General features: G+C 38.8%; 1 protein-coding gene and 3 long non-coding RNA genes across 8 annotated transcripts; 2 read left to right on the forward strand and 2 right to left on the reverse strand.

Annotated features, from left to right (window-relative positions):
- The first annotated feature begins 74,012 nt into the window (after nucleotides 1-74,012).
- On the forward strand, nucleotides 74,013-129,618 carry LOC110216546 (uncharacterized). Its single transcript, XR_013486130.1, has 3 exons — nucleotides 74,013-74,434; nucleotides 75,439-75,524; nucleotides 129,605-129,618. It is a non-coding gene; the product is annotated as an uncharacterized LOC110216546 (long non-coding RNA).
- A 77,815-nt stretch (nucleotides 129,619-207,433) lies between these two features.
- ARHGEF28 (Rho guanine nucleotide exchange factor 28) lies at nucleotides 207,434-457,345 on the forward strand. Of its 5 annotated transcripts, XM_020998382.2 has the most exons (35): nucleotides 207,434-207,546; nucleotides 212,050-212,344; nucleotides 242,519-242,702; nucleotides 254,938-255,118; nucleotides 263,823-263,895; nucleotides 282,569-282,621; nucleotides 283,213-283,264; nucleotides 332,027-332,154; nucleotides 335,407-335,687; nucleotides 340,376-340,583; nucleotides 345,167-345,278; nucleotides 348,467-348,547; nucleotides 349,198-349,240; nucleotides 354,468-354,591; nucleotides 354,972-355,104; nucleotides 361,545-361,600; nucleotides 362,289-362,340; nucleotides 363,637-363,784; nucleotides 363,888-364,015; nucleotides 368,390-368,530; nucleotides 369,948-370,195; nucleotides 375,150-375,272; nucleotides 377,012-377,129; nucleotides 380,463-380,717; nucleotides 381,735-381,811; nucleotides 393,250-393,428; nucleotides 397,121-397,212; nucleotides 398,903-399,085; nucleotides 400,733-400,864; nucleotides 403,967-404,067; nucleotides 407,990-408,028; nucleotides 408,142-408,189; nucleotides 414,796-415,275; nucleotides 418,610-418,910; nucleotides 456,190-457,345. In XM_020998382.2, exons 1-35 carry the CDS (start codon nucleotides 207,523-207,525, stop codon nucleotides 456,348-456,350), a joined length of 5,034 nt encoding a protein of 1,677 aa, XP_020854041.1. In that variant the 5' UTR covers nucleotides 207,434-207,522; the 3' UTR covers nucleotides 456,351-457,345. The 5 variants fall into 5 exon arrangements, with proteins under 5 accessions (XP_020854041.1, XP_078009283.1, XP_020854042.1 ...); XM_078153157.1 differs by lacking the exon at nucleotides 348,467-348,547; XM_020998383.2 differs by lacking the exons at nucleotides 407,990-408,028; nucleotides 408,142-408,189.
- On the reverse strand, nucleotides 282,476-302,546 carry LOC110216543 (uncharacterized). The gene is made up of 3 exons (XR_002326806.2): nucleotides 302,399-302,546; nucleotides 284,014-284,101; nucleotides 282,476-282,601 (listed from the first exon to the last, which is right to left on the reverse strand). It is a non-coding gene; the product is annotated as an uncharacterized LOC110216543 (long non-coding RNA).
- A 76,259-nt stretch (nucleotides 457,346-533,604) lies between the features above and the next one.
- On the reverse strand, nucleotides 533,605-548,967 carry LOC110216626 (uncharacterized). The gene is made up of 3 exons (XR_002326825.2): nucleotides 548,648-548,967; nucleotides 538,714-538,889; nucleotides 533,605-534,273 (listed from the first exon to the last, which is right to left on the reverse strand). It is a non-coding gene; the product is annotated as an uncharacterized LOC110216626 (long non-coding RNA).
- Between the last annotated feature and the right edge of the window lie 27,749 nt (nucleotides 548,968-576,716).

Consider the following 576,716-nt stretch of genomic DNA (forward strand, 5'->3'; position numbering starts at 1 on the left):
TATGTTCTATTTCCTTCTCTGAGCATAAATCAGTGACTAGTGATCCAGAAAAATTGACATTTCCAGCCTTGGTGGTTACCTCATAAATCAAAGACTTTGTGAATTCAAGAGCTGGACATCGTTTGGCCAGAGGAAGAAGATTTCACTAACAGCTTACCTCTCATGGATAGAGCACCAGCCCTGGAGTCAGGAGGACCTGAGTTCAAATCTGGCCTCAGATACTTGACACTTATTAGCTGTGTGACCCTGGGCAATTCACTTAACCCCATTGCCTAGCAAAAAAAAAAAAAGACAGTTTGCCTCTCAAAGGAGAAGCCAACTACTAAAGAAAGCCATCCCCTTGACGTCCTGGAGATCTGGAATTGGATAATGCCTACCATTTCTTTGCTGGAACAAAAGTGATATAGAAGTGTGAGGCTTCTGTATTTGACCCCTCTCATTCCTTCTTCCTCACCCATATTTTCCCTGACCAGGCCAAGTTTGAGTAGAGGAGGCAGCTTGCTTTAGTAGATAGAGGACTGACCTTCAAGTCAGGAAAACTTGGAGGCAAGTTTTGTCTTTGATACATACTAGGCATGTGACTGTGGGCAAATCATTTCTCAGTGCTCTAGGCGATTCTGTAGGACTGTAAGTTCCAGACTAGTTGTTGACATTTAGTGGAGAGAGTTTCTGCATTGGGAATTCCCTGTCCCAGCAAAATCCAGGTCTGAGACTCCCTTCCCCTCCTCCCAAGAATATATCTGAAACACTAAAAACATTCTTTCAAGTTTGAGGATATTGGGATGTGAAGCCAAAAAAGATCTTAAGAGATGATCTAGTGCAGTTTTTGAGGAGTTGAAAGGACAGAGAGGATAAGTGATTTCTCCAAGGTTACACAGCAGCATAGCTAGAACTAGAATCCATCTCTTTGGGTTCCAAATCTAGGGCCCTCTGCACGTTATCATGTCTCCCTCTCTCAAATTTCAGGGTCATCTATAATCAGTATCATTTTGCAGTATATACCTGGGTCTATTTTACTTTCAGAGATCTTGTTTTCAATTTAGACTGATCTGGCCTTTAAAGGAAGCCTGTTATTGTACTTTTCCCCCCCTAGTTTATGTTTTGTAAATTCACAATTTGTAAATCTCTGAAAATGGTACCTATATTTCAGTAAAGGTCTTTCATCATATATATTATGGCTCATACTATATAATAGGTTTGTTTATGGGGTATATGGGGCAGCTAGGTGGTGCAGTGGATAGAGCACTAGCCCTGAAATCAGGAGGAACTGAGTTCAAATCTGGCCTCAGAAACTTGACACTAGCTGTGTGACCCTAGGCAAGTCACTTAACCCCAACTGCTTCACAAAACAACAACAACAAAAACAAAAACCATCTGATTGTTATATGAGAAGTGGCAGGAACATCCCTGGGAAAGGTTGCTGGTAGAGAATACATGATGATGCTTCCAAGGGTATAGAATTAACAGATGCTTCAAATTTTTGTTGTTATTTGGTCATTTCAATCATGTCTCTTTGTGACCCCCCTTTGGGGTTTTCTTGGCAAAAATACGGGAGTGGTTTGCTATTCATTTCTCCAGCTTATTTTGCAGATGAGGATACTGAGGCAAACGGGGTTAAGGGACTTGCCCAGGGCCACGTGGCTAGTAAGTGTCTGAGGCTAGATTTGAACTGGAGTTCTTCCTGACTCCTGGACTAACGCTCCATTCACTGCACCATGTAGCTGCCCCTAAGTTTCAAGTTAAGGGATGTCTTTTTTTTTCTTTTTGGTATTGGACCTGTGATTATGTTGCTATAGTTTACTCCCAGTGAGGAAATTCTCTCCACCAAAGCAGATCGACATCTGGTCTGCTACTTAGTCATAGAAAATTGCCTGAGGGCACTGAGAGGGTAGGGGATTGCATTACCAGAATGTGTCAAAGTCAGGACTTGCTCAGGTCTTCCAGACTTGAGGCTAAATTCCCAGCCACTGTGCTCTTTCTTAGGGAGTGTTATTTCAAATCATTAGTGTTTATCCAAATCATTTTCCGTTTGACCTAAAATATTTTTGTGTTCTCTTAACTGTATTAAGAGCTATTAATTTGTCATAGCAGTAAAAATATGAAGTTGAATGTTTTGTCTAAAAGCACAGGTAGGATTTTGAGTGTAACTTTTGTGTTGATCAAAGATTTTTCCCTCCTCTAAAGGGAGAACATTTTCTTTTCACAGCAGCATGTTTTCTAGAACCTGAGAGCCTGAGTGTACAAATTTAACTGTCTGTCTCAGCAGCAGCCAACTGTAATGGGGACTGTCTGCTGAATAAACACCGAAAACTAGAGGAAATTCCAGCAGCGTCAGGAAAGATTTTGCTCATTAAAACAGTAGTTTCAAACCATCTGATTCATCTTTTTGTATGTGTGAGGCTTGGGTAATTTCTAAGCAATCTGAATGTACAAAAGGAAACAACTACATAAAAACAGAATTCCTCCAACAATGTGAGGTGAATTCCAAGTCTGCTGGGCAAAATATCTATTCTCTTGACAATTGAATGGAATTTCTCCTACATGTTTAACAGGAAGACATTGAAACATGGAGAAACAGGAAAAAAAAAGTTTGTGTATGTTGTTATCTTGTTACCTTTTTAGGTTACATACAACAACTTAGACATAACAATCATCCTCTCTTTCTGAATAGGTTCATTCCTTGGTCAATGGGATAAAATTAATTTTCTAATGTTTTGAAAAGTTTGTATCACTTAATAGCTTTAATTTGAAAATTGGTAAAAAAAATAAGATAATTCTTTGGAATAGTCTGGTGGTGAATATATGAAGTTTAGAAAAGATATCACCTAAAAGATGAAGAATATTCAAAGTAAGGTGGGTAATGGTCTTGGAGTCTGGAAAGGTCTGGGTGCCATATTTTAGGAAGTGTAAGGGTCATCTGGATGACCTAGGGTCTGAATCCATCTACTCTCCTGGTCTCTAATGCTTTAATAGCTAGCATTTATACAGAATCTGGAAATAGGAAAACCCACATAACCTGGCACATGCATTTCCGTTAGATATGGATTAAGTTACCAAGGAACTTAGACAGAACCATAAAACCTTCATGTTCCTAATATTGACAGATCAGGGTCTAACTGTGGCAGCAGGATATGGGTTACAGCTGTCCCTTGGGCAAGTTATTTTATAGTGGTATTCTCCGCTGTCTTAGTGGGCCATGGGGATCTGTCTCAGTCCTGGTGTCTCTTTATTCTTCAGCCCAGGATGACACACAGATCCTTGAATGTGATATCAAAGTTGATGGAGGGCTAGGGGGTGTTGGCCTACACTGCCTTTATTGATGCAGTAAGAGAGTGTGTCCCAGTGGGTCGTTTGGTCTTAAAGGGGGGCATACTCTAAGGTAATAACCTGCCCTCTCTGGGAAAGGGGACTCTAGCAGCTTATCTGTCTAGGCAGGTATGAGGAGACCCTGTCTTCCTCTGGATACTCCTGGAGTGTCCTCTAATCCTCCATAACTGTAGGCCAGTTCTTCTAAGGCAAGGGTTCTTAACCTGGAGTTCATGACCTTGTGCATTTTAAAAAACATGTATTTTGATAACTGTATTTTTTTTTTTTGGTGAGGCAATTGGGATTAAGTGACTTGCCCAGAGTCACACAGCTAGTGTTTTGTGGATTTGAACTCAGGTTCTCCTGACTCCAGGGACTATGCTCTATCCACTGCGCTGCCTAGCTGCCCCGATAACTGTGTTTTGAAAGACTTGATTTACGCTCTTAGGTATTTCATTTTATGCACTTAAAAGCATTATTTTGAGAAGAGGTTCCTAGATTTCCCCAGACTGCCAGAAGGGCCCATAAAACACCCAAAAAAGTGTTCTTTTTTCTGTTCTAGGGGCCCCTCAGAGTAAAGGTGGGAAGTCAAGGTACTGTCGTGCATACCTGAGTTCCCAGAAAAGCCAAACTCCAAGGAGCAGGGGAGGAAGAAATTGGAGGTTTGTCTAAGGTTGTTCATGGCTTACTCATTTCCTTAGCACAGTGTCTGTCTAAATCAACTTGTTAACATTTTTTTTTCCTGAAAGACTTGTTAGCCTAAATGAGGCAGACACCTTCTTCCCACCCCTCTTTCCTTACTCTCCACTTCTCCCCTTAAACATAATTCACCATCTTAGGTTCACCCTCAGATTGAGTGGTTTTTCTCAGCCTCTTTCGGGGCTCCTATGCTATCCCTGCTTGCCTTACAGGTGGGGGAGCAGAGTATAGCCAATTGCCCCAGCTGCAAAGGAGCAAATAAGTGCAAGAGGGGTAACCGGGAATGTGGGGTGATGGGAAGGTGGTAGGACTAAGTAGACTAGACTGTAAGCCATATACTGAAATCTAGGTACAGAGTGGCTGGTTACAGGGGGCACATAACCTTAGCTCAGGAAGGCTAAAACCCAAACACAGATGTTTGGTTAACAAGAGTCAGAATTTAGGCACAGGAGCAAGATTGTTGGCAATGTCATTGTTTTAGAAGACACAAGGGGGTTTTTTTGGTTTTGTTTTGTTTTGTTTTTAACATTGCCAGTCTGGAGCCCAAGTTAGGGTATACATGGGCATGAGCCCATAGGACAAGCTAGCAGGTGCACTTGTCTTGAGATGAAAAGCCAGGCAGATTCTTTGTGTCAGAAACAGGTGTTCTAGGGAGGGGTAGCATAGAAAGAGTACAGAACTTGGAAGTCCGAGGACCTGGCTTCGAGTGTCTGTCTCCAACATTAACTACAGTGGCTCTGTAAAGGACTTTGCTATTTCTTTACTGGCTCTTATCCAGGCCAGCTACAGCTTATCTACACCCATGCCCACACCAGCTATAACTTTGATTTTAGAAAGACCTAGATTCAAATCTCACCTCTGACACATACTGGCTATATTTCCCTGGGCAAGTAAGTTAGGCTGCTAGGTGTCTCAGTCAGTAGAGAACTAGACTTGGAATAAGGAGGATCTGAGTTAGAATTCTGCCTCATACTTATAGCTGTGAGATCCTGGGCTAAGTCATCCTCTGCCTCAGTTTCCTCATCTGTAAAATGGGGAGAATAATAGCACCTACCTTGTGGGATTGTTGTGAGGATCCCTACTAAAGCTTATTATTATTATTATTATTATTATTATTAATTATTATTATTGTAACCTCAACTTAGGCAACCAAGTACTCAAGATAACTCTCAGACGAAGCTGAAGAGAAAGTGCTGACCTACATTGATAGAGTTCCCTGTACCATTATAATCACAGGATCAGTCTCTAACCCCATCCTACCCTTCATCTGGCCCACTTAGCTTCTTCCCTTTGGCAATGCTCTCCTACTCATTTCTCTCCTTTCTGAGCCTGAATACAAGTTAGGCCCCTCTATTCCCCTCTCTTCCCTCCCCCACCCCCACCCCTTTCTCTCTTGTTTAAGACCTTGATCTTGGAGATCCAGAGCCCATTCTCAATGTGTTCATTTCCTTCCTTGCCAATCATGGTCTTGCACATCATTAAATGTCATCTATTTGCAAGTCTCATTTGATTAAAAAGACTACACTCATGCCTGCTCCATTTCTGTGGTTCACGGTGGCTGTAGTATGGGTATTTGCTTATCAATCACAGTCATCTGCTCACAGTGCAGAGAAATTGGAGGGGATGTTGCTTGAGACATCCCATATAATCTATATGTATCTTGTATATAGTTATTTACTAGTTATTTACATCTAGTTTTTATTCATGTCTAGTTATTTATATCTTGTCTCCTTTATTAGAATGTGAACTCTTTGAGGGCAAAGGCCATTTTTGCCTTTCTTTGTATCCCCAGCCCTCAGCACAGTGCTGAGATCATAGTAATGAATGCTTGATATATCACATTCGTTTCTACCCTTGTCTAGGCTCCGTTGTTGTGCAGTCATTTTTCAGTCATGTGTGACTCTTCCTTACCCCATTTGGGGTTTCCTTGACAGAGACACTGGCATCATCTTTGCTCATTTTGCAGTTGAGGAAACTGAAGCAAACAGGATTAAGTGATTTTCCCAGGGTCACACAGTCAGTAAGTGTCTGAGGCTAAATTTGAACTCCATGCCCGGTATTTTATCCACTGTGCCACCTAGCTGCTCCACTGAGCTCCAAAATTACTTCTTGGGAGAGGAGCTCCAAGCATTTTTGTCATCTTCACAACCCTATTAGCCTATTTAGATGATTCACTTCCTCACCTAGTAATTTATATAAATAAGGTGCAGTTATTTCCTACCTATTCTCTTTGCCTCTAGTCTCTCTTCTGACCCATCCTTTACTGTACTGTTTGGCTAATCTTTCTTAAAACATCGTTGTGTAACACCTTCACTCCACCCCAAGACTTTAACGGGCTCCCTGTTGCCCTCCAACATCCAGACTCTAGCTTGACATTCAATGCTTCTATCATCTGTGACCTATTGGCATTTTTAGTCAAGAAATTCCACTTACTTCCCATTAGGTACAACACTGTAGCCAGACTGCCCTTTTTTGGACACTTAGCCCATGCTTTCCCACCTCTGTATCTTAAGGTTCCATTTGTTTTCTCCTGGTATGTATTTACCTCCTCAACTCTGCCTATTAAAATCCTACTCATTGGTTAGGACCCAGTTAGTGGCAAGTGGAAGGAATTCTGGGGCTGGAGTCAGGAAGACCTTTGTTCAAATCTGGCTTCAGATACTAGCTGTGTGACCCTGGGCAATACTGTTTGCCTCAGTTTCCTCATCTGTAAAATGGAGGTAACAATTGCCCCCACCTCCCAGGGTTGTTGTGAAGATCAAATGAGATAATATTTATAAAGTGCTTAGCACAATGCCTAGCAAATAGTAGGTTCTGGCTATTACTCTTACCCCAAATGCTACCTCCTCCATCAAGTCTTCCCTGAAAACCCCAGCTAGAAAAAAATTCTCCCTCCTTTGAATTCTTTCTTATTATACTTTGTTTCTGTCTTCATGTCACTAATCCTGCCTTAGGCGATGGGATTTACTGAGTTTTGTGTGCATCTTTAATGTCTCCTACTAGATGAAAAACTCCTTGAGGGTGAGACCAATGCCACTGTCCTCCAATCTGCAATCAAAAAATTACCCTCTACACACAGTGGGTACAATTAGGTTGTAAATTCCTCTATTGAATGGTCACTTCTCAGGAATGTTTTAGAGGGGATGCTAATTCAGGTGTGGGTTAAGACTAAATGACTTTTGAGATCCTCTTCCCGTCCTGAGATCCCCTAGATTGATTGAAGACAAAAACAATTGATTATTCACCTTGTTTCTCCAGGACCTACCTCAGAGCCCTGAGCATACATCGAAGGTGCTTAATAAATATTTGCAGAATTGAACTAATAAATGGTTATTTATTGAATAAATGGTTAATTGACATGTGAGCTGCAGTTCGTTGCCATGCATAAGATAAATTATGCAGCTCAAGCAGAAAATGTTCCCCAATGCTAGACAAACTGCCTTTTATGAATTACAGTTGAAATAGAAATTCACATGGCCAACCAGAAAACCTCACTTTAATAACAAACTTTGTAAGACTATCACCACAAGGTGGCAGTATATTCACAAGATCCAAAGCCCTTTTCCTGCATTCTTTCCCTAGTTCTAATTAGTATTCCCTAGTAGCACTGAGAGCTTTGTTAGAAGCGATCTCTGTATTCGTTCATTCATTTAATCAATGAACATTTATTGGACCACCACCTTGTGGAAGAAGGCTTGTGCTAGGCACTGAGCGTGTGTGCGAAAGGTCTTGTTACTATAGAATAAGTGAACAACGTGAAAGCTAAATATTTTAGGAAAGATCTTACTTACAAGATACTCTATCACCTGCAGAGACATGCTAAGGCTTCTTTCAGGGAAAGGAGATTGTTGTTGTTGTTGTTGTTGAGTCATTTCAGTCGTGTCTGACTCTCCAGGAGCCCATTTGGGGTTTTCTGGAGTGGTTTGCCATTTCCTTCTCCAGCTCATTTTACAAATGAGGAAACTGAGGCAAACAGGGTGAGGTGACTGGCCCAAGGTAACACAGTTAGTAAGTGTCTGAGGTCACATTTGAACTCGGGTCTTTCTGACTCCAGGGCTGGCTCTATCCACTGTGCAAAAGGTCCAATCTCATTGGGAATTCAAAGTAAATAAACACATAAGTAAAAGAGTTTGGAGATACAATACTTGCCATAAAGGAGGATCAGAAGGGGGTGACCTATGTAAGAAAAAGAGGTAGTAAAATAAAAAGAACTTAAGTAATTTTATTTTGTTTTTCTCAGACTCTAAAAATTCTCCCCAAAAAGGAGCTGCTTAGCACTGCTCAAAGGTTACAAAATACCTGGACTATACTTTAGGGAATTTAAGAGACTTGCCCATAATAAACCTCACCCACTAATTTACCATTGGTTATCCCTTCAGGATAGACTGAGTCAAAATTTACCTTCCCAATAATTTTTCTTCAGGTCTAGACCTGCAGTTTCATGGTTCTTCTGATGTGAAAACTTCTTCCAATCATCCTCTAGGATCTATCCAACATGGCATCTTGCCATCTATTTCCACCCTCTTTTCAGCTTTTGCTCTTGGAACAATAATCAAATTAATATTACTAAATTTTGCTATAGACAAAACTAGAAGAAAGATGGGAGGATGACCCACGGGTATTGCTTGAAGAGGCAAAGAAAGGAGTTGACAGAATATATTTTGGCATATACTCAGAGTCATTCAGTCAATAAGAAACATTACTTAATGGGATATTTGGTCATCATATATTGCAGTACTAATGATAAAGTAATTAGCTCACATAAGGCAAGCACTCACACGGTGGTCAGAAGAAGCAATTCAAGGACACTCTTAAAGTCTTTCTGAAGAGCTTTGGAATCGATTGTGAGACATGGGAGACACTGCCACAGGCCCACCCAGCATGGCGCACCCACATCAAAGAAGGTGCTGTGCTCTATGAGCAAAGCAGAATTGCAGTAGCACAAGAGAAATGTGAGATGTGCACATTCAGAGACATCTCCACTCCAAATGTTCATGTGGACTATTTGTGCCATATCTGTAGTAGAGCCTTCCAAGCTTGTATCAGTGTGATCAACCATAATTGGACACATTGTAACGTTGGCCTCGACATGGTGATGTCATTTTGATCCTCTTTGAGTAGGAAATACAACTTACTAATGACAACTATTTGCAAAAGGGCTACTATGAAAATAATTACAGTTCATGTACCAACAGCAAGTACTAAAGATGAAGTGGCAGAGAAATTCTGTGATTGATAAGACCAAATTAAATCAACATATATTCTGGTACTTGGTGACTTCAATGCAAACATGGGCAAAGGTGAGTATGGAGAGAAATATATGGGAAAGTATGGTTTAGCAAGAAGGAATGAAGCCAAAGACCTGTAGGTTGCACAGAAGCTTCATGTCTCTAAATCATAAACATTTGAGAAAAGTATTGGTAGAAGCTGGGCATGGGGAGCGCCAAAAAGAACAAAATGTATTATTACATTTTAAAAGACAGAAAATGTTATTGATGTGGGAGTAATTCCTGAGTCAGCTGTCTGTACAGTCAGACCACCAACTTGTTAGAGCTAAGATTTGAATTAGTGAAAAGTAAACATTTTAATGAGAAAAACACAGGGCTTATAATTGAAACACCTTAATTATCTAGTATCTTAACAATTAATTGACAATCAAAATGGGAAATGGACAACAGAAATGACAGCAATTGACAGCAATTATTACAGTTTTATCTGGTAGTTTAGCCAATGTAAACTAATTGCCACAACAAGGAGACCAAAAGTGCCCAGAAAGAGCCTTAGTCAGCAAATATTTGACTGGCGAAATAAGAGAGAGAGGTGCCAAAGACAACAGTGGGTTCATGTAAACTTGTCTACAAAGTATCATGAAGAGAGATGGACAATAGAGCAGCAGCATCTCATAAGGCACTGAGAAGCAGCAGGATGGTGAAACCAGTTTATAGAAAATTTAGCAAGACATCCAAGTGATCAAGCCATCCCAAAGGCGTTCAAGGAGGAAAATGTAAGGAGAATAATAAACAGAAGAAGAGTGGAAGAGATTTGTAAATCTATTTTAACAGTGTTTTCTCTAACAAGGACAGAGGCATCACCATCCTCTAACATCACGGTCTTGTATGTGTTTATATACAAGGTGGAGATGGCACTGAAGAGGACAAAGATGGGAAAATCAGCCAGATTGGACTTTGTGGAGGTTAGTGCTGAAAATAATACAATTGTGAAGAAATTGAGAGACATTCAGATAGAAGATGTCGAAAGGAAGGAAAGATGTCAATGTTGTGGAAAAGATATCAGACCTTATTAAAACCCCTAAAAGGGGACTGACAGTACCAATAAATACCCACATTTATGCTTCCTTTCCTGTATATTTTGCTGGGTCATTTCAGTTATGTCCGATTCTTTGTGACCTCATTTGGGGTTTTCTTGGCAAAGATACTGGAGTAGTTTGCCATTTCCTTCTCCAGTTCATTTTACAGATGAGAAAACTATGGCAAACTAAGTGACTTGTCCAGGGTTACAAAGCTAGTAAGTGTCTGAGGCCAGATATGAATTCAGGAAGATGAGTCTTCCTGACGCCATGCCTGGGCATTCTGTTCACTATGGTGCCCCCTAACCACCCCTTCCTGTACATATATATACAGGTATATATCTGTGTATGTATATGCATATATATATATATGTGTATACACACATACACAATCTTTATGAGAGTCACATATACATAAATCTAGGGCCTCCTCAATGAGGGCATTAGTAGGAAAAGAAGTAGGCTCTGGCAAGTGATATTCAACAACGGACCACATTTTTACCATCTCATAATTGACTGAAAGACGTAGAGAATATAAGATCCCAGTGTGCTTGTTATTTATTAATTGTGAAAAAGCATTTGATTTGTAGAGGAGGAAGTATTTGAGCTGAGTTTTTAAAAAAGTGACTATGTCAAGACAACCCTGAAGTTTCACTTCATACGCAGAAGTTTGGCAGTGTCCTCCCTGAAATTCATCTCAGCAGGTCCATCCAATTTGAGGGAACCTCCCTCACTTTCTCAATATACATTGCCTTATATGCCCTTTCTCAATAAGGCATCTCCCATCCATATAGCAAAATCATTCCGGATTCCTTAGGAGATGTAACAACAGAAATAGCTCTGTTCCATGACCCTCTAATAATAAAAATCAGCAAAAGGCATATGATAGGGAGATGTATGCTTGCCAAAAAACATCTTCTGTTGTGATGGAAGAGATTCGGCAGAGGGTCTTGCATGAAGAAGGTTTCCCTGTGGATAATGAACATTGCAGAACCTCTAGAAGAGATGTTTAATCACTCAAAGGAGTTTTGCCTGATCACCCACATGGGAGAGTCCAAGCCATGAGGAATGACTATTGTCTAGGTTTCACCATGCATTTAGATGGACAGCATATAGAGTGCTCCAACAGTATGTATATCTGAGACAGACAGTTCAGATGGACAATTTGGGCCCAGATTTAACAGAAGGAGAACAAGCTGAATTGCTTTCAGGTAGTTGCAAAACTTCTTTGCTGACTTCATGCTTCCCATGAAAGCAGAGGCCCATTTAAAAAAATCCTAACATTTCACCAGATATTAGTATACAGCAACAAGACATTATACAACTAACTACCTCTGAAAACTAAAAATAAATACCACCCAGAGTGTACTGGAGAGGCATGTGGTGGGTTATGAGCAGATTATAACATATAACCAATGAGGAGCTCTGAAGAAAAGGGGGAAACCATATCTCAAAGATTAATATCAGAGGAAAATAAGCTGGGCTGGCCATGTAGCAAGAATTAGGAATGACAGCGGGATAGCCGAGGTACCACTGGTACCTTGAAACAGCAAGAGAAAGTGAGGGAGGTTCTCCCAAATCGGATGGACCTGATGGGATGAATTTAGGGGAGGACACTGCCAAACTGCTGTGTATGAAGTGAAGCTTCAGAGTTGTCTTCACATGTTCATTTTTAAAAACTCAGCTCAAATGCCTCCTCCTCCTCCAGAAAGCCTTCCCTGATCCCTAAATCCATGCCCCCATCAGGAATGATCTTTCCCTTCTCAAACCTGGAATAATGCTTGTGTACCTTTTATTTACTAATTGACTGACTAATGCTGTGTTCTGTATAGTAGGTATCAAAAAGATGAATGAAAGTACTGAGAAGTCTGGTTGGGGAGCCATACTCCAGCAGAACTAAATTTCATTTTTTTATGGTAAGATAAATCACGTCTCATTTGTCTACCTTGTGGCTTGGTCCTGTGGAAATTGCTTGATTTTCAAAAACCCTGAAAATAATCAGTTAAGGCTCCCAAAGGTCCATATTCTTCCTATCTTCCAGTTTAATTTTTTTAAACCAGTGACCACTGAGGACCTAGGAATAAGGTATCAATAATTAAAACCTACTGCTTCTTCTGGCACCCCTAAGAAGTCTGCAAACAAGCCCCACCCAGTAACTCCTCTGGAATGCCTACAAAGGGGATACGCTTTGATAATCTGACTTCTTGCCCTGCTCTTAAGCTCAAAGACTCAGACCGCTGGTAGCAGGTGGCTCTAGCCACAACCAGCCATCCACAGCTCCTCACACCTGAATACAACTGGTTAAGCCTGACTCCCCACCCCACCACCTTGTGATTTGGGGGTTATTGCTGCTGTTTCAAGACTGCTCAAGTTTATTGCGGCTGCCTGCCAACACTGTCCTAGAGACAGTCTGGGACTAAGTGAGTTTAGCACACAACTGTCCAACACTTGCTTGTCTACATTTACTGTCCATGTTGAAAAACAGCCTTTTAGTCATCACACAAGCTAAACCAGCTGTCAGCAGCAGGGTTTGCTCACTGGCCATTTCACTGGAGTTATAAGAAAGGCAGGAATATTGTCACTGCAACACTAACAACTGAGAATTAGCTCTTTCACTTTTCTACTTGCATTCAACAAATAGGCACCTACTATATACAGAGCACAGCATCTCAGTAAATGAGAGATGCACAAGTGCTATTACACCCCTGAGAAAGGAAAAATTATTCCTGACACAGTTTGATCAGAGGAGGCTAACTGGAAGAAAACAACATTTGATCTGTTTTCAAAGATGGATGGGTCAAAATTACCCAGAGGTTTCACCTCATACCAAGCAGTTTGGCCAAGATGACCAAAGATGGGCATAGTCAATATTTGAGGGGTTGTGGACCGACAAGGCCCAGGATATGCCATTGGTGGAGCTGTGAATTGATCAACCCTTCTGGGAAATTGTTTGTGCTGAGAAAATCTCAAAAATTTCCATACGCTTTGACCCAGAGGTCCTCATACACTGAGGAGGTCAAAGGTAGAAAGTTAAGAAAATGTAACAGGAATTGATTTATTAAATAGGTCAATACTATTGTTTCTGTATATCTCATATGTTTATACCAAGGAGGCATAAGGAAGTGAAGGCTGAATTGTCACTGAAAACCAGTCACAGACATACATTAGAGAAGAATATTCTCAGAATTCAGACATCAGCCCAAATGTAGAGATGATATTAACACATAATTATGAAAAGATACTTGGGGACTCATTTTCTTTCAAAATAAAGTCCCAAACCCAACATATCTATGAAGTTCACAGGCAAGTGATCATCATCCTCATTTTGCAAACGGAGAACTGAAATCATCAATAACAAAGGGGAATTAGAATGCTGATCTCCTGACTCTTTGATAGATTCTGGGTTGTTTTTGATTTTTACAGTTTTATATTGCCTAGGAAAGGCAGCATTATATAATGGAAACCAGCCTTGGAGTCAACAAGACATGGCTTAATAGCCAGTTCCTGTCACATACTAGCTGTGTGACCAGGGACAAGTTAGTTAATTGCTCAGTGCCCCAGGCACTTGTCATCTAAGATTAATCACAGAGGAGTAGCCAATAGGCAACAAAAGAGGAAGTATCCATACCCGGAGTTCCTCATCTAGGTGAACTAATAGGATTATCCCCAAATATACTGTAAATATGTGTATTAAAGTATATTTTGGGCTTCCTTCACTGTTGCCAGAATGTTGGGCTTTGTACTTTATTTTACATATATATGGTATATGTAATAAAGCCCCAAACTTACATATTATATATATTGTATATTATATATTATGTATTTATATATGCATCTATACATGTATGTGTATGTACAACATGCATACATACACATATGTGCACATACACATACATATACACTCGTGTATATATAAAATAAAGTCCAAAGCCCAACATTCTGGCTACAGTGGAAGAAGCCCAAAATATACTATAAGTGCAATGCTTTCTCTCTCTCTCTCTCTCCTATATATGTATGTGTGTGTGTATATGTGTGTGTGTGTATTATGTAGTATACATATGTGTGTGTATATATTCTCCCTCTCTTTCTCTGTGTATATATATGTATTCTCTTCTAGGATGTTATATTTAGAGTTAAAGGGGACCTTATAAGGTCATCTAGCCCTTGGTTAGTTTGCTTCTATTGAAAATGCACTATTATTTGGTGCAGGGGTTTTAAAGCAAAACTAGTCTAATAATTTCTGGTCTTTGAAAGACTTCAGGAGTTTTGCAATTCAAGTGCCTCCAATGATCCGATGGCAGATTGTACCTGCAAGTGAAATACTGATTCTGCTGGACCTTTGTTGGTATAAATGCTATAGCAACTCTCATTGTTTAAACATGGGGCCATCAACCACTGTTCATGTTTGGCGAACATTAAAATACATTACAGGCTCTCTTGCTGCCTTGCTCAGAAAAAAGGCCTACTGGTTATTTGCTAGTTAGAATAAGGGTAATTTGATACTCACTTCAACCAATGTAGATTTTTCTGTTTGTAATCAGGTCATAAGGTCCCAAGGTTGTTTTGAACAAACACTGGTTACTTAGCTGGTGACTCAGGGTCTTGGCAATATATAATGTCAATGTCTGAGTCACCCAAGTTCATCCTGGAGCATGATGATTGAAGACAATATATTTTTAAAAAACCGTGTCTAGTTTAAAAAAATACACTTAGACCTTTTAGAATAGGTTAATAAGTTCATAGAATTAGAATTAGAACTGAAAGAGACTTTAGAGGTTATCTAATTTAACCCCTTCACTTTATAGATAAGGAAACTAAGGCTGCAAAAGGTTAGATAATTTGCCCATGGTCACACAGAGAGCAAATGGCAGAGGTAGGATTCAAATCCAGGCCATGTTGCTCCAAATTCAGTGGTCTTTCCATAGTAGCACACTATCTGGGTTTGGGGTCTACTTAGAAAGGAGTCAAGATTAGATCTGGGGTCTCTAATTTTCATATTTTTTAGAAAACATTGAGTGACTTGGGAAGGGAGTACAGAGGATTCTTATAATGACTATGATGCCTAGCCTATCACAACACAGCCCAGAATGGCTGCAGATTAAACCAGAGCTACTTTACTGAGGATTTAAGAGTGGGAGTGGCTCTTAGAGGTGACTTGTTCCCATCCTTTCATTTTACAGATTAGGAAATTGAGGCACAGAGGAGTTAAGTCAATAGCCTGAGGTCACACAAGGTAGCAAAATCAGAGATGGAATTCAGATCTAGTTCTTCTGGCTCCCAGTTCAGTGTTCTTTCCCCTACCCCAGGCTGACTCCTTAACTCCTGCTTTTAGGGAATGATGGAATTATCAAAAGGCACAGAGCTCAACAGGCCTTGAGTTCTTAATTGAAAAAAAAATCCTCTCCAATGATACTGTATATGGTTGCTGACCAAAACTAGATTGTGGTACAGTGGAAAGAGCATTGGAGCCAAAGGATCTGGGTTGAATCTTATCATTTGGTTGAGTCATTGAGCTCATTTGTAAAGATATCTTGGATCTCATCTGTTAAAGGAGAGTGTTGACATTCTGGAGAACAATTTGGAACTATGCCCAAAGGGCTATAAAACTGTGTATACCCTTTGATCCAGCAATACCACTACTAGGTCTGTATACCAAAGATATCATAAAAAAGGGAAAAGGACCCACATGTACAAAAATATTTATAACAGGTCTTTTTGTGGTGGCAAAGAGTTGGAGATTGAGGGGATGCCCATCAGTTGGAGAATGGCTGAATAGGTTATGGTACATGAATGTAATAGAATACTATTGTGCTATAAGAAATGCTGAGCAGTCAGATTTCAAAAAAACCTAGAATGACTTAGATGAACTGATGGTTAGCGAAGTGAGCAGAACCAGGAGAACATTGTACATAGTAACAGCAACATTGTGCAATGATCAACTTTGATAGACTTAGTTCTTCTCAGCAATACAATAATCCAAGACAATTCAAAAAGACTCATGATGGAAAATGCTCTCCACCCTCCCAAGAAAGAACTAGGGAGTCTGAATGCAGATCAAAGCATTCTATTTTCACATTTTTGGTTTTTTCTTTCTCATGGTTTTTCCCTTTTGTTCTGATTCTTCTTTCATAACATGACTAATGTGTAAATATGTTTAATATGATTATACATGTATAACCTATAACCAGATGGCTTACCATCTTGAGGAGGGTAGAGGGAAGGGAGGGAGGGAGAAAAAAATTTGGACCTCAAAATCTTATAAAAGTTTGGAACTCAAATCTTATAAAAGTAAATGTTAAAAACTATCTTTACATGTAACTGGAAAAAATAAAATACTAGTAAATGGGAAAAAAATAAAGGAGAGGGTTGAACTAGATAGCCTACAGAGTACTTTAGAGCAGTGGTATCAAACCCAATAGAAATGGGGGCCACTAATCCTTTTCAGGAAGCACATTGATTTAGTTTTAAAAGGTAATGTTATCTATGCTTTATTGAATTTTTATTTATTTTGTTAAATATTTCACAATTACATTTTAATCTGGTTCTTACCACACTCGAGTGTTTTGGGTCCCTTGGGAGTGGGATGTTTGACACCTCTGCCCCTCTCAATCAATTGATAAACATTTATTAAGTGCTTACTATGTGCCAGGCACTATGCTAAGTGCTGAGGATTCAAAAAAAAAGAGGCAAAAGACAGTTCTACCCTCAAGGAGCTTACAACCTAATTAATTCTATGATTCTACAAAATCCTCCGGGAAGGTCCAAGTATTTCCATTGCTTTTCTGTGTGTGAGAAAACAAACTTTTGCTGGGTCTCTGTTGGGGTAAACTAGGTGGATTGAGCTGTGAGAAGACCAAAACTTTAGCATATGGTCAAAAATAGAAGAGATTGTCTACAAACTGATTTTTTGGGTAAGCATGCATTTATTGATCACATACAAGCATGCCCATCTAGTAGGCGGCTTTAATAATCCAGGTAATAGTTGTTGACAGAACAGAGTTTGCCATTGTCTTTCTGGGTTGTACCTATTTGTGCAAACAGGTGACTCTAGGGATATTCAGGATTATCACCATGAACTAACATTTATTGAGTACCTACTATATGTACTCTCACTCGCTTCCCCTTTCCCCTCCATCTGTCCAATTAATTACCAAGTCTTGTTGATTCTACTGCAAAGATACCTCTTACTACTTAGTTAAAGACATTATTACCTCTATCTGGCAGCTAAGTAGCACAATGGATAGAGTGCAGGGCTGGGAGTCAGGAAGACTCATCTCCCTAAGTTCAAATCCGGCTTCAGACACTTCCTAGCTGTGTGACCCTGGGTAAGTCACTTTAACCCTGTTGGCCTCAGTTTCCTCATCTGTAAAATGATCTGGAGAAGGAAATGGCAAACCACTCCAGTATCCTTGCTAAGAAAACCCCAAATGGGGTCACGAAGAGTTGAATAAGACTGAAAATGACTGAAAGACAACAACCCCTACCTGTACTATTGCAGTACTATTTGCTTCCAGTCTTTCCTTTCTCTAATTCAACATTCATACAGAAGTTCTTGCCAAATGTGTGGATCCTAAATCTTAAAGCTTGAGTCTGACGGGCTCACTCCTTTTCTTAAGAAGCTTCAGGGGCTCCCTACTGGCCATAAGATAGAATTCAGATTCTGCTGTCAGGCACATAAAGCCCTTGTCTTTTCAGATCAATTTCACGTTCCTCTCACTCACAAACTCAAGCCAAACTACCCTGCTCACTGTTTTCTGCACGGTACAATCCGTCTCTTGCCATATGTGTTTGCCTAGGATGTCCCTGATACCTGGAATACTCTCCCCATCTCACGTTCACTTCCGCAAATCCCTAGCTCCCTTCAAGGCTCAGCTCCCATACCACCTCCTACAAGAGACCTTTCCTGATTCATCCCCTGGTTGTTAATGCTTCCCACCAAAAATGATTTTCTAGTTGTTGAGCGTATGTATGTTTTCTACATATAAGCCAGGTTCTCCTTGTAGCGTGGAAGCTATCTGAGAGCAGGCATCACTCCATTTTTTTGTCTTTGTATTCTTTACACCTAGTGCAGTGGGCCTGGTACAAAGTAGGAACTTAGTAAATATTTGTTGAATTAAATTAGGGTTCCTGTGCAGAATACTAGAAATATAAACAGGGATTATTTGAGACATTGTCTTTCTCAAAGGGTTTTTAGGTGTAATTGTGAGAGACAGGCTGGCTGGTGGTTAGGCTCATTTACAAAAACAATGATTGACATCTGAATCCCAATTGTAAAATGTTATTGGCCTGTGATTTGGGGTCTTCCTTTAACAAAAAAAGGATAGGATGCTAAAGCATAAGCAAATGAAAGTGACTTTTGAATAAAGATGACAGATGATTCCAACAACAATTGAATAGTCAACAAAGCTATCTGCTACACAGAAAACGCAAATGATTTGGATCTCTTCTATTTAAAAAGCTACATTCTAATAGAAAAAATGAATAAACATGAACCATACTTTTTCCCCTAGACTAGTGAGTGGTTATATGTAGAGATACACACATATGTATCTCTCTCTCTCTCTCCCTCTCTGTCTCTGTCTCTCTCCCCCCATATTACCCATATATTTATGTGAGTAGTTGTGTGACAGTGGTTAGAAGGTCAACCTTGGAGTCAGGAAGACAAGTCCAAGTCTGACACATAATGTACTAGCTGTATAAATATTTCATTTGACCTTTTAGCACTTGTGCAACTCTTAAATTTCCACACTGGAAGTTCCTTATGCTGAAAAAATCAAAGGTCTAGACCAATATGATAATAATAACAATAACTAGCATTTATGAGATGCTTTAAAGTTTGCAAAGTACTTTACAAATATTATCTCATTTTATCTTTATATTAACTCTGGGAGATAGTGTGCTGTTATTATCCTAATTTTATAGATGGGAAAACTAAGATAGACAGAGATTAAAGTAACTGGCTCAGAGTCATGCAACTAGAGTCTGAAGCCAGATTTGAATTTAGGTCTTCCTTATTCCAGGTCCAGAATTCTATCCACTGCACCCACCTAGCTGCCTCAAAGAACACCACCACCACCAACAACAATGGTGTCTCATTGTACCACAGAGGTGACTCTGGGTTCATCAAAGCTATGCCAGTGGAATGTACAAGTTGAGGGGTGGCATAATATACTAGAAAAAAACAAACAATTCACAAGACCTGGTTTCAAATCCCGGCTCTGCCATTTATTATCTGTGTGACTTTGGACAAGTCACTGAACCTCTCTGGGCCTCAGTTTCTTCATCTGTGAAAGGAATGGAGATGGATTAGATGGTCTTTGATTCTCACTTCTAATTCTAGATTGATGATTCTGATTCTGGAAGAGCCTACTAAGTTGGGAAGGCTTCTAGGAAGGACATAGTGATGGATGGATGGATGTTTATTAAGAGTAACTGCAGCATAGGAAGAATAGTAATAGACAAATCCAGTGATTCTTGACACCCAAAGAAGAGTGAATGGCTGTTAGCAAGAGGATGTCAACCTAGAAACCTTTAATAGAATGTCCTTGGCCCTGACTGATGAACTAACACCTTTTATCAATGATTTGGATGAAGGCATGGATGGCATGCTTGTCAAATTTGCAACCAACACAAAACTGGCAGGAATCACTTAACATATTGGATGGCAGAGTCAAGATCCAAATGGCCCCATCAGGCTACAGCATTGGGCCAAATCTAATAAGATGAAATTTAGTAGGGCTAAATGTCAAATTCTACACTGGGGTTCCAAAAATCAGCTTTAGAAGTATGAGGTGGGTGAAGTGTGGCTGGATAGCATCAACCTTTCTTTTTATTTTTTTAATAGTATTTTATTTTTTTCCCCAGTTGCATGTCAAGAAATCTTTTAGCATTCATTTTTGCAAGATTCTGAATTCCAAATTTTTCTCCCCTCCCTTTTTCTGAAAATGGAAGGCAGTTTGATATAGTTTATACACGTGCTATCATGTAAAAATATTTCCATATTAGTCACAGCTGTGAAAGAAGAAACAGACCAAAAGAAAAAAAAACATGAGAAAGAATAAAGTGAAAAAATATGCTTTGATCTGCATTTAAAGCCCATCAGTTGTTTATCTGGATATGAATAACGTTTTCCTTCGGGAGTCCTTTGTACTTCTCTTGCATTGTTGTGTTGCTGAGAAGAGCTGAGTCATTCGGAGCTGATCATCACACAATGTCGCTGATACTGTGTACAATGTTTTCCTGGTTCTGCTCATTTTACTTTCATCAGTTTGTACAAGTCTTTCCAGCCTTTTCTGAAATCTGGTTGTTCATCACAGCAATCTTTCTAAATGGAGATCAGGGGTTCTTAGTGGACTCCAGGGTATAACGTGACAGCCATAAAAGTTAATACAACCTTAAGCTTCATTAAGAAAAGCCAGGACTAGGGAAGTGATAGTCCCTCTGTTCTCTTCTCTGATCAGACCATACCAGGAAGAACAGGCTCAGTTCTTGGTGTCATTTGTTAAAAAGGACATTGACAAGGTAAAAAAGTATCTAGAAAGAGGCATAAAGGATGATAAATGAACATGCCATTTAAATGAATAAAAAAGTATTTGTTAAATGCTTAAGTACAATGATGGGGAATGATGGAAAGAACTAGTTATGATTAGTTGGAGAAGAGGTGATCACTGTCTTCAAATAGCTGAAGGATTGTCCTGTGAAACAGGGATAGGACTTGTTCTGCATGGCCCCAGAGTATAGAACTAGGAGTAAGGGGTAAAGATTAGTATGTGGAAAACATCATCATCGTCGTCATCATTGTCACCATCGTTGTCATCGTCTTCATCATCATCATCATCATCATCATCATCATCATCAAAATCATCATCATCATCATAATCGTGATCATCATCATCATAATCACCACCATCATCATTATCATCATCATCCTTAACATTTTTATGAGGCCTACTGTGTTCCAGGCTAGGTTCTTTATAAACATGATCCCCTTGGATCATCACAATAACCCAGAGAGATAGGTGCTGTTATTATCCCCCATTTTACAGACAAAGAAACTGAAGCAGACAGGTTAAGTGACTTGCCAAGGTGGCACAACTAGCAAGTGTCTGAGGTCAGATTTGACTTCAGGCCTTACTGACTCCAGGCCCAGCCCTCCAGCCACCATGCCACAAAGCTACCCTAAGTACAAAAGGGTTGAATGAGATGCCTTGGGAGGTAGTGGGGTCTTCACTAGAGGTTTTAAGTGAAGCCTGGATGGTGGCTTCTTGAAGATCACAGAGCTAGAGCATAGAGGGACCCCAGAAGCCACAGAAACCTTTGTTAGGTTAGACTAGATGGATCCTGAAGTATTTTCTAATTCTGGAATACTGGGATACTTTGGCTTGAGAACAGCCTAAATTTGAGGAGGCACCTCTTAGGTTACCCACCAAGTGACAAGTTCTTCAGCCATGGAAGCCTTGAAAGACCCTCTCCTTAGTCCTAGAGGTGTCACAGTCTGTATGGGTGGAGAAACCACCCAGGCTGACGAAATCCAAGATTCTTGAGGTGAGGAAGTCTATTAAATCCATCTTAAGATTGTTCCTTTTTATGCGCACTTGAAATATTCCACTCAAACATTTTGGCTTGGAAAAAATATCACTTTCATCTGACAGATGAAAACCAGCAACCTGCCTTTTATGTTGTGGAATAAAACTGATTGGATCCATTTGACCAGCATTGTACCACAGGTTATGCTTACCTTATGGAAGAATAATGAAGTTTGGCTGCCAAGGGAAAAGCAAATATGTGTTTGGGCTGATAAATGTTACTTTCTGCCTGGGTGCTTTCATCAAGCACCACGGGATTTGCTTATAGTTTGCACAATTTGTCATGCAGTTAGTATCAAAGGCAAAGCTCAGACCTCAGCTTGTCCAATCTGCTACAAAACCCTCCCTTCTTTCTTTAATCCATTTGCTACTGCCTCCTTTTCTCACTATAAGTTCTATTTTTTGTGTAAGAAAATGACCCCATTTCTGAAAGTTTTCTACAAAGGGCTGTTTCAAAGACATTAACCCCAGGGCCGGGGTGAGAGGAGGGAATGGAAAGGCATTTTCAACCCTCCCATTGATCATCTCAGTCATTTGAGTGACAGTACTAGATAATACTAAAAAGACTGCCTGGGCAAAAACAAATAGAAACTGGACCCCGTAACGAAGGTGTTTTTGTCTAAGAGATTTGATTGTAAAATATTCAGTGACATCTTGAGTGCTAGGTTTGATTCATGGGAATCATAAAGGAATATTTAGCTCTCACAATGCAGAAAACCGAGTATTCGGAAGGCATTGGAGGCAAATAATGATTTGTGTTTCATCTTGCTGGGCTTTTAGCCTCTTTGGTGCACCTAATGTTGATCGTAATCACATTAGGGAATTCTGACTGAAGAAGAAAGTTTGTATTTGCCTCCCTATTTTTCTTAGATTTGTCTTTTAAGCATGAAATAGTTTGGCTGTATCTGCAGGTGTACTCTGAGGACCTCAGATTTAATAGAGAGAGAGAGAAAAGAGTATTTGTGTGTAAAACTCTTGCATCACAGATTGTTGTTCAATCATTTTCAGTCATGTCCAACTCTTTGTGACCCCATCTGGGGTTTTCTTGGCGAAGATACTGGAGTGGTTTGCCATTTCCTTCTCCAGTTCATTTTATAGATGAGGAAATGGAGGCAAACAGGGTTAAGGGACCTGCCCAGGCTCACACAGCTGTCTGAGGCCAGATTTGAACTCAGGAAGCTAAATCTTCCTGATCCCAGGCCCTGCACTCTATCTGTTATGTCTATCTGCCCAGGGCAAAAAGAACACAGGGAATCCCCATTTTAGAGTATCACACTTCTACTAGCAGTATTGCATCTCCCCTCACCACCAATCCCTAAAATGGAGGAAAATCTCACTGGACAGTCCATTGAGCTGGTACCAACTCCTTTGTTTTTAAACAAGCTGGCTGAACACATCCACTATGACATAATGGAGGGGCAACTCATTCCTAAGTTGTGTCATGTCATAGATTAACAGCTACAAGGAACCTCAGAGGCCTCCAGCATCATCAAGCTACCAGTCTTTTGACATCCTTGCCTATTCCATACCAGGTAACAAGTGTATGCCTGCTGCTCCCCACTGGGTGTCACATCTCTGCTATAGTTGGTGTTCAGCTATGTCGCTACCGACAGAGTCACCTATTTATTTATGTACCATCTGCTGGGGATTCTGTGGGTCCTCAGCCTCTACTGAGCCTAAGCTGACAGAGGTCAGTGAGGTCTTTCAGGAACTTCTACCATCTGTCTCAGAGTGCTGTGCTTAGGAAGCAGCTACCCTGCAGGGAAAGCCAAAGCCCTTCCAGCCTTCTCCTGAACCTTAGTTAGAACCTGCTTATCCCATTGACCATCCATTCTGGGGAGGGACTAGGAAAGTGGAAAGGGTATGTTGGGTCAAATAAACCTTTGTTGAGCAAGGAAGACCTAAAGGTCTTTCAGCTAGCTCTTTTAGCCAGGACTGATGAAGCTTTTCCCTTTAGCCAGGCTACTCATACCTGATCCTTTTCTATCTCCTCCAACCTCCTCAGTTCAATCTGCTTCTCACTTATGTGGTACCTCAGAGTTGTTTTGATTTGCATTTCTCTAATCAATAATGATTTAGAGCATTTTTTCATATGACTATAGATGACTTTAATTTCTTCATCTGAGAACTGCCTGTTCATATCCTTTGACCACTTAGCAATTGGGGAATGATTTGTATTCTTATAAATTTGACTTAATTCTCTATATATTTTAGAAATGAGGCTCTTATCAGAGAGACTGGTTGTAAAATTCTTTCCCAATTTTCTACTTTTCTTCTAATCTTGGTTGCATTGGCTTTGTGCAAAAACTTTTCAATTTAATGTAATCAAAGTTACCCATTTTGTATTTTGTAATATTCTCTATCTCCTGTTTGGTCATGAATTCTTCTGCTCTCCATAAATCTGATAGGTAAACTGCTCTTTGCTCTCCCAGTTTGTTTACATTATCAGCCTTTATATATAAATCATGAACCCATTTTGACTTTATTTTGGTCCTCTTCTCACTTATGGTCAGAAATCTATCCTCTTATCAGAGTTCTAGGCTTTTCAACTTACTCCCTACCTATCTAGTCTTCTTACACTTCCTTCCTTCTTCACCATTCTATAAGCCAGCCACACTGGCCAAATTGCTGTTTTTTGAATGGGACACTCCCTCTCCAGTCCCTTTGAATGAGCTGTCTTCTATGCCTGGAATGGTGTCCCTCCTCATTTCCACTTCCTCGTTTTCTTGCTTTCCTGTAGACTTAGCTCAGATCCCACCTTCTATGGGAATCCTCTCCCAGTCCCAGCTGCTAATGCTTTCCCCTGAGATTACTGTCCCAGATGGGGCAAGTAAACTCACTGCTTCCTCAAATGGAAAAGCAATGGAATGAAACTATGTTCACAGTGGATAGCACACTCGCCCCAGAGTCAGGAGGACCTGACCTCAGACACTTGACACATACTAGCTGTATGACCCTGGGCAAGTCACTTAACTCCAGTTGCTTAAAAAATGACACTATGATGAGGAGACTTTTTTAGCTTTCCCCCAAGTCAGTGATTAGATTTTTTTCAGTCTTTTTTCTTACACTTAGATATTTCAGTTGACTGGTGATGTCCTCAGAAAGTGGGCATTAATGTGATCTGTTCTCATCCTATGTGATTCTTGTCCAGCTGGGTTTTTCTGTTAATCCTCTGTGGACTAATTTACTAGATAACTTATTCTGGGTTTGTTTAATGTTTCATGGATGCTGTGTTGTGTTGTCCTTGATCTGTTCATTGGCCATCCCTCACCTTTGCTCCGTGACTTCCCTGCCTCTCTTTCTGATCGTATGTGTTTCTTAATAACGTTTTTTAAACTACTTCTTAGTAAGGTGTTTGGCACATATAGTAAGTGCTTAGTCAATGTTTGTTCATTGACTGACTGACTTCTCACCCACATACCATTCTTGGCAATGTATTACCATCTATTTGTGCCCACTACACCTTCCCCAATGGCCCTAGAGATCACTTGCAATGCTTTTCTTCTACCTTCCCTGCCTCTAATCCCTTTCTCTTCAGTTGTTTCTTCACACAACTTCCAAGTTAATTTTGCTACTGGGTCCTCCACCATCTGGCTCCAATTGACCTTTTCAGCCTTGTTTTATTCTCTTATTTCTTATTTATTACTTCTCTTCATGCATTCTACTAGCTATTCTCTGAACTCAACATGCTCTCTTCCGCTTTTGACCATTACAGCAGAGAAGCCCCCAGGCCTGGAATGCACTTCTTCCTCCTCAGCTTTGCCTCTCAGAATCCCTCCTCCAAGGCTCAGCTCAGGTGGCACCTTCTCCAGGTAGCCTCTCCTTGTCTCCCCTAGCTTTTCAAAAGAACCTCGTTAGGTGGCTGGAGTGGTATCACGTGGATAGAGTGTGGGACTTGGTATCAGCAAGACCTGATTTCAGATCTGTCCTTAGATACTAGCTATGGGACTCTGGGGAAAGTCACTTGACCTCTTTCTGCCCCAGTTTCTTCAGCGGTAAAATGTGAGTTAATAATAGCACCTATTTCACAGGATTGTTGTGAGAATTAAGCAAGATAACCTCTGTAAAGTGCTTTGCAAATTTTAAAGCACCATATAAATGTTTCTTCTTCTTCCTCTTCCTCCTCCTCCTCTTCCTCCTCTTTCTCCACATCCTTTTCCTCTTCCCCTTCCTTCCTTCTTCCTTCTTCCTCCTTCTCCTCCTTTTCTTCTCTTCCTCTTTCTCCTCCTCCTCTTCTCCCTCCTTCTCTTTCTCCTTTTCCATCTCCTCTCCTTTTGCTCCATCACATCATATCTTATACTTATCTATGCACATAATGTACCCTCCTCTAGTAGAAGGTATTCTCCTTGAAGGTATAGTTATTCTTTCATTTTTCATCTTTGTTTATCTAGGGCTTAGAGCAAGGACCTTGCACAGAGTAGGTGGTACAATGAATATAGCACTCAGCCCAACATCAGGAGGAACTGAGTTCAAATCTGCCCTCAAATACTTAGTAGCTCTGTGACCCTGGGCAAATCACTTAACCTCTGTTTGCCTGTTTCCTCATCTGTAAAATGGGGATAATAAAGGTATCTATCTCCCAGGATCAAATGAGAATAATAATTCTAAATTATTAGAATTTAGAAAATTAGAATCTAAAATTAGAATCTAAGTAATTCTAAAGCATTTAGCATAGTGTATAGCACACAGTAAGTACAATATAAATGTTAACCATTATTAATAGTATTAGTGGTGGTAGTAGTTATAGTGGTGATGAAGGCAGTAGAAGTTCATCCTTGATTTTCTTTTTCTTTTCTGTTTTTTTGGGCTAGGCAGTGGGGTTAAGTGACTTGCCTAGGGTAAGTGTTATGTGTCTGAGGCCAGATTTGAACTCAGGTCCTCCTGAATCCAGGGCCAGTGCACTATCCACTGTGCCACCTAGCTGCCCCTATCATCCTTCATTTTCAAAGATGACCAGTGACATCATAGATTGATGACTTGTATGTGAACTGGATTTAAGTGAGGCAGAGTTGCACAAAGTCAGCAGCCTCATTTTGTCTTCTGGAATCATCAAAGTCCTGTGGCAAGACAAAAGTCAAGTGGACCAACATAGGATGCAGTGGATGATGTTGGTGTCTTCGATGTCTGACCAGGCTGTAAGTGCTCCATGGCACTTACTTCAACCACCTTCATGGCCGTTGGAACAAATAGTCCTCATCCACCCATTCCACCAGGGGAAGTGTTCACTTACTTAGGGTGGACATTCCCTAACTCGATTGACAGATTTGAGGCCTGTTGGTTACCTTCAACCTGATTTAGCCCATCTGCCAAAAGACAGTTCTACTGGTGTATGGCCTCTGCACATGCTACAGCTTCTTGGAGCCACGGGTGAGAGCTAGGTGAAGGTGGACACCAAAGGTGGATGAGCAGCCCTGTAAAGGGCTCAGCAAGCCAGTAGTAGTAAGTACTTGATACAATTATGTACTTGATAAAAAAAAAAGCACTCGATAAATTATGCTAAAAGTTTGTTCAGTTGAATTGAGTCATAGTGTTCCATGTTTTACAAAGTAATACTAAACTCTTCATTTTAGAGTCTACACACCTGGTTACTCCTAGCTCCAACCTAACCAGAATCCTGTCAAGTATATGTCATTCATAAGAAGAGTGGATATTTCAAACTTTGCCACAGGCATTTCTACATTATGCAATACATGTGAACTGGATAGCAAAAATTGCCACGGAAAATCCTTCCAAGAAATCTGTGATATTTCTGTAATTTTAAGTCAAAAGCCATTTTATTCCAGCAAGCACTGATTAAGTGCGAGCTATTTGCAAGGTACTGGGGATACAAAGAAAAAATGAAAACCAGTTACTGGAAGTTATGGGGATGCCCATCAGTTGGGGAATGGTTAACTAGTTGTGGCATATGATTGTGACAGAGTACTTCTATGCTATAAAAAATGATTTTCAATGGATAGACCTGCATGAAATAATGAAGAGTGAAATGAGCAGGACCAAGAGAATATTGTATATAGTAATAGCAATATTGTTTTAAGAACAACTCTGAGTGACTAAGTAATTTTGACTATTATACATACCCAAATTAACTACAAAGGACATATGAAGGAAGATGCTATCTACATCCAAAGAAAGAACTGATAAATAGAAGTGTGTATAAAATAGTTTTACACACACACACACATATATATATATATATATACACACACACACACACACACATATTTGTGTTTAATGGTAGCCATTTCTAGGGCAGAATGGGAGGAGGGGAAAAAAGAAAGTTGCATGATAATTTTATTATATATTTAAAGGGAATAGCAAATTGTACATAATAGATTTGCAGTTTCATGTGCAATCATCTTTTTAAAAAAATTCCATGTTATGGAAATGCTTGTTTTAGTTCTTAAATTCATGCTAAAAAAATATTTTAAAAAAAATACCAGTCTCTGCCCTATTCTGCTGTGATAGAAACAATATGTGACAGAAGAGAATACTTTGGATAAGGAGATAAGGAAAGACTTCTTGTAGGAAGTGATATATAAGTTAAACCTTAAATGAAGCTAGTAATTCTAACAAGTTGAGGTAAGAAGGGAGTGGGCTTCAGGCTTGGAAGAGGTACACGGCACAGGGAAAGGTGCAGAGGCAGGAGACAGAAGGTCAAGTTTGGAGAAGAGGAAGAAGATGGGTTTGGCTCTAAGGCAAATGCATGAAGAGGAATAATTTGCACTGAGCCTAGAAAGGTAGGCAAGAGCCAGATTGTGAAGAGTATTAAATAACAAGATAAGGAGGCACAGAAAAATGTTGGTCAAGAGAGTGACAATATCAGACATGTACTTTAAGAAGATTATTTTGGCAGCTGTGTGGAGGATAGGTTGGATAGGGAAAAGAAAGGAAGCAGAGAGATCAACTACGTGGACATTTCAAGAGTCCAAGTGAGAAATGATGATGTGGTGACTAGGCTGGTGCCATGGGAGCAGAGAGAACATGAGAGATGTTATGGACATAAAACTGACAAGACTTTGCCATTGTTTGGTTGTGGGTCAAGGGAGAGGGAAGTGCATTAAAAGGTTTTAAAACAGAGAATTAAGTGAGACACAAAGGAGAAAGTTGCTACCACTAGTGAGGATCAAAGATGGCTTCATGGAGGAGGTAGAATTTTGTTTGAGTTTTGCCAACGTAATTAATACATAAATGCATTAAAAAGTGAGAACAAAGTGATACCTCTGCCAACAGATGATTAGCGGTGCCTCATTAAGGTAGCATCAGAAATAAGACTTAAGAAGCTATAGAACTGTCTATAATGAAGAATACTGGCCTGTTCCAACAATATGGGAAGACCCATATTGTCAGGCAAAGATAGCTAAGGGGAAGATCTGGAATTAGTTACTCAAAGGATGGTCATATCTCAGAGGATGCAGGTCTGAAGATATGAGAATACAGGCAGCAAAGGGCAGAAAGGATGGAAGTATTATTAGACAAAGGTTTACAGTGTGTCCAAGATCCAGAATGTTTATTCAACTAGGGGTTGAAGGTGGAGAGGTCCTTTGTTCTACCTCATCTCTTCATGAACTGTTATGTCCCTATCGTACTGCCCTACCAGATTGTAAGCTACGTGAGGGCAGAGACATTTCTTAATAAAGACTTTGTATCACCCACAGTGCCTGGATCAGTGTTTTGTACATAGTAGGTGCTTAATAAATGTTTATTAAATGAATGAATGATCTATTCATTTGATCAGGGAGTGAAACAGTTTCAGCAGAACTGAACCCTATTCTCAAGCCCCAAACTCTGCCCTCATTCCATCATTTCTCAGCAGATGATTGTACTCCCTACTTCATTGAGATGACTGAGGTCACACATATGTGGACTCTCTCATCTCCCTTTACACCCCAAAATCTGTTTCATCTTCTATCCTCTTCTCTTTCCCTGTGGTCCTCATAACCTGTCAACTTTCCAGTCTTCTTATACCATACACTGCCTCCCCCCCAACCCAACTGAGATCCAGTGACACTGGCCTCCTTGTTTCTTTTTTAATTCAATTTTATTTTATGCTCCAAATTTTCTCCCTTCTGTCTCCTCATCTCTCCTCCATTGAGAAGGCAAGAAAAACAAAACCTATTACATACGAATTCCTGCATTAGCCAAATCTGAAAGAAAGAAAAAGGAAGAAAGGAAGAAAAGAAGGATGGAAGGATGGAAGAAAGAAAAGAAAATATGTTTCAATTTGCACCCTGAGTCCACTGGCTTTCTATTTGGAGGTGGATAACATGTTTTATCATTAGGCCTTTATACTTGTGGATATTCATTGTGTAGATCAGAGTTTTCAAAATTTATTATCTTTACAATATTGTTACAGTATAAATTGTTTTCCTGGTTCTGCTTGCTTCATTTTATACCAGTTTATAGAAGTCTTCCCAGGTTTCTCTGAAACTGCCCCCTTCATCATTTCTCAGAGCACAGTAGTATTCCATCACATTCATATAACATGAACTTGTTCAGCCGTTTCCCAATTTACGAGCATCTCCTCAATTTCTAATTCTTTGCTAAAACAAAAAAGAGCAGCCATAAATATTTTTCTAAATATTGGTCATTTTCCTCTTTTCTTGATCTCTTTAGGTTATAGACCTTGTAGCAGTACTGCTGGGTCAAGAAAGTGACCATATCAGATCTGTGCTTTAAGAAGGTTATTTTGGCAGCTGTATAGAGGATAGATTGGATAGGGAAGAGAAAGGAAGCAGGGAGACCAACTAGTGGAAAATTGCTTTTCGGGATTGTTGCACCAGTTCACAATTCCACCAACAGTACATTAAACTACCTATTTTGGGACAGTGATGCAGTGGATAGAACACTGGCCCTGAGATCAGGAGGATCTGAATTCAAATCTGACCTCAGAGACTAGCTGTGTGACCTTGGGCAAGTCACTTAATCCCAATTGCCCCACTAAAAATAAACAAAAAAACCTGTTTGCCCCTCCAGCATTTGTCATCTTCCTTTTTTGGTCAGCTTAGCCAATCTGTGCCTCTTTACTGTTTCTTGACCAAGACACTCCATCTCCCAACTTTGGATATTTTCACTCGCTGTTCCCTCTACCTGGAATTCTCTCCTTCTCCATCCCTACCTACTGGCTTCCCTGGCTGCTTTCAAGTCCCAGCTAAAATCCCACCTTCTACAGGAAACCTTTCCTGATTCTCTTTAATTCTAGTATCTTCCCTCTGATGATTATCTCCTGTTTATCCTGTATACAGCTGGTTAGTACACAGTTGGTTGAATATTCTCTCCCCCATTATACTATGAATTCCTTTTGCCTTTGTTTGTATCTCCAGTGCTTATCGTATTGCCTGGCACATTGTAGGTGCTTGAAAATGTTTACTGACTGTCCTCAGCGGATGACTTGCCCATCTTCTTTGCCAATGATAACTTGAGCCTTCCATCCCATCTCTTCCTGTCACTTCTATGACATTACTTTATTAAGTATTCACAGAATCTCAAAATTAGAAGGGATCCCAGATGTCTGGTCCAAGTCAAACCTAAACAGGATTCTTAAAAGAGTTGTTAGTCAGACTCAAAAAGTGGTTATCTAGTCTTTGCTTAAAAAAACTCCCATGAGGGAGAATTCATTTGTTGTAATATCTGGAGAACAAGTATTATCCCTATTTCATGTGATAATTATTCAGATACTTAAATCCAGCTGTCATATCCTCCCCCAATCCTTCCCTACCTCCTGAAAAGTATCCTACAGGCTAAATATCCCCAATTCCTTTAATCAGTTCTCATGGTACATAATCCTGAGGTTCATCATCCTTGCCATCTTCTTGACATTCCAGCTTTTCCATATTCTTTCTAAAACGTGACACCTAGAACTTAATAAGACTCCAGATATTGTTTGACCAGGGCAGAGTATAGTGGGTCTACCACCTCACTAGTCCTGGACACCAGGCTTTTCTTAGTACAATCTAAAATTTCATCCTCTTTTTTGGATTAAATATGACACGATCGCATTTCCAACTTCAAACCAAAACATCCCTTGCTTGCTACCTAGTATCCCCTACATATGTTACCTTCCCCATTAGAATATAAGCCCTTTGAGGGTAGGGCTATTTTGCTTTTGTATTTGAATCACCAGTGCTTTGCATAGTACTTGGAACATAGTAAACATTTCATAATGCTTTCATTCATATTCATTCATTAACTCGTTCATTCACTTAACTAGATTTCTTTTCAGACATTATTATCTAGCTATATATTTTCTATCTTTAAACATTGAGTAGGTATAGAAAACTTTTTAAAGAAATTTGGCAGTGAGGGAGAGATGTATGGGATAGCTGTTGGATGGAGTAGGAAAGTGAAGGGAAGGCATTTTATGATTGAAGAGAGCTGAGCATATTTGTAGGCACATGGGAGGAAGCCAATGGAGAGGGGAAAATTGAAGACTTTTCTAGAACAATGTTCTTTAGGAAATGGGAGGAGATGATATCAGAGGCAGAGGTAGACAGAGTCTTTGTCAGGAGTGGAGTAACCTCTACGTTTGAGACAAGAGGAAAGGGAAAGAGAGTGAGTGATGACGTTGAGAAGCTTGGAGAAATGAAGAAGGAATGGTGAAGGAGTCCTTGGCAGAGGGCATTAATTTTCTTGCAGTATTTTTTTCCTTGACCTGGAAGCTCTAGAATTTGGCAGACATTCTTGGGTGGTTCCAGTTTGGAATTTCTTTCAAAAGAATTCCTATTTTCACTTTGCTCTCCGGTTCTAATAGAATGGATAGTTTTCTTTTATGATTTTTTGAAATATGGCATCCAAGTTTTTTGTGAAGTCATAGTTCTTAAAGAGGTTGATAATTTATAAATGATCTTTCCTTGCCATGTTTTTTAGATGTGTTGTTTTTGATAGTAGATGCCTTGCATGTTTCTTCTAATTTTTCAGTCTTTTACTTTATTCTAATATTTCTCATTGTCTTATAGGTTTATTGAGACCTGATTACTCCATTCTGTTTTGGGTGGAGAGGGATATTTGGGTAAGGTTTTCCGCTATCTCCTAAGTGATTTATTCTCCTTCCAATCTTTTCCTCAAGAACTCGAATTTCATTTTTTATTCCAATCACTCTTGTAGTCCTTCTGTCAAATCTATTCTTTTGTATGAGCCTCTCCTTGTATGTATTGTAAATTTACTGTTTTCTTCTAGGTTTATCTTTTGGGCTTCTCTTAATCCATGGCATTTCTTTATTGGGTTTAGAGTCCTTTTAGTTATATCTTTAGCCTTCGTTCCTAGATTTGGACTTTGCACTAGGGCCCTTTTTTGCCAAGGACTTTTGCATCTTTGAGGGGTGAGCGATCATTGGTCCTTTATGTTCTCTCTGCGGTCTGGATGCTGCTGCCACTGTAGTTTGAGATGGGGTGGCTAAGAACAGACTCTGCCCTTTGTTGTAGTTCTTGACCTCTGCCTTCATCTCTGGTGTTGCAGCATGGATGCTCGTCTTGACCATGTCTCCAACTCCTCCTTTCACAATCTCTTATGGGAGTTGGCTCTGTTCCCTGGCTGTTACCCTGACAGGCACCAAAGAGTTAAATTTCACATTCATATTCACAACGAATGTAACAATCCTTACTTGCAGTGAGCTTACATTCTAATAAAGGAGATAATAAACACATAAAAATCTATAGCATTGTAATAAAAATGAATATGTACATATATATCAGATATATCAGAGGGATATTGTTAAACACCTTGCTAAAATGGAAATATATCATTTCTACAGAATTTCCCTGATAAATCAGTCTATTAGCCCTGTCCAAATAGGACATAGTTCACATAGGGTAGGGAACCAGTTGCCAGGGAAATGAAGTGCCTGGGTTATCTCTCTGCCTAGGAGTGGGGTTGGTCCTGGTGTCTTTGAAAAGTCAAACCTGAAGAGTGAAATGAGCAGAACCAAGAGAACGTCGTACACAGTAACAGCAATGTTGTTCTAAGAACAACTTTGAATGACTAAGTCATTTTGAGCGTTACAAATACTCAGATCAACTACAAAGGACCTATGAAGGAAGACGCTATCCACCTCCAGAGAAAAACTGATAAATAGAAGTATGTATAGTTTGATTTTCTTACATACATATTTATGTCTAATGGCAGCCTTCTCTAGGGTGGAGTGAGAAGGAGGAAGAAAAAAATTAAAAGTGCCCAGCAGAGAATAAAAGAGAACTTAGATGAAAGAACAAAAAAAAACAAGGTAGTTTTGAAAACAATGTGCAGTATTTATTACACAGTTCAAAAAAACCTAACAGTGTGAAATGGAAATTCATGGTTTTACGTTGAATCTTCTTTTTGTGTTGTGTTATGTCTGGAAATGTTCTCTCTTTTTGTCTTTTTGTATTTAAGTTCAAAATGAATAAAAAAAATTTTTAAAGGCATAAACCAAAACTAAAGTGGAAAAACAAAGAGTCAAACTTGAACGTGGTATCTAAGTGGCCACGGCGAGAAGGGATAGAAATTCTGCAGGGCAAGAGGGACAGAGAAGTCTACAGATAGAGACATGGAGCTCAGAGAGAATTAAAACGTCATCCAGTCCAATGTTATCATTTTACAAATGAGGGAACGGAGACCAGGGAGTTGAAGTGAGTGGTCCAAGGTCACATAGCAGATGTGGTGTGGGGACTCAAACCCACTTCTAGAGCTAGGGTTTAGACCAGGTCACATGTGGCCCTCTAGGTCCTCAAAAGTGGCCCTTTGACTGAATTCAAACTTCACAGAACAAATCCCCTTCATAAAAGGATTTTTTTTTCCTGTAAAACTTGGACACAGTCAAAGGTCCACACCCAAGAACCTAGAAGGCCATATGTCAGTGGTGTAGGTCAGAAGCATCAAATATGGTGCCCTCAATACTTCATGAATGCTGCCTGAACCAGATTCAAATGTAACTAGGAAATACTTAACAAAATGAATAAAAATTGCAAAAGAACATAGATAATACTAATATGTAGCCTGGACATCCTTATGTACAGTTTAGTGGTCCCAGTTTCTTTCTGAGTCTGATACCACTGGAGTAGGGAACTCCTGATGAAAGTCTTTCTGTCAATGCTGATTAAAGCATCTACCCCCAACATAAAAACTGGGGGAGTTAGATGGTTGGGCCATGAGGAGATTAAATGACTTGCCTAAGGTCACACAGCCAGTATGAGTCAGAGATGGGATTTGAACCCAGGTCTTCCTAACTTTGAGTCTGACTCTCTGTTCTTTATGCCACAAGGGAAGACCACATGGTTTACCCATGGCACCAAAGGGAACAAGAAGCAAGGGAGACAAAAGAGGAATGCCAAGGCAGCCTGATTAGCCCTCTGGGGTGGGAGCAGGCTGACATGTATAATAAGGAGGAGCCATCGATGGCCCTCAGCCTAGGACCAGAAGTTGAGACTGACGTTTCCCAAGTAGAACTGAGAAGGTCAAGGAAGGGGTATCACCGAGGATGTTTCCTTGGATCCTTGGGCACTATGATCCTCAGGCCAAGGCGAGAAGTGGGAGTCTACAACACTATGGGCTCCTGGGTATGTACTTCAGGGTAGCTCAGGAAGCTTGAGACTCATAGGAGTTCTTTCAGCTGAAGGATTGTGGAAGCTCCTGGGAGTCATAGCAACGTATAGCAGCTAAGCACAGCAGGTCCTGTGTTAGACTTGGGATCAGGAAGATCTGAGTTTGAATCCACTTTCAGACATTTACCAGTTGTGCAACCCTGGACAAGTTACTTAGCCTCAGTTTCTCATCTTCCATTTCCTCATCTGTTAAATGGGGAGAGTGATTGTACCTATATTACAGGGATGTTGGAAGGATCAAATGAGATAATGCATGTAAAAGGGAAGATCCTGCTGAGGTCAGTCTGAAGGGTTTCCTACCTCTGAGGTCACAGGCAAGGAGGCACCAATCAGTTAAGAAATGGCACATGTGTAAAGCTCAGACACTTACTAGCTGTGTGACCCTGGGCTTGTCTCAGTTTCCTCATCTGTCAAATGAGCTGGAGAAGAAAATGGCAAACCACTCCAGTATCTCTGCCAGCACCACTTAATAGTTATTTTTTGGGCCTCAATGGCTCAGAGTGAGTACGAAATAGTAATTGTTTGTTTTTCGGACAGCAGCCTGAGGGTCTTCCCCTCCCAGTTCAATTTTTTTTTTTTATGAAGGGGCCATCCCTTGACTCACTTCTTAAACAGGCCTATCACCGAATGGGCATTGTCTCAGTCAAACTGAGACCTGTTAAAGACCTTAGGCCAAGGTCTCCCTTGCATCCTGGGTCATCTCCAGTCATCCTGATCTGTATCTGGTCACTGGACCCAGATGGCTCCGGAGGAGAAAGTGAGGCTGGTGACTCTGCACAGCCCTGCCTCACTTAAATCCAATTCACTTGCATGTCATGGCATCACCTCCCTGATGTCACGGTCCTCTTCGAGAATGAAGGACAAACCACAGCAACGCAACAAGAAGACCCCAAATAGAGCCCCAAAGAGATGGACACGACTGGAATGACTGAACAGCAACAGCAGCAGCCTTGAATCATCCAGGCTTAGTAGCTTCTCAGTGGGGTTTGAGAGACGGAGCCGGGCAGGAGCAGGGGAGCAGACACCAGGTAGGAGGCAAATCCATCATCAGGGAATAAGCCTGCTGAGCAGGGAAGGCGTAGGGGAAAACTGAGCTCTCTATGCCACAGCATGGGATGATGATATGAAGGAAGGATCCACACAGATGAGAGCTTTGGTATATTGGAGCATCAAAACATTTTTGTGTCAATATTTATTAATGATACTAGTTTATACTTTTCCTTCTCAATTTTTCATTCATTTAGGGTTAAAACTCATATCTTTAAAGGAATTGAGTGGCCAATTAGCTTTATGTTTTGAAATAGTCCATGTAATATAAGAATTATTTGTTTTTAAAGGATTTGCAGTATTAACTTATAAATCCGTTTGGGCTCAGTGTCTTATTGTAAGCAACTCCTTAATGGTCTATATGATTTCTCTGAGACTGATATATTTGGGCATACAATCTAAATTTTATTTTTGTGAATCTTTTTCAGATTCTCACATTTTTTAGTATAGATAGCTCTGTGGGATCATCTATTTCAATTTTCTCATTTTCTTCTGTCACTATGCTCTTCCTGTTCTCATTTTAATGGTTTGGATTTGTCCCTCTTTCTTTTCTTATTAGATTGATTTTTAAAAATCAAATTAACTTGTCATTTAAAAATAAGCTCTTAGATTTACTTATTTCAATTCTTTTCTTTGTTACTAGACATTCAAAGTCCTTTTGCATAAGACTCTCCTCATTAGTGGGGACTGATTACTCAATGTTTCATGCCTACATAGTTGGCAGGGCTGAGGAAAGGAGAGATCTTGGGTCTTCTGGCTTCAATATCTGAGAGGGAAGATACATGGTTCCAGATTTCTTCCGGGAAAGATCCCTGAAGGGAGAGAAAGACTGTGGGAAGAAGTTAACATTTTATTTTCAGTTATACAAATTTCTGCTATGACAATGGTTATTTCTCTTTTCCTGTTATTCCTTTCATAGCGTTTTAAACTATGGGCTACTGTCATTAAGTTTCCCACTTACTGGTATAGTCATTTAGTAGTATACATTTTCTTCTGAATATTGCTTTGACTGATTTTCATAGGTTGATATATATCTATGTTATATTTTTCTTTAATGTAATCTATTGGCCTTTTAATTTCTTCTTTCATCTAGATGGTGTTTAAAAATAATATAAAAAATTTCTCCTTCACAAACCTCTGTCTTTTACTCATTGTATCATTATTTACTCTAGTTTCATTGCATGACCATGAATAAATGTAGTATATAAAACCTATTTTTCCATATTTTCTTTGTGACCCTTCCTGTGACCACTTTTGTGTAAGCTCCATGTTTGAAAAGAATATGTATTCTTTGCTTTGAATTTTTGACATTTATCTGTTACAGTAATACTCTGTTTAGTTGCACAATTTATTTATATTTTTGTGATAAAGAGTGTGAGAAAGTATCTGAGATTGACTGAAAACATGTGTGAGCAACATGAGTCCATTTATGAGGAAAAGTGACTGGAGAGGAGGACGTGGCCACAGGGAACCCAGGGGACTTCCTGGAGAAACGGGGCTTTGGAAGTGTTCGGGGAGTGTAAGGATCAGGACAGGCTCTGGAGAGAGGCTTTGCCCCAGGTAATGCTAAATTTATAGGATATTGAACCACCATTGAAGGGAAGGGGGGAGCGGTAAAATCTTCATTCTGGGGAGAGTAATGTCAGCAGGTCAGTGCCAACACTTCCCATCCCACCAGCCCAGACAGCTTTTTTTCTTAGCTTCTCTAAATCTTGGGAAAGTTCTAGGCAGGCATTTTCTTCTTTCCAGAGGAAAAAAATGAAAATGCTACAGGCATTTTCATTGCTAGGGGCTCATGCCTGGTATTCTCTCCCTCTTCATCTCTGCCTCCTATCTTCCCTGGCTTCCTTCATGTCCCGGCTAAAATCCACCTTCTACAAGAAGCCTTTCCCAGTTCTTCTTAATTCTAGGGCCTTTCCTCTACTGATTATTTCCTTTTTGTCCTCTATACAGCTTGTTTATAAGTTGTCTCCTCCATGAGATTGTGAGCTGCTTAAACAGGGACTGTTTCGTTGTCTCCTCAGTGCTTAGCACCATGTAGAAGCTCCATAAATTGACTCAAAAAAAAAAAAGCTCCAAAATATTGACTGACTGAGGACCACCGAGGATTAAACACCGTGGGTACTACTCATCTAAGCCAAGCCCAGGATGAGGATGGGGAAATAGGAATGGCCTATCTTTAACATTCTCTATAGGGGATGAGCTGAGAATTGCAAACAGGAGTGGGAGAGCACGGGGTTACTCTTGTCTCCAAGCTGCAGGGTTAGCAATCTTTGTGACACTGCCCCACCTTACAATAGCCTATGGGAAATGCAAAAATGGCAGTGTTCTGGGACTGGAGGATCCCTAGATCAGTGACATTTCTGTTATCACTGGGAGGGAGGGGTATGCCACCCTCTCCTACCCCTCAAGAATTCCTACCCTTTCTCCTTAAACAGAAGAAATGGATTATTGCATTGGGAAGAGTGGGCAGAGAGAGGTAGGGCCTGTATCTAGCCAAGATGTGTTCCTTTGTATGTCTCTCCTTCACTCCCCACCCCTAAATCCAACTTCCCATTATTTCCCCAAACATATAATGTGGCTAAACTTCAGCTTTGAAAAGACTGCTTGGGCTGGGTGCATGGTGGTTGTAAGTAGAAAGAAAGGAATGGTTGCAAGTATGTGTGTGTGTTTGCATGTATATGTGTGCGTGTATTAGTAGTAGTAGTTATTAGTAGTATAGTAGTGGTATTAGTAGACTAATAGTCATATAGCAGTAGTATAGTAATGAGCATAGTGGTATATAGTAGCAGTAGTAGCAGCAGCAGCAGCAACAACAGCATTGACAAGAATTAGTAGTTGTTTGAATGTGAAGGATGAGACAGAAGGAAGAGTTTAGGATGACTTTGAGGTTATAAACCTGGATAATTAGAAGGATGATGGTGCCCTCCACAGAAATAAGAAAGTGGGGAAGCTGTAGTGAGAAGTGGGAGAGAGGAAGAGGTAATGAGTTTTGTTTTGGACTTGCTGAATTTGATATACCTGCAGGAATGCAAATGGAAAAGAACAACAGGTTCTTTTAGTGATGAGCTAAAGTTCAAGAGAAATACTGTCATCTTCATAAACATGATAATTAAACCTATAGACATTAAGGAGATCAATAAGAGAGCAGAGGGGGAAATTGAGAGTCCTCTGGATGTAGCCTTGGGGTCTTGATGTTCACTTCTAACAGTTGTGTCCATGTATTCATAACCTTATTTGAGATTTCCTTGGATACTGGATACTTGAGTACTAGAGTGGTTTGCCATTTCCTTCTCCAGCTCATTTTACAGATAAGGAAACTGAGGCAAACAGAGTTATTAAGTGACTTGCCTAGGGTCACACAGCTGGTGAGTGTCTAAGGCTGGATTTGAACTCAGGTCTTCCTGACTCCAGGCCCAGTGCTCTATTCACTGCACCATGTAGCTGCCCAGCCTTGAGATATCCCTGCACTTAGGAGGATGGGATAAGCATGATCATCTAATGAAGGAGACTGAGAACTAGAAGGGGCCAGACATGGAGGAAGAGAATGAAGAAGAAGCATGATAATCAAAACATAGAGTAGAGAGTTTTGAGGAAGAAGGGAGTGGTCAAGAACATCAAATGTGACAGAGAGGGCAAGAAGGATAAAAGACTGAAAACAGATCGGACAATTAGGAGATCATTGGGAACCCTGGAGAGAGAGCATTTTCAGCTGAATGATAGGGCAAGAAGCCAGCTTGCAAGGGGATGAGAAGGGAGTGGGAGGCAAAACTTTGTATAGACAGCTTTTTTCCAGGATTTTGACTGAAAGGGAGGAGAGATAGAAGATGAGAGCTGGGGGGAAGTTGTAGAATACTCTCAGAATGACTGGTACAGCAGAAACCCTTTAGTCCAGTATGAGATTGGAAATCCAATTCAATATGTGGGTTTTAGTGTAAGAACAACAACAAAAAAAATTATTGTAACTCTTGCATTACCCACATAGGCTCTTTGACCTTTTAAAATTTTTGGCCCAATCTCTTTGATAATGTTCCAAGCTCTTCAAATAATGTATCTAAAAGGGGAGCTCAATCAACAGCATTTATTAAATGCTTACTATGTGCCAGGCACTGTGCTAATATCTGGAAATATAAAGAAAGGCAAAAAAAAATGGTCCCTGTTGTTAAGAAGCTCACATCTAATGAAGACCAATTTTCAGTGTTAAAGTGTGCTTTGTACTTGACCCTAGAAGTAGGCTGTGTGTGTGTGTGTGTGTGTGTGTGTGTGTGTGTGTGTGTGAGAGAGAGAGAGAGAGAGAGAGAGAGAGAGAGAGAGAGAGAGAACAGTTCCATGCCCATGCCTTTTTCAGTATTCTCTCCAACCTCTCCTAATTTGTCTCTGATCTATACTTTGAGTAGGTTATAATTAATGACCATATCCATCAGCTAAATCAGCATCTGCCACCCTAAATCTCTCAGCTGCCACCCAACTCCCCCGTTATGAAATATCCACATCTCTCCCTTCTGCTCCTTCCTCTCCACTGGTATCACCTCCTGTACTTCAAGCCCCCATCACTTCTCAGTTGGACTATTGCAATAGGCACCTAATTGGCCTCTCTGCCTCGTGTCCTTCTTCAGGCTACCTTCTATCTGGCTGTCAAACTGATTTTCTGTAAGTTCAGGTCTAAATGTTGCTCCCTATTCAAACTGTTATTGTTGTTCAGTTGTTCTAATTGTGTCTGACTATCCATGACCCACTTGGGGCTTTCTCGGCAAAGATACTGGAGTGGTTTGCCATTTCCTTCTCCAGCTTATTTAGAGAGGAGGAAACTGAGGCAAACAGGGTGAAGTGACTTGCCCAGGGTCACACAGCTAGGAAGTGTCTGAGGCCAGATTTGAACTCAGAGAGATGAGTCTTCCTGACTCCAGGCTCAGCAATCTATCTACTGTGCCACCTAGCTGCCCTGTTCAAATTCCAATAGCTTCCTGTGGCCTCTAGGATCTAATATAAACTCCTCAGCTTGGAATTAAAGCCCTTCATAAACTGGCCCTAACTTAACCTTTCTGGCCCTATGATACATTTCTTCTCCTTAATGCTTACCATGACACTCTTGCCGTTCCTCACACATGGCCCCCTATTCACAACTCAGTTTCTTTACATCAGCTGTCCCCTCAAGCCAAGAATGCTGTCCGTCCTCTCTTCTGCATCTTAGAAACCCTGGTTTCTTTCACATCTGAGCTCGTGCCGCTTTTGTGTATACATAAAGCCTTACTGATTCCCCTGTGTGCCCACAGCCTCCACCCAAGTCACCCTGTATCTATTTTGTATGGAAGTACATATGTGCATGTTGTCTCCCCTGGTAGGACTTAAGCCTCTTGAAGGCAGGCTATAATTCACTTTTATCTTTGTATCTCTAGTGCCTAGCATATAAGAGGTGCCTAATAAATGCTTGACAACTAGTGGTGAAGTACATAGGGTGCTGGGCCTGGAGTCAGGAAGACTCATCTCCCTGAGTTCAAATCTGGCCTCAGATACTTCCTAGCTGTGTGACCCTGGGCAAGTCACTTAACCCTGTTTTCCTCAGTTTCTTCATCTCTAAAATGAGCTAGAGAAGAAAATGGCAAACCATTCCAGTATCTCTGTCCAGCAAACCCCAAATGGGGTCGTGAAAAGTCACACACAACTGAACAACAATAACGATAATAAATACTAGTTGGTCAAAGACAAAAGTGTGCCTAAAAAGTACATTATAAACCATTTGTTAGAACAGATGATACTGCCCCTCAGTATGACAATGTTGAATCTCACGTATTATGTTCTCAGGATATAGCACTACACTTTTTTTCAAAAAAACAGAGATTCTCCATTGTTTCATACCAAAGACTATAATGAAAAATTTGTTTGCATCCTTTGAACTCTACTTGTTATGAGGTGCCAGGCTTGTTTGCCATATTCCTGTGAATGTTTCATGTTCTACTGATTTTTTAGGTTAGCTAAACATAGCCTGTGGTGTGGGAGTGACCTGCACCTGTAAAGGGAGCTTTGGGATGGATTTGCAAACAAGCCTCATGGCTTTTCTTGAAGAATTAGATTTCAGATTTGTTAATTATATTTGACAGCAAGAGAGAACATGTCATCAGATGCTAGATATATCAGAAAAGTGTTTCTCTGAAATGAGAATATTTCTGTCTCCTAACTTGCCTTTCTTTTTATTCCCAGTGCTTAATGCAGTACCTGGCACATAGTAGGTGCTTAATAAATGCTTGCTGAGTGATTAATGAGTCCTTCTGTATACTAACTAACCAACCATTTCCGGTCTTTTCTTTGCCCAACACAGTGTCTGGCACTCGAATGATAGATGCTTAATAAGTACTTGTTGGTTCATTGAGTCTCCCTTCTCCCCAGCGGTCTGGTGCCAGGAGCCCTAAATTTGGGGACAAGATCTCAATGTGCATTCTGTTGTCACTTTCTACTTGTGTGACTTTGTTGTGGTCCATAAAAACATCTAGGTCTTTTTGGGTCTGATCTTTCTCTACCCAGCACTTTGTTTATGCCTGATCTCTGTCCCCTTCTCCTACCTAGTAGTAACCTTTCCCTTCTGTCTGGTCCCTTCTTTGGTTCCTACCTTCTCTTGCCCATCCACCTCCCATCTCTGGATCTTACAGGCAAAAAACTTCTGGTTTCTAAGCTGATTGAGACTTTGCTGCCAGTGACCCATAATAATAATAATAATAATAATAATAATATAATAATAATAATAATAATAATAATATAGCTAGGATTTATATAGTGCTGTAAGCACTTTACAAATATTATTTCACTTTATCCTCACAACAATCCTGGGAAGTAGAGTCTATAATTATTCCCATTTTACAGATGAGGAAACTGAGGCTGGGAGAGGTTAAATGATTTGCCTACCAGGACACACAGCTAGTACCAGTCTCAGGCTGGATTTGAACTAAGGTTTTTCTAACTCCAGGTCCAAGATATTATGTAGCTGGCTAAAAGGATTGAAACCAATGAGAGCTGTTAGCTCAGAGGTTCAATTTATGTCTCTAAAACATCTAAGCTTCTTGGCACCCTAAGCTGCCTTAACCTGGGAGGTGCATGAGCTATGTAGGAAGCACCGCTCCAGGACCCTGTGTAGCAATGTGTTAAGTCTTAAGGGAGGCCTCTAGCAAGACCCTTTAGGGGAGCCTTCTCCTTCCAATGCCCTACCTTTTTGGTGCTGCTTTGGGGATTTCAGTTCTAGCCTCAGTGTGCGTATGTGTAGGGTAGGAATGGTTGGTAGGTTGTTCTAAGTCCCAAACCCATTGTGGCAGATGGCACACTGTCTTAGCCTGGAAATGTCAGCTATTATCTCAGTCTGGGGGATGGATGCTGTGTTAGGACCTTTCCTTTACTGTCCTTGATTTGGGGCTAAGGCCTTCCTTAAGAAAAAAAAAACAGTTTTCAGCATAGAAAGAAAGAGAAAGGAAGGAAGGAAGGAGGAAGGAAGGAAGGAAGGAAGGAAGGAAGGAAGGAAGGAAGGAAGGAAGGAAGGAAGGAAGGAAGGAAGGAAGAAGGAAGGAAGAAGAGCTGTGTTGCCCAGCTGGCCAGGTCCAGTTGGGTGCCCAGTGGGGCAGCTCCTATTTCTAGTCACAGAGGTTGTTGTTTGTCTTTCCTTCTTCAAGAAGGGAGGTGATGCCATGATAGGCAAGTGAATGGATTTAAATGGGGGAAGGCTGTGCAGAGTCACTAGCCTCACTTTCTCCTGGTCATTGTTTGCCACCTCTCCCCCCCCATGGCTCCGAGTGAATGTAAATGGCAATTGTTCCTGTTTTGGCCAGAAACCCTGGGGGTCTTCCCCTCCCAGATTGATTTTTTAAAAAACTAGGTAAAGAGGCCCTCTCTGCCTCATTTCTTACCTAGCCTTAATCACTGAATGGGTGTTGCCTCAGTCACTGAGACCTGTTAAACACCTTAGCTTAAAAAGGCCAAGGTCTCCCATGCATCCAGGGCCATCTCCAGTCATCCTGATCTATATCTGGCCACTGGACCCAGATGCCTCTGGAGGAGAAAGTGAGGCTGGTGACTCTGCACAGCCCTCCCTCACTTAAATCCAATTCATGTGCAAGTCATGACATCATCATCCTGATGTCAAGGTCCTCTTCAAGAATGAAGGACAAACAAGAACTACAAGATCACCTCCATTTTATTGTATCTGTCTTCATACTCTGTGACCAGATTTGCTCCTCTTCCTTCCTAATATCCTAACCCCCCCCCAAATTACTCTAAACTTATTTTTTGGAGGAACCGTTCTAGATAGCATCCATCACAGTTTTCCATTTGTCTATGCATATAATTCATTTATTTGTGTTACTCTAGGAAATAGTAGAGACTGACATTTTCTGTATGAAATAGGTGGCATATTTTTGCTTATTCATGTACATGTAACTGCATAAATTAGGTATCTTTCTACTATTTATCTATATTTAAAATTAAATGATTACTAATGCCACCTCAAATTGATTTCTTGACATATGTATTTTTTTATTCCTTTCCACATATGTATTCTTTCATATAGATTGGAACAGTTTCTTAAATCTTTATTTCTTATTATATGAAGTCATAATGTTTGGCTTTAGGAACCTTAAGCCTTAAAATTAAAACACATGTCTGACAATGTTTCTCCCCTACTAAAAATTCTTTAGTGGCTTCCTGTTAACTCTAGGATAATGGAACATAGCAATTTTAGTTGCTGCTAGGAAGTAGGGTAAAGGTTTTCATATCCACATAGACCTTTTCAAGTCTTGTCCTGAACTGATTTCCTAAGAATTGAGGAGATGAGGATAGGATTAAATTCCCTCACCACATCTAAATCCAGAAACTCTACACTTTTGCTAAGTGGAGTCCCTGTGACAATTGAAAATGACCCAAAGGTATTACAATAGCTAAAAGGAATTTTAGGATCTTAAATCAGGTAAGAGTTTGCTCTTCAAGTCTGATCAGCAGTGGAGGAAAAAAACAGTTCAAAGATATAAATGCTTAACAACTTTTATAGCTAGCTGACTAGGTGTAGTTGGCTGGAGATTGCATCTCAAAAGAACTAAACTATCACAAGGTTACCAGTTTCCTTGAACTGAGATGTTAGTAGATACTAGAGCAGTTAATAAAGAACTTATCCCAGGAAAGGCCAACAGATAGAAACAGAAAGCAATACAAGTGCTTGGAAAAGAAAAATGTGATAACTTCACCAGAGGATATAGATGGTATCATAGTGTCAGAGGTATGAGCTGCTCTGTCCATGCAGGTTACCTATTTGTGTTCCTTTTCCATATACATTCCATGGCCACATACATTTCCAACGTGTATCCTATTTCCCATTGGCATTGTGGTAAATCATGGAAGGAAATCATGGAAATTATATGCATATAATTTATATGCATATATACAATTTATATGTACATATATCATGGAAATTATACACATAATTTATATGCAAATAATACATATGCAGGGGATTTTTCTTGTTAGTTATTTTGCTATTCTGTTTGATTAAATCTCTTGTAGTATAATATGTAGAAATTAGGCCTGGACAAACATGATACAGCTGGCAACTGACATCAGCTTATGGGGAACTGCCCCAAGGTGGATGATCTGGGGCACAGATATGGGCTTCATGTGGATAGGCATTCAGAGAAGAGTGTTCTCTCTGAGCAATACAAAGGAGCTGCCTGTCTTCCCCTCAGTGAGCTCCTGAGACCCAGTAGAACAACTCTGAGGGCTACTTTTACCCTATTTAACCACTCTGAGGGCTACTTTTACCCTGTTTTTCTTTTTAGGGTTTTTTTTTTAGGCAATTGGGGTTAAAGTGACTTGACCAGGGTCACATAGCTAGTGTCAAGTCTTCGGTCTGAGGTCGGATTTGAACTCAGGCCCTTATGACTTCAAGGCCAGTGCTCTATCCACTGTGCCACCTAGCTGTCCCTCTTTTTAGGGTTTTGAAGTGGGCTTTGGAAGGCTGAAGGAAGCCATGCTTAATAAAATAATTGCCTTAGTCAAGTGCTGGGACCATTTGTGTTTTAACTCACCAGATCAGAAAGAGTCAATACCCACATACAACAAGGACTGATTGACTTGGTAAAAGAAAGCACTTTGGTTGGGGCTCATGGCATGTGGTTTTGAGTTGATGTTGATCCACAGAGGTCTGGGAAACTCAGATAGTTTTTTTGGGATTCATATGTGAGAGAGATCTGAGCTGCTAAAAACACAAAATCTTCTACCTGGCATTTGAAGCCTTCCACAATCTTGTCCACATCTACTTTTCTAATCATATTACTCCACTCTAGACATTTTCCATTCCAGTTAAGTTGGACTACTACCTATTTCTCCTATATAATGTTCTATTGCCTATCTTTGTACCTTTGCACAAGTGGTCCTTCCATTCCTGAAATGTACCTTCTCTAACCTGGAGTTAATCCCCCATTTTCAGCCCTTTTGTTATTGTTTAGTTGTGTTCATCATCTCATTTGGGGTTTTCTTGGTAAAGATATTGGTGTGGTTTGCTATTTCCTTCTCCAGCTCATTTTAGAGATGAGGAAACCGAGGCAAACAGAATTAAATGACTTGCCCAGGGTCACACAGCTACTAAGTGTCTGAGGCCAGATTTGAACTCAGGAAGATGAGTCTTCCTGACTCCAGGTCTAGCACTTTACCTACTATTTATGATCAGGTGCCATAGCTAAGTCACCCACTGCAAGCTCTCTGGAGTCTGACATGGCTGGTCACTCCTATACTATCCCAAATATTGAATCAAGAACTCACAAAAGATGTATTGGCTTGACAATTGCATACCAGCCACAAACTCACAATTAAATCCTTGTAAACAATACTTACTTCTTCAAGGGTAGGTACAATTATTTCTCTGCCCCTGCGCCTGATTATAAATAGTCAGTATGGTGGCCTCACTAGGCAGCTACTCTTCCCACTTTGATGCAAAAACAAAGGCTTTGGGCTGGGGGTACAGGAGAGGAGTCAGATATAGTGGAAAAGGGTAGTCAAGATTAGGGTGAGAGGACCACACAGGCACATGAAAGCAATGTGAGGACAGTCCCTGTTGCCTGAGCTGGCTAGTCCACTAACCATGCTTCTAGATCAGAGGTTCCCTCCAGCAACGTGACAACCCTCCTCAGTTCCATTTTGCATCATGTTCCAACCCTGTGTGCCCATGAATGAATCAAATCCCTAATTCCAGAGTTCCTGCATCCATACTCAATGACCAATCCTTTAGGAAGTGTGACTCAAGCATCCTGAGGAAACTGGTTACATTCTTTTGTCTGCTCAAAGGAAGACTCAGGCTGTATATAGCCTAGGACGCCTATGTCCCCACTATTCTGCATCGGGGGGTAGGGGGTACTTCTATGGTCTAGAAGAGCAGTAAGCTCATAGCTGTTTCTTAGATGTTTATTTCCTTTATTATACACTGTTTCCTAATTATTAAGTACTACTTATTTCTTATTAATTTTATGCTGAAAAAAAAATGGTATGCAACATACTTGCATGTGTGTCTGCTTCCATAGGGAAACAACTCTATTATACCATTGGGACATTGTAACTAGCATGTTGAAAAAAGAGATGGATTTAGCCCATATATGGGAGCTTACAATTAATTTTGATGGGGTGGGGCTATAAATTCACACGTCTATCATAGCAAATGGGTTGCCTTGCCTATAGAAAGAGGTAGAACTAAGTGATAGAAGGTTGTTGGCTTCCTGGTAATCAGAGAGATTATAGCACTGACTCAATCCTTCTGCTACAGGCATGCAAAGGACCAGGGTGACCATGGGACTCCCTAGAGAGTGGCTATCAGTGCCATCAGATGTCTACCAGCAGGCTGACTATCAGATTTCCAGTTTACTAGCTTAAAGTATGAGTCAGAGAAGCAGGTAGTGGTAAAGCAGAAAGGGCCCTGGATTTTGGATCAGAAGAGCTGGGTTAGAATCATGGTTACTTCCTACTCATGTGACGTTGGGCTGGCCACTTAAACTCTCAGGTCCTCAGTTTCCTCTTCTTTCAAATGAGGAGCTGAACTACAAGGCCTTAAGTTCCTTCCAGCTCCAAAATCTACAATCCTATGGATTTACTTTCTTCTCTTTTTTGAAAATGAGAACAGTGTTTGTACGTCTCCAATTACTTCTACGATTTCTCTCCCATTTGTGATTCTTTAAATGTCACTGGTGGTACTTCATTTATCACACAGAATTATCTGCAGGTTCTTTCACTGCTCTGAAATATGATTTGTTTCATTAACTCATTGAGAGCTACTGAGCATTCTCTAAACACTCCCTTCCTTGTCTTGTGTTTATATCCGTCTAATAATAATTTTTTTGTTCTCCCATCTTTTGACAAAAATTATCATTATAATTAATTTTGTTAACATGAATGACAGTAACAAAAGTTTTCATTTTCATAACAGTATAACATAGTGGCAAGAACATTGGTTTTGGGCTCAGAAGACCCAGGTTCTGTTCTAGCTCTAATATTTCCTAGATGTCACACAGTGACCTGTGACAGGTCACTTTCCTGATCATCAGTTTTCTCATCTGTAATATGGGATGAAATAAAAATATATTTTATTAATATGGGAATAATAATTCCCATGTATTTCCATGTAATATGGGAACAACAAATAACATAAAAATATAATAATAAAATAAAATAATAATAAAAAAGGTTATTGTGGGAAAGCTTCTGTAAATTTTAAGCTTAAATTATTATTACAACACCTCGCTTGATCTTCACAACAAAACTGTGAGTTAGGGAGTGTACCAAGTGTACAAGTTATCCCGATTTTGCAGATGGAGAATCTAAAACTCAAAGAGGATTAAATGATTTGCCCAAGATTTCACAGCTGGTACTTGGAAGAAATGGGACTCAAGCACCCAATCCTGTGTTGTTTCTACTACTCCACAGCTGCAGTAAAATAGGAATTAAGTGGTTCTGCTTTTTTCTTGGTCATCTGCTCACCCCATCTTCCCTAAGTAGTGAGCCCTTCCCATTATTCTTCTTGCTTTGGACACAGCTAAAAAAAGCCCCTTTCTCATCTTTTAACTTTTTTTTTTTGCAAGCCTTAGTAAATTCTGGGTTTTAGCTTTCTTGACACTCCTTACAAGTCTGGACTACAATGCTGTATTCATCTTCACTTGTGTGTGCCTGCTTCCCTCTCTCATGAATGACTTTTAAGAGCTGAGCTCATCAGAAAGCCCAGGCCCAGATCACAATCAGTGACAGCTCCAGGACTGTTGAAAGTTCCAGTCCTCATTACACTACACCATCCATTTTCAAGATTGTCCAAAAAAGTATTCAGGTGATCTTCCACTTCTGTTTTTACCTGTTTCTGCACTCAAACTTCCAAGTGTGAGGACACTTCTGCTTGCCCATGCCTGACTTTTGACATCAAGAACATCGGTGAAATCCTTTACTCTCTTCTGACTAATATGCCTGACAATTTTTTATGGACTTGAAAAAAATGGCAGGGGCTCCTAAAAGGATTTTCTAATCCCGTTGTTGGTATTCCCTGACAACAACAACAACAACAACAAAAGTCTCATGACCTATTGTGCTCCATACAATGTTGGTGCAGCTATTCTGGGTTTAACAACAACAAAAAAAAGAGTGAGGAGGAAACTGAGGCCTCAGGGGAATTGAGCAGGCTACTTAATACAACCCTGTTTGGCAGACCAGAGGGATTTCGTTCAGTTTTCCCTATGAAGTAATCTGACACTCTCCTCTGCTTTTCCTTCTTCCTTGGATTTTTTTGGCTTGATGAGAAGGAAGAAGTGGCAACAACAGCATATTAAGATGATTTATACTTCAAATTGAGGAGTACAGCACTGAACCACATTCAGGAAACACTCTAGCCTATTTCTCAAATTTGTTGGTTTTGGCAAGACTCAACATACCTTCAGTTTTCACTTATTCTTTTAAAGTACATCTGTAATAGACACAATGGAATGAATACAACTCTACTGTTCTGGGCTCCTTTAAACTGTTTATAGAGAATGTCTTTATTGCAGGGATAATCTTACAGTTCAATAAATTCCACTGGATCAGAGCTCTAAAAAGGACCTCAAAGACCATTAGACCAACCCCTTTATTTCATAGATGAGGAAATAGAAGAGAAAATAACTTACTCAAGAGCACACAAGCAGAAGTCATCAGAAGTAGAATTTGACTCCATAGGCACGTTCTTTTCTCTGGACTATTCTGTCTTCCTACTTCTACAGCTTTGATAGTTATAGCTACCTAACTATATTCATTTAACTTTTCACAAACTTTTTGTGTGTTTTCTATCCCCAGCTGTCCCTAAGTTGAAAGTTGTCACAAGATAAATTAACTGGTACAGATTTTAAATTTAATTTCTTCTGCTACAATTCAAAGACATTTGTTCTTGCTTGGGCATTTCTTGGACATTTTCTACTTTATTTTTATATTTGAATAGTCTCTTCCTAATTAACTATAAAACACATGCCAACAATATGATATATGTTAATCCTTTGGAGTAGTTCAATGCAACAATTCACTGATCTTCATGATATTTCAGTAAACAAAGTAAGACTTAGCCTGTTATTCTCCAGATTTAATAGAATCAGAAACTGTGGCAGAGGTCATCTGAGTGGCTTGCCTAACTGTGAACATTTCGAAGTGTTTGAAAAAGGAGTTATATTTTAATTAAATATATTAGGTAGTCCTGAATATTATCATTGGTTAATATTATCAAAACAGAAAGCTGAATTCACAAACTGTTTTCCACATTTATATTAATTAAGCTGAGCTCTGGTTTGCTGTATGTTATTGCCATTTTCAATTCAATAAACATTAATTAAGTACGTGCACATACCATTCTGGGAAATGAGGATACAAAGATAAAATACAATGTAATTCTTGCCTTCAAAGAGCTTTCTATTTGAGGGTAGAAAGTTTAAATGGCTAAGGAGAAGTGCAGAAAAAGCCTACGGAACTCTAACTAAGGTGAAGACAATCAGGGGTTTGTCCCAAGGCACTGAAATTATAATGTAAACTCCTTGAGGGTAGGAACTATCTTTCCTTTTTTGAATTTCCAGTGCTTAGCAAGTGCCAGCCACTTATCCAGTTTAGTTGTTTTTCAGTAGTGTCTGACTCTTCATGACCCCATTAGAGGTTTTCTTGGTAAAGATACTGGAGTGGTTTGCTGTTTCCTTTTCTAGCTCATTTTACAGATGAGGACACTGAGGCAACCAGGGTTAATTTACTTGCCTAGGGTCACACATTTAATAAGTGTATGAGGCTGGATTTAAACTCACGAAGATGAGTCTTTGTGGCTCCAGACCTGGCATTCTACCCAGTGCACCACCTAGCTGTCCCGTAAAAGGCACTTAATAAATATTTATTGTCTTTGACTAAATTTAGAGGGCAAAAACATCTCAGTACTTTCAGTCTTTTAGCATGCTAGTTACCTAGTTAGCAAAGATATTTAGTTTAAACTAGGAAGCTATAAAATGCCATGGTTCTTCCTCTCCCTCTGCTTTTCCACCTTTGCCACACACCAGGTGCACTCCTCCTCAGCTTAGCTCTATTCTACTCTTCTCCTTCAGTGGTCTCCCCGATAACAACCTTGTATTTTCCCAGGTACTCTGGAAATGGGTGGCAGCCCAAGGTCTCACTACCTGTTTAACTGAATTTTGCTTTCTTGCTTATGCTCTGGCCTTTCTCTGTCTAGGCACCCTGAGGGGTTGGACTGTCTTTTATCTACTTGCCATCAGCTTGAACCCCACCCTGGCCAGTTCTCCACCTTGTTTGGGGCCAGTGACTAGCACACCCAATTCAATTTAAACACTTAACATCAGATGAGCTTTCACAAAAGGATATATACACATTTCTACCAGTACCTCAGGGGCATAGTTCTTCCCATGCCACTTCAGTCTCCGAGGGGAATTAGATTCAAAAATTAGCTCAACTCCTACATAGCACTGGTCCCACCTCTTTCATGTCCAAGTGTAGTATGCTGCCAGAGTGAGCCCGTGTCTCAGCTACAGCTGGGCTAGATTCCTGAAGGTCACTCCTAAAAGTTGCTCCTTATTCTTCAGGGCATCAAGGCTGTCCTGGATGTGAAACTTAGATGCTAAAATGACAGGACAGGCTCTACGCCAGGGGTGGGGAACCTGAGGCCACATGTGACCCTATAGATCCTCAAGTGCAGCCCTTTGACTGAATCCAAACCTCACAGAACATATGCCCTTAATAAAAGGATTTGTTCTGTAAAACTTGGACTCAGTCAAAAGCTGCACCCAAGGACCCAAAAGGCCACATTGGTCTCCTAGGTGCCATTCTTTTTAGGGCACTGATACTTCATTGGCTGCAGACATGAACTCTGAAGTGATGGGATGCTAAGCATCTCTCCAGACATTTTGAATTCATAGGGACAAAGATTCCATTCCCTTCACTGGCTCTCCCAAAAGTGATGAGGCAAAGAAGAGGGGGCTGATGCCAAATGGCCTTTTTGAATGACTCTGAAGTCAATCAAAGAGCTGCTTCTCAAGCATGTGGCTAGTGATTGGAACCAGTTACAGAATGTCCAGTCTTTCTCTCCAAGGTGCTTCCCTTCTGTGTCATCATGATTCTCCTGGAAACAACTCCCTAACATCCTCCACATGGAAACATCATCTGAGCCACTCTGGGCATGAACCAGACCCCCCCCCATCACACTTGTATTATTTTTAAATCATAAATTATAAAATAGATTTGAGAGTGTGTTCAGTCCTGTTGCACTGAGAGTCGAAATTTCTGGGTTTGCCGCTGAAAGGCTATAAGAAAATTTGAGGAGGAAATGATCACTTTCAAAGTTTTCCCACTGATGTTCTAAAGATCTTGCAGGAAAATAGGAGAACATGTACCAAGATTCATTGATTCACTTGTTATTTCTATCCTGGCTGGTCCTTTGTGGCCTTAGCTGCTATTTCCCACACACATTTGTCCAACCCCTTTAAAATAAAGGAAATCATGCCACACAGCTTGATGAGGAAATGGCCCTGGGGACTTGCCTGAAAGCACCCACTTCCTGCCTCTGCCTAACTCTCACTACCCAGACCTAGAGCTGAACCTGACAAAGACACGGAAAGTTGTAGAGGAGACCAGCTATTCTCCAATACTCTATCAAAGATTTGAGTAAGTCCCCACATGAAATAAGGATACCAAAAAAATGAAACAAAAAAGCAAAAAAAAAAAAAGCCTCCATCCGAATGCAGAACTGCAGAAAGGAAGGGAAAAACAAAACAAAAAACAGATAGCCAAAAGCCAGTGGTAGCTAGGAGAGGGGATACAGCAGGGAAGCCAACCCAAACTCCAGAAAATTGACTTGAAGGATTCAAGCTAGGGGCAAAGGGCTGCAGTAAGAGAAATAAGTACATGGAGAAAAATGCCAAACACATTTAAGGAATACTGTGGGATACGAGAAACCCAAGAGGTAAACTTTAGAGACAAAGAGAGTAACTCCAGAACAAAAACCAGTAGAGCCAGAGGGAAAAAGTACTTTGGTCCTGAGGACCTTCAAAAAAATGAAGCAAGTGATAAACAAAAATGAAATTGGAATTAAAATAAGAGCTAGGGGAGGGAGAGGGAGAGAGCAAATGGAAGGGGAATAAATGACTTAGAACAAACAGTAGAAAACCTTACTCAAGTGATGAATTCCCTGAAAAAATCAAATGAAACAACCTTCATGAAACAAGACTTCAGTGTAACTGTGAAACAAGAAATTGTCAAAGTCAAAAGATTGGAAAAAATACTAAAAAATATAAATTATTTATTATTTTAAAAAAACTGACCTAGAAAACAAAGCTAGGAGAGAGTTTAAGCATCACTAGACTCCCTAAAAACTATTACCAAACAAAAACTCTGGGCATCATATTTCAAGAAATTATAAAATAAAATTGCCCAAATCTATTAGATATAGAGGGCAAAGTGAAAATAGAAAGAATATGCTGATCAACTCCTGAAAGAAACCCAACACTGGAAAACTTAGGAATATTGTAACCAAAATGCAGAGTTAAATACTCTGGGCAGCTAGAAAGAATTTAACAAGAAATCACAATTAGGATTATACAAGATTATATGGCAACTACCTTAGAGAAGAAAAATATTGTAGTAGAATATTCCAAAGAAAAAAAAAGAAGTGATTTCAATAAAGAATAATTTGTTCTGAAAATGCAATATAATTCCATAGGGGGAAAAAGAGATTTTTAAAAGAATAGAGAACTTTTAAACATTCCTTTTGAAAACAGCAGAGCTAAGCAGAAAGTTTAAGATGAAGACTTAGGGATCAAGAAAAACCTAGAAAGGTAAATACATATGAACAATTGGAAAGGGGTTAAATGGTGTTAGAGTGCTTATATTTGTAATGGGAGGAGTAATCAATGAAGGAAGATGGAACAATAAGTGCTCTGGGGATCCAATCTGACATTGCAGGGGGAGGGGTTAGGAGTGTGGGCCCAGAGCTTATGTGTGCTACATATTCTAATGGAGAAAGAAAGCCAAATGTCACTAATCTCATCATCTCCAAGGGACACCGGGGGATTTAGAAAATATACAAACACAGGTATTTGATGTAGTTTCATTTTATTTTGTTCATTTTAAGACAAGAAAGAAAAGGGAAGAGAAGGGCAAAGGGTAGAGATGAGGATGGTAGAGGAATTTGTTATTACCCATAATCAGTGTGCACGAGAAGAGTATATATACATGAATAAGGGGTTGGGGAGTGGGTATCTCAGGAACCTCATCTGTATTTGAATTTGTCAAAGAAGAGTAGGATACACACAACAACACAAATGCAGAGTTCAGTATAGAAATCCACTAAACTCAACAGAGAAACAAACAGAGAAAGGGGAAAGTTTAAGGGAAGGGCATTAGCTAAGAATGAGGGAGGGAATAGTCACTAGCCAAAAAACGTGTCAATTTTGGAGGGTTGAACACAATAAGGAATCAAAAAGAGAAAGAAAGTATAAGAACCAGAGATGAGAGTTTGGATTTAGTGAAGAGAAGAATAGCAGAAGAGTAATAATAGATGATTTCAATTATAGATTAACATTCAACAGATTCTTTTTCTTTCTTCACTTCCTCATTTGCAAAGAGTGATTACATGGTTACAGAGAGGAAAATATGTAAGAGGATATGATGGAGGGAAATACACAATTAATAATCATAACTGTGAATGTTAATGAGTTCACTCATAACACTTAGGAGTATAACAAGATGGAATAAAAAACAGAATCCAACAATCCAACAAGAAACACAATTGAAATATAAATCTTTACACAGCATCACAACACAAAGTTTGGAGCACAATTTATCATGCTTCAGGCAGATTAAAAAAAGAGGGGGTAGCAATTATGGTCTCAGACCAGGTAATAGGAATAATAATGTATGTGCACCCCCCCCACACACACATAGACATACATACATACATACATACATATATACATACATATATCTAAAGAAATAAACATGGAAACTATATTATGACTAAGGGGACCATAGATAATGGAATAATAGCAATACTTAACATATATTCTCCAAATGGCATAGCTTATAAATATTTAAAGGAAAAGTTAATCCAATTACAGGATGTAAAGGGAAGACAATGATAACATTTGAGGACTTCAATGTGAGGACGTCTTTATCCTTTTGAATCTAGAAAAGTCCAATAAAAAGATAGACAAGAAAGAAATCATGGACCTGGGTAGAATTTTTGAAAAGTTTGATATGATAGATCTCTTGCAATTATTGAATGGGAATAGGAAAGAATAAAGTATTTCTCAAGTATTCGTGGCACTTTAACAAAAATTGACCACGTGTATGGCACAAAAATTCTATACACAAATATAGAAAAGCAGCAATGTTAAACGTACCCTTTATTGACCATGACACAATAAAGGTTATGATCAATAAAAAGTATTTGAACAAAAAAATTCAAATTTAAATGGCACCCAAATAAATTAGTCCTGAAGAAGTGGTAAGTCAAAGGATAAATCACATAAATACAGAGAGTTCTGGTTTTATGTAAATTCATATTACATGTGTTTGACTTTACATAAAGAATTCTAAAAGAAATCCACATTCCAAAAAATCTTTCCTGTACAATACTATGTTTTCTCCTCCCTCCCCGCCCTGCACCCTCCCCTCCCGTCCCTCCATTCAGTGCTCCATGGCCTCCCACCACCCCCACCAAAAAAACTCTTAAAAAAAACCTCTCCAAGTGAAAGCAGAACCCTCCTGAAGCCCCATCAGGGCTTGGCTTGAGACATCAGATCCAAGAGAGGAGGCCTTTGCCCTTCTTTGCCCACTCAGCTTCCTGTCCAGCCCCCATGTGTCTATCTTCTGTCAGCACTCAGTACTGGTACTGAATGTCTGTCCCTAGGCATGTGTCACCAGTCCTCTCCTATCTGTGTTCATATCTGCCCCCACCATGTTCTTCCTCTAGGTTCTGCCAGCCCCCACACATCTGGCCTCCATGTTCTCTTGCCTCTCTGTCCCTGGGGCCCAAGTGATCCTGTACTGTGTGTTGGCCTCCTTCCTTCAAGGATGGACAGGCAATCCCCTTTTTCTTTCCCTTTCTCCCTCACCTCCTTCCCCATGTCAGCAGGCAAATTCATATTATGTAAAAATCACTTTAAGTTGAAGTCTATAGAATGGTCCACTTATGTAAAGTGAGAACTATCTGTAATAGATAATTTCAACAACAACAGAAAAATGATAACAATTAAACAACAAATGAAGGGATGCCGCCAAAGCAGTCCTTGGGAGACAATGTATATCATTAAACACTTTAATCAACAAAAAAGAAAGAGAACAACTCAGTAGACATGAAATTTTTAAAAAACCTAGAAAAGTAGTAAATAAAAACCCCAATTAAACATAAAACCAGAAATTCTGAAAATCAAGATAGATATAAACAAAATTAAAAATAAAGAACCACTGAACTGATAAATAAAGCTATTGGGCTTTTTAAAGGAATAATAGAAACACCATTGGCTATTCTAACAAAAAAAAAGAGAGAAAGGTAAACCAAACTATCAAAATAAAATGTGAAAAGAACTCCTAACATATGAAGAGGAAGTAAATTATTAGAAACTATTTTGCTCAATTAGATGCCACTAAAACTCATAATTTAAATTAAATGGATAAATATTTACAAAAATAACAGTATAAAAAATAGAGAATTTAAATAACCCAGTCTCAGAAAAAGAAATTGGCAAAACCACATGGGAACTTCCAAAGGTAGGGAAAAACCTATGGATGGATGGATTTTCAGGTGAATTCTACCAAATCTGCAAAAAGCACTTAATTCCAATATTATGTAATTTGTTTATAAAAATACAGAAAGTGTCTTACCAAACTCCCTTGAAGAGACCAATAAAATTCTGATGTACATTAGAGAGATAAAGAAAACTATCAAACAATATTTCCAAGGAATATCAGTGCAAAAAAAATGAATAAAATATCAAGTGCAGACAACCTAACAACATATAATGATATTATATACTATCACCAGGAATTCCAGGAATATAGCTGATTCAATGTCAGGAAAAAATGTAAACATAACAGACCATAGTAATAATAAAAACAACAAAAACTACAAGATTATATCAATAGAGGCTGAAGCAGCTTTTAACAAAATACAATACCTATTTATGTTAAAAATGTTAAAAAGTGTAAAAATGAGCATACCATTCTTTTTTTTTTTTAATCACAAACAGTATCTCTCTAAAACAAAAAGCAAGTAGTATTTGTAAGGGAGAAACATTAAAGACCTTTCCCATAAGATCAGGGATAAAGCAAGGATATACATTCTCACCATTATTATTTGATAAAGTACCAGAAATGTTAATTATGTCAACAAAACACAATAAAGAAATTGAGGGAACAAACATAAACAATAGCAAAGAGGAAATAATTTTTTTTTGCAAATGATTTGATAATTTATTCAGAGAACATTAAAGCATCAAATAAAATGACTTGAAATGAAATAAGATAACCTAGTGAAACTTCAACAAAAGCTAGAGGACTGAAGGGACCAAAAGATAGAGACATTGAAATGTAAAGAGGAACCCTTTCAGGTGCAAAATAGACATTTTCCTCCTTAGAGAGGAGCTGAGGCTTGAATGGGTCAATTGCGCATGAAATAAATAAACCAAAAACACAGAAAGCATTTATTAAACAGTTACTATGTGTGAGACACTGTGCTAAGTTCTGAGGATAGGAGAAAGATAGTCTATGCCCTCAAGGAGCTTACATTCTAATGAAGGATGACAACACATAAAAGGGAGTTAAAAAGGTGGAAGCAGTCCCAGAAGGTGTATATGTATGGTTGTGAAGCTTGAGAAGGAGGCATGGCTGGTTTGGATCCTTCTTCAAAATGGAGCTCCCTGGAGCAACCCTCTAATGGGAGAAGGGGGCTTCAGGGGCTGAGGGAATGAACTTGCCTCTAGGGCATAGACTAACTTCATACCTTTGATCCTGGTTATTCATTTGCATGAAGTCCCAAAAGGAGGCTGGGAAGTTTAACTGACTGAATTGGGGTGGATGGCTCTAAGGCAAAGTAGAATGCCTTAATAAGGAATGGGCTGTGAACCAGGGAGGATTGCCAAAACGGAGGCAAGATCTCCCCTACATCTTACCTGGAGATGGTAAACTTCAGAGCTGAGACTGTGAGGGAATCAGATAAGTGGTTTTTACCTATCATAGGCTAATGTTCTGTGCTCTGTCTAAAAAGGCACACTAGCATTTCAGCTTTAAGAATGAAAAAAAAAGACACTATAACAAAAGAGCTGAAGAAAGTTCAGTATTATCCGGTTGACCCAGTGACTAATGGAAGACTGAAACTGCCTATCAACGAGCATGTCCAGAGGGTCTAGTGGATCAACCTCTCCAACCAAGATACCACATCCTGAGAAGGACCCAGGGGTCAAGCTAACTGCTCAGCCCAGCCCAGCCTTAATAGCCCTGTGGCAGAGAGGCCTGTCTGACATTATTTGGAAGCAACTGTTCAGCAGCAAAGTAGGCTGCCAGGTCCTGTCTGGAAGCTATGGTCTAGCAGCCAAGTGACCTGCCAGGCCAAATCCAACAGAAGCCACTTAGCAGCTGAGTGACCTTCGTGGTCCAGTCCAGCAGCCATACAGAGGTTGAATACCCTGTACAGACTAGCCTGGAAGTGGCTAAGTCCAATGCCAAAGAATGAAATTAGCCTGATAGTTAGCCAGAAGCACTCTGGTGGAAGCTCATGAGCTAGCACAAAGGAGATAGCTGCTCACAGAATTATCTAGAGATCCTGGTAGCAGCGGTAGTAGTTACCCCTCTGGGAACCCAACCTGCTGGGTGCTACTGCAAGTTGGAGGAGTAAGGCATGTTGCAGAAACAATGAATAACTTTATTAAAGTGGCAGATTATAAGCTCAAACCACAAAAAGCATCAGCCTTTCTGGATATTGCCAATGAAATATAGCAGGAAGTAATAGCAAAAGAAATTCCATTGCAAAAAACTACAGAATTATAAAGTACCTGGAAATCTACCTAGCAAAACATACACAAGAAATATATGAATTTAATTACAAAAATTATTTATAGAAATAAAGTCAGAATGGCATAATAAGATATTCATATTAATACTAATTAATGTTAACCCACAATAATATTATAGCATATACTATCATAATTTATAACAATAATATAATACTTTTTCCTAGTCAGGCCATACCAACAAAATAATGATGACGATATTATCTAAATTAGTTTATAGATTAAAGAGTTATTTCACAGATGGGGATAGGACTTGTAATTTCACTGGTATAAGGAATTCTCAAATGAGGAAACTTCAACTACCAATGCAGGTAGCCAATTTCCTTGCAATTTATAATCCTAGAGAGTTGTCTATAATCTTAGTGAGAGTTTATGTGATTTACCCAGAATCACACAAATAGAATGCATCAAAGGTGGGATTTGAACCCCGATCTTTCCCATTCCAAAGCTGGCTCTTTATTCCTTATATAATAATGTTTCTCTATTTTAGTCTACTTCATAGAACAACAATGAAAAATCATGATCTGGTGGAACAGAAGATCAAGAATCTGAATGGAAATGATGAAAGAAGTGAGAAGGAAAAAGGTCTACCGATAAAAGATCTTAAATTTTACTACAAAATAGTAATCATCAAAAGTGTCTGATAATGGTCAAAAAATAAAGAAATTTACTAGTGGAAAAGATTGAGTACCAAAGAAACAAAGGCAATCAAACATAACAGCACAGTGTTCAGTAGACCCAACGACTTCAAATACTTGGGTAAGGACTTTGTTGTTGTTGTTCAGTCATGTCCGACTCTTCACAACCCCACAGACTATGCTGCCCATGGAGTTTTCTTGGTAAAGATACTAGACTGGTTTGTCATTTCCTTTTGCAGTGGAGTAAGGCAAACAAGGGTTAAGTGACTTGCCTAGGGTCACGCAGCTGGTAAGTGTCTGAGGCTAGATTTGAACTTAGGTCTTCCTTATTGCAGACCCAGCTCTCTATCCACTGAGCCACCTAGTTGGCTCCTTACTATTTGACAAAAATTGCTGGAAGAATTTGAATGCAATCTGGTAGATAAGAAGTTTAGACCAACATCTCATACCATATATCACAATAACTCCAAATGTAATACAGGGCTTAGACATAAAGAATGTCATTAACAAACTAGAAGAGTAGGAAAGGGAATCACTTTCTCAACGATGACTAACTGAAAAGTTCTGAAATAAATATGGAATAAAGACTCTCACAGATATGAAATGAACAATTTTGATTCTATAGAATTTGAAAAGGTTTGCATGAACAAAACCAATGCATTGGGAATTAGAAGAAAAATAATTAACTGGGGAAATATTTGTAGCAAGTTTCTCTGATAAAGGCATGATATCTAAGATATATAAAGATTTGATACAAATATATAATTACAAAAGCCATTCCCCAAGAGTTATAGCGTTATTAAGGATATGAATAGGAGTTGCTCAAAAGAAGAAAGGTAAGTTATAAACAACCGTATGGGAAAAAACAATGCTGCAAATTACTAGTTACCAGAAAAAGACAAATTTAAATACCTCATACCCATCAGACTGTCAGAGGTTTAAAAAAAAAAAGGAAAATGGTGGTGTTGGAAGGGCCATGAATCATGTTGGTAGACTTGCAAAGTTGTTTCACCATTTGAGAAAGCAATTTGGAATTGTACCATGAGTCATTAAACTTAACATACCTTTTGTCCCAGATACATCACTAGCAGGCATGTACCTCCAAAGGGATTAAAAACAGAAAGACCCACATTTCAGGAAAAAAAAAATTCGGAACAACGAGGAAACAATGGAAGGAATGGCTGAACAAATTGTAGTATATTAATGTAACGGAAAATTATTTTGCCACAGGAAACAATAAAACGGATGAATTCTGAGGAATCTGAAAGGGCTTGTATAAACTGATGCAGAATGAAAAGAGCAAAGTTAGAAGGAAAAATCTTTTTACAATGATGACAACATTGCAAATGAAAACAACTGTGAAGGAATTAAGGACTGTGATCCACACAATGACCAACCAACCGCTACTTCAAAAAAGCAACAACAATGCATGTTCCTTACCTCTTGATGGAGACGTAATGGACTAAAGCTGAAGAATGAGATATGGTTTCAGACATGCACATCTTGTGGATTTGCCTTGACAATTCTTATTGGAATGCAGGGAGGGATTTTATTTTATTTTGGGGAAATATATGATAGTAACATTTAAAAAAAAAAGAAAGGAGCATTAATGAAATGTTAAAAATACACAAAAGAGAACAGAAGGAGGTTCTCAGACCTCCTGAGGGGACACAGAAAAGCAATGTTGTAAATATTGTGTTAAATTTAGCACACGCTTTTAAAAGGCTGTCTGAATAGAGATTCAGGATGTACTATTCAATCTCCTTTTTCTTATGGAAATTTTTTTTTTTTGCTGGTGCTTGTCAAGTGTAGAACAAAAATAAAAGAAAAATTTTAAAACAAGGAATAGAAGGAATAAACTTCAGTCATATTTCTTGATACATATTATGATTATGAATTCCTCAGAGTAAAAATGCTAAGGAAGCCTAAAGCATAGTTATTATTTTATTTATCTGGATTAGTGATTTTCTAATTCTCTTTGAAGTTTTGGAGTACGTTTGCATTACTTTTCACATCCAGGATTATAACTCTTGTGCAGTCGGGGTACAGAACTTATACCACATTAAATGTATCCATCATGACCACATCATCTCTGAAGAAAATTCCAGAGAAACCCTGAGCTTCTCTACTGCAAAATTAGGGAGAAAAATGTATACACCTATTGAAATGAAAAGCATTATTTATACTTGTGCAATGTATATAAAAGATCTTACTCATATAGCTTTTGAAGTGGTATATTTTACTAAAAAAAATTCATAGAGATTGGGACTAGACCTATGATCTCATTTGTTAAAGGGAACTCCCCTTGAGGAAACTCCCTCTACCAATGCATATCAACACTTGATTTGCAATGTATAATCGCAGAGAGTAGCCAAAGCACTGAGAGGTTAAGTAGTTGACCAGGGTCACACATCCAGGAAGAACTTAAGCTGAAGTTTTCTTAGCTTCAGTGACTGCTCTCTACTACATGATGCTGTCTCTTTGAAAAACTGTATATATTCTTCTTAATGGATAGGGGCAGGAGTGGGAAGAGAGGGTGAGAATTTGAAACTGAAAATAAAAATAAAATTGAAAAAATTGAAAAAAAGAAAATATATAACATATACATATACTCAAGAAAATAAAATGAAATTATTCTTTATTAGATTTATTTCTAAGATATGCACATTGGAGAAGGACTAAGCCCAGTGGAAAGGCTACCGTATTTAGACATCAGAAGACTTGGATTTGAGTTCATGATCTATTATTCATTTATATGCTATCTGACTGTGTGTAAATCTATTATTCACTCTCAGTTGCCTCTTATTTAAAATGGGAATAATATTTACTGTTATACTTAACTCAGGGTTGTTGAGAGGAAAACCAAGCTATTGCTTCCATATATAAGAGTATGTCAGATTTTATGTTTGAGATGACAGTTCTTAAATTACGTCCTTTATAACAAGAGGCTTACATACTTCATCTAACATCATCTAATGCTAGCTCTTTTGATAATTATGATCTTGGTATAAACATCAGATGGCTTTATGTGCCCTTTGGTTGAATGCCACTGTTGCCTGTGGTTGGATGCCAGTCCTGAGTACCTTTTTTAGGAAAAAGAATGAAAACGTGCTATTTAAGATATCTCTAAATACTACAATTTTTTAAATACCTTGGGTACTTCTTAATTCTCTTCATTTTTCTTTTTCTGCATCTGAATATCATTGTCTCAGTAAGTATAACTATTTTCCCTTTTAGGAAATTTAGAAAGTTAGGAATTTTAGGAAAACTTGAGTATTTTTTCTTCACTTTAATGTTTCTTAGGTAATGATAGAATTATTGATACTCCCTTAATTCAGTATCCATTAGATTGTAAATTCCTTGAGGGCAGGGACTGTTTTTCCCTCTTTTTTTTTTTAATCCCCAGAATTAAGCAAGTACTTGGCCCATAGTAGGTATGGCTGAGGTTATTTGATCCTTTGGGTTTGGTAGTTCTGAGCTGAAATAGAACTAAAACCAATTAGATATTCAGAGTAAGTCCAAGTCTTATGTGCGAATGGAGGGCCACTAGATTGTCAGAGGAGGGATGAGTTGACCTAGGTCAGAAATGGAGCAGGTTAAAGATTTTAGACTAAAGAGCATTGAGATCAGCCTATGACTGCATTTCCAATAAGACTCAGTAACAAAGAAAAAAAAATGACGAAAAGAAAGAAAAGAAAAAGAAAAGGGAAATGATGAGAAGGGAAGGGAAAAAATATGGATCTTTCCCCCTCTTGATCTCTCTCTCTCTCTTTGATCTCTTTGGGGTATATGTGTGTTGTTTTATCAAAGAGCATGTACAGTTTGGATATTTTAAGTATAGCTCGATATTGCTTTCTGGAATGGTTGAACCATTTCACGAGTCTAGGCAGTGTTCGTTAATGCACCCACTTCCCATTGTCACACTAACTACTGTCTTTTCTGTTTTTACCATCTTTGCTAATCTAGTGGGTGTGGGGTAGAATTTCAGAGCTATTAATTAACTTTTCTTTTATCATTAGTGATTTAAAGCATTTTTTCACACAGTCATTGACAATCTGAAGTTAAAAAAAATTTATAATTATTCCTGGCTCTTTATCCCTCAACCCTCAACCCCCAACCCCACATCAAATTATTTGAAGCTTAGGCTTTGCTAATATTTAAGGTTAATATCTAAGGTCTTTCGGTCTAATGTCTATTCTCTGAGAGTAGAAAGGTACTCAGTGTATAGACAAATCGGGTATAGAAAGTTATTTATTATATCCTCTATGGAAGAGAAATGCTTAACACAAGAGACACAGAAGCACAAATTGACAAAGATTTAGACAAGCAGCAGCAGTAACTTATAACTACTGTTAGACCCTGCTGAGAGTCATCAGAACATGAAGTGTTTTTGTGGGACTGCTGAATCAGCATTTCACCTTTACCTCAGCTCTGTACTATCCAAAAAAATTCCTTCAAGGTACATGCCTTTGGCAAGCCAGTCCAAGTCTTGGGTTCGACCTTTTGGTATTCACTTTCTCCCTGGAGAAACAATGCAGTGGATATAAGGAGCTCCTGGTGAAGTACAACCAGCTTCAATTAGGAATCCCAGAACTTCCAAACTCTTCTTTGATCTGAAAACTCTAAATTTTGACTATTATATTACTAAGAGCTTTTATTTTGAGATTTCTTTCAGGAGGTGAATAGTGAATTTTTTTTTTCACTTTGCCCTCTGGTTCTAAAAGATGGGAATTAAAAAAAAATTTCTTGAAATATGATACTCATGCTATTTGTTTTGGTTGTGGCTTTCAGATATTCTGGTGATTCTTAAATTATTTCTTCTTGATATGTTTTTTAGGCCAGTTTTTTAAATATAAGATATATTATATTTTCTTCTATTTTTTCAGTCATTTGACTATTTTAACATTTATCATTGTCTTATGGAGTCATTAATTTCTGCTTTTTTATGTTCTATTTTAACAGAGTTTGTTACATGAGTAAAGTATTATATCTCTTTGTCTGATTATTCTAATTTGTCTAATACTTTACTCCCAAACTCTTATTTCCTTTCCACTTCTTTACTCTGTTGTCCTAATTTCATTTAAGATATCATTTTAACTCTTTGAAGAAAAATCTCTTGCTTTATTTCTTCTAGGAATTGTAGTTGGCCTGTATGACCAAGCTGTGTTTTCTTTTGAGGCTTTGTTTGTATATGTTTTGGGGTTATTCTCTTGTGTTTATGTTTTGGATATTACCAGTACTATAAGAGCTATTTATGGTGGGATTCTATTTTTGTTTACTCATTCTTCCAGCCTTACTTGGCAAATTGGAATTTTGTGTTAGGGCCAGGCTCTGTGTACTTTTGGAGGGAATATAGGGGCCTTTTATGATCTTTGTATTATCTCAGGTTCTGCTTCGACATTCTCTTAGGACTGAGTGTTGTACTCTTCAAGGTTCAGGGAGCTAAAAACTTTTAGTAGGCCTTAATCAGTGTAATTGCTGCTCTTCTAGACTGAAAAGTCTAGAAGAGTTTGTTTGGGTAGGCAACACAACTGCAGTCTTGCCCTAGGGAAGAGCACCAATGTTGTTAACCGCAGTCCCTGTCATCTAGTTTGAAGTCTCTGCAGGTTTAGAGTGACCCTTAGCCAATCCCTGGTCTTATCTCCAGGGGTTAAATCTGAGATCCCACTCTAGTGTCAGAACTTTTGTGCCTGGCACATAGTAGGTGCTTAAGAAATATTTATTAATTGATTATTGATTGAGGACAACAGAGCTGTAAGCCTATTCCACAGTTCCTGTCCTGGTCACTTGTCTTTGTGATCTTGGGCTAGAAAAATATTCCATTGTGGTTTCTTCTTAGATTTTTTTTAACCACTATTCAGTCTGCTCTTCTTCTTAAATATTTTTTAGAATAGCTGTGGGAAAGCTGGACTGACCCATTTTATCTACGCCACCATCTTTGCTGGTCCTTAAATTCCCAACTTCTTGAACTTGCAACATTGCCTATAAGGCTAGAAATATCCATCTCAATATTGCTGTGTGGTCACCTATCCTCAGAGAAAGAAAAAACAAGCTGAAGAGGAAACCAGGGGCCCAGGATCAACCTTGTCTAGGTCAAAACATGTGCAGGATGTCATATGTAAGCAGAACAGTTTGCCATTCTGCTGGAGTGTGGAGAAGGGTGCTCACCTCTTCCCCAGGCATCATGGAAAATCCAGGAAGAAGGAAATACTTGCCACACATTCCGGAGACAAGAAGGAAGAGAGAGCAAGAGAGGAAAGTTTCCTCTTTTATGGTCTGCTGAGTAGGTTTCCCCTTTTATGGCCTACTGTGTGGCTAATTCTTCTTGCCTAAGTGATTGATCTTAATGAGAGACTCCTTGCCAATATCACAGGACCAAGGTACCTATAAGGGGATTGCTCTCTCATCTCAAAGCACTCAAGTCCTTCAGCAATGAGCCTTATTTGGATTGATCAAAGTATCAGCGCAGCTCAGTGCATGGCCCATGGGATGTACTCAATTCCACTGATTCTCAGAGTGAGGTCTGAGGACCTCTCCAGTTCTCTAAGATCCTTTCAGGGGGTCTGAGAGGTCAAAACCATTTTCCTAATAGTACTAAGGCATTATTTACCTATTAAAATAATCTTCCCTCCTTCCTTTTCCATCTATACATTGTATATGTGTAGGGCCAGATAATTTTCATATTCTTCAACCAAAAAAAATAAAAATAAAAACAGATTGACTACGGAAGCAGATATGAGAATTCAGCTGTCTTCTATCAAATCAGACATTAAAAAGACTTTCAAAACTATGTAAAACAATGCCACTCCTCATTAATTTTTTAATTTTTGAAAATGTTCTTTTTCACAAAATTTCTTATATCAACATGTTATTGTTGTGGTTGTTGTTATTATCGTTAGTCAAATAGTCATGTCCAATTCTCCATGACCCCATTTGGGGTTTTCTTGGCAGAGATACTGTAGTGATTTGCCATTTCCTACTCCAGCTCATTTTATAGATGAAAAAAAAACTGAGGCAAACAAGGTTAAGTGACTTGCCCAGGGTCACACAGGTAGTAAGTATCTGAGGCCATGCTTGACCTCAAGTCCTCCTGATGCCAGGCCACAGACTCTATCCTCTTCATACCTAGTTGTCCTTTGTTATTGTTACTATTCTATTATTATATAATTGTACATTATATGCATAATTCATTATGATGTTATTATAACATGATTATTATTGTTATTTTAAAGTAAATAAATAAATATTTTAAAATATCATCCATTTTTAATTGCTAATATAGTATTAGTAGATATAACCTACATAAACAAAAACTCTTTGGGGTCTTCAACCATTGTTAAGAGTATAAAGGGATCCTGAAACCAAAAAGTTTGAGAACCATTGCTCTAATACAACCTCTGTTGCATTTGTAGTTTTTTGGGAACAGCGTGATATCATCAAGGGAAAAAATAGATCCAACTTTACATAACATCTAGCACTTAAATATACTGAGGTTCCTGGCATCAGATTCAGAAATTCTGGCATATATTGGTTATAACAGTGTCATGTGATAGATTCTCATTTACTACAATCTCACAGCCACTCACTAGACATATAGTCTTTACCTCTTTGAGCCTCAGTTTCCTCATCCCTAAAATGGCAATAATAATAATTGCATTATCTACTTCACATAATTGCCTTTAGGAAAGCATTGTGAATGGTAAAGCTTTATCTCAATGTAAGCAACTATTATCATTATTTTAAAATCTTATGCCCTTTGAATACAAAAATCTCAAAGAAGCCCAGAGCTTTGATTTCGTTTGGTAAGCAAGCAAAACAGTTACCATGGTATATTAAAAAAAAAAGTTAGGATGAAAGTATTTTTTATATACATTTTTATTATGGGATTTTTGCCTGTCTTCTTCCTCCATTCCGCCCCTCTACCCCCTTGCCAGGTACACTCCACCCCTTGCAAAACGAAACAAGTTCCCTCTATGCACAAGTGCACAAGGGTATACATGCTTTTGAAAACTTCCCAGTGACATCATATACAGAACACTGAGACTCCATTCTCACCATTTGTCATTTCATCGGAAGCCCTGAATATAATTACAGTCTGTAATTCACCTCCCTCAACACTATTCCTTGTGAGTATTATCGGTGACAGCTCCACACCACCCTAACTAAAATTGTGTCAGTATCTCCATCATAAACTCTGCTTTTCAGGGCTTTTCTAATCTGACTGTGAAAACTTGTCCAGAGGTGGTGCGGAAGAATTTAGCCCTAGCTAAGGAGCTGTGACTATTTAACAGGTGTTCAGTGAATTGGTGGTATGCTGGATATGGATGCACGGTACCCAACGTCAGAACACTCTGGGTGGTTGTTTTGGAAAAGAAGATTGAATAATGAAAGACTCAAATTTGTTTTTGTGTGCCATCCAGCTGGCCTGCCTCACAAGAGTTGTGCCCTAGGGATCAAAAATGGGGCCTTTGAGCTAGCTTAAGTGCCAGGTAGTTGGCTACAGTCAGAGGGCACCTGTAGCCATTTTGGAAAGGAGCTGAGTAATTGACTAAGCGGATAGGTAAACATATCCTAAGATGAATGCTATTCTTGATCTTTTGGGGGAAAACCTCCCTAACTGCAATTCTTTGGGTGGATCAAGGTTAGGATATTGGCTTGCTAACAAGTGGTAGTCATAAAGATCTGTTTTCCCCAAGGGCAGGGTGGCATTGGCAGGCAAAGTTGGTTTGCTAGAAATTTTGGTATGGGGAAGTTTAGAAAATAAATAAACCTGTAGCAACTGGTTGGCCTTACAGTAGAGTTGGCTGAAGTTTTGGTGCATGGGATGAGATGAATCCCAACAAAAATTGGCACTCAAAGAGCCTGTGTGTTGGAGGGGCTTGAGTTGGGGTAGGGATGGACAATGGAAGAATGACAATTCAATATAATTAAATTAAATAAATACTAACTAAATACCTACGAGATGCAAGATGTTCTGCTAGATGTTGAGTATTCAGAGATGAAAAACTTCAATAGTTTCTGATCTCAAGGATCTGAGATCTCTTAACTGGAGATACGGCTAATGAAAGGTGATTTTTTTTTTAGTTGGGCACCAGTTTGTAGCCCCTCTCTAGCTGAAACCCAAAACATGTATTTTCAAAAGAATAGACTTTTTCCACTGTGGAAAGTTCATTGAATTGGGTTAAAATCCTGTCCCTGATGCTTACTTCCTGTGTGATTTTAGGCAAGTCACAACCACTCTTGGACTAAGTTTCCTCATGTGTAAAATAAGGGGTTCAGACTTAATGACCTCTAAGATCACTTCAAGCTTTAGAGAAACTTCTATGGTCCCTTCCCTTAGGAAGTAAACTGAGGATTCTGAGCAAGTCCTAGAGAGACAATACATTAGTTACAAGGGACTTTCAGTAGCCTTAGATTCTTTTCTAGTAAATTTCATTTTGAAGCTAATTTAGTGCACTCTGGTCACAGAAAATCGTGATGCTTATTCCTACATTGTGAATTCTTTTCATCATAGAGCTGCTCAAGTAAATTTGAGGGAGGTTCACCACAAATTGGAATTGGAGAAACTAACTTTAGTATTTATAAACCTGAAACCACTACTACCTTTTGAAGTGTTTTGTTTTCTTAAAATGAAAGTAGTTCACGTGTGATGATCATTGTGCAACTTGGAGTTTGGGTACAATGCCTTCCAGTACTGTTGTGAGCAAAGTCCTTTGCAAACCTTAAAATATTGTCTTGATGTGAGCAGTTATTTTTGTTATTATTGTCACTATTTTATTATATAATGGAACCTTTCTAACTAGTTTTCAGAGATGCCACAGCCATGTTTGCAATGGCTTCCGTAAGTAAAGGTTTCAAATATTTAGCCTACAGGTCAAAGAACTGAATAAAAGGGACTACTTTTGTAATTTCACTTAAACATTTTCTCAAAGCACAGCTGTAATGCTTACCTAAGTTTACATGTAACGTGTTTCAACAAATTCAATTAAATTCTATTTTGGTGTTACAATGAAGATGGTCAGTTGGTTGGAATAAGTCAGGAATCTGAGGTTCCCTGCCAAGAAATGTCTCTGATCTGATGTCTCTGACCTTTGGTAAAATTTGTCTCTGGAAACAGGTGGGTATAGAAGAAATGGTCATTGCAAATCTTGCTTTTGACACTATTAGTGTCTTCTTGGAGGAATAGCAAAGAGGCCAGTGTTGCTGGAAGGCAAAATACGTGGAGAGCAGCTGAAACATATTTTATAAGCCTCAATATTGTTATAGCCATACTTTTATTTTCCTTTTCTCTATTCAATATTAGAATATTTAAGTGTGCCCTGAAAGTTCTCCCAGTCATTTTTCATTCTGAAACTTGCGAATTCATAGGTTCAAAAGTAAGATTTACAATTGCTCATTTTTGGTGGAGGGAAATAAGAAGAGGAGGGCAGGAATCAGTGAGATGATACAATTGGGTGCACACATAAAACCTCCTTCCTACAGCTGTGATCATTTGTTTCAACAAAGCCTTAGAGAAAGACTGATCTAAACAATAGTAGGCAAGAAAACTGTAAAGACCCAGTTTCTACCCTTGAAGAACTGATCATCTTATTTTAAGTTAACAAGATTTATGCTTTTAAGAAAACAACACTTGACTGTGTCTCTTCAGTTGCTAAATTCCAAGGCATAGCTAACACTTCCAGTGGAAGTTCCTAGGAGATAGCAAACTGACCTGGAATGGTTGGTGAAGGTTTATAAATGAGTCAGGGAGGGAAGCTGGGCTTTGGAGGATCATGGGTAAGATCTGGGCAGCTGTGGATATACAGTGCTTTCCAAAGTGGTGCTAGAGTTTGTTTATTATGAAGAAGGAATTTCCCTCAACTGAATTACTTGATTTTCTTCTGATTAACCTTCAGATGTTCCTCTGCTGTGAATGAACAATCCTGGTTTGAATATGAAACAAAAATCTACCACTCAATACTAGTATAAACTCACTGTTATTAGTAATAGCCTTAATCTGAAGTTTTGAAGCCAATGGAGGGTAATTATCGCCACAATATTATCCCTCTTCAAGCTTCTGGCTCTATATTTTCCCTTGGTTTCTTTGAAGGGCCCCCAAGTACACTTTGGATCTGGAGATGGGGAGCGATTGAAGCCAAGTTCTTTTTCAAATAACAATCAAGTTCAACACAAGTTTAGAGCAGCGTGAAGGTTGGGAGAAGGTAAATCACTAACTTTCTGGGGTGTAGCAGTTTCTCATTTTTAGGTGATTTTGCCCCCCTCCCTCCTCTCAGAATTCATTTTAATTCACCACATGCATATTGAATGTTATTATGTACGAGATAATATTGCTCAATGAGTCACTTAGATAGGACTTTCCCTTAGAACCCTCTTCCACTCCTTTCCTGTTCTTTATTTACCAACCTAACAGATACAGTGAGAGAAAAAGAACCCCAAAAGGTGGCTTTGTGCTTTGATAAGTTATTCAACTCAACAAATATTTGTTATTTGGAAGTGGTGAATAAAGATGAAGACCTTTAATATCCCTGGCTTTTTATTTCTGTAGGCTGACCTGATCCCAGCTGTCTTTGGGGAATTGGAAGTAAATTTTTGTTTTAAAAACTCTTAAGCTGAACAGCTTTCTTGTAGCCCTTGAAAGTTTATGCTAAAGAGGATGCCTGGGGCTACATATTAAAATAGAGTATTATTCTCTCTGAAGTACTGCTTTAGTCACCTAGAGTTGGGCAGGATCAGAGCATAAAGGTTCAAAGTAACAAGGAGGCCTATGTCTGGGCTTCATCAAAACTATTATCTTAGGGTTGGCTCTGGGTACTGGTCACAATTAGAGAGGCAATGCTGAGTAAGGAGACCTGAAAAGGGCTTTGGATCTGGAGACCTGAGTTTGAATTGTGGTTTTGATGCTTCAAAGCCACATGTCTGACCCTCAGATGGCTCACCTGTAAAATAGAGGCATTAACCCTTGCAATATCTGTCTCATAGGGCTGTAAGGTTAAAACTTTTACAAATCTTGATGGGATATGTACAACTGAGTTGTTACAGTTTTTTCCTTCCCCCCTTTCATTTCCTGTCTCTTTACAACACCTGGTGGCTGGCAGTCCCCCCCCCCCCCCATATCTATGGGATGGGCCAAAGAAGTTAGTGGGGGTTAATAAAATGATGAGGCAGGTGGTGACAGGAGTAGCATTAACTGCGGCCCTCTCAGTCTACCTGTCGGCAGCTCTGGTAGTTGCCACACCCATGGCCCAGTTCTGGGAACAGGCACCACATAGAGGCCAGGTCTCAGATAATAAAACAAAAGAGAACATTGGTGACCACACGCTAAAGTAAAGCAGGGCCTTTTGCCGGAAATAGCGGGATTATTGCCTCTGTTCTTTTGTCATGGAAAAGACCGGATTTAAAGAGAGATTCCTGCAGTTAGGCATGTGGTTGACACTTTGAGCCTGGGATTAGCTCTCATCTCATTCACTCTACCTGATAGCTAGAACAAGGTTTTAAAGTTTTCATAGAAGTTAAGTATTGATGACTGTCTCAGTACAGCCACTTCTGTGCAGAAGGGAAAGAAAAAGACTCACAGGTTACATAGGAGAGAAAACCTAAACCAGGAGGGAATAGATTATCTACATAGCCTAAAACGGTAATCTGCGGGTTAAATTTTTAACACCTCTCTTAAATGGTGTAGAATGTGGTTTAAATGGAACCAAACACAACTTTTTGTTTGTGTAAGATTACGTTTAAACTGGCAAATATTCGACTAGGATTTACAGCGGAACGAACGCTGGAGTAGGAGTCAGACAACTTGGATGCCAATCTCAGCTCTGTCACTGCTACCTGTTTGACCTTGGACAAGTTACCAGCCTTTCTGCATCTGTTTCCTCATCTTTAAAACTGGATTAGATGGTGTCTAAGGTCCTGTGCAGCTCCCTCTGATCCTATGACCCTTATTTTGGAGGGGGAGTGATGTCAAAGTTGTGGGTCTAAAGAGAGAACGAAGGTGCTTTGGCTTTGCGCCACGCGACGCCAGAAGGGCTCCTGGCTTCTTGCCATCTCCCCCCCCCCATGCCAAACTTCCCAAGACCTGAAATAACTTTCACTAGGAAGGAGATGCTCCAGTCTTTTGGTTCTGGCTGCCTGCGGGGGGTGGGGGAGGGTCCGGGTCTCCCGGGCTGCAGCTGAACCCCTCCCTCCCCCCAGCTGCTGGGGGCTTCTCCTCCCTTCAGCAGCAGGCCTGGGAGCTTGGCCTCAGGCGTCCACCCTCCTCCCCCAGCGGTCGCAGCTGGAACAGTGGCTCCGCAGCTCCCTCCGTTGGGGGCAGGTTCAGGTTTCATTTTGGAGCGGGTGCCGGGAGGGAGCGAGCCAGCGAGGGCAGGCCAGGCCGGGCCATGTGATGCCGCGGCTGGCAAGCCGCGGTGCTGGAGGTGGAGAGAGTCTCCCGGGGATCCCGGGCCCGGGGGAGCGGGGAGTGCGGGGGGAGCGGGGCTGGGGGCGGCACCAGTTTCATGAGCAGCTGGCGGCGCGGCTCGGGCGCTGCCTGCCTGGGCTGCGGGGCTCTCGGCTCCTCCCTCTGATGCCCCTGCCGCCGCCGGGCGCTGTCAGCTCCCGGGAGAGCCTGTTTGCTCCGGGCGGCCCCAGCGCGACCCAGCCTCCGGTCCCGGCGCCCTCCCGGCTGGCTTAGGGAGGGACAAAGGGACTGAGCGAGCGGGACCCCGACCTTTCGCAGGTAAAGTGCTGACTTTTCGGGCAGCATCTCTGTCTTCTGGTTCTTGGAGAGGGCTGCGAGAGTTACTCTGTTCGTTTCCTGGGCTAGAAAAAGTTTCTTAACCTGAATTTCCAGCCGTGGGGCCATTGGCTCGGTTGTTTCCTGGAGGGTGATGGAGTGGGAGAAGGAAAGTGGTCGAGGAGCAAGTTCAAGGCACTGGGAAATTGGCTCGCTCTCCTTTCTGGCTTTTTCTCCAGCCCCCTACCCCGATCCGATTCCCCTGGAGAGCAACAAGTGTACTGGGCTGCAGCAGCTGCAGAGCGGGAGCGGGCGCAGGGGTGGGCAGGCTGCTCCCCTCCGCTGGGAGCTGGCCACTGCTCCTGCCGCCTCTCGCCTTGCAGCTCGCTCTCCGATGGGGGATGGGATGGGATGGGGCTGCTGGGGTGGGTAACTGCCCGACCAAGCCCTCTTTCGCGTGGTAGGGAAGCCACACACCTGGTGGGCAGCCTCCTAGCTCCCCTTGTCCTTTGGGAGAGGAGGAAGCTCTGGGTATCCCTCTTCTCCCCAGGAGCCCCCTCCCCTCTATAACTCTTGGGAGCCGGGGTTCCTGTGCTGAAGGTTAGAGCGGGAGTGGAAGGAGCCCTCAGCTGTCAAGTGCCTGTTAGTAGGTCTAATACTGGTCCGGGGGCTCCCTGGAAACCGGGCGCTGGACTTTGCAGCCAGCAATTGAATTTCCGTGCCGAGAATCCGTCTGGCTCCCTAGTCCACCCCGCTACCGGCTCCAAGTGGGGTGGGGCGGAGGGAAGAGTGGCAGTCTCAGCGTCTTTGCTCTTCTCCCTCTTGCTATGCTTTAGTCCCTGCCCCTAAGAGAGTCAGGTCTTCAAAGATTTTCAACACCTGGGGGAAAATCTTGACTAGGTGAAAGACACTGAAAAAGAGTAGATTTCTGGGTGAGGGGAGATGAGGGAAGGTGGGTGTCTGAACAGGCCCATATTTGCTTATGCCCTTTTATCTTGTTCTTCTAGGTTCCCACGTCGTATACCAGCTTTAGATTAAGACGGTCCTCTAATACTGAGCATTCGTTTCAGGGGAGTCACTTTGGCTGCATTTGGTAAGTGAAATGTAGTATTCACAGCAAACACAAAGAAAGTAAAAGGCTAATTCTTGCTAGATTCAGTATCTTGAGCCACTAGGGACAGTTCCAGGAAAAATGATGCCAGCTAAAAGACAAGCTTGGGTTTTGAAGTTATGTTCGAATACGTGTTATGAACTCACACAGGTTTACATTCTCCCTGACCTCTGGCAAAATTCATTCCCAGAAGTGGGGAGGAGAGAAAATCCTAACACCTGTAAAAGCAAAGGATTGTTTAAACCAATTCAACATTTCAGTTAATGTTAACCAGTAGGATTCATAAGTGATTATTATGGAGCTCATTTATTTAGTGACTCCTGTCAAGGAAAGCTTTAAACTGGCATTGTGCCCTTAATCTGGTGGATAAAGAAACTGAGGCACAGTGCTGTTAAGTGAATTTCTGAAATAAGTGAGCTAATGACAGAACCAGGAACAGAGCCTGGAATTCCTAAGGGGTTCTGCCATGTTTTGGGGTCATTTTTCTTTCTCATAAACACTATACACTATCCATCCTAGGATAGATTATGTAACAGGTGTTTTCTTTGACATCTTGTGAGTCTTGGTGCTTTAAACAGTTTAGATAATGATAGAGAAAAAGAAGGAAATGATGATGGGTACCTGAACCTCTTAACCAAGTAAAATGTGAAACTTGTAACAGGCTTTTCACCTGTATTCTTGCCCATTGTTCCTGAGTTTTAGTGTTGTTGCTGAGTTGTTTCAGTGGAGTCCAATTCTTTGTAACTCCATTTGAGGTTTTCTCTGGCAAAGATCCTGAAGTGGTTTGCCATTTCCTTCTCCAGCTAATTTTCCAGATGAGGAAACTGAGTCAAACAAGGTTAAGTGACTTGCCCAGAGTCGAATAGCTAGTAAGTATCTGAGGTCAGATTTGAACTCGGCTCTTCCTGACTCCAGGCCCAGTGCTTATCTACTGAGTCATCTTGTAAGAGACAACTTTGTGTGGCTGGAACTGAGCAGAACTTTTATATGATTTCAAAAGAATCTGTTATCTATGACCAGGTAAGAAAAGAGTGGAGGAATGTAATCTGCTTGAATGAAGAGGGTTAGATACTTGTGGTTCTTTGAAAAATCCTGTGTACAAATATGTCATTAAGAATTCATAAACCTTGATAAACAGACCATAGATTTAGACCTGGGAGGGACCTCAAAGGTCATCTAGTTGAACTTCCTTATTTTATAGATGAAGAAACTGGAAAAAAAAAAGAAAAAGAAAACCTACCTCAGACTATTTAAGTGACTTTCCCAACAGTTACTACCTGTAACTGTTGGAGGTACGATTTCAACCCAGGTCTTCCTTTGGACTCTTACCCCATCCCTCTTTTCACCCTTCTGCACCAGGTAGATTTTTTGTTTTTAAAGGAGATAATAACAATGCTACTCTCTCAGTACTTATGCTACAACTTTAATCCATGCCAAATGTTTATGTTCAGGTAATGAAACCCTGGACATAGATTTATGTTGGGAATTTTGAAAGAGCCTCTGCTACCATGGCACTGTTAGTAATGACAACGCACTGAACTCTAGTTACTCAAAAACTTCCAGGCTTACTGTCACTTTTATTGTGATGCTTTATTTCACTGATCAGACATGACAGATCTCCTGGCTTATGTAAGGACTGTCTAATTACAGTTGTGTTTATGTTGCTTTCAGCATAGCAGAAAAGGCTTCAGAAAACTTTGTGTGTGTGTGTGTGTATGTATGTGTTCGTATGTCAAGTCAAATTTTTTATGAAAGGGATGAGTCCAGCTGGGCAGCTCCAATTGAGAATACTGAATTAAAAACAGCATTGAATTTGAAAAGCACCAAGCTCAGGGAATTTCGCCATATTCAACTTGTGCTGTAAATATTGTACCTCTTTCAAGGACCGGATTTGAGATTCCTTACTTAGACAAAGCTGGGTTTTTAAGATGTTTTTCTCATATAAGTTGGGCAGTCTGGATCCCATGTTAGAGAATATGTTCTTTTGTAGTAATCAGCTGTCTTCTGTCCTCTTGCTGAATCTTCAGAGCCTTTGGCTCATGTGTTCTCATCCAGCAATAGCAACAGGGTATACTTAAACATCCAAATCAGCATTGTTCTGCTGCTGTAAATATTATTTACCCCTCAAAAACAGAATCTTTTCCTTTCTGTGCTTTAATTCCAGTGCTCTAGTTGATTTAAGAAGCATCTCTTTACTTCTGGATTTTCCAGTATCTATTATTATTTTTAGTGTGACTTACAATATACACGTCATACTCCTCAATAAATCACATCAGCAAGCATTTTGGGCACTTAGTAGGTGCCAAGGCACTGTGCCAATTGGATTATGAAGAAAAGTAATAATAGTCCCTGCTCTCAAGAAGTTCACAGTCTAATGGGGGAGACAACATGCAAACAACAATGTGCAAACAACACACACACACATACACACACGCATTTATATGGCAGAGTCGTAGAGGGAAGGTGCTAACATTAAGGGGACCTGGGAAAGGCTTCTTGCAGAAGGTGGGATTTTAGCTGAGACTTGAAAGAAGACGGTGAAACCATTTAGGGATTTGGCTGCTACAATAAAAAGTTGTGTGTGTATGTGTGTGTGCATGCACTTATATTAGTATGTCTCTGACGATTCTTTTTTTTTTTGGTTTCTTGTTTTTGCTTCTGGATATCCAAAATAATATTTAATATCTTTTTGTTATGAAAGGAATATGTAAAAATTCTTTGGAATGAATGAATTAGAGTTAATATTTGGTGTCTAGAAAACTTGTTAAAGCTAGGTGGCTACATGGTTTTTGGTTATTTTTGTCATAAGCAAATGATATTTTTGTAAGTATTTACTTTTACAGGAATATTCACATTCCTAGGATCATAGATCTAGAACTGAAAGAGACCTTTTTGGCCACCTAGTCTACTTCATCATTTTACCTAGGAAACATCTGAGTCCCGGTAAAGTTAAATTACATTCCTAGGGTCACATGGGGATAAGAGGTAAGATTTGAAACGAGGTCTTTTGGTGCCAGAACTCTTTCCACACTATTACCACCATATTCTTCATCCCACCCTCCTTTTCGGTCCAAAATTCTGATCTAGTTGATGTGGACAACTTTCAGTGAGGAGATCCCTTCTACAATTGCTGTCCAGCACCTGATACTTAGAGAACTGCATAGAAGCACTGAGAGATTAAATGATTTTCAGAGGGTCACTCAGCTAGTATGTGTTAGAAGTAGAGCTTGACAACTGGGTCTTCTTGAAATCAAGTCTGGGTCTATCCATAATGCCGTGATGCCTCTCCTGTCTTCCACCTTTGTGTGTATGTATGTGTTATGGGCATAGGGGGTTGAAGGGCAGGTTCAGATCTGTTTAGGGAACCCCTTTCAGTAAACTCCCTCTACCAGTGCAGATCAATCATGGAGCTATAATCTATGGTTTTCTAAAGTTCCCTCTTAAGTATGAGAAATTAGGATAAGCCATAAGTTTTAGTTCTTAATGATAATATACTAGAAATAGAACGCCTCAGTGGATGTTATTATTACTGTGACACATTTGGAGGAGAGTTTGACCCTCATATTAAGTGATAGCTCTGAGACATACTAGCTCTGTGATTGTGGGCAAGGGCTCTTGAGCTCTCAGTTTCCCTGAATGTAAAATGGAGATAATTATACTTACATTACTTACCTCATCAGGTTGTCTTAAGGAAGGTGTTTTGTAAACTTTGAAGCACTATGGAAATGTGAATTATTATTGTCTTTAGTGCAGACTGGCTTGGATATAGACTGCCAACAATCCTTACCTTTGTAGTAAGTTGTTCTGAGCCAGCCTTCTAAGAACAAATCTACAATACTCTATGTAAACAGTGCTTTGTCTGGTTTCTGAGACAAATTCTATCTTTTGAAAACATGTTTTTTTTTAAAGCAGCAAATTCTTTGTGTCCCCTCTTCATTTCAGAGCTGTAGATTTTCCTGATTTGAGAAGGAAGTGAAAATGCTGTGTTTCAGAAATAGGGAGAGAGTAACATTTGTCAACATCTCTTCTGGTCAGGTTCTATCTCCTCCAATTTCAGCCATTAGTCTCTGCCTTTACACTGCCAGCAAGCTGAATTGGTCAAGATTGCTATGATATAGAGGCTATATATATATGGCCAGTATAAAACCAATAGCAGGTGTTTGGATATTCAAATAAATTAATAATATTAACTTGTTTTCCATTGAATACCAGCTATGAGCTCAAAATAATGTTGGTGAATTACTTCTATGCATTTGATCCTAAGAGATTTCATAGAAATGAAAGTCTTTGGATTCCTCATATGTTCATTGCATGGTTACCTTTTATTACAAACTATTGAGAGATTCCCAGGCTTAGAAACAATTAGAGAATAGAAAAATGGCAACTAGTTTTTTTTTATTTAGAAAAGGATTCTTTATTGTGTTTGTGTGTATGTGTGTGTGTGTGTGTGTGTGTGTGTTAGACTCCTCTGACAGTGTAGTAAAGCCTACAGAGTCCTTCTCAGAATAATAATAAATGCATAAAATAAAATATATAGACTTATGAAGGAAATCAATTACACTAAAATACAATTATCAAAATATGTAGTAAAATCAAATTCATGGACCCAAGGTTAAGTGCTCCTGTATTTGCAGCAAGAACATTTTATATGTAGGCAAGGAAGCTTCAGAAAGGGTTGAGTGTAAGCAGGGAACAAGAGGAAACTTCCATTTGGATAGATGGTTTGGGATGGATGATGCTGACAAAGTCCCTCGGGGGCAATTTTCTACTTTTTGATTTTAGATTATATTTCTGTATAGTGTCTGTCTTGTTATTAGGATCATGAGGGCTATCAACTCAGGTATTCCCCAGTTCTTCCTTCCTACCCCAGGCCTTAGCATTTTAGAATATAGTGTACTCAATTGTTGTGGTTTTCATTGAACCTCTAAGACAATTCTTGCACTTCAAAAACAAACAAACAAACAAACAAACAACAACTGAGCTTCCTAAATGAATTTTCAAGTCTCTACCCTTACCCTCCAATTGTCTGGCACTTCTCTTTCTAAAATATACCATAAATGGACAGCTCCAGTTGTTCCCACTTTATAGTACTAGTTCTACCACGAAGGTAGTGTTCATTACCCGATATTCTACACACACTATTCTACACACACCCTTTGTTCTAACCAAACTGGTCTGTTCACTGTTTGCTAAATATGCTTTGTGCCTTCCTGCTTCTATGATTTCATGTTCACTGTTTTCCCTGTCTAGGATTCTACCTTCCCTCCCCCATCCAAATCCTGTTTTTAAGACCCAACTCAAATCATACCTCTTCCATGACAGGTTTTATCCCAACTGTAAGATTTCTGTCTTTTGAATTAGATCACTTATAATTCAAACTACTCATTTGATCCCTTTTTCTTGCTTTGTAAATCTTCTCAACTAGATTATAAACTCTGTATTTTCTACAATGTCCAAATCATAGTAGGTGTTTGATAAATGTTGGTTGGTTGACTTGGTGGTCCCTTTCTCATAAGTAATTAAAAAAAACCCCTCCCTTTCTCTATCTCAGAGCATGATTGCAAGGAATAGTGGAGGATATCCATGAGGAAGTGTGCTGCTCCAGAGAAAAGTGGGAGTGGGGGCTGGGTGAGAAGAATGCTTGTCTCTCTTCTGGGTCTAGAAGGGCACATAGTTAGCATCCTACCAGATGTGAAAAGGAAAATCCATAGAACTCCTTAGAGATACTGTGACATTTACTTCTATACTATTCTTTGAGTGAATGCCTTTTAGGGAATTTGCCGTAGCATAACAGAAAGGTCAGGAAACTGGATCTGGGAAAGTTCATGGAGTTCTGGGTTAAAATGTAAATACAGTTTTTTTGGGAGAATTATAGGGACTTCCTCAGGATCTGGATTTTTCAGTTCTATGGAAGTGTATCTATAAGCCTTTATTATTTGAAACAATAAGATGTTACCAGTTAAGTTTAAAAAATACTCATCTAAGTATCATTTAAAGCTATTATCCTCCTACTGTCCAACTGAGTCACTTCCCCCCTCCCCAGCCATTCTTCATATATGGGGAGAAGATAGAAAATTTATTCTTATTAATTAATTTACTAGTTTTGAAATAGTAGCAACCAAGGAAATAGTGATTGTGAGAATTGATATGCATAGTGTATAGAGAATATCACCAATACAAATGCTCCAACCCACAATGAACTTCATGGGGACTCTGAAGAAATACAATCTTTTCTACATATATACCTCATTACCATACTTTTAAGTTCATTCCCACTCTTCCTCCCTAACCTCAGATTCTGTGTGTTTATAGGACAATGTACCTCAAGGTTTGGGTTTTTTTTTTTTCTGACACTGTAACTATCATTCTCCCTGCTATTTCTAAAAATTAATTGAGTCTACTGACTGATTGTTAAGGGGAAGTATACAGTGAGGGCTTGAGACCTATAGTGTCAGAGTAGCTGTACTCAGGGTTATCCCTAGAACTCAAGGTAGCTCAAGGTCACCCTTCTGGGAACCCAACTTGCTAATTCGTATTGGGGGATGATCTCAAAGAAAGGCCTGCTGATATAAATTGGTTTCTTAGAACAGCTTTTAGGAAGAATTTTTTAGTCCCCTTTAGTGGAAATGAGAGGAAAAAGGAAAGTAAAAAGAGTTAAATATTTCAGAGGTCTCTGCAGATGAACTAAGTGTGTTCTGGGTGATGCTGAAAATATTAAATGAATATAAATGATTAGACCTAAAGTGCTTAAGTCTCGTTTTCCTCAACCCTTACACAGGGGAAATGTCACTTTGAAACAATCAAGGGAAAATTCTGTTTTTGAAACGTTTTCTGGATATAACCTGGATTTCAGTTTATCTGGAAGTTTTTTTTTGCCTTTTGAGCTTATGGAACAAGTACTGAATGTTTTTTTGGACTTTCATCTGTTGAAAGAAAGCCTTGCATTCTACTTGCCAGCCAATCATCCTTTGGTGATACTAACTCCTCAAAGTGTCCTTGCCAGCAAAGGAGTACAAGATATTGTTGGGGGTGGGGTAGATAATAGTTTTTTGTCTATTTTTTACATGAATTAAAAAAAAACCTTGCCCTTTGAAGTTCTAAGTGTTTTTCTTTATGTGACCTTCAGAGATTTATTGGTAGAGGTCATTGATTTGTAGGGACTGTTTTTTATATTTCTCTTACATATCCCTGAAAACTTGACCTGTGATGTGCTCTCCGCAGCAGGCATACAATAAATGATTGGTTGATAATGTACCAATTGTTAAGGAAGTTGGCATAATTGATGGTACTTAAGTGTTTCATCTTTATAAGGAGAAAGTGATTTTATCAGTTATTTAGAATATAGACTCCTTGAGGTCAGAGACTATAGTTAGCTTATTTTGTCTTTGTAGCCTCAGTCCCTTGAATAAAGGTACTTAAGTGCTTGTTGGATTGGATTGGATTGGATACCAGGTAATTGAAGATTACCAAGTCTAGGCAGTTAATTTTATTGTTCTCTACATATTTCATTTGCGTTAAAGTAGAAGAAGCTGATAATAATCCAGTAATTATTTTCAATTGCATTTCAAGATAATGGAAAATTAGTATTAATCTCATTTTAGCAGAGGAAAGCTAATGCACCAGACTACTTATGTACTGAGATAAGAATATTAGCTATAATGTAGCATCTTTGATAAATGTCAAATTTTAAGCTAAAATAAGGATTTCATTTCTGAGGTTGTTTAAAAATCAATTTAGGAATTTTTATTACATATGATTTGGTAGTTTTCTTTTATCAAAAGGTAGAGTGTGTGTGTGTATGTGAGGAGGAAGAGTATGGTATATAATGCTGTTAGATCGTAATGGTAGTGGATGCCTTTAGGAAATTATCCTATTTGGATAATTTACAGTAACTTTGCTTGAAGTCCCTATGGCTTAGTGGCTGGGGTACTCTGTGTTGCATTTGGCCTCAGTAAATCCAAGTGCTTCTTTCATATTTGTATATTTACGATCACTGGACTGTAAGGTCTGTTGCTATTGTGAAATTAAATTCAGAGTGTTTTTTAACCTCTCATTATGTCTCTGTTTTGTTTGGTTTTGGCCCGAGGTGCTTTCTATGTAAATTAATATATATGTACTTAGTGATAACATTCTATTAATTTTTGCAACACTCTAACAAACTGAGTTTCAGAAACAGTAGGGACAATGTTGGGATAACATATTTAGTTTCAGTTCACACATGTGATTGGAGGTGACCTGTATGAATCTTTGCCTCAAACAAAGGCAAACTGTTTTACTTGATTTAAGTAAATCACATTTACTGTGTTTACTCTTGATTTAAAATGTCATATTTCTTTCCTGGGTTTGGTATAAAAAAATTACAGCTCACCTTGTAAAATCAGGTTAAAAAATATTTGTAATATTATCATGGCCTCCAGGAACCTGGATATTTTCAAATAGAAAAGATTTTTATTCCAGTTGCCAGTTGACTCATAATAACCGCATGTCCTGACTTTGTAAGAGGAAAGCGAAGTCAAATGAACTATGCTATGGTTGTCTTCACTGCCAATTGGAAATTGAAGCAATTTTTCTGATAATTCTGGCAGTAGTTGATTATAGCTTTTATTTTCTGCTTCACTTGTCAATGGAAACCTCAACTTGGTTTTATCTCAGAAGGGAAGGACATACAACTCTGCAGTGCTCTATCAGGCACTAGGTGTGTGATCCCTGATTTTGAAGGACTCCTGCTGTTCATTTGTCAGTAGATTTTTCAATGATGTCTACAGTGTTCTTTGGGACTAACCCGGGTTTGTGGCAAATACACACACACACACACACACACACACACACACATCTACACACATATATTGTAAGTGTATAAATATGTTTATTCAGATATATATTGACCACATACTATGTGCAAAGTACTGTGCCAATTGTTGGGAATGCAAAGATGGTTAAGTTAAAGACATGCCACTTTGAACTAAAAATAGGATGGGGAAGATGGATTGTAGTAGAGACATATCTCATATGAGGTTGCCCCAGCAAAAATCACTTCATTCTAATCCTGTTATTACAGTATAAAAAAAATACCATAAGGTCTGGGAAACCCCATTGGAACATCATTTAGTTATTCATCCTTTTGTTCCTGTGGAGTTTCACAGGAACTGTGTATGTTTAATTTTTCACGTACCACTTTTTTTTGTAGGCCCAATTAAGGAGTTGAGGTGGGATCTACCTGTATATAATCTCGCTTATCATATTGTGCAAATATCAGAGGCAATGAAAGCATGCTAGATGGCACTGTATTTGTTGCTGGACGTGGTATAATTTGAATAGTGTAATGAGATGTTTTAAAAATATTCTGCTGTGTCTTAAAATCTAACATCTAGCTTAGGATATTTAAGGCTACTCACAATTTAGGAGATACTAGTTTTACGAACTAGCTCGAGTTGTTATGACAGGAAATGTATCACGTCTCAATAATTTCCTTGAAGGATTTTTTTCCTGCCAGGTGCATGTTTTCTTCTAGCTGTTAATTTGTTCCCTTAGAATTCCAAATATGTTGTTGATTTCCTGCCCTTACACACTTCTTCATCTAACCTTGCAAATATTCTTAAAATGTAATTTTCTCTCCCTAATCTCCCCCACCTCCTCAAAATCCTAGTAGCCACTGTGTTTTCAGTTGTTCATTTGAATTTGAATAAACATTTTAGTTTCTATGAAAAGATTGATTAGCTCATAATCAGCTCATTAAGGTCAGAAAAAGTGTAATATTATTTTTGAGACCCCTGCTCTTCCTTTCTTAGTGGATTTATCAATGGTGCTTCAAGTGTTCTGAGTTTGTTACCTAACTAGGGCTCGTGGCAAATTTACATATCTGTTTGTCCATTCAGATATGTATGTACTATGTGCAAGGGCGGCTAGGTGGTGAAGTGGCTACAGCACTGGGCCCAGGAGTCAGGAAGACTCCTCTTCCTGAGTTCAAATCCAGCCTCAGATACTGATTAGCTGTGTGACCTAGGACAATTCACTTAATCCTGTTTGCTTCAGTTTCCTTATCTGTAAAGTGAACTGGAGAAGGAAATGGCAAACTACTCCAGTTTTTTTGGCAAGAAAACCTCAAATGGGGCTACAAAGAGTCTGAAATGACTAAACAGCAACAATTCATGCAAGGTTGTGTGCCAATTGTTTTTAATACAAAGGCATATGAAAAACAGCCATCATGGTTAAGGAACCAGCAGAATGTAGTAGTACAATAGCTTCTAATCATTATTTAGTGACTCTTTTATTAGATATGGGTATTAAAATCTGTGTGAAAATTAAAAGATTACTTGGATAGGCATTTATGATTAGTTCAGTGAACTGTGGGGGGCTGTTGGTTTCAAAACTGGGCATATTTTCGGCTTGTTTAGTTCAGAACAGAAAATTTTTTTGAGAGCTTCATCATTTTTATTTAATGTTTCTATGACAACACAAAAGTCTGCAAAAGTCTTATCAACAAAATCAGAAGACAAAGGAAAACTGTAGCTAAATGGAAGGGTGGCTCAAGGAGAGGCCAATAAATGGCTTGGTTTTATTATATGTCTTAGAGACATCACTTCATGGGACATCTGGTTATCTTGTGTAACAGCGCTTAGGATTAATATTTGCAAAAATATCACCATGACGATAATTACAGCATATGAGCCAACATCTGTTGCAGAGGATGAAGAGGAATAGAAATTCTATGAATAACTTGATAAGAACCTCTAAATTAAGTACACATTTAGTGTTACTTAAATATGTGGTGACTTAAATGCAACAATGAGCATGCAATGGATGGCAGAAAGTATATTGTAAAATATGGCCTGGAGTGAGAAACAAAAGAGGCCTAAGGATACACGGAAACTTCACTCCTATGTATCACGGTTTCTTTGAGAAGAGGGTTGGAACTACTATACATAATAAAGAACAAATAATGTCATAAAATGAAGTTGATTATATTTTTGCATACAGAATACACCTGAAATTTGCAATGTGAGAGTTATTTCTGAATCACATGTACAGGTAGACCATTGAACTAGAAGAACAATGATAGAATTCATTCCTAGACTTAAAGGGATAAAAAAATGAGAAGAATTCATGGTGCACAATTGAGAAAACTCAGCCTATTTTAACAAACCTATTTTAGCAAATGGATACAAGAACAGACATAGACACCAACTATGACCATATCCTAAGCAAGTTTAACTAGAATAAAAAAATCACTATGATGGAGAGCTCAGATACACAGCCCCCCAAACCTTGAAAGATATGGCAGCCAAACTCAAAACGGGTATATTATTAACTTGTTTTATGAAATCTTATGAAAGATGATGGTAAAATATTATGAGCAGTAGTATAGTATAAAACAGTGAGAAGCAATGGAGAGAAAACAATAGTTTATAGATAGTTTGGCCAGAGACTCAGTTAATTTATAATCCCGAGAGCACTTAACATTGAAATTGGATGGTGGACAACAAACAGATGGAAAATGAAAGACCTCTGTTACTATTTCCATAACCACCTTTTTTCATCATCATTGACAGCAGAGCCACCAAATTTGGACTGCTAATATTCCCCATCTCTGATATTCTGCATGAGTAAATAAAGAAGGCACTAAGGAAAACAAATAGGAGAAAAGATACTGGACTGAATGAAGTACAAACTCAGTCTTCACTGGTGGTGATGCAATTTTGAGTGTCTTGAGGGATCAGCTGTGAAGATATCTGAGATAGATGAGGATTCAAAATGCTTGGGGGAAAAAATCCCAGATGTTATCACTACATGAAACAGTGATGGAGAAAACATTAATAGCTGCTGGCTTATATGCTTTTTTTTAACCATGTCTATAAAATCTTGATAGAAATATTCTACATGTGTAGAGAGTCTCCTTGATGGGAAGGGAATAGGCAGACTTTCACAAACAGTATTCTATGACAATCATGCCAACACTTGAAGGGTATAGAAAGCACAAGAAACCTCTGTGTCTATTGTTTGTTGACTATCAAAAAATGTTTTATTTCAGGAAACAGTGCCACCTTGAAGGTTTTCCCTCTAATAAGGTGTCTCCCATACATAAGTTAAAACCATACAATACTTTGACAGATGCAGTAATAGAGAAAACTTTATTTGACCCTCTGATTATAAATATCAAACAAGGTCTAAAGCAGGGAAGAATATGCTCACCAAAGATGTTGCCATTTTCACGGAGACTCTTTAGTGCAGAATGTAAAGGAGGAGGGATTCTCTAGACTCAAGATTTTAAAGTTTTCCAGGTGATCATGTTTGTGGATGAGATATGGTGCTAATCTAGAATGACTTAAACTTTGGTGTGACTTTCCAAGCAGGAAAAACCAAAAGGATGAAGGTTAATTGATAATCTAGAGTAAGATAAGTTGTTGGATAGTGCAAAGACCTAGTTGGTCCATCAGTACATATATGGTGGAAAGACACTGCAAATAGACATTAAACTGGGCCCAGAATTAATTAGAAAGAAGAAATCAGGCTAGTTTACAAGTGGGAAGATTGAAAAGGCTTTTAATGACTCCAAGTACTTCCCTGAAACAAAGAGCTATCTTAAAAAAGAATGGATGCTTTTTAAAAATTTTTGTATCATGTTCTTTTTCAGTATGTCCCATCCTGCTGAACCCTTCTTTGTGACAAAGGAAAACCTTTTTTCAAAACTGACATAAAGACCACATCTGACAGTACCTATAGTCCCCTGCCTCAATTGATTTCATCACGTGTTTTTTAGGCCCAAGATTCATCATTAAAATAACAGTATTCTCCTCGTGATGCCATGTGGCCGAAGTCATGAAATGCCACAGTGTCTGAAGAATTAATTGTAGGTGACTTGGAGGGCAATAGTGAGGGCATCACTGGCACATATAACAAGAAAAGGAGGTGGCTGATCATGAAGGAGAGCAAGGAATAACAGGGACAATGTGTGCATGCACCATTGGTGCCCACATTATGTTAAGAGATCTAGTGGAATGCCCCGAGCTCATCGTGTAGGCTTCTTGGAGAAAGGATGAGAGCCACCACGGATGAAGTATTGGAGGGATCAGCTGTGATTTGTCCTCTTGCAGAGGGTGCTCACACCAACAAGACCATAGATCCATTGAGGGATTGAAGTGTTATTTAGTACTTAGCAAACACTTTGAAATATTTATATGGTGCTTAACAAACATTTTCATTGTTTGATTTTAGACATTTTTTCCCTAATATTTTTCCTCCTATAAACTTTTAGAGATTTGCTATATGAAATTTAGCACATAACTATGGAGGATCAAGTAGGTGGTTCAGTGGCTAGAGTTCTGGACCTGGACTCGGGAAAACTCATCTTCCTGAGTTCAAATCTGGCCTCAGAAAGTAGCTGGGTGATCCTGAGCAAGTCACTTAACTGTTTGCCTTAGTTTCCTCATCTGTAAAGTGATCTGGAGAAGGAAATGGTAAACTGCTCCAGTGTCTTTGCCAAAAAAATTCAAACGAGGTTACAAAGAGTTGGACATGGCTGAAACAACAAAGTTCAATTAAATGAAACGTACACAAAGGTCATTTCCATTCCAAGTGGAGAATACTTGCCACCTTCTTGGGGTCCTCAGGTCTGAACCCTTGTTCTGATGCAATGTTGTCTATTCAGATAGAGACTGGGACCACTAATTAGTAGGTATATAAGCATTCCCATGGACTTATTGACTTAGTTTTAAAGTATAATATCTATGTTATTTTGTATTTTTATTTATTTTGTTAAATATTTCCTAATTACATTTTACTTTGGTTTGGGCAGCATTTGAGAGTGGTGTTGGTTGCATGTGGTCTGGCATGCACTAAAGTTCCTCAGTTCTAAAGTTCCCTGTAAGATTCAGGCTTTTTTGATCCTAATAAGATTATTTATCCAAAAATAATCTGTTAAACACTTTCAAAGAGAAAATCTGATTCAGAAAGCAATCTGATGAGTTAAAAACTAGTTGTTTTTTTTCTTGATTCTATCACCATTGTTTGCTTTGATCTTCTTAACCATGGAATTGAATGACAGAAGTAGTCACTAATGTCAGAGATCCATTTCTTTGGGTCTTGAAGGCTTCTCTCCTACCCCCATTTGAGAAAAAAAACCTTCCTTTTAAATCATTTCATAGAGTATTTGCAGAGTAAACATTTAATAAATATTCATTGTTGTTGGTTGAATATTAAATCTTGAATTTTGAAAAATAGAAGAAAAATTCTTTTAAGGCACAGAAACAAATCATGAGAAGATTCAGTTTGCAGCACCAAGATAAGCTTTGGGAGAGATGTTTTTCAGCAGGCCAGACTTCCCACTGCTTGTCAGATTATATCAGAGCCTATTCTATTCTACCTACTTAGAAAACTGGCCTTTTTGTCTGGCTTTGCCTTACTGGTGCATGCATATATGAAATACCTTACTGAGAGAGTAACCTCTCTAGCAAAATAGATTATTAGCTACAGAACTCCAGGTGAAATCTAATTTTCAACTGTAATTTTTCAAACTGGGGGGGAGAGGGTAGCAATCAGTATAATATGGTTGGACGTAACAATGCAATCCTACCCAGATGGCTTCAGCTTTCCTATATTGCTGCAAATAAGGATCTTATTATCAGAATGATAAGACCTCTAAGGGTAGTGGGAAAAGTTCTTGATTTGGAAGTAGAAGACCAGGCTTCAAATCTTGTCTCAGCTACTTAATAGCTGTGTGGCTTTGGGCAAGTGGCTTCTATTCTCTGGGCTTCAGCATCTTCTGGTAGTGAGGGGGTGGTACTAGATGGACTTTAAGGTACCTTCCTGTTCTAGATCTTATGATCCTAGCTATGTAATAGGTTTCTTGGAATTGGTGAAATATTCAACATATACAGTAGAATGCTTTTAGGAAGAAAAAAGTTTCACTTCAGGACCTTTGAGTTCTTTCTTCTTTCAAGTACTCACTAAAATCTAGAAAGAGGCTTTCCTGATTCCCCCTTAATACAGTGACATCTTTCTGTGAATCTTTCCAGTTTATCCTTTCTGTATCTTCTTTGTGCATAGTTCTTCACATGTTCTCCCAGATTAGATGGTGAGCTCCTTGAGAGCAGGGACTGTCTTTAGTCTTTATTTTTCCCCTCTTACCTAACACAGTGCCTAGCACATTTGTTTTTAAGTCAATTAGTTGTGTCCAATTCTTTGTGACCCCATTGTGGAAGTAGTTTGCCATTTCTTTCTCCAGCTCATTTTACAGATAAAGAAACTGAGGCAAATGAGGTTAAATGACTTGCCTAGGATCACACAGATAGTGTCTGAGGTTAGATTTGAACTCAGGAAGAGGAGGAGTTTTCTTGATTCAAAGTCTAGTGCTGCTATCCATTGTGCCACTTAGCTGCCTGGCACATAGTAGGCACTTAAATGTTTCTTGTCTCACACACATTAGGAACTCAGAAGGCACTTAAAACTTTCCTCTTATACCCTTCTGTATGCATGGAAACTAAAACTAATTAAATTCCTGCTTTTTGGAATGGAGAAGATTCCTGTGTAAGTAGTAATATTGTATAATCATATAAACAACTAGCTAAAAACCTTAAGTAGGTAAAAACAGGCTTTGTTAAGTAGTTTAAACATTCCCTTTTCTCTCTGTATCCCCACCCCCTCACACCTTCCCTTGTTTTGGAGAAGCTATTGACTTGCTTAGCAAGCTCTATGTTTATGGGTAGTAGTACAGAAATAAAGCTTAATTTAACGCCGAAGTGGAGTCTGAATTAGTGAGGCTTCCTTAGAAAAAAGGAGAAACTGGAAATGATATTGAGAGAAGACAGGATTAATAGAAGGCTCTCTGCTGGTTGGCCTAGGCTTTGCAAATAGGCAACTTTTTTATCTGTAAGTCAAAGTGGTTGTATATTTAGTCTGAAAATAAATTTAAGATTGGGGCTGCAGACCCACTAAGTAAACGTCAAGTGAATTTGCAAGACTCTCTGTGAGACAGAGCAAGTCACCTAAATGGTCCATGTCCTAGTTTCCTTATCTGTAAAATGGAGGAAATAATACCTGCTCTGTCTTCTTGAAAAGATTGGGAGGATCAAATGGGACAATAGACATGAAACCCTTTGGGAAGGTCCAAGTGCTATAGAAATACACAGAATCATTGCCCAGATGCTTCCTTGCCTGTCTGGTCAGGTGGTTGGGAGAAAATCACTTTGAAAACCTTAAATGCCCCCTGAATGGGAGGAATCATCAAAATTAGAAACAGAAGGAAAACAGTTTGCTAAAAATAATGGTTGTTGTTGTTACTTGTCCTTCGTTCTCAAAGAGGACCCTGACGTCAAGGAGATGATGCCATGACCTGCAGGTGAATTGGATTTAAGTGAGGGAGAACTGTGCAAAGTCACCTTAGGAAGGTCTTATTGACTGTGTCTTGTGTTCATTCTGATAATTGATTATATATAATTTATAATAACAGCACATAGCTATTAATAAGCTAACTTGTTATTTGGCACTTTGGGTGTTAGTAACTTATGCATGATAAAAGTGAAACAAATTCACATTCACTGGAAAAAGAAGTCAGTGTAAAGACAGCTGTTGTGTAAGAAAAGATGAGGGATGGGGATGGGGAATGGATCTGTGATTTCATTATTATAGGGAACTCCCAGGTGAGGAAACTCCATCTTCTAATGTAGGTCAGTACCATCTTTGAAACTTATGATGTGAATTGTTTGTCACGTTGACAGGGTAAGTGAATTGCTTAGGGCTGCACAGCCAGCAGGTATCAGAGATGGTACTTGAACCCAGGTCTTCCTAGCTTTGGGGTCAGCTTGCTGTCCTCTATTTGATTCTGTCTTTAAGAAAAAATGAAGCAAGACTCAAATTCCTACTTGAAATTCCTTATTAGAACAGGAAATAGATGGGCAAGGGGACATAGGTTTTGCCCCCAGAAATTTAGAGTGTGCCTTCAGCAGCCGAGCTTAGGACCGAAGTAGAAAGAATAATTCATTAAAATGGGAAGCTACCAGTTTGCTTAGTTTGTTCCCTTTACTGGCAGTAGTTTTCTTATGGGTCTTCTATTTGCTCCTGGGTCCCTGGGGCCCCTAGCTTTTGCTCCACAACCAGATGAATTTCTAAGTTAATTTTAAGGCATGTTTCCTACCCACCTGCCCTTGCTCCTGACCACATTTTGTGAAGCTTGCTCCATCCATTAAAATGACCAGTTCTGGCACTGCTGATTTTGTTTTCATATTCTCAAAAATAAGGTTATTTTGTCTGTAGTCTTGGTTCAGAATCTGAGCTACATGAGGAAAGGCTTTAATGAGATAGTTTATTGACCAGAAAACAGCCCTTTGAAGTGACTTAAGTGTAACATTAATGGAGCTTTTGTGTATAGTTCCTGGAAACTGATGGGTCTATGCAAATTTAAAAGATTTGTAAACACAAGCTTCACTTTCTTTCCTTCAAAAACCAGAACAGATTAATTCCCTTCAAGCACTGACCACTCTTGGCTAGTAATCTTGTTTACCAGCTCCTCAGGGGAAATAGATTTTGCCCCTAACTTGTATGGAAATGACAAAAACTTGGAATAGTAGCTGTTCAGAGAAATCAGCAGTTTGTTGGCAGAGGGATTAGATTATTAGAAAATTAAGTGAAGTGCGTCCCCTGTGGTGTTGAGGAGCCCCAGGCTTCTTGATGACTGGGTCAGGAAAGCTCAAGTTTTGTGAGGTCCTACCAAGCTGTATGGAAAGGCTTCTTTTTAGAGCTGTTCTGCTCCTCCCCCCAGTTTTCTTTATTATTATTATTATTAAGTAACATGTGGCAACAACCGTATTCATTTTCATATACCAAGGACAGAAAAAGAGAATTATATATGAAACCACAAATCTCAATTAGGTACATCTTTTTAAGTATATAATAAATTCGGTATGGTAGTTCCAAAGCTATCCTACTTGTCTCTGTCTCCTTTTGAACTCCTTTTGCTCTCCACTATCCATTTAAAAAAAGTTATGTTGATGCTCTTTTCCTTCTTTTCTTCATTTTTTAGGGAGAGGGGCATAACGATCCCCTCTCTATATTTTCCCCTTCAAATAAAAGCTCTCTTGTAATAAATGGGTGCCTAGGTGGCACAGTGGATAGAGTGCTGGGCCTGAAGTCAGGAAGACTCATCTTTCTAAGTTCAAATCCAGCCTCAGATGCCTTACTAGTTATGTGACCCTGAACAAGTCACTTAACCCCATTTGCCTCAGTTTCCTCAAATGACCTGGAGAAAGCAGTGGCAAGCCCCTCCAGTATCTCTTCCAAGAAAACCCCAAGTGGTGTCACTAAGAGTCGGACACAACTGAAAAATGACTAAACAACAACTTGTAACAAATAAGCATAGTCTAGCAAAAGAAATCCACACATTAGCCAGATCTGAAAACAAGTCTCATTGTGCACCACCTCTATTTTATTGCCATTCTTACTCATGTGAGAAACATGCATGATTTATCATTTGTCTTTTGGGGTTATTGGTTACTATGTTGATCAGATTTTTTAAATCTTCTGAATGCCTTTTCTTTATTGTAGTCATTACCTTAAAAATTCTCTTGGTTCTGTTTGTTTTGTATCAGTTTGTACAAGTCTTCCAGGGTATCTCTGAATCCATCTCTTTCTTTTTTTCTTATGGTTCAAATGAAAGGCTTCAAACCTAGGCTGACAATGCACATGTCTTTTGTTTAAATATCCTTGGTCCTCTTGGACAACAAAAAATCAACAACAGCATCTTTTTGTTTAAGGACCAGCCTCATCCAGCTCTGAGAGCTTATTAATAGAAGTTGGCTGCCAGGTGATCATTTTTACTTTTGGCAATAGTTTAAAAGACTGTAAGCTAAAGCAGAGTAAAACTCTGATACTCAACCAGAGGGAGGACCCAAACAAAGAAGACCCTAGAAGCACTGATGAGGAGCAATATTACAGGTTTCAATTTTAACCGTAAGAAAGAGCATGCGTCACCAGGGCCTGTGTTTGTGACTTCATGTCTAAACTTGTGATGGGTATTTGTGAGTTTATCTTGTCTTCCTTGGATTCTCCTATAAAAAATGGAGCTCTTCAACATTCCTTTGCAGCACTCATGGGGTATTCCACTGCAATCCAAAAAACATGTATTAAGTGCCTACTGTGTGTAATGTCTAATTATGTTAGACATGGGGAATCAAAATGAACAACGGGCTTCGTAACAAGGAGTTTACATTTGACTAGGATGGGAGCGGGGATAAAGCATGTAGTCCCATAAAGATATAGGTGATTATTTGTAGAAGAAGAGAGGTTGTAAGAATTGGAGGGTGTTGGATCTGAAAAAGATTCTTGTAGCCAGTGCTACAAGTAGCTAAGTGTTGAAGCATGTCTGAGATTGTAAGAGGCAGGGGGGAGTGTGGTCCAGGTGCCTGGGTCAGCCTGGGCAAGGGTATGGTGAAAGGAGGTGGAATGATGAATTTGGGAAGGTAAGCTGGTGTGACTTGAGTCTAGAATGTGTGCAGGGGAATTATGGGAAGAAATCCTAAAGAGATAGGTGAAGGGCTTTAAATGGCTTTAAATGACTTTGCATTTTATCCTAGAAGAAATAGGGAGTCGCTAAAGGATCTTATAGGGTGTGTTAGATTTGTGTCCTGGGAAGTTTTTTTGTTGTTCAGTCATTTTTCAGTCATGTCTTGACTCTTTGTGACCCATTTGCGGTTCTCTTGGCAGAGATACTGGAGTGTTTTGCCATTTGTTTCTCCAGCTCATTTTATAGATGAGGAAACTGAGGCAAACAGGGTGAAGTGACTTGCCCAGGGTCACACAACTAGTAAGTTTCTGAGGCTAGATTTGAACTCAGGTCTTCCTGGCTTCAGGCCTGGCACTCATCCACTCTGCCACCTAGCTACCCTGGGAAGTATATACCTCGATTTTCTTTATACAAGAAATATGAACTGTGTATATAGAAATATACACCATAGTTTTCTTGAAAGAAGTTGGGAAATTTTTCCATTCTTTGAGTTAGGTTTGGGTGTAAACAGTCTGGGACTATAGATGGAGCAATTGGTGGGGCAAGTCCTTTGATTTGTAGAAGATGCTCAAAATACGTACCTTACTGGGGCAGCTAAGTGGCGAAGTGAATAGAACACTGGCTCTGAAGTCAGAAGGTCCAAAGTTCAAATCTAGCCTCAGATACTTACTTGCTGTGTGACCCTGGGCAAGTCACTTCACCCTGATTGCCTCCAAAAAACCCCAAAAAACTGTGCCTGCCTCTCTCTCTCTCTCTCTCTCTCTCTCTCTCTCTCTCTCTCTCTCTCTCTCTCTCTCTCTCTCTCTCTCTCTCTCTCTCTCTCTCTCTCTCTCTCTCCCTCTCCCCTGTCCAAGGGAGCTTGCTGAAGACATTTCTGAATCCACTGGGCTAGAGAAAAATTACCTTGCTAAATTTTGTTGGAGGGTCTAGAGTTTAAACTTAGATTTCAGCATAGGCTTAGAAGAGATATCCATTTATTTTCAAATTCATCCATTTTATGCTAGTATCTGGAAGCACCATTCTATCTAAGGAACCCCAAAGGTATTAGAATCTCACTCTAAATTCTATTGTTTTCTCTTTGGTTGGGGGGCAATTTGGTAATAATGTCATTGACCAGCCTCAAAGCATCTCAATGTAATTATCCTTCACGTTTAGGAAATTTTTCTTTATATTGCATTTAAATCCCTTATTTCCCCCCTTTAAATATGTTTAGTCTTGTTCTTTCCTTGGGTCATTTATATGTTTAAAAACCTGATTTTAAGTTGTCCCTGTCCCTCAGTTTCTCCATGCTGAATAATACTAATTTCTTTACGTTTCTCTTGTAGGCCTTATTTGCCAGGCTTTCAGTCATTTTAACCTCCTGTTTGCAGTCACAGAGCTCAGAAGACAACCTAGCATCTAGTACTCTGACCTCATGATTGCTACATTTTGCACTCTCATTCATTCATTCCAGAACGTACTCCCAAACCTTCATTGTTCTGCTCCTCATTCAGTTCGTTTTCCACCATGACCCCTTTGTCCTTCCATAGTGTTTACTTCCTCTCACTGTAAGTGTCCTGCTCCACACGTCACCTTACCGACATTCATTCTGTTTGTCTCTAATCACTTCTCAAACTTGCCAAGGTGACCTTTAATTCTTATCCTGCTTCCTCTCCAGGTTCGATATTATCGACAAATTCAGTATGCATCCAGCTTTATAGATAAAACTTTTGAACACCAAATCCAGGGCTAACTCTTGTCCCTTGCGTTCATGTTACCATTCTTGCCCCAGCTATCTATTGTCGTCTTCCTATGCACAAAGCACTGGGAGGTGCTGGGAAGATACAAAGATATCTTAGGAAAAGGGAAAGTAAGAAACCAAGGTTATGAACCTGGCATACTGGAAAGATGGTGGTGCCCTTGACCTAAATAGTAAAGTTTAATGGAAGTATAGGTTTTGGGGAATTATAGGGAGTTTGGTTTTAGAGATGTTGAATTTGAGATGCCTGTGGAATATGGTATATCCAATTTGTTGCTGTTTATTTATTATCATTTGTGTCTGACTCTTCGTGACCTCTTTTGGGGTTTTCTTGGAAGAGATACTAGAGTGGTTTGCCATTTCCTCTCCAGCTCATTTTGCAGATGAGGAAACTGAGGCAAATAGGGTTAAATGACTTGCCCAGGGTCACACAGCTGGTAAGAGTCTGAGAGCAGATTTGAACTCAGGTCTTCCTGATCCCTTGAACTGAGGTCTTCCTGACTCGAGGTGAGGTACTTTCTGGATCCATGACACCTAGCTGTGCCATGAAATATCCAATAGACAATTGGTAACGTGAGACTGGAGTGCAGGAGAGGGACTAGGGTTGGAGATATGGAGATCTCTCTCTCTCTCTCTCTCTCTCTCTCTCTCTCTCTCTCTCTCTCTCTCTCTCTCTCTTTCTGTCTGTCTGTCTGTCTTCTCATCTGATCTGTCTCTATGTCCATAGCCATATCTATACTCAAGATATCCATGTAGCTATATCTATACCTCTATCTCTCTGAATCATCTTAACAGAGATGAGAATTAAACCCATGGGAGCTGATGAGGTCACTAAGTGAGAGAGTATAGAGAGAAAAAGAAATTATTTATGCATGAAAAATGCATATTATGCATAGCAGCTTTTTGGTATAAAAACAGGCTTACTTTCCTCTAATTTAATGCCAAATTTCCATGATGATTACTTTAACATTAGTAGTATTCTATGCTCTTAGATAAGTATTCATGGGTAGCAATCTGTTATAATGAAAATAATGTTGGACTTGGAGTCAGGAAAGATTTGAGTTCGAGTTCCATCTCCAACACTTTGGTGCTGTGCGATCATGGGCAAGTCCTTGTACTTCTCTGGGCTTCAGTTTCCCTATCTGTAAAATGGGAATAATACGTGTTTATTTCTCTCAGAAGGTTATTATGAAGGGAAAAGTGAGGTGATGTAGGTGCTTTATAAGCCTTAAAGTGCTATATAAAATGTCAGCTGCTACTACTACTACTACTACTGCCACCACCGCCACCTCCTCCGCCGCTGCTACTACTACTACTACTTTTATATTTCAAAGCAGGAAACAGAGGATAGCAGTGTGTGCTCTGAAGTAGGGAGGGAGAAGTCTCCTCAGTCATGCATTTCCAGAAGCAGTCTCACCCAGCCTCCTTGTGGATTGGCATCAGTCAGGCATATTGTTCATTCTTATAAGAACTGGGTTCACATTTGCCAGTTCCCCTCATAGCATGAGTTATAGAAGTAACTATTGCTTCCTAAGGGTTATATATCATGAAGAATAGTTGGTTACAGATAACAAAGCACTTTGAACATATAAATCCTTAGGAAAGCCAATACCCTCTCATAACTCAGAACAATGAAAGGAAAATTAGGAATCTTGAATTTTCCTCTTGCTACAATCAGTCATGTTTTTCATCCTCAGACTGTGTCTCTCAAAAATGTAAAATAGAGATATTCTAGTATTTACCCTCCTCCTTCTTCCTCTGGATGTGGTAATGGAGGAAAAATATGTTTTTAATTTTGAAGCAGTTAGCTCACAGTAGGGCCTTAATAAATGCCCATTGACTGACTTTTTGTAAAGCATTTTGATCTCTTTGAGATTCTTGGAAGCACTATCAAAATTGAATGTGAAGGCTCCACCTTTAGGGAAAAAAGTTCATTCATTTATTTATTTATTATTATTATTTTTTGCAATGCCTTAGACAGTTAAAAAAATATTCCCCATTTGCCCCCAACAACAGCCTTTTTATTTCCTGTTTCCCTTCCTGGTTTCCTGAGAGTGGAGCCAGATGAAGTATCAGGAAGTGTGTGTTGCTCCTATAGCATAATCCCCCTCCCCACCCCATCCATGGTTCAGTGAAATTCAGCCCAACTAGATTAAGTACCTTCTGTTCATCACCCAGTAAATACAAAGTTTAGATGAGACACTAACCTTATCTTTATGGAGCTTTGCACCCCAACAGATAACATATCATTTAACTTTTGGATGTGGGGAAAGTTTCCCAGGGAATCAACAGGGATTTCTCAAAACAATTTTCTAACATGCTTAGCCAAATAGAGGCATCAGACAGGATCATCAATACTGTTCTTTCCTTCAAATAAGTTTTTATTTCATTAATACATGATAAATTGGTTGCTATTATCAGCCCGCCTCAGAACTTGGCTTTCTCAAGCTGATCTAATAGTGGTTTCTTTAGCCTTTCTAGAATAATTTTCTCTTTCTCTTGAAATTGTTGTATCTGACTTAACTGTGTAGAATTCAGAATTGTGAATTCCTGCCCTCCCCCCCAAAATAACAGTAAACTCTTGTTATCTTAGAACAGACTTTAAATAACAAAAAAAGGCACAGAGTTATTTATTTAGAACACTTGCATTTAATGTTGATGTTAACAAGTTCCTTTGTGGGAGGGAGCAAAAGAGATGGATGGAAATGTTTCATTCCCAGGAAATATTGCTATAAATTTGTTGCTGTCTGAAGACTGGAGTAAAGGAAAACATTCCTACATATGAAAAGCAGTATTGCCAGAAGCCCGTCAGGCTCACTGTTTGGACATTTGCACATGGTTGTGCTTATGTATATTTCCTAGAATTATGCTGAACACGAATGTGGCTATTTGCTGAACAGACTGAGAGGTTTACTATGCAGTAAACAACTTCGATACTGGGATATGGTTCCTTAACCTTTTTTATGTCATAAACCCCTTTGGCAGTCTGGGGAAGCCTATGGACCATTCCTCAGAAGAATGTTGTTGTTGTTTTTAAATTCTTAGTAGAAGGAGATGCTACATTTCATGTAGAGGTTAGTGAAAATAAAGATATAATTTACGCCCATCCAAGTTCACAGAACTGAAATCTATCCATGGATTCCTTGGAGATCTGTGATGCCAGTTAAGAACCTCTGTGCTAGCAATTATAAGCCATCCCCAATTTTTGTTGTGGTTCTGTCATGTTCAACTCTTTCTTATTCCACTTGGGGTTTTCTTGGCAAAGACACTGGAGCGGTTTGCCATTGCCTTCTCCAACTCGTTTTACAGATGAGGAAACTGAGACAAACAGGGTTAAGTGACTTGTCCAGGGTCACACAACTAGGAGGCCAGATTTGAACTCAGGAAGATCAGTCTTCTTGACTCCAGGCCTGGCACTCTATTCACTGTGCCACCTAGCTACCAAACAGTTCCCTAGGTGGCTTCAATTCAACAAACATTTAAGTGATTAATCTTGACTTCAGGGCAATTCTGTGCAAGTCTCCAGAGGAGAATTAAAGATAAATAACACTTAGCCCTTCCTTAACTGGACTTTGCAACCTAGGAGGAGATAACACATGTACATAAATGATTGTGATATAAATCGAGCTCTGGGTGCATAATAGACGACAAAGAAAGTGCTGTGGGAGGTGTGAAGAGAGAAGCATTCTCAGTTTAAAGGATTAGGCAAAAGGGAGCATTTGATACTTAATGAAGGATAGGTGGTATTTCCAATGACAGAATTAGGGGAAGACATTCTAGACATAGAGGATGGACAGGGCAAAGGCACAGAGTCGAGGGAAGGCATGATATGTTTCATTTTGAAGTAGAAAATATGTGGAGGTTAATGAGGAAAGATAATGGCAGTTTATAGAGCACCCTAATTATCAGACTAAGGAGTATGAATTTTATTCACTAAGCAATAGGAAGCATTGAAGACTTTGGAGCGCAGGAATAACCTTATTTGATCTATACTTAATGATGGACTGGAGGGAGTAGGTGGACCATGGGGTTGGGTGATATTTTTTAGAGAAAAACAAACTGTAAAACTATGTGGTAATGACAGCCATGTCACTGTTTACAGAAGGGAAGAACCACCCTGGGATAGAATACTTGGACATGTCTTCTAGAGGATGTGAGACTTGAGTTTGGCTTTGAAGGACAGTTGGGATTGGTTCGGCAGAAGGATGTTGGGGAGAATGTTCTAGAGGGGAGAGAAGGGGATGTGCAGAGATTCATGGGAATGTGCCGGGCATGTTGTGGGATGTGACTAAAGCAGAACTTTTATTCTGGGATTTGTGGGAAATATTGGAGAGATTGAAACCAGGTTATGGAGGATCTCAAAAGCCAAGAGGGAGGCTTTGTAGGCTTTTTACTAAGTGAGTGAATGTGGTGGAAAGCAGTAGTTCATTCCCATAAAGACTTCTTAAGAGCTCATAAGATATAGAGTGCTTAAAAGTACCTCACAAGAAGCAGCAAGTAGATAGAAAGCCAGGTCTGGAGTTGGGAAAACGTTTCAGACATTTACTAGCTGTGTGACCCTGGGAAAGTCACTTCACTTCTGTCTGCTTCAGTTTCCTTATCTGAAAAATAGGGGTAATAACAGTACCCCCATCCCAAAGCTGTCATGAGGATAAGATGAGATAATTCTTGTAAAGTGTTTTTAGCACAGTGCCTGGCATGTAGTACGTATTTAATAAATGTTTATGCCCTTCCCTCGTAGGTACTTGGGGCTGGGAGGAACAAAGTTTAGAATGTAATACACATCTCAAGATGCTTATATTTGGTGACTTTGACAGGTGCCGCTTAGATCACTGTTTGTAGTCTCTACACTGTCTAATTGCCTTAGGAATGTGATGGGAGTAGCTCTGACTTTATTGCATTTATCTTTATGCATCATACCTTTATAAACGATCTTCCAGTGAGCTTTCCTGGAGCTTGTGATTTGAATGATGATAAAGATTTTCTCCAGAAGGAATTCTGTTTTAAGAATCTGAAAAATCTCAGGTATGACATTATAAAAAATATTTTTGAAGACACAGACAGGAAAAAATTTTCATTTTGAAATCTAATATCATCTATATGGATTTGAATGAAGTTAGCTGGTTGTTTTATTCATTTAGGTAGAATAAGTTAATAGATCTGGAGCTGGGAAGGCCCTTCAGTATCACCTAGTGGTTCCTAAAATGGACAATACTGCCCCTTGGGGGGCACTAGAATGATGAGGGGGCAGTAGTAGTGCTGGGTGCAATTGTACATTTAATCTGAGACTTCTTTCCTCATTTGTAAGATTTCCAGGGATGCTTTGAGTAATTTTTTCTTTTTTTGAAAAGAGGGTGGTAGGCCAGATAAGTTTGAGAACCTCTAATTGTCTAACCCTCTTAGCTCATAGTTGGTAAATTGAGGCCTGGAGAGGTTAAATAATTTATCCAAGGTCTTTCAGGTAGTAAAGCTCGATTTGAAACCAGATTGCAAATTCAGCATGTAGTATCTGGATCTATATGCTCTGATTGCATGTGGTCCTTCATAATGTTAGTGTTGAGCCAAAGAAATGATCCAGGAAATAAGATGATCAGAGCTGGAACTAGCAGTGTGGCCTGAAGTGGTCAGGGCAGAATTATAGAAAAATCAGCACTTGACTTGGGATAGGGTTCAGGTAAGGGTGGGATAGCCTGTGTAAAGTGAATGCAGATATGTTGAGGCCTATATACTGCCCGGTATCTTTGGGGAAGCATGACTAGTTCAGTCTGGCTGGAATTGAGATTTTGTGAGAAGAGTGGAAAATGAGGTTTGATTGGCTCTACAGTAGCAGAATAAGGACTTTAGGCAGTAGACAGGTATTGGAAGCATCTGAATGAAGTATGTCAGGACAAGGAGAGCATGATCAAAATCGTGTATTAGGAAGATTAATATAGTTGTGTAGGTGTGGCAAGATTGGAGATGGGAGAAACCAGTTTGGACTGATGTGATTTGGGTAAGTACAGAACTGGGAATAAGGAGTTTAACACTTGTCCTTAGAGCAGGGGATTAGAGGTCAGTGACCTAGGTTGTTGTTTGTCCTTCATTCTCAAAGAGAACCATGGCATCAGGGAGATGATGCCATGACTTGCAAGTGAATTGGATTTAAATTGAATTTAAACTCAAGTCAGTGAATGTCTCTGTGTTTCAGGCATCTGTTCACAAAGGAGCCAATCACTCTGGCCTACCTACTTCATGGGGCCATTGTGAAGGTTAGCTTATTAAAATCATTGGAAATTATTTTGTTTCATAATAACTTCTGTGTTTTAGTTTCATGACATGACTAATTCTGCTCCTTGCTGCCAAACTCTGTGTCTTCCCAGCTTTCCAACCTCCACATAATTTATCTGGAGTGAAAAGACCGTCTGTGTACAGCCTGATGGTCCTGGTAATCGGAACCCGCCTTTGCTTTGTTAGGTGAAAGATTTCAGTTCTAGATTGTGAGTTCATCTTGTCTTTGGCACCCCCCAGTAGTGGCAGGATTTAGACAAAGTAAAAAGAAGCTTGAATATTGAGGTAAAAACAAATTGGGCACGGGAAACTCTTTATTTGGATTGTGAAAGGAATCTGTACACTAGCCTATTCACTTAAATGTTAATTGTGACCATTTCAGTGAAGCTTGAAGAGCATTAAAAAACAGAGAGAAAATGTCCTCAACAAAGCTCTTTTCATGATTCCTTCTTACAATGGGCTCGATTCTATGGCCCTCAGTTAGACAGAGCTCCATGTTTATTCCCTGGGGCTCTATATCTACTATGTTACCAGCCTGGGCAACCATAGACAGATTTGCCTAAGTAGGGTCTGCGGAACTAAGCCATATAACTAATCTCAAGCAATGTTTCCAGTGCTTCCCTTGTCTTTTCTGATCTCGGCACACATATATAATCCCTTCCTTTCCCCTTAAACAAACAAACATGTTTAATGACCAGTCAAGACAAAAAAAAATGGGAAAAAATGAGCATTTTTGAAAAGATTGAAATATATTTTATGCTACCTTAGGAACATGAGGAAAAATGTTATTTTATGGCTCAAAATAATTGTGAAATGCTGGGGAAAATACAAATAACTAAGTTTCAAGTGTGCATTATTAAACTTGGACTTTAGGGCTAACTTTTGGTTGCTAGGGGAGATAAACATTTCCGTAACAAGGTAAAGGGGAGGAGAATCTATCATCCGTGCTTATTGGGACATTTCTGTCCTTTATTCAGCAAATTTGTAGTTTTTGACTTTCCAATAGTATACAAACACCTTAATGCCAGGGATTAGTTGTGCTTTTCTTTATAATCCAGTCCCGAGTATGGGTCCTTGCATATTGGTTGTTGTTCAGTCATTTTTCAGTCATGTCCAACTCTTTATGACCCCATTTAGAGTGGTTTTTTTTTTTTGGCTAGGCAATGGGGTTAAGTAACTTGCCCAGGGTTACACAGCTAGTAAGTGTGTTATGTGTCTGAGGCTGGATTTGAACTCAGGTCCTCCTGAATCCAGGGCTGGTGCTCTATCCACTGCACCACCTAGCTGCCCCTCATTTGGAGTTTTCTTGGCAGAGATACTAGAGTGGTTTGTCATTTCTTTCTCCAGCTCGTTTTTTTTTACAGATGAGAAAACTGAGGCAAACAGGGTGAAGTGACTTGCTCAGGATCACACAGCTAGTAAGTGTCTGAGGAAGATGACTCTTCCTGACTCCAGGCTTGGCACTCTATCCATGGTGCCACTTAGCTGCACTAACACTAATAATAATAGCGAGCTGCCCCCTCCTTACGCATGGCAAGTACTAAATGAAGGTTTTTCTGAGTTGAATTGAATACTGAATAAAGTCTGAACTCCTGAGTGTGTCATTCAAGGCTTCTCATAAACTGGAACACTACCTTTTCAGCCTTACTTTCTGTTCTAGCCAAATCTCAATTTTACCACTTAACAGCTATGTTACTAGGGACAAATTATTTAATGATTCTGACTTATCCACCAAATGGGGATAATGGTACTATTGTTACCTGATTCATAGGTAGGTGGTTGGGAAGGAAGCACTTTGTAATCCATAAGACTAAGGTGAGTTGTTCTGTAGTGGAAAGACTGTGAATGAGATTGGACTGACAGGACCTAGAAAGTCACCATCTCTCTGAGCCTCAGTTTCCTTATCTGTAAAATGAGGCATTTGGACATTATCATCATCAGTAGCTCGCTAGCATTATATAATGCTTTAGGGTTTGCAAAGCACTTTTACATGTAGGATCTCATTTGATCCTCACAATAACCCTGGGAAGTAGGTGCTAGTCTAATCCTCATTTTACAGATGAAGAAATCAAGGCAAATAGAAATTAAGTAATTTTCTCAAAGTCACACAGCTGGAAAGTGTCTGATGCAGATTTGAATTCAGTTCTTCCAGACTGAGACCAGTGTACCACTCCAATTTTGTATTTATGATCATATGATCCTATTATTCACTATCATCCTGTACTAACCTCAGGCTTTCTCTGTGTCTTTGCTCATGTCATTTCCTAAGTTCGGCCTGCCCTCTGCCCCTTCTGCATTTTGAAGCACTCTATTTTGAAGCCCAGCCCAAAGGCTATCTCCTCCTTGAAGCCTTTCCTGCTTATCCCAGGGAGGGATTTTAGAAACAGCACCGAGCCAGGAAGATCTTGCTTTTAATCCTGCTTTAAACACTTTGCAACAGTGTGAATAAGGACAAGTCATACAACCCCTCTGAGCCTCATTTTCCTCATCATAAAAAGGGGATAATATACCCATAGTACCTATACCACAGGACTGTGAGGATCCAGTGAAATAATATCTGAAAAATGCTTTAAAAACCTTAAAGCAGTATATAAATGTCAGCTATTATTATTAATTGCTGTTAATTATTATTAATAATAAACTCTATGAAATCAAGAACTCTATATTATCTCAACTTTTTTATTTTCTAGTCCCCACACAGTGATGTGCACATAGTAGGAACATAATGAATGATGATGATGATGATGAAGACAACTAGCATTTGTATGGCACTTAAAGGTTTGCCAAACACTTCGCATGTGTCATTTCATCTGATCTTCACTACAGCCCTTGGAGGTAGATGCCATTATCATCCCTATTTTACAGATGAGGAAACTGAAGCAAACAGAAGTTAAATGACTTGCCTGGAGTCACACAGCTAGTAAGTGTCTGAGGCAGGATTTGAACTCAGGTCTTCCTGCCTCTAACTCTAACACCCTATTCACTGCATCACCTACTTGCCTATGATTGTTGAATTATTGAATTAACAAATTTCTAGGTACAGATGCATATCACTGGTCTGCAGGTATGAAATAAGTTTTAATAGGGAGAGATCTTAACTCCCTTGGGCCCAGGCTGAGAGACCTTTGGTTCCTCAGAATTTCAATGGGATTTATAAGTAGGTCTAAAAGGGTGCAGGACAAAGTTGCATTGTGTTTTCACTTGACTGCAGTGTTTTATGACCATAAATTCATTAACACTCACAACAAGCTTGTGTGTAGGCAGTGGAAAATAGTCTCCCCCCTCCCCCCCCAACCCAGTATTTACACACTGAAAAATTCAGGCTTAGAAAGAAAAGACTAGTCTATTGACAGGCCACCAGTGATCCAACTTGGGTTTCTTAACTCCAGTCTAGTCCTCTTCCTCCTCTGGGGTGTTATGTTTCTTTTTGACTTTCAAAAACCTCAAATTATTTTCCTTAAAAAAAATCATGATCCTTAGACAACAGAACAAGACACCTCACACTCTTGGCCAAATTCTGCCTGGAGCCCTCAGCTTTAGAGGGGGAATCATTGTGGAGACCATGACCACAACAGGCGCTTCCTTGCCAGGTGGTCCATGTGGTTTCTTTTTTCGGTGCTGCTGCCCTGTAGTTTTCCTGTCATGGCCAGAGGGTAAGCATGGGGGCATGTATTTTTGTTTTTAAAAGTTAATTTTTTGGGTGTACCCATCTCTTCCTAGCTGCTGGGTATGGTTCCAAGTTCCAGTTCCAGAAGCAAGGCCAGCACCTGGCATTTCCAGCATTTGCAAGGAAGGGAGGGTGTGAATAACCCCTTCCTAGATCTCAGGACTTGGATATTGTGACGCTGCCTTTGGAGTCAGAGGATGTGGATTGAAATCCGGCTGCTGCCACTTACCTGTGTGACCCGACATTAGTCATGCTACCTTTCTGGGCCTTCGTTTCCCCATCTGTAAAATGAGAGTGTTGGCCTACATGTCTTCTGACTTGTAGCTCTAGACTTAATGCTACTATGATTCTAAGGGCAGGGGCAATTTCTTCTATGTTATCCCTTCCACTTTGTGACTTTTCCCATTGCAGTTTTGATAGACTGTGGGTTGGCAAAAGAAATTAAATGCGAATTTTTAAGGAGTTTTAATGGAAGCTGCCGATGACATATGAAGGCCAGCAGATGACACAGAAAAAGTTTAGAAACTCAGAAATGCATAAAGTATATGTACAGTATTGTATAATATCAACCCAAATTTTACAAGATATTGTAAACACCCCATAAAAGGAAAAGAAAAATTTCAGACTTCTTCTCTGGCATGAAGGGAGGGCCAAAATATTTTACATGGATTTTTCAGATCATGACGGCACCATACCCCCTAACCCCCGCAATGTGGAAGGGATAACTATTTTCTTTTTACTCCAAAACCCTTTAAGAAGCAAGTATAGCATTAAACAAAGAGCAGTCACTCAGGAAATACTGTTGACTAACAGTACGGTAGTGTACAATGTATTTACAATATTCACCTTACCGCCCCCTCCTTTCCTGATGAAGAATGATTTTGCCTAAACCTGCTCCCATAACTCAGTTCATGCATTAACTTCCTTATTTAATGACTTTGCATATATTTGTATTTATTCACTTTGCATTTGTACTATATAGATGTACATACATATGTATAGATGTACTTATAGATGTACTTGTCACCCCCCCCACGTTAGAATGTAAGCTCACTTTAAGAAGGGATTATTTCACTCTTTGTGCTTGTATTCCCAGGCCTGGCATGTAGTAGGTGCTTAATAAATACTTGTTGACTTATTGTTTATGGTCTTGGATGATACAAAAATAACATGAAAAAAAAACCTGCCCTAAAGTTTATAGTCTACCTGGGGAGACAAGACAATGAAACGCAGAAAAATACAAGACAGCAAATGACAGAGAACTAGGTTATGAGGTCAAGACAGTGTTGAAGGAGTGCTTCAGGAGAGAAGAGATTGGTCAGCATGAGCAGGAATACTTGGAGGAGGTAGGACCTGATATGGGCAGGATTTGGAGTAGGAGAGACAATAGGAAGAGCAGTGTCATGATCAGTAAGACTATATATAAGCATCACACGGATAGGAGAGAGTGTGGAGACCAGCCCCACTGGACTGAAGGGTTTGTGTCCTTCAGTAGGAGTTAGGGTAAGCAGGTTTGTGTTGAGTATTGAATGCCCACAGGAGAAGTTTGGCATTGGGAAGCCAGTGAGGATTTTTGAGGAGGGTAATGACACACAAAAAAGAATGTTTTAGGAAGATTGGTCTGGCACCTCTTTGTGCAGCTTACCAAATGCGATCCAACTTCATCTCCTTTTACCAATAGATTTAGGGACTACTATTAAAATGTGTGTGTCCGTGTGTGTGTAATTGGTTTCCCTTATAAATCCTGTGCATTTTATTTTATTCATTTAAAAATATTATTCTGAAAGGGCATCCGTAGGTTTCCCCAGAGGGTTCCGTGAAACAAAAAAATGGCTCTAGATTTTGCAACAAGTCAAAGCTGTACAAGAATAAAATAGTTTAGCATCCATCAAAAACTTTACTACAGAAGCTTGAGAAGTTCATAAATTAGAGAAGAGAGAAAACTCCTGAGGATAGCTGGTTGCCTGTATGGTTGCAAGAAGTCTAAATTAAAGAAAATGCAAGCTGGACTGAATATAAAACAACTTGTGTGCTTTTTTAAAATTTAAAACATTTTAATTTATAGAATAAAATAAGCACTGCCATAACATAGTACAATAAAAAGATGATTATACATGAAACTGCAAATCTGCCATGCGCTTCTTGCTATTCCTTTCAAATATACAACAAAATTATTGTGTAAATTTCTTTTTTTCCCTTTTTCTCCCTCCCTTCTCTACCCTCCAGAGATGGTTACCACTAAACGCAAATAGGTACATGTATGCAAAATTATTCTATACATATTTCTATTTATCAGTTCTTTCTCTGGATGTAGATAGCATCTTTCTTCATATATCCTTTATACTTAATTTGGGTATTTATAATAGACAAAATAACATTCTCTCAAAGTCATTCTTAAAACAATATTGCTGTTACTACAGACAACATTCTCTTGGTTCTGCTCACATTGCTTTTCATTATTTCATTGAAGTTTTTCCATGTTCTTGTAAAATCATTGAGCTTTTTTTTTTTTAGGCAGTTGGAGTTAAGTGACTCGCCCAGGGTCACACAGCTAGTAAGTGTCAAGTGTTTGGTCTGAGGCTGGATTTGAACTTAGGTTCTCTTGACTTCAGGGCCAGTGTTCTATGCACTGCACCACCTAGCTGCCTCAAACTCATCATTTTTTAGGGCAGGGTAGTATTCCATCACAATCATACACCACAAGTTGTTCAGCCATTCCCCAATCGATGGGCATCCCCTCAATCTCCAGTTCTTTGCCACCACAAAGAGGGCTACTATAAACATTTTAGACCATATAGATAGGTTCTTTTCCTTTTTCCCTAATCGTCTTTGGAAATAGACCAAGTATTGGTATTGCTGGGTCAAAGGGTATATATAACATTTTAATATAACGTAGTGGTTTATGTCAAGGGAGGTAGTAAACTTTAGTTTCCTTGCAAAAATAGAAAGTAGTAAAACCAGAAAAGATCCATTGGTTCAAATGCTTAACAGTCGTACATGAATGACTAATAATGCACCATACTAACTTCCTGGCAGACTCAAGCATGATCTCACCTTTCTTAGCAGAAGGCATCATGTATAGACTATCAAAAGACGGGAATACTGATGACTCTCCACATATAGGCCAATTATGTGTTTATGTACCTTACATTCACATTTATGTACTTTGCTTTCACAACTTGTAGGCTATAAACATTTACGAGGAAGCAATAAATTGTCTGAAGAACAAGAAAGATTTGCCGGAAAGTTCAGGGATATATAGAACAATTTATTATTGCTTTGGTAATTAGTGGACAACCTTCCTGAATGTGTCATGACATTTAGACTACCTCAAATCCTTTTGCACAGTTTTACACTCATGGCTTATTCATTTATTACAAATATGTAAAAATATTCCCAAGTAATAACAAGAATGCTAGATATTTGATGTCCACATGAAAAGCCTTTTTTTTTCAAGCTTCTGCTAACACAGTAATATCAAGAGTAATTCGTATTGAATGTGGCGACTTCCAGAGTGGGTTTAAATTCCTTGTGGTGCTGCCTAGCCTTAAACCTATTACCATTCCTCCTAAATAAAACTAAATATGTCTTCCAAATTATGGGGAATTTCGTCTTTGGAGGGGCATTGGTGGGGACGTATCTTCCAACTTGTTGAGAGTTGTATTAAGTTAATATTTACTTTTTGTTATTCTGTGCTTGATAAAAACCAATATCACCTATTAAGTTAATAAATCCTCTCTTGTGTCAAATAAAAATATTCAAGCAAGCAAATCCACACATTAGTCATGTCTGAAAATCTACATAATTTTACGTTTTGAGTCCGTTGTGCCTCTGTCAGGAGGTAGGAAACTTGCTTCATTTTTGGCTCTGATAACTTCATATAAATCTTCTCATGTTTCTGTGAATCCATCCCTTCATAATTTCTTACAGCATGTAATATTATATTGCAATACAGTGTGCTAAAATATTACAATATACTAGAATATATATTATTATAGTTATATTATAATTTGTTCAGTCATTCCCAAATTGATAGGCACTACCTTATTTTCTAGTTCTTTGTTGTTACAAAAGTGTTAGTACACATGGGTTCTTTCTTTTTGATCTCTTTGGGGTATATGCTAAGTAATGGTGTCATTTGGTAAAAGGATATGCATAGTTTAGTGACTTTTTGAGTATACTTCCAAACTGTTTTCCAGAATAGCTAGACTAATTCAGAGCTCTACCAATAGTGCATTAGTGTGTCTAGCTTTTCCTATAACCCTCCCAATAATTGTCATTCTCCATTTTTGTCATCTTTGCCAATCTCGTGGGAATAAGATGGAACCCCAGAGTTGTTACAATTGTTTTTAGTAATATGGAGCATTTGTTTTAATATGGTTTTTGATAGCTTGTCTTTCTTCTTTTCAGAAATTCCTTTTTTTTTTTTAGGCAATTGGAGTTAAGTGACTTGCCCAGGGTCACACAGCTAGTAAGTATCAAGTGTTTGGTCTGAGTCCAGATTTGAACTCAGGTCCTCCTGACTTCAGGGCCAGTGCTGTATCCACTGTGCCACCTAGTTGTCCCATTGTCTTTCTTCTTTTGAGAACTGTTAATATGCTTCAACACATCTATCTGTTGGGGATTACCTCCCGTTCTTATATGTTTATTTGCACCAATTCCCTATATATCTTGGATACCAGACCTTATTAGGAAAACTTGCTGTAAATATTTTTCCAAATTAATTGGTTCCCTTCTAATTTCAGCTGTTTGGAATGTATTTGTGGTTTGTTTGGTTTTTTTTTTGGGGGGGGTGAGGCAATCAGGATTAAGTGACTTGCCCAGGGTCACACAGCTAGTGAGTATCATGTGTCTGAGGCCAGATTTGAACTCAGGTCCTCCTGACTCCAGGGCCAATGCTCTATCCACTGTGCCACTTAGCTGCCCCTTTGAAATGTATTTGTGCAAAAACTTTTCAATTTTTTGTATTCAAAATTATACATTTTATTTCTTGTAATTTCTAGCTCTTACTAGGTTATGAAGTATTCTCTTCTCCATAGTTGTGAGAGGTATCTTCTTTCCTGATCTTGTAATTTCTTTATGATGTGACCTTTTCTATCATGTTATGTATCCATTTTTAATTTATTGAGACATATGGTATGAGATGTTGGCCTAAACCTGACATTTGCCAGACTGCTTTCCAATTGTCCCAGTAGTTTTTGTTGAATAGTGAATCCTTACCCCAGTAGTTGGGGTCCTGGATATTATGAAGTGCTATTTATCCTAACTCTATCTTGTATTAGTTTGTTCCACTGATCAACTTTTCTACTTTTTTTAACCAGTAACGATTTTTAAATAATTACAACTTTGAATCATAGTTTGAGACCTGGCCCTGGTATTGTTCTTTTCTTGCCACTTTTTTTTTCATTATTTCTCTTGAGATTTGTGAATTTTTGTTTCTCCAGATGAATTTTGTTATTTTTTCTAGCTCTATAAAGTAATTCATTTGTAATTTGATAGTTATGTCACTAAATAAGTAAATTATTTTAGTTAATAGTGTGTTTTTATTAATTTGTCATGTCCTGGTTATCAAGAGCTAATATTTACCCAATTATTTAGGTCTGCCCTTATTTCTATAAATAGTGTTTTTAGCTGTATTCATATAGTTTTTCTTGGTAGTTTGTCTTGGTAGATAGGCTTAAAGATATTTTTTACATTCTTTGGTCATTTTGTCCTTTAAATAGATTTTTATTGATATATTTTATTCTTACAGTACATAAATTTCACCCTTTATCCTTTTCTTTCTTTCTTTCTTTCTTTCTTTCTTTCTTTCTTTCTTTCTTTCTTTCTTTCTTTCTTTCTCTTTCTTTCTTTTTCTTTCTTTCTTTCGTGAGGCAATCGGTGTTAAGTGACTTGCCCAGCATCACACAGCTAGTAAATGTCATGTGTCTGAGGCTGGATTTGAACTCAGGTCCTCCTTACTCCAAGGCTGGAGCTTATCCACTGCACTACCTAGCTGCCCCCCTTTATCCTTTTCTTATCCCTCTTCCAGAGAGCCAGCCATCAAAGAATTTTTAGAAAGAAGAAGAAAAGAACAAAAAATTCAGCAAAACCTATCATTGTACGAAAAAAATCTGATGCTATTATGAAATGTTCCATGCCCATCTATCCCCTGATGCTACAAAGGAGTCATGGAAGGCTTCTTTTCATGATTTGTCTTTGGGACCAAGTTATTTATATGAATCCCCTTTCACATATTTATTATGTGAAATAGGAAGTTTCACCCCCTTCCTGCTTTCTTTGCATATTCTTTCTCCTCTTAAGATCATCAAAACATAACAAAACCATCCCTGAGCCCTCTGACTATCTTATTTAATTTCTTCTATCACCTTTGAAGATATTAGAGTTTTGAGGGAGCAGTTGTTTCTTCTTTCCCTTTTAGAATGCAAACTCTTCTTCATCTTAGAGTTACTTCTTTAGTGTTCTCTAAACTCCTTTGAGAGTTCCCCCCCCACCCCATAATGCTTAGAAATCCTCTATTTCACCAAAATCCCAATATACTCAGTTTTTCCAGGCAAATTATTCTTGGTTAATAAGCTTTTATATTTTGCCTTTTGGAATGTTGTATTCCAAGCCTGCCTCTCCTTCATGGTATTAATTGACAATTCTTATGTGATCCTGACTGATTACTTGGTATTTGAACTCTTTATTTATGGCTACTCAATATTTTTATTTGATCTAGAAGCTCTTAATTTTGGCTACAGTATTCTTAGGAGTTTTTATTTGAGGATTTCTTTCAGGAGGTGACTAGTATAATCTATTTATACTTTCCCTCCACTTTCTATTTCTGCTTTCCTTCTGATTCTAGTAGATGTAGGCAGTTTTCATTTATGATTTCTTTTAAAAAAACATTCTTATTTATTTCATTAAATATTTCCCAATTACATGCAAAATTTTTTAGCATTCATTTCAAAAACTTTAAGTTCCAAATTATCTTCCCCTTTTCTGTTCCCCCACCACTTTGAGAAGGGAAGCAATTTGATATCAATTATACACATGAAGCCATGCAAAACATATTTCTGTATTAGCCCTGTTGCAAAAGAAAACACAGACAACAACAAAAAAGAAAAACAAAGTTAAAAAAAGTAAGTTTCAATCTGCATTCTGAGTTCATCTCTGGTAGTTCTCTCTCTGAAGGTGGATAATATTTTTTCATCATGGGTCCCTTTGGAATTGTCTTGTATCATTGTGTTGATCAGAGTAGCTAAGTCTTTCACAGTTGATCTTCCTTACAATATTGCTGTTACTGTGTACAGTATTTTCTTGGTTCTGCTTACTTCACTTTGCATCACTTGCAATAAATCGCCCCAGGTTTTTCTGAAACCATCCTGATCATCACTTTTTATAGCATGGTAGTATTCCATCACAGTAATATACGACAACTTGTTCAGCCACTTCCCAATTGATGGGCATCTTTTCCAATTATTTGCTACCACAAAAAGAGCTGCTATAAATATTTTTAAACATATAGGTACATTTCCTTTTTCTTTCATCTTTTTTGGAATGCAAACTTAGTTGTGATATTGCTGGGTCAAAGAGTATGCACAGTTTTATAGCCCTTTGGGCATGCTTCCATATTGTTCTCCAGAATGATTGAACTAGTTCACAACTCCATCAACAAACATCAGTGTCCCAATTATTCCACATTCTCTCCAGCATTTGTCATTTTCTTTTCTGTCATGTTAGGCAATCTGATACGTGTCAGGTAGTATCTAAGAATTGTTTTAATATGCATTTCTCAATTGATAAATGGTCAAAGGATACGAACAGGCAGTTTTCAGATGAAGAAATTAAAACTATCTATAGTTATATGGAAAAATGCTCTAAATCAGGGCTTGTTAAACTTTTTCCACTTATGACCCCTTTTTGAGTTTTGGCAGCATTCAATGGTGTTGCATGGCCTGAGGACATGTACAATGCAAAGTGCTCATGCTTTGTGTTCAGAACCAAGGTTGGAGTGATGTGCAATGCAACATGGGCAAGTGCTACCAGAAACGTCTTGGATTCATTACACATTTGATTTTTAATTAACTTTTTGGTTGCTTTGCATTCAGAAACCTTTTACTGTTGTGAAGTTGGAACCCACAGTTTAAGAAGCACTTCTTTAAATCACTATTGATTAGAGAAATGCAAATTAAAACAACTCTGAGGTACCACTTCACACCTATCAGATTAGCTAATATGACAAAAAAGGAATGGTAAGTGTTGGAGAAAATGTGGGAAAATTAAAATACTAATGCATTATTGGTGGAGCTGTGAACTGATCTAGTCATTCTGGAGAGCAATTTGGAACTATGCCCAAAGGGCTATAAAACTCCTTTCTCCAGCAATACCACTACTAGGTCTGTATCCCAAAGAGATCATAAAAAAGGAAAAAGGACCCACATGTACAAAAATATTTACAGCAGCTCTTTTTGTGGTGGCCAAGAATTGGAAATTGAGGGGATGCCTATCAATTGGGGAATGGCTAAACAAGTTGTTGTATATGAATGTAATGGAATACTATTGTGCTGTGAGAAATGATGCACAGGTGGATTTCAGAAAAACCTGGAAAGACTTGCATGAACTGATGGTCAGTGAAGCAATCAGAACCAGGAGAACATTGTACACAGTAACAGCAACATTGTGTGATGATCAGCTTGGATAGACTTAGTTCTTCTCAGCAATGCAATGATCTAAGACGATCCTAAAGGACCTATAAAGGAAAATGCTGTCCAAATCCATAGACAGAACTATGGAATCTGAGTGCAGATCAAAGCATACTATTCTTTTTCTCTCTCTTGTTTTTCTTTCTTGTGGTTTTTCCCTTTTGTTCTGATTCTTCTTTCACAACATGACTAATGTGGAAATATGTTTAATATGATTGTACATGTATAGCCTAAATCAGATTGCTTACCATCTTTGGGAGTGAGGAGGGAAAGGAGAGAAGGAGAAAAATATTTGGAACTCAAAATCTTATAAAAGTGAATGTTGAAAACTATCTTTGCATGTAATTGAAAAAAAAATTACTAAGTGGGAAAAGCAATATGTATTTCTCTAATTAGTAGTGATTCAGAACATTTTTTTCATGTGATTGTTGATAGCTTTGATTTCTCCTTCTGAAAACTACCTGTTCGTATCTTTTGACTATTTATTAACTGGGGAATGGCTCTTATTTTTACAAATTTGGTCAGTTCCCTATATATTTGAGAAAGGAGGCCTTTATCAGAGAAACCTGCTGTAAAAATTTCCCTCCATTTCCTGTTTTCCATCTAATTTTGGCTGCTAGTTTTGTTTGTGCAAAAGCTTTTTAATTTCACATAATCAAAACCATCCATTTTACTTCCCATGATTTTCTTTCTCTTTTGCTTGGTCACAAACTCTTCCATTATCCATAGATCTGACAGGCACATTTTTCCATGCTTCCCTAATTTACTTATGATATCAGCATTTATGTTCAAGTCATTTATCTATTTTGACCTCATCTTGGTATACAGTGTGACGTTATTTATGATTTCTTGAAACATGATATCTGGGGGGTATTTTTTGGCTGTGGTTTTCAGGCTGTCTTATTTTTAGAGCATCTCTCCTTGATCTTTTTTCTAAGTCAATTATTTTTGATAGGGTGGGGCTAATATTTTCTGAGGTTTCTTTTTTTTTTTTTAGTCTTTCAATTTAGATACAGTATTTCTTATTGTCTCATGGACTCATTGATTTCTGGCTTGAGAGGAGTTTTTTCCTTAGGTAAGGTTTTGCTCCATCTATACTAAGCAATTTATTCTATTTCTAATTCTATCCTCTAAAGTTCTCATTTAATTTACATTAAAATCTCTTTTTTTAAAAAATCTCTTGCTTCATTTCTTCCAAAAATTCTAGTAGCCCATATGACCAACTATACCTTTAGCTCAGTGTCTACCAATAATCACAGTAGAATTTCTCTTCCTCTAGGTTTGTGTCCTGAATATTCCTCAATCCACAAAAGTTTTTGTTTTTATCATTATCTGTTTATTTGTATTTTTAGGCTTATTCTAGAATTGGGATTTTTTGTTACTGGCAGGTCCAAGGCTCACATATAGCCACCAAGTACAGAGTGCTGAGCTCTTCAAGACTGTCAGGGGTGGCTATCCTTTAAACTTTTAGAGCCCTTACAGCATGCTAGACCGATGTTTAACTGTCCTGGATCGTCCTCACTGGAGTGTTCAGGTCTCTCCTTCACCCCTGCCTTTCACTATGGATACCTGGATAGCTGATATACTCTTGCTCTTGTTAGCACTCCAGGTGACTAACCACCTTGGGAATTTGCTTGTTGGGAGTCTGTAGCAGAGCTATGGTCCATGGTACAGATACTAGTGCCCTTCAGGATGGAAAATCTCTAAGCAATGTCTTCAACCTGGCATCTTTGGCTAAACCAAAAGTTTAGTGTTTGCAGGTTTCTGTGTATCTCCTTGTGTGGATCTGAGCTGGATGAAGTTACATAACTGTAGTTTCTTTTTGTATTTTTAATATGTATTTAGTCTGGTGCCTTTTTTTTTTTTTTTTGGTCTTTGCTGGTATAAATGTGGACTGGGCAGTCCTGTTTCCATCACTTTGCTGCCTTGACCAGAACTGATTACCAATGTATTTATCACTTGATGATAATATCAAGTTAAATGACTCTATTAAAAACACAATAAACTGTTTCTTCATTGCATGGAAGTTGTCTCCAATTATATAAAGATGTCATTTGGACTCTGTAAGTATAAAATTCTTAATTTAAGCCAAGAAAGTTAGATTAAAGACTTGAATTGAGTAGTTAAATTAAACCAAGGGATGATGACAGCAATACATACAAGTATCTTAGTCTCTTCCAGGCAAGGCTCACCAAGTATATAGCTATGAAGGAGAAACTTAGAGATTTGTTGTGTTAAGAGACTTGCTGGCATCCTAAAATCAAAGTTCAATGGAAAGAACATGTCTGAGTCAATCAACACCAAATCAAAACCAGTTTTAATGTAACACTTTTGGTAAAATGGTCCATGTCAGATGTGGAAAGTATCCTAACAAAAACCCATATAATATTGACAAAACACATCATCCTAAGGCATACCTCCTTGTCAGAAAAGAGGAAGGTGGTCAGAGGACATGCGTTCAAACATCTGCCAATGTTTGTGATGCTAGCTGTGTGATCTTGGACAAGTAACTTAAGGTCTCTGAGCTTTTTCTTCATCTGTAAAATAGGGGAGTTGGATAAGTGGTATTTCTAATATCCTTTCCAACTTTAAATCTGTGATTCTATGATTTTTTCATGTCATGAAAACACATGGAAAGCTAAAAACTTATAGAAATGCTTTTGGTACAAACGGACAATGGCTAGCAATGAGTAAAAAAAATGCTCCTGGATTTGTTGAATGTTACTCTAAGTAGTTACCTTTGGATGCAGCCTAAGAAATGGTTCTAGAGAAGAATCAAAAGGCCCTTTATGGGTAATATCTACATCAACACAACCAACAATGTGATGATAAAGAAGTGTCAATCAAATGTCTGAGCCATCCTGGTTTGTTTGTAGACAGAGGGGTTCATTATAGCAATTCAAAATGAGGTCCTTGCCATCAAAAATTATAGATGGATATTCTGTAAGCAATTCAGACTCATTGATCAGTGCAGTTTACACAAGGAAATGGTAGGAAATGTGCAACATATCACTGAAAGATAAATTTAGCACCTACAGAATATCTAGGGAGATAGAACTTGGTGACTAGAGAGATCCCAAAATACTTTTGAAAAATTCAACAGATAAATGATACCAGACCTGGAGCATTATCGCAGACAAAACTGTTAATCCATAATTGCCCAGATATATCAATGATCCATCAAAACTGAGAACAATGTTTTAAATATATGTCGCTATACTGGATATTCATGACCTCCTAGTTATGTATAATAAAAAGCTTTCAAAATACAAAGACCTTGCAGATAAAATGAAAATCATATGGGAACAAGATAAGAGAATGTTATTCTCATCGTTCTCTCTTTTATTGACATCTCAGAGAAGCCTTGTTTTCTATAGTAAGTCTACAGAAAATGAGTTTATATCTTAATACTTTAATTATCAAAAGGTGTTATTTTACCCACTTATGTAATAGTTTGCAGAACACTAAATGTGAAAGAATGATAGATGAGTATGAGATCATCATCATCATCATCATCATCATCAAGTGTTTTTGTTTTTTAAATCAGGCCTGTGATGTAATTTGTATAAGGAGCTTCTGGTAAGGATACCAATGCAGGTTGTACCTGCTGTACAATTTATAGTCCTAGAGAGCTGTCTGGAGTACTGAGATGTAGTAATGCATCCAAGATCCCATAGCCAGTATGTGTAAGAGGCAAGAAAATGAAACCAAGTCTTACCCGATTTGAGGCCAGCTCTTTTATCCACTATGCTGTGTTTGGTACTGTAATGATAAGTATTATACCCAATTTCATTTTAAAAGACAGCATGCTTGGCCATGAATATTTTTAATATAAAGTTATAAGCTACATACCCAAACAAATATGTGACATATACATACCTCTGTGCACACAAATGTATACACACAGGTCTGGTTGTTGCATGTGGAACAGTTAGTTTAGAATTAGCCGGACATTGAAGGTGCCAAGGTCATCTATTGCATCCTGGGTCATCACTGGTTGTCCTGGCTTTTGTCTTGCTACTGGACTTCATTGACTCTGGAAGAGAGAGTAAGGCTGATGACTTTGTGGAACTCTACCTCATTTAAATCCGATTCACCCATGAGTTAAGATATCACTCCATGATGTCATTGGTCCTCTTTGAGAATGAAAACAAAGGACAAACAACAACAACAAACCTGGTGTGATTAGGCTAATAGGCCTAAATGTCCCAGAGTGTCTTACCTCTCTCTACTATAATATCTAAAATTCCTATAATTAGATTCACTTAAGACTGTCTCTACAAAGTCCTTGTTTTAATGCACATACTTTAAGTCCATTCTTACTCATTATCATCATATTAATCCAAAATACTTTATCAGATTTGCTAGCTACTATCTATCAGAAATTTAGGGCTCTGAGGAAATTGGGAAGAAGACAGGTAAATTTTTCTTAAAAATTTTGAAGAGGCAAAAAAAGTTGGGGATGCAATATTTATGTGATTAACTTCTAATTAAAAACTGACCACATATTTAGCACATATACACCTGCCTATACTATTGCTGCTAATGTCATTCTACAGGTTGAATTTCTTTTCTAGACCAAGTAGAAAGTAGTTGTGACATGTAAAGATATACTTTAATTTGGCATTTGTTGCCTTAGGTTCTTCAATGGGTAAAATTTAGTTCTTTTGTAATAGTGTGTATGAACCTGTCAAAATATTGAGTTTTGTGTTGCTTTAGGAAGTGAGTCTGTAGGAGAAAGCCATTAAAAACATGAATTGATAAGAGGACTTTTTAGTTTTCATGAGGACCTGAGTATAAGTAAATACTGTGAAGAGGGGAAATGCCAAAGTAATATCTGACTAATGATATTTTGGAAAGGATTCAACTTGACTAGTACAACCACAGACCCATCTTAAGATTGCTTGGAAAGACAGACTAACTTTCTCTTAGTGCCTCTTGGTTAACTGTCAATGAGGAATTTATATGTAGTTAATCAGAATTATTCATCCCAACTGAATTTATGTGGATTCAGAGATTCCTCCCCCACCCCCAACCAAAGGTGATAATTTTAAAATAAGAAAAGAGGACTATTTCAAATCTGTAAATGAAACATGTTATTTAAAAATAATTGCTACTGAGTATTATGAAAAATTGATTGCTTATGTAGTTATTACAATTTTCCTCTTTAAAAAAAATGGATTCCATTATCTGGTAGGTAAAATATATTGAAACTTCAGAGCCTTACTTCATAGAATCAGAGAACCTAAATCAGTAAGGATCACAGAAGCCATTTATCTACTCTCTGCCAGAAAATGAATCCTTTCTACATCTATGATAAGTAATCTTTTGCATCTGTGGTCCAGCTTCTGCACTAAGACTTCGGGTAATAAGGAGCTCACTATCTTTTGCAGCAGTCTTTCCACTTTTCATGGTGCTCACTGTTAGATAATTATTACATGAAGCCAAATTTTGCCTTTCTATTCCTAGTTCACCCTTAGGGGCTAAGAAGATCGAGTTGAATTCTACTTCTACATGACAGCCGTGAAGACCTTTCCAGACAGCAGTCATGTTCAACTCCCTTTTCCTCCCTAGACATTTTTTTCTTTTTCAGACTAAATTTTCCCATTTCCTTCAATAGATCCTCATATGATATATTTTCCAGTTCTTTCACTATTCTGGTGGTTCTACTTTGAAAGTGCTCTAGTTAGTTAATGTCTTTCCTAAAATGTGATGATGAAAACAACACAAAACAGATCTGATTTGACCAGGACAGAGTATAATGGGACTCTCACCTCCCTTAATCTGGACATAGTTCAGATTAAAACTATTTTCATTTGTGGGCTGCCATGTCACATGGTTGAATTATATAGATTTTGTGGTCCACTAAAACCTCCAAGAGCTTTTTCATAAAAACTATTGTCTAATTATGTCTCTCCTATCTCTTCTTTCTCTCAACCACTGTGTTTGGTTAGTTGCCAAGTCTTGTAAATTTTATTTCTTTAATATCTCTGGTATCTGGCCCTACTTTTCTACCCAAATTGCTTCACTCTAATAATCATGCTAGTAATAATAACTCACATGTATAGTGTGCATTAAGATTTAGAACCCTCATATTATCATCTCCATTTTTGGTTAAATATTTTACTAGTATTTTTTTGTTTTTATATCATCTTCAATTCCTAATTTATCCTTCTGCCTAGGTTCATCCGGAGAACAATCCTTCATAACAAAGAATGAAAAAGAGAAGAAAAAAACTTTCAGCAAAACCAGCTAACACGTCACCCATGTCTGGCATAATGTTTAGCTTTCTCACCTCTTGGCTGGACTATCCTAATAGTCCCTAATTTGTCTGCCTCCTTCTAATCTCCTTTCTTACCCATTCATCCTTCATGCTAATGTCATATTAATTTTCCTAATGCACAGGTTTAATCATATCCTTCTGCTCAAAACCAGTTAGTAACTCTCCAGTGGCTAGAGAATAAAGTATTAAAACCCTGGTATTCAAGGCCCTATACTATTTCCAATCTACCTTTCCAGTCTTACTTCTCATCCTTCCCTTTCATGTACTGTATTTTTGAGTCAAAATGTATGACCTTATTCCGACCTCTCCCATCTTTGTATGTTAGTGTAGGTTGTACCCTCTCTCCACATCTTGGACTCTTGAAATTCTTTTCATTGTACTAAACCCAGCTCAGATGTCCCTACCTTCATATAATTTGCCCTGATTTCACAACTGGAAGTCATGTCTCCCTGCCTCAATCTCTCCTCTTATACACTTACTATGTACTAAGTTGTAGTTCATTGTATACATGCCTTATCCTCCCATGGTAACAATAACCCCACAATTCACATAGGGTTACCAAGTGCTTTCCTTAAAACAGGAATTCTTGGCCTTTTTTTGTAACACAGACCCTTTTGACAATCTGGGGAAGGCCATGGGCCTCTCCTCAAAATAATGTTTTCAATTGTGTAAAATAAAACAATGGGATTACTAAGGAGAAACCAATTCTATTGAAATATAGTTATCAAAATATTATTTAAAAAAGTATATGGATCCAGTTGAGAACACCTGCCTTAAAACAGCCTTGACAGATAAGTAGTGAAGGTATGATTCTAGTTTTAGAGATGAGGTAATTGGGAATAAGGGGTGAAGGGACTTGCCCACTATCATCCAGATAGAAAGTGGTGAAGCTGGGATTCCAACTTAGGTCTCTTGACTTTTTTCCATGACACCATTGCTGTTACTGGATTATAAACTCTTGGACAACAGATCTTGTTTTATTTTTGTCTACCCAGCCTCTCTCAAGAAGAGCATTTTTAATCACCATATACCAGGCACAGAGGAAGTCAGATACAAAGAAAGGCAAAAGCACAAAAGCTATCCCTGCCTCAAAGAGGTTACATACTCATGACAGAAGACAACATATCAATAAAAAGGAACATGATTCATATAGAGTGTGTCCTCTATGTGGTAGATGCTTAACAAATATTTGTTGACTTCAATATCTTAAAAAGAAATGACAGGAATTAGAATTTTTAAAATAATGAATGTAGCTATCCAGAGTCCTTCAGAAAACATAATTAATGTGCTTAGCATTCCCGTGAAGTGGGGTTAAAATCATAGAATCACAAACCAGGAAGATAGGTTTTCAAGACCTATTGACCTTGTTTCTCCCTCCAGGCCAGAATACATTTACCCTATTATTAGCATCATCAAAATGGTCTTACCTGTATTTTTAAAGGCCTCTCTGAAAGAAAATTATGTTCTCTCTGACATATTTAACCTTTCTTTTTCCTCCAAACATACACAGGGCTCTTTTAACTTAAAGGGAAAAAATGACAATGCCCTTTGTTTGACTCTACTGTCCTAACTCCTTCCTCAGCTATAGTCTTATATTTCTCCTTCATTGCCAACTTTCTTGAAGGCGTGGCCTATACTAATGGCCTCTATTCCTTTACCGCCATTCTTTCCTTAACTCCTTGGAATCTGGCCTCTGTCGCCTTAATTATATTGAAAGTGCTTTCTGGAAAATCACCAATGACTCTTCCTTGTCACTACTCTAATGACTATTTCTTAGAACTAATCCTTTATTATTTCTTTCCATATTTTCATATTGATGACCTCCTCTATCTGGGGATTCTTTTTCTTCCCCTGCCTTTTGGAAAACCACACAGTATTGGTTCCCATTTGTTGATTATAGGATAATAAACTCTTTTTTTAAATTTATTTTTTATTTTTTTATTTTTTCCATATGCTTTTGAGTTGAAAATTTTTCTCCCTTTTCCTCCCCCCCACCCTCCCCAAGACGGCGCACAATCTGATATAGGCTTTATATTTACATACCCATTAAACATATTTTCACATTAGTGAAGTTGTAAGTAAAAATTAAACCAATAGGAGGAACCATCAGAAAGATGAAACAAAACTCTACAGAAGGTAAAAATAAGTGATAGCGATTCGACTTCCATAGTTCTTTCTTTGGATGTGGACAGCATTTTCCAATCCCGAGGCCTCTGGAGATGTCTTAGATCCTTGTAATGCTGAGAAGGGTTCAGTTTAACAATCTTAGTCATTGCATAACGTGGCTGTTATTGTGTACAAAGTCCTCTTGGTTCTGCTCACTTCACTCAGCATCAGACCATATAAATCTTTCCAGGTTTTTCTGAAGTCAGCCTGTTCATCATTTCTTATAGCACAATAGTATTCCATTACATTCATATACCACAACTTGTTCAGCCATTCCCCAATTGATGGGCATCCTCTCAATTTCCAATTCTTGGCCACCACAAAAAGAGCTGCTATGAATATTTTTGTACATGTGGGGCCTTTTCCCAGATAATAAACTCTTTAGACCAGCATTCAAGGCTTCCTCTTATCTGGCCATGATATTATCTCACCCTAATTCTCTACAGCTCCCACCCTTCCATTCTAATTAGTTGACACATCAAACCCTGAATTTACCATGCTAATTCTCAAACCTCATACCATAATTTGTTTTTGTTCAAACTATTCCCAAGTGCTTTGAGTGTCCTTCCCTCTTTTATACCATTTGCTAATTAATCATAATAAAATGAGATGAAGGTTGGCCCAGCACTTTTTAAACTCTACAGCACTATGTAAATGTCAACTATTATTGGTAGAGGAAGTTTTCTTATCCAGGAATTCCCTATAGGAATGAAATTACGTAGTTAGTCCCTGTCCTCTAACTTTGTGAAGTTTCTCTTACATTGATGTCGAACTTTTTATATGTGTTTGTACATAGTATTAACTCAGAAAGTATTTGCTGATTGATTTCCATATTAACTCTGATGAAGGATTGTCAGTAGTATACCAGATTGCAGTGGGGGCGTATTTAACCCACCTACTTCAAGACCTTAATTTTTTTGGCACATCATTCCCTTATAAATAGGACTGATAATTACATATGACTTACTTATTTGTTGGGTTTGGCAGAAGGTTTTGTCAGCAATTTGTGATTCTGTGAACAAAGCATGGAGTTTCTGTTAAAATTTATGACCTCTAGTTTAGACCATGCACTAATTCCTCATGCCCAATTTGAATTAATGAGGTTTTATTGTACAATTGATTTTATTGCTTTTTTTCTAATCTTGAAGCATCTCCTCATAGCCTGAGTCATTAGATAGCTATCTCTTCAGTTTACCTTAAGCTGTGTACACCTGAATAGTTCAATAGCTCTAGGCAGAAGAATATTTCTGCAGACTGTTGGTTTTCCCAACAGCTTGTTAATTTATCAAAAATCTTTTGTCTTCTTTCATTCAACTTTGTTTAGGAAAGCCTAATTTTTATTTCTAAGCAAACTTTTGATCATTCTGCCTATTTTTTGGGGGGTGCTCTTTTTCTTTAGATAGTGTAAGTGAAAGAAATCCAAAATCCTTATTATTATGCTTATCTTAGATTGTTATTGGACCTGGGCAAGATAATATCTTTCTGGGTGTGTGAAATATAACTTCATCAGGATAACATTATTTCCTAGATTACTGAGAAGAAATGTCAAAGGATCCCCTAGTCTAACCCCACCATTGTATGAGGAACCTGAGATGGCTAAGGGGTGAACTTGCTTGTTCAGGGTCAAAGAGCTAGTAAGCAGCAGCACTGGAATGTGCATCCAGGGTTTGTTTTGTTTTGTTTTTTAACCTCAAATTTGCTGTTTTCCATAGGACCATGTTGTTAAGCAGAAAGAATGATTAGTACACACAAGGATCCACAAACTTGACAGCATATTTTTTTCCCCTTCTTAAACATCATCTGTTGCATTTCATTTGGATCTTGAAATGTGAGAAATCTTGTCTTTCAAAAAACAAAGAAATGGTTTGTTCTGACCAGTGTATGTCAGATCTCATTGGAGACAGCTAGGTGGTGCAGTGGATAGAGCCCTGGGTCTGAAATCAGAAGACCTGAGTTCAAATGTGTCCTGGGACACTTACTAGTGGTATGACCCTGGTGAAGTCACTTCAGTTCTGTCTGCCTCAATTTCCTCAACAGTAAAATGGGGATAAAAATAGAACCTATCTCTCATATGTGTGAGGATCAAATGAGATAATATTTTTAAAGTGCTTAGCCTAGTGCCTGGACATAGAAGGTACATAATTAATGCTTATTTCCTTCCTTCCTTCTTACTTTCTAGTTGTTATTTTATATCCCTACTTTTTGTTCTCATTGCCAAGCATGTTCTAATATTTCATTTTGTGTGTTATAACAACCAAAGAAATGAATGTTCAATATGACTGGTACTATAAACCAACAACATTGTATATTGTTGTACATCGTACCCTAGAATCTTTTTTAAGAATTTGGTTGTGGGAATGAAATTAAAAAAAACTAAAACAACACAAAACCAGAAATATGACTAAACCCAAAGTTTTTGTACTAGAAACTCTTCCCCAGGACTAGCCAGCCAACTTTTGGACAGACATTAACTCTTGTTTTCTCCTGAAACTGTTTAGGAAAATGTAAATTAAACTACAGTGTTATTTTTAAAAAATAATATACCAGCATGAAGCCTTTCTTCAGTATCCTAAATATTTTCAGTGTCACCTGCTATGTTAAAAAAATATATGTTTCATGGCATCTCAGTGGAAAATATATCATTAGAAAATAAAGTGAGGTGTAATGGGGCCTCTCTGCCTGGTATTTAGGGCACAGAGATAATGCATGAGGAGCAGCCAGTTGTAACTTGTCTAGCATATATAAAATTCTCTTTTATTCTTAAGCTTAAAGTAAAAGTTGCTTGGATTAGCGATTCAGTTCTACAAGTAAATACAGAACTTGTTGCCCTTTGCTGAGAAAGGGGAATTCGTTTGCAAAAAATAAAGGAAAAAATACAATTAGAGAAGCCAGGTGGGTTTAGAGTATCTATCATATTTTTTATCTCTTTAAATTTTCTCCACAACTCCTCCAGGGACAAGAAACTTATCTACATGGGTAAATTAGGGATTAATTCAGTTTTTCAGTGATAGGAAAAAAAAGAAAATCATTATTGTTTTGTAATGAGAAAGGGAGCTTGGTGTAATGGAGAAGGCCCTGGATTTGGAGACAGAAGAAATGAATTAAGAAACCACTTCAGCTTACTAGCTGTGTGACCCTGGGCAAGTGACTTACTTTACTTTTTTGTTTGTGCCTTAGTTTCCTCTCTCCAAAAGAAGTAGTTCTTTTCAGGAAATAGTGAATAGAGAATAGTCTTCTCATATCCCCAACATATATTGTCTTTTCTTCTACAGGTGGAGGGAAAGCATCAGAATTATGTGCCCTTAATCAGAGGATTAGAAATAGCATTTGGGTATCTTTCTCATTCACTGGAGAAGGAAATGGCAAACCACTCCAGTATCTTTGCTAAGAAAAACCCAGTGTACGGTATTGGCGTGCTATGGTCCGTGAGATCGTGAAGAGTGGGACACAACTGAACGACAGCATAACAACAACCACCTTTTTCCTTAGCAATGGACACACTGGCATCCTAAAGGAAACCTGGGGTAGTGTAGTTAAGGAGCAGAAACTTTCTGGCAAGGCGGAGATTTAAGTATTTTTTTCACACGCTGCTCACACTCCTGTCTTCTTCACTCTTTATTGAGAGCTTTGGGGGCCCTGCTGGATTCTGAGCTAGAGGTGGTCCTTGTTTCTGTGGGGGGGGAGTGAGAGCCCTCGGTGGCTGCACTGTCTCTGAGCTCTCCTCAGGCACTGTCACTCCTGATGTTCCTTCTCCAGGCTGAAGCCGTGGCCAAGCTCGACCCCAGTAACTGCTGGGCTCTCCTTGTTCTTTCTGCCAAGCTTCTGCAAGCTGCGACCCCCTGTAGGGGCACCGACGGGTTGCTGTAACTGACGATCAGTGTCAGGCAGTGGGCATACAAAGACAAAAATGAAAAAAAGTCCCTGCCTTCAAAGAGCTTAGAGTCTCTTTGGGGGTTCGTGTTGGTGAATTTAAATACCATGTCATTCATGTCAAGATTTAAAAATTTTATTTGATGGTTATCAACTTTCCTCATATGTTTTCTTTTTTTCTTTTACATTTGTTATAGAATGATTCACTTACAGTTGACGTAATTTTTGCGTTTTCTGAATGTAGTTTTTCTTGTACAACTTGTGATCTAAAAGTAAAGTAAAATGTATTGATGGCTCACTTTAAGATTACAATCTTCATAATACAAATAGAAATATTAAAATAATAGAAATAATAGAAATAATCACATTGTTTTCCACTTTCCCCAAAATATGATGGGGGCATTTTAGTAGATAATTTCCAACATATTATGGTGGTTTAAAAAAAATAAACAAAAATTACAAATTAGGAGGAATGCCCTATGACTTTTAGGACCAAAGCATCTTACTTACTTTTCCCAGGAAGATACTTTGGTGATTCTGAACAGCTTTCAGTCTGCTGAAGTAACATCCTTAAAGGGTTAGGTAGAGGGGCAGATCAAAGCTGTGCTTCCATATACTTAGCAGAGAGGTTTTACTTAAAGAAGCAGCATGGTTTATCCACCTAGCAACATGTGATTGACTAGCAACCTAGTCAATCAGTAAACATTTATTAAGTTCCTACTGTGTGCCAGGCATTGTGCTTGACTGACTGAGCTGTCATAGTGTTGGCCTTTGTAGAAAAGTAAAGCCTATGTTTTTGTTATTATGGTTATGGAATAATTTTCATGGAGAAGCAGTGTGGTATAGTGGATAGAGAGCTGGCTTCTCTGTTAGGGAGACCTGGGTCTAAGTCCTACTTTTTACATATGCTAGCTATGTGACTGTGGGTTAGTCACGGAATTTTTCAGAACTACAATCAGCTCCTACGATTATTAATTTTAGTGAAGATACAAATCTGCCTTTATCAAAGAAGTTCTTTCCCAGGAGTCTCTTACACCAATGAGATCTCAAGTCTGATAAAATTATTGTGATTATGATTATTATAATTCTGGACAATGTTGATTAATTTACTAAAATGTTTCAGTTATGCAAGAATGTTGTTGTAGCTTTATTTTTTCCCTCTTTGTGTTAACAACTAGGATGGAAGGGGATTAATTTAAGACCAGACTTTAAACAAGTGTTTATTTTTCTTAGTATTCTAAGAGATACTGAGAAGCAGCATGACACAGTGCACAGAAAGTTGGTCTCAGAATCAGAAATCCTGGATTCAAGTCCTGCCTTTAACATAATACTGACTGTATGATCCTGGGCAAGACCTTGCACCTCTCAGTGCCCCAGGTACCTAACTCTCTAAGACTGTCTCTTGCAGATTAGGGGCTGATCTTCATTGGTTGATGGGGGAGTCTCCATATTGGCTCTTCCCAGACCAGTGAAAAAATAAGACCAGATTTCCTCCCTACCTCCCAGGAAAACAAATGAATTAAACTTAAATCTTTCAGATTTATGTGATAGTTCATGGAAGCCATCAGTGGCTTAAGGAAGTGGGATTCTTTTATTAAAAAAGCTCCTGTGAAGAGACATTAAGGACATCCTAGAGGGCACATTGTATTCTCATTTATGGTATTTTTAAAATAAATTCCAACAATTAATAAATTATAATCTCTTTATAAATTCTTAATACATTTTAAAATAAACTCTCATTTACGTTTCTGCTGATTGCCTATTTAATGTATGTAGTCCTTTTTTTTTTTTACAACAGCCGTAACATTTGAAGGGAGTAAACTGAAAGAGACTTTGCTGACCTGTTATGTGGTACCTTGTTCAGTAACTTCTTTGACTTGTTTGTGTTGCAGATGCTGAAATAATAATGGAGTTGAGCTCCCGTGAAGCACCTCTTTATGTAAGTCTTCCAGCAGTAGGCTTCTGGCCGAAGGGGCCTTTTCTCTCTCCTAGCAGTCTATTCAAAATCTTGGTGAATGAAACAGGAAAAAAATTTTTTCTTTCTGTCTGTTGAGTTGAGGCCCTTAAAAAAAAAAACTAACTACTGAGCCGTTGTCAACCATCTAATTCAAATACTTACATAGGACCTTTTTAGTGTTTGATGCCTAGTATTAAGAGCTGAATTTTAACTATTTATCTCATCAGAGTAACTTTTAAGTCAATTAAAAAACATGATGTATATAAATTTCCTAAAAGTTTGCTTTAAGAAATACAAGATTGATGTTAGATTTAGCTTTAGGGATGCAATGCATTGCTAATAAGAGTAGTGTGTGTGTGTGTTTGTGTGTGTGTGTGTGTGTGTGTGTGTGTGTGTGTGTGTGTGTGGTGTGTGTATGTTTGGGGAAGGCTTACTGAAATTTCATTCAGTTATGAAACACTGAAAGAAAAGATGGAGTTTGATGAAACAGACAAAAAAAGTGGGGAATTAGGTAATTTAACATGTATAACTAGGCTTATTTTGATATACCTTCTTGAGGTAATTTGCAGATGTTGGAGATAGGCTAAATGTAAAGGTTTCTTAAGGCTTCAAGAAATATGAAAATATATTTAATTTAAAAGGCTTAATTGTTTTGCTAAGGGATAGGCTGTGGTTATTTGACAGCTGTTGGGAGGGAAGGGTATAGCCAATGAGCAGCTAGCTGCCTATCATAGCTGTGGGGCTAGCCAATGGAAGAAGTATTCCAGGACAGCACTTGATAGTTTGAGGGGAAACCACTAGGAAGAGCAGGCCCCTATCCATGCCCAAATCCAGAGCTTGTCATGGGATTTTTCTGTCTTCCTACCTTTTTTTTTTTTGCCATGGGATTTTTTTTTATCTTTCTACCTTTCCCATAAGTAATGCTTTAACATATTGCACATAAGTGTGGTTGTGTGTCCTTTTGACATACCCTAGTTTTTTAGAGGAAATCTCTTACGTAGAGTATAGGTGAAATTATCTTCTCGAAGCTGCAAATTAGCCCTCTAATTAATTTAAGATTGAAATGCCTGAAGCCATTAATTTGCTTTATAGCACATAAAATTAGGTTTAGACTTTATTCTCTGTGTAAAAAATATTTCTAATTGATGTGCATTTTGGGTGCCTTATAAGTTGCAAATTGCCACAACTGTTAGGATAAGAATAAGCAACAGAAGCTAGTATGTTAGGGTGTGGTTCTGAAGTATGCTAAAATAAATCTTAAGCAATTAGAGGCATTAAATATCTGAACAACATGTGGGAAATTCAGAAAACTTTCAATCTTCAATGGATAACCTGTCAAGAGATTCCCCTTTGGGATGACATATGTGCAAATGATGCATGAAGGCGTGGACTGAGCCTGGAATTTTAAAAGTATTTGATAGAGAACATTATGAAATGCAAAATGGATAATTTTAATTACATTAAATTAAAAAGTTTTTGCACAGACAAAGGCAATGCAACCAAGATTAGAAGGGAAGCAGAAAGCTGGGAAATAATTTGTATAGCCAGTGTCTCTGAGAAACACCTTATTTCTAAAATATATAAAGAACTGAGTCAAATTTATGAGAATACAAGTCATTCCCCAATTGATAAATGATCAAAGGCTATAAACAGTTTTCAAATGAAGAAATTAAAGCTATCAATAGTCCTATGAAAAAATGCTCCAAATCACTATTGATTAGAGAAATGCAAATTAAAACAACTTTGAGGTACTACATCACACCTATCAGACTGGCTAACATGACAAAAGAAGAAAATGATAAATGTTGGAGAAGATGGGGGAAAATTGGAATACTAATGCATTGTTGGTGGAGTTGTGAACTGATCCAACCATTCTGGAGAACAATTTGGAACTGTGCCCAAAGGATGATAAAACTGGGCATACCCTTTGATCCAGCAATACCACTACTAGGTCTGTATCCCAAAGAAATCATAAAAAAGGGGAAAGGACCCACATGTACAAGAATAGCAGCTTTTTTTGTGATAACCAAGAATTAGAAATTGAGGGAATTGAGCCCATCAATTGGGGAATGGCTGAAGAAGTTGTGGTATATGAATGTAATGGAATACTATTGTGTTTCATTGTATTACATATAAGAAATTGTATTGTATATTGTATTGTATTGTATTGTATATAAGAAAAGATAAGCAGGTGGATTTTAGAAAAACTTGGAAAGACTTATATGAACTGATGCTGAGTGAAATGATCAGATCCAGGAGAACATTGTACATAGTAACAGCAGCATTGTGTGATGACCAGCTTTGATAGGCTTAGCTCTTCTCAGCAATGCAAGGATCTAAGACAGGAGTGGTGATCTAAGACATGTGGCCTCGAGGCCACATGTGGCAGGTTCCCTACCCCTGAAAGAGAATTCCAAAAGATTCATGATGGAAAATGCTATCCCTATCCAGAAAATGAACTATGGAGTCTGAGTGCAGATTGAAGCATACTATTTTCTTTTTTTCTTCCTTTCTCGTGCTTTTCCCTTTTTGTTCTGATTCTCCTTTCACAACATGACTAATGTGGAAATATGTTTAATATGATTGTACATACATAGCCTATATCAGATTACATGCCATCTTGGGGAGAGGAGGAAGGGGAGAGAATTTGGAACTCAAAATCTTATAAAAGTGAATGTTGAAAACTAAAAATAAATAAATGAATTGAAAACAAAACAAAAAATATTTTATCAGGAATCATCAATAATCTTTGACTTAGTACAACTATACCAATATAATGGAAAACTAGAAAACATTAAAAAAACATAAAGAGATATAAGTAAAGGACAAATTCCTTGAAAATAAGGATCATATTACAGATACATCTTTATATCCCTCAGTGCCTGCCATGATGACTTATGTGCAGTTTACTGTCTTTGTACATTTGTTGAATGGACAGATTTCCTTTATATTTAAAAAAGGTCAGAATTAGGCAGTGAGGAAGAGCAGAAAGTTCTCCTGATATCAGAAAAAAAAATAGAATGACATGGATAAATCTAGAAAGTAGATACCTTGTTTATTTGTATAAACCCCCCCCCCACTTTGTCCCTTGTTATTTTCAATCTAAAATGGATGGAATAAGGATTAAGAATTATGTTAAGAGAAATTTGGTCCTGGTCTGCTGCCATATTATCAGTACCCAGAACATATTAGGAGCTTAATAAATGCATGCCCAATTAAATTCTTGGCAAACTTCATTTATCTTGGGGATTGTTGCCCCATTTACTAAAGGAAAAAAATAATTGGAATCTAGATCTTTTGAAATTTTCCTTTTTTTATTAGCAAGTCTGTATATTCCTGAAAAGTAAGTTGTAAAATAATAAACTACAAGAGGCTGCTGACTGCTCTGTATTTCTTGAGAAGACAGAAAGGACAATGAGGCTTGAGAGTGTTGGAAAGGATGGTTCTGTCCTATATTGTCTCTCCTCCCTTATCCTCTTCAGTACCATACCCTCCTTGTTCTCCTCCTTCCTCAGTGTCCTTCTCTGACATCTTTGCTGGTTCCTTTTCTTCTTAAACCCTTAAGGTAGATGTTAGTTGACATTTATATGGTGCTTCATGGTTTACAAATCATTTCTTCTAAGGTGTTGTCAGAGATTTCTTCATTTTCTTTTGTTCAATCCCTTATCAGTCTCATTCAGTTTCTTATCTTTAGCTATTGCCTCTATGTAGAATAGAGACAGTAGATCATTGTCATGTCTATTCTCTAGTATTTGACTTGCATCTCCATCCCCTCTCAGTATATCATCATCTTGATGTCCCATGGGCACCACAAATTCACCATGTCCAAAGTTGAATTTATGTTTTCTCCAAGCCTGTTTCTACTCATGGCTTCTCTATTTGGGCCAGAAATATCTAATCTCTCATGTTTGAAACCCTGGGGTTATTAGTCAACAAGGATTTATTAAGAATGTAGGCACCAGGTAGTATGTTCAGTGTCGAGGATGTAGAGTCAGAAAATGAAGTATTTCCTGTCCTGAGAAACTTATGGTCTATTAGGTGAAAATGAAAATAAATACAAAGTCATTTTGAAGGGTGATACATTAGCATCTGGGGTGGAGGTGGGGACAGGGAAAGGTTTCATCTAGGAGGCAGCATTGAATTTTGAATGAAACTAAGGATTCTAAAAGGTGGAGGTTGGGAGAGTGCATTCTAAACATGGGGGTTAGTCTAATACAAGAAATAGAATATCGTATATGAGGAATAATAATATAGCTAGTTTGGCCAGCCCATAGAGTACATGAAAGGGATAACTGTAAAATAAACCTGGAAAGGAGGTTGGGACCAGGTTGTGAAGAACTTTAAATACCGTGGAAATGTTTGAATTTGATTCTGGAGATAAGAAGGAGCCATTGGAGTTTACAGAGTGGAGAAGTGACAAGGTCAGACTTGTGCTTTAGAAATATCACTTTGACAGCTTGTGTGGAGGATAGATGGAAGAGGGAAGAGGCTTGAGGCAAGAGGGACTATTTGGGGGACGATTGCAATAGTCCATTGGAGAGGTGAAGAAGCCTCAACTAGGGTGGTGTCTGAGTGAGTGGAGAGAAGGCAATGGAAGTAGGAGATAAAGAGGAAATCAATAAGACCTGGTAATTGATTGGAGATATGGGAAGTTGGAAGAGGATTAGGTTACCTTTCATTTTGCGATATCACATGCAATTAATTACCAAGTCCTGTCAATACTTCCACAATTTCTTCTATATCTGGTCCCTTCTTTTTACTCTCACGGATACCATGCTAATACAGGGGCTGTGGCAATAACCTCCTAACTTATCTTCCTAATTTTATTCACTATCTCTCCCAAACCATCTGTCATACACCTATCAATTTTTATCAATTCTGTGCATAGTCTGCTCACAATAGGACTCTATGTTAAAAATAAAGCAAAACAAAATCTTCAATAGTTCTCTAAACTCCTTAGTCTTGTATACAGGCTTTCTATAATCTGTTACAACCCCACCTTTTTAGCCTTATGTCATGCTACACCCTTCTTCACACTCTATACTCTGGTAAAATTGGACTATTCACTGCCTTTCTCTGATCTTTAGTCTTTTCTAAGCCTTGAATATCTCTGATCCACCACCATCTTGAATGAATAAATGAGTGAATGAGAAGGCATTTATTAGTGCCAAGCACTGTGTTTAGCACTGAGAATACAGTCTCTGTAGGACAGTCTCTGGGGGACAGTTTCTTTTCTTAAGGGGCTCACATTCTAACAGGGGGTGGGGGAATATATAAAGGACAGATTAACTGCAAGACTGATGGAAAAGCCTGGTGATCCTTATGGTATAGTTGCAGTTGATGGCAAGACACAAAGAGCCTTAGGATGCAATTGTAGGGCACATGGTTAGGTCTGGTGCTCTACCATCTTACTGGAAGGCTTATAGTTGGTGACTCTCTGCCCATCCAAATGATATGCATAGCCCTGTCTGACCCAAAATCAAGAGGATGGAGGAGCCTGGGACACTAATATTGGGAAGTGATGAATGGGCCTGAGGTTTGTAGTGGAACAGGAACTCCAAATTCCCTCTCTTAAAAATGGGAAGAGTGTGTGTGTGTGTGTGTGTGTGTGTGTGTGTGTGTGTGTGTGCGTGCGCGTGCGTGCGTGTGCGCGAGTGTGTGCATGCATACACATGTTTAGGGGCTTCAAGACACAGGGAAGAACAAAAGGAAGGGGGCTTTTGCAAGAAGGTTCAGGAGGTGGAGAGAGGGCAGTGGCTTGTGAGATCTAGGCAAGGGGTGGTGTCAAGGAGGGATAATATCTCCATGATAGAAAAGCCTTCCATGATCTCCCTACTTGAGAATGACTTTTCCCCTTTATAAACCTTAGTGCTTCATTGGAATCCTTCATGTCTTTTGTAGCATGAATTGTATTGTACTTGTTTGTCTATGTATCATTCTCCAATAGATTCATTAAAGTAAGAACTAAACTTTGTATCTTCCTCAGTAACTATCATAGTGCTCTCCCCAGGAGCCACTTAAATGTTTGATGAAATGAATGTTTCTAGAATAAAAATGTCACATGGTTCTTGCTTTTAAATCATTTTATTTTAAAACCTCTCTCTTCTCTAGAGTTTTAAAATCTTATCCTGGAAATTATTAGATGACTTGAGTGGGAATCTTTGATTTTTTTTGTTTTTATTTTCAACATTTTATATTGGAAAGAAAAGGAAGAGAAAATGGCTCTTAAATACTAAAGGAGAGGTGTTAGTGGAAAAAAGTCTTAGAATCGAGAGACCTGGTCTTGAATTCCAGCACTAACAATTCACCAAATCACAGAAGAGTTAGAAGTGATCTCATAGTCCATCTAATTCAACATGGAATTAAGTAGGAATTCCTTCTACAACAGCTGTACCTCTGCTCAAAGCCCTCCAATGATGGGGAAATTCTTTTTTCTTGAGGTAGCCTATTCCACTTTGGGGCAGCTCTAATGAAAGACAACCATTTTACATGCAAGAAAACAAAAGCTCAGAGTGGTTGATTGATTTTTCCATGGTCACAGAGCTAGAAAGTGGTGAGAGTGTGATTTGAAGACCAGGTTTCTCCTGACTCCAAGCCTACTGCTCAGTTTTATTTCTACATGCTCAATTTCAAAGTGTAGAAAAAAGTGCTCCAAGATGTTGTAAGTTGATGATGCTTTTTTAAAAAATCCAGCCAAAATAATTTAGAGAGCTTAATTTAGTGCTGCTGGTTCTAATATCTTGTCCTCATAAGATCATAGCTTACAATTATGAGGAGAACTTGGAGATCATCTAGTGCTAGTCCCCTTATTTTACAGCAGCTCAGACGAATACCTGCATAAGGTCACACAGAGTAAAACCAAGAGCTGGAATTTGAGCCTCAGTATTTAGACTTTAGATCTAGAGCTTCTTCTATTGTACTATATTACTCTTCCATCCATGCTTCTGGTGACCACGCACATCTTCAGAACAGAGGGATCCTTGTAAAATTCTCCAGAAATGTGGTGAAGGTTTTTTTTTTTTTCCGGTAGAGTTCTTACCAAAACACGTTAATCTGAGATACATCTAACGGGCCATAATCATTTCCTTCTATGTAGGCTGTAACATCAGCCAATGTGGGAAGAGGGTTAGTTTCAATAACTTCCTGACAGTTGAGGCTGTCATCCCCCTCCCTCCTTTAAAATTACTTATTTCATTTATTTTCCCACTCTGAATAATGATGAACTCTTTTAAAGGCTGCTTTGTTTTATGCCAGGTATGTTGTAAGCTGTTGAGCTACTTAAAGGCCTTGCCTGAATACATTTTATTGTACTTTGTATTTTCTTTTCTTTTTTTTGCAATGAACTCATATTTAGGCAGCTGAATTGCTGGTGTTAACAAGAAGACAAGAAAATGCAGAGTTATAAAAGCAGAATTTTAAATTTAGAAAAAGTTTAGTAAAATCTGACTCTCCATCACCCCTTTTGAGGTTTTCTTGGCAAAAATACTGGAGTGGTTTGCCATTTACTTTTCCAGCTCATTTTACAGATGAGGAAACTGAGGCAAACAAGGTTAAGTGACTTGCCCAGGGTCACATAGCTAGTAAATGTCTAAGGCTGGATTTGAACTCATGAAGATGAGTCTTCCTGAGTCCAGGCCCAGTGCTCTATCCACTGTACCACCTAGCTGTCCCTAGATATATACAAAGTAGTTACATATAAAGTAGTTTGGGACTGAAGGCATTAGCAGCTGGGGACATGAGATAAGGTTTCATGCAGAATATAGTACACAGGTTGCATCTTAATGGAAGAGAAAGACTTTATGAGGCAGAGATAAAGAAGAAGTGCGCAGAAATAGGGGGACAGCCATAGGATAGCCTAAATATGGTCCAGTTACTGCCTCCATTTCCATTCAGAGAAACAGAAAGGTAGAAACTGTTTTCTTCACCTGTTCCTCCATATTCTCAATTCTATCAATGCTAGTCTTTCATTAAAAAGAGATCTGTATGGCCTGTGACTGGAACTCAGACCTTCTTCTTTCTGCTGAAAAGTTGCTCTTAGCCTGTCATGCCTAGATCTTGCAGTATCAGATGCTGGGTGTCAGCTGGAACTCAGAAATATGATAGTGGGGGAGGCCATCAGATGCAGGTAAAGGGCTAAATGTGGTGGTTTCAGGGACTGAATGACATACAAACTAGCAACTTTGTTGAGTTTTAGAGATATGAGCCACATTATAGAGCATGGGATGGAAGCTGTCTTTCATTAATGAAAATTTCTAACTGCCTAAAGAAAGTTACAGAATGTCCAGTGAAGCCTCAGTGAATAGAAAATATGTCAAACCCTTTCCAAATAGTGCATGATTCGGAGGATCAGGGATGTTGGATAAGCTGTACGGTATGAAGTTGGACTCGGTGACCTTGAATGTCCTCTCCAACTCTGAATTCTGTAATTAACCGCTGAAAGTAGAGACATCTTTCATGACACCCTTAGCACATGATTAATGTGTCTTGAGTTGCAGATGATTCTCAATGTCCACGTGAATGACTCGCCTGTTAGCGTTTGTCTTGAGTAAGCTCTGCTTTAGTCATATCATTGAAGGAAACATTTTGAGTCTTATCCTCAACTTTTAGTGCTGGTTTCATCTTTCTCTTCTCTTCTTTGTTTTTATCTTTTTGCCTTTTTTCCTACTTTCCTCCAGAACAGGCAAACAAATCTTGAGGCCATGTTCCTCTAAGCATAGGACAGAGGGAAACAAATAGGTGTTGAAGCCCTCTTGCCCAGGAGTAAAAAGGTTAACTTTTGTGAAAGCAGTTCCTCTACTCAGTTATCTACAAACATTTGTTAAGTGCATACTTTGTGCTAGGTACTGGGGATAGAGATACAGAAGTGAGATAGTTCCTATCTTCATGGAACTTATGTTCTATAAAAATTCATCCTGTAGCTGTGGTAGGTAGGGCAGCTAGGTGGTGCAGGGGAGAGAGTTCTGGTCCTGAAGTCAAGAAGGCTTCTTTTCCTGAGTTCAGATCTGGCCTCAGACACGTCCTAGCTGTGTGACCTGGGCAAGTCACTTAACCTTGTTTGCCTCAGTTTCCTCATCTATAAAATGAGCTGGAGAAGAAAATGGCAAACCACCCCGGTATCTTTGCCATGAAAACCTCAAAATGGGATCACGAAGAGTCAGACGTGACTGAATGATAAAGTTCTGGCAGGAGCAAAGAGAATGCATACAAACTTCATAAATCCTTTGCTAATACTATCTTTTGCCTAAGCTCTAAAGAAACAGTACATTATTTGCCGCTGCTACCAACGTTCGTCATTCTATTCCCACTATTCTTTCACCACCTGAACTAAAGATGTCTAGAAAGAGACCAGGAAAAGATATTTATAGCATCAGGGGATTTGGACAAGGAGAATAGTTTATCAAAACATCTGTCTTTGAATGTGTGAGGATTTATTGGAGATATATATATGTGCCTGTATATGTACATGTGTATATACATATACATACACACACACACATTGTATGTATATATATGCATGTACATATATTCTTCCAGTGAAATGAGTCTTCTCACTTCCTAACTCTGTGACAGTCAATTCAGTTTTGGATATTATGAAGTATCTTATTTTGGGATAGAATTTAATAATGACTGTTTTTTAATGTTTGACTAGAAATTTATTAAAGTGATGTTTTTCTGTTGAATATGTACAGTGCAAAAGGGGAAGGAGCTGTTTCTAAGCATTACCATCTGTGGAGGACAATTAGGGGAGAACAGACGCTGATGGGGAGCAGGCTTGGTTTGTGGCCCCCGTTGTGGGTCAGCTGGGCAGCAGTATGGGTATTCAGATCCCACGCTCCCCAAGAACCACTCAGGGCTCAAATTTATACAGAGTTTTTAGACAAAGAGCTGACGTGGCATGAATAGGGGACTACATGGTACCAATGAGGTAAGGCAGTGGGGCAGTCTCTGGACCAATAAAATGAAGGATTCTTCAAATCGCCCAATCAGGAATGAAGGGCAGGGAGACAGGAAACTGAACTCTGTCTGTGCCACAGTGTAAAAATGGCTGGAAGAGGGAGATGCCATGCCTCCTGGGTCAATTAAGCCTCAACATATATGCATGCGAGAATGGGGATGGGGCTGAACTGGTCAGATCATGCTTCACGGCTCCCGCTATTATTTCAAAGGTTTGTAATCTTAAACCTAGGATAGGAATTGGGCCTGGGATTTCAATGATATAAGGAACTTCTAGGTAAGGACACTGTTTCTACTAATGCAATTTCCCCCACTTACAGTCTTAGTTGCATGGCGTACTATAAGGGTCATGCAACCAGTAAGTGTCAGAGGTGGGATTTGAACTCAAGTCTTCCCGACTTCAAGGCTAGGTCTGCATTTACCATGCCACATTGCCTCTGATCTTAAGCATAAAGCATAATGCTGCGTGTGAGGCCAACTTTCTCTTCCCTACCCATCCTTCAGGGGGAACATACAATAGAATAATAAAATTTCAAGTGACAAAAATTAAATCTACTCTTCATGTCTCAGAAATATATCTATTAATCCTAGAATATACTATCAAAACAGTGGCTTCTGGGCACTTAGGGAAGAAGGAGATTCATTCAGACCCAGCACTAACTAGTTCATTAAGAACAGGTCATTCCAAAATAACTTGGTTTCCTTTTTTGACTGAAATACTGGACTAGTATTATGGTAGATAATTTTCACAGTACTTTACAAAACACTTTCCTCACAACCATACTGTGAGGTAAATAATACTTATTCAGTTTTTATAGTTGACAAAACTGAGACTCAGGAAGGGTTAAGTGACTTGTCTCTGATTGTATAGTCAGTAAGTGCTAGGCCCAGAACTCAGAGCTCAAACTTAGTTATTTGACTTCACTGGAGTCCACAAAGCATGGAACATAACATTTGCACAAATTTTAGGTCACGTAAATAATGATAATAACCAACATTTACAAAACACTGTGCATACATGATCCCTTCTGAGCTTCATAGACAACCTTGTGAGGTAGGTACTAAGGTAATATTACCCCCCTTTTATAGATGAGGAAACTGGCTGAGGTATTAAGTCACTATCATATGGTAACACAGATAAGTAACTATCAGAAGCATACTTTGAGCGCAAGTCTTCTTGACTCCAGCCCACTGCACCCCCATGTCTGTGAAGTTGGGAGAGATAGCTGACATTGGCTGACGGAACCAATATTTTCTTTTTTTGAGTCCACCTCTACCTGGAATGTCCTTTGTTGGCCTGTCAAATCCTTACCATATTTCAAGGCTCAGTTCAGATTCTACTCTCTCCTAGAAACCCTTAAATTTCACATATTTTGGTACTCGTATACACATATTCTTGTGTTCTCTGAGAGTTGCATGCGTAGAATGAGGTTTTGTTCCTGTGAAATCGTTCAGTTCATTTAGGTTAACCTTTTTCCTCTATTTCTCTTATATTCTCTATAGGATTTGTCAGAATTCTAGCAGGTAGGCATGTAGTAGATTCTTTTAAAAAAGGTTATCATTATGAAGACTATAGAATTGATAAAACTGAAAGCTGATTCTTTGAACAGACATTGACAGACCTTTAGCTTATATAACTAAAGAGGGGAAAAATAAAATTACTGAAAAGGAAATGTGTAAGGAAAATCTCTAATTGTGAAATGGTGCAACTATTTTGGAAAGCAATTTGGAATTATGCTAAGAAAGTAGCTAAAAAGGATATACTCTTTCATCTAGAAATCCTGTTTCTAAACATATACCCTAAAAGGTCAAAGACAGTCCAAGCAGCACCAAAATATTGATAGCAGCACTTTCTTTTTGAAAGTAGCCAAGAGCTGGGAAAAAAAGAAGATATCTATAAATTATAGCAGTGAACAACTTGGGAGCATTGAGCATACTGTAATATTTTCCACATATAGTCCAGCTTGATCTCTTTGACCTACTTTTGGTGTTCAGTTCATTATCTACTTGAAGTACTGGTCTGTTATTATTTTTAGATAAATTTGGTGGGTTTCTCCATTAAGCTACCTGTCATCATCTGGGCAATGTGTGTTTATTGTCCCAATATGGAAAGTAATCTCAAGTTACCTCAGTCTTTTGATTACTGTGGGTAAAACAATAGAGCATCTTGGAAGATGCCCTACATAAGGTCAAAACAAATGGATTTCCTATTGATTGCATGATTCTTCAAATGTTCCCATTGGCAGAAAATACCATGCTACTCATAGGCAGTCATAGAATACTCAAAAAGTCTTTAGCGACATGAAACAATGGAAAATGGAAAAATTATATTCTTCAATGAATATATGTTTATTTGATGGGCTTGTGGAAGGAATTCAGACAACTCTCCCTGTTCTTGGTCCCAACATTTTCTGCTTTGAGAAAATATTTCTGGGGCAGCTAGGTGGCTCAGTGGATAGAGCACCAGCCCTGGAGTCAGGAGGACCTGAGTTCAAATCCAGCCTCAGACCAAACACTTGACACTCACTAGCTGTGTGACCACGGGCAAGTCACTTAACCCCATTGCCTAGCCAAAAATAAAAAAAAAATATTTCTGACCTGTCTTTGGCAGATGTCTCTCCTTTCTAACAACCTACCCCTCCCTCTCCTTGACCTTTCTTTTTAATCTATATTATTATCTTGAATTTATTTAGGCCACAAATTTCATTACTTATCCTGCAGAGAAAGCTATTTTTTTTTCACATACAAGTTTTCCTAGGTATGGATGAAGATCTTCCATGTTCCTTTGAGAGGTGAGAATATTAGGGGGCAGCTAGATGGCATAGTGGATAGAGCTCTGGCCTTGGAGTCAGGAAGACCTGAGTTCAAATCCAGCTTCAGATGCTTGACACTTACTAGCTGTGTGACCCTGGGCAAGTCACTTAACCCTGATTGCCTCACCAAAAAAAAGAAAGAAAAAAGAAGGAAAAAAAAGAGATGAGAATATTAACCAGTTCTAGCAGTCTTTACTGCTTGAGTCTGCCTGCTTTAGTGGTCCAGTCTCTGAAATCATGGACACTGCATATTTATGGGTTCTGATCCACAAATCATGCCATGACTAATAAATATTCTGAATATGTGGGCTATAACCACATTATATAAAAATAAGCAAATGAGCATATCAGGACCCAGGCCTCCATTCCATGTCCTGTCTGTCTCTTATCCATGCCTCTCTATGGATCATTTCCCCATCTCCCATCTCTAGTGTCTATATGTTAGTGCCCCCTGTTATAATGTAAGGTCCTTGAGGTCAGGAACTGTCTTGCCTGTATTTTTATCCCCAGAGCTTAACACAGTGTTTGGCACATAGTAAGGGTTTAATAAATGCTCTCTGTCTCTCTCTCCCCCTTTGCCCTCCTTCCAGGATTGGTAGTGTAGAGCTGATTATTATTCTGTGACCTAGAGATGGAAAGCAAGGTGGTGGTGGTGGAGTAGGCAGGCAGCAACATGGCATGAAGATGGCCGTAGAGCAGGAAGGACGATGGGATCAGAACACCTCCCCTCTCACATCATGTCCTCATTTAGCCCTCCCTGGTGGGCCTCAGTATCCTCATCTGTAAAATAAAGGAGTTGGGCTGGATGGCCCTCTTAATCTGTGGACCTACAGTTCAGCTATGTTTTCCTGTGCCGTTTTACCAAAATCTTGCCTGCAGTTGAAGAACAGTTTATTGGGAGTAAGGATGAGGGATAGGCTGGCGGCAGTTACTCATTATTACAGTAGCTGAAACTGAGTGACAGAGGCAAGACATTTCAGCAGCCATCACAATCATTCTTTGTTCAAAGCAAGGCTCTAGATACCGAACCTGGGTTGTCAGAAAGGGAAAGCAGCCTTTCTTGTGGCTTCATGAGAACATACGTAAAAATTATACACAGAAAAGGATAGAGGAATTGCACCAGTATTTGCTCTCAGCAACAATCAGATTCCTTAATGAAGCTTCATTGTTAAAGCAATAATTCATTTAAATATTCTGGCCAGAAACTCTGAAGGTCTGTCCCTTCCAGACTGATTTCTTTTTTAAATGCAAATTAGGCCATGGTTTGCCTTAATTCTTACCTAGCCTTAAATCACAGACAAACTGAGACCTGGGAAAGACCTTAGCTTAAAAAGGCCAATGTCTCCCACTGCATTCTGGGCCATGGCGAGTCATCCTGACCTGTGTCTTGCCATTGGATGCCCGGGGTTATGGAGGAGAGGGTGAGGCTGATGACTTTGCACAGCTCTGCCTCACTTAAATCCAATTCAGTCAAGACATTACTGTTCTGTTGGGACTGGTCCTCTTCTAGAACGAAGGAACCACAATATTTAAACCTATTTGAAGATACTGTACCTCTTATTAGAGACATTTAGAGACTAAGTAGAAGTTAGGAAAGATGAATTATTTTAAATCTCCTTGAAGTTGTAATTTTTTTCCCAACTGGTTGACAGGGTTTAAAACATATGTATTCTATAGGCTAATGCAACAGAATATTAACTGAACCTCTCACTGCTTGGGATGTTGATATCCTGGCTTTGTTTTCATAATTCTGGATCTGTTGGCTTTTACTTGACTTCTATGTTGTCAGATTTCCAGAGTGCCACCCCTTTCTGCAGTAAATGTATTTCTGAAAAGCTGTGCGCTAATCTAATCATAAGATTGTTGGGGAACTCACTATTTAAAGGAATTGTCTTTTAAAGTGAGTCATCATTCCCTGACTAGCTTGTTTGGTAAATATGAATTTCCCTATGTCAATTTTGCTTAAAGTGGGGCTATTTCTGGATTTTTGTATGTTTTTCTGTCTTTCCCCTTTCCCTTTTGCCTCAAAGGTGTGCTTTTTTTACATGATTATTTTAAAATCCTTTTTACTGATGCCTTTTGTCTTTAAATCAAAGGCATTTCCTATCCCTCACCAGGCTGAATCCTCTCTTGTGACAAAGGAAAACAAACAGAATGTCAGACAGACACCATGTCAGAGTGTCGCTGGCCTCTCTGCCATTAGGGAAGAGATGTGTTTCATTTTCTCTTTCCTGGGACCTTCATCGGTTTTTCCATTACATGGAGTTAAACTTCCTCTTAGTGATTATTTCATTTACATTGTTGTAGTCGCTGTGTATATTGTTCTCTTGGTGCTGCTTATTTTATTCCCCAGCACTCCGTACAGAGCTCATTACATTTCTCTGAATCCCTCGTATTTGGCATTTCTTTCCATTGCATTAACACACTATAGTTTTGGGTTTTTTTTTAGCCATTCCCTAGTTTATGGGCACCCGCTTTGTTTCCAGTTCTTTGCTGACACAAAGAGTGCTGCTATGAATGTTTTGGCATATATTGGATCTTTTTTAATTTAATTTCCTTAGGGTTATTTGCCCAGTATTTGGGAATTGCTGGGTCATAGGTGTGTACTTTTCTTTCTTAATGTATTTAAAAAAAAGATTTTCAAGACTCACAAGTAATGTTTTTTGAACTTTTCATTGGTGGTTTAAGAATAAATAGGAAATTGGGTACATTGTATCAAAACCAATGCCTGAGTAGTGGAGAACATTTTCTCCCAATCAGAAAGGGGAGAGGGGAATCTGGGTTAGATCATAATAGTTACATAGGATGCATGAAGGTATTGTCAGGGAAATTTAGATGGGTCATTGCTGTTGTACTTGGAAAAGAGAAATGAATGGAAAAGTACACAAATAACATTATTATTATTATTATTATTATTTGAATCTCTGAGTGGTTTGTGGTGAGGACTCCTGGTACAGAAATTCCTTGTTCATCTATACCTTAAAGTCCTCAAAAGACGGGAGTTCAGAACAGTCAAGTGATTTGCCTGTAGTGAAACAGGCAGTAAGTATTCGAGGAATCTGAGCCCAGGCCTTGCAGACTCTCAGATGAACTGTCTATGTGCTATGCTAGGCTGCTTCTCAGAAGGGCTTTTTATAAAACCTATAAAATCTGGACGTTGAGGTAAGTATGACTCTTCAGAGACCTGCTGTATGAAAATCTGATCTAATAAGTCAGGAGCCTGTGATGCGTTTAATGCAATGAGGTTCCCCCTTGCCCCCTACTGAACTCCTGAAGTACTATAAGGGATTTGAGACTGGAGAATTGATCCTACATCTCATGATCCATGAATTCTGTTGGGCTACAGCTACCCATTCAGATCCTGGGGAACATCTGCTTTATTTATGTACCTGTGTGGCATCTGGGAAGTGGGTCCCTCTTCCTCGCCACCCTTTTCTCCTGATATCTGTCTGTTCCATTCAATGTCTATTTCCTTTCTTTTCCCGAAGGAAAGGGGGGACCTTGATGTCACCTCAGGAAAAATACTTCAGCCCTTGTTGCCTTTCAGAAATTCTGATGTATGTTGGACAGGCCATGCCCTGGGGATGCTGTGTCAGCTGAACAACTGAGACTAGATCATTTGTTGTTCAGTTGTTTTTCAGTTGTCTCTGACTCTTTGTGACCCCATTTGAGGTTTTCTTAGCAAAGATACTATAATAGTTCGCTATTTTCTTCTCCAGCTCCTTTGACAGATGAGGAAACTGAAGTAAAATAGGGTTAAGTGACCTGCCCATGGTCACACAACTAGTAAGTGTCTGAGGCCAGATTTGAATTCAGGCAGATGACTCCCGGCATGGTAAGTTATTCAGTGCACCACCTAGGGGCCCTTAGATTGGGTGAAGAATGACACTAACCTACTAAAATGGAAATTCCTTGATTTCCCTATTTACCATGTTATATAACTATCCTTCTGAATCATGCCTAAATATCAAAGTAAAATAAGCATTTGCAAAAAAGAGTTAAAACATGCATACAAATCCTAAGCAAAGCAAATAGTGGCCTGTTTTAGTGTTCATCATCAGTCCTCCATCTACCAAATCCACACTGCCTACTAGATAAACTTCAGTGGTGCCTTATTACCTCCAGCATGAAATACAAAATAATCTCTCTGGCATTTAAAGCCCTTTACAACCCAGCCCTTTTCTACCCTTCCAGTTTTCTTACACTTTGCTCCCGTCCACACATTCTGTGATCCAGCAACACAGGCTTTTTTTTAAAGGTGGTCCTTGGACACGATACTCCACACCTCAACTTCTTGCCTTTTTTCTGGCTGTCCCCCATGCCTGGAATGTTCTCCCTCTTTACCTCCTGGCTTCCCTAGCCTCCTTTAAAACTCAGCTCAAATTCCACAGTCTGCAAATGGCCTTTCCTAATCACCCTGGCTGCCCCTATCCACTGCCTTCCCTCAGACATCACCTTGCATTTACACTCTATGTGTCTTGTATATAAGAACTTCCTTGCAGTTGTCTCTTCTATTAGAATGTAAGCTCCTCAAGGGCAGGGATGTTCTTTTGCCTTTCTTTGTATCCATATCACATAATACAGTGACTGGACCTTAGTAAATGTTCTTCCAAAGTACAAGGGGCTGGGGTATGGTCCTCTGGTCTGATGGCAGTTTGCTTTCTGTTGGTTTCCCATGACTGCTGCTTCATGATGTTTGGAAGGTCTCGTTGGTTACTCAAAGGCAGTAATCCAAGCTCAAAAACAGTTTTGTGAAGTTTCTTCATCCTCCAGCTTCTGGCTGCAGCTGGGTCCTGGGGCTGAGGTGCGTCTCCATATTGAGAAGCAATAGTTTTGCCGTTTTTCCTTTAGCTTAAAGCCCTGAGGCTTTTTGTTTGTTTGTTTGTTTATTATAGTTCTTGTAGAAAGGTGGGTCTCTCAGCCGAGTAGGAGAACAAAGCCAACTGCTAGTGGCATTTCTTTTCATGAGGAGGATTTATCTGTTCTCATAGTCTTCACTAATAAAAGACATTTCTTCTCTGAAAGAAGCTTCTTTCTTTCCTTCCTCATCCCCGCCCCCCCAACCCAGGTGCCAGGTTCTTTGTAACACAGATCAGTTCCAGTTAATGAGTATATGAAGGCTTTCTCTCTCTCTCTCTCTCTCCCTCTCTCCCTCTCTCTCTCCCTCTCTCCCTCTCTCTCTCTCTCTCTCTCTCTCCCTCTCTCTCTCTCTCTCTCTCTCTCCCCCTCTCTCTCTCTCCCTCTCTCCCTCTCTCCCTCTCTCCCTCTCTCTCTCTCTCTCTCTCTCTCTCTCTCTCTCCCTCCCTCCCTCCCCCCTCCCTCCTCTCTCTCTCTCTCTCTCTCTCTCCCTCCCTCCCTCCCTCCCTCCTCCCTCCTCTCTCTCTCTCTCTCTCTCTCTCTCTCTCTCTCTCTCTCTCTCTCTCTCTTTCCTACTTGAGTAAGGGCAGGGAATCTATCATAAGTCTTTGTCTACCTAAAGTTCAGAAAATCTTTATAACTCCTAGTTTCATTTCCTTATGGAGAGTCTGCTCTCAAAGCCATTTCAAGGGGTCTCTTCCAAAGACATTCTCTGCAGAGCTGTGTGAGTGTGACCCACTACAACCTTATGGGCCTTTTTTTTTTGTACTGGAACTCTGATTTTAGTTGTATATGGAACTTCCATTGAAACTTCCTGAACCAATACTGATCAGCACCTACTCTGCAAAATTTATAGTCTCAGTGAGTTGCCGGGGACACTGAGAATTTAAATGATTTTCCTAAGGTCATACAAGGGCAGCTAGGTGGGACAGTGGACAGAGGGCCAGCCTTGAAGTCAGGAACTCATCTTCCTGATTTCAAATCTTTCTTTAGACACTTACTAGCTGTGTGACCCTGGGCAAGTCACTTCACCCTGTTTGCCTCAGTTTCCTCATCTGTCAAATGAGCTGGAGAAGGAAATGCCAAACCACTCCAGTATCTTTGCTGAGAAAAACCCAAATGGGGCCATGAAGAGTTGAACACAACTTAAAAATGACTAAACAACAATAAGGCCACACAGCCAGGATGTGTTAGAGATGGGATGGAATGTATGCCTTCATAACTGAGGGTAGCTCTCTATCCACTGGACCATGCTGTCTCTGGCAGTGTTTCTTAGAGCCCTAAAACGCTTTGGGGCTGCCACATAAATGAATCTGAGTTATCACAAAAGCTAAGTTCAGAGAGAGGTCAAGGTTATTGTCCTCCTGCCTAGTTACATTCCTACCTTTTTAATTTGTGCATCATATGTGGGCAGTAGCAAGCAAACAAAAAAGAAAGAAAGAAAGAAAAAAGAAAGGAAAGGAAGAAACAAAGATTCAACTATCCATCTACAGTAGGAACATCAACGGTAACATATCAGTCACACAGGGTCAGAAGTTTGTAGGGGAAAGGCTAGGGCAAGTTTGAAAAGGCAAAATGGCAGGCAGACATGAAAAAGAGTGGGATTCTGGAATTGTTCTGGAGGTTTGTGGTTAAGATGTGACCAAGAAGCCTGAAATCAGCTCAATCTCATAATAATAGCTAGTGCTTGTATAACATTGTGAGATTTGTAAAGGGCTTTCCATTTGTCCTCTATTTGATCCTTACAACAACCCTGGGATGTACGTGCTATTATTATGCTAATTTAACAGATGAGGAAACTGAGGCTGAGAAGTCAAGTGCCTTACCCAGGGTCCCAAAGCCAGATACTATCGATGGTAGAATTTGAACCCAGGATTTCCTGGCTTCAAATCCAGTACTTGATCCATTATGCCACCTTGGCTTGTTGCTTTAGCCAGCTTAGCTTCTTTGTCATAACCGTTTGTTTTGACCACCTGGGCAGCTGTGATGTGAGTCCTGCCTTTTTGGCCCCTAGTATGCACATGATAACCCATGTCCAATAAAGAATACAAGAGACGGTTGGAGGGAAGCTTAACTCTTGTTCTTAGATCATAGATGTAACCTTGTCCTGATGAGTGTATGGCCTAGCTCCCTTGCATTGTTCTACAGTTGCTATGGTCTTTCCTGTATTGAGTTTAAACTCTTAGCTGCTGACACTGGTCTGTCTACTTAGCCTTCATTTCTGATCCCTTTCCACTTAGCAAGGATATCCTGATCCAGGCCGCTGACTCCTTATTTATATTTTGATTTCTGGTGCCCCATTCCTGTTGCCATGAAATGCCTGGATTTGGAGAGGGGTCTCCTCACCTCTTGGATCTGCAGTATCTACATCTTTCCCTGGGCTTACTAACCTTTCGGCCTGAAATCCATTTCATGCTGTTTCTGTTATTCCATTAAGTTCCTCCATTGAATTAGACTCCTGATCCTAGCTACTCCTGTCTGGCCCTTTTTGGATAAGAGCTATGAGAGACTTTTAACAAGCATGGAGGGTGTACGGACACTAATAATTGGAGGCAGTTAGGAGGTTGGTAGCCCAGTTTAGAATTATGGAAAAATGAGGGATCAGGCAGATGGCAAAGGCCAAAATATTGAATCCTGGAAGTCATAATGGGCAAGGATCAAGAACTCAGGCAGGGAAACTAGGCAGTCAGAAACTGGTCAGGCCAGACTAGGCAGAAATCTGGGCAGGCATGGATGATAAAGATCATGTCAAGGTCAAAGGCCAGGGGTACAATTTAAAGTTAGGCAAATGCTGAATCAAACAGAGGCTCAAAGTGGGTAGTTGGGTATTCAGACAAGATAGTCAAAATGGCACCTTATATCAAGTACCACCAGACCTTGGCTTTTACTTCATCTATCCTGCTGCTCTGCCAGTTCCCCCCTTATTCTCCCTGCCCAGTAGCTCTGGCCTATAATCCCTGTGTTTTGCATATGGTAGATGCAATATTTCCACCAACTTTTTCAGTTCCTGTCTGATCATCATTTTTATTCTTTAAACTTTTCTCCCCAACGTTTTCCCTTCCTTTCAGATAAAAAGCATCTATGTGCACTTAATTCCTTTTGTTGTTGCACAGTCAGACTCTTCATGACCCCGTTTGGGGTTTCCTCGGCAAAGACACTAGAGTGATTTGCCATTTCCTTCTCTGGCTCATTTAACAGGTGAGGAAACTGAGTCACACAGCTAGTAAGCATCTGAGTTCAAATTTGAACTCAGGTCACCAAGGCTGGTGCTCTATCCACTGTGCCACCTAGCTTTCCCTCCTCTCTATTCCTTTATCTTCTCAGTTGGCCCTCCTCTGAAAGAAAAACTGAGCACGTATCCATGTTATTTTAAAAGTATGTTGCATTCACCTGAAGAGGTGGGGAGAGAAGGGAACAAGAGACTGGTCAATTGAGAGATAAATTTTCAAAAGACTCAGTGAGCTGGTAAAATAAACTCCTACCCACATCCTGCTGTTGGGCCCTCAGTTTCTGATTTCTAAATTTTTTTTTTTTTGCGTAGGCAACCAGGGTTAAGTGACTTGCCCAAGGTCACACAGCTAGTAAGTGTTAAGTATCTGAGGCTGGATTTGAACTCAGGTCCTCCTAACTCCAAGGGCAAAGCTCTATTCACTGTGCCACATAGCTGCCCCCTCTGATCTTTAGTTTAAGACATTTCTACCTCCTGACCATTTCTCTGTAGCCTCTAGAAGAATGGATTTTCTAACTTTCCTAGAAACCCAGGTGCTCAAATCCATCAATTACAATTATATAGATGACTTCTGGTAGAATGGAGCGATTTATTAATAGGTTAATGAGTAGACACAATTGATTATTGATAGACTGCTAAGGCTCCGAATTGCCAGGTGAGAGCCACGTGGAGCTGCTCACACTCTATCCAATTGTGGTTCAGCAAAAGGTCTCTGTAAGCAGCAAAGCTCTGAGAGGAGTTGAAGCTCTGTGTATCTGGTTCCTCTCAAATATACTCTGGTGAGCTACTAAGAAAGCAGAGGCCTTGATCAGGTCATAAAGTACCCAGGATAAAAAGCACGTGAATGTCATCACAGCAAAAAGGCGATTGAAATGACCCTCATCTTGATATCGTGGCTGTCTGTCAAACACACCATCGCAGTTCTCAAATGCTTAGACAGATCTGAGAGTCTCAGAAAGAAAAAGAGGCAAATTATTTTAAAAGAGGAAGAGTCTCTGCCAGCTCATGACATCACAAAATTAATATTGCCATCACCTTGATTGATACAAAGGTACATTAATAAGTTAGATGTCTTGTTTTGGGCACAGAGGACTTTGCACATAGAAAACTGGAGCTGTAAGCCCATCATAAAGTATGTTTTTACTAGAAGGAGAAATCCTTTTATAAAGTAGCTCATTATATAACTCACAAGATGTGAAAGCCAGAGGCAGAGAGGTTCTAGGCCTAGTCTGTTTTCTTAAAAAACATCTCTTGTTTGCTTTCCTTGCTCTCTCTCTCTCTCTCTCTCTCTGTTACATCTCCCCCATCCCCCATTCATACTCTAACACAGGCAGGGTTATGTGATATGCCACCTCAGCCTTGTTCAGCACTTTATTGAAAGGCTGGTTGTGTTAGGTAAGTCTAGCTCCTTTACAGCAATCAGCTGCTCTGACCACTGGGGCACAACCAAATCAGCTTTGCCTTGCTCTGGTTCCCAACAGAGATCTGCCCATCTCACACCCAGCCATGCCTAGAAGGCCATGGCAGTGTCCAGCTAGTTTCTGCCTGCAGATTGATTATCATCCCTAGCATTGGATGTCCTAATTCTGTTGTAGCCCTGCTTATCTGGCCTGGACTTCTAGTCATGAACTTTCTCCCTCCTCCAGCATCTCTCATTTGGCTGTCCTGATCCTTACTTGTCTACCTGTAACCTCCTTTCTCTTGGTTCCTTCCTGGTTGCATAGTACTCACATACCCACCCCTCTTTACAGTAACTCACTTTCTTTTTTCCTGCATTGTGCCTTCAGGTCTTGTATTTAACATAAAAGGATTTGTTCTGTAAAACTTGGACTCAGTCGAAGGGCTGCACTCGAGGACCTAGAGGGGCACATGTGGCCTTGAGACCTCGGGTTCCCCACCCCTGGCTTAGATCATCTCCGAGTGTCCTTCCAGTTCCAAATACTATGATCCTAAAAATGGTGCAACAGTTCTCAAACTTTTTGATCTCCGTGTCTTTACATTGTTAAAAATTATTGGTTGGTTGCTGTCCTTCATGCTCAAAGAAGACCAGAATGACATCACTATGTTGGGGTCAATGTACAGTGTGTCCGATTGTGGCTGATCAGACCAGTATGAGCTTGGAAGGCTCTACCCCAGGTTGGGCACAGATAGTCTGTATGAGCATGTAGAGCCGAGATGGCTCTAAATTTGCTCATCTCACATTACTTTTGAGCTACCACAATTCTGCTTTGCTCATAGAGCACAGCACCTTCTCTGATGAGAGCATACCACCCAGGGCAAGCCTGTGCCAGTGTCTCCCACATCTCACAATTGATTCCAAGGTTCTTCAGAGAGAAGAAGACCAACCCAAAGAGCTTTTATATATGTGAGTTGAGTAGAGTGATATTCACCATATTAGAAATAAAAACACCTTCATATTATAATGAAAAGAGTTTTGAGCTCTGGCATCCCTTGAAAGTATGTCAGGTACTCCCAGTGGCCATCAGACCACATTTTGAAAATTTCTGGTCTTGCCCACAGTTTTTTTCAACTTAGGAAGCACATGGAGTACAGTAACAGCTGTGGCCAACTTTTGGGTCTCCCAGGGCTGGTTTTTCCAGAATTACTAGATACAATGGACTGGCAGGAAGAGAGGATGAGGAGGAGATCGATGGGAAAGGGTTGCCAGATATGCATTGGGATAGGGGTAGCGCTAGAGGCCTGGAGTCATAATGAGTCAGATTAAGATTTAAAAGAGCAAAGAAATCGGGGTTTGGTTGGGCTGATAGATTCTCTGTGGAATAATTTAGCTGGGCCAGGGGCTGAGGGGGAGGTAGCTGGAGCTTGGGTGTCTAGGCTTTGCAGTTAGGCATTGTTAGTGGTGGGAGGGGCATCAGGGCTAAGGTAATAGAGATTTTTGTGAGAATTAAAAAGGTTAGAATAGTTTTTCCCTTCATTCTCCTCCCCTCATGTACCAGGCTTCCTCCTTTCTTAGCCTACATTTTGCTCTTACTCTTTCTATCCTCTGATTCCTCCCTTTCTCTAATAATCTTTTCTTTAACTGATCGTAACAGATCATTTAAAATTTGTAAATTTTTCTATTTATAGGAGTACTTATTGAATATAGTTTTGTTTACTTCTCTATTCTTAATTTTTATAAAAAGTGAATGAGATTTTTCTTTAATCCTCTCTTTAATTCTCCCCACCATTGTAAAAAAAATAAACTGAAGTGACCCTAAATAGAAAAAGAAATCATGCTTCTGCTATCTGCTTACTTGACTACACACATTATCATCTGGGGGAAACAGACACAGGGGTTCAAAATGAAAAGCAGTTTGCCCTTGTTTGGCAGGAAACCTTCTGTCCTACAGAAAGAAAGCCTTTGGAAAACCTAAGTTAATGAGGACTGTTGCAAGTAGCTGTGGGTTTACTTTGAATCAGACCTCTGATTTCATTGATATGGGGAATTCTTAAATAGAAAAGTCTTTCTACCAATACAGTTCAGCAACTATTCTGAAACTTCTAGTCTCAGAGAGTCGTCTGGGGGCACAGAAAAGTTAGGTGACTTGCCCAGAGTCACATAGCCAGGGTGTATCAGAAGTAAGACTTGAACCTAAGTCTTTCTGACTAGGCCTGGCTCTCTGTCCTCTGTTGCATGCTGTCTCAATAGTCATGCAACAGACTAAATGATAGTCACTGGGTTAAAAAAGTCATCACTCTGCCCTGTAGGCAAGGAGTTAAAGCACTTGGGGAGATGAGGCAACTAGGTGGCACAGTGAATAGAGTGCTGAATTTAGACTCAGGAAGTCCTGAGGTTGAATCCTGCCTTATGGATTCTTTTTCTGTTTAGGGTCATTAAAGTTTATTTTTTATTATTTTTTTTTACAATGGGGAGAGGATTAAATAGAAGATTAAAGAATAATTCCATTCATTCTTTGTAAAAATTAAGAATATAGAAGTAAACAGAATTGTATTCAGTAAATGCTAATCATTTACTATCTCTGGGCAAGTCACTTAAACCGCTATCAGCCCTAGTTAACTTTATTAGTAAAATGAGTATAATAATAGCACCTATCTTCCAGGGTTGTTTTGAGAATAAAATTAGATGGTATACTTAAAGTGCTTTGTAAATCTTCAAACGTTGTTATTATTAATTATTGTTTATATACTTCCAGAGAAGGAAGGTTCACTGAAATATTGTTTTATTATAGCCTAGTCTGCATCCTCTCATGCTGCAGGATAAACCCATTTCCTATTCTTTCCTCAGTGAAGTAGGATAACATGTGTGTGTGTGTGTGTGTGTGTGTGTGTGTGTGTGTAGATCAAATCCTGTCAAAACAACTTCCACTCAACCAAAATATTATAACTAGAAAATTTCCAAGTCTGAGTTAATGACGCTTCTCATTTCAGCACTATCCAATAGAAAACAAGTCTCGCACAATGAAAAATTTCTAAGCTCATTTGTTTTTGAAGAAACATGACCCATATTGACTATATACATCTGAAGAGTATTGTTCTGCCTTTTCTCTAAAAAAAAGTCTCCAAACTTTAACTTTTCCAATGTTTTCAGCATCCATATAACTTTTATTGAAACCATTGATTCTCAACTTTCATAATATCACATTTTTCCATTTAAACATAAATTCCTGAGACCCTTCCTTCCCTCCTTCCTTGGGGGCCTCTTTCCTCAGAATGTACCATGACGCACTTACTTTTCAGTTAAAACTTATTAAAATTTATTTTAATTAGAAAATTTGTGAATACCTTTTTGAGTGAGTTACCTGTGGTGTTGTAAGATCAAGTTTGGGAATTATTGCCTTAGAAATAGAGTTGTTTTCTTGGCCCTTCTTCTTCCAGCCTTTTTGCAGCTGGTAAAGGAGTTGAGTGTAAGAGGATTGCTTTTGCTTTGTGACCCTGAACAAGTCACTTAACCCTCTGTCTGCCTCAGTTTCCTCATCTATATACAGATAGAGATAATAATAGTTTTTACCTCACAGAGTGCTTGTGAGGATCAAGAGAGTAAACATGTAAAGTACTTTGTAAACCTTAAAGCACTCTGCAGAATTTGGCTGAAATAAAAATGGTAATAATAACAGCTATTATCATTATTATTGCTATTACTTCAGTTCAGAGCTATGTTTTTGAATGGGAGAACCGAGCAATATACTTTGGGATGCATGCTCTGTTTTTGGACATCTCTCAATACACAATTCTTCTCATCTTGTCTTTGTGAAGCCTCCTTATTTTCTGCTCAGGTGGGGATTGGTTGGCCTCATAAACCTGATGTCTGCTTTGTCATTGAGGTCATGGATGAAATCAGGACTATCCCTATCTACACAGAACTCTAGAAGACATACTCTCAATACAGTGGGTCAAACTCTTAGTAAGTCTGAGTGTGAACTTCCGACCCTTCTTTTCCCAATTCTAATAGCTCTTCAGTAGGCCACCTTTAAATTTTGTATGTTGAGTCAATCACGTAACTTAGAGCAACATAGAACTGAAGAGCAATATAGGAGGTCAAGAGCCGGAGGAGGCCTCAGAGACCATGTAGGCCAATTCTCTCATTTTACAGATGAGAAAACCGAGGACTAGGCAGGTTAAATGATTTGCCCAAAATCATACAGGGTAGTAAGAGTCAGAGATAGGATTTCAACCCAGGTCCTCCAACTCAAGAATCTCTATTCTTTTGGTGGTACCCCATGGCTCAATTTTTTAACTCCTAGAAGCAGTTAGGTGATACAGTGGTAGAGTACTGGATAAGCCTGGAGTCAGGAAGATCTGAGTTCAAATCCAACACTTAACCTCTGTCTGCCTCAGTTTCTTCAACTGTTAAACAACAGTAATAACAGCACCCACTTCTCAGGGTTGTTTTGAGAATCACATGAGATAATATTTGTAAAGTGCTTAGCACAGTGCCTGGCATACAGTAGGAGCTTAAATATTTGTTCTCTTCCCTTTCCCTTCCTTACCTCAAAGAGGTGTGATTCTATCAATATAGGTACTCTCTCCATGGACACATAATCCTTCTATGATGTAGAAGTTTATAAAAGCCATGGTACGGTAGAAAGAATGCTTTCTCTTGAGTCAGAGGACCTGGGTTCAAGCCTTACCTCTGACACTATCTATGTGATTTTGGAGAAGACACAACTTCTCTGGACCTCAGTAATCAATAAAAATAGATGGTTCTTTGAGGTTCTTTCAAGCTCTGTGTCTATGATCCTGTGATTCCAAGCCTCTGGGGATCTCAGTTCTCTCATCTGTAAAATGAAAGAGTTAGGTCTGATGGCTGATAATGTCTTTTCCAGCTCTGAATCTGCTATGACTCCAAAATTCATCCCTTGTGCAAAGCTAGTTCTTGGTCAGCAGGCACATGGAGGCTTGCCCATCCTGTCCCCTAAGCTTTGTTAGCTTGTCAGGAGCCAGAGGATGTGCCCTGGGGCATAGAGAACCCAAGATCTTTGAGAACCTAGGGTCTCCTCCACTCCAAAATGAGTTATCAAGGTAGGATTGCAGCAGAGGGATTACTTTAACATTACTCAAATAGTGTGGTTTTCATGAGATCCTTCTTATCAGAATGTAGCAAACCTTCCATGCTTAAAAAAAAAAGCTAACATTTACATAGCATCTTAAGGTTTGTCAGGCACTTTACCTATGTGGATCATTTCATCCTCACAACAAACCTGTGAAGTAGGTGTTATTAATATTCCTGTTGTACAGTTGAGGTTAAGTGATTTGACACAGCTAATAAGTGCCTGAAGCAGAATTTGAATTCAGGGCCTCCAGACTCCAAGTTCAACATTTTACCAACTGCAAAGAAATAGGACTGTGTAACTAAAAACGTGGAAAGCCTGTTTTTATATGCATGTGAAATGGGACTGAAGACAATGGTAGTGTATCACCAGCAGTCCTTTGCCCTGGAGAGTAACTTTGACTTTTCAGTGGCGAATAGCGGGTCAAGGCTTGGTGGGGGCTTGTTGGTGTTAACCATCCTGGCACTGCCTTATGTCAGAATGACAATTCTGCCAGTTTTTGCTTTGTGCTGGCATCATGCCAGTCTGCCCACATCCGGGATGGGAATGCATTGCTGCTGCCCAGGTTGCACAGTGACCCCAGAGAGTGGAATCTGAAAGGACCTGGCAAAGCAAATCCAATTTGCATTGAATTTTACACGCATGCTGGGGGCATGTTGTGAAGTGAGGAGCTAGCTTAAAACAAAAGTTGACAATGATGACAAAGTTCAGTGAACTTTTCCCTGGAAATAATCAGCATGCTTCTATTATATACAGAGAACAATGGATAGGCCCTCATTAAGCTCAGAGGACACAAGAAAATTCTCATGGCTTTGTTATCCAAACTCTTACCTTGCTTTGTGAAATGCCTTTTTTCAGTCTTCCTTGGCCATAAAAAGGAGAAAAAATAATTTGTAAAGAAATGCAAGAAACTATTATTTGTTTACTGTTACACTGAGTGTGACTTTTATGTAGAAACATAATGAGTTTTTTGATGGTTATTTACTCATTATTTCCTCTCATAGCTATAATTTCAGTTAGAAATGGAATAACCCCAAGGGAATGAAATGAAAATTCATAGAGATAAATGAATGCTTACAAAATTCTCATTAGAAAATTCTCCTCAACCTTTCCAAAAACGCCTTTTCACAATATTTTAAGAATATTTGTTGAATTAAATTAGACATGAAGGGTAGATCTAGCTTTTAGCACATTTGAATTAAGGTTCTATCATTCCTTCTGCTATTACATACCAAAGGATTTCCATGAGTCAGTCTGTACAAGTTGCCTGTTTCTGCAGCTTTACAGATTAGAACCTTTTAAAATCTGGGAACATTGGTTAATAAGTAAATACTGATGTACTTATAACTAAAGTGTTAGTAGCTGTTGCTAATTAAAAATAAAGGTAAAGGTTTTTTGTAATTAAAATATAAGGCGATGTCATATGATGATTCAATTTACAAAAACTGTTTATCCATTCATTTTTAGGAACACATCTTTAGATGTAAGCTAGACTTATATCAGAATAAACTAGATTATAACTGTACAACAAAGGTTTCACTTTCAACAAAGCAATTTTAATAGGTGTCTTAAGGCAATTCAGAATTAGCATTTGCCGTTAAAAAGCCACTATTTGCACACATTTAATTCATTAACCTTGAAGTAATATGTTTACCTCATTTTGTGTAATTGCTATACTCCTAAAAATTTTTGTGTAAGTCAAATTTTAAAAATTGAATATTTTAATAGTAACCCATATTTCTATAGTATTTTACCATTACAAAGCATTTAATTGGATCCTATGCTTAAGAGTTGTGGGTGAATCATGATATCCTAATGAGCTTTTTTCCCCCTTTTACTTCTGGATATTTAGAAATCAGTTTTTCATTAGCTTGGGCTTTGGCTGTTATATGCAAATCAGGGATAGGAGTCAGGGATACATGAGTATATTAAGAACTTTGGGATTGATTGTGTGACATGGGAGACGCTGGCACAGGTCCGCTTGGCATGGCATGCTCTCGTCAGAGAAGGTGCTGTGTTCTATGAGCAGAGCAGAACTGAAACAGCTCAAAAGAAAGGCGAGATGCACAGATTTAGAGAATCCATCCTGAATGCTCACATAGAGACATTATTTGTGCCTAACCTGTGGTGGAACGTTCCGTACTTGTATTGGTCTGATCAGCCACAGTTGGACACACTAAAACTTGACGGTCGTAGTGATGTCATTTGGGTCCTCTTCGAGAACAAAGGACAACAACCAACCTTCACCGCCTCTCTGGGATTTGATGGATGGTCTGGGAGAGTTTCTGTGGCCAAAGAACTCATCGTCCTGTAGCTGAGCTGGTGGTAGGACTCACTGGCTGGCCCTCAGAGGGGACATGCAGGGCTCATGTACTTGAAGTCTTTCCAACTTGAAAAGAGGATTTGCCCAACCTTGTGCTACTTACTCTAGGTGACCCTGGGTTGTCATCTCCAGGTTTTGGAGTAATATTCTAGAGAGGATGACAGGGAAATCTAATTGGTTGTTAAATCCCTGAACTGGAAACACGGTGCCATTCTTTCTTTCACTCATAGTATACTCACAGTTGTGGAAGCAGAACAGACCAGACCTTACCGCTCAGTTCTGCATCACCAATGGCCTCTTATTCCAAGGAGTCTACCTCATAACCAGGGAGCTAGGAGGGCAAATAGGTGATATAGAGTGGTGGGCCTGGAGTCAAGAAGACTCATTTTCTTGAGTTCAAATCTGGCCTCAGACACTTCCTAGAGGTGAAACCCTGGGCACGTCACTTAACCGTTTGCCTCAGTTTCCTCCTCTGTCAAATGAGCTGGAGAAGTGAATGGCCAACCACTCCAGTGTCTCTGCCAAGAAAACCCCAAATGAGGTCATGAAGAATCAGACATGACTAAAAATGACTAAGCAACAACCAAACCCTCCTAGTGTTCCTCCCTATCGGTGGCTCCTGTTCTTTGCTTATCAGTTTATAAGTTCAAGTCTAGGTTCCTATTGAGGAATAAGAGCCTTAAAATTTGCATAATTTTCTGTTTCTCAGTCTTCAACTATGTTCAAATTGGGGGCTGGACAAATTTTGATGATCCATATGCAGGTTATTCACTTGGTAGTGTTCGAAATTTGATCTACTATGTAACTGGGGAGATGGTTATGTCCAGATAAGAAACTGATTTAGAGCGATGTAACAAAGGGCGTGGCTAAATGAACATGTCTTCGGTGAAGTCCCTCAAGGTCAAGATTCTTAACCTTTTTTGTGTGTCATAGACTCCTTTCGTAGTCTACTGAAGCCCGTGAACCCCTTCTCAGAAATACTTTTAAACTGTTGTCATTGTTTAGTTGTTTTTCAGTTGTGTCCTAATCTTCACGACTCCATTTGGGTTTTTGGTTTTTTTTCACAAAGATCCTGGAGTGGTTTGCCATTTCCTTCTCCAGCTTATTTTATAGGTGAGGAAACTGAGGCAAACAGGGTGAAGTCACTTGTCCAGTTATTAAGTGTCTGAGGCCAGATTGGAACTCAGAAAGAGAAGGCAACATTCTATCCACTGTACCACCAATCTTAAAATGCGTAACATAAAATATGTAATATTACAAAAGAAAGCAATCATATTTAAATGTAGTTATCAAATTGTTTTTATTTCTAAATACAAGTGCATAAATCCCAGGTTAAGAACTCCTGCCCTAGAGGATGGTGTTGGGGGCAGTTTTATTTTCTAAGAATATGGGAACCAGAAGATGCTGGACCAACAACGATACAAGGCATGGGTAGAGATTGTCTAATATCGGATACATCATTAATTATGAGAAGGGAAGAGGTACAGAGTAGGAGCTGTGAATCGCATTTCTATAGAATACCTTCTCACAGACACTCACTGTTTCTATGAGTACAAACTGAACACAACTGAACAAGTAATGGCAAGAGAATGAAAAAATGTGGGGAAAACCCTGGGAAGGTGGGGAAGCCTGCCTGAGATAAAGTCTCAGTTCAGGATCACCCAGCGGCAGCGTCAATGGGTACAATGAAGAGATATGGGGCTTATAATCATGCAGTTAATCATGAGAGTTAATGAGGGAGAGAGTCCTGAGAATCTCTTTCAGGAAATAGGGGGAAAATATTCCAGTTGTCTGCAAAGATTGTACCACCTTTGTGTTTCTTCCAGGGAAAGTAACAAGTTTTCTTCTTCCTAGTTGGAAAAAAAAAGCCAAAAATGTTCTCTAGCTTTCTATTTTCCAGTTTGTCAGGGAGAATAAAGTGGTATGGAATTGGTAGTTGTCCTTTGTTCTGGAAGAGAACCAAAATGACATCCTTGTGCTGATGTCAAAGTACGGTGTGTCTGACTGTGGCTGATCACATCAGGATGAGCTTGGAAGGCTCTACCGCAGGTCAGGCACAAATGGTCCACATGAACATTTGGAATTAGTTGTCTTTAAATTTGCTCATCTTACGTTGCTTTTGAGCTGCCACAATTTCACCTTGCCCATAGAACACAGCACCTTCTTTGATGTGGGCATGCCGTGCCGGGCGGTCCTGTGCCAAGGTCTCCCATGTCTCACATTTGATTCCAAAGTTCTTGAGAATGTCCTTGTGTCGCTTCTTCTGACCATCATGTGAATGCCTGCCCAGTGTGAGTTCTCCATAAGATAGTCTTTTAGGCAAATGTACTTTTGGCATTTGAACACCATGGCCAGCCCATTGTAGTTGCGTCATTCCAGTTGAGATTTACAAGTGTGGAATAGCAGAAGAAACATTGAGTTTGGATCTGGAAAACTTGGGTCCAAATCGCTATTCAGCTGCCTACCTCCTGTGTGATGTTTGGCAAATTACTTACCTCTCAGGGCCTCAGTTTTCTTCATCTGTAAAATGAGGGATTTTGCTCAGATGAGACCTGGGCCTCAGTTTCCTAATGTATAAAATAAGAGATGACCTTTTCTAGCACTATATCTATATCTAGCAATATATATATATATATATATATATATATATTCCTTAAAAGAATAGAAAAGATCCTTCTAAAGGAGACCCGAGGGGAAACAGGACCTGAAATGAACACAGTTACAAGACAAAGTAATATAAAGCTCTTTACACTTTAAAGTGACACATAAATGACAGATATTATTATCATTATTATCAATAATAACATAGTTATGTTACTAGGCAAAGGATCTGTGATTCTTTCAGTGTGGGAACTCCCTCCATTGACACAGATTGCAACTTATCCATGATTTTGGTCAATTCTGGGATGTTGCCGAGTGCTGGTTAAGTGACGTGTTCAAGTCTCACACAGCTGCTAGGTGTCAGTGTGGACTTGAACTCAGGCTGCTCTGACTCCAAGTCTAAGACTCTATCTGCTAAGCAATACTGCCTCTATCATAACATAGTTATTTGCAAGTAATTACAATAGGAACATTTATAATAATATAGCACTAAGGAGTATATAGGGCAGGTAGGTACTGCAGTGGATATAGTGCCAGGCCTGGAGTTAGGAAGACACAAGTTCAGATCTGGTCTCACACACTTACTAGCTGTGTGACCCTGGGCAAGTCACTTCACCCGGTTTGCCTCCATTTCCTCATCTGTCAACTGACCTGGAGAAGGAAATGGCCCCAAATTGGGTCACGAAGAGTCAGATACAACTGAAAAACAACAGAGAGTATATATATTTGGGATGCACTGAGTGCCCCCTGAGATTTATCAAACCTAGTGACCGCTTTCAATTTCTGGTGATTCACTTGAAGGCAAAAGCTTAACTAGAGAGTATGATGTCCTGACCAAGAAACTGTTGACCTTGGAGATTGTCATCGCCGTTGTCAGTTGAAGCAAGAGGCAGATTTAGGTACTGAACAACAGATGAAGAAGATGGTATCTAAGAACAGGATTTGGATTTCTGGAGCAAAGAACAGGAATGACTGCCTCCTGGTAGCTAATAAGGGCTAGTAAAGTGTATTTGTCTTCATTCTTGCAAATAGGGCAGCTAGGTAGGACAGTGAATGGAGTGCTGGGCCTGGAGTCAGGAAGATCTGAGTTCAAATAGGGTCTCAGATGTTTATTAGCTATGTGACTCTGGGTGAGACTTAACCTCTGTTTGCCTCAGTTTCTTCATCTGTAAAACAGGGATAATAATAGCAAACTCCTCCCAGGGTTATTGTGAGGATCTTATGAGATAATCATTGAAAAGTGTTTAGCATAGCACCCGGCATATAGTAAGCACTATATACAGTTGGTCCTTAACATTCATGAATTTAACTTTTGTGGCTTCAAGCATTTGGGGGAATTTATTAGTAACCTCATTTTCACTTTCTAGTTGGCGACCATGCACATTCCTGGCTATGTGCAGTAGAGAAAAAAAATGAGAGGTGTCATGCCCTGGTACTTGAGCTGCAAGTGACTGTCAGGCCTCTTCCCTCTCCTCCCCTGTCCCCTACAGCTTCCCCAGAGGAGAGGGCTGAACCACTCTTGAGAGTTCTGAGCTTAGACAGGGGCGGGACTCATCTCAGGAGTATGCTTTTCATCAGGGAGCAGTCCAATTATGGAGCCAAAAGGGAGAATAGAGATGGCAGGTTGTCCCTTCCCCCCCTCCTTTTTTAACCTTAGGGTTCTTTTGACATCAACGCCCCTGTTCCATCCAGACCCTTTTGCTTCTCTTCTCCTTCTGCATTTTATGGGTTCTTTCATTGTTACTGTGTTAGGAAAAGTGAATATCATCAGATTTAGTATTTTGTTATAAAGACTTGTATGCAGAAAAGTGTATCTTCAGCAATCTTTAGTGAAAGATTACAATTTTTGGTGGTTACAGGAACCTAACCCACTATTTCACATAGGTTCAGTGTATCAACATTTGTGTTTTTGACTTTTGTGCTGTTTTCTAGGAATGCTGCCCCCTCAAAAATTGAGAATTGACTTAGCTATCATTATTATTATTATCTATTATTCATATCTACATATTACTATGTAGACTTTAAACTAGATGCACTAGAGGGAGAAAACCTCTGGTAAGCCAGGTAACACAAAAAGTAGCAGATGTGATGGTAGAAGAAGGACTTCAAAGGAGAGGTCCAGAACTTCACAGGAAGTAATGTCTATGAAGAAGGTCAGAAATAACACTAGAAGGCCTCAAGTGTATGAACAATGGCTAGAACGTGGTAAGGAAAGAGAATAGAGTTGCTCCCAGTGTGGAATGGCCAGGGCCTTTCTCCAGGTGCCAATACTGGGAGGAGAGGAGGACATACTTCTTCACCCTCCCCCCTCCCACCTCCTTCACTCTCATGCCATTGCCTGGGATAGCACAGCCACCCAATTAGCCGACTTTGCAGGATCCTGTGGCTGTTACATTGCACTCTCAGGGCCTGTATTCCCATTGGGATAGTGCAGTTCTCCTCCTCCCTCCCTCCCATGCACCACCTGGCCTGGTAACTTACCCTTTGGGGGATGTTCAGAACTAACACACAAATGGCAAATACTGGACACTAGCTAGTGCTATTACATTTCTCCCTCAAATAGTCCACGTAGTCAGTGGTTTCAGTTGTGTCTGACTTTTTGTGACCTCATTTGAGGTTTCTTGGTTGAGATACTGGAGTGGTTTACCATTTCTTTCTCCAGTTCATTTTATTTTGAGGAAATTTACAAATGAAGAAACTGAGGCAAATAGAGTGAAGTGACTTGCCCAGAGTCACATAGCTAGTAAGTGTCTGAGGCCAGATTTGAACTCAGGTTTTTCTGACTCCAGTGTTGGAGCTCTATCCCCTGTGCCACCTATTTCCCTCCTGTACTATATCCATAGCAAATTTAGACCCAACCCTCACAAGTACTTAACCTCCTCTGGAGACAGTGAGGCATCATCATCAAAAGTAGGCTGAATTTTGAGCCAGAGAAGCTAGATTCAAATCCTGACTCCTCTAATTAATGCCCGTGTGACCATAGTCAGCTCAACCTGGGCTCATTTTCTTCATCTGTAAAATGAGGTGTTTTTATTAGAACTCTTCTAAGGTCCCTTCCAGTTCTAAAGTAATGATCCTGTGTTCTCCTTGTGCCCTCTAGTACCTTCCTTTATTTTTAACTAACTGTCCTTCATTTTCAGTGGCCTCCTTTTACACAATAACTAGCATTTGTATAGAACTTTCAGGTTTGCAAAACCTGAAACATATGCTCTTTCCTTTGGTCCTCATAACCACCTAGTGAGGTGGGTGTTATTGTTAGGCCCATTGTACAGAAAAGGAAACTGAGGCTGAGAGAGGTTAAGTGATTTACTCAGGGTCACACAGCTAGTAAATGTCTGAGTCAGGATTCTCTCTCATATCTTCCTGATTCCAAGTTTATTGCTTCATCCACTGGACAGTTTAGCTGCCTTCTGTTTTCTGGTACTCACTGAAATTTAAATTTTTTCTCAGGTAGAGATCTTAATACAAGTAAAGTCAGTTTTGCTATAATGTAGCATATATAGTCCTAAAAATCACTGTACTATGCAAAATCATGCAATAAAAACAACAGGGCTTATGGGGAAAATGTGGTTAGGGATACAACACTTCTAGTCACAGATACTTATTTTTATTTTCATAGCATTGTTCTCTAATGGTCCATATTATGGATTCTTTTCTGCCTGTTGCTCGGGGAGATATCACATATTCTCTCATTTCATTCGAAACGTTTTATTATTTCAAGTTTCTCCTAAAGTCTTAAAGCTTTCCTTTTTTGTCCACTGCTTGTCATTTTTGAACCAGGATGCTTAGATGTGTTTGGGATCTTATTTTTTAAAAAATAGATAAAATGTCACAAATTTGAAAGAATAGCAAAACACAACCTTGTAGGATAACACACTCCGTGAACTGAGGGAGCCAGCAGATATTTGAAGTGTGTGCATGTATATGTTTTCCATCTTCCTACATGGCTTAGTTCCACTGAGTGCAGTTTTCTGTGATCACCTAGTGTTTCTTGTTGATGAAATCACATATAAGCAAAAGCAAAATTTGCTTTATCCTAAAAATTTTCCCTAATATATCAATTGTGTTGGAACAAATTCACATTTTCAAACCATGCATTATTGCAAAACTAACTGTAGATAATTTGATCTAATAAAGATCACTGAGCTTTGGTAGAGTCTGACACCTAACTGGGATATGGCAATGGGAGGGTATGTTTTGTTTCAAAGAAGTGATGAGATTAAAAAGTACAGTGGAGTCATGTTTGCATATTAAAAATATATAGGGGCAGCTAGGTGGCACAGTGGATAGAGCACCAGCTCTGGAGTCAGGAGGACCTGAGTTCAAATCTGGTCTAAGATCAGACACGATACTAGCTGTGTGACCCTGGGCAAGTCACTTAACCCTAATTGCCTTGCCCCCCGAAAAAAGTCTAAAAATATATATATATATAGTAGGGTAGAGGATAGAGAGCTTGGCTTCGGAGATAGGAAGACATGAATTCAAGTCCTTCCTCTGACACATACCGGATGTATATCTCTTAGCAAGTCACAACCTCTCAGTGCTCTAGGTAACTCTCTAAGACTCTCCTCGCTGCAGAGGAGGTACCAGCTTAAATTGATGGAGGGCATTTCCTCACTTGGGAGTATCCTATACCAATGAAATCCCAGGTCCAGCCTCATGTAAGCGTATTCATATGGCAGGTGGAGGGGTGGGGGAGGAAGGGAGAAAGAGTATGGTGAAGAGTGTTGGAATGAGGATCAATGGAAGAAGCAATGGAAATGAAATTGTGGTAGAAGTAAACCTAAACAGAAAAAAAGGAAAGGAATGATGAATTGGAAAAACATTGTAGATCTGACTTGTATGTGTGTATCTATATTTCTGGTCTATCTATATAACTAGTTGAGCTGATGTATCCCTCTCAATATATGTGTGTGTACATATGTACGTGTGTGTGTGTGTGTGTGTGTATGTGTGTATAAATCTATCTATTGAGAAAGACAGAAGAGGAGAGAGAGCAGTGATAAGGGCTTTGAACATCTCAATATCTCTTGAACTTCTTTCTGCTAAAAATAGAGCTGTTCATGCATTCTTGCCTTTTCTTGTTGATACTTTTCTTCTTTAAAAGGTGGAGGAAGAGTCAGGGAAACTCCTATCCTGGGCCTAATTCAGGCTAATAAGTAGGATCTGGTTGTAGAAATAGACAGGACAGACGCCTTGGGAACAATCATGCCTTTTGAGAGTTAATGATTGACTGATAAGGGCGGGAAAGCTGGGCACAGTCTGAAGGGTACCCAAGGGTTAGAGAGAGCAGATTTCAGAGAACTCAGTGAAACATAGGATTCCATGGCCTGTAATTTTAAAGGAGACATTTGCTCAAGAGGGGTAGTATCCTCTGAAGAATAAAAATTCTGTTGCTGCAAACACAAATGTTTCTGATGAGGAAGAAGAGGAAGTGGTACCTGGAAAGGCTGTTGTGAGTGCACAGAGGATTCATTAATTAGATTTTTTTGGAAAAAGATTTATAAAGATGGAAGCAAGGGGGCTGCAGTAGACAGAGCAGGGGGCCTGGACTCAGTAAATCTCGAGTTCAAATCTCAGACACTAACTAGCGGTGTAACTCTGGGAAACACTTAACTCTGTTTGCCTCAGTTTTTTTCAGTTGTTAAATGGGGATAATAATAGTGCTTACCTCTCAGGGGTGTTGTGAAGATGAAACGAGGTAATATTTATAAAGTGTTTAGCACAGTTTCTGGCACATAGTAGGTGCTTAATAATGCTTGTTCTCTCCCTGCCTTTCCTCCTTCCCTTTCCTTCCTCTATCTCTTCCTCCCTCCCTCCCTCCCTCCCTCCCTCCCTTTATTTCTCCCTCTCTTTCTTCCTTCCTTCCTTCCCTCCTTCATCCTTCCCTCTCTTCTGTAGTGTCCCATGGGAGAAATGATCAAAAGACTCAGATATATTTGAGCATGAAAAAGGGAGGACTTGGAGGCAGGGAGGAGAACATGATGGCTATCTTCAGGTATTAGAAAGGGTGCCATGTGAAAGAGGGAGAAGGATTGTTTTGTTTGGCCTCTGGGGCCAGAACGAAGAGCAATGAGTGGAAATTTTAGAGGAAGATTTTGGCTCTATATAAGGAAAAAAAAACGTTGCCTCCTGAATAAAGTTCAAACTTCTTATCTTGGCCTTCAAGCTTCTATTTCCTTTTCAGCCTTCTTTCAGGCTACTTCCCTTTACAAGAGCACCACAGTTTGGTCCGACTGGACCCTTCATCCCTGCTTCCCCATCAACCTGATCTCATTTTTTTCCTGCCACTGTGAATTAATTGCACATTGATTCCCATGCCTGGAATGAACTCCTCCTGCACACCTGCTTGTTATTTCAGTCTCTAGGAGGTTCCAGTGTGCTACTTGGCCTACTCATCCAATGCCTCTCAATCAATAAACATTTATTAAGTGCCTGCTGTATACCAGGCACTGTGATCAGCACACTTTCTTTTCTGGTCCCACACATCATTGATTGATACCATCATTGATGGTATCATTTCTCTCAGACATTAAACATAGCAATACTTAGTTTTAAAAAATCCCCCGGAAACCAAAATCCACAGGAACAAGGAAGGGGCTAGGAAGTTCTGATCTTCTCAGCACTGGCCCCATGGTGCTAGTGCTTGAGGAGGAGGCAGCAGTGGTGTTGTCTCAGGTACAGGTCTTTCAGAGGGGTAGGTGTTGCTAAGAGGTAGACGAGGCTCCTAGGACTTCTATGCCCCCATTGAATTGAGCTCTGTGGACACAGTCTTCTCTGAAGGAGAGGGCCTGGACGTAGAAAGTCTGGGAGCAATAGCACCTACTTTGCCTTCAGATGAGGAAGGAAAATGCTATGATGGAGGGATGGCCTTTTATTTTTCTTCTTTGAGTTCCTACTCTGCTGGTGAGTGGTAGTGTGCAAAGGAAGAACTCTGGTCTTAGATTCAGAGCACCTAGGTTCAAATTCTGACTCTACAGCCTTACCTATGTGACCTTGGGTAACTTCTCTGGGCCTCAGTTTCCCTGTCTCTGAAATAATGGGGCTGAACAAGATCATGTCTAGATTTCTTCAAACTCCAAATATATGATCCTGTGATCTCCAGAAATTTCTGACCAAGGAGTGTACTCTCTTGTTTAATAGAGGGCTCAGTACATGGCTAGATAAACCAGTCAATCACTAAGTACTCATAAAGTGCCTAAGGTGTCAGGCACTGTGTCAGGTGTTGGGGATTCAGATACAAAAATGAACAAGTTTCTGCTCTCAAGGAGCTTATGTTCTTTGTGAACTTTGCAACCTGTGTTCTCATTCAACTATTCCTTCTTTCCTTATCTTGTCTAGCATTGTCTATTTTCTCTTTTTTTATTGGTTTTTTTAAAAATTAATCTTTCTCCCTACCCCCACACACCATTTCAAAATAAAGAAAAACAAAGCTTTTATACCAAAAGTGTATTTTGTTGTTTAGTCATTTTTCAGTCATGTCCAACTGTTAGTTACCCCATTTGGGGTTTTCTTGGCAAAGATATTGGAATGATTTGCCATTTCTTTCTCCAGCTCATTTGATGGATGAGGAACTGAGCCAAACAGGGCTAAATGACCAAACTTGCCCAGGGTCACACAGCTGGTAAGTGTCTGAGGCTAGATTTGAACTCAGGAAGAAGAATCATCCTGACTCCAGGCTAGCACTCTATCCACTGTGCCATCTAGTCAAACAAAATAAATTCCCATATTGGCCATCTCTCTCTGTGTCTCTGCCTGTCTATCTCTCTGTTTGTCTGTCTATCTATCTGTCTTTCTCTCACACACACACATGCACACACATGAATATATATACCTGTATACGTCTCAGTTTGTGCTATGGGTCCATCTTTATGTCAGGATGTAGAAGCATGTTATATCTCTGAGATAGAGTTGATTATTGCATTGATCAGAATGCTTAAATCTTTCAAAATTATTTTTACAATATTGCTATTAATGTATAAATTATTCTTCTGGTTCTGTTCATTTCACTCTTCATCAGTTTTAATACACATCTTCCCAGGTTTCTCTGAAACTATCTCATTCATCATTTCTAACAGCATGATAAAATTCCATTATATTCATATACCATGACATATTCAATCATTCCCCAATTGATGGGCACCTCTTCAGTTTCCAGTTCTGTCCTACTACAAAAAGAGTTGCTATAAGTAGTTTTGTGCATATGAATCCTTTTCTTCTTTCTTTGACTTCTCGGGATATAGATCTGGTAGTGGTATTACTGAGCCAAAGAGCCGTAGTTTAATAATTTGAGGGGCATAATTCACAGTTGCTTTCCAGAATGGCTGAAACAATTGACAGTTCCAGGAAAAGTACATTAATGAACCTGTTTTACCACAGCCCCTCCAGCATTTGTCATTGTCCCTTTAAAAAAAAAAGACTTTACCAATCTAATTGTTATGATGTAGAACCTCAGAATTGTTTTAATTTGCATTTCTCTAATTATTATGATTTAGAGCATTTTTTCAATAAGGCTTTTGAGAGGTCGGATTCCTTCCTTTGAAAACTGCCTGTTCATATCCTTTGACCATTTATCAATTGGGGAATAACTCTAACTCTTAAAAATTTGAATCAGTTTTTTATATGTCTTAGAAATGAGACATTTATCAGAGAAACTTGCTATACAGATCCCCCCTCATTTCAGCCTCGTTCATTTTCAAAAGTTGTCCTTTATTGTGTACCTTGTGTATATTCAGATAATGCAAGTTGATTCATATTAGCCTAAGAAAAGAATTGGGCAAGGAATGTGTCTGTATTTGTATTTATATACTGTTGTATTGTGCCTTGTTTTCATTAGCTACAAACTGTTCCTTTCCATCTGGCAGTCAGGGACTCTCTCATTGGAATAGTATAAAGAAACCCTTGTGTGTTATTAATAAGAATACTTGAAAAAGGCTAGCAGTCTGTAGAGGCAATATAGTATAGTGAGTGGATAGAGAGCCAGCCTCTGAGTCAGGAAGACCTGGGTTCAAGTCTTGCCTCTGGCACATTATTGGCTGATACTAAACTTCTCTGTGCCACTCTCTTAAAGTTCTTAGGTTGCAAAGATGGTACCAAACCTACTTTGGTGGAGGGACTTTCCTCATCCTGGAGTTTCCTATACTATATTAATGATTATAATTTATGTACTATATTAATGATTATTAATATATAATTATAATATTATTATAATACTATTCCTAAAGGCAAATAAGAGCATGTTTACTATCTCACCAGAAAAGTTCATGTTCAAAAGATGATGATGATGATTTTTGCATGAGAGTATTTTTAAGGCAGAAAATAAAATTAAGTGAGATAACAGTAGGATTGTGATGTTTTCACTAACACATCTGTCAGTACTTTTGCATGTAAAATGAGTCATGATTCACTAGGTTTGTTGGCCACTTAACACATAGAAACATAGTAGCATAAAGTAGTTTTTTTTTCAATGTTGCCTTAGAGCCATTATCAGCTGTAAGAAATAATGTTGGTTGTTGACTGTTCAATATTTCCAGGTACACTTCTGTTTCATGCAAAAGATTTAATTCCCTCCAGTGACAGAGCACCCTGCCTTTCTCTGCTATCCTGTCTCATACTTAAAAGCCCAGTCAATTGGCCAAAGCCAGCTGCCTTGGTTTCATAAGCAAATACGTATTTTAAAAGCATAGTTCCAGTGATTACTTTCCACATAAATGTATTGACATTTCAAAGCAGGGTGACCTTGTCCCATAACCAAATTGCATTAACAAGATGTGTCAGTAAATTGTCTCTATTAATGTATTTATCAACGGCAGTGCTTAAATGCTTAAAAAAGGCTGATGCATTCAACTAAATTAGTACAAAGGAGGAAAGATAATAGCCTCCTCTCATTTGAGCTCCAGGCTGTTTTGGAACCCAGTCGGTCTGTATCTGAGCAATCTGCTTTTCAGAAGTCATAGGCCAGTGTCAAGAGATGGAGCAAATCCTTGCATTTACCCTCAAATTAATGATTTTGCAAATTATAATTCCCCAAACTCAAATCTTGCTGTGTTCTCATCTGGAGAGGGGACAGTAGTTTATGTAGATCGTAGGCAGTGCATCTGTCTGTCCATGCGCTGTAGTTTAAATGTGGAAAATTTTGATCAGATATCTGAAAATGGAGCTTACAAGAGACCCGAAAATCCAATCCCTCAGTTGATGCATAAGGAAACTGAGGTCCAGAGAACTGTAGTGACTTAAATGAGCTCCTATAGCTGGTCAAGTGTCAGAACCAGGACTTGTGATTCCTAAGTGCTATACTCTTCTCACCATAATATAAGTCTGTTTTGTATGTTAATGTTAGTTTTTGTAAAGACATTTCTGACAGACACTCTTTTCTGATAGTGGTTGTGTGAAAAAAGTCCTGGATTTTCATTCTCTCTGTCTCTCTTTGTCTCCCTTTCTCTCTGTCTCTGTCTTTCTCTGTCTCTCTGTCTGTCTGTCTCTCTCCTCTCTCTCCACACACACACACACACACACACACACACACACACACACACACACACGTTGGAGAGGAGGTGGCAGTCTTGTGTCAATCCCTGCTTGGTCTTGATAGATCCAGTTTCAAACCATTCACACCAAGTAGCATCATGTGTTTGGGGAGGAAAACATCAACAGGTGTTAACTGGACAGCTCTGGAACCAAGCAGAGCATTCCCCACACCTTGCAAACTTGGAGTGATTCTTCTGTTTGTTTCATTTGTGAGAGTTTGTTATGGAAACAGCACTAATCTCTTGTGTCTGGCCAAGCATTGTCAGTGACATTCTTTCCTCCCCTACCCAGCTCAGGTTATTCCTTACCTTTTAAAGTTTTTTTTCAAAGGACACCTTTTCAGAAGGTTCAATGTTTGTCTATAGTAACAGATAAGTTACTATAAGGGATTAAAAAGGTCATTTGAAAAGCTTTTTGCTGCCTGAAGAAAGCATTTTTTTCTGTACTTAAAATCATTCTCCTTGAAACAATTGTTTAACTGAATGAATTTGGCTTTAAAATCTTTTGCTAAAATGCTTCATATGATTTTTAGAGAACATTTGGTCATCATATATATAAATTTAAAAAAAAGATTTTGAAACTCAGACTACTGATGTTTATTGCTAAAACATTACTATTCTCTGTTCAAGTAACCTGGACTCTTCACTATAAAGGTATTTTATTTATATCAAATGTGATAACTGCATTTGACATAAAAGTTATTCTTTAATTAGATAATGAGTGAATTATTTGGTGAATAGGACATTTACTGACATGTAAGGACTGTGAAGAGATTTTTTTTTTTTGCTTATGAAATCAGGACCCTCGAAAATTTTAGCCAAGATGTATGCTTTTGTTACTGTTGAGTCATTTTTTTAAAGTAGGATCTGACTCTTTGTGCCTCAGTTTGGGTTTTTTTTGGCAAAGATACTACAGTGGTTTGCTATTTCCTTCTCCAGCTCATTTTACAGATGAGAAACAGATGAGGCAAACAGGGTGAAGTGACTTGCCCAGGGTCACACAACTAGTTAGTGTCTGAGGCCAGATTTGAACTCAGGAAGACTTTGTCTTCAGGCCCAGTGCTCTATCTGCTAAGCCACCTAGCTGCCCAAGATACATGCTGAGAATTCTATTTTGAGGATGGGACATCAAGATTGTTTTATTATATTTGAGTTGTGTTTTAATGAAGGCTCATACCTGGGATTATAAGAAAGAATAACTGGTAATGGAGTCAATTACTTGGTTTGTTTTCTAGCAGACCTCCCTCAAGACTTGTCCTCTCATTCTTCATTCTGTCAGTCGTATACTTTTGTCCATCCTCTCTTGCCTTTATCAGACTTCACTCTTCCTTCTCTCTTCATCCTTGCTTTCCACAATGTACAGATCACCCTTCCCATGCAAAGAGACTCTGGTTCAGGACCTGGACCAGAATTTTATCTTTATTCCCTTAAACCCCTTTGTCAATCTCTCTTCCTCATTGGCCACCGTCAGTACTAGAGACATCTCCCTTTAGGACCCCTCTCAGTCCTCTCATATACTCACAGCTTTCTTCCAACAGTAGCAGGACATAGCCACAGAACAAAACTAAAAACATCCCAACATGTTTTGGGTGTAAAATTACCAGAATATTTGGAGTTGGGCTGGGCCCCTATGGTCAATTGCCAGAAAAGCCAAGCCTTCATTATAGTGTGTAATTCTTACATGGACAAGTCTGATGTGAGAGTCTTATTTAGGAATTTTTAATGGCAAAGCCATTTTATTATCAACCATCTGTGGAGAAATAAAACTTTTGTTTTATGGGAAAATGTTATAGCAATGTTAATATATTATGATATATAATAAAAATCTAACATATAATTATATATGATATAATAAATTATAACATAATATATAATAAAATGTTATAATATTCATTAAATGGGATTCTACCTGTGTAGGTAAAATATTAATTTCCCTTCTTAAAAAGTTAGTCCTTTCTCTAGAGAACTGTGGACATATGAGGAAGGAAGCACTATGAGTATAACCATCTGTTTAGAAGCACAGTTGAGAGGGCAGCTAGGTGGTGCAGTGGATAGAGCACCAGCCCTGGATTCAAGAGGACCTGAGTTCAAATATGTCCTCAGACACATAATACACACTAGCTGTGTGTGACCCTGGGAAAGTCACTTAACCCCATTGCCTACCCCCACCTCCCAAAAAATAAATAGAAGCACAGTTGAATCAGATAAGGAGATCATTCTGGACAAAACCCCACCATGCAGTTAATCTCCATTGTCTTTTAGAACCAAAGATGCTACTGCCAAAGGCAGAATGTTGCATTTCTTGCTGTGCGGTTTAGTCATGTGAGTGGCTCTGTGAAGTGAGTAGTGGCAGGTTCTCCAGGGTTTTTTCCAAGTGTCAACAAGTACACACAAGCCATCTCCAAGCCACAAGGCTTTCTTAGAGACCATGTTATAAACCAGATAGGCAAAAAAGTGTATCATTTTAAAAGTAAGGCTGTATTTTTTCATCAAAAGAGTTTTATAATTGAGGGTTGCATTCCTAACCAAGAACTCAACATAAAATAAATCATATATTTGCCTAACGTGCCATCAAGGCAGACTTTTAATTATAAAACTGTATAATTATATAAGGTATTAAAATTATGCACCAAGCCTATCATAGAATTTTATTTTAATTTTTTTCTTAAGTTACATTTTGTTTTAATTTCCACTGCCAAATACAAGTATTGAAATACACAAACAGAACAAAAGAAAAAGAAAACCAACAAACAAGATGAAAAGTTGAATATGAATTATTGTACACGAAATTGTAAACTTACGTTACTTAGACTGTTTATTCAGTTCCACAAACGTTTTTAAAAGTGCCTATTCTGTGTCAGGCACTGGGCTGGGTGATGGTTTTCACCCTCAAAGAGTTTACATTTCGCTGTGAAGAGGTACGCTCTAAGTTGTACACTAAATAACATAGTATATATAAAGTTCTGCAAAATTATTTCAAGAGGGTGAGAGCAATGATTACATGGATCAATAAACCATGACATCCCTCCCCTCCCCCCAAACGTGTATATTAACTTTAACAAAGTTAGTAACAAAAGTAATCCTATTGGTTCCATCATCTGGCTGAACTCCTTTTCTGTGTATCTAATCAGGTTTTGTTGCTATTCTGGTTGTCTTTACATAGTTGTAATGAGTGTGTATATTGTTCTTTTAGTTCTCTTTTTTCAATCTGCATCACTTCAATTAACCTCATATATGTCATTTCTCATGGTGCAATAATATCAGTCATTTCCTCATTGTTGGATGGATCATTTGTTTCTATTTTTTTATTGCTAATAATGCTGCTCACAATGTTTTTGTATAAAAGGTCTCCTCTGGTTTACAAATAACTACCTATGCTCTGGGTAGTGGAATCACTATGGGTCTACGCATAACTACCTATGACCTTAGGAGTGGGATCACTTGGCATCAGCGTATTTGTAACTCCTGTTACAGAATTCCCAATCGCTTTCCAAGAAGGCTGACTGCGCAGCTCTACCAGCAATGCCATCCCTATTTTTACTACCCGCATCCCTTTCAATTCAACATTTGTTAAGGACTTATGTACAATCACTATGGGGCTACAAAGTCAAAAAGAAAACAGGCCATACATTTGAGGAACTTCTGTTTTACTGGCATTTAATTTTATTGTCTTTTGCTTTCTTTGCCAATATGGCCGGACTAGGGTCATTATCCAGTGGCTATCTAATTTATGCTTCCTTTACTCCATTACTGACCGTGTCACTCTCTTCCTTACCTAACTCTAGTGGTTCCTGTTGCCTGGAGGATAAAATGGAAGCTCCTTTCTATTGTCTGTAAAGCCCACCTTTCCAGCCTTTTATCCAACATTATTTCCACTCTTGCATTCTGAGATTCAGCCATCTCTCTGTCCTTCACATCCTACACTGTAGTCTGGCATTCTCAGCCTCATAGAATCTCTCGTTTTCAGCTCCAGTACCACCTTCCACATGAAGATTTTCCTGATCTCCGCCCCTCCAACTTCTAGTACCGTCCCTCCTTACTTTATATTTATTCGCATTTATTCTCTTTATATTTATGTTGTATATACTTATATATGTACTCATTGTCTCATCCATTAAATGTAAGCTTCTTAGTAGTAGGTGTTTCATTCCTTGTATTTCTGTCCCTACTATCTAACACACTGGGTGCTTAATAAATGCTTATTGATTCATTGGCTTGAATACTTTTTCCATGGATCTATTGATAATTTGTGGGCTTTTTTTTTCTTTCGAGAACTGTCTATTTGTGGCCTTCCTACAATGAACTATCTGAGTCATTGCCTTTACTTTTATAAAAGTAAATGTGTACCCTGAATGTAGTAGGCACTTGTTTATTGAATTGCATTCCTTATAGATTTTGGATATCAGACTTTCATAAAGAATATTTATTGAGATTCCCCTCTTCCCAGCTGCCATTTATTTCTTTCCTTCACGTTATTTTTTTTCTTTTTGTTGTGGAAAGGTATTTTTAAATAATTGAATCATCTACTTTATATCATAGTTTTTCCTACCTCCTCACAATTTCTTCTAAGACATAGACAGTTAAGAATGGTCTGCACTAGTACATTATCTTCTAGTTTTTCTCAATATTTTGTTTTTATATTGAAGCTGACAAATTCTTAACTTATTGTGGTATGAAATTATAGGCTTTACTCCCATTTGTCTCCAAACTGCTATCCTATTTATCCAATTTTTTTTATTGAGTATTTTATTTCTTTATAATTTTTGTGAGTTTTCTTCTACTGAACAACATATACATTTGGTTTTACATCATGCTTATTTAATGTTTTAGTTTAATCTATTTTTCTATTTTTAATCAGCATGAGATAAAAAAGATGTCAGATTTTTATAGTATAATTTGAGATCTAGTGGTACAAACCTTTCCCACTCCCTCCTTGCATAATTTTCCTTTATGTTCTCATGTTTTTTTTTCCTATAATGAATTTTCTTGTTATTTATCTGACTTTATGAAGCACCTAATTTGTATCTTGATTAATATCAGTCTATAGAGTAATTTGGAGAATAGTATGATCTTTACTGGGCAGCTAGGTGGCACAGTGGTTAGAGTGGTGGGCCTGGAGTCAGGACGACTCATCTTCTTGAGTTCAAATTCAGCCTCAGACACTAGCGGCGTGACCCTGGGCAAGTCATTTAACCCTGTTTGCCTCGGTTTCCCCATCTATAAAATGAGCTGGAGAAGGAAATGGCAAATCATTCCAGTATCTTTGCTAAGAGAACCTCAAAAGGGGTCATGAGGGGTCAGCCACGACTGAACAACAGCAGCAACAAAATGATGTTCATTATATTAGCTTTTTGTAATCATTAATACTGACTATCTTCCCAGTTATTTTGCTTCTTCTTTATTTATATAAAATTTTCTTATGTTTGTCTTTGTGTAGGTCCTATGTAGTCTTGGCAGATTAATTTCCATGTTTACTACTTTAATGTCATTGTTTTAAATTGCATTTCTTCCTATAAGTTTTTCTGAGTTTTATTAAGCAAATGCTAAATGATTTATGGATTTACCTTATATTAAATTATTTTGCAGAAGCTATTTAATATTTTTAATTTATTTTTGTTATTTTTTAAAAAATTTCTAAATAAACTGTAATATCACCCCAAAATAGAGATAACTTATTGTTATCAAATGCTTATTCATTTACTTACTTTCTTTTTGCCTTTTTGCTTACACACAGAATTTGTAGGACTCTGCTGAATAATAAGCTAGAAAATAAAATTTTATTTTGCAAACTTTTTCTTAGTGGGAAAGTTTTAATATTTCTAAATTTCATGTGATGTTGGATCTTAGATTCAGATGAATGCTTTTCATCTTGCTAATGAAAAAATACTTCCATTTTCATGAATTTTGCTGTTTTATCAAATGAACGTTGGATTTAATGAAATACTTTCTTTTCTTGTATCTCCTATTATAATAATACAATCCTATGGTTTCTCTCCCTCTCAAAGTGGTGAGATATGGTAGCTATAAGTGCACTGTTGGTTTTAAGTAAATCCTTACTTGTAAATTCTTAAAAGGAGCGTAGTGGAAGGTTAAGAACAGCTTCGCTTTATAAAACAGGGAGAAGGTAAACAACCATGCAAAAAGCTTTTGTGTTTACTGATGAAACTGGAATGATGATAACGAATAGATGAAAACTGTAAGAGATAAAAAAGAAAATTGGAAGAATTGTAAAGATTTTTATGCAAACACTCTTCTTTTGTAAGTTACACCAGATATGGGTTCTAATATCACAGTCCCTGATGTACTACATGAGGAAATAGAATGATTATGTAAAGATAAAAGGGTTTCTGTGCAACCAGAAGCAACTCCTCTAAGATTAAAAGAAAAGAAATAGATTGTGGAAATATACTTGAAGTAAATCTTTCAGATTACATTTTAACATACGTTATCTATTAGGAATTAGCACATACCTGTAAGATGAGACACATTCCCCAGTGGAGCAAAAGTCAAAGAACACGAACACTCCATTTGCAAAGGAGGAAGTGCAAACTGTTGTTAACCATGTGAAAAGATGGAACATTGGGATTTCAAGTCAGATCTCAGTTTGAATTCTAACTCTACCCTTTACTAGATATATGACCTTGAGCTTTAACCTCTCTAGGATTTAGTTTCCTCATCTGAAAAATGGAGGGGTTGGAGTAGGTAACTTTGAAAAACCCTTATAGTTCTAAATCTATTATAATATGATTCAAGAAACACCCTAATAATCAAAGAAATTCAAACTGAGACAATCTTAAGTTTCCAATTTAAATCTGTTTGGCAAATATCAATTCAGCTTTGCTAGGACTCGATTCCGAAAACATTATACAAAGGGGAAAGGGACATATTTTACTAAAATATTCATAGCTGCTGTATTTTTACAGGAAAAAGTGGAATACTGCCTTTCTATCCAATAATTAGAGAATGGCTACATAAAGCATAGCAGGCTAATGTGATGGTATATTGTGATGCCATTAGAAATTATACCTATCAAGTGTCTAAAGAAATATGAAAAGACGTATTGAGGTGATACAGAGGGAAGTAAGTAGAACCACAGGTGTATATGTATACACTGACCATACACACATATAGATATATGTATAGAAATGTGTGTATATGTTTGTATATAAACACATACATACATACAATATACATACATGTAACGTGTGTGTGTGTGTGTGTGTATGTAAATAGACCCAAAAGCGATGGACATTTGGGTGCTAGAAGACTAAAATCCTTTCTTTGGCATTCAAAGCCAGTAACCTAGCCAGTCTCCTTATGCATTACAGCCCTCTGCCCCCACATTTATGATCCAGGGATAACTCACCTCTTTGCTCTTTGAGCAAAATTGCTCTATCTTCTGCCCCTGGGCATTCTGGCTGGCTGTCTTCCATGCATGGGAAGCTCTCATTCCTTATCTTCTTCTACTGGTATCTCTGGCTTCATTCAAGTCCCAGATAAAATCTCACTTACAGGGACCCTTTCCCGATCTAGTGCCTTTCTTCTATTATTTCCAATTTGTCCCATACATAGCTTGTTTATATAGAGTTGTTTGTGTGTTTTTTATATGTCTTTGTATCTCTAGCACTTAGCATAGAACAGGCAGGAACTTAATTAAAATGTCTATTGACCGGCTGACAAGAAGACAAAGGGGGAAAAAACATTTTCCTTACTTATTTGTTGTTGATTAATTTATTTGGTTCTCCAGTGTTAAGATTTAAGGATATGGGGTAATGTTTTACTCCTTGTTTTGTGTTTATTTGAATGATTTGTTGATGGCTAAGTTTATAATAAAAATAATATTGATATATTTTATTATTACTATCATCTTTAAGTTTGAGTTTTTTAAATATTCGTCTCATTTAATGATTTCTGATTCAAATTTAGCATTTTTCTGACATTGTGACTTATTTATTTGGGTGAACTGAGGTATGGTAAATTTTATTTCAACTTCTTGTTTTAAATCTATATGTTTTTCTTTTTAAACATGCCTTTTACAAAAAGGACTTTGGAATCTATAGGGTTTTGTAAATGGGAATAATCATACCACTTTCTCCCAGGGTTGTTGTGAGGAGAAAATAAGGTAATATTTGTAAAACATGTTACAAAACTTAAAGTGGCATACAAATGTTCGTTACCTTCTAAGTGATGGATCACTGGGTAGAGGAAAAGGGATGTATTTAGAAAAGAAAGTGGCATGAAAGCAAGAGATCTTAATAAAAAGAGGATTCTTTGTCAAAAAAAAGAGAAAATCTCTTCTAGTAACACCGATTTCTGATAGTGAGCATTTACAGAGCTTTAAGGCTTGCAAAGCACTTCATAAATGTTATCTCATTTGATCTCACAACCCCAGGAAGTAGATGCTATCATTACCTGCAAATTATTTTGCACTTTACAGAGGAGGAAACAGAGTCAGGCAGACATGGAGGGACTTGTCCAGGGTCACACAGCTAGTAAGTGTCTGAAGCTACATTTGAACTCAGGTCTTCCTGATTCCAGGTTCAGCGTTCTATCTATTGCGCCATCTAGTGGCCTGCAACTATTGTCACTGTGAAGAAATTCTTCCTCTGTCTAACCCATTTCCTTCGTTCTGATGACATGAAGAACAAGTCAGAGATCACTGTCTTTTATGTGGTGAAAGGGACCATTCACTTGAGAAATAGACCTCTGTATCAAGCAATTTTTTACCCTATAAAAAACCAGTTTGCCCATCCCTGCTCTAACTACACCCTATTAAGCTCCTCACCAGGATCAGATAGTTTATTTATAAAGTCTGTCTGGTGGAAAACCTGTTCTTCCCTCAGTTGGAAGGGCTTGCTCTGCAAATCCAGTTAAGAGGCTCAGCCGCCCTAAATCTCCTCAACCAGCTCCAAGAAACATTTTTCTGGCGTCACAAAGGTGTGCAGGGCTTAAGCTCTAAATTGAGCAAATCAAATTGGCCTGGTGATTGCTCAGTCATGCAGTTAAGAGCTCTAGAAATGCATGCATATATGTGTGTGTGTGTGTGTGTGTGTGTGTGTGTGTGTGTGTGTGTGTATATGCATATATACATATATGTGTGTGTGTATGTGTTTTGCCCTTACTATCCTATAGGCACAAGGAAAATTACTCCCAGTAATGTCCAACTGCTACTTCTCCCCACCTGACAGTTTTCTCCTGGATTTAAGGTTTGGCCTGCCTCTTAGAGCAGCTTATTTGATAATTCTTCCGTGCTCTTCTCATGTCATGTGCTTTTGTCATATTCTCTTACTAGACTGTAAGTTCCTTGAGGTCAGGGACTGTCTTATTTCAACACTGGATCTTCTCTAGTCACTAGCATGTTGCTCTGTACACACATTAGCCATGGTATGTGAATGGGTGAGTTTTAGGTAGCCAATCTGAAAAACGAATCTAGATTACTGGATGCCTCTTCTATGTGGGACATATCAGCCTAGCCTCTAGTGATCCAGAACAGTCTGGTCACTGTTATTTAGTCATTTTTCAGTCGTGTCTGACTCTTTATGACCTTTTTTTGGGGGTTTCTTGGTAAATTACCAGAGTGGTTTGCCATTTCCTTTTCCAGCTCATTTTACAAATGAGGAAACTGAGGCAAACAAGGCAAATGACTTGTCCAGGGTCACACAGCCAGTAAGTGTCTGACTTACTAACTTACTAACTCAGGAGGATAAGCCTGACTCCAGGCCAGGTGCCCTATCCCCCTAGCTGCCCCCTCACTCTACTAAGTGTTAGGTAAATATTTAATTTATTGATTAACCTAAAGGAGTAAATTTAATGGTGGAAAATTTCAGGCCCTTGAAATGACAGACTGGTGAAAATGGGCTAGGAGTTCTTGTGACAACCTGAAGGTGGCCACCTACTTTACCTGCAGCAGGACTGACCTCGCCTGAGTTTACACATTTCTGAAATCTGGAAGCTAATGCATCCATGATTGACTTCTCTGAGTGTTTGAATATGCCCTTCAGGTTTGAGGCACTGTGGATGTAGTTGGGATTTTAGACCACTTAATCTGAATTAATTTTGTCCATTGGGAAAGTTGAATAGCTCTTAACTGCTACTCAAATAGCCCCTGCAAGGTAATTAGATCTTTTTCAGATACAAATTTATTAGCTGTATTTTTCTTTATTAAATATCCAGACAGTATCTACAAATCTCTTTTCCTTCTTTGTATGATTTTTTTTTTCTGAGTGGATACCCAACACTTGTATGATTGATCAGACAGTAAATAAGCATTTATTAATCACCTACTATGTGCCAGTACTTTGCTAAGCACTCGGGATACAAAGAAAGATAAAACACAGTCCACGATTTCAAGGCTACAGAGAGGTCAGGAAGGATTGGTTAAGTGAGTTCTCTTCTCTGAAGCTGCCAATAAGTTTGTTGTCTCTTGATAACACTGGAAAACTTATGGGAGCAGATAAATGAGCTCTCATAAATTTTTGGTTTCTCTCTTTTCCTTCATGTCAACCAACTTTAGTTTGGCCAGATTATATTTATTTAGAAGGAACATGTCTGAAGGGGATGAGAAAAAAAATTTCTTGACATAGCTATCCTTTGCAGGGGGAATGGGGAGGGAGTGACAGTCCTTCCTAATATATTCATAGTTTACCATTTTCCCACTTCAAGATCCTTGTGTTTAAAGTACAGATTGTTTCTTAATTATCAAAATACTGAATATAATTACCCTGAGAATCTGTTGGTAAGGGATAAGAAGAGTAATTGGATTTGTGGTAGAAGTGGATAAATTTCACTAGTGGGCCATTGTGTATGTATCCAGGCCAGTGGGCTTGGTAACAGGGGGACAGAACCCTCAAAATCTGTTGCTGAGTATTTTTAAAGTATTTCTATCTTAAAGTATATTTTTAAGGTATAAGGGAAGGGGTTCATCCCATAATCAAAGAGATAAATGAATTGCCATCATAGGAAGAAGTCTAAATCTGATTGTGAGGAACAAAGTACATTTCTTAGCACTCTTGTTTTCATGACTCTGGTTGGTAGAGGAGTTTTTGAAAATATCACTATATGAACTTCAGCTGCGGCTTTAAAACACATCCAAACACAGAGCTTTCAGACTTTTACGTGAATTGTTTTTAGTTCATGGTACTGGTTTTTCCTCCCTAGATAAGGCTTCCTCCATGAAGATTTTGCTTAGCCTTTCCAGTTAATGAGAAATAGGACATGTTCAAAGGGAAAAAGCGTGGATCAATAGTAGCAAGTTGATTTGGTGCAATAGGATATCAACAGAGTATGTGATCAAGTTACTAATAAACACTATGTAAGTACCCAGAAGAAAGCCAAGCAATGTTCTGGGCTCGCCAGTGTTCCCAGGCTGTTTTGTATTTGGGCAGTGTGTCCAGAGACAGAGAGAGGAGATCAGCATGTTTTATTGAGTTCGGTCTCTGGTACTTTTATAAAGAACAGGTACTTTTGACTCAGAATAGATTGAAAAGACTTTCCAGAAATGGAGTTAGCATTTTTAAACCGTAGTATAATTTGGGGGTATTTGCCCTTAGTTTTTGAGTATAAGTTGTTATATTTTTACATGTGGACTCTTAGCACAAACAGGCATAGGGAGGGGTAACTTGGAGGCAATAAAATGCCTCCCAACTTTTCTTTAGTTCTTAAAGCTGTAGCTGTTGCTGGCAGCCTCGTTCTATTTTAATTAGATTAATTTGTTGTTGTTGTTGTTAAAGGCAGCTAGGAAGAGCAGTGGATAGAATGCCAGGCCTGGAGTTAGAAAGACTTGAGTTCAAATCCAACTTCAGAGACTTACCCTCTGTGTGACCCTGGGCAAGTCACTTAACTTCTGTTTGCCTCAGTGTCCCCATCTGTAAAATAGGGATAACAATAGCATCTACTTCCTGAGGCTGTGTAAGGATCAAGTGAAATAATAATTGTAAAATGCTTAGCACAGTTCCTGGCATAGAGTAGGTACCATATAAATATTAGCTTTTATTGTTATTGTTGTTTAGTTGTGTTTGACTCTTCATGACCCAATCTATTAGAGTTTTCTTGGAAAAGATACTAAAGCAATTGGCTATTTCCTTCTTCTGCTCATTTTACAGATGACGAAACTGAGGCAGATAGGGTTAATTGAATTGCCCAGGGTCACACAGCTAGGAAGTGTCCGAGGCTGGATTTGAACTCATGAAGATAAGTCTTCCTGGCTTTTGGCTCAGTGCTCTATCCACTGTGTCACCTGTCTGCCCCAATCATTAGCTACTAGCTATCATTATGGAGCAGCTAGGTGGTTCAGTGGATAGAGCACTGGGCCTGGAATCAGAAGGAACTGAGTTCAAAAAGGCTAAGAACCCCTCGAATAGCTGCTTTTCCACCTGGCACCCAGTGTTTGGGCACATGGTGTGTATTAATAAATATTTATTAATTAGTCACTTAATTGACTCATGTAGATATTCATTGGGTTACACCAAGTGTAAGTCTTCCCAAGAGGGAAAATCTACTTGGGAAACCGAATCCAAAAAGTTGTTTGTTGAGGACAAAAGCAAAGCAAAGGATATTGGATAGTTTTCACTGATGCTCTCATTAAACTATTGTTCTGATGCACTGTAGCTTAGAAGGCATCTCCCTAAAGTGTAGGGAACATGTCTGCCAAGCAGATTGGGCTGCTCATGGCACCTTGACTGGACACCCTCTTCTCTGGATGAGGCCCGAAGTATAGGGACCAATTCTTACTTTCCCGGACTCTTTTTTCCAAGGTTTGTGCAGACCACTACTCTTTGGTGTGCGTTTACCATTATGATATTACTCTTTCATCTCCATACATTTAAAAAAACAGCCTTAATCCCCATGTTTACATTTTATTTTCCTATGATTTTATTTTTGGTAGATAGAGCAATTTAGATAGAGGGATTTCTTTAGAATCAGGAATATCTAGATTCAAGTCTTGTCCCTGACACATACTAACCATAACCTTGGGCAAGTGACTTAAATTTTCAGTGTCCAAGAGCATATATTCCATTCAAGTAGCTGATCTGCATTGGGAGAATGGAGGGAATCTACACACTAGGAGATCACCACCTGGATGAAATCGCATATGGGCTCATAGATGTAGAGTTGGAGTAACCCTTAGATGTCTTTAATGCAACCACTTCATTTGTAGATGAACACCTGAGAAGTTTAGAAGAGGTTCAGTGACCCACCTGGGGTAATGTAGGCAGTAAGTAACAGAGCTGGGATTTGAACCCTGTTCCTCTGATTCTAAATTTCCACTGTAATCTTTTGGTAATCTCATCTTCAGGGCATCTAGGTGACAGACTGCACAGAGTGGTGGGCCTAGAGTCAGGAAGACTCATCTTCCTGAGTTCAAATCCTGCCTCTGACACTTCCTAGCTGTTTGACCCTGGGCAATTCGATTAACCCTGTCTGCCTCAGTTTCATCATCTGTAAAATGAACTAGAGAATGAAATGGCAAGCCACTGCAATATCTTTGCCAAGAAAATCCCAAATGGGGTCGTGAAGAGTCAGACATGACTTAAAAATGACTGACAATCTCATCTTTCAAGTACCTTTAGATCAAAATAGAGGACACTTTTCTGTAGAAAGCTAATTTCCATCTATGATATGTTAACTCTTCTTTGTTTCAGTCTCATAGAGTGGTGATTTCTGATTTTGATCGCAGATTTGGGTATTCAGTCATATATCTACTGTTCTCCTTTACTTCTTTTCCTTTAAAATAGTGTGAGTTGCTTTGTATGTTAACCCCCTGAGGCTTTGACTCTAAAAATGCAAAGTAAAGCAAAGTCAGTTAATTGGTTCGGTCTGCTAAAATAGTATTCAAGCTCAGTATTTTTAAAGCAGTAAATGTCACCCAGGCAGAAGTAGAGGAGGTGCCAGTGTGGAACGTGCTTCTGCCTCCTGCTCACACCATGTGCTCGAGAGATGAAGGGAGAGCCTAGCCTGCCCTGGCTAGAAGAATGATTGACAGAGGTCCTACTCCATTGTGCCTGTATCCGAGGATTGCTAGGCCATAGGGGTGCTCTCAGGATCAAATCAAGGCACTGAAAATCTTTTCTCCAGAAAATTTATGTCAGTGGTTTGCGGTCCCAGTCCTTCCTTAGCTGAAATTATGGGACTTCAAGGCAGGTTTTGCAATAGAATTAGGCTGACTAGTAATGCATTAAGCAATAGGCCTTTATTATGGTGCATTTTTAACATATACAAGGAGAGGCTGAGGACATAAAACAAAAACACTTGGTTCTCAGAGAATGGAGGTGGGGGATGGGGAGAAGCATTTGGGGCAAAGGAGACTAGCTGGTCTCAAATGCTGAAGGGATTGGTTGCTGGAGTCCCTGGAGAAATAGTCTGTTAGGAGGAGGAAGATGGACTTAATGGTGCTTGAGAGAGGTGGTCCATTGACTGGGCAGACCCAACCGAGATAAGGTCATCCCTACTGTTTCATCTGGGCTTGCACTCACCTTCATACTAGGGCAGCTCACTAAGATGGCTGAAGGTCATGAGTTATATCAGAAGGAGACAGGTTCTGGTTCAGGGATACTTTCCTACCTCCCATCAGTCCGTCAATCAACATATATTTATTAAGCAACCACTCTTTGCTAGGTACAGTACTAGGAGCTGGGGATGCAGAAACAAAAAAGGAAATAATTCTGGACTTTTCAAAAGAAGCTCATAATCTAGCATGAATATATATGTATATATACACATATACACACATTTACATGTATACATACACACAATATATATGCACCATATGCACATGTTTGTACATATTATATTTATTTTAATATATACATATCTATATGTATACAAACACATATGTGAATATACAAATACATACATACATACAAAAGAGATACAAGATAATTTTGAAGAACAGGCACTAGGAGCTGGGTGCATTAGAACAGTTTCATGGAATAGGCATCTCTCGAGCTGATTCTGGAAAGAAACTAGGTGTTCTAAGATGTGAAGGTGAGGTATGTTCACCAGGGTAACCCCCATGACAGCCAATATAAAGGCACAGACAGGAGATAAGAGTGTCGTACCTGAAGCACAGCTAGAAAGCCAGCTTGGCTGGACCATAGCGTACACCTAGAGGAGCAGAGTGCCACAAAGCTGGAAGGGTAGGTTGGGGCTGGGTTGTAAAATGCTTTAAATGCTAAAAGAGGAATAAATGTTTGATCCCAGAGATAACAAGGAGCCATTGGAGTTTACTGAGTAGGGGAGTAAGATGATTAGACTTGTGCTTTAAGAAAATCACTTTGGCAGAGATGTGAATTGATAGAGAGGTGCCAAGGAGGATAATTAGGAGGTTTATTGCAGTGGTCCAAGAGAAAGGGGATTAAGGCAGGTCGGGGCTCAGTGAGAGGAGAAAATGTTATGTTGGAGAGGTGTCCTGGAGGTATGATATTTGGCAGCTGATTGGGTATACTTAGCCAAGGGGTGGGGAACCTGCAACCCTGAGGCCACAAGTGGCCCTCTAGGTCCTCAAGTGTGTCCCTTTGACTGAAAATTTGGAACTTTGGATTCAAAGGGCTGTACTTGAGGACCTAGAGGGCCACATGTGGCCTCAAGTTTGCAGGTTCCCCACCCTTGACTTAGCCCAATGCCTGTCACATACAAGGTGCTTAATTAAGCACTATGTTTGGAACCTTTCTCTTGATTGGTCATAGGCAACCAGTGTCTAGAAAAAGGCATCGGTATAATTGTGTGGTAGTTGCGATATTATATATTGACTTATTCCTTTTATGGATATGTGAGATCAGTAAAAGTATGATGCAGGTAAGGAGATAACCGGATATTGGTCAGGGAGGACTTTCTGAATCAAATAGGGAATATTTGTTGTTGTTTAGTCGTTTTTCAGTCAGGTCTGACTCCTTATGAACCCTTTTGGGGTTTTCTTAGCAAAAACACTGGAATGGTTTGCCATTTCCTTCTCCAGCTCATTTGACAGGTGAGGAAACTGAGGCAAACAGGATTAAGTGACTAGCTCAGGGTCACACAGCTTAGTAAGCATCTGAGCAATGGTCATGGAAGTTTACTGAAAAGGATAGGAAGATGTAATCAGAAAGGAATAGGTTAGAGGGGAGAGTGTCCAGTGCCCAGAGAAGAGGCAGCTTACTATGAATCCTGTATGTCTCCAGCCCATCAACTCCAGGTTTAGACAGCTGCCAAACAGGCATTAGCAATCTATATATTAATATACATGAAAAGGTCTGCTGTAAAAGGAATATTAAATCATAAACCCAAAACTTGATTCATTTGTTTGATGACGTCTAAATATTTTGAAATTTAAATCTGGAAGGGGTAAAAACTGTGCTTTGGAGGTTTAGTTTAGGTGGGATAGAGTTCATCTTAAAAATAAAGCATCCTATTACAAGCTTTTTTTCTCTTTGGTTCTCTAAGCTGTCTGTTGACATTGTTGGTTCCCCTCCTCATTTCTTTCTGAGAATCTGCTCCAACTGTAGTGACAAGTTTTGGATGTAACTGCCAAAGATCAATGTGTATTAAGTTTTCAAGACAGTGTGTGTCCTGTGAGCTAGACTATTGTTATTTGCTGGATCAATTTTAAATTTATTTCCAGGTTGTTTCTTTTGAGTTTTTTTCAGCTTAAACTATGTAAATCGTTTGTTCAGAATTGAGGAAGCCCTTGATGTTCTCTTTGGGAAAAATCCATTTTTAGAAACGGTCTGCTTGGCAAAGATTTACCCTTTGTACCATCATGGTGCCATGTGTCATAGTTTTCAGGGTTATTGTGAGAATGGTTCTGTTGACTTTGGGAGTGTTACATATGCTTTGATTATGTGGACAAAATTTTTTAAAGAGTGTGGAAAGATTTCAGATTCAACTAAAAGCAATTGCAAGTCTGTACTACTCATTTTAGAGTAGGAATTAGGATAGTTTAGCATTGTTGTTGTTGTTTTTGTCCTTAATTTAAGGGACCCAAGGCATCACTAAATTTAAAAGCATTCTTTTTGCTTGACCATTCAGTTCCATTCAGTAAGCTTTTATGAAGTACCTACAATGGTAATTCAAGGCATTGGGGATTGAAGGAAAACAAGAAAAAATAGTCCTTGGCCTTTAAGGGATTTTGTTTTGTTTTGGGAAAACGTAACATTTACGTAGATAAGTGACTTGGAGATGCAGTTACAGCCAGGGGTCCAGGTAAGACAGTCTTATGTAGTCTTGAAGGAAGCCAGGGACTCTCTATGGAAAAGTGAGAGAACGGTCTGCATTCTTTTGCCATCAGGGACAGTCTAAGGAGAAGCAAGAGATGGAATTCTGAGTTTCGAGAACAGCAAGTAGGCCTATTTGTCAGGAACCTAAGTTACTTAAAGGGGAGAAATGTAAGATAATTTGGTAAAAGGAAGAAGTTCGTTTTCCAATCCTAAATGCAACAGGAAGCCATTGAAGACTTTTGAGTAAGGGAGTGACATAGACTGCAGACAGTATAAAATATTTGGGAGTCTACTTGCCAAGACATACGCAGGAACTATATGTCCATAATTACAAAACACTTCACACAAATAAAGACAGGTCTATGCAATTAGAGAAATATTAATTGCTTATGGGTGAGCTGAGCCAATATAGTAAAAATGACTATTCTACCTAAATTATTTTACTTATTCGGTGCCATACCAATCAAACTACCAGAGAATTATTTTATAGATCTAGGAAAAATAATAACAAAACTCATCTGGAAGAGCAAAAGGTCAAAAATATCAAGGGAATCTATGAAAAAAAAAGTGAAAGAAGGCAGCCTAGCAGTACCAGATTTCAAACTCTTTTAAAAAGAGGTGATCATCAAAACAATTGGGTACTGGATAAGAAATAGAGTGGTTGGTTGGTGGAACAGATTAGGTACACAACACACAGAAGTAATGACCATAGTATTCTAGTGTTTGATAAATCCAAAGAGCCAAGCTTTTGGAACAATAACTCACTACATAACAAAAACTACTGAGAAAACTGGAAAGCAATCTGGCAGAAATTAGGCATAGACCAACATCTCACACTATACATATACCAAAATAAGGTCAAAGTGGGTACATGATTTAGACATAAATGGTGATATAAGCAAATTAAGGGAGCATAGAAAAAAAATTGCCTGTCAGATCTATGGATAAGGGAAGAGTTTATGACCAAACAAGGGATTAAAAAGGATCACAAGGAGTAAAATGGATACTTTTGATTACATGAAATTAAAAAGATTTTGCACAAACAAAACCAATGTAGCCAAAATTAGAAGGAAAATGGGAAATTGGGGAAACATTATAGCAAATTTCTTTGATAAAAGTCTCATTTCTCAAATATATAGGGAATTGAGCCAAATTTATAAAAATAAGAGCCATTCCCCAGTTGATAAATGGTCAAAGCATATGAACAAGCAGTTTTCATAAGCAAATATCAAAATCATATAAAAATATTCTAAATGACCAATAATCAAAGAAATGCAAGTTAAAACAACTCTGAGGTACCACCTCATACCTATCAAATTGGCTAATATTCCAGAAAAGGAAAATGACAAATGCTAGAGGGTATATGGAAAAATAGGTACGCTAATACACTATTGGTGGAGCTGTGAACTGGTCTAACCATTCTGCTGCATGAGGACATTTTTCATTCATTTCGTTTTCTTCAGCAAGATACTGAGTACCAAAAGCAAGTAGTGTCAAAATTGACTCCAATATTAAACTTTTAGAGGCTGGCATTCCTTTGGCACCAGTGGACAGTTTTAAGAAACAATCCATAATATTTTGAACTTTGAAATAACATTCTGAAAGCATCAAATAAACTACATGAACATCCACGCCAGAAAACATCTCTGACAAGCTGTTTAGGAGTTTCTTTTTGGCGACACTTGGCTGGGATGGTACTGTAGGAAGAGTTGTCAGCTCCTCACGATGAGCAGTATTGGATGCAACATCCTCAGTATTCAGAAACTTCCTAACAGGACTTCCACCAAGATTTTTCCTTTTTCTTGGCATTCTGCTTTCTAAAAATCAGTTCCTTTGTTATTCAAGTTGAATGATATTTAAGTCATATCTCAGAGGAAACAGGGAAAGTAACTTGCATAATCCAGCAGTAACAGGGCCCTTTGTACGTAACTGATATCACCCTGCTGAAACCAAGGCTGAGGCTTGATATCACTACAGTTGATGGTTTTACGAAGCATAGTGTCAATTCTCGCTGGTCTTCAGGGAGGACGCTGCATCCAACACCCATAACTCCAGCTAGTCAGGTGGGCGGGGGAGATGGGAAGCCTGTGGTCTAACCATTTTGAAGAACAATTTAGAACTATGCCCAAAGGGCTATAAAACTGCTCATCCTCTTTGACTCAGCAATATCACTAGGTCTGTATCCCAAAGAAATCAAAGCAAAAAGGAAAAGTGCTTATCTGTTTAAAAATATTTATATCAGTTCTTTTGATGATGACAAAAAATAGATGATTGAAGAAGTTGTGATATTTGATTGTGATGGAATACAATTTTGCCATAAGAAATGACAAATGGGGGCACAGCTAGGTGGATAGAGCACCACCCCTGAAGTCAGGAGGACCTGAATTCAAATCTGACCTCAGACCAAACACTGGACACTTAACCCTGGGCAAGTCACTTAACCCCAATTGCCTAAAAAAAAAAAAAAAGAAAAAAGAAAAAAAAAGAAATGACAAATGGGATAGTTTCAGAAAAACCTAGGAACACGTATATGAACTAATGCAAAATGAAGTGAGCAGAACCAGGAAACCATTATACTGAGTAATAGCGATATTATAATGATAATCAACTGTGAAAGACTTATACAACGATTAAAGAAAATTCCAAAGGACTCATGATGAAAAATACTATCTACCTCCAGAGAGAGAATTAATTAACTCTGAGTGCAGATTGAAGCATATTTTTTAAACTTATTTTTTCTTTTTTGAAATATGATTAATATGGAAATACATTTTGTATGACTTCAAATGTATGATGTATATTGCTTGCCTTCTCTTTGGGTCAGGGAGGGGCTGAAGGGTAAGAATTTGGAAATCCAGATTGAAAAATGAGTGTTAAAAGTAAACATTAAAAAAAAAAACTATGGAAGTGACTCTAGATTCTCAAAGGTTAGCTGAGTTTGCAGGCTTTGGGAGTCCCTCCCACTCTGGAAAGGTTTAAAAGTACAGACAACCCAGCTAGTATGATAGATTCCGTCTCTATTTTCTAAGGACCAGTCTAAGTTCAGTGATCTCTCCTGGTGAAGAAAGTATTTACATGGACAAGATCCCAGATCCTTAAAGCACTGAAATCAAAGTAGTCAGTGTGGATGCAGGGAGATGTATCTATTCTCTAATAAAAGATTAGCGTTTTTGACTAGAGGTTAACTAAATTGTTATTTTCTTAGGGAGTCATAGTTCATATAAAGTTGGTCATATTTAGCTTCTTCTGATGTCAAAAAGATCTTGTTTTATTTGACTACCAATATGTACTGATGGGGTTCCTTGGACAGACTTTTTTTAAAATAAAATTTTTATTGGCCTTTCTTGTGAATTGTCCCTTGTATCTCTTCCTTTACTCCCTCCCAGAAAGCCATCTCAGCAGGTTTTTGTTTTTGTTTTAATCACAGATCATGTTACCTCTACTACAGAGAAATGATCCTGCAGAGTTTCTCTATTTTGATATGGTGATCTACCATGGGGTTTTTTGTTTGTTTAGCTGTGTGTTTTTTTTTTAACTTTGCAGGTAAATATATTCATGGTTTCATCTTATCAGTGCTTTCGTGGGAATTATTCTTTCCTACTTGCTTCTTTGGGGGTCTGGAACATGTCATATATAATACTTGCATTTTCACATTTCTCATCTTGTACTGGTAGAGTCCTAGAATTTCAGAGTTGGAAAGATAGTAGATGGCCCTTTCATTATTTTTACAGAGGAGGAAACTAGTTCAGGACCTAGTTTTTTTTTTCCCCTAAAGCACTTGGTACCTCCCTTATACTATTTAGCTAGAGCATAAGGTGATTTTGGATGCATTTGGTCTCACTGAGGTTAGGAACCCTGTCTTAGTCATCTTTGTCTTTTGCAACATTTCTCAAACTTTTTGGTCTTAGCATCTCTTTATATTATTTAGAAATCACTGAGGACCCCAAAGAATTTTATGTGGGTTACATATATTGATGTTTACCATATAAGAAATTAAAATTATTTGATTTTAAAATATTAATTTAAAATAACAATAAAAACCCATTCTACGTTAACATGTCACATATTTTATGAAAACAATTTATTTTTTCAAAAAAAATTAATAAAACAAGTGGCAGTTCTACATTTTTTTTGCAAATCTTTTTAATGTTTGGCTTAATAAAAGACAGATGGATTCTCCTATCTGCTTCTGCATTCAATCTGTTGCAGTGTTGTTTTGGATGAAGTCTATGGAGAAAGTTCAGCTTCACACGGATGTGTAGCTAGAAAAAAGGAGGAGTATTTTATTAGACAAATAACATCTTAATATTAATATGAAAATAGTTTTGATCTAGTGGACTCCCTGAAATGCTCTTGGGGATCCCCCCCTCTTAGAAGTCTACTGACCACACTTAGAACTGTTGGTCTTAAGTTCTTGATAAGGAAAAAGAAGGGAAAAAGTCTGAATCTCTTTTATTCTAGTCTTTAGATGAGATTATTATCCTTCTACAGTCTGACACACATTTAAATGAGGGGAAAGCATGGAGTCAATTGTGAGCTTGAAAAAAAAAAACAACGTTAGACAGTGGTACAGACAGGTGTTGTTTTTCCCTGAGGCACATGGCATGATTTCCTCTCCAACCCTTTCCCCAAATAGATTTTTTCTCTTGGATGCACAGTTGAGGTAGAATAACATCCTGAAAGTGAGAGTTCTCTCTTTTAGCACTGGTGTAATTGAGCAGTAGAATAGGACCTTTGACTCCATCCTCTGCAGGGCTCTGGGGCACTGTTTGGGGAAACCTGCTCTTCTATAAAAAAGGCCTTTAATCTCCTGTGTGCTTTAGATTGTGCCTTAATTGGTCTAATTGAAGACTTCACTGTACAGTAGAGTTGGTCATCATTAAAAAAAATGAAAATGATCCTTTTTCCTGGGTACTTGATCCTGTCTTTAGTGTTCAGTTTGTGTTTTCCAAAGCCAGTTGGCCGTCTAGAGATGGCCTGAGGGTTGTTAATGGAGTTCAGATAAAGTGTCAACATGGACATGTAAGAACCACCTTCATTATTCTCCTTCCACAGGCACCAACCATGCTGAATTCCAATTCTTTTTCCATGACCTCTGGTTTCCCACCTTCCAAGAGAAGATGTCTATTCTTCTCAGCAATACTTCCAGAATCACAAAAGCTTTGATCTAAGGAAGGAAGAAAAAATGAAAACAAGAAGAAAATAGAAAAATCATAAAAATTCTTATTGCAGATACCTGGCATTCTCACCTAGAGTGCTCAGAATACTTCCATGTTTATCTTTAACAAGTCCCTTTGACATGGAGAGGTACATAACATTTCTTTTACATATCTTGGGGCTATACCATTTAGTCAATTGATCTTTACTCAGGACTCCCTGTTTTCATAGCAATCATAGGATTGTATAATCGTCTACCTAGAGTTGGAAGGGACATCAGAGCTCATGTAGTAAAATTCCCTCTTTTACATATGAGGGAATTGAGGTCTGAGGAGGTTTAATGACTTGACGTGCAAATAGTAAATGGCACAAACAGGATTTGAACCCAGTTCCCCTGATAATATAATACTCATTGTACAGAATAAGTGCTCACTAAGTTATGTGTTGATTGATTAACATGATACAGTACATGTGGCCCCTTTTAGAGTCATGTTAATCCCCAGTGGGATCCTGGGCAGCCTTTTTTTCTTTTTTAAGCTGAAGGCTCCCTTTTGTTTTTCTACATGGAATTGTCATCTAAGGAACAGAGAAAGAGCGTGCACTTATAACATTTATATTAAAGCAGTGCATTATGAACCTCCTGTATCATCTTTCAAGAATGTTTACGCAGATATAAAAAGATGCTCACTTTAGTACTCATTATAGCAGTATATGGTGTATTTTTCTTCTGTCTTGCAATTTTTTTTTATTAGTTTCACTGTGGAAAAAGATTGTTTGCCAGAAGAGTTTATGGCCATTAGAGACAGATACTTAACGCAGTTTCTGTGCCAAGAAAAGTTTCTTGAATATTATTATCAAACCCTGTGACCACTGGATTTGATCACTCGAATTTGTCATTTGTTGCAGAGCTAGATAAATATCACATTTGCTTTAAAAAAACCAATAAAGACAGTAAGGGCCTTACTTTATGACCCTCTGATTCTCTGTGTGCATTTATATGTGTGTCTGTGTGTGGGAGGGGAAGGTCCATTCTGAGGGAACTGTCTTGTCTTCCAGGCAAGAAAACAGGTCCCCAAGATATAATCTTATTGGAGAAAATAACCCATGTGAGCTTATGTAACCAATGAGTAACAGATTCGGGAGAAGGATCTGAGCCTCATGACTCCTACTTCAGTCCCCATTTTAGAGGAGAGGACATAAAATTGAAGATGAAGGGTCTGCTTCGCTCTAGAGAACAAAATACTCATTAGGCTTTCGGTCTTGGTTACCTCTGTTTGTTGCTACAAGCATTGTTCTGTGACCAGTTGGCTTTGTGCAGAACCAGGAAAGGGGAATGGACTAAAATTGGCTTTAGACCAAACAGTGCCCCTTAGGAAAGCCAAAAATTGGCACCTCTCTTGCGTCTTCCAGTTCCCATCTGGCCTTGGGCCCAAAACAGGATGTCCATGAGTCATTTGAATATACAGGGTGGGCCTTTGACAGAGGGGAGCAAAGGGCATTGTAAAAAAATTTGGGGGGCCTGAGAAGGTGCTAGAGAAAAATGCTCTTGTGCATCCTACTCTGAGAATAGTTCAGACTGAAGTGAGATGAAGAAGACAACGATTAAGAATGAGGAAGGGCTCTTCAGGGGAAAAGGGTAAGTACTCAATAATGTGGCCTCTTGAAGGCCCTTCAGTGTAACCAGTGCAGTGAGGAATGAAAAGTCCTTCACAGTATTGTATCTTTCATACCCCTCCTGTCCTTGATTCATTTTTCATTCTGTTTTCTCAATTTGTATAAAATATATTCTTTCTCTGGATCTGAATTCATACTGTTTTTTTTTCTAAATAGCAATCACAGTTTCTCGTCTGTTGGATCCCCCTCTTCCCTCTCTTGTTTTTCATTTTTGTATTTCAATCTGTTCTGTATTTTTCCTGTATTATTTTCCTGGGTTGGTTGGTATCGTGGGGTGAATGACTGTGAGCCAGGAGATCTGGGTTTGTTACCTACTAGCCATATGGCCTTGGGGAAATTATTTAAGTTCTCTGCACTTTAGTTTTCCTCATCTGTAAAATAAAATAATAGCACTTAACACCACAGGAGGGTTGTTTTGTAAACATTAAAACACCAAATAAAGATGAATTCTTCTTCTTCAGTTAACCACATATTGCTTTGTTTTGTGACTGGCTTCTCTTATCACTTCAGTCTAGTTACTTGGCCTTACGGCTGATTTCATGTACCTAACCTTCGTCACTGCTTCTGCCTCCTCTCCTCCATCTCTTATTCTCATCCCTATACCTCAATTCTTATTCACATCATGCTCTTCTAGTTTATCATTCTGCCTCTTGCCATGTGTCTGGGACTCATCCTTTAATGACAAAAACATGATCGTAGAATTTTAGAGCTAAAAAGGAAAGAATATCACCCCCTTATCTAGTCTAGCACCTTCTTTTTACACATAAGACAACAGGTCTACTAAGGTTATATGATTTACTTAAGGTCATATAACTAGAATGTAGTGATACCAGAAGGCAGCTAGGAGGCACAGTGCATAGAGGATCGATCCTGGAGTCAGGGAGACTCAACTTCCCGAGTTCAAATCTGGCCTCAGATACTTCCTAGCTATGTGACCCTGAGCAAGTCACTTAATCCTGTTTGCCTCAGTTTCCTCATCTGTGAAATGAGCTGGAGAGGGAAATGGCAAACCACTTCAGTATCTTTGCCGAGAAAACCTCAAATGAGGACATAGACAGCCAGACACAACTGAAAAACTATTGAATGGCAAAAGTAATACCAGAAATAGAAATCAAATCACTTTGTTCCAAACCATCACTGCTTTTCCAATCCTTTACTTTTTAACCTAGCTTAATGTTTTTCACCTACTGTCTCTCACGTGGGCAATGAGATTTTATTTTAAAAATGGTACCCTTGTATCGTAATGAATAGGTCTCCAGGATCTTAGGCTCACTTTTTTAGAAATGTTTCCCAGCCAGAAAATCGTTCTTCTTTTAGTACGGCTGCTGCTGCTTAACTGTGAGGACAGTTTGATGTCTGGGTGACAGGCACAAAAGGGACCATGCCCCCACACTTATTTGGCAGTAAAGGAGGTATATGGTGAGGGCAGGTATATGGAAGGACTGTGTTATTTGTTTTTAAGAACTAGAGCAAGCTGTTTTCAAACTCAGATCTTTGGCCAGTAGTGAGCAATACATTTTGAGGGTCCCTGCATTCCCCCTTTTTCCTTTTGGTTGAAGTTATTCACTTCACTGTCAGCTGTTCAACAGCTGGTCCAGAATAACAGCTACTTTTATATAATCGAATAGCCTCAAATGATAACCATTTACAGCACTACTGATCTGGATTAAATTTGAATAAGTGGCTTAAAGTTGAAAATTCCTTTGGCCCTTTTGATTCAATTGTTTAAATATTTTACTAGAGTATTATAAATATAAGACTTGTCTGGGACAAGAAATCTAAAATAGTTATGTGGAAAATTTTTCATGGACTAGACTATTATTAATTTTGGTAGGTGATAGAACTATACTGTTTTCATGAAGGATGCAAGCCTTAGTCTTAGACTATGTAATAAGCATGTGACATGGTCTTGGGGGCTATAGTCTTCTCAACTTATTACCAAATGATGTAGTTAACTCATTGACTCAGGCCTCATCCCGCTTCAGAAAACTCCTTCTTCCTAGATCCAGTTAGCCATTGGTTTAAACCAGTTAGACTTCCCATCATAATGGAAAACAACATAAGTAGATTATGAAAATTATGGCAAAAGTTTTATTCATAATTAGTATAAGATTGTCACCTTCTCAACACACCATCTTCTATCATATGGCCAACTTTTGGTCCCAGGCAATTATGATCAGAGATAGGGTATAAGACTTTCCATAGATGAACACAAAACGGGCTGTGTCCCAGTGTGTAGGTTGCTATGTTATTCTTCCTGGAATATGACCTCCTCTTCTTCTTCCTCCCAGTGTTCTTTTTGAAAACCCAAGGTTACATGCTTATCCATTCAGAATCTCTTCACCTCCCCCCTCCCCCCACTCCAGGCACTAAGCATCCTGGGAAGAAAGAACAAATGATGCTCCATTAAGGTATCAAAGCACTGCCCAAGAAGATGAAAAAAAGGTCTAGGGTCTTGGTTCCTTTTGTTGGAACCAGTCCAGAGAATCTTTGCCTTTGGCCAGAGGGCTATTGCCTTCTATTTTTTAAATCTCCTCTCATGGCCCAGAGACCCCTAGATTTCTGATTCCTTAAAACAACATGATTCCCTTGGTTTATAGCAAAGGTGGAAAAGACCTTAGAGACAGTCTATTCCAACTCCCTCTCATTACAAGGGAGAAAACGGAATCGCCTGGTTCTAGTGTCTACTTCCTTCTTTCCCTTATTATCTTAGCCCCTAAGAAACTTGAGACCAAAGGTTCTTCACTTTTTTGGTACCACGGACCCTTTTGGTAGTCTAGTCAAGCCTATGGACCACTGCTCATAATAATGTTCTTAAGTCCATAAAATAAAATACCTAGGATTACAAAAAGAATCAATCAGTTTTTATTAAGCACCTACTATGTGCCAAGTGCTGGGGATACAAAAAGAAGTAAAAGATAGTCTGTGCCCTCAAGGAGCTCACAATCTAATGGAAAAGCTAGTTTTTATATAGCGAATTGTATTTTACAAACATTATCTCATTTTATCCTCAAAATAACCCTGGGAGGTAGGTGCTATTATTATCCCCATTTTACAGATGAGGAAACTGAGATATATAAATATTAAGGGACTTGCCAAGTGTCAAATTTGAAATCAGGTCTTCCTGACTCAGGTCCAGAACTCTATCCACTGAGCCATTTTGTATGGAAATAAAATATGTCATAAAATCTATCCATGGACCACTTGAGGTGGGTCTATGGGCCCCAGGTTAAGAACACCTTCTTTAGAATAAAAGGGTATTTTCTAGGGTTTATTTACATAGATTTTTATACAAATTAAAAAATATATTGGGAGTAGGCAATTAAAATTGTGAATTCAAGAAACTACCTCATCCCAAAAGAGATGGTACTCAATTTCTAGACTTGTTTATGTGACTATGCCTTCCTAGGGTATATTGGAAATCTAGACCTGAATGTCTGTTCCCTGCTGCCGCAGATCACAATGCCAGACTGAACTGGGATTGGCCCATTCGCCTCTGCTTTGAACTCATTGGTGCTTTCCCTAATTTCAAGCTCACTCCAAGTAAATTATAAGACTCCAGGTGATTTAGCAGTTTTTTTTTTTCTGGCTCACATTACTATTGCAGTCATCTAACTTTCCTTCCTTCAGACCTGGGAAAATAAGGAAATGTAGGTAAAAACAAGGTTTCTGTTACCTCAAAATAGATTATAACACCCTTCCAAAAGTAAACAAAAACTATTTTTTCCCTCATAGTCTTATACGTGGTGTTCAGTCATTTTTTAGTTGTGTCTGACTCTTCATGAGCGCATTTAAGATTTTCTTGGCAAAGATACTGGAATGGTTTGCCATTTTCTTCTCCAGCTCATTTGACAGATGAGGAAACTGAGGCAAACAGGGTTAAGTGACTTGTTCAGGGACACACAGCTAGTAAGTATCTGAGGCTGGATTTGAACTCAGGAAGATCAGTCTTTCTTACTTCGGGCCTGGTGCTCTACCCACTTCGCCACCTAATTGCCCATAGTCTCATACACAAAACCACAAATAAAATTATAGAACATAAAATTTTAAAGACAGCAAGTATCTTGGAGATTATCTAGCCAATCCCAGTCTTTTTATAAACAGGAATTTGAGGCCCAGAGAAATTAAGTGGCTTCTTTGTCACAAATGAAGAGAGCAGTAAAGACAGGAATAAAATCTAGGTCATCAATGCCTTGTTCCCTGCCCTTTCCACTACACTATTGTGGCCAAAGTGTCAAAAGTGTTGTTTTCGGAGAGTCCTACAAATTCACAGAATCTCCAAATCAAGACAGTAGTCTAACCATAAGTTGAAAAGCCTTTTTTAACCTTGTTCCTGCTATTGTAAACAATCCTTTGTGATGTTTCATCATGCAGGCCAGTTGTGTAACAAAGATTTTGTCAGTGTTAATCACTCTACCAAACCTTAAAGTCACAGAGTATTTATGATGTGCACTTCTGCTATTTATTTGACAGCAAAAGTAGCTGGATGCTGAGGTTTGGATAGAAAGCATCTAAAATTAATGTTAAGATATGTGTCTTATTAACAACAATTTATTAATATGCAAGTTATTCCAAGGTTGCATTATCACAATAACTGGTACACAAATCCTCTATTGTAATTGATTTCTTTCCTTTAATGATATTTCGATCTTTTCCCTTGATGTATCACATAAGACAATGTATATAAAGATGACTGTTTTAACTTAAATTATCGTATCCATCGCTGTTTTGTGAATCTAGGGGGCTGGAAGTTTTACTTTTGAGTTTACAGAACACTGAGCTTGTCATGTAAAATTCAGATTTCAAAGATAATGCCTTAGGCTTATTAACATCTAGTTAACTGTGAAGATGCAAATTAAAGCAACCAAGAAACACAGGCTTATCTATTCTAGGCCAGGTATGCCATCATCTGTACTGTTTATTTTTCAGAAATAGTTCAGGTATACATAAAATGACCACTTATCAAATAATATACCAGTACTCTTGGGAATAAGGTATTTTGCCTGACAGAATATAATTACAATCTTTAAGAAGGTTAAGGGGGATAGCCTAACCTTGTGAGTTAAGCACTGGAAATAAGGCTTAGTCCCAATAACACCTGTTTTTTTCTTCATTTCTGAGTCTGTAATAAAACAATAACAGCACATATTCCATTCCCTTCTCGGAAATAGTGTAAGGTTCAATTAGATTCTATCTATACCTTATGCTTCCTAGAAGATAACTAGGAACTCCTTGCCTGTGTCTTTGTATCTTTAGAGCTTAGCACTGATGCTTTGTAAAGGACAGGCTCTAAATGTTTGTTGACTTGAAGTAAATTGGAAGAAGTCTTTGCATTGTAATATTCAAGATACTTTTTATAAATATTGGTTATATGATATGAGAAAGAAAATCACATGTGGCTGTTTTCTTAGAAGGCACCTTATTTATATTAACACCATGTAGTCAATGATACTTGCTAATATAACTTTATTACAGTGTTTAACATTTTTCTTCATTTGTAAAATGAATGAGTTGGATTAGATGAACTCTAAAATTCTATCCAGCTCTAAAATTGCAATCTATGATCTCAGGGCTTCTTGACTCAAAGGCTGACCCTCTAGTAACTATACCCTGCTGTTTCTCTCACTGTATTATATTGTGCTTTCATGAGCAAAGTTAAAAACAAATTTCAACTGCCTGCTTTTATATAGTTGTACTTTAGCTACTAAATGAAGCTTGTTAAATTGAAATGGCTTTTGAGCTTGTCGCAATCATACAGTAGTAGCAAGGTATAATTAAATACATAAAATTATGTAACTAAAAGACATCATATACCACAGAAATAAAATGTGGCTCGGCCAACAGAATTGCTGGAGGGATTAGATACCTCGGTTTCACTGATTACCTTTGATCAGCAGTAAAGTACAAATTGTTTTCATTTAAAATGTCAGTGGAAGGCAGGAGTAAGAGTTTACATAATCCATTGGTTCTTTGAGAAGGTCTAAATACTCTTAATAATTTCTCTGGCATTCAAAGCCCTTCATGATCTGACCTTAGCCTATTCCTCTAGACTCATTTCACATTATTCCCCCACAAGCATTTATTCCATTTGTCTCCCCTTCTGTTTGATGGGTTCTCCATCGTATCTCAGAAATTTTCCTCCCTTCTTGGAATCCCTGACTTGCTCTGGGGGTCAGTCTCTCCTGATCCTTCTGGTTGCTAGGGCTTTTCCTTTCCTCCAATTACTTTGTATTTATATTTATATTGACTGGGTACATATTGTGTTTCCCCAAGTGAATCTAAGCTCCTAGAGGGCAGGAAGTGCCTCATTTTTGTCTATATGTATCCCCAGGACCTAGCACAGTAGCTGGCACCTACTAAGTGCTTCATACATTTTTATTTAAATCAATTGAGCAGAATGAAGTAATATCTAAGAAAAGGACTCTGTTCTGGGGAATCTTAACTCAGCTTCACAGATAGAACTTCTCTTCAGTGGAGAACTCACCTAAGCCAGTTGATAGTAAAAATACTTTTTTGATTTATTATTTTTGCCTTTCCTACTATGTGTTTAATCAAAATTAATTTCCTCTTTCTTTTTTTCTTTTTTTAAATTATTTATTTGTAGGTAATACTTGGCCTTCTAGGAAGGTCGGCGGAGTATTTGTGAGTGTTTTCTATTTGGGAAATTACAGTTGAAGGGAAAAGGGACATTTATAAATAGGAAGATTTTGATACACATTCTAAAAGATTTTACTCAGGAAAGTTTTGAACTTTAGCAAAAGAGCCTCTTGGATCCATATGGGAATGTAGGCAGACTAAAATACTCAAAATTAGGATTCAACTAGAACATTAAAAAATTAACACCCTTTTATAAAAAAAAAGTAAGTGGGTTGGTGCAGTTTGGGCATTTGTTTGTAAGAATGATTCAGCTCTAGCAAGATTCTAGAGTCTAGATAGCAAATTCTGTAATTTTAAAAAGCAACAAATTATTGGGTTTTTTTTTCATTTCCTAGATGGATGGTAAAATAAGTTTATGATAAGAGAGGTGCAAGCTCCATTTAAGTTATCTGGGATTTTTTTTTTTTGAGAATTTTAACCTCAAATTTATGTATGTTTATTGAGCATTTAAGATGATGATGTGCTGGAAACAGCTTACTCTTAGACTGAAGATGAAGTTGTCTTATGAAATCATAGCATCTAGAACTGGAAGAGACCTCAGAGATTATCTTTATTTTTTCAGATAAGGAAACTGAGGCACAGAGCGATTAAAAGACTTACCCAGTGTCAAACAAGCCCTTGGACTCCAAGTCTAGAACTCTTTCCACTAGACTTTGCTAAATGATGCTAAATGATAGCTTTCCCTCTTTAGGATTAATTAATTAATTAGGATTAATGTTCTTTCTCTAAATGTCACAGGAGCTTTATTTGCTTTCAAATATGTAAGGTCTTTAGTATTTAAAGGCTTCATATCTGTACTAATGGAGTGGCTTAGCTGCCGTAATTTGAGACCTCTATTGTTCTAGGATGATTTGCAAGCAGCATATTGTTGATTCTTCTGTTCATGCTGGATCTTAGTTTTATGCAGACCTTCAGAAAAGATATTGACATTTTATGTGTGCTGCAATCATATATCTTGTGTTCATGATTAGTTGCTCTCCCCCTCACCTCCATTTCTCTTCTTTACTTACAACTTCTTTCTTAGATTGCTGGGATGGAAGGAGATAATAATCTTTCCCACTTTATGTGAAAGTCCATTTCTTTTTAAAAGCTATTTGGGGAGGAGGGAGGTCACTAAGTACTTTATAGTCATCCAGTTAATTTTGCTTTTCTACCCTCCCATTGTTGTTGATGCCATTTTGGATTTTACTTGACTTCTTAGCCATGACTGTGGAATAGTTGAAGCATTTTCTCTCTAGGGAACAAAGAGTTGGGGAGGATGGGGGAAAAGGGGAGTGGAAAAGGGAGAATAGACCTCTGATGCTTTTGACTGGAAGAAGCATTCTGACACCCTTGCCAATAGAATTTGGAAAGTGAAAAGTGCTGAACTGCTGGAGGCAATGTCTACAATTGAATCCAGATGAGGAATTAAATGGTCAAAAGAGAATTCTCTAAGTGGAAATTTGACTAGGACAGTAATAAGATTAGCATCCTTTGACCACAGTCATTAGGGGACTTCTTTTCTAAACAAAAATTGGGCACTTTTGACATTCTCATTCTACAGGATCCTTTTCCATGTTACATTTCCTTTATGGACTTCCTGTGAAGCTGTTTACTGTAGTTATTTTCCTGAATGATATTAGTTCTTACTTACAAAAATGTTTAATTTTCTGTTATTATGAACATTACAAACACCAACAAACATGAGCATTTCCACATACAAGGAACAGAAAAAGAGGATTTCATATAAAATTGTAAATCTGTCTTTATACAGCTTTTCATTTTTGAATATAGACTCAATTCTGCATAGTTCCAAAGCTGTTTTCCCTGTTTTCTCAAAGATGCTTATTCTTCTTCCTTTTAAACTTTTATCTGAACCATGATGGTACTTTTCAGAGTGAAGAAGCTCCCTCCCTCTTCCTCTCCTCTCAAAGGATCAGTTTTCTGCATATTTTTCAGGTGTCTTTTGCGATTTGCCAAATCAGGGACTATTGGTCATTGGTGAATATTATTTCTCTAATAATTATTCCTATTTGTTTGGATTTCTGGGCCTGCTTTTCAATGCCATCTTATGTTTCTAAAGAAGACTCTTTAGTACATCCAGTGTCTTCTTTTACTGGTGATTGTAAAGTGTGATAGGGCTTTTGAAAGAATCGAGTTGTAAGGTTGTGCTGTTGTATGTTATGTTTTTTTCAAAGGCTGTAATTAAACTCTATTGTAAGCCACAGTCCTTATTCACTTGAACAAGTAAAACAGTAATATGATAGGTGTTTTGAATAGATGCAGATTAATTATTCTTGTGGACTCCGAAAGACTGTGATCTTTTTATGCAATTTGTCTTCCATAAAAAATACAAAAGCATTCAGCGGCAGCTCAGGACAATTCTGCCTGTAGATAATTAATTCACTCAGCAACCAGGAGCTTCACTAAAGCAAGCTGTTCTTCTTTTTTTAGGAAATGGAATTCATTTAAATTTTCTCAGTCATGTTGGACTTTTTTTTCTTTTCAGGTCCTTTTCCTGTACTTTGTTTTGAAGCTATTGTATGGTAAATTTTTCTTGGCATGCTACAGCCTATTGATTTTATAGACATGTATACACATATATGTCGGCACATATCTATGTACATACATGTGTGCACATATGTGTGTATGAGAAAGCACACGTATATTTATATGTCAGAAACTAGGGTTTCTTTAGGTTACCACAACGAGAATTAAATTACTCTGATATATGGTGTTTTCAAAGCAAATAATTTTGAGTATAGCATTACAAAGCAAAATAGTACATGCCCGGTTTTTATGCTGGTGAAATGCTTTGTTTTAGAGGATTAAATAGCTGCATGTCTGTTGGAAAGAGAAGTCTTGAATCTAATTTTGTTTTTTCACCCTGTGGATTCAGTTATACTTGGCATAAAGTTTCATATCCTTTTGAATGGATCTATATATGCTGATATTAGTAAATTACAGTTAAAATAATAATGCCTACATCCTCCCCCTTTTGTTTTCTCCTCCCTCTTCCCCCTCCAAAAAAAAAAGTATTGAGGGATAAGGAAATCTCTCTGAATGCTAGTTTGTGCTTGGTTCAGGCAAGCATCCAAACAGATGCCTCGCTGAACTATAGACTAAGTTTTGGAGGCTCTCCAGAAACGTGTGACCCTTTCCACCTCCAGGTTTCCCTTTCCCTCACACTCCCATAGGCCTCCACAGTCTTCTCCCACTCTCTCAAGGCTCTACTTTGTATTGTGTTTTGTGTTCTTGGTTTAGGGAGTGTCCAGAAGACATGAAGTCTTTTAGTGTTACTTCTAGGGACCATTTGAAAGACTAATCTATTTCTTTCCTTTTTTTTTTTAAATGTATAGTTTAATTTTATTACTAGCCACTCTCTCTAAAAAAAGAAGAATTATCTTAATGACATTTTATTAGAAAAGAGAGAGGGTTTTTTTGCAGTCATTTCTAGAGTATCTATGAATTTTCCAGGATGGCAGCTTCTGTTCAAATGTTCTTCACCTTTTTTTGTGTTATGGACCCTTTTGGTGAAATATTGGACCTATTCTCATGATAATATTTTTAAATATATAGGATTACAAAGGAAATTAATTACATTGAAATCTAGTTATCAATTTTTTTTTTTAAACAAGTCTATAGGGCTCCAGGTTAAGAATCCTGAATGTTCTGTACTCATCAGGTCCAACAGTGGGGAAGGTACGAGGGAGCCTTTAGTAGTTCAAAGCAAGAGATCTTTTATGGTTGGTGTAGTTCTTGGCAATGATTTGGGAAACAAAAAGCATGGAAGGGAGTGATAATTCATTTGATGTCCTTGCAAGCACTTAAAATGTTTAGAAAGGTCCTGTTAGGCTCCAGTGTAGTACAAAAGTTTACCAGTGCCATGACCAAATATTAGTTATCAGGAACATTCATGCTCATCATAGTATTGGACCTATAGTATAAATAGTAGACAAAAAAATGTATTTGCCATCCAGAAAATTTCAGACTAAGGAATGGAAACAAAGTGCCATGCATCCATATAGATAGTTGCTGATGTGTGTATACACACGTTTATGAGTACATTTTGCCAATTTTAAGAAAATATTTTAAGAAGAGGGTATACTGCATGCACTTCAGGGCACACTACATGCAATTAATTATTTAATATAATATATAATATAATATATAATATATTGTTAATATATTATATGATATATTTTTGCTTGAGAACATTTTGTTTCTCCAAGTCAAAGGTTATGATTTGTTCACTTTTCAGGGGCAGATGATGGTGTATGCAAAGTTTGACAAAAATGTTTACCTCCCTGAAGATGCTGAATTTTATTTCATTTACAATGGATCTCATCAAAGGCATGTGACATTTGCACAGCGCATTGGAGATAATGTCCTCCAGTCTAGCATTCCAGGTAAGCATTTCCTTTTTAAATATCCAATAGGGAAATATATCTGTAGACTTTCTCATTGTTGTTGTTGTTGTTGTTATAAAACCTTTTAAACAAGAAACAAACTAGGAGAAAAAGAATACACATGTCCTGAGTGAGAGGCAGGGATAGCTTTGGGAAAGCCAGCTGGCTTTCAAGCACTATGGGAATTTTTCTGTTAGAGTTGCCATAGCATCTGAGATCAGACACTGCACCAGAATTAATTTTTTTGTAATAATGCCAAAATGGTGCAACAAAAGAAATGCTGTCTCTTCAGGGCCTTAAGCCAGAGATGACCTAAGACAAGACTATGAAACAGGTAATTTGTCTTTAGTGAGCTCTTATTTTTGCTTTTAGCAGCTCCTTTTCCCCCTACTCCATCAAATGCTGACCCTAGGTTGCCTAGGGCTTTCCACTGGGACACCTTAGTTGAGCTTACCCTCTCTGGGGCAGGGTAACATGCTTCAGACCTTTCTCTTCTCCCTGCTTTCCATTACATTATGTGTGGCCTGTGTCCCATTCTTCATAGCCCTGTTTTCCCCTTTTCAAGGTGACAGCTAGTTGTTAATCTGAAAATTTAATCCATTCTAATGTGCAAGTGGGTGCAAATGGCTTAAAGTATTATGCTTCTAAGGTGACATTTTTTGCATTTTAAGAGGATAATTATGGCATTTGTCCAAAGCAGTAATTCAGGTATAGGTTGGGGAAAAGGCAGATTTAGATTTGAGACAAGGAAAGGACTTCCTAAAAAACCTCAAACTTCCTACGTTGGGAGGTAGGGGAATGTCTACCCTAAACATAAAAAGACTTCCCCTGGAAGACAGAATGAGCAAATGAGAAAAGTTTGTTCCAATAGCCATAAGGGCAGCTGAAGCTGGTGCTGTGGAGTACTTAGAGTTTCGTCAGAGATCAAAGGGACCAAGGTCATCTGCTGCATCCTGGACCATCATCAGGTGTCCTGACTTTTGTCTTGGCATTGGGCTTTGATGACTCTGGAAAAGATATTGAGGCTGATGATTTTGCACAACTCTGCCTCGCTGAAATTGAATTTACATGCAAGTCAGGACATTTCCCGTAATGTTATTGGTCCTCTTTGCAAACTAAGGATGGACAACAGTCTTCCAGCCCTCACTTGTGAGGAATACTGTAGAGGACATTCTTGAATAGGGACAGGTTGGCAGAGGTCAGTCAGTCAACTAGGAATTGGTAAGCTCCTGCTATATGCCAGATGTGTGCCCTATGTGTACCTTTCTAACTTGGAGATTCAGTGATTCTGTGATCTTTTTGGACAGGGGGATCTTTCCTCAGCTCTTTAAATCACACTATATAGGTGGTCACTTTTTCAGTCTATAAACCAGACTGACTCACCTTCTGAAAACAAGTCCATTGCCAGATTTTTTGGCAACCTGTGGTTGCTGGGAGGAGAACAGAATATAAATATGGCATTGTACAGTGACTTTGACCATTGTGAAGAGATACATAGGAAGTTTACAACTCCATTGAAGTCTAGCCAGTGATCTGAAACTTGTTATCTGATTCCTTTAATAACTTAGGATTTTTTGTTGTTGTGGTTGTTGTAACTGCACATAACTCTTAACTCTTCCTTGCCTGGCTTCAGAGCTCCTTAAGAGAATGAAGAGCAACCAAATAGATAGGTGATTCCAAAATGATGCTTTCTCTGTATTCTGTCCTCTTCTGGCTTCTCCCCTTCCTTGCACCTCCTTTGTTAACTGCCTCCTCTCATCCTTCTCTCCCTTTTATCCATCCCACCCTACCCCCCAAACATCTTTAGTTTCATTTCTGCTCTACAATGTCTTAAGTCTCCTGATCATCTTTTATGAGAAAGAAAACAAAAACGTCAGCAAATTAGCCAAAATTCTGAATTGTGTTTCATTTTTATGATTGAGCTTTTCTCCCTCTTTCCCCCTCCTCCTCCCTCCCAGCTTTGTGCTTCAAGAGAGACATCATCCATTATGTTGCAAACTCTGTTGCAGAGACCATTTTCTTTGTCTTACTGTTGATCTCAAGTGTGTGATCAGTGGTTTCACATTTCTCAGATACAGGCTATTTGCTGTGTGCTGTACACCATACCTACTCTTTAGCAGGAACAACCTTCCCTAGAGACAATATAAGCAACTGTGTCATATCCTCTTCTAATGATTTCATGCAATACTGTTCTCTGGAGTCATTTGTTAGGGCTCTCAGGGTGTCAGTTGCTTACCTTTGGTGAGTAAACCCTGGATAGAGGTGGTGTTGAAGTTCTTCAGAATTCTTTTGTCCATTTGTCCAATGATTCTCACTTCTCCTTTGCAGAGGGAAGAATTCCTATAGAGGCCAAGTGATGAAGTTTATTTCTTACTCCTACCCTCATTCTGTCGATTTGTATAGTATAGTATATTATCAATTTCTAAAAATTCTGTTGTCTCTGAATGTTTTGCCAAATGGCTGAGAGTTAAGAAGAAAGGCAGCCTAGCATAGAGGAAGGAATACTGAATTTGGAATCATAGGATATAGATTTGAAGCCTATCTCAGCTATTTATTACTGATATTTTGAGCTTTAGCAAGTCACAGCCTCTCTGGCCTCCATTTCCTCATCTGTAAAATAAATGTTTTAACCAAGATATTCACAGAGGGCCTCTACAGCTCTTTATCCTACTGTCCTTTAAAAAATTACTGGACCTGCTGGGCAGATGCAGTTTTACCTTGGAGAAGTGACATGTAGGGGTGAATAAAGGTAGAGCTACGGAAGGAAAATATTCTCTGTAGGGATTCTACTATTACAAAAAGCAGAAAGGCCAAGATGAGAAAACTTGGAGGTGGGCTAGGAGAGACAAATTCTTTATTCAGTTATTTGAAGGGCTTTCATGTAGAAGCTGGTTTAGGCTTGTTTTTCTTGGCTCCAGAGGGTGGAAGTAAGAACAATGGATAGAAATGACAGAGACAGGTTTTAATATAAGGAAAAACTTCCTAACGATTAGAGCTATGGCAAAGTGAAATAGGTTCCTTAATGAGGTAGTGAGTCCTATCACTGGAAGTTTTCAAGCAAAAGCTGGATGAGCACGGTTTTTTTTTTTTAGTTTTATTTATTTTATTTTTAATTTATGGAATAAAACAAGCATTTCCATAACATAGTATAATAAAAAGATGATTGCACATGAAACTACAAATCTATTATGTACAACTTGGTATTCCTTTTAAATATATAATTATCATGTAAATTTTTTCCCCCCTCTTTTTACCTCCCCCTTCACCCTCCCCTGCCACCTTAGAGATGGCTACCACTAGACACAAATATGTTTGTGTCGTGTGTGTGTGTATGTGTGTGTGTGTGTGTAAAGCCATACTATACATACTTTCATGTATCAGTTCTTTCTCTGGATACAGGTAGTATCTTCCTTCATATATCCTTTGTAGTTAATTTGTGTCTTTATAATATTTATAATACTTAAGTGAGATGTTATAATAGGAGATGCCTATTCAGGCATAGACCAAGCTATCCTGCTCACTGAGGTACCATATAGATTGTCGATTCTATGACCTCGTGAAGATACTTTGAGATTACAAGTAGTATCAGTAATGTCAGAGAAATGACCGTGCCTACACATGCCTCCTTCCTCTTCTTTAACATTCAGCCTCAGTTTGGGTGAGAAAGGGGCAGTTAACAAAGAAATTCCATAGGGGGAAACCTAATTTATTTGTGACTTAAATTGCCATATAAAGATAATAAGAAAATGAATGTATGAAATAATAGTTGTATTCAGTAACATATGGCAGACAGGTAAATAGCAGAGGCCATTTATTTATTCTGATGGACATTTCTGATCAGAATCATGATGTGATAATGGTTGTATGTTTGTTTTTTAAACATTAATTAAATAAATTCCAAATATCTTTTTAAAATAGTGACACTGAAAGAGTAATATTAAATGAAGCCTTCACTTAAGTAGTGAAAAGCAATTGTATCAAACTCAAATAGAAATGGACCCCTATCGGCCACATGTTGACTTAGAAAACCACAAACAGATGAACATTATCTATGTTATATTGTATTTTTATGTATTTTGTTAAAGATTTCCCAATTACATTTTAGTCTTGTTCAGGTCATTCTCAGGAGGGTCCATGGACCAGGATGGTACATGACTCTTCCAAAAAAAGATAAATTTAAAAACCGGGAAGAACTCAAAGGAGGCGCCATTTTAAATTTGGCCTCGCTGGCTCTGCTAAATCTTGTTAACAATAGTTAGAAAGACAGCAAGCTAAGTTCCCAGCCCATCCTCCTTTATTTCTCTATAGTCCCCTAGAGCTGTTCTGAGGGCATTCTCTGCCTTTGTAACGAAGCTGGGTGCTCAGACCTGCTCACTGGAATTTTAGAAAGGTCATGTAACTTCAGATACATTCTTAAATAATAATCAAGTTTTCCTCATAGAGGAGGAAAATGTCTTTCATACAGTTTCTCAAAGGTACATTAATTCTTGTTTTGCATTTCAGGCCATGTATTTGAGGAAACTGTGTTCGGTGTCCACGTGTTTGTACTCAGAAGGTTACTCCCCAGTGACCATGGGCTGTTGTTCTATTATATACATGGACAATGTGGCTTGCAGGCTGTCCCGTTCTCTCGTTAGCCAAGTTGGCTCTTTCACTTGTAGCAGTCATCAGACTCTACTTGATCAATTTGGTCTCAAGGTGAAAGAGCTTCAGGCTTTGGATGAAGACCTTGTATTGGCTATGGCTCACTTGGAGTTACCACTTGGGTGGAATATCTTGGGAAATTCTTCAGGAGAAGGTAAGTTTTCACTAGAAGAATATTTGCCTGCCTCTGTAAGTACAGTTTAAGATAGGTCAAACCACAAATCACAGAATTTGAGAGCTGGAAAAGACCTCAGTGGCCATTTAGTCTAATACCAGCCCCAAAGAAATTAACATGATGGCATACCTGATTGGTGAGGTGGTACAGTGGATGAGGTACTGCACTTGGATAAAGTAGAAGCCTTCCCACTAAGATTATGTGTGAAACAAGGATACCCACTCTCACCAATATTATTCCAAATTGTACTGGAAATCCTAGCAATAGCAATAAGAGAAGAAAAAGAAATAGAAGGAATCAGAATAGGAAGACCTAAATCCAAATCCAGCCCCAGACACTTATTAGCTATGCAACCTTGGTCAAATCATTTAATCTCTGCATGTCTCAGTTTCCTGCTCTATAAAATGGAGATAATAAAAGCATCTACCTCCCAGGGTTGTTGTGAGTATGAAATGAGATAATATTTGTAAAAGTGCTTTGCAAACCTTAAAGCGCTATATAAATGCTAGCTATTATGATGATTATTAAATGGTCATTCTGACTGTGCTTAAAGAACTTCAGTGAAGGGTAACCTACTACCTCCCCAGTCAGCCCATTCCACTTTTGGATAGCTCTAATTGTTAGGAAGTTGTTTTTCTTATGTCAAGAATAAATTTGCCTTTGCAATTTCTATCCATTCCTGCTGATTCTGGGGTCAAACAAAATGAGTCATTCTAGTCCTTCCACATGACAGCCTTTCAAATATGTGAATACAATTGTTCCTGTATCCCCTAAGTCTTCTCAGGCTGAAGATACCCAGTTCATTCATCCTCATGGCATAGACTCCTGGCACTCACCATCCTGGTTGCCCTCTACTGTATGCTTTCCAGCTTCTCAATAGCTTTCTTAAACTATAGTACCCAGAGCTGAATGTAGTCCTCCAACTGTGGTCTGACTGGGGCAGAATAAAGAAGGAGTCTCACCTTCTTCTTCCTGGAAGCTCTCTCTTTCTTAATGCCATCTGTCATCTCCAGCATTTTTGACTGCCACATCACAGCGCTAGCTCATGTTGAGCCTGATGTCCATTAAAGGTATAGCTCTTTTTTTAAAAAATAAGTTTTATTGATGTCTTGTTTTTACATTACCCACATTTACAGATTAACCCCTCTTCATAAGAGGTCTCTTGGATCAAAATGAAACGTTAAGTAAAACTAATAATACGATGACCTCATCTGAAAGTGCATGGAGCATTTCACATCTGTAGCAATACCTCCACTTCTCTATTTAAATTTTTTTTTCAACAAACCTGTTTTCTCTCCTTTTCATTCCCCACCCCTTTGGGAAAAAAGAAAAGAAAAACACATTTCTTTTATCAAATATGGATTGTCAAGCAAAACCAATTCCCTCAGTTCTTTTATACAAATTAAAATCTTATTCTGCACCTTAAATCTGTTACATCACTATAATGGATAGTATATTTTATTGGAGCATCATGAATGATCATTGCATCAGCCTAGTTCTTATAGCTTTCATAGTTACTTGTTTTCACAGAGTTGTTATTGTGTTAATTATTCTCCTAGTTCTGCTAATTTCATTCTTTATCAGTTTATAAAGATCCTCAAAATTGTGGCTTTTATAACATTGATGTTAAAATGAAATTGTTCTGATTCTGCTTATTATATTCTGCATCAGTTCATATAAATCTTTTCATGTCTTTTTGAAAATATCTATTTCCTTAAAACAGTATTCCATCACATTTATATACCACAATTTATTTAGTGATTTCTCCATTGTTAGACATTTTCTTAGTTTCCAGTTTTGTTGCCACCACAAAAAGTTGCTATAAATATTTTTACACATAAAAGATCTTTTTCCTCTTTCTTTGATCTCTTTTGGGTATAAGGCTAATATTAGCATAACAGGGTCAAAGGGAATGCACTGTTTAGTAACCTTTTGTCTAAGAATGTGAACAGCGAGTTCTCAAGGAAAGAAACCCAGGCTATCTTTAGCCATTTGAAAAAAAAATACTCCAAATAACTACAAGAGCAATACACATTAGAGCAATTCTGAGATTCCATTTAATACCCATCAGAGTGGCAAAGATGACAAAAAAGGAAATTAATCAGTGATGGGAGGACTGTGGAAAAACAGACAATGTAGGTGGACTCATGAATAGGTACAACTGTCCTGGAAACCAATTTATTATTATGCACAAAAAGGTGTGATATATTAATGTGGCAGAATACTATTGTGAGTAAATAAATGATTTCAAAGAGATGTAGAAAGACTTATGTGAACTGGAAACCTTTTATCTTATGTATTATTTTGTATGTGCTGGAAGATAGTGATTGCTAGCCTTTTTCTTTTTAGTCTTTGGATACATTCAGTATATTTTCCTTTACAATAACATAGAGATGAAATTAGTCATCTCAGTTAGTAGAATTATACTTAACCAGCCCCTTTGCCTATATACATCTGTGATTTGTCTTGGCCATTATAATGTGTGCTCTAACTTTCCCACAGCTGTGAGCTATTCAGTGATTAAAAACAAAACAAAACATGGTCCCTGCCATAAAGGATTTTATAATTGAATAAGAGAAAGAAGGGCTATGCAAATAAGTGTAATTCCACACAGAATGTAATAAGTATCATACAAAAGAAACAAGCGAAAAACTATTTCAGAGTTGAAAATGAACTCTTATGTTCATCTACTACAACCACTAGCTGAAGGATGAATCTCTTCACCAGTATCCCACACAAGTGTCTGTCCAGACTCTGTTTGAACATTTCAAATAGTCAAGTCAACAGGCATTTATTAAGCACCTACTTTTTTGGGAGCAGTATGTATGGGGGGGGCAAGGAGAAAGACAATATGAAACAACTGTATACAAGCAACTATGTACAAGCAATATATAGTCAGGATGATTTGGAGATAATCTGAAGGAAGGTGCTAGTATAAAGGAAGACCAGGAAAGGTTTCTTGTAGAAGGCGGGATTTTAGATGGGATTTGAAGAAAGCAAATAGGTGGAAATGAGGAGGGAGCAAAAAGTCCAAGTATGGGAGCCAGTCAATGAAAATGCAAGGAGGGGGAAAATCGAGTGTCTTTTGTGAGGAATAGAAAGGAGGCTAATGTCATTGGATGTAAGATGTAAGAAGACTCCTTTAATGAGATGTGTATGTGGGAAGAGGCTATGAAAGGCTTTAAAAGCTGAGAGAATTTTGTATTTGATCTTGGAGACAATAAGGAGTCACTGTAATTTACTGAACTGGGGAATGACATGGTCAGACCTATCCTTTAGGAAACTCACTTTGATAAGTGATTGAAGGATGGACTGGAGTGGGGAGAGATTTGAGGCAGGGAGACCAACCAACAGGTCATCGAAGTGGTCCAGGCATGAGGTAATGAACACCTTTACCAGGGTGTTGGCAATGTCAGGGGAGAGAGGGACGTGTACATGATGGCTGAATTGGCAGGACTTGACAATACGTTGGATGTGGGGAATGTGGAAGTGAGTAATCAAGGATAACATGTAAATTGAATGGCTGGATCACTGTGAGGATTGTAGTGCCCTTGACAATAATTGGGAAGTTAGGAAAAGGAGAGGGCTTTTGGGGAAAGATAATAAATTTAATTTTGGTCAAGTTGACTTTAGGATGTCTATAGGACATCTAGTTCCATATGTCCTGTAGGTAGTAGTCAGTCTTCCTGAATCAGCTGTCAGTATACAATTAGACCATTGGCTTGTAAAAACAAACATCAAACAATACCAGATTAGATTATTCAAAATAGGAAAAACATGTGGCATGCAACTAAACAACTTTAACCTGACCTATTTTAATAAGTTACTGATGCTTAGAAATGGATAAAGGAGAAGGAATGGATATAGACCATCACCATTCTTATGAAAGTTTAGCTAATATAAGGTTGCCATAATAAGGAGGCCAGAAGACCCTACAGAATGCCTAAGCCAGCAAGTATATGATCTCCTTGTCGACTGGAGAAAGTTGACAGCCAAGAGCAAGGCTGGTTTAGAATACAAACTTACTTATAAAAATTTATGGAGGAGGATAGTGGTAGATTATAAATAGTGCTCCTAATAAAACAGTGAAAAGTGTTGGAGATAGAAAACAGTTTTCAGAAAGTTTGGCCCAGTTTGACCCAGTTAAACCAAATTACTCCAAGAACATTAAAGGAGGACAACAAAGATAAAAAATGGAAAAGGTGTGTTAACATTTCTAGAACAAATCTTCCATGTCATTGACAGTAAAACTATTACATTTGGAATCAGCACTGAAGTTTCTAATGTGCTATATGAGGAAGTAGAAAAGATAGTTAAAAAAAAAAAGAAATGGGAAAATCATTAAGACCAGACCTAGAGGAAGTCCATGGAGGATATGACACAGTTTTAAGTTTATTGAAGCTGATTCTCAAGATATTGGGAAGAATTGAAATTATCAAACACATAGAAGATATCACAGATATTAATACTTTTGATAAGTATGCTTGAGGGGACATCATTAACAATTGATTGATGAAACATTTATTAGCACTTATGGTGTGCCAGTAGGCCATGTGCTGAGCAGTGAGGATAAAAATACAAGAAAGCAAGACAATTATTCCTACCCTCAAGGAATTTACATTTTAATGAGGGAAGACAACTTATAAAGGGGAACTGAAAAGTTGGGGGACGGGGAAGGAAGGGAACCTACACAGGACCATTATGGACACCAGAGGGGAAGGAGTCCTGAGAAGGACTCCAGATGTAAGTGAGATGAAGCATAGCTAGGATCCTTCCAAAATGATTGTCTCAGGGAAGAAGTCACCAAAGGAGAGGAGGACTTCAGTGCAGAGGTTTATTCAAGGCAGCAATGCAGCTGGCAAAATTCTGAAACCTACAGTGACAGGCAACTTCTGGCTCTGAGTGTAGGTACACTGGGCTCCTTCTCATTCACCTTGCCCCTTCCTTGTCCTTTTCTACCATGCTGTCTTGCTCTCTCTCTCTCTCTCTTTCTCTCTCGTGTTCGTAAAAGCTTTATGAGAAGTCTACAAATATATTGAGGGCATCCTTGATGAAGGCATGAGAATTCAGTAGGATATTCTATACCAGACCACATCTTCACAGCTACACAGGTAAGAGATGAAGGGAATATAAGATCCTACTGTGCTTATTGTTTGCTGACTATTTAAAAAAAACATTAGTAGAGGAGGAAGCACCATTTAAGATTCTTCCCTAACATGTTCTTCTGCTGCTCTGCTGATTAATTGATTAATATCAGGCAAGGCATAACAGAAAGAGACATGCTTTTCCAAGGTATTTTCTGCTGTCATGGAAACTCTGTTCATCACAAAGTTAAAATGCATGAGGAATTCCTGTAAATTGCAAGGTGTCCATATTTTTAGATGACATTGTCCTATTTGCATCAAGCTCCAAAACATTTCAGAGCCTCCTGAATTGGAATAACAACCATTCAAAAATTCATCTTAACTATCTACACATAATCTACCAAATAGATGAAGCATGTCTATTGTTCAGACAATGCTATGCACTTGGATGGAATTTCTAAATAATCAGTTTCTAAATAGTCAAAATTATGGTCTCCCAGGGGTCAGTGGAAAGAGAGATTTACTGTAAGATGTGTGACCAGAAGAGGAGATGGGTTGGTCATGTAGTAGGAGCAAAGATAACATCTGGACAACCAGTATGGTACATAGGTGCCTATATAAATTATGAGACTTTTAAAAAGACCTACTGGATAGTGGGTGGACCCTGAGTTGAAGACTTATTGAAGGTCATGTATTTAAAAGTCAAACAAAAAGAGGAGATAGGAACAGGTTGTTATTTGCACATTGGAGAAAGTACCCGTCTTCATGAACTCAGAGGCTGAAATATAGAAGTATATATTTGCATGAGAAAAGTGCTGTACAGGTCTGCTTACACAGTGAGGTATTGAATTATGGGTAAGTGAATCTGTCTGTCTCTCTATCTATCCATCTATCCATCCATCCATCCATTCATCCATCCGTCCACCCATCCATCCATCTATCCATCCATCTGTCAACAGCAGAGTTATCCCAGTTGAACTGAATAGAAAGGTTGCATTTATAAAGACATGACATGGAAATCCTTGACAATGTCACTTTTGAGGGATAGGGCTAACATTGATACTGTGAGCTAGAAGCAGTCATCAAGTTTTTACCACACTTTCTTATTATTTTGGGGGGGATGTGATTTTGAACCACATCATATCCAGATCTGTATAATAATCTATTTCCTAGGATTTTATTGTATCTGTATGTTTTGGTCCAAATATGGAATACAGAAAATTTACAGATAGGCATGTCTTAATTTTAATTTATTTTTAATCCATCAAGACATCATTGATACCCATCTCAATCCATCAAGACATCGACATTATGTTTGAAAGCTCACGGGAAGCAGAATTAGATTAAACATGAAGAATAACTTTCTAATAGAGTTATTCCAAAGTATTAGACTTTTTGTTTTGGGAGTTGTGTTTCCCCTTTACCTAGACATCTTTAAGACTGAGTGATTGCACATTGGAAACATTATAGAAATAAGCCAAATCCTGGCTCAATTAATTTGTCTTAAAAATTAATTTGAGATTTCCCTTTGTACTACTTGCCCTGGTATCAGAATTGCTAGTTATGGTTCTGAGAGAATATTTTCTGGGTGACAGGAGAACCTGAGTTGTTTCCACTTTTGCTGCTAACTAGCTATGTGGCCTTGGCTATGTTATTTAATTTCTTTCCACTTCTTTTTCCTCATCTGTGGAATTAAGTGAAATGTCAAATTCTAAGGTTCCTTCCAACTCTAACAACCTATACTCCATTGTTTCAATATTATGTTATATTTATCTAGTTTTTTCTGTAAGAGAGCTTTCATTCCACGAAGTTAAAATGTTTTAGGTGCTCAATACATTTATTATCTAGTATTTATATTGAGGATTACATATCTTTGAGGCAGATAGACAACAAGAAACTACACATTAAAAACCAAGGCATGTAGAACCTGCCACAGAGGACCTGAGTTTGTCGGTGGTAGTACTCACAGATGAAAAACAGGCTGGGTACGGGGATGCACGCCCAGCTACTGAGATGCCTGAGACTGGTGCATCTCTTGAGCTTGGAAGTTCTGAGCTGCAAGGGGTTATGCGCTAAACTTGGTATTAGTATGATGAGCCCCCTGGAAGCACGTTGCCTGAGAAGAGGAGAACCTGCTCAGGTCAGAAACAGAGCAGGTCAAAGCTCCTGTGCCAATCATAGTAGGATTGGACTGTAAGTAGCCCGTGTACTTCCAGCCTGGTGAGACAGGGAGACCCAACCTTTAAAACCAACCAACCAACAAAAGACAAATGGAAATTAGGTGTCTGGCAGTGTAATTCAGTATTTCTCTGAATGTTATCCACTGTTTGAGAGTTCCTCCCTATTGTTCTTATCAGAAAAAATGACTACAACTTGTGTCAGTTTCTTTGCATGTCCTTTATATGTCTGTTGGTACTCAGTACATGGTAATAAGAATTAGTGAGAGGGGGCAGCTACGTGGTACAGTAGATAGAGCACCGGCCCTGGATTCAGGAGGATCTGAATTCAAATCCAGCCTCAGACACATAACACTCACTAGCTGTGTGACCCCGGGCAAATCATTTAACCCCATTGCCTAACAAAAAAACAAACAAAAAAAAATTAGTGAGAAATATTTCTGGGAAAAGAGAGATTTTTCCTAAGGACTTACTGCAAAACCTGAATATTGTTTCATTTGGTGTCATAATAAAATCCACATCTAGTCTTTTAATCAGTTTTATCCAGAAGGCATCAGATATTGGAGAGCTGCCAGAGACCCAGGGAAGATGGGGTTCTGCAGCATAAGGGAAAGCAGAGCCTTCTTCCCCGGGCTTCAGATAGAAGAGATCATTACTCACAAATGAAACTTAATTATAGATTGTAGGAAAGGAAATAACCCATGTCTTTATTTAATTTTGTTCCATAAGTAAAATTGGGTTTCTATTTCATAAAAATGACATTAATTTTCTGTCTGAAGCAGTTTTTGCAGTACAGCCCATCCCAGGAATCTAAAGCCACCAGATTTGGACTAGGCTTTTCAGCAACACTGTAATTATTTGAGGTGCTTTACGGTAAATATACCTTTGGCTTTCGAAGATTGAAAGTCTTCCTATTTTGCAATTCTGTATTCTTTTTATTTATTTAAAAGCTCAGGTAAAAAGTTCTAGTATGTTTTATTTTGATTATTCTAGTAGACTTTTTGATTTAAAAAAAATTCTCTTTTTCCTAAAGAACCCAAATCTGGGTTTTATTTTTGATTCTAGGGACTCTGAGAAGAGATTGTAGGTCGCAGACCTGTGTTATTAGACTCTTAATGAAAAAACTGAAATTTGAAACCTAGAATTATGGTACCAGTGGAGTGAGAATGCCTGGTGAGCGAGGCAAGCCCCAGATAGCTGATATAGCTGATAATGGGCAAACTGGGGTGTGAAGAGGGAAAGCGCTCTGAATTAAAAATCCAACAAACAAACAAACCACACCCCAATTAGTCAATTCCAAACACGATAAGATTTTTGCAGTTTTACACGTACCATTCTATAATATTAACTTAAGTATTCATTTTGGAGAGTTAGATTGTGTTTCTTGAGAGGCAAGGTTGTGTGTAATGCAGTAGTGTCAAACTCAAGTGGAAACAGGCTACTAATCTCTGCATAAGGATCTATGCTGCCACATATGTTGACTTAGTTTTAAAATATAACATTATCTCTGTTTTATTTTGTTAAATATTTTTATTTATTTATTTTGTTAAATATTTCCCAATTACATTTTGATCTGCTCTAGGCCACATAGGCTGTGGTTTGACACCTCTGCTTTAATTGGAGGGATGAGTTAGCTGCATTCAATTTCTAGTCCTGATATATCCCTGCTATGACCAAGGGATATGACCAATGTCTCGTAACATTTAGTGCCTCAGTCAACTCTCTAAGACCTAAAATTGCAGAGATGCTGTTGATCAGCATTGATAGAGGGAGTTTTCTCTCTGGAAGTGCCCTACACCAATGAAATCACAGACCCAAACAAACTATATATTTAATACTGAACAGTTTCATTCCTAAGATGCCATTAAGTCAAAAGTTCTTTCTCTGTGCATTAGGTATCTCATTGGTGGTGGTGGGTGTAGGGGTAGGGTTGTTTAAGGAAGGAAGAATATTTAACCTGAATTTGTAGGGTACACTGCATCTGACAGGGGACCCAGCCTGGCATATTAAATATTATTTAATTGCTTATTTGAATGATGGGATTGTGAACACACTCATTAAAATTTCAGATTACTATGTTGAATGTGCTTGTCAACACCCAGAACATAACTTGTGAAATTAGAGAAATCATCAAGAAAGTATGGGATAAAATTCAGCAGAGACAAGGGCAAAGAAGCATCCTAAGGGAGGAAAAATGAATGCTAGTTTAGTGATAGAAAAGGCAATATAGCTGACTTGCTAGAGTACTAGAGATGAGGTTCTTTGTGCTAAATGAGTTTGACATGTCAGGAATGGGACACTGCTGCTAGTAAGTCAAAGTTTGAATGGACCAGGTTCGGTCTTTGGAGGGATTTTCCTACAAGTCTTTCTCAGCTATGATTCTAGCCCCATGTCTTACTCAGCTTTTCGGTCTCTTTTTTTAAAAGTCAAGTTTAAGGGTTTAGCTCAGGTGTATTAGTAGCCTTGTTCAATCAGTTTATCCTTAATGTAGCATTAAAGGGGCAAAGAGATGTCCTGGGGCCTTTTAATCGCCTATCTTGTCAAAGGATTAGCACTTTGTTAAGGAGACAGAGGTTTTCAAGAGAGCCCTATCTGGTTCTTCCTGGATACACCCTTTATATATTATAATTATAGCACCTGAGGCAACAATTTACACACTGGGGCTCCAGGCATAAAGATCTACCTAGGTTTGAGGTATTGCACTTTGTGGATGAGTGCCCACTCAAAACCAGCCATCTTTATCTTTTACAGATGGTTTTACTTTTATCAGCCAGCCAGAAAACACATTAGTTCAAATGAAAAGATAATTATTCAAGCGTCTTATCAAATAAAATGACAAGAAAAGTTCCTCATGTGTATGTATTGGGCATAGGCTCTCATTCTATCATGTCATCAGTGGGGAAGGCCCTATCTTCAGAGAACATACATGACCAGGGAACATGCATGGAGGTCACATGTATGGCCAGTGTAACATGCTACTGGGTCATCTCCAGTTGTCCTGATCTATATCTGTTCACTGGATCCGGATGGTTCCAGAGGAGAAAGTGAGGCTGGTGACTGCACAGCCCTCCCTCACTTAAATCTAATTCATTTGCATGTCATGACATTGCCTCCCTGATGTCATGGTCCTCTTCTAGAATGAAGGATAAACAATAACAACCACAACATCATCTTATCTCTACTCTCAGCTGTACATCATGGTGTCTCTGTTGGGCATCAGATCCCCACTCTTTTTTACTTGTTATTTGTTGGACTTCTTTGTTGGTCTCATGGTCAGCAAGCTACTCTTTGCTACCATCTGCTGGACTTTACCTCTTAAAGGTCATTAGCTTCTCTGTTTACCAGTCTTCTGAAGCACAGTGTCTAGAAAGCCTCTCTCAGCCAAGGGAAGGCTGATATTCCTATAGCTATAGCCCAGGCTATGACCAGCACACCCAGCCAGGGAGGTAACAAAAACCAGAAGAATGCTTCAGCCTAAGATTAAATCTATTCTCTTGCATGCCTTTGTTTGGTATCGAATCAGAGATCCTGGGTCTGAGACAACTATGTGACTTGGGGTTAGGAAATTCTTTGTACCTCCCATTAAATTCTTGATTGTTAGCCTTTGTTTCTTAAACCCATTTCAGGAACTCTGTAGCCTTCCCCACCCTGCAATCCCATAGAGGCTGTGTTGGCTGGGCCCTAAGATTAGCCTTGTCTCTGTATCCTCTTTGAATAGCATGCAAATGAGGTTCAGTAAAGTTGGCAGGTTCTACTTTCCTGCCTGTTTAGGGCATATTTGCCACCTATAAGAGTCCTGACACAATAGTTACATATCTTCCTAGTCTCCCTACTTAACATTATGGTGAGTCATGATTGAGAAGAAACCCTCAGATTTTGTAAGGTCTCTTTAAGAGTATTTTTTTTTTCATCATCCTGTGTTCTACAGCTGAAGAGGGTGAAAATGAAGAAGACTCAAAGAAAAGTCACAAAAATGAAGGGGTTAGAAAGTGGGATTCATGAGAAAAGGTTAAAAGGAATAGGAGTTTTCCAGAAACTGTTAAGACCGTGTTCTGGTTGGGTAGAGTTCACTGACTAAATAGTAGTTGTATTATTACTTCTTAACTACTGTAAAGTTAGTTCAAGTGAGAATTGAAAGTCTGTTAGAAAAATTCAATATAAATTGCTGACTGCCTGTGACATTTTCATTTGTGCTTCAAGCCATAAACCCAGAACCATTACTTCCCTTCCTGGGAGCAGCAATTTTTGAGAGAGGAAAGTACCAGTTTATCTATCTTTGTCTTGAATGAAGTAGAGATATCACTTACAAGTAAGAAGTAAGATTTGCTTAACACCTAAAGTAGCATTGACCTGGCTCAGATTTTTATCACTTGAACAGACTGCTGGCTGTCGAATTGAAACAGAAGGTAAAAGAAGGCTTAACATGGCCTTCTGTGCACTTTCACTTCCTTATCTGTGTTCCAGGCCTTATTAGCCAGTGGACATATTAAATTATAATATTTACTGGCTATTCCACAGATTATGTTAAATGTCATCTTTGTTTTGTCTAACCTACTGCTTCATTTCTTCATTTAATCTAAATGCAGTCAGACACTTGCTAGACTGCAAGCTTGAAACCTCACCATCTGAAACACCACAGGGATAGGAATTTTACAGAAGACAGAAGAAGTTGGAACTGAATTAATGAATTATGGGAAAAGAATGACTCAGATTTTATGTGTTTCTGTTTGAAACCTTAACATTTTCCCAGCGGCTGTAGGCCTTTAAGTGACCATGCTCTAGAATTTTAAAAGCTGTGATACAATCTTACTGGACAAGACAATCCCTTTTCCCTCCCCCACCCACTTTACCTTGACATTGTAAACTGGTGTTATGTTCCTTCAGCTGCTAAGGTTGCAAATTGAAGGGGGGTAGGGCATTTCTGGACTTAACTCCTTTTTTATTGAGACCTATGAAGCCTAATTATTCTATTTTTCTCTGCCTTTTGGGGATTTAAAAAAAAGAAGGTTTTTTTTTTTTTTAGCATTTCTGTTCCTGTTATACCTTTGAGGCATCTAGGTGGCACAGGGGACAGACCTCTGGGCCTGGAGGCCAAAAGACCTGGGTTCAAATCTATAGCAATGCCAAATATTTCCACTTGGAAATTTTTTTTAAGGTTGAACTCTTGACTGCTTTATAGAATATTAAAATCTTTGGCTATTCTTTCTTTAGAAGTCATCTTAGTGATCATCATTTAGAAGTCATCATTCCACAAGTTTTGGAAGAGTTTCTAGGAAAGCAGTTTCAATGCATGTGAATTGGCTAACTAGAGGGAAGCAGCCGAAATTTCCATTAGTGAAAACTAATTATGAATTGGAATTTGGATGCTTATTGATTCAGTTTTCTGATAATTTGAATCTCTTCATCTTACTCATTTTCTATGTTACTTAATGATTGTGATAGTGGTAAAAGAATTATCATGCTGCTGCTAAGTTATTGTTCATAATAACATTAATATATTATAATAATATATAACTTCATATACCAGAATACTATTATAACATTATACACAATTGTAAATATTTGTAACATCATTTATGATATATTACTATAATAGAAATACTAATTTATCACATCTTCATCATTATTATTCATGTTTACATGGCATTTTAAGCTTTACAAAAGCATATATAACCTATAGCTTATTCCTACAAAGCTCACTATTCCCCAGTCCAGTGGCTGCAGGATAAAATTCTGGCTTCTAGCCCTTGGCCAACTCCTATTTAATGGACCCTATGGCTCACTGAGGCATTTTCTTGTTGTTCTTGAATTCACAATTCTTGCTTCAAAATGGAAAGAGTCATTTTTAAAAAAAAATTATTTTTTATTTTTTGGTTTTTTTATTTATTTTATTTATTTATTTTTAATTTTTTTTCCATATGCTTTTGAGTTGAAAATTTTTTCTCCCTTTTTCTCCCCCCCATCCGAAGACGGCTCACAATCTGACATAGGCTTTACATTTACATGCCCATTAAACATATTTTCACATTAGTGAAGTTATAAGTAAAAATTAAAACCAATAGGAGGAACCATCAGAAAGATGAAACAAAACTCAACTGAAGGTAAAAATAAGTGAGAGTGATTCGACTTCCATAGTTCTTTCTTTGGATGTGGACAGCATTTTCCATCCCGAGGCCTCTGGAGATGTCTTAGATCCTCATAATGCTGAGAAGGGTTCAGTTTAACATTCTTAGTCGTTGCATAACGTGGCTGCTATTGTATGCAAAGTCCTCTGGGTTCTGCTCACTTCACTAAGCATTAGACCATATAAGTCTTCCCAGGTTTTTCTGAAGTCAGCCTGTTCATCATTTCTTATAGCACAATAGTATTCCATTACATTCATATACCACAACTTGTTCAGCCATTCCCCAATTGATGGGCATCCTCTCAATTTCCAATTCTTTGCCACCACAAAAAGAGCTGCTATGGATATTTTTGTACATGCGCGGGTCCTTTTCCCATTTGTTTGTTCTCTTTCGGATATAGCCCTAGAAGTGCTATTGCTGGATCAAAGGGTATGCACATTTTTGTAGCCCTTTGGGCATAGTTCCAAATTGTTCTCCAAAATGGTTGGATCATTTCACAACTCCACCAACAATGTATTAGCATTCCAATTTTCCCACATCCTCTCCAACATTTATCATTTTCCTGTTTTGTCATGTTGGCCAATCTGATAGGTGTGATATGGTACCTCAGAGCTGTTTTGATTTGCATTTCTCTAATCAATAATGATTTAGAGCATTTTTTCATATGACTATACATGGCTTTAATTTCTTCATCTGAGAACTGCCTGCTCATATCCTTTGACCATTTATCAATTGGAATGGCTTGTGTTCTTATAAATTTGTCTTAATTCTCTATATATTTTAGAAATGAGGCCTTTATCAGAAAGACTGGTTGTAAAAATTCGGAAAGAGTCATTTTTTAGTAGCCAAGAAAACTTTTACGGCTTTTTTCTTGCTCAGCATAATAAAAACGGATGGTGTAGTACTAAGTATGCTTATGTCTCGCCAGTGAAAACGGTTCCTCCAGTATTATTTTGTAGGGGTAGGTAAAAATGGCAGCTTTATTCAGCTCACTTATTGCTATATTTGTTGTTATTGTTCAGTTATGTCCAACTCTTCATGACCCTATGCACCATAGCACGCCAGCACTGTCCATGGGGTTTTCTTGGCAAAGATACCGGAATGGTTTCCTATTTCCTTCTCCTGTGCATTAAGGCAAGTAGAGGTTAAGTGACTTGCTCAGGATCACACAACTAGTAAGTGTCTAAGGCCGAATTTGAACTCAGGTCCTCCTGACTCCAGGCTCAGCACTCTATTCACTAAACCACCTAGCTCCTGTTACTATGCTAGAAGGACAGGAAAAAAATTAGTCTTTGAAAATGTTAAAGTAAGACAAATAAACCTACATTTAACTTGGAAGGGGGACTGGTATGACTACTGGTATTATGGTATCATGATGTCTGGACTGCAGCTCAAATCAAAGGTCTCAGTCTGTGTTGTTTTAATTGGCACATCTGGCTTTTCCACACTGATTTAATTAAATGACAGTATTTACAATGCCTTGTAGGCAGGCAGCTAGAATGGTACTTTTAAATGGTTTAAATGTAGTAGACACCTATTTTAATATTTGTTGATGACATTCCAAATATTCAAAAAATCATGGAAGCATGAAGGACAGATTGATAACAAGTGAACTTGTGACCTTTACGTTTTTCAAAATTCTGTTTCAATTCATGAGCATTTATTTTCTCTCCCTCTCTCTGTTCTCCTTCCCCAGTTGGGTCAAGGGGGAGAAAGAAAGGAAAAACAAAACCCTTAAATCAAATATATGTAATCAAGAAAAACATTCCCACATTGGCCATATCCAAAACAATTATGATATATCTCATTATGCATCTTAAGATCATCACCTCTTTGTCAGGAGCTGGGTAGCATGGTTTATTGCCTCTGGAATTGTGATTGGTCATTGTATTAAGTGCTTTAGAGTTGTTTGTTTATTTATTTATTCATTGCTCATTCATTTATTTTTTAGGCAATTGGGGTTAAGTGACTTGCCCAGGGTCACACAGCTAGTAAGTGTCAAGTGTTTGGTCTGAGGCCGGATTTGAACTCAGGTCCTCCTAACTTCAGGGCTGGTGCTCTATCCACTGCGCCACCTCGCTGCCCCAAAGTAGTTTATTTTTATAAAGTTGTTATACTATAAATTGTTCTCCAGGTTTTGTTCACTTACTCTGTATCAATGCATAACACATCTTCTTGTGTCTTCTAAAGTCTGTCTTCTAAAACCATCCTTTTAATAAATTTTTTTTTTTGGCTAGGCAATGGGGTTAAGTGACTTGCCCACAATCACACAGCTAGTAAGTGTTATGTGTCTGAGGCCATATTTGAACTCAGGTCCTCCTGACTTCAGGGCCAGTGTTCTATCCACTACGCCACCTAGCTGCTACCCTTTTAATAATTTTTTAATGGCACAATATGATTCTTTTTCATTCTTATGCTATTTTTATCAATGGGCATCCCCTAAGTTTCCAGTTCTTTGTCAGAACAAAACTGTGGTCTTTAAATTGGAAGTATCAAGGCCGTGCTAGGACCCGGTATCATGCAACATCAACATGATACGTCAAAATGTCCTAGGATACAAAAAAGAGAAGTTGGGTTGTCATCTTTGAATATGGATCTATATTTTCCAATCTTTTCACAGCATGCTTATAAAAATGAGAATATTCCTTAAGGTATGAAAACAAATGACCGGTTTGAATCAAAAGAAGCTCCTTAATGTATGAGAACTTTTCTATCTAATTGAGAAATCCAAGATGATTTCTTCTCCTCCTCCTCCTCCTCCTGGCAATTGAGGTTAAGTGACTTGCCCAGGGTCATACAGCTAGTGAGCGCCTGAGGCCTTATTTGAACTTGGGTTCATCTGATTCCAGGGCTGGTGCTCTATCCACTGCACTTAGCTGCCCCTAAGATAATTTTTTTAGTTGTTTAGTTACATCATGAGAAACAAACAGCATAGAAGGATTTTCCCTGCAGAGAGGAGGTGTCAGGGCATAGAAGTACATATATATGGTTTTAGGGACCTTTTATTTTGACCAGAACCCTCTGACTCTGACACTCTGAGATAGCACTGAGACAGAAAATGAGCTGGTTGAGTGAGTCAGTTATACACCCCGACACACTATTCTGCTCCGGGATCCCGGATTCACATTTGTCTTGCTCCTGAATTATACCTTTTATTTCCCCTCTTCCAAAGCTCAGCTCAAATTTCATCTATGTGAGGTCCTTTCTGATCCCCTTAGCCACCAGTGTCCCCCTCTAGGAATCAATTGACTTTATCTATTTTGTATATACTTATATATTTGTATATTTCCTCCAAAGGAATGCAAGCTTCTTGAGGGTTTTGGTTGTTCAGTTGTTTCAGTCATGTCTTGATCTTTTCTCTCTGATGCAGAATATTTTAGTATGATAGGGTAGGCTTTCTATGGGAGAGTAAGAGACAACGTGAGTTGTATGTTATTGTGAAGGAGAGTCAGGGCGGTATGGTAGACAGGTTACTAGACTTGGAACCAAGAAGTTGTTCACTTGTGTCTGACTCTTCCTGACCCCATTTGGACTTTTCTTGGCAAAGATACTGGAGTGGTTTACCATTTCCTTTTCCAGCTTATTTTATAGATGAAGAAACTGAGGCAAACAGGGCTAAGTAACTTGCCCAGAGTCACACAGCTAGTAAGTATCTGAGGCTAGATTTGAACTTACGTAGATGAGTCTTCCTGTTTCCAAGCCCGCTGCACCACCTGGCTGCCCATTTCTTGTGGGGGGAGGGACTGTTTTCTTTTTATCTCCAGCACTTAGCACAGAACGTGGGGTATAGCAGGTGCTTAGTAAGTACTTGTTAGTTAATTAATTAACTGTGATATTCCATGATTTGCAGCTATGTATAGCATTGTCAAAAGATTATTGGTGTTAAAGAGAGTTCTATATTTTGGGGAATGGTTTGGAAAGTGCTTTGCAGTTTCCCAAATACAGTCTAGTATTCTAAACTTCTCATTCAGTTTTATACTGATCTCATTGTCCATCAATAGGGTGTTATGATATCTATATTATCTGTATCTATATACATATATACTTTTTTGTATGTTTGTTGGTGGACCACCTCTATGGTCATTCTATCCAATTTTTATATCATAGTTTGGACAGCAGGTTTTCTTCATTCATTTGATTTTTTTTAATGTGTGGAATATTAGAACTTTTCAGTGATTAGGGATCACATTTAGGAAACTCTATACTGTTCTGGGGCTTGAGGCAATCAAGACAAGTTTCGTGGGAAAACAACATTTGGGACATCTCATATACATACATACATACATATACATATGTATATGTATTTATATGTAATTTATATATATTCCTTCTATTTGTGTTGTATGTTATACCAAAATTAGCAGAGTCTTTGGCATAAAGTAATTAGCACTTAATGCTGATTCATTCAACCATTTGTGATAGCAGCAAACCTTTATGGCAAACATGTCTATCTCTTTTATGCCTTGCTTGATATTATAATCAGAGAGACAGCTCTCTTTTGTGTTGTGTCTTTTGTATAGTATTTTAGCGTGTTCATATGTGCATGGGAGACACTTTTGCTTCTTTAAGGCTAAATTTATATAACAATAAAATTTTTTGAAAAAAATCTATAGTAAGCACAGTGAGATCTTATATTTGTACCTTTTGTTATTGTTGTATCCAACTCTCCATGACCCCTTTTGGGGTATTCTTGGCAAAGATACTGGAGTGGTTTGCTATTTCCTTCACTAGCTCATTTTACAGATGAGAAAATTGAGGCAAACAGGGTTAAGTGACTTGCCCAGGGTCACATAGCCAGTAAGTGTCTAAGACTGCATTTGGACCCAGGTCAAGACGAGCCTTCCTGACTCTAGGCTGATGCTCTACTTCACCTCCTAGCTTCTCCTTTTTACCTTTTAGTTCATTGTATGATGATGGAGCTTAATCAAAAGGTATTTATCTAGTACCTCCTATGTTCCAATTACTATGTTAGGTTCTAGGGATATATAGACAAAAAAGTAGTTTGCTGAAGGATGTTCTTTGTAAAAAGCCTCCTTGTTTCCTCCTCATAGCTACGTCAAAAATGCCCTTGATATGTACATAAAATACTTTCACAAAGATTTTTATAGAGTTGAGGAAATAGGCTGAAATATTAATCATATTTGGTGTAATATTTTCTGTTACCCTCAGATAGATATCTCTCCTCTGCGTGACATAAATCTTTAATATCATCACTATCATGTCATCACGGTTAAGTGGCTCTCTCCAAACCAATAATCATTGGCATAGGTCAAATCTTAGGGAAGAGCAACTATCTCTCCACAATTGAATAGCCTAATTAGCTATTAAAACCACTACTCCATCACAATACAACACAGTGATTCAATGATATTAATAAATGAACAGCAACACTTCAATTATAACTTACAAATAATGGCCATAATAATTACAGTAAGACAATTACTCTTGTTAGGAAGACCTTCAGCAGAAAAAAGCCAAAAGAAAAACTTTTTTGTCTGTCAGTTACAGTCTAGAAAAAAATCTTCACTGGGTCTTAGGATTTCCAGAGGAATTTGCTTCCCAACACTCAACAAAGCTTTGGGATTTTTTTATGTAAAAAAAAAATTGTTAAAGGCAAACCAATGTCCTAAGATCAAACCCCATATGCAAATATCTTAATTTTGTTTCTGGGTATTTGTATCAGGTTTGGTTTATGTAGATTCTTTCTGTGAGACTCATTTTTCATTCTCTGAATCATTTCCTCCAGAAGGGCCAATTGTAATCACATGACATATATTATAGTAGCACAAAGAATGACGATTTACTTATTTGACCCCCTCTTTTTATACTTAGTCTAGTCAAGCTACTCTTCACATCTTTGTTTTCCGTAATGACCATTCTGTTTCCTCATATTACACATCAGGCACCGTTATGTTGGAAGCTAAATGTGGTGGTTCCATTGTTTTTGATGGAGAAAACAATTTGCTGCATAAATCTTGAGAGATCTTTAGGATTTTTGTCTGTTGTCTTCTGGCTTTAATAAGGTTTCTTTCATAACTTTTTCCTATTTTATGAGGAGACACTACTCATAGTTTTATTTCATAAAATTTAAAAAATGAGATTATATTTTGAACTGTTTATACTCTTGCCTTCCATATCTCTTCACTTGGTAAGGAGCAAATGTTTGCTGGCACTTTCTGGGTTATTTGGGTCTCTTTATTGTGGTAACTGCTTCATATCAGTTACATTTATATAGGAAATGGATAGTCCATGTCAGTGTCTGCTACTTTATCTGTTTCTCATTTTTTTTCTGTATCAAGTTTCTTTAGATAAATAGTTGGTTGGAGTTATTTGAATATTTTCATTTTTTCTATAAGAAGTCAATAGTCTAAATATACATTGACAACTGATTTGGCAGTGACTCCTACTTTGGAAAACAGTCATTTTCTGACCAGGTATACTCAGGGTTTTTTTTTTTTTTTGTGACATTATTTAATGAATACCATATTCCATGCCTTCCGGACTCTCTTTTTGAAGTATTTATGATATAAATACAAGACGCTTCTCCATAGTCTACAAATCTTCAACTTCTTTAATTTTTTTCATCTTGAACCACATTTTTCAACATATATATTCATTGTCTCTCCACCCTTCCCCCCATATATGTCTTTGCATTGAAGCTGATTAATATATGTCATTGAGTATATGCTGATTTGATATTTGGAGGGCCTTGTTGAATTAGTTCTTAGAATTTATCTACATTCTCATCTCTTGCAACAAATGTCAGCAGATTAAAAACGGTTATTTTCCTGGTAGTCTTTTTGATTATGGTCATCTTGAGTACCATGAGGCAGGATGACCTGGCCCAAGATGTGATATTTCTTGGTGCCTTTGGAAGCCAATAAAACCAATTATGACAACTTCTTTATTTACTTCTCTATGTAGAATCAGCAAGGCAGCCTTCCTTTTAGCTGCAATGTTCTTCTGTCTTTTAGTTTAATTTATACTGATAATATTCGTATTCCTGTGACTCATCACCACCGTTACTGTATTGACTGATTAGACATTGCACAAAGATCTCACATTTAGAGCAATAGTTTAACTAATTAATTAGAGATAGTTTAAATACTCTCTAATTCTTAGTACCCTAAGCTCCCTTTTCTGTCCCTCTGCCATCACTGACAAAGCAGAAAGAGTCTTCACAGGAATAAAGACCTCTTTATAATTTTTTTTTGTTTGTTTCATGGGTGGCTGTAGCCCCATCTCTCCACCAAAAAAATTATCACCCAGTGGGTGGCTTACTGATGGTAAGCTTATCCATACCTGAGATAACTCAGGTGGTCCTTGGAAAGCAGCTAAAGTCTATTTCTAGGACATTATTCAAAACCTTTCCATCATGGTAGAACCTGCCTGAGCTGCTGACCTATTTGTATGGTTTTGACAACCAAGAATCCCATATATCGCGCCAGTGGAGTATGCATTTTTTGCATTTCACTGATGATGAAGGTTTCAAATTAGCCTTAAAAATGAAGTTTTTGAAAACTTACTTTGTAGACCAGTTAGTATCTAATACTTTTTCTGTACATGTTATGCATGATAGTGTTAATAAATGACATTTCTGTAGTACTTTAAAACTTGCAAAGCATACAACATTATGTAATTTGAAAAATGTAGTATAAGCCTATGTCTACCCTTTACTAGATGATAGTTTCATTGGTTAGATATCCATTTTATTTATATTTTGCCTATCATAAGTTCATTTATATTTTACTTATATCTGCACATTTAGATGTGTAAGAATTTGTGTATGTAAGCTTGACAATGAGTGGTTGAGTGGACAAAATTCACTTAGATTCAGGAAGACCTGGGTTCAAGTGTAGTTTCTGACAAGCACTTGCTGTGTGACCATAGGCAAGTCATTAAACCACTCCCAGACAACTCTCAACTTGAGTTACTAATGACTCACTGATCTGCATGAGTAGAAGGAATTTCTTACTGAGATTTCCCTATACTAGGTGCAACAACCATTAAATCTGCTCTACAGAAACCTTGCCCCACCCCCCCAACTCCCAAAGGCTTGGAAAGTAGAGTAAAAGTCTTTTTATGAAATTGATTTAGCTGATTTTTAAAAAAATTCCAGGCAACATTGAAAAGCAAATGTGTGCTGGAGATCTCACTGGCTCAATCAATAAAAGAACATTTATGAAGTATCTGCTGTGTCCTAGGCACTGTGCTAAGCCTCGGTGATACAAAGAGAAGCAAAAGACAGTCCATGCCCTCAAGGAACTCACAATCTAATGGGAGAGACTGAATGCAAACAAATATACACTAACAAGCTATGGACTGGATAAATAGGAAATAGTTAACAAAAAGAAGGTACTAGAATTAAAAGGGGTCATGAAAGGCTTGCTGTAAAAGATGGAATTTTAGATGGAACTTAAAGGAAGCCGGGGAAGACAGTAGGCTGATTGTAGGCAGAACTGAGGAGGAAAAACATTGCCGGCATGGAGGAAAACTGAAGAGATTGCCTTGGAGCAGAGAGATGAAGTGTGTTGTATGCAGAATAGACAAGAGGCCACTGTCACTGGATCAAAGTGTATAGGTCCAGGAGTAATGTATAACAAAAGTGGAAAGGTAGGAGGGGCTAGGACTTGAAGGGCTTTGAATGCCAAACAAAAATTTTTATCTGATTTTGGAGGCTATAGGAAGCCACCCTGAAGTCATAATATCCTTACCAAAAAGAAGACAAATCTAAGATAATCATGGTTTTGGAGACAGGTTGCTATGTTTACTGGTCTTCTCAGTTTTTGGCTTTAGCATCTTGTTCAATTCTTTTTTTTTTTTAAGGCAATTGGGGTTAAGTGACTTGCTCAGGGTCACACAGCTAGTAAGTGTCTAGCGTTTGGTCTGAGACCAGATTCAAACTCAGATCCTCCTGACTTCAGGGCCAGTGTTCTATCCACTGTGCCACCTAGCTGCTTCATCTTCTTCAATTCTTAAAGGCATAGCCTTTCTATTACATTTCGAGGACAGTAAGGAGAAAACAAAATTACTGGTAAAAACTGCACGGAATATCAATTAGATTTCTTTGTTTTGTGCTTCATTACCAAAATATTTCATTTAATGCATGAAAAGGGATGGACTAGAATGATTGCTATGAATATGCCATTGGTAAGCCAATGTTAAACGTGTATGTTTGGGGATAGCTAGATAATGCAGTGGATAGAGCACAGGCTATAGAGTTAGGAGGATTTGAATTCAAATCCTCAGGCACTTGACACTTGCTGGCTTGTGTGACCTTGGACAAGACCCTGATTGCCTTGCCAAAAAACCCCCAAAAAACAAAACAAAAAAAACTGTATATTTGGCTACTTGGCATTTCATTCAGAAGTGTCATGTATTTTCAATTTAGATAGGATATAATGTCCCCAAAACTTAGATGAATTGGTGAGTAAAATGACTTGTCCTTAAATAAGGTACCATCTGATGAATTACTGCTTCCATGCCACCATATTGAGAGTTGAAGTGGCCTAAAATTTTGTAGTTTGTTGAAATGAACATTGCATTTTCCTGACCTGGACTTACTGTGCGGTCACGATGATGTTGATCATTTTTTGTAGATTCTTGAATGGGGCTTTAAACTAATAACTGTACCTTTCCTTTTTCAAATGAGGAAATTGAGCTGAGTGAGATTCACAGTGTTCCCAAGTTACAGCCTCTGAGTCACTTACTTATATAAATAATTTTATGACTGTAACAAATTGTTCAATCTTTTGATATTATGTCTGGGTGATCCTGACCAGGTCATACCTTCCCCCCCCCCCAGTCTTTAGAATAATTACTGGCAATTTTGTTTCAGTAAGAGGAGTTCTGAATGACTCTTAGCTGTAACCAAACAGGAAGAAGCATATTTAGTTGGTGAGAAAACATTTCATTTTGAAAGCATGACCAGCAGCAAATTGGATTTTTCTTCTTTTCCTTCCTCGCCCCCCACCATGGTAGGGACTTGAAATGCATTTAATAAGCAGAATTCTTTTTAGCAAACATCATACTATGACCTAGTTCAAGTTCACTTTGCTGAATTTTCACTTTGAAAGAAAAAGCTATGCCTCTCCTTGGGCTTTTAATTCCTTCAAACACCAGAATGTCCAATTTCTTCCTAACTCTCTGCCTTCTCCCACAAATAGATTCCCGCAGGAGAGTCATCAGAAAATCACTCAGTTCAATGAGTTTATTGTTCTCTTTCTTTGATCAAGGTGCTTGAGGGGGAGAATGGAGAGGATAAAGGAGGATAACAAAGATTTTAAGGTATATGAACTAGAACAGGCAAAGGAAGCTACCCTGGGAGAAGAAGGAACAGTGAGTGGGAGATGTAATAGACCTGGTGTAGTGAGAGCTTCCTATTCATTAGAATTCTCCCAAAGTGGAGTGGCCCCCTGGGAGGGGGGCCTCATCCTCCCCTCATCCGTGGTGGCTTTTAGGCAAAGACAAGATGGCCACTTATCAGATATATTATAGAGCACAGGTCAGCAGATCCCCATGTCTATGACCTTGGGGAGGAAAAAAAGTTATATCTTTATTTTCCCTAACCTTTGATTGCTTATATTATCTTGTATTTTATTTCATGCTTTTAAAAACATTATTCTACTATTGTGCTGTAAGAAATGATGAAGGGATGCTTTCAGAAAATTTGGAAAGACCATATGAACTGGTGCAGAGTGAAGTGAGCAGAACCAGGAGAACACTGTACACAGCAACAGCCATACCGTAAAGATAATCCACTATGAAAGATGTAGCTACTCTGATCAAGACAATGATCCAAGACAGTTCCAAAGGACCCAAGATGAAAAATGCTATCCACCTCTAGAGAGAGAACTGATGAGCTCTGAGAACAGATTGAAGCATATTTTTTCACTTTCCTTATTTTTCTTGCTTTATTTTTTCAAGTGTGGAAATATGTCTTGCATGACTTCACATGTACAATGGGCATCCTATTGCTTGCTTTCTTGATGCATAGGGGAAGAGCTGTGGGAAGAGAGAGAATTTGGAACTCAAAATAAAAAAAGAATGATAAAAATATATATTATTCTGAGAAAAAGTCCATAGGCTCACAAGACTGACAAAAGAGTCCATGATACACAAAAAAAAGTGAAACCCAGTTATAGATGGGATTTGCTTTCAGCTGTGGGTGATTCTACAGTTCTATGAAATGTGAATAAATAATGTTAAGAATCCTGCCCATAGTGAAAGCTGGATATGGTATAGCTTCCTTTTCTGCTGAGACAGCCACCAACAGTACAGTTTTCATTAAGCAGTGTACTAAGTTTAGTGCTAGGTAGCAAAAGATGAGGCTCATGAGAAGATCTATGGCTTCTAAGTAATTCCATTACCAAGTTAAATAACCAGCCTCAAAATGTGGGAATTATCCATAGTTTGTAACAACCATTCTTTGTTGTACCTAGTCTGTGTTATTTGGATATTGTATTGTCCAATGCTAATTGAATCCATAAAAGCCTCTTCTTGGAATGTTAGCAGTTGTCTATAACTAGACAAGTTTTGGGAATGATCTCAAATACCCTGTAGGAAGGTATGCAGAAAAGAATGTTCTCTAAATGAATCAACTAGAGGTTTTAAAACATCATAATTCCTTGTCAATGCTTCAACAGCTAAAACAGCTTTGGACCATGCTGGGAAGGTTAAGAAATTTGATATCTTAGTCAAACACTGAGTCGAAGCATCATTGTGTTTGATGTATGAATTGACTTTATGGAACACACACTAACCCAACCTGTATTCTTTAGAAACTTGGGAATTTGATTGTTTACTCTGAAGAGGTCTCCACTGTGACACACACGTGGTGTGTAATCATAAGCAGCTACGACAGAGGCCATGTAAGCACCATTCTGCTTATCCTCATGTAACAGTTGAGGAAGCACAGCTAGTAAGTTCTTACATGGTTGTATAGAAAATTCAACTTCAAAATTAACCTTATTGACCCAAAACTTTAAATAAAAGTTAGAGTTACTTTAAAAGACTTTAATTAAATTTTTTGGTATCCATATAGACAAGTACAATTTCCTGTTAAAAAGGCCATATAGACATCAAGGTGGCAAAGAATAAATAGAGCATTGGACCTTGAGCCAGGAAGACCTCAGAAACTTATTAGCTATATGACCTTGGGCCAGTCACTTCACCTCTGTCCAACTCAGTTTCCTCATCTGTGAAATGAGGATAATAATTGCGTCTACCTCCCAAAGTTCCTGTAAAGATCAAATGAAATTGTAAAATGTTGCAGACTTTAAAGTGTTATATAAATGTTTATATAATAATAATAATAATTAATAATAGCATCTACCTCTCAAGGTTCTTGTAAGGATCAAATGAGATTATGTCTGTAAAAATACTCTGAAAACCTTTAAGTGTTATATAAGTACTCACTATTAATATTTTTCTCCATTAGGGGGAAAACAAATTTTTTTTTCCTTTCTAGTACAGACTGGAATATCTATTTTCAAATATGTATGGCAGGAAGGTGGAGGTGGAAGAAGGAAGGTGGGTGGGTGGAAACCTACCTCTTCAGACCATTGCTCCTTTCAAGGCTCGCCTCAAGGACCAAGTCCTTCAAAAGACTTTCTTGATTTTCCCATTTGACATTCCTCCCTGTCCCCTACCCTCTATCACTTTGAATTTATTTTATGCATATATATATATGTATATATATATATGTGTATATATATGTATACACACATATATGTATATATAGTATAGATATGTACACATATGCACACACACCTATATATGTATATGTACACACACATATATATATCATATATGCACACACATATGTATATAAATATTTATTATTTATGTATTTATATATCTTTTCCAGTAGAATAGTAGAGTTTGTGTACCTATATCCTCCCAGTATGTCCCTTTGAGGCCCGGACTTTGGATCACCTTGGATTTGTATCTCCTATGCCTAGCACAGGGCCTGTCATATAGTAGGCACTTAATAAATACTTGTTGACTGACTGAACAAATACAAATTGATTATGTTACATCAAACTTTACTTGGAAATTAATCAGTTCCATAAGGAATTATGTCCTATTGTGATTTAGTTCACTGAAATTTCCATCTTTAATTTTTATTCTGTAGAGCAGTGGTACTATCTATCCTCCCATATGACCATGAGACCTTATATCTATATTACAATTGACAAATTGACTTCTTGGGACATTTTCATTAATAGTACCCTTTGTCACTTTGGGTCACTGCATGGTTAGATGTGTTCACCCTGAGAATTAATTGGTCTGTATCAAAACAATGCTCATTGTAACATAATTCTTTGGCATAGGCCATGAATGTTTTTGTTTTTTATAACTTTTTTGGTTTTTTATAACTATTTCCTTTGTAATACCGTGTCTTTTATTTTATTCACCAAAAACCGTTATTTTGAGAAGGGGTCTTTTGGTGTCCCCAGACTACCAGAAAAGTCCATGACATGAAACAGAGTAAGAACCCCCATGGTCTATGGTGTTGGGCCAATATGGGGAATGATATCGTTGTTGTGCAGCAAACTGAAGGGAAGGGCATCAAGCACAGAAGACAGATGGTTTTAGATATTTGGTAAAAGTCCAACTACAAACATTGTGATGTGTGTGTGTCTATAGCATACAGGAGCTGATAGCCTACCTTGACATCCAGCTTTAAGAATGGGTGAGGCCTTTTTGAGAAAAAGCCCCGGTCAGCTACATGGTGAAGGCAAAATTGTAAACAGTTCCTCAAATGGCAGCTTTAGGTGCAAACCAAAGAAGAACCTTCATGTGAATTCAGTGAACAATGTTGTTGTGAAGCATTGCCTATACCTACTCATGCAGCTTGCACTAGAGCCAGTAATATTTTTAAATGAATAACTGCATAATAATAATAGCTGACATTTATACTGTGCTTTAAGTTTTGCAAAACACTTTGTGTGTTATCTCACTTGATCTTCACAACAACCCTGTGAGTTGGATATATTAGTTTTCCATTTTAATAATTAGCTAACAGGTTTAAAGAGGTTAAATAGTGTGCTCAGGGTCACACAACCAGTGTGTGTCTGAGAGAAAACTTGAATACAGGCTTCCTTGACTCCAGGTCTCTCTCTACTATGCTAACTATTTGCTATAGATAATAAGTAACAATGTTATGAAATTATCTGTAATAAATAACAACATTGTTGAATTATATATAACAAATAATGGGATGTAATTTACAACAAAGTATATATAAATCACATATTATATGTAATTAACATTGTATATTTTATATTATATAACTGTAAATATATTATAATATATTATATTATCATAACATAATATATTATAATTATAAGTACATTACAACATATTATATTATAAATGTATAGTAATATATTTAAATGCAATATTATATAATTATATACTACATGTGTATATATATATATACATATATATATATATATATAATTCATATTATTATGTGGTAGATAACATAAATGAGTAAGTATGCATCTCTATGTCATTCTCCAGCTCCCAATCTAGAAAATGTCATCTCTGTAGGTTGGTATTTAAAGCCTGTACCAGTCTGATTCCATCCTACATCTCCAGGTTTATTTTATTTTAATTCTAAACTGAACACCAAAGAAGGAGCATATCTGTACACAGAGCAGAGCACCGAAAGAGGATTCTATATGAAACTGTGAATTCCCATTTCACAGTGCTTGCTTTTTATGAAAAGATGCTCACTGTTTTATTTAAAAAAATATATGTGTATATGTTGCACATTACTTTCAAAACTGTGTTGCTTGTTTATACTTCCTTCTGAATTTCCTTCTGTTCTCTTCTGTGCATTCAAAATATGTGTTAATCTCTTGTTTTCATCACCTTTGATACTTTTGTCCTTTTCCAGTCACTAATGGACAGAAGGGAGGGAGGAGCACTCCCTGTAACAAGCATAGTCAAGCAAAACGAATCCACATAGTTCACAGGTCTGAAAACTATGTCTCTGCCCCTTATGTCTATCATTTCTTGGTGGATGGGTAGAGGTTGTCTCTTGCTGCCTCAGGACATGTGTTCTGGCTGTCTGTGCTCCCATTTCATCTGGGCAGGGGCCCTTTCCTATTTCCCTTGGGCTGCTGGGTGACTTCTTATGCAGTTCTGGGATGGATAGAAGTCACTATAGTTTTTCAATCGACTTTTTTTTTTTTGGTGATTGGGGTTAAGTGACTTGCCCAGGGTCACACAGCTAGTAAGTGTCAAGTGTTTGGTCTGAGGCTGTATTTGAACTCAGGTCCTCCTGACTTCAGGGCTGCTGCTCTATCCACTGTGCCACCTAGCTGCCCCTGAAGTAAATTTTTTTTTTAATTTTGCTAGGCAGTGGGGTTAAGTGACTTGCCCAGGGACACAGACAGTGAGTATCAAGTGTCTGAGGCTGGATTTGAACTCAGGTCTTCCTGACTCCAGGGGAGATGCTTTATCCACTGCGCCACCTAGCTGCCTCTACACTATATGTTCTAACCAGATTTGTCTGCTTATTATTCCCCCAACTTGGCATTTACACAGACTTTCTCACATACCTGGGACATACTTCTTCCTCATTCCTTGTTTTCCTTTAAAGCTTAGTTCATATACTACTTTCTACATAGGTCTTTCCTGATCTCCCTGGTTGTTCATGTTCTTTCCCTTCTCAAAGAATCATGTAAACATGATTGTAATCTTGTCCTCCCTTCCTTGCCCCCACAAACCTCAGAATGTAAGCTCCTTTGTGACACACTTAATAGGTGCTATTAAATGCTTGTTTGGATTGGATTGCTGGGATGAATTTATGCATATATGTATACATTATAATATAATATGCATACGTGTGTGTATGTAATTTTACAAATGAAGATTTGATTACTGGAATATAGAATTGTACTCAGAGAAAATACCAAGGGGTAAACTCATATTCTCATGTTTAGGGTACTAAAATCAGGCTAGAAAGGCATACTGGATAGTGAGAAGGCCTTGAAATCAGGAAGACCTAGGTTCTAGTCACTCCTCTGATACATGCTGTCTCTGTGACTTTGACTTTAAGCAAGCCACTTAGTCTCTCAATGCTCCAGGCAACTCTTTAAAACTAGAAGTGACTATCCAGCAAAACTGAGTGTAATCGATGAGGGGAAAAATTTATATTCGATGATATAGAGGAATTTAATGCATTCTTGAGAAGCCTGAGCTAAATAGAAAAATTGACTTTCAAATACAAGACTCAGGAGAAGCATTAAAAGGTAAGCAGGAAAGAGAAATCATAAGAGACTTATTAAAGTTTGACATGTTTACATTCCTATATGGAAAGATGATATTTGTAACTCATGAGATCTTTCTCAGTATCCCTCCCTGTTGGAGGGAATATATATAGATAGAGGGCAACAGGTGAGTTGAAGATGAAGGGATGATATCTAAAAAAGAAAATTAAGGGGTGAGAAAGGAATGTACTGGGAGAAGAAGAAAAGGAGGGGTGGAATGGGGTAAATTATCTTCCATAAAACAGACAAGAAAAAGCTTTTACAATGGAGCGGAAAAGGGGGAAGGTGAGAAAGCATGAGTGAACTTTACTCTCATTGAATTTGGCTTAAGGAGGGAATAACATACACACCCAATTGGTGTGATGAGGGGGAAAATGCATTTTCTCTTACCTTTCCAAGGTATCTGACCATGTATTTGACCAATGTATGAGAGAAACTATTTCATTAAAATAACCAATATCTTATTTTTCTTTTTTTTTAGTGACTGCACATATGGAGTCTCTTCTTCACATCACAGTGAGATGGGGCTTGGTTAAATTTTCACAGTTCCTCTTGTGTCTCCCGGGGGGAAGACAGGCCCTAGCTTTGACTAATGAAGAGGGAGCTCTGCCATTAGACTTGGCTTTGAAGCTTGGGCACTCCAGACTGGTAGAAGTCATCAACAAGTGAGTGTCTGCTTAATATGATGCATTGCCTGTAGATATTAATTGATTATGGTACTTGACAAGTGAAATTCTTTTAATAATATCACAGTTTGGCTGTTAGTGGTAGCCAAAGAGCCAGAGCAAAAGTGTAGTTAGTATAATAGGAGAGCAACCAAAGATGCTATTTGATAAGAAGCATTTTGTGTTTCTGCTGCCCTTACCACTCTGGTTTCTACTTCTTGGTGATTCCATTAATTGATATTATAAAGGATCATGAGAAATTATTGAGTCCTTGTTGCAAGTAGTATTTGTGATGGCAGCCACTGTGGTAGAAAATGCAAAGAGAGGAGAGCAGGGCAGAGGAAGGAGCAAGAGGAAGACAGGGGAAAGAATACCTTCTCAATGTGGCAATGGTGGATAAAATCTTTCATGGTTTATGCTTTGAAAACACATTTTTTCCCCTCACTTACCTGTGATATGGTTTCCATTCTCTCCAACCCACTTATAATGATTCACAAAACCTTTCTTTGACTTTCATGACGCTATTTTCTTCTAATTCTCTTGTTTGATTTTTCTTTCTTATTCCTTCCCTATCTCTTCTTTCCACTGCTCTTTAACTATGTAGACTTTGATTTTTTACTATTCTCCACCTGACATTCCTTCTCTAGAGATTGTTTACTCCCTTATGTATTACAACAATTAGATACTCACATATGATTGCCAATTTCATACCTCCGGGCTTGCCCTTTCAGTTTCCTTCTAGTTCTTACTAATAGGTTACCTCTAGTGGCAAGTCCCACTTATAGGAAATTTCATGTCAAAAAAATTAATCCATCTCTGTCTTCCAAACCGCCATCCATTTCCAGTTTTTTCATTTCCTTCTCACCTCCACTTCATAGAATCTTTCTCTTCCTTCAAGACAAAGCTCAAGTCCCTTTCCTGATTCCCCAACTGCTATTACCCTCCTTCCAAACCACCTTGCATTTAAATACTTTGTGTTTAGTCTCTTCATATTTCTTCACTATATATCACTTGCTGTCTTTATTAAAACATATGATCATTTTGAGTATGGATTTTATATTGATTGTGTTTGGATCCCCAGTGACTAGCACAAAACTTGGCATATAGAAGACTGCTCTGTAAATGCTTGTTGGTTGATTACCATGAATAGTACCTTTGTTTTCATGGTTCTCAGGACTACAGAGCATGAAATCATCTTTGGTTCCCTCCCACCTTCACCCCCTATAGTCTATTATTAAGCCACATTAATTTCTCTCCAGTGTCCATAGAATCTGTCTCTTCCTATCTATTACCTCATTGACCATTACAATAATCTACTGACTCCTCTCCTTGTCTCTAATTTCATTCTAGTATTATTTATCCTACATATAGTTGCAGTCCTGGTCAGAAATCTACAATACTTTCTCTTATTTATCATACTAAGTCAGAATTTTTCAGCTTAGCTTTCTTTTGTTTTCTTTTTATTTATTAATTTTTATTTATTAATTTTCAACATTCACTTTTATAAGATTTTGAGTTCTAAAAATTTCCCCTTCCTCCCCTCTCTCCCCGCACTGAGAGGGCATGCAATCTGATATAGTCTATACATATATAATCATATTAAATACATTTCCACATTAGTATTATTGTGAAAGAAGAATCAAAACAAAAGGGAAAAACCATGGGAAAGAGAAAGCAAAAAAGAAAAAGAAAAAAGAAAAAAAATGTGCTTCAATCTAAATTCAGATTCCATAGTTCTTTCTCTGGATGTGGATAGCATTTTCCATCATGACACCTTTGGAATTGTCTTAGATCATTGTATTGCTGAGAAGAGCTAAGTCTATCATAGCTGATCCTTGCACAGTGTTCCTGTTACTGTGTACGATGTTCTCCTGGTTCTGCTCATTTCACTCAGCATCAGTTCAAGTAAGTTTTTCCAGGTTTTTCTGAAATCCATCTGTTCATCATTTCTTATAGAACAATAATATTCCATTACATTTAAATACCACCACTGTTTCAGCCATTCCCAATTGATGGGCATCCCCTCAATTTCCGATTCCTTGCCACCACAAAAAGAGCTGCTATAAATATTTTTGTATGTGTGGGTCCTTTTCCCTTTTCTTTGATCTGTTTGGGATACAGACCCAGTATGCTATTGCTAGATCAGAGGGTTTGCACAGTTTTGTAGCCCTTTGGGTATAATTCCAAATTGCTAGAATGTGGTTGGGTCAGTTCACAACTCCACCAGCCGTTCAGCTTAGCTTCCAATGCAGTTTACTATCATTTCATCCATCCATTGAATTAGTCATCAGCTTCTTCCTTCTGGCATAGTGGTCTGTGGCATGCTTCCACTATAACATCTCTTCTATTTTCCCCTCATTAATTCTTGTCCGAATACTCTCAACTATGCTTTTTCCTTAGTTGGTTCATGGACTTCCACACATTTGTGTATTTTATTGATAGGCTATATTATTTGTGTGGTTTAAAAAATCTAATATACTCCTTTTAAATATGGTGTATCTTTTCATGGCCATATTCTAGTTATGTGTCATACCCCCCCAATCTCAGTGGCACTCAATGATACTCATACCACATTGCATTTTGCTTATTATTCATATTCTATACATTGGTATATGAACACTAGAGATAATAAATAATGTTAATATCCTATTTCCTATCATTTGTTTCTCGTGATTTTGCATGCTGTTCTCTTCAACAGAAATGTGCATTTTTCTATTTTCTACCCATCAAAGTGAATCATCTTCTACCTCAAAGCTAAAATCATTAAGACATTTATTTTTGTTTGGCTAGGCAGTGGGGTTAAGTGACTTGCCCAGGGTCACACAGCTATCTAGTGTTATGTGTCTGAGGCCGGATTTAAACTCAGGTCCTCCTGACTCCAGGGCCGGTGCTCTATCCACTGCACCACCTAGCTGCCCTAACACATTTTTTTTCTCAGTCGCGTTTGTTTCAGATCAAAACCCAGTTCTGTATCTCACCTTAATACTTTTTACATTCAATATTCATTTATTTAAATTTATTGAAAATACCTACTATGAAGTATGTAGGAAGGAAGAAAACATTTATTAAGTGCCTACTAAGTGCCAGGCACTGTGCTAAGTAATTTACAATTATTATCTCATTTGATCTGCACAACAACCCTGTGAGGTAGGTGTTATTATTATTGCCATTTTACAGGAAACTGAGGCAAACAGAGGTGAAATGACTTGCCCAGGATCATACAATGTCTGAGATCAGATTAGAACTTAGATCTTCCTGATTGCAGACCAAGCAGTGTCACCTTCTGACCTGTAACTGGGGGATTACTGTTCTAGGCACTAGGTGGAAGGCAAACTGCATGCAAAATGAAATCCTTCCTACCAGGAGTTTATATGTCTCATGATGTCTTTGAGAAATAGCTGAATTTTATGCAAGGCAGATTAAAGTTGTACTGATATTTTTTAAATGAGCAAAAATATAGAGACCACTGAATTTGATGCCAGTTCTTTTGAAAAATTCAAGAATGGACTATTTACTAGTACTAGGCCCCTTTCTTTGTTGTTTGACTTAAGTGGGTTGAAGGAAGGAGAGAAAGGAACATAAATAATTCTCTTCCCTATACTCGACCAAGGGAGAGCCAGGGGGGTGTGGGGAAGGAAAGGAAGAAGCAAAGCAACGAGGAACAGTTCAGAGATAGTTAAGGAATGGTTTTCATTCATTTGTAAGCATTGGAATGAATTTAAAGCTCTTCAAAGAAAAGTGAGAACACTGTTTCACTGTTCCCTTGGTCATTGGACAGATGGTTTGTGAGCTCTTAGGGAGTATGGTCATCCCCAGAAGCTAGCACAAGTTTGCCAAGAACAATTCATACCCAATTAGCCTCATTTCATTTTTTGAAAGCTGTGGACATAGTGCCTGGACCTCAGCAAGGCATTTGACAAAGTTTTTCATGCCCCTCTTTTGGATAGAACAGAGAATTGTAAGCTGAGAAGATAATATACTTTGGTCCTTTTAATTTTGGTGAGAGAGTAGGAATTGATCTTCCATATGAAATGCAGCTGACCAAGATCCATTCTTATTTCTTCATGTCTGAAAGAGTCCTTTCTTATGCTGTCTAAAATACTATTTGAAACTGTAGCCATTAACTTTAAAAAATCCATTAAAGTGATTTTCTTAAAGCATAGGTCTGACAATGTCACCTCATCCCCATTTAATAAACTGTAATGTCTCCCTGTCTCCTCCAGTCTGATTCTCTCTCTGTCTGTCTCTCTGTCTGTCTGTCTCTCTCTCTCTCTCTCTCTCTCTCTCTCTCTCTTCTCTCTTCTCTCTCTCTTTTTTGGTGAGGCAATCGAGGTTGTGACTTGCCCAGGGTCACACAGCTAGTAAGTGTTATGTATCTGAGGCCAGATTGAACTCTGGCCTCCTGACTCCAGGCCCAGTACTCTATCCACTGTGCCACCTTGCTGTCCCTCTTCCAGTCTCAAATATAAAATTCTGTGTTTGGCATTCAAAGTCCTTCATAACCTTGCCCTACCTTTGAAGGCCTTTCTGTCTTATTATATCTCACCTCTCCCTTTCCTGTGTCTCATGAACTTGTCAATCCAGTGACATCTGTTCCTCAAATGAGTCAGCGCCTGCCTGGGCATTTTCATTGGCTGTCTCATGCTTGGAATGAGTGCCTTCCTCATCTCCATTCTTCTGTCTTCCTTGGCTTCCTTCAAATGCCAGCCAAAATCTCATCTTCTACGGGAAGCCTTTCCTAATCCCTCTTAATTCCAATGCCTTCCCTCCACTAACTACTTCCACTTTATCCCACATATAGCTTGTTTGCATGTTGTCTCCCCCATGTTGCGTGTTGTCTTGACATGAGAGTGAATTGGATGTGGGATGGGGCAGAGCTGTACAAAGTCATCAGCCTCACTCTTTCTCTAGAGTCATCAAAGTCCAGTGGCAAGACAAAGGTCAAGACAACTGGTGAGGGCCCAGGATGAGCTCTTTGAGTCTTTCTTTCTCTATTAGCTGGGCACATTGTAGATACTTAATAAATGCCTGTTGGCAGACTGTTGACTGAGGAAGGGTTCTAAGCTCAGGTCAGATCTAATAGACTTAGAGTAATGGACTTCAAAATAGTCCTGTTGCTTTCCGGCTCATGGTGAGTTAATCAGATAGACATTTCCAAGTAAACACTTAGACATGTTTATATGGTTGTCAAAGATCACATACAAAGCCTTTTAAGCTTTGGGACAAAAAAATCACATTACAGAGAATGTAGTCACATTTAACAGAAATGAACAACAACATTGGTCACGCAGGTAGTTTCTGCTAATGGCAGAGTACTGCTGGGAGATGAATGAAGTCTATAATGACAACCTCCAGAACACTCAGCTCTGGCAGATTTTTCTGAGGCAGGAAAGTGTTATTAAATGAAAATGCCAGGCTTGATTACAGGTTAAAAATTCACATTAGTTTGAAGCAACAATACATTTTGTCTCCTGGACAGCTTGCCAAATTTCCATCTTGTTTTTGCCCTTCTCTCTGTCTCTCTCTGTCTCTCTGTCTCTCTCTGTTTTTCTGTCTCTCTGTCTCTGTCTCTGTCTTTCTCTCTCTCTCTCTCCCCAAACTCATTTGGTCCTCTTATGTTTTGTTTACATTTCTGGTCTTCATGATTTTGTGTGGCCTCTTCACTCTCTCCTTTGTCATCTCCTTTCTGGATTATCTGGACTATTCTGGACTTTTTAATTTTTGTACTATTTTCTACTTTAGTCTTTCGGTTATAACTTATTTGTTCTCCCTTCTCCTCACCCTCCCAAATGTTTTAAAGAGAATTACTCCCTGGCTTTTCACTTTTTTATTTGGACCACTCTATAATGGTGAACATACCTGTCTCTGAGCCTTATCTTACATAGATTATTAGAGGATAGTCAAAAGTTATATATATATTTTTTACTTATGTAATGTATATTCTAGACAGATAGGCATTATTCATTCCTGTGTAGGACATTCCATGCCCCCCCTCCTTTGTACAAGCGGTCTCCCATTTTCTCTTTCTTTACCTTACACCTTTTAGAACCCCTAGCTTTCTTCAAGTTCACCCTAAGTGCTACTTCCTACAATAGGTTTTTCTTGATTCTCCCAGTTTGTTAATGCCCTCCTGAAATTTCTTGGTATTTATTTTGTCCTCTAATGTTATCTGTGTATGTATTCTATTCCCCCCTTTGGAGAATATAAATTATTTGAATATGGAGCTGTCACATTTTTGTTTTTGTATCCCCAGTTCTTAGCACATGGCAAATGCTTAACAAATGCTTATTGAATTGAGTTTTATTTATCATCAAGAAACGCTGTTTGGTCTTAATATATGCATGGGATAGGATTTGTTGGAGGAAAGACTTTAAAGGCTGTATCTTGCCATATCAAGTCAAATGATTTTTAAACTTGAGCAAAAAAGAAATACAGTAGGGATTTGTATTCTGTACATCTTTTATTCGTTGTGTGACTGTGAAGATGTGGTTTACTGTAGTGCAGGAAGAGCAATGATTTACGTGATAGCATCATTGCAGGCCAATGGTTCTCAACTCTACTCTATCCCTCCAGTTTTGCTAGTTTGCATAGATCCAGTGTTAGCAGCCATGGGCATAGTGGGAATTAAAATTAATTTTTTCACCTAATAATAAGAGCAGATAGACCTGAAGGAGTGCCAACAGGGAGGAAATAAAGGAGTTCCCAAATCAGACTCAATTTAAGGTTTTTGCTATTTATAGTTGTAGTCTGACTCACAAAAGAGCTAGGATAGCACTCAGGTTACAGGCTAGTTGTAGAAAAGGAACTGTGGCTACTTCCTCATGGGGAAGAGGCTAGACAGTAGCTGTAGTACAAAGAGGAAGCAGTAGCAGGCACCCCAACAAATAGCCCAGCAGAGGACACCAGCACTTTGTTGCTTAGTGAATGAAGTAACCAGCAGATGACATTGCCAGAATGACAAATGATATTGTTTCCCACCTGGCTGCTTTCCTGGACTTCATCACCTCCAGAAACTCATCAGTCTGCAAGTTGAAATCAACTCCAATCTCCTCAGATCATTTCCCACCCTGGCTATAGGACTTCCTTACATGGATGCACGGATGACCTCATTTCTCCCTCCTCTCACCCTTGCCCTCTTCTGGTTCTCTTTATGTGTTATCTTCCCCTATTAAACAGTGAGTTCCTTGAGGGCAGGGACGCTTTTATGCCTTTCTTTCTAACCCCAGTGTTTACTTAGCACGGTGCCCTGTATATAGTCGGCAATAATAAATAAATGACATCTTGTCTCTTAAAGACAGGGACTGTTTTGCTTTTGTCTTTGCATCTCCAGGGTGTAGCAAAGTGCTGGTCACGCAGTTGGTGCAATAATAAATGACATTTATATTATATACATATTTATGTATAGGATTACATATATATTTTTTATCATATACATTATTTACAAAAATAAGTCTATTGATAACTCTTATCTATAATTCTTTGTGGGGTAGGGGGAAAGGAAGCAGGAGGCAGTAGCTTCAGAAGTAGACTAGGTTTCCAGCTAGTTGTTGTTTAGTTGTTTCAGTCATGTCCAACTCTTTGTGACCCCATTTGGGGTTTTCTTGGCAGGGGTTCTGGACTGGTTTGTCATTTCCTTTTCCAGTTCATTTGACAGATGAGGAAACTGAGGCAAATATGACTTGCCCAGGGTCACACAGCTAGGAAGTATCTGAGGCCAGATTTGAACTTAGGAAGATGAGTCTTCCTGACTCCAGGCCTGGCGCTCTATCCATTGCACTACCCTAGGAATCTGAATTGCCACAGTTCTGCATATTAATTATGGGTATTCCCTTGCTGACAGGGGGTACGAGGAATTGTAGGAGAGTATGCCCCTGAACATAGGGAGCTTCCTTATTATATACCTGGTTATTCTATTTTAATGAAATGTCTTTTGCTTTGAATTTGTGTGTGCCCTGGTTTGATCTGATAAAAGGGAAAAATCAGTGGGAGCTCATGAACTATAGTTTTGAATGAATGGTGACCAAATCATGATTTTAACTTAGTATAGCTTTCATGGGATCACAATTAAGAAATAGATCTACACCAGAAAATCAGTTGTAACCATCTGTTTGTTTCTTTTTCCTTTTCATAAAGAATGACCTTGATATACTTATAGATCCTTCCTATGAAGATTTTATAGAAGTTAGAAAGGCATTTAGGATGGTAATTCCCTAGATTGTATTTCTTTTTTCTTTCTTCCTTTCAGATCTGATTAGATTGTAATCTCAGTGCCTTTCCTGGTCTCATATGTGATAATCTGATCTGTGATATTTTGAAAACTATGAAGTTATACAAATAGAAGACACCAACATTGTTGACAATAAAGTAGTGAAACCAATCTCTCTTGTGGGACTCATGGAGCAGGCCCATTACTTTTCAGTGATGGGCCTTACAAGACTGAGCCCTTTGAAGAGCCTGTTCTGGTCTGCTGAGCTGCCTTCAAAGATTGAGATGATGTAGACAAGATGAAGAGCCTTTCCTTTGCTGAATGTCTTTTTCTTTTGCCTTAACATAATCCTACCCCAGTAATTTTGAGGCAAATTTTGGCAAAAAAAGGCAGATTTTTATGACTTTTTTTCTTGTATGCCAGGAAGCTGGGGACTGAGTATATAGTTTATCTTTTTATGGTTCTGCATCTTTTTACAAAGTGGCCTCCACTTTGCAGTCAAATGCTTTTCCTAAAGCACAAGTCTGACCATGACCCATCCTGACTTAATAATCTCCAGTGGCTTCCAGGTATCATGACAATCAAATATAAACTCTCTTCTTTGTCTCTTAAAGCTCTTTACAAGCTGCTCTGATGGAAGGCATCATGGTCCAATGGAAAGAATGATAGCTTTAGAATCAGAGGACTTGGATCCAAATCCTGGCTCTGATGCTTAATTTCTTTAGACCACTTGCTTAAGCTCTCTATGATTCAGTTTCCTCCAATGAAAGAATCAGACTAGGTGATCTTGAAGGTCCTTGCCATCTTCAAGTCTGGCCTCAGATACTTAATAGCTACGTGGTACTAGGGGAGTCACTTAACCTCTGTTTGCCTCAGTTTTCTTATCTGTAACATGGGAATAATAACAGGACCTATGTCCCAGAGTTGTTGTAAGGGTCAAATGAGATAATAATTATAAAGCCTTCATCAAAGTGCCTATAGCATAGTAAGTGCCAAATAAATTATATTATATGTATAATATATAATTATATAATTATAGTTTTATTATAGTTATATTATTTTATATATTGTATAGCATTTGCATAAATTATATAGCATAATATTATTTCACAATAATTATTATTATTATTATTATTATTATTATTATTATTATCATCTTCAAATCTGTGAGCCTGCCTTTCTAGCCTGGTTATTCCTACTCCCCTTTGCACACTGTCTGATCTAGTCAAACTGGCCTTATTGTTATTCCTCATGAATCCCATCTCCCATCTCTGCCTCTGCTATGTCTGTCTGGAATACACTTTCTCCCAGCAGTATGTTGGTCAGTGTTTAAAAGCCCTCTCTCCAAGTGGAAACATGTGCCCATGGCACGTTTTAAAGATAAATTCGCATTATCAACATTTTCTCTATCACTTTCGTAAGTCCACACAATCTGTAAGACAATAAATCAAGCATTTGCTCGATTTGTAGCATTTGCTTATTTCCAAGGTATAGATGCTCACACTGGAAATTTAACAATTGACCCTTGTGACCTGGCTGTGGCAGGCCTCTGTGCCCCTCCTTGATTCTGCTTCTTGAAACCAATGGTTTCCTTCACATGTCACCTTCTCCATGCTGTCTCCCCATCCCTGGATGCTCATGCCTTCTGCCCAACCTTCGCCAGGTTAACCTGTATTTGTTTTCTCTGTACCTATTTACAAACATCTTGTCTCTTAAAGACAGGGACTGTTTTGCTTTTGTCTTTGTATGTCCAGGGTGTAGCAAAGTGCTGGTCACACAGTTGGTGCTTAATAAATGCTTGGTGATTGATATCATGATTTGGAGATTTTACAATTTTAATGGATGCATGAATTCAATTTCAATTTAATAAACGTTTATTAAACCTTTACTATATGTAACAGTAGTATCATGAAGACCCAGATTCAAATCCTGTCTCTGACACATTCTATTCATTTGACCATGGGCTACTTATTTATCCTCTTAGTACCTCAAGTACCTTTTTAAGACTTTTAGTCACAAATTGCTGAACAGCTTTGGTGCAAGGAGTTCCTCATACCATAGTCATATATAGTTCCATGGACATATAAAGTTGTAGGTCTCTAGCAAAACAAAACAAAGAATAAAAAAGAAGCCTTTTAAAAGTAGTCATAAGTACATTGGGATTGGGCACAAGTATAAATAAGATGTGTTACCTGTGGGTCAGGGTGACTGATTATATGTTTGGATCTGTATTACTTTTTTGTTTTTAAATGTGGTTTAGACCAGCTGGGTGGCTCAGGGGGTAGCACACTGGGCCTAAAGTCAGAAGACTTGAATTCAAATCCAACCTCAGACACTGGCTGTGTGACTCTGGGCAAGTCACTTAACCTTTTCCTCAGTTCCTTATCTGTAAAGTGAGCTGGAGAAGGAAATGGCAAACCATTCTGGTATCTTTGCCAAGAAAACCCCAAATGGGGCCACAAAGATTCTTAAATGACTGAACAACAAAAGATCAGTAGTTCAACTCAATACCTGATAGATGATGGATTTAGTATGGCATGATAGAATGAGTACTATTTGGAGTCAGAAGACCTGGGTTCAAATCCAGATTCCTATAGTTATTTCTGGGTGGCTATGGAACAAGTCATTTAATCTCTCTGGGCCTTACTTTCATAGTCTGTCAAATGAAGGAGTTGAACTGGATAAATGTTAATATCCCTTTCCAGTTCTTAACTGATGAATTATTGCATTAGACCAACTCTTTATATTAAAACAAACATTTATCTTACTTCTCTACATAAGAATTCTCAGAAAATTAACTTTATTTTTTTAAAATACAAACACTGATTAGCAAAATGAAGTTACAGGAGGGGTGGAGAAGAAATAGTGATTTTTCTTTTCTTTCTTTCTTTCTTTCTTTCTTTCTTTCTTTCTTTCTTTCTTTCTTTCTTTCTTTCTTTCTTTCTTTCTTTTTTAAGGCAATTGGGGTTAAGTGACTTGCCCAGGGTCACACAGCTAGTAAGTGACAAGTGTTTGGTCCACTGTGCCACCTAGCTGCCCCGATTTTTCTTTTCATCATTATTATCACCCTTCCCCACTCAGTGCAAAAGATTCAAGTGACCAACATATTGGCATGATTTGCTTAAAGGTGAGAAGTTCTGTGGACTCAAGAAGATACTCATGGGCTATCTCAGTGTGGCACTGTTAGCTGTGGTGGGATATCTCAGTAAGGCACTACTAGCTGTAGTGGGCTATCTCAGCATGCCCAATGTACATGGTTTAATAATTTATTATTGAACTCATCACCTTAATGTCCATTTTGTGACTGGGCAAATCTGCAATATTGCACTACTAATCATGGAGACTGTTTGGTTAATAAATGTATTTTTATTCTTCACCAAAACTGAATCCAAAATATACATTATATGCAAGAATTCAGTTATACTTTGGTTTGGGAATGTTCTTCTTTGTTTATGACGCTATAGAAGAATACCATTTTTGTCTACATTTGTGCATAACTTTAATTTGCATTAGAAAAGTGATTTCTAACTGTGGTACAGTGTGTTATGAATGTCTGACTTGTTTGTAACATCTAAACAGTGCAAGGCTCCCTTGAGGCAGTGTCTGTTTTCCACTGTAATCCGCTTAATAAACCTGTTAGCTGCCAGCTTGCTCATTCTACTATATATGGCCACGATAAAGTGAGAGGTTTCCATTTCACATTAAAAAGGAGAATGAGGCACTAAGCATTGAGGTAAAGCTTTACTCTTTAAAAGCTGTTATATTTCTAAACAAGTGGTAGGTTTGTATCTAGATATCTTCAAAATGCATTCCCCCCATCCCCACCCCACCCAGGAGAAAGGAGAAAGCCATCTTTATTAGCACTTACACTGGCATGATCATGCTTATTGTAGATCTCTTCTAAAACGATAATTTTGCCCTTGAATTATTTAGAAAATCTAAGGGCCAATGGGAACATAGGGCGCTTGGTGCTTTCTCTCTGTCTTTCCTCTAAGGCTGTCTATGGGTCTTGATTTGTGCTGTTTTCAGTTTTCAGGGCAGTCATTCGACGGACTTCTCCAGAGCGCAGATCAATGAACATGCCCTCTTACGATTTGTTCATTCATCAGGAACGCTGACCCTGACACTGAATCATACTGCAGAACACTTACTGGAGACCGACATTAAGCTCTTCAGGAAATACTTTTTGGATAGAGCCCTTCTGCACAAGGTTAGTGCCAGATGGTTCTAGCAAACAGTAGCACAGTATATGAAGAGATATGCATCAATTCTTCCGGGTTTTTGCAAAATGTAACCCCAGCGGGTTGGGGCATGGGGAGGGAGATTGGTACTTTTCTTCAGCTGAATCTGGGAGGGGCAGTTGAGTGGGAATTGCGTTAGCCCAGTAGACAAAGAATTGTTATTTTACCTGTAGAAAAATAGTAGTTTACCATAACACCTCTTTTATTGTTTCCTTTACTAGTTCCTGAGTTATTTCTTTAAAAAAAGAAAAAACTCTAGAATTACTATGTTGGATTTTTATTTCCCATTAACTCATTGTCTGTAGGCTATTCTATCTTTCCCACCTAAAACATGGTGTGTGTGTGTATGCATGCATACACTCACACATATACACACACATACGTATACACACACACACACACTCTATATGTATATATACACATACACAAACAAGTACATACTACTAACTTTCTGGTGACTCATGGTTTAGCAGTGGATAATAAATTATAAAATACATTCATCATAAGATAATGGAAAGAATGCTCAATTTGCAGTTAGAGGACCTAGCTGTGCTACTGAGTTTCTGTGTGATCTTATGTAAATGACTTAACCTCTCTGAATCCCTTTTTATTCATCTGTAAAATAAGGAGTCAGACTTAAATGATCTCTTAGGTCCTTTTTACCACTAAATCTATGATCCTAAAAACTCTGTTCAAACATGAATTAGACATTTATGCAACCAGCCTTTTTTCATAGTGATGTTTTTTTCGTAGTCAAACCAAATAAAAGTTTTGAATTTTATTTTACCTTGGCTGCACCCCAGCACTTAGCACACTGCCTGGTGCGTAGTAGGTGCTTGTTGACTTGATTATACGAAATACTTTCTTCTTAGTTTACCTTTCACAGAGAATCTGGAAGACTACGTGGGGGCAAGTATATTGGATTTTTTTTTCCATTCAATTCTTAACCAGAAATCTGATTTTGGTAAAGGGCAGATGAAGTAATAGTGATTGCAAGGCCCAGAGATTTACATGGATACCCCAACTTGGGCCTTGAATGTTTCCATTAATCTGTAGGGATCCCATTAAGGAAATCAGTGACCACAATGGCATTTACTGTTAAAAAACAGGGCTACATATAATTTGTTTCCAACTTCATCTTATTACTTATGGATGTAATGTGTACTTAAGTTTGATTTCATAAGCCAGTTGATTGTTCATATAAAAAAAGACATGTGTTTTTACCTTATTCCACATACAGCTTTTTTTAAAAAAAATTATTAAATCAATACCTACCCTTACCTTGTGTGGGATGTAGCAATCTGGCATATGATTTTCAAACAGTGAACGTCTTCCTATTTGACTTGGCCTTAATTGAGAATGTTTAATCTCATAAGGGACTTCGATGGTTCTCTGCTGTTCTTATTTCCTCCCCAAGTTTCTGTGAGTGGTTGGTTTGGAATGACAGGGTCTGGCTCACCAAGCAATGCTGATACATTTTCTGTCACTGTTGTTGATTATTTGCCGGTCCATTGAGACATAGCTCACCACCACAAGGTCCTTCAGAATGGGTGGGGGGACAGGACAGAACAACATACCATGAGAACATACTAAATTTAAAAAAAATCCTCGTTAAAAAGCCTTCCTTGTCAATGGTTACCGCATATTTATTGCTCTGATGAAAAATCATGTTGTTTCATTATGAAACACTCCACTTTATCACATACTTGTGACGTCTTCTACAGTGTTTAATAGAACATTGATGATTTATGTGCCTGAAATTCCATGAGAAAGCAATAACTCAACTTTGTAGAACACTAAGCTTTAGAAGACATTTTCCCAAAATGCTTCTTTGAGACTCAGGCGGGTTGAGACTTCTTCATGGTCCCAAAGCTAAGAGGTGTCAGAGCCAGGCACCCAATTCAGTACTTTTTATATTAGATCACTTTGCCTGTCTTTTAAACCAGGTTTGCCCAGTAATTCACTCATTGTGAATGTTGTAGAGTTTACTATGACAACAACAACAAAAACAACAACAACAAATGGAAATAGATTGCTTAAATGTTAGAACTTTGTACTTTAAAAAAAAAGAATGATGTCACCCTGAATTGAATATAAGAGGATTGTAGGAACAAAGATGTAGAACCACTGTGATTGTAATAGACTCTCCATGTTATGATGGATCTGAACCATCATTGATTACAATAGATCTCCACTTGTTTTACATGATAAATGATACCATTTTCATTCTTTCAGATAACTTAGGGAATGCTTTTTCATGAGTTCTGAAGTACTTGTTAATGCAAATTTTTTCCATATCATTATTGGAATTATACACACACATCCATATGTATATACACTTATTGTATATTGTATATATGTACAGTCATATCCTACAATGTTGCTGTGTATCCTTAGATACTACTTAAAAACAAGGTGGCAACAATTATAATTACTATTATGATCAGTAGGCATATGACTGCTCAAGATGACTATTCAATAAAAGGTAAAAAGTGTCTTGCCTGAGTGCGTGAATAGAGAATTTATCAGTCGGGGAGCTGTAAGGAGCTTCAAGTCTAGCGTCGTGACTCTTGTTCAAGTCAGTTCACCAGAGGGTGGAAATTAGAGAGCTGCTTGCACCTTTGATAATAGGGCCCAGTGCTTGTGCTTCTTCAAGTCTTTGTTGTTTCTACCTTTTGAAGTTTTATTATCTTCTTCTTTACTGTCAACAATTTTTTTTGTATGTCTGTGAAATATAAAGTTTTAAAAAGCCTGGTAGCTAAATTAAAAATAGGTAGCTTGACAGTGCAATATATAAGAACATTGAACTTGGAGCCAGGAAGACTTCAGTTCAAATCCTCCTTTACTCAGAACTAGTGGCGTGACCCTGAATAAGTCACTTAACTGTTATCTGCCTCAGTTTCCCCATCTGTAAAATGGAGATAATAATAGCACCTGTTTCCTGGAGTTGTTGTGAAGCTCAAATGAGATAATTTCTAGAAAGTGCTTTGCAAATCTTATTATATTTTATTGTATATTATATATTGCATATTAGATATAGTAAATTATATTGCATTGCATATGTATTATATACATGCTAGCTATTCTTTTTTTTCAAAAATCATTATTATTTACTCCATCTCTCTAATTTCACAAATAAGGAAACTGAGGACCAGAGAGGTGGTGAATATCAAATGAGATACTTATGTATTATAATGGTAGCCATTGTTGTCAGTATTTAAAATACATTTAATACTGAAATTTAAACTGAAAAGCTGTATCTGCCAGCATACAAGGAAAAGGAATTCAGATTTAGTACATGAGATAAGAGAAAGAAAGGGGCTGGTTCTAGGGCCTGAGCTGGTAGACATTGTAAAAGGAAAACTACTGGAAAGGGCTATATAGTGTCTTAAAAAACTTAATAGAACCAAAGTGCTTTTTAAAGAACAGTGTTGTTTCTGAGTCATTTCAATTGTGTCTGATTCTTTGTCACTTCATTTGGCATTTTCTTGGCAAAGATACTGGAGTTGTTTGCCATTTCCTTTTCCAGCTCATTTGAATTCAGCTCATGGAATCCAGATGAGGAAACTGAGGCAAACAGAATTAAGTGACTTGCTCAGGGTCACACGGCTAAGTAAGTGTCTTAGAATAGATCTGAACTCAGGGCTTCCTGATTCCAGGGCCAGCACTCTATCCACTGTGCCCCCTAGCTGCCCATCAAAGAAGAGTGATATGAAGCAAATCAGTATTTTACTTTTCTCATGTGCATTAGTCATGACATTTAAAATCATGAACATTATCTTTTAAGTCCTAACTTTTAAAATAGCACTTTTCTATTTATCTTTTAAAACAACAAATTTTCAATTTTTATTTTTTTAATCTGAGGAGAATCAGTGAAGCTGTGAGTTTTTCTCCCATTTCTAGGAGAATTGTTAGTGTCTAGGATCAGCCCCGAGAAAAATTACCTTCAAATCTTCCTTCTTCCTCCTTTTCTACATCTTCTTTTCTCCTTGGTGATGTGTCCCTCCCTTATATTCAAGTGTACAATTATCCTTTCTTTCTTCTTTATTAAAACCTGCTCCAACTAGCTATGTGACCCTGGGTAAGTCACTTAACCCAATTGCCTCACAAAAACAAACAAACAAATAAATAATAAAATAAATAAATAAGTAAACAACCTGCTCCAATTTCTCATTCACACTAAGGCATAAATGACTAATAGTAGCTTCTAGAGGTATAAGTACCTCTAGTAGAAGTAGCATTTTAACAGAGATCATGGCCTTAAAATAAAGGGATGAGGCTTGGAAGATGGAATCTGAGCCCTCAGCTCAAGGAAAGGAATTTTTTAGAGCATAGGACCTTCTAGGATTCCTGAAAACATACTGGGTCAAAGCTTGCCCACTCCAAGTGGCTCTAGTTATAATAATGAAGCCCCTTCTGGAGGCAATACAAAGTACAGGATAGTATTGGAAGGGACCTTAAGAATCCTTGAGTCCAACGTCTTTCATTTTACAGATGAGGAAACTGAGGCTCAGAGAGGTTAATGACTTGCCTCACATCACACACATGATAGGTCCTGGATTCCAGGTCCTCTGATTTCATAGCCAGTGTTCTTTTCATGACAATGCTGAGTGTAATACAGATGTTTTTCCTACATTTATAATCTTGCCCTTTCTCTGTTCTTCTAGGAAGATGGAACAAAGAATTCTAGCTCATTAAAATTAGGGCACTGGAAAAACTTCACGTATGAGAACAGTCTCTGAGACTATGCCATTTTCATTTGCTTGTGAATTGTGTAACTTCTTTTGCTTCTTGGCTCTTTGTTCTGAGATTGCTAAATAAGTGTCTCTAGACACAGTGGACACAAGGACAGAGTCTTTGTGGTTTTCAGTGCTTTTATTCTGTGAATGATGACCAATAAAACCATCCTGGTGACTTCGGGGTTATTTTCGGTTGGCAATCATGTAAGAAATGTGGGTGTTCTCCTTTCTTGTTGTATCTCCTCAGCACCAACGTAGTCTTCATTTGGTGTTCCTTTAGAGCCCAGCTCTTTCTGTTCCTTGAACCCGTTTCCATTAGAAGGTAGTGGGTCCTAAGACAGCCAGATGTCTCCCTGCCTTCAGTTCACAGCCCACAGCCAGGCTTAGGTCAAGGACCAGCCATCCAGTATTTTGTAATTTCAGAGAGTTTAGTGCTGCATGGGAAGGATCTTAGCAAGAACTTATTCCCACCACCTCATTTCATGTATTAGGAAAATGAGACCAGAGTGCTCACCTATTGTTCTTGATCCAGAACAGTTAAACAGTTTTTGTTTCAGCTTCATCCCAAGAAAGGGTTAGTGTTTAGAGAAAGCAAGGGGAAGGGCACGCAGGTGGTGCAGTAGAAAGAGCACCTGCCCTGGACTCAGCAGGACCTGGGTTCAAAACCGGCCTCAGACTAGCTGGGTGACCCCGGGCAAGTCACTTAACCCCGATTGTCTCTTCTCCATTGTCTCTTCTCCCCTCCCAAAAAAAGAGAGAAGCAAGGGGAAGTGATGTCTCAGCATATGTATAGGGCAGCAGTACATAGATATTTCCCTGAACTTGTCTCCTCAAGCACCTATGGTAGCCTGCTGTCCTAATGTACTTTGACTTGCCATTATTCCTGAGTGCCTGATTTTGTTTTAGCTGGTTGGCTTCTAAAGCTATGGGAAGGTCAAGGTCAGATGGTAGACTCAAAAGACTTCCTTCCAACTTCTACTATGCCTACTCTTGGATGCTCCTGACCAGGCCTGCACAACATGAGGCCTGCATGCAGTATGTTGTGCAGGCCTGTTTTACATCCTCTGCATTTTTTTGCGGGTTGCCCAAAATCCTTTGGCAGGCCATACGTTGTACAGGCCTGCTTCTGACCCTTTGTAAATAGATGCCTCTCGGGGATAAGAAATGGCCTCCACAGCTGAATCTGAAAGTCTCCTCCTTCCACCAAAAAAGGTTTTCTTTCTTCTCCTTTATCTCCCACCTGCTGCTGTTAGCTTACTGTGTGGGACCTGTCAGAAAAATCTGAAGATTTTTTTCCTTGCTATCTGAGACAGGTGTTATTAATCTCTACTTCCCTCAATACAGTAGAAACAGAATTAGGGTTTAAAAAGCTTTGCTATGGAATTAGGGGAGAACGTAAAGAAGGGGTAGATGTATAGAACTTGAATTATAAAGGTGTAGGAGTATTTTTTAGCTAAACTCAGCTGAGCTTGCCTCTGAAGCCTGATTCATAGGAACAGGATTTAGAGCTGGAAGAGCCTCGTCTCTTCATTGGAAGAGAGGTTTAGTGACCAGCCCGAAGTCACCCAACTGGAAAGTAGCAGGGCCATGATTTGAATCTCATCTTTTGACTCCATGTCTCAGGCTTTTTCTACTGTCCCATGTTATTTGGTGGTTTTTTTTAATTCTTCATAAATTTATTCAGTGTCTTCAACATTGTTCACTTTTACAATATTGAAGATATGGCATAAATTATTATTTTTAAAAATTATTTAGTATTTTATTTTTTCCCAATTTCATGTAAAAATAATTTTTAACATTTGTTTTTAAAATTTTGAGTTCCAGATTCTTTCCCTCCCTCTCTACCCCCCTCCTTTAAAAGACAAACAATTTGATATAGGTTATACATGTGTAGTCATGCAAAACATATTTCTATATTAGTCATGTTGTAAAAGAAAACACAGACCAAAAAATCTCAAGGAAAATGAAAGAAAGTAAAAAAATGTATTCTTTGATTTGTATTCAGACTCCATCAGTTCTTACTCTGGGGATGGATAGCATTTTTCATCATAACTCCATCAGAGTAGTCTTAGATCACTGTATTACTGAGAACAACTAAGTCATTCACAGTTTATCATTTTACAATATTACTGTTACTATGTACCAAGTTCTCTTGATTCTACTCATTTCACTTTGCATCAATTCACGTAAGTCTTTCCAGGTTTTTCTGCAGTCATCCTGCTTGTCATTTCTTAGAGCACAATAATATTCCATCACAATCATATACCATAACTTGTTCAGTCATGTTCCTAATGATGGTCATCACCTTAATTTCCAATTCTTTGCCACAAGGAAAAAAAGCTGCTATAAATATTTTTGTATATCTCATATGTATATATATCCCATGTTATCTGAATAATTTCTATTGAACACTCAGGCCAGCAGCCTAGCACATTTCTTAAGAGCAGAGAAAGCTGGTTTTCCCCTTACTTGAGACTTTGCCTCTAGTTAGTATCTCAGTCTAATCTGGGTACTATTTTAAAGCATTGGCACTTTCTTTTCTTATGGTTAAATTACCTTTTCCACACTCTGAACCTACTTAGAGTCCTGAGTTCTCTGGCGTTAAAATTAGTGGGCCGCCGCCCCCCCCCCCCGCAACTTCCCAACTAACATGTTTCATTGATGGGGCCTCTGGCTTCCAGCTCATTCAAAGAACTGAGATGGCAGGCACCCAGTGAATATTCTTGTTGTTCCCAGGATTCACCCAACTAGCTCCATTTGTCCATTTCCTTATGTTCTTTAAAAAAAATCAGTATTTCTTCCTAATGACTTTCCTACCCACCCCAACAGAACCCTCCCTTGTAACAGATAAGTACAGTAAAACAAAATAAATGACTGTTTGGCAGTAAATGAGTGCCTCATTCTACACCTGTGGTCCACCAGGTACCTACTCCTCTCTGAGCTCCTCCCTGCCAACTGCTCCTAGACGCCCATTTTCAATACTGTGGCTACAAAATCCTCTTTTTGGAATTCAAAGCCCTTCGTAACCTGGCCCCCTCCTATCTTTCCAGTCTTCTTACACCTTACTCCCCACTACATGCTCTTCGATCCAGTGACAGTGGCCTCCTGGCTGTTCCACAAACAAGACGCTCCATCTCGTGATTATGGGCATTTTCTCTGGCTGTCTCCCATGCTTGGAATGCTCTCCTATCTCTGTCTACTGGCTTCCCTGACTTTCCTTTAAGCCTAATTAAAATCTCATCTTTTGCTGGAAGCTTTTCCCAATTCCTCTTCATTGTACTGCCTTCCCACTGTTAATTATTTCCTATTTATCCTGCATATAGCTTGTTTGGGTATATTTATATGTTGTCTCACCCATTAGAATGTAAGCTCCTTGAGGGCAGGAACTGTCTTTTGCCTCTTTTTTTTTTATCCCTATCACTTAGCATGGTGCCTGGTACATAGTAGGTGTGAAATAAATGTTTATTGATTGATTGGTTGATTTAAGCATTTATTAATGATAACATAATAGTTTTCTATAAGAGAAGGGTCATTTCATTATACCCTATAACCTCCCAAATATCTAGTTATCCCCACTCTTCTTTCATTCTCAATAATGTAGCCTTTGATAGGGCAGCTCTAATTAATAAAACAAATTAATTAAGTGCTTATACCTACCAGCCATTGAGTTAAAATGCTGTTAATTTCTAATTTAGTAAAATCTTTAATTTAATAAACGTGATCTGTCCTCACTAATCAGTCAATAAGTATTTAAGTTTATTATGTGCCAAGTTCTGGAAACACAAACACAAAGAATGAAACCACCCCGACCTCAAGGGGCTTACATTTTAATTGAGGGCTTAGCTCCATATATGCTGTTAGTTGTAATTGTTATTCTCTGTTATATATTTGAGGCCTCAAAGAAGTTTCAATGATTTGGATTTTTCATTTTTAGACTCTTGATAGAAAAGAAGTCAGGACGGAGAAATGGCTACCAGTACCCTCCAGTGCAACAGGGAAGGGAGCAGGTAAGGATTTTCCTTACTTAGGAAATGTATAGGGCATCTACTTTTAAAGCCAGATACTACTCTATCATGTTATGAACGTTGTAAAAAGTCCGAGGATAACACAGGAAACTTTCTGTGCCTTCCAGTAGAGGGCAGCATTCAACCAAAATAGAACATTCAAATAATTCTTAAGAGTCATTTTTTCTGTAAGACCTGAGGAGAATAAATAGAACTAAACAAACTTGAGATAATAACCTTCATTTTTAGCAGGAAACAAGTATTGCCACTGGGATTCGTTAGAAGATCCTCATAGCAAAAGAACAGCCAAGGGGCATTGCTCAGGAGTATTTTAAGGGGATGGATGGGAGAGAGGGATGGGAAAACTTGGATCTAATTTTTATGTGCATCTGCTGTTGATTAAAATATAATTATAACTCTAGTCCTGCCAGTTGGTTTTGTTGTCTGTATTACAGTGTCAAAGACGTGGCTCCGTAGTACATGAAATAATTGGCATGTGTCCATGCTTCCACAATTTGATTTATATTCCTAATGTACTAGCAGGTCATCCCAAATGACTTAGATGGCTGAGGGAATGGTCTCCCTTTATGTACTTATAGACATAGTTAATTACTAACCTCTGTTTCTCCCACGAACATGCTCCCTCTCTTCCTGTCATTGATAGTTGTCTTCACCCTGTTCTCACCTCTTCCATCCTGACTTCTCCTTTCCCTTTCTCTAATACTTGTCCTACCTCCCTGCCCCCCTTTTCCAAACTGTTGTATGGACTTTCATTTGCCCTGGTCCATTTTTCATTCTGGCTCTCTTCTCATAGTCTATGTTTTTACCCTCTGGTTGACTTTCCCCTAATCCTCCTTTTCTCTCTCCATCACTCTCTTACCTCCTCCTTTTAATGTACGTATTTCTTCTTTTGACACATGTCCTGTATAATTTCCCCTGTAATTATTCTCATTGGCTGTATTTTTTTTTAAAAAGTAGACACTTGGAACTGATGGATAAATAGCAATCACAAAAGAAAGAGAGAAAAAAGGATGGAAGATTTATAATGGCTTTGTTTGTACTCAGAGCTTTCTTTCCTAGGAACAATTCATATGTGGCTTACGATGGTAAAGCTTTGGGGGAATTAGAATTGAAGACTGGTTATGAAAAAGACCATAAAAATTCAGGTATCTATTAAGTACCTACTTTGTGCCAAGGATTGTGCTAGGCATTGTGGGGGAAAGAAGAACTGTAGCACACAGTTTCTGCCTTCAAGGAGTCTACAAGCTGACTGGGGAGCATGCAAAAAACCGTTACAGAACGCTATAACACTTGTCAAGGTTTTATGAGTATTTAAGATGGAAGAGTTGAATTGCATCCCAATAAGCTGGTGACTATCAGTCTAGTTAATACCTATTCCATTAGCAATAAATAGATCTGATTAGTAGGCAACTGGCAAACTGCTCCACCCATAAAAAAATATTGCCTGTGAGTTTATTATTTCAGCCATAATTTAGAAAGCCAGACAGTATTTTTGCCACTTTGCCACTTGGACTTTTGCTTAGTAAGAAAGACTCCGTTTTTCATCGCTGCACACCAGATTGGTATGCCTGCCTCCTCCCTCACCCTCCTTACTTCTCCCCCCATTCAATACTCAGGACTACACTTGAATTGTTTCAGTGGGTTTCTTTTGACCACCCAGGTTAAAGTCATTCTATTTCAAGTCATAATGCAGCCAACTCAAATCCTTTGTGTAATTAGACAGGTTGTCGTTCAGTTGTTTCTCTCTTGTCTAACTCTTTGTGACTGCATTTGGAGTTTTCTTGGCAAAGATACTGGAGTGGTTTGCCATTTCCTTCTCCAGCTCATTTTACAGATGAGGAAACTGAGGCAAATAGGGTTAAGTGACTTGCCCAGGGTCACACAACTAGTAAGTGTCTGAGGCCGATTTGAACTCAGGTATTTCTGACTTCAGGCCCAGTGCTCTATCCATTGTGCCACCTAGGGAGGTTACAGAGTCTAGATAAATAAATACCTCTTTGTACAGCAGTTGAAGGAGTTTCCTGTCACTGGAAGCAGATGCTCACTAACCTCTTGTAGAAGACATCGTAAAGGAAATATATCAAGTAAAATCTAATGTCGTTTTCAACTATAAGATTTTCTGTGTCTAGCTATTGCAATGTCATATAATCCATTCTGTGTGTGTGTGTGTGTGTGTGTGTGTGTGTGTGTGTGAGAGAGAGAGAGAGAGAGAGAGAGAGAGAGAGAGAGAGAGAGAGAGAGAGAGAGAGAGGAAGGGAGACAGGGACAGGGAGAGGGACAGAGACAGGGACAGAGACAGACAGAGACTCACACAGAGAGAGACACACACAGACAGAGAAAGACAGAGACAGAGACACAGACTGAGAGAAATCCAGAGTAGTGTTACTTCAGTGCTGGTAGATGAATTATATGAAATCTTACCATTGAATTCTTCTACCAGCACCTGCTCTGCAACCTGAAAGATTGAGTGTGATGACCCAGCCTAAACCTTTTAAAAGTCTTTGGGAGTAATGTGCAACTAATCAACCAATAAGCATTTATTAAGCCTCTCTTATGTACCAAGCACTGGTGCTATGTACTGGAGCACGAAGACAAAAGTGAAACATCCCTGTTCTCCAGTAACATAGTAAGTAGGGAAATGGTATGTGCATATTTAAGCATAAGGAAGTTGGGATTTGGTCTCCCCTAAAGTTGATGTCACAGTAACCAAAGAGTAGATAATAGAGAAAATTAGGTGTTAATGTGTTAATAAGGTGTTAATACACAATGATTCGCTTATGAAAAGCAAACACCTTTTTCTGCTGGAGTGTAAGGGAGCAACTTCATTGGACAAATAAAAATTGGAAATGCCTGTGAAGACCCTTAAATATCTAAACCCTGGATGAGTCTAACAGTTCAGGGGAGTGCAGCCAAGAGCTGCCCAGGAGACCCCTCTCCTCCAGCAGAAACTCCTACTCTGTTTAGACACAGGCACAGATACAGAGGGGCAGTTGCTTGTGGAAACTGATTTTAGAAGTGGGACCTCTGGGAGCAGAGGCTGTGAGCTCCAAGAAAGCTAGCCCTGATAATCAAGAGTTGAATAACAAAGAGCAGCAGATCTGGGGAGCCTGCCTGAGCAACCCACCTAGCAGAGTTGCTATGCCCTTGTGTGTATTGTGGGCACATGCTCCTGAAATTTATGGGGGATTGTTTTGTAGTTACTGTTCTTACTGTGGCCTCTTAGCAAATGCCTTTGTTAAAAGTTAACTGTGGAGCATCTAGGTGGTACAGTGAATAGAGCACCAACCCTATAGTCAGGAGGACCTGAGTTCAAATGTGACCTGAGACACTTAGTAACTATGTGATCCTGGGTGAGTCACTTAACCCCAACTACCTCAAAATAGTGCCTACTGGCTGATTGTTAATGGGAAATATAATGGTGGAGGTTTGTGAACAATTGCATTAGAAAGACAGATCTACAGGGAACCAAACTTCATACTATTATCACGTCTAACCTAAGTGATTTTTTTTAGTACTTTGCTATCAGCTTGAATATTTCACGTTACCTATAACATTTCTCATGTATGCATTCTGAGCCAGTGCTTTGAAAAGGGAAATTTAATCAATCAATAAAACATTTATTAAGCATTTACTATGTGCTAGGCACTGTGCTAAGTGCTAGAGTTATAAAGAAAAAGCAAAAACAGTCTCTGTGCTCAAGAAAGTTGGGAGGAGACAGCGTGTATATAGAAATGGGTAGATAAAGAACACTGCTATACCCAGAGTAAATGGAGGGTGGCCTTTGAAGGACAAATGCTCTAACAATTGGAGTGGAGTGGGGTGAAGTGGAGTATGATATGTTGTGTGTTAGAATGATTCTCTTACTTTGAGAATGGGTGGTGAAATATTTGGTGAGAAGGCTCTTATATACATAGGTATCTTTATAGAATTTTCCCTTTAAATATAGGACTCCAGGGATTTTCAGATATTCAAGTCTATGTGGTTAATTTGATCTATACAAGCTGTTGTTCAGTTGTTTTTCATTCGTATGTGACTCTTCATGACCCCATTTGGGGTTTCTTGGCAAAGGTACCGGAATGGTTTGCTATTTCCTTCTCCATCTCATTTTACAGTTGAGAAAACTGAGGCAAGAAAGATAAAGTGACTTGCCCAAGGTCATACAGCTAGGACGTATTTGAAGCCAGATTTGAATTCAGAAAGATGAGTCTTCCTGACTCCAGCCAGGCCCAGTACTCTATCCACTGCGTCACCTAGCTGCCCCAATCTTTACAAGAGGCCCTTAGAATTGAAGTCCCCACTTCTCCAAATTATGATGATTTATGCTAGCAATTAAGAAGGACATTCTGCAGGGAAGATTACTCAGCTGGTAAGCATCCATATTTTAATAACAATGCAATTTGGTGGCATTAGCTAGATGTGATCTGGATTATCTGTTTAAAAATAGGCATTTGCTTTTGATTTTGTTTTTTTGGTGGGATGGAGTGCTGCAGTGCACTTTTGAACAGAGGGAATATTTTGTTCTCTTCATCTGAGAAGATAATTCAAACTTTTTTTTTTTTTGCACTTCTTTCAGATTGGCATTGTTGTTGAGAAGGAAGAAAAAAAACCAACCCTCAACAGTTTTCAGTTTAAAGAAACCAAAGAAAACAGAGGATTATAGAGCTGTGATTACTGTGTGTTGTTAAAGCCTTCTTCTGATTATGGAGATATTTTTCCACTTAATCAAGCAATAAGCATTTATTAAGCTCCTTCGTGTGCCAGGCGCTATGCTAGGTCCTAGGGCTACAAAGACAGAAGTCAGAGCTTACAGTGTAGAAAGTGGAGACAACATGCACGTACATAGGCATATATAAAGCAGGTACAAGATAGAGACAAAGTGATTTTTTTTTGCTTTTAGGCAATTGGGGTTAAGTGACTTGCCCAGGGTCACACAGCTAGTAAGTGTCAAGTGTTTGGTCTGAGACCGGAATTGAACTCAGGTCGTCCTGACTTCAGGGCCGGTGCTCTATCTACTGCACCACCTAGCTGCCCCTGAGACAAAGTGATTTTGAGAGGAAATCACTAGGAGTGCAGGTGGGCTGGATGGGAAACAGGAAAGGCTTCATTTAGCAGGTGGTGACTGAACTGAGATTGGAAAGAAACTAGCGATTCTAAAAAGCAGAGATGAGAAGGAAGTGAATTCCAGGCAGAGAGAGTTAGATGGGAGCCAATGGAGTTTATTGAGTTGATGAATGAAACAATCAAACCTGGGCTTTAGTAAAATCCCTTTAAGGGCTGTGTGGAGGATTGGTTTGAGAAAGGAAAGGCTTGAGGCAGGGAGACCACTAAGGAGGCTATGGGAATGGTCCGGGTGAGAGGTAGTGAGAGTCTGAACTAGGGTGGTAACCATGTGAGTGGAATGAAAGGAATATATATGAGATGATGAGATTTGTCCTCTAATTGGGCTATGTAGGATGAATGAAAATGAGGATTCAAAGGATGATTGAAAACTCAGACCTGCAGAGCCTTGGGCAAAGGGAACCTTGCTGGAATCCATCATGGGGTCGTTCTATGACTATGGGGTTAGCATTCTATATTCTCATTGGAAGGACCTACTTTTCTTTTAAATTTGTACCTCAAGGAAGTGCCATTGGTTATACCCATGACAAGATGAACTTCTCTTAAATGTTGTTCGTACTGTATTCTAGGCAGATAAGAATAGGTAGGCTGAAGAAAGCACCTCCTGCCCTGATAGTCCTGTGTCCTGATTGGTGGTTGCTTCTCTCACCCACCTTATCTTAGCTCAGACTCCAGGCAGATTTCACTTCCCTTCTTTCTTTAGACTTTTCCTCCACAGAGGGCATGTCACCACATGGAGGGCACCCTCTGTAGTTCTGCCATTCTTTTATAGTTCTTGAACCATAATCAACTTAACTCTCATTCCTAGAAACTGTGTCAATTCACTCTGCTATGGCTCTACTCACCATCTTCTTTTTTCCAAACAACTCTAAGACTTTTATTTTTTTTAAAAAAATTATGATATAAACTATAGAGCTTATTTATTTATTTTATTTGTTTTTAGTTTTCAACATTAACTTCTATAAGAGTTTGAGTTCTAAATTTTCTCCCCCCTCCTTCTGCCCCCTCCTCCCCAACAGCATGCAGTCTGATATAGGCTATACATGTACAGTCATATTAAACATATTTCCACATTAGTCATGTTGTAAAGAAGAATTAGAACCAAAGGGAAAAACCCTGAGAAAGAAGAAACTAAAAACTCCATTCACCAAATCCCTTTCTGGTCACCACTAACATATGTGTGTATACATACATATATGTACACATACACATATATTCTCCCTGATTAGAATGTAAGTTCCATTAGGATAGCCTTAGCTTTTGTATTTGTATTCTCAGCACTTAGCATAGTGCTTGGCACACATAGCAGTGTTTAGTATATTCTTTTTCATTCATTCATTCATCCACTCATTCATTCATATTTCTCTTAAATTGAAACTGTACCCTAAATTTTCTTTTTTTTGTAATTTTCAAAATTTATTTTAAACTTAAATATAAAATGAGAAAAAAATAAACATTATCATGTACGCAGTAGAACATGAGAGGATTCAATATAAAACAATAAATTTCCATTTCAAGAAAACCTACTACACATTGTTTTCAAAGCTGTCCAGCTTTTCTTTGCTTCCTTGTTGGTTTTCTTTCGTTCTGTGCTGTGGACTTTTTACTTTATTTTTTCCCTTCTCCACCCCCTCCCCCCAACAAGGCTACAATTAAGAGTAGATATATATACATTTTCACAGATATCTATAAACACACACATATATACATATATATATACTCATACACATATATGTAAGCCCATACTTTGCTTATTTCCTCCTATCATGTTTCTCTAAAGGTATATAGCTTGTTCCTTAAGTCCAAGTCTTTCTATGTTTTTCTAAATCAATCAGCTCATCATTTCCTACACCACAGCCATATTCCAACCCAATCACATCCTATCTGAGAGATTGTCTATGAAAGTTTTTTGAAAATTTTCTGCATTCCTTCTATTCTTGGCTATATAGGTTTTATTAATGCAAGAAAAAATTAATTATCTGTTTTTTACTTCAACGATGCTCTCACCTTATAATATAGTTTAAGGTCTGATACTACTGAATCTACTTCCATTACATCTTTTTTTTCCCCTGGTTACTTTGAAGTTCCTGACCTTTTGTTCTTCCAAATGAATTTATTATTATTGTTTCTAATGCAGTAAAATAATCTTTCTGTAATTTGATTGGGATGACATTGAATAAATAGATTAGTTAGGTAAAATTGTCATTTAAAACATTATATTGGCTTTATCTACCCATGAACAGTAAATATTACTTCGGTTATTTAGATCTGAGTTTATTTGTATAAGAAAAGTTTAATGTTTATATTCATAAAGTTCCTGTGTCTGTTCTGGCAGATATATGCTTAGATATTTAATACTGTCTGGTTATTTTAAATGGTCTAAAACAAGATTGAATAATACTGCTGACACATAGTGTAGTTTCTCTATTTTTCTCTTTTGATTAAATCTATTTTAACTTTAATTTTGTCTGAGATTATGATTATAATCCCTGCTTTTTTTACATAATGAATTCTACTCCTGCCCTTTATTTTATCTTTGCCCTTTTTAATCTTTTATTTTATTTCTTTTTTTTTATGTTTCCTGAAAGCAATATATTGTTGAATTCAAATTTTTATTCTGATATCTATTTCCATTTTATCGGTAAATTCATCCCATTCACATTTTAAACTATAATTACTTGTGTATTTTCTTCCTTCCTATTTTTCCTCACTATCCTCACCCTATTTACCCTATCCATTCTTACTCCTCCACTTTATTTCTACTTGCTACCTTGCCCTCCTACTCCTTAACTTCCCCACTTCTCTAAGGGTCCCACCTTTATCCTCTCCTCCAATCCTACCACCTTGCCCTCTTATTTTTTTTCTAAATGTAGAAGACTTTTATATCCTTCTAGATATATATGTTGTTCCCTCTTTAAACCATTCCCAATAAGAGTAAGATTCCAGCACTACCTGCTCTCCCCCCTACTAGCTTCTTCTGTATCAGTTTTTCCTTTTATTCCTCATTTGTATGAGATAAGTACTTCTTTTTATCTCTCTCTACAGTTTTTTTTAGAATCACCCCATCATACTCAGCTTAGCCCATCCATGCCTTTCTTTCAGACTACCCAAATAAAGATGACTATCATAAGAGTACTGCTAATATTTTCACATATAAGAAGTAAACAATTTGACCTTATTGAATCTCTTATAATTGGTCCTTAATGTTTACCTTATATTTCTACTAGATGTTATATGTCAAATTTTCCCTTAAGTTCTGAGGTTTTTGTCACAAAAACCTGAAAATCTTTCAGTTTGTTAAATCTACATTTTTTTTTTCAATTCAGGCTTATGTTTAACTTTGCTGGGTCGATTACCCTTGGTTGTAATCCTAGTTCTTTTGCTCTGTGGAATATAGTATTATACGATCTATGGTCCTTCAACATACTAGCTGTTAGGTCTTTTGTAATCCTTATTGTAGGCCCATGTTATTTAAATTATTTTTTTTCTTGTTGCTTCCAGTATTTTCTTCTTAACCTGGGAGCTCTGAAACTTGGCTGTCATATTCCTGTAATTTTTCCTCTTGGGATTTCTTTCAGGTGGTGACTGGTAGATTTTTTCTATTTCTGCTTTGCCTTCTTGTTCTACAACAGAGGTGGGGAACCTGCAGCCTCAAGACCACATGTGGCCTTCTAGGTCCTTGGGTGCAGCCTTTTGACTGAGTCCAAGTTTTACAGAACAAATCCTTTTATTAAGGGGATTTGTTCTGTGAGGTATGGATTCAGTCAAAGGGCCACACTTGAGGACCTAGAGGGCCACAGGTGGCCTCAAGGCTGCAGATTACCCACCCCTGTTCTTCAGGGCAATTTTCCTTGAAAATTTCTTGTAGTATTGTATCAAGATTCTTTTTTTTTTAATTGTAATTTTCAGGTAGTCCAACTATTCTTATATTATTTCTCCTTGATCTGTTCTCCAGATCAGTTGTTTTTCTGATAATATGTTTCACTTTCTCTTCTATTTTTTCATTCTTTTTGTTTTGCTTCATGATTTCTTGGTGTCTTAGGATGTCACTAGCTTTCCCTTGCCCAATTCTGGTTTTCAAAGAATTTTTTCTTCCTTAAGTTTTTGATTCTCTACTTCCAGTTGCTTGACTTTCTTTTCATAATTTTCTTAATTTTCTTGGATTGCTCTTTTTTTTTCTTCTAATTTTCCTTGATCTCTCTTATTTGTTTTTTATAGTACTTTTTAAGCTTTCTCAAGAACTTTTTTGTTTTTGGGACCATTTGACATTTCTCATTGAAAAAGGAGTGGCTTTTTTAAAGCTCCATTATCTTCCTCTGAATATGAACCCAGATCTTCTCCATCCCTATAGTAACTTTCTATGGTTAGGTTATTTCTCCTTTGCTTACTTATTTTTATTTATTTATTTTTTTGTTTTATTTTGCTTTTAGCATCTGTTAGTGTAATCAAGTTGTAGTCCTGAGGTATGGGGAATGATGCTCCAAGCCTCAGGTCTGAGGTTTTTGTCTCAGGGACCAACCTTGGGCTGTCCTCTCCACTCCTAAGCCACAGCTAAGGCCCCCAGCCACCCTGTCCCCAAATTATCTTGCTCCCTGTGGTTCCTCAGGTGGCTGCAAACGACAACTGAGCTCTCTGCCCTGAAACTGAAACCAGAGACTGTGTTCTCCCGCAAGTGCCTACAGCCACTGGAGCCTGGGATGCATCTGATCAGCACAGCTGTGTTTGGCATCTCTCCATTGTGGAAGGTCCTACAATCTTCTCCTCCTCAGCCATCAGACCCCCACAGTGTTGGTGAGGTGAAAGTTTCTAAGACTGAGGCTGCCTCCCAAGCCAGCTGCCCTCAGGGCTTGTTATTTGTTGATTCTGTAGAGTTGGCCTGGAGGTGTCTGAGATTCACTTAGGCTGAACCTCTGCCCCTGCAGGTTGGGTGTTTCCCAGGGTCTTCTCGAATTGCCTTAGGACAACTGCTTTACCCCAAGTTTATTTCTGCTGCTCTGAGGCGATGTTCTGTCTTTTTTTGTGGAGGAAATTTGGAAAGCCGAACGTTTTCTGACCTGCTCTGCCATCTTCCCAGAATCCTCCCTCCCTCCCTCCGTTCTCTGAGTATTTGAGGGAACAAGTTTCAAAGTCAAGTTCAGTGTATACAACATGAAGGCTAGGGGGTAACTGACATTTTTATAAATGCCCACAGTGAACTGAACACCATACACATCTTCCCATCCTCATCTCACACTGAGAAGATTTCAAGAAAACCCAAAACTATTTATTGAAATCTACTTGTTGAAGCCTTGAGTTAAGCAATGTGGATATACAAAGACTAAAAACATGAGTTATTGGCCCTCAACACCATACAATATAACAGAGAGAATGCATCATGTACACAGATAAGTAAAATAATACGAGGTGTTCTGTGATAACAGCAAAGATGAGTTGCCATTTCCTATTATTGTTTCTTTGTTTTAAAAGGGGGTTATTTGGGGACATTAAACAAAAAGTTAAAAGGAAACAATCCATTTTTAAAAGGACAGCTTGTTACTTCAATTCAAACTATATTTTATGGGGTAGGAGGTAAGAATAATGCTTGTGACTGAAGTAGGAACAGTATGGGATTGGGGCTCCATGGTTGAGCATTAAAGAAAAGCATACATTTTTTTTTTCTGAATAATTTGGGAAAGACCAGAGAAGGAGGTAACTTATACCTTAAAGAGTCACAGAATCATAGGATCACAGATTTAGAGATGGGAAGGACCTAGGATGGCCATAGGCGGCCAACACCCTCATTTTACTGGTGAGGAAACTGAGGCCCAGGAAGGTCTAATGATTTGCCCCAGATGGCACCCTAGAGGTAGAATTTGAACCCAAGTCCTCTGACTACAAAGCCAGTGATCTTTCCATTGTATCACATGGCCTAATACTTCAATATTTTAAGACTTTTAAAGTTTGGTGGCATGCTGAGTACTGATTAGTGCAAATAACAAATCCCCATGAAGTGGTTGCATTAATCAAATGTGCACTGCCTATTCCATTGGACTGGAGCTAATGACCATATTTTGTATGATTATAACTTCAGATAGTGTAAATTTGAATACATGCGAGCACTTAAGGGAATTCTTTATTTGTACTGTTCAGGGCCTTGCTGTATCCTCTTCCAATGAAACTGAAATCTGTGTCTCTGTGGTTTAGTAAATAATCTTCGAGCGTTGCCATCTCCTCCTTTCCCCTCAATCCACCAACAAATGGCCATGCTGTTGTTGAGTCTCTTCAAGCTTAGGGAGGCTGATGATTAGATAACAAATATGCTGTCTGTCCCTGGCCCTGCACTCAAGGCCATTCAGCAGTGGATTTTCAGAGCTTGTGTTCTCATTGGTATGACCTTGGCAATGCCCTAAACAACTCTATAAGATTGTGAGTTTCTCAGAAGTTTGCCAGCTACCCTGGTAGAGGCAGTTCCTTATACCAATATAATCACAGATCTAATCTCTTTCCCTATGCTAAAAGTAACACGTGTGATGACATTGTATGTATGTATGCATAAATAAAATGCACAGCTTGATGAGTTTGACTTAAATTTTGTATCAACAGATATTTAAATCTTTTTTTAAATTTAAGGGAGTCACTCTCTTAGACTTTGTGCGATGGGAATAAGTGGCCTATAACTATTGGTTTTCCAGTTGTACTTTTAAGGTGATATGGGAGTAAGGGTCCATGCTGCAGATTTTGACAGAGGCATGCAAGTGGGAATGTGGGCAAAAGTTGGAACTGAATATTGAGAATGAGACAGTTATGTATATCTCATGTGAGATAGCCCATTGGTTCGGCCTGCATGTTGTCTTTCATTCCATCAGAGCAACTGGAAAGCATAATCATGCAGAAATGAAAGGAAGTTGAGCATCATTGATCTTGGCTTAACTTTCTTTTTCCTTTTATTGACTGCTCGACTCCAGACTATGGACATCAGGTTTTCAAATCTGGAAAAGCCAAAATCCCCCACTTAGATTACCCCACTTGATATAATTCTTACTGATTTTAGATTTTGGGGTGCTGTATTTGCTGCTTTGTTGAGTCATTTCAGTCATGTCCAAATCTTCATGACCCCATTTGGCATTTTCTTGGCAAAGATACTTAGAGTGGTTTGCCATTTCCTTTTCCAGCTCATTTTACAGAGGAAAAGACTGAGGCAAACAGGGTGAAGTGACTTGCCCAGGGTCACACAGCTAGTAGTGTCTGAGGCTTTTGAAGGTGAGTCTTCTTGACTCTCAGCCCAGCACTCTATCCACTGTGCCACCTAGCTGCCAGTATTTATTAACATAAGTTGTTAAGGTGTGAGAGCACCCAGGTTATACAAAAAGATGTTCACCAGGCTTGAAATCTTGTTCCAGGGGAATTATCCTTTTTGCTGGGTGGTTCTTGACATCAAGACCAATGGTCCTTTAAAACAGAATAGCTCAGAGTGACTGATGTCGTTATCTCCAGAAGGTTGCTATAGCAATAAGTGGTTTGATTGCACTTTGCAATAGGTTGTGCCATGAATTGGTGTAAAAGGATCCTGCTAATTCAGTAGTCTCTCTGCTGGAGTAATTTAATTAAGCTCCAGTAGAAAGAGAGCCAGATTCTTTAGGGACCACCCATTCCCAAAGCTGTAAAATCAGGGGACCTTTTTGTTTTTTGGTTCAATTAATAACATATCGTTACTTTAAACCCAATCCCTTAAAAGTGTTTTTTTGAACTCAATTTAAAATAATTAATTTGTGCAGAGCTAAAGGTATATTTTAGGTTTTTGTGCTAATAGCTAGCATTTATGTAGCATTTTTATATACCTATCTTGTGAAAATTTGTTGACAAAAATTAAGTAGAATTGCATTTTTAAGTTGTTTGGTTTCTTTAAATGAAACCGTCACTGTTGTCAATAACATTTCATTTAGGAATAAAAGCAAATAAGGGCAAATGACAACACAGACTAGCTAAAGGATGATTTTTTGGGGGGAGAGGCTTAGAAATTCATCATATTTCCAAGAGTGAATGCCTATGTTGTTGTTTTTGACAGTATTTGCATATTAAATTAACATGGGAGATCTGTGTCATCAATAACCAAGAACATGCACCACTATAGAACACTGTCCTACCCATTATCTAGAATTGATTTTAAAAAAAGGTTCCACTAGTCCTAGAGGAATTCATCATTTAAAATGATGATTTTATTTTTGTGGTTATCAAATTCAAGTATTTTGAATTCTACATAACTCTTGCTGCAGAAATAGGCCCTGACTGTGTGTGTTAAAAGTGGAACTATTTAACCAGACTCTGATTTCTTCTCTTTTCCTTTCTTTTCTTTGAATTTTTCTCTAATTCCTACTCCACACTCCTTTCTTATTTTTAATGTGAAGTCTGCATCTAGTAAGAGGAAAGTTAAGTGTGTGTGTGTGTGTGTGTGTGTGTGTGTGTGTGTGTGTGTGCGCGTATTAGTCTGTCTGTCTGCCGGCTTGTCTGCCTGTCTGTCTCTCCAAGCTTCCTTCTCAGACTTTAGATTTTTTCATATGTGGCCATTACAGGCTGATGTTGACTCAGTTACCAACTCTAATCATTGGTGCTATTGGAGTTCATGCCACTCCTTTGGCGCCATCTGGAGGTACTCTATAGACTGTGCATTTATGGATGAATGTTGAATACTTGGCATATTCTTCTTCTTCCTGGTGACTAGTTTTGGAAAAACCAGAAGTTAGGACACTACATCTGTTAAGGTTAAGGTCAACAGGCAAGCACACATTAAGTAGAAGTGCAGTCCAGTTGCAATTGTTTTGTGTACTTGCTGTATATAACAACACACAATGTTCAAATAGACCTTTGATTTCTTTAATTTGGATATAATCCTCCAATAATACAAAATAAAATCCATTCATCCCTGCTCATGCTGTGTGACTGCTGTTCATGTTTACCCATCCACCAGGGTACTCAGTATTGGAAGCACCTTCTCCTTATGGACATTACAAGAATGCCAATGTAATGTTTGGGCTCTCCACCTGTCATCCCTCATCCTTGCCACTCAATCAGCCCATCTTCTTTTTCTATTATATAGTTCCCTAAATGATAAATTTTACTCATGTTCAGTAAAGTTCCTTATTGGTCATATATTATAGCCTGATTACACCTACCATGTTCTTCTATACTGCCCATTATGTGATATTCATTTTCGCTTCTTTGAAGACTAATGAGTTGAGTCTCACAACCATTTAACAATACGGGTAAAATATTGGTTGAAAAGATGGTCTTTTATTTCTGGGTGAAGTGTGTGATTCTGAGAGGCCCTTTGCAATTTCCTAAAAGCAATCCAAACTAGTTTCTTCATTCTATTTAAAACATTATCTACTTGTACTGTCTGTCAATGAAATAGATACTGATCGACATATCATAATCAGGCCAGTAGACAGTCTTCATCCACCTGATTTTTCCTGTATGGATGGTCAGGCCAAATTCTTGTGAGTGGTTGCAGAGCCTTTTCTTTTTTATCTTTTTTTGGTGATTTTAAAAATTAATTAATTTATTTTTAGTTTTCAATAATCACTTCCATAAGCTTTTGAGTTTTAGATTTTCTCCCTTTCCCTACCCAAGACAGCAGGCAATCTGATATAGGCTCTACATATATATTCCTACTAGACATATTTTCACATTAGTCATATTGTAAAGAAGTATTAGAACCAATAGGAGGAACCATAAGAAAGAAGAAACAAAACGGAGCAGAAGAAAAAAAAAACAAATAGTATGCTTCAATTGCAGATCCCTTTCTGAAGGCGCTGACAAGTTCTAGGGCTTGAAGCGTCCAATACAATGTTATCCATAAAGGACAGTGTCTGGAGCGGTGGTGCCAAACTCAGCTTGAAATGGGGAGTGCTAAATGATACAAAGTCCTCCTCCCCATTGGGTGCACATCGACTATATAATAACATTATTTATGTTTCATTGTATTTTTGTTTATTTTGTCAAATATTTCCCAAGTACATTTTAATCTGGTTCAGGCCGTACTTTGGAATGTTGCTGGCTGCGCATGAGTTTTACTTCTGATCTGGAAAGAATTCGCCACCCACAGGGAATCCCTTTTCAGCACGGACACTGTGCTGGAATTCCTCCATCACAGTGGCCAGTACTTTTGGAGGATTTGCATCCCCCTGTTTTATTCCTTGTCTGTTGTTTATAATAACAGAGCTATTGAAGATTATTTCTGGAAGGAAGGAAGGAAAGAAGCCTTTATTAAACACCTGTTTTGTTCCAGGCATTGTGCTAAGCACTTTACAAATATTATTTCATGTAGTCATCATAACAACTCTGGGAGGATGATTGTTATTCCCACTTTACAATTTAAGGCTTAAATGACTTGCCGAGTTCATACAGCAAGTAAGTATCTAAGCCAGATTTGAATTTAGGTCTTTCTGACTCCAGGCCCACTTAGCTGCCTCTAGGCCATATTCCTGTTATGTCTTTCAAAGAATCTTGAATAATTCTGATGTAATGAATTGGAGACACCTCCTGGGAGGAGAGCCTTTAGGGTAGTACATGAATACAGAATCACATGCTTTTTAATAGCAAACAGTAAGCAGAGGAGAGGGAAGCTGCATGGTAGAATAGAAAGAGCACTCCCTCTGGAGTCAGAAGTCTCTGATACTTACTACCTTTGGGACCACGAGAAAATCACTTAACCTCCCCATGCCTCAGTTTCCTCATTTGTAAAATGAGGATGTTAGATTCAATGGCTTCCAAGGTTCCCTTCCAAGACCAAATCAGTGATCCTATACTCTTGTGTTCTCTAGATATCTTTCAGTCAATTGTGTATTTGTAAAGAGATGGTTCATTTTAAAATATTGCTTATGAAAAAGCATGGTTGTTCCATATTAATAACCTCACTAAGCATGTTTTCAATGCATGTGTAAATAAATGTCATGTAGGTATATTTTACAAATGGGAAATTAGGCATATAGGTAGTTGTTGATGTTTTCTCAGTAGTCCTTTCTTGATATGATATTGGTATTGATAAGTTTTGAATTATATTTTTCCATGCCTTTGGTTTCTTTTCCTCCTTTAGATATCCCATGAATCAACCCTTACAGCTGTGTTGCCTGTAGTGTGGATCTCTTCTATGGGCACTTGGTCCAAACCAGTTATTTTTCTTGTTTGTTTTTTTTTGTTGTTGTTGCTATTTATCTTCTTCAATGCTGTCTGTACCCCCATCTTTTACTACATTTGCTACTTTGATGTTAAAGCCCAAGAGTGGTGACTCTACTGTCCTTTGATGGGGAAGATAGTTTGTTATAAAAATCTTTTCCGTTTTTCTTCTGTTTGTTGGGGTCCTTCCCTTTTCACCCGTCATTGCCTTTGGGATGACTGCCTAGATGGATATCATGCCAAATTTTCTTTGAAATGTTTTTATCTCCTATTCTTCTGTTTTGCTTTTTAAGGCAATCATCAACTTTCTTGGTTAGATTTTACAAAAGAATTTATAAGATAAATACATGTCATATTTGGCCACCATCTCCCTCTGTTCTGCAAGTAAATCAGGTGTTTTCTGATTATGGTGCTTATTTTGATCGCCTAGGTATGGTAATTGATTCACATTGGTTAAATTTCTGCATACAATTTTTATTTAGTGCCAATGTCATTTCTGCTAGCCATTGTCCATTTTTTTTGGGTAATCAATCACTTGCTTAATTCAGGATTGATTTATTTCAATTGTATGCCACACTCTTTTCTTATTATTCGTTAAGCATTTTTTTTACCTTTGCTCTGACAAACCATGGTCTGAGTGTACATAGACAGCTGATTCTCAGATGACTCCCACATCAATAATGAGTCTTGTTCTGTCTGTTAAAATATATTAAACTATTTTTTTTGGTGATTTTTTTGAGCTTGTCACATATATATAGTGCAACACTGATTTTTGTGAAGAAAGCATGCAAGACATAAAGGTGTGAGGTTTCTGTATAGTCTCTAGAAATCTTTGGTCTATCATATTCCTTCTTTCTTGACCCATGTTTTCCCATAGATTTCTCACTATTTTAATTTATTTTACCTTTGCATTCAAATTACCACATATCAAAGTGTGTTTAAATATACATGGAACATAGTACAGTGCAGAACCACTTTCATTAAAAAACCCTGAATCATGGCAGAGGAGAGGGACAAGTGAACAAAGTCACCTACTTGGATTTGGGGCACGAGTCAGTTAATGTTGACTGTGGTTGAGAAGTAAAATAGGCAATGCATGTTTGTTGTACTCAAGTTATTTTGATCAGTGGTTCTTTATACATAACATTGAGTTATTTCAACAACAGTCACATGCAGCAGCTGACTTTACAGATCAAGATTTAATAGAGAGAGAAATAATCATCATCCTAGGACTGTGGAGTAGGTAGGTGGTGCAGTGGTTACAGCACTGGGGTTAGAATGAGGAAGACTCATCTTTGTGAGTTCAAATGTGACCTCAGACACTTACTAGCTGTGTGACCCTGGGCAAGTCACTTCACCCTGTTTGCCTCAGTTTCCTCATCTGTAAGATGATCTGGAGAAGGAAATGTCAAACTATTCCAGTATCTCTGTCAAGAAAACTCCCAAATGTTGTTGGACATGACTGAAAACAATTGAACAACAAAAATAGTGCTGTAGAGCTGGAAGAAATCTTTAGAGGTAATCTCATCCAACTCCTTCATTTTACAAATGAGGAAACTGAGTCACTGGAGGAGGAAGTGATTAATCCTGGATACACAGGATTAATAGCAGATTTGAGGATTTGAACGAGGTCAAGTATGGAGCCAGGTAAGTCATAGGCTCAATGAGGAAAAAAAAGTCTACCTGTATATCCTAAATGACGAACAATTCAAGGAAAACTTGTACTCAGAAAGGAGATACTGAGTGTGTTCTCTTGCTTATTACTACCCAGAATTCTGTGTCTGTTCCAGGCTCTACTGGAACCTATCTGGTGTTTGAACATTAAGAGTAAGGCTAGATGTATTTTCCTTTTACCCTATGTCTTTGTTGCTGGTTCTGAGAAGATTACTATAAAGTAACTCACAGCTAGAACAAATCTCTATTTTATTTGAATGAATCATCTATCAGAGATATATATTTTTTAACATAGCATCTTTGGTGCCTGGGGAACTAGATATTTGGGATTTCCTTCTGTGGGCACTGAGTCATGTCTTTGATTCTGACTTATTTTGAAAATTGCTTTGTATGGCTTCTTTCTGAATCTAGTGCATTTATTTATTTAATGTGCATTTTTTCCCCAGGATATCCTGTGAAAGCTCCTGAGCTTGCTTACAAGTTGCCCAGTACTAACAGTGCAGCCGCTCCAGCCCTGTCTTTATCAGTCAGCTTTGTAGCTTGTTGGCTTGCAAGAGAATACAAATTAAGAACCTACTCAATGCCACATTTTTGGGGGAGGAAATTGATTTACATTCCCTTTTAGTTTCTTTTTCTCCCTGAGGACAATAAATCAGCAACTGCTTGTTATAATTTCTTCAGCAGACACTGATAAGAAATATCCATTTTACAGAGCCTGAGCATCTGGTGTCCGGCAGATCACCACCTGAAAGGGAAGATGTGAAGGTAACTATTTGTCCATTCTTTCCTGAATAGCTGATAGAAGAAAAAATGGCATTTGAGAAAATATTTTCAGGGTCATAATGAACAACTATCCAGAAACTTCTCTCAATTATATTAAAAAATAGTTTGAATTTTTTTTTTTATTGAAATGAGAATCTTGATCCTTCATAATCAAATCAAATTATCTTTCTGGGTTGTTTCCTGGGGAAGATAATGCAGAAAATTACCCCCAAATAAATTTGTCCCTTGAAGACAAGTGTTTGCCATTGAAAATGAGTCTAAATCATAAAAGTCCTTTCTGAGGAGGGAATAATCTGTGGGAAACTTTAGGATATCACCCTGTCCCCCAGAGTATCATCCCCTTTCTGCTTTCAGTTCTTAAATAGGAGTCCTTAAATTCAACCTGTCTAGATGTATCCCAGGCTGATTTTGTGTTTACACATGATGTTATGTTAGTAATCTGTTCTCTAATAACATTTTCTGAAGTGGTTTATCCAGGTTCCAAAATGTAGGAATAATTATAGTGCTAGTATTTTAATTTATAGTTTGTATGTAAATGGTATGGGGAAAAAAATCTGTCTGTTTTTTCCCCAGTGCTTCACAAATCCTGTGGTTCAGCCAACTGAAAATGAAGATTTGGACTTCGGTAGGTACTTAAATGTCACTTCCCATTGTTTTAATTAATGCTGGTATAAAGTTTTGGATTCTAAGAGTTCCACTTTTGTTGTTGTTGTTGTTATTGTTCAGTTGTCTTTCAGTTCTGTCTGAGTCTTTGTGATCCCATTTAGGGTTTTCTTGGCAGAGATACTGGAGGGGTTTGCCATTTCCTTCTCCAGCCCATTTTACAGATGAGGAAACTGAGGCCAACAGGGTGAAGTGACTTGTCCAGGGTCCAGAGAGTCAGATTAATGGAGGGTAGAGTAAATAGGGACTCCATATGGGGTATGTAGTCTTTTCTTTTGAACCCCACCCTGGTATATTTTTATGTCCAGCATCACTTATAATGGAATTTTGCCAGGGTTTTCCCCTTGGAGGCTTAGGGCTGCTTATTGACAGCAGAAGCAGCAGAAACATAAGCTCTCTGACCTTCATCAGAGAGCTCCGGAATAAGTTCTGGGATGTCTGCTCTGGATATTTGGAGCAAATGTGGGACTCCTTTATAAAGCAGGTGCCAGATGCCTAGAAGGTGGGACTGTGTCCCTGTTCAGACTTGGCCAAACTGTGGAGACTGTCATCTGCTCAGGAGAATCCTGTTTTAAACATTTCCCTTTCCTTGCTATCTCTTTCCTCAAGGTAGTTTCTATTTCTTCCCCCCACCCCTTCCCCTGATTTACCAGTGCCTGAATGGGGTCTGTGAAATTATCTAGGAAATTGGAGGCATGACTAATAACTTACCCCAATTGCTTGGGTACCAAAATGTGTGAACAGCACAGCTTTACAGCAGCAAACCCTGGAGGATATGGTTGGATATGACTGATGAATTCTGTAAACATATAAGCAAAAATATGATAAGCACTTGCTTTTTTATTCACTAAAAAAGCAGGGCACCAAAATCCAATCAATAAATTTCTTTGGACTAAATGAAGACCTGAATGACAGCAACAAAAGCCATCCTCCTCCAGTCCACTTCTAGTAACTGGGTAGGGGAGCTGAGAGTAGTGACCAGAGTGAGTCAGTAGCTAAGGTCAGAGGAACTTCCACTGATGAGACACTCAGAGTACTGCAAAACAAGGAGGTTCACTTCAAGCTACGTGAGTGCCTGAGGGCCCTTGGCGAATCTGGCAGATGTGTTGGTAAAAAATCAGTTTGGAAATCATAAAGTACAAAGCAGAACAGAAAGGAAGTACACACAGTGGTGGTGAACTCAGCTGCTAGTCCTTGGCTATCAGCCAGAAGCAGCTTGGATATTTCATTCTTCATAAGATACTGTAGTAATTAGAGCAGGAACTCAGATTAACACCAAAAGAAAAAAAAATGTGCATCTTAATATTTTTGCTCTTTGGGTTGAAAAGAATAATTTATTCATAGGGATGTACAGTGAAAACAGTAAGGAAAGCACATGGTCCAAACAGATATGCCTGTCGTGGGTCACTGGTCCTCGAAGCTTTGCTCTTACTCACACACACAGGATGTGTAATCTGTAAATTGCATCATGCTCCAAAGAATGTTGGTTTTGAAGAGTGTTTACCAAGACACATGAGGGAGGGCGATGTTTATTTGTGAAAAAATAAATGATTATTTTTTCATAACAGTGTCCATGTATTCAATAATAACTGACATAAACTTTAGAAACTAATTACTATGATGCATTCGACACAGCACAGTGATTGGTGCATTGTAAATGCCTACTAAAATGCTTTTTTTCTTCATACCTTGAGTGTTTGTCATCAGTAACAGCCTCTCAAAGATAGATCAAAATGACAGATTTAAGAGAGGTGATAAGGACCTGCAATATACATGTGTGACATTAATCCTTTGACTAATGAAGGAAGGAAGGAAAGGAAACAGGCACGTACCTACTATGTGCCAGGCACGGCACTAAGTGTTTTATACATATTAGTTCATTTGATTCTCACAACAGCTCTGGGAGGTAGGTGCTATTGTTAACCCCATTTTACAGTTAAGAAAACTGAGGCAGACAGCGGTTAAGTGATTTGCCCAGGATCACATAGCTCAGAAGTGTCTGAGGCTGGATTTAAATTCAAGTCTTCCTGCCTCCAGGAGGAGCGCCCTATCCTCTATGCCATCTACCTGCCTCTAATAAGAAAGGTGCAATATCTTCTTATGACGATGTCTTTGTTGGGTAGCAAATCTAAGCTGTTGATATTTGAGGAATCCCCCACCCCCGCCCCAAACTGGGAAAGAGGCAGCCTGGTATAATGAGTGAAAAAAATACATTGGTGGTAAGATAAAAATAAAAGATTAAGTCTCTCCCCGTCCCCCCACCCCCAAAAGCAAACAGGCATGTATGCTATAGGGAATTAACTGAAATATTCAGAAATTTTGTCGATTTGAGTTGAGTTCTAGTTGTAAACAAAGATGAGCATCCCATCTCTGAGATCAACAATCTCTATGGAGGAAGGTGTTCATTCCATCAATTCTTCTTCTGAAATATTAAGTCTAAAAAAAGCCAACTTAATGTTTGGTTTGAGGTTTAAAATAATAGAGATAAATGGAAGTACAATTTGTGATGGTTTTCTCCTCTTTGTTAACTAGTTTAATCATATGCCATCCCCCATCCTTGAATCCCTTGGCCTCTTACTCTATCACTGTTCATGCCTTGCTAAACCCCCAACCCTGAGTTAACCCTATTACCCACCTTTTCTCCTCTTACTCATAGATTGTTGAGGCCATTGGAGCAAGTCATACTGCTGGGCTGTAACTGGTCCATTACAAATTTGTCATCTCATCTTAATTGTGCCTTCACTACTGCAAGATAATTCTTACTTGTTGATTCTGTGTCTCCCTCTCCAAAGAAAGTTTTCCCAACCTTCTCTTTTTTCCTTAAGCCTCCTAAACTACCTCTTCCCTTTCAGTAGAAGAGGCACATATTTAACTGAAAATTAGAGACCTGTCCAAACTTCAAAACCCTAATATAGCATCCCCTAGCATTCCCTTCTTTGCTTTAGTCTGACAGAAAAGGGGAGGTCTTCTGTTGGCGAAGGCCACATCTTCTACGTGTATCCTTGACCCCATTTCCTCCCATGGCTTCTATGAGCTTGCCTCTTGGATTCTATTCTTTCTTCTCCTCCATCCTTAAAACCCCAACTTGAATCTCCTATGCTCTCAAGATCTCATCCCACTGCTCCCTGTTCACAGAAAATCCCTAAGAAAAACGGTGGACACTTGTTGATTCTCCTTCCTCACTCGCTTCTCAACCCAGGTGAAGCTGCTTTCTCTGAAGTTACCCACTAACTCTCTGTCTGAATCAGATGACTTTTTCCTCAGTCCTTTGACCCCAGTGCAGTTTTTGACAGTGTTCATTGACCTCTATTCTCCGATACTTTCTTTTCTTGTAGCCTTTGGGATACTACCCTCTCCCTTTCTCTTCCTATCTGAAAATTCCTTTGCCAAGTGATTATTCATGTACTATTCTGTATCAAGACATTCTCTTCTCCTCCTGCCTCAAGGCTCTGCCCTGGGCCCTTTTTTTTTCCTGCCTCTTTCTACCCTCTCTTATTGATCTTATCAGCTCCTATGGGGTCATTTATCACCCCTGTGCAGGTCACTCCCTAATTACATATTTCACCCCAATCCACCCCTGAACTTCTGAACTCTAGTCCTGTATCACTAATTATCTTACCTGCTGGATATCTCCATCTGAATAGCCAGTGCACTTCTCAAACTCAATGTCTAAAGTGGAGCTCATCCCTTCCTTTTGCCCCCCCCATCCTTCTTTCAAACTTTCCTGTATCTGTTAAAGACATGATCAACCTTCTAGTCATTCAGTTTACAAACTTGGAGTCATCTTTGACTCTTTGCTGTCCTTTACTTCTATACAATCAACCAATGAATTTTGTCATTTTTCCTTGCCAACATCTTTTGTGTTTGTCTTCTCTCTCTTATATACATCTGTCTTTTTCTCTCTTGTACAAGCACTATCTTAGTTCAGGTCCTCATCACCTCTTGCCTAAACTATTGTAAGGGTCTCCTAAGCTCCTTAAAGCACAATCCTGACCATGTCATTCCCCTGCTCAGGAGTCTTCCGTGGCTCCCAGTTGCCTCTAGGATAAAATCTATGCTCTGTTGAGAATTTTACAATCCTTTACAGTCTGACTCAAGTCTACCTTTCTAGACTAATTTTGCATTACCCCTTTATGTAGGTGCCACCTTACCAAACTGGCCTACTTTGTTCCATAGATTCATCATTCAATTTCTGGGCTCCATGCCTGGGAATGCTTAGCTTCCAGATCCAATTCAGGGGTCACCTTCTAAGAAAAACATTCCTGATCCTCTTCATTTTTAGGAAGGGAGGAAGGAACTAAGCATTTATTAAGTATCTACTATGTGTCAGGCACTATGCTAAGTGCTTTATAAATATTATCTCATTGGATCCTCACAATAACCTTGGGAGTCAATTGCTTTTATTATCTCTATGTCTTTATAGTTGATTAAACTGAAGCAGACAGAGCTTAAATGACTTGTCCAGAGTCATCTAACTATTGAACTCAGATCTTCCTAACTCCAGTCCCAGTACTCTATCTACCGTACCACCTAACAACCTCTTTTTGGTTCTCTCTATCATTCCTTAAATCGTGTTATAGCTATTCATTTGTTCAAATGTTTTTAGTCTCTTTCCCCCTAGAGAATGTAAGTGGGGCTTGGGACCCCCCCCCTTTTTTTTTGGCTTTTGTCTTTATATCACCAACACAGAGCCTGGCTCATAGTAGTTGATTAGTAAGCACTTGTTTAATTGAATAGAGGAGAGTAAATCGTCATTGAATTAAAGTTTATGTAATGTGGTTCTCATAGATAATCTTAGTATGTCAGTGTGAAGACATGCTATTCAGAGTGGGCAGGGGCAGGGCAAGGGGTAAGTACTGAACAGTTGACTTTAGTGAGCATCGACTAAAATTGTTCCTAACTGTAATTTGTCTGCTACAAATGTCTCGGCTAAAAAATGTTTTTAATTTACCCAGGCCTAGAAAATAGATACAGTAAGATGAGAGTTATTGCCTGGATGAATTTTGGTGGTTCATTGGTTTGTCCAACACACACTTTTGTTGTGTGTGACGTTGAAGATGGGGAAGAAGAATTAAGATCCATGATAACATGTAGTAGCCTAAAAAGAGGGAGAGCGGAAGAATCTCATTTGCATGTTTGACTTTTTTCCATTGGGGGAGCATAAGACCAATGCCAGGAGTGTGTAGTTAGACCACAAAAGAGAAAATGGCATGATTCATCAGCCTGGTATTAATAATAATAACAACATATTTATTGAATACTTGATGACTTACAAATACTTTCCTCATAACTCTGAGAGAAAGAGGTGGTTAATTATTGTCACCATTTTTAACAGATGAGGAAATTGAGGTTCGTAGAGGTTAGTGATTTTTCCAGGGTCACATAGCTAGTGTCTGAGACAAAATCTGAACCTCAAGGCTTCTGACTCCAAATCTCTCATTCTTTGATAGCTTAGGCCATCATGAATGAATATTCCTGTAGCATATAGAGTGCTGTCCCACATTGCCTTGTACCAGCTGAAGCTTTAAAGTTGTAAAAACATGATGCCATCCACAGAGGCTCACCGCAAGTATCTAACGTTAAAAAAAAACCCTTTTCATGATGTTTATATTGAGCAGATTTTATAGAGTGGTTTGGTTTATACATGTGGCTTGAATCAGACTGCACCAACTTCCTTTTTATTCCCTATGCCATTGAAACTTTGTGTAATTAATTATAGGTAATATGGAGGAGAAAACTTCTGTTAGTTGTTTGGGCTGGGAATAGGTTTTAGGGCACTAAGGAAAAAGATGAATATATAGCGAAAACTAGAGAGACAAAAACACCCTGAGTACATGTCAAGAAAAGCCATTAGACTGATACGGAAGAAAGGGAGACAGAAACACACAGCAGGATGTGATGCTGTTCAGATTGTATAACTTAGAAAACACAAACTTTTCTTTGTTTTAGGCAAAGCCAAGAGAAAAATATCCTCCAAACAGGAAGAATTTTTTTTTTAGTAAAGAGAAGCTTGTAGAAAACAATTGAAAGAAAAACCCCAGATGAAACAGCCATGTAATACAGAAGACCATGCAATAACAGTAGCAGAAGTAATAATAATGGCAATGATAATAATAAGAAACAGTTCAAGTTGTACATAATAAATTTGCAGTTTCATGTGCAATCTTTTTTTTTTAATCATACTATGTTGTGGACATGCTTATTTTATTTGATAAATTTTTAAAAAAACCAAATAATAAACAGCTCATATTTCTATAGTACTTTAATTTTATTTATAATCTTGTTAGAATCAGGTAAAATTGTTATCCCCAATTTTCAGGTGAGAAAACTGAGGCTCAGAGAACTTACTTCATTTGTGTAGGGTCACATGGTTAATCAATGTCAGAGTCAAGATTTGGCTCAGATTTCTCCTGACTCTGGGTCCGATGCTCCTCTACTCTCCCACACTGTCTGGAATGTTGGGTCTATATGAGAAAGTTTGAGCACATCATTTTCTACGTTTTTATGTATTTATCTGGCAGTTTGATATAAGGGCATAAACTTCAGAGAAGTCTGAGGAGTGGTGATAATTGAAAGCATTTACACTTTGGCATGTAATCAAGTAAACAAGCCTAATTAGGTCACAACATTTTTTTTCCTCTTGTATCAAAATAATGTTTGTAGAAGTGATGAAGATTATCAAGCTACAAAAGCGTCTAAAAGTCTTGTTCCCAATCTCCTGTGAAAATGAAGCTTTTGAAGAGTCTCACACTCATTGGTTTCCTTATTTCTCTAATCATGCTTCAGAACCCAAACTTTATTAAATCTTAAGCTCATATTGGTTTCCTTATTTTGCTAATCATGGTTCAGAACGCTAGGAGTTTATTCAATTTTAATCTATTGGACCTGGGACATCAGGCTTTAGTTTTTATCTAATGATTTCCCACAGAACCATCACTAGGAGCCTTTTCACTTGGGGTAAAAAAAAAAAGTCTTGGGGAAGGATGACAATATTTCAAGGTGAAGTCACCCACTCATTTATTTTGGTGTCCTGAGACAAAGCCCCATTCACCCTGTACAAGTTCTGGCTCTAGCTACTCGGGTTCCTAGACTGAAATCTAAAGAGTATTACTTAGCAGGTTTTTCTTCTTAAAGGCAAGGGTAAAACTCAACAAAACCCAAGTTCAATTCTTATTTTCCTGGAAGATAACAATATTTTCATGCTGAATTGTTCACAGATCTTTTCTTTGTGCCCCAGGCTATAGAAGCTTCCGTTGAGGTCTTAACTTCTTGGTTTCAGTCAGCCCTGCTTAGCAAACTAATATTTACCAAGGACTAGTTTTGAAGTTAAAAGAGGAGGGAAAATCCCCCATTAAAGACCACTGGAAATGCAGTGTAATATATATAAATGCTGGCTCAAATTTTCTTCCTTTTGTTCATTTTAAGTTGATTTTCTTATTGTGATTGGTGAGGATCTTAAAAAATATAATTTTTTTGGGTAGAAAACATACTGACTTACTGGAACCTTTTTGGGTGTTATGAAACATAATTTGGTTCTCTTATCATAAGTGTTCTGCCTTTTTCTATTTACTGTGGCTTCATTGTTTGGGGAAAATTTTTGTGAAATGAACATAAAACATCTTTGAACTAGATGCTTGGGATACATTGGAAAGCATTTACCAAATGAGTTGAAAGAATATCTAATGTAGATGAGTCAAATAAACAAAATGATCCTGAGTCAGGCTAGTTTGGGACTTCAGGCCTATACTGTGAGGTCGACTTCTCTCGGCTCATAACAAAGAATGTGTTACATTATAGGCATTGGGGCTAGAGCTGTGCCTGATGTTCTGATGGATGTAGAGCTTTGCCTTTTAGGCACTTGCCAATGTACTTCATCAATGAGCCTATTTTGAAACATTATTGATAAGTGGCTGACTTTAGAATTAGAATTTTGAAACTCAATTTGGTTCTTTTTTTAGTATCTGCTGTGTGTTGGGCGGTAAGGCAGCTCAGTGGATAGATCACTGGGCTTGGAGTTGGGAAGACCTGAGTTCAAAAATCTGGCCTCAGATACTTTCTAGCTGTGCAACCCTGGCCAAGTCACTTCACCCTGTTTGCCTCAGTTTTCTCATCTGTAAAATGAGCTGGAGAAGAAAATGACAAACCTTTTCAGTATCTTTGCCAAGAAAACCCCAAATGGGGTCATGAAGAGTCAGACATGACTGAACGACAAAGTGTTGGGCATTATGAGAGATGCAAAAATAGAAAGACAAAATCTACACAGTCCCTGTCCTCAAGTAGCTTACATTCTACTTGGGATGAAAGGATGTCTTGACCTCTGTTTATCAAAGGAGTAACCTATAAGGCATGTTTGAACACACACACACACACACCCACACCCCAACAAAGAAATGGAAAAAAAACCCTGTTGTGTTTTAATTCACTAGGAGTATAAATGTGCTTTGGTTTATGCAGCACGTGCAAGCTACAGACTAATGATGGGCCGTTGTTAAATAATTCCTTCATTTGCCTTTATTGAGTCTCCTGATAAGTATGAGAACAGAAAGAAAAGTTCCTAGTGAATTACCTTGATTTATTGTCACAGGAGATTTTTTTATAGGAAAAAATTGATTCTAATTTATTTTCATTAATAATGATGGCATGATAGAAATCTATTTCAACTCATTTCACCTAACTTAGACTATTGGTATCATTTCTCTCAACATGTTTGCTTGAGAGATATGGAGACTATGCCTGATTATTTTTAAAAAGGTTTTTTATTAAAAAACTCTTAACTATTGGGCCTTACTTGGATTAAAAGGTTAAAGAATATCCATAACAACAGAAAACAAAATCTCAGTACTAAATAACGACCTTTCTTTTTTTCTCTATTTTTGATCATTTTCCCCTTTTATTTATTTTATTAAACAGGATTTATCTAAGAAATCATAGATAGATTTCAGTCTGTATCAGTGGAGAGAATTTCCACCCCAGGAATTCACCTCACTGACAAAATTACAGCTCCTTTGTGGGTTCATGTATATATTTTTTCCTCATTAAAAATGAGGAGTCCACTAGATAGCTTTGCGTAGCTATCACATGCACTAGGCTGGGCTTCAGACATAGTTACATACAGAAACAGGGCAGCCAATGATAGAGCCCTGAGCAGAAAGTGATCAATTGTTTTCTTCTAACTTGTAAATGAGTAGAAAAAGAAAGCAAGGGAAAGAGTGACACTGAGGATACCTACAACTTGGAATGAGCTGTTGGGGCAAGTTCTCTGGGGTTTTAACAGTGATTAAAATATGTTCTTTAAATCAAAAATATGTCACAAAGTTGTCCTTGTCTCCTAATATGCCTCAGAGTCAGGGGGAAATAGATTTCACATCCTAACATCCACATGAATGTGGAAAGAAGTTTTTGATATCATCTAGTCAAATTCCCTCATTTTTCAGTTGAGGAAACTGAGGCCCAAAGGAGCAAGCAACTTGTTCAAGGTCACATAATCAGTATTAAACACCTACTAAGTGCTGGGTGCTTGATAGGTTCTGAGGAAACACTTAAGTAATAAGTGTCCAAGGCAAGATCTGAACCCAGGTCTGTTGACTCTACATCTAGCACTCTCACCACATTGCCATCATCTCATGTAATTGACATCACTGCTCAGAAAATTGTTATTGGTCACATAGCACATTTCATACCTGATTCAATCCACGGGGTAATTTTATCATCTTCTGTATCATCTTCCTTTCTCTCCTTCTTCTGACACATATATAGACTGACTCATGCTAAATGACTGATACAAGATTTCAGCTGGGCCCTTAAAACTTGCCTTCTCATGTAATGTTCACATACAATTCCCACCGCCAAAATAATTCCATTCATTCATTCCCCCATCTATTAAGCATCAACAATGTGGTAGACACTGTGTAAGTTGTTATGAATGCAGAGACAAAAAAATAAGATTGTCTCTGCCCTCAGGAAGATTATATTCTTTTGGCTTTTGTGAAATTAATACTCCTTTCCCTTAAAAAGGCTCTTTATTCTAACATTCAAATTAATTTTTAAAATTGATGTTAAACTTATCTAAAGAAAAATCTTAAGGTAACTGTGGCTATTAGAATGTGAAATGAGAGTTTGAGGTATGAAAAGAATTCCAGAAATCTTGTTCATGGAATTTGTGTTTAGAAACTTGGAATCTTATGAATAAACATAGTCATCTTCTAACCTTTGGTATATCACGGTCATTCCAGGACTTAATATTCTCATACATTTGTGTACATGCACGTGCAAGAATGATGTCTGTGGGATTGCTGGGCAGCAATTTAGTTGACTATATAAGCTTATTTGCATGAGTTCAGACTTGCTCATTATTGACTGCCTTGTGGCTGAGCTCCAGAAAAGGATAGGCTCAATTAAAACTCTGGTTAGCTTTCCTTACGAGGCAGCACAAGTGCTAACAATTCATTGGGATAATTTTTCTTTGTCCCCAGGAGTGCCAGATTTAGAAGAAAGTTGTATATTACACTGCTCATCTTTAGGCTTAGCAAAGAAATGAAAAAGACTATTCACTAGCTTTTAAGACTCCAGCAGAAGTATGGAAATATATTTTATGTGATTGTACGTATGTAACCTATTTAAATTTTTTTTACCTTTTAGAGAAGGGGGAAGGAGAAAATTTGGAACTCAAAATTTTTTTGAAATAAATATTAAAAATCATCTTAATGTATAACTGGAAAAAATAAAATACCATTTAAAAATACCCCAGTAGAGAGCTTTGTAGAGCTATCACATGCACTAGGCTGGGCTTCAGATGTAGCTACATACAGAACTAAGGTAGCCAATATTAGAGGCCTAAGTGGGAAACAATCTGTTGTTTTTTTAAAGCTCGTAAATGGGTAGAAAAAGAAAGAAAGGAAAGTAGTGAAAATGAGGATACCTACAATTGGGGATGAGCTGCTAGGGCAAGCTGTCTGGATTTTAGTACTATTTGAGTGATCACGTAGGTTGTTAACCACTGAGATTTCTCCTGATCTTTCTTTTGAAGTTAAGCCTTCCTTCCCTCTGACTATTATTTAAAGGTTTAATTGGCTCCTTTCCTCTTTTTGTCCCCTCCTTTCCTGTCCTTTCTTACTATTTTTTGATCTGTCTCTGCTTCTGCTACTGAACCCTTCCTTACAGTAAAGAAAAACAGATAACCATAATGGACCCGGAAAACAACTGTCTTGACTGTATAGAAATGAATGTCCAGCTTTCCATCTCTTTCACCTCTCTTACTGGAGGAGGGGAGTATTTTTTTTTATCATCTGTTGTCTGGAACTGAGATTTATCATTACAATTAATTTGATTTCCTTCCTCTCACTTCAGTGAGACCTTCTCAGTGGCAACAGCCCTGAGGATGTATGTTGTGAAGAACAGTCCAATTATCTTTACAAAGATGATAAAGTAATAAAATGGTTAAAGGTTTTCCTAGTTCCCTCAAGGTAACATGGAAACTTCATATAATTTATCATTTTTAAAAATTCAGTTGGGGTTGTAAACTGTATCTGAATTCTGACTATTCTATTTAATTGAAAAACACAATGTGTTTATTAAGTCCTTCCTCTGTGTAGAGTGCTGTGCTAAGTGCTACTGGAAGTTTAGTTAAAATAAGGCACTTCCCTTACCCTCATGATCCCTAAAGTCATTAGTAAGTCACATGCACAGAAAACTATCTAACTTGTAGGCTACCATCCTAAGCTTTGGACTTATGTGGACTGGTCCAATCTTGAAGGATCATAGGAAGGCTTCCATTTTGATCCACCCAGAGTTTACTTGAGGAAATCTCAAAAGATAGCTTATATCGAGGTTTTTGTAGATGGAGGAGGAGAGAGTGAAGTTGACGACTTTATACAGCTTTGCCTCACTTAAATCCAATTCATGCTCAAGTCAAGATGTCATTCTTGTGGTGTGATTGGTCTTCTTCAAGAATGAACGATGGGGGCAGCTAGATGGTGAGGTGGATAGAACACTGGCCTTTGAGTCAGGAGGACCTGAGTTCAAATCTGGAGTCAGACACATGACACTTATTAGCTGTGTGACCCTGGGCAAGTCACTGAACCTTGATTGCCTCACCAAAAAAGCAAAAAAAAAAAAAAGAGAGAGAGAGAATGAAGGATGAACAACAACAACAAGATGTAGGTAAAAGATTTGTTTTACAATAAATTAACTATTTTAAGTCATGAATCCCCTCAGGTAAACTCCCCTTTTATCTGTTTCAAACTGATCACCCCTCTTAACAAGTTCCACTGCTGGCCCTTTATCCCATCCAGTTGATTATCCTCTGTCTCTATGGTTCCAAGTTACTAGCTGTGAACTCCATTAGTCCTGCCTTCAGGGCAGTGATGGACCTCTTAAGAGTCATCTTAGGTTTTACAGAATCCCAGAATTCAACAGTTTCTACCTGCAAATAAAAGAGATCATTTCATCCTACATATAAGTCCGTTTAAAAAACCATTTTTTTGCATTAAAAACTCTATATGAAATTCATTTGTATCTATTTCAATTTTATTTTGACTTTTTGGTCATGAAATTATAAGGTCTACTAATGTATTTTGGCTCCATTCTGTGCTGTTTAAAACAGAAGCATATGTCTTATGCTTATTAAACTTTGAGTTTAGGATTAAGCGAGGATTGACTCCACAGTGAATAGAACAGTGCATAAAGTGCCAGGCCTGGAGTCAGAAGTCTCATCTTCTGGGTTAAAATTTGTCCTCAGACACTTACTAGCTATGTGACTAGGGGCAAGTCACTTAACCCTGTTTGCCTCAGTTCCTTATCTGTAAAATGGGCTGGAGAAGGAAAGGGCAAACCACTTCAGTATTTTTTCCAAGAAAACCCCAAATGGGGTTGCAAAGAATCACTTACAACTGAAACAATTAAACAACAATAACAAAGGATCTATTCTTTTAAACTCCATTTCTCTTTGAATTCAATTTTCAATTTTAGATCACTGATTTTTCCCCAAAAAATATTTCTTTGGAAAAACAAGAGGACAAAACAGTTAATTATCAAATGCACTTTCATAAAAAAGTAAATTACCAAATGCAACTGAATGAGATTCATTTTCAGCTTGGGATCATGGAGGAAGCATGGGAATGGAATGTCTGGATACCTCCTTTCTGTTGAATTTCTGCCAGCTGGGCAATTTTGAGGATAATTTCCTGGAGCCTCAGTTTCCTCATTTGTAAAATGAAAAGCTTGAAGGAAAAGTTGATAAAGGCCCTTTACACTTTCGTTTTTATTCCATTTTCCCCTCTTTGTTCTTTCACAAGGTTAAGAAATATGCCTAGAAGGAGATGAGAACCTGGCTACTTTTTAAGCACCCTCTGGATCTTTATCCTTTTAATTCACCTTTCTATCTTGTAAACATGTTCTGAAAATCACCAACTCATGTACAATATAGAATGTGCATAAATAGGAATGGATTGTGGCACATTCAGTTATAAGGGCACATGATTGTGAAAAGCTATTTAATGAACAGAGAGAACAGTTTATCACCATGTGGAATGAGCTAATCTCCCTTAATTAGACCATGACAAAGAAACTAGAAAAAGCTTGGACATAAGTGACATTCTCATTGTGGCCTAGAGAGCCAATATGACAGAGTATTTGAAAGAGCATTTAGAACAGGAGTCAGAAGACTAGATTCAAAGCCTCATTCTGCTACTTCTTAGGCATGTGGCCTTGGCCAAGTCATTTCAACCAACTTTATTCCATTCCAAACTCTACTATGTGCTAGTTGCTGATCATTGTTGTTGTTATTGTTGTTCAATCATGTCCTGCTCTTTGTGACCCCATGGACCATACTGCCCATGGGATTTTCTTGGCAAAGACACCGTAATGGTTTGCCATTTTCTTCTCCAGTAGATTAAGGGGAAAAGAGGGTAAGTGACTTGCCCAGGGTGACGTAGCTAGTAAATGTCTGAGGCCCAGATTTGAATTCAGATCTTCCAAATTCTAGGTCTAGCACTCTGTACTGAGCCACAAAGCAGCCTCCTAAACAAACAGATGATAAGTGACTTTCCCAGGGTCACCCAGCAAGAAAGTATCCAAGGCCAGAACTGAACTCAGGAAGATGAGTCTTTCTGACTTCAGGCCCAGCTGGCTCTCCACTGAATCATCTAGCTACCCTTGTCACTGGTGGTACAAAGTACAAAATGAAAATCCCTGTCCTCATAGAGCTTACATTCTACTAGAGAGATACAACTTGTGCACAACATGTACCTAAGCTGGGTCTTGAAAGAAAAAAAAGAATCCAAAAGGTAGAAATGAAGCAGCATAGGGAGAACATTTGCACAAATGCATGGAGGTAGAGCTTCTTAATTGATATATCATTATATGAAACACAATTATAGATCACAAAGCAAGTTTGGGAAAGTCACTTCACGTTTCTAGAGGCAGCTAGGTGGCATAGTGCATAGAGTGCTGGACCTGGAATCAGGAAGACCTAAATTCAAATCTAGCCTCAGACACTATCTGTGTGACTCTAGGTAAATCATGTTACCACTGTCTGGCTCAGTTTCCTCAACTGTAAAATGGGGATAATAATAGCCACTACCTCCCAGGGTTGTTGTGAGCACTAAATGAGATGATACTCATAAAATATAGTATTTAAATCCTCTTCCTGCCTATTTTCCTTCCTTCGCTTTCACCCTTCTTCCCTTTTTTTCTGGGCCTGGTTCCTTATTTGTAAAACGAGAGGAATCATTTCTGAGATCCTTTTCATTTCTGCTATTCTGTGGTCCTATGGGACCAGAGTTATCTATTATTTTTATGGTATGTAAACCTTTAGAAAATCTTAGTTGCAAGAATTCTGCTCAGGTGTTGAACCTGGCTTAAAGATCATTATGTAAAATTTGAATGACTTTTGGGATTGTGAAGATTCTAATAGCAAGAGTTTCTACCCTTAGGAAGGAGAGGAGCTAGAAATCAGTATTGTTGGCAGTTGGTCATACTATTACTGATCTGGATTATATCTTTTAACACTTAAAATTAATTTTGTTGGGATGGAGAACTCATGGTGAAATAACTCTCTCTGTGAATGAGAATCTGAAATTGTCCTGTAGTTTACAGCCTTAAAGAGTTGTCTAGGCACTGACAGGTTAAATGATTTACCCACCCAGTTTATTCAAAAGCTTGTATTTGTACCAGGGTCTTCCTAACTTCGGAAGCCATCTATACTATGCCATGATACCACTGCACACACATATATACATGCACATGCACACTTACACACATTCATATATGTGTATATATATATATATATATGTGTGTATATATATATGTGTGTATATATATATGTGTGTATATATATATATACATATATATATATATATATATATATATATATATATATATATATATATATATATATATATATATATATATATATATATATATATTCTATGTGTGTATTCATATCCGTACATCCATATATACCCCCAAATTGCTATGAAAACACTTTTCTCCCTTGGTGGATGATTAGAATTCTTTCACATATCTCAATCTACTAATAAAACTATTACTTTATAAAAAGGATTCCTTTAAAAGTCAGTGTGATTGTAACTCATAATGGCAGGGTTTTTTGGAGGGGATAGAGGAGGGTCAGTGCTTGCTTTAAAGATGGTGCACACAGCTCTGAAGAGGGTTTCATGCTGTCTTAAAATTTATAGCCATGGGTTGACTGCTCCCTCATTGAAGTTTTATGTTAATAAAAAGTATTTTGCAAATAGTGTTTGCCTTAGAGATCGTTTAGTCAAACCTCATCATTTTACAGATACAGAAACTGAGACTCAGACAAGTTAAGTGATTTATCCAAAGTCATCTCGCTAGTTAATGAGAGCTCTCCCCATTCTCAGGCCAGCCAGTTCTCTGTTGTTATGTTATCCTCATCTTACTTGATATATCATAATATGAAACACATTTTATGTGATATATACATAATGTGTATATAAATATACATGCATAAACATAAACCATATATAAAATTTTAATATTCTTTTCTAGGAAGAGGAATTTTGGGTAGAGAACTGATGGAATCTCCATTCTCCAATATAGTATCAATAACTGATAATGATATTAACGTCTAATTTTCCACAATTAGGCTCATTATGCTACTCTTCCTTAGATGAAAAGCTTACACACAGAACAAAAATAAGGCTTCTGAGAATCAACGGAGTTTTCATGGGGATTGTTATATTTTGTGGGGGCTGCTTTTACCTGGGTACACTGAGCAAGTTTTGATAGAAGACTTAGGAAAGTTGTACTCACTTGGACCTCTGTTTAATAAAATAAATTGTTTATCTGATACCTTAGGTTCTGTATCTTTACCTGTATCAGATAAAGGAACTTCACTCTTGGGACAAGTCCCTAATCTGAAATTCTCCTTATAGCTCCAAGGACTTAAGGAATATCATTTGGTATTTTATAACCTCTTATAACTACTGAGTGTCTCAATATTGTATTGGTTTAGGTCATGGTTGACTCTACAGTCTGCTACCCTTTCTTAGCCTCTAAGCTAACCCTAACCGTAACATGCCAGCCCCTCCTATGAGTCAGGAAGCGTAACAGTGCTTCACCCCCCCCCCAACTTTTCCCCGGTTTTCTTTTTGGGGCCACAAAAATTCCTTCGGACAAGATTGTTCAAGTTAAAAGGGGCTGCTTCTCATGTCATTCAGAGTAGAAGGATGGGATTGAGGAGGAACCTGGGTGACCCCTTGTACATGTGGGAGAATAACATATTACTGTCCCAGTTTCTTTACATGAAGCTTAGAGCTGGAAGCTACTGATCCTCCCATTTTGTGGGTGAGAAAATTGAAACCCAGAGAGGTTAGGTGATTTGTCTCTGGTCAGATAGTTATTTAGCTAGGCAGAAAGAGAACGTGCAACAAATAGGACATTTATCAAAACAGAAATAACTTCCCATTAAATTGAAATTTTATAACAAAGTGAGTTCTTGATACAATTCTCATTTGGATTAGAAGTTAACATTTTTTTTTTCCAGCTGCTGACTTTGCTAATAACAATCTCGTCTTCCTCTGTTTGTAACATAAATGGAGTAAAATGTTACATAATCCAACTCTGCATTGACTTGGTTCTTGTATTGTAATCTCTCTCCTTTTCTAAATGTAGGAAACAGACTAGGAAAAAAAGTAATGAAGTTCAGCTTTTGAGCAATTGAAAAAAAACCCCAATAAAGTACTAGAGAAGAAATAATAAAAAATATCTCCTCTTTCATAGCAGTAAGGTGGAGGACTATAGGACAGAATATCGCATCCATTGCCAGATTATGGACAGTTTGGTGGCTCAGTGGATAAAAGCACTGGGCCGGGAGTCAGGAGGACCTGATTTAAATCCAGCCTCAGACAGTTTATTAGCTGTGTGTGACCTTGGGCAAGTCACCTAAACTCGGTTTCCTTCAGATTTCTTATCTGTAAAATGGGGATAATAACACCTCCTTCCTCCCAGGATTGGTGTGAGGATCAAAGGAGATAACAGTTGTAAAGCACTTAGCCTAGTCCCTGGCACTTTGTTGTTGCTCTTAGGTGTGTCTGATGCTATGGACTATACTATCTATGGGGTTGTCTTCTCCAGTGGAGTAAGGCAAACAGAGATTAAGTGACTTGCCCAGGGTCACACAGCTAATAAATGTCTAAGGCTGAATTTGAACTCAGATCTTCCTGACTCTACTGAGCCATCTAGCTGCCTTCTTGTGCCTGGCACATAATAAGTAGTCTATTAATGTTAGCTGCTATTATCATTGTTATTATTAGCTCTCAGTGGAATGTTTTCATTTAATCTTTTTTTCTTTTTACCCAGGAATGATTCAACCTGTAGTGGAGTAGATCAGATATTATGAAAGATTAAAAAGTATCCACAAAAATACATTAAAACAATCTCCAGGACCACCAAAGACTTACTGGAGAATCTTGGGCTGTGACATTTTTGCAAAGAACTTGGTTAATTGTAGCCTGTTGGAAGGGTCTGTATTTGGAGAACAGGGAAGTTAATTTTGTGTGGTGAAAAGATGTTGGGGGAGGGGATAATGGATTCAGACTGAATGCTAATCACTGTTGAGTTGTTCAGGGAGACTGTGTAAGAAGGGATGATTTGTTGTAAATTAGTCACTAGTTTTATTGTTAAGGACTGAAAGTTTAGAGCTGTGTTGTAAAGGTGCCAGGCCCACAAAATCCTTATGATAGACGGCCTTACTCAGTGACAGGTCTAAGGAGAATACTCAAATCAAACATAACGTGTGTGGCTGGAAGACTCCTTTAATGAGATCAGTATTTTTCGTTATAATGCTGAAGCTTTCTGCCCTTTAGGTTTGAAAAGATAGGGGATCTGTATTGTTAGACAGGTTATCGGTGCTTTCTCAGCTGTAAGATCTGAAACATTGCTAAGGCTGTTAATACTAAGGAGATACATAACCTGGCATGCAGCATCCAGCTTTCTGCTTATATCTGCTCTACCAGCTCAAACTTTTAACCTAATGTTGCACAGAAAAAAAAACACCAAAAAACAAAGCCCAAAACTTTTTTTTTCCTTCTGAAAAATGATACTGTTGACACCAAAGCCCAGTGAACCTCTATTTTTGAAGGTGTGTTTTGTTTTGCATTTTTTTAAATAGTCCTCGAAGGCTTGCTTTCTTAGTCACTTTCAATCCTGGCTTCCCTCCATTGTTCATTTCCATTTTCAGCAAAGAGAAAAGGTGAGTTAATGATTCATTTGCTCCTATTGACCTTTTGAATAACTGGACTGTGATGTATCAGTGTTGCTTCTAGTTTCCTCTCTCTTGGTGCCCTCTCTCTTTAAAGAAAAAAAAAACAAAGAAGCCAAACCCCCTCCTAGTTTAGCTTTAATATTTACAGGCTGCGCTTGTCTACATGCCTGGACGCCTGAAGGGAGCACACCATTTACTGCTTTTCCCTCCCCTGAGTTAGTGAGCTATTTGATCCTGCCCCATTCCTTCCTTGACTTTGCATCACACTTAGACTTGACTGCCTTGGACGGCTGCAACGGGCTTCCTGAGGATCTGTTGATTGAACAGAAAGGATGGATTCAGATTCAGACTCACCTTTTAACTACTCATGGCCTTCTTTTCCTAAAATGAAGATTCGAAGACAGGCATCCAGACAAGGTAGATGCCACTGTTGTTGTTAGGGCTGCTGCTGCTGCTGCTGCTGTTTCTTAAAGATTAAAACCAAGTTTTCTGGCATATGTGTTTGAAGGTAGCTATTTTTTATGCAGCAAATTTTATCTAGCCTGTTGTGATAAACTTTATCACTGTCCTTTCCACTCTTTCCCTCTTGTCCCTGGGATCTGCATCGGATTCCTAACCTATTATGTTACACATAGGCATTTATTTAGTGGGAGTTCAGTGCAGAGTAGCTGGCTTTGCGTTGTGGCACAGTTACCTTGGGGGTTGCCGTGTAAAGTTTTTCAATCTTCCATACACTAATGCCTAGACAGCTTTATATGGACACTTAGTAAAAAGCTCTACGAGATTTGTATTTTAATTTATAATGTGAATTGTTAGCTTTTTTGGTTTCAAACTAAAGGAAGTTGTTGGATCAGTCTGACCCATATGCCTTCTGGAATTTTACAGATGTGGGGTGTCTTACTCAAATGTCAACAAGATTTTGTCCAGCTAAGGAGTAATGGATGGAGACATTTTAAATACATCATCACTGAGTAGCTTTAAAAAAAAAAGCCAAAAGAACAAAGGAAAACTTACTTGAACTGTAATAAATGATGTCGTTTACACAGGTCTTGCACTGAGTACAAGCCACCTTTGTTGTAATCCAGTCCTTGGAAACCAAGCATGGGGTGTGGGGGGAGGGTAGAGAAGGGCGTGGTATGCAGAGTAGTTTTAGTTGAGCATGTCCATTAAGGAGATGTGGTGAATAACCACTTGCTATTATTATAGACTAGCAAAGCCATGGCATAGTTGGCAGGTTTTGGTTGCTCTAGAGGGTTCAAAATGGAAGCCTGGAAAGTTCCTGGAAAACTCTTCCTTTTCTTTTCCAGTGCAAATACTTTTGTTGTTCATAGGATCGTAGAATTAGAGAGGGAAGGGCCCTTAGAAGCCATCAGTCTGACTCCCTCATTTTACAGATGAATGAACAGAGGCCTAGAAGAGTTAAGTGATTTGCCCAAAGTCACACAGACTGATAGAGATGAAATTAAAAACCAGGTCTTCTGACTAAAAATCCAGTATTCCCTCCAGTTTGAGTTATTGCTTCTGTTCTTATATACAAAATAGAAAGTTGAACAAAATGGGGAGTGGGAAGGAAGCTTACTGGTCTTTATAAAATTAGAGGCAGAATACTTAAATATGTTGGTGAATAGAGAACAGGTGGATGCAAATTTCTGATGATTAGCACATGCCTGGCACATAGTACTTAATAAATGCTTGTCCACTTCCCCTTCCTCTCTCTCTAAACAACCTGTTCTGTCATTTAAGACCAAATTATAATCACAAACATAGCCAAGTTCTTTTTCTTACCTTCAATTAGAGTCTAGTTATTAGAGAGAGAATTTTCTATTAGCTTATATTTGTCTAGTGCTTTTAGGCATATACAACTTTCCTTACATGTCTGTGAGGTAGCATTGCTGTCCTCTTTTTGTAGATGAAATTTCAGAGATGTAAAGTGAGTCTCAAGCTAAGAATTATAATAAAAGTTACCAGCTTAGATATTTGGTGAGGAAAATCTTTTGCTTTCCCTATAAATCGGAGAGGTTGTTATATTGCTGGGAGAAGATCTGGCCTTGCCTAAAAAGCACACATCCAAAGGACTTTGGGCAACCTGTGATTTTGCCCTGTGCAGAGTCTAAATGGGAGAGGGAGTTCCTGGAGAGTGAGGTCCTCCAGATACTTCCATTTGTATTTGATATTGTTCTGGTGGTATCAAGCTCCCAAGTAGAGGAGGCACCTACCTATTCGGTGGAAGTATTCTCCACCACCTCCCCACCCCCAACCCCTAACATGTACACATATGAACACAAAACCACAACAATCATTGAAACCACAAAACAACCACAACTTCAACTATAAACCTTCAGCTGATTTGTCAAGCTTGGACTCTACCATTTGCAGGTTGTTCCAGTGTTAATCAGTTGCTGTCTTTTTAGGTCCCCTTTGAAATTTCAGGTAATAATGGAGTGTGTGGGAATGGAGAGGGGGAGAGGTACTAATGAGGAATATGCAGTTAATTCACTCTTACCTTAGTCTAGATGTTATAAATTGCTTCTTAGGAGCTCAGGAATGAGGCAGCATGAGAGTACAGGGGAATAGAGGGGAATGAAATAGTGAAGAGTTACTAAAGGGTATGGAAAGAGAGGATAAAAGAAAATCCAGAATCAGAGATTGTGGGATTTTAGAGCTAGAAAATGCTTTTGAGATCTTTTGATCCAATACCCTTATTTTGTGGATGAGGAAACTGATGCTCAGGGAACTTGCCCAGTGACTTCTCCATATTAAGTGCTTATTAAATATTTGCTGAGTTGAATCTTGTTAGATCATATGGCTAATTAATGATGGAGCTGATAGTAGAATCCTGGTCTTCTGACTTCTAGGCTACTGCTCTTTTAGGTCAGGCTGATGCTTTATCATTCTGCTTAAGGGGATTCTAGATTAGGGCTCTAGGTGCTGTTTTGGTGAGACAGTCATAGTAGACCACTGAATTTAGAAGCCCTGGGTTCCAATGCTGGCTCTGCAATTTATAATCTATGTGACTTTGGGAAAGTAGCTTAATCTCTCTGGGCTCAATTTCATCATTGATAAAATGAGGAGGTTAGACAAGAAGACCTCTATGGTTCCTTTCACCTCTGGATCTATCATTGTGATATTTCACAAGTTCATGGATTTGAGATCTCATTGATAAGGTGTGGTAAGCATAGACTATCTAACTCATCATACTGTGCTTTTGTATGCATGTATCTGTGACTTCCCTCTCATATTCATGGAGAATTTATACAATGTTCTGAAAGTCATCTTCTTGGTCTTTAAACACTCTGTAGGTATTAGTGAAGGACTTAGTTTATCCCATCTGTTAACCCTTGTTCTTTCTACATTATCAACTCACTTCCTTAACATAGCTTGTCTATATACAGTTGTTTGCATATTGCCTCCTAGTAGACTGTGAGTTCCTTGAGGGCAGGGACTTTTACCTTTCTTTGTATCCCCAGCATCTAGCACATAGTAGGTTCTTTTAAAAAGAAAACAAAATTAAATTTTCACATAGTAGGTTCTTAATTAATATTTATTGACTAATAGGTTTCTTGAGTAATCTTTATTTCTTTTAAATTAGTGTTGGTAAAATGCTGCAACCTATTTTTGTGCCAGCGATGTATCCATTGTCCTTTGGGCCATCTTTGAGTTTGTCCTGTTCAGAGTCTAAATGGGAGAGGGATCTCATAGAGAGTGAGACCCTTCAGATACTTCTGCTTGTGTTTGATATAGTTCTGGTGGCATCAAGCCCCAGAATTCTATTACAGACTCTACTCAATGAGATTTCATGATCACTGAAAAATAGGAACAGAAATGGTTGGGAATTTCAGGGTATAAAATATTAAGAAATCAGATTTAGATTAAGGATCATAGATTTAGAGCCAGCAGGAAGCTGAGAATTCACTGAGTCTAACCTCACCATTTTATTAATGAAGTATCCCCTTTCCCACAACACCTGGCATGAAACTTTGCACATATTAGGTGCCTAATACAGTGGTTGTTGGGTTGAATTTTGTTGTCTGTGATGTCATGATTATAGCTTCTCACTGAGTAAGAGGGAAATAAGAAAAATGTTAGTATTCTCAAAAGAAAGTCAAGGTCTCCTGGTCCAACTAACTGGTATTAGAGCATTACAGGAAGACTCTAAATAAAAAGATTCACAAGTAATCTCCAGACATCATTATAACCATAAATTCACCATTCCACCCACCAAAATCTTTAATGAGTGATTAATAAATAGTAGAGTAGATTAATTTATTTTACCATCCTTTGCTAGTTCATTCAACAAAAATGTTAAGTCAACACTTTGTGCAATGCACTGCCGTGATACTGGAGTAAGAAACAGGTAAAGAAACTGTTTGCCCTAATGTGGGAATGTTAATTGGCAACAAAATGAAAAGCAGGTGGAAAAGGAGGGGAAGAAAAAACTGGCCTGGATGACCTATAATCTGGAGAACCAGTTGGCACGTAATTAAGAATTGACTGCAATAGAACAGTGGACAGAATTTCCCAACATTCCTGTCCCGGTATCTAATTTGTCTTTTTCAATTAAGGCAGCAAACATTTATTGACCACCAGTATCTAACACCATAAAGCAGCTGATGATTTTGTTGGGAAGATCTGAAATACAAGTAGGAAAAGTCAGTTAACAATAATACAAGGCAATAAATGATAATGGACTCAGATAAGAGGTCAGTGGAAGGAGAGATGATTGTGAGTTAGAGTGGTCTCAGGAAAGGCTTCACAGAGAAGATATGTGGATGGCTGGAGAGAAGGGAAGAAATGTCAGGTGATGGGAAATGTTCTGAGGACAAGAGATAGACCAGCTTAAGTAGAGCAAAGAGTTAGCACTGGTGAGTAGTGGATGTTACGGTTAGAAAAAGAGAACATGGAGAGTAGCAGATGACAGGGTTAGAAAAAGGATGCAGTGGAAGATCTTGAGTCCTAAGCTAAGGAGTTTGTATTTATTCTATAGGCAAAGAGGAACCATTGAAGGTTTTTGAACAGGGAAATAACATGATGGAAAGTATATTTGATGCAGACTAATCCAAAGGGGTTGTGCAGGATGGATTGGAGGGGGATGAAGACAAAACCATTTCACAAACTGCTATTTCATGTGTGTGGTGATACTAGAGTAGTAGCAATGGGGACAGAAAGGGAGAAAGATTCAACGTTATTACCAAAGGAAGAATGGATAGGACTTGATATTTTGGGAGAAAGGGGACTGATGGATTGATTGAATGAATGAATGAATGGAGAAAGCGTTTATCGAGAGCTTACTGTATGCCAAGCACTGGAGACCCAAGATGAGCCTTCCTTCACTCTATCCACTGTGTCACCTAGCTGACCCTCCCTCCTCCCACATATAAAAGCAAAGACAATCCCTGCCCTCAAGGAGCTTATATCTTCCTTGCTAGGCAACACAAAAATGGAGTTGTGGTGGGTTAGGGATATTTTGTCATTGAAAGTTACAGTGGTAATGAATAGGTCTGCAAGATTGGCACACTGCTATTAACAGTGTCAGAGTAGATTTGATTGCAGTTCATGGCTCCAGAAATGGAGAAGTGAAATACTATATAGCTAATAAGTGTTAGAGGATTTGAACTCAGGTCTTTCTGACTCTAGATCCAACACTAGCTATTATACCACATAGTTTCTGTAGTACAAAATAATTTGTATATATACATCAGAAAGATTAAAGATGATGGAGGCAGCCATGAACAGATAAGAGTTGTATTGATCAGTTTTGCTTGACTGTTTTCCCTTGTTACAAAGGAGGGTTCTTCTAGCAGAAGGGGAAGGTGATTATTGTGATGGAAAAAACAAACATTAATGTAAAACAAACTAAATTCCATGTGCATATAACTTTATAAGTCACCTACAAAGTAGTTGCAGTCAAAGCTGTAAGGGAAGATAATGTCTTTGATGAACAAAGTATGTGTGTGTGTCTGTGTATGTATATAAACTATATATACATATACATATGTGTGCACACATATACATATGTGTGCACACATATATATGTATGTGTGTGGGGAGAGAAAAGAGAGAGAGATAGAGAGACAGATAGAGAGAGACAGCAAGAGAAGTTTTATGAAAAAACAGAAAGGCAGGAGAGTGTAATGTTAAGGCCAAAGGAAAAACAAATTTCAGAGAGGGTGTGTTGAACTGAATGAAGCTATAGGAGGTCAAGGAGAATGAGAACTGAGAAAATACCACTGACTTCGGTGCTCTGTGATCTGTTCTCTTTCTTGTTTGGAACTGAGCCCAGAGAATGATCAGTTTAAGAAATAGTGGAGAGTTGTTTATAGATTACAACTTTGTGTGTAAAATAAACGAGATACAGTAAAAACAGGTGCCTGGAATGGGAGAGGGGTTGACCTCTTTCCCTTAAGAAAGACATGTTAGAGAGAAAAGTTAAACAAGTGAAAAGAGTGCAGAAGAAAAATTTTAAATTAATTGAAAATAAAATTAAATAAAAAAGAAATTAATTTGAAAGAGCATAACCTAAATTTCTTACTATGAATTTTTTTTTCATTAGTAAGAAGATAGACATTATTCAATCTAGTTGGAATAGGTATTATATTAAATGCAGACTGGAAGAAAAAAAGCACCAGGAAACCTGACTTTTCAGACAAAGTGATCAGATTTTGAGGAACCCAGGCCTTTTGCCTCTCAGTCAGTCCCTTTCACGTAGCTTGTTTTTAGGCTAGCTAAGCCTTCCTGCCTGTCCTATGGTTTAGTCATATAATGACATGGTCTAAATCTTTTTCTCTTCCTCGTCTTTATTTGTATTTTTCAGATTGGGGATTGGTAATACTTTGAAGTCAAGCTTCTAATTTATGCAGCATGCAATCCAATGTGGCTCACCTGACTCTTGAGTACAGCCCTTGTGATACTGTTTTTAGCCAAAAAAATATTATTTCTTCTATCTAACCAACTAGCACAAATGTACTAGTAGACCCAACCAATTACTTGCTGCTAACATAGTGTAAATTGGCTGCTGCCAGGTGTCAGACTAGCAAGTTTGGCTCAATGAGGAATTGTAATTGAAACAAAATGTAATTAATTATATAATTAGATTCATGTGGCCCACACACATGGATTACTGGAAAAACTTGGATACCCCTAACCTAGGAGGTCGCTGATGAAGTTCCATGATCATGAGATCATGGAATTTGCAGCCTGGTTATTCAATTCGTTAGCAAAATTTCCTCTCTCTGCCCTGATGGCAGTGTTATTGTTTATATTTATTAGTCTATTTTTCTGTCTGCCTCTTTCTTATAATTTCCTTTGTTGTTGTCGTCCAGTTGCTTCAGTTATGTCTGACTCTTTGTGATACCATTTGGAGGTTTCTTGGCAAGAGATATTGTAGTGGCTTGCCATTTCCTTCTCCAGCTCATTTTACTGGAGAAGAAACTGAGGGAAATAGGGGTTAAGTGACTTGCCCAGGGTCACACAGCTGCTAAGTGTCTGAGGTCAGATTTGAACTCAGGAAGATGAGTCTTCCTGACCCCAGGAGTGCCCTATCCACTGCACCACCTAGCTGCCCTTGCTCATTATCATATCCTTTTCTTGTTTGTACTTGGTAGAACAAAGAAAAAAAAATGGTAGAGGAAAATGCATTAGTTTTACCACCAGAGGGCCTGGGCTGGAATGGGTTGAAGAGTGACAGGGTTTCAAATTTTGACTTCTGGCTGTGTGATTCTGGGCAAGTTACTTGAGCCCTCTCAGCCTCACTTGCTTCATCTGTAGAATGAGGAGGATTAGACTAGATCTCTAAGATTCCTTTTATGATTCTCCGTTACTCCCTGAACCCCTTTCCCTGCCTTTTTTTTTTTTAAGTTGGAGATCATGGAGAACCTAGTCATGGGTTGGAATCACTGGAAATCTCCAGTTTTAGAAGGTAATTTGATTACATACAGCAGGAACTTGTGACAGTCAAATTCACATGCAACTCCCTTTCCTTATGACTTAAGAGAGGAAGTGAAGGAGATTATGTCTTAATAGGAATGCTCTGAGAAACTTAACTGCGTGCCTGCTTGAGTTGGGATGGAGAAGGGTAAGAAGAGTTGAAAGAAAGCTGGTACATTGAGCCTTCCATGAATGTTCTCTTCAGGTCCTCTAAAGTGCCCTTTTCCCATTCCATAGTTGCCCCTTGACGTATTCCAGTGGGCTGGCACATAGAGGTCAGTGATTTGTACCAGCCAGGGCTCATGACCGTTCCACTTGGAAGACTCAAGGAATGCCTGGATTTTTGTTTTCTTTGTTTCAAAGGGAAATTTAACCAAGAAACTATTTCTCTTCCTCTAACAAGAAAGATAAAGTACATGAACCAGACCATGTCCTAATTTCCTGCAGTCTATTATGTTCAACTTTAAATAATGTAAATTAATAGTACCCAAGAACTGTCAAAATAATATGCTACTTTTTAGGCCTTCATTCATTCATTTATTTACATATTTATTTATCAACCTTTATTTCTTTACTCTTTTGTTTCAGTTTATCTCACATCCCTGGGGTTGGGTAATACAGTCAGGATGCTGCCACCTCAGTTGGTTTAAAAAAATATTAGCAGGCTTGTATTTCCCTTTCTGGGAAAAGTAGGTTTCTAGAACTTTTTTTTGCTTCATCTAAAATATGGGATTTCTCCTTGCCAGCATGCTGATATTAAGAGACAGACTTGTATCTTCTTACAATATCCTTGACTTCTATCTAATTCATTCTCAATCCACTAAGCTCCTACTGTATGAGTGGCAATATGACATAGTGGAGCCAAGAAAAACTGGATTTAGGTTGTATATTTAACACATAATGGCTGTGTGGGCAGCTAAATGGTACAGTGGATGGAGCACTGGGCCTGGAGCTTCAAAACTGAACTCAGACACTAGCTGTGTGACCCTGGACTTAACTCTGATTTGCCTTAGTTCCTCATCTGTAAAATCAGGACATACTAGAGAAGGAAATGGCAAACCACTCCAGTATGTTTGCCAAGAAAACGCCATGGACAAAGTCCACGGGGTCATGGAAAGTCAGACACAACAGAACAAGTGAACAACAACGACAAACTGTGTGTGGCCTGAGTAGATGAATCACTTGACTTCTCAGGGCCCCAGGTAGGCCTAAGATTAGCTTATACCTGAGTTTTCATTCAGCATCAGTGGAGGGAGCTCCTGATGATATCAATGAGATCACAGATCTGTACTACCACCCAAAAGATGTCTCTAGTTGCCAGTGTGTTATCTTCCCTATTCAAAACGTGAACCTCTTGAGAACAGGGGTCTCATTTTCGTATTTGTATGCCCAGCATTTTTCCAACTTTGTCCATATCATAAAGATCAGAAGACAATGAGGAACTTAAAGGCCACATTTCCTCTGAATTCATTGTCTTGAAGGAATAGGGTGGGAGTGTTTGCTAAGTCTTGCTCTGTGGTGAAATCTGTTTCTCTCTTGCCATTGTAATTTCTTCATGAGGGAGCTATGTGGTGGGGTAGGTAGTGCATTGAGTCTGTAGTCAGGAGGACTGTTCACATAAGTTCAAATCCCACCTCAGATATTTTTCTAGCTTTGTGACCTGTCTGCCTCAGTTTTCTAAACTGCAAAATGAGGTCAATACAACCCACTTCCTGGGTTGTGTAGATGAAGCGATATAATAAGCAAAAAAAAGCACTTGGCAAGCCTTAAAATGGGATGTAAACACTAGCTGCTTCTATTAATGTTATTATTAGCGTGATATCTTTTGCCAGTTCTTGGCTAGGATGTCAGGTATTGGGATTGGTCCTGGTAACCACTGTAGAACAAGAAAGAAGATTTTTTTATATGTATGCTGTCTACAAATAAACGTAGTTATGTGGTGTAGGTGGGGCAGGGATTATGGATGGACACATGACTGGTCTAATGGATCACTGGAACATGATGGGGAGAGAAGAAACAAACTAGAGAAGGATATGGGAATTCCAGTATGTCCTACGTAGTTCATGAGTGTGTCACAGATGTAAAAATGTTGGTGAAAGGTACTGGGATAGAACACAGGAAAGGTTATTTTGAAACTTCATTTTTTTTCTTTTCTCTATCACGAAATAATTTAATAACTTGGGGGCAAGTTCTACATCTAAAAAGAGCAATTTGATAAGAAGTTATTTGGAGATTTAATGGCTTTTTAGAAGAATAGTGATACTTTTAAGAAATGTACTTGCTTGAGATCCTTATCTCACTTTGATAAGTATCAACGATGAGTTCATTCATTGGTTCACTGATTCTTTTAATCAACAAATATTTTTTGAGTGCCCACTACTTGAAAGTTACCGTGTTAGATACTATGGAAGATTCAAAGAAGGTGGCACAATGACATGGTCTGTGCACTCTAGGAGCTGACAATCTGGTCAGCTAGATGAGATACGGACCAATAAGTAAGTGGGATACAGGGAAGACAATGATGTAGGCTATAAGAAGAACAAACACGATGTGTGAAAATTCAGAGGAGGGAGATGTGACTTGAAGATGATAAGTCAGAGAAGGCTTCTTAGAAGAGGTGGCTTTAATTTGGGCTCTGAAAGATACGTAGGATTCATCCAAATGGAAGTGAGGAGTATGCTCCCGGAGATGGAAATAATATGCACAACGGCAAAAGCTGGGAAAGCTCAGTGAATGATGAAGAGTTCAGCTTTACTGGAACACAAGGTACAAGTAGGAATGAAATAGGAGATATGCCTGGAAAGGGAGGTTGGGCCTAGGTCATATAGGATTTTAATGGCATGCTGAGAGATGGCATGACATGCTCTGGCAATAGGGAGCCATTGAATATTTTTCAACAGTGTCATGGCAAGGTTGTAGCTATGCTTTAGGATGATTAGTATGGTAGTAGTATATATGAGGAAAGAGAAGCAGTTGGAAATAGGAGTCATGATCTTGGGAGAAAAATTGGGGCACATGATAGTGCCAAGAGCAAGAATATAGACCAGTGAGGTGAGAGGGACTTGCAACAATTCAGGTAAAAGGGCAGTGACTCCTAGGAGGGTGGAGGCAATGGAATTGGACAGAAAGGGGATTGATGTGAGAGGGTCCGTTGAAATTGTTTTGCTGATGATAGTCATGTGAAGATGCTCAGAAGTTGGTTTAAAATGTAGGTCTTAATCACAAGAGGAAAATCAGGGTTGGATGCATGGGTTTGCTAAGAGAGAATTTTAGCTTAGTGTGTCCACCCTAGGATCTTGAACTCTGAATTCTCTTCTCTGACCATAATTCTTTGTCCTTCCACCTGTCCCTTTGCCTCACTCTTCCCAAATATATTCTTTGCCCCTACTTTGCTGTTTAATCTCTCTTCCCTCCTAATTATTCCAGTCTATCAGCCCTTCTCTGAACTCACATTTCCTCTTTCTTAATCTTGACAGGCAGTTGAGCAGTTCAACTGTACATCATCCTCTACCCTTGAATGACTTGTTTTTGTTTTTGGTCATTTGAGCCTTGCCAATCCTCAACCCTGGGTTGACTCTGGCTTCTCTGTTCTTACCCATTGGCTGCTGAATGAAGTCCTGCATGAAGTGATGTTACCTGACCCTGCTTGGGCCATCACTGAAGCACAGAAATCCTTTTATTTTAACCTGGTGGACTGACTCTCCGTCACAATCTCTCCAAATGATCTTTCTTTCTTCAAGTGCCCTCTGCCACCCTCACTCCCCTTTATCATCAGACTACTTTACTAAGAAAGTCGTGGCTATTTATTGTGAGCACCCTTATCTCACCTACTCCATGTCACCTCAAAGTCACTGTGTATTTCTTGTTGGCTTTGCCTCTTGTGCTCTGGCATTTGAGGAAGAGAAGGCCATTTTCCTTGCCAAGGCCAAGGTCAAACTTTTTTACTTGTACTTCTATCCCTTTCCTTCTTATTTCTTCTGAGGGCATGCCCAATTTATTATTTATTCCTTTTCTCTTTCTTATCTGAAATTTCTTCCTATCAGCTCCTGCACACTGCCTCTAAATGTGCCTGTGTATCTTCCTCCTCTAATTCATTCATTCATTCAGCTTTATATCTGTGATCCTAGTTTTTCTCCTGTGCTCATTGTCTGTTGAACAATACCAACTGGATATCTCATCTTCAATACAACATGTCCAAACAGAACTCATTATTTCCCCTTCCCCATTCCCCCCAAAATCTTCCCTCTTTTGCTTTGGATTGGGTTGGCCAGGCCATGACATTTCAGCTGTCCAGAATCTACATGTCTAGTCCTCAGTTATGGAGTGTGTGAATCTAGGACCAGGATAGGTAATTTCCTCCTATTTATACTAATCCCAATCATTCTTGGGATAGTTAACTCTGTATCTGTTTTTAGGTTATGGGTTGGGAAAGCCATTTCTGTCCATTCCCTTTCAACTTGAGGTGACACACTTTGCCTCAAAATCACTTCTCCTTGTATTTTAGGTCCTGATGCTTCCATCTCATATTTTATCTAGATATCTCCATACTTTGCCCTCTTGGAAGCTATTCATTCTTTGACCTTGACCTATATTCTTGTCTTTGGCTTTCCTTACTTTCCCTTCCCCTAACAAATTTCCCTAGCCAGTTCTTCATGGCTGGCTCATGGTAAAGTACCATCATGGTAAAAAACAAAGAAAGAAACAAAAACACCTCTTATGTTCTATGACTCTCCAGGCCTTCTGGCCAGCCCTACTCCCTGCCTCTGTGAATCTGTAATCCCACTGTGATCACTTTGTATCCCAAACAGAGTCTCTCTCTCCTTCTGCATTTCTATTTCCTCATGGTTTCATCTTAGGTTCCCATTTACTGGGAAGACCAAGCTAATAGACATCCTGTAGAACCCGTGGACACTGACTGTCCTTTGCTTGTTTTAAACTACTAGTTCCAGTTACTTCTGACGAGCCCACGTTTAGGTTCATTGATAATACGAAGGTTATTACCTATTTCCTTCTGCTTCTCCCCCCTCAATACCCTTTCCTATAACTGAATATCTTTACTATAAATACTACAAAAAGCTATTGTATTTGGAGATTAGGAAGTTATTAAAGTCCAAAGAGTAGTGAGAACAGGAACCATATTCCTGGTGGGTGAGGAAAAAGTGAGTGATGAAAAAATAATAGAGGCAGTGAGTATAGACTGTTCTTTGAAGAAGTTTGGTTTAGGTAAGGAATAGGGTGAGAATCCCTTGAAAGAAAGGAATAGAACAGATAAGGGAAGAAAGATTGAAGAGACAAGAATAATTGATGAAGTGAAGGTCTGGAAGAGGCAAAGATATGAAATCATGGGCAGAGATCATGTAAAATGTTTACGTAAGATCATAATCTGTTCTTCTAGTCATTCCATTCCTTTATTCACTCAATACCAACAACATGTAGTATATACCTACTGCATGTAAAACATTTTGGTAGGTTCTGGGGGTAATAGAAATTTTAGTTAAGGGAAAAAATGTCTTCTGTACATTATCTTATTTAATCCTCACATTGAAGTATGTACAATGGGTAATCTTTGTCCTTACTTGTAGATGAGGAAACTAGGGCACAGAGCAGTTAAATGGTTTGCCCATGGGTACATAGCAAGTGTTGGAAGCAGAATTCAAACCAAGAAGCTGAAGAGGGAGAAGAGGAAGGAAATAGTTGATGTCTGTATTACCACAAAGCCCAAATATGAGCCAAGGAGAAGCAATTGGAATTAAGTAAGTGAAAACAAGGAAAGTTAAATACCATTGCAATATCATGATTGTAGGTTTCATAGGGTTGACTATACTATGTTGTCTCTCAACCATATACACTAAGAAACTACAATATATACTGTTCCATAAGTATATTTAGAGAGGTGCCAACAAGGTGACACATGATGTACAAAGACAAAGGTCTTTGTTTATTAAGTTTATTAAGTGCCTGGGACTGTGAACATTGGTAAGGACCTGATCGGATAAGGCTTTTATGTATGTAAGAGGGAGCATTTGATTGGGGTTTTGTAAATGGATGATATTGCTGTTGGTGAAATGAGAAGGCATTTCAGTTGCAGGGAGGGTTTTATCATAATTATAGAGGAAATGGAGGAAGGTGATCAGAGGTAGAAGTGGTGCCAGATTGCAGAGGACCTCAAATGCTAGGCAGAAAAAGAGAGGTATTAAAGATTTTTGAGGCAGGAGTGACCAGATCTAGGAAGGATTAATTTGTCTACTTTTAAAGCTAACAGCAGGGATCTTGGGAAAATCATAAGATCACATTTTAATAGGATAATAGATTTAGCTTAGAGGCCATCTAGTACATAGCAGAAATGTTGCGGTGTAAGAGGTTGAGAGGTTGTGACCCCTCACAGACCGGAGTACAGGACGGGTCATCTGGAATGAATTCGCAGACTCAAGCATTCTTGAATTCAAGGTGGCAAAGATTTATTGTTACGCTTTTCAGTGGGCAAGGATTCTTAAGGATTCCTGCAAGAGACTGAGAATGCAGCTAGGGTTTATATGGAAAAGAGCATGGGAAAGAAATGCCAGGAACATTGATGAGGTAATCTAAAGGTGCAGGTGTCTTTGGGGGCTATGGATGGGAAAGTACAGGGAGGGAGATGACAGAGGTATTTGATCTTTGGAGTCTGGCAGGAGGCAGAGTCCTTGGGCTGGCCAAGGACAAAACTCCTTGGGCTGGGCAAGGCACCCCTCTCCCTCTGTCTTGATGAGAGAATGTTCTGCAACAAGGGAAAGCTTTCTTACAAGACAGGAAGTCCTAAGGAATTGGGAGGCTTCCAGAGACATGATCTGAGGGCTGGGGCCTGAGCAGCCCAGCTCTGTGTAGCTGTACCAGGGAGAGAGATAAGGGTCGTGCCGAGGCCCATGCACGAATAACTGCTAGGCACAATGTCCTTGGGCTGGGGAGTGGTTGTCAGAGACAGTGTTTCTGAGGCTAGGGAGAAATTGGGGTACAAGTATAAGCACCCAAACACAAGCACCAAAGCACCCCCATCATCCTCCCCTTAAACAGATGGGACCCAAAATCTTTTGGGGTAAGGGATGAAGGTCTCAGCTTCTGAAACTGCTTCCTGCTGGGATTGGGCGTAGAGCTGTCCCTGCCTCCAGGGGTCTCTCTGGTCAAGGAGTTGGTTCTCTAGCCAGTGTCTGGAACTTGGCTGATGCCAGGTCCAAGGGATGATGGGCTGTGGTCTCAGAAAGATGTTGGTACCCAGCCTGAACAGTCATCTGGAAGTGGAGGGCACGGAGCCTAGAGGAGACAAATCTGGCAAGGAGATTAAGCAGACAAGGCCAAAAAGAAGTAAAAGGAATATAATCAGGAGTGGGACCAGAATAGTAGTTAACATAGAGAGAAGCCAGGATCCCCAAGAAGAGGATGACCCTAGTGTACTAAGGTTTTCATGGATGTCTCACATCTAGGTGACTTTCTCTAGTCCTATTGAGCTCCACCTATTGACAGTTGTTAATATATGTACAGCAGGAGGTGTTGGCCAGGGCACAGACAACTCCAGTAAGCAAGTAGATAATCCAAAGCTATCTGATTATCCAGGACCACATTTGCCAGAGAATCCAGAGGTTGCTAAATGTCCCAGAGACTATAAGCTGTGTCATTTGCCAATTGGTAAATGGTCCTTATCAGGTTTGAAAAAATGAACTCATGTTGTAAATGTCCATACCAAGGCATGAGATACTCTGTTCCCTTTTTAAGGTACCAGAGAACATTGTCCCAGAACCCACGCTTTACTCTTGTTAGGGTGGAGGTGCTGGGTTTAGTAATATTGAAAATGGTCAGAGGTGGTGCCAAAAATCCAAGGGAGCACACACCAAAATCCTTATAAGGTGTTAAACACCAGGTGGCCAGAGCAACAGTCCTGGGGTCCTGCCAAGTAGTGGCATTTTGCTTTACTTCTTCTCCAGAATCCTCACCAAAGGAAGGAGTATCCCTTAGGGGTACAGATGGGTCCTGTTTGTCAAAGGTACTGAGCATGGATGTCCCCATGGATCAGTATGATTACATGCTAATATTACAGGTAAGAGAGAACAAGATCAACAAGAGTGTTATAGCTTCGGGGGTGGGGCTGTAACATTGTGTGTCAACTGAGGAGAGAAGGTTAAATAAGAAATACCTACGAGGAGAGTGACAGGAGAATTTGGTCATAGGTGCAAGTAGGGAGTGTTCCCTCAGAACAGGTAGTACAGCGGGCAGAGGTAAAGTTCTGGGGACACTGTAGGCATCATTACAGGTGGTGCAAGTCAAGAGACTAGCAGAGACATTTACAATCCCTCCCCTGGCAAGGGTCTTTACCTGTATAGTGGCTATAGAACTTGTCTCCCAAGCAAGGGAATAATTCCTGTTGAGAAACAGGATGTTGAGATAGAAAAATTTTCCCATAAAGGAGTGGCCAGTATAAAAGGGGTGGCAAAGACCTCTGAGGTGATTACATTAGGGAGGGGCGCTTTTGCAAAAATTGCATTAAACAAAAGAGGTTCCTAACTTTAACCTCACAACTGAATAGATACACAATCTTGTTCCGCAAGCTTGTTTATCCTTCTCTAATTATACTTCAGAAATTGAATCTTTTACACATGATAAATTCAAACATTAATTTTCTACTTAGGCTATGGGATGACTACAAATTCAGATCAAAACAGCAAAATTTCACATACTTATATTGTGCTGATATCTTTTACTGACCACTTGCTCTGATCAGAGAAATCTACCATAAAAGGAAAAGGCAGGGACATGTGACATCCAAATATGACAGGATAGAATATCCTTAGCTCTGTTTGAATTCAGGTAACAGTCACAGTTCTTCAATCATGCAGTATCAATTCCACATCATAGCCAGACTCAGGAATAGTCAGGTGGGAAACATTCCTTCTCAAAGGAACACAATGGGGAAACTGAGCCAGGAGGATCCCATCCAAGATTGAGGCTAAGATTGTCCTCACAGCTTTTTCCCAGATGCAGATCTCCACCTGTTAGTAGCTTGTGGCATTTGTCTCAGATACAGACAACTATACACAAATTCAAACTCAAAACAAAATTAGTTATGGTCCCAAGAGCCTTTTACCTCAAACAGCAAGTTTCACTAATCATAGCTTAAAGCCAGATACAGTTAATTTTACTCCCATGGAGTTGCAATAAGCAATAAAGATTTACTAGGACTCGCATACATAAGAGATTTCACTTAACATCTTTCCTTCTCAAATTTAAACTTGTCCTGGTGTAAAAGCCAATCATTAGAAATCATTTCTATCTATTGTACATAAACTTGCAACTTCTCAGCAAGCCAAGTTACTGTTTTGAATGGGCAGAACCAATCTGGATAAGGCTTTTACCCAATTCCCTCCTTTTCACACAGTAATCAATTAACAATTCTAGGTTTCGACATTAAAACAGTAACTTCAAATAACTTAGTTAATAATCTTATAACTTTCATAAGTGATAGTCAAATTGTTTTAGCTATAAACCCTTCTTTAATTACAGGTAAAGGTGAAATACCTAGTTTTCTAAATGACAGTTATAAAACAATATAGGACAGGGTTAGCAGGGCTGACAAAATAATATAACTGGTTTTACAGTTTTCCCACTGTAGTTTCTTTAAGTTCACACTTTAATAACATCCGAATTATGAAAAACTGCTTGACAAAACAATACAAAAGTTTACCAATTTGGAGCAATACTAGATTTTTAAAACTTGAAACACATTACCAATCTGATGACTCCAATTCTGTTGAATGCATTTACAAGTTTCCTTACAAACAAAATCAGACATCTCTTCACCATTGACACTGCATACTGGTCACATCTAATTAAGGAACTAATAACAGTAGTTAACATTTGTATTACCAGAATGAACTAAATTACCTTTTGGTTGTATTCTAGTACACAAAAACTTTTCTCTTTTATGGGAGGCAGAAAAGATTAAGTGCTACCTCTCTTTATGATCTGAGGGGAAAAGATTCACCCTCCATCTCTCTCTCTCTTCTACATTTAACAACTTGGCCAAGGTTGGAATGTAAAGAGAGAGCAAGAGAAAGAATTTTTTTTCTAACAGTTCTCCAAAAGTTTCAAAACCTTTTTACTCTCAAACCCTCTATTCACACTGTGCAAATAAATTGTACCTTCCTTAAGCTTTCTACACATACTCCTCTCTCCTGTGCTTAAACTTTCTTGCCTTCCTTCTCCCTAATTATCCCTCTGATGGACTTTGATTAAAGTACCTTTAAAACTGCACATATCTTATTTCTTTCTAATTCTGAACTGACACTTTGATGATCCTTCTCAATCTGCTTTTTACCAATCATGTAACCTAAATAATAAAGTATTTTTCTCTCTTTTTCATCCAGCCACTCCTCTGAAGCTGCTGTTATCAGGGAGGGAGAGAAAGACGAAAAAAAAGGGCATTCCAGAGTCCAGCTACAGTCCTGGCTGCAAAGGGTTTCAGATTACACACGGACACTCACTCATACCACAGACAAACACAAACACAGAACAGATAATGACAGGGATAATCCAAAAACTCAGAGAGACTTCCCCTGCACAAAACAGACAATTTTTTGTGATTCTCCATATCTTATGGAGACCAGGCAAAATTTTCCTTATGGTTTTGGAGACTGAGCTTTCTCCAGTTCTATAAAAGATAACCTAGGGGCGAATCTCGAGGTGTAGGGGGAGATTGCCCATCCTCTTTGCCGCTTAAGCCTTAAAAAAACAAAAAAAGAAGGACTTGCTACTGTAGTCTACTTGCCTCGACCAGCATCCTGGTGAGGGAGGAAAACTCCGCAGAAGTTCCCAACAAAGCGTCCCTTGTCATGAGGGAAATCCGCTAAAGCCTGTTGCAGGCTCGACCCAGCCCCAGCAAGCCTTCCTAGGTGCTTGAGGGGCGACCCAACTACAGGGCGGGTGGATGGGGGAGGCTTACCTTGAAGAAGGCTTGAGACTTCAGACTAACCCTACGCTGGGCACCATAAATGTTGCGGTGTAAGAGGTTGAGAGGTTGTGACCCCTCACAGACCGGAGTACAGGACGGGTCATCTGGAATGAATTCGTAGACTCAAGCATTCTTGAATTCAAGGTGGCAAAGATTTATTGTTACGCTTTTCAGTGGGCAAGGATTCTTAAGGATTCCTGCAAGAGACTGAGAATGCAGCTAGGGTTTATATGGAAAAGAGCATGGGAAAGAAATGCCAGGAACATGATGAGGTAATCCAAAGGTGCAGGTGTCTTTGGGGGCTATGGATGGGAAAGTACAGGGAGGGAGATGACAGAGGTATTGATCTTTGGAGTCTGGCAGGAGGCAGAGTCCTTGGGCTGGCCAAGGACAAAACTCCTTGGGCTGGGCAAGGCACCCCTCTCCCTCTGTCTTGATGAGAGAATGTTCTGCAACAAGGGAAAGCTTTCTTACAAGACAGGAAGTACTAAGGAATTGGGAGGCTTCCAGAGACATGATCTGAGGGCTGGGGCCTGAGCAGCCCAGCTCTGTGTAGCTGTACAGGGAGAGAGATAAGGGTGTGCTGAGGCCCATGCACGAATAACTGCTAGGCACAATGTCCTTGGGCTGGGGAGTGGTTGTCAGAGACAGTGTTTCTGAGGCTAGGGAGAAATTGGGGTACAAGTACAAGCACCCAAACACAAGCACCAAAGCACCCCATCAGAAACAGTTTTCGAACCCAGATCCTCTGACTCCAAATTTGAGGTAACCTAAAACATAGCTCTATCTGCCACTCCCTCCATCCCGATAAATCAAAAAGTTGTACCTGAATGCAGCAAAATCAGTAGTTACAGGAAGAAGAAAGTTGAAAAAACACTCCATAAGATAATTTTTAGAAAAAATAACCAGATCAGCTCAACAATTTGTTGTTCCTGGACTCCATCCCCTAGCCCAAACTGGTAAGAGAGAGAGAGAGAGAGAGAGAGAGAGAGAGAGAGAGAGAGAGAGAGAGAGAGAGAGAGAGAGAGAATTTCAGATTGAGCAGTGTAATAGGGAAGGGTGTGTTTGTGTGGCAGGGGGAAAGGCACAGGTCAGATTAATATAAACACACAAACAAAACAAACCCCCTAAATTGTGGAGTCTATGTGCTGATTAAAAGAGGGAAATATAGAACTGAATATATTGTTGCAAAAATTAGACTCTCCTAACCTATAACAATTTTTGAAGGGGAATATTAAAGAAAACATATTTATATACTTAAATATAAATATTTCTCATTATCCTGAGGCCACTTTACTAAAATGGATCATATGCATATTCTAGGGCATGAATAAATCATAAAAAAAGGCAGCAACAAGAAAATTCCTTTATAGACATCCAAGGGCAGCTAGGCAGTGCAGTGGATAGAATGCTGTAGCTGGAGTCAAAAAGACTCATCTTCCTGAAATCAGATCTGGTGTCAGACACTTCCTAGCTGTGTGACCCTGGCCAAGTCACTTAACCCTCTTTGCCTTCGTTTCTTCATCTATAAAATGGGCTGGAGAAGGAAATGGCAAACTGCTCCAGTATCTTTGCCAAGAAAACCCCAAAATGAGGTCACAGAGTTGGACACGACTGAAAAACAATAAAAATAGGGATTAATACAAGAAATATGAGCAATATGAGCAAAAGATACATAGACTAAGGAGTGACATTCTGAATATGTCATAGAAACAATGAGTAATTATGTTGAAGATTATAACATTTGTTCTGAGATGTCAGAACAAAATTTGTAACTCTTGTTGACAAAATAAAGAGAATTGGTGAACTTTGAGCAAGCAATTAAAAGTCTAGAAAATAATCAAAATAGAAGTGCTCAGCTGTGAAAATTAGAGGAGAAATAAAGAAACAAATATAAGAGGCTATAAAACTGTCCAAGAAAACCAAGAGCTGGTTTTTTAAATAGACTAACAAAATCAATAACCCATTAACTGATCCAATCAAGAAAAAGAGAGGAAAATAAAATTACTGAAATAAAAAATGAATAAGATGAATTAAAACACAAAAGAAATAGGATTATCACAGATTACTAATGCAATCACATGCCTAGAAAAGTGGATGAGTATCTGCAAAAAATATTAAATGCTGAAGCTAACAGAACAGGAAATAGAAATCCTAAATAACCCAATCTCAGATAAAGAAATTGAGTAAGCCGTAAATGACCTGGCAAAGAAAATACCAATAATAACTAGGTCTGATGGATCTAAAGATAAATTCTTTCAAACATTTAAAGAACTATGTTATCTTTGTTTTTAAAATGATCCTAAAAACAGAAATAAAAGGCATGTTACCAAACCCCTTCTTTGAGGCAAACGTGGTCTTAATACCCAAACCAAAAAGAGACAAAGCAGAGAAATAGAACTATCGACTAATTTCCTTAGTGAATATTGATACATTTAAAATTATTACAAGGAGAGTACAGTAATATATTCACATGAATCATCATGATCAAGTTGAATTCATTCCCTGGATTCAAAGATAATTAATTTAACATTAGGAAAACAATTAATACAATTAAAAATATAAACAATAAAAATAACAAAAAACCCATGATAATTTTAATAGAGGCAGAAAAAGCTGTTGACAAAATGTTTTGCTGATTTTGTAGTCACTACACCTCCTTTCCAAAATTACAGACACAGAAGATTCCACCTTTAACGTGATCAAGAACATTTATCTAGGGGCAGCCAGATAGTATAGTGGATAGAGCACCAGCTCTGGAGTCAGGAGGACCTAAATTCAAATATGGCCTCAGACACTAGCAAGTCACTTAGCCCTGATTGCATCTAAAAGCAAAAAAACAAAAAACAAAAAACAACCAAAAACCAGCAAAAAACAAACCCCAACATATATCTAAAACCGAGATCCATGTAAAATCACTTGGAACTTTTTTAGTGTAAGTCAGCTTAAGCAAGAATGCTTCCTCTCTCCATTAGTACTTTATGTAATTTTAGAGGTGTTGGCCATAACCATAAGAAAGCTGTCACTTCAACTGCCACCTACTTTCTTCTCTAGGATAAACTAAAGATTTGGACTTGTTTCAAGGACAGGCTAATTTTGTCTGTGATCCTGTGGGCTATTGCAAGCCAAGTCTACTATGGATTCCCACCTATAGGGTAATTTTCAATTCATTAGCGTTTCACTGGGGCAGTCTAGTTTTAGAAGAGTCTAGATATTTGGGTGGTTTTCTCTTGACCTTCTCTGGTCTGAACCAAGTCTCTGGGGATGGACAAAAATTAAATAGACCCTCTGGAATAGTCAGTTGATGGATATGATGTGAAGTAAATAGTTGTTTCCTGTCATAATTCTATTCAAAATTAGACTTCTGGTTGGGTTGAGAATGTTTTTCTTATCTCATCATTGGACTCATCATTGGAATATAATAATAAAGAGCTTTTTGCTGGTGGCAAACTTTCCCTATTGTCTTATTTCCCTTTTTCACTTTTCTTCGCTTCTATTTTTTTATCCCTCACTGACTTCCATCTAACATGTTTCTCCTTACAAGTCAGCTGTCTGCTCCCCATCACTCTGTATCCATTGACATAAGCATTGAGGGAGGGGACATTTCCCTTTAACTAAATAGTATTTACTCCCATGGAGGAAAGACAAGCTTTGACTTTTATTTTCATTCCTATGTTTTCTAGTATTGTTTTTTAAAAACAGTAATGATGTTGAATTGTGTTAAAAGTTTTTATTTTGTATCTATTTATCTAATCATATATTTTATCATTATTATTAATATAATCTATTATGTTTACAATTTTCCTAATATTGAACCAATCCTGAATTCCTAGGGCAAATCAATTTGATCATAATGCATAATCATATACCTGTATCTCTATCTATCTGTATGCCTATCACTGTAGCCTCTTTACTAATTTTTTATTTAAAATTTTTGCATTATGTTGTGATATTCTGACCTTTTCCATGCAGTCTTGTTCCACTTCCTGTGGCTTGACTAGCTCTTTTCAGCCAAACAGAGGGAAGGCATTTTCAGTGGTGTCACTTAGCCTTGCCAGCAATAATTCTTCTGCCTTCCGTGAACAAAGTGTATATATGATTGGCTCCCATACACCACCTTACTTAACCAGAGCATCCAGAGCAGCAATTGAAATGCAGATTAAAAAAAGGTCTGTTTTGAAGACCTCTTACATGGTGACATAGACCAGTGGTACCAAAGTGGGGGACTGTATCATGATTCCAGGAGGCCCGTGATCAACCAGTAAGAGAGTAGGAAGATGAGCCATAGCCTGCCCTAATTTCCATAGGCTTTTCTTCAACACCATGCCCTTTACCCATTTTCCAGGACTTCTCACTCTGTGCCCTTTTCTGTCCCCTCCTCCTGTGGCTATGGAAGCTCTCCCTTTTCTATCTGGCTTCAGACACTCAGTATGGTTATACTTGGGCCTGGGATTAACATTGGAAACAATGAAGGTAAAATCTCTCTATATACTAGCGTATCCTCTCTGACTACTTAATCTGCTGCAACGAGCACCCCCAGACAGAATAACATTTGATAAATAGGCATGGACGGGTTGTGATCAAATCTCATCACATTATCTTTTTCTTCAAACCTATTCCTCTTTTGAACATCTTATTCCAAGACCAGTCACTCAAGTCTGAGACCTTGGTTTCATCCTGTTATCTTTACTCTCCTTCCGCATATATCCGTTCAGCTATCAGCTGTTGTCATTCCTACCTCCACAACATCTCTCATGCCTCTCTCCCCTTCTATCTATTAATATAGCCAACACTCCAGTTCTTGCCTCCAACATGAACTATAGCAATTGCCTCCTCATAGGTTTTTCTCTCCCTGACTTTCCCCCTTAATCCATCCTCTATACGTACTTTCCAAAGCAATTTTCCTAGATCACTTATCTGAGTACATGTCACTATCCTACTTAAACTCTAGTAGATGCTTAATGACCTTCAGATTAAATATTATTCGATCTTTATCTCATCCTTTCTGTGTCTATTTTTAAATATTTTGTGCCACTACTACACATACTCACGCATGTAGTAGTATATGCATACAATTAAATTATATGTAAATATGCATTTCTTTTCACTGATACAGTTGCATGATCAAAAAAGGTTTGGAGACCAATGCGTTAGAACTTATTGTAAAGCAATGGAGAATAAAACAAATGAAAAGAAAATGATCCTGGGATTCTTTCAGTGATGTTACTGCCCTTCCTCTAGGCATTCTGCTATGAGAAATTGTTCCCAGTCTACACATCCACAAAATCATGTTAAAGCATCTGGTTTTTCTCTCATTTGTTCTCGAGAAGCAAAGGAGGCTTCTGATTGATTGAGTTTTCATTTCCCCATTAGTGTCTCATGCTAATCCCACACATAACATATTAACTCCTTTGTGAGTTGCTGGAGGTGGCTCTTGATAGCTAATTAGACAGCTTTTGTTTGGGGCTATCCAAGCCTAGTTGCTGGGATATTAAAATAACAATGTTTAGGATGCATTTTAAAAATTTTAGTATAATTTATTTTTTGTTACAAAAGTAAGTTCCAGACTGTGTCCTTCCCTCCCTTCCTACCCCACACTAGAGAAGACCACCATTTACACACACACACACACACACACACACACACACACACACACAAACTCAAACTGTGCATACTTCTGTTTATCAATTCTTTCTCTGGAGATGGATAGCATCTTCTTTCATATGCCCTTTGTAGTTGATCTGAATATTTATGAAACTCAGAATAGCTTCATTTTTTCACAGTTATTCTTTGAACATTATTACTGTTACTATATACAACGCTCTCTTGGTTCTGCTCATTTCACTCTTTATTATTTCATGTAAGTCTTTCAATGTTTTTCTAAAATCAACCTGCTTATCATTTCTTAAAGCACAATAGTACTCCATCACAATCATATACCATAGCTTGTTTAGCCATTCCCCAATTGATGGGCATCTTCCCAATTTCCAGCTCTTTGCCACTACAAAAAAGCTGCTGTAAATATTTTAGAACATTTTTTTTCCATATCACTATGTATGGCTTTGATTTCATTATCCAAAAACTTCCTGTTCATATCCTTTGATCATTTATCAGTTGGGGAATGACTCATATTTTTATAAATTTGACAAAATTCTCTCTATATTTGAGATAGGAGACTGTTATCCAAGAAACTGTCTATAAAAATTTTTCCCAATTTTCTTCTTTCCTTCTAATCTTGGTTACATTAGTTTTATTTGTACAAAACTTTTTTAATTTAATATAACCCAAATTATCCATTTTATATCTCTTATTTATTCATAAATGCTTCTCCTATCCATAAGTCTTATGGGTAATATGTTCCATGTTCTTCACATTTCCCTGTGTTATCTCCCTTTTTTATCTAGATCAAGTATCCATTTTAACCTTATCTTGGTAAATGGTGTAAAGTAAAATATTGTTCTCTCTATATATAATTTCTTCCAGACTAGGATATATTTTTTTAAGTTCCCTTATATGAATTGAGGTTTGAATGAAAAAGGTCATATCCAAAAAGATTAATTTTTGACAAGCTATTTTTTATTATTTTTAAAAAATCTTTGTTAAGTGAAAGTTCATTTGGTAAGATCTACTTAGTAATGAATGGAAACAAAAGACATCAGTTCTTAAAAAAAAAAAGTAACCAAAGGGTTAGCTAGCTGGTGCAGTGGTTAGAGCACCAGCTATGGAGTCAGGAGGCCCTGAGTTCAAATATGCCCTCAGACACTTACTAGCTCTGTGTCCCTGGGCAAGTCATTTAATCCCAAGTGCTTCCTCCACCCCAAAAAAGAGAGTAACCAAAGAAAATTCCCATCTATCTTTTTGTTCTCCATGTCTAGTAAAGGATTCTTTGTACTTTTTTTAGTTTTTCTGCATTTTTACTAAACACTTGAAGTAATTTAGTACTAGTTTGAAGCTCTTTTCTTTTAAATTCAATAATGCAGTAAAACTTACGGCCCTAGTTGAGAATTCATGATAATTTAGACAAGAAGGGAGATGGTTTATTTTTCATTGCCTATAAAAATGTTATTTTTCTTACTAAGCATTTACAAATTTATTATGTAAATAAACAATACAACAATGCTTAACTTTCTAGAAAACAAGCTTTTTTATTTATAGATGAAAAATTGATGTGTCCTCCTAGTAGACTGTAAACCCCACAAGGGCACAAGTTATGTTTTATCTAAACTTTGTATCTCATCCATTGTGCAGCATATGTTAGACACTTAATAGAGTTTAGTTAAATAAAACACATTAATTATGACTTGTTTTTACTTAAAAGACCCTAGAGATTTGCTTTCCAATAATTTGTTAGCCAGCTTTGCTGCTGAAAAATACGATGCATATTAAAAGTCATAAAACTTAATTTCTTGAAAAATTTCTATAGATCATATTAAAAAGCAACAACAACAACAACAACAGCAACTGAGTTTCTCCCTCAGGTTGTCTGACTCTGGCTCATAGTAGTAGGGTATGATTTTCGCTACTAAAATCCGACACTTGAAGTATATATATCTGCCACTTATTTCATAATTCAAAAGATCATTTTCCAACTCAGTAAATCTGATTTGGCTAGTTTTGAAAGCTGTATATTAATAGCACATATTACTCACATTCTATTTGGGATGGAATTTTCACTGTACTGGGTAGGTGATTCTTCATATTTAACAACTGTATCCTTTCTGGTTATTAAGTTGTGTTCACTTTTTTCTAGGGTTAGTGATTTGGGATGGCCCTTTAAAATATAGATACCATAAGATATCTCCCCCAAATTAGACTAGACATGCTAAGTATTGTGCTCATTTTGTTGCTGAGGAAACAGTAAAAAAAAAAATGGTGAGTCTGAATACAGTTTGTGGGTAAGAGAAAATAACATGAAGAAATCTTGATCTTGTTGCCCTGTGTAATCTCTAGGGCAGTATTTTTCCTTAAATAGTCAATAAACACTTATTAAGCCCCTACTACATTCCAGGCACTGTTATAAACACTAGAGATACAAATGAGAAAAACAAAGATAGTCTCTGCCCTGGAGGAGCTTACAATCTAATGGGATTGTAATATAATATAATATAATATAATATAACATAATATAATATAATATAATATAATATAATATAATATAATATAATATAATATAATATAATATAATATAATATAATATAATATAATATAATATAATATAATGTAATATAATATAATATAATATGATATGATATGATATGATATGATATGATATGATATAATATGATATAATATGATATAATATGATAATATGATATAATATGATATGATATGACATGATATAATATGATTAATATGATATGGCATGATATGACATGATATGACATGACATGACATGATATGACATGACATGACATAACATGACATAACATGACATAACATGACATAACATAACATAACATAACATAACATAACATAACATAACATAACATAATATAATATGATATGATATAAAAGGATATTGTGAAAGGGGGAATGGCTACCAGAGTGGTTTATGATGTTCATGGAGTGGAAACCAAGCACAGCAGCTGATGATAAATAAAGTTAACTGAAAAAGTCTGAGCGTTCTATAAAGGGAGGCCTTGGGAGGAGTTCTACTTTTCCAAGCGTGGGGAACCTGTGGCCTTGAGGCCACCTGTGACCTTCTAGGTCCTTGGCATTTTGACTGAGTCCAAGTTTTACAGAACAAAAAGTTTGGATTCAGGCAAAGGGCCTCACTTGAGGACCTAGAGGGCCACGGGTGACCTCAAGGCCCACAGATTCCCCACCCCTTCACTAGCCCTCCAATCAGAGGATGAGCCTGAGGATGCTGAATTGATGCTGTGTATCAAAGCTGATTCAATCTCTAAGATGATGAGATTTCAGGTGATGAGCTTATGCTGGGGGAGGCATAATGTTTGTGGAGTTGAAACCAAGGGAACTTTTAAACAACGGGCATTGCTTCAGAGAAGGAATTACTGAAACAGCAGCGTGGCAATTATGCCACTGAGTCTCCTCTTTTCAGTCTCTCTTTTAGTCTTATGTAAGTCTCTGAATGGCCAGTTCAGAGTATTTGGTTCCATTAGCCATCATTGTTTAAACAGATAATCAGATTAATGGCGCAAAAATCAGATAGGCTACTAAGATGCTCAGAGTAACTGGATAAGCTGTGCCATGGTTACATTATTTTGCTCCCACGAATGTGACCTTTGTGGGCCTCCTTTGTAACTTCTGACCAGAAAGATTTTTTTCCTTGGAAGGGAATAGGAAGCAGAGTGGTGTATCCTTTACAGAAGGAACATTTCTAGGTCCTTGTGCTTTCCTCAGGTAAGACAATGAGTTTTCATAGGTCAGACTACAAAGCCCTTGCTGAGTGTTTCAGAACCCTGTGTAGTTCTAGAAAATGCCATGTCATGTATTTTTTTAAAAAGTTTGTTAATGAAAATAAAATGTATTGTTTGTGTTAGTATTAGAGATCTCTGTATATCTTACTGGTTCCTGGGACATTCTAATTAGTACTTTAACTTAATATGGTAATGATAGGAAAGCGGTTAATAATTAGATAGCCCAGTTTTATGGCAAAAGTGTCGGGATTTTTAGCAGTTTGTCAGCTTATAAACGTGCAACATAGTGGAATAATTTGGCCAGATTAATTTTACTATGAAAATCATGTTCAGATATTTATAGTTGCTTTTGAAATGAGAAATGGGAAATTATGTTAATACTTCAGAATATGTCAGGTACTTGACAACATGTTTTTCTTTTTTTGTATTTGGAATTAGACTGCATAGTAAGTTATAAGAAAATTATAATTGTGAATAACGTGTTGCCTTTGTGTTATATTGAAAGGTATTAGATGTTATAAAAAGACACTTTTGTATTGATAAAAATATATTTTTTGTGTGTGCTATATTTTCTTGAGTAGTTTGGAGTACTTTACATGGGACTCTAATTTTAGTAGCCTAGATGGGGTGGGGAAGGGCAGGTACAGACACAGAATCTAAGGGCAGTGAGATCTAGCAACCACATGTCAAGGCTGGGAAGAAAGCCCACATATCTTGGCACTGTGTTTGATAGCCACTTCACCAAGTCACATTGCCTCCTTAGATAGTGTTTAGCTATTCTGGAAATCCTTCCGACAACATTTTTGTATAAGAGCAACATACTACTCCTAATTTTACTCACTACGCTTAAATCTGATTCTCTATTATTAATATAACATTTCACTTATCCAGAGCCTCTTATCTCTTGAATGTGGCTGAGAACTGGGAATCAAGTTAAAAAATGTCTCCAGACACCCAAAATAGATGTCACACAGCCCATGCACTGAGATTCATATACAGTAGTCGTATTGTTAAGAGAGTCCTCACGTAGAGCTTATTTTGCTTTTACTTTGTAAAAAATTCAAGCACATTTAGTTGGGTAGTTTCTAAGTTCTCCATAGACTAGAAGTAACATGTTATATGGGGGGTAAGAAGAAAGGTTTATAGCAGTGAAAAGTGATAGTTGCCAAATTAGCAACAAAGAAGACAGAAAAACTAAAAACAGCAGATGTAACTAAAAGATCAGAGCAATCTGAGGCCATTTAGTGTAGGGGCAAATGTATGTAATCATTAACTGTAACATAATCATTAATAATAATTAATGTATCATGGTACAGTAGGTAATATCCATCATGATGCCCTTTAGTCACTATGAAAAGATTGTTATGTTCTCTCTGCTGTGTTTTAAAAGACAGATGAGTATGTAATACATTTTAGAAATGCTTTGATTCAAATAAAATTTCTAATTTTTAATTGCCATTAAAATAAAAAGGAATGTTGGGGCTAAAAGGGACAAACACTAAGCTACCTGGAAAAGTTGCTTTTCTAGAATGACTCATTCCCAAGTATTGTTGATGGCCATTGTTTTCTTGCTCTAGAAAAAAGTGTCATACTACAATGCTCAATATAACTATAAATTCATAATAGAATGAAGGAGGGGAGAAAATGAGAAACCAAACCAAATGATTTATATATTTATTATTTATATATTGCTTTTCCCCCCTCTAGAACGACACCACTCTTTTGACGTTCTCAAAAAATCTAAAAATTCATCAACTTTCCTTGCCGCATCTCGGCTTTCCAACATGCTTAATGGCAGTGATGAAGTCTATGCAAATTGCATGGTGATAGATCAGGTAAGGCCCCTAACGTTGATGTTATGTTTACAAGGTTAGTCTGTTCCCATCTTGAAAGTCAGCAAATGGTAGAACTAAAAGGTATACCATTATGTTTTCCCTTAAGCTGTTAGAACCTGAAAAGGCATGAGAGAAGTGACTTGACCTGAATTATTTTTACTCTTTTCTTGGGCGCACATCACAGAATCACAGAGTTACCCATCAGATATTCCAGAAGCCTCTGTAGGCCACTCCATACTTGAATGTGAATGTCCTCTACAACATAGCTGACAAGTGGTTGTCCAATGATTGCTTAATGACCTTCGATGAGGGTCATCCCACTACCACCTGAGGCAATCCATTCCACTTCTGGAAAGCTTTAGTTGTTAGGAATTTTTTTCCTTATAGGAAACCTAAATTTTTCTCTCTGAAACTTTCCCCATTGCTCATAGTTCTATACATTAACCCTTCAGGTACCTGAGGAGAGTTATCCTGCTCTTCTCCCTAAGTCTTCTCTTCTTTAGATCAAGCATCCTCATTTCCTTCAGTTGCTCCTGATACTGCATGATCTTAACACCCTTCGTGGCTACTCTCCAGTTAAGTGGATAGAGTGCTGGATATGACATTAGGAAGTCCTGAGTTCAAATTGAACCTCAGACACATCTGAGTTGTGAGACTCTGGGCAAGTAACTTTATCCCTGCCTCAGTTTTCTCAACTGTAAAATGGATGTCATGGAAGATCAAATGAGATAATATTTGTAAACCACTTAGCACAGTGCTTGGCATATTGTAGGCTCTTAATAGATATTTCCTTTCCTTCCTCTCCCCTCCCTTCTTCCAAATGTTCTCTAGCTTGTCACAGTACTTCTCAGAATGTCTAGAAAATGAACACAGCACTCCAGATATAGTGGGATTAGCCAGAATACAGCTTGACTATCAACTCCCTAGTCCTAGATACTGGACCATTGAGGCACAGCCCGAGATTACTTAGCTCTTTTGGTCACCGCATCTTACACTGTAACTATTATTGAGCTTAACAATCTACTAAAATACCCAAGTGCTGTTCAGATGACCTGTGGTCTGTCAATGCCTTCCCAATCTTGTACTTGTGAGGTTGATTATTTGAATGAATCCATGTGTAAAACTGTAATTTTGCCCTTGTTAAATTTCACCTTATTGCTAAATTGTCTTCATTGTTGTTGTTAAACTCAATTACTAAGGTTTCTGTCTGGGGTGGGAAGGGGGGGGATGTGTTTCCCTACATTCAGTGTCAATTTCACCTGTTTTTTTTTTTGTATGGTTTAAGTTTGGAACGTCTTTTGTTTCCCTTTTGTATTAAGTCAAACATATAGATAGTAATGGAAGCCCAGAATGTTGTGAGATGATACTGTGATTCCATGAGTGCCAACTTTTTGATAAAACTGAAGAGTCTTGGTGCCATTTTTGGTAAGAATAGAGCAATTAGCTGTGGTGCTCTTTGACTCTATTCTAATTTCTAAGTTTTGGCTCTGTTCTGCTATTCAAAATGGATACTCATTGAATTTTGCATTGCTCTTCTTTTTTCTCAGAGTAATTTTTATTCCATGAGCAACTTCATTATTAAATGTAGTAAGTAGGTACATTTACCAAGGAAATCCAAGTAACCAATTAACATGTTCTGGGACATGTTTTCCCCCTTTCCAATAAAGATTAGAATGTAATATCTTTGTCTTTGGAATAATTTTGGGCAAGGTTTAACTTTGGTTTAATAACTATGATGGATATCATGCTTAATAAGAACATTTATTAAGTATAGGACTAAGTCGTTGTCTGAGGAACTTTGGTAATAGAGACAGATAAAAATGTATCTATCAAGTTTCTACATCATATGATGTATTATGTTAGTGTACTGATCAAGTTATCAAGTTAGGAAGTCCTGTCTGTTCTTGTTTCCACTTTCGTCATGAAGACACTGTAAGGAGCACAGAGTACAACTTTGAAATATGTTGGGATCCTCTTTACCCTCACAACAGCCTGGCAAGCACCCTGTCTTCTTTCCCTGTTCCCCCTCTCAATCTGGCACAGCTTCCTAAAAATATTGCTAATACTTAAAACTACTAAGCTATGCTGCTACCCATCAGGTGGCATTACCTTCTTGTTTGAGAAATTTGTCATCTGGAAACAGTTCGGAAAGTTTGAATAATATTTTTCCAAAAAAACCTTAACCCTTCTTTTTTTCTCTAAAAACTTTTCAAAACATCTAACCTCATCCCTCTCACCTTAAAGATCAATGCATTGCATGATCTTTTTGATGCTAAAGTTGATTTTGAATTGTAATTCCAGGAAAAAAATTTCTTAAATTAGATAGTAAGATTATTGAGCTTGGTAAAACAGATGATTCCCATCCTCTACCCTTGATACCCCATCTCAGTTACTGTAGGTACTGTTGGGGTAGACATCTGTTAAAAAAAATCACAGCTCTAAGTCCCCACCAATGTATTTCATTATACCAGCTCATGATAGATGACACGTTAATTCAAAGCAAATATATTTAATTAAATTAGAATGCCAACATAATAACAAGGAATAAAACCAAGTGCTAAAGGCTTTTGGCACCCATTCCCAAATCACCGACACCAACAGATGCCTCCTGGAAGTGCTAGTGAGTCTTCAATCAGCCCCCTTGTTTCTCCAGCTAAGTGGGAGAGGCATATATCAATGTACTCCTGGCAGAGCATTAGCCTTGTGTTCATAGATTTTAGTAGTGCTGACTTCTGAGCATAACAGTGCTGGTTCAGAAGCATTGGGCTTCTCCCAGGAACTATCAGTGAGGCTTACTCACATGTCTCTCCCTGCTGCTGGGAATGCCTTTTCCCTCTCTCTGATTGCATCAGTATTTCTCCAACCCCATATCCAATCATCCCCACTAGATTTTCATCATCCTGCTCTTTGACCAGAGTCCAAATTCAGTAACGTCGTTATGCTATGGAGTCTAATGGAAGCTTCTGGGAAGTGAGAGAATATGATGTCTTTGCAGGCACATATCTCCTTATGTCAACATAGCTAAGAGAGCCAGTGCATTATTCCTCTCAGAATTATGGAAGAACAGAGCTAAATCTTCTTGCAAAAAATTTGTTTGACATTAAAATAATCACTTAACTGTTCTCATAAAATAGGGATAAAATAGCAGATGAATTGTTAAGCTGTGTTTTAATTGAAGAAGTGTTGTTAATTTTTAGCAAGGCTAATATTATCTATTTTTCACTCACCCCAAATTTTATTTTCTCACTCCAGGTTGGTGATTTGGATATTAACTATATTAATGCAGAGGGTCTAACTGCCCAGTCCAGCCCAGAATCTATGAACTCAACTTTGTTGTCCCAGAACCGTGCACATACTTTGATGAAGGAAACTAGCCAAGGTATTATTGCATTAAGTGAAAACAGTCAAGTAGCAGTGAACAGGGGAGACCAACAGCCCTTCCTGTCTCCTACCAGTTTGTGTACACCAAGTTTGCATATTCCCTTCAAACTGCGTGAATTTGAAAAGGAGCAAAGTCAACTGAAGAAAAGAAGGTAAGAAGCTACATTTTGGAAGAGTGGTCAGAAATCTGTCAAATGTATGAATTGATCTTGTAGTCAGGTTCAGAAAAATCAACCCAACTATAACTTTTCTCAGTTGAAAATTTTAATAAGAATTGCCCAGTCCTCTTATTACAAACTATATTTGTAGTCTAAAAGACTCCTTTGTAAAAAAAAAAAACAAACCAAAAACCCCAACCCCCCCAAAAAAAAACCCAACCCATTCAATATGAAAGAAATATAGTAGAATAAGGTTTTAAAAAATCCTTCTGGCTTTCTTCCCTTCTTATCATAAAGTAAAACCTGTTTCCTTTTAGGTTCTAGACATGTGTGAGTACATATTAATTTGTATATAAAGTAATTGCAAAAATAAAAATTTAAGAAGTTGAAGGGACTTTTGCTTTCATTTAACAGATAAGGAAACTGAGGCCTAGAGATGACTAGTTAGTGGCAGAGAAGGAACAAGCTAGATCTTACTCTCAGTATTCAGTACATTATACTAATTTAATATCAATAGTCTTAGCTTTCTTCCTTCTCGGTGATTTTAGCAGAATATTTTCCAGTTTGGATTAGGCTTTCCTGTGAAACTAAGGCCCACAATGTGAGATTTAAGCTGAGTCTTAAAGGAAGCCAGAAGTCCAAGGCGAGGAGGGAGAATGTGCCAAGAATGGGAGATTGCCAATGGAGAGGCACAGAGTGGGAGGATGAAGTGTCATTTGTAAGGATAAGCAAGGCCAGTGTCACTAGACGTTAGAGTTCGTATATGGAGGAGATTAAAGTCATCCTGAACCATATTTTCTATGCCATTGGGGTATTAGAGATCAGTAATCTAGCAAAGAGAATAAGTAACTTAACTAGTCTGACTCCATAGGGGAAAAGAGCCTTAAAATGTGTTATGTAAATCAACTCTTTCAGTACTCCTGGGTTGGTTTTTAAAGATGCAAAGATAGCATACATAAACTGAAAGTCTTGTGCTGGAGGCTAGAATGTTATTGCAGGCAGTCAACCGTTTGATTTTCTTGAGTTATTAAAGAACCCAGTGATTTATGGATTCCAGAAAAGTTAAAAGATGAGAAGTCTTTCTTTTTCCTGTCCTCCACCCAAAGTACTGCTGATCTGAAAAACTATACAGTGGGTGGTTTTTTTTTTAATGCAATGAAATTATCATTAAAAATGGTTTCTAAGACTGACCTTGTTTATTAATATTTTAATGGGATTGAACAACTTGATAAAATTCAAAATGTTATCATGTTGAATTAAGAAGCTACAACTTAAAGCCATTACTTTCCCCAAAACAGTCCTTAGGGGCAAACACAGCCTTTGGAGATTTAGGAATGTTTTCTGTCCTCTGAGTATAGCTAGTGTTACTACCCAATTTTTTGTTGTATGGCAGTGCTTATGGAGTAGTTCAAGGCCTTGGGACTTGATCAGTCCTTCCTATGTAAGGTGCCTTGTAGTAAGAATATTTGCACAAAGCCATGTTTGTTCAAAGTCATATAAATCAAAGTATCTGATGCCCTATTGTTCAAAATAGGCTGCTTCATCATTCCCCTTCCCCTTTCCTCTGCCCCTCTTGGTTTTTTGCATTTCTCCATTTCTGAGGAAGGCACCACCCCTCTTCCCATCTTTCAGGTTGGTGTTCTTCTTAGCATTATTCTAGATCCCTGACTCTTCCTTACTTCAAATATCCAGCCGGTTCTAAGTCTTGCCATTTTCATCTTTGTAACTTCTCTCTCATATGACGACCCCTTCTCTCTAATCACAGTGCCAGTATCCCAGTAGCCCTCGCTAGTTCTGACCTGGCCTTTTGAAATGACCTCTGAATTGGTCTCTCTGCCTCAAGTTTCTCCTCACTCCCCTCTATCTTCCACACTGCTACCAAAGAGATTTTCCTGAAGTGCACATCTGAGCATGTCACACCCCTGCTTAGTAAATCCCAGTGGCTTCCTGTTGCTTCTACAATATGATGGGTGATATGATATGATATGACATAAACTCTTCTGCTTTTAAAACCCTTTACAAGCTGGCCCTGATTTATCTTTCTAGATTCATCTACAGTACTCCCTCTCCTGTACTCTAGGGTGCAGTCAGAATGGCCTACTCTTGGTTCCTCACATATAGAACTCTCTCTTCCATCCCTGTGCCTCTGCCCTGGCTTTTCCCCATGCCTGGAAGATAATCCCTCCTTACCTCCACTAATACAGTCCCTTTCTTCTTTCAAATTTCTGCTCAAGCAACATCTTCCACAGGAAGCCTTTCCTGATCCCTCCAACTGCTAATATCTTTTTTCCCAAACTGCCTCTTATTTAATTACTTTGTATTTCATCTCTTTATATTCTGTGTCTCCTTATGCATGTCCATCTCGCTTCAGTTAAAATAAAAGGTCCTTGAGAGGAGAGATTGTTTTATCCTTTGTCTTTGTATTCCTGGCGTCCAGTACAGTGTCCAGCACATAGTAGGTGCTTAACAAATTTTTGATTGATCATTTATGTCAACTCTACCGGATTTCTTTGTAGCTGAAATAAGCTTTTACCTATGATACAGTAATGACAAAAAAAGTTCTCACTCTTGACAATAGAATCCTATTCTCATGCTTCATCCTGGTTTGGATGTTTGAGTTTTGGAAGATGGGGATCGTGGAGCCCCTACCCTGGAATGTCCTGCCTGGCTGGCAAGGCCCCATGTTGGCCACATGTCCATGTTGGTTAAAGGGTTAAGTTCAGGCAGGCTCATTACTGCAGCAGGTGATGCGCTTTTTGAGTCAAAGCTGTGCAAAGAGAGTGCCTCCTAAGGAGATTACAACTTATATCAGTGGAGAGGGTAAACACACCAATGAAGTCATATATCCTTCTAGGATGTATGTATTGTAACATCAGGTAGGGTATTGAGGTAACTCTTGTTTAGAGTTTAAAATGCAGTGGAATAAAATTGTAATGTAAATGATCAGCTCCTTTATTTTCATTTCAGTCTGAAGGTAAGAAAAATGAAATAAAACTTAAGGTGGAATGGAGCTATTAATTTTGTAAATTTTCTGACGGGATGGGGAGGATTAAGGGAAGATGCGCTGATCTCTGAATTCTACCTTGGTACCTCATTAATGCCTCCTTGACGCTTCCAGCTGAGAGACAAGGGTGAGAACAATCATATTGCATATTTCAGAATGCAGATTTTCCCCAGCATCCGACATCAAAGCTGCCAAGTGGCTTTGTTGTGTCTTCGTTTTAAATATTTAGAGGATGGTTTCTTGGGGCTTGTAATAAAATTTAAAAACAACAATAAAAACAAGAAATTGAAGCAGAGGGAATATTAACTGAAAGCAGCTTTTACTTCTCAGAATGATCAAATCCCCTTTTACTAGAGCAGAACATTATTTTTGGGGAAAAGGACTTTGGGCCAAACCACCAAACTAGTGAACAAGAAAACAAATAAACCACTTTGAGAATGGACTTGGGAATTTTTTTTTAAGGCATTTGGGGTTAAGTGACTTGCCTAGGGTCACATAGCTAGTAAGTGTCAACTGTTTGGTCTGAGGCCATATTTGAACTCAGGTCCTCCTGACTTCAGGGCCAGTGCTCTATCCACTGCGCCACCTAGCTGGCCCTTGACTCAGGAATTCCTTGTTCAAAGTTTTGCCTCACCGGTGGGTTTGGATTCAGAATTAAAAGATATGGTTGACATATCCATTTGCGGCTTTAATTAATTGATTGGGCAGCAAGAAGGGGTTCTAGACTATGAGTGATGTAGAATGGCAGAATGGAAGGAGTGTTGCATTTTCCGTCTTAATTGATCTTTCCCAGTCTTTCCCCCTTCCCTCTGAGGTTACTCGGTATCCGTCTACCCTGTATCTATATTGTATGTTGTACATAGTTGTTTACATGTTGCATCCATCCTTAGAATGTGATCTCCTTGAGGGGTGGGACCATATTTTTGCATTTCTTTGAATCCCCAGTGCTTAGCACAGTGCCTAACATATAGTAAGTGCTTAATTAATGCTTGTTGACTGACTGGCCACAGTGTGAGGACCTGAGTTTGAATCCTAATTCTGCTTCTTTGATACTATTTCCCTGGACAAGTCACATAAACTTTCTGGGCATCTGTTTCCTAATTTACCAGTTTAGACAGTTGAAACAGATGACCTCTAAGGTCTTTTTCAGCCTTACCCTCTGATCTTTTGCCTGGGCTCCATGTGCAGTTCTCCTACTAACTAGCTGTGTGACCTTTGACAAGTAATTATATTTCTCTAAAACGAGAGGTCACCTTAGACCAGTGGTGGCAGACTCAGATAGAAATGGATCTCTGTGGGCTGCATATTGACTTAGAATACCACAAATTAACATACCTAAGTTGTATCATATTTTTATTAATTTTGTTAAACATTTTCTGGCTGCATTTTAATCTGGTTTGGCAGCACTCTTACAAGGCCGGGGGTTTGACACCTCTGACCCTAGATCAGGGGTAGGGAATCTGTGACCTTGAGGCCACATGTAGCTCTCTAGGTCCTCAATCAAGTACAGCCCTTTGAGTTCAAACTTCACAGAAACGAATCCCCTTAGTAAAAGAATTTGTTCTATAAAACTTGGACTCAGTCAACAGGCTGTACCCAATGGCCTCGATCATCTGAAAGGTACCTTTAACATTTTATGTGTACATACTGGAAAAAAAATGTTTATTTTGTACTTCAGTTCCAGCCTCGATGCCTTGGATGCTGACAGTGAAGGGGAAGGGAATTCTGAGCGGTCCCGTATCTGCTATCCTCCAGAGGCTCATGGTTCCTCAACAACAGGGACCACAAGTGGGGATGAGCTGGACTCATTTGAGACTAACGTTGAACTGGATTTTAACATCAGTAGGACCGAATCACTTTCAATTTCCAACAATCTACAATCAAAGGTATTCTGATTTTTGCTTCTTTTTCATTTAATTTTAACATTTTGCGTATTTAACACATACATGTATTGTTGTTCAGTTGTTTCAGTTGTGTCTGACTCTCCATATACCCATTTGGAGTTCTCTTGGCAAAAATATTGGAGTGGTTTGCCATTTTCTTCTCCAGCTCGTTTTACAGATGAGAAACTGAGGCAAACAGGGTTGAGTGACTTGCCCAGGTGTCACACAGCTAGTAAGTGTCTGAGGCTGGATTTGAACTCAGGAGGATGAGTCTCCCTGATTCAAAGCTCAGTGCTTTATCTACTGGTCCACCTATCTGTCCACACACATGTATATATGTGTGCACATATATATATCACTTACATATGTACACACTTTACACATATGTGTAGGCATGTATATAAGTACATACACCCATGAAAGGTACCATATGCTGTTTCCAGTATATGAACTGCATTTTGGAGATCCTGAGCCAGACTAGGTCTCTGCATGCTTTTATCATTCTTCCTCGCAAATTAGTACAATCTTATAAATAAATGGAAAAATTTTATACGTAATTAATTCTACCAACTTGGCTTGGTCAATGGACAGAAACTGATAGTACGATGAATGAACGTTGGCACACCTGCTTGCCTCATGTAAAATGGCACTTGCCTTAGGAAATTAGGTGAAAATTATAAACAAAGGATGATATTTATTAGGCATTCTGCTGTTGTAGTCGTCTGTATGAGACAATGTCAACTTTAACGGTGTTGTAGTAAGTAGTACGATTTTCTCTTATTGTGAGCAATTTCAAATTGAAATTCTCTTTTATTTTGCTGATTTTAAAAAGAATATTAACCAATTTCCAGTGCCATTTGAGAAAATGCTTTGTGTGTGTGTGTGTGTGTGTGTGTGTATGTGTGTGTGTGTAAATAGTGTCCTTCCACCTATTTACTTTTTATTGCTGCCAGCCTATTTTTTTATGTAAGGATACTACAGTGTAACAATACCTTTATATTTTTGCATTCACATTTTACTCTTGTATTCCTGTTTAATAAATATGAATTTATATGAATATACTGTACTGTGAAACTTCAAGTTGTTAAAATGCTTAATGAAACTGGTTTTGATAAGAAGGGTACAGATTCCTTTTTTGAAATGTTTAGGACTAAGGCAGAACTGCTTTTAAGAGACTCATCATCTTTATTCCTCTCTCATATTCAATTTAACTTATCTTTTTCCAAAGAAAAACTTAGGTTGATTAATGGAAAAAAGTCAGAGTTATTTAGGATTAGGGAAAAAGTCTGTTTGTAATCATTAACTACAAGTGTTTGCTTTTTACATTGATTTTTAGCTTCTCAGGAAATGTACTTGAAAAGAAATAAATAAGCATCCTTCCCTTCTCCACACCCCTTCCCCTCAAGTGATTTTTCTCAGTGGTCAATATTTGATGCAGTTGACAGTTATTTATAACCATTGTAGGCTTTTAGAATTTGACAATCAAGTGATATTTCTGAAGATAAGAATTGTATATGGTTATAAATGTAGACCAGAGCTCTAGTTATGAATATTGTATGAAGTTCTGAAATAACCACTTTTACTTGAGGTGAGAGACAATTCAATCTTCATGGAATGGTAACAATCTCACATGGTTCATTTTCCAGAAAAATTATATTTTAGAAAGTATATATTGTACTTAGAAAGGGAGTCTTGGTAGAGTGGGGAGAGAACCAGCTAAGGGGTCAGTAAGTTCCTGGTTCATGTATCACCTCTGCCACGTGTTGGATATGTGACCTTGCACAAAGAAGTCACTTAGCTTCTCTGGACCCCAGGCAACTTCTTCACCCTCTGAGTTGCAAAACAAGTGTCATTTGCACTAGTATAAGAATTTTCCAGGATTTCCCTTCTCCCTACATTAAAGAAATAGCAAGTCTGATTCTCTCTCTCTCTCTCTCTCTCTCTCTTTCTTTCTCCCTCTCTTTGTTCCCTCCTCTCCCTCTCTCTGTAGATCTAGATTTAGAAAGATAGATATAATGCCAGCAAGATATAATGCCTATAGAACATTTAAGCTTTTTATATAGAGAAAAAAATGTAGCAGAAACACTTGAGTTGAATTTCTTCTGCTTTTAAGAGACTAGTTTCAGTAATGTCCCAGATGATCACATTGTGTTTTGAAGTTATGCTTCAGGTCAATATTATACACATATTAGACATTACATAAATATGCATACATACTCACACATATAAACACACACATGTATATATGTAAATGACCAATATAAACTTAGTCTGGCGTAAGATCAAGTGTATGTATATATTTATTCATGCATGTATGATTGAACACATACCTACACACAAATACATGTGCATATATATGTATATTTATGTGTCTATATACCTGTAGATATGTATGCGTGTATATTTCTATGCATATGTACATATGTGTATCTATTTATCTATCTATCTGTCTATCTAGATACAGATATTGCACAATGACCAACCTGTCATCAGCTCTTCATTTAGTCAAATCTTTCGTGACTCTGTTGCCATAAAGTTCCTGTCATTTAGGGTTTCTCCATCACTCTCTCCTTTACTAGTAGCAACTCAGCCAAGAAGATTGTGAGGAAAGTTTCTTTCTCTGTAGCTCTGAGATGTTCAGGGTTCCCAGTGGAGAAGAAGACCATTGCATTGGTTCCAGATCTATCTCATCTTCCTCCTAAATCCTCCTGTTCCCCTTAGACTAAATATAACCTGACCATTGCCAGGTTGGAAATTAAGTAGAATTTATTACTTTTTTTCTTTTTTTTTTCCAGGCAGTTGGGGTTAAGTGACTTACTCAGAGTCACACAAGCTAGTAAGTGTCCAGTGTTTGGTCTGAGGCTGATTTGAACTCAGGTCTTCATGACTTCAGGGCCGGTGGCCTTTCCACTGCGCCACCTAGCTGCCCCTACAATTTATTGCTTAAGAATTGTGGAGAACTTTAAAAGAGTAATTGCTGTGAGTGTGATTTCAGTGACTCTGTGGTTCAGCATTGGGACCGTGGAATGGAGTCATGTCTGACAAAAGCCTCACAAGTGCATGAACCTCATATTTTTCTGTCAGAAAAATGCCAGAAATGGCCTTTCTCGCCCTTGATGCCCAAGAAGAAATATGCCCAATTGAAACTCTCTAAATAAATAATCAGGGATTTATAATCCTGATTCCTTTGGAATTGGAACTTAATGACAGAAGTCCTTGATAACTAGCCTCTGTTTAATTTCATTCCATAAATTTGGGCCAGCGAGGTTTGTTAAGAAAAGTTAGACACTCGTTATTTGCAGGGACTCGTTATTTTAGGCCTAATCATAAGTGATAGCTAGGAAGTAGAAGGTAGTAGTCAGTTCTGGGATCATGATGCCTATATACCCTGTGAAACATTGGAATATATTCCAGGTCTGTCTTTAATAAATTTCTGGTGCTTACATTTTTAAATGGGAAATATAATATATTATCTATCTTGTTTTCTCTATCTTCATGAAAGCTAGTGTTCTATGATGTATTAATAACATATGATTGGGGATAAAAGACGAAAATGGAAAGCCATTTAAGATGCATACAAATAGATAAAATAATCATGTATATTCAGTGGTGTTTAAATGCTAGACTACAAGGCCTTGGAAAATAATGTCTTATAACATACTGAGATGGGAGAAATGCAAGTCTTTGAGAAACAGCTGAAATAGAGATATCTTGGAAATGAAGTGCAGACCTAGAAGGATTATACAAGGAATCTATTCCAAAACAGAGATTCTTGAGTTTCTCCCCAGAGGTGACACTTGCATAATGTATTTAAATAGAAGTTGTTTGCTTTTAGAAACTACTGTGACATCATCATATTTTTTAAAGTTTAGGTTCATTTTTAATAGTCTTTTCCAGTCTAAACAATCTCAAGTTACTATAGAAGTTTTTGTCTTCTCACTGCTTTTTTCAAGTAACATCAGAAAAAACCAATTCTCTCAGTTAAGAAATCAGACTGATCATTTTACGCTTTAAGTACTCAAAATTCTCAAATGGGTTGGTGATCTTATCAATTCTGGGTGTTTCCTACCTCGTGGTGCAGATCCCAACCTGACCATGCCCATCTTGCGAAACTGTTGTCCATGTTGTCTTAGGAGTGAGTCACAGGCAATCCGCCCAAGACGCTTCTTCATGTTTGACGTCACATAGCTAAACAGTAGTCCGGCTAACTTTTTTCACTTTTTAACAGGTAATCGTTGGCCATCATATCAGTATAGCCTGATTTTTATAGAGGATCTTTACCCTGCCTGAATTTTAACTTTGTTGTCCTCAAAGATCCAAGCATATCTGGAAGACAAAAATGTAGATTTTCTGGTTATTTCTAAGTATTAGAAAGAATAATGACATTTCAAGAGTTGTGGGATTAAAAAATAGAAATAAAGCAATTAAGCTTTCATATTAAGAAAAAAAAATGTAGCAGAAATGATTGAATTGAATGGCCTCTACCTTTAGAAGAGAAGTTTTAGCAATGCCCACAATGTGATCGATCATATTATGTTTCTAAGTCATGTGTTGGATCTATCATGCTTAATTGTGCTGTCCCTTAGGATTCGCTCCTCTCTGGACTCCGGTCCCGTTCCTATTCCTGCTCATCACCCAAAGTTTCCTTAGGGAAAAACCGTTTGGTACGTGATTGCACAGTGTGTGATTCAAATGAAGGTAAGCATTATTTTCTGTTCCTATTTTGAGAACCCAAAAATATCCAGAGGATATTTTCAGCCAAGAAAAGTAAATAAATTATGTCTAGTCAACAAGTGGATGTTTTCATTTGAATTTTGCTGATCCTCTCTGTTTTCTTTTATTTATCTCTTCAGTCTCAGCAAAAGTCCTTTTCTTGTTCACTACTCCAAATCACTCAAATAGTGATGAACTTTAAATTAAAGTGTGTGTGTACACACACATGCCAATAAATCTCTTGTTTCAGCAATGATAATAGTTTTCCTTTTGTGAGGAGTTAATGAAAATGCTTTTCCTGGTATACAATTCATATTTGATAAATTACTCTGAAGGAGTTGTTGTGGAAAGAAGGCTGGATTTAGAACCTATGGGACCTGGATTTAAATCTCAGCTCTGCCACATGATACCTGGTTCTGTGTAGGTAGGTGCTTTCATCTCTACAGACCTTAGTTTCCTCATCTATAAATGTGAGACTTGTACTAGGTATTCTTTAAGGTTCCTTTCTGCTGTAAAGCAGTGACCTCAAGAATATTTTGTATATATCCATATACACATACATACATGCATACATATTTAGAGGAGGGGCAGTCCGGGTTAAGTGACTTGCCCAGCTTCACAAAGCTAGTATCTTTTTTTTTTTTTGCTTTTTGGTGAGGCAGTCAGGGTTAAGTGACTTGCCCAGGGTCACACAGCTAGTAAGTGTCAAGTGTCTGAGGCTGGATTTGAACTCAGGTACTCCTGACTTCAAGGTCAGAGCTCTAATCACTGTGCCACCTAGCTGCCCCAAAGCTAATAAATATTTTGAGGCTGGATTTGAACTCAGGTCTTCCTGACTCAAGGGCTGGTGCTCTATTCACTATGCCGCCTAACTGCTCCAATGTATGTATTTTTTTGTTATCTCTTTAAAGTGGAAAGAAAAATTATCCATCTAACTTAGAATCATGGAACTGAAGAGATACTTCAGATGTCATTGATCCCAATTCTCTCATTTTTCAGATGAGAAAACTGAGGTCCACAAAGGTTTAATGACTTGTTCAAGGTCATGCAGCTACTAAGAGGCAGAACTAAATCTAGAGCCCAGATCTTCTAAATCCTGCTCCTCTTTTTTTTGTTTCTGTAAGCTCCAAGGTGACTCTTAAAGGAGAGATGGACTTATGATTTCTGGCATATCTTTCATATCTTAGTAAAAATTATTTTAATATCTCATTCCCCCAAAATGTCCCACATTCCAGAAAATAGTTAATTCCTCTCATTTATCCATTGTCTTATTCCTTTTGTATTATATTTTTGCAAATCTTTCCATACTGAGATTACAAAGTCTAAAAACTGTTAGAAAAGCCAGAATATACTTAAAGTATTTTCAGTTGACCATTTTAAAGAAAAACTTATTGAAATACTGTCTTTACATTGTTGTTGCTATATAATTAGGCATTTCCATTTCTCCCACTAAGTGTAATCTGTATAAAATTCAACCATTTAAAAAAATAGGGCAAGATAAATACATGTAAACAAATATCTACCAAATGTTTCCTTACTCCCACTCCCACCCTTTTGGGAGGAATAGAGAGAATAAAAAAAAAATCAATTATAAACATTAATACATATATAGCTTATAGAGAGGAGAAGGAAAAAAAGGTCGGTTTTTTTTTAAGGGTTCATTGTATGTTTGGAAGAAAGGAGAAAAATAAAGCTCAATGGATTTATTCTGTTTGGATCATGAGTCTTTTCTTCCATCAGGAATTACCAAGGTCTTTGAGATGGACCAGATTTGTTTTGATGGTGACCCCATTTTTTTTCCTGTCAAATTGTTCTGTGATATTATTATGATTGATTCCTACCTGTTAAACAGAGTTTACACTTGGAATATTAGGAAAGCATCTGCTACTTAATGGTAACATGAAATAACCGTGTGTGTGTGTGTGTGTGTGTGTGTGTGTGTGTGTGTATGCATATGCATGATGGACTCTCTTGTTATGCCTGGCTGTGGCTTTCCGGATTTCTTTTACATTCCTAAGCATTCTGAGAGGACTGATCAGACTGAGAAGGAATAAGATATGTCAAAGAAGAGGAATTGCTATAAAATAAGCTTATATATATTTCTGTTAATAATCCAAGCTGAGTTTTTAATTGAATAATTGTTTGAGAAATTTTGAAGTAATACCTTTGCTTCAAACTCAGTTCCTAAATCTTTGCCTATGGCCTGGATGTTCCAATAATAGAATAAAAGTCTAGTCTAGCTGTTTTACTTTATAGAGTAGGAAACAGAATCCTACCTAGGAAGGGTAAATAAATTGCCCAGGGCAACAGTACATACTAAACCTGAGATATGGGATTTGAATGTAGGCCCTCAGATTCTGGAGACAGTGATCCACTTCTACTGTTCCCCATTGCTTCTACTTTCCTTTTCTAAACCTAGGCTGTCAATTTTCATACACAGAAGGTGATCGATCCCATGAGTAATCAACATGGCAACCTCTCCTTATGCATAAAATCAAAATCCCTTCATGTAATTCTTTTGGGGGACATACTGTGGGCTTGGGCTAAAGGGAACCTCATAAATATTAGCATCATAATTACAACTTTATCCAGCTGAATAGTTCTCTAAAATAGTTATACATTTAAAAATTATATATGAAATAAACGTTTATTTGAGAGAGGTAATGTAGTCGTATGAACAGAAGCTCTGATAGAGTGTCCTGAAGCCTGCTTAGAATCTGGATCCATCACTATTGTGCTGGATAACCTTGGTCATCTACCTTCTCTCCTTAGTGCCTCAACTTATATGAGTTAAGTATAATTAATACCTGTTTGTCTTACTTTATAGAGTTGTTGTGAGGATGACAGATAATATCTATAGAGTAAAATCACGAACTTCTGTGAGCTATATTCTCTATTCAATACAAAATAATACCAGTCATCATTAATGCACACCTGTATTTACATTAATCTCTAAGACAATAAGTTGAGGAATGGATGATGATCTGCATTGGTCCAAGAAGTTTTTCCCACTAATGAAATTATGGATCTGGTCAATATTTGTATAGCCTATACTTATTTTTTTTCATAATGGATTCCTTCTTAAACATATGAAACATTTCCATTTTCCATTTTTTGGGTATCATTTTGACATTCTAGTTTATAACTTTAAAGGACTTATCCTCACTCTGTAGATGGTGTGTTCCTCAACAGTGGTCGTCCCCTCCTTCAGTCTCTTTCACTGTCTAAATCAGTGTCTCTGCTCCATCCTTGTAGTAAGTACTCTCCTGGAAACAAGATGCTGCTAAGCTGCTTGCATGAAGCTACCTGCAGTGTCTGTTGGGAAATTGGCTTTCCCTTTCTTTTCGATGAACCTTAAGGCAAATGTTATTGCCCTTCTTTGAGCCAACTGCTGCTGCTGCTGCAACTTGTCATGGGTACTGCAGCCATATTACAATTTATAATTCCCTCTGCTAGACTGCAGGATATTTTTTCTAAAGCTTTGCTAAAAGGTGCTAAAGGTTTTTTTGTTTCTTTTTAAACACTTTTGTGTGTTGGTGACTAAGTGTTTTGAATCAGGGATGAAGCTGCAGGGTGGACTATATAAAGAGGAAAATTAGTATTGTTGGGATCAAGCACATGAAGTTTGCTGATTTTCTGCACTTCTGAAAATATTTGCTGGCACTTGCTGAAGCTAACCCAGATTTTGGAAAAAAAAATCTCAACACTTGGCAATGTAGTGGTGTTTGTATTTCATGGAGTGTGATGATCTTGTCCAGGGTGACTCTTGCTTGTAAAAATTTGTTTTCTAATTTTCTACCCAGCCTGACAAAAAATGGTGGAGGGTGTGCATTTCATATGAAAAAAGCAATGACCAGCCTAGTTGACTAGCCTTAGTTTTAATTTTCTGTTCTGTGTTTTGCAGAGCAAAGAGCTTACAGCTTATCGGAGCCATCACGAGAGAAAAGGTATAGCCATTACACATTTCCTAAGAAAATGCTTATTGGAGTCATTTTAAAAACAACCAAATACTAACTTGCCATCTCAGTATTCACGACTGCTGTGTCCAAGCATGGCAGACATCAAGAAGCTTAGTAAGAGAAGGTAGAATTGTATGCTATGAGGCATCTCTGCCATCACTTGGTATATTAGTAGTGACTGGGATCCTCTCCTTACTGCCATCACCTCATTGACCTTGCGTTCCTAGTTCTAGGCCTCTGTGCCTTGGGACTGGAGACTAGCTTTTTCTATTGAAGGTCTGCTTTCCCAGTCAGCCAATTCAAGCCTTATAGAGTGAAGGAGAAGCAGAGAATAAGGCCCCACTGTTATTTTATGGACAGCGTGTGATTATGAGAACTGGGAAGTATAATAAGACCTTGGGTGGTTATGCTCCAGAACAGAAGTTTTTAGCCCTTTTTTGGAACCATTGTCTTGGAACCATTTGGTTTTCATCCTGATTGAAGCTTCTCCATCTTTCTATCCATTATGTTATACTTCCTCTTATCTCTTGAACACAGGAGGTGCTTAACAAACATTGAATTGTTGGATGTAAGGACAGCTCACAGGCTCCTAATCAGTAGATTTATTGCTTGAAAGGACCTCAGAGTACATCTAGTCCAACCATCTCATTTTATAGATGAAGAAACAGATTGTGACTTACCATCAGTCACAGTTAGTAAGCTTCAGGAGGAGAAATTTGAACCCAGCTCCTTTGATTTCAGAGACAGCATTCTTTCCAACTATCCCTGCTGCTTCCTCTTTTCAACAAGCTTTTATTACATATGTCTACTATTTGTAAAGGGCAGGGCTAGGGGCTCAGTACACAAAAATGAAATAAGATAAAATATCTGCCTTTCAGGAATAGTAGATTTTGTCTTGTGCCTCTGCCATCTTCCTTCTAATATGTGTTTGATAAATGTTTGAATTGAATTGAATTTTGTCTAGTAAGGAGAGAAAATATACATACAAATAGTTATAAAACAACTTGGATTATAGAGCAAAGGAGAAAAGTTTACTGCTGCTAAGAATATCTGTAATAAATGACTAATAAATGTTATTAAAACAAACACACCATTAAATATACCTTTAAAATACTTCACAAAGTTTGGTTATCTTCCTATAGATATTTAAAAGTCTTTTTTTTTATTTATAGCTTTTATTTTCACATTACCTTCATTTTAAAATATCTCCCTTTCCCCCTCCCCACTCAGCAAACCATTCCTTATAATATTTTTTTAAAGAGTGGAAAAAGAACAGTATGGCAAAACCAACTGACCAAGTCTGACATTGTATGTGCTATTCTATTCTGCACCTTTTGTCTAATGCCTCTGCAAAGAATGGAGGAAAGAAGCACATTTTCCCATGTTTTCTCCAGGGTCAAGCTTCTTGGTCATCTAACTATCATTTTGAATATCAAGATTCTCCTCTGTTTTCTTAAGCCTCATATAAACAATGATTTTGCAGTAGGTACTTGATTGGAGGAGCAAAGCCTTCTTTAGCTCTTAGCCACCTACATCTTAGCATCTGAAACATGGAATTGATTCTGTAGGCATTTGTGTATTAGGGGAAGGGAATAAACATTTATTTACTATACTATAACTATCCTTTTTCTCCCACTTTTCATTTCCAATACCCTCGCTTCTCACTGTTTTTCTTTGTGTTTTGAATCTTGATAGGGATTCCCTTAATGGTAGAAATATACTGGTGCATTCATAGCATAGAGAGCCTAGTACAATCAATGAATAGCATTATGTGTGGGATTTGTTTAGTATCTTGTCAAATAGATCAGTGACATCCCAGATCTCAATGTTTGAGCTAAGTTGTGCTTCTACTTAAGTTGTTGTCTTTAAGATTCTGTTATTTTATGTAGGAAACTTAGTTTCTGTAAAAGAGCATTGTCAGCTGAAGCAGAGTGTTCTCTTGACTTTGCAACCTCATTTCAGCCTGTGACACTTCAGAGTTTCTCAAAGGATATATGTCTGACTCTTGAATGTCTGTCCTTCTTTCCTTCCTTCCTTCCTTCCTTCCTTCCTTCCTTCCTTCCTTCCTTCCTTCCTTCCTTCCTTCCTTCCTTCCTTCCTTCCTTCCTTCCTTCCTTCCTTCCTTCCTTCTTCCTTCTTTCCTTCCTCCTTCCCTTCTTTATTCCTTTTTCCTTCTTTTTTCTTTCCTTCGCTTTTTCCTTCCTTCATTCTTTCCTTCCTCCCTCTCTCCCTCCTCCTCTCTCTTTTCCTTCTTTTCCTCTTTCCTTTCTTTTCCTTTTCCTTTTTATTCTTTTTCCTTCTTCCTCCTTTCTTACATTCTGCCTCTTCCTTTCCTCCTCATTCTTTCAATTCCTTTATTCATCTTTCTCCTCTGTTTTTCTTTCTTCCTTTCATCTTTCCCTACCTTCTTTTTGTGTTATGGCAATAAACACCATAGGGACAGGCAGATCCATAACAAGGCATCAGCTGACCTTACACATGTCTCAGTGCTAGAAAAGTGGCTGGTGAGGTAACTGCTTCTAATAATCTGGAGGAGGTCTTTGAACTTTGTGTTTTCTTCTGTGTGGGAGATTCTGAGAATTTATCAGCCTAACTTTTCTCAGATTTGTTCCCAATCCAGCTTTGCTTTCAATGTTGCCCTGCTTTTTTGTTGGGTTCTTAGGCAGAACAGTGGATTCAGTCTTAGAGTTTCTGGATATATGATTATTGTATTCTTGGATGGTGCATTTCATTATAATATCAAGTGTAAATTGGGAATTATAATTGGTCAATTTACATGTTGCCTTATTAAAACCTAAAATTTGCAAAATTATTGTTTTTAGCTATAGTTTTGTAGAGTCTCTAAATAGTAGCTACAACTGTGCTGGAGGAGGAGTAGAGCTGGCTTTGATAAGAAAACAAACCATTTTCCTTTGCTGGGATAGTGTAGGAGTGATCTGCCAGGAAGTAGGGAGTGTGGATGAGTATTTTTCACAGCCCCTGCATCTGTGATTTTTCAGTGTGTTTGACATGGAAGCCCTCAGAGAAAGCTTTTTTCATATAGTTGATAGCCCTGAGTTAGGGCCATTGGGATACTGGATATAAGATAATCTGAATAAGAGCTATTTCTCAGGATATATCAAGCCCACATCATTATTTGATCTTTCCAAGTCTCAATCTGTAGATTATGAAGGAAAGTCATAGAAATGGATAGGGAATAATTGATCTGAAAATCCTGAATTTAGAAGGTCAGCTGAATGAAATTAAAATGATTTGTTCATTCCAGAGGGACCTTTTCTTTTTAAGCCTTGAAACAAGTTAGGGCTCTTATGTCATTTTTGCCCGTGAGATTATTGCAAAGAGAAAACATATGAGGTAGCTGAAGAGTTGGCTAATCTGTTCTAGGTTTTGTAAATGTGTTTTGCAGTTGTTAGGGAAGTAGAAAGGACAAGAGGAGGAAACCCACGTATACCATGATTACTTTCTTACCATTGAAATACTCAAGTTATATTTATTCTTCCCCTCCTCTTTCAAGGGTGTGCTTTAACAAACTAATCCATTAGGAAGAGCTGTCACATGACAACCCTTCCACCCTCACAAGCATCAATAGTGGTTAGGGATTTGTGCAACATGGCTTACAGTACAACAAGCTCAGACAGGGGCCAGCTGGATCACCACTGATATCCCTGCTCTGCTCAATCAAGTTCAATTATTTTCTTTATTTTTTTTAAAGGTCAACTGAATTTGAGGCACATAGCAATTGTTTTCCCTTAAAAAATATAATAGCCAAATGAATGTTTAGATATTGACTCTAAAGGAGCTACCAGAGATATGAAAGAAACCCTTAGATTTCTTTAGAGTATATTGAAATTTATAGACAATATTAGAATTTGTAGCCTGGAATGGAGCTTAGGGATTATTTAGCCCAACTACTGTAATTTTGTTTATAAGAGAACAGCCCAAACAAGTGAAGTCACTGAACAAAATTTTCTTATATCTCTTTTTTAAAAAAAAATCAATGTTTTGATTGATTATGGACTTGCAATATAGCCAATAAAACTTTCTTGATAACCATTTACATTTGAGTTAATTTCATTGAATAAAGAAGAGATTCTTAATGATTTTGTATGTGTCATGGACCCCTATGACAGTCTGGTGAAGCTTATAGAGCCCTTCTCAGAGTAATGTTTTTAAATGCATAAAATAAAATACATGAGATTACAAAGGAAATCAATGGTATTAAAATACAGTTAGCAAAATATTTTTAAAAAAACAAGTTTTTGGACTTCTGGGGTTATGAACTCTTGGCCTAACAATTTTTAGTCAACCTCTCTGTCTTTAGTTGATGAGGAGTAGTAATAGTCTCCTGTATTTTGACACTTCTCTGTATGCTTTGAAGCATTCTTTAGGGGCTGAATGTACTAGGCTTCAGTAATGACAAATAGAGTCCTAGAGTGGAAGAGACTTCAATTTTTAAACACATGTTGGGAAAGTGTTGCTTTCTTAAATATTATCTAATTTGACATAAATACCATATTGACCTTTAATATGTGATTTTCTCTCATTTTATGGAATGGGTTTTTGTAGAGCAGCTTGTCTTTCAAGTATTACTCTTGTTTTGTTGTTTGGTTTTGAGAATTACAGCACTACCAGTTGACATTTAGGAAAATACATCTTTTCATGGAAGGTCTTTGTTCTCTTCTGTCCTATGATTCAGGAGCCAGACTTAGGAGATTTCTAAATTTTATATAGTCATTTCTCAATTATCAGTAACTTCATAGACTAATCTTCAGTCTCCTCCCCTTTGTCATTCAACTGACTGTCAGATTTCTGGGAGTGAGGTATGAGGAGGAGGACTTTGAAGCTGGGCACAGAGATGATAAGTTGTTTGTATTTCTGAGGATTACGTTTGTACACACCCTTGTATGTCTGTAAAAACATTGAGTCTGACTAATTCCCCACCATATAGATGCTTTCCAAATTATTATGTGTTTGGCTCATCTGGGACCTGGAAACTTTGCTTTATCACCAGTAATGGGGAGTAGACTTTTTTCTTGGATGAGAAAGTAGGGTTGAAATGACTTCTGAATAAACAGAGAAGGTTTTCATGTCTTTAGAAAAAAAAACATTAAAATTTGAACACATCTAGCAAATGCTAGACTAAGTACAGTGGATGATATTTCTAAATCTGCAATTCTGCCTTGCATTGTTCATGGTAAATGATTCTATGTTCTAGGATTCAAGAGGAGGAATGGGATAAATACATCATACCTGCCAAATCAGAATCGGAGAAGTACAAAGTGAGTCGTACGTTCAGCTTTCTCATGAACAGGATGACCAGCCCTAGGAATAAATCTAAGGTAATTAACTGGGAGCCAATATCATATCTTGCAGAAAAAGGTAATGGACATTGCATTCATATCTTTGTGGCCTGTGGCTCCCAGCAAGTGCTAAAAAGTTTCTTCTATGTACTTAAAAATTCTTAGTTTTTCTAAATTGCATTTTTTTGTAGGGCTTGTATTTGAAAATGTTTTTGTGTTTAGAATGGATTAGGGTATAAACTCCTAGTTTTAGCTTACCTTGGCTGGGAGTTTTGGGGAAGGGTGTTACTCAGTACTAGGAGCAATCTTTGCAGAGATAATTGTTAATACAAAGACTTTGTACTGTTAAAAAAATTGGCTGTTAGTACTCCAACTGCTTTTAATGGCTTTTCCCTCTCCTGCTATTGTTGTGTCCGAAGACAAAGAACAAGGATGCCAAAGACAAAGAGAAATTGAATCGACATCAGTTTGTTCCTGGGATGTTCTCAGGGGTTCTACCATGTTTTGTTTGTGATAAACCCATTCAGGGAAAAGAGTCATTCCAGTGTGCTAGTAAGTAGCTTCTTTTGATTTTGCTGAATGTGTTTATGTTTTGTCTTTGTTCATTTTCTCTTCACTAGTTTGTAAGCTCCCTGTAAGAACGTACTAGACCTCAACAAATATTATCTTAGCTTCCCTCTTCAGCACTATGTACCTGGTAGGTGGGAGCTCAAAAAATTGTTTATTGGTTTTACTTTTCTTTAGTTTTGTCTGTTTTTGGTGTTGATATTCATTTATAAAAATGAGCTTCAATGCATAAGTATTAAAACTATTCTTATTCCCACACACCCAGGTGGACTCTTGTCTCAGGGCAGCAGCCATGACCTGCCCTCTCTGGGGCTGCATACAAGGTCTTTCTCCATTTTAAAACTTACATTTTGAACTCACAGCTGAGGTTTTAAGTATGATAAATGTCATAGGCCGATTTTTTCTAAAGATGAACTGATTATTTTCCCCTCATAGTGACTGTGGACTTTAGCTCTCATCAGGTATGCCTTACCTTCTTTTCCTTTTGAGTAAGTCATTTTTTGCTTGTTACAAGATCAGAAGTTAAGGACATCTTGTGTATAGTTGTTAAATGTAGTTGTCCCAAACTCAAATAAATATTTTTTTTGTGAATTTTTAATTTTATTTAAAAATGTATTTAGTATTTTGTTTTTCCCTAATTATGTGTAAAACTAACTTTTTACATCAGTTTTTAAAACTTTGAGTTCCAAATCCTCTCCCTCCCTCCCTCCCTCCCTCCCCACACCTTCCTCACTGAGAAGGCAAGCAATTTGATATAGGTTATACATGTGTAGTCATGCAAAACATTTTCATGTTGGTCATGTTGTGAAGCAATACATAAACAAAAAAAAAACCCTCAAGAAAAATAAAGTAAAAAAATTATGCTCCAATCTATATTCAGACACCAACAGTTCTTTCTCTGGGGATGGATAGCATTTTTCATCATAAGTCCTTCTCAGAGTTCTCTTGGATCATTCTGTTGCTGAGAATAGCTAAGTCATTCATTGCTGATCATCTTACAATATTGCTATTACTTTGTGCACAGTACATTTCACTTTGCATCAGCTCATGTAAGTCTTCCCAGATTTTTCTTGTAGCACAATAGTATTCCGTCACAATCACATACTGCAATTTGTTCAGCCATTCCCCAATTGATGGGCATCTCCTCAATTTGCAATTCTTTGCCACCAGAAAAGAGTTGCTATAAATATTTTTGTACATATAGATCCTTTTCCTTTTTGTTTTTTATCTCTTTTGGAATACAGACCTAGTAGTGATATTTCTAGGTCAAAGGGTATGCATGGCTTTATAGCCCTTTGGACATAGTTCCAAATTGCTCTACAGAGTGGTTGAATCAGTTCACAGCTCCACCAATGGTTCATTAATGTCTCATTTTTCCTACACCCCCTCCAACATTTGTCATTTTCCTTTTCTGTCCTATCAGCCAATCTAATAAGTATGAGGTAGTACCTTGGAATTGTTTTAATTTGCATTTCTCCAATCAGTAGTGAGTTAGAACATTTTTTCGTATGGCTCTAGATTGGTTTGATTACTTCATCTGAAAACTGTTCATATCCTTTGATCATTTATCAATTGGAGAATGACTCTCATTTTTATAAATTTGACTCAGTTCTCTATATGTTTGACAAATGAGGCCTTTATCAAAGAAACTTGCTTCAAATTTTTTTTCAGTTACTATTGTTAACTGTATTTCCCTCCATCCTATTTCACCTTCATCCCACCCCATTTATTCTATTCTCTCTCTCCTTTCACCCTGTCCCTCTTCAAAAGTGTTTTACTACTGATTGCCTCTCCCCCAGTCTGTCCTCCCTTCTATCATCCCCCATCCCCTTTGCCTCCTACTTTCCTGTAGGATAAGGTAAATTTCTGTACCCAATTGAGTGTATATGTTATTCCCTCTTTGAGCCAATTCTGATGAAGTAAGATTCGCTCCCTTTTACCTCCCCCCTGCCACTTCCTCTCCACTGTAAAAGCTTTTTCTTGTCTCTTTTATGTGAGATAATTGACCCCATTCTACCTCTCCCTTTCCCTTTCTCCCAGTGCATTCCTCTCTCATACCTTAATTGTATTTTATAAGATATCACCCCTTCATATTCAACTCACACCTGTGTCTTCTTTCTATATATATTCCTTCTAACTGCCTTAATAATGAGAAATATCTTATGAGTTATAAGTAACATCTTCCTATGTAGGAATGTAAATAGTTTAATCTTGTTAAATCCCTTATGATTTCTCTTTCCTGTTTACCTTTTTATTCTTCTCTTGAGTCTTATATTTGAAAGTCAAATTTTCTGTTCAGTATTGGTCTTTTCATCAAGAATTCTTGAAAGTCCTCTATTTCATTGAATACCTATTTTTTCCTCTGAAGGATTATACTCAGTTTTGCTGGATAGGTGATTCTTGGTTGTAACCCTAACTCCTTTGACCTCCAGAATATGACATTCCAAGCCCTCCAATCCTTTCATGTAGAAGCTCCTAAATCTTGTATTATCCAAGGCCTGCACAACATATTGCCTCCAGGCCATTACGGTCCTCCAATGTGGCCTGCAGGTGGTATGTTGTGCAGGCCTATATTTACATCCTCTTCATTTTTTGAGGGCCACTCAAAATCCTTTTGTAGGCCACTGGTTGTGCAGGACTGTGGCTGCACGATACTTGAATTGTTTCTTTTTGGCTGTTTGTAATATTTTCTCCTTGACCTAGGAGCTTTGGAATTTGGCTATAGTATTCCTGGGATTTTTCATTTTAAGATTTCTTTCAGAAGGTGTTCAGTGGCTTCTTTCAATTTCCATTTTACACTCTGGTTCTAGAATATCAGGGTAGTTTTCCTTGATAATTTATTGAAAGATGATGTCTAGGCTCTTTTTTTTGATTATAGCTTTCAGGTAGTCTAACAATTTTTAAATTATCTCTTCTGGATCTATTTTCCAGGTCAGTTGTTTTTTCCAATGAGGTATTTCACATTATCTTCTATTTTTTATTTTTTTGGTTTTGTTTTATCTTGATTTCTCATAAATTAATTAGCTTCCATTTACTCAATTCTGATTTTTTAAGGAATTATTTTCTTCAGTGAACTTTTGTACCTTCTTTTCCATTTGGCCAATTCTGCTTTTTAAGGAGCATTTTTCTTGAGTGAATTTTTGTGCCTTTTCCCCATTTGACCAGTTTTAACTTTGGAGGCATTCTTCTCCTCATTTGCTTTTTGTACCTCTTTTACTGTTTGACTTAGTCTTTTTTTTAAGGTATTATTTTCTTCAGTATTTTTTGTGTCTCCTTTACCATACTGTTGACTGTTTTTTTCATGGTTTTCTTACATCATTCTTATTTCTCTTCCCAGTTTTTCCCCTACCTCTCTTGATTTTCAAAATCTTTTTTGATCTTTTCCATGGCCTGAGACCAATTCATATTTTTCTCGGAGGCTTTGGATACAAGAACTTTGACTTTGTTATCTTCTTCCGAGTGTATGTTTTGATCTTCCTTATCACCATAGTAACCTTCTATGGTCAGAATTTTTTCTGTTGTTTGCTCATGTTCCCAGCCTATTTCTTGACTTTTAACCTTTTGTTAAAATGAGGCTCTGTTTCCAGGGTGGTGGGCACACCATCCTAATCTTCAAGGTTTTTGTGCAGTTGTTTTCAGAGATACTTTTAGAGACCTGTAGGTTTTCAATTCTTCCCATGTGGATATGATCTAAGGAAAGGTGTGTTTACTACTCTGCTGGCCTGTGCTCTGGTCTGTGGGCAACTCCATGTACTCTTTCTGCCCTGGAACTGTGATGAGGGTCCCAGCTCCACTATGGCTATAAGCTGGGGTGTGCTAGTGCTCCTCCTTGCCCTGGGACTGCCACCCAAGACTGTGACTCAGATCCGAGTATGGGCAAAGCAACAGAGTCCTGCCTCAGTGCTAGTAAAGAGACCCCTGTAATCTCCTTCTGAGCAGTAGTTCGCTGAGAGCTCTGGAAGCAGCAGATGGTGCTGCAGAATCAGAGGCTCCCAAGGCCTGCTCCTGGTTTCCTGGGGCTGGGGCTGTGCTAGCATGGCCTGTGCTAGACTGCGCTCCACTCTTACCCAGGTGTAACACACCTTTCCTGCTGGCCTTCTAAGTTGTCTTTGGCTGGGAAATTATTTCACCCCATCCTTTTGTGGATTCTTCTGCTCCAGGAATTGTTTTATGGCATTGTGGAAAGGTATTTAGAGGGGTTTTGGGGAGAGCCCAGGTGAGTTGCAGACTTTTCTCCTCCATGTTGGCTCCACCTCCTAAATATTCTTTTAAATGTCATCTGCAGGGTTTTGCTGGCCATTCTACAGCCAACATTAAATGCATAAAAATGCACAAGAACTTTTCAAAGATATCTTTTAGAGCATGAAGGTTGATTTCTGGAATATGGAAAGGCACAAGATAAATAATGCTCACTCTTAAAAAAAAATAAGTTATTGGTATTCTTATCTAGTCTACAGAAGATTTACTAAATGTAACTTGGCACCTTCCATTGATGTCCACCCCCTCCCAATCCCTTTTTCAAACTACCACCCCACTTCTCTCCTTCAGTTGAAGCCAAATTCCCTGAAGTTATACTACCTGTGTTCATTTCTCAGCAACAGCTTCCCATTTAACTGCCTGACTTTTGTCCCTCCTACATTACTTATTAAAACAACAACAACAACAACTATTCTTTTAAATTCAATTCAGTTCGATAAAGATATGTGCCCAGCACTGTGCTAAGCACTGGTGATACAAAAAAGAAAAAGACAGTGTTTGCCCTCAAGAAGCTTACAATTTAATGGGGAATTATAATATACAAAAGGAGGCTGGAAAACTGGAGGTTCTAGGGGTGGGGTTTGGGTGAGAGCGGACACCAAGGGTCATGATGAGGGGGGAAGGTAAGGGAACTGTCTGGTGCTGTGGAGTTGAAACCAGGCAGAGCTGCAGATGCAAAGTGGAATGGGTGATGTATCATCACTGACTGCCTTCTAGGCTTAGCCAGGTCAAAATGTCCTTTTCTTAGGCTTCATCCTCCTTTATCTTTCTGCTGCACTTGATACTGTTTGTGACCCTCCTCCTTGAAATACTCTATCATCCTTTGGGTGCATTTGGCTAGCCATGACACTAGCTCCCTGCTACCTACTTTCTTTTAGTTTTGTTGCCTTTCCTAATTCCACTTTCTTTCCTTTCCTTTCCTTTTCTTTTCTTTTCTTTCTTTTCTTTTCTTTTCTTTTCTTTTCTTTTCTTTTCTTTTCTTTTCTTTTCTTTTCTTTTCTCTTTTTTTAATTTATTTTAAATTTTTTTAACATTCTTTTTTGGTTCTCCCTCCTCCACTCATGAGAAAGCAAGCAATATGTACCCATTATACATGTGAAAGCATGTAAAAAATATTTATATATTTGCTATGTTAACCAAAAAAAAACAACAACCAAGAAAAATAAAGTGAAAAAATATGCTTCGGTATGCACTCAGAGTTCATTAGTTCTCTTTCTGGAGGTGGAGAACATTTTTCATGGAGTGTTTGGGGAATTGTTCATTATTGTGTTGATCAGAGTAGCTAATCTAGTGAGGAACCAGCAACCCTACAGGTCCTCAAGTGTGGCCCTCTGACTGAATCCAGACTTCACAGAACAAATCCCCTTGATAAAAGGATTTGTTCTGTAAAACTTGGAGTCGGTTAAAAGGCCACACCCAAGGACCTAGAAGGCCACATGTGGCCTTGAGGCTATAGGTTTCCCACCCCCAGAACAAAGTCTTTCACCTGACTTTTTTATTTATTTGTTTGTTTAATAATTAGATCACTGTTCTCCTCTTAATCTAGGTTCAAAATCTTAGAGTCATCTTTGACCCTCATCTTTCTTTGGGCCTGATATCTAATTAATGAACAAGTCTTTTTCTTCATGATTCTTAGCCATCCCTTCCATTCCATTCCCATTGATTTGCCTTTCATATCTCTTCTGGTTTTATAGAGAAGGATAGGAATTTCTCAAGTGCAGTAAAACCTCTGGACAAAATCCCTGTGATTTTTTGGAGTGGTTGTCAAAGTCTGTTGGAAAAATCCATAAATACATATGACATGAAGTTGCCACTCAATCTTTGGTTGACATATAAATGATAACTAGCAAGGCAAAGAACAAATAGGTTAGACAAGGACAAAACACTTCTTTTATGTTCCCTGTGGCCCCTTACACAAAGTTGGGCATATGAGAGAGTTTTGGTTAACCTTTGCTGACTAACAAAGTCAAGGAAATTAGGGCTTGGTGTTAAATGAACATTTTGAAATACATATTATGCCAATTTATGGGGTGGGCTACAATTTCAGGTTTGGTGAGAGAAGCAATTTTGTGGGGAGAATCTTCATTAAAAGAGAATGTTCTGGTCTTGTGCATTTTAAGTAAATGATACTTTGATATGAATATTGAAAGGTTTGCTTTTTCTTTCAGCCTGTAATGCAAGTGTACACAAAAGCTGTAGGGAGTGCACCCCTCCATGTACCAAGGTAATCTGAGACCACGTCTGTATTCTGTTGCTAGGCTCCCTTGGTTGAATTCTCTCATCATGACCTTTAAATGTCTTCCCCAAGCAGCAGCTGTAGCGAATGGTGACCATTTGTTTGGTCCAGGAGGCAGGAGCAAATTCTGTCCTTAAAGCAGATGCTTCTAAAAAACACATAAAGACTAAAGTGCAGCCACACATAAATGTAGGTTGGGCTTGGATTTGTTTTCCTTTCTGTTGCTTGTTTGAGAAGGTCAAGGATAAAATGAAGGAATCAGTGAATAGATTTGGAAGTGATATGGGGATGGTTGCTTAAAGCACTATATAAGTGGGAACTATGATTATTAGTCATCCTGTGGCATGTGAACTTCAGTGTTCTGGCAGAAGTGTCCCTGAAGTGCCCTCTTTCTTATTTCCCATAACAAGAATAGCAAGTAGCTACTAATAAAGACAAAAAAAAAAAAAGGAGGTAGGAGGAGACTGAATGGAAGGGAACTCTTCCATCTTGCTCCTGGCAGGGTGGGCAGGCTCTTTCTGGTTCCCCTGAGGATACTTCTTGAACACTGTTCATAATAAAAAATGTAATGTCTAAGATGAGAGTCACTAATTAGAGTCTCTGTTTAACTCTGTGGGCCTTGTCATAGCAAGACTTTGATCTGATATTGTGCATTTCTACTGTTCTTCCTTACCAGAAACTCCAGGAGAGATATCACAACAAGATCAGACCACAAGCCACTCTTGCAAGTAAGTTCTATGGATAATAATAAAATGGCCAGGACAGTTCTCTTGAAGTATAATGCATACCACAAATATCTCTCCAAATACAAGACCTTCTTTTATTGTTTTCTTATTTGTTCAAGTGTCTCTCCTTCCACCACCTATGGTGGATTTAAGATGATTTTTGCATTTGAAACACACAAGTCACAAATGAAAAACACTCATCAGACCTACTCAAGAATCTTATGTGAATGTTTCACTTATTGTATGAACCTTTTAATGGTAAGCTCAATTGGTTAAAATTTGCAAAAACAAAACAAAATTTTAAAAACACCCTTTTACTAGAAATAGAGTACATGTGCACCTGTTCAGTTGAGAGGCCTCTTCACATTGTCCTCTAGCAGTCTGACTGGCTCTCTCCTTTGCCCCATTAACCTCACTCTTGTGTTGGTCATATTGCCATTCAAATTGTGTCTCTTTCCTCCCTCCCCTCACATCAGGTAGATGGTGAGCTGCTTCAGGGCACAGATTGGGTTGTTTTTCATTGTGGTATGTATAGAGTAGGCACTTAATACATATTTGTTTGACTGGATGAGAAGGAGCTGTGGGTTAATGGTTTTCCTCTCCTTTCAGATAATGGGTTCTGTCATACACTCTTTAAAAGTATTTATAGTATTTTACAAGTTTGCCTGTATTCAGGATGTTTTTTTCCTTTCCACCTCCTGACATACAAGAATGGATATTAAACATAATAGGCTATTGAAACACCATTTTTTTTTTCAGGATGGAGCCGTTGAATTTAAGTTTGAGTGGCAGTTTTTCACCTACCTCCATTCTTATGCCATGAGGGACACTCCTCCTTCTCCCTTCCTCCACCCCTCCAACAGCATTCCATTCTATTTATATACCCTGTGTGTGTATATAGGTATACACACAGCATGTATTATATTAATGATGCTAATAACACCTTGTATTTATTTAAAACTCACCTCCAGGGAGCATAAGCAGTAATTTGTAGGTAGGCTGTGTTCCATGTTTCCCCATCCCATTGCCCTCATTATTTACGTAGTATTGAATACTACAGTCTCCAGATGGACACACCAAAATATGGCTCTGTGTAGGCATGGCTTTTGGGTAGGGTGTTAAATTGAAGGGATATTGCCAGTGGATGGACTGTATGTGGAGAATGATCTGATGTCTAACTTCTTAAAAAAACGTGAGTGAACTGTTTTTAGGATTTCACTTTCTGTACCTTATTGTGATTTTTACTGTCCTTTAAAAAACCAACCAACCAACCTGTGATGCTTGTACTTTGCTTTCCAGATTCCTCATTTAGGGATATTCCTCATCCCAGTTCCTCTTCTCTGCACTCTTCTTCTTCCATGCCTGTTGGGCTCCCTGCTGGAAGAAAAGAAGCCTCATGTCCAGGGCACTCACTGTCCAGAAGTGTTCCTGGTACCAACCTAGAAAGGTAAGATTTAATCTGTTTTCACATCCTTAAAGTTCTCAGAGTTGATGCTATGGTTAATTCTGCTTCTTATCTCCCTCCCTATCCCATTCCCCACCTGATTTAGTTTCAGAAGGTCAGTGACATCTTTGGAATCAGATGCTGATGGAAGCAACTGGAGGACTAGGTCACATTCTGATGAGCTGTTACAGTCCATGGGATCTTCTCCCTCCATGGATTCATTCATAATGGAAGGTGAGAAGAGTACTCTCTGGCATTCACTTAGCCATTGATATCTCTGTTAGCATTTGGGAAAAGGAAAAAAAGATTTCCTATTTTATTTTATGAAGTCAAATAGTATCAAGATTATATTACATATTCTCTGGTTCTTCAGACTGGGTGGTCCATCTTCCTATTGAAATTTATGATCTCTTATTTTAAATTCTATTTAATAAAACTTATATTCTAAGTATGTTGTGTTACAGTAAAAAGAATGGAAATTTAACATATTAATAGCACCAAATATGGCCTAGCGAGTATGATAGTCCTTTATTTTAAGTTTTTAAGATTCATATTCTAAGAAATAATATCCCAAGAATGGCATGTGCTAGTGAAGACTATGGAGCTTATGGTGTATTGATGATCATTTTTGTGTTTTGCTGCCATCAAAATGAAAAAAATTGACCCAACTCAAATTAATTTATATTTGCTCCTGAGCTTTTCACTGATTTCAGTTGTATATAGAATCCAGATTTCCCTATTTCAATTGTAAATGTATTTAAAAATAGAGAGGCAGATGACACGGTGGCTTGATGGCTGGCTTTGGCATCAGGAAGACCTATGTTCAAATCTTGTTTCTGACACATACTAGGTGTGTGATCCTGGGCGAATTATTTAATCTCTTTATGCTCTGGGTCATCCTCTGATATTAGAAGTAACAAATGAGTTGCTGATCTGCATTGGTGGAGGGTGTTTCTATGCCAGGAATTCCCCACCCTGATGAAATCACAGGTCTGGATCACCCTCCTCCTTCCCTGCTCCCCCCCCCATAAGATGTCTTTCCAAACTTAAGCATAATGCACTCTTCGGCTGTTTTTCTGAAACTAGCCTGAACTTCCTAGCCACAAGATATTTTCTTAAGGATGAAAGTTGCTTTCTGAATACAAGGGGAATGAAATAATTCTGCAAAGAGCCCAAGGGGATATCACAGTTACAGTAAGGGAGGAATCCTGGGATCTGAGGGACATTCAATACTTTATGCCTAAATTAAAATGATCCCAAGTGGCTACTATTCTCTCAGGAGATTTCTTACATTCTCTCTGCCTTTAAAGGGGCTAGAAATGCCACATGAAGATCAGAAATTTAACTCCCTCCAAAGTTAGGCAGAACCTAGATAAGTGGAAGTAGCTGAAATGAAATCTTAAAAAAAAATCCAACCACACTCTAAGGGCTTAATAAGTACAGATCATTCATAATCATTGCTACCAACCACAAGCATAATGGAATTGCTTTTTGGTATGTGCTGGATAAACTCTTGGTCAGGTGGGTTGATGGGCAACTATGATTTTTTTCCTGTGTTGGGACTATTACACTATGAAAGGTCTCTGGCTTAGACTCCAGCACTCCAAGGATATTGCTTTAGACTTGGGGAAGAAAGGAGAATGCACTGAAGTCTGAAGTTACATGGGGACAGAATATACTCTAAAATAGCCTGGTCCAGACAACCCCGTAATAATTATAACCAATAGCTAACATTTATTTAGCACTTTAAGATTTCTAAAATGCTTTACCACCCTGTGAGGTAGGTGCTATTATCTACACTTTACAGATGAAGAAATTGAGGCACAAAAAGTTTAGGTGACTTGTTCAGGGTCACACAGCTAATGCGTGTCTAAGGTAGGATTAGAATTCAGGTCTTTCTGACTCCATGTTCTTTGCTCTGTCCACTATACCACTTAGCTGCCATGGGAACTCTAGAAGGTGTTATCTGCTTGGAGAATTTTCATGGGATCTGGGACCTACCCTCTTTTCCAAATACATCAGAACTCCCTAAAGGGGACCCTTGAACCCACTTGTGGGAAGATCCAATTCAGGTGGGTCTCAAATGGTGCCCAGCAACTTGGTCTCAGAGCATTATCTGGATTGGCATGGGAGGATCTCCCTTTACATGTACACTCTCCCCAGTGCCTGCCATGACTTCTTTCTTCATCTTCCTATCTAGTCTTTAAAGTTCAACTCAAATGCCATGTTCTAGCTTGCTTGCTAGTAGCCCCTTGGATCAATCAACAAGCATTTATTAAGCTCCTACTACATTCCAGACACTGTGCTAGGCATGAGGAAGATGAAAACAAAGATGGCCCTTGCCCTCAAGAAGCTTACATTCTAGCCTCAATCTCACAGATCCCTGTTTGCTGGTTGTCTTGTGAACTCATCATCATAAGGGAGCAGGAAAGGTTGTTCACTGGAGCTCCTGATCAATTTGTTGAATTTTCTGACCAACTAGGTGAAGTTTGCAGGGTATGAAACTCTGTCTGAAGTCTGCCTGCCATTATATTATGTGTAATTTTGGATTGGTTATTTTTAGTTCTTACTTTTCCCATCACCACACTCTAAGTTTGATAAGGCAGCACTATGTTTTATTGCAAGCGCTCTGTAAACAGTGGGTGCTCAATATATGCTTGTCGAATTTAACAAATCCTAGTAATATCAAATGAAATTAGCACCTGGTGACAAATAAAATAAATATTGCAATTTTGTCTATTAATTATGGACAGATAGAATTTAAAGTAAGAATTTAGTCTGGGATAAGGGTTAAAATACTATACCTATGCTATGTCTGAGGGAAAATGTAAATACAGGAGGATAGTGACAGGGCAAAAGTCAGTAGTGCCTTGGTTCAATCACCAAGAATTTATGAAGCTCACCTTGGTATGGAGTTTAGTGGACTGAAAACTCAATACATGTCAACAGTGTGATTTTTTTTTTAGCCAAAAACAGCAAAAACATAAGTTCATAAAATCATAGTTCATAGATTTAAGGGTGAGAGGAAATTTACGGACCATCTAGTCCAACCCCTTCATATTGTAGATGAAGTTATGAAGGTAAGAGCTGTGTATGACTTGTCAATGTTCACATGGCTCATAAGTGTTAGCAGTGGGTTTTGACCCCAGATCTACTAGCTTCAAATCCACCACTGTATCTACTCAGTTATGTTGACTCTCATCTTGGGTTTTTTTAAATAGGAAAGTAATGTTTGGAATTACAAGGTGATAGCTCTGTCTAGCTCTGCTCAGACTACAGCTTTGACATTGTGCTCACTTCTGGCCACCATATTTGGAGAAGGACATGGATAAACTGGAGCATGTCCATGACAAAATAGAAAAATTGGCCAGGAGATTTGATCTCATGCCCTACTAAATTAGTTTAAGAAGCCACGGACATTTAGCCAGGAAGAGAGAAGACAGTAGGGACATAATTTCAGCCTTCAAACATTTGAAGGTTGTCACATGGAAGGATAAATTTTATATATATATATATATATGTGTGTGTGTGTGTGTGTGTGTGTGTGTGTGTGTGTGTGTGTGTGTATGTATATATATACATATACATACATATACATAATTTTCTTTCTCTTTAGTCTCAGAGAGTAGATGTAGAACCAGTGAAAGTTGTATGGAGGCAGTTTTCAAGCTTCCTATAAGGAGCAACTTTCTAATAATTAACACTGTCAAGAAATAGAAAAGGCTGCTTTGGTGGGTTCTGAGTTTCCCCTTTCTAGAAGTCTTCTAACACAGGCTGTATGACTACTTGTTGGAGAGGGGAACTAGTCTTTAGGTAATGGTTGGATTAGATGACTACTAAGATCTCTTCCAGTTTTAAGGTGGCTTTATTATGTTTCTTTATATTTTAAATTTGAGACCTATAATTCTACAGGCCATTGTTCCTTCTAGCTTGACAGAGAGGCATGTGAATGTCTCAAGTGCAATATAATCGCCAGACAAATTCAAATACTGCTTTTCTTGTAGCATTTTTGCAAGAGTTGTCATCATGATTGAGAAATAATTATATGTGATGGTGAATACATGTCTGCTGCCTGGTGGGCACGTTAGTGATAACCAGCAAGGCAGTAAACAGAGAAATAAACCAGACAAGGACAAAATTCAGTATTTAAATAAATGGTAGAAAATATTAGGGAAGAGTGAAACTGTAGTTTCAAAATTCTGCAAAGGCTTTGCAAGCACTGAAGGTCACTAAAGAAGATTTTAAAAAATCTAAAATGACCTACAATCCTTCATATGTGTATTTCGAAACATCAATACCAATGTACCCATACGATATACCGATACCAGTACATCAGTACCAATCAGTATCAACATTTCAGTAGCTAATTGCTCTTTTCTCTTTTGAAACCCCTCCTCATGGTTAGCACTCTCTATGTATGGTCCGGTTTGCAGGTTCCCATTTTAAATCATTTGGTTGAACCGTTTGCATTCCCTGAGTAGGCTGGCCCAGGTTCATTGATTGGTTGGGAGAAATGACTGTACTTCCCTGTGTATGAAGGGCTGTCCTTGCTAAAAGCCCACCAGGCTGGGTTTGTAGATGTTCCTGACGGTTTTCTACCTGTTCCAGAAGTCACTGATTCGTCGTTGTGGAGTGACCTCCTCTCAGATGCACAGGAGCTCGAAGCAGAGTCCTGGAGTCTTGCGGTAGAGCCGGCATTTTGCAGCAAGCAGGAAAAAGATGTCATCAAAAGACAGGACGTCATTTTTGGTGAGCATTGTTGGATATGTGTGGTAGGTGAGAACTAACCGCTGCTGTTCAAGGCCACCTTGAGGTACCATTTAGGTACCTCCATGACATAAGGTACTTGGAAATTTGCTGTAATTCATGTTTGTGGGTCATACCTCACTTTGTTAAGTGATTTCAATCGTGTCTGACTCTTCATGACCCCATTTGGAGTTTTCTTGGCAGAGATACTGGAGTAGTTTGCCATTTACTTCTCTAACTCATTTTGCACATGAGGAAACGGAGGCAAACTAGGTTAAGTAACTTGCCCAGAGTCACACAGGTAATAAGTGTCTGAGGTCAGATTTGAACTCAGGAAGATGAGTCTTCCTGACTCCAGGCCCAGGTGCACTACAGTGCCACCCAGTGGCCCTTCCTTCACTACTTCACACCTCATTTCAGAATAATTATCCAGAAGGCCAGTCTGAAGAAAGAATATTTTACAGAAATTCAGTTAGATTCTTCAGTTTATATAATTAGTATAACTACCAGCCGACAGAATGTTGCTAAGAAGAGTCTTTTAATCACTCTGTTAGTTTCTAGTAAGTGCATGATTTGTCTGTTTGCAAATCCATGCTGAACGTTTTATTCACTTAAGTACCTTTAGCATTTTCCTGGCAAATTTCCTTCAAGTCATTAGTTTTCCTAATTAGTCCTATATTTCATAGTGGTGATGATAAACTTTCGTGCTGTCCAGGACATATTATCATAAATGCCAAATTAGTGCAAACAAATGCCTTTTACTTTAGATTAGGATACTAAAAAAAGATCCTTTTAGGATAGGCTCTTTTTCATAAGTGTGACTGTAGAATTTCTGTACAAAGCTGGGTTTCTACTCAGCTTATATCAAATTGACACAGCTTATACAATGAAACAACCCATGTTCAGGAATCTATGCCTTTGACCCCTCCATTTATTTTAGAATTATTATCTATTCTCTCTCATGGAAATTTTTTTTCCCCTGGAGGAAACGGAGTTTCAGTGAAAAACAAAGCCTAGAGCGTAAGGAACAGGTCTGCTAGGGACAGATAGGAAGGATATGCAGTGGTCTCCCAGTAAAAAAAAAAAAAGATTTATTACTTAGACACTGACTTCAGGTCTCATAGTTATGGATTTATTGGGTTGTGACATAATGGATCCTGACCTAATGAATTTGATGTATATTTGTCCTTTTTTTTAATTCTGGAAGATCAAAATAATGTTATAATATTAAATTTTTTTGCTTTAAATGAAATGTTGGATTAATACTTTTTTTCTATTATGGAAGCAAGTGCCCAATGTTTTATTGACACATCACAATCTTTCATGGTATGACGTTAGGGATGTGGCGGTAATATAGGCCAACACAAATATTAAGCAAACGTTTCTGACTAAGATGGCCGCTACTTCTCTTTCATTACAGAGTTGATGCAAACTGAAATGCATCACATCCAGACCCTGCTCATCATGTCTGAAATATTTAGAAAAGGAATGAAGGAAGAGCTCCAGCTTGACCACAGCACCGTGGATAAAATATTTCCCTGTTTAGATGAGTTACTAGAGATTCATAGGCATTTCTTCTATAGTATGAAGGAGAGGAGGCAGGAATCCTGTGAAGGCAATGACAGAAATTTTGTCATCAACCGAATTGGGGATATCCTGGTGCAGCAGGTAAAAACACTTTAAATGCCTGTGTAGGTAAAAAATTTAACCATTTTTAGGCCTTTAGTGGTTTTCAGAGTTCTTATCCCTGTGAAGATATGGGATAGGTAAATAGGGGTTTAGGTAGCTTTCTCTTCTTGTTACTGGTTTTGGAGGCTGATGCTAGGATGCTTTGCTAGAACATTTTCTGGGAAGGTTCTCTGGGAAATACCTTAGTTTTCTTACTGCATCCTCAATATTATCCTCATAACAAGACAACACTCTTCATCAAGCTTAACAGAGGTATTACAAAAATGATGGCTGTTCTAATAATGCGATTAAATGATGGGGATAAGAGCATCATGGGATTTGGGACCTGGAAGGGACATTAGTAGATGGACCATCTTTTTCAGCCCTTCATTTTATAGGTGAGGAAATGTAGAACTTGTTTGTGTCTAATGAGTTGAAATGTGCTGGCAGGAACTCATTCATATTCATGTTGTGATTTTTGCTATGCATGAAATCAGAAGGCACAAAAGAGTTCCAGCTAAGTAGAAGGGCTATATTCACACTTTTAATAAAGGCAGTAGATCCCGATTTTTACAAATAATAAACTCCCCTATGTGGCCTCATTACTTGAATTCACATTATTAGAAGTTATAATTGTATGTAAAGTATGGTAATTGATTGCAGCTCAATGGAAAGGGTTTGTATGAACTTGAATAATGCAATCATTTCATGAGATTCATTATTCGTACTAATCGGGACTTAGCTGCAAAGGAGTCAACAGAATTGTTTTCATCATTCAGAGGAAGCATCATTTTCTGGGACACTTGGTCTTGTAGTCTATGTGCTGTAACATTCACTAGAAATACAAACCAACATACCATTATGAAAATAATTGTAATTTAGGCTTCAGCATCTGCTGCAGAGGATTGTTCTAGAGTCAGATGTAATTGTTCAGTCATTTCAGTTATGTCCAACTCTTTGTGACTCCATTTAGGTTTTTCTTGACAAAGATACTAGAGTGGTTTGTTATTTCCTTCTCCAGCTCATTTTACAAATGGGGAGACTGAGGCAAACAGAGTGAAGTGACTTGCCCAGAGTCATACAGCTAGTAAGTGTCTGAGGCTGGATTTGAATTCAGGTCATCTTGACTCCAGGCCCAGCACTGTTATCTACTGTACCACCTTGCTGTCCCCTGGAATTAGAGAACCTGAGTTCAAATCTTCCCTGTGATACTATATCATGGGCAGGCCACATAATGTCCCTTATGCCTCAGTTTCCTCAACTATAAAATGAGGGGTTGGACTAGCTTCCCCTTAAGGTCTCTTCCAGCTCTAAATTTGCAATCTTAAATGATGGAGAAAGTGTATTAAGGTCTTGGAAAGATCCTTCAAACTAATTCAGCATTCATTTTGATGCTCAGTGACTTCCCTACAAAAGTGAGACCAGGGAAGAAAAAAGCAGAACTATTCTGGAATACATGGTTCAAGTTCAAGAAATGACAGAGGCCAAAGGCTGTTTAGTGTTGCCTTATCTGTACATCGTGCGTGTATTCTTTGAGGAAAAACGATTAGAAGAGACTAAATATAGTGAACACTGAACATCATCCAAAAATGACTATAAATTAAATTGACTACATTAATAAATAATTCATAAATCAAATTGACTATATTTAAGCAGATGGAAAGTAACTAGTTACCAATGTAACATTTATTTTGTAGTTAGCCCTATAGTCCTATATAGCCTTATATAACCCTATAGTTAGCACTATAGTCAGATCATTAACTGGTTAGAGCAAAAGTCACAGTGCCTGGGTAAAGTCACTTAATAATGATGATGATAGCTAGCCTTATATAGTACTTTAAGGTTTGCAAAGTGCTTTACAAATATCATCCCATTTTAATCCTCACAGTAGCTTCCTGGGAGGAAGATGTGGAAACTGCAGAAAACAGTGCATCAGCTAGTCACTCAGCTATTAAGTGTCTGAGGCAGAATTTGAACTCAGGTCTTCCTGATTCTAGGTCCATCACTCTATCCACTGTACTATATGTATGAATTTCCTAATATGCGAAAGATAGAGATTCAACTAGACCTCTGAGGGCTAGCTTCTGGTTCTATAATCCGATGACCAAATTAGAAGGAAAGATAAAAAATGAGAAGACATTACTCTGTAGGATTACAGCAGCTACAATCTGATCTGTTGACTCCAAAAATGCAAAATGGATAAAGGTAAAGACATTAACAGTTTTTAGAGTCATTAAACTGAAATAACAGACAACATGAAAAGCCAAGAACCACGAAACTGCCTCAGTCAGTTTTTTGCCAAATGGAAAAATGTGGAAACCAAAGGCAATGCCAATTTAGAGAACTTGGTTATTTGCAAAATGTCATGGAAGATGATACAGGCTTAGCACTTCAAAAAATAGAAGAAAAAAATTCAGCAAAGGGAAAAGGAACTTCCAGGGATATTGTTGTATTATTCAAGAGAGATCATCTAAATGGCAGTTGTAGATGAAACCAGTAGTATAGCAGTTAGGTGCAGAATAAAACATGTCTGCTTGCATTTTTATTGTGATCTATTTTCATTGCATGTAATAGTGGAAGTCCTGCTACATTTGGTACTCTACCATTTCAGCAGTTGATTCACTATTTTGAGGAAATGACAAGGGAACCTAAGAGCACAAAGCCTAACCAAATATAATAATAATAATGATATTGTCGCTGTTGTTGAGTCATTTTTCAGTCACGTCCAACTCTTTGTGACCCAATTTAGCATTTTCTTAGCAAAGACACTGTGGTGATTTGCCATTTCCTTCTCCAGCTTATTTTACAGATGAGGAAACTATAGGTTTAAGTGACTTGCCCGGGGGTCACAGAGCTAGTAAGTGCCTGAGGCTGGATTTGAACTCATGAAGATGTCTTCCTGATTCCAGGCCCAGCTATGTCACCTAGCTACCATTAATAGCAATAATAACAATAAGGATAATAATAGCTAGCATTTGTACAGTGCTTTAAGATTTGCAAAAGACTTTACAAAAATATTTCATTTGAATCTCTCAACAACCCTAGGAGTTGTGCTATTATTATCCCCTTTTACAGATGAGGAAATTGAGGCATTCAGAGGTTAAATGACTTGCCTAGGATCACACAGCTAATAGGTATGGGAGGCTGGATGTGAACTCAGATCTTGCCAATGTCAGACCTAGGGCTATCTCTACTGCACCACCTAGGTGCTGCTGTATTCAGAAGAACTCTGCTCTGTAGGCAACACAATTTTAAAAACACTTAGTGATAAATTTTCAGGATATCTCAAAGAAGAAAAGATTCCAAAAGATCACTGGTGGTGCTTTTGTTAAAAAAAAAAATGCAACCAGACAAACAACTCCTCACCCACGCTTTGGTTGATTTACACATTTACAATCCACATTATTCATGATGAAAACTTGACAGGGGAACAGACAGGCTTTTGAACCTCATTTTCTATAGTAGATTGTCTCTTTATGGTCACAGATTGACAGAGCTAGAGGGAATACATGCATCTATTACTTCTTTATATAGTTGCCCATGTTGAGATTACTCTACTACTTATCCCTCTACTTGTATCTGTCATACTCTGGTGTAATTCTGCTTACCTTGCAAGTTGTTGTGGGGAGGAAATGAATGTAAAGCAACTGTACACACTATGTAAACTGTGAAATACTATTTGTTATCCAATCAGATGTAAAAGTAATTCTTATTGTTAGAATTTTAACATGTACACGGTCTTTTCTTTGAGGACAGCATTCAAGTCTTGTCTGTATTTTGTCTACGTAGTTAAATGCTATCTACGTCTACATGCATATAATTTTGAATAATAAGTGTTACATATGATAGGTGAGTATATAGATAGAATAACTTTAAAAAAACAATGACATCATGTCCTCTAGAAGTCACATAAAATGCATTATTGAGGATATTTAATGTTTATAGAGAGGCAATTAGGTGCAATGGACAAAATGATGGATTTGGATATATAGGACCTGAGTTCAAATCCTACCTTTGGTACTTAGCACTTGTGTGATTTTGGTAAATCATTACATTTCTATGGGTCTTTCCTTCATCATCTCTAAAATGATGGGGTTAGACTTGAATGACCTCTAAATTTCCTTGCAGCTCTAACTGTCAGATCCTATGATCTTATGACTGGGAAAAGGTGGTGAGTTGATCATGTGCTAAGAATGAAAAGCAGTAGATAGACTAATTTGTATACATTGGCACCCTTGAGATATAAAGGACTGAGAAGGCCTTCAGGATATTGGGTACATCCCCAAAGAGGATTTTTGGCAGAGTATGGACAGGAATCACACAGAATGAGAAGGTATGTGAAGAGGTTTCTTTGTAACCATGTTAAGGAATACTTATATCAGTGAAATCACAAGTCTGTCAAATGGTGAAAGTGTTGCCTATTGCAATAGATTTTATGTAAAATCACCACATCACGTTGCTTGCCAAAGCTTGCCCTCAAACGTCTTTATTCCAATTTCCAACTGAAGTAATTTGAGAACTGAAGAAAACCTGAGTGGAGAAGTTTGTTTCTGTAATTTCCATTATTACATCATTATTATATTTTTTTCTTTATTTTTAATTTAATTTTCTATTGTAATTTTTTTCCTTTTTTTTTTTAAGGGTATGGTCTGTTTTCAGTATTGACTAGTGGTGGGGATAAGGACTGGATTTGTAATTCATTGGTATAGGGAGCTTCCAAGGGAGGAGACTCCTTCTACCCATGCATATCAGTAGGGCTTTAGTGTGTGGCCTAGGGCCCTGTGAGGTTCAGTGACTTGACCACAGTCACACTGTCAGGATGTGTCAGAGGTAGGTCATAAACTGAGGCTTTCCTGGCTTCAAGGCTCATTCTGGTGATTCTGCCTCACCACATCTTTCAGTTTTGAAAGTTAATCAGATTTGTAAACCAACATTTAACTGATGATTCCATTAGTTTTCAGAAGAAAATGCAAATACAATGAAGAGAATATATGGAGAATTTTGTAGCCATCACAAAGAAGCCGTCAGTCTCTTCAAAGAGTTGCAGCAGAATAAAAAGTTTCAGAATTTCATCAAAGTGAGTGTCTTACCATTCTGATATGTGTCAAAATGAATTATTAGGTGTTAATAATGAATTATTACCACAGCCTAGGGGACTATCATTTTTCTATGTTTCCTTCTGGGTCTTTCCAGCTCCAACTTCCTGTGGTATTTTTAGGGAAATGCAAAGCAAGTAGGTTTGTGGCAAAGATGAAGGTGGAGTGTTTCTTTGCCCCTTCATATTGGATTTTTTCCTCCCACTTTCCTTAGCTTATTTGGCTTATATTTGTAAAACTACTCATTTTTTTGATGCATCTGTAAACCTAGCTTATAGTACAGAAGAGCTAATATATACCTCTACTCCATCTGCCTGCACAGTCACAAACAGCAGAATGTATTATCAGAAGGATCAGTGGTGGCATTTGATAATTGAACAGAGAAGGCCAGCTAATCTTGACTTTTTTCCTGTTCTTCTCACAGACTATATTTAGGACAATATTCTCCAAGGCAAGTAGACTTTCTCCCTCAGCCTTTTCCCTTGCTCCCTAATTTATTTAAGGGTCGAATGGTGTGGTCCAATGGAAAGAACGCTGGATTTGGAGTCAGAGACCCTGGGTTTAAATCCTGGGTGCCTAACCTTATTTTTTATGACTTTACGCAAGTCATTAACCATTCTTAGTTTCAGTTTCCTCATTTGTAAAAATAATCAAATTAGACTAGTTGACCTCTAAGATCCTGTCTAGCTCCTGATAGCATGAAGAGCATCTTGAGGTTTTTAAAGGAAAACCTTCCTTTAGAGGAGGTGAAGTGTAAATATTCAGTACGTGCACAGCCAAAAATACGATAACCTCAGGGTGAACCTGCCTCTGATTTCTCATTTTTCTTTAATTAAAGTTTACTCAGATGTTAGAGCTGTACCAAAAGCTAATAGGAAATAAGATGTAAATTTCATTTTTGTTTTTCTTATCTTTTTAAAGCTCTGTCTCTTTTCAATCCTTTAAAATTGATAATCACCTGCAGGCTCCAGCTCAAAGATATGATTACATGAAATTATTCTAGGCCAAATTAAGAGCTAACCATAAAAATTATGCATGGCTACACACCACTGCTTTTAGGAGTTGTGCTTTTGTTACTTGAATTATAAATACAGCTGACTAAATTAAAACCTCCAAAATTCCCAGCAAATGAATAAAAAGCATTTATTATGCACGTGTTGTTCAGTCGTTTTCAGTCGTGTCTGACTCTTTATGACCCCATTTGGAATTTTCTTGGCAAAGATACTGGAGTGGTTTGCCATTTCCTTCTCCAGATCATTTTACAGATGAGGAAACTGAGGCAAACAGGGTTAAGTGACTTGCCCAGGGTCACACAGCTAGTTAGTGTCTGAGGCCAGATTTGAACTCAGGAAGATGAGTCTTCCTGACTCTAGGCCAGGCGCTCTATCCACTGTGCCACTTGGTTGCCCACTTATTGTGTGCTGTGCTAAGTGGTAGAGACACAAATACAAAATGAGACAGAATTCCCTCAAAGAGCTTACATTCTAATGGGGAAGAAAACATGTAAGTGAAGTAGTGGACAGTGAAGGGAGTCATGGACTGGGATATCACAAGAATGGTAAATTAGAGCATTCTATGGATATACTCTTTAAAAATCAAGATAAGGCATTCAACTCAAATATTTATTTATCTCTGTTATGGCAGATTTCTTGTATTGTTAAACTCAAAATTTAAATAAAAATGTGGTTTGTGCTTTATATGAACTTATATGTATTTTCAGGTACGAAATAGTAACCTTTTGGCTCGACGGCGTGGAATACCAGAGTGTATTCTCTTGGTCACTCAGCGCATCACAAAATACCCAGTTTTAGTAGAAAGGATACTACAGTACTCCAAGGGTAAGTGGCAAGCTCTGGGGGGAAATGTTTGCCCTTCTTATTCACATCCTCTGAAATTTTATTGTGTCTTGAGAGCATGCAAATTTCTGCTCTCTCTGGTTTACAGAGTATAGGATATAAAAGCCTTCATGTTTGGATTTAGTACGGCAAGTATTTGGGGATTAACGTGCTGAACCAACATTCCAAACACCCCCAATCTGACCACACCAGCCTTTTTCCCCCAGGAGTCCAGTGCCTCATTCCACTGACCTCGGTTTTCCCTACCAAGTTTACTCTTGCATCTGGTTTGCCTTAATCCTCCTTTTTCCTCTGTCCAGCCCACTCTCCAGTTATTAAACCTTTCTGTTCCTTCCACTGTTGCCAAAGTTCATCTCTCCCACATACTGAAATGTTAGGTAGAGAGCTGTTGTTATGAAGGGCAGCTTCTGACAAGCCAGTTCAGGGAATCATGGGCATGAGTAGAATGCTTAAATTTCTACTTAAGGTTAGTTGCTTTGTTGGCGGGGTCACCGCATCCTTTGACACAGATGGTAATCCTTCCATGTCTTAGGATGTCTTTGTGGGTTTCTGTGGCCCTAAAATAAACAACTTATCACTTAGTGGCCAGACTTCTAGTGTAGGCTGTGGTCACTTGGCTGGTTGGTTCTTAAGACAAGAATCCATTGCTGAGCCTGTAATTGAATAGGCCTTTCTAGCTTAGATAAGATTGGCTAGAGCTTGTGATCAGATGCCATAGCTCCCAGGAACCCAGAGTTGCCTCCATGCTGTATGATGGAGCAGGAGAATATAGGACTTTGGTTGAAGCTTAAGTGACCATCCTCTCCTTCTGGATACTTATATTTGTATCCTCAGTGCTTAGAACAGTACTTGACACATGGTGAGAGTTTAGAGATATGCGTTGCCTTGCCTCTCTTTTTCCCTTGCTTTCCATGACACCTACCTAACAATCTTCTCAGACTCCTTGAATGGGTTAACCATCAATAAGTATGCGTTTTGCATGATTTCACATGTATAATTGTTATCATATTGCTTACCTTCTCAGTGGCTGAGGGAATGGCTGGTGTGAGGGAGAAAATTTGAAACTCAATTTTTTAAAAAGTTAAAAAAATAATTTTTTTAAAAGAAAGGAAAAAACCCAATAAGCATTTATGAAACACCTTTTACGTGTCAGATGGTGTGCTAGGTGCTGGGATACAAAGACAAAAATTATAGTTCCACAAGGAAAGGAAAGGCACTCAAGGAGTTTTCATTCTACTGGGGAACATTTTAGAGACAGTGTGGTACAGTGCATTGGCTTTGGAGTCTGAAGGCTTGGGTTCAAATTCTACCTCTATTACTTACTACCCACGTGATCTTGGGTAAGACACTTAACCTATCTTTTCCTGAGTTTCCCCATGTTACAAACAAAAAGATTGGCCTTTAGATGGCCTTTAAGGCCCCTTCCAATTTGATAACATTTGAGTTGGACTTATGAAGCTAGGCTCAAGGATATCCCCTCTCTCACTTTAAGCATCACCCCAACCCCTAGCTTCTCATAGCACTTTAAAGTTCCCTAATGTACTTGCATGATGCCATGTTAGAAGTTCCGTGAGGTCCTGGACCATACTCTTTCTGTCCCTTAGGTCTCCCCTATCTTCTGGCATAATTCTTCACCCAGTGTGTATTTAATGAATGTTTATTGGGTGTGTAATACTACTGTTGACATTATGAGGAATGATAATAACTGTCTATACCATGGGAAACACATACAAGCAGAAGAACCTTAAAGGGGAGACCAGACGCTGTGTATGCTCAGAATTCTTATCTTGACAGTGGTACATCTCCATGGGCCCAGGACCTTAGGACTCTTCAGTTCTTTGTGGTTTTTTTGCTCTTTGCCAATAACATACAAGGAATATGAATAATAACTTCTTTTATCTCACACTTAAAGGTTTACAAAGCAGTTGATGCTAATGTCTTCTGCTGGATTCCCTCAGGTTGTGGGAGAGACAATGGAGATGGTGGGTGGATTCAGATTAGAGATTGGCAACTGTAGTGTATACTGAGGAACAGAGAGTAGCAGTAGAAGCTTATTGGGAAGGAAATAACAGGAAATAATATTTGAAAAGTTACCATGGTAGCAAATTGTGAATGGCCTTGACCCATTTTGAACACGACTGGGTAAGAAATGGGAAGCTACTGAAGATCTCAACAAATTAGAATGTTGGGCAGCATTCCTTTTGAGTCAGTTCAACAAATATTTATTCAGGGCTTGCCACGTTTAAGGTACATTGCTGGGTGCTAGGGAATAAATAGGAAAAAAAAAACTACAGATAAGTCCTGCTTTTAGGGAATTTACAGTATAATGGGTGATACAAAATGTGAACAGATCAATGATGGGTTAAGGTGGTAAAAAGATAAGGCTCGCCTGCCCATTTAAGTAAAAAGATATTGGAAAGAATCAACCCATTTATTTACAAAGGATAACACAGTGGATAGAGTGCCAGGCCCAGAGTCAGGAAGATTCATCTTCCTAAGTTCAACTCTGGCTTTGGATGCTTACTAGCTGTGTGATCCTGGGCAAGTCACTTCACCTTGTTTCCTCATCTGTAAAATGAGCTGGAAAAGGAAATGGCAAAATACTGCAGTATCTTTGCCAAGAAAACCCCAAATGGGGTCATAAAGAGTTGGACATGACTGAAATGACTAAACAACAGCAAATTACAAAGGTGGGTTAGACTAAAGCAGTCTATAATTTCTGAACCAGCAATTACAGCTCTAATAGGAATCACAGGAGGGAAACACTTTTTAACCAATAAAATATTCCATAAATGTGACTCATCATTATTAGTAATAATTATAGAAGATAACCAGTGTGTGCGTGCTCTGTATTACCTTCTGCTGAAGTTAGGTTAAGGACAGACGTATTATTGCTGAGAATTAAAAATGGACGAGATTTGGAAAGGTACAAGGCAGGGGGGCTAAATCCAACTTTCTATTTTATCACTCAGTTGTCTACTTCTAATCTTTGGATTATTGACTTCAAAATCTTTGTAGGGATCTCTGTTTTTATAATATTACATACTTATATAGTACATATAATTTATCATAATTTAATGATTTTTAATTTTTATTTAAATTAGCAATGACAGTCTTTCAAAATCATATTTTAAAAATTGTTGTGATTCTGTTTGGGACCCAAGATATTAACATGGGATTTTAAATGAGTTGGCCATATTCTTTGTGGTAATATAACCATCAGGTAATATATTTAACTAGATTAAAAATACTGGAGAACAATGTTTTTTCTTAGAGATGATTAATTTTACAGTGTCTGTTTTTGGCTTTATATAGAAGGGACTGAAGAACACAAAGACTTGTGCAAAGCTATTTGCTTAATTAAGGACGTGATTGCAGCAGTGGATTTAAAAGTCAGCGAGTATGAGAAAAAACAAAAATGGCTGGAGATCCTGAATAAAATAGAAAACAAAACTTATACAAAGCTTAAAAATGGCCATGTTTTCAGGAAGCAAACTCTGATAAGTAAAGAAAGGACCCTGTTATATGATGGTCTAGTTTATTGGAAGACTGCCACGGGCCGATTCAAAGGTAAAATTTCTTTGCATACCAATTTCTTGAACTTCTCTTACTAATTTGTTACTAATTTAGCAGAAGGCTGAGTTTTTAAATGAAAAATGCCAACTGTTCATGTGTGGTCACATAACGCCTGGTGTAATTTCAAGTGTTCTTGTATGGAAGATCAAGTTATGAGCTCAGTCAGAGGTCACCAGTGGGAGATCTTTGGATGGTGGATTGTTTTCCCAAGTGATAATTTTAACATTTAGCTTCCAAAATAAACTCACATCTTATGAATTTGTAAATATATGAGAAATTTAGACAGAAGTTGGGGAATTGGAGTAACAAAAATCTGGCTAGTTGTTGGCAAAGGAGTATTTTTTGTTTAGCAAAGTGTTCTTTTGTAAATTTTCTCATAAATTATGTAAGAAATTGTTATAAACAGTCACACTTAACTTTGTATTTTTTAAAAGAAATAATGCGTGGTAATGATGCATACCCTTAAAAGGCTTAGCTGGGAAACAGAAAACATAGCAACAGACTTTGCATTAGTTGATGACTCTTAGGAATGTGATACCTGCAACCCAAAATGCAGGAGCTATCTACTGTTGTTTTAAGTTTAATATTGGGTTTATTTTTGTTGAGATAAAAAATTAATCATATTCCAACAAAGCACCCATTTGGCCAGTATTTGTTGTTATTTACAAAACTCTAGTGTTTTTTAAAAAATTAATATTTTTGTACTAAATAGTTAATATCTTAGTGTGATATTTTTCTTCCAAGTATAAAAATCTTTAATGGGAGTCACCTTTAGAGTCATCTAATTATAATTTATTATTACATAAATATAATTATCTAATATAATATATAATTTATATAATTTATAGATGGCAATTTATTAGATGATTATAATCATCTAATTGTAATTTAAAATCTTGTAGTAAAGTTAAGTTGGAAAGTATTTTAAGTTTTAAAAGTACAGAATTTTACTATACAAAGAAAAATAACTATGGCATAGTATTCATTAAATTCTGTGGATTTTCTTTAAAGATATCCTAGCTCTGCTTCTAAGTGATGTGCTACTCTTCTTACAAGAAAAAGACCAGAAATACATCTTTGCAGCAGTTGTGAGTATATAAGCCTGTGTTATAGAAAGCATATTTTAATTGCCTTTATTTTATGTTTCTTAAAAACCTGATATCCTGAGGGCCTGGTCAAATTCATCAAAACCTTAGGCGCCTCTTTTATGTAAGATGCAGTGCTAAGGTTTAGGGAGCTAAGGATGAAAACAGTGGTACAGTAAATAGAAAACTGGACTTTAAGTGAGGAAGACCTTAGTTCAGATGTCACCGGTATAGTAGGCCTTGATAAATGTTTAATGATTGAATGAATGTTTGCTAATCTATGTTGATAGAGGGAGTGTCTTCACTGGCATCTCCCTCTCCTGATGAAATCACAAGTCCAGACCAAGACACAACAGTAGATCCTCAGCAAAAGTTTTTATCTAAAGAAAACAAACAAACAAACAAACAACCCCCCCCCCATAGTTATCATCAAATTTCTCTGGATGGCTTACTGTCCAGTGGTTTGAATGGGAATTAGAAACTGGAATTAAAAAGGCTAGCCTCTTTCTCAAGAGATTGTTGGTCACTGCAGCAGCAAAGATCAGGTCTGAGTAAAGAACTACACACCAGTGGGATGGCTCTTGTATGTGGCCTTGCTGCAGATTTCACACTCAGCTTCTTTCTTCTTCTGTTACCCACATACCATAACTACTGATAAAAAAGACAGGACAGAATAACCAAAGTCTTAGGATGAAGCAGTACGCTCTCGCTCTCTCTCTCTCTCTCTCTCTCTCTCTCTCTCTCTCTCTCTCTCTCTCTCTCTCTTTTGGCAGTTGGGGTTAAGTGACTTGCCCAGGGTCACAGAGCTAGTAAGTGTCAAGTGTTTGGTCTGAGGCCAGATTTGAACTCAGGTCCTCCTGACTTCAGGGCCGGTGCTTTATCCACTGTGCCACCTAGCTATCCCTGAAACAGTACTCTTGCTGCAATATAACTTCTTAGATTAGGATACGTTTGAGAAGAGATGATCATAAGATACTGCTAATGAATATTTCACTAATCCAATATGCCACTGCATTCAAAGAGGCCCGCCAAGTGCTAGGTTTATCAGGAAACCAAACACTATTATTCTTTTAATTCATCCATCTATCTATATGTATCTATATATCTACTATCCATAACATTAATTTTTTAAAAATTTTGAGTTCTAAATTATCCCTCCCTCCAGCCCCATTCCCACCCATTGAGAAGGCAAGCAATATGATATCAATTATACATGTAAAGTCATACAAGGCATATTTCCATATTAACCATGTTGCAAAAAAAAAAAACCCCAAAAAAATGAAAGTGAAAAAGCATGCTTCAATCTGTATTTACTTCATCAGCTCTCTCTCTGGTGGTGGATAGCATTTTTCCTTATGGGTCCTTTGGAATTGGCTTTGGATCATTATACTGATCAGAGTAAGCTAAGTCTTTCATAGCTGATCATTATTATAATATTACTGTTACTGTATACAATGTTCTCCTAGTTCTGTTCACTTCACTTTGCATTAGTTCATTTAAGTCTTACCAGATTTTTCTGAAACCATCCTGCTCATCATTTCTTATAGTGCAATAGTATTCCAGCACAATCATGTATCACAACTCATCGGCATCCTCTCAATTTCCAATTCTTTGCCACCACAAAAAGAGCTATTATAAATGTTTTTTTGTAGAAATAGGTTCTTTCCCCTTTTTTTTGATGTCTTTGGGATACAGACCTAGTAGTGGTATTGCTGGGTCAAAGGGTATGCACAGTTTTATGTACTTTTGGGCATAGTTCCAAATTGTTCTCCAGAATGGCTGGAACAGTTCACAGCATCACCAACAGTGTATCAGTGTACCTATTTTTCCACAGTCCTCTCTAGAATTTCTCATTTCCTTTTTCATTTTAGGTAATCTGATGAGTATGATATGGTACCTCAGAGTTGTTTTAATTTGTATTTCTCTAATCAATACTGATTTTAGGCATTTTTTTCATGTGACTATTGATAGCTTTGATTTCTTCTTCTGAAAACTCCCTGTTCACATCTTTTGACCAATTATCAATTGGAGAATGGTTCTTATATTTAAAAATTTAGCTCAGTTCCCTATAGAAGTGAAGCCTTTATGAGAGAAACTTGCTGAAAAAAATTTCTACCAGTTTTGTGCTTTCCTTCTAATTTTGACTACATTGGTTTTGTTTGTGCAAAAGCTTTTTAATCATGCAATCAAAATTATCAATTTTACTTCCCATGATATTCTTTTTCTATTGTTGATCAGAAACTTGTCTCTTTTCCTTAAATCTAACATGTAAAATTTTCCATGCTCCTCTAATTTGCCTGTGATATCACCTTTTATGTCTAAATCATTTATCCATTTTGACCTTATTTTGGTATATGATGTAAGATGTTGGTTTCTGCTTTGCCAAACTGCTTTCCAGTTTTCTCATCAATTTTTGCAGGTGGTGAGTTCTTTCCCCAAAAGCTTAGATCTTTGGGTTTATCAAACACTAGGTTACTATGGTCACTTATTACTGCAAGCACTGTTATTCTTGAAGAAGCAAGTTCATCCTTACCACTGGTTGCATATAAGTTTCTCAGTCTTTTTGTAGATCATATTATAGGCCTCATAAGCATTCTGTTTGTTGAATACATGAAGAACTGATCCTGATGGCTAACAGTCCAGGACAGTCTTGTTCTAAACTAATGGCCTCCCTTGCTATTTCAGTCACCCACTTCTCTCATGAGTAGCTGTGGTTTTCCTATTCCTTGTGCCCTTTACAAAAGACAAATTCAAACCTTGCTTGTCTGGAGTATCAAATGTAAATAAATCCTGGTTGCTGTACCTTGAGAAATACATCAGGGAATTGGAAAAGCTTCTGCGATTAACAACTGAATTTATCAAGGAGATAGAATGTGTTGAAGATAAAGGCTCTCCTTTGAGATGAAGACTCAGATATAGGATCAAAGTATGGAAAATTGTGAGAAGTGTTAAAAGAGAATTTTCTCCTAAAATCTGGGATATTAAGGCTAGGCAGCACCCTTTGAAGATTTAAAGGGGACAACTGTAGTATAAATAAAAGGAAATAAAATGAGTTTTCTTAAAAGTAAAAAAAAATTATATAAATGTAAACATTATCATTGCTACTACTAGAAGTTCTGTGGTTTCCCTTAATGACATTACTGATTATTAGAATTAGTGACTTCATAAAGATAAAGATGGAGATGGCAAGGGGATTATAGTGTGCCGTTGTGATAAAAGATAGAAGCCCCCTCTCCGTACCATTCAAACACTACAGCCACAGTGTGTCTCTTGGCCTCAGCTGGTTCATGTGTTGATTTCTTTAGTTTCTTATGTAACACCCCTCCTAGGTACTCAACCTACATTATGGGTTAATCCACAAGAGAGTGGCTGCCACTTGCATTTATGGAAGTATACTGTCAGTACCCACTCTTATAATAGTAAGAGCTCACAAACCCACACTGGCATGATTCCCTTTGTTAGCACTTAAAGGTTTGTAAAGTGCTGCACATAAATTATCCCATTTGACTGTCATAACAAACCTAGGAGGTAAGTGCTGTTATTATCCCAGTTTTACAGACTAGGAAACTGAGGCTGAAAGTGACTTCCCCAGGGTCTCATAGCTAGTAAATACCTGAGACAAGATTTGAGCTCAGATCTTTCTGACTCCACGTCTAGTACTGAGTTAGTCATCCACCAGGCTACCTAGCTACATCTAGCATGGATGAACTTCTATAGTAATCTATAAGTGAGTTTCTAGACATCAGTATTCTAGGTGTGCAAAATCCATACAGCTCATTCATATTAGCTTCTGTATTCATAATGAGTAGTTTTCAGCTATGTAGGAGTCATCTCAAAGAAACAGTTTTGATGTGTAAAGGAAGCATACCAAAAACTAATTATCTAATTAAGTCTTAAATTCTCTAGGGAATCCCTATAATACTAGAATATCCAAAAAGGATGTTTCCGGATGACAACTCCATTCTCCTTTTATTTCTTTTCTTCTTAACCTCTTTTGTTCCCTTGTTATTTGTGGGAATGGTTTAAATTAGGGATCCCTGACTTACTCAGGTCTTCCCTGATCAATTCCTCTGTGTATGTATGCCAATATCCTTTTTAATGTGTACTGTGTTTTTTTTTTAATTCTCATTTTGATTTCATTAGCCAGCTAATTCAATGAAGACACCACTGACCAAAGTTATCTTGGAAGTTGATATAATGAGCCAAGGGTACAGTCATCATGAAGCCCCCAAAACACTTCTTGCATAGCATACTGGACTAGATGGACTAATGTTTTGACTTAGAATCACATCTTATGTTCTTATATAATTTTAAGTAAAGTGGGCTGAAGAAATATTATAAGGACACAATGAATTCAGTCAAACTTTAGATGTGGTAAAGCTGTGGAATTCTGGAAATAATCAACCCACCAACTTGGGAATACAGTAATGACAGGGAGTGACATTATTTTCCGAGCAGAGTGGCTCATGAGATGAAAAGGCAAAGCCACAGGCTCTATAAACAGTGGTTAGAGCCACAACTCGAAAGACAGACTCCATATACACACAAAAACCACACGGTCATTCAACAATATATTCAACCATGATGGTATATGTAAGACAACATGTCATTGTCATTGGTCTTTTCTTCAAACTAAGACAGTGTTCATAGTAGTAAAGAACAGTTTTCAAGTTAATAAATTGTGGTTTCATTTTCCTATTGTTGAGGTTAATCAGTCATTCATTTATATAAATCCTTAGCCTTTAATTAGAAATATCAGTGCATTAAAGTGTTGACTGAGTTAGATTTGCTGATATCCAAAGTAAGACTTGTGCAGTTTAGCCATGTTAGTAAAAGTTTCAATGCATTTTTATTTACTTGTGGTTTTTAATTCTATGAGAGGTAGCATTATCGAATGAATAGAGGGCCAGTCTTACAGTTAGAAGATCCTGGGTTTATATATATTAGCTGAGTGACCATGGGGAAGCCTCTTAAACTCTCAATGCTTCAGGCAGCTCTCTAAGACTCTAAGTTCCAGAGGAATTACTGTTCTGTATGTTGACAGAAGGGGTTTCAACACGGAGCTGCCCACACTCATGAAATCATAAATCTGAGTCAAAAAGTAAAACAAAGCAGAAAACAAAATACAAAACCCTGACAGCACAAAAGTCTTCACCCAATGATCTTATCATGAAAAGGACCCTGGGTCTATGACAATGAAATACAAGCTCTAAAATTTCTATCAAGCTTGAAAGGATTTTAGCCTGGGCCTTGAAATGGTTATATCTGCTATCTGAGAACCAACCTGTCCAAGCATAGAGAAGATGATCACTAGAAAATTGGCCATAAGGAGATTTGTTGGAAGGACTGTAGGGTAGGGTACAGTGACCCACAAAATGGACAAAAATACAAAATGATTCTGTGTGTGGGGGGCAGCATTTTCACTTATAGGATGATGACAAAAGAGCAGAGTGGTAGAAAATTGAGGCTTGAGGTCAGAGGGTTGTAAGGATCAGAACATTCTTAAATTGTCTATAAACGTTAATTTAATTTTAGTATTCTTAATGCATAATCTTTGTCCAACAACCAATGGAGATGAATTTGCTAGAGAAACTGAACCATTGCCATATTTGCATTCTTACTATTGAGAAGATTAAATTAATCCTATATCATTTTTAACTGATCCTATTTACAATTAGATTTTGTCCTGTAACTGCTTAAGTCATGGTTCTTTGTCTCTGAACTTAGTTCATAAATTCAGCTGGCCTATAATGAATTAAGTTTAGAAATCCAATTCTCCTGCTAATCACTGTTCTATTCTTGCCTCATGGAAATCTGTTATCCTTGGGAGACATGAGTGGACACCAGGGAGTCTGGTCTAGTATCTTTATATCACCAAGCTATCCTTCAAGGATGTCTGGTTTGCCGTCCAAAGAAGACTGGTCTACTGTCTGTAAACTTGCAGGTGGACTCAAACAACATACATTTCTAGTCACAGGCGACAAGGAGGGGGTTGTTGCTAGCCCCTCATTCCAAATTTCCAACCAATCATATTGTCTCCCATGCCTCAACTCTGTAACCAATTGTTGTGTCGCCACATGGATGCCACCGAACCCGTAACCAGTTGCATTATTTCTTCGTCTACCCTGCTCTGTTCTTTGTTCTATGCTTTAAAAGACCAAGCTGCATGTTGATCTGGGGGTCTTTGGCTTAAATCGAGGCATCCATCGACCCACTCGGTTGTCAGGCTCTCATCCTGCTAATAAACTGTTATCTTGCTCAAAGCATATGGGCCTCAGTTGACCTTTATTGAATTTTACTTACAATGCCATAAATGAAACTAGAATACATGAAGAAGTGATAGTCAAATAGAAGGGGAGCTGATTGGTTTGTTTCAGAGAAGTGACTAGAGGAGTTGGCATAGTTACTTTCTATTTGTTTCCTCCCATTTAATCTTAGTGAAGACCCCTGATTTCAGCTGTGAGTCGTAAGTTACTCTTATTTGTACGTAGCTGTTTCCATACTGTTTCTTCCATCTGACGGTAAGTAACCATGACAGCAGGGACTGTTTATTGTTTTCCTTTATCTCCCAGAAGTGTAGCACATGGTAGGTAGTTAATAAATGCTAGTTGACTGGCTGACTCTTCCCAAAGGTAGCAAGATATCTCATTTCCTGAGGTAGCTGAACTTAATGCCTTACTATCTTCATGATGAGTGTAATTATAAGATTATTATGAAGACAGTTGTACCTTATTTACCAACATCCATTGTTAAGGATGAAGAAGTAGAGACTGTTTATAAAGACCTTGACAAGCTTCTCCAAACTATGTCAATATACACTGGTATTTGGTAATAGCAGTGCAAAGGTAGGAGCAGGAGAAAATGTCAAAAAATAGTTTTTAAAAATGTAGATTGGGATCAAGAATATAAAAGAGGCCAAAGGCTTGCAGTTTACTCAGGAATTTGTGTGTCTGTGTGTACATGTATATATGTATATGCATGCACACATATGTGTACATATACATTTATACATGATATATACATAATCACACACATATTCCTGACTGTCCCATGTAGAGTTCAAACTGAAAGACTCATTGGTGATGAGATTCTCCAAATGTTTCTATTCATAGATGACATTGTGCTAATTGCATTCAATCACAGAACACAACAAAGGATCCTCAATGAAATCCATGGCAATGCAAAAGAGATTGTGTAATCATCCACATGGGAGAAACAAAATGGATATAAAATGCATATTGCCTAGACTGTAATATATATACATACATACATATGCATATACATATACACATACACATATACATATACATACACATATACATATATATGTATAGATAGATAGATAGACAGATAGATAGATAGATAGATAGGCAGTCTGTCAAGTTAGTCTGTCAATGTATATGCATATCTCAGATGGGTTGTTGCAGATGGACCCAGAATTAGGTTAAGAGGAAGAATTTGGAGTGCTTTGCATTTGGAGAATTATGCCATACTTTCAGTAATCCCAATCTGTGATGCTGTAAGAACCCATCTCCTTAAAACCCATATTCCCACAGCGCTGTCATATGAATGTAAATCATCAAACACCAGAATCTCTGAAGAATCAAAATCAAAAGTAACCCAAAGGGCAATGGAAGTGTTCATGGTGGGTATGAAAGTCAGCTGAATTTCTAACCAAAAATGCCACAATGAGAAATAGCATAAAATATTTCAAATCCATGTAATTGTAAATAATTTTGAAAATGAGATTCAATAAATTATTATCTTATGTGTTACACTGGTAACCTTGCAATGTTAAAAGAACCACAGAAAGTCCTCCTAGTGTAGGTAGATCCTCTATGGAGGATTTAGGGAACGATATATCTGAGAATCACATAGTTAAGAAGGTGGTGGGAATACATGAGATCATAGATCTATTAGATCACATTGCAGTCTGGTTGCTAATTTCTTAATTCATGGTTTCTTACTTAAAAGAATAGATAGTCAGCCTTAAGAAAAGAAATATAAACAGAACCACAGTTCAGGAAATTGTTAGATATAACACTTTTGGCAATGAATTATTCCCAGTATAAATGTATGCAAACAGACTTCAATGGTCAAGGATCTTTTCTTGATAGGAGAGGGTATTTAATTCTTCTTGGTACACTCTCCACTAATACAGATCATGACCTTTTCATTCCTTGAAATATGGTTCTATGAACTCTTCTGTTCAAAAAAATTCATCACTTGAAGGCCAACCCTTTGATACTGAAGCTATGCAAGTTTAGCAAAGCTTGTTGGAAGACAGACATGTGCTTTGTCTATGGGCCCATACTCAAAGCTTTTCCTCCTCAGGGGATTCCCAGAGGCATCAGAATAGAGCTTTAGTGGAGACTTTATTCACAAAATATAACCCCTAGATTATCATGAGGATAATTGCAGCCTTGTGTCCCAACATCCATTGTTGAAGATGAAAAAGTAGAGATATTTTATGAAGGTCTTGACGAACTTCTCCAAACGAAGTCAACATACTTTATATTTGATAACATTTGCCCTAATATTTGGTAATATTTTATATATTGTCCTTGCATTTTGTAAAGACTATAGGGAGAACTGGATTTGTAACAGTCATTATTGTTATATACTCTTAGCTCAGATCTCATCCAAAGGGATTTAGTTTCAGTAATGAACCAAAAGGATTTCTTTATAAGACAGGCTCATTCAAAAGGGGCTCTCATGGCAAGAACCTTAAGGTTAACTTTATAGTGAAAAACTGATGTGTAGCTATGTAATTATAGTTCTTAGGTTCATGGAATGTCAAAGCTAGGTTGGACCTTAAGAATCCAGATTTTTAACCTGGGGTCTGTGAGCTTGTTTGTTTCTTTCTATCTGTCTGTCTGTCTGTCTGTCTGTCTGTCTCTCTCTCTCCCCCTCCCCCTCTTCTTCTCTCCCTCCCTCCCTCCCTTCCGATCTTCATCTCTGTTTTACCTATCTTCATCTATTTTCATCTGTCTCTCTATATAGATGATAGAGAGTAACTATGGCAATAGAATTATTTTTCGCCTGTAATCCTATGTATTTTATGTGTTTAAAACATTATTCTGAGAAGGGCTCCATAGGTTTCACCATACTACCAAAGGGGTCCATGACAAAAAGAAAAAAAATTAAGAACTGCTGGTCTAATCCAACCTCATTATTTTATAGATGAGAAAATTGAGATGTCCAGGGAGAGTAGCAAGTTGCCCTAGATCACGCCACTATTATGTAGGAAAGTTAGGACTTGAATCCAGGTCTTCTGATCTGGTGATGTTTTTTGTATACAATACTGCCTCCAAACATGGCTCAAGGCCACAAATATACTCAAGACCAAAAACATTAGATATGCCTCTTTCATTTACCTTTATAGCTCTTCACAGTTGGTCAGTGAGTTCCTTTGAGTAGCTTTTATTGGCAGGCGAAGGAAGGAGATGTTTGTTTTTGCTCTTAATTCCTCTTCTCTTCTGATTGCCTGATAATTTCTTGTGTCTTCCCCCAAATCATTTCAAGCCTTTTGTTGATTTGGGTTGATGTCTGAAAATTCCACCCTGCATTTTTCCATATAGAGTTGGAGGGATTTTAAAAAATTATTCATAAAAAGATAGTGTCAGTTAAAATGTGATTCATTAGATAAGCGTCTAATATGGCATACCAAAAAGAATTGCACCTGAAAAATACAAATAGCTATTTCTTATTTGGGGCTCAGAGATGTCAGAGATAGATATAGATTTAGAATATTTACAAAATGAAAAGGCCACAGGTTTAGAAAACTAATTTCAGTTTGCTAGCACAGCAACTCATATTTGGTCTTTTTGATGCAGAAGAGAGCAGCAAAATGTATTCAAAAAATTTGAACATGTAAAACATTAATTTTGTGTTTGGGGGACAGGTTTTTCAGTTATAGCAACTATATTGTAAGATTACTTTAGAGTTTTTTTTTTTTGATAAAATTTATTTAATTGAAGGATTAGATGGGGAGAGAGGGAAGAAGGAAGGAAAGAAGGAAAGAAAGAAACACGCATTTAGTAAGCACCTACTATGTGTTTGGCATTGTGAAAAATACTTGACAAATACATTTATCCCTTCCACATCAAAGGTTTCCCCATTGCGGTTTTGATATATTGCTGGTAGGCATAAGAATTTAAATGGGAAATTTTTTGAAGTTTTGTGGAAGCTACAGATAATGCACAAAGGCTCGCAGATGATACAGAAAAAGTTTAGAAGCTCAGAAATGCATAAAATATTTGTATAGTATTATATAATATCAACATATTTTATCCTTTAATACCATAATAATTCAAGCTTCTTCTCTGATACAAAGACAAGGCCAAAAATTTTTATGTAGATTTTCCAGATCACTAGGGTGCCATCCCCCTAACCCCTGCGAGGTGGAAGGTATATTTGTATTATCTCATTTACTTCTTACAACAACTATGGGAGGTAGATGCTATTATGATCCCCATTTTACAGTTGAGGAAACTGAGGCAGACAGATTAAGTGACTTGATCCAGGATCACATAGGTAATAAGTAGCTGAGACCAAATTTGAGCTCAGGTCAAGGTCCAGAGCTTTATCTACTGTACTACCTAGTTGTCAACAGTCTGTTTAAAGCTTTTATACTGGATGAGGTTTGATCTAAAATTTCAAGTCATTTCTTATACTTCAGTGTTACTAGGAGTGTTATCCAAGGAAATGGTGTTTGATACAGAGTCTTTATGATCTAGTTGATGTGCCTGTTAGAATGAAGACATGGGGAAGAAGGTGAGAAAATCAGAGTACCATAGATTATTTTCTGAGATTTATTTTGTTTGAATGAGAAGAAAATAGCTGGGTGGGTTTTCGCAAACTAAATGTCCCATGTCTCTTGTGTTTCCTCTCATCACACTTTGCCTATTATTATTCAGCTAGCATCTCCACCACAGATTAGAGAAAATAAAGTGAATTTAAATGCTCATGGTTAGCTGCATGTTAATGAAGCCAGCAAAAGGTTGGAAGGGGGAGAAGATAGTGTGGAGTAGATTGAACTTTGTGATATAAAAGAATTTGTGGAATTTATTTATTTCTATGACTGATCCCCTATTACCATGGATAACCAAGGACTAAGTGTCTAAGTTATTCTCAAAGTTGGTCAGGGTCACCAGGGTTTCCAAGAGATTCTTTCAAGTGGTTTGTGAGGTTAAATCAATTTGCATAATAATATTAAAATGTCTTTATTTCTAATAGGGCAAATACTAATAGATGGAACCTTCATAAACCAAAGCTCTTTGGGAGTCTTTAACAGTTTTCAAGAATTTAAAGGGGTCCTGAAATTGAAAAGGTTGAGAACTGCTGGTCTATGTTAATATCTTTAGCCGCAGGCATATAGATGAAACAGTCACCCCTGAAAGTGATGTGATTTAATCTGGATTCCTTCTTGTTTCACTTAGGACCAGAAGCCATCTGTTATCTCCCTTCAGAAGCTGATTGCAAGAGAAGTAGCCAATGAGGAGAGAGGGATGTTTCTCATCAGTGCTTCATCTGCTGGCCCTGAGATGTATGAAATTCATACCAATTCTAAGGAGGAGCGTAATAACTGGATGAGGAGGATACAAGAAGCAGTAGAAAGGTAAAATTGCAACATTATCCTGTACCAGGGAGTGGAGCTGGGTGTTGAGGGAAGATCATTCTAACTTTATCTCCACTCCTCCCCTAAATAAAGCCTTTGTTCCAGCCAGATTGATCTACCCACTGTCCCTTGAACACGACTTGGGTACTCCTGCCTCTCTTTTTGCTCATTTTTTTCCTGCCTGGAATATCCTCATTCCTCCTGTCCACCCGTGTGACTCCTAGCCATTCTTCAAGAACCCACTGCAGTCACAACTCTTCCATGAAGCCTTCCCTGACTACCTCAACACCTAGTGATCTCTCTTTGCACAGAATTCCTATAGTGCTCTATATCTACCATTCAAAGGACATCTATAACATTAGTATGTATGATGAGCTGTCTTTTTATGTCATCTCTCTTGTTTCCCTAGTTAGATTATAAGTTCTTTGAGGACAGGGAACCATTTCTGATTCTTCTTTGTATGCTTTACAATGCCTAGCAGAGCACCTTGCAAATAGTGGATACTTAATAAATGTATTAATTATTTGATCTCTTTATCCTTAACTAGGGCAGCTAGGTGGTGCAGCATATAGAGCGCTGGACCTGGAGTCAGTAAGACTCGTCTTCCTGAGTTCACATCTGGCTTCAGACACTGAACTAGTTGTGTGACCCTGGGCAAGTCACTTAACCCTGTTGGCCTCAATTTCTTCATCTGTCAGATGAGCTGGAGAAGAAAATGGCAAACCATTCCAATATCTTTGCAAAGAAAACTCCAAAATGGGATCACAAAGAATAAGACATGACTTAAATGACTGAACAACAACTACAATATTCTTAACTGCATTTTTTTCTTATCACTTTCTTGTAGAAATTACTAATGTCATTTTGAATAGTCATTAGATTTTTTAGAAATTGTTTTTATTGTGAACTTAAGAACAATGATAATTTTGTTGTTCAGTTGTGTCCAATTCTTCATGACCCCGTTTGGGGTTTTCTTAGCCAGGGTACTGGAGTGGTTTGCCATTTACTTCTCCAGCTCATTTTACAGATGAAGAAACTGAGGCAAATTGGGTGAGGTGACTTACCCAGGATCACATAGCTAGTAAGTGTCTGAGGACAAATTTGAATTTTCTGCAGGGTCAGTGCTCTGTGCATTACGGCACCTCCCATGGTGCCACCTAGCTGCCCTAACAATAATAATAGCTAGTATTCCTAAAGTACTTTGAGGTTTACAGAGCACTATCTCTTTCGATCCTCACAACAGTCTTGTGATGTAGGTGCTGTTGTTGTTCCAGTTTTAAGAAACAGGCTGACAGAACTATGTGACTTGTCCAGAATCATAGCACCAGGAAATGTCTGAGGCAGTATTTGAAGCCCAGTCTTCCTGATGCCAAGCCTTGTAATTTATCCACCTGATTTCATTGGGAGGAGAAAAATATATTTTAAAATTTTATTTTAAATATGTATTTCCTATTCTTATTGTAAACAGCAAATAAACAAAACAGTAATTTCCATGTACACAATGGAACACAAAAAGAAAGCTATATATGAACTTGTGAGTCTTCATTTCCTACTGCTTACTTTCTTAAAAATATATATATAAAATAAATTCTACGTGTTACTTTCAAAACTGTCTCTTGCTTGCTTGTGCTTCCATTTGGACTTCCTTCTATTCTTTCTGAACATTAAAAAAATATGTCAGTGACCTTCTTTAAATTCTTCGTAGCAATATTGCTAACTTCCCTACCCCCTATCTTCTCTCCCCCATTAAAAAGAGAGAGGAAAAAAACCCTTGTTAACAAATAAGCATAATCAAGCAAAGCAAATACAGATAGTGGCCATGACCCCAAATGTATATCCCTTTCTATACTCTGGGTCCATCACTTCTCTATCAGGAGGTGGATAACTTGTTTCACCATAGGTCCTCTTTCAAAACTATTTTTCATTATAATGTCCTTTCATAATTTTTTCTCTTGGTCCTCCTTACTAAATTTACTCTGCATCAGTTCATACTACTCAGGATTCTCTGATATGACCTCTTTCATAATTTCTTATGGTACAATAATATTTTATCACATTGATGTACAACAATTTGTTCAGCTATTTACCAGCTGATGGACAAGCCAACAGATCCCAGTTCTCTTTTTTCCCTTCCCTTCTCTTCCCTTTCCCTTTTCTTTTCCCTTTCCCTTTTTCTTCCCCTTCCTTTTCCCTTTCCCTTTTTTCCCTTTTCTCTTTTGATCCCCACTTCCAGATTAGGGAGTTTGTTTTGCTTAAGAATATTCCCTCTCACTAAGAAATACAGGAAATGGGGTACAGAAGTCTATCCTGCTCTTCAGGAAAATAGAAGGGGAAGGGGATAAGAGAAGGGAGGGGGGAGAGATAGAAGAGAAGGCAGACCAGGGGAAGGGGTATTCAGAATGCATGCCATCTTGGGATGGGGGAGGGGTGAGAAATTTGGAACTCAAAAACTTGTGGAAGTGAATATTGAAAACTAAAAATAAATAAATTTATATTAAAAAAATTAAAAAAAAAGAATATTCCCTCTCTAGTGTTACCCTCCTTCTCAATCATCCCCTTCTTCCTCACTCGATATGTTGTCTTCCATGTTGCATTTGATGTATTTCATCACCAAACTATTTGTAGGTGTGCATAAAAGTGTGTGTGCATGCTGTGTTTTCAATATTCCTTTGTCCAATTCATGTAAGAGTGAGATTCATCTGATGCCTGATTTCTCCACCCCTCCTTTCTGTATTTTCTTCTTTCCCAGTTTTGAGAAATAGCATGTTTCACCTACACTTTCGTTCTTCCTATCTACTCTAGTATATTGCTTCTACACTTCCTTCTCCTGCCCCTCCTAAAACTCTCAGAAGAGAACCAATGTATCCCAAGTTTCTCTTTTTTATTTAACTAGCTCAATACCCTTTGAAGATAATAAGTTTCTGAAGGAACTTTTGTTTCTTTTCCCTAAGGGAGAATTCTTAAACTAATTAAGGAATACAGGTGATCATAGAAGATGAAATGGACAATTTTGTTTACATAACATTGCTTTTGCACAGACAAAATAAATGCAGTTTGAATTAGAAGGGAAATAGTTGACATAAATTTATACATCATATTATACCCCAAACATCCAAAATATTAATAATTGATACATACACATAGGAAGGAAGGCAGGAAGGATGGAAGGAAGGAAAGAAAAAGAAAAAATTAGAGAGAAAGAACAAATGAACAAGAGCCTTTCCTCACCAGATAAGTGGTCCAAGGTTATGAACAAGCAGTTTTCAAATGAAGAAACATATTATTTGATGTATCTTAAAGGGTACTTAAAGAAAGTTGTATTCAGTTTTAGTTTTCTTATTCCTCAGCTGCCCCTCCCCCCAAAAAAATAGAAAATGAAAACTACATGTATTAGAAAGCAGAAGTTCACATTTCATTTCACTGGATGCCAAATGTGATGTTTTTCTTCCACCCTGAAACTTTATTGTAACACTGTCCTTGGGTTCTCAGCTATGGAACTGTCTTATAATATTATGAAGTGCTCTTGGTACTGGATGGGGTCCAGCCGGGATCTACCATATGCCAAATTTCTCCATAAAGTACTGCATAGGTCAGGCTATAGATCATTATTCCAGTGTGTTTCCTAATGAATCTAAAATGAGAACATAAGGATTTCATTTCATGTTGTCTCTGTCAATGATTGTCTTTTCCAGTTGCCCAGAGGAAGAAGGGGGAAGGACGAGTGAATCCGATGAGGATAAAAAGAAGACTGAAGCAAGAGTAGCCAGAATCCAGCAGTGCCAAGGTACAGTGCGTCCTTCAGACACAGCTGCCCAGTCCAGTCATCTGATGTGTTTGTTCTGAAGGCGAGCGTCAGAGGGTTTAGTGCCCTCTACTCTATTTTATGTACTACTGTTTAATTGTATATACTATTGTCAGGGTCATAGAAGCCCTAGCATGTCTGAGGTGGAAGGGATCTTAGAGTTTATCTGGTCCACTCTTGTATTTTGTGGATGAGGACATTGAGACCAGAGAAGTGAGGCATCTCGTCCAGAGTGAGAGAGGCAGTTCGTTGTAGAGCAAGGATCAAAACTCGAGTGTTCTGCCTTACAGTTGGCTGCTCTTTCCAATAAATACCCTACCTTACTTCCATTTGCATTAATTTTTCAACAAAATTTCTAGTTGATTTAATATATATGTAATATATATAATTATATAAAAATTACATCTATGTATAGATTATATGTGATATGTATTACATATTCATTATATAATATATAATGTATTTAATGTGACACATTAAAATACTGAATATATGATATCATAAATATTAATATATTTGCATCATGTAATATTTATAATATATTATAAGCAAAATATATGTTATAATTGTATATATCATATGATATTTATATCATATAATATGTACAATGCTATATATTATAAACATTTATATTTATATAACATATATTAAATACAATATTATATGCAATATATTTATATGTGTATATACAGCACATATATTTAGATTACATATGTATACATTTATATGTATACACATCATATATTTATATTATATATTTAATTCTGCCTATATGTATCTTTGGTATAATTAAGTCAGTGAAAAGCACACGTATAGAGATGGTTGAAGACTATGAACGCTTCTAAACAGAAAAAAGCAAGCCAGTATATTCAGACCTACTTAAGGCAATCTGAAGCTTCAGTCTTTTTACACTTTTGTATTGTACTTGTTGGTGGGTCATGACAGCATCATCTGAAGGTCTATTCTTAATGTCAAATTCAAGACTGAAGAGAAAATAACAATTGTCACCAGATGACAGCATATGCTATTTCTTGGAACTGGCAACATTGCTGTGGCAGGTGCGTTTGTACTCTCCTCCCCCTTTCCCAAGAAGAATCTAAACTTTCTGAGGTTAGGGACTTCTGCTTTTGTGTGTGTGTGTGTGTCTCATAGTAGCAAGCTTTGCATAAAATAGGGGCTTAATGAGTATTGATTTAATGGAATTATAACTTGGATCCATATAATAATAATAATAATAATAACTAAGATTTATGCAGAGTGCACCCCAAAATCTTATTGTAATTTTAATGATAAAACTATTTGGAGTATTCAGTATAAGTTTTTTAGGCAGCTAGGTGGCACAGTGGTTAGGAGCCAGGCCTGGAGTCAGGAAGACTGATCTTCCTGAGTTCAAATCTACCCTCAGATACTAGCTGTGTGACCCTGAGCAAGTCACTTAACCTTGTTTGCCTCAGTTTCCTTGTCTGTAAAATGAGCTGGAGAAGAAAACAGCAAACCACTCCAGTATCCCTGCCTAGAAAACCCCAAATAGGGGAATAGAGAGTCGTACACAACTGAACAAGTCAGTACAAGTTTTTTAAGGTTTGCAATGTATTATATATTATGTCATTTGGAATAGTGTTTGCTCCAATGTTAACAGTGGTATTACCCTTTGGCAAATGTAATTTTGCAGAGCTACTTAGTAACCAGGACCAACAGATCTGCACATATTTGGAAGAAAAACTTCATATCTATGCAGAACTTGGAGAAATGGGTGGACTTGAAGATGTCCATTTAGAACCTCATCTCCTTATTAAGCATGACCCTGGAGAAGCCCCTCAGGCTGCCTCATTGTTAGCAGCAGCACTAAAGGAAGGTGAGTTGATTTAGACATGCGGCCATTTGGATACATAGAACTTGATGGCTGGGAGGCCCCTCAGAGAGCACCCCACCTGAGCCCCTCAGGCTGAGGCCCAGCCAGGTGAAGTGATGGCCCAGAGTGAGAGGCATTGTGATGGATTTACTTTGACAGAAGTCTAAGGCAGAGAGAAGCACCTCATAACGAGTGATGAGAATACTCCTGTGACTAAAAGCCACAGACATTGCCAAGCTCGCTTTAGTCAATCTTTGAACGTCTTTCCCGTCAGGATTTTTACTTAGGATATTGATGGTAAAATTAACTATTTTTTTTTAGTTGTGATCAGCTCAGTGCTTGGCACAGTGCCATGCACTGAATAGGCACTTTATAATTTCTTTTTGTGTTGTTATGGGTTCTCAGCTACCTTGATTTCTTTTGCCCTTTTTTGACCGGGTGTGTGACAAATAGTGACAGGCCCTAAATGGAGGCAGTCAGTGAGAGGACAGAGAGCACCCAAGAAGCCAGGTCAGCCACTAACAGGCTTGTCAGACCTAAATTATTGACAACCAACAGTCCCCTTGTGCCTGAGAGCTTTTAGTGGGCATTCATTCTAGAGTGAGGTCATTAGTTCTTTTAAAATTTAAAATGCTTTTCCTCATTCTGGTTGGCATCTTTTCATTTTATTTTATTTCTGTTGGTATCTTTTGTTTTTACATTCCTTTTATTTCCAACCATATGAATGTAGTCACTGTGTGTATTGTTTTCTTGGGTCTGCTCGCTTCATTTAGCATTATTTAATATAAATCTTCCCATCCTTCTCTGCAGTCTTCATTTTCATCACACACATTCATAGCATAATAGTATTCCATTACATTTGTTTGTTACAATTTGTTTATCCATTCCTTAATCAATTAACATACCTTAATTTAAAAGGAAATGCTTTAGCCCTGGTCTTCATGAATATCTAATATTTCCAAATAATATTTTTATAATTACCTTGTAACAGTATACCTTAGTTAATTGACCCGCAGAGAAGTTTTTCCAGTATATACATTTATTTCATTTTATTTTTTAAAGTTTTATTGTTGCCTTTTGTATTGGTCACCACAAGTGTACAGTGTACACTGTATACCACAAGTGTACAGTACACGCCAGAAATCATTTCTGGGCCAACATTGAACCCTCCTTGGTACCACTGAAGAACATTTAAGCAAAATCTACAGATATTGTCACTGCGTATGATAGATTCCACATATATAGTCCTCAAGTTGAAAAACTGAAAATAGGGAGGTATATTTCACCACCACTATTTGAGACATTACAGTTGGAGTTCAAATACCTTACAGAGTTGTTTTATTTGTATTATTATAATCATTGTGTATATTGTTGTGGTTATGTTAAATTCTCTCTACATCACTGCAAACAAGTCTTCCCATATTTCTCTGAATTCTTCATATATGTCATTTCAAAAGGCACAATGGTATTCCATTATATTTATATGCCACGATTTGTTCACTCAGCACCTATTTGGTGCCCTCTTGCTTTGTTTCCAGTTTTTTGCTGCCATGAAAAAATGCAGCTATGAACATTTTGGCATATGTGAGGCCCTTCAGACTTCAATATTTATCTCTCCTCCTTAACCCAGTCTTGTGCACTTGTCTCTAGCTGAAAGCCTCCAAGTTGCTGTGATGGCCACACAAACAGGTGAATCAAATCATTCATCAGAGGAGAATTGTGGAGAATTAGACTGGACAGATACACTCCAGCCTAGTGAAGAACTCACACCTTCTGCTGCTTGTAAGTGGAAATAGGATTTGGAATGGACCAAAAAACAAGTGAGGGTGTTGGGGAAGAATGGGATTTTATTAGATGCATTTGCCTCTTTAGTTAGGGATGTTGATTGCTTTTCTATCCGTCATCCATCTCTCTGCCATCTCTGTAGCTTTACTTTAAACTGTTCATTAGGAAGATATTGTCCATATACAAAAATGACCCAATCCTGGCCACAGGTAGGGCATGGGTTTGGGGAAGGAATGCTTTCCTACTTATGCTGATGGGACAGGATGAGCTGACATACTCTCTTTGACCCAGCACCCCTCTGCTGAGAAAGTAATTCCCTTAGGCTAATTAGGCTGTAGAAGAGAGGATTAACCAGGACAAAGCAAACAGCTTCCTATAGGAATCCAACCCTTGACTCTGGCCTCGTGTACCTGCTGAGACAATGGCCCAGGCAGTTAGAAATGAGGCTTGCTCCCTTTCCCCCAAACACATATATACCAAGCAGATGGGGGAGATAAGGATGTCAAAAAGAATTTTCCCTGAATAGGGAACACCAGAGCTCATCTCAGAGCCAGTTAGTTAAGGGTGTATTCTAATTTCTTTCAAATGTGGGCAGATTGGGGTGGAGAATGGTTTAGGTGAACTTTCAAGACCTCATGGCTCTGTTACTTATCAACACCATAAAAAATCTGGGTGTTGTACTGATTGGCATCTTCTGTAAAGGTTCCTGAGGTGGAACTGCATAGCATGTCATCGTGGCCATGGATGGATGACATAAGCCTCCTTCAAATGGTCATAAATGCACAATGGCTAATCCCTTTGTAAGTTTTGAGGAAAAAATTGCAGCCTTAGCATTTCTTTAAAAATTCAGTGCCCTTTTAATTAAGATAAATAGAAGCAGGAGAGTGTTTTTTTTTTAATATTACAGACTCTCTGTACAATATAATAAATTTTTCTTCTCAGGTCCTGCTTTGTCTAATTTTCAGTTTCTGTTTCCAGAATGTGTACACATGTTTCCCATTTCTGCAAATCCCAGATTGAGCTGCACAGGGTGATTTCCTTTTTAAAGAAGAATCACTTTTTTTTTTGTGATTGAGGAAGTACTGTCTAAAAGTATATGTAGGCATCTGCTTCTTCCCTTTGCACCCAAGGGAATACTGGAAGAGGACCTCTTTTCCATCCCTGCAGCTGCAGAGAACACATGACCACTTCTTCCTTCCTGTCCATGATTGAGGTGGTTCCAAGTCTCCTTGTTTCCCTCACCTAGACTCATCACAGGGCTTAGGAAAATTCCTAACGTACCCCCTTTCACCTGTTGCCACTGTCTGGATCCTTCAGTGTTGAGCTTTTCCCAATATTGTGTCATCAAGGTGAATACAGAGCAGGGGGGTGATGAGGGGAATGATGTCCATTCACGGTGCTCTCCATCCCAAATTGGGGGTTTCGGTCAGGACATCTGGGGAGGCCAGTTTGCACTGTGCTGGCCCCAGAGGGAATGCTGGTGAGTAGTGGCAGAGGCGTTTGATCCGCTCCTGCCCAAGGTGAGTCTTCTGGAGGTTCAGCAAAGCTTAAAGTCCTCTTGAGCCTAGAAGATACTTGACTGTGTTTGGGTCAGTTCTGAAACTGCCCTAGGGTTTAGTTCTTTCAAGGTCAGGCCCAAGATATCGCAGGACTTCAGACTAAGTTAGATTTCCGAGGTCTGATCCAGAATTACTGGCATGAGGGACTTGGTTTCTTGGGAACGTACTTTGCTGGAAAACCCCTTCACTAGGCTGAGACTGAATACCTCCTGTAAGGAGGGAAAATTTTATTTCTCTGTTCCTTTCTTCTGCCTTCATTTGACTCAACCTGCTTTTTGAGGGTTTTTTGTCCTTTTGTGTCATTTTGTTTTTCTAAATGTTACTGTCATCATTCCTGTCAGGAGAGGAAAATGACTGATTCTTTAGCACTTCATTTAGTACATTTTATTGAGTGTTAGGTAAAGTATCTAACAGTGGAATCCTCCTTTGAATGAAGTGAAATCTATAAGGGGGTGAAGAGTTCTCCTCCATTAACTTAGATCTTTTAGTCCGTTCCACTGAATAGAAATTTTACATATTACATACACACACACACACATACACACAACACATACACACACACATACATATACACACACACACACACACACACACACACATATATATATATATGTAAACTTATGAAATCACGGATTTCTTTAAGCTCTTGAACATATTTCCCCACACAGGAATAAAAATGACACTATAGGAAAATCCATCCAAATGAAAGAGAAGAGGGGAAGAGAGAAAATGAGTGTGGGGGGGGGCAGGAAGCGGAGAGCATGGAGTACTGAAGAGATTGCTAGATTTAGAGTCAGAAAGAACTAGGTTCAAATAAGGCCCCTGGCACTCACTAGCTACAATCCTGGGTAAGTTATTTAATATCTATGTGCCTCAGATAATTCCCTGTGACTTATCTACCAAGTGAAAGGCAGCTTAATGTTGCCTAGAATGGAGGGAGTTCCCATATTGGGTATGCTCTTGGCTGATGTAATCAAAGATCCTTTGTTCATACACATACATGTTCGTGCGTGTGACTTTGTAAAAAAAAAAGCGCTATACACACACATGCACACATATACATATATAGTAGTGTTTTAAGGTTTGCAAAATGCTTTACAAATATTATCTCATTTTGTCCTCACTACATCCCTGGAAAGTAGCTGCTATTATTATCCCAATTTTACAATGAGGAAACTGAGGCAGACAGTGGTCAAGTGACTTGCCTAGGGTCATACAGCTTGTAAGTAACTGAGGCTTCATTTGAATTCCATCTTCTTGACTCGAAAGCTGTCTATCCACTGCAATGCCTAGTTGCCTCTTTCAATTATTTTTACCATTGTTTTTTCTATTAGTATGTAAGCTCCATGAGGGCAGGGATTGTATTTTTTTTTGGGAGGGGCCATATCATATATTAGTACTTTATACATTGGGGCCTTCAATAAATATTATTTGATGCTGTGCTTTAAAAAAATTTAACATTTGTTCATAATTTAAACTAGTGCATTTTCATGAGTTTGATAAGCTCTTTCTTTTTCTGTCTTAAATGGTGTGCTTTTAGCACAAGTTACCGAAGGAGAAGGAAGAAGAAAATCTTGTGATTTGGAATCCTATATCCATGGTGTTGTAAATAACATGGCAAGCCCTGATGCAGGGGAGAAGGTATTGTTAATGATCTATTAGTAAAATAATGCATTCATTATTTTATAAAATAAAAGTCAGCTGAAATGGAATTTCTTGGGCTATAAATGACAAGAGAAATGATAGCAGGAGTATTTATATTTGTATTTTCCTGAATTAATTGGTTTTTCTCTCCCCTACCCTCATTAATTTGAACGCCCATGTGAATCGCCATACCATGTAGGTATCAACAAAGCAGCAGATTTAAAAAAAATCATTAAAAAGATTAAGAATCTGATTAATCACTTGTGTGTGTGTGTGTGTGTGTGTGTGTGTGTGTACCTTCTCTTCATCCTTTTTCTTGTTTCCCATTCAATGCTCTCTTTGTCTTTGTTTTGTTCCATTTTTCCTTCTTGCCTGTTCTTTTCTTTCAGGTTCCCTGACTCTGTTTCCAGCTGCTCAGACCCCATGTTCTTCCTACTATCTGCTTCTGTCTTAGGCTGGAATCTTTGTAACCGAGGCTGTTCTCTATGTAGTAGGAGTCTGCAATCTTTGCATCTCTCTTTGACTAATTCTAAAAATCAGCAGATGAGCATACCTTTTTTCCTAACTGCTATTTCTTCCATATATGACACTTCTGATTGTCTTTAAATGGATTGAGGCAGTGGGGCAGGGGCCTCTGAATTCAGTGTTTTTTCTATCACACAATTTAGATATGAAGAAACTTTGGAGAAAATCTAGTCCAGGGTCTCTTAACCTAGAGTCTGTGGACCCCAAGGGTTATGTGGATAGATTTCAGGATGTTTCTGAACTTGGTTAGGAAAATATCTGTATCTATATATTTTTCTTTTCACTAATCTCTAACTAAAATTTAGCATTTTCTTAAACTGTTCAAAGATATTATCCTGAAAAGAAGTCCACAGGTTTCACCAGGCCACCAAAAAGGTCCATGATGCCAAAAAGATAAAAAGCTAAGAACTAGATTTTAATACAACCCTCTCTCCCTACCCCATCTTATTTTCGAGGAAACTGAAACCCAGAGACATAACATGATTTATCCAAGGTCACACAGGTAGTAAGTAGCACAAACAGGATATGAACCCAGGTCTTCTGATCCTGAGTCAGATCCTGAGATCTGAGCATAACCTGGCTCAGTCTCTAGAATTTTACCTTACCTAAAATAGGAATATACTTATTAACATGTGTTCATATTTGATGCATATGGATAAATTACCTAGACCACATATCCCCACATACATGTGTTTCCACTCTACTGGTTCTGATTTTTAAGCTTCCTAACATCACCTATTTCTTAAACTTTTGCAGTGAGGACTTCTTAGTTTTGAGGGCTTTTGTGTTTCAGGAGTTCAATAGGTCTGCAGTGTTTTTCTCTGCAGTGGAGAACTGGTTTCTGCCTTCTCTTCTCCCCTTTGCTTGCAGGTGGATAGGAAGGTTGGATCACGTTTGCACGTTACTCGGAGAGTCAACTAGCCTTCAGAAGTTTTGCCCCCAGAGCAATATTTTGGGAAGCTTGTTACTTACCATAAGTGCAGTGAGGCATATAGAGGGGTCATTTGTCATCTAGCCTTTGAAATACCATGAATATTCTGCTTTGGAATTTACTATTTTAGTTAGCTATGTGTGGCTTTTTGGCATTTCTACGAAGCTTTGAAAAAATTAAATCTGAAATTGAGATAGGGAATGGAATGCACCATCAGTCTTGTAGCTCTCCAGATTTGCCACAAGGTGGCTGACGAACCTCATTAAAGAGGAGTCTCCAGGGCAAAGGATTCTTCATCTAAGGAATAATGTTTTGCCTGACTCATTCAAAGCTTGTGGGAAGCCAGTGGTAATTATCTAGCAATAACACATCCCTTTCTGTTTCTCATGCCTCAGGTATCTATAGGTCTAATTAAAACAAATTGATACAGTAAACCAATTCTTTATTTAATTCTTGTAATGATGGAGGAGGGAAAGAAAATGGAATAGGGAAAACTATACATATGTGTGTGTATACATAAACATACTCACATAGTTTTCACATATATATATTTCAGAAATAATCTTTTTCTCTTTTGCTCTCTATATGTATGTTTGCATATATAAGTGTATGTATAGTTCAGAAATAACTTTTTTCTCTCTCCATATATTGTATATGTATATGTATGTATATATAGAGTTCAGAAATAACCTTTCTTCCTTCCTTCACTTCCTCCTTTCCTTTTTTCTTTTCTCCCTCTCTCTGTCTCTCTGTCTCTCTCTGTCTCTCTCTGTCTCTCTCTCTCTCTCTTTCTCTCCCTCTCCTTCCCTTCCTCCCCCTCCCTCTCCCTCTATCTCTTTCTCTGTCTCTCTGTCTCTCTCTCTCTCTCTCTGTCTCTGTCTCTCTCTCTCTCCCTCTCCCTCTCTCATATAGTCTTCTCTCCTGTTCCACATTGTGTGTAGAAATGTTGGTTTTACTTGATGCTTAACTTCAAAATAAAAAGAAAATAAAATTGAAAAAATGAGTAGACTAAACACACACACACACACACACACACACACACACACACAGAGCTCAGAAATAACCCAGCAGCTTTTTGCAGACACCAGTTTAAACCTCCGAAATTGAGATCTTTTCAGTTGCTAGCAAGTAGTTGAATAGCCAAGCAGATCATCATCATCTGTCATTCTCCTTGTTTTCTTTCTAGCAGACAAGACAACAGTAGTGAAGTGGTTCTGAGACAGGTAGGAACTGTAATGAAAAGGAAGAGGAGGAAAGCATCATCAATGGGCTCTTTCTTAAGAGTGTAGCCAGCCTCTTCATTATTGAGTCATTGGGCACATGCAAGGTCAGTCAGTCAGTAAACATTTATTAAGTGCCTACTCCAAGCTAGACACTGTTCTAAGTGCTGGGGATACAAAGAAAAATAAATTGCTGTCTTTGCTCTCCAAAAGCTCTCAGTCTAATGGATAGTCTGAAGGTTTGCCTGTTATCATGGACTGAATTTAAGAGATACTCAGATAGTCACACTCTGTAGACATCTAGCAACATCTAACAGCCTCTAGAACAGGGGTTCTTAACCAGTTTTGTACCATGGACTCCTTTGTCAGTCTGGTGAAGCTTATGGACAGACCACTTCTCAAAATAAGGAAATGCTGAATTTAGGGTAGAAGTTTGTAAATTAAGTGTGTATTTTTCCCCCATCCAACTGCACAGACTCCTTGAAATCTCTCCAGAGATCCCTTGGGGTGTCCACAGATTACAGGTTAATTACATCTGCTCTAGAGTCATCCCAAAGTTACTTGAGATCTCAGAGATGACATCGTCGTCTTAGAAGCTTAGGCTCAAAGGAATTCTGATCTATAGCCTTCTCCTCCTCCTGCTGCTGACATTTCACAGGGCTTTCGAGAATTAAGTTTCCATCCAGGCCCTGGGAAGTGCTGGAGCTATGTAGACCTGTAAGCAGTAAAGCATCACTGTCCCAGGGTAACCCCTCATCTAGTGCCACTCCTCTCACTCTCCCTTTGCTATCAGTTCTTTGAGCCCCAAAAGCTCAGGAATAGAGTCAGATTAGAATGGGACCCTTGGTACTTCTTTTATGCCTGCCTAACCTTGCTTTTGCATAGACTCAGCCTTAGTTGTAGGGTATTCTGGCCTGCAAGAAACCTTGAGGGTCAGCCTAGCCTTAGAGGCCATAAGGCAGCATGAATCTTGTGTTATACCAAAGTCAGAGTTGCAGTCTAGAGAAGCATTTCCATTTGGTTTTGTACCAGGTAACCTTTGGCATCGTGATTGAGTTTGCTATGATTTTTTGGTGTGTAAGATAACTTCCAAATTATTTTCAAGAGAAAAGATGAATTCTTTGTTCTTTGGCGGGGGGAAGGGAAGCTAGAGATTCTTTTAAAATTGAATAGTGGACTTTTTCCAAGGTGTACTAGTTACTTACATTTACAACAACAAATCTTATATTTTTATTCATTGTAGGCTGAATACATAGATTTTCCAGGTTCATCACAGGCAGAGGTGAGCTTCCTCTACCACAAGTAGATCATTTACATCTTTTACTTGGGTAAATTGAACTTTAAAATTTAATATTAAGCTTTTAAAAACTTGACACTATTGATCTTATATTTCAGATTATACAAGCCATCCAGAATCTAACTCGTCTCTTGTATAGCCTCCAGGTAATGATCCCTTTAGTAGTTTTGAACTTGTGAATGTTTCTCTCCATGTAATTTGCCTTATTTGATGATTCCTGAACTTGAATAATTAGAGCTTTTCTAAAGGAAAAGAACCCCCAAACTTCAAGGTACAATTTATCTAAAAAATGGAAGTTACTTAGGCTTGTGTTCTAAATCCATAAAGCAGTTTGCCCTTTTCAAATGTTGTTAAATATGCTTTGGAAGGAGTCCTAGTAAGGTTAGTGGAGCATCTCCCTTCATGCTGTCTTCAGAAAGCTCTTGTTCTTTTGCATATCTGGCCTTTGGACTTTTAAGTTGGCGTTTGACTACACAAACTTGTCAGACTTGATGATTGGCCCTTGGCAAAACCAAGGAAGAGGCCCAGGTCATTTGCTCAGTCTTCCCTTCTGTCTTTTCTTCTTTCATCTAATTATCAACTTGGCTTAAGACAAAGAAGGTGACGTTCATATAGGAACATAATTAAATATTGCTGTTCACTAGTTCTTGATGGAGTCAGGCATTGCCTGATGGACCAGTGCTTTGGGTCCACACTCCCTTTTGTTCAGTGTTGACAAGCTATTCAAAATCAAAGTGTGGTTTGAGGGTATGCTAAGGCCAACTGACCTAATTTTTATAGCATACCAAATAGAAATGACATGTAGAAAATATGATCAACATGCGTGTCCAGGTGGCCTCTCAAAACTTTTGCTCCACTCTGAAGACGGGGCTTCTAAATAAGTCCCTCTCATTGAGAGACAACATGGTGTGATGGATAGGAAGGCCTGAGTGCTAGTCCTGCCTCTGAACATTCTGACTGTGTAATCCTGGGGAAAGCATTTAACCTCTCAATAAAGTTTCCCAGGCAACTCTTAGTGGCCCAGTAAAGGATATATATATATATATATATATATATATATATATATACACATACACACACACACATACACACACACATATACATACGTACATATACATATATAATATTTATGTGTACATATATATATACACATATACATATATATGTGTGTGTATATATGTGTGTATGTATGTATGTATGTATGTATATAGAGAGAAGGTGACAATCTGAATTAGTAATAGGAGTTTCTTCATTGGGAGAATGCCAGTGAAATCAGAGATCTCATTCCATATTTTTCAGCTGAGTTTCATTTATTGCTTTTATTTACCCAGCAAACATTAATTGTCCACTGTGTGGATTGTTTTTTGTCCTTTTTGAAGAGGACCAATGACCTCACAGGTAATGTGTTAACTTGGATTTAAGTAGGCAAAGCTGCACAAGATCTGTCCTAAGTACTAGGGGAACTGTTACTGTCCCCATAGAACTTACAGTCTAATGAAGGATAAAGCATCAACAGATAACAAATATAATACACGACATTGAAGGAACAAGAGCATTAGAGAGTTGTGAAACAAAGTGCCTCTGGAGGACAGGGGTGGAGAGCTTCTTTAAGGACAAGGACATCAGGCTAGACCTCATGGAGGAAATAGCATTGGAGTTGGTCTTTAAAAGATCAGTAGGAATTCAAAAATGAAGGGTTTTATAGGAAAAAAAAAAAGATTGGATCAGATGACAAAGAGATCAATTGTTTTGTTGCTATTTTGGAATCTGCTCATCACTTCTAGGAGAAGCCAGGCAAAAGTTGAAGAGGAGAAGAGCATCAGAAATTTTCTAAAATCTGTAATATGAGCTCCATCCCGAACAAGAATCTAATCCTCATATTCCATTCATAAGCCATGCTAATATTGTTTTTCAGTCTTGTCTGAATCTTCGTGACCCCATTTGGGGTTTTCTTGGCAAAGATACTGAAGTAGTTCACCATAGGCTTCTCCAGTTCATTTTACAGATGAGGAAACTAAGGTAAACAGGGTTAAGTGACTTGCCCAGGGTCACACAGGAAGTGTCTGAGGCCAGATTTGAACTCAGGAAGATGAGTGTTCCTTACTCCAGGCCCAGCACCTTTCACAAAAAGGCTCCACCTAGCTGCTCAGGACTGAATTTAGATAGTGCCGAATTAGAGACTCGGGCACTGGGGGAAGAGGAGAGGGAGGACTCACAAATTACTGCTCTTGGGCCATCATCCCCTACAAACCTTTTGCCCAGGGTTGAGAAAATTGACCAGTCATTGCTACTTCTCATGGCACTGACACTCATGGGTACTTCCCACACAAGCCTGTACTAGGAAAGAGGCAAATAGCACCCAATCTTTAAAGATAAAAGCACGCTAGGACCTTGGATCAACACCCCAGACACTAGCCATCTGCAGAGCAGTAGCAGAAAGAGTGTTTTGTAGGCACAGAGTGCTTTTACCATAATGTCCCACTGCCTTTCACCTCAGGAGGGTCAGTGTCCTTTCCTCCATCTATTTCTTTCCGCCACCTTCATGCCTGTCTCAACACATGCATGCATGTGCAGGCACACACACAGGCAAGTGCACACATACATATGCTCACGCACAGATGTGCACGTGCACACACACACATACACACACACACACACACACACACACACACACACACACACACACACACACACATGCTGTGGAAAGACCAGTCAGGCTTGGGCCTTGTCTGCTTGGCCTAGATTGGGTTGGGGTGTCAGGTAAGCTCCCCATCTCATAAACTTCAAACTTTGCATCTTGAAGGAAGTTCCCTATCTTTTTACCCCCTTCCTGTGTCCAAGTTTTACCCTACATCAGTGTGAAAAGGGAGGAGAAGAAGGCCTGGGATGATGCCTACTTCTAAATGGGAATGGGGATAGTGGATATAAAAGAAGTGGGTGGATGAAGAATGGTCTTGGACCTTTCCCCTATTCCCCAATGTTGGCTATTCAAAACCGTGTACTCCATGAATGACCTAACTAGCATGGAGTTAGAAAGAATAATTAATTAGGAAGCTATCATCTGCAGGGTGTCCCTAATAACTTAAAGCTGCTCTAAGACTTTTGGGACAACCTATAGATGATAGCTTTCTAATTGATTATTCTTGCCAACTCCCTGCTAGTTAGATCACATGCATGAAGTGCCTGGTTTAGGAAAGTCAATATAGGAGAAAGATTTTCATCTATTAAAACTGTTTAAGCTTCAGTAGCTTAAGGCTGCACTAAGACTTTTGGGACACTTTAGAAAATTATATTTTATTTCCCCCCAATTACATGTTAAAACAATTTTTTAAAACTTTTTTCAAAGTTTTGAATTTTGAATTCTACCACCCTCTCTCCCTCCCCTCCCCCCTGCCTGAGAGAATAAGCAATCCTATGTGTTTTCACCCTGTGTACTTCTTAGAAACCAAGATTCTTAGGGAAAAACCTCCTTATTCCTAGCCTCCCCTTCCTCTTCTACTTATGTCTTAATCCCCTGTAATTTAACTTCCAACTCCACCACTCAACTGAAAATGCTGTCTCTGATGTTATCAAGGATCTCTTCACTGTAAAATCCAGTAGCCTTTTCTAAGGTCTCATCCTTCTTGACTTCTTAGAAGCTCTTGACACTGTTGCCCACCCCCTCTTCCTCTTTTCTTAGCTTCCATGATCTTTCTATCAGCTGCTTCTCTTCAGACTTATCCAGTGGCTCTTTCTCAGTTTTCTTTGATGAGCATCCTCCAAGGTTCTCTCCTCCTGGTTCCTTGTTTCTTCTTGATCTCATCAGCTGTCATAGATTTATCAACATCTTTTTGAAGATGACTTCCAGATCTGTCTGTCAAGCCCTAGTCTTTCTCCATAGTGCCAATCCCCCTGCACTAACTTTATGATGTTCATCTCTATCTCGATGATCCTTAGGCATCTCAAACTCAACTTGTCCAAAGGAGAATGCATTAGTTTCCCCATTGAAAAACCATGTTTCCTCTCTATTTCACTTCAGTACACCATTAGCTTTGTAGCCACTGTGGCTTCTAATCTTGGAGTCACCCTTGACTCTTTCTTTTTCCTTCATTGACTCAGTTTTTTTTTTTAAACCAGTACAACATTTCTCACAACCATACCCTTCTCTCTACTCACATGGTCAAGATCCTGGTTCAAATACTATCATGAGTTTCCTAGCCCAGAGGTGTCAAACCCCAGACAACTGCTAGAGGCAGGGTAAAATGTAATTGGACAGTATTTTAAAAATTCAGTAGAACATAGATAATGTTAATTTGTGGTGTTCTGAGTCGATATCCAGTAGCAAAGATCCCTATGTGCAATGTAGGGTGAGTTTGATACCGCTGGCCTCGACTGTTGGAACAGCCTCCACACCAGGTTTCCACCTTTCCCTTATCTCTTCTCTGTAATTCATCCTTCATATCGATATCAAAATAATTTTCTTAAAGCACAAGTCTGACCATATCACTTCAAGAACCTTCAAGGGACTCCCTAATATCTCCATGTCAAAATACAAATTTGTCAGCTTGGCATTTAAAGCTCTTCTGAACTGGCTGTAGCTTTCCTTTCCAAACTTATTTCACGTAACTCCCCTTTACTTATTCTATGTTCTGACCAAATTGGCCAGCTTGCTGTTCCCTGAACCCAACATTTCATCTCCTCTCTCCGTGCTTTTGTGTAGGCTGTCCCCATGATAGGAAAACACTCCTCTTCCTCTCTGCCTCTAGAATCTCTAGTCTTCTTCAAGGCCAACTCATGTGACACTTCTGACACATCTTTTCTGACCTTCCTCCCCCTTAGTGATTAATGCTTATTTCTTCCTCAAATTATCATGTATATGCTATTTATTTATTGACATATTGCATTTTCAATAGAATTTAAGCTTCTTGAAGACAGGGACTGTTTTGTTTTGTCTTTGTAGTCCCAAAACCTATACCACATTGCTTGGCACCTAGTAGGCACTTAATAAATGCTTGGTGGATTGGATTGGAAGATACCAGATGAGTACCAGGAATGAGCACCTCTCTCTTTCCACCCTGCCTCTCCTGTTCTGCCTCTCACACACTGGTTTCCTGAGGTCTCTTTCCAATTTTCTCCACTAGTGAAGGTTTCCTAAGGTCTCTTTCCTTCCCTACCTAAGGCACTCTTTCCTGCTAGTCCAGGTGCAAACATTCCTAGTTATTGTATTATGAATTACTATTCATATAAGAGGCAACTGTTGAGTGGTATTAGTTTTAAACATGACCTAAAAGTTCTTTAGTTTTATCAAAATGAAAAAAAAAGTTGCCCACACATGGGATTCTTTCAGTCAAATCTCCAAATTCCTAGTATCTGCTATGTGGACAGTTTTAAAAAAATGTTCCAAGAGGTGTGGAGAAAAATGTGAATTTTTCCCCAAGAGAACAATAATGTCATATCCAGATACAAATATATGTATAGACCCAGCATGTATTCATTTTGGGTTTATCCTTTCCCTAATCTTTCACACTTTTTAAATGGGAGCTTTTAAAATTAAATGCTGCCATGGGCATTCACTGAGATTTTCTGGTTCTGTGAAATCCTTCAAAATCTTGGCAAATTTTTGGGGGGGGGATGCTGCCAAACTTTTCATAGTCAGATACTGTAACACAAAATGATTTTTAAATCTAGTTAGTAATGTCCTGTGGATTTGTAAGTTGTCTATTTGTCCTTAATCATCCCAGCCTCCTGTAAGCAATCAATTAAGTAATTGCCACTCAATGTTTTATGCATGGCCTTCTAAGCTATGGTGCTGAGTAAGAGCAGCAAGCTTAGTAGCTGAGACTATTAACATAGCCATGGGAAGTAGTCCTAACTCCTAGTCTCAGAAGAGTCCTTGTAGTTTAGCAAGATATTATTTATCGGTGATTTCCAAAGGGCTCCCTTATGGAGCCAGTAGAGCTAAACACAGACTCCATTTGGGTTTTAGGAGGAGAGTACAACTAGGTTTATACCATTTAGTCTTGTAATTTCATGTACTCAATTCCTGCATGATAGATTTATTTAAATATGGTCAAAGGAGCAATAGCAAAATACATTTCTGACATATGGGATGCTTTCCTGCTAATGTTCCTCCATAAAAATCCCCAACCAGACTTTTAGAAAAGAAATTGAAGAGTCAGCTTGAAATATTAAACTCTCTTGCTTCTCTGGGCTTAATAAATGCCTGTTGATTGATTGATTAATAAAATAGAACTGAAAGGGATCTTAGAAATTGGCTAGGTAGCAGTTTTGAACCTGGGGTTTACAAGTTTGATTTAAAAAAAAAGGTTTGGATAACCATATTTCAATGTAATTAGTTTTCTTTGTAATCCTATGTATTTTATACATTTAAAAACATTATTTTAAGAAGGGGCCCATAGGCTTCACCATATTGCCAAAGGGGTTTGTGATGCCAAGAAGGTTAAGAAGCTTGATCTAAGAGGAGACTGAGCCTTAGATAAAGTGAACTTAGTAAGAAAAGTCAGAAAGAACAGTAGGAGACAGTACAAAGTTAGGGCCCTGAATTCTGTTTCTGTGTGTTTTTAAGCAACCTGAGAATAAGGATTGTTTCATTTTCTTTTTGGTGTTTGTATCCCTGGGGCCTAGTCACAGTGCCTGGCACATAGTAGGTGCTTAATAAATACTTGCTGATTGATTCATAGTGAGAGGGTAGCCTGCATCCAGAGCTTTAATGATGTGGGACACTTTTTGGTTTTGTTCTCCCCCTGAATCAGGCTGCCCTGACCATACAAGACAGTCACATTGAGCTCCACAAGCTAATTCTCCAGGAGAGAATGCCCCATGGTCTGTCTCTCCGGGGTGGGCTGCTCCAGGAACAAGAGAAGTCCCACCACTTGGAGAAACAGCGGGAGGAGCTGGCCAACATCCACAAGCTGCAGCATCAGTTCCAGCAGGAGCAGCAGCGCTGGTACCGCAAATGTGACCAGAGGCAGCGGGAGCAGGAGGCAAAGGAAAAATGGCTGCAGGAGCGTGAGAAGGAATGTCAAAGTCAGGAGGAGCTGCTCAGCCAGAGTCGGGGGGAACTGGACCATCAGCTCCAAGAGTATCAGCAAAACCTGGAGAGGCTGAGAGAAGGCCAGAGGATGGTGGAGAGGGAAAGGGAGAAGGTCAGGATCCAGCAGAGTCTCCTGCATCACTGGAAGCACAGTCGGCAGAGCAGTCTCCCTGCAGCCTTTTCTCCAGGAGATAGTGAGGTACATCTTTGGGAGGCATGTGCCCACTGAGGGGTAGTCAGAGAGGCTTCTAGTCCCATTCACAAGATATGCCATGTTTGAGTTTATTTGTAGCTATCAGAAGTCTTAGGGACTATCCATCAATCTAGCCATCCAGCCATCTATCTATCCAGATATCCATCCATTTATGTGTCTGTATCTATCTACCTATCTATATGTCTACTACACATATAACTCCTAGATCGATCTAATACATCTCTCTCTTTGTCTATCTCACTTTCTCTGTCTCTCTCTCTCCTTTCCTCCCTCCTTCTACCTTCTTCTCTCCTTCCTTCTCTTTCCCCCTCATCTATGATTTTATTAAACCTGTCCTTTCATCAACGTAGGGAGCTTCTGGTATGTGAAACCGTTCCTATTAATGCAGATGGATGTCTGCTGTGGAATTTCTAGTCTTACATAACTAACTAAGCACTGGGTAACCTGGAGCACTGAGAAGTGACTTTCTCATGGTCACACAGGATGTGTCAGAGGTAGGATTTGAAGCCAGGTCTCTAAAGCTGGCTTTTTATCTACTGTGCCATGCTGCCTCTTGAGGATAAAGATAGAGAAATGGATATGAAAACTAGATATGCACCTATGGCTATATTCATGTAAAATGTAATTATATGTAATGTATTTAGCTTCACAAATCTTTATATACCTCTCTGTGACAATGAGAAATGGGAATCAGAAAGGTTCACATTTTTTTAGATCCTTTTTAGAATTTTTTGCCCGTAGGAAGGAAAACAGGTTGACAAAGAAATATTTTATCTTCTAAACCAGTGGTGTCAAACTCAAATAGAAAGGGGGTTAGAGGAGACACTACAGCTACACATTGACTTAGAAAACTGCGTATTAACATTTTATCCATGTTCTATTGTATGTCAATTCATTTTTCTTAAAAATTTCCCAGTTGCATTTAAAGTAGTTCATCTCCACCTCTCCTCTAGACCAGGAGCCCCTAACTTGAGGTCTGTGAACACTTTTTTAAAGAATATTTTGCTAAGTGTTAAACAGTTCAATGTGCTCATTTTCATTAAGATCCTTAAACAATCAAGCTTTCCTTCAGAATCCGTGGCTTTCAATGTAAACTCTTTGATTTGTTCTTTGGGAGTAATCCACAGTGAACAACTATGGACAACAAAACTCACTTAAGCAACAAGGATTATTTTTCTTGGTGAAAGTTGAGTAGGGATCTTCCCCCCTAATAATTAAGACTTTCCAGCATATTAATGGCACCAGTTATATCAGCATGTGGAACTAGCAAGGCCAAAAAGAAACCACTTATGCATCATGAATGACAACGAAATGGCAGGGAACTATTCACAACCAAATTTTTGGCAGGTGCTTCATAGTAATCTACTAAGTTATAAAAATGAAGGTTGGAAGCCTATGTACTGTGCTCAGAAAGATTAATGAGTTGATATAGCTAAGTGATATTTGGTAAAGTTAACTACTACTGTGACTCAATGCGTGCAATGTGTAGTATAAATGAACCATGTTGACCTCCTGCAATAAAGGATCTAGAGTTCTAAATATTTAATTTAAAAAATACTGAACCTATTGCCATCTAAAAATATTTTGCTAATGTATTTAAACATAATTTGTTTCCTTTGTAATCCCATGCTTTTTGTTTTGTGCATTTAAAAACATTATTCCATGAAGGGGGCCATAGGTTTCACCAGATTTCCAAAGGGGTCCATGATCCCATACTGGATTTTTTCTTTGTGAAGGTCTTGGCATTTTGTAATTTAAAGAACCTTCTTATGTGATCATTCAGAGACCCATAAGGCCATGTTTTGTCCTGTTTTGTTAGCTTAGGTAGTTAGTTGGGGGCAGCTGTGGTATAGTGGGTAGAAGGCCAACCTTGGCCACCAGGAAGACTTGGGTATGCATCCAGACTCTGACACACACGCACACACACACTGACTATGTGATGATGGATAGTCCACTTAATCTTGCAGTGCTCCAGAAACAAAGATTCTAAGTTATAGAAGAGTTGCTGATCTGTATAAATGGAGGGAATTTCTATTATGGGAGCTCCCTGTACCAATAAAGTCAAACAGGTCTGGACCAAAAATTAATAATCACAACTGATCTTGTTTAGAAAGTAGATTGGATTTCATCATTTCTATTAAAAATTTCCTCCTTTTAAAAATATTTTATTAATGTTCTTTTTTATCTCACTGTCATTCTAGGTGACTCCCCTCCCTTGTAATAAATAAGTAAAGTTAAGCAAAACAAAACAGCACGTTGGCCACGTCTGAGAATGTATGTCTCATTCTGCTTCCATATTCCACTGCTTCTCTGCTGAGAGGCAGGGGGTATGCATGCATTGAAAATCATCATTGTTCTGAAATTATCATTGATCACTGCATTTATGAGATGTCTCAGTCTCTCAGTGTTGCTTCCTTTCTATCAGTAGTGTTAAACTCAAGTAGAGGCAGGGCCACTCATCATTCATAAGGATCCTTTTGGGCTCATATTGATTAAAAAAAATCAAATATTAACATTATATTTTATGGTATTTTTATTTCTTTTGTTAAATATTTCCCAGTTACACTTTATTCTGGTTCAGGCTGCATTCGGGAATGTTGTGGCCTGCTAGAGGCAAGTTTTACACCTCTGCTTTCCATGATTATGAAGATGCTTCTCTCTGCTAATTTGATATTTATAAACACAAAATAATTGAACTAACAACAGTGGAGATTTATTTAATTGCTATGTAAATGGCTAGTGGTGGTAAGGAATATCTTAGAAGCTTTCCACTGCATTTTCTTCTCCAAGGATGCATGGAAAATGAAATATTTTTCTGTAATTTACTTTCTTACACCAAATCTCATTTTTGACACAGTCCCCACATTAAATTGCAAAGTTTAATCTAAGTTTATCAGAGATGGTTTCTGTTGCATTTAATTTTACTTTCTAGTTGAACTATAAAGTGTCTTCCTGGTAAACCCATAATGTATAAATGCTATTATAATCCTGGATAGATTTTTCTTTTTATTATTTGGCAAAAAAAAAAATGAACTCTTTTTTTAATTCCTTGATCCAAACATAATGGAAATACAATTTAAAGCACATTTCTGATTGTTGTTTCAGGACACAATATGCTAATCAAATTAATGTATTTATTTCTAGGTCCATGAGAAAAGAAGAGAGGGGGAGGAGATTAGGGGTCATTGTACTCTTCTTGATCTTCCCTCTTATTGGAACGAATTTAATAAATTCTGTTCTTGAGAACTGTCTTGTGAACAATGCTGAGAGTTAACTACTAGAGAAACTGTTATATTTTCCCTTGTGATTTCTTGCACAGGTAACAGGTCTTAATCGATCGGACAGCCTCTGCCATAAGAATTCATTCTTTGTAAATGAAGCTTTAGTACACATGTCACTCAACACTGTCAACAAATCAAACTCAACTGGAGTGCACCAAGACATCGTCTACCCTTTAAATATCTCAAATTCTGATTTACCAAGGACTAGTGAGAGCCAGACAGACCTCAAGATGGACATTTCTTATCACTCGGATGTTACTCATGAACTGTGGAGAGCTACTGATCCTGGGCATCAGGTACCCTCTCTCCTCTGCAGCAACAAGGATTGTTGTAACAACGGTAATTAATCCTTTAAAAAATATCCTATATAATTCAGACCAAAAGTTGTTTCTCTGAGTGGTTCCACCCTAGGGTAAAGTGAAGTTAGTCCCAGAATATGAACAGATGGAAATTGGTAAGTGTGTATAATGTACATTTGTTTAGGGGTGGGAGACCGGAATGGACTGGAAGAAGGAAGAGTCATGATTGGTCAGTGACTTAGAGACCAGTAGAGTCTGAGCTGGTATCTGTGGCAGGATCTACTGGAGACATTTTTGGTGATGACATCAAGTCTAACTATATGGACAGATTAGAATATCTTTATTTGAAGAGGTGAGAAGCAAAACAATCGAGTTAACAAAAAAGGTAGACTTGGAGGCCTAAAGGCTAAAGGAAATCCTCCCCTGTCCCCATTCCAAGCATCTGTTAGTAGAGTGTTCCCTCCCTAAGCTCCTACCCCGGAACCTACTGCATGTTTTCATGGAAGAAGCATTGGGTACAGAGCCAAGAGAGTTTTAGTCAAGTCCCAGCTCCAGTAATTACAAGTTGAACAAGTCACTTGACCTCTCAGAATCTGTGTCCTCATCCATAAAATGGGGATAATAATATTTTGACTCCCTACCTCCCAAGATTGTTGTGAGGCGAATGCTTTGCAAACCATAAAGGCTATATAAATATGAGCTACTATTATTAACTGTGAGTAATTATTTCTCAGAGAAGTCAAGAGATACAGGTTGCATTTGGATAAATGGTGGTTGTAGGGCCAATCCTAAGCATTTTCCTGTTGTATAGTGAAATTGTTTCTACTGCTATTAAACATCAGAAATGAAAATGCTAATACAAATAAAAGGTGTTGTGTCTCCATACTTGCCTCATAGTAGCACAATTTGCTAACCCCATTAAAGCATTTGCCAAATAAAAATGAAAAGAGAAGAAGTATTAGCTCAGTGTTTGGGATGCATTTGTTGTAATGATGACTAGCTGGCTTGCTTTTTATCATGTTTTATATTCTCGTCAGTGTGATTATACTCACTGGCTTTAGTTTAATTCACAAATGAATTCAAATGAATCAGATCTGTGGCTATTATAAATTGAGTTCTGTGGGATACAGAGGAGGTCATGAGAAGAACTTGAAGACCTTTTAGCAGAAAACAGATGGCATGCTACAGAATTAGCAAGCGGCTGGCCAAATGGGAGCGAAGTAAATCACCCACCACAAGATGCTCCAGAAACATAAGACGCACAGTTGTATACTGATATTTCAGAACAACACACCCATTTTCTCCTGTACATTCTGTTGCTTTTGCAATCTCTGGTTGACCACCATCCATGCCATAGGCACAACTTCATAGCTATGTCAGCCCTGTCACTTTATTTTGCAAACCTGTCAGTTTCTAAGAAAAATTAGACAACCGTCTTGAAAATAATATTAGAAATTATCATTTTTAGAAGGGAAGGAAAGCAGTTTTTGTGGGAAGTGATTTATGTATTCAGCATTCAGGACAAATTTGTGACTCTTTTTTTTTGAGGGGGGCAAAGCAATTGGGGTTAAGTGACTTGCCCAGGGTCACACAGCTAGTAAGTGTCAAGTGTGTGAGGCTGGATTTGAACTCAGATCCTCCTGACTCCAGGGCTCGTGCTCTATCCACAGTACCACCTAGCTGCCCCCTATTTCTGACATTTTTGCCTTAGGTTCCATGGAGGTCGAGAGCGCCTTGAACACTATAGATGCCAAATAAACGTTTGTTGAATGAAGGGCAGACACTCGATCTACTTGGCTGTAAAATTTTAGTTTGTAGCTTTTCTAGAACTATGCCCATTCCTGAGACATGGACAACCACAGACTTGATGGAAGACTTTGCTGGTACGTGTGGCTTTGTTGTAATGATTGATTATGCCCTTTGTAGTCAAAGAGGACCAAACTGACATCCCTGTAGGGGCCAATGTACAGTGTGTCTGACTGTGGCTGATCAGACCAGCATGAGCTCGGAAAGCCCCGCTACAGGCCAGGTGCAAATAGTCCACATGAACATTTGGAGTGGAGGGACAGTGTGGGAGAGAAGAAGTATTAGCTCAGTGTTTGGGATGCATTTGTTGTAATGATGACTAGCTGGCTTGCTTTTTATCATGTTTTATATTCTCGTCAGTGTGGTTATGCTCACTGGCTTTAGTTTAATTCATAAAGACCCAGTTTGAGTTAAACCACACTCAAAGTTTATTTAAACAAATGTTTCTCCCCCTATCTCTTTTTTCCCCCATCTGAATCTCCATATTTTTTTCCCAGCTTTTTTGTTGCTGTGTTTAGGTTTAATTCCTTTGTCAAAACATGTTTCAGAGTGGAAAGCTTTTAAAATATTTTGGCATTGTACTTGCTAGCAGATAGGAAATGAACTATGGAAAAAAATAGGGTGATTATATACAAAGCCCATCATCCTATGAAAGCAGAAGACAGTTTGTAGGCAGAGGAAGGACTGAGAAAATACACTTATGTTTGATGGATTTTGTTTCTAGTATATATTACACTGGAAAAATTTTGAGCAGGAGCCAGGTGACAGACTGGTCGTTGGACAACATAAAAACAGACTTGCTAAGATTTGAAATCATAAGATACTAGGTCAGAATCCTGGCTCTAACATTTATAGCTATGTGATCCGGAGCAATTTACTTAACCTTTCTAGGACTCAGTTTCCTCCTCTGTAAAATGAAGGGCTTAGAACAGATAGTCTCTAAAATCCCTTCCAGTTCTAAATCCAAGATTTATGACCCTCTGTGCTGCATTGAGTATGATCTGTGATTCCTGCTGAGGGAAAAAAGGGTTGCTAAGGGATGATGGGCAGTTAGGTTGTGCAGCATGTGGAGTGCTGGGCCTAGAGTCAAGAAGACTCATCTTCTTAAATTCAAATCTAGCATCAGACATTTACTAGCTCTGTGACCCTGGGCAAGGCACTTACCTCTGTTTGCCTCAGGTCTTCATCTATAAAATGGGCTAGAGAAGGAAATGGCAAACCACTCCAGTATCTCTGCCAAGAAAACCCCAAACAAGGGTCATGAAGAATTGGACACAACTGAAATAATTCAATAACAACAACAAAGGGATGATGTAAAAAAAGGAACATTAAAAGGGGGAAATCTCTGGAGAGAGATAGAACAGAATCAGATCAGGTCATCGAGGCCATTAGAAGAGACTCTTCCTCCAGGACTTGATATAAAGCAGCATGAGATGAGCAGCTAATACTTTTGTATTCTCTTGGGTTTCACAGAGATGAGGGACAGGAGGAAAGAGCCAAGTGGCAGAAGAAAAGATTCAGAATGAGAAGGCAATTAGTCTGCCTCTCTTTTCTTCAGTTCCTTGAAACAGGGAGGAGAGTGACCTTTAGTGAGTAGAATGACCTTTGGTGACTACTCTGACTTTCCTGTAATCTTTCCCATTTAATTTTCACTTAATGTGACTCCTGGCATTTTATTAAATCTGCATTTAATCTTGATCGATTAAATTAGGGGAGTTTTATCCAAAGTTGTAAATACAAGTTTATTAGTTCATAAGTTCCACAATGCCTGGCTTGTAGGCTCTTTGAGGAAAGGGAAGACTTTCATTTTTGTGTTTGTATACCTAGAACCCAGCAGGCATAGTGCCAGTCACATTTTGTTATTCAGTTGTTTCAGTTGTGTGTGACTCTTTGTGACCCCATCTGGGATTTTCTTGGTTTGCCATTTACTTCTCTAGCTCATTTTGTAGATGAGGAAACTGAGGCAAACAGTGACTTGCCCAAGGTCACACAGCTAGTAAGTGTCTGAGGCCAGATTTGAACTTAGGAAGATGAGTCTTCTGTACTCCAGGTCTAGCATCTACTATGTCAGTCACATAGTAGCCACTTAATAAAATGCTTGTTGATTGATTGATTAGGAATCCCTTGTTAGGTGCTCTAGCAATCACTGTCCTTAACCTGCTTAGATCAGTGGAATTGCAAATTTCATACAATTTCTAAAACATTAAAGGCCAACAAAAGGGAAATAATTCCCAGATGTTGCAAATTTGACCCAGATTTAGGTTGTAGTTCATTTGGCCAATCTAGTTCCTCTGGGAATTGTAATGTGTTAATGAATTCTGTTCTGATCCTAGAGAGTCCCTTTAAAGTTGTCAGGACCTTCATTTACTTTAGTTATTAATAGAATGTGTGAGTGCTGTATCTTTTGCTCTTGTTTTTAGAATTTGGAACAAGGTTAGTGTTGCATCCTTTTGTGACCTTTGGATGGATATTGGTGATATACTACTTGTATGCCCTCCTTTAATGGGCAGGTAGGTAGTTCAGAGGGTAGAGTGCCAGGTCTGGAGTCAGAAAACTCATCTTCCCGCGTTCAACTCTGTCCTTAAGCACTTACTAGCTGTGTGATCCTAGGCAAGTGACTTCACCCTGTTTGCCTCGGTTTCCTCATCTGTCAAATGAGCTGGAGAAGGAAATGGCAAACCACTCCATTATCTTGCCAAGAGAACCCCAAATGGGGTCACTAAGAGTCAGACACAACTGCAAAAGGACTGAATAACAACAACAGCACAGCTTTCAGGAACGAAGAAATGAAAATTCTTCCGTGTCTTGCCGTTGTCAGACCACAGTTGGAGAATTGTGATCCATCCTGGCTGCTGCCATGGCTTAGGAAGGACGTAAGGACAGTGGAAAGCACTCGGAGTAGCTGAGTACATGCCATGTGAGGATTGGTTGAAGGAATTAGAAATGTAGAGTAAGAAAAAAAATGGCAGCTTTTGTTATGTCATTTCAGTGGTGTGTGACTCTCCCTGACTTTTCTTGGCAGAGATACTGGAGTGGTTTGCCATTTCCTTCTCTAGCTCATTTGACAGAAGAGGAAACTGAGGCAAACAGGGTTAAGTGACTTGCCCAGGGTTACACAGCTAGTGCATGAAGCTGGATTTGAACACAGGTCCTCCTGACTCCAGGCCCTGCGATCAATCCACTGTACCACCTAGCTGCCCTGCACTCTAATTGGCACTTAGAATCTCTATTCTTTGAGATGATCACCCTATGAATGGTTTAATTTCACCAAAAAACTATAGACACTATCCCAGTATTGTTTGGGAAATAAAATTTTACCTAGATATAGCTAATAAGCATTCCGGAAGCATGACATGCATTTCAAAGGAAATGGAAATTAGGAAGTCTTTGTTCCTTTCTTCTTCTAGGAATTAGACTATGCTTTTTCTTGATGATTTGAGAAGAATAAGAACTTATTTTAGTTAACCTACTTTTATAATGGCAATTTTTTTTAAAAAAGCTTAGGATTAACGAACTGGTTTTTCATTTTTCTTAGGGACAAGCATAAAGGCTTGAGTTTGGCCTTCTGTGTGTTCTCTCCTAGTAAAGAGCAGCGTGACATTTACCATGTGAGGCTGAATGAGCCAAGAGCGGCTGATTGCCAGCTGCCTGATTACCCAGTTTTGGAGTGTGCAAAGGGCTGCAGAAGCCTACTGGGTTGGGAGTCACCCTGTCTTCTTGAGTGCAGCCCAGTGCATGGAGGATGGGGGGTGAGGGTGGATGTGCAGGAAGCAAATCCAGCATGGGGCCATAGTCAGAAGTGAAATAGAATTTAATGAGCCTATTCATCCTCCTCTTGGAATCCAATCTGGTTTCAGATGAGCTACTAAAGTGGGAGCCTACTCCAGGATTAAAGGGTCCCATGAGAACTTAGTTGGCATTGCATCATCCCCAATCCACACAACAACTAAGATAATAGCTCTAGAGCTTCATCTCTAGAAAAAACCGGGTTTGGGTTTGTTTAAGGGCAGGCTGAGGGGATACAATTCAGCTGGAGATGATTGAGTGAAACGATGTTCCTAAAGGAGACCTTTAAAGGACTGGGTGAACATGATCTGGTATTATTGTTATTTCCATCTTATAGATAGGGGAATTACAGATCAGAATGTCAGAATATTCTCAACTGCAGCTGTTTTGTTCAGAGTAGCCTTGAAATTCTACATTAATCTGGGGGATTATTTTGGTACCATTTAAAATGGGGTTAGTTGTCTGGCTAGAGTTAGGTCTTCTGAGGTCTAGGTTTGTATCCTTTGGGCTTGGTCAGAACTAAGTTGGATTCTGAAGGAAGAGGGACAAGTGAATAGCTGTTTGTCTTGCTGCTTTATATTCTGAGCCATTGAAGACAAGCAATGATTCATAATAATAAGCATAACTGTAGTGGATAGAACACTGGATTTGGAGTTAAGAAAACCCAAGTTTGAATCTTCACACAGACACTTAACTAGCTGTTTGTTTCTCTGGCTCAATTATATAACTTCTCTCAGCCTCAGTTCCCTCATCTGGAATATTGGGATAATAATAGCACTTACCTCAAAGATTGTGGTGAAGACCCAATGAGAGGATATGTTATGTGCTTTTCAAACCTTAAAGGTGTTATATAAATGCCAGCTATCATCATCAGCTAGGTGATACAGTAGACAGAGTTCTAGAGTCAGGAAGACCTGAGTTCAAATTTGGCCTCGGACACTTACCAGCTGTGTGACCCTGGCCAAGTCACTTAAATCTGAGTGCATTGGTTTCCTCATCCATAAAATGAGCTGGTGAAGGAAATGGCAAACCACTCCAGTATCTTTGCCAAGAAAATTCCAAATGGAGTTACAAGGAGTCAGATACAATTGAAACAACTGAACAGTAACAATAAAGACTGAACAGTAACAATAAAGACTGAACAGTAATGATAACATCATTGTTATGTTTTAAATTTTTTAAAAATAGATTTTATTTATTTTTATTTTACTTATATTTATTTTTATTTATACATATTTAAAATGTTTTAAAATTTACCAAGCGATTTATAGCTCTTATCCCATTTGAGCCTCACCACAGTCCTGTGACTAAAAATTTTACCATTTCCATGAGAAAACTGAGGCTCTAAGATGTTATGCCCTGCTTGTGATTATGAGGCTCAAAGCTGCAATTTGAACCCAGCCTGATGGAAAGAGTTAGAGGGTGTGAGGACATGCTGCCCATGTTGCTTAGTACCTGTATGAACTTAGGAAAGGGTTAACCTTCTTGGACCTCAGTTTCTTCATCCATAAAAAATGGGGCAGGGGTGGGGGGGGACCCGATGGCCTGTGAGTTCCCTTTTAGTTGTAGATTTGTGATTCCATGACTATAAGTCCAGCAGCATGGGGTCCTGAAGAGGGGTGTTGAATAACCTGTGGACTTAGAGTCTGGAGACCCGGGTTCTTCTGGTCTTGCTTCAGAGAGTTGGGGACATTGCTTAACCTCTCACAGTCCCCATTTTCTTCATCGGTAAAATGGAAATACTAGCAGCAGTAGCACACATCTGTATTTAAGGTTGGTAAATCATTGACATCTAGCAACTCATCTGTTAATATTTGTACTCCCCACCTCACAGGATTTCTATGAAGAAAATAATTTGCAGCCCTTAAAAACTCTATACATAGGTGAGTTATTATTATGTGGAAGTAGTTGTGTAGAAGAGGAAAGGTTAGATTTATTCAGTTGTTTCAGTTGTATCTGACTCTTCATGATCCCATCTGGGGTTTTCTTGGCAGATCTTTTAGAATAGTTTGCCATTCCTTCTCCAGCTCATTTTACAGAGGAGGAAACTGAGGCAACACAAGGTGAAGTGAGTTGCCCAGGGTCACACAGATAGTAAGTGACAGAGACTGGATTTGAACTTGGGAAGATGAGTCTTCCTGACTCCAGGCCCGGTGCTCTGTCTGCTGTGCCACGTAGCTTCTCCAGGGTTAGAGTAGGAGTCTCAGATGAATGGCTGACTATGTGTGTGACCTTGGGCAAGTTCCCTATACCCTGTCTCTGTATTATTTTTCCAATCTGCAGAATGTTGATGACAATGCCTGCTTTGCCTACCTCCCGTGGCTTATTATGAAGGCACTTTGAATACATAGAAAAGATTTTCATCTAAATTATTACTGTTAATAAGTATAAGTATAATTATTATCCTGCCCCTGAAGAAAAAATATAAGATCTATTCCCATCCTTGGGGATTAAATAGGCTACAGAAGTATTTCATTTTGCAATAGTAGAGGAAAGAGGTACCAAGAGCAGAAATCATGACATTTGCTGGAAGAGTTGGGGAGTGAAGAGTTCAATTTTCCAGTGCCTCAAGTGCCACCATCACTCAGACAAAAGAAGCTATTCAGACCAGCATGGTTCCCTTAGTGTTGTTTCTAAGATAATTTCCAGTCATTCTAGGATAAAGCAATCCAGTGGATATTGCAGGCTGACCTACCATTGTGTGCCGCTCCTTCCCTAGTATTTTTAAGGCCCCCTCAGTACCATCAAAGTAGTAGTCACTAATTTGGGAAGAGTCACGGATTCTGAGAAGGTTATATCTATAATGAAAAATGAAAGCATGACCAACATAAGAATCCCATAGGAGGAGTGTATCTAGATTGAACTTATGAGAACACTAAAGATCCTTTTGCTTTGTGCACATCCTGGTTTAGTACAGAAGCTGCCTCAGGAGTGGAGATGGCATGGGCAGGCACAGATAAAGACTAGGGAAGATTGGTGCAAGAATCCTCATGCAAGAAGCCCACCTAGTCTTATGCTCTGGTGCCAGGAAGACTCCTTGTTATATAGATGCCTACTTTATGCTTTGATATTTCAGTGGATCTGTAACCTCATTGATTTCAGGAGTGCAGATTCCCACCCAGCCATGGCATGACTTTTTCTTTGCAACTCTTATCCATGTCTTCCTGGAAATGTTTACACAATAGGTCTGCACAGAAGGCTGAAAGCATTCCTTCAGATCTTGTGGCCTTGCTTGGCTAGCCATGGAGCATGTGTTGATCTTTTGGTTACACCTCCCTCCACCCCCACCCCTACACACACATTCTTGCTACTTTACTGGTCTTCCCCTTTTTTCTATACTTCTCTCATGCAATTCTATGTGGGTAATATGCTGCAGCTTACTCTGTGCCCACTGTGCCCTGTTCATTGCCCTTTGGGTCACCTGTAACTTCAATCATTTGGGGATTATGTTAGTCTATCCTTCAGTAATTTAGTGTTAGCATTGGTGTCAAGAATGGCCTTTGTTGCAAGGCCATTAAAAGCATTCTGCTTCACACATATTCATTAATAACTTAGGACTCTTGCTGGCCTTGAGTTGTCCTGCCTTGCTGGACTTTATTGATGTCTTGGCTTTTCTCTTTTGATATATCTTTCTTAATGACCACAGATTGGCCTTAACTTTGATTTATCCTTCTTGGGTTCCAAAATACTCATTAGCTAAAAACTGGATATGGGGAAGGTGGAGTGTAGTTGAACCCTAACACACACACACACACACACACACACACACACACACACACACACACACACACACACACATATTCTCTCTCTCTCTCTCTCTCTCTCTCTCTCTGACTCTCTCTCTGTCTGTCTCTCTGTGCCTCTGCCTGTGTCTCAAAAGCAGTTGAATAATTTTAATGGATGATGTCACTAAGTCATTCTTGCCCACTACAGAAATTCTCCTGCAAAGAAGAATGCAATACTCTTGTGGCCAGGTAAGACACTTTCCTCTTGGCCAATTCTAGACAAAGGCTGATATATCCCTACTCTCCAACTCTCCTTTTCTTAGACTTGATCACAAAGACCACCTTCCTTTGCCTATGAAGAGAGACCACTTAAAATTTTGCAAAACTGTGTCAGTCCTTCATGCCTCACTCATTAAATGTTGATTGTTATTAACCTTGAGCTTTTTCATTTATGACTAGAAAGCACACTAGTGGGTATCCCATAGGCCATCCAGTGGTCCAGAGGCCCACAAAATATAGTGGAAAGTAGAGTGTTTTGAGAGTCAGGATGACAAGGTTCTAATTTTAACTCCTATGTGAATTACCTATGTGGCTTTGTTGAAATCATTTTAACCTGTTTGATCCTCTGTTTTCTATTTCTGTAAAATGAGGGACTTAGACTAAATGATCTCTTAAGTTCCTTCCAGTCTTAACATTTTATGATGCTAAATAAAACAATGTCAGGGCTTAAGAGTCTATGACTCTATTCTTTTTTAAGTTTTGTACTAAAAAAGTACATTTGTTTAGTATTACTAAAAATATGCAGTAGTGAAGGAAGTCCAAGTATGCCTGCACTGGGTGAATGCTTGTAATTAGTGAAGAGAGCATTTTGGACTCAAAATGAATGACAGCTCCCTGTCTAGGGATGAAATCAGGAAGTGGAACTTTTTTGTCTGCATTATATTGCTGATGACATGGTGTGTCATGCAGAAACATAAGCATCTGATAGGAAACAAATTTCATGGGCTCAAGGAAAAAAATCCCACTCAAGGACATGTAGAAGGGGGGAGCTGTCAAACATGCAGATGGAGAAAACCCAGACATGCTAGTGCAGGATGGCAGAAGAGAGGATGTGATCAATAGGTAGAGGACTTTTCATTAGCTGCTTCTCACTCTGCTCATAAACACCAATCAGAATCAGCTGCAGACAGACCCTGAGGCTGGTGATCAATTCTGGCTACTTGTCTTTGCTTCAGTGGAGCTGAGTTTAATTGGACAAAACACTCCTCTGTGGCACTGTGGCTATTGTGGCAGGACCATGTGGTTACTCCTTGAAAGCTTTCCAATTCAAAGTCCGGGGCCCAGGGAGCAATGCCTTGTCTGGGAGATTTCTGGGAGAAGATTTCTTGTTCTTGTCCATCAGGGGATCCTATATTTAGAGCAGGAATTCTCCTTAGAGGCCTTCTAGTTTAACCTGATCATTTTTGTAGATGAGGACACCAAGGCCTAGAGAGGATTAGTGACTTTCCCAAGTCCACATAGTAAGTAGCAGAGTCCAGACTTGAACTCAGGTTCTTTGACTCCAGATTCATCACTCATTCCACTGGGCCAACTTGCGTTATAGAACTGGTCTAAGTTGGTCATGTTAGGAAGGGTAGCTGCTGCTGAAGTTGCTGAGTACTGGCATCCAAGGGGGTCTAGTTGAATCTTTTCTTGGAGGATAGTGAGAGAATAGTGTTGAGCCGCCATCCTCCCCCATCACTTATCTTTATGAATAGCACCAAGGAAAAAAAGAATAAGCATCCTGGGAATAGAAACTAAGAAGCATCTCTCCTCTACAGATGGGAGGGGTACCTACAGGAAGTCTTCCCATTTGCAACTGTATAACTGTTGAAACTAAGGAGCTTCCCTATATGCCATCAAGAAGCAGCCAAACCAAGGGAAACATGAAAAATAGTCTGTCATTTTGGGAACTTCAGCATGATATAAAACTGATGAAAAGAAGAAAGACTTTTTTTTTTAAAAGTATATAAAAGGATAGTAGTCTTCATGGTTGAGACTTAGGAAAGGACAGTTGGAAAGTATGCATTTTGGGGCTTTTCTCTCTAGCATTGGCCAAGGGGAAAGTCACCTACCTGACAACACCGGAAGTATATTGTATTCCTCTTCACAAATGAATCCTTAGTTTCTTGTGAGTTAGGTGAACATAAATCATTTCTCTAGGCCTGGTCACCTTCAATGAAAATTTTTTTTAAAAATCAAGTATCCTAATCTGGAAAGGTGAGAACTGGATCCTGGATCAGAGGTCAAAGACTTAGCAACCTGAAACTTTCAGGCCAGCCACTCTTTCAAATGGATCTGTATTTCCTATGTTTTCCCTCACGCAGCTTAAAGATACCAAAATGTTCAGAGAAATATAAATAATAGCATTATTAGTAATAATGGTATAAGTAATTTAAGCTGACTGGATGGGTCTGATAAGTTTTGAAGTCTCTTTGCAATGTAGGTCTATTTTTGATCCTAGAGATGAAATGCATCTCTATAGGAACTCTTTTGGCCTTGGAACCTTGTTGTATCCTGGATAGCATATTGAATATGTAACTCATAAGGACTTTTCTTCCTAGCAATAGTCTTATCTAGAAATAGTCTTACACTAACTCTCTATTTTTAAGGTCCTCAAAGGCTTTGCCAGTAGAATTCAAGTTCCCTTGGGTCTTAACAAGCTGAAAAGGCTTTGAGTACAGTGCCATAGGTTTGATCAGTCAGTTAATAAGTTATTATTCAGCACTGACTATGTGCCAGGCACAGTGTTCAAGCTGTAGATACAAAGAAAAGCAAAAATATGGTCCCTGACCTCAAAGAGTTCACATTCTAATGAGGGAAGACAACATGAAAATCACTATGCACATACAAAATATATACACAGTGTAAACAGGCACTGGCAGTGGGAAGGACAGGGAAAGTGAGATTTGAGCAGTCTTGAAGGAAGCCAAAGAAGCCAGGAGACAAGTACTCTGTATTTTTTCCCTCATTCAAATGTAAGCTATGTGAGGACAGGTCCTTCCTTCCTTCCTTCCTTCCTTCCTTCCTTCCTTCCTTCCTTCCTTCCTTCCTTCCTTCCTTCCTTCCTTCCTTCCTTCCTTCCTTCCTTCCTTCCTCTCTCTCTCTCCCCCTCCCTTCCTTCTTTCTTTCTTTCTTTCCTCAATTAACAAAATGCCTGGCCCATAGGAAGCACTTCATAAATGCTTGTGGATTAATGATTTATTAGTGACGAATGGAAGTATTATCATCAGGAATCTTCTTCCTACCTGGTTGTCCCAAAATGTATTTATCTACATACATTATCACAATCATACATTATTATACATTAGATGATAGACATACATGATTATGGTCATACATACATTATTATACAATAGACTTAGATTATTCCAGTCAGTTCTGCTATGACAGTATTCCTAAAAATCACCATGCTATGAAAAATCGTGCACTAAAATCCATAGGGCTTGTGGGAAAAGTGGGGTTAAGGGCATGACACTCAAAAACTTTGTGAGTGACACATTAAAAAAAAAAGGATAGGAACCTAATAAAAATAGTAGCACCGTTTTATACGTGTTAAATGTCGAAGAAATACAAAATATCCCAACAAATAGTGGTGGCAATGGACTTGGTCTGCTACTGTGTTCCTGGGATGGAAAAGTCAACAGCAATGGGCAAGGCAGCTGCTGCAACTCTATGACATGGGGACCTGGGGCTAATAAGGCTATGGCAGGAGATGGGGAGTCGAGGTTTGTAGTGGAGTATGTGAGTGGGAACCAGCCCTCTTCCTCTCACCGCTCCTCCTTCACCAGAATATATATATATATATATATACAGTTTGTGGAAATGCGTGTGGGAAAGGTTGCAGCTTGTGAAATGGTGGTTTTCTGCATTCTTGCAGTTTCCCCACATGCTGAAATGATACACAAGCAAATTCGAAATTCAAGTTGCACTCAAATTGTTCCTTAATATATCAATCCCATTGGAACAAATCTGTGTTTTTGAAACAAGCATTATAGTAGAACTAGCTGTATTTATTAATTAATGTAATTAATTGAGTGATCAATCAATATAGATTTATTTGTTGTCCAGTTGTTTTTCAATCTCATCTGCCTCTTTGTGATCCCATTTAAAGTTTTCTTGGCAAAGATACTGGAGTGATTTACCATTTCCTTCTCCAGCTCATTGGACAGATGAGGAAACCAAGGTAAACAGGGTTAAGTGACTTGCCCAGAGTCACATATCTCAGGCCAGATTTGACCTCAGGAAGATGTGTCTTGCTGAATACGGGCCCAGCACTCTTATTCACTGTACTACTTACCCACTCAAAGATTTATTAAGCATCTTCTATGTGCTACGCATATACGAAGTCAATTTAGATGGAATTTTTAGGCAATTCTTTATCAGTATAAAGGGGAGTTAATTTTATAAGTTAATTCTTCCTTCAAAACTTTGTGCTTTATCATCATCATTGTGTTTCTAATAATTCCTTATATTTTTCTTGGCTTTCCAGTTTTTAAAGCACTTGTGCATATAATTGTCTCAAGTGAACCTCTAAAAACTCTCTGAGGTAGACAGGACAGGGATTCTTGTTCCCATTTTCCAGATGGGGAAACTGAGTCTCATAGGAGTTAAGTGACTAATTCAGGGTCACATAACTGATAAGTGGCCATGGCTGGATGAAAACCTGGATCTTCTTGCTCCTGGTCCAATGATCTTCTCATAAACATGGCTGATCTGGTATGTTGTGAACTTGAGTGGCCAATGAAAATTATGTTGGGTATCATTTTTCTCTCCTGAAATACTTGAGTTTCTTCCAAGCAGGTAAGAATGTTCTATAATTATATTTAGTGTCAAATTTAATGGCTGTATTAAAAACAATAAGCTTATCTTTGCACTAGGATTTTCCTCCATAAGGAAGCTTAAAAGTCTTCAAATTAAGCATGGTAGACTAGCTAGACACCTATGTAATTCCTCCTTAAACCCTTAGTCTGAGGCTGAATCTTTTTAAACTGTCTATGGCATCACCCTGCGGCAAAGCAATTAGTAGTTGTTTCCTTAGAACTGCTCTCAAAGTGTGAATACTTTTCTTGGTATAATCTTCTCCTCAGCATTGAAATATGATATAAAATAATGCATTGTTTATTCCAACAATCTTAAAATTAAGTTTACTAGCATTACAAGAATTAGCTGCTTCCTCTCCTTTCCACTGGGCTAATTGTCTGAGAAGTTTCCCCAGCATCATTTTCAGATTCGTTTGGAAACCCAGCTGGTTGTGTGGGAGTAGGCTCTATCTTGCTTTTCTGCAGCTGACCTTGGACAAGACAATAAATATTTCCGTTCTCTACTTTTCCATCTGTGGAGAAGTTAACTCAGCATAATAAATCACTGTTAAAGTTTCCTTGGATAAAAGAGCAGGATATTCATCCAATATCGTGGTGTAAACTGCAATTTAATCTTAAACCTTGATGCTCAGTTGGGTGGTTTAGCAAAGGCAAACGTGAAAGCTTCCAGAGATGCCAGTAATGCCGGGAAGGCCTAAAGCTGCTCCTTTAATTATATTGTTGTGTTTTCGTTTTATACACCAAGTCTGGGTAAGATCTTTGGAACATTCTTTTTCCTCGTGAGTTTATCCATACTAACATCTTTTTTTTTTTTTGTAAATCCCATTACACCACACTTTTTTCTTTCCTAAAGCACATTGAGGAAGATCCGGCATATCATGCTAGATGTTTGGGCTAAAAACAACTTCCTTGGATGTTCTACCAAAAACATAGCCGATGCTGATCCCCCAGTGATTTGAGACTGTTTTGAGGAAAGATGCTATTAAGACCCTGGAAGATGCATTTACAAGAATGATCTTAGCAGGGTTTTAATTTTACTTAATGACCTGTTTCCTTAGTGATCTTGGCACCCCCTGTGGTGATTTGCAATCAATTCATCATCTCAAATGTTGTAATCCTACAAGGAGAGTAATGCAGTCTAGCAATCGCCAGGATCTGCAAGGAACAAAAAGCAGGCTCCACGTTGACACTGACATGACTTTTTAGTTCCTAAAGTGCCCTCAGAAGCCTCATCATGTCTCCAGGACATTAGGCATTCACAATTTGCCGGTTCCCCATTTCTCTGACTCAACTGAGCAACATGAGTAACTACACGAACTTCTCCACGTGGGGTTCTGCTCCTGCAGTGCAGACAGTGAGAAATGATAGCGGGGGGTTCGGAGTGTATATGTGGGGACGGGGAGAGGAAAGAGGAGATTCTTCAATCATCTTGACCGTTAGCAGCAAGCTTTAGTTTGTTCCTTCCCACCCCCCACCCAGAACCCAAAGGTTCATGTTCAGCTGCATGAGGAAACATTTGTGGGATTCTTTTTAGGATTGATTCACAGGGGAAGCATGTTTTTATCATGGGAATAACAGCACATTTGTTAGAAGCAGATGGTGGATGGCAGAAGACATTGTAGTGAGATACTAAAGGGAAAAGTGCTGCCACATAACTCTGCTGTGGTTGATACTTCTGGAATTTTCATGTTCAGACTCCAAGATTGGCAGCTATTCCCACCATCTTGAATGGACCTTCCTGGGAAGCTATTTGGCTCTAATTGTCTTTTTTTTTTCTTTGTCAATTGGGATTAAGTGACTTGCCCAGGGTCACAGAGCTAGTAAGTGTCAAGTGTTTGGTCTGAGGACGTATTTGAACTCAGGTCCTCCTGACTTCAGGGCCGGTATTCTATCAACTGCGCCACCTATTTGCCCCTAATTATCTTTTTAGTATAGTAAAAGTTGAGTTATTACAAGACTGGAAGTGTATGTATATCAATAGTGTACCTTGTATTAGTTTTCATATGACCTTGTTTCCTGATTTTTTTTTTATTAAGAATTTGAATGCTTGAATGCTTGATGTAGAAAGACAGCTATGTAAATGGAAAGAGGTTTCGGTTTTTTCATTTCCTCAGAAACAGCAGGTTTTGAAAGCGGTCAACTTTTGATTAGACAGTTACATTTCTGACATTTGACAGTGATTGCTACTGAGAAGTCATATGGTTCCTTGACTCCATGTTCATTTTTCAAGATACTCACAGTGAATTATATCCTGAGGGAGAGATTGTCATATAACTTCAGATGCCCAATGCCCATATTTTCCTTTAACATAGACTCATAAGATTTTGCATATACAAACTACTCTTTGCATGTATGTGGTGTACAGAAAAAAATGCATAACAATATTTTTGCCAAAATGTGATGGTCTGTTTGTGGTAGCATGGTAATTGTCAGGATTCAAACATGGGTTCTGCATGAGACTGTACAGTTGTACATTAACGTTACCCTGGAGATTACAAACTGCAATCACAGATGCCTAGGAAAAATAATAAAGCAGTACTGGTTTGGGGGTGGGTAGGGGAATCTGGTGAGGGCTTTTTTTTTTGGCTTTTCCATAGCTGCCCACACAGTTGTTAGGATAATTTATTTTTACTTATAATGTGCTGATGTGACTTTGTAAGAGATTTTACATGATTGCAAAGCTGCCTACCTGGTAGATGCTTCCATCATTCCCCATGCTCCAGCACTGCCTAGACCTGCTTCCTGTTTGGAGACTCAAATGAACAAAGAACAGAAGCATCTGTGGGCTGCCCAAGTCAATTAGAAAGTAAAGTGGCTTGGGAAATTCTATGAAAACCTCTTTACCTGAGGAAACCATTGGCTGATAAGAGAAGGGAAAGACCATTTATTTGCTGGTGACAGTGAATATGTTCCCTTTGCGTTACTATTACCTTTCCTACTTGTAATGTTCAGATTTTTTCAGCAAACGTCCACATAAAAAGTACTCCCTCTACACCTTAAAACAAAGTAGCCTCAAGCTAAAACTCTCCTGATTTTCATAAACTTCTTCAAATATTGCTTACAGACTGTCCTACCAATCATAAATCAATACACAGTTATTAAGCATCTGTTACGCGCCAGATTGTCATGGCAGATGCTGCAGATAAAAAGAAAAATCCAAACAGCCCTTACCCCCAAGGAACTTATTGATCAAAGACAGCAAGTATGTATACATACACATGTGTGTACATATGTATATACAAATATATATACAGTACACATATAAATATATACAAAGATAAAGAGAATAAATACAAAGTAGTTTAAATCAAGGCAGTTTGAGGGGGCAGGCATTAGTGATCGGGAGCATCACACAAGGATTTCTTACCTCCTACAAAGCAACTGTTAGCAAAGTTTGGTAACTCTTGGCAAAAGAGAGCAGTTGAATATCCTCTAGAAATTGTTGGGTCTTTTTTTTGGGCGAGGTAATGGGGTGAAGTGACTTGCCCAGGGTCACACAGTTAGTACGTGTCAAGTGTCTGAGATCAGATTTGAACTCAGGTCTTCCTGAATGCAGGGCTGGTGCTCTGTCCACCTCACCATCTTGCTGCCCCTGCTGTTGGGTCTTTTGAAGATGATGATTCCAAATCAATCCTGAAGCATGACTGAGTGTGGAGCTTGCTCAGGGGTGTCGTTCTGGATTCAGAAATGAGACCAACCAGAACATATCACATTTTCTGGACGGTCCTGACCATAAAGTGAGTAGCCAGTGCTCCCTGTTGGAAGAAAATAACCAAATGCATCTAAAAACTATGTATGCAAAGCACTTACCTTTTCAGGGAGTTGCTGTGAGCCAGGCCTAAACACCTGTTATATCTGCTTTAACTATGTAGTCCACCTGTGGAGCATCAGACTCCCGTTACACAGATTCTTAACTTGCTCTTGCTTGTGATAAGGAAGTGAGCTCCAATGGGAAGTGCATTGAGTCTCCCAGGCCACTGGAGACCTATTTACTAGAGTACGCTAGTCTAATGTGCCAATTGGACCTCTGGTGGCTGAAAGAGACACTCAATTTATTCCTAAAAGAATATTGAAATAGTCTTCTTTTATGGAGCACATCCTTCAGTCACGCGTTTCTTCTTCAAGGGAATAATTGAGGTACAAATGACACATCAGAAATCCAATAACAACTTGATAAAGCTAGCATGTGTGATTAGTAGCTGTGGCCTACTTGTCCCTGAGGCCAGCATGGAAGCATGTCAATCCTCGTGGTGCTTTTGGGCTATCACAGCAGCTGGGAAAGCTGTGCCTATTAACATGCTCACTGTGCTGAAAGTCCCAAACCATGTTTAGTCTGGAAATGTTTAACTGCTCATGGCTTTAAAGAGGAAGAAGCAAAGCTTTTAAAGGTCTTCCCACTTTTCTCCTGGTCCCAGGGAGAGAGGCATCCCTATTCTTTGCCAAGGCTAATCTTTGTACCTGTGTTCATGGTTCTTCCCTCCCTCTTCAGGTCCCCTTCACTGCTCTCCCCATTCTCTCTCAGCAAAGGATCCTCCCCCCCAACCTTTCTGAGAAAATGGAGGCATTTCTCACTGACTCTCCTCTCTCATCCCATGCCTTAAAAATCCTCTCCTTCATTCCTCAAGTCTCTCCTCCTTTGTTTTATTCTCTGATGAAGTGGACCCTCTGCTTGACAAGATCAACCCTTTTGTTCTTGATCTCAACCCCCACCATCATCTCTATATAAATGTCTCTCAAACCATCATCTCTACATCTCCTTGCTCCAAAACTCCATAACTGCATCTACAATTACTTAGGAAAACATTTGGATGCTTTGTAGCATCTCAAAAATTGGGCAGATTTTCTTTTCTGCCTAATCTGCCTTTCCTTTGAATTCTTCTGCCTTTTTTTTAAGTGTATCTAGAATTCCATTTTTGAAACCTTGGTATTATCTTTGACTTTTCCTTTTTTCACCTCCAAAAACCAATGAATTCTGTTCGATTCTGTGACCACAAGAAGTCTTCCATTCATCCCTTCTGTATTTCTGCTATTGCCCCTCTACAGCAGGCTCTTGTTACTACCTGTCAGGACTATTGCTGCAGAACCTACTGGCCAACATGGTGCCTCCAATCCCTGTCTTCTCCAATTTATCCTTACCTCTACTGCTAGGTTAATTTTTCTTTGTGGCACAGTCAAAAGAGCACTGGACCTGTGGAGTCAGGAAGACTTGAGCTGCAATACAGTCTCAGACATTAGCTATATGATTCTAGCCAAGTCACTTAACCTCTGTTGACCTCAGTTTCCTCAACTGTAAAATAGAAATAATAACAGCAACTATTTCCCAAGGTTGTTGTTAGGATTAAATGAAAGAATATTTGTGAAGTGCTTGACAAAATTTAAAGCAATATATAAGTATTATACATAGATCTGTTCATTTATCTTCCACTCAAAATTCTTCAATGGTTTCCTATTATTTATTGAATAAAATTCATTCATGTTATCCGGGCATTCAAAGCCTCCCACAGTTAGCACCACCCTGCCTGTCTAGTTTGTCTCAAAATCTGGTTACCTAGCCAAATGGGATTACTCACTAGTCTCGATACATGTCTTGTACTTTCCTGCTCAGTGCCTTGCTTATTCTATCCTCTGTAAATCATCTTCTATATTTGTTGAAATCATACCCATTCTTTAAACCCCATGTAAAATGCCACCTTCTTCATGAAACCTTCCTTGGTACCCACAGTGATAGTATTAATAATAATAGTTAATGTTTAGTATATAGTTAAAGCCCTTAATTAGGGCTTACAGCTTGGTTTACATCATTGTCTCATTTTGTAACAACTAAGACAAAGTAAGTACTATAGGTATTATCCCCACTTTACAGGCAGGGAAATTGAGGCTTGGAGAGATTCAATGACTTGCCTGATCACATAGCTAGTAAGTGTTGGAGGTGGGATTTGGAGGGAGGCTTCTCCTTACTCTAAACCCAGCTCTCTTTCCATTAAACCACAATGCTTCTCAATGATCTGTACCAATTGGGCTTCACATAACACCTTGTTTGGCCCTGTCTTATGCACTAAATCATGCATTATGGCCATGTTGTGTATCACCTTACTGCTAGATGATAAGGTCATGGAGGTTGGAGCTGTTCTTTAAGCTCTTTATTTCTAGTACCAAGCTCAACATTGTGCTTATAGTAAGCACCTAGATGTTGGATTCTATAAGGATCTCATGCTTAATTTCATTAAGATATATTATATTTTTGGTCTTGATATGCCCTCCTCTAATTGACTATGCAAAGTAGGCCCCTGACCAGCCAAAAGAGAGAGAATTTGTTTAGAGAAATTTAAGCTCAATATAAGGAGGCAGATGGTGGGCTCTACCAAAGGCTGGTTTTATTCATCTGGTAATAAATTTAGATGATGCCTGGTACCCTGTTTGATTTAGTACCCCAAAATAGGCTCAATTCCCAGGACCAACCAAGGCCTTGCATGTTGGCATTCACTTGCCTATATGTCTCCTTACTCTTTGTGTGTTGAACTTTATACTCAGAAGAGGAGCAAAATGACTTACTCTAGGGGTCGTGACTTACATTACTTCTTACTCAAGGGCTCTACTAGGCCTCTTCTATTATGAGAATAGCATTCTGCCCTTTATGGTTAGTGTTTAAATGTACTGTGGCTATCTTTGTCAATGAAACAAACTAGATTTTTTGGTAATAGTGTGACTCCTTCCAGTGAATGATTGTTTACAGAAGAAAAATAACTTTCCAAAAGGAGGAGGATATAGCATAGACACTATAGTTCCTATCACCTGGTGGCTAATTAGAGGGAAGTTAACTGCTTGCTTCAGGCCCATCTGTTAGTCATGGGTCATGTGTGAGTGTACAAATATTAACTACTACGCAAATACACGTGATATCTGTATTGCCAAAACCACATTTTAAATCATTTTCTAAAGGAGAAGGAGGGGAAGACTCTTTTGGCATTATGTTCTTTTCTATTTTTAACTAGTCTTGGCTGATTTCCATTTTGACAATTTCGTATCCTCATGGGATTTGTCTTTTCCTATACCCATGAAAGTTTTGTGTTGGTTTTTTAAAAAAAACAATCAAGCTTCATTTCTAGTTATGTAATTCAGTAACTTTTGCTGTGACTGCTGCAACCAAGTGGCTTTCAATCTGTATTTTGCCAAAGAAAGGTCTATGCAAATTGTAATTTGCTTTTAATTTGTAATCACTTTTGAGTGTGGCATAACAAAAAAGCCCTGTCTGTATCAGAAAGGTTGATGTTTCAGAGACATTTTCATTTCTTAGTAGACTCTTGATTACTTCAAATAGAGATTTTTCACTTAATGCTTGTAAGGTATTACTCACAAGATAAAGAAGAAAATTGCATTCCATGTTGCTTTGAAAATGGTAATCGCTAATTATAAAATACCAAATAGAGGTGGCCATTCTTTGACATCAGATGATTTCACAGTGATCAAGAGAGGAAACAAAAGAAACAATTATTTATAAGTCTTTAATGTAAAAAATTAGATGCCAGGTATTTTTTTTCCTGGAAATCCAGTGACAACATAATCCTCAGAAGACAGACAACTAATTAGCTCACATCTCTTTTGATTTAATTGCTTGTCTTATCTTGGTGAAATGATGTTTTTCTGTGTCTTGTTTGCCTGAGAATTTTAGCAGCTGCGTTTCCCTCTGTTTCATGGACAAGGGGTAGGCGCAGTATTAACATTCCTAGGTTGATTTTCTGCCTCATCCAGCTGGTAAAGAAAAGGATTAGATTTTTCTTTCCTCAGCAAAATGAAGAACATAGCTCTTCAGGGTGTGGGTGGGTACCATGCAGTAGCCAGCCTACAGTGAGATTTGTTTCAGGGGGTAGACTTTCTGAGTCACTAAAGCCACAGAACATTTAATGCTATGACAATACTGCCCACCATGTAAGAGCTTTATATTTGGAGAGGTTCAGTACTATGTTAACAATGCAATTTAATTCAGTCTTCGAAGTCATATAGTGTGTCAAATTATACATTCAAAAACCAAGATTCTGATCTCTTAGCTGATTCAGTTTGGCAGAGAAGAAAATTGGATTGGGCATGAAGAGACCTCAGTTCTAGCCCCAGTTCTGACACAAACTCGCTGTGTGACCTTGGGAAAGGCTTTTTAATTCTCTTTGCCTCAGTTTCTTCATTTGTAAAATGAGGGGTTTGAACTAAATTATTTTAATAGGATGAGAGATTCATCTATCCCATTTCTTCTTATTTTATGGGTGAGAAAACAACTTCCATCAGTTTTAATGACTTGCCCAAGCTTACATAGGTAGCAAGCTGCACTGTGGGTTATGAACCCAGGTCTTCTGAATCCAAGCTAGTGCTTCTTCTACTGTACTATACTTGCTTCCTCTTGGGTCCATTCCGCTTCCAGTAATCTATTGTATTCTGTTCATAGAAGGGACCTTAGAGATCAACTGGTCTGGCTATTTTTGTTAAGGCATTAAAAAATGCTATTATAGAAAAGCAGAGAAACAGAAAAGCAAATATACCTAATATACAAAGTACACCGATGTATTGAATACATAAATGGGTCAAACATTTAACTCTTCTGTTCTAGTTCTGATCTATTCCTCGATTTTATTCTATTCTATGCTTTTGTTGTTGTTCAGTTGTTTCAGTCATGTCTGACTTCAAAATGCTCTTTGGGGTTCTCTAGGCAAAGATACTGGAGTAGTTTGCCATTTCCTTCTCCAGCTCATTTGACAAATAAGGAAACTGAGGCAAACCGGGTGAAGTGACTTTCTTAGGGTCATATAGCTAGTAAGTGTGCGAGGCCGGGTATGAACTCAGATCCTCCCAATTCCAGGGCTGATGCTCTATCCACTGAAGCAAGCTGCTCATGCATGTGACTAGGGATGATGTTTTCATTGTGGTTTGCCTTCACATATCACCTTTCATCCCAGGCTTATCAGACTCCTCTCAAAAGCTAACAAATTCAACCTGATCTTGTCTCATGGATATCCTCCTCGTTTTGCAGCAAATAAATTTGTGCTTGTGAGATTTCTCTGAGGAGCATAGTGAGAAACGTGCCAAGTTAGGAGTCAGATACAGATTCTTGTCCCAGTACTGTTGCTGATTAGCTGGGTGACCTTGGGTAATTCTGATTTTTAGTTTCTTCATCTGTCAGATGAGAGGGTCAGACTAGATTGGATGTTCCAAGGCTCCTCTTAACACATCTTATGTTGCATATGATTGAGTGACCACACTATATACAAGGGATAGCAGATAGATGATGGACTTGGTAGTTAGGAAGTTCTGGGTTCAAATCCCACCTTTGATACCTATCTATATTATCACTTCTCTTTGCCTTGGTTTATTCATCTGTAATTTGGAGGTGATAATAGCTATAATACCTACTTCACACAGTTGTTATGAGACTCAGATAAATAATTTCTGTAAAACACTTTGCAAGCTTCAAGTCACAATATAAATATTAGCCATTGTGATTGCTGTCACAATACTTGAAAGGCAGCCAGTTGTTCTTCTGGGATTTTTGTATCTGCTCTTGCTTAAATGCCAAGATGGTAGACTTGAACTTTCAAGACTGCTTCTGAATTCGAAGACTGAGTGACTCATATGGCTATAATCCCAAGAGGTAGGATTTTATATTGAACCGTGTTGATCACTGCAAGAAATGCAGCCTTCTTTAGACATAAAAGTTAATGATTTCAGATTTAAGTGACCTTAGGTTGAAGTAAATGACAAAAGAGGGGGATCAAAACCCCAAGAGAACTGCATCAATAGCAACATTCATTGCATTAGGTAGAATCCAATTAAAACATCAAATGAGAAATTCTATGAATTTTATATTACCTAAAAGCCATTATTGCTTATTTTAGTCAAGGGCAAAGACCTTCCATGACATTTCATTTTTATGAGTTTCAATAAACTCAAATGGAACCTCATCCAGTGTGTGGCAGAGGTTTATGGGAATCATTTTCTTTTTCTTTCTTCTTTTTCATATTGAAACTGGCGCAAACACAAAGAGGTGACTAATCTTTCAGAACTGTATCAGAAGTCACCTAAGCCTATTTGGCGCATAATGGATGTTATCTCACGTTTGCTCATTGTGGCCCTTATTGGATCAGTGGCAGAGAAATCACATATTTGGGGTGGGGAGGGGGCGGAAGTACAATGCATCTATAATTCTGTCATATATAGAAGATTATAAACTTTTAACTTGGAGATCCCTTCTTTTTCTAGTTCTGCCATTAACTTCCTATAATCCTTTCATTTCAATGGACTGTTGTTAAATGCTAGGTGACACAGTAGATAGAATACCAGGCTTGGAGTCAGGAAGAAGGTGCTTCGTGGCTTTAAAATCTGGCTTCAGACACTTACCAGCTGTGTGACCTTGGGCAAGTCACTTAACCCTGTTTGCCTCAGTTCCTTATCTATAAAATGATCCGGAGAAGAAATTGGCGAACTACACCATTATCTTTGCCATGAAAACACCAAATGTGGTCACAAAGAGTTGGATGGACATGACTGAAACCATTCAACAACAGCAACAGTTAGCAAGGTACTGTGCTAGGTCCTAGTACAATAAAAATAAAAATGAGACACTATTTGCCCTCCTCAAGCTTAAAGTCTGAGGCAGGGTGGGGAGGGAGGGCGACTGTATACACACAAGTAAATACAAGATTTTTTGAGGAGTCAAAAGACAATAACCACTGGGGGTGGGGAGGAGGGTAGGCAGGGAAAGCTTTACTGAGGAGGTAGTGTCTGCACTGAACATTGAAGGTAGATAAGGAGATGAAGATGACCTTGAGTCATTGATGCATCAGTTTCCAGGAGGATAAGGATTTGGAGATGCTGTATATATCAACTGGCAAGCATTTCTGTATACCACGCATGGAGCATACAAATGCAAAAGTGATACAAACAAATAAGATTCAAACCTAGTCCCTGCCCTCCAAGAGTTTTTGTTCTACTGGAGGGATACAGTATATTTTAACTTTTGTTTTATTACTAAGAAAGATAGCTTGCTTTTTAACAGATCATATAATCTCTATGTTTTTATCTGCAGAACAGGACTAGTACCAACAGACCAGGTGCTGTATCTTGGCTAAAACTTGTGTTAAGATCATTGGATGGAGATGTGGCTCTATTGACATTAAGTGGAATAATCCCTTGAGAAGGATATTTTTTAAAATATTTCTATGAACCTCAAATTCCTCTAAAGAAATAGAGCTGACATAGAAAAGTATGTTGAGTGATGGTGGTGTCATGACACCATGTATTGATTATCAGGGTGACAGCATTGGAAAGGAACACAAAGCACAAGGCTGTGTTTATTACTGATATAACAAAAGGTAAAACTCAGTTCTCTAGTTATTTCATGGTTCTTTACCCCACCTCAAATCACAATGTGAGCTTCCCCACTTCAGCCAAGACTGTATTTATGTGGAAAGAGCACTGGGTAATGATAACAGTAACAATAATAACACTAAGTAGAATTTATATAGCACTTTAAAAATTTGCAAGGAGATTTACACATGTTATCTCATTTGATCTATGATAATCCACATTTTTACAGATAAAGACTTTTCCTATACACAGAAATTGCCTTCTGTATTGGAAGTATCTGCACCTGTGAACTCACAAATCACTGAAGGAATCAAGAAAATAACAATAAATAACAAATAAAATAACAAATAACAAACAAACAAAAAATAACAAATAAAATAACAATACAAACTTTAAAAAAAACAATTCCAGACCTCTGATTTTTATGGGAATAGGGAATTCCTGTTGCAATCACTTCTTCCATCAGTGCAGATCAGCAACTCATCCATAATTTATATAACAGTCTTAGAGAGTCTCCTGGAGGCACTGAGTGGTCAAGTGCCTTGCTCACAGTCATACAAATAGTACCTGACAGAGGTAGTACCTGAGGTCTCGATTCCAAGGTTGTCCCTCTCATCAATATTTTCAACTGCTTTTCAGGATTCAAACATCATCACTATGAAAGCTGAATTGAGAAAACTTGGGATGCCTTGCAGATTTAAATTGTGAACCAACAGGATAGGGGAAACACTAGCATTTCCAAATTCTTTGCAGGTTTGTTGTTATTGAGTCATTTCAGTTGCATCTGACTCTTTGTCAGACCCCATTTGGGGTTTTTTCTAGGCAAAGATACTGGAGTGGTTTGCCATTTCCTTCTCCAATTCGTTTTACAGGTGAGGAAACTGAGGCAAATAGGGTTAAGTGACTTGCCCAGGGTCACACAGCTAGTGAGTATCTGAGGCCAGATTTGAGCCCAGAAGATGAGTCTTCCTGATTCCAAGCCCAATGCTCTATCCACTGCACTAGCTAGCTGCCCCCGTCAGTACCTGGAGTTCCATTGTGCAGAAAATGTTTTCTGGTAAAATAGTATTGTTGTAGATTGCCACCCATAGTGGCTGCTAGTCATCCCTGCATTCAGAATTGGCATTGGAAATGTCTGAGCATCACAGGGACATTTTCATGACCAAATAGGGTACATAATTCATCTGGAGGGAGTTGATTAGCAAAGATATAAATCTATACCCAAGGCCAGGCAGCCCTAAGAAAGGTTACATACAGTTTGGTTTTTGGAAATAACAGTGAAATACTTGTATATTTATATTAATAAAAAATGTAAACCAGAACACTTGATCACATTAAACAAGACCAAAGCCAAGTCCAGGCAGACGTGGTGTTCTGTGTGATGGGTTTAGAGGGGAGGATGGAATGGGATGATAGGGTGAATAGTCTGTGGCTGAATTCAGTAGTAGACTAAACATTTTGCTTCTGGCTGCCTTGAACTTCTAGATGCCGGGCTCTGGGGTGTGCTGTTGAGCTAAATTTTGATCCTTGCAGGCAATCTGGACATTATAATAGGAGGGCAGGTGGCCCTGCATTTTGAAAAATCAAATCACAGCTTTGTATAAAAGTGATACTGATTTAAAACTTACTTTGCTCCACAGTAGGGCATGTAGATGAAGGCTATAAATCAGCATCGAAGTAACAAGAAAGAGAAACTGTGTGCAAAGCCCCATCGATGAGTGCCCAGGTGCCTCATCGAGGGCTCTCCTCACAACAGCAGCCGTGGTAGATGAGATGAAGCACAGACCTCTGCAATAACATCCTCTTTCATTTATCATTTGTTAGTCCAAACATTGTCCTCAGAGAACTGAAATAGACCATGGGTGGGCTCACCTCAGAGATGTGTTGTTTGGAAGGGGAGAGATAACTGGTCGGCCATTATTGTAAAATAGTGCTTGAAAAACAGTAAAAACCTCAATTTTTTAAAAATGTAAATGTATTTTAAGACACTGGACAGAATTCTATTCCCTAAATGTTTAGAAACTGAACAATTTTGAATCACTAGACTTCCCTTTGGTGAATGACAGAGGGGCAGAAGAAAGAACACTTGAATCTGGAGACCAAAGACCAGGGTTCTGGCCCCAGTGCCATCATTTACTAGCCATGTGACCTTGAGAAAGTTACCGGCTCTCTGATCCTTAGTTTTGTCATCCCTACGATGGGATTAATCCCTGGTCTGCCTTCCTTTACAGCACTATTCTAAGGAACGAATGAGAAAATGTGTATGAGAGTGTGGTATAATCATGGCATGGAATATAAATGCAAGCTAATATTATTATTACTATCACCATTATAATCATCAGCATCCTTGTTCTATTGTAAATGGTGACCTCGTGACTTGAAATTGCTAACGCACTCCACAATTTAGGGAGCATTTTATTCATTATTCACTTGGCAGAGAATTTCCTCTTAAATTGCATGTATAGTCCAGCCTTGAAAATAACTAATTATCCAACTGCCCAGAGGGAACAGTTTATGAGGGCTAATAGTAGAGAATGCTGATTTCACTTATTGGCGAATCTCAACTGTCCAGAAGCCGATTTGCATAGTTATTGTTAGAAACTCTTTGGGGGCAGGGGCAGGGGATAATCAGACAGAAGTGGTAAAACTCAAGTGCCAATCAGGAAGTCAAAAATGATAGCTAATGAGAGGAGAGTTGGGGATTGTCTCTGGATTTAAATCTGCCTTGTCATGCCTGTCCTTCCTTACTAGAGATAATTAAATATTCACGGAATTTTGTTAGCCATACATACCTACAGGAAGGAAATAATCATAATTTTTAAAAACCCTTCATTCGGAAGAATGATAAACAATCATTCTTCCTAAGGAATTTTAACAGACTGAATGTTCCTTCCAGGGCATCTCTGAATACAGAGATTTCTCTGTAGGGCTGAACTCTAGAGGGTAAATAAAGCAATTCGTGGTGTCATAGAAATAATGGTTCATTGATTGGTGGTTGTCCTTTGTTCTTGAAGAGGACCAAAATGACCCCCCTACATTGGAGTCAAGGTACAGTGTATCTGACCATGGCTGCTCAGAGCAGTACGAGCTGAGAAGGCTCTACCACAGGGATAATTTTAGAACTTCCCAGGGAATACCTTCATAGGCAACAGCATACATTCGGATGTGGAAATTCTTCTATGTAAAAAAAATCAGTCACTGTAATAGTCATATATTATATAGTTGTATAGAATGCCTCCTCAGAGCAAGTCCCATGATTCTAGACTATAGATGAAACTTCCAGAATGAGACTGGGGAGAATAGAGCTTTTGAGTAGTAGATACCTCCATAAGTTTATTATTTCAGAGAACTAGGAACAGGACAGTAATTGACAGGACAGCCAACTGTCCACTTCTGTCCCCTTCCCAAAGCTAATCTAGGGCCTGAATTTACAGTGCTGCCCTCACTTAAAAAAATTAGTAAATGTAAATTCTGACCCAGACTTTGCCCTGGTGAGTTTTAATTTTTAAAATTATTTTTCTTTATTTTATTAAATATTTCCCAATTAGATGTAAAAAAATTTTAACAATTATTTTAAAAATATTTTGAGTCTCAAATTCTCTTCTTCCTTCCAGCCCCTCTTCCCTCCTTGTGAAGGCAATGAATTTGTTTCCATTATATGTGTGAGGCCATGCAAATCATATTTCCATGTTAGCCGTGTTGCAAAAGAAGATACAATAAAAATAAAGTAAAAAAAAAGTACACTTTAATCATGTAGTCAGAGTTCATCAGTTCTTTCTCTGGAGATGGATGGTCTCTTTCATCATGAGTACTTTGGAATTGTCTTGGATCATTGTCTTGATCAGAACAGATAAGTCTTTCACAGTTGATCATCTTTGCAGTATTGCTGGTACTGGGTACAAGCTCTGGTGAGTTTAAATGTGAATCCTTCTAGTCATAGGAACCTTCTCTGCTTACTATTGTGATGGTCCCAGCTCTATCATGATTATACTGTACTTGAATTCTCTTCCTTAGAAACAAAACATCACCTTAATGACAAAGTGCTTTGTGGATGCAAGTTTATGATGAGAAGGCAGCATGTGGATAGAGGGCTAGGCCTAGAGGTGAGAAGACCTGGGTTCAAATACCAGCTTTGGCCCTTACTCACTACACGAGTGGACTTCTCTATGAAGTCATGTAGTTGTCCTTCATTCTCAAAGAAGACTAAAATGACATCACTGTGTTGGGGTCAATGAGCAGTGGGACCAACCGTGGCTGATCAGGCCAATATAAGATCGGAAGGCTCCACCATGGAATGGGCACAGAGAGTCTGTATGAACGTTTAGGGTGGAGGTGACTCTAAATTTGTGCAGCTCACATTTCTTTGGAGCTGTTTGTGCTGATTTTGGCCAATTAACACCAAGAGAACAGAGGTTCTCCATCAGCAAGCACTGCACCATCCATATATGGAACCATCGGTTATGGCAAACGGAGAAGTTTTGAATGCGGCGGATAAGTTCACTTACCTGGGCAGTATACTTTCCAGGGATGATAATAATTGATGTTGTCGATAATGAGGTTGATGCATGCATTGCCAGAGCTAGCTCAATGTTTGGGAAGCTCCTAAGGAGAGAAGCAGTATTAGACTGACTACCAAACTGAAGGTCTACAGAACCGTTATGCTGACCTCATTGTTATATGACTGTGAAACCTGGAATATATACTAGTGCCATGCCAGGAAATGGAATTGCTTCCATTTGAATTGTCTTAGGAAGATCAAGTCATAAGCACTCAGAAGTTACGCTGGTGTGAGAATCCTCCCTCTCCCTCACCCTCCCACCCCTCACCACAGCTCCCGGCAAATACTGTAGATCTGCTAACAAAGTCATAGGTCCTTTGAGTGTTCAGTATATTTATGGTGGTTCTGAAGTTAATCCACAAAAAAGGGATAGTAATGATGAACTTGGAGACATAAAGATAATACACTCCAGAAGAGAAGTGATCAGGCATGAAATATAAACTTGAGTAGTGTCAGTGGCTTGAAATGAAGGAGGGTAAAATAGGATAGTCAGTAAATGACAAGATTTGATAGAGAATGAAAGAAATTAAAAAGTGGGATCATGGTGGCCTGGGAAGGGTGCTTTGGTCAAGAAGTCAAGAAGATGGTGAGAAGAGCAAGAGAGCTGTCTGCTGAGCCAGCTTTTCCTGAAGCAGTGGTCACGATTGAATTACAAGGTCAGTGAAGGTTCTGGTTGTAGGAGCCAGGGAAGCAAGTAACTTAGGGTTCGGATGGCTCGAAGAACATAATTTTCTTGTGGAAAATGATGGGGAATTCCCCTGGACCTAAGCCACTGTCTGGCGACAGCAAGGATTGGATTAAGAGAACTAGTTGAGGGGTGGCTAGGTGGCGCAGTGGATAGAGCACCGGCCCTGGATTCAGGAGGACCTGTGTTCAGATGTGGCCTCAGACACAGAACACTTACTAGCTGTCTGACCCTGGGCAAGTCACTTAATCCCCATTGCCCAACACCCCCCCCCAAAAAAAAAAGAATTTAAAAAAAAGAGAACTAGTTGGCCTCAGGTAAAAAAAAAAATATTCTAAGGAAAAGTTCCATATATAAGTGAAACATGCCAACTTAGCTTCTTGACTAAGCAGTACACCACCATTTTACCTGTATATAAAGTAGATTTTGCATTTTTAGCTGCTGACAGTGTGATGTGGGAGATGGGACAAAGAAGACAAAAAGATATTGTCATATCTCCCCATTAGGTGGTAGAACCTGGGGCTGGAGCTTCCACAGCAAGTCGGGTACAGGGTACTCCATGGCACTAGGCTGGATTGATATAAACTGTCACTGTCAATCAAAACCAGGAATACTGATGTCAGGTTAGTGCTAGAAACAGGCATCAAACATTCCAAGCTAAGGTAGTAACTGGAAATGATTGCCCAACATGCTGAAGCTGGGCCAGAGATGCCAAGAGAGCAAGATCAAGGATGCAGAAAGCTGAAGAGGCTAGGAAAGTACACAGGTTGCTTTGTAATGATATGTACCTCTACATTTTTCTTTTAATTGTGGGTTATTGGGTGCCAACTGCACTGCCCTTGGCTTCCTAAAGAAACCAGCTAACCTACATGTGGAAACTAGAGAGCGGTCTCATTTGGGACTCATTTGGAATGAGTTTTTGTGAGCTTGGGTGGACTCCCCTGTGGCAAACTTGTGAGAGACAAGAGTCTCTCAAACATGGACAGGCCTGGGTAGGTTTGGATCTGATCCAGAAATCAGAGATCCGTTTGAATATTTGAGAAGTTGGGGAGTCTTCTGTTTGAGGATATACTTAGTGGTTTCATCTTATCCTTTCAACTACCTGCATGAGGATACCAGGACCATTAAAGAAATGAAATTTGCTTTGAAATACTTGGATAAAAGATTTGCGGTATACTCAGTACTTTGCTATGGGCAATTAGGCAGGCCTGAAGTCAGGAAGACTCATCTTCCTGAGTTCAAATCTGGCCTTAGACGCCTACTAGCTGTGTGACCCTGGGCAAGTCACTTAATCTTGTTGGCCTCAGTTTCTTCATTTGTACAAATGAGCTGGAGAAGGAAATGGCAAACCACTCCAGTATCTTTGCCAAGAAAACCCCAAATGAGGTTACAAAAATACGACTGAATAACAACAACAATAGTACTTTGCTACTAGCTTTGGGGTTTGGTATCTTATTGTTACACTAATAGTTTTTTCCTTTAATACTTCAAGAATCTGTAATTTTGTTGGACCCTCTTCCAATCCAATAGATAGTCTTCAAGTTCTATTGTGGCTGAACCTGGTGGATGATGAGACACTTTGAAATTAGCTACACAGGCAAAAGCTACTGACTGCTGGGTCTGCACTCAAACTGGCCTTTCCCAGCTGGGCGGGTCCCGGCAGGACCTTCCATTTTGTTAGTATGACTTTTGGTAACTCGGGGTCAACTTCACACCACCACGATGCATCAAATGCTTCAATGGAGGGATAGCTCTTTACTTACCCATACATAAATGGATTTATGGTCTCATCCATGTCCCTGTTCCTTCTAACAGAGATTATAACTCATCTTTGCCTTCTTATCCTATGTGACTTTACCTGTACCCTCCTATAAATTCTCCACAGAATGCCTAGCCTACCCAATGTTTTAAAAGCCCTCTTTAGGTGTTCTTGTTTGCTTTTTTGAGCCTGGCTCACCCTTTCTCTCCCAGGCTGGAAACGCAACAGCCATTCATGAGCCTGCCCTCCTTGCTGATGGGCATTGACCTGCTCTACTTCTGACCTGAGATGCTTTGGCCCTCTTTAGGCAGCCTGGTGGCTCCCTTCTCCCAGGGGCTCACCATATTGGTGACAGATTTTGTGCAGACATCTGATTGTCTTTAGCCTTAATGTAGCTCAGAGCTACCAAGTTCATGCAACCCACGAACCTCATCTACCCCACTAACAGGAACTATAGGCATATAGTACCATGCCCAGCCCCTTCAGGTCTTTTAACATTTCTTTTCTTTTTTTTTTTTTTTGGCTAGGCAGTGGGGTTGACTTGCCCAAGGTCACACAGCTAGTAAGTGTTATGTGTCTGAGGCCGGATTTGAACTCAGGTCCTTCTGAATCCAGGGCCGGTGCTCTATCCACTGCGCCACCTAGCTGCCCCTCTTTTAACATTTCTTAGGTAGCAGTGTGACGTTTGATCTGTCCATCTATTACTCTTCTTGCCTGACCAGGCTGTGTCCTGACCAGATAGCTGCTGGGTGATATATTTATTATATCTTCTTATTTAATTTATAATAAGGATGTCAGTAATGATATGAGTGAAGTCATCCTATTAGGTGTCCTTAACCAGGGGTTAACTTGTTTTTGAAAGATATTTTAAGAACTATTTAAATATAATCAGTTTCCTTGGTAATACCGTGTATTTTATTTTGTGCATTAAAAAAATTATTCTGACAAGGCACCTGTAGCTACATCAGGCTACAAAAAGTTTCCATGATACAAAAAAAGACTAAGAACCCCTGCCTTAGCCATTGGACAAAGCTCACATTTAGAATCTCAGCAGCCAACTTATTATTTATAGATGGTCTAAAAACTATCTGAGTCTTATTATTCTCTCCCTCCTTTCCCCCACATCACCAGTATCACTGAAGAAGCAGAAGGGGCCGTTTTGCATTTTTGTTTGTTTCATGCATCCCATGGTCAAAGAATTCTGTACTGTCACCATTCTACAGGTGATAACCCGGGTTGGTCCTCAGATAAAAGATACATTATGTTTCTCATACCATAATAAAAGCTTTTCCAGCCTGGAAAAACATGCCAGAGCTTAAGCTGGACTGGCATAGCCTTTGAGAACTCAGGCTCACATCCATGCCTTGATGAGGTATTGGAGGAGAGTTTTAATGGAAAAAAATGTTTTTGTACTCATCAATCCTGGCAGCGTTTTGCTTACGTATGAAATTAGGTGATTAATTTTCCTTTTCAAAACTTTAGTCTCAAAACTCAATATGATTTTATTTCAGTTTTAAATTTTTTTTTTAGTTGGAATTCTACATGATCATTCTTCTCTCTTGGGTAAAATGTGTGGACAAACGGGGCTGGCCTTGATAAATATACACTGACTTTCTGGAGATATTTTAGGGATGAAAAAGAGTAATAAAATCAGGAATCATGGAACAGTTTCTAATTTCAAAGACAAACTGTTTGACCTTTCCTGCACAGTTCAGATAGACAGCAAGAAGAAACCACAATGAAGGAAATTGAGTTCCAGGCCAGGTGACATACAATCAAAACAATGCACCATGATCGGTCTGAAATTACAGCGTAACTCATTTATTTTTGGCTGCACTTGTAACTCATACCAGTCACTTTGGAACCAAATGATTATTGATTCTCTTCTTTTAATTTTTTTTTCCTTTTAAAGGTTTCTTCCAGCTTCTTTTCTCACCAGTGTAAAAAATGTAATTCACCAATTACTTTCACAAAATTTATATTCACCAATATAAAAAAAAGTCACCAAAGTAAAAACTCATAATTTCTACTGAAAGAGATACGTGATGATTCACATTTTGTGCTTTGGCCCCTGCTGCAAACAGCCTTCTCCTCGAAAAATCTAGACTTGTCTGAGACTTTCGAGCATCCAGAACCTTCAGTGCAGTATTCGCAGATTTCTTTCTTTCTCTACCACGTACCACTTCTTTTAAGCAGTCTTTTCTCAGTGCCTTCAGCTATAGATTTTTCCTTCTTAATGTAGGGTTTCATGTACCATGCTCAAAGTTTCTATCCAGCAGAATCTGCTTTAAAAAGCAGAGGTTGGTGTTACCCTTTTGGACTCTGAAGGAGTTTAATATTTATGGCAGTCATTTCATTAAGAGTACTGGCAATGAGAAGTGAAATGTCTTCGATCAGGAATTGAGAGGAAATGGAAAGTCTGTTGTAAAATCATCAGAAAGGTAAACTTAGAGCAAGCAATATAAGCTGGCTTGTAGTTTCTCTGCAAAATGAAAATGAAAGCTTCATGATTTTTTGCTGCTGTTAAACAGAGGTTGCTGACTGAATATCTGTACCAGTTTCTGAGACAGTCAGAAAATATTTTCATATTTCTTTCAGATAAATGATCCTCACAGCATTCAGCTGAAGTTAAAGAAGTGTTCGTTCTGTGCCTCAGGTCCACATCTATTAAAAAGAGGACACATTTATTTACCTAAGGAGCCAGAGTATATTTATTCACTTGCATTTATTTATTATTTTTTTCATTTATTCAACAACTGCTGATGCTTTGGGAAATACAAAGATAATTAGGTTAATCATAATCTCAGTGGCAGAAGAAGGAAGAGAAGCTAAGACCTTTTTAGAAGGCTATACCCCTCCCTCAAAATTGAGAATCTTTTAATTATATGGAGAATGGAGGGTTAGCCTAGTTTGGCTGTACTGAGAAATTGACTCAAACTTAGTACCAGCTTTTTATTAAGTTTTTCAAAATTTCAGCCATATCAGACAGGTAGCATCTCTCCAGCCTTTCTGTCATTTATAGTTTCTGTCACTAAACTCTAGCCTCAGAGGACCAGGTTTTTTAGCATTTTGAAGTCTGGTCATTATTTCTGAGCAGCACCATAATGTGAACAGGGTTATTTTTCTTTCTACTGTTGGCACACTCTGCATTTAAAGAGGCATTGATGGTCTAACGCCTATGCAGGGCCCCCTGTGGGCTGTTTGTTAGCTTTCCTGGAACAATTATCCTGTCTGCCCTTGGCATGCGCTTCCAGTGACAGCTTATTGCTTCACAGAAGACCAGCTGCTCTTCACTTACCAGCCCACCAAGACAGGGGTGGTAATGGAAGAGGTAGAGGAAGCCAAAGGTAGCCTGCACCTCATGGAGAGGAGTAAGGGTGGGGGAAGGAGGAGCTATATTTGGACCAAATTGGGCCTCCTTACTGTCTCTGTTGCAGCCAAGAGTCGCCATCAGAAAATCATTCCAACATCAGAGATGTTTTCTATATGACAACAATATCAACATTCGCATTATTTTTAAAAGCATTTGTCAAACTATTTCAATGGGAGACCGATTTCAAATAATGAGGGAGATTAAACTGAATAATAGATTTATCAGTGCTTGGGAAAGGAGGGGTCATAGCATAAAGAGAATGTTAGCATGGTCTGTGTCTCAGTGGAATAAGTATCTCTATCCTTCCCCATTTCCACCTATGTAACTTCTATTTTTCAAAGGACTTACAAATATTATCTCATTTGATCTTCATACAAATCCTGATAGGCAGAGCAGATAACTGTCCCTATTTTACTGATGAAGAAACTGAGGCAACCAAAATTTCATGTGACTAGACCCGGGTTGCATAAGCTTATGAGAGCCCGGCTTGGGATTTCAATCTAGTGCTATTCCTAAGAAGTTGTTCACTGTTATGATTTGGCCAGGCTAGTAAGAATAATAATGGTGAAATGACTCACATTCATATTGTGCTTTAAAGCTTACGAAGAGCAGAGTGTCAGGGAAACAGGTTTCAGAGAAAGTAATTTTCTGCATCTACCTTCTTATGCCCCCTTCATTCCCTGATCGAAATTCAGTGTCAGTGGGTTTCACCAGTAAAAGACAGAAGCAGCAATGCCCTGATGTTGCCAGGTAACTGCACAGATACAATTATGAAACCATAGGAAGCCTCATCATCATTGGTAATAGAAATGATTTAGTCTGGGAGCCTTAACTATTTCAGTTAGATGATTTCTATTACTTTTAAATGATTTGCATAGTAGTGAGAATGGGAAGATCCCCTTCATCCAGTCCTACTCTGCTTCTACCTCCTGGATGCCTATTAACCTCTGGGAGTCAAAAAGAAATCACAAAGCAGTCGATTATGTCGATATGGTTGGATATCCCAAGAGCTATTCTTGGCTTTGAGATCTTCAGATAAAGATTCCATGTAAATGTAAAACAGTATAGAGATTTGTGTGTAGTGTGCTCATAAGGTTCTGAACCCTTTGTCCCAATGGACAAATCTAATGAACCATAACTCACTGGCAAGCATGCACAGCTCTGTCCAGTTGAGTCCTTTCCAATAACTGTTCAGGAATGGTGAGTGGGGGCTGTAGATGGCTTCTGTGTCTATGAAGAGTTTCATTCCCTCACTTATTAGTTAATGTGGCCATTTTCTACATGACTTTTCTATCACCAGGCTTGCAATTCTCAGTACAATACAGACAAAACTAAGATGGTATTGATTCTTTGAGAAATGGTCCATTTGGGGTATTTTAGGCACTCTATGAACATGTATGTGTTTTTATGTTGCAGATTTGGAGGAGAATCAAAGTCAGTGCTCAAAAACATACAATTCAAATCCTGGAAGTGGTCAGCCCTGGCAGGGTCCCGAAGCTAAGTCGAACTTGTCGTCCGCAAGCTTATGTGATGGGGACAATGGAGATGGAGTTGAAGAAAATATTGTTTACCTCTGATTGTGTGTTGTCATTGATTTTTGTCATGGTTGTTTCAAACAAAACACTAGCACTTTGGAGATAAAGTTGTATTTTTTTTTTTGCTTTCCTATTGTGCATAGTTGCTGTCTATAAGAACTTTCTGCATTAAGAATTGTATTTAATGTTCTGTGCAAGACCTTTTTTTGACATGAGTATAACAATTAAGTTATTTTGAAAACACTTCTTTTTAAAATAATTTTTTTAAACTTATCACAGCCCCTTAAAAGGTGCTTGATGGGGAAATCCAATTTAAATGAGCAGAAATATTTTAAACATCACAATGACATGATAAGAATTTCAAATTGTATTTTCATCATCTTGAATCTCCAAATTTCTCTTAAAATTTGGATTTAAAAAAAAATAGTTTTAAAGAGTTCTGTGACTGGTGGGAGTACTTTTTTTAGCATTCATTTACTAAAAACAGTGACTACAGAGGGCTGATGAGAATAGGAGAGTCCCTTTTTCAGCTGCCCTAAATGTACTGTTCTCACTTGAGGACATAAGGATGAGTGAATCTTTGAGATAGGAATGACTGTGGTTAAGTGGTTACAATGCATCTTTAAGCTACAATCCAGTATCCTCTTTCAACACAATCATCCAAAGGGACCAGAGATACTCACCAGTCAGCTATGAATCATGTAGTGAAATTCTTGTTAGAGGCTTGGCCTACAGCCTTTCCAGTAGAGTCTAGAAAACATGAACATCCATTTGCCACTCATCAAACAAAACCCTTCAACTGTTTTAAAGGGAAAAAACCAAACAAATTGTGCTACTGCTGTGAAGTCCAATGCATGTCTCCTTTTCCAGAAAGGAAAAATAGCCAGTTTTTCCCTTCCTCCCCCCCGCCCCCACCCATCTTCAATGTAATATCAGTCTTTGTGTGGTAGAAATAAACCAGGAAATATTTCCAACTCTTGTTCTTCAGAAATATTTGTATACTTTTTTGTCAGTGTCAATAAATATCTTATGCCTCACTGGTTCCACTTTGTAATCTCTGATATTTAGTTTCAGACCACAAGGAAAACGCCCTCAAACCCTCATATTAAAAGAAGAGACTTTCCAAGACATTTAATTGACCTTGAATATCAACATATATTGGGAGGGGTATTGGGGTCTTGAAACAAGTTGATTTCTTTACTTGAAGTTTTAGGCTTATAACTAAATGATTATTTTTCGATTAGTTTATTTTATTTTTAATTATTTTTTTCCAATTAACATTTATTTTCTCTCCTTCCTACCTCCCTTCTCACCTCCCCAAAAAAGCAAAAGGAAAACCCCATAACTAAAATGCATAATCAAGCAAAACATTCCCACATTGACCATGTTTAAAAATGTGGATCTCATTCTGCATATTCTTGTTTATCACCCCTGTCAAGAAATGGGTAGCATTCTTCATCATTGGTCCTCTGTAATCATGGTTGGTGATTACATTGATCAGAATTCTCACTCAAATTGTTTAATTTTGCAATATTGTTATTATAGCATTAATTATTCCTCTGATTCTGCTCACTTCACTTTGTATCAGTTCATACAGGTCTTCCCAGGTTTCTCTGAAATCATATCCTTTGTCATTTCCTATGGCACAAGAATATTTCACTTTTAAGTCCCCATGGCATAGGGGCTAGAGCACCAATTTTGGAGTCAGGAAGATGCTAACCGGGGCAACATTAGTTGAGTCAACTAACCTCTTAGTGGCCCAGACAACTCTCTAGATCTATAACTTCCTGATGAATTGCCAATTTGTATCAGCAAAGGGAGCTTCCACACTGGAAAATCTCTATATTGATGAATAACATCCAGTCCCTGATATTCTCCCCCACCTACAAATCCCCAACACACAGTTTAAAATGGAGCTTTGTTGCATTCATTAAGATATGTATGTAAGTATGTATACACATATATGTGTATATACATACACGTGTGTGTATATATGTATATATGTGTGTGCGTGTGTAGATAGATAGGTAGATAGATATGGCCACACTATTTGAATTTAATCACAATCACATGGGAAAAGCCAGCAAGGAATATTTTACAGAACAGAGGGGAGTTATTCAATAAACCCGCTCACATGCAAGCAGAATTGCTCCTAAACCATGAGCCATGTTTATCACATTCCTAACTATCTCTAGGGAAGGTTTTTTAAAATGCCCTACCCATCGTTACCATGGTCTACTTGAAAAATTTTTAACTTTTTACAGGAAAGGAAGCTTGCATCAAGTCCAAAGTTTTTTTAACCTTTTTGTGTGGGTCTTGGGCCCCTTTGACAGTTTTGTGAGGCCTGTGGAGCCTTTCTCAAAATATTTCTTTTAAATGAATAAAATAAAATACATAGTACTGCCAAGGACACCAATTATGTTGAAATTTAATTAAGAAATTATTTAAATAACAAGTTCATGGACCCCAAGGTAAGACTGCCCAGTTTACCCTAAGTCTTCTCTCCTGTAATTTTAATCTCTTCCTTCTTTTTCTGTCATTGGTGATGGCAAACATTTGACTCATTTTTGCTCTATGACAATCCCTTCATGTTCATAAAAAGAGTTGTTAATTAGTCTTTTGTCATATAATTTCTAACCTAGTTCCAATTTTTAAAAACTTTTTATTGGAATTACTTTTAATCATTGATGATTTTGAAAAAAATTACATGGATCAGAATCTGACACAGCAAATCATCAACAATGCAAACTCTAGTGAAGTAGGGACTTTCATTCTTTCCATGTATTATCATGTTTTCGTATTTAGAGAAAACATATTTTTCAGATAATGGGGGGAAAAGACCATGCATATTTGGAATAATCTGTCCCAATTCCTACATTGTATAAAATTCCAGTCTATATATACTTCCCTATTTTGTAAATGTGGCATTTGGGGCTTTCCTACTCTTAAGTGGATCCACATATACTCATAAGCAGAGCTTACAAGTCTCTACCTATGGATTGCTTTTACTGGTCAGCCGGAGGAGACAATTCAAAGGAAACGTATTTCATTAAATAGGATAGAGTGAATAGTTGCATTTCCTCCATAAGCCTGGGGCCACACTCTCCCACAAATGCATCCATGATCGGTGGAGGAGTAGACACACATTAGGATTGTATTTGAAGAAGGCGTGTGTAGAAAACATATGATCAGATCATACACATGGAGGGAAAACTCATTCCTCTAATGATGTCAAGTCACTAATTTTTTTTTTATTATGATCATTTCTTTGGACCTGCCTGCATGAGGTGTTTAAATTGATACTGTTCCCTCATGATCTCTTGTGACTATGTATCTATATGTAGATCTATACCTGTATATATATAGTCTTTGCTGCCTGTCGATTGTCTCTCATGGTTTCAGGTTCCTCAATTTCCCTTAGATGCCATCTTTTGGGCTTTATCTTTTCAAGGTGTCTGCTGGTTGTGTTGGCTCTCATGTGTTAGGGTACAGTGATTAAAAAGCCTCTCCCTTTAGGGGCAAGCTGATGATTATTATTTGGGGTTATTAGCAACCATATTCAGTCAAAGAAGAACACCTTCAGGCGAAGATTAATTAATAGGTTAAATGTCTTCTTTGAATTTGCTTCCTCTTGCTACAAGGATACACAATCATTGCCCCCAATTTTTGTTATAAATCACCTTAGTGTCTTAATTGCCTACTCTGCATGCCATTCCAAATGATTCTGAGGGCTGCTTTCCAATAAATCCCAAATGACTTCATAAGTCTAAAGCAGGGGTGGGGAACCTGTGGCCTTGAGGCCACATGTGGCCCTCTAGGTCCTCACGTGTGGCCCTTTGGCAGAATCTAAACTCAAAGTGCCACACGTGAGGACCTAGAGGGCTACATGTTGCCTTGAGGCCACAGGTTCCCCACCTCTGGTCTATATCATGGTCTTTACTGAGCCTACCCTCCCCCTTCCTCACACTCACCAAGACTTTTTGATTCTTACCATGCAGATGACCGGAGCAAGTACAAAAGCTGAACTAAGAGGGCAAGATAACTGTCTTCTTCTTGGCCTTCATTTATATGTATGTGTGTATATTATATAGATATGAATATATATATACATATAAAATATTTATATACACATGTCTACTATATATGTATATGTATGTGTATATATTATAAAAGATATTCACGCACATAGACATATACATATATGTGCATATATGTATATGTATACATATATAGCAACCAAGTTCCCAACTTTAAGCTGCCCTACAAGAATATTATCGTAAATTTGATGAATGAGCATTTCATCTCCTATAATCTAAATGAAGGATTTGGAGTACAGTATAGAGGACATATGTTCAGTTGAAGTACCATGGCATAAAGACAGAGTGTTAGATTTGGAGTTATGTCCTTATCATGACTCTGGTGCTTGCTTAAACTCTCTGAGATTCATTTTCCTGAACCATAAAATGTGGAAAATAATACTTGCACTACTCATAGAGGTTTTAAAGCAAAGTAGCATAGAAGTGCGAGATACTACAGAGTAGTCATTATAAGAACTTAGACTGGTCTTTGGTTTAGCTGCATGTAGACTTACTTGTTTGTATGGCAAGGAGACAAAGAACCTCAGAATTTGTTTCTTTAAAATGTATAATATCAAAAGAGCTAGCTCCATTATTACTGTAATTGTCAAGAATTGTCATCCAGAATTTCCTAATGTTGTCTCACTGGAGTTTGCAGGTAAAGTTTGGTGATGAAGAATTCATGGGATTATAGATTTAGAGCTAGAAAGGACCTTGGAAGCCATCAAGTCCAACCATTTGCAGATGAGGAACATCTCTCTAGATTGAATGACTTGTCTAGGGTCACACAATTAATAAGTGCCTGAGGCAAGATTTGAACTCAGGTCTTCATGATGTACAAGTTCAGTACTTTGTGCAATACACCCACCTAGAAGGCAAGGGGAACATTAATGCTGATTCTTTTCATTTAATTCAAGCCACCACTTATTTCAGATGAGTCTATTTGTAGGCAAAAACCCTATAATCAGTTTGTGCAGCTCAAACTCCCTACATCATTATAATGCTTCTATTATTCAATATAATTTAGGACTTTAAAATGAAATAAAAATGAGCCAATTGAAGTGAATGTCCAAGAAACCCTTTTTGCTGGAGATCTTGCTGACCTGCTTCATTGCTCTCGTGTGTCTGCTCTGTGTGAAATGAAATGATCCTGCCCCCTCTATTTCTAAGGGCAGGTCTGGGCTTTCTTCACCATGGCCCCAAAGCTGTTTGCAATTTCAAAGCAGCCAACTATGTCCGTTCCTATACAAGTTAATGGCTATTTTATACAGGTAGCCTTCATTCCTGTTGGGGCTGATTTTTGCTTATCCTGTTCACATAGCTTTAACTCCAGTGTCTTTTAATACTCTCCACTTGGAAAACCATCAGAGTGTTTAAGCTTTAATTATGGACTTTGAGGGCCATTTCTCTTAGATTGCCACCTAGCCAGGCCCTGTTTCTGCTCATTCTCTTTGGTAACAAAGAAGACCAGAGGATGGGAGGGAGAAGAGGGAAACAAAAAGGCAGATCTACACCATATAGCCAAGCCTGCCTCATGCCCTGACTGGAAACAGGAAGTGTGTCCTCAGGAAACTCTGAGCAGTTTTCTCATTTTAATGGAATCACAGATGAACCCTTTCAGTAAAGCTACTAGTTGTCAAGGGGCAGTTAAGGTCTGATCCTGTGGTTCTATCACATGGAATTAATTAAAATTCTGCCCTTTTCCTTATGTCATTCATTAAATTACATCAGAAATCATACAGAAGATCCCTATGTAGCTGTAACATAAAGTCAAAGAAAAGTGACCCAATTTCTCCAGGCTAAAAATAAGCTCTCTGAGAACTATTGGCATCCTCACTGAACCAATGGCTTGTTTCATAGGTTTTAGAGCTGGAAGCAACCTTGGAAATCATTTCCAGAGGTGTCAGGCTCACGGCTGGCAAAACTCTGGAGTATGGCCTGAACCAGATTAAAATGTAATTGGGAAATGTTTAAATAAAAATACAATGGGATGTAGATAATATTAATTTATGAATTCTAAGTCGACATGTAGCCTATAATCAAACCTACATGTAGTAGGGATCCATTTCTATTTGAGTATGATGCTACTAATTTAGGCCCAATCCTTCATTTTACAGAGAGTGTAATCTCCTTGAGGGTAAGCACAAATTTTCATTTTTGTCTTTTTATTCCCAAAGCTTAACACAGAACCTAGCACAAAGGTCCTTAATAAAGATTTGTTGGTTGCTATGATTGATTGATGAGAGAACTGAAGCTCAGGAGTAGAAGTAACTCATCCAGGTTTGTACAGTGAGTCAGTAGCTGACTTAGAATTTGAACACACTCTGATACTGAATCCATGGCCCTTTTACTCCTTCCCACAAAGAAATGTAAGGCAGTGCTGTCCCTAGTAAAACTTGAGGATTCAAGTTAACTGCTTGCAATCAGAGTGAGCAAAGAGAGCCTCCCAGACTTGTAGATGGTCAGAGAACTCCTCTGTGACGGGATGCTGCCCCTTAGAATTTGAATTGGGATTAAAAAGCCCTGGGACTGTCCCCTCATCTCTTCTCCTTCAACCAGTGCTCACAACTCCCAACCTTTCCTCCATTCAGGGTGGTATGAAGGAGGGAGAAAAAGAGATACAACTAGGAAAAGCACTGGAGACAGTAACTAAAGCAGGACAAGAACAGACACCCTTACCATTGCATGTTAATTAGACTACCCTAAGTACTGATACATCTGTGCCAATGAAGGGCAACCAGGAGGGTAGGGGGAAGAAGGATATTAGAAGGAAGTCACCAACAACCCTGTCTATGTGAAAGATCAAGAACTAAAAGCATGTAATGATTGGATCAAGGTCAGACATTATTATTCTATATTTGAATGATCTATCTTCAGGATTCCAGAGAGCAGCCCAAACTCAGGCATCCTGAGACAATAATGTACCCTCAGGACGGCCCCAAACTTTCTCAGTTCATGACAGCCTTAGCATCTCAATAATTTTTTCATTGGGCCTCTAGCTTCCCCCTCCCCACCAATACCTAAAAGTTCTATTTACTAAGTAGTTGGGTCCAAACAACTTTAAAAGCATTTATGTCTTAACAATTTAGTAGCTATTTGAAAAAAGAATACACATCCATTGAAAGAAATTTTTTTTCATTTTTAAATAACTACGATTGCTAATGGGATAGGTAGACCTATTGAGCACTGTACAACTTCTTAAACTTTGGAATCCGATTGGAAGCCACCACCTTTGTTTCCTGTTCCACCATTGATTTTTGCAGGCACTTGCTTTTAATCACAGCGACAACCAAAAAACCCTGTTTGCAATGATATGATATTTCAAATGGAAATAGGATTTGCTGAGCTTTCAAGGTCTTCATCTGTTGCGTTTCCCTCAAAAATTTAAAATATCAGCTGGTTCTTAATGAATTTTTGTTGAACAAGTGAATGGATGAATGGATGAAAAAAAGATCTGAGATTAGCTAGGTAGAGCTAGACCTAGAACCCAATTCAATTCTTCCACTTGATTGCATTTCTTCTGTGTGGAGGCAAAAAAAGAAAATGTTTAAAATTGGTAAATGAACCTTGTTTTGGGTGAAGTAATTTAAAAGAGAGCCATGGGTCAATAGTTTTGTAGGAGCTTCATGGATGAATAGCTTATAACACATCATAATTAAAACCCAGTTGTTTGGATACCAATCAGATGCTTTGAAGCCCATTAAGTCATAAGACTTAGCTATTACAAGCTGTTTTGAATTGTCGTGACAGATACTTGCCCAGGGACAAATGAGTCAAGAATGATATCACTGGCAAACAGGATAAGGAAATTAGACTGCATCCTCATAGAAGTAGATACCTCTTGCCACATCTACTTGATGTCACTGGCTTCCGGGCTCCCAAGGTCCAATACCACCCAATAGCCCCCAAACTGAATCAAACTCCCCATTAGAGATAATTACCCAAAAAGATCCAAGTTTTACCCATCACACCCGGCTTCTGGCTTATCTGAATGAGTCATTCTAAGAAGTGTTGGTGAAGCCCTTACCATGTTTAGAGCTGGTCTGGGGGCTTCCTTCTCTCTAGTGTTTCCCATTATATGGAAAAAGGTATAAAATTTATGTGACTTTTCTCCTATAGCAACTCTCCCTTACAGTGGATGTTATCTTAATGATTATCAAGGCACCTTTGCTTCCTCCTTGTTGGTCTGCTTCTTGGTATTCTAGCTGATTGCCTCTCTAACTTTAAATTTCTAAATAAATACCAGTGTTTATTCCATCTTCATTCCCCTTCCATGCTTCCATGCTTCCCTGCCCTCTTCTCCACTTCAATTCCAATATCCATATAGATAATATATGTTATTTGGGTAATTTTTTCTGGTGAAATGCTTATTTTTACAAGCATCATCCGCATAGTCAGCTCTAGTTAGAGCATCAACATGAACCTTTGAATAAAAATAGACTTTCAGATTGTTCATTTCATGTAGATCAACAGTACCTATGGCTTTCCTGGAAGCCCTCCGTTCATTTCTTCCATCTTTACAAGCTATGCCCTGGTCGAGAAGTTGGTGGGTGTGGAGAGGCTTAATCGATGCTCAATTGAGGTCCAGGAGGAGGTACAGGTTGTGGGAACATAGCTCCTGGTGAAGCTCCCCTTAACACTTAAGTTTTCTCTCCCTATTTTTCAGACAATAGGGTATACCACCAAGGCAACCTATGCAAGCACCTTACCTAGTACAGGACTTCTTTGTAGCATCAGGATTTGATTGGGGATTTGAAATCCCTTTATTACAAAATCAGAGCTGCCTCTCTATTTCTGGTGTAGTTTGTGCAATTGGTATTGCTAAGATAATGCTGAAGGAAGGTGGTCTCATCACCTGGTTTCCTGAGGCACAAATCGTTTTGGTTTCCATGAACATCAACCCTGGAACAAATTGAGAAAAACATTAGTAATGGCTATAAAGGGAAGCACATATGAAGAGGAAGGCTTCCTAATGAACCATTCAAGTCTGTTAAGCATTGTTGCCATGGTGATCGTAGGACGGTTGGATTAATTAAGGCCTGAACAGATGTTGTGAAGTGTGTAGTATGCACTATTCTCTGTTTGTAATTAAAGAGGGTGTGTGTGTATGTTAGGGGAAGAGAGAAACAAAGACACACACACATACATACACATACACACACGCACGCACACACACACGCTTGGCACTGGCCACAACTGATGGTTTCTCAGGTGACAGGAACCACTGATGACTTCCACAACCCTCCCCCATTGCCTGCTGACCCACGACACATTCCAGACAGAGCAATAATTTAAATGGCTATGGATTCCAGGCACGTTTGCTTTCTTTCTTTTTCTTCCCATTGTGATTTATGAGAGAAATTGCAAAACACAAAACACGGTTTAGGATCAGTAGTTCAAACAATGCATCTGTCTGTAACCAAGGTAAAACGAGACTGGATCGTTGTATCTTCATCAGTCTGCCAGGGTCACTCAGCTTGTGGAGCTGTGTTAGTGGCCCAGGATGCTAGGGATCTTGCCAGCAATGGGGAGAGAGCCAGGAAAGGCCCCCTGTCCTGCCCAGCTGCCATAGAGAGACTGCCCCGAGAATGTCCCTAATGACTGGAGACAGACTGAAAAAAATACCAATTAAGTTCTTCTCTGGCCTGGCATATATTTAGATGTTCTAATGTAAGTCATTTTAGTAAAGATACGAAAGCAGCTACAAATTGAACTGATTCTTTTGTGTCTTTTTTAAGGGTAATATCAACCAGACGATCAGCAAGTGTGGAATAAATGCCTGCTATATGCCAGGCATTGTGCTAGACACTGAGGATTCAAGTATAAAGAATGAAACAATCCTTAGTCACAATGAACTTCCATTCTAATGGGGAGATAAGTGCATATAAAATATATCTATATATATAGCATAAATATAAAGTTAATAAATGCACATCTCTGTGTTTATAGATACATAGATGTATACATATATGCATGTGTAAACACATATCTATCTATCCATCTGTCTATTTATCCACTACATAGATATGAATATATTTGTATAGTTAAATATGGTGCCCCATACCAAAATAGATGAAGAACTACCCTCAGAACCAGGAAAACTGGGATTCCAGTCCAGTGTCTTACATGTACTGGCTATTTGGCCCTGGACTGACCCTCTCAGTATCCTAGGAAAACCTCTAGGACTATCAGTTGCTCAAGGTTGTCCAATCAGTATTTATCAGAGAATTATCCCCCCCTCGCACTGGGAGTTCCCTACACCAGTGCAATCATAGACCTGGACATCCATGCACAAAGACACACATGTATGAAGACATAAGCCAAGGGCTCCAGTTTGGCTTGGTAGACAGGATGACTGGTAGTATAGCATGGGTGAAAGAACTCTGGATCTGAAAGGAATCAGGAGTCCAGAGTTCTAGTCATAAACTCTGCAACTTAAATAGTTATAAATGGGTGAGTCATTTCATCATCCTCAATTGAGATGTCTTCCTCTGTAAAATAAGGGGTTTGTAATGGATGGTTTCCTAAGATTATAGAATATCAGAGCAGGAAAGGACCTCAGACGTCATTTGTCTCGACCTAAACTTGAGCAGGAGGTCTTCTATCTTACCTCCAACAAGTGGTCACTTGAGGCCCTAGAGCAGGAGAGGGGAACCTGCAGCCTCAAGGCCACATGTGGCCTTCTAGGTCCTCAGGCACAGCTCTTTGATTGAATCCAAATCAGGGCCACACTTTAGGACCTAGAGGGCCTCATGTGGCCTCAAGGCCACAGGTTCCCCACCCCTGCCCTAGAGTGATGGGAAACTTGCTACCTTGCTAGTCAGTCCATTCCAACTTTGAAACAACTCTAATTATTAGGAAGATTTTCCTTTCCTTAAGCAAAATCTGCCTCTGTTCAATTTCCACCCACGGTTCTTAGTTTTGCCCTCTGGGGCCAAGTAAAACAAGTGTAATCCCTCTTCCAGATGACAGCCCTGGAAATACTTGAACCTTACTATCAAGTTCCCCCAAGTCTCCTTTTCTCCAAAGAACTTTCCATCTCTGATGGTCTATGATTCCATGATTCAAAGCCTCATAAAGAGAAAATTTGTGTACATGGATATGACTTATGGTTTGCAATAACACTTTGTTAAAAAAGAAAAAAAATTCATCAACTAACACGACCTCTGCCCATCTCCCACCTCCACCAGAGGAAAATGAAGTATGGAATCATAAAGGAGCAGAAGGAAAGAGTCAAGCCACTCTTAGTCATTGCTAGAAAAGCTTGCTTCTTAGCCATTGGCCCTCATAGGCCTTTCCCCACAATGCTCTTATTTTCTCCATCTTTGGGATGTGCTCCCTCATGAGGGAATGGGGAAGTGAGTGGAGGTTGATGACTGTGGACTTGGCTCAATGACATGAAATTCAATGAAAGAGCATTTCATTCTCTTCATTATGGCCTTGACCCACCCAGCTTCCAGGGTTGACTTCTATCTAAAATTCATTGGACCATAGATTTAGATCTGGAAAGGACCTCGGAGGTCATGTAGTCCAACTCCCTCATAGAATTAAAATTTTATCATATTTTCAATTAATAAAAATTCATTTATCTCCTTCCACCTATTCTCTCATAACTGAGAAATAAAGAAAAGTAAAATGAAATATTTGTAATAAATATGCAGAGTTAAGCAATGCAAATCCCCGCATTGGCTATGTCCAAAAAGACATATTTCATTCTGCACTTTGAATCTATCACTTCTCTGTTAGGTGACAGGGAGGGTGGAGGGAACAAGCATTTATTAAGCACCTACTGTGTGCCAGGAACTGTGCTAAGTGCTTCACAAATATTAGCTCATTTGATTCTCAAACAAACCCTGAAAAGTAGGTACAATTATGCTCCCCATTTTGCAGCTGAGGACATGGAGGCAGAATTATAAGTGACTTGCCCAGAGTCACACAGCTAGTAAGTGTCTGGGTCCTGATTTGAACTCAGGTCTTCCTGACTCCAGGCCCAGTGCTCTATCCACTGTGTCACCTAACTGCCACGGGCAGTGTGCTATGTCATCAGTCCTCTGGAATCACAGTTGGCTATTGCTTTGATCAGTTAAGTCTTCAAAGTTGTCTTTACAACACAGTTGTTATTTCATCAATTGTTCCCAACCCTCCCCCCGCTTTTTTACAAATTAAGAGACTAAGCCCCATGAAAGATAAAAATGACTTGCTCATGGTCAGACAGGTGAAGTCAAGTATTAAGAGTCAGGATTTGAACTCAGATCTGCTGACTCCAAATCCAGCCCTTTGCCACTGCCCCAGAGCATGGGATCTTTAGTGTCTCTCTCCAAGCTTGCTAGTCCAAGTGGTCCTCACTTCTAGAAAATTACTTAACATTGTATGGGAGAAGAGGCAGCTGGAGGGAGGGGTTCTCAGCCTATTCAGCTGGTGACCACATTGTTGCTTTTCCAGTTGAACAGAAAATAGAAGAGCTATTAAAACATTGGCCATGAAATGAATTCACTCTCTAAAAGAAAAATGGCATGAAGCCAAGGCCCTCCTTCCACACCTGTTTCCATTAATAGTTTCTTCAAATTGGGGAAATAGGTTTATTTGCTTGAGCATTAAGCTCCCAAAGGGCCCCACACCAAAGCTTCCCCACTCTCAACTCTTAGCATCATCCCCTCCAAGGTTACCTTGTATTTACTTTATATCCACCCTGTATATCTCCTTATATGTATAAGTCTCCCCACTAGAACATAAGCTCCATGAGGGCAGATCCTGTTTTGATTTTTGTCTTTGTATCCCTGGCACTTAATACAATGCCCACCAGCAAGGCCTAGTGAATACAGTGCTGGCCTTGGAGACAGGATGACTCAGCTTGAAGTCTTGACTCAGATACATACTGGTCATACAACAGCACCCTGAATAACTCTCTAAGCCCAGACATAAGTTACTGATCTGCATTGGTCCAGGGAGGTTCTTTGCCTATGAGAATTTCCTATAGCAATGAAATCACAGGTATCAGTCTTTATCCTCTGAACTTTAGTGAATTACATGGAGTATAGTAGGTGCCTAATAAATGCTTGCTTGCTTCCTTGAATCCCAGACCTTTTCTTTAAGACCACTGATACTCCAGACCAATCAATTCCACCCACACTCCAGTCACCCCCGAATTTTAAAAAGGACCACTTTCATAACATCTAACAGATGTCTTTTTAACCCACATCAAGACAAAATAAGATACTCACTTTCCTGATACCTCCTGAATATGTTCTTAGACCAAAATTTACATAGGGTGAACTATTTGAGGCCAGAGACACTCTTTTGCCTTCTTTTGTACTCCTGGTAATCACTTCAGTGCCTGGCATGTAGTAATTGTTTAAAATACATTTGTTGGTATTGGTTGATATCGATATCTCTGTTCAGAGCATCAGAAAAAGGCTTCATGGAGGAGGAGATGGCAATGAGTAAAGCTTTGAGAGAAGGGAAGGCTTTGTATTCAGAATGGCTCTTATTTCCTCTATGGTAGTGATTAAATTCTGTGTATGGGAGGAAAGTCCTACTTCACTACAAAATCTTCATTAAACTTTTCCATCAAGTGCCTTACATAACATGACTTCTGTTCTTTTGTCTCTTTGGGGTATCTGGGAGACATCTGCCATTTGATCCAGTGACTGCTCAGATATCTCCTATGCATCTGAAGTTGGGTGAAGCATGGTGCTGAGGGCAAGTTTCAGGCTCCAACCCCTGAGTTGGTCAGTTATTTCATCCTGTGCCAGGCTGTCATGGGGCTGCCCCTCTAATGCCTGTTACATCCTACAGATGTGTACTGCTGACTACGAGGGTGACAAGGCAGGGAGTGTGGATAGATCAGTGCAAATCCATTATCACTACAGAGAAAAACTCAAAGCGTGTGGTTGCATATGTGCATACAAAGGACAACCCATTATCACCTCCAGATGTGGTCTGTGTTTCACCCACCCTTCAACTTGACTGTCAAACCTGTTGCCCTTTCCACCTTTCTTATTATTTGAGGATTATCTCTGTTCTCCAGTGGGAGGAACCACTATGACAAGGTTATGGAAGTAGTTAGCAGAGATTAAGATTTGCCTTTGGAATTAGCTGAGATTTATTTCCATGTTTCTGGCTGCTAATGAGAAGCTTGGCTATGCTTTGGATTTCACTAATATCTATGCTCTCCCCCTCCATCAAGGCAAAATATATTTTAGATAATTTATCTGTTGAATAAAACTGGAAAGAAAAAACCAATGGCTTGAGCCTTAAGAGAGCAAGAACAGGCAAATACTTTAACATAAAGGAAACCATGGAAATTTTTAAGCAAAGCGGAGTTGACTTCAGTGAGTTGATGCAGCTGCGGTATTGCAAGATAACCAGTAGGAAAGTCTCCTTTTGTCCCATATGTCTAGTTCAGTGAGAGAGCTAAGGGGCTTTGCTCTCGGCAAACACTAGTAAGGTACTTGATATCTAGAAAACAACATTTTTCAGAGGAGCTCAAAGCACTATTTAGAAACTTTGTAATCAGCCCAACACCCTACTTGCTGACCTGCCAGTTACGTGAAGTGAGGGGCAACAGCAATTCTTCTCCTTGTCTAGCTACCTTTAGCATGAAGTATGAAATTCTCTTCCTTCACATCTTAGCTTCCCTGGCTCCTTCAAGGGTCTGCCAAAATCTCATCTTCTATAGGAAGTCTTTCCCAGTCTCTATTAATTCTAATGCCTTCCCTCTGTTGGTTATCTCTAATGTCTGTAGTTTGTTTGTACTTCATTATTTGCATGGTTTCTTCCCTGATAGGTTGTGAGTTCCTCAAGAACAGGAACTATTTTTTACCATCTTTTGTATCCCTAGAACTTACACAGTGCCTGGCACATGACTGATGCTTAATAAATTTTAGCTCAATAAATTGACTGACTAAAGCTAAGAGAGCTCATTCACCTGCTGGCTGCAAATAAACTCAGAGTTCCTGCCAAACCACAGATTTAAAGGAAAACCAAGGGAAAAGCTGTGCATAGGAAAGAAGTAAAATTCATTAGATGTCTTTTAGACATGTTATCTGATTCTTATTAGGAACCTGGCACATATGGTCTAGGGTTTACGTTCTTTTATTCATTAAACAAGTATTTTTTGAGTGCTTACTATCTGGCCAACGCTGTGCTGGACACTGAAAGGAATATTCAGAAGACCAAACATTACTAACAAGAATAGGAACACATTTAGAACAATGAAAACCTATGCAATAGCCCTCCACATATATACTTTTGGCACAGTAAAATGAAAAGACAATGGATCTAGAAGGTGTCTAAACAAAAACTCCCCAAACACCCATTCCTTTAAGAGGCCTCATTTAAGCTCAGCCCCTAAAGGTGGCTACAAGAAAAATTAACGCTTTCTGTCAAAAAGGAGGAAGAGATGGACATCTTTAGAGTACATGATAAATGTATGAAACCTTTACAGAAATTTCTTTGGAACAAATAGACCTCCTTTCACAAAGCAAAAATAAAGGCCCATAAAAGATATCCAGGGCTGGGGAACCTGTGGCCTTGAGGCTACATGTGGCTATCTAGGCCCTCAAGTGTGGCCCTCTGACAGTTTCTGTGAGGTTTGGATTCTTTCAAAGGACCGTACTTGAAGACCTAGAGGGCCACATGTGGCCTCAAGGGCACAGGTTCCCCAGCCCTGGTCAATCGTCAAATAAAACCAAAAGAAGTTTATCTTCTGAGGGAGCCAATGAAATGGCTAAAATCCAAGACTGGAATCAAAAGATGCCCCATGGGTGACATCCACATGAAGTCAACCAGCCATATGTTGACAAAGAAGCATCAAGCAAATGGCCTTTCTAATGTGGCTTTTTGTTTCCGGAATTGGAAGAGTTCATGGAAATAATTTAGGGTCAGGTCATTGCCTCCAAATATTACAGAAAAGTTATCCTTAAGCAGTTTGGGCTTATTTGATCAATGCAGATTATGCAAGAAATTTATTGAAACTATGAAAGCAGAATAACATGAGGAAAGAGTTCAGAGGCGGAAATGCCCGTGGAACGAAGGCAGAAATAGATTATTGGCCCAAGAAGAAGATTTGTGTGGGCAAGTAGTAGGAGATGAAGCTGGAGAGATAGGATGAGTGTAGATGGTGGTCTAGGATGTCACACTAAGGAATTTATGTTTTATCTTTCAAGCAATGTGGAGTTAATCACTTCACGTTTTTTTAAAAGAAAAGAGATAAGAAAGTGTTGCTTTAGGAAAATTATTTTGGTAACAGTCTGTTAGAATATGTTACGGAGAGAAAGTAGAGGCTAGAAGGCTAGCTAGGAGGCTATTGCAATAATTGAGGTGTGAAGTGATGAGGGTTGACAGACTAAGACTGTGGCAATGGGGACAGAAAGGCAGGGACAGATGAGTGAGATGTTTCCAACCAAGATTTAGTGATTTACTGAACTTAGGGAAGGAAGAAGAGAAATCAATGAAAAATGAGCTTTGAGCCAGCATGACTGAGAGAATAATGGTGTCACTGACGGCAATAGGAAAATGAGAAGAATGATCCAATTTTGTGGAAAGGATGTGATGTTTATTTCTAGACATACTGACATCCAAATTCCTTTAAAAGGCCTACTCTGATGCCTCATCACAGCAGAAAGGTCAACCGGGATTTTGAAAGCTGTGTCGAAAGAATGCAAACTCTGAAGGATTTCACCAAGTTGTAGAGTTTTGGTGTTTGGTCTCGGGGTCACACACTGTGTCTGCTGTCTGAGGAGCAGCCTGGTCAGGATATTCATAGGATCACTCAGCTAGAGTTTGCAGGGACCTCAGAGGTCATGTAATCCAACCCCCTCATTTTTGGGGAAACTGAAGGCCAGAGAGGTCAGCACCACCTAGTGGGTCACTAGGAGATTAATTCTTTGGTCATTGTGACCAAGAAACAAATATAAAACAGTCCTCAGTCCTGTGGCCTCTTCCACTTCCACTGGAGGAGTGGTCAAAATAAAAAAAGGGCAGAGAATACTGAGTGTCCCAATTGGGATTGTAATTAAGTCATTTCACTAGAGTTATTGTAGGTTTGTGGTCTTTGTCTGGTGACCAATGAGCCAATATGCTCCTAGAGAAAGTGAGTCGCATCAATACTGATATTCTTTCTATGCTGTAAGTGACATAAAAACATGTAAAGAAATTGTAGCGATGGGGAAGGCTAGCCAATAGATTCTCCCTATAGACAGCTGGCAGACTTGGTTTTATCATAAGCCCAAAGGCAAAAAGAAACAACATTTTATGGGGCATTTGAGAATGTACTCTACATACATCCAGAGTATTTTTGATTCAAATATTAGAAGGGAATAGTCAAGCTTTTGAAGACAATTATCTAAAGGAAATAACATTTTCATAGTGGCACAATTGACTGGAAGGGCTTAGAGAATATAGGATCCCACTGTTTGTTGATTCAAAAAAAAGTTAGGTTTGGTTGAACAAAATTCAGCCTCTGCCTGCTCCAAATTATATCTACCATGTGTATGTTGAAATCCTACCAGATTCTTTGATAGATGTAAGCTTAGAGATTACTTTGGTCAATGACCCTGTGGTTATCAATTTCAAACAGGACATAAAGGAGGGAGGTGTGTGCCTTTGTAGGAGATTGATGGGAGAACATGGACAGAATTGAAGAAGAAGAAGGCAAGGATTGGCTTTGATAAACACCATAGCAGGATTAGCTATTTGGGTAGGGTTGTGCATCCATTGAACCAAAAGCAGGGTATCTCATCTCACCCTCAGCTTCGGTTAATGTCAACTAACAAGATACTCTCATGTTCTTATACCTTTATCAGGTGAGAAGGCCTCTTTGATTGAATTACAAATCTATCTATCCATGTATCAAAGGTGTAAAAGGAAGCTAAGTGGCAAAGTGGATCAAATACTGGGCCTGGAGACCTGAGTTCAAATCTGGCCTCAGATACTTACTAGCTGTGTGACTTTAGGCAAGTCTCTGTCTCAGTGTATTCATCTGTAAAATGGACATATTAATAGCACCTACTTTCCAGCATTGTCATGAAGATTGAATGAAATTATATTTGTAAAGCATTTAGTACAGAGCCTGGCACATAGTAGGCACCATATAATTGCTAGCCAAAATAAGTGTGAACAATCCTTAAATGCCTCAATTAAATTAGTCAATCAAAGGCCTAAACTAGGTGCAAATAAAAAAAAACCCACCTGTTTAATTAATAGAGAAATCATGAAGTACTTTAAGCCAATCCAGATAACAAAGTGTATTGGGACTGGTTAAAAGAATTAGACATACTGTAGGGCAGCTGGGTGGCACAGTGTCAAGCTTGGAGTCAGAAGATTCATCTTCCTGACTTCAGACACTTATTAGCTGTGTGAGCCTAGGTAAGTCACTTCACCCTGTTTGTCTTAGTTTTCTTATCTGTCAAATGAGCTGGAGGAGAAAATGAACAACCACTCCATTATCTCTGCCTCTTGGCAGAACCCAAATAGAGTTAGATGACTGAAAAATGGCTGAACAACAGTGGGACTGAGTATCTCAGAGAAGAGGTTCCAGTAGCAATCATCTAAGCTTTGGGAGTGTTTGGAGAAGCCAGATCTCTGTAAGAAGCAAGGGGGTGGGGCAGGAATGAGTCCAGAGGGAGTTTCTTCAATCCCCACCCTCTATCCCATTGACTAGTCATTAGAGAAATTAGAACAGAGCCCCCAGACCATGGAAACCAATAGAGAGCCACACACCCCTCAGGGAAACATCAGGAGGACTCCAGCAAGTGAGAAAAGGATTCTTTGTCTACTTGTAGGAAAGCATACATCAGACTTTTGGGGGGATGTTTTTGTACCCACTATTCTCACACTACCATTTTAGTAGATTCCCTTTTAAAAGCTAATTAAGTCTGGATGGCTAATGGAGTCTGATGGGGAACACCCTAGATGTAGTCTCACGAGTAACAGTACAGAAAGATGGCCCCAGCCCTTCAGAAATACCCCTAGAATCCCCAGGAGAGGAGTAATTAGCTGCCCTTCGGAGACTCAACCTGCCAGAACTAGGGAAAGCTGGGGAAACAGAATATGATGAGATGTGAGCTGGTTGTGGTATAGAAGTAAATGGTTCAGAACAGCGTCCGTGAGATGTTCCCACAGGCTGAGGATGCATTGTTGAGGACTACAGTGGCCATCCAGCTGATGTTGCTAAATGTTGTGTGGCCAATGTTCTCAAGACTCCTTCATGAGAAAGCTTCCAATCATCACCTCAAAGGAGAGCTATAAAAATTTCTGAAGAAGGAGCTGAGTCACACTATCAGAAATGAGCCAAGATGTTCCTACCAATAGAATAGCTCAACGGTAGCCATCACAGTGTTCTCTGAGCATCTGGTAGTTCATGATGCTAGAGATTGGGGTAGAGTGTGTATGGGCGAGTGTATTACGGAAAGAGCCAAGGTTTGGACTACTGGAGGGAAGAGAAGCGGAGCTCACAAACCTAGTGGGTCTCTCTCCCTACATTCCTCCACAGAGTTGGCTGGAATCTCTTTTCACACTGGTGTGTTCAGTGAGAGTCAAATTGGGACAATGCAAGGGAGTCTGCTCCCTGGTATAGGAGACGCATCTACAACAACAGCCAGAGACCCTACTGTCTGGGCTGGCAACAGGAAAGGATGAAGCAGTTGAAGTGAGTGGTTTGAGGCCACACAGATACTGAGTGGCAGAATTGAGATTTAAACGCAGGTCCCTTAACTCAAAATTCAGGAATCTTTCCATTGTATTATACTGCCAGGCGAGAAGGCTTTGTTTTCCCTCTCTCAGAGCCTTGGGAGGAGGGTGTGGATGTGTTTGGGGGTAGAGAGGTACAGCAGAGATTAGAAAGTTATCCTTGCCAACGATCTTTCCTTGAAAAATTTCCAAACAACTAGGGAAGATAAACATTGCGCTAATGAGCATTGTGACATTTTCCCTAACAGATAAATGATGATGTGTTCCCCTTGACCAAGTTGTAGAGAAAGGTATAAAGAATTCCTGTGGGTCTTACAAAAGCCAAAAACAAGTAAACAAGCCAGCCACCCCCACCAAGCCTGATAAAGATAGAATCAAGCTATCTGACCAAGCTACCATGTTGGAGTCCCTTCTCTGATAAATCCTTCCCACTCCCTTTCAGAGAATGCCAACTTTATGAAATCTCAACTCCATTGGGAAAATTGTATAGACTTATGAAGTTGCTTAGAAATCTAAAAATAAAACCCTATATTTCTAGATGGCTGAGAACAATTTGCAGCATCTTCATTTTACCCAGGATTCAGTGTTAAAAGGGAATTCTCATCAAAATGCAGTGGTGAGTCCCAACTCTGACATTATTAGAAAATCCTCAGTTACCTTAATGATTTCTGAAAAAATGATGAGACAAGGTTAACATGGAACTAAAGATAACTAGATCCCGACTTTTTAAACAAATTCTAACTTTAGCTGACATTTAAGTAGAATAGGCCCGTGCGTGCGGGACAACCAGAGTGATGATTGATTGAGGAATGGGATATGAGATAATGAGCACTGAGGCAGGCTGCTTATAATTGGGGTAATGAATTACCTCCTGGCCAAGAGCAAATGAGCCAAGACATTCCCTGGAACAACTACGGAAAGTTGGCTTCCATTGGCACCAAGTAAGTCAAATGGTTTCACTTGTTTGTCTTCCACTGTGTCACATTTTCATTTTGGCTTCATTAAGGAAAAGATTAAAAGCTCTTATAGATCTGTATCACTGAGGGACACAGATTATCGTATTCCTAAATGCTGAAGTGCTTTTGATAGTAATAGAGCATATATCATACAAATTAACCTTGCTGTCAACTAGGGGGAAAATATTCTGGAAATGAATAGGACCTGGCCTTCACATGCCAAAGAAAGTTTGAAAGCCTCAGGCTAGCAACTGAAACCACCCTAGCCAAACATTTAGTATCCGTTTTGTAAAGAGCATTTACTATTTTGAGTGACTGGGTTAAGAAGTAATTGGAAGGAAGTGTGATAGAGTAACTTGGGCAGAGGATAAGGAGTTAGGCAGTGTAGACACTGCTTGGAAACTAATCAATTTCATACCATCCCAGAAGGGACCTCAGGAACCATCTATCCAGTCCAACCAACACCTGAACAATCATTCCATCTTCAGCATTCCCACCTAGCAGGCATCTAGCCTTTGCTTAAAGATTTCCAATTCAGGGGGACTTACTATTTACTGAGGGATCCCATTCACTTTTGGACCACTCTAATTATTAAGAAGCTTTTCCTGGAGGGGGCAGGCAAGATAGCAGAAGAAAGGCAGAGACTCACCTGAGCTCTCTCCAAAATCCCTCTGAACACCTTCAAATAATACCATAAAACAATTCCTGGGGCAGCAGAATCCCAAAAAGGAATGAGTGAAATAATTTTCCAGTCAAAGACAACTTAGAAGGGCAACAGGAAATGTCTGTTGCCCCTGGGTGAGAGTGGAGCAGGCCATGCCAGCATAGTCCCAGTCCCAGCCCCAGCCCCAGCAAACCAGGAGTAGGCCTTGGGAGCTACTGAATCAGCAATGGCAGCAGCTGCTTCCAGAGCTCTCAGCCCATAGACAGTAAGGAGTTGAACAACTGGTCAGAAGGTGATTACAAGGCTCTCTTTGCTAGCACTGAGGCAGGACTCAGTTGGATCCAGGTTTCAGTCCTGGGTGGCAGTCCCAGGACAAGGAATAACACTAGAATTCCTGGGCTTGTAACTGCAACAGAGCAGGGGCCTTTCTCACAGTTCCAGGGCAGAAAAGAGTGCTTGTGGTCACTCACAGATAACAGCACAGTCCAGGAGAGTAGTAAACACACCTCTCTTTAGATCATACTACCTTGGAAGAACTGAAAACTTACAGGTCCCTAGAAGCATCTCTGAAAACAGCTGCACAAGACCCCCTGAAGCTTGGGACAGTGTGCCCTCCACCCTTGAAGCAGAGCCCTACTTTAACAAAGAGTTAAAAAATAAAGAAATAGGCTGGGAAAATGAGCCAACAACAGAAAAAATTCTGACCATAGAAAGTTACTACAGTGATAAGGAAGATTAAACCACACTCAGAAGATAACAAAGTCAAAGCTCCTGCGTCCAAAGTCTCCCAGAAAAAAATGAATTGGTCTCAGGACATGGAAGAGCTCAAAAAGGATTTTAAAAATCAAGTAAGAGAGGTAGAGGAAAAATTGGGAGGAGAAATGAGGGTGATGGAAGAAAATCATGAAAAATAAGTCAACAGCTTAATAAAAGAGACACAAAAAAATACTGAGGAAAATAACTCCTTAAAAAACAGACTAAGCCAAATGGTAAAAGGGGTTCAAAAAGCCAGTGAGAAGAATGTCTTGAAAAGCAGAATTGGTCAAATGGGAAAAAGGAACAAAAATTCACTGAAGAAAAAAAGAACTCCTTAAAAAGTAGAATTGGCCAAATGGAAAAGGAGGTACAAAAGTTCACCAAAGAAAAGAATTCCTTAAAAATTAGAATTAAGACAAATGTTAAAAATTGTTTTCACATGCAAGTGGGAAATAAGATATACAGGCAATGGGGTATAAAAATCTATCGTGCCCTATAGGAAAACAGATGGGGAAGGAGAAGGGGGAAAGACAGAAGGGAGGCCAGATTAGGGGAAAGGTTATTTAGAATGCACACCATCTCGGGGTGGGGGGAGTGATGAGATGGGGAGAAAATTTGGAACTCAAAATCTTGTGGATATGAATGTTGAAAATTAAAAATAAATAAAATCTGAAAAATAAAATAAAATAAAAAATTAGAATTATGCAAATGGAAGCTAATGACTTTATGAGAAGTCAAGAAACAATAAAACAAAACCAAAAGAATGAAAAAATAGAAGACAATGTGAAATATCTCACTAGAAAACAACTGATCTGGAAAATAGATCCAGGAGAGAGAACTTTAAAATTATTGGGCTACCTGAAAGCCATGATGAAAAAAAGAGCCCAGACATCATCTTTAAGAAATTATCAAGGAAAACTGCCCTGATATTCTAGAACCAGAGGGTAAAATGGAAATTGAAAAAATCCACTGAATACCTTCTGAAAGAAATATTAAAATGAAAACTCCCTAATTCCAGAGCTCCCAAGTCAAGGAGAAAATATTGCAAGCATCCAGAAAGAAACACTTCAAGCATTATGGAGCCATAATCAGGAAAAACACAGGATTTAGCAGCTTCTACATTAAAGGATTAGAGGGCTTAGAATGTGATATTCCAGAGGGCAAAGGATTGCCCTCTGGAATAGGGTTACAACCAAGAATCACCTACTCAGTAAAACTGAGTATAATCCTGCAGTGGAAAAAATAGTCATTCAATGAAATAGAGGACTTTCAAGCATTCTTGATAAAAAGATCAGAGCTGAATAGAAAATTTGACTTTCAAATATAAGACTCAAGAAAAGCATAAAAAGGTTAAACAGGAAAAGGAAGTCGTAAGGGACTTTAAATAAAGTCAAACTGTTTATATTCCTACATGGGAAGATACTTATTACTCATAAGATCTTTCTCATTATTAGGGCAGTTAGAAGGAGTATATATATAAACAGAGAGCACAGATATGAGTTGAATATAAAGGGATAATACCTAAAAAAATAAAATTGAGGTGTGAGAGAGGAATGTACTAGGAGAAAGGGAAAGGGAGAGGTAGAATGGAGTAAATTATTTCACATAAAACAGTCAAGGAAAAGCTTTTACAGTGGAAGGGAAGTGGGGGGAGGTGAAGGGGAGTGAGTGAACCTTACTCTCATCAGAATTGGCTCAAAGAGGGAATACTATACACACTCAATTGGCTATAGAAATTTACCTTACCATACAGGAAAGTAGGAGGGAAAGGGAATAAGATAAGGGATGGTGGTGGTGGTGATAGAAGTGTGGGCAGACTGGGGGAAGTGGTAATTAGAAGCAAAACACTTTTGAGGCGGGACAGAATGAAAGGAGAGAGAATAGAATAAATGGGAGCAATGTGGCAAAATAGGATGGAGGGAAATACAGTTAGCAATAGTAACTGTGGAAAAAAAATTTGAAGCAAGTTTCTTTGATAAAGGCCTCATTTCTCAAACATAGGGAGAACTGAATCAAATTTATAAAAATAAGAGCCATTTCCCAATTGATAAATGATAAAAAAAAAGAATGGTTTTCAGATGAAGTAATCAAAGCTATCTATAGCCATATGAAAAAATGCTCTAACTCACTATTGATTGGAGAAATGCAAATTAAAATAATTCTGAGGTACTACCTCATACCTATTAGATTGTCTAATAGGACAGAAAAGGAAAATGACGAATGTTGGAGAGGATGTGTGGAAAAGGAGACATTAATGCATTGTTGGTAGAGTTGTGAACTGATTCACCTACTCTGCAGAGCAATTTGGAACTATGCCCAAAAGGCTATAAAACCATGCATACCCTTGGACCTAGCAATACCACTGCTGGGTATGTATCCTAAAAGAGACAAAAAATAAAAAGGAAAAGGACCCGTAAGTACAAAAATATTTATAGCAGCTGTTTTCTGGGTACAAAGAATTAGAAATTGAGGGGATACCCATCCACTGGGGAATGGCTGAACAAACTGCAGTATATGATTATGATGGAATACTATTGTGCTATAAAAAATGATGAGCAGTGTGCTCTCAGAAAAACCTGGAAAGATTTACATGAGCTGATGCAAAGTGACATATACTGTGTATAAAGTAGCAGCAATAATGGAAGATGATCAGCTGTGAAATGACTTAGCTATTCTCAGCAATACAATGATCCAAAGTAACTCTGAAGGACTTATGATGAAAAATGCTGTCCATCCTCAGAGAAAGAACTGATGGTGTCTGAATACATATTGAAGCACACTTTTTTTTTTACTTTATTTTTCTTGAGGTATTTTTTTGGTTTATGTTTTCTTTTACAACATGACTAATATGGAAATGTTTTGCATGACTACACATGTATAACCTATATCAAATTGCCTGCCTTCCCAATGAGAAGGGGTGGGGAGGGAGGAAGAGAGAGAATTTGGAATTCAAAAATTTAAAAATTAATGTTAAAAATCATTTTTACATGTAACTGGGGAAAAATAAAATACTAAAAAAGTATGAAAAATAAAGAAAAAAAAGCTTTTTGCTGACATTAAGTCTAAATTTGACCCTGCAATTTCTACTCAGTCCTCCTAGTTTTGCCCTTTATGGGGGCAAACGTAAGACTAATCTTTCCTCTCCAGGGTCCACTTTTGATTCTCTGAACTTTCTCGACCATACCACAACAGCCTTCTCACCCTGGAAGTTTACCTTTCCCCTGGCTTTCTCACAGTGGAAGGAAAGTCTTCCCCTATGGCCCCTTCCTCTGATTCATTGGCTCCTCCTAGAACTCCAGTGTGAAGAAGGTACCTTGGCCAGTCATGATTTCTTTCTTCTCTAGACTCCACTCTTGGCTCTCTAAACTTTCTCTACCACGCCCACATGTGGGTACATTCTCCTTCCCTTCTATCCCCACGTTTTCAGCCTCCTTTTATGTACTGTCTGTAAGTTCCTTCAAGGCTGGCACTATCTTTCTTTCTACTTGTTTACTTTTCTAGAGCTCAGTGTGGTACTTGGTTGTATTTAACTCTGAATAGTCCTTGCCTGTGAGAGACCTTCGAATACCCCCTTGAGCCTTTTCTTCTCCAAGCCCTCAAATCCTAGTCCAGGGCTGGGGAACCTGTGATCTCAATCCTCTAGATCCTCAAGTATGCCTTTTTGACTGAATCCAAACTTCACAGAACAAATCCCCTTAATAAAAGGATTTGTTCTGTAAAACTTGGACTCAGTCAAAAAGCCACACCCAAGGACCTAGAGGGTCACATGTGGTCTCAAGACTACAGGTTGCCCTCCTCTGCTCTAGTCCCTTCAGCCATTTCCAATGACATGACCACAAGACTCTTTACTGTCCTACTTGTCTTCCTCTAGATGCTCTCCGGAGTTGGGAATTTTATCATAAAGTTTCTACTTCAATTTTCCCTATGTCTAAAATGGGAATGATAATTATACTTAAGCTCTCCTAGGGCTGTATCAAAGTTGAATTAACCAAGGTATGTAAAGCACATTGGCATCTCAGGATAAGAGGATCATTTCAAAATACTTAAAGACATGAAGGTTTCTTGAGGTGACAGTGATCAAAGTGATCCTTGAATAAACTTCAAAAAAAAAACCTATTGAAAAAGAACAGACCAAGAAAACTCTGAACTTTCTTTTTATGAGCATTTTATCTGTCAAAAGGCGAAGGAACACAGACAAATGTCTCATGTAAGCTAGGGTTATCAGTTGTCACTTGTGCAGATCTGAACTGTTGAAGGCAATGTAGAATTCATTCTTTTTACTAGCTTCCTTGGCTTCAATTAATTATTTTTAGAGGACAATAGGATCCTTTTTATAGTATAATACAATTGCATATTTGGTTGGAAAAGACACTAAAGGCTATCTAGTTCAGCCCCTTCATTTTACAGATAAGGAAACTGAGGCCAAAATAAGTTGAACTACTTGTCCAAGGTCCTATAGCTAGTAAGTGTCTGAGGCAGGGTTTGAACTCAGAACTTCCTGGCACCAAATCCAGAGCTCTATCGACCGTACCATGTAGCTTCCCCACATCTCAAAACAGATGAAGCTACCGGGTAGCATGAAATCCCCAAGGAAGGGTTGAAACAATCCTCACACTACCAGATAGCATCATGGCCTTTGACCTGAGAAGATGTTTTATTCACAAAATATGTATTTTTGTTGTTCAGTCATTTCAGTTACATCTGACTCTTCGTAACCCCATTTTAGCAGTCCTTTTTGTGGGAACAAAGAGCAGGAAGGAAAATGGGTGCCCGATAGTTGGGAAATGACTAAACAAATACCATATTTGAAAGTAATAGAATATTTCTGTGCCATAAGAAATGATGCATATGAAGAATTTAGAAACTTGGGAAGATTTGTATAACTTATTCGAAGTATGGTAAGCAGAACCAAAAGAACAATTACAAAAAGGTCACCATAATGTAAAGGACAACAACACTGAAGCACATTAGAACTCTGTTTAATATGGTGGCCATTTATAACCTCAGAAGAATAATAGCGAGCCAGGCATTCTCAGCAGAGAGGTGGTAGACTATGAGTAGGCATGAAGTTGGGCATACTTTTCCAGACATGGCCAATGTACTGATTTGTTTTACTTGACTGCATTTATTTGTTGAAAGAAAGAGTTCTCTTGAGGTGATGGGAGACTACAGGAAATGACAGCTTTTTTTTTTTTTAAAAAAAGAAAATTTTAAAAAGGAATACAAATTTTAAAAAGAAAAAATGATAGGCATCTAGATAGTAGAAGAATAGAGGCCTAGACTTGGAATGAGGAAAAACTTTAGTTCAAATGCTACCTCAGCATATACTAACTGCGAGATCCTGGACAAGTTATCTCACTGCTCTTAGCCTCAGTTTTCTCATCTGTAAAATGGGGATAGTAATAGCAGCTGCCTCATAAGGTTACCTTGAAGATCAAATGAGATAAGACACATAAAGAAGACTGCAAACCTCACTACATAGATGTTGATATAAATTGGTGCTTTAGTTAAAAAATTATTCCCCTGGAAACTCAAAATATTAGGAAAAATGATTTTCAAGTATAGCAACAATACTGGAAACCCACACTGTGCCCTTGGCTGGAACTGAGGATTTTCCAGACTGATCTGTATGGAAGGGCTCTTGGGACATTTATCTAAATTCATTCTTTGGTGAAATGATTTAATTATCATTCCTCAGGTACTTCTTCATTTGGTTGCTGTCGAACTGTCTGGAAACAAACTCCCTCACTCTTGATTTTCCCCTTGGGATGCATCAAAGGATTGAGTTCCAGGCAGCTTAATGAAAGACAGGGGTCTGTCAACATTGTTTAAGGAAATGAGCTAATTGTCTGAGCCACTGAGTGCCTGTTGGCAGCCTCCCCTGGCCTGTCAGGGGTAATAAGTCCAGGCTCTTGACTCTAGACCTGAGAATAAATGTAAAAAAACAGACAAGCAAGCTTTGGGGATCTGTGGAATTCTCCCAACTCCTAATTACCACTCTGATGATGGACTCATGCAGGTAGGCTCAGACTACAAATTAGCATCCATGAGCACCTTGGCATCACCCCAGCAGGACTGTTGGGTTACTTCTCTGCTGGAGTCACTGATGTTTGATATTAGTGTATTTGTTTTAATTGCATGACACTTCATCTCCAACATGGTTAACAGAGCTTAGATGGTACAGGTCAAAAGGTTCTCCCAAAGGGATGCTTGCTAGAGCTGCCAGCTCTGGGCATGGGAGGATTCCAGGTTAACTCATCCTAGAACTTCTTAGCCCTTCATTAGCTTGGCACATATGATGCAAAGCCACTGCTTCTTATAGAGATAGGTTGTAGTATTTGTATTTGTATTGTTATTATAGGATCACTGAATGTTGGAGCCAAAAGAGACCTGGAACATCTTCTAATCTAATGCTTGCATTTTCTCATTTTATTTTATAATTGGAGAAGCCTAGGCTCCCAAAAGATGTGATTTCATTTTGATAAGCACCCAATGTGTTCTAGCACCTATATATAAATGAAAGCAGTGCCTGTCTTCAAGGAGCTTGCTACCTACATGGTGAAGCTGGGATTTGAACCCAGATCTTTGGACTTCAAGCTTCCTGCTCTTTCTACAATGTCTCTCCCCAATCCCTCCTCAAAAGGACTTTTCTTCAGAAGTGGGGTGAGATAAGGCTCAGGAGTTTTCTAATATAAGGGAAATTATTAAGCAGCCATTTCAAAAAGAGATATTCCAGTGGTTCATGCCAAATTTGCATTTGGACCTAACTCTGCGTCTGCCATGACATTTATCCCATAGTCACTCAAGGTCATTTTCCTAAGGGTTTCAAAGCAAATTTCAGAAACTTCATTAATGTTTCACTTGGACAGATATCAGCCCTTTCTTAAAGGAAGAAAGTGAGAGGTTATTTAAAGACAGAGAACATGGCCTAAGATGCGGGCCTGACCTTTCCATTTTGGGGTCATCATTAACTAGCTGAATATCCCTAGGCTGATGCTTCTTTTTCTTCCGCTCTTCCTTCCCAGGCATTTTGTTTATGACCTTAGTTCCTCCACCTAGGAAGTGGTGACAGTTATTTTTCATCACCTCCTTCTCTGCTAAGAAGTAAGGATTAAGTGAGTGTCTAAAGAGAGCCTCAAGGTACTATCAGCCGAATGAGAGATAATTAATTCTGACCTCTCAGGCACAGTCATATAAGCTTACAGAACAGAAGGAAATATATATTTGCTACTTATTGTCTTGATAAAACTACAAATGTTCCCAGGCAAATTACCTAATACCTAGGGTTTGGGTGCATCCTGGAATTGTTCCAGACACATTGCATGGAGCTAGATGTGATGAATTGTTTGGTTGGTCTAGCCACCATGTTTCCAAGACTGCTCTCATTTCAAACAAATTCTCTGAGCTATGGGCAAGACTAGCTATCTCAGGACTCTTGGAATAAGAGAAACCAAACAGTCTGACCCTAAATCATCATAGAATCTCAGAATTGGGAGGGACCTCAAAATCCATCTAATCCAAGCCATGCCTGACCAAGAATTCCGTCTACAAAACATGATTTTTTTTTAACTCTTTAGCACCTGGAGAACACTTGGGAATGGTGTTGGGTTTCTTATCAGGCTCAGAGAACTCTGGATCACTGTTTAATAGGCTTTGTGGAGAATATCCCAGATTGACTTAGGCCTTTAGTGTGGTATGATGGAAAGGATAGTGTTTGGAGAACCTGGGTTCAAATCATGCCTTTAAATACTACTTGTGTATCCTTATATAAATCACTTAATCTTTCTTGGTCTTAGTTTCTTCATCTATAAAATGATGGGGTTGGATTAGATAACTTGTAGATTAGATAACATTTGTAAAGTGCTTAGCCCAATGACTGGCAAAGGTAGGCACTTAATAAATTCTTATTTCCCTTCTTTTATGGAGCCCCTTCTGGTTCTAGACCTAGGATCCTTTGGTCTCATCAAATTTCCTGAAGGTCTTTCCTGAAGTCTTATTGAACTATATGAAAATCTGGAGAATCCTTAAATTAGCCCAGGTTTTTTCCCCAAGCTCAGGGCTGAATTGGGACCAGTCTTAATTCTTCCTATTTCCCCACTTAGGTTAGAAGAATAGTCTAGGCCATGACCTATTCTTGGCTCACCTCACAAATTCAAGGCAAAACATGGTCACCCTTAGGATGCTGCAAGTTGAACATCCTGGGCTATCCTAGAACTATACATATGCACATACATATACATATACATATACATATACATATACATATACATATACATATACATATACATATACATATACATATACATATACATATACATATACATATACATATACATATACACATACACATACATATAGATATACATGTACATATACATATACATATACACACACATACACACATATGTAGACATACATACATACACACATAGGTGTATATGTGTATGTGTGTGTGTATCTTCGACTAAAATCTCCCTCCAAAAAACCACCAGAGATTTGAATACACAACTAAATATGCCAGAATTAGAGACATTCTGGGATGGAGGCAAGATGGCAGGGTACAGGCCAGGACCCAGCTGAACTCTTCCAACATTCCCCTCCAGACAACTTTAAGATAATACCTCAAATCAAATTTTGGAGTGACAGAGCCTACAAAAGATCAGAGAGAGAGATTTTTCCAGCCTAAGATAGCTTAAGAGGTTCATAGGAAAAGTTTCTAACACCAGAGTGGGCACATGTCTGAGATCATGGCAGGAGTACCTGGGGTGGACCTTGGAGTCAGTGACATCCTCATTATCATTAGCAGCAGCAGCAGCAGCAACTTTGGAAGCTATCAGCTCAGAGATGGTAAGGGGGCCAGATGGTGGTCAGAAAGAGATGACAGAGGACCCTTTGCTGGCACTGGGTGAAGCTGGCACTGATTGGTGACCCAGTTTCCCAGAAGCATTATAGTTTCAGGATAGAGAGGAACACTTGTGATTGATCACAAGGCAGTGGGGGCCCTGGTCACAGTTCCAGGGCCAAGAGGAGTGCTAGCATTTGTGGCTATGGGGGAAAAGAGACCTTTGCTGGGTGAAGACCAGAATACAGACAAGGAAAGCAGTGATCACACCTTTCCCAGGATAACACCGCCTAGGAAGCAATGAAAACTATCAAACCTCCAGAACTAGCTCTCAATACAGCAACAACAACAACAACAACAACAACTTGGCGCAGTGCTTCCCCACCCCTAGGTGAGCAGAGCCAAACTGCGACATAAAGTTCAAAGTGAAGAAACAAGCTGGGAAAAGGAGAAAAGAACTAAAAAAACTTGACCACAAAAAGCTACTACAATGGCAGGGAAGACCAAGGCATACACTTAGAAGAGACAACAATATGAAAAAAGCTATAAGCAAAGCCTCAAAGAAAAATGCTAATTGAACCCAAGCCCAACAAGAATTCCTGGAAGAGCTAATGAAAGAGATAAGAGTGGTAGAGGAAAAATTTAGAAAAGAAATGAAAGTGATGCAAGAAAATTATGAAAAGAAAATTAAAAGCTTAGTGAAAGAGGCACAAAAAGTACTGAAGAAAACATCATCCTAAAAAACAAAATTGGCCTAATGGAAAAAGAGGTACAAAAGCTCCCTGAAGAAAAGAATTCCTTAAAAATTAGAATTGGGCAAGTATCAGCTAATGACTCCATAAGACTTCAAGAAACAATAAAACAAAGTCAAAAAGACTGAAAAAATTAGAAGTAAAAGTGAAATATCTCATTGGAAAAATAGCTGACCTGGAGAATAAATTGAGGAGGCATAATTTAAGAATTATTGGATGACCTGAAAGCCATGATAAATAAAAGAGCTGAGACCTCATATTTCAAGCAATTATCAAAGAAAACTGCCCTGATATTATCTCTTGAAAGAGATCCCAAAATAAAAACTCCCAGGAATATTACAGTCAAATTCCAGTGCTCTCAGTTCAAAGAGAAAATACTTCAAGTAGCCAGAAAGAAAGAATTCAAATATCATGGAGCCATAGTCAGGATCACACAAGATTTATCAACTTCCATGTTAAAGAAGGAGAGGGCTTGGAATATGATATTCCAGAGGGCAAAGGAGTTGGGATTACAACTAAGAATCACCTGCCCAACAAAACTGAGTACAATACTTCAGTAGAAAAAAGTGGACACAATGAAATAGAGGTCTTCCAAGAATCCCTGATGAAAAGCCTAGAGTTGAATACAAAATTTGACATTCAAATAGAAGACTCAAGGGAAGCATAAAAAGGTAAACTTGAAAGAGTAATTATAAGGGACTCAGTGGCGTTAAACTGTTTACATTCTAAATGGAAAGAGGATACATGCAATTCCTAAGAATTTTATCATTATTAGGTCAATTAGAAGGAATCTGCATGGACAGAGGGCATGGATATGAGTCAATTATGTTAGGATGATCTTCAAAAATAAGAATGTAGGGGTGAGAAAGAAGGATGCACTGGGAGAAGGCAGAAGGGAGAAGTGGAATAGGGGAAATTTTCTCACATAAAGGAGAAATACAAGCAAGAGCTTTTACAGTGGAGGGGAAAGGGAGGAGGGGCATGGCAGTCAATGCTTTAAACTCACTCTCATTGGAATGGGTTCGAAGAGGGAAGATTATATGAATACACACACATTCAGTTAAGTAAAGAAAACTATCTTATCCAATAGGGAGATAGGAGTGGAAGAGGATAACAGATAAGGGGGTGGGGCAGATTTGGAAAGGCAGTGATGGGAAATAAGACAGACTTTTGAGAAGGAATAGGGTAAAGAGAAAGAAGGATAAATGGAGGAAAATGGGATGGAAGGAAATGCACAGTCAGTGATCATACCAGTGAACGTGAATGAGATGAGCTAACTCAGAAAGAAAGTGGACAGTAGTATGGATTGGAAACTAAAATCCAACAATATGTTGTGTATAAGACACATACTTGAGACAGAGAGACATATAGAATTGCAATGAAGGGCTGGAGCATAGTCTATTGTGCTTCAGCTAAAGTGAAGAGGGCAGAGGTGGCAATGATGATCTCAGACAAAGCAAAATCAAAATTAAACCTAATTGAAAGAGATAATCAGGGAAACCACATTTTGTTAAAAGGCACCTTATATAATGAAGTAATATAAAAAATTTTTATAGCAAGTTTCTCTGATAAAGGCCTCATATTTTTCAACTATATAGAGAACCAAATCACATTTATAAAAATAAGAGCCATTCCCCAATTGATTAAATGGTCAAAGGATATGAAGAGGCATTTTTTTAGAAGAAGTAGTCAAGGCTATCACCAGTCATATGAAAAAATGCTCGAAATCACGACTGATTAGAAAAAGGCAGATTAAAGCAGCTCTGAGCTACCACCTCATGCCTATCAGAAATGACAAATGCTAGAGGGAATTGGGGAAAAGAGGTACATTAATGAACAGCTGGTGGGGTAGTGAACTGATGCAGCCATTGTGGAGAATAATCTGGAACTCAAAGGGCCATAAAACCATGCATTCCCTTTGATCCAGCAATACCACTACGAGGCATGTACCCCAAAGAAATCAAAGAAAAAGGGAAAGGACCTACATGTATAAAAATATTTATGGCAGCTCTTTTTGTGGTGGCAAAGAATTGGAAATTGAGGGGATGCTCATCAATTGGGGAATGGCTGAACAAGTTGTGACATATAATTGTGATGGAGTACTATTGTACTATAAGAAATGACAAGGATGGAGGTGGTTTCAGAAAAAATAAAACCATGGCAAGACTTACATGAACTGATGCAAAGTGAAGTGAAAAGAACTGGGAGATCATTGTGCAGAGTAATAGCAATGTTGAAATGTTGATCAACTGTGAAAGATTTGGAAACTCTGATCAATACAATAATCCAAGATAATTCCAAAACATCTATGATGAAAAATGCCATCCACTTCCAAAGAGAGAATTGATGAACTCTGAGTGCCAACTGAAGTACAATTATCTCATTTTCTTTATTTAAAAAACAATTTTTTTTTCAATGTGGCTAATACGGAAATCTGTTTGGCATGATTTCACATGTATAATTGATATCATATTACTAGCCTTCTTAGTGGGTAAGGGAGGGGTGGGAGTGGGAGAGAATCTGCAACTCAAAATTTAAAAAGAAAAGAATGTTAAAATAAATAAAGAATAAAGATAAAAAATTTTATAAATAAGATAGCCTAATCAAAACCTGCTGTGTCCAGTGAAAAATTAATTATATTGTAAAATTTGGGGGCTTTAAGTGGTGCCAATGAAATAGAGAAGAACTATGAAAATAAGGTACAGAGGCAACACAGTGGAGAGAGAATTTATAATCCTAACCCTTTTACCTATTAGTTGTATTACCTAGGCAAATCATGCTCACTGTATATCATTTTCCAAATCATGTAAACTGGCAGACTGAGCCCTCACTAGAGGCTCCATGGAGTTGGTTTAAGGAAATCATTTTATAATCTCAAGTAATTTTGCAATAAAAAGTTGAATTGTTATTTTTTTTAAAAATGAAATTGTTATTTAAAAAAAATTAGAGACAGAATCATCATGTATCTTGATAGTGGTAGAAAAATGTCATCCTCTTGACTAAAATGAGATCACCTAATGCTTCCAACACCCCACACCAAATTGATGTTATGACAGTGGGTAATTAGTCAATCTATCAGCTTCCATGTTCCTGCTGGTATTTGTTTATGCAACCTAGGTTACTCACCCTAACTCAGGCAAGCTGATAAACTCTGCTGATCCCAATGGAAAGCATGAGCCCCATCTAACAACTGAGAAATCCTGGAATACCATAGCGAAGGGAAGATGAAAGAGAGGAGTAAGTCTTTGATCTCACTGTAGAAAAGTTGGCGTGTTTGGACAGATTCCTCTATGGGATGACATAATGAGATTCCCCCTAGCACCCTGCAATCTGGCCACATCGCAAAAATCAGCCCTGCTGCATTTCACACTGGAAAGACTGCTGGCATTTTGGGTTCAGCCAAATGCCTCCCACCATTTTGGTGGGGTGTAACCCAATGCGTGTTTTGCCAGCACCGGGTTCTATGGACCATGTGCATTTTAAAGGGAAATTTACTCCGCATGCTTCCATATCTCCCTCGTGCTTAAACTCATTCATGGTCTCCTTTGTAATAGCTGTTGGATGTCCAAGAAGTCTAATGAGCCCTTTTTACAAGCTGTTTTATTTTGAATGAGGAAGTTGCATTCTGCCAGAAGTCATTTTCCAGCATGAAATTCAGAGAACACAATTCCAGAATGGGTCAGACCTCTTCCTGGCTGGGCATGGAAGAAACCAACCAACCAAATAACAAGCAGGTATCCTCACAGAGCCCCAGGCTCCAGGTGAGATCGATGCCCAGTACCTGCATGTGAGATAGGTACACAGGACAAATCAGAAGGTGTGTGTCACCTCTTCCTTCCTCCACAAGATGTCTAAAGGTCTGGTTTTGTGCCAGAAGGCACAATTAGGAGACAAGTGTATGATCATAATTAAGACCAGAGGATGATAGCTCTAGAGCCCCTGGCAGTCATTGAGCTCAATCCCTCTATTTTACAGATGAGGAAGGGAGTACCAAAGAGAAGGTCCCACAGTAGCAAGTGGCAGAGTCAGGATTCAAACCCAGATCCTCTGACACCAAAGTTGATATTCTTTCTATTTTCCTTTCATGCTTTCTCTCTGGATCTATACAGCATCTCAGTTAAAAAAATATAGTTACAGACATAATTATAATAAGGAATTTCTCTCTCTCTCAGGGTGGTTGTGAAGATAAAATGAGGTGATATTTATAAAGCACTTAGTAAAACTTAAAATATTAAAAATATGCTATTATTATTATCATCATTATTAATTGCTAGTTCTCACTTTTTCCCTGAGCAGCAGAGAACTGACTGAGAGTAGGAAAGAAAGAAGGAAAGCAGAAGGATAGATAATCTGTTTTTCTAGTCCTGTTCCTACCCTGTCTTGTGAAGCATTTGTCACTCTTCAGGGCCACCCCCAACACTTCTGGACTTTTCTCTCAGGGCCAAATAATTAAAGAGATAGGCTTTTAAAGAAGTTTTTAGATTGGTGAGGCTGCCCAATTTAAGCCCAAGGCATCAACAAAGAAGATGCTGAAAGACACGGAGTGAGGGAGAAGATCTGCACTGGAGAAGAGTAGTCCAAACATGATGCTGGGGGCAATGAAGATTCAGCAAGGGGCAAACAGTCATATTGATGAGAAAAGAAAAGGCATTGTGAAAGTAGTACTTGGAAGAGTCGAGAGGTGAAAAACAGACGTGCCAATGAGATATGTGATAATTAAATCAACAGTATCTTCAATTTGCTCGCTTAATCAGTAACTGGCAGGTTTTATTATAGGAACTGAATCTCTTAGAGCAGGTTCTTTCATGGACCCCTTCTTAGAATAATGTTTTTAATGTCATAAAATAAAATATATAAGATTATGAAAGGAAGCCAATTATATTGAAATACAGTAATGTGTATATATATATATGTATATATACATATATACATATACATATATATTTAAAGTTTATGGACTCTGGTTAAAAACCCCTGAGTTAAAAGTTCAAGAGGCCACATCTAATGAGTCGGGACTAGGACTAGATGATTTGCTCTTGGCGTTCCTAAGTCTCACTTGGGAGGAAGAGGCTTCAGTCCTATCATTCTGAGGCAACTTTGAGAAAACATTTGGGGGAATAAAAAGGTTGCAATGTTCATTCATTAATTCATTAATTCATTCATCCATCTAATAAGCATTTATAGTTCTGTGCTAGTTTCTGGGGATATAAAGACTAAAAAAGAATAATTTCTGACCTTAAGGAGCTTGTATTCTTTAAATTTTATTTTATTTTTTCTCCAATAACAAGCAAAAACAATTTTTAACATTCATTTTTTAAAAATGTTGAGTTCTAAAGTATCTCACTCTGTTCCTTCCCCCCATTGAGAAGACAAGCAATTTGATAAAGTTATACATGTGCAGTCATGCAAAACATATTTCCATATTAGTCATATTGCAAAAGAAAATACAGACCAAAAAAAAAAAGATTAAAAAACCCCAAAAAGTATGCTTCAATCTGTATTCAAATACCATCAGCTCTTTCTCTGGAGATGGATAGCATATTTCATTGTAAGTCCTTCAAATTTGTCTTGGATCATTGTGTTGCTGAGAATAGCTAAGTCATTCATAGATAATCATCTCACGATATTATTGTTCCTGTGTATGATATTTTCTCCTGGTTCTGCAAGAAATGTATATTCTTCTAGAAGAAGATACAACGTGTGTGTGGGGGGAATAGTAGCGGTGGTGGAAGCATTGAGTATGGAGTTAGATGACCTGTTTTTGACTTGACTCTGCTGATGACTAACTTTTGTGACCTTGGGTAGGTCATGCAACCTCCTTGGGATCCCACTTCCTCATCTGCAAAATGACAGGCATGCAACAGCAGACCTGTAAAGTCCCTTGCAATGATCCTCTCCTTTTGGAAACTTCACTTTTCATTTCCACAAAGTTGTCCTACAGTTTTTCAGATTTGAAGCTCTTTCTCCTTCCTGGGGAAGATAGGGCCAAATTTTAGATTGAACAGGGTTGTTTTTGGTTATCTGGTGATATTACAAATGACTGACATTTGCATAGCTCCTTAAAGTTTGCATAGGACTTTATGCAAATTATCTCATTTGAGCTTCAACAACAATCTTGGGAGTTAGATGGAAGGAGAGAAAAGGGGGCCAGAGCATAAGCCTGGCCCATAGCAAACTCTTTGCCGTTGTGATTGCCCCAAAAGGATACACTGCTTTATTTTTCTTTTCTTTTTTAAAATTTGCTTTATTTTTGATTTATGGAATAAAACAAGCATTTCCATAACATAGTATAATAAGAAAGATGATTGTGCGTGAAAATGCAAATCTATTATGTACAACTTGCTACTCCTTTTAAATATATGATTAAATTATCACATAAATTTTTTCCTTTTTTTCTTCCCTCCCCTCTCTCCTCACTCTAGAGACGGCTACCATTAGACATAAATAGGTGATATATATAATATATATACACACATATTTATATATACATGCACACACATAAAATTATTCTATACACTTCAATTTATCAGTTCATTCTCTGGATGCAGAGTCTCTCTTCCTATGTCCTTTGTTTTGATTTGTGTATTTAAAATAGTTAAAAATGACAGTCTCTCAAAGTCCTGAAACAATATTGCTGTTATTCATTGTTCTCTTGGTTCTGCTCACTTGGCTGTTCACCATTTCGTGCAAGTGTTTCCATGGCCCCCTCACAGATGCAAACACTTCTACAAAATAGGGCAGGCTGCTTTCCATAGCGCTTGGACCCAAGGCAAGGTTTCTCAGTCTAGATCATAGGTTTCAAACTGGAAGGTGCTTTAGAGATCATTAGTTTACAAATGAGGAAATTATGACCCAGAAGTGTTATGGTCACAGAGATAGGAAGTACCACAATTGGTATTTGAACCCAGGTCCTTTAAGTCTAGGCTTTTTCAACTGTACCATACTGCCTTCACCAGAGCCTCTATTACTGGCTTCTGGGAAAATGCTGAATTACCCTCTGGAGGAAGCCAAGACAATTTCTCCTCCATACTTCTCACCCTCTCCATGCTCACACTCATGGCTAACACTGAAGAACAAGAAATGGAGAGAAGCTAAGGTATCCACTGGCATTTCCAATCGACCTTGGCTTTCACATTGATGCTGACCATAGATTAACCAATGGATTAAGACTCAGAACACTGGGCATACTGGACCAGACCAGGCCTGCTGCCTTCCAGGTAATTTTCTGTGTGTGTCTCTGCTTCTGCGTCTCCTGTAAGACGGAGATAATAACCTGGTCATTCTTTACCCTGGAGCATGTGGTGATGACTGACCTGACAGTATCAGCAAGGAACTCCGGCTGAAAGTCACTCAATAAATGCCAACTCTTACTACCATTCGACACGGATGAGAAAACACAGCATCTGACATGTCTGAGAGATGCTAGAAATGTCAGCTACAAAGTAGCTCTATATTTCCTGTAATAGTTAAAAAACGTCACATAGTGCCTCTCCTTTCAGGCAGCAGCAGGCTTATTGAACAGAATGGCAATTTAGATGGACTCTGGTTGGAGTCTGTTACTTGATACATTTTTAATGAAAAATAGTGTCCATTTACTGGAAGTAAGGCGTCTTGGGGCTCATGTTCAGTCAGACCGTGCTCATTAAATGTGCTTGCAAGCTACATATGCTCATGGTGAATAAACATCCTACGGGGGTTGTTCTGTTTTCTGACTTGTACTGTCCCATCCCTCCTGCCTGCCTTTCAATAGTGGGGTGGTGCAGGGTTTGGGGTGCAATTCACCTGGAATCAAATTGACTTATGGAGTTAGTGCTGCATAGTAAAGGTGCTTGAGGGGTTTCGGTTTGAATCTAGGTTCAGGTGTGTCAATATTTACAATTTGACTCAAAGTTGCTGGCAATGAAGTAGGAATGTTTCTCCCTACACACTTAAAGGGTTCTTATGCTGTTGGGAAATGTTTTTTGGAGCAGGTCTGTGATTTCATTAGTGTAGAGAGCACCCCGTGCTAAGGCATATCAGCACCTGTCCTGCAGCTTAGAGTCTTGGAGAATCCTGCTTGCACTGAGAAGTAAAGAGGCCTGCTCAGGGTCACGTAACCAGGCGGTGACAGTAAGGACTTAGACTCACGTCTTTGCGGCTCTGAGGCCAGCTCTGCAGCCTCGATTCTATGTTGCCGCTGCTGTTAGCAATCTGCTCTAGGAGAGAACAAGATAGGATAATAGAACAGAACTTGAAGAAGGGATGATCAAATACTCTTCCTCTCTTTTTTTGCAGAAGTGTGGCACTATGGGTTCAGAATATTGTATGCACTTCCAAACTCATTAAACTACTTTCTCTTTTCTCCCTCCCTCCCTCTGTTACTCTCTCTCCTATCTTCCCTCCTTTTCCATCCTTCCTTCCTACCTTTTTTCCTTTTCCTCTTCCTTCCTTCCATTCTTCCTTCCTGCCAAGCCTTCTTTCCTGTCTCCCTTCATTCCTTCCTGCCATTCTTCCTTCTTGCTTGCCTGCCTTCCTCTCTCCCATTGTTCCTTCCTGCCTGCCTTTCTTTTCCTTCCTCCCTTCCTTTCTGTCATTCTTCCTTTCTTCCATCCTCTCGCCTTTCCTTCTTGCCTTCCTTCCTCTCTTCCTTTCTTCCTCCCTCCCTCTCTGGATAAGCTGTTTGTCCTCATGCTAAATGGATCCAGAATGCAATACTTTTTGAGTTATATCTGTCTCTTAACGTTTTCTGACTTCTTAAATAGTAGGCTATCTGCTACAATTCTCCTCTGACTCTATCTTTCTCTCTCTGTTTCTCTCTGTCTCTGTCTTTCATTTGCTGCTTTTAATCATCTATAGAGTGGAACACAGAAACCAAGCTCTTTAGACTTGTGCATAAAATAACTTTTAACATAATAATAAAAGCAGCTCTGGGTGAGGGACTTAAGTTGTCTCATATGTTTATAGTACATGAGCTCTATGGCATCAATTTTTGCTGCTGAGACTTTTTTTAAACTTCTTTTCTGGTTTACAGCTGTATTCCATATAAGTGAAAATGCCAGATATCTGAATTCTGAATAAGTGTGGGTGATTTGTAAAAAAAATTATCTGTCATTAAAAAAGTATTTTTGTTTATACCTTGAAACTCCAGTAGTAAATTATCCAAGCTTCTCTTGACCATACAAATCCACACTAATCTCCTTTTTCTCTGAATTCTGATTACATTTACAGCCTTTGCTATACAAATTAACCCACAATTACATACACTGTAGTATAGTTGCCCCTTTTTCCTGTTATGTTACACTTACCTCCTCCTTAACTAGAGTGGGTGTACTTTGAGGACAAAGATGATAGTTTTTATTATTTCGGGTATTTCTTATGCTTCTCACTGTGATACTGGGCACAGGGCTGGTGTTCAATGATAATTATTATCATATATCAATAATAAGAATTTTAATCTTAACAACAACAACTCTTTGATGTATATGTTATTTTTCTCCTCAGTTTATAGATGAGGAAATTGAGTCTTAGAAAGGTTAAAGGACTTGGCCAAGGTCACATTGCTAGTAATAGCAGAACCAGGAATTGACCCAAGGTCTTTTGACTCTGACTCCAAATACAGGGCTCTTTCCATTACATTGTACCATGGTCCCATAGAAGATGACGTATCTTAGTCAGGCTTTGAACTCAAGTCTTCCAGATTCCAGTGCCCTATCCATTAATTAAAAAATATTTTAAGGAACATTATATCATATTATGCAACATTCAGCAAACATTTACTGACTCCTGACTGTATTCATCTTACTAGTATAGACCCTGAGTACCCCCTCCCAAATAGAATAAATGACTCCCCCACCCTCAAGTAGTTTTCATCTAGTTGGAGAGAGAATGTGTAAACATGGTACGTACATAAAACTAGAGAACACAAATAATTTTCATACTCGTATGTGTATGCATGTGTATTCACATACATGTGTATTCACATACACATGTGCATATGTATATGTGTTTGTATGCGTATGCATACACTGACACATAGACACATATGCACAGAGATACACACACACACTCACATATATATTATATACGTATGTGTGCACACACATATATAGTTCAAATGAATCTGTGATTTCATTGATTCAGGAATTCCCTCCAATATGAAGACCATAAGCCATTCACGCCTGCCAATTCTGTGCTACTTTTATCCATGTTCTTTCTAAAGGTCACTACAGAGTCTACCCAACATCCTGGAGACCTTTACTTTGCTCCAAGGTAGCCAGAGTATCATTTGAGTATCATCTGATTGTTTACCCACCATCCCTTGCTCTTGCAACACAGTCAGCCCATTTTCTCTTCCCATCATGACAATCTTTACTCCTGTTCTCCTTCCAAGGCCCTCATTAGTTACATGTTACAGCTTCCTAATATCCTCATTGCCTGTGTGATAGTTACTTTTAGTTCTATGGAATCAGTGGTTTTCCATAAATTGCTGCAATATAATGGATATAAACCATATTGTGATACCAATGTATTGGTATAATCTCAGATTGTAGTTGCTCAGGGAAACTTTCTCAGAAGAGATGAGTATGAAAAGAGAGCTAGAAGTAAAAGATGGGTATGGACCACTGGAAGACACTCTAAGCAGGGGGGAAATATTTAGACAATTGGTTTGTTTTAAATTAGGATCAGATTTCTAGATGTTAATGCCTTTACTTTATGCACAGGTGAATCCTTTCCTGAACAGTCATTTGCGTACTAAACTGCTTGTTTGTACATACATAACTTGCCTCATGACAGGTTAGGTGAAAATGGAAAATGTGACTGTTGAAAACGTATGGGCACGTTTGTCAAACACTACAGCCATTTCCATGATAATGAATCTGACTTGCTGAGGTGTGAACATTTCAGAGTGAGATGAATTTCCAAGTATCGGAATACACTCAGGAGCTCCCAGACTATTAGAGCCTGTAAGTACAAGGTAGCCCAGAAAAATGCCTGAAGAATTTGGAACTAAAACCAAGGGAGCCGCACATCTTTAGAAAAATTTCCCAACTGGACCAACTGTATACGCTTGCTTGATTACTCAAGTTTCAGCAGGCTGAAAGCCAAGTTTTCTGAATTCATTTTATACTGGTGATAGCCTCCAAAAATAATAGCATATGGTTTTGTTTGGGTACACAGTAGTCATGGATGATATATTAAAAATAACAGCATGTACTAGAAATTGGCAATGGATCAGGAACTGGGCAGCATGGTGAAGGTGAGAACTATTCCAATATGATCCCATCCAATACTACAAGCATTTATTAACTGCCTATGCTGTACAATTCACTGGGGATATAAAGACAAAAATGAAAGCTTCCCACCTCAAGGCGCTTACCTTCTACAGGGGGATGGAGGAGGGTGAGGATAGGTACACTGTCAAGTAATGATAAGGCAACCTGAAGGGAAAGAGGAAGGGAGGGAAGGAGACAGACAGAGATAGAGAGAGGCAGAAAGACAAATATGGAGAGAGAGAGAGAGAAGAGAGAGAGAGAGAGAGAGAGAGAGAGAGAGAGAAAGATGGAAAGACAGACAGAGAGATAGAAAGAGAGAGAGAGGGGGAGAGAGAGAGAGAGAGAGAGAGAGAGAGAGAGAGAGAGAGAGACAGAAATAGAGAGAGAAAGATGGAAAGACAGAGACAGAGAAATAGAAAGAGAGAGAGAAGGGGAGAGAGAGAGAGAGAGAGAGAGAGAGAGAGAGAGAGAGAGAGAGAGAGAGAGAGAGAGAGAAGGAGAATGAATATTTAGGGACATCATGATGCAAGAGCTTATCCTGTGAGGTGGCATGAACTGAGTCTTAAAATAAGGGGAAAAAGTATTTATTAGTACCTACTATGTGCCAGGCCCTATGCTAAACACTTAATAGATATCTCATTTGATTAAGGAAACTACAGATTGTAAGAAGAAGACGTGACTGTATCTGATTTGCTCTATATGGAGAACAGCAGAGGGTTATAAGTAGTTAAATAAACAAGGATTTATTGGGTGTTGATTATATGATCACTACTGGACTGGGTACCATGAGGAAAAGAGAAGATCAAGACATGGTCTCTGCCTCGATGAACTTACTATATGGTATGGGCATTTAAATGGTCCCATGTGCTGTTATAATGACTTCTAAGCATGGTATACTATAGAGAATTAGATGCAATTTCTACATAATGGTCTTACAGTTGGTTCAATTCATTTCAATTTGACAATCATGTCCTAAGCATATGCTATGTTCAAGTCAGTGTGCTAGGCATAGAAAGATGAAAAACAACATAGTTCTTGTCCTCAATACATTTACAATCTAATTGAGATTGATAAGATACATGCTCAAAGAAGTCAGATACAAATTTGTAGAATATGATTCAGGCCAAAGTCCAGTCCAGGTACTACTAGCTGAGGGATCAGAAAGCCTTCACAGAGGTCATGGCAACCGAGTTGGGTTTGGAAGGAAGAGAAAGTGATGAACAGGTAGAGATGCGGAGGAAGGGCATTCAAGGAATGGGAAGTGGGAGGAAGAGTTTTGTGCAAATACATGCAGGGAGGAAAGGGCAATAGGAAATTGAGGAATAGTTAGTAGTCCAATTGGGTTGGGATGGTGAGTAGTATGCAATAAATCTGGAAACATCGATTGGAGTCATTGCTTGAAGGGCTTAAATGCCAAGTGAAGAAATTTATATTCTATCCTAGAGGCACTAAAGCTTTTTGACTGGGATCATGACATAGTCAGGACTGTGTCAATTCAACTCAACAATGATTTATGAAGCACCTACTATGTGCAAGGCAATAGAATAGGGGATGAGGGAAATAAAGATAAATAAGAGATGGACTCTACATTCAAGGATCTACAACCTACTAAGGATGAAAAACATGTATACAAATAAGCATAATGCCAGGTAGAATGAGAGAGATTCAGAGGACTAGGATGATTCCAAGGAAGCAGAGATTGTTCCTAGCTGGTGGAACTCAGAAGGGCTTTGAGAGGAAGCTGGCATTTGATCTGGGTCTTGAAGAATCAGCAGGGTTTCAGCAGGTGGAAGGCAGCAGTGAGCAGCAATTTAAGCATAACCAACAGCAGCATAAGTGAAGGCTACACTGAAGAAGCAGTGTTGTGGAACAGATTGGCTGGAGTACAAAGTAGGTGAAATGGAGTGCTTGTGAGATAAGGTAGGAAACATAGATTGGAGCCAGAATCAGAGTCATGAATTAGAGGGTAAGAAATTGGGACTTTATCTGAGAAGCAATGGGAAGTCATTGAAGGTTTTTAAATAGGGAAGTGAATCAGGAAATGTAACCCAAAAAGTAGTAGCCTTATGCTGTCAGTATTAGAGTATATTATATTTTTTGCTCCTTAAAAAATAATCTTCATAGCTGTGAACTAATCATCAACAAACACATTTTAATATATAAAGAACAAGAGAGAGTATAAGAAACTGAATTTTGTGAACATTTAAAAAAACATGCACATATAGATTCATGTATATACATACACATTGACATTATATATGTACAACATACATTTTGTTATGACCCGGTTATTTTATATATCTTTATCTATACAAACATATTAAAAATATCTTTTATTATGTATGTGTGTTTTTATATATATATATATATATATATATATATATACACACATACATATAAAATACAAATAGTTACTACCTGGTTTAAAAAAATATATGTGTATATATGTATATATAAAACTATATAAATAAAAAACCACATATAGATATGTTATTACTACTACTATAGATATGTAGTTACTGTTAACTACAAACACACACACACACACACACATATATATGTATAAAACCATATACACACATATACAGTTACTACCTGAATATATCTATATCTGTATCTATATCTATATCTATAATCACACATACATATATAACTACACACACATATATTTTGTTACTGCCTGGTTACACACACATACACACACACATAACATACACACACATATAAAATAGATGTGTATATATATATATATACACACATATATATTTGTTACTACCTGGATTTATATTTATATGTATGTGTATATATCTATATCTATATATCTCTGTTATAGTTACCTGGAGATAGATATAGATCTATCTCTAGGTAGTAACAAGATTGCTATTTGTTTATCTCCTTTACCTCTTAATAGACATTTTTATTAGGGGAACAAAGACCTCATGGGACAACATAATGAAAAGCAAACAACACAAAGCCTAGTGTGTTTCAGGAAAGGTAGGGGCCTCCTGTAATAATGATGGTGATGATGATGCTAATGATGATAGCCAACATTTATGGCACACTTTATATAGTAACTTGACTGATCCTTACAGGAACACTACGAGAAAAGTGCTATTATTATCCCCATTTTATAAGTGAGGAAAGGGGTATAACAAGTCAAGAGAGGTAAGGCCTTGAGCTCCTTTTCAGGCAAACTCTCCTAGCGTGTGAGTATACTGATGCTAACATTCTGCACCAATTATTTGGAAGTTTTAAAATGTTCCTGCCTAGAGGCAAGCAGATAATGGAACAGGATGCCTCCTTCTGGTTCTGAGAGCCTCTGAAATGAAATTGTGTGTTTTGGGAGAGGAAGGTGGGTTTGCAAACCTGTGATTACAATTTTGTGGGAGTAGTTCTAGTGTGGAAGATCCCTCCACCAATGTGAAAGGGTGACTCATCTGTAACTTAGAGCCTTAGAAAGTTTCCTGGAACACTATGAGGTTAAGGGACTTGCCCAACATTTCAAAGGCCCTAGATGTCGGAAGAAGGGCTTGGAGCTCAGTCTTTCTGACTCCAAAACCAGCCCTCTACTCACCATGCCTTACTCCCATAGTAGTAGCAGTGATGATGATGATGATGATGATGATGATGATGATGATATTTTGGGGAGCAGGAATGTAGAGAAGAAAAAGAAACCCTGCTTTCATATGTGGATGAGAATAGATATAGGGCAAGTCAGCTGATTTGATTTTGTAGCTCTCTAGACACCTTGAGCTTCCTAGAAAACAATTATGTCAGAAAATTTCATTACTTTTATATCTCTGTGTAATTTACTGACTCTAATTGACTTTGGTGAATGCACCAATTGTAGAGCCTCTGTGGGCAAGCATATAAATGAAAACAACTTTTTCTCAGTGTAATGAAATGTAATCAGATGATGACTTAAAAAAATCCATGGATCTTTGTGACTCCTGGAGGGGAGCTGTTCCTAGGGTCTAAAAGGCAGCTCATCCCCCACTTCTTGCCCAACAGCAGCATGATGATGGCAAGCTTGGGCCAGACAGCCATCCCAGGAGAAATGAACAGAATTCCCCATTCTCTTCTTATGCCTTGGGGGCCAATGAAAAACTGCTGGGGAGAATCAGGGAGTACAGCCTCCAGATTCTGCTTTTATGAGGAAGCCCAAATTATAACACACCACTTATCCTGGATCCTTCCCGCCTCCCAACTCTGCAGTTAATGGGCCATAGGAGGCTGAGAAAAAAAAAAAACGAATTTAAACAATTTACTTTCTCTTTCACCTGATGAGCCATTGAATATTATCCTACCAGTTCTAAAAAGCCTAAATAAAAGACAAAGAATCCATTGCTGCATCAAAAGGACTTAGGAGCTGTCCAAATGCAGTGAAGATAGCTCAGGTAACAGTACTAGGAAGTAGGAGTAACTAGGGCTTGGCACATGCGCAGACCCCATCAGCTTGTGGAGAAGTTAGGAAGCCTGCTTCCGGGACAGGAGCTTCTGTTTAAGGGAATCACCTTCTTGGGGACACTGTGGATCTTGTGTAGACATTCGGTACTGGTTCTGGTCGGCTCACCACTTGTTGAAGAAGCGTCTTTTGCTTGTCTATGGAGGCATTAAAAAAGGCCACCATCAACCATTTTGTCTCTTGTACTCCTGGAAAAATCTCAGTGACTCTTTAGCTCGTGGTACCCAATGAGAGACCATGTTGTTAAGGGAAAGGCCATGGGTCCTTCTCCCCTTCTGAGGGCCATATGGCCTGACAAAAGGGCCTTGGTTATTGGCCTCTGCATTTATTCTTTTCCATTCCAGGTGAAGGGAGCAAAGTCTCTGTGACCTTGTGAGTTTGAAGGTCTACAGGGTATCAGCATCTTGTTATGCCAGAGCCAATGTGGCCTTGATGCCAGGAGCAGCAAGGAGTGACCTTCAGTACCCCAGGGCAGCAGAGTCAAGATGAGAACTCTTCTGACAGACATGCTTCAGAACGTGAGCTTGGTGAAAACAATGCTATGCAGGAACTGAGCTAAGTTATATACCTATTTCCCCCAGAGATTGAGGGAGTATAAGGGAGAGGATGCCCTGGAAGTGTGGGTGGGATTGTTTGCATTTTTTCTTGTTATATTTTTGAAATAAATATTTTAAAAAGCTAATTGATGCTAAGTGGTTAAATAGAACTGGAACCTAGTCACTGACCCCCTACTAATGGACAACCTCCCCTCCCCATGGGAATATAGCCACTGCGGGGTAAACTAACAGTAGAGAAAAGAGACCCTCCAACTCTTCATAATATCCTAGAACTGTGCCAGGGAGGTGTATACTGCCTGGCTCTGGGAGAGTAAGTCAGAGCCAAAATGCCACATGTGGAGGCCTAAGATTGGTTGTATTATCACACCTCATGGAGTCGGTACCTGGCATTCCAGATTTAGGGATTCTAACCTAACTCTTTTTGATCAGCCAAGGGCAATGGAAGTCATCACCAATCCTTTTGGAATCGTCCTTACTTACCTTTTAGGACCAATTGTTGTTCATGCATTTCAGTCGTGTCCAACTCTTTGTGACCCCATTTGGTGTTTTCTTGCCAAAGACACTGGAGTGGTTTGCCATTTCCTTCTCCAGCTTATTTTACAGATAAAGAAACTGAGGCAAACAGGGTGAAGTGACTTGCCAAGGGTCACACAGCTAGGAAGCGTCTGAAGCTGGATTTGAACTCAGGAAGATGAGTCTTCTTGACTCCAGGCCAGCTATTCTATCCACTGTGCCACCTAGCTTCTGAGTCAAGTTCAATTGCTGTTCACATGGAATCCTGCTCCACTTTGGAGAACTTCAAAGTTCTCATTTGAATATTTGCTGCTAGCACTGAGATCAGCATCCTTAGTGCCTCCATCCAGGCCTGTACTCAAAGCTTCCAGGGGCACCACAGAGGCCCTCCCACTTGTCATGGCCTAGCCACAACAGTATCTGAGGCAAGCTACCCTCTCTCAGAGTAAAGCCATTCCAGGACTGTCCTGCTTTCAACAGAGAGAACTCTCCCTGGCTTCCACATGTGGTTGGCTGTTACAGAAGGTCCACACATGTTCAACATGTCTCTCTAAGACATTTCCCTTATCCGTCATTGCAATCTGGGAGCAAGCTCCTCAGCTTCTGCATGTGGAGAGCTTACATCTGCCAAGCCAGAGCTGTGCAGATGCCAGCCCCTGGTTGCATATGTAATAATATGGAAGGCAGGAAGGTTGTCCATTGGAAAAAGTGCTGAATGTAGATTCAGAAGCCATGGTTCAAATGGTATCTCTATTATTGATTACCTGTGTGTCTTTGGGTGGGACTACAACTCACTGGGCCTCTCTCTCGTCATCTGAAAAATGAGGAGGTTGGATTAGATGACCTGTCAAGTCCCTCCTGAGGCAGCTAGGTGGATCAGTGGGTAGAGCACGGAGTCTGGAGTCAAGAAGGCCTGAATTCAAATCTGGCCTCAGACATTTACAAGACACTTTAATATATGAGGCAGAATTTGAAGTCATGCCTTCATGAATCCAGGTCCGGCACTCTATCCACTGTACCGCTTAGCTGCCTAACGAAAGGTAAATATATAAACAGAAAGTATCCTCCTACTTGACTTTGTAATATCATTTTTAGTACATTCATCCACTTCTTTAAATTCACACACCCATTATCCTAAATTCAGACTCTAATCACTTCTTTCTAACCTAAGTTGGGGTTTTCTTGGCAAAGATACTGGAGTGGTTTGCCATTTCTTTCTCCCACTCATTTTACAGATGAGGAAACTGAGGCAAATAGGGTTAAATATCTTGCCCTGCATCACACAGCTGGTAAGGTGTGTGAGGCCAGATTTGAACTCAGGTCTTCCTGACTCCAAGCCTGGCATTCTATACACTGGGCCACTAAGCTGCCTATTTTTTCATATGGTTGTTAACAATCTGAAATTCTTCTTTTGAGAATGTTTTTTTCCTCATATCTTTTGACCACTTATCTATCTCCCAAGATACTTTAATGGGCTTTAAATTTGTATAATGGAAGCAAAAAGCATTAGAGCTGGAAGGGGCCCCAGAAAGCGTTGTACTGCTCTCAATGGTATTATTGAAATGAACTTTATTGATATCTTTTCTTTTTGTGTCACAAATATATTTCCCATTGCATCCCTCACAGAATTTTAGATCTGGGAATTTCATCCCCTCCAGCCTCTTCTTTTTCTTTCTTTTTTTAATTAATTAATTTATTTTTAGTTTTCTACATTCACTTTTATAAGATTTTGAGTTCTAAATTTTCCTCCCTCCCTCCCCAAGATGTCCAACCTCTTCTTTCAAAGAAGAGTTAACAAGATTACATAGCTAGTTAGTCAAGAGTAGAGCCTAGGTCTTCTAACTTATGGTACAGTGATTTTTGAAGAGAAACATAGTTTTTTTGCTTTGTTTTTAAATGGAAGGGATTCATGCCTCCCATTTTTCCTTGATCAACTAGATCCAACTATGGGGATTCTTGGGAGGAGGCTGACATGCAACAGTGGGGTTTTATGGTTCTTCTTAGACAGGTTACTCTTTTCTGCCTAGGAGACTAGATTAGTCTGGCTGCTGAGACCCCATCTGGTACAAGCTTCCAGAGGCTGAATGGTGATGAGTACATTTATTTAAATCTAAAATTAAAAAAAAATCCAAATACAGCTGAACCTTGGAAAGAAAATTTGTGTCCCAAATAAAGAAGAAATATCTTGATCTTTTTTGTTATAACAAGAAAAAATTTCTGACCACAAAAATGCAGATGAAATTGAGATGAGGCCACTTGAAGCTGCTTACACAGTTCCAGGTCTTCATTAGAGGCTCTCCAGCTCTAATTCTCTCCAACTCTCTGTTACGGTCATATCTTATTGCTAGAAGAACAAAAGACTGGGAAAGTAGATATTTCTTTATGGCATAAGCCAAGCAAACAGCCACCACTCAGACTGGTGTCAACCCTTTGGCACTGTGCCTTCCTGCTGGGCCAGCTTGTAAACACAGCTGGTAGCCTCAGCCTACACAAGGCTTCCTCAGGCTAACGGTGAGGCCTCTGTGAGGGAAATTTGCCCTCGTTACACCTTTTGGCTCTTTTCTTGTCAATCTGGCTGTACTTGACAATTGTTCTGTTTATGGATATTCACAGTGGCCACTTAAATAGTAAGTAGTGTGTCTAATGCTCTCTGGTGATAATTGGTTTAGGTTTAATTACAGGCTATCCTTGACAATACTCAGTACATACTTTCAACTTTGTTCCATTAGAGATGTCCGGAAGCAACATAGAATTTGTGTTCGATCAAAATAGGGCCAGGGAGATGCTTCCCAGAAAGGTGAGGTAGTTTACTTAGAAACACTTAGTATACCTTCTTTCTCCCCCAGCCCTCAATCCTTCATCTGTCTTTTATTGGCTGGATGGAGATTAGAAAATATGAGTCCTATTCTTGGAATGACATGACCTGGACCCAGTTCTAACTGGTCAAATACCCAAAGCAAGAAATATGGCAACTAAGAGCACTTAGTTTATCCTGAGACACAAAGAGATCCTTAGATGCTGCCCACCACCCTCACTTCCCAAGGACATTGCACACGATTGTTCCACAAGTGGATAGAATCCGGAACTTGGAATATGGAAGACTTGGGTGGGAATCTTGGCTCATATACTTACTAGCTATGTTACCCTGGGTAAGTCATTTCACTTCTTTGAAAATGGGGGTGATATATTGCTTGCCTTCTCAATGGGTTGGGAAGGAATTGGAGGAAAGGAGAGAACTGGGAACTCAACATTTTGAAAAAGTTAATATTAAAGTTAACAAAGTATAATTATGAAAAAAGGAGGTTCTTCATCAGGAATTCCCCACTGACTCCAGGCCCAACACTCTAACCATTGGGCCACCTAGCTGCCCCTGCAAATCTTTAAGCACAACATAAATATTACTGTAGTTATAATAATTATTATTGTTTGGATAGGACATGTGATTGTATCAGTGGGGAATTCCTGATGAAGAACCTCCTTCTACCTAGGCAGACAAGAAACTCCTACAATATAAAAGGGTTGTCTGCAATACTGAGAGGTTAAATGAATTACCCAGGGCTGTGCAATCATTATATGTCAGCAGTAGGACTTGAAAGTCAGTGTTCCTGACTCTAAGGCCAATTCTCTATGTGCTCTGCCATGCTTCATCTAATCACATCTTCCTTTCCATCCTTACTGCCATTACCCTTGTTCAGTTCCCTCACCCGGACTGCTGGAATAGCCCTCTACTAGTCTCCCTGCCTTCAGCATCTCATTTCAATCTATTATAAACTTGCTGCCAGATTAATCTTCTTAATCTTTTTCTCATCACAACATTCCACTTTGTAAAAACTTTCAATTGTTATCCATTGCCTTCTAAATAAAATCCAAACTTTTTTAGCTGGTATTCAGGGCATCTCACAATCTGACGCTCATCTACCTCTCTAGTCTTATCTCACTCCTCCCCTTCACATGGTGTACGCTGCAAATTTGATGACTTAACATTCCCTGAAAATGTCTTATGCTTTCTGACTTCCAGCAAGTGGCTGGGACAAGGACTAACATGGCAGGGAGGTCACATTTGGACACCCTAACTAGAGAATAGCATAATTCTTAGTTTGCAATAACCCCTTCCAGCAAGCTAGAAAGACTAGATGATCTTTAATGTTATTTCCAGCTTAGATTCAATGAAATCTATGAAAAGGGGAAAATAGGGTAGTACAGCATTGGCATTCAGATCACCAGCAGACACTGTTTCCTGGTGCTGGTTGAAGTAGACCTAGTCTATTTGGGGGTAGAGAGGTGTGGGCCAGGAAAACAGGGTGGTATAGCAGTGGTAATCAGATCACTAGCATATACTGTTTCCTGGTGCTTGAAGTAGACCTAGTCTATTTGGGGGTGGAGAGGTGTGAGCCAGAAATAGTGGTTCATGAGCAACAGAGGATGAGCTAACTATACCTTATTAGAGGTTGCTGCAGGTTCCTGCATCCCACTCCCTCCCCTAAGGCATGATACTCCAAGCCAAGGGCTCTTAACTCGAGGTCTTAAAATATTTTTTCTTATAACTATATTTCAAAATAATTAGTTTCTTCTGTAATTCTTTGCATTTTATTTTATACATTTAATAATATTATCTGAGAAGGTTTCCATAGGCTTTGCCAGATTGCCAAAGGAGACCATGACATACATGAAACAGTTAAGAACCTCTGCTTTAAGTTTTGAAAGTTTCTGATGGGTGGGCAACCTATTGGGAAAGATTCTTTACATTCTGTCCTGAGTTTGTGTTTTGAATCCCAGGGAGTCTCTGCTAAGGAACAGTCAGATGTGAAATCCTGAACACTGACTGTATTTGCTTTTTTAAACTTTCTTCTCTAATTATGGTCTAAAAGTTATCTCTAATTAAAGGAATCTGAGTCAATGTTAAGCAGGTGAGGAAGATTATTTTTCTTAGGTGAAGAGGCTTCCAGTTTGTTTCTGAAATCATGTATTATACACCAGGCCAGGAGTTACCCTTTTGGTGTCCTGGACTTCTCTGCCAGTCTGGGGAAACTCTTGAATGGAGCTCTTGAATAATGTTTTTAAATACATAAAAGAAAATGCATAGGGTTACAAAAGAAATAAATTATATTGAAATAGTTATAAAATATTTTTAAAAGATTCACAGACCTCTGGAAAACTATCCATGGATCCCTAGGGGTGGGATGGGGTGGTCTGTGGATCTAAGGTCTATTCTCTCTGATTCTAGAGAGAAATTATTTTAATCCTTTTTTTTTTAGGAGTACCTGAGAAAACTCAGTTAAAAGGAGCAGTAGAGTATTTGGACTGGCTCCTTTTCCTCTCCTGTAACTCTTATTTTCCCCCTCCCATCCTTGTGTCCCAAATACTCAGAAGATGAAGGAGATCCAGAGACTCTGTCCTGGAGCCCTACTTCTTACCTCGCTGCCCACCCACCCCCTACCCCAGCATGGTAATTATGCTGTCATCTTTATGCAGGCAGTCCACAATCTAATGATACAACATTTCTCCTGCATTCTATATATGTGTGTGTGTGTGTGTGTGTGTGTGTGTGTGTGTGTGTGTGTGTGTGTTTCGGGGGGGATTGCGGGGGATGGTGGGGGAACAGAGAAACAGGGAGCAACTGAGTAGCTATGGTCGGTGGGGTGAGGAGTAAGAGAAGAAAAGTGGTGGGATTACGGATTTCATGGCTGGAGCATAGCCAACCCCAGCCCTAGGGCCTGAAGGAAGGGTGTATGTGGACTACAAGGCATGCTGATGAAGCAAAGAGCAAGAGAATTCAGCTGCTGGGAAAGAGAAAGGGAACAAGCATTTATTTATTTATTTTAGTCTTTGTATCTATTTTTTGGGGGGTTAATCTTTTTAAATTTTTATTTTCAGTTCCAAATTCTCTTCCTTGACCCCCCCCACCCATTGAGAAGGCAAGAAATAATACATCCATTACACAGAAGAAGTCATACAAAACATATTCCCACATATTTCTCTGATTTATAAAAAATAAAAGCTAGAAAAATAAAGTGAAAAAAATATATGCGTCAATTTACATTCAGAGTTCATCAGTTTACTCTCTGGAAGTGCATAGCATTTTCATGATGACTCCTTTGGAATTGTCTTGGAGCATTATCTTGATCAGAGTGGCTAAATATTCATAGATAATCATCGCTACAATATTGCCATTGCTGTGTACAATGTTCTTCTGGTTCTGCTCACTTCACTTTGCATCAATTCATGTTTTTCCCAGGTTTTTCTGAAACCATCCTTCTCATCATTTCTTATAGTACAATAGTATTCCATATAAATCATAGACCACAACTTGTTCAGCTATTCCCCAATTGATGGAAACTTCTTTAATTTCTAAAACTTTGACACCACAAAAAGAGCCGCAATAAATATTTTTGTATATATAGGTCCTTTTCCTTTACCTTTAATTTCTTTGGGGTACAGACCTAATAGTGGTATTGCTGGATCTAATGGTATGCACAGTTTTGTAGCCCTTTGGGTATAGTTCCAAATTCTCCAGAATGATTGGATCAGTTCACACAGTTCTGCCAACAGTGTTTTTCCATATCCCTTTCAGCATTTGTAATTTTCCTTTTCTATCATGTTAGCCAATCTGATGTGTGTGAAGTGGTACCTCAGAATTGTTTTAATTTACACTTCTCTAATTATTAATGATTTACAGCATTTTTTCATATGACTATTGATAGCTTTGATCTCTTCTTCTGAAGACTGCCAGAAAAAGCATTTATTAAACACCTAGATGTTAGCTATTGTGGTAAGTACTTTACAAATTATCACATTTGATCCTCACAACAACCCTAGGAGGTAGGGGCCATTATTATCACCATTTTAGAGTTGGGGAAACTGAGGTAGGCAGAGATTAAGTGACTTGCCAAGGATTATACAACTAGTAAGTGTCTGAAACTGGTTCTGAACTCAGCTCTTCCTGACTACAATGCTCTATCCACTGTACCACCTAGCTACTGGGTTGTAGGCTTCAAGGTATTTGACTTTTTCATGTGTGTGACTGTCAGCTTGTGTTTTTGTGATGATCAGTAAGTAGCACAAACTATCTGGTGGAACATTAAGGACTGACACTAATTATGAATTCTAGAAACATAGTAAAGTGAGAAGAAAACAGCTAAAATTTGGTTTGTCTGTGTAAAAGTCTATATAAAGTTGGGACAGTTAGGTGGTGAGGTGCACAGAGAGCCGGGCTGGGAGTTAAGAAGACTCATCTTCCTGAGTTAAAATCTGGCCTCAGACACTTATTACATGTGTTACCCTGGGCAAGTCACTTAACCCTGTTTGCCTCAGTTTCCCATATGTAAAATGAGAAAGGAAATGGCAAACTACTCCAGCCAGTATCTTTGCCAAGAAAATGCCAAATGGAGTCACAAAGAGTTGGGCACGTCTGAACAGCAGCAACTATATAAAAGTAATACCAATAGCACTCATATGTATGAACTGATTACCTAAGGACTATGCAAGACAATAATGATTATACATATATATATATATATGTATGTATATACATATATGTACACATATATTATAAAGTGTGTAGGATTGACTATTGTAAGCTCAATTTTTTAAAATAGTAAGTTCTATAAATTTATACTATCTATAAAGCAGCAGGCAACTTAATCATCTGCCCACAATTTAATGAACATTTATTGAGATACATTGATACTTCCACATAGTAGGGTGGAGTTTGTTCCATGGTGCTGGAATATAAGGCAGAAGTTTTAGGGTGATGCCAAGTAAGCCACTGGGGCTTCGTATTCCACCATTAAATAATGATGTTGTTTATCCTTGCTTGAAGAACACCAAAATGAGGTCACGATGTTTGTAACGTACAGTGTGTCTGAATATGGGTAGTCAGACCAAGACGAGCTTGGAAGACTTGACCACAGATTGGGCACAAATAGTCTGTATAACTATTTGGGGGAGAGGTATCTTTAAATTTGTGTCTCACATTTCTTTTGAGTTACTGAAATTCTGAAATCAAAATCATAGAGCACAGGGCCTCCTCAGACACAGGCATGCCATGCTGGACAGTTCTGTGCCAGTGTCTCCCATGTCTCACAATTGATAACTGAAGTTCTTCAGAGATCTTGAGAGTGTCCTTGTATTGCTTCTTCTAACCTCCATGTAAGCTCTTGCCTTGTGTGAGTTCTCTATAAAATGGTCTTTTAGGCAAACATATGTTTGGTAATTGAACAACTTGACCAGTTTATCAGAGTTCGCTCTCTGCAGTAGAGTTTCAATGCTTGGCAGTTCAGCTCGAGAAAGGACTCCGATGTCCAGTACCTTAACTTGTCGAGTGAGCTTCAGAATCTTCCTAACACAATTCAAATGGAAGCAGTTCAATTTCTGGCAAGGCTCTGGTAGACTGTCCAGGCATCACAGGTTTGGTAGGCAGCCTAATACCTCTTCTCTCCCACACTTTCTTTCAGAGCCTCCCAAACACTGAGCTGGCTCTGGCAATGCGTGTGTCAACTTCATCATCTGTATGTACATGCCCAGAAAGTATACTGTCAAGGTAAATGAACTTATCCACAGCATTCAAAATTTCTCCACCATTAAATAATGGTAACAACAACAACAGCAACAGCAACAGGTAATTCTCTAGACATTAGCAAATTGCCATATTGCCATTACATTCTGGATAGTCTGACTAAGCCCCAAGCTCAGTACAGATTTATGTCAGAAGACCAGAGAGGGTTGCTATTGTCAGGAATGCTAAGCAAAGACAAGTGATTTGGTTGTTGGCAACTATCCATAATAAAAATAGGAATTTAAAACAAATTCTTATTCAAGGGTTGCTTTCGTATATGAACCAGGAACATTATGAGGGATAAGGAAAGCCTCATCATCCCAGAACCATTCATATCTTTGAGGTTTGTTTTTTTTTTGATTGAGTCCTTGAAATGGTTGGAGGGGATACAAACTAATAATCCTAGATTTGACAGGAATCAAAAGGAATTTCCTAACTCTAAGTCAGATGGTTGCCTGCGGCCAAGGACTTTAAGCCTGTAGCAAAAGAAGAGTTAGTAAAAAGAATAGATTTAATCCTAGCTTGCTGCTGTCTACCTGAAGGTGGCTGTCAAAGTGATGATGAAGCAGTCAGCTTCGTCATGTATAAAATGTGGATAATAATAGCATCTACATCACAGGATTGTTGTGAGAATCAAATGAGATAACATGTGTACAGCGCTTTACGTATCCGAAAGGGCTATGTAAATGTTACTTATTATTATGAAGGTGATGGTATGGAGCTACTTGACTAGAAGAACTCAACTCTTTCTTGCAAGAAAGAGGCTTAGCAATAGTTACACCCCAAGAGTAAAAGCAGAGCACAGAAGATAGCCCCAAAAGGTGAAGACCACAGATGATTCCAGAGAGTAGTTCAGCTAGAAACATCAGATCTAAAGACCAGCAAAGATTTTTCAGCAGAGATAGGCATGATGAGATCACCAGAGAACACTGGTTGAGTCTGCAGGGTCAGTTGCTTTGGAGATGTATTGCCCTGGCCACATGCATCCCTATGGTTGCATTCTTCATTCATGTTTCTGAGCTACATGGAATTTCTGTTATGTGTTCATTCCCACAACCAATAGTATGGAATCCTATGAGAGAATATATCCCTGCGGATATGGGGTGTCTTTTCTTTTCATTTAATTTGCTAAGCTATTTTGATTAAATGTCTTTGGCTTTCAAACAATGTGTCCCTTCTGGTTGACTTAGCAAAACAACACATTAGTGGTCTCATTAACTACAGCTTTTTTTTTTATTAATTTATTTTGAATTATCAACAATCACTTCCATAAACTTTTGAGATTTAAATTTTTCTCCCTCTCCCTTCCTACCTCCCTCCCCTAGTGTGCAATCTGATATAGGTTGTACATATACATTCCTATTAAACATATTTCACATTAGTGATGTTGTAAGTATGAATTAGAACCAATAGGAGGAACCACCACAAGAGGAAACAAAACACAACAGAAGGGAAAAAAATAGCAAATAGTAAGCTTCAATCTGCATTCAAACTCCATAGTTCTTTCTCTTTGTGGATAGCATTTACCATCACAAGGCCTTTGGAGATGTCTTAGATCCTTGTATTGCTGAGAAGGGTTCAGTTTATCAATATTAGTCATCGCACAGAATGGCTGTTATTGTGTACAGTGTTCTCCTGGTTCTGCTCACTTCACTCAGCAACAGACCAAGTCTTTCCAGGTTTTTCTGAAGTCAGCCTGTTCATCATTTCTTATAGTACAATAGTATTCCATCACATTTATATACCACAACTTGCTCCGCCATTCCCCAGTTGATGGGCATCCTCTCAATTTCCAATTCTTTGCCACCACAAAAAGAGCTGCTATGAATATTTTTGTACATGTGGGTCCTTTTCCCATTTGTATGATCTCTCTGGGATATAGCCTAGAAGTGCTATTGCTGGGTCAAAGGGTATGCACATTTTTATAGCTCTTTGGGCTTATTAACTATAGCTTTTGATGAGTGCCAACCTAGGATGTGGTTTGAATCCTGACTAGCTTCCTGAGAGGCCCCATGTGGTCAAGGGGTGGGGCTAGGGGGACTACTTGGGGACCTCAGGTGTTACTCTTAAAAATCTTTCTTGTTTCAAGGCCTGTCTCAGTAATGAACTGGATCAGGTCACAGTCTTCAGACCTGTAACCTCCCATTCAACATCCCTAAAGACTTAGGATGTCAGCTTAGTAGCGTGGCATAGGGTCACTTAAAATCTAAATTCACAACATAGGCAGCCTCACACTTTGCTTTCCAGGAAGTTCCCATGTTGGAGGACAATGACTTCTACATTTCCAGACTCCTGCATATTTCCACAGAGAGGTCATAAGAAGGGTGACTCTTCTTCCCTGCCAGACCACTGGCTTATGTCACAAGAGGACCTCTGTAAGTTCTCCCAGCAGGTTTTGAGCTCTGCTGAAAGGGAACTGTGTTTTCCCAGTCAACAATCAGTCAACCATGTTGAACAATTAAAGTGGCTCATATAAGGCCCGGGAAGTTGCCAATAAGATAAGAATTTGGTATCATATTACAGCCTTGAATTTTTTTTAACTCTATACCAAGTTGGATTTGCCTTGAGTTTCAAGACAAGGGGAAGTGGGTGTAACCAGTAAATTTATAGAACCACTTCCCAGGGTAATTTCTAATGTTTAGCCATAAATTTTCTAGAAGTATAAAAGCAGTTACTTTATCAATGCCCCACCTCCCCCCAGCACACAAACAGGTCCTCACACCACAGCCTTGTGGAAAGGAAGGGAGTGAGGGTGAGGCTTACCATACATGGAACAGGCTGGTGCCTTATCTCTCTAGCTTGCCCCAGGGAGTGATGGAGACTGATGAAAGTGTCCTTCCCTCTTCCTTTTCTCCCTGCTTTTGTGTTCAATTTCTTTGGACATGTGCTTTCGTTGCCAGACTATGTTCTGTGACAACAGCTTCAATTCTCTCTCCATCACCCAAGCCAGAGCAACAAAGAAAAATGTTCTCAGACCCACATGTAATGTTTTTCTTGAAACTGAGAGGAGAGACAGACAGACAGACAGAGAGACAGAGAGAGACAGAGACAGAGACACAGAAAGAGACAGAGACACGAGAGAGACTGAGACAGAAAGAGTCATAAGAATGCATTCTGCTACACTGTGACAGGAAATTCAAAACAACAACAAAAAAAAGAAGGCTGGTGGGGGTGGAGAGTCCATAAAGAAGTCTCCAGGGGTCGTAGGAAATAATAGAACACATGAGAAATAGAACAAAAAAAAATTGCTGTGATGCCAAGAATAGTTTTAGAAGCAATGCCTTCTGTGCCATTTTACTTGCTGGTAGAATCCTGCTTGGGGGAATAATCCTACATGTCTAGCACAAGGTTTTGTACATAATGGGCACAAAATAAACATCTGTGGAATTGAATCTGAGAAAGCATGCTATAATGGGAAAAATGCTGTTTCTGGAGCCAGAGGGCCTGAGTTCCAACCCCACTCCTGACACCTCTGGACGGGTGATCGCAGGTAAGTCACGCCATTCTCTCTAGGGCATGGCTTCCTCATCTGTAAAATGAGAGGATTTGACTAGATAGTTTCTTTTGAGCTCTAGATCTGTGATCTTCCAGATTGCTCACTAGGTTTGTTCCTGAGCACTTAGCCCAATGCCTGGCACATAGTGCATGCTTAATAAATGCTGGCTTTCATGGGGAAAATCCATTTTCTTTAAGATTGTATGTGATACAGCAGGTTGGATCTTGAAATTAAACTGTTAACAGCATGCTGATAGTTTTCCAGAATGCTCCCAGACAGTTTTGGGGCTCTTGATATTTTGTTTTCGTAATGCTGTTTAATTATAGCACAATGCAAAGGCACTGAACCAACCTGATAAGCACTCACACCTTTACCTCTCCTACCCTGGGTGTGGACCTGCATCCCAGATGGAGACTTATTGCTGTTCCAGTGGACAGAAGGTATTCATCTGCCACAGCTGGGGGCTGGAGGTTTGAGACTTCTTTAATTAAGTTAGTTTGGTTTTCTAATCAACTGTTTCCCTAGCTACCTGGCCACCAGATTGCTGGGACTTGTTGAGTCATTTCCAGTCATATCTGACTCTTCATGAACCCATTTGGGGTTTTCTTGGCAAAGATAGCAGAGTAGTTTGCCATTTCCTTCTCCAGCTCATTTTACAGATGAGGAAACTGAGGTAAACAGGGTTAACTGACTTGCCCAGGGTCATGCAGCTAGTAAGTGTTGAGGCCAGATTTGAACTCAGAAAGATGAGTCTTCCTGATTCCAGGCCCAGCACTCTATCCACTGTGCCACTGGTTACCCCTGGTAAGAGTTAGAGGCAGAATTATAACTCATATCTTCCCCACTCCAAGTCCAGGGTGCTGTCCATTTGAACATGCTGCTAGCCTTATCCTAAGGCACAGTAATGAGAGCCTTTTCTTGGAAGAGCTAATTTACTTTTGAATAAACATTTCAAGGAAACTCAGTTTGGGATGGACCTCAGAGGCCATTTAGTTAAACTAACCATTCCCAAAAGTAGTCATCAAGCCTGCGCCTGAAGAAGGCAGCTCACTGTACTTCTAGTCAGCTCTAAATATTAGGAAGTTCTTCTCTACATTGAGCCAAAACCACCTGCGCAAATGGCTGCTAGTACCACACTCTGGTGCCAAGCTAAGTAAAATAAATCCTTCCCTGTGACAGCCCTCTACTTACTTGAAGACAGCTGACCCATCCCTCCTGATTCTTTTCTTCTCCAGGCTAACCTTGCCCTGGCCTTTTATTTCTTCTCCTGCGGTCATTGCTCCCATCTCCAGTTCCCTCACCATCACATGATTTTCTTCCTTTAAATACACTACAAGATATCAATGTGCTTTGTGAAATGTGACTCCTGGCAATGACCACCACACTCTAGATGTGGAGTGACCATTGCAGAGGACAGAGGGACTATCACCTCTCCCTCGTTCTGGGCACTGTTCATTGAGCCCATGATTTTACTCACCACTTCAGAGCCTCATCTAAAGACTCCAGGGGTTCTCCCTTTCAAGATGATTAAATTCATCACTAGATGGCACAGTAGATTGAGAACTAGGGCTGGAGTCAGGAAGATTCCTCTTCCTGAGTTCAAATTTGGCCTTAGATACTCATTAGCTCTGTGACCCTGGGCAAGTCATCTAACCCTGTTTGCCTCAGTTTCCTCATCTGTCAAATGAGCTAGAGAAGGAAACGGCAAACCATTCCAGTATCTCTGCCAAGAAAATCCCAAATGGGGTCATGAAGAGTCATACGTGACTGAAAACAACTGAACAAGTTCATCACTGAGTGAAACTCTCACTTTGGAGATGTATTGCCCTGGCCCCACGCATCCCTTAAGTAAGAATGAGGGATGAATCTTAGTGATGAACTGCATATAGATCACAGTCTTCAGACCCACACTTCCCCATTTAACGTCCCTAAAGACTTGGAATGGCAGCTAAGTCACAAGGCATAGGGGTCACTTAGAATCCAAATGTACAACGTAGGCAGCCTCACACTTTGCTTTCCAAGAAGTTCCCAAGTTGGAGGACAATGACTTCTGCATTTCTAGACTCATGCACATTTCTACTCATGCACTTGGGGAAGTGAAGGTTAGTGAGTTGGGACAGGTGAGAGCTTGCTCAGGTATTAGGCATCCACTTCTTAGACCACCTGAGATCACTTCCATGTTGCTTCAAAATCTGTTGTCAGTAGAGCAGTGACAATGATGTAAACAGAGTAAGTGAATGACAGGAGCTTTAGCTTCACACCCTGCCTGCCCCACTCAGTCTATGTGTGTTTGAGTGTCGGGGCAAGAGCTTATCTTTGTACACCATGTCTTGTATCAAGCCCATCCCAAGAAGCCAAATGGTATAGCGGATATAGTGTTGACTTTGAAGTCAGGAAGACGCAAGTCCAAATTCTGTCTCTGACATCCACTAGCTCTGTGACCACACGTTAAGTCACATCATTTCTCTGTGCCTCAGTTTCCTCACCTGAAAAAATAAGGATAATACAAGATACCTCACAGGATTAATGCGAAGCTGAAATGAGATCATGCTTAAAAATCATTTTGTAAATTGTAAAGCACTATAAAAGTGTCAGTTATTATTATTTTAGGAGGAGGCTATAAAGGAAGGAAGAGTATTCCCTGCCTCCACCAAGTCCACTGCTCCCTCCCCACCCCACCAAAAACATCATGAAGCAAGTAGAAAATGCCTTTTTTCCATGTAGGCAATCAGATTGTTATTTGGGGTCTCTTGTTGAAAAAATGCAATGTGGAATAGGTGCAAAGTCTTAGTGTGATTTGACTATTGAAATTATCCCATCCCTCAAGAGGTCATCAAGAGAGGAAAGGGATTGTGTAAGCCCCTGGTTAGCCAGCTGTACTATTTCTTTCATTTTCCAGTCTGAGACTGAATTTTAAAAATAAAAACTGCTGCCTTGCTTTATGTGTTCAATCTCCCAACGAGCCACCAAGCAGCTATTGTGCTCTCCCAGTCCAATGGACATATATCTTGTAGAGACACATGTGTCCAAAGTCAGGATATTGTAGAGGAAACTTGAGCCAAGTGCCTGCACAGGGACAGTCATCACCACATAATTCCTTGCAGAAGAATAGAAAGCCAGTCACCGGGTAGCAGCGCATGGTCCCCGAAGGACATGTTGCCATTTATTTTCCGCGTGATTATTTTCCATTACATGCTGTGCAAGAGACATTTCTGAATGTTATCTTACTTTCTTTTCATGTCCCTTCATTTGCTCAGCCCCCAGAGGCACTCCCAGACTCCAGGCCACATTCAGCAATGAAAACTCAGCAAGTCTGAAGTTTTTGGAGGCCTGAACAAAGATTTCCAGACATGCCAGGAAGTGAGCGCTAGGTTCTGTGGATGGGACCAAAATTCAGGAGCTTCCTCAGGGGTCCAAGGCAGGTGTGTTTGTATAGTGGAAGGGAAACTGAGAATGTTTCCTTTGGGAACAGCCCCTCTTCAAAGGTTGTCACCCGTGCCGGGTTAAAAGTTCATGTGTTTTCTTCCTCGGCTGTCGTGGTTCTTCAACTGCGCCCACTTTGAGACCCTCGGACCTGCTTTGTAGCTTCCCTATGCCTTTGAAGGCAGCTTCCTGTGTTTTGTCTAAATACAAGAGGTTACCCTCCTGCAGGGTCACTTACATTGTTCCTGGCAAAGCACTCACTCTCACGGGAGAGTCTGAGGTCCCTCTATAAACAAATGGTCAACTTCCTATTGTCCACTTTTATTTAGCCACTGGGACTTCTCTTGGACTGAGGGAGTAGAGTTGGTCTCTGGGTTTTTATTGAATGTTCATGGCATAGAAATTGATACTATATAGGGATGAAAGCTTAGGAACATGATTTGGAGATTGTTTGATCTGGGGGTTCATTAGTTCATTCCACCTTAAACAGGCAAGTCTTGTAAGTCAAGAGCTAAGATCCTTTGTTTTCGGTCTGGTACAGTTCAGTATGAAGGAAGGAAGGAAGGAGAGAAACAAACAAGCATTTATTAAGTACCTACTATGTGCCAGGCATTTTACTGGGTACTAGGGATACACATAAAAATGTGTGATAGTTTCTTCCCTCCAGAGGCTTATATTCTAATAGGAGTACGACACAAACAGGCCAAGGGATCTCACAGGGGTTTTGGTCTGAATGGCCACAGGGATTAAGAGTGGAGTCATAGGCCATCTGACTGTCACATCCTGTCCAGAAGTAATGATATCCATAGGAATTTCTAAATGTTCTATCAAGGCTCAGTGGGGGCATTTAACAACAGTTGTCATGTCCTTTTCTTAGACCTCGACCTCCTTTTAAAACTTTATTCCTCAAGTCCTCCCTGCAATAACTTCGACCAGAACTTTGTAGGACTGGCCCCTGCTCTGGGTTCCCTTTAGAAGAATCACCTTGAACTCCTATTCACTTATTTACCCCTTGCATTCTTGTATCTGATCTCCCTACAGTAGCATTTTCCAGGCTGAATTCTGCCAAACCCTGTAGTTCTAAATAATAGGAAGAGTTCTGTGAAAATCTTTTGAGGATTATGGTATTTTCCTTCTAAAATATTAAATATGAAGTTATGGAGACACAAAAATACATGTGTGCATTTGGTGGGATGCTATAAAAATAGACAATTTTTGATATTTTGCTCTGAAGTTTCTGCAATCTGGAGCCATCCTTTAGGTGTTCAGTCAATCAACAAGCATGTATTGAAGACTTAATACTGTTTGTATTGAGGCAGTATCGCAGTTATTGAGGGCACAAAGCAAAAACGTGAAACAGATCCTGCCTTCAATAAGCTTACATTCTAATGAGAGAGGCAACATGTACTCTTATAGGCACATGCATAATGAATACAAGATACTTGGGGTGTGTGGACAAAAGGTAGGTACTTAATACATCTTCCTTCCTTCCTTCCTTCCTTCCTTCCTTCCTTCCTTCCTTCCTTCCTTCCTTCCTTCCTTCCTTCCTTCCTTCCTTCCTTCTTTCATTCCTTCTTAGGTTCCTTCTTTTTTCTTTCCTTTAAATGCCAACCAGAAGTGTTTATATTTTTATTCTTACAGGTAATAGGGATCCCCTTGGGTAGGTGAATGACATAGAGTGGGAGAATGACATTGGGGCAGCTAGGTGGTGCAGTGGCTAGAGATCCAGCCTTGGAGTCAGGAGGATCTGAGTTCAAATCCGGCCTCAGACACTTGACACTTACTTAGCTGTGTGACCCTGGGCAAGTCACTTAACCCTGATTGCCTCACACACACACACACCCCCAAAAAAAGGGAAAAAAAGGAGAATGACATTGTCAGAGCTATGCTTTAGGAAACTCTTTGGTAGCTGTATGAAGGATGGAGTGGAGAAAGACTGGAGGCAGGGAGACCACATAGGTGACTGCTGCAATGGTCCAGGTGAGAGGTGATGAGGACCTGAATTAGGTTGATGACCTTGTGAGTAGAGGAGAGGGGACATATTTAAGAGAAGTGGAAGGAGAAAAGACAAGATCTGGCAACTAACTGACCAGACAGTATATTTTGAGTCCCAAAGTGTTCCATGGCAAAATGAATCGAAAATCACAGCTCTATCCCATGTTTTCCCAGGGAGCTTTTAGTTCCACTTTGGGAAATGTGGGATCTTGTTGCTCTCTATTCCCAAAGAAAATTGTTATTTCTCATGGCTGAATGTATATACATTCTAATAGCTAAAAGGCTTTGGAAGAGGTATCCAGGGAAGCCAAAATATTAGCCCAAAGAAGAGGTGTATTAAGAGAGATTTACCTGGCCTTGAACATATGCACTGTTATCATAAATAGGAGGCTGATAAACTGTTTTCCATTCCCAGGGAAAAGGACCAGAAGAAAATGGGCTTATGTTATTTCACAAAGGACTTGGAGCAGATGTAAAGAAGAGTTTTCTGATGTCGAAGTTTCTGAGGCACTGAGATGTCAAGGGAGAAGTTTAAGCAAAGAGCAGACACATGTTACTTAGGTTGATTTAGATGTGGTCTTTCCTGAGGATAAAGAAATAACTTAGGCCACCTTTTGAGATTTCTTCCAGGCCTATGAGTCTATAATTTTAACTGTAAAGGAAAGTGAATGTCCATTTTAAAATACATTGATTTTTGAGAAGTCTCTCTGCGATGTTATTTATTTGTATATGAGATAGAGAAGAAATGAGGAACCTTTGTTCTTTAGAAAACCAAAAAGTTGCTCCAAGGATTCCTCATGAGAATGTTAGTTATTATTTTTTGTTTCATTTTTTCATTTCTTTTTTTTTCTTTTTGCTCTCTCCCAGCTTTCCTCCCCTATTGAAAAGAGAAAGAAAAAAAAATTCCTTGCAATAATTATGTATAGTCACGTAAAAGAAATTGTTTCCTTGGCCATATCCAAAAAAAATAGTCCCGCTTATGATTTAACCATAATGTAGCTGGTAATTTACATTGGTACGCTACATTCAGCCACCAAAGTGATTTTTTCTAAAGCACAGGTCCAATTATATCACCCTCCCTACTCAATAAACACCAGTGGCCCCCTAATGCCTCCAGGGTTAAATACAAAATGCTCTGTTTGGCATTCAAAGCCCTTCCTAACCCAGCCCCCTCCTAGTTTTCCATTCAGATTACATCTTATTCCTTGCCACGTACTCTTTGATTCAATGACACTGGCTTCCTGGCTGTTCCGCAAACAAGACACTCCATCGCTTGGCTCCAGGCATTTTCTCCAGCTGTCTTCTATGCCTAGAATGCTTTCTTTCCTCATTTCTACGTGCTGGTTTCCTTTAAGTCCTAACTAAAATGCCATCTTCTACTGGAAGCCTTTCCCAACCCCTCTTGATTCGAGTAGTGCCTTCCCTCTCTTAACTTCCTGTTTTTCCCCCAGATAGGTTGTTTATACATAATTGCTTGTTATCTCACCCATTAGATTGTAGGTTCCTTGAGGGCTGGGACTGTCTTTTGACCTCTTTTTGTGTCCCCAGTGCTTAGCACAGTGCCTAGCACCTAATAGGTGATTAATAAATATTTATTAACTGACTAACTGATTAGAAGATAGGAGCTATGGTTAAACAAAACAGAACAGTTAAATTCAATAGAAATGAACGATTTATTGGTTGTCTTGAGTGCTGATGAAAATGATAATATTTCAGATGTGTAGAATGTCTTTGGGTTTACAAAGTACATTCTTCACAACCCTGCATAAAAGTTGGTTTGATTAGAAGACTTTGAGGAGGTAGATGGAACTTTGGTGTACATTTTAAAGGGGACTTCTGGGCCTTTTCAAGAACTTTAGAAGTTGACAATCTTTATTATTGTTGTTGTTTTTAATCTTAGAATAATAAAATTGTAGAATGTGAGAGCTATAAAATATCTTGGTAATCATCCAGTCCAACCACATCATTTTTATAAATGAGGACCCTTGGTCCTAGAGAGGTTAAATTCATAATCAATTTTACTTTTTTCTTGATACAAGTCTTCTTTTCCTCAACACTGATTTATACCTTGTGCTATTCTTAGGTACATAAACCATGATTAACGCTGTTTTGGGCTAAAAAAATAGAGTACAGAGGTGCTGAATAGAGAAACACTTAAAGCATTCTGGTAATATGAACTATTGCTATTGTTACAGTCATTTCCATTGCTATACTTATTATCATTGTTATTATTCCTGAAGAACTGTGGTTCATCCTTTGTTTTCAAAGACGACTCTCATGGGGTGATGTCTTGACTTACATTATGAATTGGATTTAAGTGAGGCAGAGTTGCATAGTCATCAGCCTCATTCTCTCTTTCAGAGTTATTGAAGTCCAGTGGCAAGAGAAAAGTCAGGATGACTGGTGATGTCCTAGTATGCAGTGGGTGACCTTGGCATCTTTGATGTCTGGCCAAACTCTAAGCACTCCACAGTGTCTGTTTCAGTCCCCTTCATGGCTGTTGGAACAAACTGTTCTCATTTCCCATTCCACTGGGGAAAGTCTTCATGTGCTTGGGATAGACATCCCTGTGACTCACCAATGGTTTTGAGGCCCATTGGTTACCCTCTACTTTATTTAGCCTGTCTGCCAAGTCCATTTTCTGGGGTGCGGCTGTCCTGCGTGCTACAGCTTCTTGGAGCCGCAGGTGAAAGTTGGGTGAAGGTGAACAACAAAGGTGGATGAGCAGCCCTGATAAGGCCTCAGCAAGCTGTCACACCAGAGGTGCTTGAACACCCCACACACCTGAAGAATTAGGCAGAAATCTGGGGAGTGGAAAAGGGTTAAGATAATATGTATGGATGTGTGAAGAGAGAGAGAGAGAAGTTAACTCTACTATGAAAGGCGAAAAAGAGATTCTCACTCTCTTCCATTTAAGGGAAAAAATTTAATTGCTAAGTCTTTGGGCTGACTTTTTGAAGCACTTTGTTTCTACTCCTGAAGTCCTATTCACCTTGGCTTCAAGTGTGAACTTGACAATGTGTTTCAAGGCAAAGGTTAGCTACTAGAATAACGTGGCCACTAATGTTTAACCATCTACCTCTGTTTAATTTTCTATCCAAAAGGCACTTTGAAGTGATACCCTGGATTTAACTTTCTTCTGTTAAGTAGTGCTGTATATGTCACTTTTTTTTTCAAAATAAGAAAAGGATTTAAGTAGTCACATTTTAAGTGGAGTCAAATAACTGCCTCTTTTTCTAACAGTATTTTGGTTAATTTTTTATTTCCACTTTTTTAAGATAAGCTAAACTATGCAAACATCAAAGGGAATTCGCCAGGAATTTTGTTAATATTCTCATCTCAGCATTTAACATTAGTGTTATTTGCTTCTAAAAACATTTTCATATGACTTACCTCATTTCAAATGAAATGTTTTGTCCACATTTCCTGTTATTTCTAAGGTTCTTACAGAAATATTCAATGCAGCAAGATAATAATTGTAATTTCCCATCTCTAGCTTTTTGGTGTCGTCAGTAGCTATACACTACTACATCTGCAAGTTTCCTTTCTTTGGTAAGTTAAGATATATTTACGTAAGTGCAGATTCTTTAAAATATAGCTGAGAGATAAAAGTATTCAGTAATTAATGGAAAAGAACCTGCATGCATACATATGACCTGCTTTTAATGTTGGATACTAGACATGTCTTTTTTATGCTAATAAAAAATTTTGTGCTCAAAACAAAACAAAAAAAAGATGAAAGAGAGAGAAGAAAGGGGCAGAGCAGCATGGCCTGTGCATTGTCACCCCAAAGGAGAGAAAAGGGACCCTATGCAGAAGAAACTTTCTGTTTTTCTATCACCATTAGGAAACCCACTTGGACAATTTGGTTGTTTCCTCTGGGGCATGGAGGGAACACAGAAAAGTTGAGTCTGGGTATAATTGGCCTTTTGTATATATGGAACTAATTGGATGTTCATAATTTGGAGAGTGTCTGTATACTCCAATATGTCAAGGTTCCATGGCTTCATCTGTGTGGGTACTGTCTCTGCCAATGAGAATCCAAGTGCCACCAGACCTTTAGAGATGGTTATATGTACTATTGCTATGACCAGAGAATCCATTATCTAGTGGCCAGCCTTTCAGTGAGGAATACCTCTTGAGTTATCAAGACAGACACATGGAATCCATCTCAGAGTCTGTTCTCTGAGTCTTTCTAGTTCAGTAGGACCTGCTGGAGTTTGGGTCCTACTGGTAGAGCCTTTAAGAACCCAGCAATGAATTGAAGTAGGGCTTTAATGAAATGTGTTTGGGTGTATGTATGTAGAAAAGAAAGAGGCAGAGAGATAAAGAAAGGAAAAGAGAGACACCCAACCCAGTGGACTAAACGTTAAGAACCCCAGCTTCGAAGTGGTTCGAGACCTTACTCTCATGCTTTCCTGGCCTAAAAAACAATTCAAGCCTGAAGCCAGAAATCTGCCCAGAGATCTCACATTAAAACACTGCTTTGACTTAAGCCACACTTGCTCTGTTTTCTTTTGGTATTTAGATAGCAAGGTAAGTAAATATGAAATGTTCCTTGGTAAACAGATACACTTTACAAACTGAATGAGGAAGGGTAAGTATTGGACTGAGAATAATAGTTTGACCTAGAAAAGGGAGATGCCAGTACAATGCGGAAAAAAGCCAAACAAACAAGAAACCACTCAGCTGTTGTATTTCTTCCTTCAAGACGTCTCCTTCAAGGACTGAGTGCAGGGGCTGTTAGTAAGGTGGTGAATGTGAAAAATAATAGGGAGCATTTATATAGCACTTTAAGGTCTGCAAGGTGCTTTATAAATACTATCTCATTTCAATCTCAAAAAAAACCCTGGGTGCAATTATAATTCCCATTATATAGTTGAGGAAACTGAGGCAGGTTTAGTGATTAAGTGACTTGTCCAGGGTCACACAGCTAGTAAGGTACCTAAGGCCAGAAACGAACTCAGGTCTTTCTGCCTCCAGGTCTAGAATTCTACCTACTGTGCGGCCTAGCTATCTAATAGATCAAAAACAAACCAGGGGACTTGTCTGGTTACTCAGGCATTGAAAGGTAGGCATTATGTATATGGAAGGAAATCAGAGTCCCAGTAGATAACAGCAAGTAAAGTCTGTGTTTATGCGTATATTACAATCAGGTAAGAGAAGCAACATAGCCTAATGGGTAAACAAATGGCCTTAAAGCTAAGAAGACTTGGGTTCAAGTCTTATCCCTGACATACATTGGCTTTGTGATACTGGGCAAATTACCTAACCTCTCGGTGCTCTAGGCTCTGAAACTTTCGAATGCTGTAAAGTTGCAAAGAAGATGCTGACTTGGCAATGGTGGAGGGAGTTTCCTCATCTGGGAATGAATCACAGACCCAGTCCCTATCCCTATAACTCTCTGGTGAAATGTGGAGGAGTTGCCTCTCCGATGATTGGCAAATAGTATTGAAAATGAGAGAGAGAAAGGGAATAAGCATGTATGCTGAAGCATTGGGCTGAGCACTTTACCATTATTATTTCATTTGATCCTCACAACAACCTTGGTAAGTAGGTGCGATTATTACTCCATTTTGCATATGAGGAAACTGAGGCAGACAGCAGCCAAGTGACTTGTCCAGGGTTACACAGCTAGGAAATATCTGAAGCTGTATTTGAACTCACATCTTCCTGACTTCAGGTCCAGGGTTCTATCCACTGCACCACCTAGCTGTCTCAGCTTGGTCAGAATCGTATCTTTAACCAGCCAAACACCTCATTTCCTGATTTCATGAGAGAGGGGCACTGATTATGGATTATACCTATCATGTGGGGAAATACTTCATGTATTCTGAAAGCATGGATGGTGAGAGATGATGTGACATAGTGGTTACAATGCCAGGCTAATAATTGGGAAGATGTGGTTTTAAACCCTACGTGACCAGGAGCAAGTAACTTCATGGGAAGTCACAGAGCCCAAGGCAACTCTAAGATTTTAAGTGACACATACATTGCAATCTGCATGGAGGGAGGGTGGTCAAACTAGGACTTTCCTACACTCAAGAAAGTATAGGAGAAAGAAAGAAAGAGAGGGAGGGAGGGGAGGCGGAAGGAAAGAAGGAAGGAAGGAAGGAAGAAAAAAGAAAGAAGAAAAGAATGAAGCAAAGAAAGGTAGAAAAGAAAGGCAAAAGGAAAGAAGGAGAGAAAGGAAAGAAAGAAAAATAGAAAGAAAGGAGAAGAGAAAGAAAAAGGAAAGAAAGAAAAGGGGAGAAAGGGAGGAAGGAAGGAAGGAAAGAAAAAAGGAAGGAAAGAAGGAAGGAAGGGAGGAAGAAAATCAATTGATATCAAAGGACTGCTATATAATCCTGAAAGGGAACAATACTCCAGAAGAAAGCTCATATTAACCTGATTCTCTAAGCACTACATCATAGGATCACAGATTTAAAGCCAGAAGGGACCTTAAAGGACATCTAATCCAAAACTTGTCCCACTCTTCCATTTTATAGATGATGAAACTGAGGTCCAGAGAACTGATTCTTCTTCACACAAGGCATAGGTACCTGAGCCAGGCGATGAAACCCAGGCCTTCAGTTTCCAAATCCAGTGTGCCACACTGACTCCCTATAATAAGATAACATCTCTTTCTAAACCAATTCCATATTCCTTTCCTATACACACCATGTTCCAGCCAGACGGGCCTACTTCTTGTTCCCTATGTACAGCATTCCCATTCTTGTTTCCATGACTTCGCACAAGCTGTCTCTTGTACTTCAACATGCTCTCCTTCATATTCTGCCTTGTCAATTCCCTATCACCTTTCAAGGATTAACCCAGATTTGAACTCACTTAGTCCAAGTGGTATCTCCTCTCCAAAGCCTTTCTACATCCCTTCAGTTTTTTAATTCTCTCCATCCCTTCTGTGGTTTCCCAGCAGCTAAGACAGTAACTGGCACACAGTAAACCCTTAACAAATGCTGGTCCAGTTGAATTGATGAATTGATAAAAGCAACTTTCCAAAAGATAAAGAAATTATTGGGTTCCTGATTCCTGTTAAGTTATAATAGTCAAATAAATGGTCTCTAAATGGTATGGAGGAAGCCTGAGCCCTGTAAACTCCTTCATAAAGAAGTTCAAAGCTGATCTCAGAAGGAACCGTTAAGCAGACTCTGAAATGAAAGGCAATCAGCTGATCTCATCTGTGTAGAAAAAGCATTTCAGCACAAAGAGGCCTGAAATTGAATGCTTGACCCTTCTGGAAAGGCTGGGGTCAGAGGGAAAGGAGAAAGACAGCGCTTGCTGATGGCTGGAGATAAGTCTGGGGGAGCTCTGGCCTGGGGCCCCCAGCACAAAGCTTGTGGTTTCCACTAGAATCTTATCAGCCCTCTAAGAAAATTGAAACGATTATTCATAGCTTTGAACTGAGAGCAAATAACGAAGCTGGCAAATTGATGTCTTTCTCTTGTGGTATTAGACCCTTCCCTTGCAGTATTCAGCCAGGCGCTCTGCTGCCTACTAAGTGTGCAGCCCGAGCCCCGCCTCGCCTGGCCAGGAGTCCAGTGCAATGTGATCCTTCCGTCTCTCCGCCAGCTCTCCAAGGTTGCTGCAATGCCCATGAGCCCCAACAGCCAGGGCCTCCCTCTCATTCCTGAATCCAGGTCTCCTGGAGGAGCCATAATCCAGCTAAGAGGGTCAAAGTGATAGGGGCTTGCCTGAATTCAGCCTTCAATAGGCAGGATTCCCTATGTGAAAGACAAGCTCATTCAATGTATACTTTGGCAGCGCTCCCCATCAGAGGGTGAGCCAAATTCAGAGGCCTCTGAATAAAGTTAGAAAAAAAAGGAGTCCTGCAGTGGCATTACAGGATATTTCAAATCCCATTGATAAGCTCTTGTCTTTTTTTTTTTTATTTAAAGCAATAGCAACCCTTCAAGAAATTTGACATGTAGAGACAATGTTAAAAGGCAAGGACTTGTTCCAGAGCCTGGGAAATACAAATAGGAGAATGAATACTCCTTGGAGAGAAAAGGCCAACTGCCAGGTCTGCAGAGCGAGTCCTGTAGACCAAGGGCTGGTCCCTGAGGCGGTAAACAAAATCCAGGGTCCCCAAGGAGGTGAGTGGTTTTGGTCATTGGCAGCACTTCTGGTGAAGGATGCCATCTTTGCTACCTCCCTACTTGCTCTCTCAATTCCCCCAACCACATGTAAAGGTCATTAATGCCTTTTATGTTACCACACATTTCAGCACCATAGAAGTCCAAGAGAGCTCTAATTCTACAGATGCTGAATCTTAGGAGACCATCTCTTATCTTTAACTTCCTGGCCCATCAGCCATCCAAGTACAGAAGGAACCAGTAGTTTATGGCCCCTATAAACACAGATACCATCTAGTGCTCAGAGAGGCAAGCACGTGTGTCCATTATGAGAACACACCAGACTGTAGAAATCAACTTTGTCATCATATGGATAGATTAGCTGTCTTGGGGCAAAGCCATTGCATTCTATAAAAATCAAAACAGTAAAAGCCAAAGTAATAATTATCTTTTTCTATAACCGGACATGTTAAACCTTAGATAGGCTGCAGTATAGACACTTGTTAACATAAGCTAGACACCTTGAAAACATGTTGTTGCCACATACACTGAAGGTTAACACAAGTACTTTTCTTTGTTCTTCCGGACTTGATGTTCGACATCCCAGTGGCAAACTCCCAGAATGGAAACTCCCTTCACCAATTTCAAGTCATTTTTCAGTTATGTCCAATCTTCATGATCTCATTTGGGGTTTTCTTGGCAAAGATACTGGACTGGTTTGCCATTCATTCTCCGGCTCATTTTACAGATGAGGAAACTGAGGCAACCAGGGTTAAGTAACTTGCTCAGGGTCATACAACTACTAAGTGTCTGAGGCCAGATTTGAACTCATGAAAATAAGTCTTCCTGATTCCAGGCCTGGCAGCCTAACCACTGTGAGACCTAACTGCCCACATCCTTCACTAATGAAGATCAACAATTCTTCTGTAACTTTGAGTCTTAGAGAGGTGAAGTGACCAGTTACATGGTCACACAGCTGATATCTGTCCAAGTTGGGACCTGAGTATAGATTTTCCTAACTCCCAGGTTAGTCTTCATTCCGCTGTATCACACTCAACAAAACAGTACTTTGTTAAAAGTAATTCTTTACATTTGTATGAGTCACAGCTTTAGCCTATTTTGCAGATAAGGAAATTGGGGCACAGAGAAATGCCCGAGTGACATGCCAAAGGTCACACAGGTAGTAAATCATGTAGGTAGTTTCTGATTCAGGTTTTCTTCAGGTCTCAGCTAAAGTCCTGCCTTTATCCATGACACTGCTCTATTGCCTCTCTAAATATATCCCTCAAATGGTGCTGCTTCCTGGAAAAACATTTTCTTCCTTGACAAGGTATAAAAAATAAAAACTAGCATTTTCTTGAGTGACGGCTCTAAATTATTATCATCTACTGCCAGTTTTGCAAACTTTTTCCCTGTCAGACTGATAAAATCTTTCCAGTTAAGGAAATTCCATCATAGGTTCCAACCCTTTCCTAAGGGTTTATATGTATACTGGGATGCCAGTAATTTGAAGAAATTCAGAGTTAGGGATCATGTCGTGGATTTTAGCAAAACAATTTCAGCCCTTTGTTGCTAATCGTAGGGTTGGGAGGAACTTTAGATGTCATCTCATCCAACCTTCATTTTTATAATACACTGAGGCCCAGAGAAGGGTGTTGAGCAAGGTCACACAGCAAGATGGATAGAGTCAGAGCAAGGACTAAAACTCAAGTGTCCTCACTCTAGTCCTGTCACCTTCCCAGTACAACTCAGCAGGTGGGGAACTTGCCCTGCTCCTCTCTCTCTTTAACCCTGGTTGTTGTTGTTATCATTCAGTCTTTCCAGACTCTCCACGGCCCCATTTGGGGTTTTCTTGGCAAAGATACTTGAGTGGTTTGCTATTTCTTTCTCCAGCTCATTTTCCAGATGAGGAAACTGATGCAAACAGAGTTAAGTGACTTGCCCAGGTTCACACAGCTAGCAAGTTGAATGTTCAGCTTAAAATTCTTTCAGGCTATGGACAAACACTTGCTGAGGCCCAGGGATGAGCATGTAAGCAGACTCAGACCTTGTCCAACAGGTTCATAATCAACTAACTACTTACACAATGCCCTTTTCATGGGTGGGGGGAATACCTGGGAGCCCCGGAGGCAAGAAGGATAGCAGATCTTCAGAAGTAATGGAGCTCAGATTTTTTACAAACTTTGTTTCAGAGAAGGAGGAGATGTGAAAGTCAAGAGGTGCTGGGGCAGAACTCCAAGCTTCTTATGACTGGCCTTTCATAATTTGGTTCCTTCCTACAGTTCCAATCTTACTCTTACTCCCTTCCATGTCCTCTGTGATCCAGTGACAGTGACCTCCTTGTTGTTTCTTAAACGTGACATTCTCTCTCCCCAGTCTGGGCATTTTCACTGGTTATCCCTCTGGACCTCTCTCCCTCCTCCTCATGTCCTCCTAGCTTCCTTCAAGACTCAGCCAAAGACCTGCCTTCTTCAAGAAGCCTTTCTCTGTCCTCCTTAATCTTACTGTCTGCTCTCTTAGACTGTCCCCAAATTTATCCTGTCTATATCTTGCTTATGCATGGTTGTTTGTCTCTCCATTAGATTGAAAGCTCCTTGAGGGTGGGGACTCTCTTTTGCCTTTCTATCTCCAGGGCTTAGCACAGTACCTGGCACATAGTAAGCACTTAATCAATACTGGTTGATTGACTGTTGACTGACTGATTAATGAATGTTCATTAATTTATCTGCAGAAGGAGCTGCTGTAGGATACATTGCTTTCCCAGGATAGGGCTTTGATTTCTTAAAGGTATTTAAGCCTAGACTTCGAACAACTGATCAACAAACATTTATTAGGCACCACCTAGATGCCAGGCACTGAGGCTGGATACTTTGAATACAAAGACAAAAATTGAAATAGCCCTTCCCCTCAAGAGGCTTTAATTAGGGGAGACAACATGTACACATACATATAAGACACACACACACACACACACACATATAAGTATACATGAAGAAAAGAAAATGAATACAAGGTAATATGGTGAAAGTAGGAGTGTGTGTGTGTGTGTGTGTGTGTTGTGTGTGTGTGTGTGTGTGTGTGTATGTGGTAGCTCCAGCAGCAAAAGGAGATCACTGCTTCCGGGAGGTAGTGTTTAAGCTGAGCTTTGAAGGAAACTAGACCCAGAAGATTACATTTTAATTGAATCATTTAGATCTGAGGTCCAGCCAACCGTATTTTCTTTTTTAAGGAACTTCAATGAATTGGTGATCTCATCAGCGTGTTTACTCTAAAGTCTAAACCCCATGTGCTTTCTCATCCCATGCAATTCTCATCTGGGGCTAATTGGACATTTTAAACTAGAGGTCCTGGAGACATCCCAAATTCAACATATCCAAAAGAGAACTCAGTATCTTTCCCCATTAACTTCCCTATTTCTGTCAAAGGCACTACCAGGCTCTCAGGTTCATAATCTCAATGGGTGTCATTCCCCCACTCCTTACTCCTCACCCCCTATGTCCAGTCAGTTGTCAAATCTTGCCGTTTTGATTTCCACAAATCTCTGGCATCCTCCCCGCCCCCATTCTCTTTGCCACCTATTCTGGCCCTCACCACTTCCGACTTAGATTCATTGAAATAGCTTCTGATTAGTCTTCTTGACTTAGGTCTCTTGCCATTCCAGTCCATCTTATAGTCTGTGGTCAAAGTCATCTTGGTTAAGTGCAAATCTGACCATGCCCCTATTTTACTCACCAGACTCCAATGGTTCTCTATTATCTTTAGGATGAAAAAAGAAACTTCTTGGCTTGGTTTTCAAAATCCTTCACAATCTGTCCCAAACCAATCTTTCTAGTTGCACCATCTATCCCTCCTGTACTCTATGATCTAGCCAAGCTATGAAGTATAGCTTGCTTTGAGAAAACCTGATTGAGAGAAGAATAAATTCATTACAAAATGAATCTCCATGGAAAAACTTCCACCCAGGCTTCCCTTTAAAGAGGACTGTCCAGGTAGCTAAATGGCACAGTGGACAGAGCACCAGGTCTGAAGTTAGGAAGACCTGAGTTCAAACCCAGCCTCAGATACTTACTAGCTGTATGACCCTGGGCAAATCACTTTACCCTATTTGCCTCAGTTTCCTCACCTGTAAAATGAGCTGAAGACAGAAATGGAAAACCACTCCAATATCTTTGCCATGAAAACCCCAAAGGGGGTCGCAAAGAGTTGTCCCAGACTGGACAACAACAATAACAGATAAAATCCCAGAACTAGAGCTGGAAGGGACCTGACGCCACCTAATCCAACCTCCTCATTTTATAGATGAGAAAACTGAGGCTTAAATGATTTGCCCCAAAATACCTTCCCTTCTTATAGTGCCTATAAGTATATACTTATCTTATGCAAAGTCACCTTAAGCAATATCTTTTTGTGATCATATCTTTAACATAGTATGACCATATAGCATGGTTTTACCCATCACTCACTTAGAACATTTTAAACAATTCCCTTATGGCATTAACTGACCCCATCACGGCATTGTTTTGCCAACAATGTGGTCGTTTGTTTTTTTTTTTAACAGAAGTGAATAATGACCTCATCAATCAGTCTTTGGCAGAGTGTGCTTGTTCTCATTTAGAGAAGCCAGAAGGTGTAGTGGAAGGAATGTTGACTTTGAAGCTGGGAGACATCTGGGTTCAAGCTACTAGCTCCATGACCTTGAACAAGACCCTTACTATCTCTGTGCCACAGTTTCATCATTAACACAACAAACATAATAATATCTGCTTGGTGTCTACCTTATACAGTCAATCACCATGAAGCCACCATGATTATCATGCTGCTTGATGCCTGTAAAACCATAGTCAGTCAGTCAATAAATATTTGTTAAATTCCTACTATGTGCCAGGAGGCACCTGGGTAGGTCAGTGAATACAGAACTGGGCCTGGAGTCAGAAAGACCTAAGTTCAAATCCAACCTCAGATACTTATTAGCTTTGTGATCCTGGCCAAGTCACTTAACCTCTGTTTGACTTAATCTCCTGGAGAAGGAAATGGCAAACTACTCCAGTATCTTCAGAAAGAAACAGTATTGACGTGCTATGGTCCATGGGGTCACAAAAAGTCCGACGTGACTGAAAAACAACTATGTATCAGGCACTGTGCTAAGTGCTGGCCCTTAATGTTAGCAGTCATCGTTTAGAGGGTTCTGACTACTTGATAATGAAAGGGGTGAGGAGATTATATTTGGTAAAGTACTTCCAGGTCAACTCCATCATGAAGGAAAACAGAAAGTCCTAACATGAGTCAACAGGCAAAGTGGTTGGTTGCAAAAATTCACTTGATAGTGTACTTCTTAGGAGCATTCTCTGATGACTTGAATTCTAGCAAAGCCAAAGCATTCCCGACATCTACAAACATTAATTCCCTTTTTGAGAGGTGCCCTGGCTCAGGGTGTGGATATGGTAGATAAATGTGTGAAGCAGCCATCAGTGTCTTTGGATTCTACCATCTTGAGAGAAGTGTTCCCCACAATTCTTAATTCTGAGGCTCTTTTTGATTCCAGGTTTGTGATGCTATGATCTTCTTCAATGGGAGCCTGAGCAAAACCTTTAGTAATAGAAAGATTCATTTTGTAATCACAATTTATTTTCTTCTATATCAGGTTTTTTCAAAGCAAGCTACACTTACAAGAATAGGGGCACCAACACGCATGTAGCTCTGGCATAAATTGCATTGGAAAATGATCCATACCATCTAGTCTGACCCTGGCCAAATAGTGGCACTTGAAAATCAAAAGTTCTCTTTGAAGCATCTTCACATTTCATAGGGCCACCAGCTTCCATGTAATGCGTCAATCCCAAATTTGCCCAAATTAACCCAGAACTTGTACGAAGCCCAGGAAGTGAGTAGTCTATTTAGAGTAGATGAGCAATCTCTTGAGGGCCTCCCATTTTCCATAGATCTGGTTAAGAACAGCAGGGAGTCATTTTTCCTTGCTAAGTAAGTGGAAAACCAACAGTAGAAAATACGGAGTCCAATAAAGTGATTTTCCAAAAGCCAGTCGTGTCACATCCCTACTAATAAACTCCGGTGGCTTCTGATTGCCTCCAGGATCAAATGCAAAATTTCTGTTTGGCCCCTTCATAACCAAGCCCCCTCCAACCTTTCCAGTCTTCTTATGCCTTACTCTCCATCATATACTCTTTGATCCACTGACACCAGCCTCCCAGCTATTCCAAGAACAAGACACTCCATCTCCTGGATCCAGGCAGATGTATTTTCTCTGGCTATGTCCAAATGCCTGCAACACCCTCCCTTCTTTGCTCTGCTTTCTGACTTCCCTAGCTTCCTTTAAGTCCAACTAAAATCTCATCTCCTCCAGGAAGCTTTTCCCAATCCCTCTTACTTCCAATGCCTTCCCTCTGTTAATTAATTCCTATTTATCCTATATATATCTATATATCTATATCTATCTATATCTATCTATTATGTATATATATATATATATATATTTGTTTCCCTTATTAGATTATAAGTTCTTTAAGGGAGGGGGCTGTCTTTTGCCTCTTTTTGTATCCCAAGTGCTTAGTCTGAAACATATTGGGCATTTAATAAATGCGTATTGATTGATTCATTGATTAACATTGATTGTATCCAAAGATGTGGTCCTGGTTGTAGAGGCCTGAAGCAAAAAATGTTAGTGGCACTGATAGGTGTTTTTGAGAGTCCTAATATTTTGGGTGGGGGAAGGATGTCAGTAATCACAAGGCAAAGTAAACTAGCCAAAAGAAAAGTGAAGAATAAATATCCCAAAGTATAAAATTTGAGAATTTGAGATGCCAACCCTCTTACTGTCTCTGGTTTTGATGCAAAAAACACTAAAGGCTTGGAAAGGTGTGCTGAGCTCCAAGGTGCAGTCATGGTCGATTCTGAATAGAATTACTGCTCTAGGCACAAGTTCTGGAGAAGCCTTTTTAAATCAAGGCACAAGTTTATTAAACTGTACAATTTGATTTTATAGAGTAGAACCATCTCCAATAGTGGAGAAATGAAATACAAGAATCACAGAATTATAGCATGGAAAGGAATCTAAAATCCAGTACAATGTTCCACCCAGTGATTGAAGCCCTTCTCTAGCACCCACGACTGGGGGTGCCAATGGGGAGGTCACCACTTTGTGAGGCATCCTCTTTCCTTATTTGATGGCTCTAAATTGTAAAAAGCACTGCCTTTTATTAACCTAGCATCTGCCTCCTTGTGATTTAGAATCATCGAGTAGGAAAAGACTCTAGAAAATCATTTCATACAACTCCTTCAAATTATAGTTGAGGAAACCGAGGCTCAGAGAGAGGATCTGACTTGCCCTAGGTCAGACATTGCATTATTGATAATAATGGCTCCTACAACTTGATTGCAATATGGAAATAATCTACTATCACTCAGCTAGGCCGTATTAGAGCAAATTTTGTTGTTTTTCAGTCATATCTGACTCTTCATGACCCTCTTTGGGGGCCTTTTGGGGGCATTTCCTTCTCTAGCTCATTTTACAGATGAGGAACAGAGGTAAATAAGGTTAAGTGACTTGCCCAGGGTCACCTAGCTAGTAAGTGTCTGAGGCCAGATTTGGACTCGAGTCTTCCTGACTCCAGGTGTTCTATCCACTGCAACACATAGCTGCCCTTGGAGGAGAATAAAGACAAACTATGTCCACAGCCTTCCATCCTCCCTCACTTTTGCCATGCTCTTTACCCTGCCCCCACCTGTAGGTCACAGGTCATCTTTACACTGAGCCTGCGGTAGCTTCCCCTGCTATGACTAGGCCCCATTGGTCACATCCTTGCCTTCTAGCTCAGGCATGTCAGAGCCTGGGCTGTGGCCCTGGAGAACATGGACCCTGGAGATTGAGGCAGTAGGGGCAAGAAACTGAATTGTGATATCTGATTTCTTTGCCTCACTGCATTATGAACCCAGGAGTTCATGTGGTCATAGATTTAGAGTTAGAAGAAATCTTAAAGGCTATCAAAATAAGCACCCTTAGACACAGAGAGATTAAAGACTTGTGAGTTACACCATGAGTGACTAGGGGTCACATACTAGTAACTACCTGAGGCAGGATCTGAACTCAGGTCTTCCTGACTCCAAGTCCAGCATTCTACTATTCTACTTCCTATGCTACCTCTTAAACTGCAGGTACCGTGAGCTGTACTTGAGCCTATAATGGGAAACTCCATTGGATTTCAGGTCTAAAGCCTTACCCCAGCATAGTCATCTCAAAGCTTGGCCTCCTGGCTCTAACTCCAGCACTGGTCTCTCTACCCACTATATCATGTTACCTCTGAATAATAATAATAAGAATAACTCACATTTATAGAGAGCTTTAAGTTTATGAAGTTCGACTGCGAGCTGACTGGGGATCATCCTCTTGGACTCCAGTTAACTGAGGCAGCAACATTGACACGGGGTCAGAAGTTGTTCGGGCCTGGGGACGCCCCCATGGCTTTTACAGCCTCACAGGAACAAATCTCAATGCTTCTTCCTTCTGTGAATATATGAAGTTACTTATAGTATCACTCATCTTATTTCTAGCTAAACAGAAAGAAAAAAGCAGAAAGTAGTATTTGTATTCTCCTGCAAATTGAGAGCAGAGGTATAGAGCCCCTTCCAGTCTTTGTTCTAAGAACTTCTGGATAGGGAAGCCTAATTACCAGCTCATGTGCAGAGGGAATTTCTGCCCAAGGTCTGCCATGACTTGTAATAAGGAGGGAACCAGATTATGAAAATGAATTGAAAAAAAGAAACCCTTAAAGGTCATCTAGTCACCTTTCCTTGCCATCCCTTTATTGTTTCCTGTAATAAATCCTTTATTCATCTATTTTTAAACATTTTAAAGAAAGAGCATTTCCCTCTTCCTCTGCCCTTCTTGTGGACGATGCTCCAGCAGCCTTTGGTTTTCACAGTGAGAAAATTTTTCATGATACAAATATTTATAGACTTCTTATCCTTCTCCCTCACCTGAGTCATTCCTTAGCCAAATGACCCCTCTAACTACTTTAATCTTGCCTCATAAATCATTTGCAGGCTCTTAATCATTGGTGCTGCTTCCTTTTCCACCCCTTCTAATTGATCAACCACTTTCTGGGTTCTGAAGTGCTCAAAGCTGAAAGCAAGGTTTTTGTCCAGGCCTGCTTTCAGGGCCCTGTCTTGGGCCTGCACACCTTAAAGAACCCCAAGTGGGAATCTGAAAACTCCAGCAAGCCAGTCACTCAGCTCCCAGTACCTGGCGTCGCCTCAGCATGCCCACTTAATAGAAAATATACAGCTCTTAAATTGCAACAATTCAATCTCCAGGACTCAGAATGGTCCAAGCAGTAAGTAAAATATACATCTGACTTTGCCAGGCACTTAATTAGGCAGGAGTTCCAAGCAGTGATAAGGTTCAGCTCAACTGTGAGGAGCCTCAGGCCTGCTTTTACTTCTTTGGAAGAAAGGCCAGTTGTGCCAAATGTGAGTTTCTGAAAAAAGCAGGGAAGTGGTGCTTGCAAGACCCTTGAGTGCTTGAATATTCACTCTCCTGCTTAGGTATACATTCCTTTCAATAGTGTTCAGAACTGCTGAAGAGAGCAGGACTCCGGGAACTGGACTACAAGAACATTCCGAAGAGAATTTATCACTTAGGCTGGCTTGGCAAACCGCTGTTAGGGGACTTTCCAGCACTTGACCTAATTACACTGGGGAAAAATGCACCAGCAATCTATACCTAACCTCAAGCTTCTTCATGATAAATAGGTTCTAAAATGCTTTATAAATCTCTTAAAAGAAAAAAAAAAGATGGGTAGAAAGGAGTCTGGCATTTCAGCAAGTGGGCTTTGCATTCTGGGATATATGCATCATGGTTTCCTGAGGATTCAGTCAGGCATGTTTGGAAATCTTCCTGGTGTGGTAGACTTGGCTATACTTGCAGATCTATCAATGGGTGACCCACGGAAAGTCATTTTGTTTCCATGGTTTTAGAAGCCATGTCACTCTGTTACTTTCAGGCCATTTATTCTTCATTCCCATAATAACCAGGTGCTGATAAGTTGGCTGCAAAAATACATTTTATGCCAAGTTTTGCCTGAAGTCAAAACAAAGACACATATTTAAAAAAATGTTAATTACCTATTTTGATGATTTAAGTTTTTTTTCCATCCTTCAAGGATTTGTGATTTAATCAGTAAGGGTAACTGCTCCACCAATTGCAAGTTACAATCCCTCTGTAATTTCACAGATACTCTTTGAGAGCTGCTGTAAGTGGAAAATTCTGGTGATGAGCCTTTCTGCACCAGCTAAGCTGATCCCCAGTTAACACATACACTGTCCATTGATGAGCTCTTCCTCGGAAGTTTAGAGTCTAAATCTTGCTAGAATCTCCTAGAAGTTGTGCTCTACCAGCGTAGCCTTTGAGAACCTTGGACCAACCTCCATGCCAAGATGAGGCATTGGAGGAAGATATTAGTTGAGTGGTGATTGACAAAGAAATATTATCAAAAGACCACAAGGTGGAGGTTTTATAGATTGTCTAACTATGCAAGAGGGAAAAATGAAATAGGTGATCAATGTTGCCCAATTATTACACGCAGTTGAATGGGCAACCTATTGAGTTAGTCTATGGCTTGGGTCAGAATCAAAAAGGAGAAGATAAAGCTAAATCAAGGCATAATTGATAAAACGCTGTTTAGAGTCAAGAAGAGCTGTGTTCCAACCTCTAACACTTAGCAGTATTGTGACGCTGACAAAGGTGCCTTTTTCTCTCTGAGCTTCGGACAGTTCCCAAGAAAATGAGTTTTGATATGAGTTGGTAAAAGTTCTCACACCAGGAGTCTCCCAAACTGATGAAATTGTAGTTGTTTCTCATGATCACCTGGTGTTGTTACATGGGTATGGGTCATGCAGCACTTCAATCTCAAAAGAACTGAAATTTCAGGTGACTCAGTGGGAACTGGAAAGATTCACAGTTGGTGTTTATCAACTGAAATCTACTACTAGCAATGATATGTAGGTAGTAAATAGAGCAATGGACTTGGGGTTAAGAAGACCTGAATTCAAGCTCTGCTTCAAACAATTACTAACTCTGTGACCCTGGGGAAAGCACTTAATCTCTCTGTCTCATCTTTCTCAGTTGTAAAGTGGGGATAATGATAGCACCCACCTCACAGGATTATTGTGAGAAAAAAATGAGATCGTATTTGTAAAGTGTCTTGTAAACCTTTAAGTGACATATAAATGAAAGCTATCATTACTGAAAAATTATATAAAAGACAACATGAGGGGCACATATGACCAGAAAATGAAGTGGGCCAGTCATGTTGCAAGACGGATGGATAACAAAAGGACAGCCTAGTTATTGTATTGGTATCTGTACGATAGCAGAAGAAGCAAGAAGAACCAGATGGCCTCCATCTTGGATGAAGGACCCAGTGGAGGATTTATGGAGAGAAATGGACAAGAATCACCTGGAATTGGATGGTATGAATGAGTTCTGGCCAGTGATGTGCTGATAAATGTTTAACGACCAGCTTACTGAGTATATGTATGTGGTTGTGTGTATGTATATATGTATATACATGCACACACACATACACTCACACACACACACACGTATATATATATACATATATGGAGAGAGAGAGAGAGAGAGAGAGAGAGAGAGAGAGAGAGAGAGAGAGAAAGAGAGAGAGTGAGCAAGAGAGCACCCTGGTTGTAACCTAAGCTAATGGAAGAAGTACCTGCACAAATGAAATCACAGATTCTTAGTAATATTGAAGGCAGAGGTTTGCAACAAGAATCTCTCAGTCAGCAGGGAGATATGTATGTTTAGAAGTAGGAAATGGTTATCTCTGGTGTACAACTTTTCCCCCAAGAATAATGGGCACTTCAGAAAGTGTCTTGATTGCTCTTGGAGACTGAGGGGCAGGTTGTGGGGAAAATTTCTATTTTTATAGAACCTAACTACTGTTGTACAGTGAGCAACTAGGTGTCACAGTGAATAAGAGTGCCAGGCTTAGAGTCAGGAAGACTCATCTTCTTGAGCTCAAATCTGGCCTCAGATACTTATTAGCTATGTGACCCTGGGAAAGTCACTTCACCCTGTTTGCCTCAGTTTCCTCATCTGTAAAATGAACTGAAGAAGGAAATGTACATATACATATATTTATATGTGTTTGCATGTATGCACCACATACTTTTAAGTTAAATCTGCATAATTAACATTTTCCCATCACTTTTGTTAAGTCTAAACAATTAACAAAACAGTAAATCAATCCCTGATTTGAAGTGTCTGCTGATTTCCAAGGCATAATTTCTCCCATTAAAATTTTAATAATCACTTCTCTAGAGCCAGTAAGAGCCCTGGTTGTGACCTAGGTTAATGGAGGAAGTGCCTGCACTAATGAAATCACAGATTCTTAGTAATATTGAAACACAGCAGAGGTTTGCTACAAAAATCTCTCAGGCAGCAGGGAGATATGTACACTTAGAAGTAGGAAATGGTTATCTCTAATGCAGGACTTAGTCTCCAAGAATAAGAAGGGGAGCACTTTCCAGGGAAGCTCCAGGAGCTAACCTTTCACCAGCACAAGAGTTCATCTTGGCAGCCCCACCAATCCTTGAGGCTCACCATATTAATGCCTAACTCAGTGTGGACAGTGGATCTGCTCAGAACTCCCAAGCTCAAGATATCCACTAGCCTCAGGCTCCCTCAAGAGCTGGAATTCCCATTGGGCATCAGTGTGTTCAAGGGTTCATGGAAAATACAGGATGTTCCGAAAGTCTTAGTGCTGTTTAAAGTTATTAAAACTTTGTAAGCTATTACATTTCTAAGCTACTAACCTATTAATAGCTTAAAACAGCACCAAAACTTTTGGGACACCTTGTATTTTCATGACTCCTCTACAGTGTTGACCCAGTCCATCAGAGGCCTCTTTCTGGTTTCTTGACCTTAGAAGTATGATTTCATCCCTCACAACAGCCCTTTGCTACTTCTCTTTCTTTCTATATAACCAGCTCATCTCTTTTTTATTTTTTATTTTTTACTGCTTCTGGTACATGAGTCATCATTGGGAACATGCTAAAACCTGTGTCCTCTCACCATGTGTCTTTCCATCATCCTTTAGATTGTTTGTATTTTTAAAAATTCTTTTGAGATTCATGATTTCCAGGTGTGGATCATTCGATGCACAATTTATCAAATGTGATTCAGCTTGAATTCTGCCTACTAGTCAATTATGGACCTAGGTCACTATCTATATGCTTCATAGATCTCTGTGCTTTGAACAGAAATGGAGGCCAAAAGAGAATAATCATAGAGATGGCGACAGAGACACAGATGGAGAAAGAGACAGAGACCTAGAGATAGAAATAAGGATGGAGAGGTGGACTTACTCAGTGGACTGACTTTCTAACGACATGTCATAATTTGAGCAACTTAAACTCCTGTTTGTTTGTTTGTTTTGCTTTGTCTTGTTTTTATCAAGAGACAATTCAAGTTCATTGACAGTCTAAAAACTGTTCTCTTTTCTCCATTCCTACCACCTGCCACCGTCATGACAGAAGTCAAAGGGTGCTACCCAGAACCACCTGGGATGTTAAACCCCTATTTGAATGTTCACTTTGGTATTTAAAGTAGGACATCAATCCTTGCCTCACTTTTAGCTGTCTACCAAGACACCTACTCTTTCCAGCCAACAGAGGAAAGACAGTCAGGAGCGGATTCGTTGGAAATAATATTGGCCTATGAACCAGAAAAACTGAGTTTCAATCCTCTCTTATGTGGCCTCTTAGCCCCTACAATCTCTCACTTGGCAAATGCAGACGTTAGGCTAATTCATCTTGGAGATTTCTTCTAGCTCTAACATTCTGTAGAATAGCTCTGAGTGACACAAGGTCATTGTTTCCATAGATTAGCCCTATATGGAGAACAGAAGCTGGTTGTATCTTGCCAAGATGCCATGAACCAAAACTTTCCTAGATAAAACAGTTTGACTTTTGAGAACCCCCTTCACATAAATAACCAAATGAATATGAATTATGCCTTGATTTTCAATCTTAGTAGTTACAATCCACCATTATAATGCAATATCTCACTAGGAACAATGAAGAGTCTTCTTATAGACATACATAGTCCCTTAGCCTGGCGTTCTTTGTCAGAATGATGAAACAAACTCTGGAGAAAAAACTGTCACCTCACCAATTAGACTTGTTCTGCATAGCTCCTGAGGGGAGAATTTGGGCTAATGGGGAGAGGTTAGGTGTCATGTTTCAGCTCAGTGCTACCAATACTTTTCTAACAATTAAATCTGTCCCCAAAGTGTAATATCTTACTACATGCATCCAATAAAGAAGGGGTAGGGGTTAATGCCCTCCAAGCTCCCTTCCACCTTCTTAGATTCTATGAATTTAGTTCCATGGAAGACACTTTCTGTAGTGTTCATGGACTCACATCTTGATTGCTCTTGGAGATTGAGTATTGGTGGCAGGAACCACTGACTGTGGTGAAAATATCAGGCCTAGAGTCAGGAAAACTCATCTTCTGGAGTTCAAATCTGGCCTCAGACACTTACTAGCTGTATGATCCTGGGCAAGTCACTTTTCCCTGTTTGCCTCAGTTTTTTCATCTGTAGAATGAGCTGGAGAAGGAAATGGCAAACCACTTTAGTATCTTTGCCGAGAGAACCCCAAATGGTGTCACAAAGAGTTGGGCATGACTGAACAACAATAAAACCATTATGCCAAAAATTTCCCTTTGACCTTGGTCTTTTCCCTACTACATTTTCTACCCTTGACTGTCAGATGAACCCAGAATCCTTATGGGAGTAAAACATGATGAATAAAGCAGATCTCTCTGGCGTCCCACATCCAAAAGTAGGCCAGCTTTGGGACATAGATCTTCTCAAGCAAATTCAAACCCAAGCAGTCCTTCCTCTCTTGGCCTTTCAAGTCCTCTTCTCAAGTCATTCAGAGAATGTTCTTTATAGAAGCTTTGAACTACACACACCCTGAAGCTTACATAATTGGGATCCTCATGCCAGAGCTTCTTTTGCTTTCCTTTCTAGAGTGAGCAAATGCAAAGGATCCATGCCCCTTGTGAGAATTATAGAAACCTAGAGAATCAACAGAGTTTCCCTGATTGAAGTAGGAATCCCTTCTACAACATCTCCAATGTACTGGGAGCAATATCCTCACCCAAGGTCCTCATACAAGTTGGGTTACTTTTTCCTCAATTAGTACTGGGACTATCTTGGAGACATGGTTGGCTCAAAGGACCAAGTTGGCTCAAGATCACCTCCTCATTGAGTACAAAGCAGACATAAAGCATTCTAGAGTGCTAGACATAGCAAATAGCTAGACAAAGCACTCTAGAAGAAACCATTCTGATGCTTAACTGGTGGGAAAATAATGGGCAACTCAATGAAGGGAGTTTCTCTTAGCTAAATAAACTTTGGCTGTCCACAATGCCTATCCTTGTTGAATATTCTACTGATATGGCTATATAAATCTGCTGTTGTTAACTATTGAAGGAGATATAAGCAAAGGTTATTGAAAGATGTTTAACAACTGGCTCTCTAAAAAAAATTGTATGTACAACACACTTTAAAGTTAAATCTACGGGTAGCTAGGTGGTGCAGTGGAAGAGGACCTGAGTTCAAATCTTACCTCAGACACTTACTAGCTGTGTGATTATGAGCAAATCACTTAACCCTGACTGCCTCTAAAAAAAAAAGGTTAAATCTATATTATTAACGTTTTCTCTATTACTTTCTTAAGACTAGACAATCAAGAAAACAATGGGTCAAGCCCTGATATGAAGCATTTTCTAATTCCAAGGTATAACCGCCTTATACTTAAGAGCTGGTACAAGCTAGTTCCAGCACACCACTGCCTATGAGTGTCTCATTTCATTGTAATACTGGACATAAACTCCCAGGGGACTGCCCTGAGTCAGGCCCACCCTGGAATCACTAAATAAATTACCATCCAGTCTTCACATGAAGACCTCTTGGACCAGGAAACTCACTGTTCCTCTAGGCAGCCTATCCCACTTTGGGAAAACTCCAATTGTTAGAAAAAGTTCCCTTTTATTGACTGGAAATCATACTCCCTGTAACTTCTACTCATTAGACCTTGTTCTGCCCTCGGGGCAGAATAAGTCGATTGCCTCTTATTTGCTACAATCCTTCAAATACTTGAAGAGAGAATTCTGATTAGAAGCCATCATTCAAATAAATGAATCCTACTACTTATTTGAATTTTAGAGTTGGTATTTTTTTTCAAAGTTTCTTCTTGTTATCTCCCCTAAATAGGAGGCAAGGCCTGAGTTAACCCCTTTGCTGGCCCATAGACAGAAGAGCCTGGTCTGCACAAGCTCTTCCTTTCCACCAATAACAAATGAGTTCATTGCCTGGCTGTAAAACATATCCCAAGGCAATCTGTTGGCATTTGGACTTGGCTTCCACATGTATTATTTCCACCAAGTCAGAACACAGTAGTTTCCATCTCATGAGCATTTATGTGAGCCCTCTGCACATCTGTAAGTCCCTGTTTACAGATGTGTAGGAAGCTTTGGTAACTGAAGAAAGACACTGGGATTTTTTATCTTAACATTTCCCTGGTAATCAGCTCCACCCAGTAAATAATAGACTAGGTAAACATCTCCATTTCCAGAAGCCCAAAGTTGCCAGAGACCTCAGAAGCCATCTGGTCCAACCAGAGATCCCCTCTACTCCATACCTTAGAAGTAACCTTTTAGACTTTTCTTGAATACTTTTCATCATGGAGAAACTACTGCCTCCCAAGCCAATCTATTCCACTTCTGGCTACTGAAATTCTTTCACTTACTGCTTCTGGTTTTGCCTTCTAGGGATAAGGGGAAAAAGTTTTATACATAGTCTTTCAAATTCTTGAGTATAGCTATGATAGCCCCACCAAGTCTTTTCTTTTCCAGGCTAAACCTCCTTCAAGTAATCCTCACAACAGCATGAACCTAAGGCCCTCTTACCTAACTTTTTGTTGTCCTCTGGGCAATATTCTAGTTTGTTAATAATCTAAGCATGAGGAAAAGATAATATAGACTGGGTTGACCCAACAGGAATGAAGGCTAAGTGAATCCAAGAGATGGATCAAAGGAAGAACCAGAAAGACTTGGCAACTAATGGGATACAGGGGAACCAGGAGGTTTGATATCAGTCTTCCCACAAAAAATAAGGATGTTGGGCTCAGCAGCTCCTTAAACTATGGTCTAAATTTTCAGTAAGCTTTTTAATGTTGTCCGTTGTATGCCAAGTTGATGATAAATTATGAGGTGAAATCTGCGGAATTATAAGACATTTATATACACATTGAAACTGGGGTAGACAGTGTTCCATACATTGAAAATGTAAGAAAATTTGGTTTTATACAAGTAATTTTCCTTAAATATTTTTATTAAATGTTTAGTGTACAAAGGAAAGAAGAAAAGGAAGACCAGACAGAATCACAAACAGGGCAACTTTGAAAGTCACATGTTGAATTTATAACATTTAAAAAGAAAAGAAAACTATACATAATAGAGATGTATAATTTCATATATAATTCTCTTTGTCTGTTTATTATGTATATGGAAAGCCATCTTCCCCTTGCCTCTTTTTTTGGTATTTGTTAAGTTCATAATAAAAAAAACGTTTAAGAATAAAATGTATTTGGTGGACTAACCAATCCTAGAAAATATTTCCTGTATTGTCTTTTTAATAACAGATATATATTTGGTTGGCAAAATTTGGTTGCCCAGAGAAGTTCATCAATATCATATGCCAGTTCCACCATGGCATGATTGCATGGGCTCTGGATAATGGACTATGCTCTTGTACTTTCTGAGTCATCAGTGGAGAGAAGCAGGGCTGTGTGCTTGCTTCCATGCTTTTTAGCATGATGTTTTCAGCAATGTCGTCAGACTCCTTTAATGAGAACAAAAATGACACCAAGGTCAGCTACCACACTGATGGTAAATTATTTAATTTGAAAAGGCTGTAAGACAAGACTAAAGTGGAGGAAGAGTTGGTGTGTGACTTTTTGTTTGCAAGATGATTATACACTCAACGTAGCCTCTGAGGCTGAGATGCAACAGAATACGGATCTGTTCTCTGCTGCTTATGCTAATTTTGGCCTGACAATCAACACCAAGAAAACAGAAGTTCTCCACCAAACAACACCATATCATCTATCTGTGGAACTCCATTAATTACAGCAAATGTAGAAATTTTGAATGCTGTGGATAAGTTCTCTTACCTTGGCAGTATACTTTCCAGGGATGTCCACAGAGAAGAAGAGGTTGACACACACATTGCCAGAGCTAGCTCAGTCTTTGTGAGGCTCCAAAGGAAAGTATGGGAGAGATGAGGTATCAGGCTGCCTGTCCAGCTAAAGGTCTACAGTATCATTGTTCCGACCTCATTGTTGTATGCCTGTGAAACATGCACAGTATACCAGCTTCATGCCAAGAAAAGGAATCATTTCCACTTGAATTGTCTTAGGAAGAAGCTGAAGATCACCTGATAGGATAAGGTACTGGACACTGAGGTCATTTCTTGAGCTAAACTGCCAAGTGTCCAAGCTCTACTGCAGAGAATGCAACTCTGGTAGGCTGGCCAATGTTGTTTGAATGCCAAACATACATTTGCATAAAAGACTGTTTTGTGGAGAACTCACACAAGGCAAGCACTCACATGGAGGTCACAGGAAGTGATACAAGGACATTCTCAAGGTCTCTATGAAGAAGTATGGAATGAGATATTGCAGACACTGGCACAGGACCACCCAGCATGGTGTGCCCACATCAAAGAAGGCACTGTGCTTTATGAGCAAAGCAGAATTGTAGTAGCTCAGAACAAATATGAGATGCACAAAGTTAGAGACATTACCACTCCAAATGTCCACGTGGACTATTTGTGCCTGACCTTTTGGACCTTGTATTGGTCCGATCAGTCACAGAAGGACACATTGTACCTTAACCCCAAAAAGCTATTTTGGTTTTCTTCAAGCGCGAAGGATAACAACCATCACGTGCACACACCCTTTCCAAATACCCCACCACCATTGGTGTACGTAGAGCATAGGCAGAGATACCTAACTCATGCTCTTTGTAAACTTAGGCCTATTTCTACTTGAATTCAAAACCTAAGGGATATTACAATGAAAAAAGATAAAACAAGAAGGGCTAGGTATGACCAATGTTCCAAACTTGTTCCTTCATTTTTAGTTCTTCAGGTCAGGGAAGATTGAGTCACCTTGGAGTTTCTAAATCTGGACTCTTTTGCACTTCTGCAGGGATTTCTCTGAGGTTGCTTTGAATTAGCTGGCCACTGAGATACCTTTCAATTTTGAAATTCTGCAGCTCTGCAGAACCAAACAGTTTCTATCAAACAATTCTATGGTGAAAACGCTAGATCCTATTAAAAGCCTGAAGCTATTTTCCCTTCCCATTGGCATATGGACCCAAAGAGGCATTACTACATGGTGGAAAGAACACTGGACCTGAAACTGAAGGCTTGTATTTGAGTCTTTACTGATATTTACTAGCTGTAGGATCTTGGAAAGCCATTTAGCTTCCCTAGCCCTCAATCCTTATCTGTAAAAGAGTGATAGATAATACTTGTAATAACGTTGGACTAGAATCACCAGATAATCTCTGAGAGCCCTTCCTGTTCTAACATGCTGTTCTTTTCTATGGTGAATGGAATATGGTAAAGTGAGAGTTAGGAGAACAAGATTCAAGTCCAAGCTTCATTATTTATTACCTCTGGGATTCTGAGTGAATCATTTACCTCTTTGAGACTAAATGTTCTCACCTCAAAATGAAGTTGGAAGAGATAGTCTCTAAGGTACTTTGTAGCTCTGATATACTATGGTTCTACGTCAATTTCAAAGACAAATGTTGGAGGGAATATGGAAAAATCGGGACACTAATTCACTGTTGGTGGAACTGTGAACTGATCCACCATTTTGGAGAGCAATCTGGAATTATGCCCAAAGAGTTACTAAATTGCCTATACCCTTTGACCCAACAATACCACTACTAGGTCTATTTCCTAAGATGATTAAGGAAAAAAAAGAACCCACATGTTCTAAAAGATTTACAGCAGCTCTCTTTGTGGTGGCAAAGAACTTGAAATTACAGGGATACCCATCAATTGGGGAATGGCTGAACAAGATGTGGTATATGATTATAATGGAATACTACTGTGCTATAAGAAATGATGAGCTCAATGATCTTAGGAAAACACGGATAGACTTGCCTGAAATAATGAAGAGTGAAATGGGCCGAACCAAGAGAATTTTGTATATGGTAATAGCAACATTGTTTAAAAAGCAACTTTGAGTAAGTCATTTTAACTATTATAAATAGCCAAATTAACCACAAAGGTCATATGAAGGAAGATGCTATCTGAATCCAGAGAAAGAACAGATAAATAGAAGTATGTATAGAATGGTTTTAGATATACAGATACACATACACACATATATACACACGCATATTTGTGTCTAATGGGAGCCATCTCTAGGGCGTGGGAAGGAGAAGGGAAGAAAAAAGGGAAAAAAAGAAAATTACATAATAATTTTATTGTATATTCAAAAGGAATAGAAAATTGTACATAATAACAATTTTCAGGTTCATACACAGTCATTTTTTTCTATTCTATTATATTATGGAAATGCTTGTTTTATTTCTTAAGTTTAGAATAAAATAAATAAAATTTAAAAGCAACAGCAAAGACAAGGGTGACTAGGAGGTAGAAAGAGGTCAGCCAAACCATTATAGCTTCTCTATTAGCCCCTTTCTCTTTCATAGGCAAGTTTGTGATCTCTGAATATCAGACCTGACACCCTGGGCTCATCAGTCAACCTTCCTGGGACTGGTCACCTTTCAGATGGGGTTATAGCTTAACTGTGGATCTACTTCCTACTTATTTAAACTTCCCCCCCCCAAAAAATAACCATCTCCTTGTAGTCTGAGAGGCAGCCTGGCCTAGTGAATGAAGAGCCTCCACCAGCTGTCCAGCAGACAAGAGATCAAGCCCAGCCTCTGGCACACACTGTCTTTGTGACCCAGGGCTGGTCATTTAACCTCTGAGTGCCCCTGGAGGCTCTCCAAGAGGAAACCGCTGAGCTGGTGCCAATCTCAGTTGGTTGAGGGAGTTTTTCAACAGGAATTCCCAATTCCAGTGAAATCATGTCTGGCCTAAAACAAAACACCCATATTTTTAATATACACCAACAAGACGCTTCAAAACCAAGAAAAGGTCTCTAAATGTAATAGGGAGGGAAGCCTAGTTGATTGAAAGAGCTTCTTTAGTCCTCATCCCCTAGTCTATGTGCACTGAATTCATTTTCGAATAGATACTAATAAGGGGAATAAAATCCTCCTGGACCTGATGTTTCCTTAGTAAGTAAGTGATCTCAGAGGCAAACCTGTGAATTGGTATGCACCAGTGGTGCTCAGCAAACCGTAAATAATGGCAGCAATTCGTAAAATCAAACTCACAAGCAGTGATGTGATTGCCTGAGCTTTTCTTTCCAGGAAAAGTCCAGCACATCTGCTGCCATAACTCAGGAGATATCATAGACTCCTAGCATTTCTAGCTTTTACATGTGTGTTTTTTCTAAAATCTGGAATAATTTTAAATGCCTTGGTAAATATGCAATTGACAGACAATTTAGCTCTCATTAATCACCATCCTTGTGGAAGGAAAATATTCGAGTGATTAATATGATGATTAAATTAGAGTGAGAAGAAGAAAACCCAATTGAGGAGCCTGGCATTCGGATAATTTATGGGCAACATGCCATGGCCTAAGCAGCATCAGTTTGAGAGCAAGAACAGGTTACATGCCTCAGTTAAAGAGTTTATGAATAAAACATGAGAATGTAACAAGCTAGAAACTTAAGAATTAATCTTGTCTGTGCCAATAAAGGGACCCAATTTCAAAGGAGGTTGTGATGACTTTAGGAAGTGGTGATAAAATAAGCACAAAGGCTAGGATGGACTACAGAGGTCCTCCAGTCTATGAGGACCACATATCCCACAAACATAATCCCAGGAAACCATTTGGAGCAATGGTATCCGAAGCAGGGGGAAGGAGGCATTTTGCTGTTCAGTCGCTTCAGTCAGGTCTGACTCTTAGTAATGCCATTTTTTTTTTGGCAAAGACACTGGTTTGCCATTTTCTTCTCCAGATCATTTTACAGATGAGGAAACTGAGGCAAACATGGTTAAGTGACTTGCCCAGGGTCCCACAGCAATAAGTGTCAAAAGCTAGATTTGAACTCAGGAAGATGAGTCTCCCTTACTTCAGGCCTGGCACTCTAGCCACTGACTGATTGATCAGTCAGAAGGTGGAAAGATGAATCACATTGCATCCTCCCCTTAATAACTATGTGTGGGGCTTATTTCCCACACAACTATATCTAATTTTCTTCCATTATCCCCCAATTCTCTTCTACTTTCCCCTGCCATTTTGGTACAAATTCATAATCTCCACTTCCACAACCTTTGTTGGCCCCTCGGAGCAGTTATAAGCTAAATGTGACCTAGACACCCACAGCAGTGATTGCAGAGGTGCTGGGGAGCAAATCTGATGCTTTCCCGCCCTGTAACATCTTCATTCCCTGTCCCCCAGATCACCTTGTCGATGAGCAGGCCCCTTAGAAGATAGACTCTGCACCTGAGGGCAGCAACTGGCCTGTAAGAGCCCCGCTAGCCCTTTTCAATTTTGGTCGGGACCAAGTGAGTCACATGGTATGAACAGGCATGGGCAGGCATATAGCTCCTTATAGCATCTTTCCCCCAGTTTCATCCCCTTCCAAATCTTCCTAATTCTGTTGAGGAGACTCTCCCCCTTTTACTCAGTCATTTTCACTACCTTCTGTGCTGTCCTCTGCTCCTCACTTTCAGTTATTCCACATAGCCAATAGGTTGTCAAATCTGGTCCTTTCACATCCATTCTGTTCTCTCCACCCACATAGCCACTGCTCCCCTCCCTGTGTGCCCCCCCCATTCCACCCCATTCAGACCCTCATTACTTCTCACTTGGATTGCTGCAATTGCCTTATTGATCTCTTTGCCTCAAGTTTCCCCCCATTACATACATCCTCTACATTCTGACACAGTGATTTTCCACAGCACCAGTCTGACCACGTTCCTTTCCAGTTCACTAAACTACCTATTGACTCTTGGGACAAATATGAACTCCTTTGCTGGGCATTTAAAACCCTTCACAAGCTGGTCCTAACCTACCTTTCTAGTCAATGTATATCGCTCACCTTCTTTTAACCCATAGTTTAGCTAAACTGGCCGTCTTATAGTGTCTCACAGTTATATAAAACACAACTGAATCCAGACATGAGTATGACACCAAGGTGTGATGCTATCTAATAAGCACAACCATGTAAAGAAAGAGAAATAAATTTAAGTCAAAAACTTTCTGCTGATTTGAAATCAGAGACAATACACTTTTGCTTCTTGTTTTTGCATTATGTGTAGTGAGCATCCACTCTCTGAGAAAAATAGCTCCTACTGACAATCTGTTACGATCACTGGCTGTTACGTGGTTGTTGTATCCTGTATATTTTAATAACAAATTATCTTAAAAAAAGAAATGATCCTACTTGGCTGACTATATCAATCAAATTAAAAGAATAATTAATTTCTAACAAACAATTATTATTTACAAGTCTACCCTATCCCTTAGGATATACATAATTTTTTCTTAAATAATGAAGCATATTCAATCACATTGTTCTTATTAAAAATTAATATTTTAGTGAGTATAAAATGGATTTTGTACTGTTAGTAAGTACATTGAAAATATTTAATTCACATCTATATAATCTTTTATAATTTTGTACGTTTTATGATATACATACAGTATTATGATACAGAAGGTAATATAATATATAATGAATAAATGAATAAATATCAGCACAGCAGGGGTGCATTCAAAATGTTCTTAGTGATAAGAGTATGTGATCAAAAATAGTTGGAGACCGTTGGTTTAGAATGTATCTAGTGCAAGCCCTTTGATGTACACATGAAAAAGTTAGAGTGACTTCCCCTAGGTCAAACATCTAGGACAGACTTTTGTCCAATTGTTTTAAGGGCCTTATTCATAGCAAGATACTTAGGTAGCCAGGGCTTAGGTTCCAAGTCATAACTAGGAATTTTTTGGGTCCTGAGCAAGTGTTATAGTAGGTACTCTCAACAGAGCTGGGGTAAGGAGGTAAGAGAGGAGTAGCTCTATTCAGCCTGCTGTCTGATAGCTTCCTATATTAATTAATTATTCTTATTAACTAGGTGCTTGACTGTTGTTTTTATGCTGCTAAAGGGCTGCAAAAGCTGTCAGTGCCCTTTAAACTTGGCACCCTGTAAATCAGGTGCCTTGGGACAAAGCTCTGATTGTCCAGCCCTAGTTTTGGATCTGGTTGAGTTCATTAGTGACAGGCACAAAGAGAGATTTCTGCTTTTTCTGCTGGCTACTTTTTCCAGGGGACTTATTGCCTGTGATTAAAAGAGCTCTGCCTTGAGAAAGACTAGGAGACTGTGGAGCAAGATGAGAAAGGAGGAGGCCAAGCCAGAATGCCACAGGAATTACCCATAACCTGACATAGCCCTGGGAATTATCATTGCAGATTGGCCCAGAGATTGAGCTTTATTTGTTTATAATTGTCTGCAAAGATAAGCAGCCCATGAGCCCTTGCAGGTGAGAAGGCAGTGGCCAAGAACCTCCATGTTGACGAGCAGCTCCTTGCTACATGGCTCTGGCAAAAGGGAGCTGTGTTGTTCAGACTTGTGATGAAGCGGTCATCAATCTGGAATAGCAAGGAAGTCTAAATAAAGCCGCACATGTAGGCTTTTTAAAAGAAAGTGGGTGATGTTCTGCATCATCATTTTTAGCAGAAATGCTGCATTTCAGAAAGGAAACAGTAGAACAATAGATAATTTTTTTTTGGACATGGCCAATTTGTTTTGTTTGACTCTGCATCTTTGTTACTCAAATTTTCCTATTCTTTTTTTCTTTTTCAACTAAGGGGAGGATGGTAGAGGAGAAAATTAATACTTGTCAACTGAAAAGAAGTAAAATAAAATTAAAGTTTACAAAAATAATATATGACGGTATCTAAGACTTGGGAATAACTTTCGCTATTGGGTTTTATAAAGTTCCACTCTATAGTCTGAATGTTTGACTAGAAGCACCATGTCTAATGCAAATAACCTCTCAAAACACTGTCTGTCTCTCTCTCCTTCTTTTCTTCTTTCTTCACTTTCTTTGCCCCTTTCTTTCTTTTTCCCTCTCTCTTTCTCTTTCCTTCTTTCTTTCTTCCCTTCTTTCTTCCTTTCCTTTGTTTCTTCTTTCTTCTTTGTCTTTCTTTCTTCCACCCTTCCTCCCTCCTGTTTTTCCTCTCTTCCTTCCTTCTTTTCTTTCTTTTATGTGGGTGACTCTCAAAACTAAATATCTGAGAAATGAATATATCCTGGATGGAAAAATCATGGAAACATAGAGGTAACCCTGAGCTGATGGAGACAGTGCTAGGGGAGCTCTGGCCCAGAGTTGGCCTGTTTGTGTCTTTCCATGCAGAGCTAAGCCACAGAATATGGAGCTCCTTACCAGTCACTTAGGTAGAACAGTGGGTAGAATGCATGTCTGGAGTCAGGAAAATCTCATTTTAAACCTGGCCCCAGCCACTTACAAGTTGTGTGACCCTGAGCAAGTCACTCCTTTGGCCTCAATTTCTTCAACCATAAAAAGAGGATAATAATAGCACCTACCTGCCAGCATTGTTGTGAGGATCAAATGAGATAATATTGATAATGTGCTTAGCACAGTGACTTCCTGGTACATAATAGATGCTAGATAAATGCTTTTTTTTTTAAACTTACCAGAGAGCTGGCCACTGGAGATGATTTTATTGTTGTTGTTGTGTTGATGTCGGAGGACTGGGGTAGCTTCAAGCCCTCATTAAACACTGACAGAGACCTGGAGGGATGAGATCAATGTTAATGGAAGGAGAGCCCACATCCCGGGAAATACACCTTTCTGAAATATTTCTCTTATCAAAGAGAACGACCTTTTAGACTGGGGAAGGAGAGAATAAAAATGAATATGAAGGAATTGAAGCCCCAAATACCTGAGCAGGGAGCACCTGACTGCCCATTACAGTACAGAACCCTGAATTTGAATTGAACCCCTTTCCCCAGGCTGAGCAGCTAGATCTGAGAGAACTGGAGTGAGTTGGCACAGTATTGGTAGACTGGTGTAGGTCATGGTGTGGCTCATCTCTGAAAACTCTGGAGAAGAGACGGAGAGCTGTTGCTTTTTGATGCCTCTGGAGTTATTTTGTGCCCTTTCTCCATAGGACAGCTGATTTGCGGGATTTTACTCAAGGGATGAGCACCCCCTCGAATTCACACAGAATCAGGAAATGTCAGCATTTGCATAAGAATTTACATTTCGGCAAAGATGTTGTTGCATACCCTTAAAAGACCCAACAGAAGGCTGGATGGCACCTCATGCCTGAAATCCTCCCCTCTTTGGGAACGCTAGCTGGCTTTATACTGAAGAGCAGATAAGGGCTTCTCCAAGCCAATTCACCTGCGTTTGAAGTGATTACAGACAAGATGTTTGTGTAGTAAGGGCACCCATCATGTCAATACTTACTCCTCCTAAAACTGTGTGGGAAGATCTCGCTGCCTAGAGACGCAGGGGTGGAGGAAATGGCTTGCCAGTCTTGGTATTTGGCAGCTTGGCATTCCCTGAGTCCCAAGAGGGAGTCTTAAAGGGAGGAGAGAAGATGCAGGGAAGCTATAAATGGGGGGAAGCAGGCAGTTTAAAAGGATCACTACCAGGTGGTTCTGTCATTATAGTATTAACAACAAGGACAGTTTTTAAAAAAGATTAAATTAACATACAAGACATTCTGTCAGGCATCTTACTCTTTTTTCAATGATGCAACTTGTATTAGGATAATAGGATAGGCTTTCTGTGGGAGAGCAAGAGAGGATGTGAGTTGTATATTATTGTGAAAGACAGTGAGGGTGGTTTGGTAGACAGGTTACTGGACTTGGAACCAGGAAGCTGTTATTCAGTCATGTCTGACTCTTTGTGACCCCATTTGGGGTTTTCTTGGCAAACATACTGGAGTGATTTAGCCACTTCCTTCTCCAGATCATTTAACAGATGAGGAAACTGAGGCAAACAGTTAAGTGACTTGGCCAGGGTCACACAGTTAGTAAGTGTCTGGGGCCAGATTTGAACTCAGTCCTAGTGCTCTATTCTCTGTGCCTTCACACAGTGGGCTTCAGTTCTTTCTCAGAGGTCACTAGCTGTGTAACCCTGGACATGTCCCTTAACTTCTCTGTGCCTTAGTTTCCTTATCTGTTAAATGAGGGATTTGGGCTTGATGACTATGAAAATCTCTTTCAGCTTGAAATCTATAATCCTATGAACTTTCCCCCTTTAATTTTTTTTTTTTTGCTTTTTGGTGAGGCAATCGGGGTGAAGTGACTTGCCCAGGGTCACACAGGTAGTAAGTATCATGCGGCTGAGGCTGAATTTGAGCTCAGGTCCTTCTGACTCCAAGGCCGGAGCTCTATCTACTGCACCACCTCGCTGTCCCTCCCCTTTAATTTTTAGTAGATGAGATTTTAAACTTAGACTCCATGGATTGAGTTCAGGAGGGCTGCATCTCTCTTTATTTTCTTTATTCTTTATTTTCACTAACCTCTAACTAAAATTTAACATTTCTTCAATTACTTAAAAACATTATTCCAGGCAGCTGGGTTGCACAGTGGGTAGGCCACTGGGCCTGGAGTCAGGAAGACTCAACATTCCTGAGTTCAAATCTGGCCTCAGGTACTTACTAGCTGTGTGACCCTGGGCAAGTCACTTAACCCTGTTTGCCTCAGTTTCCCCATCTGCACAATGAGCTAGAGAAGGAAATGGCAAATCACTCCAGGATCTTTGCCAAATGGGGTCACAAAGAGTCACACAACTGAAAAAACAACTGAAATTCTGAGAAGGGATCTATCTATAGGCTTCACTAGTAAAGACTCCCCAAGTGGTATACTACACAAAACAGGTTAGGAGCCCCTAACCTATAGAATCACAGATCTGCAAGGGTCCTTGCATCTCATCTAGTTCAGCCTTCTCATTTTACAGATGAAGAAACTGAGGCCCATGGAGTTTAAGTGATTGTCCAAAGTTATACAGGTAGTGACGGAGGTGAAATTTGAACTCAGGCCCCGGGACTTCAAGTTCAGTGTTCTTTCCATGGCATCATCTCCTACCTTCCAAATAAATCTAAAGGGTTTTTAAAAGCAGCACAACTTCCCATCAAAATAGAGAAAATTACCCACTCCTGGTTTCTGAGATCTGGCTTATTGTTTCCTTTGCCAGTATTAAAAACAAAATAAAAGAAACAAAACAAAAAAACCCAAAATGTAATAATGTTTCTTTCTTTGAAGCAACTGGGGTTAAGTGATTTGCCCAAGGTCACACCGCTAGCAGGTAGCTGAGACTGGATTTGAATTCAAGTCCTCCTGACTCCAGGGCTGGTGTTCTAACCATTAGGTCACCTAGCGGTCCCAATACTGCTTCTTAAAAGGCAAATTCAAGTCTTTAAAGATTTGTTCTGAGTGCATTGAGAATGGCATTATTATGAAAAGGATGCCTTTACCAACTTTTATTCATAGAGACAAAGATTTTCACATTATTCAGAGGGGCCTTGAGGCAGATTTTAGTGGATTTCAGGAATATTTCACAACACTAAGTGGTCTAAAGGGGGAGAGACTGCCCAGGTGACAATTGCCTGATCTGAAAGAGTAGCAATGGGTAAACCTCCTTCTGGGTGCTCAGAGCAAAGGCTGGCCCCATGATTCATCTCTGCATGTCCACACCACCCTCAGAGACTCTCACACATCAGCCTGCTCTAGTCTCCAGGTGTGCCCTGTGGGGAGTCAGGTGGGAGCCTTGCCTCGCCCCCTTCAGCCTCCCCTTCTCAATCATGGTGATTCTTCATCTTTTCTACTCCCTCCACCCCCCACGCTAGGCAGGCAGAACTGGATTTTCAGCACTTTTCACATAAGCTTATTATCTAAGTGCCTGAAGTTTCCTCTCTGAATACCAATGAGTCAAGATATAAGATTCCTAAATCTCCTTGTATGTAATAAAGTACCTAGGACTTGGATTTGGAAAGATCTAGGCTACTCCCTAAATCCACAGAAAATAACAGTGAATTCTTTCTTAGGCCACTTAAGGACCACATTTATTTCTTCCAGCCCTTTGTCCCCTCATCACCTCCAAAAGTTATCACCTCTTCAATCCTACTAGATTTCTCCTTCCTCCTTCCCAATTGAAGGTCTTAAGATTGCACGTGGAGGATATGTAATAAAGGGGGATCACTTGATAAGGTTGCAGTTGGAGGCAGGAGCTAATACTGGCCCTCCAGACTGCTCTAGGGCGACTTTTACTATATGAAATTACATTGAGGGTGGGAGAAAGTATGAGCTGAATGTGGGAAATAACTAACCATGTTATTAAAGATTTGCACTGTATTTGTTTCTAATGATGAAGAATTCACTCAATCTCCTGTTTGGCTCTCAGGAAGCTATAATTAGCTTAAAAACAAACAAAAAAAAATCCGCAATTTCTAGGAGTGTGAAATGTCAGTTGCTATGGACTATATTAGAGATAAACATAGCTGTAATGTCTTCATCTGAGAAAGGGTTATATACTTAGCTTAGTTTTAGGGTCTAGTTCTCCTTTCTCAACAAGAAATTTTAGTACCCCTTCTTCCAGCCTTCTTAAAGCTACAAATGTCATCTTCAACTTTTCTTTCTAGCTGCCCAAGTTATTTTTTAGTCAAGCATTGCTGATTTGATTTCCATAAGTATTCACTGGCAATGATTAGGCCTATAGGTAGGTAGGTGGTACAGTGGATAGAGTGCCAGGCCTGGAGTCAGGAAGACCTGAGTTAAAATCTGGCTGTGTTAAAATCACACCAGCTGTGTGACTCTGTGCAGATCACTAACCCTTTTTGACTCAGTTTCCTCATTTGTAAAATGATTTGGAGAAGGAAATGGCAAACCACTCCAATCTTTTTTGCCAAGAAAACCCCAAATGGGGTCCAAGAGTCGGACAAGACTGAAGCGACCGAACAACAAAGGCCTATGGGAAATTCGGAGATGAATAAGATAGTCCTTTCCCTGAATGAGCTTTCAGTCCAGGATCTTAGTGTGCAGAGTCAGCTACTTGTGCATTTTTGAACCTTGTCTAAAGACCTGGGATACCCTTGTTGTCAGCCAGCCTGCAGAAGATGAGTGGACTAATCCTATCTCCCTATAACACCAGATTAGATAGTAATGAAGGAGGAGTTGAGGCAGCCCTAATCCCATCTCCTCATTGATTGTATGTACCAATCAACATACTTTTCCCCTTATATGGAAGTTGTTTACTCCTGTCTATAAAAAACAGCTTCCAGCTTGACTCAGAGCAGCCTGCACCCAACTGCTTGCTCTCCTGGCTTGCTAAATAAAATCCTTTTACCTTTCTTTTCCTGAATTTGCCTCATTGAACAGGGGAAGGCCCGATTCAAAGTTTCTTTTAACATTTGGATTTAGAGTTGGAAAGGACCTTAGTTATCAACTTGTGCCCTGGACCAGTGAGGTGATAATCCCACTGTACTCTATTGTGGTCAGATCACATTTAGAATAGTATGCTCAGTTCAAGGTGCCACGTTTTTGGAAGGACATTAGCAGGCCAAAATCTGAACCTAAATCACCCGGTATGCTATCTACTGGGCTAACTAGCTACCTAGGTTAAGAGACTTGCTCAAGGTCACACAGATAGAGCCAATATCTGAGCTGAGTTGTGGTGTGCCTTTCTACTGTACCACTTGGATTAGTGAGGAAAGAACTAGGTAGCCCCAAATCCTATCCTTTTTCCCTTTTACAACACTAGGATTGATGAGGAGAGGGCTGGTGGGTTCCAAATAATTTTGGTGGAATCGTGAGAGTGGTAATGAGACAGCTAGATGGTGCCGTGTCTGACTCTTCATGACCACATTTGGGGTTTTCTTGGCAAAGATACTGGAATGGTTTGCCATTTCCTTCTCCAGGTCATTTTACAGATGAGGAAACTGAGGCAAATATAGTAAAGTGACTTGCCCAGGATCACACAGCTAATACATGTATAAGGCCCAGATTTGAACTCAAGTCTTCCTGACTCCAGGCTCAACATCTATCCACTATGCAACCTAACTTTTGTACCTTGCATATAGAAGGTACCTAATAAATTCTTGTCAAATTGACTTAAGTTTTCACTGTGCCCCTGGAGTTCTTTGGGCTTACTGGCCTTCTCTTCACTAATCCAAGTGTGGTATAGTGGAAAGAACCCAGAAAAACCAGGTTCAAAACCTGACTCTACTTGCACAACCTTGAGCAAGGCACTTAACCTAGGCAGCTGGTAGGTGTGGCGGGTAGCACGCTGGGCCTGCAGCCAGGAAGACCTCCCTTCACATCTGGACTCGTACACCTAGCTTGGGCAAATCATTGAACTTCAGTTTCTAGACTGTCAAATGAGGAAAATAATAGCGTCTATCTCTCGGGGTTGTTGTGAGGATCAAATGAGATAATATTCAGAAAATGTACTTAAGGCTGCACCTGGCACATAGTAGGAAGCTATATAGATGTTTATTTCCTTCCCCTTCCCCATTCTCTTCTCCTCTCCCTCTCCCAACTTCCACAGGTCTTAGTTTCTTCATAAAATGAGGGGCTTGGGGGGCAGCTAGGTGGCACAGTGGATAGAGCACCGGCCCTGAAGTCAGGAGGACCTGAGTTCAAATGCGGCCTCAGACAAATGCTTAACACTTACTAGCTGTGTGACCCTGGGCAAGTCACTTAACCCCAATTGCCTAAAAGCAAAAAAAAAAATGAGGGGCTTGAACTAGGTGGCCTAGGTCTCTTCTAGCTCTAAATAAACTCAGTAAGCATTTATTAAGTGCACACTATTCAAGGCATTGAGAATATGAAGGCAAAATGAAATAGTCCCCGTCTTCTAGAAGCATACAGGTTCGCTAATGTGCATTCCCTTCAGTTCCTGAACAGTAAGTAGTGGTGGGGATGCTTGGCAGGAGATTGTTACTGGTCATGAACCCAAATATCATATTCACCTCATTGGGAGAATGTTAGATTACATGGAACCAATATCCCCACAACAAAGTTCTGAGCTCTTGTTTCCAGGTTCCTTCTGTCCCTTGTGCCTCTTGCTTCAGAAAAAGCCTAAGAAAATTCTCTGATTCAGTTGCCTTGATTTTGTTTTCTTGGGTTCTCCTATTCCACAGTTAGAAGACAAGGAGCAAAAAGGGAACAGCCCAGGTGGTCTGGTATATGCAGCTGTGTCCACATGCTTCCAGACTGCATGCTTTCTCTGTATTGAAATCAATCTGTCACTGTATGGGGGACAGTTGTGAATAACCATCAGAGATGCTCCAACCTGGAGTGCTACTCAAAAAAGAGCAATTTACTGAGCCTTAAAAATTAAAGAATACATAATTAAGAATAGGCTTGGATTTCATATCCTCTGAGCAGTACCCACCCAATCAGTGGTCTCTCAAATTCCAAGGACTTTACATGATGCAGAGGGGCCTGGAGTCAGTTTTAATGGGTTTCAAGAACACTCTACAACACTAATCTTTCTAAGGAAGGCAGCTTTGTTGAGGCGATAGTTACCCGGGCTTTAAATTCACAGAAAACCAGCTTGGAGAACATGATTGAAACATAGTGGTTCTTCACTACACAAGATGAGGAAATAGAAAAGTCGTGGCAGAGCCACTACCTAGACACATAGACATGAGTCCACAAGATGTGGCCACTTTTGTCATGGAACTTATATACCCTAATCTACCTTGTATCTGCCTTGTATTGATTATGTGAATGCTCATCTGGTCCTCTGCCTCTGAGTAGACAGTAAACTCTTAGTAAATATTAGTTGTAGGAATGAATGGATGGATAAATGGAAGAGTGATCAAATGAATGACTTGATTAAATCTGGATTTATAAAAGGAATTAGAAAACCAAATGTCATAAAACAAGATAGTCAATCTGCCTTTCATGATTGTATTGCTTGTTTTTCATCAAAATCTTCCTCAGAGCCCTAGTGACTATAAATCACCCCCCTAGTCCTGGATACTGGGTGATTTCTGAGGTGTCTTCTGACCTTAAATGTACTAAGTGCAGAAAGGCAACAAAAAATATGTGACTCAGCACAAGGTTGTTGTTTTTCTAAAGGGGAGAGAGACTGGGCCTGTGATCTCATTGGGTTAAGGAAGCTCTTGGCAAGGAACTTCCTCTAGCAATGAAGCTCTCTTCTCTACAACTTAAAAGTCCAAGAGTTGCCTGGAGTACTGAGAAATTAATAAATGGCTTTCTCAGGGACACATAGTCACTATATATCAGTGGCAGAACTTGAACCCAGGTAGCCCCTGGTTTAAGGCTAAATCTGTGGAAGATCAGTGGTATCAGACTCAAATAGAATCAAATTCCTGTGGATTTCATATATACATATTGTTATTGTTTAGTTGTTTCAGTTGTGTCTAACTCTTTTTGGCCCCATTTGGGGTTTTCTTGGCAAAGATACTGGACTGGTTTGCTATTTCCTTCTCCAGCTCATTTTACAGATGAGGAAACTGAGACAAACAGGGTGAAGTGACTTGTCTAGAATCACACAGCTAGTAAATGTTTCAGGTCATATTTAAATTCATGTCTTCCTGACTCCAGGCCTGGCACTTATTCCACTGTGCCACCTAGCTGCCTGTTGACATAGAAAACCACAAATTAACTTTATCTATATAGTATTTTTATTCTGTTACATATTTCCCAATTATATTCTAGTCTGGTTTAGGCACAGTTAGGAAAACTGCATGCCCCAGGCTGTGAGTTTGACCCCTCTGCCTACCACATTATTTCTCTGCCTTTCGTTAGATACATTTTTATTAAATAAGCTGTCTCCTCTCTTTGCCCCATTTCCAACCAGCGTATCAAATCTATCAAGCAAAGAGAAAACTTTAAAAATAAAAGGCCCAAATAAAAAAAGAGTAAACAGCTCAAACCTGCCCACCCAATAGAAGAGAGTTCTGATGACATTTTCCTTGAGCACACACCAAATATTTCACCAAACCACATCACAGAACTTTGCTGAATCTCTATCCACAGCATCTATATCATAGGACCTCTTTATAATGAGGTCCTTTGGGCTCTTCTGTAATAAAATCCCTCCCCTGATGAAATCCAAGAAGAACCTTTCTTATACCAAATTTTACTCCATGGCAAGTAGTATACAAGCAACAGTCTAGTAATATTTCAAATGTGTAGAGGTTCACTCTCTCCCAGGTCCAACTTTTCCCTTTTCAAATATTCTGGGGAAAAAAAAAAAAGAAAAGAAAAAGAAAAAAGACCAAAGGTCAAATAGGATTTTAAAAGATTAGTTTATGTTCCAATTTTCCAACAAATTTATTTCTTTCCTGGGTTAGCTAAACTAAAGAGCCTTTTCCCTCACCTGGATTCTCAAACTTAATTAAGTAACTTCCTCCTTTCTCTTGGAGAGCAGGCCAGAGGACCTTCTTATCCCTCCCCCCTCTGCTTTTAGCTTTTGCTTATCCAAGCTAAGAGCCCCTGAGGAATTTCCTGCAGATTTATTTCAGCTGGTTCCCTCATATCCAGGCTGACTCTGGGTTAACCTCCTTCTGCCTGCTCCCCTCTGGGACATAGTTCTAGGCAGGTTTGCCGGCTGTTCTGACCTAGTTACAGTCCCCTCAAGGGGAAGTCCACACTGTCACAGTAGATCTTACTACCTAACACCTAGTGAAATCATGGGCTTACTGCTGAATCCAGCCAAGAGACTGCAGGAAACACATGGTCTGGGCTTCCCAGAGACATTGCCTAGCTCATATAGTCTAATGCTAACCAGACACAGTACAAAGCTGTCTGGAACAGGAGGCTTTGGGGGGTTGGTTTAAAGAGCCCTTCTCTCTTTTAAAAATTGGACAGGAATGATTCTGTTAGTAAGAATGGGAAACAGATAAAATGTGATCAGTGTAAAGGGCCCCAGTATTTGATTTCATTAGCATTATGGTATCATTAAATATGAGCAGAATAAGGAGCTATTATGCAAATCTATATGACCGATAGATTTTCCTTAGTGTTACAAGGATATGATAGTGGATTCCATCCTGGCATCTCTCCATGTCTTAATGGTTTCTAAGGACACTTCATTAGTTTGAGTGACAGAAACAAGTTCTGCAACCTTCATAGAAGAGCATTAATCTTATTCTCAAAACATTTCTCAAATATCAACTTCTATTCTGTACCATTTTACCTGACCATAACATTAGAAATTGGGCCTTGCCCTCCTCCTTCAGAGTACATTGAGTTAATCGGTAGAAAAAAAATTACTAAGCAAGCCTGCATGTCATTGACCATTAACTTCCTAGATGAAATATTATTTTAAAAAAATCTATTATTCGTCTACCATTTTACTACTGATGTGAGATATTTACTATATCTCTCCATGCTTTCTCTGTTTTCTGCATTTCCCCCTCCCCCTAAGATTCTGGGACTTAAAAAGAAAATGTCTATGCAAGTTATAATGTGAACTTTATTATTATTATGTTACATATAAACATATAAAACACTTTATAGTTTACAGGGTACTTTTTCACAATAACCCTAGAAGGATATAGGCTGAGTTTTATTATCCCTGCTTTACAGAAATCTAAGGCTCAGAGAAATTAATAGCCTTTCTCATGGTCACACAACTAGTAAATGAAAGGGTCAGGTCTGCTGACTCTAAGTCTAGGGTTTCATCTGCCATACCACATGGTATTCTATTATTTTGAATTTAAATATGTAAAATAGAATGAATAAATATGTTTTTAAAATTAAAAATGCATTATTTTACAAATGATTCCCCTTGGGCTTCGTAATGTCAGTAATACAACATGAACCAAAGGAGATAATACTTTGTCTTTATAAACTTGAAAGTGCTGTATAAACGTCTGTATTTATCATTATTATATCTAGAGGACATTCATTTTTCTATTTCCTAAAGCCTTGATGCTAACATGTCAAACTTTATGTTGTACTCATAAAAGTTTCAATTTTGTCCATGAAATACAGTCATCCTTTTGCCTGAGAGATGATTAACTAACAAAAATGGTGGTGGGGTAGTTAGATGAAAACTGTAATTGGCCAATTTATCTTCTTCCCTCGAGGCAGCATGGCAGTGTGGGGATGGAAACCTGGCATGGCTTCCATCCTGCTTCTGGCCTATACTGGCTGGGAGACCCTGCTCTACCTACCATCTCAGTGCCCCATGCAACTAAGCCTATGAGTTACACAACACTTACAGATCTCCATCAGTAAAAAAGAGTTGTTTCCTCACCGAGGAGCTCCCTGGCCTATTGCAAAGAGTGTCATCTTTGAAATCAGAGGATCAGGGTGCAAGTCTTGCCTCTGACTGCTTTATGTCACTTTGGTCAAGTCACTCACCTTCTCTTGGCCTATTTCCCTATCTAAAAATGAGACAGTTGGCCTGGAGGACCTCTGAGTTCTCTTTAGCTCTAAAGCTATGATCTGGACAATTAAAAAAAAATTCACCTAGTCTTTGTGTCTAAGCGAGGATTTAAAAATTAAACCCAAGTTTTCTGGGCAAGAATACAAGTTTGAAGACCCTCTCTGCTGTCTGTCTCTGGTTGCTATTTAGAAGCATCTACAGATTTGACTTCATAACTGTGACAAATCACCCCTACTCCACCCAAGATGCCTTCCTGTTTAACCTTTTCTGTACTGTCCATTCCTGGAGATGCTTGTGTTTGCATGTGCTAATTGAATGGAAGACAGGGTTAAAGACATGGCAAAGGGAAGGAAAGAGGCCTGACAGTATTTTGGAAAGCACATTGGCCTGGGAATCAGAAGCTCCACCTGAATTCAAAACTTCTATCCTGGTTCTTCTTCTATGGCATACATGGCCTTGGGCAAGTCGTGTTGCCTTTCTGAGAGCTGGTTTCTTTATCAATAAAATGACTGCCTTGAACTGGATGATCTTTAGGGTTCCTTGCTACTCTGTACTTACGATCTCAAAAGCAAGGATTGAGATGCTTAGATAGTAGCACTAGAACCCAGCTAAACAGGAATTTTAATTTGATGTACATTTTTAAAGCACCTTCTACATGGAAAAAAATGCTGGGCAAACTGGAAATAATTGCATGTGTGCTTGGGGTTTAAGGGGTGAAAAAAAAGAGCAGAGTTGGCATGAGATGAGTCAGTTGGAGAAGGGACTTAACTGAAAGGTGTGTAATAGCAGATAGAGCACTGAGCTCCGAGGCAGGAAGATGTGGGTTCAAATCCTACTTCTGCCATTTACTTCCTCATCAATCATGGACAAGTCACTCAATCTGCCAGGGCTTCACTCACCTTATCCGAAAGACAATCAGCTTGGACTAGATGTTTTCGAAGGCTCCTTTGAGTTCTAAATCTATATCAACACTTCCCCTGAAATTTTACTCTGATCAATTTTCACACCTGTAGTAAAGTAGTTTTTGTTGACATAAGCCCTAAGAGTATATTGCCTTTGATGGCTCACTGCTTATAAGTGATACACAACACTGAATTAAAAGGGTCAGGGCTAAGTTCTCAAGCCCTTGGACCTGAAGAAGGGGTCCTCTCAAATCCTTGGGTGGTAGAGTTGGCAGCCTAAAACTAATGTCTCACAAAAAAAGAATTCACATAATATCGATAAATTCCTTATCTATTCTAGTCGTCTGCCTCTAGTCTCATGAAAATGGTCAGAAAAAAAAAAAGAAAAGAAAAAAGAAAAAAAAGTGTTCCTGATCAATCCTTTTACAGACACTTAGGTACAATGGTATGATTCTTGATTTTACTGGGGTGAGTATTTGCTCTATCAATGTAGATCCCAACCCCCAAATGGTACAATAGAAAGAGGGCTGGATTCAGGAAAATGATGATAAATTTTTAACAACTGGCTCTCCAAAGAAAGAAATATATATGCACAACACAATTCAAAATTTAAGTTTCGTCATTAGCATTTTCCCCCACCACTTTCTTCAGTCTCTACAATCAATTAAAACAATAAATCAAGCGTTACTTTGTAGCATTTGACAATTTCCAAGGTATAATTGTTTGCGCTGAAAATTGAACAATGTGTTCTTGAGAGCTGACTCCAACACACTCCTGGCCAGGTATGGATCCAAGAAGACTTGAATTCCAATCCTAGCTCTGACAACTAACTGAGTGATTTTGTGCAAGTCACTCCACCTTCTCTGTGTCTCAGTTTTCTAATAGGTAAAAAGAGAGGACTGGACAAGGTGACCTCTGAGGTCCCTTCTACCTCTAAATCTATGCTATGATTCTTTCTGATCTTATACAATTCTTGCCTGTATTTTTCTACAAATGCTCCACGGGAGAATGATCAAATGTACTGGATACCTTCCTCTGTTCTTTCGGTGTGTCTTTGGGATGCCAGCGCCCTGATCGGGCGCTATTGCCTCTCATTACCTCTACGTGACTTGCCTGTCTCCTTTTCTGATCATCTGTTTTAGACCACATTCCACACATAAGACATTGTAGCATGCCTACCACGCAACTTTCCACTGTCCTTTGGAAATGTCTCATTTCTATTCTTTTTAGGTTATAGTGCTCCAGAATTTAAAGTCATATGGCTTCCCTGGGAGAATACTGATGTCGAAGGGGATAGAGGATTGGACTTTGGGTAATGAAGATTTGTATTCCAAATCCTACTGCAGACGTTTACTAGTTGTGTACCCAGGAGTGAGCTATTTAACCTTGCTGAAACTATTTCCTCATTTTTAAAACGAAGATAATAATATCATCTACCTCCCTGGATGATTTTGAGGATCAAATAAGATAATGTATGCAAAAGGCTTCGAAAATGTTCAAGGGCTGTATTAATGTGGGTGCCCAAATGATCAGATCCCTTCTTTTCCTCCTCTTCCCCAACTGCAAATTCCCCTATAGTGTTTTGTAATAAATACCATTTGAAACACCTAACATATTGGTGTACTGGGATCAGGGATTTGGAAGAGAGTAGAGGGGTGAGGAAAGCTTTATGGGTCTTCATCATAGCCTGGGGTTTAAGGAAGCTCAGAAATCTAAAGAGAGTGAGGCAGTGAAGTGACATTAGATGGTGCTAGCCAGCTAGGTCTTGCCCTGCTTGGGAAAAAAATATGGTTATACCACTGAACAGGGGTGTTGGAGGGAGAACAGTGGGCCCCAACTCCCTGGGCCCTGGCCACATGGTATCACCCAACGAGCAACAGTTGATATAAATTAACAAAGGACAAATAATCAAAGCTGAAGTAAAAGTCAGCAGGTAAGGATTCTTTATGTTTTGGGGAGTCGTGTACCTCTCTGGCAGTCTGGTGAAGCATATGGACATCCTTTCAGGAAAAAAAAAAGTTTTCTTTTTGTAAGATTCATAATTGAAGGAAATGCTAAATTTCAGTCAGAGGTAAGTGAAAATAAAGAAAGTCATTTTTCTCCCCTAATTCAAGTTCATGGTTCTCTTAAATCTATCCATGGACCTATTCGAAAGTCTATGCATTCTAGATTAAGAACCTTCGCGGTAGACCGATATAGCTTGAATCATAAACTCTGGGAATTGGAAGGAGCCTCAGAGATGACCCAGTCTAGTGCCTGTCTTAAACCCCAGTCCCTTTCATTGTTACTGCTGTTGTTCCTCCTTCCTTTCTGAAGAGGACCAGTGAAATCATAAGGTGATGTCTTGATTTATACGTGAATTGGATGTAAGTGAAGCAGAGTGCTTGGTGCCATATTCTGGAGGGACCAGTCAATCAGAAGGAGGGGTGCAGGGGCAGAGACGACTCCCAATGTGTGAAGCGCTGTAGTGAGATTCTAAAGTGAAGAAGTTTCTGGGGCTTTGTAGACAAAGTCTGGGAGGAGAAGCAAGAGTATGAAAGTGTCTCCTTATATTAAATTTTCCCCTCTCCCTGTATCTTCCTGGGATAATGGTCCCACTGTCACTAGACATCTCCTCCAAGACCAAGGAGACCATGTCTAATCCCTTTTCCATATAATAACCTTCCAGACACTCAAAGACAATGATCATGTTCTCTCACTTCCAGGTCAAACAGTAGCATCATTTCAAAGCCCTGCCCCTTTGTTTTTTTCTGCTCCAGGTGCTTTCTGAAGGTACCTAGGAAGACCTGAGTTTAAATCCAGCCTCAAACACTTACTAGCTGTGACCCTGGGCAAGTCACTTAACCCTGTTTGCCTCTGTTTCCTTATCTGTAGAATGAGCTGGAAAAGGAAATGGCAAACCACTCCAGTGTCTTTGCCAAGAAAACCCCAAGTGGGGTCATGAAGAATCAGAGATTACTGAACAACAACAACAACAACAACAGATGCTTTCTATTTCAGTATAGTCCTTTCTAAAATATGGCCACAAGAAAAGACCAAGGTATGGTCTGACCAGCAGAGTAGGCAAGCAGGCAATGTGCATTTATTGATTAGCATGCACTGTGTTAAGTGCAGCAGCTATAAGTAAAAACTAAAAGACCGTCCATACCCTCAAAGAACTTACATTCTAATGGGAGAAGACAACACGTAAAATGGCGGAGAGTGGGGAGAAGATACTGGTGTGATGCGGAGAGAGCAATTTCCTTATGCAAGTTATTGCAGAAGGGACTCAGGTTTAAGGTAGGACGAAACTTGATAATTTCTGAAGTTCCTTCCAATTCCAAGAGTCTATGCTTCAAGCTACATATTGGTCTATGATGAGGGACCTTAATCTGGCATCTATGGATAGATTCAGGGGGTCCATGAACTTGGATTAGGAAGTCCAGAGAGTCGGAGAGGGAGGAGAAGGAAACATGGTCAGTCTGGACCCAACCCCAAATGGACAGTGCAGCCACACTGGTATCTCCCTGGATCTGAACACTGTCCTTCTATCAATGCCATATAAAATTACATTAGATTTTTTTTGGGGGGAGGGGGGAGAACCACCATATCACACTATTGACTCATTTTGAAAATATGTTCAGCTGAAACCTTCCAGTTTTTTTCCTATAGGCTGTTGTCAAGTTGCATTTGTTGAACACAGTCATCCAAAGGACGGAGCTCTGGGTCCTTCACCTGTAAAAAATTTTGTCAGAAATAGCCCTCGTGCTTCCTGACCCCTACTTTGAAGAATCTACTCTCTTCCCCTTTTGGAAAACCAGAATATTTTTCTTATCTCCAGTCCTGCGCCTCGTTAACTCCCTTCTATTATTTTGTCAATGTTATTGACTGACTCAGCAATCACATCTTCAGGTTTTTTCCATACTCTAGGATATAATTCACCCAAGTTGGGTTCGTGTGAAGCTAATGTCCTATTTTCCTTTTAGACAGTTATGAGTGTCAGGAATATTTTTCCCAGGTAAAATTTACCCACCTGTAATGTAATTTTATATAACGTAGTTTTTTCCTTAACAATAAAAAAGAAAACATTAAACAAAGTATGCTTGTATTTTTCTTCTAATGTTTAATTATTGTAAATAACAGCTCAGAATCATAGAACCTCAGTTTTGAAAAGGAACTAAGATTCCAACTCAGACTTAAGGCTGGAATCCCTTCTTAACCTAATTTTGGTTTTATCTGTAGCCTTGATCAAAATAATCTTTTGAACTCAGCTCATATTTTTATTTAGAATCCCTTACTCTATGGTTGGGGGAAGGTTATGTTAAATCATTTAAAATTTTGATAACATTTTAGAGCTCAATTTCAGGTGGCTTCATCACCACCTGTTTCCATTATTCTGCCAATGACAGCTCCAGGTAGAGAAGCAACCTGTTTTCTCTCAAATTGTATTCTTCGCAAATTCCATGCACACTTTGCCTCCCTGGGCTTTGCAGGGCCTGTGCTGGCTGTGACTTTGTCCTTCTATTTTCCTCCCTTGTGGAGGGTCTTTGTACTGGGAAAGACTGCCTCAGATTGTCTGTGAAATTTTTTTTGTTTCGTTTTTCTTCTTGACCTTCAGCTAAAAGCACACTTGGTCTGTAAGGCCACCTGAAGTACGTACTATTGTTCTCCAGTGAAAAAAGGAGTAAACATGTTCTTTATGTTTCAAGAGTCCCTGTAGACAGGAGTTTTTAAATCAGGAGCTATCACAATCTAAACTAATGGCTCCTCCAAACCTACTTCAAATGCACCCCTTTAGTCACTATTTGAATCCCTGTCCTGTAGTTTCTGGTTTTCCCCATCACTCTGAATGTTCCATATGATACATTTGGTTCAAATCTAAACTCCTCTCTTCAAGAAAAGGAGGGGTCCTTCATGATGAAATATGCTGCCCACCTCCTGTGGGAGAGGTGGTAGACCCTAGGTGTCAATATATTTTAGATATATATTTTTGGACACAGTCAATGTGGGAATTTGTTTTGCTTGAGTATGCATATTTATTAGGAGGATTTTCTTTTCTTTTTTTTAATGGCAGGGAGGAGATTTTTGATCACTGAAACAATTTTTAATTTAATTAAAAAAAAAACAACCAAAACCAAGAAGGTGAGGTCTCTCCAGGATAGTCAGTAGGGGAATTACTTTTTGCTTTTCTTGTCAGTACTGCAGATAGCCTGTGGTGGCAGGGGCAGGAGTAGGTGTGGGGGTGGGAAGTGGCCTACATTTATCTGGGGTCAGACATCCCTATATAAAGGATGGACATATGTCTAAATACTTCATCTAGGGCCACCCACAGCCACCTATTTTGTTGACAGTTGGCTAGGGCTCACAGGAAGCAAATATCTGCTGAAATCAGAGCAGGCATTTTTCAGCTCCTAGCTATCTACGGAGTATGATGTCTGTAGCTCCTTTGGGCCTTCATTTGATTTGTTAATGCCCAGATGAGGGTTATGGAATCATAGGAAACCAATGAGTTCTTTATGCACATACAGATATCTCTCCCATGACCCAGAAATGCAATGATGGATTACCTTTCTGTTTCTTCTTGCCTCTTGTCTCTTGCCTCTGAATTCATTAAGAAGGTGGGAATTGGGTTCTATCTGGTCGGAGATCCCATTCCTTTCCTTAATTGCTTTCTAACTAGTGAAATGGAAGGTTACAAACTGAGTGAATAAAGTACTTTCCTCCCTCCATCTGCCCTTCCTGTTGCCTCTTTTCTGTCTGAACTGCCAACCAGAAGACTTCCTAAACCGAGGTACAGAAAAGTATCAGGCACCATTTAAGGCTATTTACCTAGAGACCATTCAAAGGAAGGCGGTCCTGCTTCTGAGGACCTGCTGATGGGATTCAGAGTCCTTGCAAATGGGTGAGATACTGAAACAGCCCTGGTAAAAAGAATTCTCCTGGGCCTTTGAGAATAATGAGATCCTGTCACATCTTCTTTGTCACTTGGTACCTTGGACCGCGTGTCTTGATTACATATTTTTGGAGCTTTTAACCCGATGGAGAGCTGTCATCCAAGAAGTTGATAAGTGAGGTGCTTTGGAGGTGAAAAAAACTTCTCTCCCGTTTGGTCCCTAACTTAAACCCCTCAGGTTTGAAGGATAAGATAAGGTGAGTATAATATATGACAGGTCCTGGGTCCAAAGGTCAGTATTTGTTTTTCCACACAAAACCTAGATTTGGAGAGGAAATGCTGATGTACAGTACTTGATCTGAATTAATTGGATTATTTCATGAACTCATAAATTTTAGCAGAATAAGTAAAACAGAAAATTAAGAAAGCACAAAAGATTATATTATATAATAAATCTGAGTTTGATTGAAGAGAGAAGAGACAGTTCTCTTCCCAAAGGCAGTCATGCTAGTCAGTTTGCTCATTTTGGGGGGGCAAAGGGGCACATAAAATTTTTTCCATGGAAGAAATGTCTTATGTGGAAACTTCTAGAGCTGCACAAAGGCATTGAGTGATGAAACAATTTTCTCAGGGCCACAAAGCCACTATATGTCAGAGACAGAAATTGAATCTTTTATTGTGTTTCAGTTGTGTCTGACTCTTTGTGACCCTATTTGGGTTTTTTTTTGGCAAAGATACTGGAATGGTGTGCAGTTTCCTTCTCCAGCTCATTTTATAGATGAGGAACTGATGTAAATAGGGTTAAGTGACTTGCCCAGGGTCACACAGCTAGTAAGTGTCTGAAGATGAGTCTTCCTGATTCCAAGTGCAGTATTCTCTCCACTGTGCTACCTAGCCGCCCCAAACTGAAGCTAGATATTCCCAATTCTAGGGTCAGTCTTCTACCCACTAAGCTGTATTTCCTCTTATTAGTCTTCTTATAAAATGGAAAGGGGACAGAATAGATCTAGTAACTTAGAAACATTATTAATCTTTTGAAGTTTCTCAGTTGAGTCATTAATGACAAAAAAAAAGCCTACTAAAGGGGCGGGGGAGACAAGGAACAGTATGTTGTTGGGAAAAAACTGATGCATGAGGATTAGGTTACAATGGTTAATCATCTAATTAATCACCTCAAGTAAAAAAATAACCTTTGCTCATTAGCATAAGTTTTTATTCATCTCTTTTGAAAATATCAAACTATTGGCTTTGGAACCTAAGGCCAGAAATGGCTATATTAAAATTCATGAGTTTATTAATAAGTCTAACTGAGTTATAAGGTAGCTAAGCCTTCTGAATCACAGAATATCAGACAAATTTCTCGATTTTAAAAAAGGATTATTAGCCGCTTTACAGGCCATGATTCATTAAGACAATGTTCTTATAATACAGATCATGATTCATTAAGACAATATGCTTATAATTCTGGAGAACTTGGAATCTTTCACATTTGGAACCTTTCAGCTTTGAATTATTGGCTATTTTAGCATAATTTGAGCTATGCTGGGAGCAGGAGTATAGACAAATGCAAAATAAATTAACTGTCTATATATCTATGCTTTAATACTTATGGACCCATGAGCTCATCAGTATGGAGGCTCCTTTCATTGAGAAAGATCATAACCCCTGTAGATCCTTGACATCTTTTATAATTTTGTAGTTTTTCTCCATGTCTTTCCATCAATCATGGAGGATGTATCCCCAAATTCTAGAGCACTTCCTCTGGCTCGTTTACTGTTTCATGGATAGAATTCAACATGGATAGAGCTCATCCTGTCTGTCCATGTGTTTTCCTTCTCTGTTTTACATGACTAGCCCACCTCCTTTTCCAGCTTTACATGCTCTTGGAACCTTTCATACCTTGACTCATTCAGGTCATTGTTTTAATATGGTCAGCCTATGAACTCATGCATATTATGAATGTTGTCATTGTCCTTTAGGCCACATGCAGTTTCAATTTTTCTGAGAATATCCCATTCCATGATTCACATCCTCACAGCATCATTTAGAAATATGAGTGATAAAAAGGTCAGCTTTTAAACAATCGAATAACTTGGGATCATTGAAAGTATGACATAGATTCTAAAAGTGACCCAACCTGATGATCTCATCTCACACAGTTCTAAAGTGCCTGACCAAGATCAACGGCCAATAGACTAGCTTCAAGTCCTGCCGTCAAACTACTGGCCCTAATCTGGGCAATTTGGATGATTTTCCTACCAGCCTAAATTTTGAATTGTTAAACCAATTAATTTCCAAAAATCTTTTGTTGTTCAGTTGTTTCAGTCGTGTCTGACTCTTCATGACCCCGTTTGGGGTTTTCTTGGAGTGGTTTGCCATTTCCTTCTCCAGCTCATTTGACAGATGAGGAAACTGAGGCAAACAGGGTGAAATGACTTACCCAGGATCACACAGCTAGTGTCTGAAGCTAGATTTGAACTCATGAAGATGCGTCTTTCTGACTGCAGGCCCAGTGCTCTCTCCACTGCACCAAGTAGCTGTCCAAGTCTATGTAACTCTGCTAAAAGGATGGAGAAAATCAGGATTCATTTCTCAGGACCAAATTTGGGGGTAGGAGAGAGAGATGGAAAATAACCATTTTTAGACAGGTTAAAATTCATTTTAAATAAACATCAAAGGCAACCTATGGTATAGTAAGGAGGGAGAGCAGAATATTCCTTAAGTTTTTGAGTTTCAAATTTTCACCCCGTCTCACCCTCCCCCCACCCCAAGACGGCATGCATTCTGAATATCCCTTCTCCTAGTCTGTCTTCTTCTCTTTCTCTCCCCCCTTCTCTTATTCTCTTCCCCTTCTATTTTCCTGTAGGGCAGGATAGACTTCTGTACCCCATTTCCTATATTTCTTATTTCCCGATAGCATGTGAAAACTTTTTTTTTAAACATACGTTTTTAAAACTTTAGGT

This window comes from Phascolarctos cinereus, unplaced genomic scaffold (genome assembly GCF_003287225.1).
Source record: "Phascolarctos cinereus isolate Bilbo 61053 unplaced genomic scaffold, phaCin_HiC Scaffold_4;HRSCAF=312, whole genome shotgun sequence".
NCBI classification, from domain to species: Eukaryota; Metazoa; Chordata; class Mammalia; order Diprotodontia; family Phascolarctidae; genus Phascolarctos; species Phascolarctos cinereus.

Coding starts and splice junctions, on each gene's coding strand:
- ARHGEF28 (XM_020998382.2), top strand. CDS start 207,523: ATGTCCTCCAGTCTAGCATTCCAG. Junction 361,601..362,288: donor GCACCCCTCCATGTACCAAG/GTAATCTGAGAC, acceptor CTTCCTTACCAG/AAACTCCAGGAGAGATATCA. Junction 415,276..418,609: donor TTTCTCCAGGAGATAGTGAG/GTACATCTTTGG, acceptor TTTCTTGCACAG/GTAACAGGTCTTAATCGATC.